The following is a 576,716-nucleotide window of genomic DNA, read 5'->3' on the forward strand; positions in this document are numbered from 1 at the left end:
GCCCATTGCCACCTTATGCTGAGCTTCTTGTACACCAACATCCCCACATCCTTCTCTTCAGTGCTACTCTCAATCTATTCTCCACCCATCTGTATTTGTGCTTGGGATTGCCCCAAGCCAGGCACATGACCTTATTGAAACTCATGAGGTTCGCACAGGCCCACCTTTCAAGCCTGTCTGTCTGGATGGCATCCCTTCCCTCCAGCATATCAACACCACCACATAGCAACTCTGCTGTCACTGGCAAACTTACTGAGGATGTCCTCAATTCCGCTGTCCATATCTCTGGCAAAAACATTAAAAATCACCAGTCCCAGTACTGACCCCTGAGGAATGCCCCAAGTCACCAGTCTCCACTTGGACATTGAGCCATTGACCACAACTCTTCGAGTGTGACCATACAGCCAATTCCTTATCCACTGAGTAGTCCATCTGTCAAATCCATGTTTTAGAGACAAGAATGTTATGCAGGACACTGTTCAGAAAAACTCCTTTATATTTTCCTTATTCTTTAGTCTGCCATACTAGATGCAGATGAATTTAATAGGCATTGAGAGGATTCAGGATCTGGGAGAAAGTGCTTAGAGTCACATAGGACGGTTTCTAGAACTTATTGCAGCATTTTCTGTATTACATGCATATTCAGATACAGCAGTGCATCTCTATGGTCAAAACTGTGTTTTAAGTAGTTTACAACAGCATTCTCTAGAGCTCTTTTGTAGGAGGAGAAAGACAAATTGCACTGAAAACTGTTCCACGGATGAGGAGTATGACAGAACCTATCAGCTAGCTTGTGGAAGAAAACACAGCTCCTGTATTCAGAATTTGAATGGTATGTGGAAGGAAGTGCAGCTTTATTGGTACACTTATTTCAGTGGAAATCTCATTTGACCCAAGGAATGCAGAAAAAGTGCTTGAAAGATGCAGCTGTTTCTGGAAATAAGGTATATGTACATTTCTCTCACTGATATCATTCCTTACCTTAACTAAATTGTTTTATTCTTGAAACAAAATATTTCATTCTCTGTCTCGTGCTATCAAAGGAAGATGTTGTTGTCCAGTGCAAGGAAGGTTGCCTCAGATATGAGCCTAGCCTATGTTTCTTCAATTATATTTCAAAGACCTCTTCCTGAAGCTTTAAATTAAGCTCTGCATCTTCAGAGGCTCATGTATTGCACTTAATCCTATCTACTTCTCAAATATCACTAGCTGTGAGTATTCAGCATATGGGTGTCAGCAATTCTGTGAATAGTTCTCTGGATTTTGTGGGTCAGAGTCTATTCATTTGACACAAATAGACTCCTGCTTTCTTTGTAGTCTGTTTTTATAAATCATTCTTTTGGATTCTCTGTCCTGGGAATCTGTCTGACTGAGGCTTGCATATTATGCAAATTTGCTGCTGAAGCAACAAAATATTACTGCATATTTCGACTGAGTTTTTGACCTATCTTCCGTTATATTCTTCTCTAGCAGAACACCAGAATCTTAATGCAAAATCTATGAATATACATTCCTATTCTGCTTTTCATTTCAAGAGTGTTTTTGCTCTAGCTGAACAGAGTATAGGAAAAGGCTACTTAAGAAGAGACCCCATATCTTGTCTTTACCCTCTGCTACCGTTTCAAGCAATTTCAGCTTCTTTGTGTCATTATTTCAAAGTTTTCTTGACAAACGAGTACAGAAATGAAGAGATAAAGCCTGACTGACTCAATTTGTCTCAGACCCCTAACTACAGCCACAGTGATGAGATTAATACACTACTGTAAATCACCTCGTGGGCATCCAAATCCAGCTTGGAGATATTTCATTAATTTTTTGTAAAAAGCAAACATGAATAGAAAATGAAAATATTCAGTCAATGTCTTGCTGTTCTCAAAGTGCATCCATGTTTTGATCTTCAAGGTAATATGAGGTGCAGAAGAGTGAACTTGTTCAAAGTGGTATCTTCAGTCATTCATTATGAAACATATACTCCTCAAACAGGAGTTGAGTTCTTTGAATCAATTTTAATAAATCTCTCTATGTCAATAACATTGTGGTCAGTTTCTAAGATTAATGTGCAGAGACTTTTGTGTCATTAATACTGTGGAAGTCTATGGCACATTAAATTTATAAAACGTGAGACATATGCCAAACCTTTAGGTTGTTTGCTGTTAGGCTTCTAAAAACAGTAGATGTAATTTTGCATGATAACAAGATGTTGTTGAGGAGTCAAAAGCTGCAGGTGGCAAAAATCTTCCCATTGATATATTTAAGAGCATATTGAAAATGAAAAATGTCAAAGAATTTGTTTCCAAAACATGAGCTCAGGCTAAGTTCCTTAGGGTATAAACTTTATTCATGTGACTTTTCACCAGATTTTTCCTTACAAGCTTCTAGTTTCCTGTTATACATATCATATATATTTCAGAAGCTATTTTAAGTGCCGCCTCATGTAATCTAAGAAAGAAAACCTTCTAACTTAAAAAAAAATAGTAAAAGACTCAGGCATGTTTCCTAGTAAGTGACTCAGTAAGCTATTATATTATATTATATTATATTATATTATATTATATTATATTATATTATATTATATTATATCATATCATGCCTCAGGCCAAGGTCTGTTTAAAGGCAACTTAGGTTTCTGTCCTAGAGAAGGGGATCTTATTGGCAGCATCCTTAGAAAGCGAGAAATTAGAGAGCTATTTCTTACTATTACTTTATTGTGGTCTGTCTTCACTATTAGACTGTAGGGCAACCAGCATTACTCTGCCTTTGACAGGTGTGCTTGAGCAGCACAAGTGAGCAGTAATTATGACACATGTCAGCTGTGTAGACATGAGAGGTTTTAGAGAGACTTCATTGTAAAGGTCTGCCTCAGGTATTTCTAGAAATGCTGCAAGAGGGGCTAGATGGGAGCATTATTTTGTTACAAGCTAATTTTGTAGTGTATTTACTATGTATTATTGCAGAGTTGAAATAAATCTAACCACTCCATTATAGTAAATGAAAAACCTGATTGCCATTTAACTGAAGTTTCTGAACTGTTTTATTTACTCCCTAATATAGTTGCATTTCATAAGCAAGTCCTTCTAAATGAACATAATAGAGATTTGTTCTTTCTAAGCTACAAGTGTCACTTGGGGTTCAGTCTTAAGATTTCTTGGAAATCTTAAGCACTATTTAGCTGTTTTTCCAGCTGAGCAGTCAGGTGGAGTAAACAGGTTGACCTGAACTTCACCAAGGGTGCAGGGCAAAACAATCAGTTGGCACCAAACAGATTTCAGAACATCTGATGCTCTTAAGTGCCAGTAAAGGAATTTCAGCTAGAAGAAATAAAGCAGAGACATCTGGCGCACAGCTTTTGCCCCCTTTTCCATTCTGTTTTGCTATCTGCTTAGAATCTCAAACTTTACAACATGATTAATGTATTACAAGTCCTGCAATGTGCAATAGGAAATAAAAAAATAGCTATTGTAAGTCAACCCCAGCAGCTAAGACATGAAAAATTACCTACCTAGTCTCTTTATTGTGGATGTTAGGGACACATACAACACACTTAAATCTTATATGAAACATGTTCAATCCAACAAAAGCGTTTTGTTTCTTAAATTGATGCACATGAACAGCTGGTTTGGAAACACTAACCATTACTGTTTAATGTCAAGCTAGCATGAGGAATCAAGTGTGGCAGTAATTAACTGTTAATACAAGAAGGACAAATAAGCAGCTTGTAAAAATAACTGCTAAATTTATTTCAGATCAAGACAAACTGATTCAATGAACTAGTTATGACTTGCATCTGTTCTCTTTCTGTTAAATAATTTTTAAGGCAAAAAATCCCCACAAACTTCTTGAGTAACTATTGCTTTGGGCAGACTGTGTAGAAGATTATGACCCTTGAAAGTACCTAATAATGAGAAGCCTACGAATAGGTTAGGTGAGATGTACACTGAAAAATGTAGTAGGTACTACACAGTACTTCTGTGCAAAAATGTACTGTGCACAGTACTTCTGTGCAAAAATACACAGGCAAATGTGGAATTTTTAAGTTGGAAATACCTTCCTGATCTCAGATCTGGAGATCAGTTTGTCTCTGCACAAGTTAGAAAGACGTACCATCATATAATAAAGGAAGAGATGACTGTGTTCTCCCATAAACTTGATTTATTGCATCTAAGAACATATTGACAGTCCTCAGTATTCCAGGAAAAAAAAAAAGCAGCAAGGAGCCATCCCCAGAATATACTTGACCAAGTAAATATCATAAACACAGTCCTTCTGGATTATCTATGGGCTGACTGAAGCTTCACAGAACACTACAAACATTTTGAAATAAATCTCTTCATTACAGCTATCTATACCAAGTCCTTCACCTTCCTTTGTTACTTATGTTTAAACACTCTTTAGATTAATTTCTATTTAATATTTGTTCAAACCTCCTTACTCTTAACATTATCTTAGTGGTAAACATCAGGACTAATCCATTTATTAGCACTGGTTTTAGTATTTTAGAAAAAAATGTTGTCCTTCCAGGATGTTGACAATATAATATTTCCTTAAATTATAAAAGCTTATTTCTCTAAATCATACAGCTGTTATTGTTTACATTTAACCTCGCCTATCTCAAATATTATTGATGAAAATGCAGAAAGCAATTGATTCTGATAAGTAGTTTTCAATACAAATAGGGTCAGCTCTTTGAGTTACCTTGAAGTAATCTAAGTATCACTAATAATATAATAAACCTAGTTGCAAAAAACCACGACACTTTAGAGACTCATGGAATAATGTATGTTATAAGCAATCTCTGGAGGGGATCTGGTCCAGCACTTTCCAAAGCAGGGCTTTTGTAGAGCTGACTCCCACCTATGTCACAATATGCAGGCAAAAGCTGCTCAAGGATTACTTCTTTGCAAAATATTTTGGGATGAAAGAGTCTACCTCAACAAAGTGCAACTACTACTGAATGCAATTTCAAAGCAGAAAAAATATGTAATTGCTTGAAACTGGTATATTTTGTGTTTGTTTTGTTTTTCCTTTGCTCTTTTGTAGAAGGTATCTGTTTTTAATTTTGTAATTTAAACATTTAGCCATATTCCAAACATAGATGTCAATTATGGTATATTACCTGTAAATTAATATCATGATATCCTCACCTAATGTTACAGAATGCTTTTTACTTGCAAGATGTCTGGTAGATATCCGCTGATTCCATAAGAACCCAACTGGCATTGTTTGAAATATCTTTCTTGAGGGGTGATGTTATTAATCATAATACAATCTGACCTATCACACAAAAACCCTAAAGGCATAGTCATGGTAGTTTCCTCTTATACCTGGTGAAAATTATATTACTTCCAAAAGTAAATGTTAAGGAGAAGAATATAAGGGTAATTTTCTTTCTCACACAGGAAATAAACAAGTCTATGTAGATATAAAAAACAGACAGTAAACTGGCTGAATGAAGGCAGATTTCTGTTGAGGGGAAGTTGCCAAGCTCCAGTGTTAGCTGATCTGGCATATTTCAAACATAGATAGTAGTTGAGAGTAATTTATATTAACAGTCACTTCTTTTTAGGAGACACATAACTCTCATGTTGCACAGATCAGACCCCAAATGAAAACTCACTATTTTAAAATACATCCAGAAAATTAAAATTAATTATAATTCGCCATGTAGAAGCTAAATTATAGATGACATAACTGATAGTGAACAAAGATGAAAAACGTTTCATGTGTATGAAAATTAGTGCACTACACTTGTTTTACAGCATATTCTGTCTCTGGCTCTTGACATTTCACTAATCCACTCAAGTTTCCAGAGAGAATTCATACAAATAATCCTCTGAAAAATCCTTCTTTCCCCAATTTTCTTCTTATTTATACTTTCAAAGTGAATTAATTACTGCATTAAAAGGCCAAGAAAGATAAGCACATCATTAGTTTATATTTTAATACTACTAATTTTGATTATAGGATGAGGTCTAGCATATTTTCTAGCTCTACTTGATTGTTGACTATTTTGAATTCCATGGACAATGACTAAGAGTAAAATCTTTTTATGTACTCAAAATGACAATCTCTGAAAACCTGTATGTTCTCTTTAAGTGAGACATTTATAAATGCAAAGTATACACTGAAAATTAGGACAAATTTCACTGTAGCTAAAGAATCGCTAAAGAATCATCATTTCACTGTAGCTTCATCAACCAGTAATAGGTATGTCGTCGCTCACCCAGATCCTGTGGAAGCTACAGGCTCCTCCTTTAACTGACAGCACTGTAGAAAGAACTGCAGCATCAAACACTGCTCCTTATACCTACCTTGAACTCCAAGAAAAGTTAAGAGCACAACACAGGGGAGAAGACCTGTTACAGTTTTGTATGGGACCTATGGACTCTCAAAGATTTAAATCAGGCTGTAAATGCAGATACCACTGATATTACACAGATCATAAGTCCTGAATTTTACAACTATGTGTCAAGGAATAATTCTACAGGTTTAATTTGGTGCTCCTGAGTGGTTTACTAGGTGAATCGGAGTATACCACTCAAAGTATTAGCATGACTTCATATATCATCTGTAGCAGACTAGAATCTTACTATGCATGATGACTAAATGGACAAAACTTGAGAAATCTTTAAACAGTGTCAAAAAAGTTCCCCAGGCATAAAGCTATATAAATATACATCCTTATAGAATAGACTAGTGTACTGATGCCAAAGTTTGTCATTTTCTTCAGGATTTTCCTCAGAGATCCAAAAAATACACTAAAAAAGTACGCTGCAAATGTCTATAAAAGCAAAATCAATCACAGAACAAACAAGATAAAGTATAGTCCACATAATATCTACACTATTCATTTTAGTTATATAATTTCCACCAATTTTCACTGTGTTAACTCCCTTCTCCAAAAAAAAGAGCACAGAAGATCTTGTTTATTTAATTAGCAGTTTTAATATATGTCTAGAATATGGCAGATAATCTGGGAGGAAATAGTATTAGTCACATACAGACTTACTTTTTGTATAGACAGACAGAAAGTCTGCATTTGTTTTGTACTCTGTTTATTTGATGAGTGCAAAGGGAATGCGTTGAGCTGAATAAGTGGAAGCACTTTGTCCAAAAGACAAAAATAATTCACTGGACACTAAGGTAGCCTTTTACTTCTTATTCAGCTCTTCAAAATTTATATATTGTGTATGGTTAGACTTTGAAGGCACTAGCTAATGCTGCTGCTGAGATTTTCTGTAGGTATGTTTTCAAATTGGAGGCTAAGAATTTATTCTTATCTGTGTCTTAAGCGATACCTTAAATCCTCCCAGCCAGGTAAAATTTTAAGACACAGGATGCTGGAATCAAATCCATGACTAGCTGCTAATTAACAAGTGAATCCACCACTAAACTCCAAGTATGCATATAAATATATCTATATAACTAAAAGTATGTAAATAAAGAGATCTACTCTGCCAGCTGAATGTAGTTTCAGGAAGATTTTTTTTACTAAACTTGGTAGGTTGTGTAGATTGTTTACTAAGCTCTTAGAAGGAATGAGATTAACAATGTTTTGTTACAGTTTTGATTTAGTAGTTACAACTGATTAAATAGTGGAAGAAATTAAAACTTAAACAAGTTACGATTCCTCAATAAATTGAATTCATTGTTCAGAAACAAGTGAAGCTACCTTTCATTTTTACTCAAGTATATGGAAACAATAGTTTTTGATGAATATTGAAATATCAGCAGTCCTTTTGTAGGTGACTTTTTTTGTACAAATGCATAATTTTGCCAGAAGCCTAGTTATCCAGATGGAGATGTTGCTATCTCTGAAGTCTGACAAATCAATACCAGTACAAGGTAAATGTATCATTTTATAAAGCTGCAATAAAAGCAAGTTTAACAAACTTCATATGTGATGGTGTTTTACTTGATGAGTAAAAGGAAAAAGTTCATTCACTTCCTTATATATGTTTTTATGCTGCTCCATTTTTCAGGGACAAGACTTAGATCTGTTGGGGTTTTAACATCAATTAATTCTTTTTTTCTGTTTCTTCGTGAGATTCAGTAATATGAAATTTGTATTTAGACAGTAAGCAGATCCAGCAAAGACTTCTCTAAATCTTGATGGAAACTGTCAACATTTTTCCATTAAATTTCTTTTCATGAACAGTTAGCATGCAAGTCTGCCATTACAGCAACTGATCCAGCTAATGTGTATTGACATAAACTATGTTTATCTATGTCTGGAAAAAAACAAAAAGTAACGAGATGTACTCACTGACTTCTGGAAATCTGATAGCCCAAAGTACACTCCTAACAGTAGTTTCCTAGGTTGTTATATCTTTAAGTGCAGAATAGTACTTGCAACACAAGTGAAAAACAAGGGCAGTATGATACACTAGATCGACCACAGTTTCCAAAGTTTGGATTTGGAGGATGCAGTGAAGGCCACCTTGTACACAAGTTTAATGATTTCACCTGCTTTTGAATTCTTTTTACTGACTGGTGTGTGCACATTTAATTTTAACCTCAAATAACTAAAGTTAATGAATTTTTGGATAATTAAAGATTTCATAATACATTAGAAATTGATCTGTACATCCAAAGGTATATAGCCTCATAGGCTAGATTTAGGAAGGAAGATGTCATCATGTACTCTAAAATGATTATTATATTATAATAATCATTATATCTAACTTCATCATGTTCTATTGTTTAGTTAGCTATTAAATAAGGACAGTAAAAATATCAGCTGAAGGCTTGCTAGGGAATGTACTGTCAATAGTACGTGCGAGAATATTTCTCTTTTAAAGGGAAAGCAAAAGTAGAAAACTGCTGATTTGCATACATTATACAATTTTCTTGTCAGGAAATCTAAAGGACATATTTAACACTGGGCTAAACCTTAGCTAAACATACTTCTCAATCTGAATCAAATTTTCACTTTGGAGAACTGACATAAAAATTCACACATTCCAATCTTGTGGAGAGTTAGTGCTATCAGCTCAACTGACAGCACTCCTCACATTCCTGAGCAAAAGTTCTCCATTAATTGAACTACATTCAGGAACAAACCTTATCAGTTCTGAAAGGGTTTGCATGATGTTATTACTAGTGGCAAAGTGGAAATGTAGCTGAAAAATTCAAACACGCTTAACCACTTCAGACATATCTTGGTCATGCTACACATACCACAATGAATTCACAAGCACGAAATTACCTTGCTCAAGCCCCTTGAGGACCACCCATTCACTATGTGACAATCTAAAGGGGATTTTCAGTAACAGCTCTATGAATAAGTATACACGCACACACACTGAGAAATAGAAACTGAAATGCAAAGGAAAAATGTTATTCATCCTCCAAAATAAACACTCAAAAGTCTTGGATCTCTGATGCTTTCCTTTATTAGAAGACAGCTAGTATAATTATGTCCATTGGGGAATATATTTTGATTGCATGTTGGAGTCAGTTTATTAAAACACATTTCTACATGTTGTGTTTTTATGGAAAAGCAGCTTTTTTGCCCCCTCATGCTCAACAGTAACTAGTCATTGTGTGACACAGTAAAGAATTTTTGTGAGCAAAACTGAAGGTATCTTGGTGCGATGGAAGAAAGATAGTTACTGAAAGAAATTAAGTAATTAGGCAAAATTAAAGGCCTTGTTTCTGCTTGTGTTAATTCAGTATGCCATAAATCCTTATTCCTGAATTGTGTCTCTTTCAGCAAACTAAATTAAAGCAAGAAAAGGACCTGAGGACAATATAATAGTGTGTGATTCTTGATCTGCAGCTTGCACTAGTAGTCATGCTCTGTAGACTAATTTTCCAGCTCCATCTGCCCTTTTGCTACGCAAACCATTTTCTTCAGACATAAGCAAACTGTACAGAAATGCACCAAAATAAAATAAAAAAAAAAAGTTAGGTTTTCCTGCAATCCTGTGTTTGGTAAAATATTAGCAATAACACATAAGTAAGCATACTTCCTTACAGGCTTTTTATTCTCTTATAGGTAGCAATTAATGACAAACAGTATCTGAGGAGCTATACGTGTTGTACAAAAAAACTGAGACAAAAGATCCTTTCTCTCATTGTGTATAGATGCTCTGAAATGAATTGGATGTTAATGTATAAGCAGAGCATTATTTAAATTTCTTCTGACCCATGAGATAGCTGCAGCTAAACCCTAATAAACAGAAGCAAACTTAATTCAGACTATACACAAAAGCTTACAGAAGCTTCAACATTTAGAGAAAAAAAAGCCATCTCTGGAAGATTTTATTCTGAACAAAAACCAAAGCTTACTTCCTTTTACATCTTCCATCTCAAGCTCTGTTTTAATAGAGGACTATAGTATCAACAGTAAAAAGAATACTGGAAAGTTTTCAGTTAATACATAGACTGTATTAAACGCTATAGCATCACGATGAGCAGATATGTTTGCAGAGGGACATTATAAGTCTGAAAATCAAGACTTCTGTAACAAATGAAAATAGACCTATAACAAATGAAAACTTCTGTAACAAATGAAAATAGACAAAGGAAAGGCACAAAGACTAAGGACTGTAATGTGGGCAAATAACATGAGATAAAAAGCAATAAAAAGGAAAGCAGTATAGTTTTTCCCATCCATTATGTTATGGGTATATGATAAATAATATGAAGCAAGCTGAAAATTTTAGAAAAAATATTTTAAAGAGAAGAATATAAAAGCAAAGACAGGGAAACAAAAATTTAGGAATATTTAGATAAGTTTATATATTTATATTGGTACAGCTTGCCAAAATACATGCTTAGAATCGTCAAATTTTCTGAAGCAGTCTGAGCCATTATCAGCTTTTTGCAAAAACTCTTGCAAAGTGAATTTCAAGAAAAAGAAAAGTGAGCATAGACGTATATAAAATTTGGAAAAGATATACTTTAAACTATAAACCTATCAGCTAACATGTATATCTGAAAAAATACTGAAGCAGTCATCAGGTACTTCACTCAAACATGGTTAGTATCAAAAGTAGGCATTATTTCTCATCAGCATTGTACAGCTTCTCTGCTGTGATGCAATAGGTTGAGTACTCACTGAAACGTCTCTAAGGTCAGGGAATTAGTGATCCCTTTCCCAGACAGATTCACTAGTGCCTCCAGATGAGTCAAATCTTCACTCTTTATCTTATACGAGGCACTTTTCATTTACCTAGCTACCTACTTCCCTACAATGCATAGAGATTTAACTATATTTGAGAATTCAATCCCTCTGGTCAACGTCAAATTTGGTTGAAAAGAGGATATTAATCAGGAAGAACTGACAGACTGAGACTGCAGAAGGAAATTAAGAAATTAGGAAATTAAGATACTTCCAAGAAATATAATAGGAATTCAAAATGGACTTGACAAAATAGACTATAAAGAAAATGCAGTATAATTAAGTGTAAAGTTCTGTATCTAGTGAAAGACTCCTCCAAACGAGAAATATAAAATAACTACCTGATCATACACATTGTTGAAAAGTCTTCGGATTTCAGTGGGCTGCAAAGCCAGTTTAAGTAATGAGTGGTTTTGTCCCACCCAAGGGACTTATTTTGCCTACTCAGACCTAAAGAAGACTCAGTGTGTACACAATCCTCAATTTTTTCTGCCACACTAAGGTATAAATAGATAAAAAAATTGGAAAAATAATAAAAAGTACACTCAAAAAGTTTTCCTGTACATAGCAAGGTGGTTGTTATGGCAGCAATCATCTGTACTACTCCGTATTTACAAAATCACAGTAAAACAAAACCTCAAATTAATCTTAAGGAGAATTAGATTACACATTAGGAAAAAGCTTTTAAACTGAAAAGTTAATTAATTAGTCAATAGGAGATACTTGAACAATGTATATTATTAGAATTTTCATACAATTAAAAAAAATAGGCGTTATGTGTGCATCGGTGGTGTAGAGAACTAGCTAGGTGATCTTTATGTTCCTTCTATGTGGGCAATTATGAGATATTACAGAAGAGAGAGGTACTGTAGATATCAGTTAAAAATTACAGATAATAAATTCTTTGCCACTGTTGCACATCAGACACAACTTGGTGCATTATTCAGTCTAAGTTGTTTCAGAGGTGCTCATTAGGAATTTTCTTTCTCTTGTGGTCAAAGATGCTAGTATTAGGTGTTCCCTCAGAATTAATTATCTATCTATCCTGAATATAAAATCGTAAGTAGCATCAAATAGCACTTCCTTTGTATTCCTGTCAGCTGAGAATGTTAAGCTATTCAAATCCTATGCAAGTGTAACCTTCTTGTCAAATTGTATTTTTGAATAATGCCTGTTTTCATTGAAACACATTTGCTATCACTTCAAGAATCAAAACACTATAGCCAAAACAGGGTTTTTTTTCTTATTTGTACTTTAAAAGCTTTCTCATATGCATGTCTTTTCCTATAGATTTCAAAAAAAGCAAACGAAAACCCACTATGGGCATTTAAAGAAAGCTACTAGAAAAACATTAACTCATCTGCAAAGTACACTTCTCTTTTTTCTGTTGAATTGGACTTTAGTTTTTATAATTCATGTTAATCTTGAAATAGTTATGCTAAGAACATCTCTTAAGACGATAAACCATCTCTTATTTATCTATGGAGATTTACCCCCACTGTATTGTTTAACAGTTTCTAACAGAGTAAGACACTAAGCAACAACCAGTTTCATTATTTTTCATTATTTTTTTCTCTATACCTTCCAATCATAATCAGCTGTGAATGATACTTTAACTGTAGCTGATATTTTATATTTAAAAAGGTTTACTTACAACAGATGACATCAATGTCTGTAGCATTACACACCAGTCAACTCCCATCAAGCGTCTCATTTAATAAACATCTAGGTGGGATCGATATAACATACCATTCAAAGGAAACTCAAGCAAGCTTCATCATATTTTCAAGATTATAAGCCAACTGTACATTACCTAAAACTTTCTACTTTGATATCAATGTCCTTGATAAGTTTATATAGTTGTAATATTAAGAGAAAGATTTTCTTTCCACATTAGGATATATATAAGAATTTTATAGATTTGGCTTGTCAACTATAGAATTCAATAAGAGTTTAAGCCTTTAGCAGATCATCATTGTGAGACTGATCAAAACAAGAGTTAAAAAACAATGTACATCATGAAAAAAACAATGAAAAAAGCATTTGGCACTTTGAACTGAAAACTAGGCTCTGCCTGACATAGCAGTGAAGAATAAAACAGAGGCAGTATTACTCAAGCGTACTGACATTTAGGATTTTGTATAACTTAAAAAAACATAAGGCTTAAGACTCGGAAGTTCAAATTTGTGCTCTGGAATGAAAAGTGACTACTCAAAGTTTCAAAGAAAACTGATGTATTCTTAAAATACAAGCCAGTTTGCCAACACCAATTTTAGTTTTTAAATTTCTAGGAATTTGATACTGATGTCTCAAAAGAGTGAACTTGATGGGCCAGAGTTCTACTAATTTGTCAAAATATATTTATGAGTGGTTTATTATTTCCTTGTTTAGGAAAAGTAAATTTTGTCATATGTGATCATGGAAAACAAATGCAAGTCATAATTACAGAGGTAGGAGATTAATTTGGGATATTTAGGAATATGGATTAGATGAGCAAGAATTCTAGTCTAATAAAATCTGCAGGGAAATATTATTATTTTTCATGACCTATATTTACATCTTATTTTAGGATGTCATTTTAATTCGGTAATAATAAAAACATCGGACAACATCTGAAATAACAACCTGCAAGTTTAGGATTCACAATGCTGAGAACAGGAAGCAATAAAGAACCTGCATCTCCAAATTTCCTATATGTTTTTCGTTTAGATTAACAGAAACAGAAAAGATGGCAATCAAAGAATCAAAGAAAGCTTTAGATTGGAAGAGACCTTTATAGGTCATCTAGTTCAACCCCCTAGCCTCGAATGCTTCCAGGGATGGGGGCTCCACACCTCCCTGGGCAATCTGTCCAGTGTTTCACAACCCTCACTGAAAAAATTTCTTCCTTATATCCAGTCTAAATTTACCCTCCTATAATCTGTCCTGATCTTTCCTACAGCCTCCTTTAAGTACTGGAAGGCTATAAGGTCTCCTTGCAGCCTTCTTTTCTCCAGGCTGAACAACCCCAACTCTCTCAGCCTGTCCTTGTAGGGGAGGTGCTCCAGCCCTTGTATCATGTAATTGACAAAAATATTAAACAGCACTGGACTCAGTACGGACACCTGAGGGACACCACTTGTCATAAATCTCCATCTGGACATCAATTCTTTGACCACTACACTCTGAATCTAATCATCCAAACAATTCCTTATCTACCCAAGTAGTCCTCCCATTAAATTGGTATTTCTTCAACTCAGAGGGAAGGATGTTGTGGGGGACTGTGGCAAATGCTTTACAGATGTCCAGATAGATTACATCCTTTGTCCACTGATGTGGTGAGAAATCATTTCTAATTGCGACTTTATCCTTGCATTGTGATCGAACTTACTCTCTCTTTCCTTTGTACTGAAAATTGCCCCATTTCTATGGTCAACTAAGCATCAAATGAGACTAAAAGTGAAGAAGGTGTTTTAAAGAAGTCTCCATTATGATGTACATTAAAACACTGGAAACAGCTGCTTGGGGACCCCTTACAAAAAAAGAAACTAATAGAATACTGTGTATATTAGAGAATCAGGAGAGGTAGCCTGAAAATGGTGCTTTAAACTGTAATACAATTTTGCAACTTATGCTGTTTTGTTGCAGGGAAGGTAAATCGGATGAGGTACCATATGTAGATTTATTTTTTAATCTGAGAAACCACCCAGAGTGGTGAAAAGAGTGTGGGCATATTCCCCAAGATCCTATGGTACTGGCATTAGAAAAAGAGAAGAGAAAGGAAAGACTAAGGAGGTTTCGATCTGCTTACAGCATTGGTAAGAGATGTTTGAAGTGTGGGCCTGAGGATGAGAATTTGGAATTAAAGGTGTCTTCTGGGGAGAACAGGAAAAGCTGCAGGGAACAATGAGGGTATTGAATGGCATAGCGGTTTGGGAGAGGAACACCTAGGAAGTGAGGGTTTCAGCCCAGTTTCTTGGAGACCTAGGGGAAGACAAGAAGAGTTCTTTGATTATGGACTGGCCTACACATTCCCAGGCTTCCTTACCAGGGATAGGGCATGCTTGTCCCCTAGGGGTACAAAAATCTTCAGTGCCTGAGAGAATGTGTACTGGTGATGACCTCCAGTATGTCAACTCGGAGAGAGTGGGGGCAAGTACATCTTGTGACAGAAAAGATTTAACTGGCACTGATGGGTTAGATAATCCAAGGACCAGTCATTTGGAAATGAACACTATTCCCTTTATGAGAGCTATGGGATTAACAGCCCAGCTATTCGGCAGAATAACCCCAAAATGACTTATAAAGCAGATATGTTTATTTCCAGCTTTGGGGTGCAAGAGGGTTCTCCTACTAGCCTGTACATTGCATAACTTAACAGGCAGCTACTTATGGTGTAAAGATATGCATAATTATAAGGGCCTACTACATACTCATAACTTTTCCAGCTTTGTATTATAATTAGTTCTGGAAGGTTTGCCTCAGTCTTGTGCCTGTGTAGTGCTTCCTGGTGGTCATTGGCTGGGGTCTCAGGGATGAAATCAGCCTTCCTTAGGATGATTTTTTTCTCCTCGAACTGTGCGCAGGTGCAGTCCCCCTCTTAGACTACAGAACAAGATGCAGCCAGCTTTCTGCTAAGGCACGCATTCCAATGCCCTTGTTACCAGTAAACTTCTGCAAGCTGGCTCCCCTTATCAGCTTTCAAAGCGTTTACTAACAAACAGCATGAGTTCCAGTGAGCATTCCCAACCACCCCATCTGCTTTTGCTCATCACAACTGTAGTGCTTCTACATCAACGCAGCAGCATGGGCAATAAACAGGAGGAATTGAAAGCTATTGTAGGGCAAGGAGACTATAACATAGTTGCCGTCATGGAAACATGGTGGGACTTGTATAACTGGAGTGCTGCTATGGTGGGATATAAACTCTTCAGGCAGGACAGGACAGGAAAGGTAAGAGAGGTGGTGGGGTAGCCCTCCATGTTAGAGTGCTTTGATACCCTCAAGCTCGATAATGGTGACGACAGGATTGAGTGTTTGTGGGTAAAAATTAGAGGAGCTCACAAAAAGGCAGATATTGTGATGGGAGTCTGTTATAAACCACATAGCCAAGAAGAAGCTGACGAGCTCTTCTACAAAAGAACTAGGAGAAGTCTCAAGATTGCTAGCTCTTGTTGCTCTTGTTGGAGACTGTAATCTACCAGATGTCTGCTAGAAGTACAATACAGCAGAGAGGAAGCAGTCTAGGAGGTTCCTGGAGTATGTGGAAGACAACTTCCTCACACAACTGGTGAGTGAGCTGACCAGCGAAGGCACCCTCCTGGACCTGCTGTTTGTGAACAGAGAAGGCCTTATGGGAGATGTGATGGTTGAAGGACGCCTGGGGCAAAGCAATCATGAGAGGGTAGAATTCTCAGTTCTAGGTGAGGTGAGGAGGGGCATTAGCAGAAGGGACACCTTAAATTTCCAGAGTGCAGACTTCAGACTGTTCAGAAGGCTGGTTGATAAAGTCCCACTGGAGACAGTCCTTAAGGGCAAGGGAGCCCAAGAGGGCTGGGTGCTCTTCAAGAAGGAAATCCTGGCAGCGCAGGAGCAAGCTGTCTCTATGTGCCAGAAAATGAGCCATCGGGGGAAAAAAAACAGCTTGGTTGAGCAGAGAGATCCAGGTGGACACCAAAAAGAGGAATCTATATGAGCTTTGGAAGAAGGGACAGGCATCTTGGGTGGACTACAGGGATGAAGTGAGATCATGCAGAGGGAAAATCAGGAGGGCTAAAGCTGAGCTAGAGCTCAGAATGGCCAATTCTGTGAAAGATAATACAAGAAATCTTTCTACAGATGCATCAATAGTAAAAGGAGGACCAGGGATAATATTCAGTATTTGTTGGATGCAAGGAGAACAACTGTGACAAAGGATGAGGACAAGGCTGAGGTACTTAATGACTTCTTTGTTTCAGTGTTTAGTAGTAAGGAAAGTTGTTCCCTGTGTGTACATACCCAGGAGCTAGAGGAGCAGAACAAAGCACCCAAGAGGAGGTGGTTAGAGACTTGCAAAATTAGACACCCACAAGTCTATGGGGCCGGATGGGATCCACCCGACAGTATTGAGGGAGCCGGCAGAGGTGCTTGCCAAACCCCTTTCCATCATCTAGCAGAAGTCCTGGCTGACTGGGGAAGCCTCCACTTGACTGGAGGCTGGCTGATGTTATATCCATTTACTACAAGGGTCAGAGGGAGGATCCAGGAAACTACAGGCCTGTCAGTCTGACCTCAGTGCCAGTGAAGGTCATGGAACAGGTGATCTTGAGTGCTATCATACAGCACATGTGAGATAACCAGGTGACCAGGGCCTGTCAACACAGGTTCATGAAAGGCAGGTCTTGCCAAACTAACCTGATCGCCTTCTATGTCAAAGTGACCCACTTACTGGATGAGAGAAAGGCTGTGGATGTAGTCTTCATGGACTTCAGTAAAGCCTTTGACTCAGTTTCTCATAGCATTCTGCTTACAAAACTGTCTGCCTCTGGCCTGGACATCTCAGGCACACACTCTCCTGGGTGAAAAACTGGTTGGATGGCCGGGACCAAAGTGTGGTGGTAAATGGAGTTAACTCCAGCTGGAGGCCCGTCACAAGTGGTGTCCGCCAGGGCTCAGTGCTGGGTCCAGTCCTGTCCAACATCTATATCACTGACCTAGATGAAGGCATTGAGCCCACCCTTAGCAAGTTTACAGATGACACTAAGTTGATCTGCTTGAGGGCAGGGAGGCTCCAAAGGGATCTGAACAGGCTGGACCAATGGGCTGAGATCAATGGCATGAGGTTTAACAAGGCCAAATGCCGGATCCTGCACTTGGGGCACAACAACCCTCTGCAGTGCTATGAACTAGGGGAAGAGTGGCTAGAAAGCTGCCTGGAGGAGAGGGACCTGGGGGTGTTGATTGACAGCCAGCACCACACCCAGGTGGCCAAGAAGGCCAATGGCACCGAATCAATCAACACCACCAAATCACGAGGGTCGGAAGGGACCTTAAAGATCATTTAGTTCCAATTCCCCTGCCATAGGCAGGGACATCCCACTAAATCAGGCTGCCCAACATCCCATCCGACTTGGTCTTGAACACCTCCAGGGACAGGGCAGCCACAAGCTCCCTGGGCAACTTATTCCAGTGTCTCACCACTCTCATAGTGAAGAAATTCTTCCTAATGTCCAGTCTAAATCTGCCCTCTCCAGTTTATACTCATTCCCCCGGTCCTATCCCCACATGCTTTTATGAATAGCCCCTCTCCAGCTTTTCTGTAGGCCCCCTTCAGGTACTGGAATGTCGCTATAAGATCTCCTCTGAGCTTTCCTTTCTCCAGGCTGAACAAGCCCAACTCTCTCAGCCTGTCCTCATTGGGAAGGTGCTCCAGCCATTCGGTCATCTTTGCAGCCCTCCTCTGGACCCGTTCCAACAGCTCCATATCCTTCTTACATTGAGGATTCCAGAACTGGACACAGGATTCCAGATGAGGTCTCACAAGAGAGGAATAGAGGCACAGAATCACCTGCCTCGACCTGCTGGCCACACTTCTTTTGATGCAGCCCAGAATACAGTTGGCCTTCTGGGCTGCGAGCGCACTTTGCTGGCTCATGTTAAGCTTCTCATCGACCAGCACCCCCAAGTCCTTTTCTGCAGGGCTGCTCTCAAGCACATCATCTGCCATCGTGTACTGAAAATGGGGATTGCCCCGACCCAGGTGCAGGACCTTACACTTTGCCTTGTTGAACCTCATGAGGTTCTCAGAGGCCCACTTCTCCAGCCTGTCTAGGTCCCTCTGGATGACATACCATCCTTCCGGTGTGGCAGCTAACCATTCAGCTTGGTGTCATCCACAAACTTGCTGAGGGTGCACTCAATCTCATTGTCAATATTATTGATAAAGATATTAAGCAGCACAGGTCCCAGTATGGACCCCTGAAGACCACCACCCATCACAGATCTCCATCTGGGCTTTGAGCCATGGATCACTACTGTTTGAATACGGCCATCCAACCGAATTCTCATCCACCTTACCATCCACCCATCAAATGCACCTCTTCTCCAATTTAGAGAGAAGGATGTTGTGGGGGACCATGTCAAAGGCTTTACAGAAGTCTAGATAGATCACATCTGTTGGTTTACCCGTGGCCACCACTGTGGTTAGCCCATCATAGAAAGCCACTAAGCTGGTTAGACAGGACTGGCCCCTGGTGAAGGCATGCTGTCTGCCATTGAGACTGAGAGGGAAATAGATTTTTGGAGCAGCGCCCTCTCACAAACTCAGCAGGCTGCTGGAGCCAGTGTGGCTAAGCAGCTCCCACCTACAAACTGCAAGGCTGGTGGAACAAGAGATGGGGAATGGCAGCAAGTTCCTGCCTGGCACAGGAAACCTGCTCCCCCCACCCAGACAACAAACCCCCAGATCACCCTCAAAAATAAATACGAAGCACTGCAGGTAGAACCTATCCCCAGATAGAAGATGAAGATGGCTCCCACAGCCTAGAAACATTCCCTAGGCTCAAGCATCCTCAGAGGACCTTAAAAACATCCTCTGTTAATAAAAAGAGGAGAGAGATCGTCCTAGGGGATCCCCTTCTAAAAGAAGCGGAGGGACCCATCTGCAGACCGGACCCGCTCCACAGGGAGGTCTGCTGCTTACTGGGGGCATCAGTGAAGGATGTCACTAGAAAACTTCCTTCCTTGATGAAGGAAACGGATTATTAACCCCTGCTAGTATTGCAAATAGGCCATGATGACTTACAGTGCAGAAAGCTGAAAGCCATCAAAAAAGACTTCAGGGCTCTAGGGAGAATGATGGAGGGCTCTGGAGCACAAGTGGTGTTTAGTTCCATCCTAACACTAAGGAATACGGAACAGGAGGTCAAGGACAAACAGCTGATTAATGCCTGGCTCCGAGCCTGGTGTGAGGAGAGAGGCTTTGGATTCTTTGATCATGGAGTGACCCACGCACCCCCAGGCTTTCTTACTAGGGATGGGACACGTTTGTCTCCAAGGGGGACTAAAGTACTTTCTAAAAATGTAGTTAGGCTCTTAAATAAAGCTTTGAACTAGGGGGAGGGGGAGGAGACCAGGCTAGTTGGGAATGAGCCTGGAAGTGGGACTCCAGCGACTGAGATATGGTGTGCCGGAGTGGACCACCAGTACACCACCACAGAGCAAGAGGGGGCGAGTACAGCTGGGGACCGCAAGAATGAAACTGGAACTCTGGAGTTAGTTATTGCAAGGACCAGTCAATTGGGAATGAACTCTATTCCCTTTATGAGGGCTGAAGGTTCGTCAGCCCAGCTGAAGTGCATTTACACCAATGCACGCAGCATGGGCAATAAGAAGGAGGAGCTGGAAGCTGTTGTAGGGCAAGGTGACTACAATGTCATTGCCATCACAGAAACGTGGTGGGATGACTCATATAACTGGAGTAAAGCTATGGGGGGGTATAAACTCTTCAGGCGGGACAGGAAGGGTAGAAAAGGAGGAGGGGTAGCCCTCTATTTTAAAGAGTGCTTTGATACCCTTGAGCTGGATTACGGTAAGGAAGGGACTGGGTGCTTATGGGTTAAAATCAGAGGAGCCCACAGGAAGGCAGACATTGTGATGGGATTCTGCTACAGACCACCCAGCCAAGAGGAAGCAGCTGACGAGCTCTTCTATAAACAGCTGGGGATGGTCTCCAGATCTCTACCTCTTGTCCTCGTGGGAGACTTCAACCTTCCAGGTATCTGCTGGGAGTACAATACAGCAAAAAGGAAACAGTCTAGGAGGTTCCTGGAGTGCGTGGAAGACAACTTCCTCACAGAACTGGTTAGTAAACCAACAAGGGAGGGTGCCCTCCTTGACCTGCTGTTTGTGAATAAAGAAGGTCTTGTGGCGGATGTGACGGTTGGGGGCCGCCTGGGACTAAGCGATCATGAGATGATAGGGTTTTCAGTTCTAGGTGGGAAAAAGAAGGGAATTAGCAAAACAGTCACATTAAAGTTCCGGAGGGCAGACTTTGGACTGTTCAGAAGGCTGGTTGGCAAAGTCCCATGGGAGACAGTCCTTCAGGGGAAGGGAGCCCACGAGGGCTGGGCGCTCTTCAAGAATGAAATCCTAGCAGCTCAGGAGCAAGCCATCGCTATGTTCCAGAAAAGGAGCCGGTGGGGGAAAAAGCCAGCTTGGTTGAGCAGGGAGATCTTGAGATGCATCAAAAAGAAGAAGAAGGTCTATGAGCTCTGGAGGAAGGGGCAGGCGTCTTGGGTGGACTACAGGGAGGAAGTGAGACCGTGCATGGAAAAAATAGGAGAGCTAAGGCCCAACTAGAAATCAAATTGGCTAAGTCTGTGAAAGATAATTAAAAAATCTTTCTACAAATACCTCAACAAGAAAAGGAGGACTAGCGAGAATATTCAGTCCCTATTGGATGCAGAAGGAACAACAGTGACAGGGGATAAAGACAAGGCTGATGTACTTAATGCCAGGACTCGGTACTAGGTCCAGCCCTGTTCAATGTCTTTATCAATGACAATGTATGAAGGCATTGAGTGCACCCTCAGCAAGTTTGCAGATGACACTAAGTTGGGTGGAAGCGTGGATCTGCTTGACAGTAGGGAGGCTCTGCAAAGAGATCTGAACAGGCTGGACCGCTGGGCTGAGACCAATGGCATGAAGTTTAACAAGGCCAAATGCCAGATCCTGCACTTGGGGCACAACAACCCTATGCAGTGCTACAGACTAGGAGAAGTCTGGCTAGAAAGCTGCCTAGAGGAGAAGGACCTGGGGGTTTTGGTTGGCAGCTGACTGAACACGAGTCAGCAATGTGCCCAGGTGGCCAAGAAGGCAAATGGCATCTTGGCTTGTATCAGAAATGGCATGATCAGCAGGTCCAGGGAGGTTATTCTCCCTCTGTGTTTGGCACTGGTGAGACCGCACCTCGAGTAATGTGTTCAGTTCTGGGCCCCTCACCACAAGAAGGATGTTGAGGCTCTGGAGCATGTCCAGAGAAGAGCAACGAAGCTGGTGAGGGGGCTGGAGATCAAGTCTTATGAGGAGTGGCTGAGAGAGCTGGGCTTGTTTAGCCTGGAAAAAAGGAGGCTGAGGGGAGACCTTATTACTCTCTACAACTATCTGAAAGGAGAGGAGGGAGCTGGCCTCTTCTCCCAAGTGACTGAGGACAGGACAAGGAGGAATGGCCTGAAGCTCTGCCAGGGGAGGTTAAGGCTGGATATCACAAAAACATTCTTCACAGATAGAGTCATCGGGCACTGGAACAGGCTGCCCAGGGAGGTGGTAGAGTCACCTTCCCTGGAGGTGTTTAAGGAACCGGTTGATGAAGTGCTTAGGGACATGGTTTAAGGGATTGTTAGGAATGGTTGGACTCGATGATCCAGTGGGTCCTTTCCAACCTGGTGATTCTATGATTCTATGACTCATTAATCACCTTCCTGTCCTCCATGTACTTCAGCATAGCTTCTAGGAGGATCTGTTCCATGATCTTCCCAGGCACAGAAGTGTGGCTGACAGGTCAGTATTTCTCAGGGTCATCTTTTCTATCCTTTTTAAAAATGGGCACAACATTACCCTCCTTCCAGTCACCAGGGACATCTCCTGACTGCCATGACTTTTCAAATATCATAGACAGTGGCTTGGCAACCACATCTGCCAATTCCCTCAGGACCCTGGGATGCATCTCATTAGGTCCCATGGACTTATAAATGTTCTGGTTCCTCAGGTGGTCACGAACCTGATCCTCCTCTACTGTGGGAGGGCATTTACCCCCCTGGTCACCATCTTGCTGTCCCATGACCCAGAAGGGGCGAGGAGAGCAGTTATCGGTGAAGACTGGAGCAAATATGTTGTTGAGTACCTTGGCCTTCTTCTTACCTGTTGATACATGATCCCCATTCCAAATCATCAGTGGAGGTACGTTCTCTTTGATCTTCCTCTTTTGATTGATTTACCTGTAAAAGCCCTTCTTGTTAGTCTTTGCTTCTCTTGCCAAGTTCAGCTCCAGCTGCGCCTTGGCCTTCCTGGCTTCATCCCTACACAACCAGGCAGCGTCTCTATACACATTTTCCAGCTCTGTTCCGCTGCCTTGTCTTGGAGGACCATATCCCAGGGTGTCCTACCGAGTAATTCCTTGAAGAGCTGGAAGTCTGCTTTCCTGAAATTTAGTGTCCTGACTATACTCCTCACTTGTCCCGTATCCCTCTGGACCTTGAACTCCACCAGTGCATAATCACTGCAGTCCAAGCTGCCACCAATCCTAATGTCACTGATGAGTTTGCTTGTATTGACGACCATAAGGTCTAGTATTGCTTCTCCTCAGGTGGGGGGTCTCTAACAGCTGGACTAAGAAATTATCCTCCAGGCACTCCTGGAGTCTCCTGGATTGCCTACAGCTTGCTGTGCTACTACTCCAGCATATGCCTAGGTGGTTGAAGTCCCTAAGTAGGATGAGCGCTTGCGAGCGTGAAGCCTCCTGTAGCTGGAGGAAGAAGGCTTCATAAGCTGTCTCGTCTTGATCGTGTGGCCTGTAATATACACCAACCACAAGATTCCCATTGGTTCTTCCATCTTTATTTTTTACCCACAAGCTTTCAATCTGTTCATGTCTACTCTTCAACGACAGCTCTTCACATTCTATCCCTTTCCTGAGATACAGGGCAAGGGCTCCACCTCTCCTTCCCAGTCTGTCTCTCCTGAACAGCCTGTAGCCATCGATAGCCACATTCCAGTCATGGGACTCATTCCAGTCATGGGACTCATCCCACCACGTTTCCCTGATGGCAACCAGATCATAGCTTTCTAGTAGCACAGTAGCTTCCAGCTCGTTACCCAAGCTTTGTGCGTTAGTGTAAAGGCACTTCAGCTGGGCTGCCAGTTGCATCACCTTCCCAGTGCACCTTCTATTACCTATAAGGTGTTTTGGACAAGTCTCCTCCCTAACACCTGATCCCTGACACCTGTCCTTCCACCTCTTGTTAAGGGCTAGCTCGGTGTTCTCTCCCTCCCCCTTCATATCTAGTTTAAAGCCCTACCTTCTTCCTCATCTGAGAAAGGTGGCTCCCATCTGAAGCCTGTAACCCCGGTGCCATGTAGGCCATCCTATCATCAAAAACCCCAAAGTTATTGTTGTGACACTAGCCACGGAGCCATGTATTAGTAGAGTGGATACATCTGAGCTGTTCCATGTCACCACCTGTTACTGGGAGGAGGGAAGAAAAAAAAATCACCTGGGCCCCTGATTCCCTCAGTAGCCATCCCAAGGCCTTAAAATCACTTTTAATCTCCCTTGGGCTTCTTACAGCTGCTTCATTGCCTCCCACACGGAGCGGTTGTAATGGGCAATAGTCAGTTGTTCTCACCAGGCTGGGAAGTTTCTTGGTTACATCCCTTACCCAGGCTCCTAGAAGGCAGCAAACTTCCCTGTGAGTGGGGTCTGCTTGACATATCAGACCCTCTGTCCCCTTCAATAGAGAGTGTCCTACAACTATGACGCTCCTATCGGGCCTTGTGGCAGTCATAGCAATGGAGCATTTATGTCATTTCGGTCTCTGATCCTGCTCTGATATGGGTGCATCTTCCTCCATGTTTTCCTCTGATCTGTCCTCCACGTTGAGAGCCTCAAATCTGTTGTGGAGTGACCCCTGAGGTGGTGTGGGCAAGGAGGGGGTTGATTTTCTGCCCCATGGGTGAACTCACTTCCACTCTCTACCCTCTTTGGAGCCTTCACCCACAACCTTACTGGGGCAAGATGCCAGATCCTTTTCATCCTGGGCTCTTACCTGCGTACGTGTCTTCTCTTTTGCTTTGGAGCTCAGGGTGCGATCATGTTGGTCTATTTCCATCGCAACCTCTCTGCTGCTCCTCAGCCTCTCTGCTTCCTCTTACAGCTCTGCTGCCAGGCTGAGGAGGAAGTCCACCTGTTCGCACCTTATGCAGCCCTCGCTGCCCTCCATTTCCAGGGCAAGTCAGTGGCACTCCGTGCACGGCTGCATGCTTTCCCAGAAGCTCAATCTGAACTGACACATCCCTCCTGGCAGGTGCGGAGAAAGCAACCTTTACGCTGGGTGGACATCATGGCTGTGATGCACTGTTTTTGAGCAGTAGAAGGCTGAAGAAGTAAAAGCTTATAGCAGATATTGTCTCATCCATGTCACAAGAGCTTCAGTAAAAGTATAATTGTTTACTACTGAAAATGCAATGACAGTTTTACTCTCTAAAGAGAAAGACTATGCCTCCACAAAACAATTTTTTAAAATACAGAATCTAACTAGAGGACAGTGTAATCACATTAGCAGTGCACTTTTCTGTTTTAGAAATCACTATTATGTACAGATACTGGAAAGCCTTTTGTTTCCCAGAATAGCTGATAATTCAACAATATCAGTTACTAATGCCTTCCATTTAATAAGTTAAAAATGTAAATGCTTTGATAGTTGGAACAGCAGTCTTCAAGTATGTCCAGGTAATTTTTAATTGGTCTGTACTGATGGTTGTCTGTATACAGAACTAAGCAAGTGACTGGAGTCCATACCCTCATCCTTTGGGAAGTATTACATACTGATTACTAATAGGCAAAACTTAATAGACTTGCTTTGTCAATGAGGTGATACACAACCGCTTGTTTCGATTCATTTTCTAATAGGTATTTTTCTTTAAAGAGAAAGCCATAATCTTGGCAAATACACTAAAACCAGAAGAGTAAAAGCAAGGCAAAGATTTATTCCTGTTGAAACAATTTCAGCAAAACTATAATTACTGCTAAACACTAATACATTTAGGGTCCAGTTGCTATGCAACCGTAAGAAAGTTACAGTACACCTGCTGTAGACAAAATGAGCAGGAGAAAAGACAACTGGTTGACAGGAGAAATGCCGTTACTTTATCAGACAAAGGAGTGGCCTTTTCACCTATTATATTCTGTCACAGTTTTTCATCATTGTCAAGAACTTGCATCAATTCATCAACCTGAGGTGCTTCAACAGTCCACCAGTATAATACAGTAAACTGTCAACTGTGAATCTGTATTTGCAGTAACCAAAGACCTATGCCACTTCCATAACAACTAGACTCCATTTTGTAACTTCAAGCTTATGTTGTCTTTCAGTCCATAGTTCCAAATCTTACCCTGGCTAACTTATATAGTGAGTTGATTCACTAATAATTTTTATCTTTTCTGTCTTGATGTACTAGTGAAGAAAGTAAACGAAAGCCCAGATTTCATAGTTATCAGCAAAATAAATTCGGAACAGATTATCAGTATGGTTAATAGGAGAGAAGACAGAAACCGATGGCTTTACAAGCAAACACCTGCTCCCACATTATATAGCTTCTGCGTACATTCCTATAAACAAATCACTCAACAATAGCTGAGCTGCAGGATGCAAAGCAGCTTTCTACAGAGCCAAATAATTCCTGCCAAGCCTAAGCCTACCTGCACCTCCTCTATCTTACTTCCGTTCTTTTCTTATGCTCCTTTTATAAGGCCCCTTAATAAGCTCTTTACTGTCATCCTGGGCTACTGCCTCACCTGGCTGGTTGTTGAAAAAGCCCAACTCTGTGCGAAAAGCTCTATATAGGTTGAGAAAAAGACTCATAAATCCTAGGAAGCTTCTGGGGTCTTGATTTGGAATTCTGATTCTTGAAAGATCACTGCTGAATACAAGCACAAATGCACTACAGTGTAAACATATCTCCAACACAGAAACAGCTGTGAGCTCTCCTTCTGAGAATTCACCTATGAATTATCAGAAGTTTCATGCTGTAGCATCCTACTGCACACTAAATTGCAGCAGAACACTGCATAGAAAGTAGCAAAACCAGCTTCATACTTTTCAAGAACTCTATCACACATATATCTGTCCGAAGTGAAGTTAAAAATAAAATAAAAGTACATCACGATTGCTGAGTTTCTATCATTAAATGAGGTGTAAAAAGTAATTTCATGATAGAAAGAATCAGTATTGATGTGAAGCTGCATTTTTTTAAACATTAATTCTTAGTGACTATATTCCACTACATCTCATAGAAAACCTTCCCCTAGATGAATAAGGAAAAGGGAAAAAAATAAGAGAGTGAATAAAAAAAATGAAAAAATGTAATCAGGATCTGAGGTGTTCAGGTGTCTCTGATTAATTTCAGTTTGTTGAATGTGTTTTGTTTTAGTTTTTCTCTCTGCAATAGAACACCGATGATATGTCTTAAAAATTAAAATTAATATAGACACTCAAGAATACAAATACTGACATAAGCAGGGTATTTTTCCAGAAAGGACTGGAAATGTAGAAATGGAAATTTCCCTAGAAATGTAAGACTGTACCCTGGGTAGACTAGGTGTTAGAATTTAATTGTGAATTCAGGGAATGCAAAATGCATAAAAAGGAGTTATAAGATTTAAAATAGGATTTTTGAGCCTCAAGAGTTTCAGGATTACATCTAGGTCATGACTTCTATATAAGAGGATATGAGGACAGAACAACAACCCTTACAGTCAGGATTGAGTTAAAGTGAAGGCAATAAGGTAATAATTGTTTGATATGTTTTCTAGTACTCCTTTTCGGACAGTGCACTAAGGGACTTCAAAATTATTCTCTCTATATAACCTGTAATTGCTGATATTCCAAGCCGACTATCCTGCTCCTTTTTTAAAAATAGACAAGTTAAGTGGAATTTGAGAAATTTATCTCCTATTCCTGTTTGTAGATTATTTATAGCAATTCACTTTTCTGCAAATTAGGCTAAAGAATGGTTTGTACTCACTATATATTATAATTCATAATTTGTATGCCAAATTATTTATAGTTCTTGTAAAAAAGCTGAGGTACTGTGCAGGTAGAAACCATATGTATATATTCCCTTGAAGTCAGCCTTCCCCAGATGGACCCCAATGGATTCTCAATTCACTTTTCACTTTGCTTTCACAGGCTGTGAATACACTACAGAGATACAATTCTCCTTTTTGTCCATATGACATTTGAGAGATTTGTCTAGCTAGAGATCTGTCTTTCCTGTCTTCTTCCTGTTTCTTTAACACTAAGATGCACCCTGTTTCTTACAAAGTCATGGCTATGTCAGTGATATGATGTGTTGGATTCCCTCCACCCTGCACCCACTGCATTGAACTTACCATCCTTCCATACAGCTTAGGTGAGCTTTAGTGAAGTTATACAGATCTACATTAGATAACTCTCAAAGAAGTCACTATATCACCAAACAACAATGTCCAGTATATACATCTGGTTTTATTACATCTTTTTAAATGTCTCAAGCATTAAAAAAGCATTAAAAAATTAAAATTTAAACTAACATATGATAGTTAACAGTTTGGGGTTTTATTGTAGAAAGTTAATTAAAATATAGATATCTTTGAAAACCAATCTAATTAATTAACTAGGAAAAAAAATCTATAAGCAGTCAAACAGTCAATGTTCAAGGCCGTTATGACTGGCCAGGTAAGTCACTGAACAAAGTGAGGTCATTTAAATGCTTACTATAACTTCTCCTCAAGCAGATAAATGAAACAAGTTTTTCTTAGCTGTATGTTAGTTCCTACTAAGTTTGTTTCTGTTTCTGTAAATACAGTGTGTTTATAAAAAAAAAAATCAATTCTAGTGAATATTCATATTATTCATTCAAAATAAACTGAGCTGCTCATAACCTTGTGTATCTATTCATTCAGTGATTCAGCACTATATATAGGCCACAGTCACTGATTGCCTTCCAAGTAACTATCTTTTCATTAGTATGGCTCAGGGTCACTAAATAGGTATGTATGAGGGGAATGATACTAGTGACACAGCTGTAAATAGTAGTAACAGTGTAAAAAATAGAAACAAGAAAAAGAGGAAAATATAGGCAGATATATGTTTATATGCAGACAGAATTGCTAGAAACTCCATTATCTGAATCAACGAACAATGCAGTAGAAGAATATTAAAAAAATGTAGTGCAGAATAATTTCAATAACAGAGGAAGATAGACTAAATGACACAAGGAACAAGCCGTTCAGGTCTATTATTTATGCAATTCACTGCCTGAAAATGAATAATTATCTCGTAAGAAGAGACTTCTAATCCACATATCATGTCTCTGTCTTAAATAACAATGATTTAACAAAATGGTTCTCACACAAAAATTTATCTCTTCCTCTTAAATGATTAAAATATAATCAAAATTATAATGTAAGCATAATTTAGCTGTAATTATAATGAAAAAACAGTTCTGAAATTGTAAGTAAAGATTAGGAAACAGGGATGTATTTACCTTGGATTAAAATGGGATATAATATTATTGTAACAATGTCTCTGGGAGACAATCTGTTGTTTCAGACAAATGACAGCACGTGTTGATATGATCTTATGGCTGCATATACATATATCGGATTATATGGAAAATTATAACATTACTTTTTATAAAAGCCTGATACTAGTCATGGGAATGTTTCCTTGTAGCCAACTAGCATCTACAACCAAGCCTTATGAGTACATATTTTTGCTGTTTGTTCTTTTAGAGGATAAGAGATTATGATCACATTCAGGCAATAATTGAGAACTCATTTAGACCTTGCTTTTTTTTCTTTTGTGCATGGAAAAAATTACCTTTTTGAGATGAACTGATCTGAAAGGCTTTTGTTGGTCATTGCTGTATATTTCTCTTTAGAAAACAGCAGTTTGGAGTGGTATTAAGAGCTGTGGTGTTGTATGATGTTTGTAAGAAGCGAACCCACATCATTAACCTTTCCTAACATCCTTTAGCACAAACAAGTGCATTGTGTTTCACATAAGATTCCTCCTGTCCAGCAATTACTTGTCTTAGATTAAATTAGGCAGGTCTGAAGATCTTTCCTGATCCCTTGTTACTTAGCCCAAGAAATGACCTATAGTGATAAAGACTGAGTCTTATAAGAACTATGTAATAGTAATAGAATTCCATTTAGCTACTTAAACCATACCTGAGCCTAGATTTGGCTTGTGTGCCTAACATTGCACTTACCCAGAACTGCAGGGTAAGGCTGGAAATATTCCTGTATGAATAGTTATCCTTCCCAGGAGAAAACAGGCATTAGCAGTAATTGGATGCTTCTTTAGCACATCCATTCTAAATCTGGCTTATCCAATTAGCAATAGTCAAATGTCCCGACTGAATCCTTTTCTAGGAGGTAGATTTTGACTGGACTAAGAGTAGTAGGAGAGAATATGGTGTCACGTAAGTTGGCTTTTAGAGATTACAGAATTAATAAGTAAATAAAACCATTTTGCTCTTTTTTTTCAAAGTGGCATCATGATGTCTGTCCCCAGACAAGTTAGACTGCTTTGAACCAGGCCTCTGATATACATTCATAGAACAGAGCAGTTTGTCAAAGAGTAAAACCATTGAGAAACTTGTGGGAGACCACTCTATTTAGCACTTATGCCACCCGCCTGCCCTGCTATATTATAGAGGAAACAAAAAAGATGGTCCTTCTGAGCCAGATTCCTGAGTGAGAAATTTTGCTTACTCATAAACAGCCTGGATCTCAAAATCATGATAGCATAAGGAGTCTGTTAGAGGCAAGGCTGAAGCTGAAAATGCTGAAAAAATCATATTTTCTAAAGATTTGTATGATTATAATTTCTGCTTCCACAGTGATTTTAATACTGATGTGCTTTTCTTCTTATGTGAGATTAATACTTCCTTCATAGCCTTTAATGATCCCCATTATTAATGTAAAACATAAAATATGAGTTTCAGAAGATCTCTGAACCTCAGATGTAGACAATGACATCCGTTCTAATCTTTGTCCTCTAGGCACCCAAAGTCATCCATTTTGTGGATATAAATTTATCGAACATTAACAAAGGTAGCAACTGCTCCTTACCACAGACAGAAGCTGACTCTTAAATATTGAGATTACAACATTGGCTATAACAAAGGAGGCTTCCCCAAATTAAAGAAAGAGTATTTGACATAAAAATTAACTGACAGGACATCATTCAGAGGGACCTGGAGAAGCTGGAGAAGTGGGCTTGTGTGAATCTCATGAGGTTCAACAAGGCCAAGCAGAAGGTCCTACACCTGGGTCGGGGCAATCCCCAATTTCAATACAGGATGGGGGATGATGTGCTTGAGAGCAGCCCTGTAGAGGAGGACTCAGAGGTGCTGTTTGATGAGAAGCTCAACATGAGCCGGCAATGTGTGCTGACAGCCCAGAAGGCCATCCGTGTACTGGGCTACATCAAAAGAGATGTAACTGGCAGGTCAAGGGAGGTGAGTCCACCCCTCTATTCGTCTCTTGTGAGACCTCATCTGGAGTATTGTGTCTAGTTCTGGAATCTCAACATAAGAAGGATATGGAACTGTTGGAACAGGTCCAGCAGAGGGTTACAAAGATGATCAAAGGGCTGGAGAACCTCCCATACGAGGACAGGCTGGGAGAGTTAGGGTTGTTTTGCCTGTGAAGAGAAGGCTCCAAGGAAACTTTATAGTGACCTTCCCATACACGAAAGGGGGCCTACAGGAAAGCTGGGGAGGGACTTTTTATAAAGGCATGTAGTGACAGGACTAAGGAGGGTGGCTATAAATTGGAGAGGGGCAGATTTAGACTAGACATAAGGAGGAATTTCTTCACCATGAGGATGGTGAGGCACGGGAACAGATTGCCCAGGGAAGTTGTGTATGCCCTCTCCCTGGAACTGTTCAAGGCCAACCTTGAGCAGCCTGGTCTACTGGGAGGTGTCCCTGCCCATGGCAGGGAGTTGGAATTAGGTGATTTTTAAGGTCCCTTCCAACTCAAACCATTCTATTGTTCTATGATTCTATGATTTTTGCAGAAATTCTGACAAGTGTGGGATTGTAGAAATGGATCATTAAAACAAAGTACAACTCCACAGAAAAACAAGCACATTCACATAGTATTCTGAAATAGGTTATGCATTGTTGTACCTGCATAACCTGTGTTTATTACCAAATGTTGTACATCATTGAGGCAGGGGGTGAGGAGGCAGGGCAGTTTTAGCTGCTGCTACTAATCATTTTGGACTAATATGGGATAATGACTGCTAATGCTCTATAGGTTTACTTTTTCTTATCGAATGAACAAAGCATCCTGTTAATACCCATGGCAGTATCATGAATGCTTGAGGATAGAAAAAATCATGTGTCAATCAGTGCCTTATCTACTTTTCAGCAACTGACTTTATAATCTTTTATTCTGTGTGGTTTTGCGTACACAATAAACTTATCTGAAATTAATCTGCTTTCGTAAGACACAGAAATATTAGCTGTTGTAGTTTTCACTTCCGCAACACATGGAAGCAATTCCCATTCTAGCTTAAGATAAAAACACATTGCAAATAGACTAACATCTTATGTTCCAAGAAAAGGAAGGGGGGAACCTTTTCAGAGTTGAAGACAGCAAATATTTAAATAATGAAACCATCTTCCTGGGGTGTTACGCATGCATATAATGAATTTAGAGAGCATATTCAAGACGAAATAGTGAGTACTCTCTGATAGCAGGTTAAGACTAGCAAAGAAAGAGAATCCAAGTATATTATTTATCTTTCATTTCAGTTGTTCAAGTGTATATACCATTAGAATCATGCAAACTATAACTACTCAAAGATTCGGAAAGATGTTGTCACGTAGAGGCGTGTTAGGGATTAAGCAGGCTAGTTAGCTGATTTACATTAAACTGATATTATCCCATATAGTCTCTGTAAAATGAGTTTATCTGATTTTAATCAAATCAACTAGATTAATAGACCTTACTGGGAAAGTCAGTAATGCACAAAGCGTCTTACAAAGCCCTGATGGTTTTGTGCATAGAAAACTTGTTTTGACTTTTCTGACACAAAATTAGTAATACAAAAGAAACTGATTATGCCCTGAGAAACCAGGCTCTGAGGATGATTCACTATACCTGACTCACCTCACAGTGGAAGAAGTACCAGGTGATATTGTCACTGGAATTGTTTCAAGAACAACAGGCTCAGCCATTGAATGACAAAATGCTGACATAATGCTGAACTTTGCTCAGAGTTTTGCATTGTCTCAGCTGGGACAAAGGCTCCTAACTCATCCCTGAGAGCAACTCGCAGGGACAAAGGTTGCTTGTCTTCTTGCAGTTTGGGATAGTCTTGCAGAATGTAGTATCTATCATAATTTTTCTTTTGTTTTTCCAAATGTCTATGTGCTCCGTCTTGAAAATGGCTATGACAGGTATAATTGCTATAAGCTTGAAAAAAAGGTATGTTATTGCCTTTTTTTTCTTTTCCTCTAAATACCTCTGAAAGTATAGTGAAATAATTCCTATCCCTAGGAACTTTGCCTTGTGAAAAGCAATGTGAGGTTTAAATATTAATAGCTTCTGTGAAGGAACATGATCACTGGGAGAGGCATGAATTAGTGCCTTGTATAAACTGCCATTCTTTAAGTGCACTGTGGCCTTTACTGGGGCATTTAGGAACCCATTGCTTTGTAAACTGCTATGACTGGAAGAAAACCCACTAGCAAATACGTGAAATATAGAATCTTTAGGATTCAACTCAGTCTTTATCACTATAGGTCATTTCTTGGGCTAAGTAACAAGGGATCAGGAAAGATCTTCAGACTTGCCTAATTTAATCTAAGACAAGTAATTGCTGGACAGGAGGAATCTTATGTGAAACACAATGCACTTGTTTGTGCTAAAAGATGTTAGGAAAGGTTAATGATGTGGGTTCGCTTCTTACAAACATCATACAACACCACAGCTCTTAATACCACTCCAAACTGCTGTTTTCTAAAGAGAAATATACAGCAATGACCAACAAAAGCCTTTCAGATCAGTTCATCTCAAAAAGGTAATTTTTTCCATGCACAAAAGAAAAAAAAGCAAGGTCTAAATGAGTTCTCAATTATTGCCTGAATGTGATCATAATCTCTTATCCTCTAAAAGAACAAACAGCAAAAATATGTACTCATAAGGCTTGGTTGTAGATGCTAGTTGGCTACAAGGAAACATTCCCATGACTAGTATCAGGCTTTTATAAAAAGTAATGTTATAATTTTCCATATAATCCGATATATGTATATGCAGCCATAAGATCATATCAACACGTGCTGTCATTTGTCTGAAACAACAGATTGTCTCCCAGAGACATTGTTACAATAATATTATATCCCATTTTAATCCAAGGTAAATACATCCCTGTTTCCTAATCTTTACTTACAATTTCAGAACTGTTTTTTCATTATAATTACAGCTAAATTATGCTTACATTATAATTTTGATTATATTTTAATCATTTAAGAGGAAGAGATAAATTTTTGTGTGAGAACCATTTTGTTAAATCATTGTTATTTAAGACAGAGACATGATATGTGGATTAGAAGTCTCTTCTTACGAGATAATTATTCATTTTCAGGCAGTGAATTGCATAAATAATAGACCTGAACGGCTTGTTCCTTGTGTCATTTAGTCTATCTTCCTCTGTTATTGAAATTATTCTGCACTACATTTTTTTAATATTCTTCTACTGCATTGTTCGTTGATTCAGATAATGGAGTTTCTAGCAATTCTGTCTGCATATAAACATATATCTGCCTATATTTTCCTCTTTTTCTTGTTTCTATTTTTTACACTGTTACTACTATTTACAGCTGTGTCACTAGTATCATTCCCCTCATACATACCTATTTAGTGACCCTGAGCCATACTAATGAAAAGATAGTTACTTGGAAGGCAATCAGTGACTGTGGCCTATATATAGTGCTGAATCACTGAATGAATAGATACACAAGGTTATGAGCAGCTCAGTTTATTTTGAATGAATAATATGAATATTCACTAGAATTGATTTTTTTTTTTATAAACACACTGTATTTACAGAAACAGAAACAAACTTAGTAGGAACTAACATACAGCTAAGAAAAACTTGTTTCATTTATCTGCTTGAGGAGAAGTTATAGTAAGCATTTAAATGACCTCACTTTGTTCAGTGACTTACCTGGCCAGTCATAACGGCCTTGAACATTGACTGTTTGACTGCTTATAGATTTTTTTTCCTAGTTAATTAATTAGATTGGTTTTCAAAGATATCTATATTTTAATTAACTTTCTACAATAAAACCCCAAACTGTTAACTATCATATGTTAGTTTAAATTTTAATTTTTTAATGCTTTTTTAATGCTTGAGACATTTAAAAAGATGTAATAAAACCAGATGTATATACTGGACATTGTTGTTTGGTGATATAGTGACTTCTTTGAGAGTTATCTAATGTAGATCTGTATAACTTCACTAAAGCTCACCTAAGCTGTATGGAAGGATGGTAAGTTCAATGCAGTGGGTGCAGGGTGGAGGGAATCCAACACATCATATCACTGACATAGCCATGACTTTGTAAGAAACAGGGTGCATCTTAGTGTTAAAGAAACAGGAAGAAGACAGGAAAGACAGATCTCTAGCTAGACAAATCTCTCAAATGTCATATGGACAAAAAGGAGAATTGTATCTCTGTAGTGTATTCACAGCCTGTGAAAGCAAAGTGAAAAGTGAATTGAGAATCCATTGGGGTCCATCTGGGGAAGGCTGACTTCAAGGGAATATATACATATGGTTTCTACCTGCACAGTACCTCAGCTTTTTTACAAGAACTATAAATAATTTGGCATACAAATTATGAATTATAATATATAGTGAGTACAAACCATTCTTTAGCCTAATTTGCAGAAAAGTGAATTGCTATAAATAATCTACAAACAGGAATAGGAGATAAATTTCTCAAATTCCACTTAACTTGTCTATTTTTAAAAAAGGAGCAGGATAGTCGGCTTGGAATATCAGCAATTACAGGTTATATAGAGAGAATAATTTTGAAGTCCCTTAGTGCACTGTCCGAAAAGGAGTACTAGAAAACATATCAAACAATTATTACCTTATTGCCTTCACTTTAACTCAATCCTGACTGTAAGGGTTGTTGTTCTGTCCTCATATCCTCTTATATAGAAGTCATGACCTAGATGTAATCCTGAAACTCTTGAGGCTCAAAAATCCTATTTTAAATCTTATAACTCCTTTTTATGCATTTTGCATTCCCTGAATTCACAATTAAATTCTAACACCTAGTCTACCCAGGGTACAGTCTTACATTTCTAGGGAAATTTCCATTTCTACATTTCCAGTCCTTTCTGGAAAAATACCCTGCTTATGTCAGTATTTGTATTCTTGAGTGTCTATATTAATTTTAATTTTTAAGACATATCATCGGTGTTCTATTGCAGAGAGAAAAACTAAAACAAAACACATTCAACAAACTGAAATTAATCAGAGACACCTGAACACCTCAGATCCTGATTACATTTTTTCATTTTTTTTATTCACTCTCTTATTTTTTTCCCTTTTCCTTATTCATCTAGGGGAAGGTTTTCTATGAGATGTAGTGGAATATAGTCACTAAGAATTAATGTTTAAAAAAATGCAGCTTCACATCAATACTGATTCTTTCTATCATGAAATTACTTTTTACACCTCATTTAATGATAGAAACTCAGCAATCGTGATGTACTTTTATTTTATTTTTAACTTCACTTCGGACAGATATATGTGTGATAGAGTTCTTGAAAAGTATGAAGCTGGTTTTGCTACTTTCTATGCAGTGTTCTGCTGCAATTTAGTGTGCAGTAGGATGCTACAGCATGAAACTTCTGATAATTCATAGGTGAATTCTCAGAAGGAGAGCTCACAGCTGTTTCTGTGTTGGAGATATGTTTACACTGTAGTGCATTTGTGCTTGTATTCAGCAGTGATCTTTCAAGAATCAGAATTCCAAATCAAGACCCCAGAAGCTTCCTAGGATTTATGAGTCTTTTTCTCAACCTATATAGAGCTTTTCGCACAGAGTTGGGCTTTTTCAACAACCAGCCAGGTGAGGCAGTAGCCCAGGATGACAGTAAAGAGCTTATTAAGGGGCCTTATAAAAGGAGCATAAGAAAAGAACGGAAGTAAGATAGAGGAGGTGCAGGTAGGCTTAGGCTTGGCAGGAATTATTTGGCTCTGTAGAAAGCTGCTTTGCATCCTGCAGCTCAGCTATTGTTGAGTGATTTGTTTATAGGAATGTACGCAGAAGCTATATAATGTGGGAGCAGGTGTTTGCTTGTAAAGCCATCGGTTTCTGTCTTCTCTCCTATTAACCATACTGATAATCTGTTCCGAATTTATTTTGCTGATAACTATGAAATCTGGGCTTTCGTTTACTTTCTTCACTAGTACATCAAGACAGAAAAGATAAAAATTATTAGTGAATCAACTCACTATATAAGTTAGCCAGGGTAAGATTTGGAACTATGGACTGAAAGACAACATAAGCTTGAAGTTACAAAATGGAGTCTAGTTGTTATGGAAGTGGCATAGGTCTTTGGTTACTGCAAATACAGATTCACAGTTGACAGTTTACTGTATTATACTGGTGGACTGTTGAAGCACCTCAGGTTGATGAATTGATGCAAGTTCTTGACAATGATGAAAAACTGTGACAGAATATAATAGGTGAAAAGGCCACTCCTTTGTCTGATAAAGTAACGGCATTTCTCCTGTCAACCAGTTGTCTTTTCTCCTGCTCATTTTGTCTACAGCAGGTGTACTGTAACTTTCTTACGGTTGCATAGCAACTGGACCCTAAATGTATTAGTGTTTAGCAGTAATTATAGTTTTGCTGAAATTGTTTCAACAGGAATAAATCTTTGCCTTGCTTTTACTCTTCTGGTTTTAGTGTATTTGCCAAGATTATGGCTTTCTCTTTAAAGAAAAATACCTATTAGAAAATGAATCGAAACAAGCGGTTGTGTATCACCTCATTGACAAAGCAAGTCTATTAAGTTTTGCCTATTAGTAATCAGTATGTAATACTTCCCAAAGGATGAGGGTATGGACTCCAGTCACTTGCTTAGTTCTGTATACAGACAACCATCAGTACAGACCAATTAAAAATTACCTGGACATACTTGAAGACTGCTGTTCCAACTATCAAAGCATTTACATTTTTAACTTATTAAATGGAAGGCATTAGTAACTGATATTGTTGAATTATCAGCTATTCTGGGAAACAAAAGGCTTTCCAGTATCTGTACATAATAGTGATTTCTAAAACAGAAAAGTGCACTGCTAATGTGATTACACTGTCCTCTAGTTAGATTCTGTATTTTAAAAAATTGTTTTGTGGAGGCATAGTCTTTCTCTTTAGAGAGTAAAACTGTCATTGCATTTTCAGTAGTAAACAATTATACTTTTACTGAAGCTCTTGTGACATGGATGAGACAATATCTGCTATAAGCTTTTACTTCTTCAGCCTTCTACTGCTCAAAAACAGTGCATCACAGCCATGATGTCCACCCAGCGTAAAGGTTGCTTTCTCCGCACCTGCCAGGAGGGATGTGTCAGTTCAGATTGAGCTTCTGGGAAAGCATGCAGCCGTGCACGGAGTGCCACTGACTTGCCCTGGAAATGGAGGGCAGCGAGGGCTGCATAAGGTGCGAACAGGTGGACTTCCTCCTCAGCCTGGCAGCAGAGCTGTAAGAGGAAGCAGAGAGGCTGAGGAGCAGCAGAGAGGTTGCGATGGAAATAGACCAACATGATCGCACCCTGAGCTCCAAAGCAAAAGAGAAGACACGTACGCAGGTAAGAGCCCAGGATGAAAAGGATCTGGCATCTTGCCCCAGTAAGGTTGTGGGTGAAGGCTCCAAAGAGGGTAGAGAGTGGAAGTGAGTTCACCCATGGGGCAGAAAATCAACCCCCTCCTTGCCCACACCACCTCAGGGGTCACTCCACAACAGATTTGAGGCTCTCAACGTGGAGGACAGATCAGAGGAAAACATGGAGGAAGATGCACCCATATCAGAGCAGGATCAGAGACCGAAATGACATAAATGCTCCATTGCTATGACTGCCACAAGGCCCGATAGGAGCGTCATAGTTGTAGGACACTCTCTATTGAAGGGGACAGAGGGTCTGATATGTCAAGCAGACCCCACTCACAGGGAAGTTTGCTGCCTTCTAGGAGCCTGGGTAAGGGATGTAACCAAGAAACTTCCCAGCCTGGTGAGAACAACTGACTATTGCCCATTACAACCGCTCCGTGTGGGAGGCAATGAAGCAGCTGTAAGAAGCCCAAGGGAGATTAAAAGTGATTTTAAGGCCTTGGGATGGCTACTGAGGGAATCAGGGGCCCAGGTGATTTTTTTTTCTTCCCTCCTCCCAGTAACAGGTGGTGACATGGAACAGCTCAGATGTATCCACTCTACTAATACATGGCTCCGTGGCTAGTGTCACAACAATAACTTTGGGGTTTTTGATGATAGGATGGCCTACATGGCACCGGGGTTACAGGCTTCAGATGGGAGCCACCTTTCTCAGATGAGGAAGAAGGTAGGGCTTTAAACTAGATATGAAGGGGGAGGGAGAGAACACCGAGCTAGCCCTTAACAAGAGGTGGAAGGACAGGTGTCAGGGATCAGGTGTTAGGGAGGAGACTTGTCCAAAACACCTTATAGGTAATAGAAGGTGCACTGGGAAGGTGATGCAACTGGCAGCCCAGCTGAAGTGCCTTTACACTAACGCACAAAGCTTGGGTAACGAGCTGGAAGCTACTGTGCTACTAGAAAGCTATGATCTGGTTGCCATCAGGGAAACGTGGTGGGATGAGTCCCATGACTGGAATGAGTCCCATGACTGGAATGTGGCTATCGATGGCTACAGGCTGTTCAGGAGAGACAGACTGGGAAGGAGGGGTGGAGCCCTTGCCCTGTATCTCAGGAAAGGGATAGAATGTGAAGAGCTGTCGTTGAAGAGTAGACATGAACAGATTGAAAGCTTGTGGGTAAAAAATAAAGATGGAAGAACCAATGGGAATCTTGTGGTTGGTGTATATTACAGGCCACACGATCAAGACGAGACAGCTTATGAAGCCTTCTTCCTCCAGCTACAGGAGGCTTCACGCTCGCAAGCGCTCATCCTACTTAGGGACTTCAACCACCTAGGCATATGCTGGAGTAGTAGCACAGCAAGCTGTAGGCAATCCAGGAGACTCCAGGAGTGCCTGGAGGATAATTTCTTAGTCCAGCTGTTAGAGACCCCCCACCTGAGGAGAAGCAATACTAGACCTTATGGTCGTCAATACAAGCAAACTCATCAGTGACATTAGGATTGGTGGCAGCTTGGACTGCAGTGATTATGCACTGGTGGAGTTCAAGGTCCAGAGGGATACGGGACAAGTGAGGAGTATAGTCAGGACACTAAATTTCAGGAAAGCAGACTTCCAGCTCTTCAAGGAATTACTCGGTAGGACACCCTGGGATATGGTCCTCCAAGACAAGGCAGCGGAACAGAGCTGGAAAATGTGTATAGAGACGCTGCCTGGTTGTGTAGGGATGAAGCCAGGAAGGCCAAGGCGCAGCTGGAGCTGAACTTGGCAAGAGAAGCAAAGACTAACAAGAAGGGCTTTTACAGGTAAATCAATCAAAAGAGGAAGATCAAAGAGAACGTACCTCCACTGATGATTTGGAATGGGGATCATGTATCAACAGGTAAGAAGAAGGCCAAGGTACTCAACAACATATTTGCTCCAGTCTTCACCGATAACTGCTCTCCTCGCCCCTTCTGGGTCATGGGACAGCAAGATGGTGACCAGGGGGGTAAATGCCCTCCCACAGTAGAGGAGGATCAGGTTCGTGACCACCTGAGGAACCAGAACATTTATAAGTCCATGGGACCTAATGAGATGCATCCCAGGGTCCTGAGGGAATTGGCAGATGTGGTTGCCAAGCCACTGTCTATGATATTTGAAAAGTCATGGCAGTCAGGAGATGTCCCTGGTGACTGGAAGGAGGGTAATGTTGTGCCCATTTTTAAAAAGGATAGAAAAGATGACCCTGAGAACTACTGACCTGTCAGCCACACTTCTGTGCCTGGGAAGATCATGGAACAGATCCTCCTAGAAGCTATGCTGAAGTACATGGAGGACAGGAAGGTGATTAATGAGTCATAGAATCATAGAATCACCAGGTTGGAAAGGACCCACTGGATCATCGAGTCCAACCATTCCTAACAATCCCTTAAACCATGTCCCTAAGCACTTCATCAACCGGTTCCTTAAACACCTCCAGGGAAGGTGACTCTACCACCTCCCTGGGCAGCCTGTTCCAGTGCCCGATGACTCTATCTGTGAAGAATGTTTTTGTGATATCCAGCCTTAACCTCCCCTGGCAGAGCTTCAGGCCATTCCTCCTTGTCCTGTCCTCAGTCACTTGGGAGAAGAGGCCAGCTCCCTCCTCTCCTTTCAGATAGTTGTAGAGAGTAATAAGGTCTCCCCTCAGCCTCCTTTTTTCCAGGCTAAACAAGCCCAGCTCTCTCAGCCACTCCTCATAAGACTTGATCTCCAGCCCCCTCACCAGCTTCGTTGCTCTTCTCTGGACATGCTCCAGAGCCTCAACATCCTTCTTGTGGTGAGGGGCCCAGAACTGAACACAGTACTCAAGGTGCGGTCTCACCAGTGCCAAGCACAGAGGGAGAATAACCTCCCTGGACCTGCTGGTCACGCCATTTCTGATACAAGCCAAGATGCCATTGGCCTTCTTGGCCACCTGGCCACACTGCTGGCTCACGTTCAGTCGGCTGTCAACCATTACCCCCAGGTCCTTCTCCTCCAGGCAGCTTTCTAGCCAGACTTCTCCTAGTCTGTAGCACTGCATAGGGTTGTTGTGCCCCAAGTGCAGGATCTGGCATTTGGCCTTGTTAAACTTCATGCCATTGGTCTCAGCCCAGCGGTCCAGCCTGTTCAGATCTCTTTGCAGAGCCTCCCTACTGTCAAGCAGATCCACGCTTCCACCCAACTTAGTGTCATCTGCAAACTTGCTGAGGGTGCACTCAATGCCTTCATACATTGTCATTGATAAAGACATTGAACAGGGCTGGACCTAGTACCGAGTCCTGGCATTAAGTACATCAGCCTTGTCTTTATCCCCTGTCACTGTTGTTCCTTCTGCATCCAATAGGGACTGAATATTCTCGCTAGTCCTCCTTTTCTTGTTGAGGTATTTGTAGAAAGATTTTTTAATTATCTTTCACAGACTTAGCCAATTTGATTTCTAGTTGGGCCTTAGCTCTCCTATTTTTTCCATGCACGGTCTCACTTCCTCCCTGTAGTCCACCCAAGACGCCTGCCCCTTCCTCCAGAGCTCATAGACCTTCTTCTTCTTTTTGATGCATCTCAAGATCTCCCTGCTCAACCAAGCTGGCTTTTTCCCCCACCGGCTCCTTTTCTGGAACATAGCGATGGCTTGCTCCTGAGCTGCTAGGATTTCATTCTTGAAGAGCGCCCAGCCCTCGTGGGCTCCCTTCCCCTGAAGGACTGTCTCCCATGGGACTTTGCCAACCAGCCTTCTGAACAGTCCAAAGTCTGCCCTCCGGAACTTTAATGTGACTGTTTTGCTAATTCCCTTCTTTTTCCCACCTAGAACTGAAAACCCTATCATCTCATGATCGCTTAGTCCCAGGCGGCCCCCAACCGTCACATCCGCCACAAGACCTTCTTTATTCACAAACAGCAGGTCAAGGAGGGCACCCTCCCTTGTTGGTTTACTAACCAGTTCTGTGAGGAAGTTGTCTTCCACGCACTCCAGGAACCTCCTAGACTGTTTCCTTTTTGCTGTATTGTACTCCCAGCAGATACCTGGAAGGTTGAAGTCTCCCACGAGGACAAGAGGTAGAGATCTGGAGACCATCCCCAGCTGTTTATAGAAGAGCTCGTCAGCTGCTTCCTCTTGGCTGGGTGGTCTGTAGCAGAATCCCATCACAATGTCTGCCTTCCTGTGGGCTCCTCTGATTTTAACCCATAAGCACCCAGTCCCTTCCTTACCGTAATCCAGCTCAAGGGTATCAAAGCACTCTTTAAAATAGAGGGCTACCCCTCCTCCTTTTCTACCCTTCCTGTCCCGCCTGAAGAGTTTATACCCCCCCATAACTTTACTCCAGTTATATGAGTCATCCCACCACGTTTCTGTGATGGCAATGACATTGTAGTCACCTTGCCCTACAACAGCTTCCAGCTCCTCCTTCTTATTGCCCATGCTGCGTGCATTGGTGTAAATGCACTTCAGCTGGGCTGACGAACCTTCAGCCCTCATAAAGGGAATAGAGTTCATTCCCAATTGACTGGTCCTTGCAATAACTAACTCCAGAGTTCCAGTTTCATTCTTGCGGTCCCCAGCTGTACTCGCCCCCTCTTGCTCTGTGGTGGTGTACTGGTGGTCCACTCCGGCACACCATATCTCAGTCGCTGGAGTCCCACTTCCAGGCTCATTCCCAACTAGCCTGGTCTCCTCCCCCTCCCCCTAGTTCAAAGCTTTATTTAAGAGCCTAACTACATTTTTAGAAAGTACTTTAGTCCCCCTTGGAGACAAACGTGTCCCATCCCTAGTAAGAAAGCCTGGGGGTGCGTGGGTCACTCCATGATCAAAGAATCCAAAGCCTCTCTCCTCACACCAGGCTCGGAGCCAGGCATTAATCAGCTGTTTGTCCTTGACCTCCTGTTCCGTATTCCTTAGTGTTAGGATGGAACTAAACACCACTTGTGCTCCAGAGCCCTCCATCATTCTCCCTAGAGCCCTGAAGTCTTTTTTGATGGCTTTCAGCTTTCTGCACTGTAAGTCATCATGGCCTATTTGCAATACTAGCAGGGGTTAATAATCCGTTTCCTTCATCAAGGAAGGAAGTTTTCTAGTGACATCCTTCACTGATGCCCCCAGTAAGCAGCAGACCTCCCTGTGGAGCGGGTCCGGTCTGCAGATGGGTCCCTCCGCTTCTTTTAGAAGGGGATCCCCTAGGACGATCTCTCTCCTCTTTTTATTAACAGAGGATGTTTTTAAGGTCCTCTGAGGATGCTTGAGCCTAGGGAATGTTTCTAGGCTGTGGGAGCCATCTTCATCTTCTATCTGGGGATAGGTTCTACCTGCAGTGCTTCGTATTTATTTTTGAGGGTGATCTGGGGGTTTGTTGTCTGGGTGGGGGGAGCAGGTTTCCTGTGCCAGGCAGGAACTTGCTGCCATTCCCCATCTCTTGTTCCACCAGCCTTGCAGTTTGTAGGTGGGAGCTGCTTAGCCACACTGGCTCCAGCAGCCTGCTGAGTTTGTGAGAGGGCGCTGCTCCAAAAATCTATTTCCCTCTCAGTCTCAATGGCAGACAGCATGCCTTCACCAGGGGCCAGTCCTGTCTAACCAGCTTAGTGGCTTTCTATGATGGGCTAACCACAGTGGTGGCCACGGGTAAACCAACAGATGTGATCTATCTAGACTTCTGTAAAGCCTTTGACATGGTCCCCCACAACATCCTTCTCTCTAAATTGGAGAAGAGGTGCATTTGATGGGTGGATGGTAAGGTGGATGAGAATTCGGTTGGATGGCCGTATTCAAACAGTAGTGATCCATGGCTCAAAGCCCAGATGGAGATCTGTGATGGGTGGTGGTCTTCAGGGGTCCATACTGGGACCTGTGCTGCTTAATATCTTTATCAATAATATTGACAATGAGATTGAGTGCACCCTCAGCAAGTTTGTGGATGACACCAAGATCACCTGTTCAGTGACTTTCCCTGGCACTGAGGTCAGGCTGACAGGCCTGTAGTTCCCTGGATCCTCCCTGCAACCCTTCTTGTAGATGGGCACATCATTAGCCAACCTCCAGTCCAGTGGAACTTCCCCAGTCAGCCAGGACCGCTGGAAGATGATGGAAAGGGGTTTGGAAAGGACATCTGCCAGCTCCTTTAATACTCTTGGTGCTATTGGTCTGAACAGGTACACACTCTGCTGAGTAAAAAACTAGCTGGATGGCTAGCCCCAGAGAGTGGTGGTAAATGGAGTTAAACCCATTTCGAGATGGGTAACAAGTGGTGTTCCCCAGGGTTCAGTGTTGGGTCCAGTTCTGTTCAAAATCTTTATTGATGGTCTGGATGAGAGGATTGAGTGTACCCTTAGTAAGTTTGCAGATGACACAAAGCTGAATGGAAGTGTCAATCTGCTTGAGGGTAGGGAGGCTCTACAGAGGGATCTGAACAAGCTGGATCGATGGGCTTAGACCAACAGTATGATGGCCAAGTGCCAAGTCCTGCCCTTGGGACAGAGCAACCCCATGCAGTCCTACCCCATGCAGACTGGAAAGCTGCCTTGCACAGAAGGACCTGGGGGTCTTGGTTGACAGCCAGCTGAATATGAGCCAGCAGTGTGCCCAAGTAGCCAAGGTGGCCAATAGCATCTTGGCTTGTATCAGAAACATCGTGGCCAGCAGGACCAGGGAAGGGACTCTACCCCCGTACTTGGCATTGGTGAGTCTACACTTTGAATACTGTGTTCAGTTTTGGGCCCCTCACATTGAGCTGCTGAAGCATGTCTAGAAGAGGGCAACAAAGCCAGAGAAGGGGCTGCAGAATAAGCCTTATTAGAGGTGGCTGAGAGAACTGGGGTTGTTTAGCCTAGAGAAAAGGAGACTGAGGGGAGACCTTATCACTATACACAACTACCTGAAACAAGTTTGAAGAGAGGTGGGTGTTAGTCTCCTTGCCCAGGTAACCAGTGATAGGATGAGAGGAAATGGCCTCAAGTTGTACCAGGGGATGTTCAGATTAGACATGGGGAAAAGTTTCTTCATTGAGAGGGTTATCGGACACTGAACAAGCTGCCCAGGGGGTAGTTGAGCCACCATCCCTGAAGGTACTTAAAAGCCAGGTAGATGAGGTGTCAGGGATATGATTTAGCAGTGGTATGGACTTTATGAACTCAAAGGTCTTTTCCAACCAAATGGTTCTATGATTCTATGGATTCACTAAGTGCTACACAGCAGTCCTTCACTGGTAGTGGAATAGAATAAATTTGCAATCAATGTAATTTGCTATCTCTAAACTTGTAGTTCTCAAAAAGTGTGTGTGTCTGCATGAAAACAAGTCTATCTTTCCATCCTTTCTCAGTTAGAGGCACAGTCTACCACCTTTATCTACTACTGTCTCCATTCAACCAAATGTAGCCTGAATACAGATCAAGGGTCATCATTGTAAATCACAGCATATACATGGTCTTGTCTGTAGTCCCATATAATCTTAGTGGAACAATATTATAACTCAATGTTCATCATTTGTGGTATGACTACATAATAATAATAATTTTCCTGTTTAATATTCCATGCTTTATACAGAGAGCTCTCAGCAAAAATTAGGATGCTTCCCATGTTATCCCATGTGCGAAATGTTATCTTTCTCACTGATTGAATCTGATATTAAGGACAGATCCACTGCTTTCCAACATGATACCAATAATTTCACCTTACCTGGAAACTAACTTTCCCTATTGTGTGACAATTTATTTATTTAGTTCTCATAAAAAGTAGTAGAAAGTAACTAGCAGGCAGTCAGTTTCAATTGAGAAGTTGGCCTATAACATTTTTCCTTCCTTTACTTCCATTTCTTCAGGTACCCATACAATATCAAAATGTTACAATTTATTCTTACAATTTATATTATACAAATTTATATTGTTACAATTTATATTATACAAATCATATCGCCAGTTTAACCAGGAACTGTGTATAAACTGTTCTTCATAAATTGCATAACCCTCAAGATTGCCTCTAGGGAACAGAATGCTGAACACACGAGTGATATTAATTTCAATCAGATTTGTAAGGGGCAAGGGTATCTACAGGGTGAAGAATAGAAGAAAGATTGAATGAACTTTTCTCATGCAGATTTTACCATGTCAGCTGCAAATAATCAACATTAGTAAGATTTGTTTCAGGCTTTTAAGAGTACAGTGGTAGTTTATTGTAAAGTATTAAATATTATCTGAAGAGATAAGGAATGTTAGGCCAGATTTTAACACATTTCTTGATAAATCTTTGAGATTTTGACTGTAATGAAAGTCTTGAGCACTAGCTATTCCAAATAACTGCCAGAAGAAATAACTCCTTCTCTGTTATTCAAGAAATAAATATTAAAGACTTATGTTAGAACAGAAACTTAAATCATAAACAATCATGACTGAAGTTTCATTTATTTTCTGTCACTTATTCAGGGAGCTGAACTTACTTGTGTGAATGAGATCAGCTGTGGAGTTGAGGCAAAGGTTCACTCCAATTATGCTGCAACCAAAAAGACAACCAAAAGAGAAGTGACTGCATTTATGAATACCCAAGTCTGATTGAAAAATCAATATGATATTAAGGTATGAATTATACTAAGTATTAGTCTAACTTTTCTTTCAAATACAATATGAAAAGTATTGTTGTTCTAATGTTCAAGACGTGCAAGAAGGAAGACACTGGTAATTACAGGCCTGTTAGTCTAACAGTGCCTAGTAAAATCATGGAAACATTATTCTCGGAGTTCTTGAAAAACACTTGAAGGCCAATGCAGTCATTGGCTAAAGCCAGTACAAATTAATGAGAGGAAAATCCTGTCAAACTAACTTTTATTTCCTTTTATGACAAGCTCACCCATCTAGTTGACCAACAGATGTCAGTAGATGTGGTAGTTCTCAGCTTTAGCAAAGCTCTGGATGCTGTGCCTCACAGTATACTTCTGAACAAAATACATCTAGACAAGTCCATATTCTGCTGGGTAAGCAATTGACAGGTTGAACTCAGAGTTGTACAAAATGAGATTACACCATGCTGGTGGTGACTCACCAGCAGATTCCCCAGGGCTCAGTTTTAGGGCCAGTGCTCTTTAACGTTTTCATAAATTATCTGGATGGAGGAATTAAATGTAGATTAAGTAAATTTGCTGATGATACTAAACTCGGAGGAGCTGGGGACTCCCCTGAGGGTAGAGAGGCCTTATAGTGAGATCTAGTTAAGCTAGAGGGCTGGGCAATCACCAACAGTATGAAATTAAAAAAAAAAAAAAGTGCCACATTCTCCACCTGAGGTGAGTAATCTTGGTTATATATAAAAACTGGGGCATGAAAGGCTGGAGAGCAACCCTGAGGAAAGATATCTGGGGGTCTGCATTGATGGCAAGTTGAATATGAGTCAACAGTATGCCCTGGCAGCCAAAAGGATCAACCATGCCCCAGGGTGCCTCAAGCACATCATAGCTAACCCCTTCAGGGTGGTGATTGTCCCAATCTGCACTGCACTGGTGTGGCCCTATCACTGTGTGCAGTTTTGGAACCCTCAGTTTAAGAAGGACATGGAACTGTGTCCACAGAAGGGCAAACAAAATTGTGAAAGGTCTGAAGAGCAAGACTTATGAGGAGCAGCTGGGACCATTTGGCCTGTTCAGCTTGGAGAAGACATGGCTGAGGGGTGACCTCAACATAATCTGCAGCTAAGGGTGCAGTAGAGTGGGAGGTGCTAATCTCTCTTTGGTGACCAGTAATAGGACAGGAGGAAATGGAATATGTCTGCATCGATGTGTCCATCATATGATTTAGGTTTAGGTAGTCCTGTGAAAAGTGGTGACTTGAACTTGATCCTTACAGCTTGAGAAATTCTATGATTCAATGCATGCAGACTACTAATTTATGCTAGTGTTTTCTCTTATAACCCTGTGTAACCCTGAATTTAGGCCAAAAATCCCTTTGATTATAACAGGATAAGATCTGTGTCCATAATCCTTACCTAAGGTAGCAGTAATATATTCACATAATTAATTTCTCCTAGGGCCCATTTTACATTAAGCAAATGATTCACAAAACTAACAATATCACACTAAAATTGTAGAAGCATGACTCTCTCTATGAGTCATCCTATATTTTTAGAGACCAAAAAGCAAAAAATCTTCATTTGGAGATCACATGATAAGCACAGAAGAAAAAAATAATAAGAGCAAACAGTAGCTTAATAGAAGTGACTTCTTCTAGATAGGGCTAAATGTAGGCTAGATAAGAGATGGCCAGTTGAGTTAGTAAGTGGCCAGTCACCGAGGTAGCTGCTAACGAGGTGTTAAGGGTCTATAAAGCCTGGCATGGCAGAGGAGTTAGGAAGACCACTCAAAGGAAGAGCTCAGAGTAAGAGAGCAGCCGAGAGAGAGAGCAGCTGAGAGAAGGTGAGAAAGTTAGGGTAATCAAAAGAGGAGCTCGTGGGAGGAAAGGACGAGCTCGGAGTTAGAGCAGCACCCAAACAGAAGCCGAGTCATTGGCATGAACCCGGGACGTGACGGAGAACAGAGCCTGGAAAGAGACAAATAGCGCCAGAAGAGGGGCACGAGCACTGAAGGAGTAAAGCCAGAAAGAAAAAAGACGATGCCTGAGAGAAGGCAAGCCAATGAGAGAAGCACAGAAGTGGTACATGATAAAGCTAGAAAAAAGACAATGCCCGTGGTAGCTAAACTTCCCTGGTTTAAGACATAAGGAAATAAAATGCAAGAGAATAACAAAACTTCCCATTATTTTTTTTTTTTTTTTTGAATAGTGATGTGCAGCTAGGCAATCTGCTGTCTTATTTTCATGCCTCTTGCACAGTAAATTAATTACAAGCGTGAAATATTGCAGTTGCCCATTTTAAAGCAACTTCTAGTCACAGCTAAGGTATTAAATGTCTGATCGTTACTTATTTATGTGTTAAGAGGCAGGTATCTATAAAGCCTTAACGTTTTTTAGCTAATGCCTACAACTGTCTTCATTGGCTTTAAAAGTACTTGTGATAGTTTTCATTCCTCATGTCAGTGAGGTTCTGTTGAGCAGAGATTGTGTTTGTAAGAATTCTGCATGTGGTCTCACAAACTGCTTTGAAAATCCCCACTATTACATTCAGCGTTCTGCAATTTTCTTCCATAATAAAATCTGTCCTGTAGCTGAGAAGTACACTCAGCTTTTCTTAAACTGATTAGCAGCCAATAATTAATAGAAGTTGTTACAAGTCTGCAAAAGTACATCTCTAAATTACATTTGGTTGTTCCAGTCTCCAAAGTTATATAGTTTTTCTTGCAGAATCCTGTGTATCAACAGAGCTAATTTCTACACTGCATTTTGCCAGTGCTGGGTTCGACTTGAATTTCTTTGCTACTTTGAGAAACCATGCTCTAGTGTAGGTTTATAGCTTACTTGGGCCAGCAATACTCCTCATCATATGTCTGACTGTGTTTGCAATGTGAACAAAATTAGTGTATTTGCTTAGATCAGTGTCTGCAATCTAGACTTACTACAAATGAAATATCCCTTATTTTGTATGCAAGCAGACGAGAAGAATTTTGGTGGTATTTTTTTATTAATGTAGTCAATATACGGTGATACATAGGTCTCTAATCCACCTGAAAGAGACAACAAACAAATTAGAAACATAAATGGAAAACACAAAATTGGGGATTTGCCAAGGTGACATCTGGGAGACTGTTGAGCTGGGGAAGATGTTGAGATGAGGTCAGAGACACCAGTATCACTAAAGAAGAATATCTGCCAGTAACTGTTCCTCTGATTATGGTTTTCAATCTCTCAGTATCTTTCTGCATCATAGGCTACATGATCCTGCTGACTTCTTTAATTGGGAATGAACGCAGCAATGCAACATTTTACTGAGCCCTGCCTTGCCATATGGTTTTCTTTCCTTCTACCAACAAGGCTCTTAATGCATACAGAATTAAATGATATCAAAGAATATCTGAAATATTTAACACTACACCCTGAGTGTGCTATATGCACTCTTAGGGGGATTCATTCAACTTAATAGTTTAAATGCTGCCTATTAAAATTCTAAGAGTGTAAATGCTGTCTATTAAGATCTAGCCAAAACAAAACTAATTTTTATATGTTTGAGTAAAATCCTATAGATTTTCCTGAATTGGCACTGTACAAACTATTTTCTTCTCCCTTCATCCTATACTTTGTGTAAATGATCAGCACCTTTTTCCATCAAGTTTCACCTTACTCAAGGTTTATTAATCAGAAAAAGTGCAAGACAATCAAATTAGTTCCAGCATGTTCCTGCTGTCAAAATATCACCCAGCTGTGATTGATTAATAGAAGAATGCATCTGATTTTGTGGTACGAGTCCTTTCCTCCAAAAATTCTAGTTGTTTAACATGTTTCTGACAGCAAATCTTCTCCACTGACAATCTTTGTTGAACAACCATCTGGTTTTGAGGATTAAAAATACATTACCAAACTATTTATGACGTGTTTCTCTTGAAAGATGATATCTTCTTTATTTCAATAGATCAATGTCTTAGGAGTAGCTGCAAAAGCTAAGCATATAGTCAAAAAGTAAGCTTTAAGATTGATCTAACTGAGCAGCAAATGTGACATAGCCTGTAGCCTCAGTCCATATTTCACTGTCAAAAGGATATTAAACTAACGTTAGCAGTTCCAGAAATGCTGTCGTTTTAGCAACAGAATTACTCACAGAATCACAGTTAGAACTGTTCTTGTTTCCAACAATGTTTCTCAAGGGACCTAGGTTCAGCAAATATTATTGCCTGCATATACAGTAAAACTGTTGGTAATCGGAGTGCACAGCTGCTTTTCTTGATCTGATAGTTTTGAACACATACTCAAAATGTTGTGGTGCTTTCTCATCTACTGTTCTTAGTATGGTATCTTGCTTTCTACAAATATGTCAAGAATGGATGTTTCTATCTTATCTTAATTTTGGAAATCTAAAATAAGCAAGCTAGAAAGTCACAATAAGGTACACTGAAGGTTTACAATGTTTGAAAAATGTAGTATGGATTCCATCTTGTAACTTCTTCAATCTCTATCTTCTGAGGGCTTTTCTCCCTAATTTCAACATTTACTTTTAACCAGCAGACCACATATTTGTGGCAGTAAGACAAATGTTTTTATTCTGAGTGTCCACTGTCATGTAGAGTTTGAAAGTAGGCAATTGATAATTGTATGTTTGAAAGGAGGCAATTGATAATGGCGTATTTGAAAAGATAAAGTGGTTCAATACACATCAGTAGCCATAGGAAAAATAATGAAGGCAATATATAAACTTTTACACTAAATTTCCTTTAGAATGTGATGGAAAAAATAAAGATTACCAGCACTGCAGCGAATGTTAAAATATTGTACTGCCACAATTTAAAAAATTGCACATTTACAGATCAGGCTCTTCACTGCATAGCTAAGTCAAGCCAAACCTTCATCTCCTAACGAGCCTTAGAGAAAGACCTAGTTATTTTTTGAGCAGTGATTTCTATTCTCCAGACAAAGATGAAAACAGAATGGTATGAATATGATATCTAGAGATCCCTGAACATTTGCTTTCCTGTGCTTGGAATTCATGGTTTCACTGGAAGTCTCAGTGAGCCGCAAAGTACAGCAACGCATGTCCTACTGGGAAAAAAGGCATGGAGGAAGCGAATAAAAGAAACCATTTGTATGCAGAGATTTCCTTTTTTTTTAATGTGAATTTCAGAAGAAAAACACTCAGCATTTTTGCCTCTGAAAACTGCGTGTCTTGTGGACAGTTTGGGAGACGTCTTGGTCTCTCAAAAGATGAGATATAAACTCTACACAATTAGAAAAAATTTAAAAACATAGATGAAAATAGACACTAAAGAAGATCATGTTCCATTGTGCTCTCTCTGAGATGACCTTATGGGTCATTATGTCAAAAAGTCTTTTTGAATGACTATACTTGGCAGTAGCTCCTCTTAGTTATATTGCATTATTTGTTCTCCCCAGGCAGAGAAATATATCTATTGTGAAGTGAAGGATATTACAGTCAACTCATAGTGCTTTTCATGCTTTCAAAGAATATTGAGAATTATTGGGAAAATAAAGATATTTTATGTCTTTAAACAGAAAAACTTATAAAAAATTTTGTACGGTACTTTCCCTTTCTCATTTACTTGCTTAAAATGGCTGTCAAATCTGCTCAAAGTAGTTTCACTCTTATTCACAAAGGTTATGATCAAACCACTCTTCAGGTTATTTAATTTCTCTGTGCAAGATCCATTCCTAGGAGGGCTGTGAGTACTTAGATGCAAAAGGTGCATCTACATATATGCATCTGCTTTGTGTAAAGATGGTTATTTATTAATCTTAGATGGTTGCCAAAAAAAAACCCAGATAAAATGAGGAGTCTTTTGTGCTGTCCCAAATACATGCAAATAACGAAAGCCAGTTATTTCTTTAAAAGCTTTCAATCTAAAAAAAAAAAAAAAAGTAGACAAGAGTGAGAAGTGATAATAATGGTGTTAGACAATCTGTAGGATAACCAGAAATAGAGCCAGGTTCCCTGAACATGGTCCCTGACCATCTTCACAGTGACTCTGAGGCACTCTTGGGTACAGAATATATTTACAACTGCTTTCATTATAAACTTTGTCACATATGGCAGACACACAATAGTTATCTACTATCTATTTTTCAGCTGTATTCAATCTCTAGGCTCCTATTATTTCTCACAGTTTCTTCAGTCACTATTACAAATAATGACTGTTGGGACTGTTGAAACAATATTCATCAAATACCAGTAAGCTAAAGCCTTTAGCTACACAGTAATTAACAGCCATTAGCTTTTTCTTCTAAGGTCTTCCAATAAAAATCTATGAAAGGGCACAAGGGTATCTGAGTCATTTCTAGTAGAAAGTGAAAGGACCAGAGCAGCAATGAGTGAATAAAGTTTAAACATATTTAGGTCACAATTCAAAGCATTGCTCATTGTGCAATCAGATCTGTTGTTGCTGTCACATTTCCCACCTTATATGTTTTCTGCTACAAAAATCCTGCTGCTCTGATTCTAAAAGAACAGGTCTTTCCCTGTTACTGTAATTTACTGTTATGGCCTACCTTAGGGCCACCTGTTATGGCCCATGTTCTAGATTTAGGTTCTAGACTACTTCTTTTAAAAGTGAAATATATCTAGATTACTAGAAGAGTAATCCAAATTAGTCCTTCAGTAGTAATACAGTTCTTCCTCCAATGAAATCAGTAAATATTTACCTTAGTGTCAGCAAAAGGACAACTAAATCCCTCACTTTGGAATGCTAGGGAAGCTGGAGAGAGTGAATAGACAGAGGAGAGCCAGCTGGCCAAGTGTGAGCATAACACTGCATAATACTGCAGTTATCACATTTTATTTGAAAAAAAAATGGAAGTTTCACATATGAATTAGGTTTTTTTGGATACAGAATTTAAAAGTTACACCAGAACTTTGCACTATATGCCTGGAACATTTCCACAGGGTCTTTCATCATTGACTAGTGACTTTGATAGCATCCGCTCAGTGTTTTCTTGGCTTTTGGTTGCCAGGTTATAATAGATCTAAATCACAATTAGTTGAGCGAGTCATTTGTTTCATTGAGAAGGAGAGAAATTAATCAGACAAATAGCCAGGAGAAAATTTTTCTGTGCAGTTTCTTTCCCTGACTGTGACGCAGTAAGGAAAAATTCAATTGAGAATAGATCATACACACTTTTCTTATTTTGGTGACTTAGACTGAAATACAAATATGTGGGGATTGCTGGATGATATGTATATGACAATTATATTTTTTTTTCTCTAGTATTGCCTTATCTGCTAGTTTGTACATCTTTCTTCTCCAACAGAAAGAATAAACATATTTCCAGAGAGAAAATTGCAGCTTATGCTACTATTGCTGAATGCACATCCTTAGGCTGCTTAGAATGTTCCTATGTGGAGAACTGATGATAGTTTTATATGTCTGTCAGTGATGAAGTCTGTAGAATTTATAAGGAGACTCTTCCAGCTTTGATTCTGGAAATGTATTAGGTTCTTGCACACACTGATGTTAAGGTTACTCTTTCTTCTTTCTTCTGTCCCATAGTTCTTATTTTTCACACCAAGCTTGTATTTTGGAGAGAAAAAATATCAGTCCTTTATCTTTATGCAGGACAAATCCTTGTTTTCTAAGAAATCAGTCTGACGTTTTACCTTTGGGAATAATTTAGGGGATAGTTTAAATGTGACAGTGGTTTTCACCTTCTAGGTGGAGGTTTTATAGTTCTATTCCTTCCTTAGTCTATTCCTTCCTTAGTTTTATCAAGAAATATGGTGGAAGTCAAAGGCACATATACTGATGCAAGTAGGATTTTTTTTTGGTGACACTTTTGATGTAATATTTAGATTCCTTTATATTATTGAGAAAAAACACGAGACTTCATACAGCTAATGCATATTTATTTAATTAAATGAGGCTACATCAACAGAAAGTACAGAAAAAATGAAAAAGATATGACATTGACAAATTTTCTGTGTGTTAGAAATTTGAAAGCAACCAGTCTGTGCTGAAGAAACAGAAGACTAAGGTAATGCATGCAATGAAGATACAACTTAAAACAATCTTGCAATACAAAATGCAGTTGGCTTAAGCAAAGCTCTACTGGGGGAAAAAAACCAAAACCAGATGGAATCCTTTACAGACATCGACAGATCTGGGCTACCCAGTGGGCTTTAAAAAAAACAAGCCACACAATTTCGTTTTGCTAAATGAAAGTCAGAAATAAATGGCTATGATTGTCTGGAAAACTCTTCTGTTTGTGAAATTGATTGAATTTGTTCTATAAAATCCTGGTTTAACCACTTATACAGGGGAAAAAAAAAGAAGAAAAAAAGAAGGAAAAAATAAAGTGTTTAACCTCAAGTATACTGTTCACCTTGAGAGGTACCAGCTGTACTGTGTTATACCAATCACTTGCTACAGAAACTTTAAGATAATGGGGTTCCTGAAATAGACTGAAATAAATTAAATGAAAATATAATTACCAGAACTGCCTATGCTCTTGTGCTTGAGAAGACTCAGATGTTAAAAGCTGTTTGAACTGCACGATAGTGAAGCAAAGATTGTGGCTACAATATTTGATTAATGAATGTAAGCACCTGTAAAAAACAATTCAGGTGTTCTTCTCTCTTATTGTCCAGCCATGAATGTTTTTTACAATAGGACTGTATTTGCAGTTTTGTATATGTCTAAAAAAAGTTATTATGATATTTAATCACAATGACAGAAGTATTTGCAAAATTGTTGAGACTAAATTCTAACTTCCTACACCACCTAACTTTGCAGTTTTAAGGACAAATTCCAAAGAGAGGAATTGAAATACACGTACCTTGTATAATAGAATGGCTTTAAGTTAGAAGGGGGATTCGACAGGTTAAGCATTAAGAAGAAACTCTTCATGATGAGGGTGGTGAGGCACTGGAACAGGTTGGTCAAGGCCCCATCCAACCTGGCCTTGAACACTTCCAGAGAGGGGGCATCCACAACTTCCCTGAGCAGCCTGATCTAGTGGGATGTGTCCCTGCCTATGGCAGGGAGGTTGGAACTGGGCGATCTTTAAGGCCCCTTCCAATCCAAACCATTCTATGATTCTATGATTCTATGACTGGGAGGGTGGAGGAGGGAACTCATGACAGGAGATTAAGACAGACATACAATGATAACCTTTGTTAACAAGTTCAACCACTCAGCAATTTTAGAGCAGTCTGAAGTTTATAAAAGAAAACGCCAACAGTGTTTTTCACATTTTCTAAAATTACTTCTTACATAAATGATTTATTGCTGATTTAAGTGTTGATTGTCTTTATATATTGACCATATGCCTTCTCCATATACAGTTCCAGTATGTTTTCGTGGCAGTGTAAAGCTAGATACAAATGCTATACAATATCTTCATTTAAAAAAATTATTTCAATTACTATTAAAAAAATAATTAAAATAACATGCCTAGTAGTAAATGCTAGACTTTTTCTTCTCTCTGTCTCAAACAACAACGACAAAAAAAAAAAACAACCAAAAAATGCTTAAATTTTTACTCCGTTTTATTTTGTCTTCAAAAATCAGGCACATAAAGGTGTTTTTCCCCTTAAAAATTTTGTTTCCTAAGGCCTGTTTAGCTCTCTTTTCCAAGCAGTCTCCCTGTTCTAATTGCCATTGCACTGGCAGGAAGGTAAGGTATTTTCATTACTTCATTTGTGTTTCACTTCGTAAAAACTATTGATTCACTTATGTAAAAGAAATTAACAAGTCTGTAAGGATAATTTGGACATTTTCTTGATATTTATGTTTATAAAATTCAACTCTGGGAAAACAACCAGAAGTAGCATTTAAAAGAGTTAGACTACAGAGTACTTCCAGGTTTTCAACTTTATTATGAGAATATCTTGAAAATATAACTAGATTTGATGCATCTGAGAATAAATATTTGTCAAATAACTATCTTGCTTAAGTTAAGGTCCTTAATTTACAGTTTTTCTGGCAAGCCTGTACATTACGTGTATCTAATTACATAGTATAAAGAAAATTTATTTAGAGACATTAATATATCTGGAGTTGTTCAGGAGCAATTGTCACAATTTCAGTTCTTATGTAGAAAACTTGAAACAAAGCTGAAGGTAAAAGTTGTGTTTCATTACAAGCCAGAAATATTTTACTCTTCATTTAAAGAAACATGCTTTTAGGAAATTCACGGTGCTGTTTCTTCAAAAATTACATAGAAATGGCTGCGTTTACTAATCTGCAAGGTTTATGATTTACATATGAAGCATTTCCATGTCCCTTGCTTCTTGGCAATGGTTCCATACCAGCATGCTGCACTCTTTCATTGTGTGCAGTGTAGAAATTATAAAGCTCTATTATTTTCATAAAATCCAATATAGGAACTATCTTGTCAGTATGTTACACAATTACTAGCAATGTTACAAAAATAAATCACAGAATCATGCAATCATTCAGGTTGAAAAAGATCTTGATTAATATCATTGAGTCAACCATTAATCTAGCACTACCAACTCCACCACTAAACCACATCCCTAAGTGTCACATCTACACATCTTTTAAATCTCTCCAGAGACAGCGACTCAACCACTTCCCTGGGCAGCCTGTTCCAATGCTTGACAATATTTTCAGTGAAGAAATTTTTCCTAATAGCCTTTCTAAACCTTGTCTGGCACACCTTGAAGCTTTTGCATAGGCAATCCGAGAGGTGCCCAGACTGTGTTGACGATAACCTTCTGGACTCCTCAACACAGGAAGGACGTGGATCTGTTAAGAGCAAGTCCAGAGGAGGGCCACAAAGATGATCAGAGGGCTGGAGCAGCTCCCATATGAGGACAGGCTGAGACACTGGGCTTGTTTAACCTAGAGAAGAGAAGGCTCCAGGTAGAGCTTATAGCAGCCTTCCTGTGTTTAAAGAGGGACTACAGGAAAGCTGGGAAGGGACTCTGTAAAGTGATAAGAAGAGCGGTAATGGTTTTAAGCTGAAAGAGGGTAGATTAGGTATTGCAAAGAAAGTTTTTACTGCGAGGGTGGTGAGGCACTCAAACAGGTTGCCCAGAGATGTCGTAGATGACCCATCCCTGGAGGTGTCCAAGGCCAGGTTGGATGAGGCTTTGAGCAACCTGGTCCTGTGAAAGGTGTCCCTGCCCTGTGCAGGGGGTTGGAACTAGGTGATCTTTAAAGTCCCTTCCAACCCAAATAATTCTACAATTCTATGATTCTACTGTGCTCTTGCTGTGTCTTTTAAGGGAAAGATCACATTTTTTATGTATAAAATCAAGAGTTGTCTTCAAGTATGCCATAAGAAAAAAAGTTTCAAAAGAAAATATGAAATACTTTCTCTATCACCAGTCACACAGAACTCTCATAAAGCAGAAAGAAGTGTTCTGCAGAAAACATTTGTACATTCCTAGAAGAAGCATATTATGGAGACTAACAGGAATTTATTGACATCTTCAGTATTTGAATTGTGCATTTTTGCTAAACTTCAAGCATACAGAGGTCAGAGTTAAACACCAAAAGAATGACTATATACTGAGTACTTTATTGTGTCACTAACTACATGAACTACTGAGAAAGCAGTCTTTAGTAACTGAAAGAGTAGTGTATTATTGTTATTCAATAAGTACCATATTTCCCACTTAAGTTCTACTTTAAGTAATAGTAATTCTGAGAGAAAGAAAATGCAATGGTCACTCTTTTTATTGATTCTTTAAGGGTAAGACATTTTCATAAAAGTTTACCTTTTAATAAACACTGTAGAAATCAACATAAAAATTTCTTAAGATTACATAATTTAACTTAAGTTTTGAGGAACTCTTTTTGAGATAGCACAAATGTTAATATTGCTAACAGTGTGTGTTCATTCAAAATCTGGACAGCTTAACTATGTTACCCTAAAATTGCTAATAACTGAAATATAAGTTTTAACTCACAGTTATACTGTAAGCAAATTAAATAAACCAGCACACTGGATGCTATTTTCAGAAAAAAAAAAATCTGTTTTTTTATTAATTTCGGTTTTAATTAATTTATATTTTATATTTATATTTAAAATTAAAATTAATTATAATTTAATTATATACACAGTATACATATATATGTAACGTTTGTAAGAGCATTGTCTTTCCAAACAGAACTAAATCATGGAGAACAGAACTAAATCATGAACTGGATTACAGTTTTTTAGAAATCAGACTGATGTAATGCACTACACTGACATATATATACATATATATGAGGGGAAAAAAATGTAAAATGCTTTTTGGTATGGCTGACAAATAGAGGTAAACACATCCATTTGTGATTGTTACTATGATGGCAAGTTCAAAAATTTCATTTTAGGATGTCATTAATACAAAAAATAAATTTAAATCAAAGATAGCTGGAGCAGACAGTTCTTTCCTTGAAGTAAAATTATTTATATAAAATGTCTTTTTAGCAGAATATTATTATGGCAGAATTAATAGAAAATATTTAAGCCAAATGCAACTCAGATACAAACCTCACAGAAGTGGTCATATAATATCCTTAAACTGTTGAATGTCTTTTCTTTAGTCTATACTGAATATATCTTTTTAAATAAGTGAAGGATAATTGGATGTCACATTTTAATGTGTTTAAGTCTCAAAGACACTCTAATAGTTCGGAAGCATCTCATTGAATGAGAGAAATTACTCTGATCAGAGATTTGTCTAAGTCTTGCCTTGCAGTTTTTGTGCTTATCTATTAACCTCATCGAATTCTACACAACCTCAATTCATGTGGCTTTCTCATGTCAGGCCTCAAACACAGCCTTGCCCTGGATACACTGTCAGAGAGATTGCCCTCTGTAGTCTTTTTCCTATTCTTTAACACTAAAAAGATTTCTGGGTTTTCGGGCTGTATCCTGTTTGTCATCTGCTAAAACAGCATCTGACCAGCCCAGGACTTTGTACTGCTCCCCATGCTGATCACACATTTGGGAGTTTCTAATGAACACTCAGAATTTTCCTCCTGCAGGACTTCCTTGACCAAGATTTCTACAAAAAACTAAATGTATGTAATGTTTCAAAACTTCAGTAACAAAAGCCTAGTATTCTTCAGAATGTGAAATTTATAAAAGCAATAAAATACTCTTATTATAGAAGTGCAGTTAACTACTCCTTTCCCAGCTTTCATTTTATAAAATATACGAACATGAAAGATGAAGATATTAAAATCCTGCACTGCAATTTTAGAGGATGCTCAACCTTGTCTGATTATCCTAATAAACATTCATTATTATTATACTTTATAAATCCCATAGTTTTCAAGCGTATATTCACATAAATGGCTGGTGAGGAAAGTAGATATTACTTTAGTCTTACAGATAGGCTTAGAGAGAATGGTACTGCCCATGCCATAGTAAGGAAAGTTGTTCCCTGTGTGTACATACCCAGAAGCTAGAGGAGCAGAACAAAGCTCCCATGACCCAAGAGGACGTGGTTACAGATTGCTCGGCCAATTAGATACTCACAAGTCTATGAGGCCGGATGGGATCCACCTGAGAGTATTGAGGGAGCTGGCAGAGGTGCTTGCCAAACCCCTTTCTATCATCTTCCAGCAGTCCTGGCTGACTGGGGAAGTTCCCCTGGACTGGAGGCTGGCTGATGTTATATCCATTTACAAGAAGGTTCGGAGGGAGGATCCAGGAAACTACAGGCCTTTCAGTCTGTACTCAGTGCCGGGAAAGGTCATGGAACAGGTTATCTTGAGTGCTATCATACAGCACGTGCAAGAGAACCAGGTGACCAGGCCCAGTCAACATGGGTTCATGAAAGGCAAGTCTTGCCAAACTAGCCTGATCGCCTTCTATGTCAAAGTGACCCACTTACTGGATGAGGGAAAGGCTGTGGATGTAGTCTTCTTGGACTCCAGTAAAGCCTTTGACACAGTTTCTTAGCATTCTGCTTCAGAAACTGTCTGCTCTGGCCTGGAGAGATGCACACTCTCCTGGGTGAAAAACTGGTTGGGTGGCTGGGCCCAGAGTGGTGATAAATGGAGTTAACTCCAGCTAGAGGCCAGTTACAAGTGGTGTCCCCCAGGGCTCAGTGCTGGGTCCAGTCATGTTCAATATCTTTATCAATGACCTGGCTAAAGGTGTTGAGCCCACCCTTAGCAAGTTTGCAGATAACACTAAGCTGGGAGGAAGTGTTGTTCGGCTGGAGGGTAGGGAGGATCTCTGCAGTGCTACGGACTAGGGGAAGATTGGCTAGAAAGATGCACAGAGGAGAAGGACCTAGGGCTGTCGATTGACAGCCAACTGAACATGAGCTAGCAGTGTGCCCAGGTGGCCAAGAAGGCCAATGGCATCTTGGCTTGTATCAGAAGTGGCTTGGCCAGCAGATCCAGGGAGGTTATTCTGCCCCTGTATTTGGCATTGATGAGACCGCACCTTGAATACGGTGTTCAGTTCTGGGCCCCTTGCTACAAGAAGCGTGTTGAGGCTCTGGAATCTGTCCAGAGCAATGAAGGTGGTGAAGGGGCTGGAGAACAAGTCTTAAGAGGAGCGACTGAGGGAACTGGGGTTCTTTAGTTCTTTAGAAAAGGAGGATGAGGCATGACCTTATTGCTCTCTACAACTACCTGAAAGGAGATTGTAGAAAGGTGGGTGCTGGCCTCTTCTCCCAAGTGGACAGGACAAGGGGGAATGGCCTCAAGCTGCACCAGGGGAGGTTCAGACTGGATATTAGGAAAAAATTTTTCACAGAAAGCCTCATCAGGCACTGGAACAGGCTGTCCAGAGAGGTGGTTGAGTCACCATCCCTGGAGGTATTTAAAAGATGAGCAGATGAAGCTCTCAGGGACATGGTTTAGTGATTGATAGAATTGGTTGGACTCGATGATCCAAGAGATCTTTTCCAATCTGGTGATTCTATGATTCTATAATTCTATGATTCTGTGCCTTTGAATGGAAAAGAAGTTGAGGTCAATCCTCTCGAGCCTCAAGAACAAATTATTGGTCTGTCCTGCTTATAACTCTTGCAAAAGGAATTCTGTGTTTATTAACACTGGAGGTATGTCTTCACTAAAAGAAAATTTATGTTCATCCTTATTGGAAGGGATATGTTAGTGAGCAAAGACAGAACAACCCTTGTTTCTATTCAACTTTTTGTATCTCTACTGAAGCTATCAAAAGAGTGCTGGTTAATACTACTGGATTTTATGATAGATCCTTTTACACCCAGAATGTTGAAAAGCATGGCCAGCTTATTTCATGTAGGTTGCTTATTTCCTATAAAAGATCTCTAAATGGTTTTGCTTTTCAATCAGTAGGTTTAAACAATCATAAAGCTGAAACAGTTACGCACATTTTGGAGGACCCACTGACTTACTATCCCAACGTATGAATTTTAAGTGGGAGACTGGATTTAGCATTTGAAATAGAAGTTCTGTAAATATCAGATTGCTTTAGAGATGTACTGTTTAGGGATGGAAAAACTGGAAAGATGGACTTCAGTCTATCTCCCAGTTCAATTTTACAATTTACAGCTAGAATGACTGTCTTCTTGATTCCTGGGTAGATACCAAGTACTTAAAACAAGAGATTTTTCACACTTCTGCAGGTGAACAGCTATTGATCTGCCAGAGTAATTGACTATAGGTCTTGATCTAGACCTATATTTATTTAACCAGATAGTAGATAACTTTGTGGTAGCATTCTTGAATGAAAAAGGAGCTTTTAATTAATTAATATTTAAATGATAATAAAGCTTAGTATTAATTAGAACAAGCCACTCATCTTTCCAGAAATGTCATCCACGAAAGTACATTTCACAGTGAATTCCCATGAGAAAAAACTATCTGAAAAAAGCTGTATAGATAGCTAAGTCACAAGAATTGTAGATTATATCTATATCTGTCCCATTTCAAAGTCTATAAACATTTTACCTGAAGATCTGGTAACCCTTATACTAATAGCTCCTGAGACCCATGAAGGAAATCCTTTCAGGAGAATGGTTAAATTGGTTGTTAAATAATAAATGTGTACCTGTAGGATGTACTGCTAAGTACCACAGGGCTTTGAGAGAATTAGAGTTGGTTCTTTCTGAATGTTTGTGTTCCTAACTGGGATTTTAGACAGACTTTCATCTACTATGCCAACGCCTTGGTTAACATCCTTAGAGTATGACAAAGTCAGTGTTAGCATGCAATGAAATTCCACCAATTATTTTTGAAAATCACTTGGTAAATTCTTGCAGTACCTGGCCTATTGTTTGATATTTTGAGACTGTTAAGTAAATTATAAGATAGTTAGTTACAAGCGCATAATAGGTCTTGTTTTCATTATATGAGTACATTTAATCTCGCATTCTGTCACACATATTTAGGAATTCTTTGGACTACCTAGAGCAGATTACACTAAAATAATTAACAGTATATAGAACTGTTCCTGCTGTGTGAAATTCTATTTCACACTTGAGAACTAAAGCATTAAGAAAATAATATATAGAGTTCTTGTCATACACAGAGAGTTTCTCTACAAAGTGACCACGTTTCAACGACTCTTCCACAGGATCCTGGCATGGAAATTAGTCTTTCTCTCTTCAGGGTGACTTCTGGTCAAACTTAGCACAGCAACACAGAAAACATGTGCCATGCAGCCCTTATGTAAGTTCACCACAAGTGAGAGAATGCTACTTTGCCTGTATACCTCTTCTTATGTCTGCTATAGTAAAGGTAAAAGAAAAAACAAAGGGACCATAAACACCAATATTCATCTACAGAGAGATATTCTTTAAAGAAGAGTGAGTAGCAGCAATGATAGGAAAAAAAGCAGAAAAAAAGTAGTACTGTGAACTAGCATTAGACCTGTATGTGACCTATGCATGGAAGATAATAGTCCTCTTGCACAATTCTGAGGTACAAAAAACATACATAGAGTTGCAATTTTCTTTCTGAAGCAGCTTTGAAAGTACAAGTTCTGAGTTATTATGGTAAGTTAAGCTATTTAAGAAGTAAATTGTAAAAGTGGTGAGAGGTATGAAGACATAGTTAAAGGTGATATTATGAACAGGCTAGCTGTGGAGGATGAGTTGATAACTGCATACACATTTTAGGGTCCAGACCTGAATAAGGATGTTTTTCATATAACAAATGAATAACTAGATAAGAGAAGTAGAATGGAGTTAGGAAGGAAATTTTCTGTTAACTGGAGGATCAGTTTATAGAAAATGTTTTGGGAAATGATGAGTTTGGCATTTGGCACATTTGATATATTTTAGCTAGATCGGTAAAAAAAATGAAGAATAGCAGAAAGTCTGGCTCTGAAAGGAAGTGGGCTCTGAAAGGAAGTGGTTTGTAAAAGCTAGATTGCCTTTTTAATCCTTCAGATATTTCGTTCTATTTCTCACTTGAACTGGCTAGTTTTGACAGGGTGTGATTATTTCTATTTTTGCCCATCTGATTTTAACTTTGACTGTCTCTAAGCTGCATCACCAAAAGCAACAGTGATGAAGAAATAATCTCTCTTTTGAGCTGTATTTTTAGATCCTGAGTGATCAAATGTGAACTAAGCTTTTCTACATCTTTTCAATACAGCAGCTTGGCCTGCTTCCATGTTGCCTTTTAAACTGCTCACTGTAGATGGAAGAGAGTGCAGGGTCTCAGTGTACAGATTAGCCTTGCAAGGCAAGCTGCTATCTGATTGCTGGGGCACTCATCCATCTCTAGTTAGACGCAGAACACTCTCATGTTGTCTTCTCAGCAAGCAGCCTTCTACTTATTGCCAGGAGCCATGACAAGTTTAAAGTGTATTTTCCAGCCAATATATGATGGACTGGAAGACTATTATACTCTGAGTACTGCCTAGAGACACGTATTTTATAGAAGTAAATATCTGTGTAGCAGTTATCTGTCATCACTATTTGTTACAGTCCTTTGTCAGCTCTCACACTTTAAGTAGAGATGAAATGAAAAATTAAAATTTTAGTATCAAGGTTTATCTTCAAAGTTTCTATGAAAAATAATACCAATGCAGAATGAACATTTTACTTCATTACAATTCTCTCTTGGCTTGGGCTGTAAGGAGCGTATGTTCTTTGGATGAAACATTCAGGTGCCGTGTGCATATAACTTTGGGTACCTAGAACTCTGCCAGAATATTTGGAGTAATGCCACCTGTGAGGGGAGGTGGATGTGAAAGTTTCTTAATGAGCCCTGTCAGGTTACTTTATACTGTCTGGTCACATAAAAGGAAACTTTCTTATCTGTATCTTAGAGGACTTTTCACAGAATACATAGATGCTACTTTTAGCATATTACTTAACAGCTTTACATTCAGTGGAATTTCTTTTTTATAAAATCTCTTCTCCTTGTAGTTCTAGTTGCATACAAAAATCTGATAATCATATGTGATATAGCTGATTTGTCTTACACTATGTTCCACTTATTATTTATGTTTACAGAGAATTTTTTCTTTAAATTCATGATATCAGAGGTACATTCTATTGTCTCAAAAAATGTGTACTTGAAGTGTTGTTTGCTTTTCTAGAATGTCCTTGGACTCTGGCAGCCTCATAAGTGAAGGCAGAAAATCAAGCAGGTTGTTGTTTACAGTCTTTCTGCGTTTTGTCAGGAATTCATCAAAACCAATCTGCTTTTGCAAAATGCTTCAGTTTGGCAAGTGAGTGTTTTGTAACAAAAACTTGCTTTCATCAGAAAAATCACATCGACTTCTGTTTGTTATATGGTTGAAGAGAGACAAAATAGATACATTTCAGTCTACAAATCACAGAGCAAAACTGATTTTCTATCTTGTCTCTATCCTTTTTCTTTTAATTGCTATTATAAATGCCAAGATAGGAACTACAAAACCTGCAGACTGCATTGAAACTTTTTATACTGGCAGCAATTGAACACGTACTTTCAAAATTAGCACTGAGCACCTATGTATTTGACATCTTATGTGTGAAACACCATTCTCTGAGCTGATGTTGGTGGACTGTGCTTTGCGTGGTGGACTGTGCTTTGCAGACAGCATATGCAGATCACTTGAATTTCGGATGAATCCTCAGGAAACTTATTTTGGTTGATAGCATGTAAATGCACACGAAAAATAAAACATTGTAAAGGGAATTAAAGCTCTGGTCAGAAGAATATGATCTTAACTTCAAAGTCGAATGGAGCTTAGGCATAGGACTGCAGATGGATTAATTCATAAAAATAATTTCTCAAATTAATGACTGAACACTGAGTAGTTAAAGAAAAGTGCAGTCAACAAAGAATATATCTAAACAGTGCACCGAATCTAATAAATAAGACAGCTGTGACTAAATATGTAACTTCCCAGTAAGAATAACTGAATAGAATAAACAACATAATTTTTTTAATATTGAATATTGTTGGGAATACAACTTGTAATAAAATTATTTATATGCTCAACAATGACAAGGCCTCAGAATTAATTATTCTGTTGACTTTTGGGGTTTTCTTTGTTGTTGTTTTCTTTATTAAGATGAGTTTTTGTGAAAAAAAAAAATCAAAATGAATACCTTTCAAGAAATCCTACCATAAAATTTCTAAGAGTGGAGAACACCCAGCTTACCCCCTTATTTTCTTTTCTTCTAATAGGCAGTAGCTGTATAGTTCGGACATTCCTGAGGGACATAAGAAACCGAAGTTCAATTTACCGGTTAGGCCCAGAAACATCATACCTTTCTGCAAATGATCTAGTAACCCTGAAGCGCAAAAATGTTTTGCTGTTTCTCAAGTATACAGTAAGATGTAGTTAATGTATTTGTATTATTGCTTTTAAAGCTTTCGCTACGAAGAATATGTATGACAAAATACTGCTTTTTTTAGGACAAAAACTTATCCAGCTAGTGTACAGACACTTGATATAGCCCGAGGGCAGCTTTGCACAATCACAGCCCTGATTAACGTTCAACGAACAGTGCAGAAGAAACAATAAATGAAGATTGCCTAGTGTCATTAAAGAAACTGAGAAAAGAAGTATACAGATGAAGAGCTCTGTGAAGTTTGATAAATTGCTGTAAGTCAAGATGTCAGACTAACGCGTACCTTCCTTCAGCCTAAAGCTCACTTTTTGTTTTCATGCACTAAGAAACAATAAAAAGATCTTTTCTTCCTGATCTCTGTTGCTGAATTGTTGGTGTTTCCAATAAAAAGATGAATTTGTGCAGTCATTTTTTCCTTAGCCTTGAATTAACAGTGGATGAAACATGAAGAAAAAGAAAGACAAAGGGGTGAGAAACTATGGCTTTATTAAGGATTATTTTCTTTCTTTGCTTAGATCTGGAACCTAAATTTACTTCTAGCTCTTGGCTGAAGCATAAAGAACAGAGAAACAGGAAAGGTTTTAAACCAAACAGTTCTCATCCTTTCTACTGAACTTTAAAGTATGGGTTACCATCTTCAATTTTTAATTTATAGTAAAACCAACAAAAATTGTAGTAGTCCAAAATAAAAAGTACTTTGATTTCTGCACTTTGGTTTTACTTCTGGGAGTTCACTTGCATTCCTTTCCCATTTCTAATTTTGCAACTAGAAAACTCAAACCAAAGTAAGTTATAGGAGCTGGTTATTCTAATGAAAGGCATAGATGGGTTAGTCACTTAATATGCCTGTTGGAGGTTATTAGATGATAGATGAGAGTTCAAGTATAGATAATAAACACAGTGTTTAGCCATTAAATTAATAAAGTATTTAATATTATTTTTAGTTCCTCCAATGAAACTTAAGTAAACTTTAATGTGTCCATGTTACTTGGTAAGAGGGACTTAAATGCATATTTCTTTTGGAAAGAAAAAACATAGTATGGTGAATTAAAGTCTTCTTAAATTTATGCTAAAACTTTTCTTCTCTGGGAATCCAAAAAGAAAAAAAGTAGTTTCTTTTCTATTCATCAATGGGAATGTTCATTAAACTTATTGGCAAACAGTTTAGTATTGATTGTGATTAGACCAGAGGACTAAGACCTGCAAGGCTTAGCTTCACTATGAAATTCACTCTGTTACCCTGGACAAATCAATTGCCTTATATCCAACAGCTCAAATCTAGTCACTTTTTTCAGTCAATCACTTAAATTTTGATATTTTGAGTACAAGTACATGAGGCTAATTGTGTGTGAGAACTGCTACTGCTGTCTTGGCTCTGTGAAACTAAATTTTATTTATCAAGAGTCTAAAAATGGCTACAGATATTAGTATAAAGACCTGAGTCTTCAAACCACAGATGTATAACATTGTTAGTTAACTGTTTCTTTATCCTAGGCTGAATATTCTGCATTTTTAAAATCTTGACTTTAATCAGTTTCCTAAGATAGAATGTTGATAAAGGTTTTCTGGTCTTTTCAGAAGTGACTGCAGCTGGCTTAACTAAATTCTACTGAAGCTAGCTGCAATCCCTCTAAAATTTTACAGCCATTTTAGCTGTGGCAAATGTTTTCTTGGACAGGTTGTAGGTTGGTTTGCGTTTTTTAGTGGTGTTGGGTTATTTTTTGACCCCTGGCCACTGTAAAATTGTCCCATTCCCCTTACTGAAATAATTTTTATTTAATGATGAATAAGTGTGTTCCTAGGGGATTCCTTTGCGTGAAACATGATTTATTCATGCATATTGTGAATATATAAGGCTACTGTTATCCTTGGCGTATAGCATTTTATAAGGTTCTGCAGTATATAGATAATAAAAGATTTTGAGAAAGCTTTTGTGCTCTCCTTTGTTTGCTCTTTCATGATTTCGTCTAATTTGTTGGTAGGTGTTTGTCACTACAAATCAAACAGGACCTTCTCTGTGCTTCACTTTAAAGCATCCTCTAACAGAAAACATGTATAATCTAGTGATACTGCAAACACATTATATTTGTAATATTGAAGTACTTTATTTCAAAGTGTCAGAAACAGGAATGAGAATCAGATCTTACACAGCAGTGGAAAGCTGAACATTTGTCTCACAATGGCAGTCAATGTTTTCACTAATTACACTACCCAGGGAATGTAAGAAAAATCAGTTACACAGATAATTTTGTCCCATTTCTTAAGAAACATATTAGCTAAACTACTCCAGATCAAACCTGAAATAGATAATGCATGTGTAAAGATCAACCTCTTTATTTTTATTTTGTCTTTATATCTTAAAAAACACCTGGGTCTAAAGCTGTGTGCACTTGGGGGATTTGTGCAGCTTGGCAGCAGTAGAGAGGAAACAATGTGGGAGCAGGCCCTGCTCTCACGCCCCTGCACACACCTGCAGTGTAGCTCCTAGTACCATCTTTAGGCAGGAGCACTCCTGACTGCACACACATGGCGAAAGTGTTTACAAAGAGGTTATTTCTAGCAGAAGTCCATTGAACTGCCAGGGACCCCTGGAGGCCCTAGCCCCAGTTCAAGAATTTTCCTGAAGACATTTCTGCACATACACTGTGATCTCTGTATAGCATTTCCTTATTATCCACTATTGACTGACATAGTTCTTCATATGTATGTGTATATGGAGAGATTTTGCAATGTATAGCAAGAAAAAGTCTTCTGTTTTTAAACAGCTGATATATGAATCATAAAAATATCCATAAATAATTTCTTTCATCCTTAGTCACAATCTTCTGGAAAACAAGCTGAAATTTATGAGATAAGGATTTCAGGGAATGGAGAGTGTTGAAAGAGCAAAGCTGTGTATCCCTTTTTCCATATGGTTTTAAGACTGGAAGTAAGAAAACAGGTACCTCTGTTATTAACTGGTCAATATCAATAAATGATGAAACATTTAAAACAACAGATCACCTAGTCCCACTGAAGCTATTGTAAACTTTCCCACTGATTTTAATGGAGTTGACATTTTATTTGAAGTGCTCAGCTTTCAAGTTTTAATATATTTTCATGTTAACTCAGTCTTCAAAAGAAGACTATTAGTGTTTCTTTCATTTTACCTTATAGTCACAAAGATCAATGCAAGCAAGTGTGAAATGAGTGTGAAGAGCTGTCCCTGAAGAACAGCCACAAACAGGTCAAAAGTTTAAGAATAAGAGGAAGAATAAGACACTGAGACAACAAAGGGAACCTTGTGGTTGGTGTCTGCTACAGGCCACCTGATCAAGGGGAGCCTTCTGATGAAGCCTTCTTCCTTCAGCTAAGGGAGACTCCAAGCTTGGAACCTCTTGTCCTACTGGGGTACTCAAACACTCGAACATCTGCTGGAAAAGCGGCATAACATAATATAGGCAACCCAGGAGACTCATAGACTGCATCAAAGATAACTTCTTAATCCAGGGAATACACACTCTTACCTGAGGGCATGCAACACTAGATTTGATGGTCACGAATGCAAGTGAGCTCATCAGTAATGTCACTGGATGTAATCTATATGGATATTTGTAAAGCCTTTGACAAATTCCCCCACAAAATCCTTCTCTCTAAACTGGAAAAATGTAGATTTGATGACTGGACTCTTTGGTGGATAAGGACCTGGTTGGATGATCACATTTGAAGAGTAGTATTCAACAGCTTGATGTCCAGATGGAGATCTGTGGCAAGTGGTGTCCCGCAGATGTCTTTACTGAGGCCAGTGCTGTTTAATATTTTCATTGATGATATAGACAGTAAGATCAAGTGCACCCTCAGCAAGTTTGCAGATGACACCAAGCTGAGTGGTGCAGTTGTCACTTCAGAAGGACTGGATGTCATCCAGAGGGACACAGACAAGCTGGAGAAGTGGGCCTCTGTGAACCTCATGAGGTTTGAAAGGGTCAAGTGCAAGTTCGGGCCAATCCCTGGTTTCAATACAGGATGGGGGATGATGTGATTGAGAGCAGCCCTGCAGAGAAGGACTTAGGGGTCCTGGTGTATGAGAAGCTTGACATAAGCCAGTCGTGTGCTCACAGCCTAGGAGGCCAGCTATATCCTGGGTTGCATCACAAGTGTGGCGAGTAGGTTGAGGAAGGTGATTCTGTCCCTCTACTCTGCTCTAACGAGACCCCACCTGGAGTACTGCGTCCAGTTCTGAAATCCCCAGCATAAGAAGGATATGGAACTGATTGGAACGAGATCCAGAGGAGGGCAATGAAGCTGGTCACAGGGCCTGGAAGCACCTCTCATAATGAAGGACAGGCTGACAGAGTTGGGGTTTGTTCAGCCTGGAAAAGAGAAGGCTGTGAGGACGACCTTTTAGCAGCCTCCCAGTAAACGGGAGGTCTACAAGAAAAGCCGGGAAGGATTTTTTCAAAGGGAGATGTAGTGATAGACTGAGGGGGGGGAATGGCTTTAAATGTAAGGGGGAATATTTAAGACTAGACATTAGGAAGAATATTTCTTCATTGATAAGGGTGTGAGACACTGGCACCAGGTCTGCCTGAGGATGTTGTGGATGCCCCATCCCTAGAAGTTGTTCAAAGCCAGATTAGGAATGGGGCCTTGAGCAAGCCTGATCTAGTGGGAGATGTCCTTGCCCATGGCAAGGGTGTTGGAACTGGATGATCTTTAAGTTCCCTTCCAACCCAAACCATTCTATGACTCTATGATTCTGTGATTCAATTATTCTCTGTGGCCTGTACACAGTAGTATTAAACTACTGATATAAACGCTCTCCTAGCACTCATCATTAACTCTGCGCATTGTGGAGTATATTTGGGCATAATATCTTGATAGCATGTATATGATATCCTTAAACACTAGTTAGCACTTAGTCATTTTCAACGTATAACTATCCATAATTTAAGAAATTCCCAATTGTTCATTCTAAATTTTACAGCTGAGGAGTTTCCTATATGAATTTGGAGTATTGTGATTGAGATTCAATGTATTTGCAGTTAAGCAGTGCTAAACTCAGATTACCCTTGTGTTCAGTCCTCAGTAAAGCTTAGTTTTGGCTCCATATGGAATTGGAGTTTTGGTTGTCTTTTTCCATTGTTACAACTTCAGGTACTGCTATTTTCATGAGAAAAATACTGACCACTTTTAATTTGCTTTTCTGGGCATTTCAAACAGACATTTGATTTACTATATAAATGTTAGTTTTTCTTGTTTTCATTCTCCAGTCAATTCTCCAGTGCAATATCATATGTAATGTCTAGTAACATTAATGAGGTGCCATTAAACTTTCTTGTATATTTCCTTTTGTAAAGCTTCTCTATATTTTGCTGCATACCTCACTTTAAGAGTTTGTGGCATAGCTGGTTTGATTCATTTTAACACTGAGGCATTATTTTATATTGTCTTTCACTGCAGCTTAACTGTTATGAGTTAATTTCCCATCATCTTTAAATGAATTAGTATGATTCGTGTATATTTCCATTATAACATATTCAACTATGGTATTTTAATTTATTTCCTTTAATCTTGGATTCACTGGTCTTATTCTCTGCATCTTATACATATGCTTTGGTCTGCATCAATTTCAACAGGTCTGAATGGAAGTGACATGGCTTGAAACTACAAGTTGCATTCTTTCGCATTTCCTTTCTATGCTTGTCTATTGATTTCACATATTACAGTAAGTCACACTATACAGTCTTAATGTAAGCCCCTATCAGTTTGTGTTCTCTTATGCCCTTTTGAAACTGACCATTGTTTCCTACTTCTATCAATGAGACTCTCACCATTTATAGAACTGGTTTATAGTAGTTCCAGTTTAATTGCCCTCTTGTAGTCCCATGTCCCATCACTTTAGATTTAATTACATTTATGAATGCGCCAATCAATTTTAATTTACATTCACCATATATTGTAAGGTTAATTGTTCCATATTCATTTCTATCCTAGTAATTGACAAAAAACATTAGACAAATTAATCTTTAGATATTATTTTTCATGTTTAAATCCAGTAGTTTCATTTCATATGGTTTTCAGAGTTCATCAGCTGTTACTATAGATCAATTTCTATCTTTCATTGAGGAGATGTAGATCAGTAGTTGCTCTTTCTCCGTTTACTGTTCATAGCTGTAGTTAGTTCTAAAATTACTTCTAAGGTCTTTTGTCCAAGGAGGTATTATAGAAAACAATGGATTTTTTCTTCAATATGTATATTGGATATTGGAATTTGATGACAGCTTAGTTTAAAACCTTTGTTTGCTTTTTCAGACAGATCCACTCCTAGTTGTGGAATGTGTACTTACATGGACTTACAGTAGTGCCAGTCCAAAAAAAAATATATATCCCACAGATATATTATGAAATCAGATTATTTTTTGGGGGATTCTTTGATCATGGGGTTGACCCACACACTCACAGACTTTCTGACTAAGGGATGGGACACGCTTGTCTCCTAGGGGGACTAAAGTCCTTAACTAACAATCTAGTTAGGCTCTTAAGATAGAGCTTTAAACTAGATGTGAAGTGGGAGGGGGACGAGACCAGGCCTAGTCGGAGTGAGCATGGAAGTGGGACTCCAGTAACTGAGAGATGGTGTGCTGGAGAGGACCACCAGTACACAACCACAGAGCAAGAGGGTGAATTATTAACCTGGAGACAGTAAAGGACAAAACTGGTACTGTTGGAGTTAGTTACTGCAAGGACCAGTCAATTGGAATTAACTCTATTCCATTTATGAGGGCTGAAGGTTCACCAGCCCACTGAAGTGCATTACACCATGCACGCAGCATAGGCAATAAGAAGGAGGAGCTGGAAGCTGTTGTAGGGCAAGGTGACTACGACATCATTGCCATCATGGAAACATGGTGGGATGACTCGTATAAGTGGAGTGCAGCCATTGGGGGGGGGGAGGAGGTATAAACTCTTCAGATGGGACAAGAAGGGTAGGAGGAGGAGGTGGTGTAGCCCTCCATGTTAGAGAGTGCTTTGATACCCTTGAGCTCAATTACGTGAGGAAGAGACTGAGTGCCTGTGGGTTAAAATCAGAGGAGCCCACAAGAAGGCAGATATTGTGATGGGAGTCTGTTACAGACCACCCAGCCAAGAAGAAGCAGTGATGAGCTCTTCTATAAACAGCTGAGGATAGTCTCCAGAGGGCTACCTCTTGTCCTCATGGGAGACTTCAATCTTTCGGATATCTGCTGGAGAGTACAATACAGCAGAAAACGAAGCAGTCTAGAAGGTTCTTGGAGTGCGTGGAAGACAACTTTCTCACACAAATGGTGAGTGAGCCAACAAGGGAGGGTCCCCTGCTGGACCTGTTGTTTGTGAACAGAGAAGGTCTTGTGGGGATGTGTTGGTTGGAGGATGCCTGGGACAAAGCGATCATGAGATGATAGGGTTTTCAGTTCTAGGTGAGATGAGAAGGGGATTAGCAAAAAACAGTCACATTAAACTTCCAGAGGCAGACTTAGACTGTTCAGAAGGCTGGGTTGGCAAAGTCCCATGGGAGACAGTCCTTCAGGGGAAGGGAGCCCACAAGGGGTGGGCACTGTTCAAAAATTAAATCCTAGCAGCTCAGGAGGCAAGTCCACCCCCTTGTTCCAGAAAAGAGCCAGCAGGGAAAAACCCCAGTGTGGTTGAGTAGAGAGATCTTGAGATGCATCAAAAAGAAGAAGAAGGTCTATGAGCTTTGGAAGAAGGGATAGGCGTCTTGGGTGGACTACAGGGAGGAAGTGAGATAGTGCAGGGAAAAAAATCAGGAGGGCTAAGGCCTAACTAGAAATCAAATTGGCTAAGTCTGTGAAAGAAAATAAAAAATCTTTCTACAAATACATCAACAAGAAAAGGAGGACTAGCGAGAATATTCAGTCCCTATTGGATGCAGAAGGAACAACAGTGACAAGGGATGAGGACAAGGCTGAGGTACTTAATACCTTCTTTGCCTCAGTCTTTAATATAAGGGAAGTTGTTAACCCAGGAGTTAGAGGAGCAGAATGAGGCTCCCATGATCCAAGAGGAGGCGGTTAGAGACTTACTTGCCCAGCTAGACACCCACAAGGCCATGGGGCCGGATGGGATCCACCTGAGAGTATTGAAAGAGCTGGTAGATGTCCTTTCCAAACCCCTTTCCATCATCTTCCAATGGTCCTGGCCGACTGGGGAAAGTTCCACTGGACTGGAGGCTGGCTAATATTGTTGCCCATTATACAAGAAGGGTCGCAGGGAGGATCCAGGGAATTCTGGCCTGTCAGTCTGACCTCAGTGCTGGGGAAGAGTCATGGATCAGGTAATCCTGCAGTGCTGTCATGAACCACGTGCAAGAGGACCGTGTATCAGGCCCAGTCAACATGGGTTCAGGAAAGACAGGTCTTGCCAACTAACCTGATTGCCTTCTATGACAAAGTGACTCACTACTAGATGGGTGGAAGGCTGTGGATGAAGACTTCTTGGACTTCAGTAAAGCCTTTGACACAGTTTGTCACAGCATTCTGCTTCAGAAACTGTCAGCCTCTGGCCTGGACAGGCACACAGTCTCCTGGATTGAAAACCGGTTGGGTGGCTGGCCCCAGAGAGTAGTGGTAAATGGAGTTAACTCCAGCTGGAGGCCAGTCACAACTGTGGAGTTCCCCAGGGCTTGGTACTGGGTCCAGCCCTGTTCAATGTTTTTCTCAATGACCAGATGAGAACCGAACCCTTAGCAAGTTTGCAGATGACACTAAGCTGGGTGGAAGTGTGGATCTGATGGAGAGTAGGAAGGCTCTGTAAAGGGATCTGAACAGGCTGGACCGCTGGGCTGAGACCAATGGCATGAGGTTTAACAAGGCCAAATGCCGAGTCCTGCACTTGGGGCACAACAACCCTATGCAGTGCTACAGACTAGGAGGTCTGGCTAGAAAACTGCCAAGAGGAGAGGGACCTAGGGGTTTTGGTTGACAGCCGACTGAACATGAGCCAGCAGTGTGGCCAGGTGGCCAAGAAGGCCGATGGCATCTTGGCTTGTATCAGAAATGGCGTGACCAGCAGGTCCAGGGAGGTTATTCTCCCTCTCGGCACTACTGAGACCGCACCTTGAATACTGTGTTCAGTTCTGGGCCCCTCACCACAAGAAGTATGTTGAGGCTCTGGAGCATGTCCAGAGAAGAGCAAACAAAGCTGGTGAGGGGGCTGGAGGAACAAGTCTTATGAGGAGCAGCTGGGAGAGAACTGGGGGTTGTTTTAGCCTGGAGAAGAGGAGGATGAGGGGAGACCTTTTTGCTCTCTACAACTACCTGAAAGGAGGTTGTGGAGAAGAGGGAGCTGGCCCTCTTCTCCCAAGGGACAGGACATGGGGGAATGCCTCAAGGTCTGCCAGGGGAAGTTCAGGCTTGACATCAGGAAAAAAAATTTTCACCTAAAAAGGTCATTGGGCACTGGAACAGGCTGCCCAGGGAGGTGGTTCAGTCAACCTTCCCTGGAGGTATTTAGGGACGGGTGGATGAGGTGCTGAGGGGGCATGGTTTAGGGATTGTTAGGAATAGTTTGACTCAATGATCCAGTGGAGCCTTTCCAACTTAGTGATTCTATGATTCTATGATTTAAATTTACTTTGAATTTTCTAAAATAAAAAAAATCATTTAGGCTTTTCTATCTAAATTCTTATTTTACAAATCTATGTGCCCTTAGATCAAAGAATAATTCTTGACTTGAATTGCAAAGCCACTTGAATATTAATTTTATGACTTGCAATGGAAGTTCTGTGGTTCTGCTGGAGTGAAGCTTCCAGTAATAATAATTTGTGAAATTTTACAAGTTTTACATTTTATACTATATTATTTTAATTTCATAGTTTTGTACTACTGAGTTCAGCAACATAACATCATTAGTTTAAATTAAAGATAATTATCAGTAATGTACCATGAAAATATCTACCAGCTAGATTTCAGTTAACAGCTTAGCTATCTGTATTTTGTCCCAGATAAAAGTCAGTCTGCTTGCTATGTTTTTCCCCGTAACACTAATTGTATTTTATCAAAATGCAGCCAATTTACTGGCTAAAGACACAATATACATTCTGAAGTTTAAGGCAGTATCAAATTCAAAGGTCAGATTGCAATATAATGAACTTCAAACATTTATGTTGCACATGCAACTTAGAAACAAAACCTATTCCTTTGCATTCCCCACATTTGGTGAAGAGATGTTTTAAACATTGCAGAAAAAAAATTCTTTTTGTAACTTGATTTTATATTACCATATTCGATTTAATTAGCTATAGCAATTCTGCTTCAGTAATTATATTGTACTATGGCAAGTATATACATATGACAAAGATTCAAGAGATTACATACGAAAGATTATGCCAGTCCTTTATTTATGACATGGGGATTATTTTTTTCAAAATTTCAAGCACTGTAAGTAGAGAATGTGTGTTTCAGTGTTTTAATAAAAGGTCTTGTGGTGTCAAACCACACTTCAAAGTAGCAACATTGACAGAAGAAGGAAAGAAAATCTTAGTCACATTGGCTGAAGAACAGGACTAGTGACGTGCATGTGATGAAGTCAACCCATGGCCCATGCCCAAATGCAGCTCAGTGGTTATTGATTAAGATAGGGATAAAGTAGGGTGAAACTCAGAAACTTCTTGTACACAGAATTCCACAACCTTATATGACTTCTCTTATATGGATAGTTAAATTAATTTAGATTTTAATAAAAAATACTGCAAAAAAAAAAGGAGGAAAGCAACAGCACCACTATTAAAGTACACATACCAAATGAAAAGTACCATTCAGCAAAAGTATTTATATGCCTGGCAATGAGTAGAAATTATGTTTGCTGCTTGGTTGTTTGGTCTGGGTTTTTTTTTGCCACACTTTTCTTAAACAGCTGAATAAGCAAGAACTTAGTAGGAAATAATTGCATTACAAAAACACTTGAGCTTATGCCTTAATAAAACTTCTGTATTTTACCTATCTCTTGAAATTGTGAGATATCAAATGGGGTTAGGGAAAATAATTTGAGGTAGTGCTATAGCCTTAATGTGAAGGAAGTAGTAACACTGGTAGGATATCATGGACGGTAGATGAATGTGACCTATCACATGCTAAAAATTTGTGAAGCATTTGTGAATAACTAGATACAACGAAATATTTTATTTGTATTTTTTTGAGCAGTGGTGTACTCTAGCTGATGTTTGACAACTACTTCTTAGCCACATCTACCCTCTCAAAGGTTGTTTTTATGTATTTCCCTACAATGCTCAGATATCATGTAAAATTGACTACATAGGTGCAAGGACACTTAAGAAATGGTAACATCTGTTTGATTGCTCAAGTAGAGTACTTCTGTCTTCACTATTATATCAGTGTTTGGTACTACTTGGAAAATGTAACCTGAAAAACTAGATTAAACACTATCCAGTGTCTGTGATCTATCCCATGTTTTGTGATAGGAAAGGTTCAAGAGAGGAATCTAGAACAGGCTGATCAATCAGCCAAGGCCAACTGTATGAGATTCAACGAGGCATAGTGCCAGGCCCTGTACTTGGGTCACAACAATCCCATGCAACACTACAGACTTGTAGACGAATGGCTGGAACGCTCCCTGGTGGAAAAGGACCTGGGAGTGTGGGGTCGACAACCAGAGAGCCAGCACTAATGCCCAAGTGACCAAGTAGACCAACAGCATCCCGCTTGTAGAAGAAAAGGTGTGGCCATCAGGAGTAGAAAAAGGGATTGGTTTCCCCTTACTTGGCACTGGTGAGGGCACCTTTGAATCCTGTGTTCAGTTTTGGGTCCTTCAGTACAAGAAGGACAGAATTGCTGTAGCACGCGCCAGAGAAGGGCAACAAAGCTGTTGAAGGGTCCTGGAGCACAAGTCTTATGAGGAGTGACTGAGGGAGTGGAGTTTAATTGGTCTGGATGCTGAGTGAGACCTTATCACTTCATACAACTTTTCTCTCAGTAACCATTGATAGGACAGACAAAAACTGCTTCAAGTTGTGTGCCAGAAAAAAGTTTACATTGGATATTAGAAAGAGTTCTTTACTGCAAGGTTTTTCAATCGTTGGAACAGGCTGCCTAGGGAAGTGGTTGAGTCACCACGCCTTGGAGGTGTTTAAAAGTGTAGACGTGGACCCTTCAGGACATGGTTCAGTAGGTTGGTGGGTGGTGAACAGTTGGACTTGATGATATTACAGGTCTTTTCCGACCCTAATGGTTCTATGATTCCATGATTCTGTCTTCTACATGAGGAATATCAGAGGGCCAGAGCCATTCCCTGAGTTCCCAAAGAAGTAATGTGTCTTATCAGAAAAGGCAGGGTACTTCAAGGTGACAAATCCTCATTATCCCAATCTGTAACCTGGATGAAAATTTGAATATCTTAATTAGTCATATTTTTTCCATCAGGCTTTTCCATTTTGGATTTGTACCTCATAAATTATTACAGTGACTGTGAACCTATTCCCACAATTAAAATAGCAGTCAATAATGATACTCAGGTTTCAGTAGTACACAAAATTATAGACCGAATCTCAATTTCTTCCTCATTTCTTTGCTGTAAAGAAAAGGCTGTCCTTGCTCAAGCTGTATCCGATTCCTGGCTGAAACTAATAAATATAGGTTTGAATGGGCTTCTGCCTCAAACCTTCAACAAAGATGGAACTAACAAAACATCTGCAGTAGTCTGCATTTGAGACATAGCCTTATGCATCAAGAAGATTGTCATAGAAGTGTGCTTTCAAGCAATGACTCCATCCTTATCCCATATTTAATTCTTACAAAATTTTCATGTGAAGTCTCACTTTCATATAATTTTATTTTGTTATACTTTGATGAAGAAATATCAACAAAATTAAGTCAAATCAAAAGTACCTTCCATAGGGGGAATACATACTAATCATGCAGTTATTTGATTCCTGTTTTCTATAGCAAGAAGGTGAATCTTTCTCCTCTGGGAAATCTCACGTTTAAATGTTTTGTTAGCCAAATAACTTCTCTTTGGCATTTAGTAGCAATGATATTTAGGAACATGCAAATTTGTTCAAAGATGGGGCTATATCTAGCATCCTGCCTGCTGTAGTTAGGTCCTACTTCTAATCAGCTGTTGTACTAATTAGGAGTCCTAGTAGAAATTTAGTAGAAAGAAAGAGATTGCATTAATTCCCTCCACGGGGAATCAAGCCTACCATCTTTTTTTCTTCCCAAAGGTGATATACATAAAAGAAAATAAAAACATTGTTAATGCTTCTAAAAGAACTTCAACTGTCGGCACATGTGAAGATAGTTTGCTCCATCTGCTGCTAGTAATCCAATTTGTCTTTAACTTCATATTGCTCCAATACTTCTGTTCACATTCTTTCAGGTGACAAATAACACACAGGGAACAAGGGTTTAGAGAAGAGAGTGTTATATTTTACATGGTTTTTTAAGAGGCAGGAGGTCAACGTCACCACATCCTGCTTTGTCTTAGTACCACTGTCATCTTTAACAATACTTTAGACTAAACCACATAAAATATCCTTACTGAATTTCAAATGTTATGTAAATGTTATGAGATCAGCTGGTGTATTTAAAAAACCACAGGATACATTCAAAAGAGTTCATTGGCACTGAAAGAGGTTGTACACATCTCAGATTTTGTTCCTGCTATTTAACTCCCAGAACTGACTTTCAGAATGCCTAAGTGCTACTGTTTTCCTACAGACCATCAGGAAACACAGATGGCAAAGCATTTGTCTGCTATCTATGCTTTGTAAGTACTTTGTAAGTACTCACAGTGCTCCATGTTTTTCCTTAGAGATTTGCACATGTTTCTTATGGAGCGCTCAGTGTCCTACTATTGTCCTCAAAAAGCATTACCTTTCTTCATATAGTGACCTGTGATGGGAAATAATATTTTTCATTATTTTAAGAATATTTGTTGACCTGCACCAGTAATCTTGATTAGGGTTAAGGAGCAATAGAATGCTAAACTACATATGTAGCTTAAAACAAATGTTCACAGTATGCTGTTTCCTGACAACGTCTCTCACAACTGAGATGCAATCATGCCATACTCTCTCCAAGTATTATATTAGGAATTATTTTGTAAAAATTTTGTAAACTAAAAAAATCTGTAGTACTGAGGCAAGATCACAGGTATGCCATTTTAAGCTATAAGATGTGACATGTAAAGAAACACGTATCTAAAAAAATACCATAAAACATCTGCCCAGGGTCCTAATATTAAGAGAACCTTTGAGTGAAAAGAACCCACCGAAACCAATGTAATAGAAGTGGAGAGTCCCAGTTGTAGGAAGAAAAGGAGTAGGTTTTCTACGATCCTGCAGAAAACACTGTGAAATTAATTTCCATTTTTTATCCACTTCTGCAAATGAAGAGCAAAGATTCATTTAACGAGGACTTTCTGAAACATGAAGATTTAGCACAGACTTAAACTAGTAAAAGAAAAGAAAAAAAATGCATCCCTTTCCCTGCCATAATAGCATCCTATTATTAACCTTCTTCCTAAGCTGTTGCTTTACTGGATGAAAATACATATGAGGGGGAAAAATGAAACCCAGCGATGTATTGTGCACAAGTCAATTTTCCATAGAAACTAATGATTTGATTAAGAGAATGGTTTTCTCAGTATGAAATTCCATGCAAACTGATAAGCGACCTTAAAAATAGTAATGGGTGCAATTATATCTGGAGTATGTCAGATAATAGTGTCATTTTTCAGTAATGAATTAATTAGTGTAGTAATATTTTTCATATGCACAGTGTGATTGCTTTCCTCTGAGGATTTCAGACTGATACACAGTACCTAATTAGGCCTCTAAACACCCATTTGAGATAATCATTGTCTTTGCCTACTTATAGGAAAATGAGCTACCAAGAGGTGAAGCGATATTCCTGCTAGCATACATTGAGTGAGAGGAAAATAAAAACATGGATCTTTTTTCTTCATGTTAAGAACAGAAGATATTTTCATTTGTAATTCTCAGTCAAATATGGGAAAACATAAGTACAAAAGAATTCAGTCTCCATCATAGAATAGAATAGAAAATGCATCTCTCCTATTGAAAAAGAAAAAAATTATATTGAACTATGTACAAGAAACAATTTCTGACCTTCAAACTAACTTCTTGCATTGAACAACCTTAAAAGGAATAACCACAGTACTCAGCTCTATCCTTAGCAGAAATCATAAAAACTTCCCTCTTCTCTAAAATTTACTGATCTAGTAATTTCTGATGACTGTTTTATTCTTCACACACAAAGAACCATAGAATCACTAGGTTGGAAAGGACCCACTGCATCATTGAGTCAAACCATTCCTAACAATCCCTAAACCATGCCCCTCAGCACCTCATCCAACCATCCCTTAAAGATGTCCAGGGAAGATGACTCAAACACCTCCCTGGGCAGCCTGTTCCAGTGACCGATGACTCTATCTGCGAAGAATGTTTTTCTGATATCCACCTTTACCTCCCCTGGCAGAGCTTCAGGCCATTCCCCCTTGTCCTGTCCCCTGTCACTTGAGAGAAAAGGACAGCTCCCTCTTCTCCACAAACCTCCTTTCAGGTAGTTGTAGAAAGCAAGAAGGGTCTCCCCTCAGCCTCCTCTTCTCCAGGCTAAACAAACCCCAGTTCTCCAGCTGCTCCTCATAAGACTTGTTCTCCAGCCTCCTCACCAGCATTGTGGCTCTTCTCTGAACACACTCCCAGAGCCTCAACATACTTCTTGTGGTGGGGGGCCCTGAACTGAACACAGTATTCGAGATGCAGTCTCACCAATGCCGAGTACAGAGGGAGAATAACCTCCCTGGGCCTGCTGGTCACGCCATTTCTGATACAAGCCAAGATGCCATTGGCCTTCTTGGCCACCTGGCCACACTGCTGGCTCATGTTCAGTCGGCTGTCAATCAAAACCCCCAGGTCCTTCTCCTCTTGGCAGTTTTCTAGCCAGACTTCTCCTAGTCTGTAGCACTGTATAGGGTTGTTGTGCCCCAAGTGCAGGACTCAGCATTTGGCCTTGTTAAACTTCATGCCATTGGCCTCAGCCCAGTGGTCCAACCTGTTCAGATCCCTTTGGAGAACCTCCCTACCCTCCATCCGATCCACGCTTCCACCCAGCTTAGTGTCATCCACAACTTGCTAAGAAATGGTAAAGTGGGCACCAGCAACATAGGGTTTGGTACTGGGACTAGTGTAATTTAACATCTTTGCCAGAGACATTAAAAACGGTGATTTAGAGTACCCTCAATATGTTTCCTCATTGACACCAAGATCTGTAGCGCAGTTGACACACTGGAGGGAACAGATGCAATCCAGAGACCCTGGACAGGCTTGAGAGGTCCACCTCTGCAAAGCTCATGAACTTCAACAAGGACCATGCCTGGAATATTGCATTCATTTCTGGAGTTCTCAGTACAGGAAGGACACAGATCTGTAGAGTGGGGTCCAGAGGAGGGCCACGAAGATCAGAGCACCTCCCTATGAGGACATGCTGAGAGAGTTGAGCTTGTTTAGCCCAAATAAGAACTGAAAGCTCTGCTACTTTATAGCAGTCTTTCAATACTTAAAGGAGCCCTACAGGAAAGCTGAGCAAGGGGCTCTTCTTTAGGGAGTACAATGATGGGACCAAGAGGTAATGGTTTTAAGATGAGAGAGGGTAGATTTAGATTAGATATTTAGGAAGAGATTTTTACTGTGAGGGAGGTGAGGCACTGGAACAGGTTGCCTAGGGAAGTCATGGATGCCCAGTCCCTGCAGGTGTTCAAAGCCAGGCTGATGAAGTTTTGAGTAACCTGATCAGTGGGATGTGTCCCCTGCCTATGGCAGGGGGAGTTTGGAACTGGATGATCTTTAAGGTCTCTTCCAAGCCAAACCATTCTATGGTTTTATTTTTTATTTTTTTTTCCTAAGAGGAAGAGGCTCTTCATTTACTTTTTCATGTTGATTTAGCTACAGCTGAATACTGATGACATTGAAAGTACAGCTTACTAATTTTAATGTGAAGAAAAAGTAAAAGAAAATTCAAAACTCTATCATTGTACTGATGATCACGTACAAGAGGGGAAAATATTTTAGTTGCAGAATAAGTGTATCTTATGCCAATTATAGAAGAATTTTATACCTGCTGAGTAGGTGCGAATAACATCCAAAACAGTCAATTTCATTACAGTTTCTTACACATCTAGTAAATTTACCTACTCATGCATTAATAAGGTAATCATCCATTGGTAGAAAAACTTGAAAGCTGGTTCCACAGTCACTGTTTTGCAGTATGACATATTAACACACCTTATTTCCTAATTGCAAGAAGATTCTGTTTGGCTAATGTCCCTGTGTGACACATTATTCCAGCTTTATTTTGCTAGATCTTCACTGAGATGAGCAGTCCTCAAAGGTCTTTCAGTCTCCTACTTCGGACTGCTGTTCTGTTATTCTTTTTTGTCTTGAGTGTAACATCTGGAACTGCTACTATATATATATATATATCTATCTTAAATATTTAAACATAAGAATTGAATACCTATTTATACAAAAGAATTTCTGGATTTTTGATAATAGATCTTTTCTAGTTGTTGGACTCTACTATATGTAAATTCTTTATAAGAAGAGACTTACCATAAAAATGCACATACAATTCTTAGTTGTCCAATCCAAATAAATGTAGCAGCACAACAAGGAATGATTTTGAATAGATTTCTTTCAGCAAAATACCTATAGAAGTACTAAAGTTTGATATGCTGACATGTAACAAATCTCTAAAGGAATGTAGGTTCTTCTGCCTGAGAACTCAAATTTTGTTCAGTGCTCTGTGTTTATTATCTGTAATTCCAAGACTACTTTTGTTTGAGGAAAGCACAAACTGTAGGAAAGCAGTGTACTTCAAAGTTTCTTCAAAATTTACGTACTCAAGGATCTCAGAAAATATAGATTTAGCTCCTTCTGCCTCAGTCATTTCCCCCATCATTTTAAATCTTATTGAAATGGCAAGTAAAGATGCAAGTAGGACTTAAGTGGAAGAAATTCATAGAATCTAGGGAGCTTTAGTATTTGTCCAGCTAACAACAGTTTAACAGTGTTGTTACACAGACCTAGATGACCAAGAGTAGTATTTTTAGGACATGTTTTATGTATATGTTTTGACAATTTTATACATTATAGTTTCTAACTAGCTGTTTATTATTTCACACAGCAAATAAATCCAGATGTATCTTCAGTCAGTTTCAAGATTTTCAATTAATCACAAGTATTTTTAGTTTAAATGACCAGGATAATTTAATAGCCAATAATATTATTAACCCTCTCCATAGCTTATTTATACAATTTTACCTCTAGATGATATGTTATTGATAAAATGCAAATGAATCCAGCCTGACTACCAGCTGGCCTAACTCATTCATTAATGTCTTCATCCAGTTCATAGACACTGGGTTCAACATTTTTACAGTGGCTGTAATTTTGGAAAAAAAAAAGAAGGGAAAAAAATATCTTTACAGAACCAGAGAAATTATTTATAATTACAAATTCAAGTGATGGCATGGAAAAAAAGAAATGCAAGAATGATCAGGGGGAATGAGAAGCCTGTCTTAGGGAGACTAAAATATTTAAAGTGGGGGAAAAAAGAAACAATACACTTGATTGTGTCTGTGGAATAAAGGAGTAAACAGAGGAACACACAAAAATTTAAATGAAATTTAAATTTATTAATGAATATGAGAATATTAAATATTCTCAAAAATATGGGAAATTAAGTTTCCATAACTCTGGAAGCTAGAAATTTTGAATTCAATAGAATTAACATCAATTTTTATATTCCAATACAATTCTCTCTCTGATTCATCTCTATTACACAAACTCTGAAACCTCTTTTTTCTGTCTTCCAGGTGAGTTTAGTGATGTATTTTTTTCCAGTGTTGCTTTCCAGTCCTTCCTCTCCCATTATGTAACGTAATCATACTAAGCTAAGAGTGGTAGTGTACAATTTTGTATGCAGTCTGGATTTTTCTCGTCAAACCTGAGAAAAAGACTGTAAGCTGAGAAGCCTTTTTTTGTCCCAATTCTATGGATGAGTCTAAACCAAATACTATTGCTTTTGGCAGATTTTGCCTGTCATATTCATAGACCACTGTGGTCAAAAGATCATGACTGTAAGAGTTGAAAACTAGTGTAACTCAAAAAAAAAAAAAAAAAGCCTTGCAGACCTTATTGCTCAAGTAGCTTATCAGCTACCTGAAAGGAGATTGTAGTGAGGTGGGTGCTGGTCTCTTCCCCCGATTAACAAGTGATAGTACAAGAGAAAATGGCCTCAAGTTGTTTCAGGGCAGTTTTAGACGGGATATTAGAAAAAAAATCCCTACCAGAAGAGTGGTGAAGCATTGGAACAGACTGCCCAGGGAAGTGGTTGAGTCACCATTCCTGGAAGTCTTGAAAAAGTGTCTACATGTAGCAATCAGGAACATGGTTTAGAAGGCACGATGGTATTGGGCTGATGGTTGGACTTTATGAACTTAAAGGTCTTTTCCAACCACAATGATTCTGTGAGTCTATGATTTTATGATAACGAAAAAACATAAATGTTGCTATAATACCTCAGGCACTTGCCAATTTTTATTCATTGAATGTGCTCATATCTTTTGCCATTATGCAGTGTGTAGTCTGAGAATTAAATATTCCTGTCATTGACACCACAGAGAAATTAATTTTACTTCAAAGTGTTCTTTCTGATTTGTAGAAGAATATAAATCAGAGAAAAAGCTTATGCAATATATTACTTATACCAGTAATAGACTTATAATATGGAATCCATAAAATAATCTGAGAGATTATCTAGTACACATTCACTGGTTCTGCCTCAATGTAGAAGGAGCTCTATCCATGACAACCTGACAGGTTTGTCTAACTTGTTCTTAAATTCCTGCACATTGGACATCCAGTCCTTTTGTATATCTAATCTGCTGCTCTTTTTGCTTTGTCCATTTAGTAGAAATTAATGCTAATATAGGCTTTCATTTTCTTCTATTATATTTGTACAAGGTATTCTCAGATTTACGAAGTCCACAATAAATTTGATGTGTCAATGCAGTGTTAGGAAGGCCAGCCAATTTAAAAACAATCTCAAAGGGATTTATTTTCAGATGTTGTGAATAGCTGCATAGTCTCACAAAATATATAGCACAACAAGGAGAGTGAATTGCAGTTAAAAAATGTGAGTAAGTAAATGCAGAATAAGCTTTTTCGTTTCACAAACCATGCTAATATTTCAGATAACTGTATGCATTTGAGGTCCAGTTGTTTCTTGAAGTATTTTTGTTTTATAATTTGAGCTATTATGTTTTATGAAGTTTTTTAGAATTCATTAGAAGCATATATCCCTGAGAGACAACTAGTACTATTCAGTCATATTGTTAGATTGCATTTATTATCAGCTTATGTACAGTGTCAATTTGGAATTTAGGTTTTTTTAAGATTAGGTAGTTGCACACATCTTTTTATAGAGCTTTGTTAAATGACTGCTATACAATCTCACGCAGCAGAGACTGACAATATTGTTTTTCTCTGCTTGCTTGTACCTAAATTATGTAGTGCATTTTTTTCTGTTTTGGTTTGGTTTGTTTTTTTTTTTAAGGCAACTTATTATTCCTTAATAAAGAATAGAGTTGTCCTGTAATAGTCAGGCTTTGTGGAGGGAAAGGGTAAAAGAGAGAATATAGCTGAACAACAGGAAGTAATGAAGTAATGAAAATGGGAAGGATAATGAAAAGCTGATTAGTCTCTTCTTTCTAGATTGAGAGATCATCGTTATGATACTGCTGAAGTTTGCATGAAGCCAGTTACAGTTTCTGAAAAATAGTCCATCTTTTATAGATTAAAATAATATCTAAATTGAATGGCTTTGGCTTATTACAATATCACACAATGTGGAAATACTTAAGAGTAAAAAGAACAGACAGATGGCTTGCTAAATTAATCTATAATGCAATAAAATACATCATATGATTTAGAAAATAGGTCATATGTCATTACAAGGCATTTTAATTGTTCTGAAAGAGATATTACCCTGTTCTTCCAAATTGCTAGGTGATTTTTCCTCTTGCAGTTTTTCCACTTGCAATATATTTTGGGATAATCTGTTAATATAAATTGGGAATTGGGGGTGCTCCAAAACCAATACTGTTATATTTGTGGTAAACTGTACGCTGTGTTCCAAATTAGACTGCATTCTTAGCTTTTTAGCTCTGGAAATCAAAACATCCTTGCTCTTTAAACTCCAATTTTATTACAGTTATAGAAATGACATTAGATATTTTTCAACTATTTTAAACAAGATAATTCAAGTTCACTGGCATTTCTGGAGCAGTGTAAATTCATGCTAGCTGAAGACCAGGTATTGTATATTTTTTACTTATTTCACTCTTGTTTCTGTGAACTTACTGAACCTGATTTTGAAAAAATGCTGAGCAGTCCTGCAGGCACTGAGTATTGTTTTCAGTTGAAATTCTGGATTTTAAGATCTTGTGATTGAGGAACCAGTATAAAAAAACCCGACGGAATGAGGATGCAGTATTTCAATATATGATTTTTAAAAAGTCTTTCAAAATTCTTCCAGTCTTTTATTCTACAATAAGCCATATATAGAGATCAGAAATGCATGATGCAATGGAACATACATGGTATATTTCCATGAGAGAATGGAACAGAAGTGCATGTGTTTCTGTGATGTTAATTTCTTTATTTTATTATTCCTTACCAATGTAATTTTTCCAAATGTATTTTGATAACGTAGAAATGTAAACCTCCCTTTTTACTTGCTTTGGATTTATTAACCTTGAAGGAACAGTAATCAAGATTGATACAGCTACACTAAGGACAAATTGTTAAACTATTAAGTTAACAGTAAACTGGAAACCTCTGCTGTTATTAAGAAATCTTGTGGGTTACTTTCCTGCTGAATTATAAATCCTAGATTTAGATTTCATAGCTGATAAGATAGCTAAGCGTTACTGTAGAGAGAAAAACTTCCAGGATAAAAATGTTCTTTCATGTAAACAATGGTCTTATTTTTCTGTTTCAATGGGTTGGTTTGTTGGTTTGTTTGTTTGTTTTAAATTGAAATATTACACTGAAAATGTTATGTTCACTACTCCTGGGTATGATGATCATTGCAGTCACTTCATAATTCCAGCTAGTTTTTCCTAGTTTTTGTCTGAGTTTATAAAAATAATTATCTGCACAAACCAACTGATAGAGATGGTGTGGTTGTGGAGGAAGTTTTCTACAGCAACCTCTGCATTGAATGGAGATATTTGCAATAATACTGGTCTCAGTGAACTTTAAAATGAAGAGCACTTTTCTGTAGCTTCTTCAAATAGTCTGCCTGGCAGCCTGGAATGATTTTTAAATTAATTTTCATATCATTCTGAATGTGATTAGGAAAAAAAATAAAAAAAGAAGCTACTTGAAGCAACAGTAGCAATGATTATTTTATGACTCTTCATAATGGATTATTCATTGAATTAAATAACTTACAATTTAGAGAAATACTTTTTTAACCAGTTGCTCTGAGTTATCATTTAAATGCTGCCTTGGGTCTTTCTATCTCAGCAGAGAGAGACTTTGTCTGTGACTTGAGTCTATAGCTCATGAAAAAAGTATTCCATGTATGTGAAAGTTTGTACTGCTGCAAGTCAACTGGGAAATTCAGTTTTTCTTTGACAAAAACATTTTTGCTTTTGTAAAAGTTCTGGAATAAAAGCCCTGGAGTCAGAGCCTTCTTTTTATTAATTTCATTTTATTCAAAAGATGATGTGAATTCTCCTCTTGTTCTGCCACTCTGCCTCTGTCCTAACCTCAACAGGATAAACCTCTGGGAGATGAGGTTATAAGGGTAAAAGTAAAAATTTGCACTCTACAGAGATGTTTGTTGTCTTCAGTAAATGAGATATCTCTTGGTGTTATTAGGGAAAGACAGATTCTGTAATTAAATTTTCATTGGGACTGGAGTGAATGTAACAAAAATCCTTCATTTTTATATGTTTCCATACACTCATAAAGATGTAAAACAAGCTGAACCTCAATGCTTTAGACTCCCTAATGCCTTAACTACTTCTGTCATATAATGAAATTTCATAAGTCTTAAAGAATTCCAGACAAGGTCACAAAGAAAACCTGGTACTATTGCACAAAGAGACTGTGCCTAGATACACAGTCTATATGGAACTCTGCATATATATGAAGCAAAGAGAAAAGTGGAAAGTTTCACTACTGCAGAATAATATAATAGCAACTTATTGTCACTGCCAGACTGGCCTTCGAACCAGTAAATGCTCTTCTAAGTATATTTTTCCAGACTTTGTGCCTCATGGCCTTGTATGACAGCTGCATTCAGGTCTCTCTCTTTTAAGGTTTGGAACTCTTGATCACTTTCATATCATAAATTTTTCCCTTATACTTTGAATATTAAATTTCTCTTGTATAACGTCAAAGTTCACTTTCTGGTAAATTGATAACAAGCAAATTTGGTAGTAAAAGCTGAAACTGAAACAGAAAATCAGAACATAATATTAAAGAACAACCATGGTGATTCACAGTAGAGTGTTATTCTGCAATAACATTAATTAAAGTTATAAGCAGTTTCATACATGTGTACATTTGAAAAAATGATAACATTTTTTCTCATATAAATCAAGAAGACCTGGTGAGCTTTCTTCCTTTTGAACTGAAAATAGTTTTTTTGACATTTAGGTATTATTCAAACTCATATATTATCTTTTAAACATGGCAAATCTTTATGGCTCAGTGTAGTAAATAGAAAATTTAATCGGTTTTATCTGAATAACTGTTACCTTGCTTTATTTCTGTAAAGCATTCTCTCATTAGTTTTCTAGTGATACCATTTTTCTTCATTAATAACCTAATGGTGACAATACTGTATTGTTTTGAGTGAGTAGACTAAAAAACCAAAAAAGCTAAATATCTTAACAAACAATAACATCTTTGGCAGAAATCTTTGACTGATACTAGTAACAGTTTGGTGTGCTGAATGGGAAACAGGGTCTCTTGAATTCTCTTTCCTGATAGACATCTGCCTTAAGTTCTTCTCTTTGAAACTTTCAAAGATCTATCTCTGCTTACTCATATTTACTAAGTCATTTAAAACTATTTCTTCTTTAAAGAATAGAAGCAAGAAGTAATTTCCTGGCCTCTTCTGAGATTTATAGAGGCCAAAACAACCATATCCAGATCTCTTTATGTTTGTCAGCTCCTGCATTTATAAACAACTCTGTCAAAAAAAAAAAAAAGTAAAGTAAAGTGAAAAAGAGAATTTAACATATAGATAACACCTGAAAAGATGAAAGCATTTGACACTAGCTCCTCAGTGATTTAAGTTTTACAATTTATTTATTCATTTTTCTTAGCTGGTACTTTACTTTAATTCTGTACTTTTAAATCTAACTTTAAAACGTCAGAAGGATTTGCATGGTCCATGGATCAGACAGACATGAAAGGAATCAATTTGCAGCAGAAGCTAAAGACCAAGTATTTAGGAGGCAAGAAGGGGGGGAAATGATGGACTTCAAAACATGTTCAACCAAAATAATGTTTGACACTGACACTCAGGTCCTGAAATTGTGTGAGACAGAGAAAAGAGTCATTTAAAATAGAAGGCATAGGAGGCACAGTAGCGAATGGATGCTGACAATCAGCCTGTAGAGGAAATGATGCACCATAGCTCTGAAAAAACCCACCATACTTCCCAGGGCTAGGATATTCTTCGTTAAATAGTGATTGCTAAACAAATTTAAAAATGAGACTGTTTGCAATAAATAACTAAGTGTGCGAAAGCTTATGCTTATCTTTACAGCTTTTTTGGTTTAGAAAAAAATGCTGCATTAGTGTTTTACAGTGTACTTCTAAGCTAACAGGTGAATAATTAAAAACATCACCATTAGAGAGTTATAAGTGTTCTCAGGAATGATTTACACAATAGTGAACATAAAATATATGGCTTGTTTCTATCTACATAAGTATCTTAAAAAAACTGCTATGTTGAATCAAAATCAGACCATTCTGCCTTTTTCACAGCTGTTAATGTTCAGGTGCAACAAATAAACACCCCTGAGTCTCAAAAGGGGACCGGGAAAAATAATGACACATTCTGACGTGAACCACAGCCACGTTCTTCAGGGCTAGCATTGGGCATAGAAAGCTAGGAGAAGAGGAGCCATGCTGACTTCCAGTGCAAAATGTTTGTAGACATTTATTTCACAACTGTTAGTCTTATTAAAGCCTCTAGAACCACGAAAAAGAGTAAAGAATTGCTTGTGGCCCAAAAGTATAGACCCTCTTTTTATGTGCTTACATAACTTTCATAGCATCACTAAGTTGGAAAAGACCTTTGAAATCATCAAGCCCAAACATACATGTCCACCACTAAATCATATCCCTAAGCACTTCATCTGCCACTCTTTTAAATACTTCCAGGGATGGTAACTCAACCACCTCCCTGGGTTTCGTTTTGCAGTGTTTGATAAACCAAACCTCATGTACATTAGGTACTGATGTGTCTGAAAGTGGTTACTGTTGAACAAGTCTTACAAGGAGCGGCTGAGAGAGCTGGGGTTGTTTAGCCTGGAGAAGAGGAGGCTGAGGGGAGACCTTATTACTCTCTACAACTACCTAAAATAAGGTTGTGGAGAGGAGGGAGCTGGCCTCTTCTCCCAAGTGACAGGGGACAGGACAAGAGGGAATGGCCTGAAGCTCTGTCAGGGGAGGTTCAGGTTGGATATCAGAAAAAAATTCTTCACAGTAAGAGTCATTGGGTACTGGAACAGGCTGCCCAGGGAGGTGGTTGAGTCGCCTTCCCTGGAGATGTTTGAGGAAAGGGTGGATGAAGTGCTTAGGGACATGGTTTAGGGAGTGTTAGGAATGGTTGGACTCGATGATCCAGTGGGTCCTTTCCAACCTAGTGATTCTGTGATTCTGTGATTCTGTGATAATATATGCCATCATTCAGATCAGAATGAGGGGAATAGTCTTTTAAAGTTAATGTTAGCCCATATTTGGAAGTCTGTTTCAAGCTTTATGCTATTATTTCATTAATGTTTTACAAATGCAATTTAAAATTTTTTTTTAAATAAATTTCATTGAGAACTAATGCATGGGTTTTGTTTTTTTCCCCTCCCATCTCTAAATTGCACCCTTGGTTTGGAAGGAATCAGACATTGTTTATGTTATTTCTCAAAATCTTTTACAAATTCATGGTTATGAATAATATTATTTGCCTCATGAAATAAATGCTTTGAATCCTCTGAGGACTTATAATTTGTCCATAAATATAAACATTAACCATAAACATACAGTTCTCTGTGCACTAAGATACTGTGTGTCATAAATATGTCCTAATAAGATTTGTATGGTCTAATTCTAGACATTGTTTATAACCTTAAATTTCAAAATTCTATATGACTTTACAGAGATAATCCCTACAGATAAAAAATATAATCTTTGCATTTTTTTTTTCCTTTTATCTTGCTTCAACTTTTAAAACTAACTTTCAGATTTTTGTATACGTGGAAGAAGACAGTCACACAGAGGCATGCACATGCATATGCATACACACACTGATCTTTCATGGACTGTCCTCAAGAATCTGATTTGTTGTCACCCTTAAGGTTTCTCTCAAAAGCACATGAAACACATTCCAAGGATCAAGAGATCTGGTGTTTGAATATTGTTAATTTCAACTTCCACTTTTTTTGAAAAAGAGGAAGCATTCTATCTCACCTGGTCTTTATCAGCAAACATCCTTCTACTTTTTTTTTTTTCTCCCTGGAAACTGTATTAACACAATATATATACTTTTTTCTTCATTCAGCTTGACATAAACATTCTTATCAGGTTTATACACTTATTTAGAATAATATATGAAAGAATGGGAGGAACTCAGTTCCTTATTTATCAGCATAACTGAATCTATGAGATTTGAATACTACGTTACTTCAGAAAAATATCTAATCTGTTAGTTGCAGGCTAGGCACGTTATTTTATTGTTTGACATTATTGTCAATATTTGTTGGTAAATTCTTTATTTGGAATACTTGGTCAAATTCTTCAGTAGGTATTCTTTTTCCTATTCTTTGATATGAAGAGACACATGAAAAATTTACTGAAAATAATTCATTATGACTTCAGATGGGGTCCTATACTATTAAAGTTTTGCTCTCTCCATTTATGATATCCAAAACCTTCAGCTGACTTAAGAGCTGGTAACACATCTGTGAGTTACATTCCATTTTCTAAAACACATTGACTGTAAGAAACCCTTCTCCAAAATTACCAGTGTCACTTTGATTTGGGTAGGTGGTATCTTATCTTCCTGTGATTTACAAACATTTATTTCATTCTTTTTATCTTATTGTTATGTAACTGATAAACAGAGAGGACAAACTGTCCTAAAGATTCAAGTATTAGTCAGTGGTAGATCTTAATGGCAACTACTTATATAAATATCTTTGAGGATCTGGGCCTCACCATTTAATTGTTTATAATTCACTGCTCTAGCATTACTTTCAAGGTATCTGAATGCAGTTCACTGCTGCCACTCCTGAATGTTATTCATTTAATTGTGAAAGAGATGTGCCTCTTCATAATCTCTTACTGGATGTATGTCAGGACTGTTTTACCACTTGAGTAATTGCTGTTGAATTCTGAAGTGTTTCTATTCAGGTGAAGGACAGAGGACTACCTGCAAAATACAAAGCTCTAAAAAAATGTAACAAACTTCTCCAAGTAGCAGAGTGCTATGAAGTAGAAATACTACTACTGTAAGTTAAGTTGGACTTAAAATAAGAGTGAAATTTATGGCACCATCCTAAGATAATGCAATACTTCTCATATATAGCACAATGTGAAACCAAATGAGGAGCACAGCAATGTGAGAGTTGTTGAAAAAAATGATATGAGAGAAAAATGCAATTTCAAATGATAAAATCACTATCAAGCGAAGTAAGTAAAGCACTGCAACATACTGTAGGATAAAGTAGTTGCTTCCTTATATGTACAACTGTGTTGTTACATCATTAGTATCAGTAGAAAAGAAGGAAAAGGAGATATGTGGTCTTCTTTTTCATGGTTTTGTGTGACTGGTAAAAGAAGATTGTGTATACTAGGTAAAACAGTTCAAAACACAGACAAAACTAGAATAACAGATGAAGTGAATAAAAGTGTGAGATAATACCTATTATACTACTTTCTGTGTTGTTGATATTATTTACAAGACATTTTTCCATTCCACTCATTTAAAACTTACAATATATTTTAGCTGTTAGAATTTAATAGTCAGAAGATGCTCAGAAAATTAGATTTAAAAATACTTTCTTTAAAGTATATACTCTAACCACCAGAAGGTTGTATCTAACAAAGAACATTCTGTCAAGTGGCAGATATTTTAAAATAACTATTGAGTCTTTTTTCTCTGTTTTTTTTCAATATTTACGAGAATAGTGTTTGTAATACACAATCACCTTGTGGATTTAAATTGATTTCTGAGGTTTGATTATAACACCAAGTAAAGTCACAAAAATAAACATTAGAAATATCTTGAAGGAATATTCTGAGAAATATTTTCTGTCACAAAACATGAAAATATATCCAGATGTCTAGAAAGATTTTAATTTTCTTCTTAAAGAGTCCTCAGTATCTGGAGGCTGAAAGAGGAAAACTGGATTCAACTATAGCTTTTTGAGGACACTCAATAATACCATATGTATATTGATAAGGAAAAGAAATCATTTAGTTCATCAGGAGGAGGGTAATCACCTCAGTATGCAGATTTTTGCAAAATCTTATTCAATCACAAATTAACTTCATCTATTTTTAGCCAGGATATGAGAAAGCCACTGAGGTTACACATATCCATTTATACAACATTTTGGAAAAAATAAACCTACAATAACGAGTTAAACAAAAAGAATATAATTATCCACACATTTTTTGTGCAAGGCAGATGTCAAGTCACTAAGAGTAATTCTGGTGAGATATATCACACTTTAGTATTACTTTTTTATGCTATAGTGATTATTTTAACAAGTCTGTACTCTCTCAATGTAATCTCTAAAACCAGGGAAATCTTTCTTTCTTTTTTTTTTAAATATCACTGTACTTCAGATTTGAGAGATTACATTATAAGAATATATAGGAAATTTAAAGATAATTTTGAGAAAAAGACTTTTAATTATATGAGGAAGTATTTTCTTATGATTCAGTAAAGTTTCACTTTAGCTAGTTAAAGAGGCTACTGAAACTGGTTCAGCTGTGCAAAAAAGAAATCAAGAAAAAGTGATTTACTCAGACATTTTCTACTTTCTGTGTGGATTTCATAACTAGTATATGAGGGCAAAACCCGCAAGCACTTTTAAAAAACCTGCTTAGATTTTCGAGATGCTTTGAAAAAACCAGTGCTGAAAATCATTTATTCAGAATGCCAGATACACAAGAGTAACACACAGTTGTGCATTGCACATTTTATGTGTTTTAATCATATATATTTTCATGAAGATGTAGGTGCTTTATTACAATAAATCTCAGAAAAGAAATATTATTGTTAAGCTTAGAAAACCAGTAACACAGTTTATTTCCAGTGCCATCAAATTTCACTGTGTTGTTTTAAAATGAAAAAAATCAAGTCCTACGCCATCAGCCGATAAAACTACCCTCCCACCAATTGGTGAGCTAAGCCAGGCTGTTAGCGATTGCTCAGTGACCCAAGGGCACGGTTTTCACAATGTGCAAAGCCTTTTTGGCCTTCCTCTTTCCCATGTGAACCTTTAAATAAGAATGTGAGAATTATGTATAGTAGTTACACAAAAAATATCTTTTTTAATCTCCAGTCACAGTCATTATTTACAGCCTACCGTTTTTTGGCTACTGCACAAACATAGTTTTGTATGGAACAGACTTTACAGAGCAAACTGATTACATGTGTGTAAGATTTGATCACATATACAAGAACGTCATCTTTAAAAAAAATACTGCTTTTATGCTTAAAATAAAGATATACTTCTGTGCCTGCAATTGTAGACCACCCTGGAGATAATCTAGTAACTCTGAAAGTACTGAACCCTTCAAAATATTCTGATTTTTTTAAAGTAAACTATATTTATCATTTAATTGCATAACTGCTTTCTTATTTTAAACAGTAAAGAAAAATTTATAAAAGCCCTTAGAATTATTTCAATGTCTTGGGACATAAATTCTAAAAGGTGTACAAATGTTTCATGTTAACTTAAATATTTCTGAGGAGCAACTAGATAAGAATATATAATGCAATAAAATAACAATGGCTGCAGAAAATCAGAGTAGATAAAGAAACAACAAAAATGTATTTCATCTAAATTGATCATAACGCTTTTTTTTTGTATCTGTCAAATATGACTACTATCATTTGGCTGATATAAAGTGCTGTTGATTTCCAGGCTCTAAGAAACCTTTTAGGTCCTGAATAAAGATTTGAATCCTTTTTGGTCTTTAAGTAAGATTTCTTTTTCTTTTGGGTTATCACTTACAGAATTTTTTATGAAGTCATTCATTTGATTATCTCATAATAATGGCTGTAGTAAAACTGTACAATTACAGAAGATGAGAAGAAACTACCTCATCAGAAAAAATTCTACTTCTAGAGATAAGGCCGAAATCTGTACAAAGTGTACAATATATACTGATGTCAGTAAAAGTTCAGTTTCTTGCAGAATAAATGAATGCATTTGATAGAATTTGTGTCAATGGAATAAACAGTAACTATTTGGAGGAAGGAAAATCTAAATAAAGCTAACAAAATTAGATTCATAGGTCTATTAATAGCTTATAAAAATGTGTGATGAAGAACATCTTGAAAAATGTTCTTGTCCAAAGCTTTTTTCATAAGCAGATTCCAATATTCAGGATGCTAAAGATACCCTGAAATGGTGTTCGCAATGTGATGTAACACTTCTTTAATTTAATCCATAATGGATTACATCATATCCTACTCTAGTAGCTAATATTCAGTAGATTAGTAAATACCCAGGCACTAGAGTCTGGATCATTACATATGTGGGCTACTTTCTGCAAGCTAAGTGTTGCTCATTCCTGTTTGAAACCAGGTGGGAAGAGAAGCAGGCTGAAGCTTTGGTTTAAGCATTCCTACACGAGGAAAGTAATGAACACATTTGGTCTGTTACATTACAGAACCTGAGATTTATTTGAAGGAATATACACAAAGATTTAGCATATTTGAAGAGATAGGGGGTTTAATCTCTAAAACTGGCTAAATTTAATTTTATTCACAATGCAAGAGAACGGTAACTTGAAGGTTATGTCACTCTTATGACTAATTAAAATCAATATGTGCCTTTCCATTTATTTCACTGTATTTTGGATGGGACCCTAGTTCACAGGTAACCTCTTATTCTGCTTATTGTGCAGATGTACACAAACTCTAAAATGTTGCTGTGAAGCACTACCTTCTGTACATAAATTCCGTTATAGGAAAACCGTCATTTATAGTAGATCTTAAAGGTTATGGCTGAAGTGCCTTCTAATACATGTAAGACAAAATGCTTTGCAGATCAATATAAGAATTTCAGAAGAAAATCTATTTTCTAGAGGGAAATGTGGCCATTGCTCTAGAAATCAGCAGAGATAGGGTTAAATACAGTTGATGTTACTGTGTGAAACATCAATGCATGACATTTCGCAGCAGTTAGTATGCCCAGATGCCCTCAGAGCCCAGCTCGTTCCTCCTCCATTCTCAGCTGCACTTTGAACAGTAAGACACCGCTATCAGGCAGCTAGCCTATGTGCTTTTGAGCCACTTTGCAGTAAAAAAGAGCAACATAATTTGGACCTTTGTCATATCCTTTCTGGAAATCTGAACATATGATGTCCATTGAATCTGATTTTTGTTCTCCTATGATAGTCTTGTCTTCAAAGAAACCTAACCAGATGGTGAAGCCTGCCTTATCTTTCTTAAAGGCCATCAATCTTCGCTCATGCTGTGTATTTCTAAGTGTTTTTCCTCTTTTGATCTCTGAGAAAGACTTTGTAAGACACTTTCTACAGGTGAAGTTAAACGAGAGTCTCAGGTATATTCCAACTCTTTTGTTAATCCATGGCTCCATGACAACTCTCTGAACCTACTGAGCTTCAACTAAGACATCTTGCTAAAGTAATATACACTGAAGCTTCCTTGCAATTCTGGTCTTGCACCTCATTTCACCATGAGTAAATAATAATGACTTGCATTTAATAATGACTTTTAACCCCTAAGGTCCCACAGGTTTTACAAACTATTGTCCTGATTCTGCAGTCATCTACTTGAGTACATAGTAAAAAGTTCTACTCTCACAGATGGATAACTTCAAACATCACAAAAATCACAAGTGGGATGACATTTTTTTGGTACAAAGTAGAATAAAAGAACTAGTAGAATAAAAGAACTAGAAATATGTGTTGCAATCATTTTAGAAAATTTGGATACAGTTTGCTTAGCAAGTTCAATACAATCAATCAAACTACAGTTTGGCTGCCAAACAGCAGTTAAGATTCTAACATTTACACTAAAGTCCAGTCATATTTGAATGGCTATGTATTTTAAAATAAGTCTTTGAACCTATTTTTCTGTATTTCCTGTGTTTCACAAATGCATAATCAACGTAGATTCAACCTGTTCTCTACTACTGGATTACTGTTACTACCTCAAAGTGTAATTACCTATTCTTGGGAAATCTATTCAGATACCATGGAGGCCAAATAATTTTTAGTATTTAAGATTATAAAACAACACTGAAAGTTATGCTTGATCACTTTATATTTATTTATGACAGCATAAGAACAATAGTGGTGAATTACCCTGGGAACTACCGACCTGTCAGCCTCGCCTCTGTTCCTGGGAAGATCATGGAACAGATCCTCCTAGAAGCTACACTGAAGCACATGGAGGACATGGAAGTGATTAACAGCAGCCAGCATGGAAAATCTTGTATGACCAACTTAGTGGCTTTCTATGATGGGTTAATCACAGCAGTGGACATGGGTAAACTGATGGATGTGATCTATATAAACTTCTGTAAAGCCTTAGACATGGTCCCCCACAACATCCTTCTCTCCAAATTGGAGAGAGATAGATTTGAGGGGTGGACAGTACAGTGGTAAGAAACTGGTTAGATGGTCATGTTCAAAGAATAGTGGTCAATGGTTTGAAATCTAGATGGAGATCCATGACAACTGGTGTCCTTCAGGGATCCATACTGGGACCGGTGCTGTTTAATATCTTCATAAATGACGTGAAGATAAAGAGAGCAAGACTGAGTGCACCCTGAGCAAGTCTGCAGATGGCACCAAGCTGAGCTGCCACACCAGAAGGACAGGATGTCATTCAGAGGGGCCTGGACAGGCTGGAGAAGTGGGCCTATGAGAACCTCATGAGGTTGTCAAGGACAAGTGCAAGGTCCTGCACCTGGGTCGGGGAAATCCCCGATTTCAGTACACAATGGGGAACGATGTGATTGAAACCCAAACATACTATGATTTGATGATTCAATGATTCGATGGTTCGATGATTCGATGATTCAATTATCAGAGAGATAGAGCATCTGCCATACAAGTACAGGCTGAGAGAGTTGCGTTTGTTCTGCCTGGAGAAGAGAAGGCTCCAAGAAGACCTTATAGTGACCTTCCAGTACCTGAAGGAGGCCTACAAGAAAGCTGGGGAGGGACTTTTTGCCAAGGCATGTAGTAACATGACTGGGGGAATGGCTATAAATTGGAGAGGGAAAGATTTAGACTAGACATTAGGAGGAATTTCCCCCCAGTGAGGGTGGTGAGGCACTGGAACAGGTTGCCCAAGGAAGTTGTGGATGCCCCATCCCTGGAAGTGTTCAAGGCCAGGTTGGATTGGGCCTTGAGCAGCCTGGTCTAATGGGAGGTGTCCCTGCCCATGGCAGGGGGGTTGGAACTAGATGATCTCTAAGACCCCTTCCAACTCAAAGCATTCCATGATTCTATTATCTTGTATGCAGTAATAAAACTAATTCTTATTGTAAAATATAGTGAAGAAATTGTATTTCTCGTATGCATAAATCATATGCATTCTGCTCTATTAATGTGCATCTCAATTTTTAACCGAAGAATTTATTACATTTAATTTTTATTAACTGAGAACTATACAGTTTTAGGTAATTTCATTTCAAAGATTATAGCCTGAGATTTAAGAATGTGTAGATTTTAATGCCGTAATTAAAAAACCACAAACAGTCCTCTTTCATTCCGTTAATTCTTTCATCATCATTGTCTTGTACTGGATCAAAAATGGAAGAAGAAAATGAAAGTAAAGAGAGCCTGAACCACACAGTATGTATAACTGCTTTTGAGTTTCCTCCCACTTTGTGACATTATTCCTTTCTGTAGGCCTAGGAGGGATACACGGAAAACTATGGAAAAAACCTAATTTAGATACATTCTCGAGGGAAGAACAATTAATATCTTATTGTGAGATTGTTTAGTTTTGCTAGAGAATTATGCATAATGATGTATTCTTCTGTCTCTGCTTAAAATAACCAAAGGAATTAAATATTTCAGAAAAAAATTTCCAGAGAGAGGATGTTTAAAGTTATTTGTTACTTCAGATACATAAGGCAGTAAATAAAGCACACGGCTTTTTCTAGACAGTGGTTATTGTCAGTTCATCAGGTATAGTGCCTTACTTCCATTATTGGCCAGCACTTGTTTCTTCAAAAACACGTAATATCTTCTTACTGTGTACTTAGTCAACCGTGCTTGCCACATACAGAGAAAAATATTCCTTCTTGTCTCACAGTAATGAGTTTGTGTCCTGAATTTATGTCCTTATATACTCTATATTTTCTTTTGCACAGAAATAACAACTGCAAATATATAATAGAAAATCCAAAATGAAATATTTAGATATAGGAATGAAAAATGTAAAATGATAACCTGCTTTTCAGCATTAGTTTTGGAACAGCCATGCTGTTTCATTTCCTTTTCTCCTTTATCACATTTTCCCTGTTTGTGCTTCCTTGAAAGTCTGATAAAGCTGTTACTCATGAATTATCCCCTAACAGTTTCTGATGGGGTATTTCTATGTAAATATAATGGCAAATATTATCAGATAAATTAATTACACATCTAGTAAATTGGTATTGTCCGTAAGCATAGTCACCTGAAAGTCTAGTTGCCTTTTTTGTTTTTCTTCATCATCTGTTGTCAATTCACAGGTTAGTCATATGATAGTTTGTTTAAATTCTGTTCATTATAACAAAAAATAGTGGGTAGTAGATATCTCAAATCTTTTCTGTCCTGATTCATATAAGAATATAAAAATTACTGTAGTGGGTCAGTCTGCCTGCCCCAGCAGTGTGTCATACATAGCTGTAAGAAGGTGCTGGTGGAATTAAAAAAAAACAACTGAAATCATGTATTAATAATACCTTCCAATAATATTCTTCTGACTTCTAAGTATTTTTGAATCAAGACATACTTGAGGGTTTTTTTTTCATGTATTCAGTATCCTTCAGCTCAGTTCTGTTTAGTGTCCCCTGTGTCCATCAAAACTTTCAGCAGCTACACCATCTTTTACTCAGAGCGAAACAAAATACAAGTAAACCAACCTAAGAGACTCATATCCAACTGTTAGTTAATTTGTACAGAACAAAACAAGTTTTCCATGAAAAAAAATATGCTATCTTACATGCCTAGGCCAAAAGGTTATTCCTGTAATTATGATCCAAGAAATAGCACAAGATGTAGTAATATTAATTTATCTGTATCCCTTAAATTAAAATGAAAATCAGATAGTGGTCCCCAAGATTTATATCATGATGTATGGAAAAACCATATACAGGGAAAAGGAAACTTTTAGCTCACGTAGAAATACAGGCTTTGTTTGTGCAGAAATGACAGGGCTCTTGACCACTGAAAACTGATGTTGGCAAGATCTGTCCTTGTGGGGAACGGAGTTATCAGCCTTGTTTTCCCTTTGACTCTTTAGCGGGATAATTGTACTATTGTGACTCTTGCCTATTTTCAGTTTTATGGAAATCTCTTCTTAGAAGATGAATTCTCCATGAAACACAGCTCCGACATCAAGGCCTTTTCTGATGTTGGTATGAGATTCAGAAAGCACTGCGGAAAAGTCATGCCTTCCTTTTACATACTCCTTTAAGCTAGTGCCTAATTGCACATACTATTTGATATCTGTCATCGTAGAATAATAGTAATTTGCTCTTGAAAACTTATCATTCAGTCCACCATAGATCTGCATTTTGTAACTGTAGGTACATCCTTTGAATTCACACATTCACGACTGTATAAAAAAATATGGTTAACACATCAGCTACATGACTGGCACTTATTCCTTCACCATGTCATGTCAGCATATGTGTTTTTCACATTTTCATTAGCACATTGATTCATGTTTTGCCCTGGCTTAATTGACATTCAGCATACTAAATTACCTCAGTTCTTTAATATCTTTAACTGATTATAGCCTTCAGACACTCTGTGATAAATGGCTGTGTTCTAATTCTTCAGAAGCAAACACTCTGCTAATCAAACCAACCTTCTGTTTATGCACTTCTCATCTGGCAGTATCATCAAACTGCTTTTAAATTAGTCTGGGGCCTTTAAAATTTATAGCCTTATAAATACTATTATCTAGTTTCATGTTTGAAGTTATAAATACATTTATTCCATGCCACTTTTTTTTAAAGTTTATTCACATTCCTTTATCATCTCATTGGCTTCTATTCCAAGAAAATGGTCTCAAGAAAACATTTTTTAATATAACCTTGAGAAAGATTTAATTATGACAGCCAGATCCAGCTAGTAACCAGTTGTAAGAGTCATAAATCACCTTTCTCAGTATATTGAGGTGATGAGGAGGCTATAAAATATTTATAAAGTGGTATGTTCTCTAAAAGCCTCTATCTATATAAACCACTTGTTTCCAATATTCACCCCTAGATATTAGGAACACTCAAAACCATTTTGGAGACACACATGGCAGAGAAATTCTAAGAAGCAACTACTGTAGCAACAAGAAAGATATTGGGTTCTATTCTGAGTTAGGGCACAAATCTTGTCAGAGAATTATGATCAGGTTTGGAAGATCCTTGAATACAATGGAATAGCTGCTCCTTCTAATTATAATTCACAATCCTGTTATAAATAAGAGGTTTTACTGCTCTGAGAGTAGCATCTGCAGATTCAGAATTACATCTTGATTACATGAATCATAGCTATTTATATACATAAAACATGAAAAGTCCTAGCTGTAGAGAATTCCCAGTTCCTCAGAGACAAACATTAAATTGGAAAGAAATATCTATTGGACCCAACACCCAGCATCATGTGAAGCTAGATTAATACAGGATTGATTTCCTCTCTCTTCTATTTAGGTCATTGATAATAGCTGGTAAGAAGTTGACATCTTTAGCCTCACAAATAAAAACAGAGCTGCAAAGACAAAACTCTTTCTCCGTGATCTTCCTTTTAGTATCAACAATACACCTATGAAAAAGAGAGAGATGACACAAAGAAGACAAACATTATTTGGTGAATCTAGTAACACTGAAATTCAACCTGTTCATTCCATTTGCTCATTGTCAAGAAATCATACAAATCTGAATTCCAAATTAATAGGACTGAGTGAACAATAGCAAAATTCAGCTGAATTTTTTCTAATTTCAAGTTATATCAGATGTGGCCATATTAATCTTTACTTCTACCATATAGACTGAAGCTTAGTTTTCAGCTCAAGTAAACTGTACACTTGTGTAGCAGATTTCATTTGTGCATTAGGGAGCAATCTACACACATAGAAATTCCCAATTATACTGTAACTCATGAAGCTCAGGATCAGAGAAGGTTTATCCAGTTTAATTTAAGCTAACACAGCCACTTTCTTTACAAAACCACGAACAAGACTCCATCTTGTGAAACACATCTCAGCTTGATGATCCTTACTGATTTATATGCAATCCTGCAATACATTTTAACTTTTTAACCAAAGTGATGTAGTTTGGGTTTTTACTGCTAATATTGTGCAAAAGCACTTACAGAACCTTAATAAAAGGAGCTCAAAGTGTGCTCATACCCTTTATGAGCATATAAGTTTAAATGAACACATGAAGTATTTCAACACTAGCATGAATAGTAGTGCCATTCAGGGATAATAGGATTAGTTTAAAACAAAGTAGTTGTCTAATGACACAAGTGAAAAAAAATATTATTGTTATAGTGTGTGACCTGTTGACATAGAGCAGGCAGAATAAATGGTTTTCATGAGATCACTTGATCTCTGTCTAAACATAAATAGAAACTAATTATTGACGTTGCTGTGTTAAGAACAGTCAGTCCTTAACAATAGTATGCATATTACAAAAAAAAATCTCAAAAATTCCTACAGGATAAATCAAAACCATTTAATCTATTTCATTGATCCATGATCACAAAAATTAAGTCTTATTAGAGCACCTTATGCTTAAAAATGCAAAAAAGCTGGACTATGGCTTGGATGTGTAAGAATGTGCTTCCTTCCTTCTTTGTTCAAACCCAAATAGTGAGGTCCAACACAAACCTCCCGAGACTGTGCATTTAATATTTTCATTTAACAAATTAAGAAAAGCAGCTACGATCACCTTCAAAGTAGTTCCCTTCTGATTTGACACATCTGTATACAATCCTGCCAACATTCAAAGCAATTTTGCAGATAATTTTCTGAAAGGCTGTTGAGGATCTCAGTCATGTTTTTTTCGCATCTTCTGCTGACAGAAAAATAGTTCCTTTGAGCACTGATCTGATCTTAGGGATCTCTTCACCATACACCTCAGTCAATAATTTAAAAGTTTTCATCACAGATTTCTTCATTTTCATGAGAAACTTGATGTTAACTCACTGTTCACTCTTGCACACTGACATTTCCCAGCCAAGGGTAAGAAATCATCTGTAGTTGAACATGTATCCACTTGTACTGAGTGAAGTGATCAAGCTGAGTCTTGTCAGAGAACATGTTCTAAAACATGTTCTATAACCATTCCTTTGCCTCTCCCAAGGTATGGGGCTAGTCTTGGGGTATTTTGTGTCAGATCTCATACATCTCAAAGTGATTTACAGTGTTGAGTGTTCTTATTTATATTTTTTACTGAAAGCAACAGAGTAACTGAGGCTTAGAAGCATTTAAGGGACTTGCAAAAGTTGAAAGAGCTTATGACCTTGCTAGTCAGTCATGTAATAAGAATTACTGGCACCCATTAGACTATGCCTTGCTGCAAGGCTTGCAATAGAATAAAACCATCCTTCATATGCTTTTTAAAGCATTAATTCAAAGCCCATGGTATTATTGAGTCACTGAATACAGAATTACCAGTACAGGTAGAACAGAGAAATATTAGGTCATGTAGTCTGTCCTCCAACTAGCGTTTGATTTTTGAATTTTTTGGCATGTTCTCAAGTATGACTTTAATTGTTGATCTCAAATATCAAAGATGAAATAGTCAGGGCTAAGATGCCATGTTTATAATGCAAATTCATCACACAAATACAGCCCCTTCTGACATCACAATTTGGAAAGAGGTAAGAATAATTTCATGATCTCCTTTATCAGTCACAAAATAACTGTCTTATTTGGCTATAGTTAATACTCAGCAGAATCGACTGAAATCCCAGACAACTCACACTAGATATGGAAGTTGCTATTAGCTTTGCTGAGTCCGTCTTATTTTTGTGGTTACTATTCACAGATGACACTTTGTGTTAGGTACCCAGAGCCTGTCTTTCATCCCTTCCTGTTGAAACAAACATCAGCAAAATAAATAAGTAAATCATCATATTCTATCTGTAGTTTGATAAAGAATAATTATCCCTTCTGAACACATTTAAATGAATTTGTATCTTCAATGGTACCCAAGGTCATTTTTTCTGCTCCTCCGCCTCCACCGAGCAAGTCTGACTGCTTAGGAGGAAAGAAAGCTCAGATTTTGCGCAGTATCTTGAACCGTTAATTAGGGAATACTGCAGTGACCTTGAAATCCTTGTTTCTCCCACATTATGTGTTGGGATAGTCACCAATTAACCCTATGGTACCATAAAGGGTAAGGTGAGAGTATACCCAATGTTAATCAGAAGCATGATTCACATTAGCTTAAAGAAATATATTTAGTAATATTAGCCTTCAACAGTGAAGATTTGTGAGCAGGAAGGTTGTCATGTGATACTGCAATAGGTAGTGTACCTTCGCTGCCTGCCTTTGACTTGTCAAAAGAGTGAGAATATAGTTTAAAGCTGTGGTTCCTAAAAGGGAATTTAAGGTCCAGATTAAGAGAACTATCAGACAAGAGTCTTCTTAAACTATTTTATCCAAAGCATTCTTATCTAAATGCCTCATGAAGAATGCTTCTGAACCCTTCCAGTGTGTACCAGTTTATTAACTCAAACCATAGTTGTCATAATTTTACTGTGATTCAGTAATCTATGAATGGCCAAGCCAGGAACTACTTCACAAGCCATTCAGATGCGTCCTGTGTGAGCCATAGGCTCTCAGAAAAGACACAAGTAACTCAGGTTGGTAATGTTTCTACTGTCACACCTAGTTTGCATGGGTACATGCTGCCAGACACTACAGACTTTTGAGATCGTTCTCTATGCAACTCTTCTCTCAGCCCAGCCAAAACGCACTTCTTAACATTTCTATTAATTGATGCAGACAAGTCTCTAGGTACTGTGCTACTTGTATCTGCAGTTCTTAGCTGTTTTTAATCAGAGTGAATTTTACAGGCAGCCTATGCATTTAACTTTAGTCAAGAATTCAAACCTCATAACCACTAGATAACCCCTGTTATTCAAAGCTGATATGCTGTCTAGCTTTGTAGTGGTATCAGAGTTGATATTAAAATAAGACTTGGAGCCAAAAAGTTTGGTTGGCTTACCTGTTTCAAAGGGAGCTCCAATGCCTCATAATGAGAGGGGTTTGCACAATGGAAATAGAGCGATTCATGTTGCAGAAGAATTTCTCAAATTATTGTACCAGATATGTTCTGACTTTGTGGCTTAGTATTGGAAAACACCCTTAGAGGCATTTTCAATTTTTGATAGTGCTTAGTGGAATAAGTCTTTAGAGTCTTCTTCTCTCTTCTGAGCATTTCACACACAGATGCTGTAGAATAACTTTAATTGTGAGATGTTTTTATATGTCTAGTTTTAAAAAAATGACAGACTACACTTGAAGATACCCTTACCTAAGATGCAAATACTTAGACAGAATTCTATCTAAGAAAATTTCCAGGAAGTTTGAATGTAAGTTACACTGACAGAACAGAGACTTCATTTAGTTATTCTTTTACTATAGAAATGAAGGTCTCTAAGTGTGAACTTTTGAGAAAGTTTCAGTTTTGCCATATTAGTGAATAACAGAATGGATCAGAGTGAAAATGGTCATGCATTAGTGCAGGGTGTGCATTACAAAAAATGATTTTTCGATTATCTCAACAGCTGAACTACAGTTTTAAACTATTTATGATAATGGCTTCATAATATAGTAGTAAATATTTTATATATTACAAATCCTTCCCGAACTTCCCAGATGAGGTTATTCAAGTCCACAATAACACAAAAGTAGTCAAGAGAGAAAACATTCAGATTTAACTTACAACTGTTTCAGTCCAAAACACTTAGATATTGTGTGTGAAATTCTTGAAATGGAGGTATAATTCAAACCCTGGTAGTAAGTTTCCCGGTTGTTATATCCCAGTTTCTGTTGAATATTTCTGTTAAAACCACAAATTGAGAGTAGAAAAATTTCCCTAAACAAGGGATAATATTCAGGGTTTGGAATCATCACTGGAACAATAATATTCTCTTACTTTGGCTTACTGTGCAAATCAGCTGAGACTTCAGTTTACACTGCAATGATTTTCAATATTTGCTTCTTGCCCAGAGACCTTATTACTCTACATTCAGCAAGCAGTTTTAACTGCCTCTGCAAAGGATTTTTACAGGATTTTTTTTTCCTCTTAAAGGCCATTTCTTATTGTTTTTGTGTTTGTTTGTTTTTAAAAGTAGTCTTATAGCTCTCCTAGTAAGTTATTTTGATAATATTCATTTGTTGGCAGAGGAGATTTTGCAATTATTCTAAGTTATACTGATTTTTTTTTTTTAGAGTTATAAGGTTACTTTTCTCAACACTTTGAACTCTTGAAATGATGAGCCATTTAAAAGGCTTAGACCAGGTGATAAAATTGCTGTTTTCCATTCCTAATGCAATTGGATAGGTATAAAGTAGCTGTGGATCCTCCCATTATTTTCCTCTTCTGCTTTTTACTTTTATCACTTCATATTTTTGCAAATAGGTGGTTCCTCATTTCAAGTTCTGTCATGGTAAATATTCCATTTATCAATTTCACTGTAAGTGGAAATGCTGTGGCTGACAATGTTTCATCAGTGAAATGCAGTAATTAAATTATTTTAGTTATGAACTGGTGTCATCTTCTATAGCTTCTTTCAGATGCTGGTTTATTATTTTATTTCAGTCTGTTGGACTGGAAATAATAGGAGCTTCTGCTTATGTCGAACTTATTTCATTTGATATACTTGCTTGTAATTCTTAGAAGGCCAGATATACAATATCAAACAAAGAAATATATGCACCATATAAATTTCACCTCAATAGGGTAAGAGGCTTGAGGAAATTTTCTAGTAAGCGTAGCAAAAAGTCATTACTGTATTTTGGTAAGATTGTTCCAGAAAACGAGTATAATAGGCTAGAACTGTAAATTTGTTCCAGCCAACTCTGCTTCCAGGGGGAAATATGGACCATTTGTGTCCACTGGACAAAGGAATCTCATTGCAAGTATAACAATTCCATAGCAGCTGGTATACTGAATTAATTCTTCAAGTAAGAGCTGCTACACTTGCCTGTCTTTGAATATGAAACCTCCAGAGATAAAGCTAGAAACCTGGGTCTCCAGATAAAAGTTTTAATAAACTCCCAGTCTTGCGGAGTAAGCAAAAATGGGAAGATATGGCAAGTCTTCACTGGCAGATACATACACACGAAGGTTCTGCAATTATTCGGTTGATTAGTGCAATTTCCCAATCCAGTGAAAAGGAATATTACACTTAACATCTACATGCAGCACTGTATATAGTGGTATTAAACACTGTTGAGTCCATGCTTAACAACTGTGAAAAGGTTTCTGTTTGTTATATTCAAATGTATATTGAACAGTGATAGCAACATACCTTCAAGTTTTTGTACCATGTTGATAAACAACTGGTATATGGTCAGTGAAATGAAAACTAACACTGCAACACCTTGCATAACTGCTAGTACTGATCTCATTATTAGGATTCCAACTAATATTTTGGGGGCAATTGTTTTGGGGGGATGAGGGGAGATTGGGAGAGTGTCCTTTAATCATAGAGTACATGCAATTCTTTTGTAGCAGAGCTGAAGCATAAATGTCAAACTCAGGGTACTAAGAAGTGCTTAAAAAGGCCAGATGATAATCTATAAATAAACACAGAAGTGAATAATTTTAAACCCTCATAAGGCCCAAATATCTATCCAATATCACCTCCAGACATTTCTGAAATTTGCTTAAATCAAAATATCACATTTTCGTCGCTGAAGTTGAAAAAAACTGGGGATGAAATGCAGTGATTCAGTATCACCAGAAATACTTGAGAATGCTTACAGTGGAAAGTAACACACATCTGAACTGTGTTGTTCCAAAAAAGAGGATCACTCAGGGAGACTCTAAGTAAATCAAACACACACAAGAAGATTGAAAAAAAAGTACACAAATCTCTTAACAGTGGTTTGAAGAGCTGTTGTTGTTTTTAAGTGTAAGTTTCTACATTAGCAAGTATTGTGGTATGGCAGGATCGGATCTGTAGAACAAAATGATTAGTGCTTAAGATTCAACAGCTGTGTTTTATGCATTTGTGCATTTTTCCTGAATATCCAGTATTGTCTTTTGAATAGTCAGCCAATCTCTTTGATATATTTCAGTGATATAACCCCTACCTTTTATTTGTACAAAAATGAAACTTTTATACACTGACGAATGTTATTTAATTAAATCCAACACTGGACATTTGCTCTGTCCCTGTTTCCACCAGTGTTATGATGTATCATGTCAGATCTCTTGTTCTAAAAATACTTAGTTTGATAGAAAGAATGCATAGTTCAAAAAGTAGGAAAGAACTAATTTTCATATTAGGGGGCATTAATAATCCATGTAGTATCAAGAAAACATCCATCCATTATTCAAATCAAGACAGCAAGCATAACACTTATTTAAAGTGCCTAATGCTCACTATTCTCCACCCTGAAAGGACAGTTAAAAATATTCTTATAATATAACTTCTAAGTGTTCAGCTTTTCTCAATGCGAAATATTTTGGGTTTTACTCAACAATTTTTCATTTAAAGGTTGTATTTTAAAATTAGAAGTTATTTTATAGGACATAAAATAGAATGTTTTTTTTCCCCCTACTTTTTAGTTTACTGTATATTTTGGAGAGATATATATCACATAGCATTAAAACCAAAAAACCTTTCTCTTGCAGAATTGCAAATGAATTGGAAAGCTATAAGCAAAAGTCTCATGTACTAGTATGCCAGTGAGTAAATGTCCTATCATTTAAAACAAGGTAAGGCAGAATCTTAAAGATCTCATCTGCTAACATTACTAAAATAATTCTAAAATTTATGGAATAATTATGCTTCTTTTTGAGCAACAGCTGCAAGCTTTGGCTATTTGTTATACTTTTATTTTGCCACTGATAATGGTTAAAGTGTGCTCAGTTTCTAAAGTGTTAGGTATGCAGAAGTGACAATAAATAAGCAAACAAAGAAATATGTTAGGTATGCAGAAGTGACAATAAATAAGCAAACAAAGAAATAATGGTCATTCTGATCATTGCAAGTGTTAGACATTCCTATGTTACACAGAAAATGCTTTAATTATAATATCAGAATTTACATCTCTGATAAACTACATTTAGCAACAAAATACTTCATCAAATTTCTCTTAAAAATTGAGGTCTGTTTACTGACTACATTATCTTTCACACTATGACATTGTCATGAACAGGTGAAGAAGGTGCTTGTGAGTTTAACACCACAAAATGAAAAAAAGAAGCATGCACCAGTGTACTTGCCACTGCATAGGAGAATTGTTTACAATTTGTCATATCAGCAATGTTTTCATAAATTTACATCTACACTTTTGTACAAACAATATAGTTATGCTGATGTTATTTCTGTAGTAGTAGGGATGTAAAATATAATATTATATAGAGAGAACTTCTGAGAATGTAGCAAATAAGTTTAAGAGAGTGAATGAAGGCTACCAGTAGTTCATACTATCTATGGAGTAAATGAAATCTGTGAAAAATTTATCCAGAACACCGTATCTCCTGTGATGCTCTTCAGAAATAAAGGTTTATCTCCTTTGTACTCCTACTCTACAACATTATATCCTCTGTGTTTGCAGACATGTGCAACAAAATGTTTCATATTTTCAGCATGGCTTATGCTTTTGTAGGGCACTTTGCTTTGAATCATTATTGCTGTGACTTGATTTAAGTTTGTCTGTTATATGTTGATAATTAAAAATATCTTTCTTCAGGATTTTACTGAGCTCTCAGCATAGCTAAACTCCTGTGGGAGTCTCTGCATGTGTAGCTGTATGAGAAATAGGTATGTCCCAAAATATGGACCAAACGTTTCTAAGGCTTTATTAATTCAAGCAATCGTTTGGATCTAAACACTAAAAACAATGCACAAAATAATAAATGTGTTAATTTAGAAATACTCAGTGCTCTATATAAGAATGAATTGTTCCTCTCACCACAGCTCTAATAAATTGCATTTATTATATATTTTCAGTTCAATAAATGTCCTTTCTTTTTGTCACTGTGGGGCTTTGATGCCTATGACAGCCATAGCACCACACATACTTGTTCTTTCTAGGCTTGCCCATTGTAGCCCTTCTAAAACTGCTGATCCTGGAAAAATTCCATTGATTCATTATACTGTGGAGACAAAGCATGCAGGTATAATCATAGAAAGAAATATATACATTTTCAGGTTAACAAATTGAAGTCTGATTGCGATGAAGTAGTTTAACATAACATTCCAATGTTCTAGTGAGAAACAAATATGGTTTACAAAATACATCCAAAAAGGTTGCATAATAGATGCCAAATTCTACCAAAGCTTTTAAAAGCTTTGCAAAAACATTACAAAACTTTTAGTGGGTAAACTGTGGAAAAGAGAAAAATAATAATGGAAATGCCAGGGCTGCAAGTCTGGGAGTGTGTTCAGTATTTATTTCTTTTATAATGCAAAAAAGGTGTGAACTAGCTTGGAGTGATCAATGATATGTTTGAAAAAAATGTAGTTGTTAAAAGGTGAGCATGAATGCAAGTGGTTTTCAACATAAAAGAAGGAGATTGAAATGGCTTTCTGACATGATCTCAAAGATTTCAAGTTGTAATTCTCATTTATGTATAAACACATGGATGTGCAAGAATATTAAGAGATTTCTCAGCTGTATTGTTTTTTCTCTGTGCATGGTGGTTCAAATAACAGTTTGAAAATGCTCTCTGAATAAATAGAAAAACGTAATCATTCAGATCCAGAAAAGTAGTGTAATTACTGGCAGTTCCTAAAGGGGTTGGCAATATTGATAGAAAGCAGGTTTCTTTGGCTTCTCTCCGGTGATCCACTCCCTCCCTCTTCTTCCTGCCTTTTCTTAGTCTTTTAATTGTTTACACACTATCAAAAGTACTGAGCAAAAGAAGTAATTCAAAGAATTAATTTAGCAGCAACCTCATCCTCCACCCAGGCAGGAGGAAATGAAGTGAAGTTAGAATAATCCTGTACACCAAGAAACTTTTCCTCTCTCCCCAGGCCTGTAGTACAATGAACATGGTTTTCCATTCTGAAAGAGCACACAATAAAATGAATGCACATCTTAGAGTATGTGTATGCACAAATAGATCTACAATCTGAAAAAAAAAATTATCTTGCACTTACATAGATTCCAGAATCAGTCTAGCTCCTTTGAAATGGGATTTGATCTTGAGTAATAAAATCAACTTTACATTTAATTTTCCAAGATACCTACAACATCTTCATTACCATAATATTTGAGTACAAATTGTATTGGTATGGTATGGTATAGTATGGTATGGTATGGTATGGTATGGTATGGTATGGTATGGTATGGTATGGTATGGTAGAGTATAGTATACACTGTTCATAAATAATATTCTTGGTACATGTTATAATATAGACTCATTTAAAACGTTCATAATCTATCAATAAATTTATTAATTTCTCTTTTTTTTTCTCATTGTATAATGTCAGTTCCCCCCACTGACAAAGAACGTATTGGGAAGAGCAGTAAAGATTAGCTGAAGAATTATGTAACAGAAAAGCTGCAAATCCTCTGGAATCAAGGGATACACACATTAATCAGCGTGGCAAATTACTGCATTGCTTTATGCAGTGATGGATCTAAACAATACTGAAAATATTTGATTTTGAGGTATAGTAACATTCTTTCTAAGTTGTAGAAAATACCTTATTTCACATATGCCTAATATCAGATAATGCCTTCAGGGCGAGATCTGATAATCCTTGTCACATCAGCTTGTAAATGTTTCTTTTGAGAGGATTTAATTCATTCTAAATCTAAACTCATTGTTTTACTCTACAACCCTGTGTTTTTGTTCTCTCATAAATGCTGCAATGCCCAAGAAAGCTTACCCATGTTATCCTTTTGGTTTATGCTTGGATTCCATGTGGCTGAATATTATAAGAATATTCAATTGCTAAAGGCAAATATTTCAGATTCTAACGATGATAGAAATTGACATTACATCTAGCTTCTACCTTATAAGTATCCTGTTATCTCACACCCTTAACAAATGCTAAATATATACCATATGCTAGAATTGAAGCTGATCCAGAATGATGAATTGGCAGATAATTGTCATTAACAGCAAGAGGAGGAGAATAAATTTGGAACAAAATTCTTGTCTGTTATAAATAGAAATGTGATGATCTAAACTAAGACCTATTCAGTGAAAAAAGCCCCTTAATTTTCACAGATACAAATAACAAAATCTTAGGCATTTTAGAGATGAACAATAACAGATCAGAACTACATTACCAACATTAAAAAACAAATCATTAGTCTTCAGGAATAAACAAATGTCTAATATTAGTTTGGACATGGTCAATACAACAGTCGGTGTGAAGTTTTTTTTCATTTTTACACATACACGATATGTGTCCTGTAATTTTAAAATGAGCATATATGGATCCATCTGTATTTTAGACAGAATAACTGTATAACTTTCACAATCTTTTAAAAAGTACTGACAAAAATTTCATAAATTTGATATGATTTAGTGAAATAATCCAGAGAAAATAAATGCAATTTACTTAAATTTAAATCTGTTTCACACTTAAGAAAGAAAAAAAAAAATGTTCAGGAAGTCTAAACCTCTTTGCTTATAGCTTTTATCACAGTGAAAAGACCGTTCACATTATTTATATTGCCAAATCTTCTTTTGATTTTTATGAAAATTTTTTTCTATCAAAAAATTGCCTGATAGTTATTTTAAATTAACTAAAGGCTTAATTTACACAAATGCAGGTATGTACAAAGACTTTTCAAGAATCTCCTCATATATATTTAATTACATATATATATATATATATATAATCTCCAGTAAACAAACAAGTCACAGACAGAGCTTGAGATGTGTCAATAAATAGCAATAGAATTGTTCTCGTATACCTTATTCAAAAATTTTGTCTCAGCTGTATTTTTTCCAGGTTCTTAGCAATTTTTCTCCGCACAATCAGCAGAGGGCATTGTTCACTCAATGTGCAAGCAAGACCATTCATACTGTGAATGAGATTGCTTTTCTGTCCTATGTTAGGCACTACTTTTTGTAATTTTGTTATGATAATATTTAAGAGTAAGCACTGTTATAGTAGGTTTTTACAAAAATGACTGGTTAGTGGGTTTTTTAATATGTACCTTTAGTTTTCACACCCATTTTACAGACAAGAGGCATTTATATCATGCAAATTGTCCAAAACCACAATTAGTGATACAATCCTATTGTGAGTCATTCTTCGTACAAGATCACAATATAGGGACTTGACAATTCCCCCGTTAGACAGACACCATACCTGTGTAAGATAAGCTATATTGACAATGGGTTGCAGAAGCATCAATAGTGGCAAAATTAAAACATCTTTTTCACAGTGCAGGCAAGAAAAGAAAAACAGCTTTCTTCCATGGCCTGAGTATGTTTGCTTGGTAAATAGTTTTCAGTCCCACACAACAGTGGTTTTCACTGTATAGCAGCAGCAAAATATGCTGCCTGCACTACAGTAAGACACAATTGCTCACATGGACTGTCCCAGGGGGCTCTTTCTGTCTTTGTATTGCTTAGGTGCCCTGAGTCATTCAAAAAGCACACACTGTCATCTGTTTTTCACCAGCAGCTCCAAGCCTAAATCACATTTTTATGTGCAGTACTGAGTTTCACAGGTTCACTGAATGATCACTTTCATTCAGACTACATTGTTCTGTTGAAATTTTAAACTGTCTTGTTAAATGTTGCCCAATACTGAGGGCCTGGCTAGTTAGGAATTAAATATAAGTAGAGTAAAATTGACATTTTAAAAACCTCTCTCTCATCAGAAGTAAAGTTCATTTCCAGAAAGAACAGAAAGACAGTTATTCAACTACTTGACTTGGAAAGATACTTAGTAAAAATTGAGTCTTTTGTCAGAGAGATGCAGACCAAAAAACATGTCAACAGAATGAAAAGCAAGGTTTTTATAAAGGGCCTTAATGCCTAACTGAATGTTCCAAATGCTAAGAAATGGGTCTGTGTGAAAAAAGATGAGCAGAATGTTACAATAATCCATGAGTTATAACTCACTTTAAGTTAGATTTCTTTAAATAATTTACTGTTTTTAAGAAGTGTTTTGTTGGTTTTTGTTTGTATGGTGTTGTTGGTTGTTTCTTTTTTGCATTAAAAAAAAATGTGATATTTTCTGCAGAATATATAACTTTATGGGAAAAGGCAACTGAAGTTAAATCCCAAGAGTAGACAGAAGATCAACAGGTATAGTGACTGGGCCTCTAGCAATTTTTCTAAAAATGTCATTTCATGACAGGTAAAATTTTTGATTGAAACTAGGTACATTTGCTATTGTAACCAAATCTTTGTGACCATTCCCAAGAGTGTTCTTGGAAAATGCATTCATCACTACAGCAGAGACTGGAGAAAGAGATATTAACCACGCCTCAAAATCCACCTGAAAGCAAGAAGTCAAACAGCACCAGCACGCTGAGAACAAGAGAGAGCACAGGGCTACCTCTGAGTACATTTAGCACCATCAGTGACTATGGCTCATTTGCTGAGTTTTGAAGTAGATCATAAGGACCATAGTTGCCTTTGTTCCTAGGTGGCACAACCAAAGACTTCACACTATAAAACTCAAAACTTTCATGGTCTCTGTTTTTCTTTTGTTTGTTTGTTCATCCTATATGTCATTCCAATGAGAATTGACAATATGCAATGATCTAGACTGCTAAATTAGTTGTTTTATGGTATCTGAAATGATACCATAAGCAGCTTAGCAGAAGCGATGATGCATTTAACACAATGTAATTTTACTACCAGGTTTTCAGTCATATTTCTGTTCTGAAGCATTGCTGACTTTTGGACTAAGCTTTCTTGGACGGAGTTGATGCATAACACATGGACTTTGGTTGCTGAGCGACATATCAATAGGTATTAAATAACATACATTTAAAAACAGAAATATTGTCTCTTCCTTTTATTTGCATAAATGCCAGGGGAAAAAAAAGGAAGTTTAAATGATATTCATTGCTATCTTTCTGTGGAATAACAGATAGAGAGCACATGAGTTCTGGATCTTGTCTCCTCTCCATTTTACATCTGTCTTTCTAAGTACTACCTTTGTAAGTAGATTCCAGGACACTAAGTAATGTCAATAAACTAAATTGTTCTCTAGACCTAACTTTTCAGCAGCACAGGATCACAACAGATCTGCTTCCCATGCTGGCAACTCTTTTATAACAGACATGCTCCACAGTTGCAGAGTTGGGTGATGGATGGCTTTATTATAAAAATATGGGAAAGGGAAATAACTGAGTAGTACAAACACTTGTTTTCATCTAGTCCTTGTTTTAGAGCCTTGGACTGTACCACCATCAATCAGGTAATTTGCTCAGTAGCTAATTACTGCATGTGTATTTGGGGATACAAAGAAAAAAAAGCAGACGAGTGAAGGAAAATGAAACTGCATGAAAAGAAGCAACTGGTGGTAGTGTCATGTGAAAGAACACTCAAAAACCACCAATATGGTACAGCTTTGCAAAGAATATTTAACATAATGAAACAGTTCATTTAGAAATATCAATTTATGCATCCTGCAGTGTGCTCATACCACAAAAACTGTGATTTTCATCACCTAGCTATTCTTGCATATCACTTTTGTTTAGAAAAACTCTTCAGAATACACAATGTGTTTTTTATGTTATGTTATTGGTAATATAGTGGATTCTAGTTTTGACAGCAATCACTAAATCCTCCTACAGGTCAAATAATGATTTTTTTTTTTGAGCAGAAACTACTCACTTTCCTGTTTCCTTCCTACTGGTGTATATTCACGTTAAATACATTATAAATAAAATTAAACTGAAATGAATCATTGGTTCTGCCAAAATAAAATTAATTTAAATATTATTTAACTGACATGCTAAACTATTGTTTTAATGTTGATATACTTTAAAGTGTCTCTATTAAAAATACAGTATGAGGTTTAATATTAATCATTTAAGCAAGTATAAATCAAGTATGCTTGGCCTCTATGGAGGATCATTTTTGCTATCTTAACCACTAACTAAACTCAAAGCTTAAAATTATATTCTGTACCTTGTCAAATTGCTATGACAGAGAGAAAAGCTGCAATTTAGCCAGCTGTTTTTCTGGTGATGAAGAAATCAAAGTAGAATGAAGATTGTTCTTTCACAGATATGTTGGGCCTACAGAAATAAAATTTCATCCTCAGCCCCAAACTCATCAGATATTTTTTCAGAATCATAGACTTGGAAAATAAACTGAACCACAACGTTCTGGTTTTTAAACAATTTGTTTTTCAATCTTGGAACTTCTAGTCCCTGTGCACATTGTCATATACTGAGTCCTGGTGATATAATTGACTGGTAAATTAGCAGATTGAAATCTATCACCACTTTTCATAATAGAAAACATGATTTCTTACAGAACAAATATTATCTTTAGCTGTTCTCTGCCACTATGAACAGGAATACCAAAACACATCCTAACTGAACTGAAGCAGTTACATATGAAGCGTAGTTTCCCTGTCATTTTAGATAAGTTTGATAAGTTATAAGACAATATCTGTCTTTTGAAGCATGTAAATATGTTTGAACTTGTACTGGAAAACAAATTGGGAAAAGCATGAGTTTGCATACCATCACACTTACACTAGAAGTATGTCCAAGAAGAACATATGAACACCTATTTCAAAGAAGGACAATAGCTACCAGAGGGGACAAAAAATCCTACCAATACTTGATCCACCTGGTCATGGATTTGGTTCTCTCTTTCCTTGACTTCTCAGTCAGGCTAACTCAGAGGAGTTTCACGAGGTATCCAGGCAGGTCAAATCTATTACCTGTCAGTCAGTTACAGTTCCATTGTAAGATAATATTCTGTTTGGATGTTGGCTTTTGTGCCACATCTTGTGTCATTATTTTGGGTTTTTTTGTTATTGCTGTGTTTTTATGTATTAACACTAGATTAGCACTGTTCCATACATGTATTCCAGTAAGACATTCACACACACACACTGGACTGAGAAGATGAATATTTTCTACAGATATTCTTGTCTGTCAGACAGCTGAGACTTTGAAAAGTAACTCTAAGTAAATTCAATACTTTCACACAAGGCTTAAGAGTATTTTTTTCCTTCAGTATCTTCTGAGCCTCAGATATAAAGTACTTATGATCCCCAAAGCTGCTAATTGTGTCGTCCACAAAAGATTATGCTTTCTGATGCAGAATAAGCAGCAGAAGCAGACAAACAAATTCCTTTTTATGCAATTATCACTAATAATGAATAGACAGGTATAAAGTATTTTGCAGAAATTCATCTTGTTCTACTTGAGCCATTCTTATTTTCAGAAAGAAGAGTTTCTCAGTATCAGCCACAGAAAAAAGAAAGTTAATTTTTTCAGTATCTAAAAATAACTGTTTTCCAAACTAAACACTAAAAGATTATGATTAATAGTTTTCGGTTTCTGTTGTAGAAGTAAACATTTCTTTATTTTAAAAAGCTATTTCCAAAAACTTCTCAACAATCTATAAACCAAAAGAAACCCAGAGGTATGAGACACATTCTCTTAGACAAACACCCTTTGTACAATGTTTAAACATTTAAAGAACCATAAAAAAGATGATTGGGCTTTCAACAATGTTGTGCAAGCAGTTATGTCCTGTGTAATTTAGACCATTTCAGATGCATTCTGAAAATAGAACATTTCAGCTACACAAAATGTAGATGATAGCATATGAAGATATCAAAGCAGTTATTCAGCTGAGTTCTAAATATGCATAAGGCAGATGAATAATAACAATGAAAAAGAAAATTAAAAAAAAGCATAGCTAAAATTTGATGAAATTTTACAGAGATAGAATCCACTGTAAAAAGTTTGAAATATTTTCTACATGTTCTCTGTGATTAACCTTTTATTTTCTCTTCTTTTTTTAAGGGTACTAATGCTGTGGTTCATACCTGATCACAGAAAACTCTTGCTTTCTCACTGAAGGTAATAGCATCCCTGCTTCAACATAAGATCCAAGTTGCTTAAAACCACTGGTCTTCTGATGCAAGAAGAAAAACAGAGTCAAAATAGTCTGGTACACTTACCATGAAAGGTAGCTGATAAGACATACTCATTAACTGCTAGAGCTCAGTTAGGAGTTCTAGTTTCTAACGCTGTTTGGCCTCTGACTTGATTCAAGAGTTAACTTCACTGAAGTTTGCCTAAGAACGCTGTGGAAATGGCATCTACTACAACAGAGATGTCATGAGACAAAATACCCATTGAGATTCTATATCTAGCATTGCTAAAGAAATACAGGGCATTCAAATATACCACTTATGTAATTAAACTAAGTTGGCCTGTGTTGTTAATATTACTAGAATAGCAGCAGTCAATACTTTGTCAGGTGATCTCATAATCTGGTCAGTTTTGCAGGTTACTTGCTATATAGACTCATAAAAGTACTTTGAGTAACATTACAGTATTTATTATACCATGTAAGTCTGAAGAATGTTTGACATCGCAAGACTGTTCAACAAACTTTACCTGCCCTGTAGGTTAGTAATTTCTACACTGATTCACTCTACTCTTTTATTTTAATGTACCAAATGTAAGTACTCTTAACGCAAAGACTTTTCTAAGTGTATTAATTTGAACCGCCCAGTGAGCTTCTCATAGACAGAACTCAGAGCCCTGCAGATGACAGGGGACCATCCAAGCAGAAACACAGATGATCTGGGTCAAACTATATTGAGTTACCAGTTAACAGTGTAATTTTTTTTCTCTAACTGCAGGGATTTCATAAGATTCTCTAACAGAATACAGCTACCAACTTCCATCAGAAATCAATACCCACAAGAAATACTGTTAGTAAGGAGACTTTCAAAGGAAAACAACACACAACTCAGTTAAGCTTCAAGGACTATATTTTCTCATAAATCAGTCTTATTACAATGCACTGCTGAAGTCTGAGTGCTATTGGTGTAGTTTGCACCTGCTTACATTGCAGAAGAACATGGCCTGTGAGATTAACATTCAGCATCCACCCAAACTTGCCTTAATCACTCCTTAATTTACATGGCTTTTAACTTGGTTGTTATCCCTTCGCTGCATGTGTACTGGATGAAAATGTGTACTGGATGAAAATGTGGAGTGGAGAATGTCTGGCAAATCCATGTGCATTCAGCAAGTCAGTGAATATGTAATACAGTTTATTATAATACCTAAGTAATTCTTCCATTATGAACTCAATCCAATTCTACTATTTAATTTCAGAAATGGATTTTGAGCAGAGGCCTGTTTGACTAATCGGATCCTCATTTTCCTATTCTTTTCTGTTTTAATGCTTAGTGACACAGTTGTGCTTAGGAAGGCAGTGATTTCATTACACCAACAGAGGGAACTGCCATTCCAGCAAAGTGACAAGAGCCAAATTGGCCAGACGAAAGTATTACTTCCCAGGCTGAATAGATCCACATGAGAAATTCATGGAAAATGTCACCTCTCAAACAAGAACAGGATTACAAAAATCTAATTAGCTGTTTCATTAGCTGAATCATGTCTTTGATGACAATAAACAGTGGGTATTCAGAATCTGCCCATCCATTTCTAATAAAGGCACTATCATGGAGACCCTGGGTCTAATATATTCCCTGCATTCCCTCTGTTTGCAGAGTGACTTCAAGGAAACATTTAATCTGAGTTGTAAGGAATGGTAAAGATTTTAAAGTGCAATGCACCTCTGGGCTCATACATTGTCTACATCTTGTTGAAACAGTATTCACTTCCTACTTCCCTACGTCATGCAATTGACTGAACTTCTTTTTCAGTCTGTTTGGGCAGGAAAATCTGAAAAACTTCAGTGCTAAATGATCATACTTAAATCACCAAATAAACAAGTCTAATTAAGGTAAATTGAACTGTTGGAGGTAAATGAAGACCGCATCCATAAAAGACTTTTGAATTAACTGGGTAGAGCAGTCATCCCCTTTCTTCTGCTTATCAATTTCATTAATTTCATTTCCATCATGACAATCACTATTAATCCATTATCAAAATATAAATGCTGGAAACAAACACTGAACTAGTTGGCCGAAACAACAGGAATATTTCACATGAATATATATATGCAGGCCTCTTCCTACTTTGGGGTGTAGCCTCTTATTCAAGGCTCCTGGATACTCTAGAACTTGCTTCATCTTATGCAATTTGTGGTTGTAGCAGATTTTCAGATTGACTATGTAGGCCCAAGTATTTCAGATCAACATCTATTGCTGTATTAGTCAATGTTATTTTCTGTTCTAAGAACCTTATAGTGTCAATACCACCAGTAAAAGATAGTTCTGATATTCCAATTTCAGACACCTGACCTGCCCACACCACAGGCAGACTAACTTGAGAAACTAAACTGTTGAAAAAGGAGGAAAGAAAGCCTAAACATCTTTACATCTATAATAAGGACAAAAACCAGGGAAAGATGCTACTATAATTTTTGTAAAATGCACCTTTGTACTTGAGTAAGCAATTCATTTTCAGAATTTAAAAGCATATTATAACATCACATGATCAGGTATTTTCTCAGACAAATACCTCTGAACATTGTTCAGGCAGCAGTGAAGACCATCTAACTAGTCAGTTCTTTTCTTACTTAATCCAGAGAGACATTAATAAAGGTTGCTTTTTTTTTTTTTACTTTTTTTTTTTTTACTTTTTTCTTTTTTTACAAGAGATAAGAGAAACTCAGGTATGGACAACTGAAGATAACTAGCCCAAGTTGCAGGAGCACTAATGCTACTACAGTATTTTTTATAAATCTCAGCAGAAAAAGTAGTTACCGATCTGAAAGAACTACATAGAATGGAAGTTAAATGTCTAACACTGCAGTAATAACAATATTTCACCAAACACTTGCAACACGGAAATGGTTGGACAGAATTAATTTTGATGAATTTAATTTTTATTGTTTCCTGGGAAGATCATGGAACAGATTCCCCTAGAAGATATGCTAAATCACATAGAGAACTGGGTGGTGATTAGTGGTAGCCAGTATGGCTTCACCAGGGGCAAGTCCTGTATGACCAACTTCTATGAACCATGGCAGTGGACAAGGGAAAACCAACAGATGTGATCTATCTGGACATCTGTGAAGACTTTGGCATGGTTCCACTCAACATCCTTCTCTCTAAGTTGGGGAGACATGGATTTGAAGAGTGGATTGTTCAGTGGATAAGAAAATGGCTGGATGGTCATGTTCAGAGAGTAGTGGTCTCGAAGTCCAGATGGAGATCCATGACAAGTGGCGTCCCTCGGGGATCCATACTGGGCCCCCTGCTGTTTAACATCTTAATCAATGATATAGACAGCGAGATTGAGTGCACCCTCAGCAAGTCTGCAGTTAACACCAAGCTGAGTGGTGCAGTTGCCACACCAGAAGGATGGGATGTCATCCAAAGGGACTTGGACAAGCTGGAGAAGCGGGTCTCTGAGAACCTCATGAGGTTCAACAAGGCCAAGTGCAAGGTCCTACACCTGGGTTGGGGCAATCCCCATTTTCAATATGGGATGGGGGATGACGTGCTTGAGAGCAGCCCTGCAGAGAAGGGCTTGGGGGTGCTGGTTAATGAGAAGCTCAACATGAGCCAGCAACGTGCACTCAAAGCCCAGAAGGCCAACTGTATCCTGGGCTGTATCAAAAGATGTGTGGCCATCAGGTCGAGGGAAGTGATTCTGCTCCTCTGTTCCTCTCTTGTGAGACATCATCTGGAGTATTGTGCCCAGTTCTTGAATCCTCAACATAAAAAGGATATGGTACTGTTGTAACAGATCCAGAAGAGGGCTACAAAGATGATCAGTGGGCTGAAACACCTCCCATGTGAGGACAGGCTGAGAGAGTTGGGGAAGCTTGGAGAAGAGAAGGCCCTGAGGAGGCCTTACAGCAACCTCCCAGTACGTGAAGGTGGCCTACAAGAAAACTGGGGAGAGACTGTTTACAAATGCTTGTAGTGATAGGACTAGGGGCAATGGGTATAAACTGGAGAGTGGCAGATTTAGGCTAAACATAAGGAGGAATTTCTTCACTATGAGAGTGATAAGGGACTGGAATAGGTTGCCCAGGGAAGTAGTGGATGCCCCTTCCCTGGAGGTGTTCAAGGCCAGATTGGATGAGGCCTTGGCCAGACTGATCTAGTCAGAGGTATCCCTGGGTTGGAACTAGATGATCGTTACGGTCCCTTCCAACCCAAACTATTCTATGATTCTATGATTCTATGATTCTATGATTCATGAAGTTCTCTGAGCTTCTTGAAAATAAACCTTTTCAGTGAAGAGACATTAAAGTAACGGTCTTACAGTAACAGTGAGATTTTAGAAGTGATGTTGTTGTCTCCTTTTTCTGTCATTTCACTATTATTTTCCCAAAAGTACAGAGTAAGATGATATTCAAAAAGTTCAGGTTTTCTTAAAGAACAGATATAAAATCAACTAGTAGCTGAAGGAAGAAAATGTATTGTTTCTACTTTGCATGGAAACAGAAGCTTGCCTTCGTAAACAAAATCCATACTTTTCTTATCAATATTCCAAGAAATTTGAGGTAAAACCAAAACTGATCCTGGGAAAGAGAAGGAAGGCATTTGAATAATATCTTAGTAAAAGCTTCTCAAATGGATCTGGTTATAACAAAAAAGCAACAAAAAAAAACCCCATAAATTTAAATTTAATCTCTATCATCAAAGGAAAGCAGCTAAACTCTTAATAAACTCGAGTGTGGTGCTCAGTGTCATATATATGGGAGAGAATTTAGTCTGCCCTAAAAGGTGAGATAATATGGTGTATCTGTGCTAGGTTTAGCAATCTACAGAAAAACTTCTTTCTGCCCTTGATCACAATCTAAGATACTAAACTGTGTTTAGTGAAGTTTAAATACAACTACCATTTCCTAATAGAGAAAATTAAACCAAACAAACCAGAAAGAAATCAGAATGAGACAGAAATTAAGGTCCCTCCAGCTTTGTCTTCATTTTCTAGTATACCCCTTTCTACCACAGGCCAAAAAGAAATGAGCACTTAAGAAAGGAGGTCTGATATAAATCCTTACAGGAGGATCCACTCTGTCTCAGTTTAAAGGGCCAGTCACTCCTGCCTTGCCAAATAACACAACTTAGATAGTCTAGTAATAACCAGTGAAAGACAAGAATAGCTGAATGAAGATAAGTAGCACAGTACGTGTGTGTTTGTGAAATGGGAACCGCCCTCTTTAGGAACAAGAGAGAGGTGTCCTAAGGAAAAGCCTATGCATTTAGATGGAATAGACTTCTCAGCTTCACACCAGCTTCTGGTCTGAAAAAGAACTGTAACTCATAAATTTTAGAGAAGGAAACAATATTTTCTGTGGTTCTGCTACTGCATAAGTTAAATCTGTCAATGAAGTGGAAGACAGGTTTAGCCACAGGTATGTAAAGATACCGACAGCAGCCAGAAAGGCTTGGAGACAAAACTGTCTTGCCTGGCTGCGCTGATGAATTTTCAACATGATGATGTTCATGTTTGAACAACATTTCTACAGCTTTCCTCTGCAAAAATTTAGCAATTAATAAGAAAATTGATCCTGAAGGTTACACAAATTTTCACCTGGTTTCTTTGATAGTATTGGGGCTTCTTATGCAAGGCATTTGTTTGTTTTTTTTTTTGTTATTTTGCCCTTTGAATGTAATTTTTGGATTGTGAAATCAATTTTCCTACTTTAGGAAATGTAATTTATGAAGCAGTTTTAGGTAGAAAGTATGCTGCCATTAGAAGTCTTCTACTGTCTTTGCTTCGGAGTTGTTTTTTTGTCACAAAAGTGGGTCCTATGGGTTTGAGTACAATGAGGATTTCTGGAATCCAAGACTTAAATATATCATCATAAGAATTTGCAACATATAGTACATGTAATTCTTACAGGGACATCAAAATATAACTAGACTTGTTATTAATGTCTTTAATACAATTCCCTCAAAATTATTTTGAAAATGAGAATTTAGCTGTTAATTCTGTGTTAATACTGAGACAGAACAGAATCCAGCTCATTAAATCCTCTCTCTCCACAGTGCAAACAAGTGAAAATTCTGTTTTGGAAAGAAAAACAATCAGATAATTCTTTCAGACAGACCTGGTACTAGAATTGCATGAACTTGGAGTTTGCTTCATCCTCAAAAAACTTTAATGTGAAAGTGTGCCATGCCTAAATCTTAGGTGGAGTGCTTAACAGAAACCAGTTCAAGACAGATATATAGATTCACTGGTGACTTATGTGCCCAGGAATGAAATGCCATGCCTAGTTTTTACATTTTTTGGCTCTCAGAACCAAGTCTAAATATAAAGGCTTTCTTTGAAGATGTTGGGAAAAGCTGTTTCTTAGAATGATGATTCAAAACAGAGGACACATTAAACAATGGATTGCCCAGGGATTATCTGCAAGATTCATGGAGCCAAGGAGACAGCAAGCACAGGGTATGTGTTTAGGACACTCACGTGGCTTCTTCAGTTTTTGTTATTGATTACAAAGTTGTTAATCTTTTTTGTGCAATAATGGTTGCCACAAGTACAAACTGCAAAAGGGAATCTGAGTGGATTTGGATCCCTGAAAAGCAGTTTTGTGGCTTTTGTGGAGAATTTCCCCTAAACTATGAACATTTCTGTTAATTAGCAGCACTTCAACAATGGTACAATGCCACTGAAATAGTCTGAGAAAGCTGATGCCGAGTGATGCTGCCTTTTCACTGGGGATCTCCTTACACCTTGATCCAAGACATGGCCTAATACCTTTTTTGTGAAAGACTATTCTGCTAGCAAAGAATTTATATTAAAAGATTTTTTAAATTTAATTAAATAACAACACAAGCCTCAGTAGCCAAGAGCAAAGGAAACAACACCTATGTTATTTAATAGACTATAGATTCTTTTTCTTCCTTCAATATCCTGAGAAAGCAGAATGGCTGAATTTGTGCAATGTCCTTTATACTAAAATCCAATCACAAAAGAAGGGAAAACCCTACAATAGACAGGACACAAACCAGAGGTCTAAACAAAAAAAATCTTATGCAAAACTTCACTATCTATTCTATTTTTCTTCAAATAAATATATAAAACCTGCTGTTTTCATTTGGACTGATTTAGATTTAAGTAAAAATGCCCCAAAGACTTCCTCTTGTTTATAACATTACCAGTTCTGTTGTTTAGATATTTCTTAATTGGCATGGTTTTGTTATCTTATTATTTAAAATACCCAGCATACAGAGTGAAGAGTTCCCAAAGACACAGTAATGCCTGTCAGCTCTACATCTCCACAGAAAAGTCCAACAATTTTTCCATGTATCCACAGAATGCAATCCATGCTCTGCAACAGAATAATTATACAGGAAAAATGACCCTGTTCTATTATAGGCAGAGCTTACTACACTAGAAGACTAGATATTTACTTATCTTGTTGTGCCATTTTTTTGCACTTGGTAAAATCTCATTACAGGCACCATGTATATCAAGCAGATCTCATAGTAAAGTATTCTTTATTCTTTTGTGGGGTTATCTTAGTAAAACAAGACTCTTAGTAAGCAAACAAACCTGCACTGGATTAATGAGCAACATCTTCCAATTATAAGCATCTTTCAGTATTTTTATCTGCTTCTGATACAAATTTTTCAATTATTCTGTAGTCTTTGAGTAGTCAGGACAAAAGCATATTATTTCTTAGTATGCAACTCTTGAATATTTCCACCCCACTTGTGTTTTACCCACTTGGCAGTCAGTTTAAAGCAGAGGAGGGAGGTTTAAAAAATAAGTGGAAAATAAAATATTGATCTACCAGAGGAAGAAAAAAAAAAAGAAAAAAAATCACTCCTTCAAATTCAGTCATCAAACCAAGCAGGGAAGTTCCAAGGCATCTATAAAGAGAAGCAGAATTAATTTAATTTCTAGGTAGTTGGAAGCACATACATATGTTCCAGCTAAAAAAATGTTTCCCTTTGTGCCTGTATTACTTCCGTAGACCTGTACTCAGCTAAATTGAAATTCACCCATTGTGATTTCAGCATTGTCATCCGTTGTCTTGTTAACTGCAGACTTGAAGTCAGAAAGTACCTCTTGGTTAAAAAGAAAAGTAACAGAAAATCCCAAAGGAATCTGATAATCTGCAAAAGGTTCTCAGAAAAGTGTAGCCATCAGTCAGGGTATTTGAAATGAAGATTGCAATAGAATTAGTATAAATCTTTCAATTCATAATCAAATTAGTAGCTCAAGATTTAGACAGTGAATTCAAGTAGATATACTTAGTCTGTGCAGACCTAATAATTTCTCATTCCTTCCTTTTTCTTAGGAGATAATAATTAAATGCGATTTGTAATTAAATGTAATAAAGAAGTATTTTGTGATTCTTAACAAAAATAATCACATCCTCTGAAATTATTTGAAATCACTCTGCTATAACCCCTATTAAACTTCTAAAAAATGGAAAAAGAAAGAAGAGAAAGATTAATTTATCTGTTTTATTGGAACTCTATTTAAAGAGATACATTCTATTATTATTGCCTTAACTGTCTGGGGAAATCTCTTTCCATGCTTCTACTTTTCACTAAACCAAGATTTGCTAAAGCAACAGCTTCCAGTGGCATTTGTTCAGTTACAAAAATGTAATGTGAAAATTAAATCTCAGGGAACTGAAGGGAATCATCTGTGCACTCAAGTAACATGGAACAGAAATGTAGATTAGTCACTAGACATCCGGATGACTTCTAACACCACAGAACAACTGAACAATTAAAACTATTCCAAAACTATCTTGAGTGCTTTGCTACCACTGCTCTTCAGATGCTGAAGTTCGTTGACACAGAGGTGGGGAGGAAGAAGGATTTGGTAGCAGCAGAGACACATGGCTGCCAGCTATTACTCTCCGAACTAAATGGTTGGCAATGGAAACAGCAGCAGCAGATATGTAGGCCACCTGATATTTTATGAAATATATCATGCAAGAAATTAGAAAGGAACACAAGATAGTTTATTTTTATGCAAACATATAATTTAAAACCAACACCAAATATACCGTTTCTTTGGGTTCATTAGGCCTGACGTGAACAATAGCCCATAGTCACAGTTAAACTTCAATATTTCTCCGTAGGCAGATTTGTATGAAGACACCTTTCTTTTCTAATTTGTATAAGAACAGCATGCTCTTTGATGACTTTACTGAAGCTTCTATATCTGTTTCTTTTTCTTAAAAGTGCGGACTGCTTTATTCAATGATAATAAAGTTCACACTGGGGAAGAGAAGCTGCTGTTCAGGTCTTTGGAATGAAAAGTAACAGGCATTGAAAGTGATCTTTTTAATTCATGCTGCTAAAATGAGGATTAGCCTTCATTCTTTTTTCTATTTCAAATTCTTTCTTTCAGCTGCCATATTTTCTAAAGTACAGACAGACAAAGTTAGCACTGGTCTTTTTAATAAAAATAACTATTCTCTTTACTAAGTTCTTCTGTCTTTATACTAGATGAAGATATATATACTTCTATATATCTAGTTACTCAAGATAAAGAGTAACTACCAGTATTTATTTCTCCATTGTAAGAGAACAAGACAGACTGACACAAAGGTCCATAATGTGTATGTATTTGATGGGGCAGTGTTGGTACCTGATTAAACTGTAATGTTATTGTAGCCTTTTTGGAAGTTACTTTTATTTTTCATCCTTAATTTATTTAATGTGAAATATGAGAGAATATTTTCATTAAAAGTGTTGTGAACAAAATCTTCTAGTATTTAGACCTTTCAAAGTACCACACTTAGAAGTGACAACTGTTTAATAATAATAAATGTTAATAATATTAATAATAAAAAGCACAATGTCCTTAGTTTACTTCTGTTAAGTGGTATTTGGCCATTGTAACTTTACTTTTGCTTGTGTACAACAAAGTGAACAGAAATAAGCCTGGTAGGAGACAGGATAAAATCTTCAGCTCAATAAGTTTTCCTCACTGGGAATTTGAAATGTGGGAGGGTGTTGTAAAAATAGGGAAGTCTTAAAACATAACTGACTAAAAGCAACATGAGACTAACATATCTGGAGGATACATTGCTCTGTTTCACGTCAGAAATGAGCAAAATAAGCAACATTGACGTATACTACTCTTGCACTGCTCCACCAGAAACAGCCTGTGGATCTTGTTTCCTGTTCCACGGTCATGGTAATGTCCTACTTTACCAGACAGACCTGTTTGCTGTTGCAGATACACTCTAATATGAATTCTGAGTCTGCTTCATTAATAAAATTTTCTTCTTCATATATTTCCTCTAATAGATTGAGAAAATGCATAATTTATCATTTTTATCTTACATTGTTTTATCTCTGCTCAGCATGATCTAAAGAGCAAAGAAGGCTTACACTTCCCCACCTGACCGATGTCCACCTGGTCAAAGACACATTAGGTGTCCTATGAGGGGATGAACATTTAATGGCTAGTAGCTTGCCAGTTGTAAACGCATGATGCTTTGTATATGTTTAAATTATGTACATGGTTTTGCACATGCCCAGAAGTTACCCAAAGACTGAGAGTTGCAATCTGGCTATCTAGGTCATTCTGATGTCTTTTGTGTAATACATGAACTTTCATACTGCAAGTTCAAAGAGAATTAAACAGCTCAAAAGGAACACGGGGAAACAATGGAGCTGAACTAAGCCAGTACAAACACCTGATAACTAGAGCTGGAGAAATCAGTGTAGGAATGTATAGGTAGCTCTTCCAAAGTTGATTCAAAGTCATAAGAATCAATCAACGCTGAGCCTGAATCAATAATTCCTGTTGTATCATATAAAGTTAGATTGAAGAACTGTCTAATACAAAGACATGTCTGTCTTCGCCATGTTGATTGGCCTCTGAGGTATCCCAGACTAATCCAAAGATAATGCACATTTTTTGTGGTTGACTTTCTTTCAATAGACTAATTGCATCTGACACTAGCAAAGTAGTTAAAATAAGCATTTTTTTTCAAAGCAGAGCATGGTATTATAGCCAAAGAGATTCCCACTGAAATTCATCAACAGAATGAGACTAGTGTTTCTTTGAAAACTTATTCTTACTGGTCTTAAAAATAAAGCATATGAGCAATATGCTCTAAAGACAAATCCTCAGTCTTTCCTCTGAGCCCTTTCTCTTCAGTCAATGAAGACAGATTTTGACATTATTTAGGAAGAGATCTTTAGTAAATATGCATTTTGTTATCCCAATGGAAGAATAAATGCAGACAGGTCAGTAAATATGCTTTTAAGCAGTATGTGAATTACATATTTATTATGTTCCTGAGAGATTTCTTGGGCCTGTGCCAGTCTGTTATACAAATCTATTTTTAATGTGTTTTATGAAATAGCAGAAGTATAGGACTAAGTGATGGAAAAGACCTATTAGGTCATCCTGTCTATCTTTGTCCAGGCAGTGTTGTTTCTATAAATGTTACCAGTCATGGACAAAGCAAATCAAAGCATATTCATATCATTCCTTTTCTGAATGTACCTTCAGCTTCTGGGCATGATTCCTCTGCTTAAGGTCAGAAAATAGTTACTATTCCAAAAATTATTTTAAAATCAGCCATTCCTGTCCAAATAAAAAGAAATCTTCTAAGATTAATGTTTAAAAGCACAGCAGCAAATAATATACTCTTTTAAATATCCCTTTCATACCACTGTCTTCTAGATGGTAACCTTTAATTACATAGAGTGCAGACAGATAAAGCCTTCTGCAACACCTATACACCAACTTCTCTTTTTCAAGTGCAACCGCAAGTTTAAAGTATTGGTGAAGTACTACAACAGAGCACTAGGTAAACTAATTTGGGTGTAACTGCGGCTTAGAAGAGTTTAAAACAACTCCCTGGCTGCTTTAAATTACAAGAAGATGAACTGGAACTTGCAGACCCACAGAACCCTAGCCCGACACCATCCTCATGGCCCTGTTCAGCCATTGTTGGGACTGTATCTGACCCTGGTTCCCTCTGCCAGGCATGATCCTGTCCCTCATTCACACACTGGCATCTCAGCCTGGCCTCATTGCCCCTGTCTCCATAGAGGTGACTGACAACCTGAGCTGAGGCTGTCCTCGGGTATACCCCCAGCCTTGCTCCTCACTGGGGGTGGTAGGACAGGCCACAGATCCCAGAGAACCCCCAGCCCCTTCAGCGTTGTGATAGTTTTGGTATCACTACTTGAAAAGATGAAGGCCTATAAGTTAATTCATATCATTTTTATGAACTGGTTGTATGACCAAGTTTATGCAGAATTTTACAGGAAATAACTTGGAGTAAAAAAATTCCATGCCAAAAAAAAAAAAAGTGAAAGCTGGACCTAGCTTTTTTGCATTCTCAGCCAACTAAAATTAGTGACTGATAATGTAGATTAGGAATATTGATTTCTTAATTTATTTTTACTTTCGTAAAATATGAGTTAAAATCCTTACATGTTTTAACCTTAAACTTTTGATGTTTGAGTTTTGTGTTTCCTTTAAATCATTCAGGATGTGACTTCAGACTGGAAAATGGCCACCAGTGGCAAATTTTTTTGAAAATTACTAGTGCTTCACTGACACTTGACTCTGGCCACACCAAACAATTCATAGTACTTCACAGTGATGAGGACAATTGTAGTCACTATTTCTTAGAGAATTTGTGGTGGGTTGACCTTGATTGGCTGCCAAGTGCCAACCAAGACACTCTATCTCTCTGCCTCCTCAAGTGGCCAGGGGAAAGAAAATATTACAAAAACTTGTGGGTCAAGATAAGAACAGGGAGATCACTCACCAAGTGCCATCATGGGCAAATAGATTTGATTCAGGGAAATTATTTTAATATATTGCAAGTCAAAAGTCAGAGTGAAGTAATGGGAAATAAAACCAAATTTTAAGATACCTTCCCTTTATCTCTCTCTTCTTTCCAGGCTCCACTTCACTCTCGGCTTCTCTACCTTCTCCTGCCAAGGGTTGCAGGGGGATATGAAATGGGGGTCGCAGTCAGTTGGTCACACATTTTCTTTGCTGCTCCTTTCTCTTTATGTTTTTCCCTTCCTCCAATGCAGGATCCTTCCCACAGGAGACAGTCCTCCATGAACTTCTCCAACATGAATCCTTCTCATGGGCTACACTTCTTCATGAACTCTTTCAGTCTGAGTCCCTCACAGAGTCGCAAGTCCTGTCAGAAGACCTACTCCAACATGGACTCCTCTCCCTGGGGTCACTTTGGGCATCTCCACCTGCTCCAGCGTGGGGTTCTCCTTGGACTACAAGTGCTTATCTACTCCACTGTGGGTGTCCATGGGCTGCAGGGGAACAGATTGTTTCATCATACCTGGCTCCAAACCTGGTGTGAGGAGCAAAACTTTGGTTTTTTTGATTATGGACCTCCAGGCTTCCTTACCAAGGATGGGGCACGCTTGTCTCCTAGGGGTACAAAAATCCTCACCTAAAATCTCACAGGGCTCATAAATAGAGCTTTAAACTAGATGTGAAGGGAGAGGAGGATGAAACCAGGATAGTCAGGAGTGAGCCTGGAAGTGGAACTCCAGTGTCTGAGAGATGGTGTACTGGCAAGGACCTCCAGTGTATCAATGCAGAGCAAGTGGGGGCAAGTACATCTGGTGAAGGAAAAGATGTAACTGGCACTGATGGGTTAGACAATCCAAGTACCAGTCAGCTGGGAATGAACACTATTCCCTTTATGAGAGCTATGGGATTATCAGCCCAGCTGAAGTGCATCCACACCAATGCACACAGCATGGGCAATAAGCAGGAAGAACTGGAAGCTGTTGTAGGGCAAGGAAACTATGATATAGTTGCCATCATGGAAACGTGGTGGGACAACTCATATAATTGGAGTGCTGCTATGGAGGGATATAAACACTTCAGGTGGGACAGGAAAGGTAGGAGAGGTGGTGGGGTAGCCCTCTATGTTAGAGAGTGCTTCGATACCCTCAAGCTCGATTATGGTGATGACAGGATTGAGTGCCTGTGGGTAAAAATCAGAGGAGCCCACAAGAAGGCAAATATTGTGATGGAAGTTGAAGAAGCTGATGAGCTCTTCTATAAACAACTGGGGGAAGTCTCAAGTTCATTAGCTCTTGTCCTTGTGGGAGACTTCAATCTTCCGGATGTCTGCTGGAAGTACAATAGAGGAAGCAGTCTAGGAGACTCCTGGAAAGGGTGGATGACCACTTCCTCACATAACTGGTGGAAGAGCCAACAAGGGAAAGGCACCCTCCTGGACCTAGTGTTTGTGCACAGAGAAGGCTTTGTCTGGGATGTGACCATTGGAGGATGCCTGGGGCAAAGTGATCATGAGATTGTAGAATTCTCAGTTCTCGGTCAGGTGAGGAGGGGGGGTATCAGAACAGCCACACTGAACTTCCAGAGGGCAGACTTTGAACTGTTCAGAAGACTGGTTGATAAAGTTTCATGGGAGACAGTCTTTAAGGGCAAGGGAGCCCAAGAGGGCTGGGTACTCTTCAAGAAGGAAATCCTAGTAGCTCAGGAGCAAGCCGTCTCCATGTTCCAGAAAATGAGCTGTTGGGGGAAAAAAACAGCTCGGTTGGGCAGGGAGATATGGGTGGACATCAAAAAGAAGAGGAATGTCTATGAAATTTGGAAGAAGGGACAGGCGTCTTGGGTAGACTACAGGGAGCAAGTGAGACCGTGCAGAGGAAAAATAAGGAGGGCTAAAGCCCAACTAGAGCTCATATTGGCCAAGTCAGTAGAAGAGAACAAAAAATCTTTCAATAAATACATTAACAATAGAAGGAGAACCAGGGAGAATATTCAGTCCTTATGGGATGCAAAGGCAACAACTGTGACAAAGGATGAGGACAAGGCTGAGGTACTTAATGCCTTCTTTGCCTCACTCTTTAGTAGTAAGTAAAGTTGTTTCCTGTGTGTACATACCCAGAAGCTAGAGGAGCAGAACAAAGCTCCCATGACCCAAGAGGACGTGGTTACAGATTGCTCGGCCAATTAGATACTCACAAGTCTATGAGGCCGGATGGGATCCACCTGAGAGTATTGAGGGAGCTGGCAGAGGTGCTTGCCAAACCCCTTTCTATCATCTTCCAGCAGTCCTGGCTGACTGGGGAAGTTCCCCTGGACTGGAGGCTGGCTGATGTTATATCCATTTACAAGAAGGTTCAGAGGGAGGATCCAGGAAACTACAGGCCTTTCAGTCTGTACTCAGTGCCGGGAAAGGTCATGGAACAGGTTATCTTGAGTGCTATCATACAGCACGTGCAAGAGAACCAGGTGACCAGGCCCAGTCAACATGGGTTCATGAAAGGCAAGTCTTGCCAAACTAGCCTGATCGCCTTCTATGACGAAGTGACCCGCCTACTGGATGAGGGAAAGGCTGTGGATGTAGTCTTCTTGGACTCCAGTAAAGCCTTTGACGCAGCTTCTCACAGCATTCTGCTTACGAAAATGTCTGCCTCTGGACTGGATATCTCAGGCACACACTCTCCTGGGCGAAAAACTGGTTGGATGGCCAGGCCCAGAGAGTGGTGGTAAATGGAGTTAACTCCAGCTAGAGGCCAGTTACAAGTGGTGTCCCCCAGGGCTCAGTGCTGGGTCCAGTCCCGTTTAATGTCTTTATCAATGACCTGGATGAAGGCATTGAGTGCACCCTTAGCAAGTTTGCAGATGACACTAAGCTGGGAGGAAGTGTTGATCTGCTTGAGGGTAGGGAGGTTCTGCAAAGGGATCTGAACAAGCTGGATTGACAGGCTTAGACCAACAGTATGATGTTTAACAAGGCCAAGTCCTGCACTTGAGGCACAACAACCCTATGCAGTGCTACAGACTAGGGGAAGAGTGGCTAGAAGGTTGCCTGGAGAAGGACTTTGAGGTGTTGATTGACAGCTGACAGAACACGAGCCAGCAGTGTGCCCAGGTGGTCATGAAGGCCAATGGCATCTTGGCTTGTATCAGAAATGGCATGACCAGCAGGTCCAGGGAGGTTATTCTCCCCCTGTACTCAGCACTGATGAGACCACACCTCGAATACTGTGTTCAGTTCTGGGCCCCTTGCTATAGGAAGGATGTTGAGGCTCTGGATTATGTCTAGAGAAGAGCAAGGAAGATGGTGAAGGGGCTGGAGAACAAGACTTATGAGGAGCTGCTGAGGGAACTGGAGTTGTTTGGCCTGAGGAAGAGGAGGCTGAGGGGAGACCTTCTTGCTCTCTACAACTACCTGAAAGGAGGTTGTGGAGAGGAGGGAGCTGGCCTCTTCTCCCAAGTGACAGGGACAGGACAAGAGGCAATGGCCTGAAGCTCTGCCGGGGGAGGTTCAGGCTTGACATCAGGAAAAAAATTTTCATGGAAAGGGTCATTGGACACTGGAGCAGGCTGCCAAGGAAGGCGGTTGAGTCATTATCCCTGGAGGTATTTAAAAGACAGGTGAATGAGATACTCGGGGGCATGGTTTAGTAGTTAATAGCAGTGGTTGGACTCGGCGATTCTGGAAGTCTTTTCCAACCTAGTGATTCTGTGATTCTGTGATCATAGTCTTCACTGTGGGCTGCAGGCTAACTTCTGCTCCAGCACCTGGAACGTCTACTCCCACTCTTTCACTGACCTTTGGTGACTGCATAGTTGTTTCTCTCCAATTTTTCTGTCATCTCTTCTGGTTGTTGTTACGCAGAAGTTTTTACCCCTTTTTAAATAATGTCATCACAGAGGCACTGCCACCATTGTTGATTGACTCATCTTTGGTTAACAGCAGGTCAATCTTGGACCTGGTTGGCCTTGGTTCTATTGGACATGGGGGAAGCTTCTGGTGTCTTTTCACACAAGCTAGGCCTGCAGCCTCCCTGCTACAAATACTTGCCACGTAAATCAAACCTGTGTGGCTTTTTCCCCTTGAAATATTCAATTCATAAACCTTATTTCTGTAGGTCTTTTTCCAGAAGTTTCTCCTGCCCCTCCAGATCTGCTTCCTGAATGGAAGCTGGGCTTTTTACTAAATATTTCCCCCTATGCTATGTAATACTTTGAATGCATTTTTGCTCTGATTGCTTTATTTACTCAATGCATCTAAATTTAGCTGTGTCTGTTTGTGGTTTTTGATGACTTACCAAAACATTTAGGGCAATAAAACTTGAAGCTAGATGAGACATTCTACCTTTTAACATTAGAGGATTATTATATTTAAATTTTAAAATTTCCATTCAGGTAAAACTATCCTGGAGGTCAATTGGCTTCATCAGGACATTTAACATAAGAAATTGCTGCCATTGTGCTTAAGAAAAAAATATTTCCAGTTTTGTTTTGACTCTTGTAGCTGTCTTCCAAGATCATGCATTCTTTTTCATTGAAAATGGTGAAATGTAGTTTTCAAGCAATTCTATTATAGATTTATCATTAAAATGTGATGAAAATACTAAAAAATAACATTCAAATGAGAAAAGGTGATTTTTTTCAGAATGGAGGAGCTCTTATTAACGTGAAAACTGGACTACTAAAGGAAAGAGCATAGATTATCTGCAGAACATGCTTTTAAGTAGACAATGAAACTACATAGGCAGGTAAGATTTATCTGTAGATTTCCATACAATTAAGTGTATAATTTTAATTACTTGTATTCTTTACTTCTTATTGTACAAACAACAAAACAAGAAATGCATATATAAGTTGTGAGATCCTCTTCTCAAAGTTTTCATTGTGTATAAGACAGTAAATAGTATAAAATACTTATAGAAGGATTTTTGTCCCTTGGGTAAAGGCACTGGTAGCCAATTACAGGAACAAGTCTTAGAATCCACTCTGCTTTACAGTGCAGAGAAAAATGGAAATAAATAATTTGCAATGAATGACCTTGGCCTTGTGGTATAGAATACCACAGTGTATCTATCAGTAGTTACTTGAGTTTTTAAAAATGTCGGAAAGCTTCAGAATCTATCAGCTAAATTAAGTTTGAGTAGGAATAACCTGTCTACCTGAATACATCAGCTGTATATCTGTGCCAGTGTTTAATTCAGTCTGTAAAATTTGCTTACTATGCTGAGCAAGTCCTCAAATGTTTATCCCTCACTGTGTGTCATGTTACCATAATTAAACTTTCAGGAATATCTGAGCTACGAGATATAGTACTCTATATTACAGTCAGAAACGTGACTTCATTTTTACATCCTTTAAGGCTTCTATGTGGTGTGGTGTCCAGCGTGAATTCGTATGTTCTAGGGAGGATAAGTATTGCTGGATGTTTAAATCTAGGGCTAGAAATAGGAAGCCAGCCTTTTAATGCTTTATTTTCCGTTTCCATCTTTTTCTCCCAGCTTCCTGCTTTGCAAGGCCTATTAGAAAAGCCGTGGAAAGTAATACCTACAGTCTAGAATTGTATGTGAATAAAATAGATTGCTCTTTTTTCAAATAAAGATAAAAGAAAATTAATAGACTTTTTTCCTACTTTCCGGACTGACTGCTTCCTCTATTTGTTTGTTTGTTTGTTTGTTTTAATGATTATCTCATCCTAATAGGACTTGTCTAATGTGTTTCTATTCTCTCAGAAAAAATGAATATGTATGCACAAGTACAATCACATACACAAATCCCATGCTACACACACACAATCCTCCTCTCTTCGTAATGCTTGGTATGAAAGCTGGTGGACATATGAAGAGCACAAGCATGTGTACTGATGAAGAGAAAGTAAAGGAACTCCAACAAAAGCCCATGACCTGACTTTGATCCTTGGAATGAAGAATAATCATCATGAGCCTCTGCCACCCTTCCATTTTTTTCACTTCCTATAGTCTGATCTTTATGTGAGACTATATTTGGATTACCTTGACCAAGAAAGGGTAAGTTTAGAATTGAGTGTAAATCAGTAAAGAATTTAGTGTGTAAAAGCACAAGTGTAGCAGGGAATATAATCGATTTTTTTCCCAGTTGCTATATACAATTTAGTTTTAACTGATTTCAGGCTTAGTCCCTTAGTTAAATACACTAGCATTTAGCCTACTTCAGAGTTGCCAGCACTTATTGTGTATTACTGCTGCTCATACCACTTCAGTGGAAGGTTGTATGATGAAGATGTGCTGAGTCAGGCTTTTGGGCTTTGCCATCAGCAGCACCACTTTTTTAAAGCAGGAGTGGAAGGGAAAGGGATACTGTCACTACACTCAGATGCAGCATTTTGTCATGATGTAAAGTTCTCCAGCTGCACTAAGGCTTCGCGAAAACCAGGGAAATAGTCCTTTAACAATAGACTGTCTGGCGCCCTTCAGTTAGCTCTAAATAATCCATGAACTGGGGAAATTCCTTATATAAAATTTTGTATATTGAATCTCTAATTCTCAGAGACTATATCCACACTAGTAAATTAAGTCCAAAATTGTTGCCATACCAGCTGGCACAGAACAAACCATTGTTATGCTAGCAAACTCTTAGCCTCAAGTGGCTAAATGCACTCTGCTTGCTGCAGTGGCCCCAAAATATTTTGCCTTCTACTACTAAAATACTTCAAACCTACCCTATTGTCTCTAAAAATAATATGGAACTCTCCTCCTCTTATTAAGCTCTTTTTTCTAACATCAAAAACATCATTTTAACAGTCTAATTCCACAGTTAAATATTATGATAGCTGATGAATTGTAACATGATTGTCTAGTTATTATCCATTAAGCTACCTTCATTCACACACCAAATACACACAAAAGCCCTGCAGAGTTCTATATCATTAAAATATATTTAAAATGCCACAATAATTACCATATCAAAAATAAAACAAAACAATAGTAAAGAATGCATACAGTACAATCACTAAAAGCACCATGTGTGGTCACAAGAACAAGTTGTGCACCTTTTTGAAGTCAACTATGAACTGTGATTGACTTGTATTATTTGATTAATAATTAAAACAGAAACTTCATTTGAAAAAGGAACTTTTTCCTGAGGAATAGATAGCCTGAGATAGACTTAGCGAAAAGGAACATGCTTAAAGAGAAAAGAAATACCATTTATCTACAGACTTGTTGAAGTAGTCACCTATAGCAGATCGCTAAAGGGATGAATAATCTTTTCAAGCCGAGGCAAAAACAATGTCTTATGAAGGTATATAGATCCTTAAGAACCAGTGCTATATTCAGCATCCCCCTATGAGGTAGTTCTTCCTGAATTAAAATTACTCCACCTTACAACTTAGGACTTTTTTAAGTCTGATGCTGTCAGAGGTAAATGTTTAACACTCTTCCACACTATTGAGCTCTATTGTGTGAGAAATATCTCCTGTTTAGTTAGTTGCTGATCTGTCTTAGAATTAGGTATTTGTATCCATTTCACAAAGAGATTTTCTACATTGCACTGTCACTGACCTTGGGCTTTTCATTTTCTAACTTGGCAAGATTCTGCCATTGCATAGTCATATCAGAGAGTGAATCATTGCTGTTCTTACGTCATTGCTTCAAGGATATTATTCAGACTTAAGAATTAGAATTAGCATGAGCTAGAATTACCTAAGAAGTGGGAATGGGGATTTCATAATGACTAAGGAAAAGCCTTTGACCGTACTCAATCAAGCAAGTAAGTATTGGTGAGATGTGTTAGAATAACTCATATGCAGAGACATTTGTTACAATTTATTTTCAAGCTGAATCAGCAATGCCCTCACCATGAGACACCAGAAATGCATTTCTAAGAGATACGTAGAATAAAAGAAAACTGTTAAATAAAACACAAGGCACTAGTGGCCAAATCTGCTGCAATTAGGAAAATCTTAACAAATAAATTACTATAAAAGGATATTAGAGAATATAGAACTACATCTTTGTATAAAGAAACAGGTCTCAAACAATGAAAAAGATCAACACAGAAATATTCCTAATTTACTCTCTGTAGCTACCATCCAGCATAGTTCACACAATTTCTGTCATATTCTGTGCAATAAGACAGGATGCAATGGGATTTTTCACACTGAAAAGCACCTTAAAATTTACCTGTGGTGTTAAAAACCTTGACAGGCTAAAGCGTTGGGCAGAGAGGAACACAATTAAGTTCAACAAAGGCAAATGTAGAATCCTGCACCTAGGGAGAAACAACCTCATGCACCATTACAGGCTAGGAGCTAGGCAACTGGAAAGCAGGTTTGTGGAGAAGGACCTGGGAGCCCTGATGGACAAGTTAGTGACGAACCTGCAATATGCCTTAAGAATAGTGTAACCAGCAGGTCAAGGGAGGTTCCCCTGTACTCTGCTCTAGTGAGGCTGTATTTGGAACTCCCCAGCTCAAGACAGACAAGGAACTGCTACAGAAAGTCCAATGGAGGGCCACAAAGATGATTTTAGGGGACTGGAGTATCTCTCATGAGTATCTCATCATGCTTTTCTTCTTAAAGAAGGTAATTCTGCCCAAGCTTAAAAAAAATCCCTTGCAAATTGTACATATGGAATGTCTAAACAAGAGTGAAGCTCATAATTCAGTTCACTTCAATGGCAACAGGACTTCATGCTGGACCGCTCCTCACAATGTGCTACAGTCATGAGTAAAGAAAAACATATCAAGATATTACTATCTCAATATATTTGTTTTCTACAGTTAGAACGTACATTCAAAACTAAATAAAGAACATCACTTCCTGAAGAAATGCAGTCACGTATGTTCATTTGAATACAAAAGTAAATGGAAACTGATGAGGATGAAAAAATATCTTCCTGAGTTTTACTACAACATAAAGAGATATGTAATAATAGCATGTAAAAACTGTTTTTTTCTAAAGCCAGAACATTTAAGACTAAGCTATTAAAAATAAAGGTACTTTGAATTTATTATTAAGAGTTCACTAAGTGCAGCTAGAAAGCTGCCCAGCAGGAAAAGGACCTGGAGGTCCTGGTCTACAGCTGGCTGAATATGAGCCAGCAGTGTGCAGAAAACTTGTGAATCACAAGGGCAGAAATCTTGTGAATAGTGATCTTCACCACCACTGAAATTCTAGTGTGGTACAACTCAGCACCATGGACAACCAGTATGAGACAGCATGAATACATAGAACTGAAATTTTCAGGACTTCCTGTTTGCCAAGTCAATTAGTACAAAGTGACTCCAAGCAAAATAAGTTGTTGCACAATGTAAAATTATGATGTTCCACTGATTACCACATGACATTTGCAATTCTTCCTGTTTGTTCAAGAGCTTTAGAACTAAAGGGCAAGAAGGGAAATGGATTCAAACATCCAGTATGCTTTGTCAAATGCTGGTGGAAAATCGAGATGCTACCACCCTAGAAAAATATGGTACTGACAGTGTAGGAGACTAGGACAGAACCTGATGGCTCTATCAGCCCTTGATCAGCTTAGGCAACAGATTGATTAAAAGGAGAAGATATGCCCCGGGGTGGGGAGAGAGGGGTGCGTGGGAGTGGTATGTGCTATCAGTCTCAAACACTCTTGAGCATAAAAGAGCCGCTAAATTACGTTCTATGGAGCGTTCTACGGTCTATAAAAGCAGAAGGATGGAGACCAGCAATGGGGGAAAACCTGCAGGCAGAGCACTGCTAAGGACTGAAGATGTCCCTGCTATCCTCAATCCCCGACGGCTGTATCTTTTTTCTCTCCCTCTTCTTCTTTCTTTTTTTTTTTTTTTTTTTTAATTAGCACATGATCTCCTTACTTTTCCTCCTTTTGATTAACCCATGTCTTGTGTTTAGTATTGTTTGGTGCTGCGTATTTTACACATATGTTTTAATGTTGTGTTTGGAGCCACACATTTTTAGTATTGTGTTTGTCGCCGCATATTTTGCCTGTGTAATTAAGTAGAGTGGGCACATATTAGCAATAAACTGTAAACAGTCCTTCAGTGCCCTTTCGCTGCATTTCTGACTGGGGGAAATTAAGGAACTTTAGTCTCCTCTCCACTTACAACATGAGACAGGTAGCGTTATTAAAATTGTTTTGCTTTATATGTATATATATATATACACATATATATATGTAAAATGTCTATGCTCAACATAGAATGGCCCACTCAGAAAACCAAAATTCATTAAGTTTTCCTCTTCAGTGCTTATAAGAGTCCAAAGATGAACTGAACGAAGACACGACTTTAACTAGAAATCTAGCAAAAATCTTTTGTAAAATGACATAAAATTTGCTGTTAAAAATGACTGATGGTGGTACGTTATGCAAAAGACCATTTAGGTACATTGCCCATCAATATAAACCCTTTTTCAAAACAGAAGGCAAGATGACAAATCAGATACAGAGTGGTTAGAAGAATGGAGGAAAAAACTTAGGCATAACGTTGTAATGGAGAAGAGATATGAGAAATTGGAAGCCATACATCAACAATTCTTATCTGAAGTATACATTAGAACTTGTATAGAAAGTATCAGCCCTCAAGTGTTACCTCAGTAAATTTATATCTCACAGAGAAACTATAATAAATTGCTTTGGATAATATAATACAATACAATAAGTCAATAAAATCTTGGTATCTCTATAAATTTCACCTGAGAGATATAGAAACATCTTTCAGACACATTGTCATTATATGTATGCTGTGCTAGTGAAGGCCACTTTTTTTTTACTATGTTTTCTGCCTCTCAGAAAAACAAAATAAAGAAGTGGAAAAAGTTGTCTTAACTCAGGTGATTACAATAATAACCCAGAATAAATGAAATCTTTTCCTATAAGATGTAGATGGAATAGAATAACGGTTGGATACTGGCCAAGGTTCAGCTGGGATAGTGTTAATTTTCACAAGAAGCTGGGAGGGAGCACAGCTGGAACAAGTGACCTAGACTGGCCAAAGGGATGTCATGTTCCATATATAATGGAATAGTTGGCTGGGAAGAGAGGGGTGGGCAGTGTAGTTTGTGTAGTTGTCAGTGTGAGCACGTGTCTTAAGATTCTGGATTGGGAAAACATGGGGCATGATTTTCTCCTCCTTTGTTGTCTGTTAAATCTGTTTTATACTGACCCATGAGTTTTAGCTTCTTGGTTTCTGATTCTCCTCCTCATCCCACTAGGCTAGAGGGGAGTAGTAAGTGAGCAGCCATGTGGTGCTTTGTTGTCAGCAGGGTCTACAACATATCAATTACATGCCATTACAGGAAGATAAATATGATCAAAAGGAAGAAAAAAAATCAAACTAAAATAAAATCACAATTATCTATGCTTCAGATAAAAAAACATCTTACAGTGATTTCCATATTTCCATTGATGCTTGAGTTCTGAACCTGTTTACATTTTTTTATGAGAGAAATATTAATAACGTCTCAGTATAATATCTCAAAATGGACTGGGAATCCTGTGGATAGTCACATCTACATTTGTGATTTTAATACAGTACTAAAGAAAGATCCCCTTCTCATGCATATTGGGAAATCGGTAGCAAAGGAACAGTTTAATTGCCAAACACATAGACAATCAGAATCTGTTTCTCCAGAGGTACATCTACATGCTTTCCTCAAAGCAGAGGACTGTCATAAACAGCTCAGTTTTTAAGTGCTGCTATTATTCAGTATTGCACATGACAATTGAGCTCTACTGGTTTACTGTCAATTCCTTTATTTTTCAGTTTTGCTGAGGCAGAGAAACTCCTGAGAGGTTGTGGATTTGCCAGAGAGTTTGTTGATGGTCAAGTTCCTTGGTCCACTTTACTGCATGGCCTAAAGTTGCATAAGGTAAATTGACATTGACACACAATCTTGAGACTTTCCATCAATCTGTACTCTCCTCTTGGAACATGCTTCATTTGCTCTGTTATTGCTGGCGATCAAGCGTTCTTTAATCTAGAAGACATTGCTAAAGTTAATAATGTAACTGAAGGGAGTCACCAGTTTTGTGAACACTTTTTTTTCCCCCCTCCCCCCTCATTTGTACTTTTCCCTTTCTGTAGTTAGCAGAAATCTTCTGTACAAAATGGAGGCTGAAGGGTAGGAGCATGGGAAAAGGGAGTCACAGCACAGGAAGCTGAAGTAAAGCAAAAGCAGGGAAAGAGATGAACAGAGGTTATTGCTGCTGAAAAGCATAATGGAGGACACTTAGCTGCTATTGAGCATAGCACGTTTTGCTCAGACAGTAAACAGAACCACATACAAAGCACTATACTTAGCACCAATTTGATGTTTTGTAATCAGAATTATCTGTTCATAAGCAGGATTTGACCACCATTACTCTTATGTAAAGGTGATTAACATGTTTAATTTACATTTAAACTAATTTTAAAGTTATTATTTGATATTTTGCTTTCACAAAGAAGCTATACAGAATTGCTGCACCATATTTCAGTATACAAGAAACATAATTCATGATCAACATTTGTATTTTTTCCCCTCAGAAGAAACCTTCATTACTTACCCTACAAATTAATTTCATCCCCTAAATAAGCTAGAAAAATACACAAATCTAGCAAATTAATTTTACCTCTAAAACGAATAATGACAGTTAATGAGTGGAATTAGGCCACATTATCCACATATTTCTAAAATGAGAAGCATTTACAGATGTCATATTTAAATATGAGTAAGCGGTGTCTCATGTACTTGAAACACAGCATCTGTTTTAGCTTTGTCACCTGCTCATTTTTCAAATAAATTGTGAGAATAGCATTTTGTGTTACTGCAATTTTCTAGGCAATTTAGGAGCTTACAGATGAATAAAGAAAGAAGTTTACCAATGTACCTTTAGTCTCAGTGTAAGACTAGTTTGTGATCTTGCAAGCTGATGTGATAAAAAAGCTCTACTAACAAAAATCTACTAACTAAAATCTAGCAACCCCAATTTCAATACAACAAATACTACCAAGCATGAATAATAGATTTGATTCTAGTCCTCCCTAGGTTCGTTTATGTCATTTGCTTTATACCCTGTAAGTAACCCACTGACTTCAAGGTGAAAACCTAGCCCTGGTTAAAACACTGACAAACTCCCTTGATTACAGCACAGTCAAAATTTACTTGCTTTGCGAAGACTAAATATATGAGTAAGTCTTTGTGGGTAAGCATCGTGAACTCACAATACAAATATCATAATCTTTGTTTTCATAGACAGAGAATAAAATCTGAATTTCATTAAAGCCACTTGCAAAATTTCTGTTGCTGGTCTCTGAAGAGAGGGTATTATGACCTGTCAGAGATTTCTCAGGTTATGCTGAAAACCTTTGTTCAACAATGTCGAAAAACAGGCTGGTGTTTGCAGCAGTCTCTGACAAAGTTGTGCATATCCTAACAGACATACAAGGAATAGTGTTCCTAGAGTGAGATTCATCTGATCTCTTCCGATAGCTGAAGTAAGTTTGATTTATTATATGGGATGCATGCTCAAGTTTTCTACTTCAGCATTCTGCAGCACTTATCTGCAGAGTTCACAACTGAACCCTGCCTTGTAATCACACAGTATGAATGTGTCATGGGTAGTGTAGACTAAGGGAATTTCACTTTTCACTTCGGTTACTGTCAATTAAAAAGCTGAGGCACAGGTGGAGTAAGAGCTTGGGGTCAGTGCATAACAGTTTCTTTCTGCAATTCCTTCATGCCTCTTACTCATTTTCTCTACTGCCTTTCAGTTCTTACTGCTCCTTTTTCTCCAGCATGGGATCATCTACGGCCTACAGGCGCTAAAGTGCAGTATCCGTTCCAGCATAGCTCACCTAGAGGCCACAGCCCTTTAAGAAGTGCCTCTTCTCTGGCATGGCCTATCCACAAGGATATCCTTTCTTTGGCATGGTAACCTTTGGCCTGCAGTGTCTCAGAGGCATATGCTTCTGCCATGGAGAACCTTCTTCCAAGAGTGCATCTCCAGCTGTGCCCCCAACAATGTCACCCATGTCTCCTCTTCTTCCTTCTTTAACACCAAACGTATCTTCATGTCTACTTGCATCTAGTAACATTTTTCCTTTTTATGGCCTCAGGTCTGTGTCTCCTGCCCTTACCAGCTATTGCCCTTTCTTAAACATATTTGAGCAGCATCATGTGCTTCTCTGACTGGAGGAAGCTTTGATATGCAATGAGTTGTTTTAATTTTTTTTAAGCTGGAACAAGATGTGACTGGCTCATGGCACTTCAGTCTTTTTTTCCCCACATAGGACAACCTGCAGACACAGCTACTGAAAGCCCTATATTTATATCCAGTATATTCTATCCCACACCTCTATGAAACAGCATATTCAAGAACGCTTTGAATATATGTTCATTGAAAGTTCTTTTAAGATCAAGTGTTGACAATAACCCATGATAGAGGAACTGTTGAACTTTTGAGCAAAAGAGGAGTAATTCGTTAACATGACTTTTGAAATAGGAAGTAAGAACTGAAGTAAATAAAAAGGTTCCAAATCAGCAGTTTTTGGAGTCTGAGCTGGGAACTGGGCAGAGATTGGAAGGACTTGACTGCTAGGCAAACTTTGCAAGAAAGTTTGGGAGTAACACTGTGGAATGACCACCAGGGAGCACTGAAGACCCCTTCACAGCATACATAGAAGATGCTTCCAATGACTTGGCATTGTTATAGTTATATGTAAATACGTGATCACATGCCTGATGAATAATGCATAACAATGAGTATAAAAGAATGTGGCGAAGTCTGTTAGGTGCGTTTGATTCGTTGGAAACCACTGCGGACCTGGGATTTGTGCAAACCTGTAATAAAGCAATATTTCTTGGATCTACGCAGCTGTGCTCAGTGCTGGCCAATGCCCACCTTAGTAGCCCATTGCCCTGACAAAGGCAGTCAGCCTGAAACTTGCTCTGCAAGACAGCTCTCTCTCTTAAGCAGTTCAAAGGTGCGGTGAGCCCACAGCAGACCAACATGTGCTCACAGGGGTCTTGGAGCACCAGGCTGTGGCTCCACGCAGGATGAAGGCTTGAACTCTGAGCCACCATTGTTCAGAGTGGGACCAGTCTCAACTCTTTATAACAACTTTCCTGCCTGGCCAGCAGCTCTGCAGGTTCCCTTAGGCTCCACATTTCTCACCCACTCGTGTGTTGTGCACGTCTTCCTGATGTTCGAAAGCGGACAAGGGGTCTGGGACCATTCGTTAGAGCTTGGCGTTGTTTGCCTGGAAGACCTTGGAAGTTGATAATGAAGAAGCCAGCTAGCAGCAGTTTACTGATAAGTAGGCATTGGAATGCAGAAAGCTGGCTGCATTTGGTTCAGGAGTTTGAAAACAGCCAGAGGAGACTGAGTCTGCGCAAAGTTCAAAAAGAAATATATTCATCCCGAGGAAGACTTCTTTCTTCATCCCTAAGACCCTGGCCAACAACCATCAGGAGGCACTACGCAGGCGCAAGACTGGAGCGAACATTACAGATCTAATTATAATACGAAGTGGGGAAAGGTTATGAATACGTAGTAGGCGCTTATACCTATGCATGTCTTTACACTATAAGTAGCTGCTTGTTAAGCTATACGGTGTGCAAGCTAGGAGGAGAACCCCTTTGCATCCCAGTGCTGGAAATAAACATACCTGCTTTATAACTCATTTTGGGTTATAGAGTTTGATTCCTCAAAACATTCCCCCATGCACAGATGACACGCTGCCATGGCCATAGATCTCCCAGTACCAGGATGACCACACTTTCTGGAGTTTCCAGGCCACCATGGCTATTCCCACTACAGGCCATGCCCAGACCAGCCATCACTCACAATCTTCACCAGCTGCTGTCACATCTGCCCCCCTCATGGGGCATCTGCCCCCCTTGCAGCAGCACCTTTCCCTGGCATGGATCTCTCTCATCACCGCAGCAACAACCCTCAAAAAGTGATTCCAGCAATATCCCTCAAGCAGCCACTACTGCCCTTTTTAAAATAAGTTCATGCGGGTGTCGTGCTTTTCCAATTGACTGATGTGTTTGGTGGGTAGTGGCTGCTCTCATCCCCTCGGGAGCAGCTGGAACTGGCCCAGGGCAGGTCGTGCCTCCCCAGTGCAGACTGGCAGGCAGTCCCACTGCTTGAACCCTGCCACTTATGCCTGGTATAGGGTACAAGTGAGGTCACATCCTCAGCGGGAACAATGGCCAAAGCTCAGTCTGGGATCTCTTATCTTGGCTCCCACTCCCCATGTCTCCACCAGCTAGCTCAGGACAAAGTGGTAGTGGCCTATGCATATCTGAGAGCTGGATGCTTCTCATGTCATGTGGCTTGACCTAGGCCATGTCAGAGCTTTTCTGTATACCATGCAGCTTGTATAATCATGCTGCCAGCAGTGAAATATAGCCATTTATTTTTTAACATAATTTTAATTGAAATAAAAACTTTTTATCTGTTTTTATCTAGCAGTCTTTCCTAAATTTTTTAAGTGCAGTTGCTAGCTGTTAGATGTTACCAAAATTTTTACAGTCACTTTGCTCTCAGTTGAACAGTGACTTACCCAAACCCATGTATTCACATTTCTAGAAGAAAAGATATCAGCTAAATATGTGATCTGAAGTTATTTTCTTCCCATTTTAATCCCCCCAACTGACCACCACTCAAGTTTATCTCAGTGCAGGGGAGAAAAGAGACAAATAGAGAGACTTCTTTCTGCTTCTTTAGGAAGCTGAAAGAAGAATCTTTTGAGTGTTGAGCAGGACTAAAGAAGAAAAGGGCACGGGGAGGGGGGAAATTAGCCATAATAGTTTTTGAAGAATAAACTCAATGAAGATGAAGTTGGAAAGAGAGTTCATAGATTAGAAAGCTGAAGGGAGTTTTGTCATCAGTACAGAGCTCCAAGAGGCCAATACACATAAACATTAAATTAAAATGAATGGAGTTGAATGGCTGGCAGATTTGTGTACATGCATGTTTCTGTTTTGCATTTAAACACAAGGTGAGACTGCATTTCACAGATAAGGAAGGCAATGCATGCATTCATCAGACTTCTACACAATTCACAGAGGTAGTTTGATTGCAATCTGTTTAAGAAGGTGATTAGAGAATATTTTACATCTTTTTCCTCTATGAGATATCAAGAATGCCATAATCTGACTGCTATTTTTCTGATAAATAAATTACATTTTTCACTAGTATTTCACCTAATGTGGTTTTTGAGTGTTACATATATGAAACCGATTTTTTTTCAGAATGAGATCCTAGTGTCTTATGAAACCATAAGTCACCTAGGCATGCAAACCAAGCATTTTTAATCTTAAATTCATTCTACCTTTTTAAATTGATATTTAATTCTTTGAAATTTTACCCAAGCATGCAGAAAAGACAATATCTCTTTTAAGGGTTTCTCCAGTGCAATGCATTTAAAAATAAGAACTAAGAATAATGGATTGACAAGAAACTATGCCTTAGTTATTGGGTATCCTGCTCCTCATCTTTTGTGAGGCTGAAGAACAAAGAAGAGTGGTGGGGTATGGATTGTGAAGGAATTACTTACTCACTGTTAACATAAAGAGGAATTTTTTTTTATTTTTCTCTTAGTTATTTTAATATCTTTCTCAACAAGTCAGTGATCTAAGGCAGTTGATCAAAGGGTTAGTTTGAATTGCTGTAATTTAATAGATGGAACTTTCTTGTTTAAATACATATTTATTTGCATGATGTCTTCTCATAAACTAAAAGTGAAAATGAGCTAAGCGGAAGATTTTGAAAATGAGTTGAAATTACTTATCTCAGACACAGTAAAATGTAAAAACACTTTCCGTATCTGTATCTTACAACTACATGTGATGAGATGGAAGAAGGGTCCAAAAATGGGATGACGTTGTCTTTCTGACAGATGAACCATATTTGCAGTGTATCAAATAATGCCTGGCAGCTCTCTGATAAACTACATTAATAAACACACTGTCTAATTCAGTTATAATCTCAGCATTTTATTTTTCACCCAACTGTCCTGAACAGTGAAATTTATTCATGTTTCTTGAGAAAGTCCATATGTTTCTGTTACCATAGGCATGTGGATATGTAAATAGAAGCATTCAGTTTATATTTTTTATTGCTGGAAGAGGACGACAGACTAAAGGACCTTTTTCACATTACCAAGGGTCCTTTAAAGTATGATTTTATTTTTTGTCCATTCAGGAAGTGATGCAGTAGAGCATTGTATTCAAAAATTTACTTTCCCTTGTTTGCTTTCATGGACTGAATGTCGTCATTCATTTTATAATAATGCACTCTTAAAAGTAATATTTTGCACCAGAAAAATGGTTGTATCAAAGTGGATTCCAAAGTAGTTTTCTGTGTATTTGAAGTTTTCCTTGACCAACTGATGTTAATCCTTATATCTGAAGTTTAACAAAGCCAGGATACACCAGTAGGTGCACGGTCAAATTCTGAATGCAAATCTCTACTTCAGAAATCTTAGGCTTGAGCCAGAAATTTTTAGTCTCATATAGTGTTTACAGAGCCTGCTTTCAAACAGTCATGCCAAAGAGAGTTGTTGACAAACAAAAACCCCATAGTTTTGAGATACTATTTTAGAGCCAGTTAAAAACTGTTCTTTTAGCTAAGTAAGTGAAACTTGAAATGTATTTTTTGCACCGTTACACCTGGCTTCTGACACCAGGGCCCACCTCAACCTGCACAGTTGAAAAGGGAGACTAACAAGGGTTCTTTTGATATCTGCGCAGCACATCAAAAAAACGACAGATCTCCCAGGATAAATTTAAATGCTGTATTTGTTTTGGACAAAGCCAAAATCACAAAACAGATGCGCTGGTGCACTCAGAGTGGCAGCTTCTCAAAGTTGCAAAAGCAGATCCCAATCTGTTCAGATCACAATCTGATTTCTTGAACCAAGCCAAGGTCACAATACAAATTACAACACAATTCAGATTCTGTCTGATACACCATAGTGCCAAGAAGGTACAGCAAGATAAGTCAGAGTAAGAGAAAAAGAAGTAGCAGTGGAAAAAGAAAAATTATCACCATTCCAGTGGGGCACAACACTTTCTCAAGAAAACACGGTCCATCTGGCAGTGATTCACTCATCAGTAATTCTGCAGGAACACGTGGGCAGGTACCTCTTTTTAGGCCAGTTGGGTAGTTCTTCCTCAGGTCGATTCCATGGGCATGTGCTCCATGCCTTCATGCCAGACATTATTTGTAGGGCAAGACTATGCTCTATTAGCATGTGAGGGGTAGCCTTGCAGTGAAAGTTCTCAAATCATGGCAAATGCAGAAGGTCCTTTGGGAAGGTTCTGGAATTGGGGCTGGGGGCTCCAGAATCATTGGCAGTTCAACAGATCATTGCCTGAATGACCTCTGTGTGAACCGTTTTGGTAGCATGCTCAGTCAGGCTGGGAGGCAGCACTTCCTCCCCTTCCTCTGCAAAAGACCTCTTGGGGCAGTCAGCCCATATGCAGGTGGGGAGCAGAGAGGGAACAATGCCTGCTCCTACACCTCCCTCTCTCATTGTTAACCAGGAGCCACAGAAAATCCCCTCAGGCCCACACAGCCCTGCACTCAGACAATGTTTAAGACACAACAAATATAAGTGAATAAGTCAGCTCTTATATTCCACTCCGTGACTTAAACATTCATTACAGAACTCCAATCCAGGTTGTCTATGGTGTTGATCCTTATACTGAACATGGAGAGATGATAAGAAGAAAATAAGGTTGAAAGAGAGAAGGAAGAGAAATAATGGACAGAGAAAGACAGAAGGGAAGAAAAGATGGCATGAGTGATCATACAATGATCAATAGCTAAGTCAACTAGTACAAATATAAATCCAGCAATCAAAATAATAGTCTCACAAATAACAGCTCAGAAGGTTGATAATACTACAGTTCTTATCATTCTTTCTGTCTCCATTAGTAGCCTAGGTAAACACACATCACTCCAATCAGAATCTACAGAGAGCATGCTATATATAATTTTGGAACACTCAAAAAGGGAGTGCCACTTCTTAGCTCTTGGATTCTCTGAGAAGATTTCAGATTGAATTTTGTTATCAGAATCACATTAGACCAGATTTATTTTGAGGGGTTAAAACCAAAGTATTAGGACATTTAATGCACCAGCTCACATATGAAGCCTCATAATATGAACTCACATATGAAGCCCCTGGTCTCTCCAGAGGATGGAACTTCGAATCCCAAGGACAGAACTCACAAAATGGTGTGGTAATAATGTCTTCAAAAGAGTATCTTTCAGCACTATTTTCTTGCTTCCAGTTAAGATTTGTGGAACCAGATCTTGCTTCTTGAGAAACAATAGTGGTAATAACAGAGAATATACAAATTCCTTGGAAAAGGAAACATTCAAATTAGGGAAACTGAAACCTGTAATGCAGTTCTTACCCACTGTACAATGGTAGTAAAGGAAGTTGCATCGATCATGTTAAACACAGGAGACAAATTAACAAGTGAAACAAAATATCCCAGCCCATCTTCAGCAGCAGAGGGCGTAGCAGCACATGTCCACAGTCTATGTGAGTCCATCATGAACCCTAGAGTTCTCCCTGAAGAAGACAACTTGTCCAAGTAGGACCAGTTCTAAAAAGAAGGAACAGTCCACCATGTATGTATTTTGTGTTCTTTTCCTTGTGTGTTGGTGGCCACCCACACATAGAAGTTAAGAGGGTTTTTTAAGTGTGAGGTAGCTCCCCACTAGTTGGGAGATTCACTAGGACAGGCTGTCCTAAGCAATATCTAGATTTAATGGGATCCTTCTCTTCCTTCTAGCCAGGGATTAAGGAAGGAGAAGGAGGTCAAAAGCAGTACTTTCCAGGGTTCAAAGCTGACATTTAAGCCTTCCTATTGACCAAAAAGGTGGCTGATGTCTTAAAAGGGCTGAGGGGAAACGTAACCAATAAATGCCCTTGTTCCTTTACTGTGAGCCTTCTAAAATAAACCCACTGGTTTCTTTTCAGCTTCCTTAAAAAGCAGCCCAACGAGTTTTTCAACCTGGGTGTGTTGGTAATCTCACCCACAGGCTGCAAGTGTTGCCTCCGCTTCAGGAGGGCCTTTATCTGGTGGCTTTCAATTTTTACCAAAAAATGCAGATCAGAACCCTCATTCCATAACTGACTCCATGAATCTTTGTGAAGCATTAAGGAGTCAGAAAAACCTCTTATCAAGAAGGTCATTTTGTCCAGATATGCTAGCATTAGTATTGGGGCACAAAACTGGAAGTAAGCCATCTTTTGTGTGCTTTTCGTGATGTGACTAATCCCAGGGGTAAGGATGGAAATCACATCATCCCTCTCCAAAAATTCAATTCCTCCACCCCAGTAGGCTATTTTTTGAGTTAGAGAGCACAGCACTCCCTCATCCCCTCATTAATAATAATCAGGAGTCAGTGCTCGAGAGTAGGATCAGTAGTGAGGTCAGATTTTACCACCTCATCATCCCAGTAACAATGAGCTGCTGCTTTCCTTGCCACATCAGGAGCACCTGCTTGTCAAACAGGAATAAATGGTTTCACAGCCATTGAGGAATTTCAGTTTCAATTTTGCTCTCGTACATATTGGAAAATAGATTTCATATTTGATATGAATTTAATAATATTAAATTTAGATGTTAATTTAATATTGACATAGCAAGACGCCTTAAGATATCTCAGAATTGGTACCAAATGTATATTTAGATTAGATATTTCATGGACTAAAAAAAGGATATTCCAGATTTTCTTTATGTAAATTCCAATTTGCATTAGCACAGATAATTTGCCAATCTACAATTACTACAAAAGATCATTTTCAAGTAAGGAAATACAAATTAGCTTTGTAAAATGAATTTTCCTTATTTTTTTTTCGAACAACAGATTGTATTTCCTAGTATTTCAGGAGAAACCTCTCTCTAATTTACCATATCATTTAACAGAATTATAGAATCTCACTTTGAAGATATCTTGTATTGCCATGAAAAAAATTCTTTTTTTGTTCTTATTTTTTAAAAAGACTCTTATAATAAAAATGGTAACATGTTGGGTTTTGAGACCTGTATTTCTATGTCCACAAGTTAAAAATAAAAGCATACATTTTCACTGGGAGTTGACCGAAGACCTGGGCAGATACATTTTTGGTAAATTATATTTAGGGAAAGACTGAAGGGAGAAGATCATCTCCAGTGTTATGTATATGCATATATATATTATTTTTCTGAAAGGCTCTGCCGTGTGTTCCTGCAATTACCAGGAAATTAACTGCCTGATGGCATTGCCTACTTAAGTTTTTCATACTTTTGGAATTGTTTATTTTTTTCTTGAGATATTTTTCTGATATCAGGCTCGCCCTTAAAACTTCTTACTACTCTTTCAGTACATCTAAAGCAGGGGGCAGACCACAGCACAGTTAATAACTCTGAAGTTATCTAGAGATTTTGAAACAGTCTTAGCTCACTGAATGCTGAATGCAACAAAGGTCCCTCCCATCACCAGTTTTTTTCATTTGTTTGTTTGCTTGTTTGTTTGTGTTCTGGCTGGAGAAGCCTAATGTACCTTGAAATAAGTTTTATTGTGGTGAATTGAAGTTAGAATGCTTCTGCAGGCCAGGGAGATTTATAGAGCTTAGTATATTATGAAGGATGAAATTTAAAATGAAGGCATAAATCTCAGGGGATAATAGATATTGCTTCTGCTGAAACTGCAAGGATTTTATAATAATAAAAAGCCCCCCCCCAAATTAAAATAAGTCCTGTATCTGTGTTTCTAACAGCTAGCAAGGATTCTCTCAGTTTCTATAGCAATATTTCCTGATAAGATATCTCTAATCAGCTTTTGACTCCCTAGCACAAATTCCAAACTTGATTTTGAATCATAAACTAATTTCTCACTGCTTATTATTTAAATAGATTGCCCTCGTTTCTTAGAATAGAGATACAGATCTTCTTATAACTAGATGGGTGGAAAAAAATTGGAGTTGTGATTCATACTAGCATTATAAAAATTGAATAATCCTCCGTGAAGGAGGCACCTACATCTCTGGTCTCTGAAACATGTAAAAATATTAAGAAAAGCAGTTATAGAACTGACCATTAATCCTGCCCAGTTGTGTAGGAATGGGGTCAGGAAGGCTAAGGCACAGCTGGAGCTGAACTTGGCAAAGGAAATGAAGCCAAACAAGAAGGACTTCTATAGGTATATCAATCAGAAAAGGAAGGTTAAAGAAAGCGAACCACTAATGATGGATAAAAATGGTGTCATATCAACAGATGAGGAGAAGGCTGAGGTACTCAACACTATTTTTGCCTCAGACTTCACTGAAAACCACTCTCCTCACTCTAATGATGATTAGGGGGTAAAGCTCCTCCCACTGTAGGGAAGGATCAAATTTGTAATGACCTGAGGAACCTGAACATATGTAAGTGTATAGGACCTGACGAAATGTATCCCAGAGTCCTGAGAGAATACGCTGATGGGGTGGTCAGGCCACTCTCCATGATATTTGAAAAGTCATGGCAGTCAGGAGAAGTCCCTGGTGATTGAAGGGTAACATTGTGGGAGCTACCAACATGTCAGCCTCACTTCTCTGCCTGGAAGACCATGGAACAGATCCTCCTAGAAGCTATAGTGAAGTACATGGAGGACAGGGAGGTGATTAGTGGTAGCAAGCATGACTTCAGCAAGCGCAAGCCCTGGATGACCAACCTAGTGGCTTTCTATGATGGGGTGACCATATCAGTGGCCACAGGAAACCAACGGATGTAATCTATCTGGACTTCTGTAAAGCCTTTGACATGGTCCCCCACAACATCCTTCTCTCTAAATTGGGGAGATATACATACACACACACACACACACACACACACATACAGACATAGACCCAAACCCAGACAAACATGCACACACACACCAGTGCTGGAGCGGTCCCTTAATGCCCTTATACTAAGATTCACTGATAGCATCCCAGTTGTGACACCACTTATCTTATGAGTGGGATCAGAGAGAAACACAACCCATAGGGGAGCTGGACACCAGAGTGTATTTAAAAATCAGCAAGATTCAAGGTTTTATTCTGCTTGATGATCTCAGACATTCACTTGCTCTCTTTTCACCAGCTCACCATGTCTGGGTTTTCCAGCAGGAAGGTCACTGCTGTCCCATAATGGTGGCACAGAAAGTCATGTCAGCTCCTGCTTTGCTGCTGCTGACAGTCACCTGTCTTGTGCGTCACTGGCCAGTTCGTGTTCCAAGCTCATATACATCACTCCCCACTGTCTCACTCTGCTCTGTTATGGGTTTTCAGAGAACTAGATTGGAAATTAATTCATGGATCAGCTACAGCTCAGGCTTTTATCTCCTCTGGAGACTGCATCAGACTACTGTCAGTATGGTCAAGGTGTCAAGCACACTTGTCACACAAGTATATGATAGGAAATTGTCACAGGAAAAACTGATATGATTCAGAAGCTATGGTCAAGTAAGCTTCTTACTTTAGAGGATGTCTACCCAGTCTTTCTACACTAAACCATAGAATCACAGAACCAAAGAATGGCTGGAGTTGGATGGGACTTCTGGAGTACATCAAGTCCAAGCCCCTGCTAAAGCAGGATCAGCTAGAGCACACTGCACTTGCGCATCCAGGTGGGTTTTGATTATCTCCAGAATAGGAGACTTCATAACCTCACTGGGTAGGCTGTTCCAGTGCTCTGTCAACCTCACAGTAAAAAAGATTTTCTTCATGTCCAGGTGGAAATTCCTGTGTTCCAGCTTGTGCCCACTGCCTCTTGTCCTGTTGCTGGCCACAATTGAGATGAGTCTGTCCCCATTCTTTTGATGCATTGATAAATTCTCCTCTCTGTCTTCTTTCCTCCAGACTAAACAGAGCTCACTCAGCTTCTCCTTGTATGAGAGATGTTCCTGTCCTTTAATCGTCTTTGAGGTCCTCAAAGAAAGTAGAGGAGGAGGATAACCTCTCTTGAACTTCTTGCTGCAGTCTTTTGATGCTTCTCATGATATTGTTGGCCTTCTTGGCTGTGAGGGCTCATTACTCGCTCATCATTACCATGTTGTCTACCAGGACTCCCAACTCCTCCACAGAGCCTTTCCAGCAGGCCAGCCCCTAACCTGTACCCATGCAAGGAGTTATTCCTCCAGAGGCTCAGGACTCTACACTTGTCTTAGTTGAACTTCATTAGGTTACACTCTGCCCAACTGTCCAGCCTGTTCAGGACTCACTGAAGAGCAGCATGGCTTTCTGGTGTATCAGCCACTCCTTTATGAGTCATCCTCCTTGGTCATTTTGAAAACTGGAGTGACAATGGCTTTTCTCCAGACCTCAGGCACCTCTCCTGCTCTACATGATCTATGGAAGATGATGGAAAGAAGTTTAGCAATGACATCTGCCAGATCCCTCAGCACTCATGGGTGCATCCCATCAGGGCCCACAGATTTGTGTTGTTTCCTTAGATGATCTCTAACCTGATTGTCCTCAACCAAGGGACAGTCTTCCTTTCTCCACACTTTCCTTTGTTCCTCCAGGGTCTGGGATTTCTGAGGGCTGGCCTTAGCAGTAAAGACTGAAGCAAAGAAGGCATTCAGTAACTCAGCCTTCTCTGCAACCTCCATCACAGTGGCACTCGCCTCATTCAGCAGCAAGCCCACCTTTTAGCTTGTCTGCCTTTTGCTGGTGATGTACTTGAAGTCCTTGTTGTTGTGCTTGATGTCCTTTGTCAGATTTAACTCCAAGTAGGCCTTAGCCTCCCTTGTTTCATTTCTGCATATTCAGACAGTATTCCTATATTCCTCTCCTATGGCCAGTCCCTTTTTCTACCCTCTCTAAACTTCTTTCTTCCAGCTGTGTTTTTTCCAGAAGCTCCTTACTCATCCATGCAGGTCTTCTGCCTCCTTTACTCAGTTTCTCACTTAGGATGCACTGAACTTGAGCCGGGAGGAAGAAGTGCTTGATTATTGCTGATCTCTCTTGAACTCCCATACCTTCTGGATTCTCATCCTGTGGGATTCCTCCAAGTAAGTCTTTGAAGAGGTTAAAGTTAGCTGTCCTGAAGTCCAGTTTTGTAACCCTGCTTCTTCCATGTAGGACCCTGAACTCCACCATCTCATGGCCACTGCAGCTAAGGCTGCCTCCAACTTCCATGTCACCGATCAGACTTTCTTTGTTTGTTTAGTACAAAGTCTAACAGCACTCCCCTTGTCATTAGCTTCTCCACCAATTGTGTCAAGAAGTTATCATCCATGCTCTGCAGGAATCTCTTAGACTGCATGTGCCTAGCTGTGTTATGTGTCCAGCAAATATCCGAGTGGTTGAAGTCCCCCATAAGAACTAGGGTATCGCGGCAATTGTAGTGCTAATTCCAGCTGACTGTATAAGGCCTCATCAACTTCCTCTTCACATAAAGAGCAACTCCATCATCTTGCTTTGCTGGCCCATCTTTTCTAAAAAGTAGAAAGCCATCTATGACAGTATTCCAGTCATGAAAGTTATCGCACTACATCTCTGATTGCAGTGAGGTTGTAGCCCTCCGACTGCACACAAATCTCATGTTCTTCCTATTTGTAACCCATACTGTGTGCATTGGTTTACAAATGTTACAGAGAAGTAATTGAACATGCAGATTTCCCTGGAGGGATGAAAGACGATCCACCATAGCCATACACACCCTTGAAATGGCTTGTGTTTTGTTTTTCATTATGGGAGACTGGCACAGGACATTTTTCATTGCCCTGGTTGGGCTTTCTTGTTTCGCAGTTGGATGTGATGGCATGCGCTGAAGCCCTTCTGTTTAAAGGCCACCTCACCAAACTCTCCAGCCTGCTGCCAAAGATTCCCTTGCCATTTCTAGACAAGTGGATCTCATCCCACCCTAACAGGCTATAATCATTGAAGAATGTCCCATTGTCAAAAAAGCCCAAATCCTCCTCTCGGCACCAAATCTGCCTATTTCTGGATGCCCCCTTCCCTTCAAATGGTAAAACCCAGGAAAACATAACTTGGGTGTCTATATCTTTCACTTACATCCCCAGGGCTTTAATGCTTAAATGCTAAGCTTATATGCTTAGTTGTGTAGTCCGGTAGGGCTTTAAGCTGCAGTGACCCAGCAATCTCACTTAAATATGTCTTCACATATAATTTCTTTCAATTTGTGTTCTATAATCTAGTTATTTATCAGATAGACTTAAGGAATGTCAAGACTCATCCTGGTGGGCATATTTTAGATATATCTTTTTTACCCTGCTTGTCACTCCATGACAAATGGTGCCCCTCATCCATGAAAAGTGATGTCCCTCGGGGGTCCATACTGGGACCGGTGGTATTTAATATCTTCATCAATGATATTGACAGCGAGATTGAGTGCACCCTCATCAAGTTTGCAGATGACACCAAGCTAAGTAGTGTAGTTGCCACACTGGAAGGATGGGATGTCATCTAGAGGGACCTGGACAAGCTGGAGAAGTGGGCCTGTGAGAACCTCATGAGGTTCAGCAAGGGCAAGTACAAGGTCCTACACCTGGGTTGGGGCAATCCCCATTTTCTGTACATGATGGGAGATGACGTGATTGAGAGCTGGCCTGTGGAGAAGGACTTGAGTGTGCTGCGCGATGAGAAGCTTGACATGAGCCAACCATACCCTGGTCTGCATCAAAAGAAGCGTGGCCAGTGTTCGAGGGAGTTGATTCTGCCCTTCTATTCCTCTCTTGTGAGATCCCACTTGGAGTATTTTGTCCAGTTCTCGAATCCTCAACATAAGAAGGATACAAAGATGATCAGAGGACTGGAGCACCTTCCATATGAGGACAGGCTGAGAGAGTTGGTCTTGTTCAGCCTGGAGAAGGGAAGGCTCCAAGAAGATTTATAGCAACCTTCCAATACCTGAAAGGGGCCTTCAAGAAAGCTGGAGAGGGGCTATTCATAAAGGCTTGTGGTGATAGGATGAGGGGGAACTGGTTATAAACTGGAGAGGAACAGATTTAGGCTTGACATTAGGAAGAATTTCTTCACCATGAGAGCGATGAGGCACTGGAACCCCTGAGGTTGGCAGGGGAAGTTGTGGCTGCCCCATCCCTGACGGTGTTCAAGGCCAGGTTGGATGGAGCCTTGGGAAGCCTGATCTAGGGGTAGGTGTCCCTGCCCATGGCAGGGGGGTTGGAACTGGGTGATCTTTAAGGATCCTTCCAACCTTAACTATTCTATGATTCTAGTAATGAAGTCCAAAGAAGGACATGGGGGTGTTGGTGGATAAGAATCTCAACATGAGTCAGGAATGTGAACTTCCTCAGCTGCATTAAAAGAAGCGTGACCAGCAGTTTGAGAGAGGTGACTCACCCTTTACTCTGCTTTCATGAGACCTCACCTGGAGTACTGTGTTCAGTTTTGGAGTCCTCAATGCAGGAAGGACATGGATCAGTTAGACTGAGTCCAGAGGAGGGCCACAAAGATGATCAGAGGGCTGGAGCACCTCCCATGTCAGAACAGGACGAGTCAGGCTTATTTAGTCTAGAGAAGATAAGGCTCCAGAACACCTTATAGTTGCCATCCACTACTTAAAGAAGCCCTGCAAGAAAGAAGGAGAGGGTCTTTTTATCAGGGTGTACAGTGATAGGATGAGGGGTAATGCTTTTAATCTGAAAGAGGGAAGATTTAGATTAGGTATTAGGAAGAAAATTTTACTGTGAGGGTGATGAGGCACTGGAACAGGTTTCCCAGAGAAGTTGTGGATGTCCCTTCCATGGAGGTGTTCAAAGCCAGGTTGGACAAGGTTTTGGGCAACCCGATCCAGTTAAAGGTGTCCCTGCCCTGAGCAGAGGGTTGGAACTAAATGATCTTTAATGTTCCTTCCAACCCAAAACATTTGATAATTCAATGATTCTATATTTCTATGAAGTCAAATGCTGGTTCGGTTCTTTTCTATTGACAGCTCTATCAGCAGCTCAATTGATGCACCAGGGGAGACAAAAGTATTTGTCTGATTTTGCCTGGACTAGATGGACTGAACAAATCACTAGATTCTGTTAACTGACTAAAGATTTACTATACATCATAGCAGAAAATAGAGTCTTTTCCTAGTGACTGAACAGAAAATATGAAAGAATGAATCCTGGTCTGGTTTGTTGAAGTGCCAGTTAAGTGAGTGGAGAAACAGCCATTTGTGACAGTTTCAGAACAAGAACAGTATTTCAAGGCAACTGTTGGTTCTTCAGAACTGCAGATTTTCTGCCTTGTACTCAGCCTTTTAAAGGCCTTGGCTTAGCTATCTCTCTTCACAGAGAAAATGTGTTTCTCTGAGTTATATTTCTGAAGTTAACAAGCTTTTGCTTTTTGCAGATGGGAAGTGAATGATTTGTAAAAAGGGGAGGAACACAGGCAGGATGATAGTCATTAAAGAAACATTACCAAAATCATATGAATAAGACATGGTGGCCAGCCACAATGTGCAGCACTTCAGTATCTTCTACAAATTTAGTAGTATGCTTAAAATGTATACTTTAAAGTGGCAAGGTGTTGATATATAAAATAACTGTTTATACCTTGTCTGGCTATCACAGAATGACATCCCTTGAATTTTCTATATGAAAGGCCCACGCTTTCTATAGAGCAAGTCAGAGTATTAGATGTCCTTACTGCTGTAGTAAAGTGTAATTGCAGTACAGGGAGAGCAGAAGTGCTGTCATTCCTTTGCAGTCGATGCTTACAGTGATCATAGTCAAAGAGCGGATACAGTGACTGGGGCCTTTTGCTTTCTACTCTAATTGGACAAACTGATCTAGTTGGAAAACAGTAAGAACCAAAACCCTTTCATCCAGAACGCAAATAATACATTCTTATGAATGAGTTTACCTGAAATTAATATATACCCTTCAGGAAGGGAAGGTAAAGTCTTGAGTGCCCTCTTAGTAGAGGAAGCACCCAAGAATAAAACTGCTTACAGCTACTCAGGAAACTGCTTTGAATAACATTTATGAATTCTATCCAAAGAATTGATGGATGTCTGAAAGAAATAATCCTAAATCCTACAGAGTTATGTCACAGAAATACCATAGAGAATAAGGGGTTTTATTTTTACATAAATATTATATAAATACTTTTGGGCTAACTTTATAGGATTAATTTCTAGTTTGCTTCAGCATGATGAGATATCTAAATCAGGCATAAGAAATTTTACCTGCTCTTAGTAAGTAAGCTTCAAAGCAGGTGGTCCTGACTGCAAGTCAAATGGTGAAGCATGAATGGATTAACATCAAAACGTATTTCTTTCTTCCTTTCTAACTTAAATTGCTTTCAGCTTGCTGAATTTCTAATGCATCCTCTGCTGATCACTTCCTCAGTCTCCCATTCCCTCTTTACTCTCTCATCTGCCCAGCTCTGATGATCATGCATAATGCAGAGCTATAAGCCATGTTTTTAGATGCAGAGACATTATAATTGATTTTTCCCCTTCAGTTCCTGTGCCGAGTAACTAGATACTTTATCACTTTTAAGTCTAGAAACTCACTATTTCTTTACCCCTACCTCATTTCATCATACCTCAATGAGGATTGTGCTGAAGAGATATATGTATCCCTCCTACTGAGCCAAAAGGTTAGGTTTTAAATTGTTTTTTATGAATCATCTTCAAAGTACTTGCAATAGTAGAAAAAAAGTCTAAAAAAATTTAAAGGGGATGTCAGTATCATTGTTTGCCCGTATCAAAAGGAAATATTTAGAGGTAATAATGTTTTTTTCTCTTTGACTAGCAACATTAACTAGATTTACTTTGAAATTGTTTTCTTGACTTGAAACTGTTTGTAATATTAATTTTAAAAACCAGCCAATCAAACAACCCCAAGCAAAACCTTATAACCTTGTAACCCTGAAAGAGAATTATCAAAAAATGACCACTTATCACTGATCTCCATCTGGACATTGAGGCTTTGACTGCTACCATCTGGATGCAACCATCCAATCAATTCCTTATCCACCAAACAATCCACCCATCAAAGTTGTGTTTCTCCAGTCTACAGAGAAGAGGAGGACTGTGCAAGGCTTTACAGAAGTCCATATAGATGACACCTGTTGCTTTTCCTTTGTCCACTGATGTGTCCACTCCATCATAGAAAGCCACTAGGTTAGTCTGGCAGGACTTGCCCTTGGTAAAGCCATGCTGCCTGTCTTGAATCACCTCCCAGTTCTCCCTGTGCTTCAGCATAGCTTCTTGGAGGATCTGTTCCATGATCTTCCTAGGCACTGCTGAGAGGCTGACAGGTCGGTAGTTCCCAGGGACATATTTTCGACCCTTTTTAAGAATGGACACAATGTTTCTGTTCTTCCAGTCATGAGGGGCTTCACCTGGCTGCCATGATACTAAGTTGGGTGGGAGTTTTGGTCTGCCTGAGGTTAGTCAGGCTCTACAGAGGAACCTGGACAGGTTGGATCAATGGGCTGAGGCCAATTGCATGAAGTTCAACAACGCCAAGTCCTACTGACTAACTCCTTGAAAAACTGGAAGTTTGCTTTCCTAAAATCTAGGGTCCTTACCTTAATCCTTGCCTGTTCCTTATCCCTCAGAATTGTGAACTGCACAAATACGTGATCACTGCTGCTTAGGCTGCCTCCAGTCCTGACGTCACTGGTGATCTCACTTGCATTGGTGACCACTGTTGGTCCAGTATTAAATCTCCTTGGGTAGAAGTGTCTATTACCTGGGTTAGGAAGTTGTCTTCAATGCACTCCAGGAGTCTCCTGGTTTGCTTACTACTTGCTGTGCTACATGATCCCTTACTTTTGGAATCTGAGATAACTCACTTTTATCAGATGTTTGAACATTCATTTTTATATTTAATATTCATTTTGGCCACAACAGGGAAGACAATTCTGGCAAATTTTACCACGTATATAAGACCACCTAACTCGGGCTAGAATCCCAGTATTAGGTGTATTCAGCTCTCAGGAAGCAACTGATGGTCCATCTCTATTTTCAGGCCATAAGAGGGTCTTTTCCAGAAATACAGGAGCCCAAGAGCACAGAGGAGATGCCCAGGTGCACTGGATCACTGCATCTTAACATTGGGTACTTTCTCCCTAAGTACACCTAGCCAAGATGACTATCAGTCTCAAAGGGCAGTTTCAGGTAGGCCAAGGAGGTGCCTTGGTTTCCTGAATAACTGCCTCTGTACAATGGGAATTCTTTCCCCAACAAGCCTGGGTCAACAGAAGCCTGGTTGCCACTGGATCAGCAAGTGGTCTGGGGCAAGGGGAGGGGGTTGGAAGTGTGTCAGAAATTGGGCTAATCAGCCTAAAATTGGTTGTGTGGCCTTTTTCTTACTTCCTCCTCATTTCTTCCACTTGCATCGATAATAAGGCCCTGGTACAACAGGGCAAAATAACTGTAGAGATTAAACCTTTTAGAAGTCAGTATTAAATTCTGAAAAAAACCAAAAATAATCAGAGGAATTATTTTCACATTGAGTCTGTTTCTATCAGCCCAACCAGATTTAACATGATCAGAACCTTCCAGCATCTTTAAAGGAATACTGCAGCACTTCTGATTGTGTCTTCATGACTGGTGCTGGGGAACATTGTAGTTAGTCTTCAGTCATGTATTACACTTGAGGAAATTGTAATATTCTGTCTTAATCTTGCCATTTCCTGTTCAAACAGAAACAAAAAAGGAGCTGAAACTCAAATTTTTAAAATAGTGATCTCATGATATTGTTTGCATTGATGTTCATCTAATTTAATGTAATACACTTAATACACATTCAATGGAGAACGGATTGAGAGTAGCGACGAGAAGGACGTAGGAGTGCTGGCGTATCAGAAGCTCAGCATGAGTCATCAATGTGCACTTGCAGCCCTGAAAGCCAACCGTATCCTGGTCTGCATCAAAAGTGTGACAAGCAGGTTGAGAGTAGTGATTCTACCCCTCTACTGTGCTGTCATGAGACCTCACCTGGAGTACTGTGTTCAGCTCTGGAGTCCTCAGCACATGAAGGACATGGATCAGTTAGACTGAGTCCAGAGGAGGGCCACAAAGATGATCAGAGGGCTGGAGCCCCTCCCATATCAGGACAGGCTGAGAGAGTGTGTCCTAAAGAGAAGGTTCTGGGGAGACCTTATAGCAGACTTCCAGTACTTAAAGGGGACCTACAAGAAAGCTGGGAAGGGATTCTTTGTCAGGGAGTGCAGTGATAAAATGAGGGGTAACAGTTTTAAGCTGAAAGAGGGTAGATTCAGATTAGATATTAGGAAGAGATTTTTTACTGTGAGGGTGGTGAGGCACTGGAACAAGTTTCCTAGAGAAGTTGTGGATGCCTCATCCCTGAAGGTGGTCAAGACTTGGGTGGATGAGGCTATAAGACCTGATCTACTTGAAAGGTGTCCCTGCCCAAGGGATATTTATACATGATATTTAAGGTCCCTTACAGCCCAAACCATTCTATGATGCTATGATCAGGTTGAGGGGGCAGGTAACAGGCTCAAGCATGTCCCTCCTCCCTAGACAAATCCAGACCTTCCAGCCTTGCCACCTTGGCTGGCGCAATCACCTGCTTTGAGGCATTCAACTCATGCCAGGCCAGGTCCTTGCAAGTATTTTTCAGGACTTTTGCTGATATATTTAACACTTTTCTGCATTCGCTGACTAAGAAAGATAAAAACTTGACAAACCCTGTAATAAAGGCAATCAGACAACAAGCCAATTTCTCTAAACATTGTTAGTTATGTTTTACAAATTTGATAAGAATCAAAGAAAAGTCATATAAATATAGAGCTCCTGGAAACCTTTGAGAATACTTCATTTTAGTTTAGCTATCACGACTTGAGAAGAGCTGCTAAGGGTACATGTTAAGACAGATATTATATTCGTGTATTTATGTGGCTTTGTTGCTGCATATCAGATGAACAATGTGGCAGAAAGATACTCCTGTGCAATATATGTCTTAATACTGTTTCACAATGGTCAAAAAAATCATTAAACATTCCCTCCTTTCATTTTTTCCTGCTACTACTACTATTTATATTTCCTTGATGTTGACAAATAAGTATTGAAAATTCTTCTGATATTTGAGAGTGAGAAACCCCTCCCCACCTTAGTGGAATAAAATAAAACATTAAATATGTCATTTTAGAAAGCAAGTTTATTTCCATATAATTTTAGATTTATTTGATGAAAATAACTCTGGAAAAGTCTCTCATGTCGTTCTGCTGTTCACCAGAGATGCTACATGTGAAAGTCAACATGTATTAAGTAACATTATACGCTAACATCTAATGACTGCAAACTACTGATATGCTATTTCTTATTATCTCTGTGGGACACTTGCCAATACTAATATGGGAAGTGACTAAGCAATTATCCCTAGTAAAGAAGTATTAGATCCAAACACATCACCCTTTAAACATTTAAATGGAAGCTTAGGGACAGATGATTAATATGCCATGATTGTAATTCTCATTATTTATGCCTATTTTTAATTTATTAAAATTATAGGTAGTTAGAAAAGAAACAACAAGAATAGGCTCAAATTTCCTACTATAATTCCCTCAGAAATAAGAGATGGGGGACTCTCCATCTGTTTAGTTGTAACCCTACATTAGGTCAATGCATTTTACCTAGCAGTTGCAGAAGAATACTATTGAGCTCTGTTTTCCACTCTGCTGTAGATTTGCTGAATTACTACAGGTGAACCAGTCAATTTCAGTATCTTATGCCTACGCAACTAGAAAAAATACTCACTTTTATCTCTACCATTTCACTGACATATCCCTCCCCCTCTTGAAGCTGCTGAAGAGGGCTGCTGTCTTCTTGAGTCGCGGGGTGGAGAGGGGCCAGACGGAGGTATGGTGGCCACTTAATATCAACAACCATATCAAAGCCCACCTGTGTGGCAAGGATGAGTGGGGGAGAATGAGCCATTGTGTCTGTGCCACTCCTTTGCCTATCAGGATGACTAAAATGGCACCTGGTCATCCTCTCCCTTATCAGATTTACACCACAGATTTCAGAACAAAGACTCAGAGGTAATCCTCAAAACAAAAGTATTAATAAGATCTGTGAAAAGGAATCTACATATGTTGCACTTGAGTGATTTAGACTATGAGTTTTTGTGATGGAAACATACTGATTTACAACCCTGGATTTTCTGGATTCTTACATGCTGATGGGGATTAAACAATCCACTGTGTCCCATACCACCAGGCACCACTGACAAAAGTAAAGAAGTTGGGCCGGCTTGTACCCCAGATGTTATCACTCCAGAATGGACTATAAGAGAATGAGAGGAGCAAGCCTTAATCAGAGCTCCCTCTCAGCTGGTCTGAGATGCCCCACTGGCGTCAATAATCTATGAACTCCAAACACCAGAGCTTTTGCAGAAACTTCACCGGCAGCAACTTCTTCGGGGAAACTTTTAAAAACTTTATCACCGAACTCCGTACAGGTCGTATAGTCCCTCACATGTCCTTATAAGATGTTAATATTAGTTAGACTTAAGCTTAATATTCTTGACTTAGAAGTGTAACATTATAGGTAATAAACTAAATGGTTAAATACAGTTCTGGGTCCTGCTCTGTCTCCCTCGGGGTGTGACATACACCTAAGAGACAAATCTGTGAGATTATAACATAGAAATAAACAATATTCATGCCATTTTCTGCATGCTTATAACAAAATTAAACCTAACAGGACTACTACCGGATGGAGTACAAGGCTAAAGATTCATATTTTTGTTAGTGATCATGCAAAAAAACTACCCCACTAACAAGGTCCTACATCTTTCTTCGCTCTCACCACAATACATATGTCTTTCACGTTGTGATACATAGTGATCAGGGTTCTTTTTCCACTTTGTTTTGCGGAATCAAACCCTATAACCCAAAATGAGTTATAAAGCAGGTATGTTTATTTCCAGCACTGGGATGCAAAGGGGTTCTCCTCCTAGCTTGCACACCGTATAGCTTAACAAGCAGCTACTTATAGTGTAAAGACATGCATAGGTATAAGCGCCTACTACATACTCATACCCTTTCCCCCCTTCGTATTATGATTAGTTCTGAAAAGTTCACTCCAGTCTTGCGCCTGCATAGTGCCTCCTGATGGTCATTGGCTGGGGTCTTAGGGATGAAGAAGGAAGTCTTCCTAGGGATGAGTATTTTTGTTCTTGAACTTTGCGCAGACTGGCTGTTTTCAAACTCCTGAACCAAATGCAGCCAGCTTTCTGCATTCCAATGCCCACTTGTGAGTAAACTTCTGCTAACTGGCTCCTTCATTATCAACTTCCAAGGTCTTCAAGGTGAACAACGCCAAGCTGTAATGAACACACCCAACCCCCCTTGTCTGCTTTCGCTCATCAACTTTTTTTTTATTTTCTTGAACAGTTGTGGCAGGTCATCATGTTGCAGTAGATTTCTCATCAATGTATGATTCATCCCAACAAGAGAAGCTAAAAAATCCTCAATTAGGATGTAATTGGATTGTAGTAACTGGTAGAAAGTAGTAGAAGCTAAGTAAGTAAAATCACAATCTATTATGTTAGGAAAATTCCAGATGCAAACAATTAAGTAGTTAGCATTTTCTATAGTAATTATGTCTATGAATATATAAAGATGCTGAGTTCTCATGCAAACACAACTTTTCCCAATGTAAACAAGAACTGTCTGGGGACGTTCATTTCTGTGCATCTCAAAATGTTGCATTCAGTGCTGAAGAAAATACCTTGGGCTCTGAAGGTATTACTTTTGTACAGAAATCCCCATTGTTCTTGCACAATGCAGGCATCTGGAGTAATTGTTTGTCATTTATCCTTTTTCTGATAGTCCCATATTTTATCTTCTTATTGGATGAAGCACTGTTTCCCCATGATTTAATCCTAGCAGTATGATGGGATATATGTAAGTACTGATGGCTTTGATGTCATTAATATCAAACATTAACAATATGTTAATTGTTAATTAACAATATTAATTGCTCCCGGTAAGCCCCACTACTACTAGTTTTATTATAGTTGGATGCTGGAAAAAAAATCTGTGAACTTTATAACAATTTGAGGTTCAACAAGGCCAAGGGCAGAGTCCTGTACTTGGGACACAACAACCCCATGCAGGGCTACAGGCTTGGGGAAGAGTGGCTGGAAAGCTGCCTTGCAGAGAAGGAGCTGGGGGTCTTAGTTGACAGCTGACTGAACGTGAGCCAGCAGTGTGCCCAGGTGGCCAAGAAGGCCAATAGCATCTTAGCTTGTATCAAAACCAACATGACCAGCAGGATCAGGGAAGTGATTGTATCTCTGTACTCAGCACTAGCGAGACTGCACTTTGAATATTGTGTTCAATTTTGGACCCTTCACTACAAGAAATGTAGATGAAATTACAATGAAGTATTGCAGCAGCTTCAACTTCTTTAGCATGTAAATTACAATTACAGTGAAGGAGACAGAGTAAGAGAATTAGTTTTTACCATGAACACTCTCACACCTGGGCAGAACTACAGATTCTGGAGGAATCTTACATGTAATTCCTTACATGTAGTGCTGCATCTACAGACCTCAAAGTTTTGGTCATTCAGAGATGATACTACTATAGCTTAGCCTGGAGATTCAGCTATGTGTAATGCAAAGCCTGAATTTTTCACAACACGGCTATCTGACCTTGGCTCACTAAGATGTATGAGAGAATAGAAGTTAATTCAATGCAAGATAAGAAAAAAACAAACACAGAAGAAGACATGGTAATAGTAAAGAAAAAAGCATCAATATGAAATTATATAAAGGCCTAGGGAAAAAAGCATTCAGTTGGATGCAACAGTGCAGCAACACCTTGAGCAACAGAAAGAATCTTTTCACCTTCTGTCTGATTAATGCATTACCAAGAGAGACTTATGATAATCCTGTATTATAAGCATGCAAATGTTTAATGTGGTAATATGGTGTTGTAATACTTATTATTCACTGTGAGTATTGATTAATAAGTAATTGATATGTCCTCCTGAAGTATGTACTATACTAGCAAAATTTCCTTATGCACAGTAGAAAATACCTGAAGAGCTCCTGTGGAAATTTTATGTCATGGTTCAGGTTTACCTCTGCATCATAAGATCTGCAAAAATTCCCATCAATTTAGCTGCCTCTTTCTATTCCCTGTTAATCAGTCTTCGAAATCTGTCATTCTTACATTGCTAAAAAAATCCTCTCAGGATTTGTTCTTAATTTTAACTGACTTTTTAAAATTATCCTAAGAGTTGCAAATGCTCATTTGACTTTAGTAGCACATCTATTTTACAGATGAAAGAAGCACGCTCAGAATGAAATTAAACCAATTTGAGCATTTCTGAGTATTAGGCCTTAAGAGACTTGGGAAAAGGTCAGTAGCTGAACAAAGAATATCAAACAGGAAATCTTTAGCCAGATCCAGTCATCTGCACTCACTAGCAAGTCTTCAATAAATTATTATAATCTTTTTAGAAGTTACTTGGTCTTTGTCTCTACTATTTCTAATGGAAAACTGTTCATGAAAGCTATGCTTATGAAGATTAAAACCCCTCTGATTTCCATCCTAAATTTGTTCGTAGGCAATTTGTTCTTATGCTAATATTAAATTTCTTCTTTAAATTCAGTAACTCTTTTCTTCTTTATTGCCCTGATGAATTGATAGGGGGCGATCAGTTCCTTCTCAACTTTCATTTTTCTGGATTAAACAATTCAGGCTCTGCTAGTTGTCTTTTGTGAAACAAGTTCTATCTTCTCAGTCATCTGAGTTGTCTCTCATAAACCTTATTCAAGTTGTAATCTCCCTTACACGTATAAGCAAAACTGCTGTCGCTTTTCTCTTATACTCTCCAAACCCTTTTTGTTTTGTCAGCCTTAGGGATTATTCAGGGAGATGGAGATTGATTTAATGTATATAGTAATTCATGTATTACACCCCATTATTGTTAAACCTGCATTTGGGAGAATGCGATAAGGACATATATGAAGGGAGTCTGCATCTCCATCCAGGATACTAAAAGATACATTTTATGTAAGCCAACTCCAGTTTGCATATGTGGTTTGCTGGTGTTCATGTAGCTTCTATCTGAAAATGACATGTTAGTTGAGCTATAGGGCTGGCCATTTGTCAGGGCACACTATGATCCTGGACAGATTCTTGCCCAATAAGTTCATAAAAAAAAAACCTAATAATTTTGTCTATCCAAAAGAGTTTTGTTTTGGTTTCACACTGGAAAAATAGCTTCCCCCATAAGGAAAGTCAAGCATTTCAACAGGTTGCTCACAAAGTTTGTGCAATCGACATGCCTCAAGGTTTTGAAGACCAGATTGAACAAAGCCCTGAGCAACTTGGTCTAATCTCAGAGCTAATCTTGCTCTGAGCACTTTTTTGGACTTAAAGGCCTTCCTTCCAACCTGGGTTATTTTATGGTCCTAAGTATGTTACTAGACAATGGATCCCAGACTTGAATTAGTACATTACATGATACAATGGATATCAGTATATTGAAATAACTACATTAAATCAGTAAATACTAAATTAAAAGTTAGATTAAAATTTAAGGCTCCCTTATTGTTAGGTAAGGCACATGGATGCATTTTAACTCTGATTTGTTTCCTTCCCCAGGAATCATTTCTTGATTGTAGTTCAATCCCGTTTCTCTTTAACCTCATCCCTTTCTTGTATTTTCTTGTAAGAATAAAAAAAATTAAAATGTATTTTATAAGAATAAAAATAAGAATTTAATTTGTTCATAAATTAATGAAATATATTTAGTCATACTGATTATTATTGAAGTGGCACAACTTCCATAGAATGAATGCCTGGACTACCTAAGATTAAGTAGTTTGGCAAAGAGAAGATAGAGTAAGAGATAGACTAAAGATTTATATGGCATAAAGGCCATGGGAAGAATAGGTAAAAAAGAAATGAGAATCCACTTTTCCAGTGCAAGTACTAAAAGGTATCAGTTGAGGCAAGTGGGAAACCATTCCAAAGGAAGTGACTTGTCAAACCAGTGAACGTTGAACTTTAGAGGTCTGTGCCAAAGCATGCTAAGGCTGCTAAGAATTTGCATAGATTCATGGAGACACTGGAAAATTTAATGGAACAGATGCAGGTGTTTACTGAATACACACATTACATATTCAGCTACCATGCTTGTCCAGTTCTTGCATTTTTCATTAGGCCTGCCTTTATGTTTGCCAGAGACAGTTGAGGCCTTCACAGACAGAATCCTGTTTGATCTGTGGCTGTGTGCTTTATACAGTAGTCTAATTCTTGGTCTATAAGAAGTCTTTGCAAATAAATATTGAATGTAAACCATTAAAATTGTTTGCTATGTTTAGTATAATAGCAAGAATTTAAAACTAGGACATCCTGAAGATAAAACTCTGCCTGTCAAAGAGTTGAGCAGTTACTGAAACATTCTTACACTAAACAGGAAAATTAAGTACAGACTTCTTTGGTAGAGGAGAATTAAATCATTCTTGTATCTACCTTTCTCATCTTGAGTCAAATACGACACCGAAGACTCTTTAAAACTGTTAATAGGAAATTGTCATTGTAGCAAGAGATTGGTACACATAAAACTTTAGCTATATGTCTGCAAAATGTAAATTAGCAGTTAGGAGAAGCTGTTGTCAGAGACTACAGATATGTTATTCTATTTACGAAAGCATTGAAAGTCTTCTAAGGCATCATAACAGCCGGAAGTGAGCTGAAGATCCCTGTCAAACAATAGTATTTTAAGTGTTCACATTTTATTATCTGAATTTTTTTACAGTATGCGCATTGCACCTGATGCTGACGTGAAGCGTTATGAATCTTCAATCCAGATTGCATAGGACAGTTCAGTGAAAGACATTCAGTGTCTTCATGGTTGATGATATCTGTCTGCAACTTCACTCAAAATCTCAGAAAGAAGTCAGGTAGCACAAGCTGTCACGTAAGTGCAAGATAGTATCTAAAGCTACCTGTGAGCTTTCAAATCCTAGAAAGCAGTGGTGTAGCCCTTATTATATTTATATATATTTCTATATATTTCCATAGGAAAACAACCCACTATGTCTTCAAATATTTAATACATTAATGCTAAAACAAATTGAATAATAAAATGAGAATTAATTAGTAAGAAATATACTTTTTCTTTGTTTCACAAAGACTGGAAAAGCTTTACACTTAAAACCAATTTGTATATACTTTCAACTTCAGACATTTTTCTGGCTCTCCTAGTTATGTGTAGGTGTTTGCAGTTCTGTGTGTTGGGTTTTGCTGGAACAAAATATTTATAATTCATAAATGTATGAATCATAACATTTATATAGCAATTATGGAGCAGATGTCACAAAATGCTTAAGTAAATATAAGAGCATAAAATTAAAAGGCAAAGCCAAATTAAGGAACCTTAAAGAATTATTTAAACCCTGCAACTGGAAGCCCTAGAAATAAAGATGAGGTATGGCATGAATATCACACAAGCAAGTTAGACAAAAAATACAGTATTGTAATAGGCAGACAAAAATGTTATAAGAGCAGTTATTAATATGTAACATCTTGCATTTCAAAGTATATTGCACTTTACAAGTTCTTTCTGAATAGGTAGTAACCATTTCAAAATCTATTGAAATGCATATGAAAATACATTTTTTTAGTTTGCCAACTCCTTTAGTGGTGTTTATAATATTTATGATGATACTCTGTAGCATACTAGAGAATGCAATCTACTATGTTTTTGAAAAATGAGTCATCAAGGCACCATCTGTTATTGAATACCTACTGTAAAGTGGGGATATACAGCCAAATATCCTCTCAATCATAACACATGTAGTTTAGCATAAGGTAGTCAAAGTCTTCTAAACCATTTGCTTAAAAAACCTGTATCTGAGGAACTAGCATAAACTGTTTCAGCCTAATAGCATCAAATGAGCAGATTCTTAACCCCCAAACCCAACATTAGTAAATGGAAAAAAGAACTTTTCCTCTCTAACAATAGCTACTCCTACATTTGTCCCAAAGAGCGATGAGGTTTTTTTTTCATCTTTTAGTGTGGACCTGCATATTTGCCTTAGATGTCCACTAATGATTAATGAACTCATTGAGACTGAATAGTACAATGATCTCCCTTCAGATTTTTACAGCAACAGCTTAGGTAAATTCCACAAGATTTGCGAAAAATTCTTTATTTCCATTTATTTCCATCTCTGTGTAAATCAGCTTCCTTTTTCTGATGTTAGTGGGGAAATAATTAACAAAAAGCCATTTGAAGATCTCTTGATGGAAATTTTCCATCTTAATAATGATTATCTCTGTTCTTATTGATAAAGTGATCTATCTTTCTTAGGTTTCCAGGTCACTAATCAATATTCAGAAGTCTAAAATGAGATGAAATATCCAAACTTTTGGTCCATAGCTGTTCTATAAACTGATTTTGAGCTTGTTTCACATGCAGAATTTGAGAACTGGAATCAGGGCAATTTTGAAATATGAATAATTAAGAAGAAACAAAAGTTTGACTAGAAGTAAGCATTAAGAATGTGCCTTTCAGCTCTTGCTATTTCTAACTAGATGATTGTTGCAGTATTATTTGACTCAGGAAAAAAGCTTGATGTCTGTATTAATTTTCACATACTTACTGCCATGAGTTCAGCGATCGGGCACACAGTAAGGATTTCATTCTGTCATCTTCTCTCATTCTGTTCTACTAATAGGACTACTATCAGCATAATATACCATCAGTACAAATCAAGATGATACCTAAATGATAACAGATCTCATATGTGAATCCCAGTACATGAATAAATTCTCTCAGTTTTGATAATACATTGTCTCATTGAAAAATAATAAGACCTAAAGGAGGGGAAAATAAAAACTCTGCCTGATGCACTTGTTCCCTTTGTAAGTCATATCCTGAATGGTGTTTTTAACAATTCTGTAGGTTGTCCAATGATAAAAATTGCTGCTACCCTTTCTCCATTATAAGTATCTATTATTTGAGCAACTAGTGCTTAAATTGTAGCTCAGAAAAACCTGTGCAAAATTTAACTAGACTGACTTAAAATATGAAATTCAAAACCATAGGAACTGTATCTGCTAACAAGGTTTTACTCATAATAGACCCATTGAGACAGATGGTGCTTTGCAGAAGTCAGCTAACTGGAAAGTCTAAAACAGTTTCTTGTCTCTGTTGCACTACCTGCATTACCAGTTTGATTGCTGGACTTGTACTGGGCCTAGATATACGTGATACAGCATACTACCATAAATGAATACATGAATCTGGGCAATACATATAAAAATATATTGTCAGTGGTTGCCAATCAATGGCTTTGCTCAGAGAGGTGAAAGTGCCCTGCAAGTGAGGGGCAGTGGGGACGATAAGTAAATCTACTCAAGCAAACTTGTCAGCTCAGTCTTGACATCTGAAAGTCAGTCAGATAGTTCTCGCATTTGCCCAAAAATGACGTAAATAAAACCAACAGAATTAGCAACTTAGTCGTACCATGAGCACTGCTACAACTGGCAGTAGGGGGAACCTGATCTCCAAGGGTTAAGGTTAGGGTTAGAGTCAGGGTGAGGGTTAAGTTACGGATAAGGGTTAGGATAAAGATTAGGGTTAGGGGTAAGGGTTAGGATTGGTGTTTAGGGTTACTGTTAGTGTTAGGGTAAAGATTAGGTTTAAGGTACAGAGTTAAGGGTTAGATTTAAGTTATAGTTAGTATTATGGCTGGGTTTAGGGTTAGGGTTAAACTTATTAGGTTTAATTTAAGGTTAGGGTTAGGGCTATGGCTTAGGGTTAGGTTTATTTTTTAGGGTTAGGTTTATTTTTTAGGGCTAGGGTCAGGGTCAGGGTTAGAGTTTAGGTTTAGCCTTAGTGTTAGTGTTGGGTATAAATTATGGTTAGTTTTAGGGTATAAATTATGGTTAGTTTTAGGATTAGGTCTTGGTTTTAGTTTAGGGTTAGAGTTAGGCACAGGATAGAGATTAGGTTTAGGGGACACGGTTAAGGGCTAGGGTTAGATTTACATTAAGATTAAGGCTTGGGTTAGGGGTTAACATGTCATTTTAATGTATTGGATTAGGGTGAGGGTAACGGGTGTCAATTTAGGTTTAGGGTTAAAGTTAGAGTTAGGTTTAAGTTAAGATTAGGGTTTGGGGTTCAGATTCGGGTTAAGTTAGGGTTACTGTTAGATTTAGAATTAAAATTACGTTTATGTTTAAATTAAGGCTAGTGGTAAGTTTAGGATAAATTTTAGGGCTTGGGTTATGGGTTAGGGTTAGGATAATGATGAAGCTTAGGGGAGAGTGTTAAGGGCTAGCGTTAGGTTTAATTTAAGGTTAGGGGTAGGGTTAGGTATTAGGGTGTCATCTTAAAGTGTCAGGTTAGGGTTAGGACTAAAGTTAAGGTTAAATTTAAGTTAAGATTAGTGTTAAGGTTACAGCTTTCTTCCATAGTTTAGGATTAAATTTAGGTTTATTTTAGGGGTTTGGCACATGGGTTAGTGTTAGGGCTAGGGTTAACTTTAGGGTTAACGTTAGCATTAGGTTTAGGGGTAGATTAGGCTTAGGGTTAGAGTTGGGGTTAGAATTAAGTGTTAAGGGTTAGAATTAGGATTAAGAGTTTGGGTTAGGGGTTGGGGTGAGGGTTTTCGTTTTGATCACAGTTTAGTGTTGGGGTGAATTTGAGTTTTAGGGTTAGGACTAAAGTTAGGGATTAGGGTAAGAGTCTTGGGGTTTAGGTTAGTATTAGTGTTAGATTTAGGTTTAGGATATGGGTTAAATTTTAAGGTTAAGTGTTATGGTTATGGGTTCAGGGTCAGTGGTTAGGGTTAGGGTTAGGGTTAGCATTAGGGGTTAAAGTTAGATTTATGCGTAGGGTTAGGTTTGGTGTTAGTCTTAGGGCTAGTTTTGGTTTAGGGTTAGGATTAGGGTCAGAATTAGGTTTAGGTTAGATTTAGAGTTAGGGTTAGGGTTAAGGTTTTCTTTCAATCTGGTTTTGTTTAGCATTAGGATTAGTGTTAGGTTTAGGGTTAGGGTGCCATTAGGGTTACGGTTAGGGTTAGGGTTTGGGTTATGGTTAGGGTGCTATTAGGTTTACGTTTAGGATTAGGTTAGGTTTAGGCTTAGGGTGCCATTAAGTTTTGGTTGGGGTTAGTGCCAAGGTTTAGGGTTAAGGTTAGTATGCCATTAGGGTTAGTGTTAGGGTTTAGATTAAGGATTAGGGTTAGATTTAGAATTTGGGTTAGGGTTAGAGTTAAGTTTAAGGTTAGGGATAAGTGTTAGTCTTTGGGTTAGCATTAGGGTTTAGGGATAGGGTAGGATTAATGTTGGGGTAAGGGTTAGAGTTGAGAATATGGTTTAGAGTTAGAGTAGTGTTAGGGTTAGGGTTATGGTTTTTATTTAGGGTTAGGTTTAGGGTCAAGGATAGTATTAGTTATAAGTTTAGCGTTATGTTAGCTTTTGTGTTAGTGTGTAGGTTTCAGGATTTGGTTAGGGTTCGTGATAGGGTTTAGGATTATTGTTAGGGGTTAGGGTTTGGTGTTAGAGCTAGGTTTATGTTTAAGGTTAGTTTTAGGGTTAGGTTTAGGTTTAGTGTTAGGTGTTACTGTTGGGGTTATGGTTACTGTTAGGTTTACATTTAAGATTAAGGTCTAGTGTTAGGGTTGGTTTAGTGTTAGGGGTTAGGGTAAGGGTTTGAGCTAGCATTAGTGTTTGGGTTAGGGATATGATTAGGGTAGGGTTTAGTCTTTGAGTTAGGGTTAGTCATAGGGTTAGGGTTAAGGGTTAGGGTGAGGGCTAGGTTGTGGGTTTGGGTTTGTGTTATGTGCTAACGTTAGCAGTTAAGGCTAGGTTTAGGTTTAGGCTTAGGTGTTAGTGTTAGGTCTTAGCATTAGAGAGAAACTAGAGTATTGTGTACTCAAAGAACAGAGAAAAAGGGAGTAAAGACAGAGAGAAGACTTCATTTACTGAGAAGAAAAATTGTGTCACCTTGACATTGACCCACTTACTATACAATAAAATTTAGGTGGGCCTTGCAATTCCCTGACATCCAGGTGCTAGCTTCAGACCACAACCATTCTAATTCTTGTGCTTTTTTGAGTCACCGTTTAAGAATTTTATACAAAAGGGAAAGATCTATAAACAGTGCAGACCTTATCCAGAATTCTGTGACTTGTGATGAAAGACATAGGCCTACATACGAGGTCCGACACAAAAAAAACTGAGACTGTGCCCAAAACTTTTCCTTTAACAAATTAAAAAAATCTACTATCATCTTAAAAGTAGCTCCCTTCTGAGTTGACATACAGCTGCATACAATGCTGTCAATGCTCAAAGAATTCTGCAGATCGCTTTCTGAAAGGCTGTTGAGGATCTCTGACATTTTTTTTCTTCTACCAAATAAAAATGGGTTCCTTTGAGCGCTGACCTGATCTTTGGGATTTCTTCTCTGTAAGTCTCAGACAATAACTGAAAAGTTTCCATTGTAGATTTCTTCATTTTCACAAGAAACTTGATGTTTACTTTGTATTCACTCTTGCCCACCAGCATTTTCTAGCCAAGGATAAGAAAACATCTGTATTTGAACATGTGCCCACTTATACTGAGATACGCAGTCAAGTTGAACCTTGTCTCGCTGTGACATGTTAGACCATGTTCTATAATGATTTATTTGCCTCTCTCTTCCTACTCTTGGTTCCTGGTCTATAGGGTTAGTCTCATTCCTTTTGTATTAGACCTTGTACAGATTCAAACCTGTATTTGATACAGGAGCACACTGATCTTTTGCCTGCACTTGAATCTACACTGGCAGCTTTGGTGCAATGGTATTCTTTTTGGTACAGATTTATCCAGTGGTTTTAACTGGAGTCTCACAGTATACACTCAAGTGCAACACTGAGAAGAGTCATGAAATTTCCCTTTTGGTGAAGCCCCAGGGGAAGCTATATATAGACTACTGCCTAGACTGAACCTTGCAATGCAGATGCAATGTCCTCCAGCCATTATTGCTCCAGACATTCACAATGTGCATGTACACCACAAAATGACACTGTGTAACTCTGTGATATTAAAACCATAATGGACTGTAACAAATCAAATCACAGAATCATGACATGGTTTGGGTTGGAAGGGACCTTAAAGATCATCTAGTTCCAACTCCTCTGCCAGAGGCCAGAACACCTCCCACTAGATAAGGCTTCTCAAGGCCCCATCCAATCTGGCCTTGAAAACTTCCAAGAAAGGGGCATCCACAACTTCCCTGGGCAACCTGTTCCAGTGCCTTACCACCCTCATCTTGAAGAATATCTTCCTAATGTCTTATCTAAATCTTCCTCCTACCCATTTAAAGCCATTCCCCTTCATCCTAACACTACATGCTCTCATAAAAAGTCCCTACCTAGATTTCTTGTAGCCCCCCTTCAGATACTGGAAGGCTGCTATAAGGTCTCCCTGGAACCTTCTTTTCTCCAGGCTGAACAACCCTGACTCTCGCAGCCTGTCCTTGTATGGGAGGTGCTCCACCCCTGCGATCATCTTCGTTGCCCTCTTCTGGACCCGTTCCAACAGTTCCATGTCCTTGTTATGCTGGGGATTCCAGAACTGGACACAATACTCCAGGTGCAGTCCCACAACAGCAGAGTAGAGGGGGAGAATCACCTCCCTAACCCAGTGGCCATGCTTCTTTTGATACGCTTATCAGTATTGTAGAAATCTAATCTAAGCAAGGCACTAAACAAAATAATTTCTCAAGTCACAGAATCACACTATCACTATTATGGGTAAGCAACACACACATTTGAGTAGAGCAAACAATGAAGGAGTGTTTGGGGAGTTCTCATGATTGGAAGAGAATAGATGGGAATCATTTTTATAATTCAATAAATCTTATTATTCAGGTAACTATGGATTAGAAGCCACAGTTGATGATGGAATTGATTACCTTTGGTTGGGTTTTAATTTGGGTTAATAGTTGAGACTTCACAGCAAAAAAAAGACCCATGAGAGCTAATTGCAACTCTTAAAGGAAGGGACGTAGGTGAGAAAGTAGTGTCCATATGTCATTGAACACTGTGAAAAACTACGTACTGATGGAAAGTAGAGCTATAAAGGACCACCATAATATTTCAACAATGCAATGGGAATGGAGCCATACCTAGATACCAAAGATCTTATAAGCTCTGCATTGCCCTGAGCTCTTAGATGCACTGTTACTAGCAAGCCAGGTATCACATTACTCCATAAAACAGGCCAAATTAGTACAACCCAGCTACAACCTACAACATTTATCTGATGTTCAGGAATAACTGTAGGGATTATAACAGCAAGATCTTAATTAAATGCAGAAATCACTTTAACTGATGTTGCAATTAAGGACTGTCTGTGTTTCTGGGGTTGAGCGACATATCAAATGAAAAGAAGCAAATCAGTATTTTTCTCTGGAGAAATTATACAGCAATAACACAAAAGTCTTCATCTGCAGCGAACACATTAGGACACATTACATGAACCTTTTATACCTTTATAAGGAGTAATTGGAGGTTTTTGGGATTTGAATTGCTACTGCTTTTCTGTGTTTCTGTTGCAGAGGAGCTTAAAACCAAGAGAAAATATGATGACACAAGACAGCATTAGAGTCTGCCAGTTCTGATAATGCCTTTTAGCATAGAGTTTTATATTTGCTGCAAGAAATAATGTCATCTTAGTTACAGCAGTAAAATAAAATGACTGCTCAGTGAGCAATCTCTCTCTGCTAAGAATATTCATGATCAAAAATAATCTATCTGTACCATCCCGAGCAGGTGGAGGTCAGACAGGAAAGCAAATATATTATCCTATAATCATATAGCACTTCATTTACTCCAGCTTTTGATAAGCAAACTGTTAGTTAATTGGACATGCTCTTTTTCCACCTGTTGCAGCAAAAGAAAATTTCTAGATGCACAGCTTGCTAGAGCAGCTTCGGACTCTGCAAATTCTATGGCCGATCCACCAGCAATATATTGCTGCCACCAGGATTATAGCTTTCCAGTTTGGCAATTCTTTTTAAGTTGAACAGTGAGTAGGCAACAACTGTTACACCCTCCTAATGGAAAGGCATTAAGCATATCCCTTTAAGCAGTGACAAGTTTTTGCCCCAGGAATATGATCATGAAACAGGTTTTGTTTGAGCTGCTCTTAATACCAACATATTGCTCTATGATGACAGTATAGCTCTTTTTTTCAACTAAAATACAGAAGGTACACACTGAAAACATGAAAGCAGAATTTCAATGAGACACATAACTCCAAATGGATTTTTTTTAAATTTTTTATTAAGATTTATAGTCTAAATGAATGCTCTATTTCTAGTAAGGAATGTGAAAACTTTCTTAAATTGTCCAGATATCTTAAGCCATCTTAAGCTACACATATTCAACATCAGGTGATAGCTGGATCAGGTTTCTCAAATGAGAAAATTGTACCTCTTAAAATGTCCTTAGCTTTGCCAAAAGCACTTAGTAAAGTTAAATATAGACAAAATTAGATATATATAATATTTTTAGAAATAAGTTTGGAATAAGTTTGAAATTAAATAGTTCCAAACCAGAAATTATTTACTTCAGGTTTTAAAAAATGTTTAACTTTCCCCTTCTTCCCCATATCCTATTTGATTAAATTGATTTAGTTTGACTAAACTGAATTTCTTCTCTGCTGTTTTTTATTTTGAATACCTAGCTAAACTATTCTGGTTTCCTTAGGTTCTTCAGCTTTTCACAATTTACCCGTCTTCACATGGAAAAAACTGTGAAAAGGATGAAAAAGATAAGAATACTTGGATTAAGTGAAAAGACACAAAACTTCACCCTTTTTTAATTTTTCAATTTTTAAAACCAAAATTCAATCTGTTACTAAATAGATTAAAAATCTTTTTAAAGAAGAATTTAAAATTCAGACAAATTCATAAGACTCAGACAGTTCTAGTGGAGACTCTCCCTGCATGTAGGAAGAGCATGTTGGAACTGGGAAAGAAAGTTCCCATGTTGGAAAGGATAAAGAAGTTTGCCTGAACTCAATCAAAAGTCAGAATGAAAAAAATTTTGGACTTGTATCTGTTGTCACTCATGCTATTATTCCAAACCCCACACCATTGTTTGGAGCTGGGGGTGGCACGAAACCCCTTAATGTGTATGGAAAAACAGCCTGTCAAATCGAAATGTGAACAAATGTTTTAGTTTGTATTTGATAAATAGGAGATTTCCCTCTCACTTAAATTTCAAATTTCCTCACATCTACATAGTATTTTAGTTACCCTTTTTCAATCACAGAATCAATAATCCACTTCTACATTTTGCTGAAGCATTTCCAAGTTTTATGGAGAAAAATATATAGGTAAGCAAATAGGAGATAATGTTTTTAAAACCAATTTAATTGCTAATGTCTTTGTGTTCCTTTTCTGTTTGTACCTAACCACTTACATTTTATTGACAAAACTGGCAATAATGAGCAGATTTAAATATCACCTATGAAAACAGAATTTTGTGTCTGGTCAAATATATTCCTAAAAGAAACGTCTGCCCACAGTTCCTCAAAGAAGAAAAACAATGAAATTAAAAAGTTGTATAACACTTGGTAATAATCCTCATTTTCTTTCTCACAGAAGCTAACAAGCTTTTCCTCATGGTTGTACAAAATTTGGAAGCAGGCTGTGAGTTGGCAGGGAGGCTTCAATGAACAAAACCAGGCAAATTGTTCTGCCAGACTGAGGGAACTGTCAGTCCCAGGAAACCGGTCAAGAGGGGATAAAGAATACAGGTGCACTGAAGTACACAAAAGTTGAGGGCTTAGCCCTCATGCGCATCACTTTCAGTGAAAGAGGAACTCTCATCTGTAGCAAAAGTTGTAACTTCAACCAAGTGGGAAATACGTGCTGTTAGTCAGATTAATAATGCATTTAAAGGAATAACTTTGGTAAAAACTATACTCGCCTTGCTTCAAAGGGATGAAAGGCAGAACAACGAAGACATTTATCCTCAAAAAAAGTGTCAACAATGTGTGAGGTTTTTGCCTGCTAAAAATAAATTTTCTTTGGACTTTTTAACTGGTTTAGATGACAAAATAATAGATGAACAGCACATTTAGTCTACTGTTGCATGACAAGATTCTTGTTAAAAATCTGCAAAATTTATGACATTTATAAGGTCTGATAAATGCGTGTTTCACAAGATTCTTTTTTTCTATAGTTCGTCATTGCCTATTACTTATAAAGGGTAAGTCATACTTGAGTTAGTATTCTAGTACTTACAGGAATATTGGAAGAACAACCAGATGAAGAGAAATTAACCTGGAGTGGCTGGACATGGTTCAACTTTGGTATTCTGAATATGCCTTTAGAATAAGAATGAGCAGTAATTAAAATATTCCATTAGACATTAACTAAGAATGAGAATTAAAATGAGAGAAGGGTTCAGAATGTGAGATTAAAAGACTTTATAGTAGTTGTGTATCTAGTGAGTATAGTCTCCCTCTCTGAAGTGTAACAGGTTCCTTCTGCAAACTAGATTATAATTGTGTGAACAGAGATTGTATTATAATGTACACCTAAAAGATAGCCAAATTAATATAAGGTTAGTTCTAATATTTAACTTGGACATCTTTTTTCAGCATTAGGAGATTTCTGTCTTGAAGTATAATTATTATATTAGCCAGCATGCAAAAGAGTAAGAAAGGACTGACAGGTATTCCCTATTCTAGACCAGAACTGGACACAGTACTCCAAATGGAGCCTCACTAAGGTGGAGTAGAGACAGAGGATAACCTCCCTTGACCTGCTTGCTACAGGTGCTTGCTCCCTCACATAAAGAGCAACCCCATAACCTTACTTTGCTGGCCTGTCTTTTCTAAAAAGTAGAAAGCCGTCTATGACAGTACTCCAGTCACGCAAGTTATCACACAGTGTTTCTGTGATCACAATGAGGTCGTAGCCCTGTGACCACACACAGATCTCTCAATCTTCCTGATTGTTATCCATGCTCTGCGCATTGGTGTACAAACATTTCAGGGAACATACACTCTGTTTGCCATGTTCCTGTCTGCTGGCATTCTCTAGAGCCATTTAAATCACCTGCAGTTGCTGTTGGAAATGCCTGGGCCACGTTGGTCTCATTCAAGAGAGCTGCCAGGTCCTGGCAGACCCCTTTAGCTCTCCACAGGCTCTTCTGGGTCTGAGGACCCCTTTCCCTTGTCCAGCTCAATCTACTGTTCAGTTCCAGATGAGTGCAGTTAATTGTTCTGCCCATTTAAATCAGCTGTGGTTGCACCTGGCAATGCCCAAGTCATGTTGCCTCACTCACAAAAGCTGCCAGGTCCTGATGAGTCCCTCTCCTCATCAACAGGCACTCCTGTGTCCTGGAACACCCACCTCAGTCTAGTGCTCAACCCCAGCACTTGCTATTATCTCTTACCCCACCAACTGAATTTGGCGCAAGGGATATAAATATATACATTAAGATGGAATTGTATCTGGATCGTGTGCATATAATATTTGTGGTTTGTTTTTTTAATCAGTCTTATTTACCATAGTATGTGATTTTTTTAACCCAACACTAGTGCACTGACTGTCACAATGGTGTTCAGCCCAAGGATAGGCTCTACATATAAGAAACAGGAGATCCTGTGATTTGTTCCAAAACCTGATAGAAGAAAAGAACATTAACTTGAGTGTCTGTGTATAATTCATGTTTCATAATGAAAAGATAACAATTTCAAAGTAAGTTTAGGAGTGAACTTCTGTTGTATGTTACAAAAAGAAAATACTGTTTGTCATAATACTCTATTGTGTAGTACACGATGAGAATATTGTTGAATTTTAAGTTAAAATTGATAAAAATTGCTGTGGACAGATAGAGCCTATGGAGTATGAGCTTCACAAAAACAAACACTAAACACATCTTCAGTCTGGAAAAATTGATTGATATTATATTAAAAACCAGAACCATTAAAAATAAGTTTATGTTGGGTGTCTTTTTCCCTTCCAGAATTGCTACAGTGTTCACCTGACTTCAATTTCAATTGCCTAAATGCAGAGATCACCCAGGACATAGGCGGTGAAAAGACTCAAAAACTAGATGTCATATATTTTAGCTTATTACAGGAATTGTTAAATAGTTGCAGAATAAAATAATGCACGTGAGTGGTAGAACTGGTTGATGAGAAAACCAGAAATTTTGTGTGTACACTAGACAGCACTGGTTTCATTTATTCCTTTAAAATGAGCCTTTATTATCAGTCAATATTAACAGTAACTTCATATAAGCTTACAGATTTCAAAGTAGAACTTTATGATTGTCAAAGAAATTTTGATACATAACTAGCACATTAACAAGTTCAATTCAATTTTTTAAATCATGCTGAACTCCTCAAGATTTTTTTAATCTGTACAGCCTGGCAACATAATCAAAGTAATTAGTCTTCAACCATTAAATGTCAGGTGTTTCTAGATAGTGACTAAGGCCTAATAATTGTGATTCATCACTATTAGTATTGCTATTAGAAGACATTATGATGAATGTATTAGCCTATTCAACAGGTTTTTTTCTGCCTACATATTACATTGGTATTTATATTTGTTAGAAACTAACTAATAATGTCTATACACCCAACAGTAACTTCTTTTTTTGCTATGTACAATAAGTCATAGGAAAAGAGGATGTAATAATGAAAATTTTAATCAAATTATTCATTCTATCTTCAGATATTCGTGATCACTTTATCTGGCAGTAGAAGAGAAAACTGGAGTGCAATAATTAATTCAACCAGCTTGTCTTCAAGAAAGAAACCTTTCTTGAAGACGCCCCTGTGTTTCACTCATAGTAAATGTAAAGATTTGAGAATTTCCTAGGAAAACTTTTGGCTGGATGTTGCCCCTGACAAAGTGGTGCACATTGAGACTAAAAATGCATATGCCATGGCAGAAACACTGACAACTTAAGGGAACAATACATTCTTGACTCTCAAGACACTACATAATTCCTCTAAGTGCATGCTCAATTTTAACTTCATATTTAGTGGAACAGTGACTTACTAATTATATGAAGCTTTGGCTCAGACCACTTCTTTTTTAATTGGAAAAAAAATCTGATATGCCCCTTTCATTTGTTTTGTTCTCATTTATCAAGGATTTGGTTGACCTCTCTATCTTAAACGGCCATAACTTTCGGAAACCCTATGCTCTCTAACTGAAAATACCTTTATACAAAGAGAAGAGTCTTTGCATCGAGTGTGCACAACCACCCACAGTGAAGCACACAAGGTCTTATGAACTAAGAGCAATAGTATATCTGTATTTATGAACTATACAAAGGGCAGAAGTAATAATTGAAAGTTGCACTTTTATGTAATGTAGCACACCACTGACCCTTACTGAAAGACAGGACTTTGGAGCTCAAGTCTCAAACCACCACTTCTCCTGAAGCTTTATTGGTCAGAGCTCAGAGAGAAATCACATATCCTTAAAATATGTCACTGAATATATCTTACCAAACACTGAGGCTGAAAGGAAAGAGTCACAGAAGAAGTATTTTTGTATATACATGCTGTTCACAGACAGGACATTCCTACAAGTTCGCTTGCTTTGGGGTTTCTTATGGCTCTTGGACATAGAAATGGATTTTTTTATTACTCAAAGATTATTTACTTCACAAAAGAGCATAGGCATAAGAATTTCTGTTCCTATACTACACTCAGCTAACAAGTCTAAACGACACTTAAGTGAACTAACTTATGATTATTATGGTTAAGAATGAGAGAGTTGATGGGTATAGATCTAAAAGATGGTCATAGAAGTGAAAGAGCTTTATGAACATAGTTGAACTTGATAAGTACTAAACTTCAAAGTTTTAAATGCAGCATTTCACTACTCCTTAATCTCACAGCACAATCTAATTTATCTGCAATAATTCTACCCTACCTACAAGGTCAGCATTAAGTGTGTACCTAAATTGAATGCAACTCACTTTCTAGAATAGAAGCAGCTTTCTGACAAATAAATAAGGAGAAAACTTGATGATAGGATTATATATTAGGAAAAAGATAGTGTGTGTGTATATATATATATATATATATATATACATACACACACGTCCATTAAGTGTTCTGTAAACTAAACATCTTCATAAGCCAGACAAAACATCCATATAAGAATTGCATAGAGCAAGTTTATCAGCTTCTGGCTAGACTGTTTTAATATTGAAGTTGTCTTAGGACAGTGAGAGAAATCAGTGGAAGCAGAAGAAGCGTGGTGGTTCCACTAAACACTGAGTTTGGATTATTCCCAGAAATATAACTCAGATACAACCAGTATTGTAAGATTTGGGTTTAGAATTCCCTGTAGAGAGCAGTTTGACATTGAGTCTTAGACGTGATTCTCCAAACTGCATGTCTAGAAAATGTATTACATTCAGAAATCAGATCAGATTAATTTATAATGCATGGTACCACTCATTTTACAAATATATCTCCACATGTAATCAAACTTCTTCCCCATTTCTAGAATCCTGTAATTACATAACTTTAAACATACAAATTCAAGAATAAATGTTCATGAATGTCTATTAATGAAGACTAAAATCCCAGTTTTTAATAGATGCAGACAGAAGGGTTTTTTGACACTGAAAGTCAAAAGGACTTTTAAGTTATTTACACTTGTATGAAAATCCCATCTAAAACGTAGAATCAAAATCTGACCTTTTATATCAGTATATGACTAAAATTTCTTCAGTTTCACTACCTGGCATAAAGAATTTATAATTCTTAAAAGAGGATAAAAAAGTTAAAAGAATTTTTCAGTTCATAGACAAAAAGCACGTTCCCTGGAACTTAAAACTCCTGGTTGCTGGTGTCTCTAACCCAGTAAGAATTCAGTGTCATTGAAAAAAACATTCCCTTTTACAACTTATTTTATTCATTAGCACCATACTTAAAGGAAATATCAAACCACAAAGTCTCTCTGTACAACCTTGATTGCAGTAGTGAGAAGGTCTTCCATACCATTTTGCTCTTCAAGAGCTAATGTAAGAGCTTATCTTCCTTCAGCAGAGTTTCTTAGCTAATATTGAGGACTATTGGTCTAAGAAGAAATGAACAAAGAATCCTTGAAATATGTAGACTACCTATTGGGGCTCAGTTGCCCCAATATAAAATTTCACTTAACTAGGTAAGTATTGCTGTAGTGCTTTAAATTCTGTTGTAGTTATATGTTATTATAATTGCAAAGCTATACAGGCAGAAACTGGAAAGGACAGAGAGCTGCTCAAGGTACTTCCAGTCACAGAATATAATTGGTGTTAGGCATTTCTTGTATCAGTATTAAGCCATTTCAGCCCTTTTTAAAAAGCTGTAATTTCTCATTTATGATGGTGCAACAGCGTATTTGAACTGTACGTGTAAAACTTTTGTTTTCAAAAGCTGATTATTCTGTTTCTGATCTAATTTTAGAGATATGAAGCCTGTATAATTTCAGCAAACAACTCTTATCTGAATTAGGCCTTAATGGAAAGATACTAAATCAACTTTTAAGCTTAGTTGCCTAAGACAGGTACCCTAGACAGAATAAATTAAATTAATATATTTATATTGGCATATTTGAACTTTTGTTGACAGAACTGAACAAACCGGTCACACTAAGAGAAAGCACGAGTGGTACTGACTAAAGACAAAAAGCAACAAGGAAAGGTTTGCTATAGCTATCCAAACTTAAAGTAAATTTCAGCATGGTTTAGAGAAACATGGAAATCTGAAGATCTAACTGGCATTCAGGTAAGCCATATATTCTTTTCGCTCTTCAGAATTCTTTTGAGCCACTTAGGAGTGAATCCACTTTCAGAGAAATTCCTTTTTACAAGAATGCAGAAGCAAAAAGTCAGTTTTTTTAAATTATTTTCTCTGTAAATTGGTACAGAACTCATATTTATTATACTAAATGAATTCTTCCAATGTTTCTATTGGTTTTTAATAAGGCAGATAAGTTTAAAAATATTTAAGTGGATTGTTTTTCAAGGACAGTCAATTTATGTGATCAGTTTGCTGGACATTAATCTCGGATTCTGAATTTAAACTCCTTTATACCCTGTAGCATCAGATCATTTCTGCTTTGTCTCTGAGGGTTAATAGATTAATGACAGTTTATATATTCAAGTGGGTAAGCTACAACCTTACCAGTCCTCAAATGCATCAGAAATAGGAAACAGAAGGTGAAGGTCCACTGCCTGCCACACTCTAGAATCTTTCTCTTTTTGCACAGCAATCTTTCTCTTTTCAGCCTGGACAGAAAAAAAAAAGTGATTGGATGAGAGAGCAATTGGATTACTTCTAATTAGTAAACTAAGTTATTTGTTTTAACACAAATGAAAACATGGTTCACCGTACTTTCTGACTTGAACTAAGCATTCCTATTGCAGACTTAATTATTTCTTTAACATGACTGATAACATGTATAAAGCCAACCTGGTATTTTTCTGCATAGCTGGAATTCTTTTCTAACTTGTTTTACAACGACATCTACATCCCACAAATGCAGATAACAGGAAGCTATCTAGGCTACTGAATACTTCTGATCCTTCATCAGCCTGTTCTGAACCTTAATTTTACAGCAAAGCTTCTGTACCAAGAAGAACAAAAACGACACAAGTTCTTAGATTAGGGTATTTGTTTTATCCTTTTCAAATGTTCTTACCTGCTTAGTTGTTCCCATCTTGGCAGTAACAGAGTTGGCATGATTCACTACTGTTTGGAGAATAGTATTTTTCTCACTAAATCATACATGCTGTTCTCTGGATCTTCCATTTTAGCTAGCACTTCATCAGATCTTACAGCTATTGCATTTCTTTTTTCTTTTTTTTTTTTCTGTTGAAGTAAGTTTTATACTCATGAGGGGCTGTAATCTCTGACTTCACTTCTTCGTTTTCTTTAAACTTTTGTCTGAAGGCTGGCCATTTGTACTGTTGTTTTGTGGCACCTGTAATAAACAATGGAGGGGGTGCAGCAGCAGGCGCTCCCTAAAGACTGATCTTAGGATATCACCTCAGGGCCTCTTTCCTAGCCCCGGGTTCAACGGGAGAGGCGTTGCAGGAGTAAGCACCACCACCCTCTGCTTCACCTGGCCAAGCTTATGGTCCTGAGCCGGCTGCTGTAGGGGTGGGAGGAGGTGGAGCAGCAGGCACTGCCCAGCCCCTGACCTAACTGCCCTGGCTGGACTCTCCTGAAGGAGCTTCTGTACACACATGGCAGACCACCCCTCAGGTGCTGTTGGGGCATGGACTGGCCTTATAAAAGAAATCACGCAGCTCACGTGTGCATCACTCCAATCGGACCATCTGGACAACACGGCCTGGAAGAAGCTGCTGCTGGAGAGACCTGTGTTCCTGAGGAACTGTGGTTGCCCATTGAAGTGTTGATTCCTTCCTTCCTTTTTTCTTTTTTTAACTTCTTCTCTGTATATGTATCTGTATATGTCGGATTCAGGGAATCAGATTGTAATCTGATGAGACTGAAATCTGTGTTGTGCAACTTTAGGAAGCTGCCCCATCATAGTTAAGCTGTGCACCCAAGGTTTTTAGTCTGTTTATTTTGGTTGAGACCGTAATAAATTTTGGTTTTTTGACTTTTGTCCTGAGAGTGCCTTTGTCGGCCTCTGGATCACTGCACAGATAATCGAATCACCTTCTTCAATTGTGCAGATCGAAAGAAGGTCTGGAGTTGGGTGTGTAGCTCACCGATTGGAGCATAACAAGAGTGCTAGGTTAATATCCCAGGAGAATGGAATCCTCTGTTTATCCACAGAGAAATTTGTTTCAAGCTGCAGTTAGAGGCATAGGCTGAGAGTTTGAAAAGGAAGTGTCAATTCTCGCCCACTATTTCTTTGAATGTTGGGGCTGCCTAACATGAGAATGTTGTTGACTTTGCTTGGCTTCCATAGAAGTCATCCATACCCGCATTTTCTAAAATCCACCATAACTTCTAATGATAAACATAATCCTCCTTCCTTGTCTTCTGACCTCCACAAATGGATAAAAGTTTTTTGTCTTTACAATAGGCAAGACAACATGACACTCAGACCCAGCATTGTATATTATCAGTATACAAATAATATTCTAAATTAATGTTCTGAACATCAACCTCTAGCTGCCAAATGATCACCATATCTAGCCATCTTCAGGAAATTGATTTTTGGCTAAGTAAAATTGTGACTGGGGCAACCTCTTTCACAGGCACTGGAAAAAAAATATTGCAGAGTGGTAAATGGAAGAATGTCTTAAAGAGTACTGGTAGTTTCTCTGCAGATGGATCTGCAAAATGGTCCAGTTAGAACCTAAAGGGAATCTCAAATTTGCATACTATTTTCAATGCATGTTAAAGCATTAATTGAAAGTTATCTCTTACTGGCCAATTATATGGTAAATTGTTCATGTAAAATGTAGCATAATAAATCAGTTTTGCATGGACTACTGAGATAATGTTCCATAATATCAATGGAAACCAATAAGTAATAAAATTATGTTATGTCTTCAGAATAAGGAAAGATTGGATTTTAGGGTACCAGAAGTCAATTTTCTCTACCTTATTTACTGACTCAGAAATCAAGAAATAATTCCGTCTCAGACAGTAATCTTATTTACTTACCTTAAGACTAGTGTCAGCAATATCAACTTCGCAAATATTTGGAACTTTTTCATTTAGTGAAAGCTCTCCTAAACATTACATCTATTCTTTAAAACTATTACAAATCCTCTTTCATACCCATTCCAGACACAGTGTCCTTTTGATTTGCCACTATTCCAAACAGTATTTGTACCTTCTCGTCTGCATTTGCAGTATACATGGTACTTGATAGACATCTTTCCAAAGCCATTAAGCTCTGCTTAAGCAACTCAAGACCAACTCTTAAAAGCTGCAGTGTAAAAGTTCTTCTTAGGACAAGTTGAGAAGTATGATGTATGCAGTGACCACAAGTCTTAAACTTTAAACTTTAAGTTTAAAGACCACAAGTCTTAAACTTTAAAAAATCCCTTCGCCAGAGCAGCCATTCATTGTAGAGGGTAGAGTAAAATGACATAGATCATCCTCATCACTTCTTTTTTGCATTAGCATTTGAAATTAGCATTTGAAAGCTACTAGCTTTCACACATATGGATAACTTTAGCTGTTTTAATGAATATTTCCACTGAGTTACACCGAATTTACAACCATTGAAGTCAGTAGTAAAATAGAACACTCAGAAAAAACAGTGCCTAGAAGAGATGAAGTGCCTGAAAGAAAAAGACCTCCAGTCATGACAAAATGTTTTGAAAACTACCAAATCACTTTGAACTTTTGAAAAAGAAGGAAGCAGCCCACCAACTCTCAATTTTAAAGTAATCTCAGAATTTCTCAGGAAACTGCTACCTGGAAAGAACTTGGACGTCTTTGTGGTTCACATTAGTCTCTTTCTGTAAAGTATTGAGAATAGGGTGAAGTTTTGAGAAGAGTCAGAAAAGGTTTTGCAGTCAAGAGTTGAATATTTCTGGTGTCCTCTCACAGAAATACTTTGTGAGTTTTGGCTTGGATGAAGGCCAATTTGCTGTACTAGCATCTCCCAGTTATTTGCAGATAGACACATATTTTCTTGCCTTAGGACTTGGGTTGGTAGTGTGGGTAGCTTAATTCTGAATCTTGTGATACTGACTGCCCAGCTAGGGAAGCTGCTGGTAGCCACTGTTGCTATGCCAGATGCCCCCCAACACACATCTGGCACCCTGGGCAGACAAGATCTGGAGTAAATAATAACATCAGAGTATTGAACTGGCATTTACATTGACATTTAAAGTAGAAAAGCCAGTGGTATATTAGGTAGCCACATGTGGTACCAAATTAGCACCAATTTGGAGCCAGGGGCTTATTCTTATTTTCTCACACAAGCAGTGGCATGCTTATCTTCTCTAGGCAGAGCTCAAATGTGGTATAAAGGAATGCCCCTCAACCAGCTTTCCCTGAACTGAACCCCTAGAACATTCCAGCTCAAGTATGTTATAAGTCAATAGCTTTTATTTTCCTCTTCTGCCTTAATTTTAGGTTGGCTCAAGCCTTGTGGTTTCTACTGGCCTTATAGTCTGTAGGGTGTAATCAAGGATGAGAATTTATTGGAGTGGAGACTATAAGTCCAAAGATATTTCCAGACTGCCGTTTAACTCGATGCCTGTGTCCTTCAGGTGCTCTCACAGCACTAAATCCATTTGCATTCTTGTCCCTTACTTGGTGTCACTTTCCTGACCTTTTAACCATTTTATGAGTTTCTTCTGGAGGCAAGTCTGTTGCCTAGAATGCATTTAATATTCCAAATGTCAAGAACAGTATTAGTTGCACTGAAGTGCTGGACCTTAAAAGTGTTTCAGCTGCAATATTGATGAGTTGAAAGTTTATTAAAGCAAGTTTGTGTATGAAAAAAAAGTTAATTTAAGCTGTGCTCTGCCTAATACCTTCCTCCAATGATGCTTCTCGAATGCCTGGTGAGTGCCAACTTCTTGTTTACTGCCTCTCAAAAAAATGGAGGGCTGTTAACCTGGATTAGTAGCTGAAACTCTAGACTAGCACAGATGAGAAGAATCTTAATGAATGATTTTAACAGTCTGCACATGCTGCCTGAGGTATATTTGCTTCATTACTTTGGAGGTGAATACACTTCAGTGCAGTCATCTGTACAAGCTGAAATTATCCCTTTGCCCTATGGCTTTCAAAGAGAAATAGCAGCAGATCCCAGAGTCAGAGAAGTGCAGGCTTTGATATGGGCTGCTAGCCAAGTTGGCTAGCGGAAAAAATCTTTGACTCTAGATTCAAGTGAGACTGCATCCTGATGAGAATATAGGCCCAAAGTATGTAAGTTTTAAGAAGAATTGTATGGTAATTCATAATCTAACTCCTGACTTCCTAGGTTTTTGTAGAAGTTGAGGCATGCATGAACATAAAATATTACTTTAAACATGTTCAATAAAGTTCTCTGTGTGCAAAACAACTAAAGTAAACTAAAAGTTTGTCTTTTTTATTGCATCTGTGTTATATTGGCACTAGTTCCCTAATTAACACTTTGTTTATAGCAGAAAATTTAAGTGAGAAATTCAGCCAGATAATCTTTATTTCTTGTCACTATGTCTTTTAAAAATAAATAAAATAAAAAGATAAAGCAATAACACACTTCTAAAATAGGCTTAACATTTTGAATATTTTCATATTAATGAAATAAACGTATTTACTCAAAATTTTGGAATAAGTCCATTCAAAAAGAAAATACAGCCTATCTGGAAGTGTATTGTTCCTTATTAATAATTTTACAATTTCAGAAGTTGAAATGGTTTATTCAAAATGGGATCAACTCTAGTTAATAATTATGCAGGTACACAGTAAGATTAATTTTTGCAGGACAATGTTTTGGCACTGCTACATTAAATATCCCATCAGATGAAAGACAGTGTCAGAGTATTTTTGTAAATATTTGGGAAGATGTGTTCATAAAATAAACCTCTATTCAATGAATTATTTGTAAACAGGAGAAAATGGCAGTATTACTCAGCAGCCTCTACTTCTGAGCTAGGTAAACTAAAGCAATTAACTGAACTTTTCAGAAGGGCAGTACTTTTGCAAAAATTTGTTTCCTACAATTGTACTATTATTTTACTTGCACTCCCTCCTAACCAAGAATGACTAGTACTTTTATATGTTAGTTTATAAAACACTTTGATACCATTCAAGGTGAAAACCAGTACGTAACTACAAAATATCATTTATTACTGTAAGTTCATCTTTTGGCTTTAGTGCTGACATCTCATAGGCTATAATTTTTAACCAATCTGATTTTTTTTAACTCTCAGTTAGGGTTGTTGAGTATTGTGTTTAAACTTTCAGTTTCAAAACTATGCTGGATGGATAGGATGTACTTTTGTGTTAATCATAAACCCTGAACCAGGTAGTTAAGTACTATAAGGTAACCAAGTATTATATTTCCTTGGTACAGTAAGAAACATGTAGCTGAACAATAGCTTTTTTGGCAGAGGACAGACTAATGTTCATATATTCATTTTCATCCATACAGAGGTTATGATGTGAAAATATATTCCTTAGCAGAAATGTGGTTATTGTATGTGTGTGCAAGGGAGGAGAAAAATTAAATAGAAGCAGATGCCTCAGGATGATGTAGTGACACACATCCCAGAAGCTCGAATATCTTCCCGGCTATTATAGTATTAAACTGGAAGGGGTTCTGAAATCAAAGATGAAATGAAATATGACTGTGCAAACTGTGTAGCTAGCATACAAGGTAATGCAGGCCTTTGTCAATTTAAATAATGGTGAGACCATTTCATTTGGACCTAGAACAGTTGTTTTGCAACTGCAATTCACATGCTATTACTTTCTTTCACTCCAGACTGTATCCAAACCAGCATATAAATATCAATCACATCCATTTTGTGGACACACAGTATAGAATAGGTGCAAGTAACTGATCTATTATTCTCTCCTGAATTTAAGGTAACTAAAATCCCCTGTGAATTCTGCAGTGGTGCAAACCACACCCAAATCCAGCATGTTATTGCCGTCTAAAAGAATCCTTAACCAGGACTTAATAGCTGGTGTTCTCTGTTACCCAGGTCATCTCATGATCCTGGTCAAATCTCCTATAGGCATGTCTCTTGGCTGGATTCCAGGCATCATCTGAAATACATATTTTGTAGTTCTTCTGAGTATGCAGATATGATAGTAAGCATGTGACTGAAATTGTCTTGGTATAACAATTAAATCTACAATTACATTTACTCTCCTTGTGGTTTTGCTACAAGTTTGCTACAGTGAAGCAACATTAATTCCCATATAACCATAAACAAACAAAGCCTGATTTTCAGATAACTTGTCCTAGAAGTGAGAAAAATGGATGTAAATTCCAGTACCCGTAAAGAAAAAAATAAATCTGCTTTCCTACATCATTACGGTAGTCTAGCAGCAAACTCTTAAGTAAAAAGGTGATGGCCAAGATTTCAGAACTGTTTGGGGAGTGAATTTTATTTCTGATTTCAGTGGGTGCAGGAAGTGAATCCCAAGGGGAGGAGGAAAACAATTTCTTCTATGGTTGAATAAATCCAGAATTTTAGACTCAGGGTTTCCCAATGAGCTGATAATAGGAAGTCAGTATGTACAGGACTAATTTAAGGCATCTCACTGGTGCTCGTACTGCTCTGATTGCAATGTGAAGGTGTCCAACCCTCTACACGGTGTAGAGAGAGGCTTCAGATCTCCACTTTTGCTGCATCTATCTTAAAATGGTGTAATAGGTCTCTAAGTTCTTGGATTTCAGATGACAGATCATCTGTAACTATTGGTAAGGATACTCTGAAACAGCTTCTGCATGTTGAGGATTCAATATGGTAATTAAAAATGAATTATAACCCCACAGAGATATCAATCATGCTAAAATGAATCAACATGTGAATAAATGGCAGGAACCTGAGAAAATAGTCTCCAAAAAAGGCCCAATGATGGATAAAACTTCAGATGTTTTCTTCTTGAGTTATGATTTAACAGCAGAAGAGAATAACTTGTATAGGCTTAATTATGCCCTTTCCCTGTCTTTATCTGTTGCCAGAAAAATTTAATTAAATCAGAATAAGACTTCCTTCTGATATGACAACTATATAACAGCTTACAATGTTACTCTTAATAGCTTGAAAAGAGAGAAAATAACATAAGCAAACCTTATCCAGCTCTACCTAGCAGTGTCCTCCTAATAGTGCCTGCTAATGCTGCTGTAGCTAGGATCCTTTGCTTTGTAGAAAAGGAGTGTATTTAAATCAATAAACATGCATGCCATGGGCAAATTAGGCAACATTTATAAAATATGGCTTCAGTCATTCAAAATTTGCAACAAAAGAGGACAATACATTTTGAGGTTTGAAAATACCTTTTTCCATGTTACTGGGTTTGATAATGTCTAAACAAAAACAGTTTGAAAAAATTCAGATTAATAATAAAAAGCTAAACATGACGTTTTTAGTATTTAAGAGACTACACTTCTATATTTCTTTAATATTTAATAGACTATACTTCTGTAAACTGATGTCATTAGAAGTTTAGGAACCAGATGGAAGCCAAATTGGAGAATCTTTTCTCTACCTTGAAAAATGCACTCTCCCCTTGTTCTAGGAAGAGACATTGGCAATATTTCAAAGATATGTTTACATGTATTCATTCACACTTAAATGAACATTTTTTATTGTGTTAACACAGCTTTTCTTTTTACTAATTTTGTTTATATTTACCTTTATATTGCCCTGCCTGTCGTCATATTTGAGTATTTAATGAATTCTAACAATATATTTTGTTGATAGCTGAATTGTTGAAAAAGACACTTCTAAGCAGTGAAACAAGGTGGTAGAGGAAAACTAATTTAAAGTTAGTCATTGCATATTCACACTCAAGTATCATACCGATGGCACATATCCAAGTATCTCCTAGAAAAAAAAACAAGCAGACAAAACCCTCAAGATCCATTTAAAACCAACATGCAAATCAGAAAATCAATATTGAATTTGTGCATTATAAATTATTTGTTAGACTGTTATCAAGTAGGTTTCAAGTACAGATTATCATGTGAATGTTGTAGCTAAAGTCTTCATTACAAATCTGCAGAATAGCTAAGGCCAAGACTGTGAGTTTCTGTACTCATACGTTCTTAGCTACTGTGAATAATGTTTCTTTTAAGCATTCTTTTAATTAGACAGGAATAAGGGGGAAAGGAAACCACGATGAATATATAAATTATAAACAAAGCTGTCAATTTATCCAATGTTTTCAGAGCTACCTAAGAATCTTTAACTCCTAATAAAAAATACCTAGGGAAAGTGAAACTGTGGCTGCTTTCATGTTTTAGTCATCTGTACAATGTTAAATTAGTATTGCACCATATACTGTATAGGATGTACACATCAAAATCTGATACAGAGACTGTTTAGAATTAAAGCAGGCAATTGGCAGCAGGGATTGCTAGTATAATTATACTACTGGTCTGCTGCTGAAGAGAATTTTCCCCCAAAATCTTTAAGACCTACTTGTTCTGTGCTTGAGGACCTAGTCCTGCCATAGGTTTATTTTAGTAGCTTCGAATTCATGCCACGTTGACCTTTATTTTCTTTAGTTTCTTAACATAAGTACAGTTAATATTTTCGTTGATGATATAGACAAAGAGATTGAATGCACCTTCAGCAAGTTTTCAGATGACACTAAGTTGAGTTGTGCAATTATCACACCAGAAAGGATGGGAAGTCATCCAGAGGGACCTAGACAAGATGGAGAGGTCGGCCTGTGTAAACCTTATAAGGTTCAACAAGGACAAGTGCAAGGTCCTACACCTGGGTCAGAGCAATCTGTGGTTTCAACACAGAATGGGGGACAAAGCAATTCAGAGCAGCACAGCAGAGAAGGACTTGGGGGTGGTGATTGATGAGAAGCTTGACATGAGCCGGCAATATGCACTGACAGCCCAGAAGGTCAACCGTATCCTGGACTGCATCAAAAGAAGCATTGCCATCCGGGCGAGGGAGGTGATTCTCCCCCTCAGTTCCACTCTTGTGAGATCCCACCTGGAGTATTTTGTCCAGTTCTGGAATCCTCAACACAAGAAGGATAAGGAACAGTTGGAATGGGTCCAGAGAAGGGCTACAAAGATAATCTGACTGCATATACACACCTGAAGGATTCAAGCGGAGGTTATTCTTGCAAGGTTCTGTTGAACTGCCAGTCACCCCCAGAGCCTCCAACCCCAATTCAAGAACTTTCTTAAGGAACTTCTGTACGTGTCCCAGTCTGAGAGCTTTCCATGTAGACAAAGGCCGCAGGTGCAGTGAGACCCCTCCTCATATGCTAATAGGGAAGGAACTCCTCTATAAATAATCTGTGCCAAGAAGTACATGTGCACACCTTCTGGCCCCATGGACCACATTTTCCTGCCAAAAGCTCCACTGGATTTCATTGGGGTGATGATTATTTTTATGTTATATTCCCCTTTATTCTGCCACTTTTCTTCTTTTTTCTCTCTTTGTCCTTATTCTTTCCTTAAATCCACCTTATTTTTTTCTTGGCACTTTTGGGTGAATTTGGTTGTATCCAAGTTCTTGTAAACTAGCTGTTACTTTGAGCTCAGAGTAAAGAGTTGTAACTTTGGCTATGTTCAAAGTAAATTTTTGAATTTTGAGTAGACTCCTGGAGTGATTGTTATCACTTTGGATATTGGTGCAAACATCCTAAAGAAACCTCCCTTCCCGCATCCTACCAAGCAGGTCCACTAGGGTTGGGCTGTGATAGAAGAGCCTTACTAAGTTGTGTAAACTACTCCAATATTCCTCAGTAAAGGAACGTTTGTTCCCTGAAAGCAAAGAATTCTCTTTTCAGTAACAGTTTTCTCTTTTCAATGATTTTGGGAAAGTGTTACAAAACAAACCTACAGAGGCTTGTTTCTAAAACATTAGCAAAGGAAACAAGCACACAGAACTTGTTTTTTCAAGACATTAGCTAGTATTTTGAATATCTTCCTGATTCCAAAAGACAAATTTTAGGATGAACTGCGTAAATAATAAGAATGTACTGACTTTTTTCATTACTGAGAAAATGACATGTGGATACATCTCCTACTGAACAGACATTATGCATATATACTTCTGTGAAGAATTATGAACATCTTCTCAATGTGTCATTTTAATCTATCTGATTTTTTTTGTGAAGTTCTTATTTTGTTTTTGTTGGGTTTTTTTTGTTTTTCAATAACCTTGCAGTGGAATTATGCACCACAGTTAAGATTTCCTCTATCTAGATCTTTCAGGTTTTTAAGCCAAGCCAACTTTATTTATATCATAAAGTACAGTCGCAGAACTGTGACTGCTCAAGAAGAATATATTAGCCACAATACCTTCTAGATGTCACGCCAGTTAAATATTTTAGGATTTTAAGCTTGTATATGAAAGATGTGTATTCATCTTCCACATAACTTCATGTTAGATCCTTATCCCAGTAGGCTAACAGAAACAGCATACTTTGATTTACCTGAAATCACAGGACACTGACTCTCCTGATATATGGTATGCTGTTGTAGAGTTTAGGTCTGGGTTTGAGGCAGTGTATGCTCGATGTCTGCAGAGAACAAGGTGACTTCATGTCTCAATTTATTGAAGCCTTTCTTTACCCATGGCAGCTGATATCCACTTATTGCTTCTTTCTAGCTCAGCTTACTTTAGTTACATCAGAAAGGGAGAATAGGGAACAAATCACTGATTCAATGTGTAAGTAAGAAATAAGGAATTGTAGGCAAACACCTAACAGGAAATTTGAGCAGGACAGAACTATTTAATTAGCAGTAGATGGTACAGCAATTAAAAGAATTTATTACCAACAGTATTTTATTAAACAGTGGGATCAGCATTGTGTACTGAAACTCTATAGCATATGTAGAAATCATTCAAAGAAATTAATCCTCATTTTTTTCCTTGAGCTTCAATATTTATGACTTCTAACTCTACTCTTTCTACAACATAAGATACAATAAAAGCAAATGTCACTGCTTTTATTAAAAGTGTCAGGAATTTTTCAATGATCAAGTATACTTGGAATTCTGATTCACTAGTAACGCTAAGAGGAAACTAAAACTAAAATAAAACTAGGATAAAAGTAAGGAAGAAACAAATAAGTCAGCTAACCCCGAGGTGCCAGATTCTGCTCCTTTTTGTGCTTTAATGGCAGGTAGAATAAATTCATATATTAACTACCAGGCTTGACACTGATCCTGTATCATTGCTCCCACATACTAAAAACATCCTATGATGCATTAACAGAATACCTCCCAGCAACAGTAATAATGGACTTGTTCCACGCTGTTTTACTCTGCGGAGTTCTTTGCAGCGGTCAGCCTTTAGTTTTCCTGTTACACCATCCCACTCACAGAGATATTCCAAATCCTTCTTAATGTGCTTTTAACAACTATTTGCTTAGAATGCCTACTACACTGCTCAGGTTCTTCCAAACCCAGCATAATGAATCCTAAATTGATTTACAGAAAAAGGTCTTTTTTGGTTTTGTCAATTAAAGGCACATGTCCTTGATAAGAAACAAATGGTAACAATATTTTTTGTCATGCTGTAGACTGATGGAGTGGTTATAAACCCTTTCAGTTTGAGCAGAAAATTGCAGATTAAGGGAAACTAAATTAGCAACAATGTAAATTTTAATTAGGTAAAGTAAGTTTATCCTGTGAACTGCAAGTAACATTAGAAAATGACAAGCTAGTGAAAAGAAAGACAGGATAATCTAAATACCGTAGTGTGTTTAATACACAGTAAACAGTAAAGGTCATGGGAAACGAAGAAAAAAGCATTAGCATTGTGTAATTCAGGTAATTCTAAAATCTGTTGCTTAATCTTTCACATACATGTATGAAAAGGAGGATTTTTCAGTATCTTTCTCTCAGAGTATGAAGTTATCAAATACATCTTTAAAGATGAGAAATACCAGTAGTATTGACTCAGGGGGTCAAATTAAATATCAAGAGAGGTGACTAGTAGGAAGATTTGCAAAGGAGTTTGCACATAGGCAATTTTTGCCACATTAACTCTGATGTTGGAAATTCATATATATGTACTAGGAATGTGTGTTTATAACCATATGTGGGTCAACTATTCTAATTACAAGCAGTTTGGGGAAAGTTTAGTTTCATATCCTATTCAATGCTAAGCACGTTGTTAGCAGTTCAGTAACTAAATTATGATTGTATTTCCCCAGCTTTTCACAATGAAGTGATGCTCGCAACACTAAAAATTGTGATGCTAAAGTGGTTTTCCTTCTGTTTATAGTCGAAGGGCTAAAGAAGCACCACAATTAGAGAGGACACTGATACAAAGGAGTTAAATATTGCAAAACAATCAGGAACTCAGGATGAATGAGAGAGGGACTAAACATTTTCTTTCAGTGTCCCACTGAAAAGTGTATTTCTATGAAAGTGTACATATTTCTAGTTAATTAAATCCTTAGATTAAAAAAAATTTTATGTCATATATCTCACAAATCTAAGGCAAACCTTTTTTCATTCTTTGGTGTTTCAAAATCAAAAGGTTGTCTTTGACTGGTCTAGTAGTTTAATGTCTCAGATTACCTTTAATCTGAGGTTTGATTAGCTCAGATTGCCTTATAATGATTCAAGGAAGCTTCTTTTCTTTTTCTTAAAAAACTACTTATTTACCACTGGACAGTACTCTGAAAGTAATGGTTCCGAACATTGATAATTTCAGAGATGTTCAATTTGTATTAAAGAATCTGTTCAAACCAGATGAACTCAAGAGAGAGTAGGATAGAGACAAGTAGAAGACCCTAATGTAACTTCACTTGTTTTTCTGAAAAATATACGTATGACTTATTGACCTCGAGCAGTTTAGTCCTGTGTAGTGGCTCACAGTTACACTCTGCATTGTAATGGGCTGTTGATGTCTAAGAAGGGAAAGCATATCTATAGAATAACCACAGCACTTCCAAGAAAACTTAATTGTGCTTCATTTCATAAAACTAAAATGGATTAAAATATGTATTTTTTGTCTGAAACAACTGCAAAAATTCATGGATTCCTCAGAATTTTGATTAATTATAATAATTAGCTTACTGCATAAATTGAGACATTATATTAATAAAACAATAGTTCTAGTCATACTTATCTGGGAATGGAAACTATTGAACTGATCTTTAGCAAGATCTTTTCCTCTGTGTTACAGTTATTGTTTTCACTAAATGGCACCTTGTCTCTCTTCATCACAATGTGAGATCAGCTATAACTGCTTAATTCAGACAAATGCCTACTCTGTTTCATCCCCCTCATACAGACTCATTCAGCTCTTAGTATTTGTGTTTAATATAATAAAATCTGATGAATAAAGATTTTTCAAATGAAGATGCATGGAGCAGGAAAACTTTGCATCGCAACTCACACACACCCTGTAAATAATGGACTAATTTAAAAAGGATTACATATGAAAAATAATTGTGAGAAAAACTTTTTTTCCTCCCCTCATCCTAACCGATCAGAAAAGTGAGTATATTGTCACTTTGGTATTTCAAGGCATGTGGTATTTCTAACAAGGGTATAAGCTAAATGTTAGAGTGCAGCTAACTCTGTTTACCACCCATTAAGTTTCCTTTTGTAAATTCCACTACAGACTGTATTTTTCATTTCAACTTGCAATTGAAAAAAATTGCTGCTCATAGACAGTCAGTGAGACTCTTATTCACTGGTAGGTAAATACATAATTAGAGTGTTAAAAAGTGCATCAGAAGTAGGAAAGAGTGTGTGTGTCTGTACCTCCTCCTGGTTGACTTAAACCTATTTCCATTCCACCATTTCTCCCTCTTTTCCCTTCACCTTGTAGAATCATAGAATACCAGACTGGAAAGGACCTCAAGGTCCAAACTTTCTTTGCAAAAACACAGTCTAGACAAGATGGCCCAGCGCTCCTGTCCAGCTAAATCTTGAAAGTTTCCAATGCTGGAGAATCCATCACTTCCCTGGTGAGATTATTCCAATGTCTGATTGTTCTCATTGTGAAAAATTTTCCTCTTGTGTCCAACAAGATTGCCCCCAGGAGTAACTTGTACCCATTAGCCCTTGTATTTTCCATGTGACTCCTTGTAAAAAGGGAGTCTCCACCTTCTTTGAGACCACCCTTGAAATACTGAAACATTGTGACATGGTCTTTTTTAAGCCTTCTTTTCTCAAGGCTGAACAAACTCAGTTCTCTCACCTTCTCCTCATACAGCAAACTTTCCAGTCCTTTGACCATCTTTGTGGTGCTCCTCTGGACTTTCTTGAGCATGTCTACATCTATTTTTGTTTAGTGGGGACCAAAACTGAATGCAGTATTCCAGATGTGGCCTGACAAATGCTGAACAGAGTGAGATTCTTTATCTCTGCTTGTGATGCTCTTGTTGATGCAACCTACCATCCTGTTGGCTTCGTTTGCCTCAGCAGCACACTGTTTGCTTATATTTGCCTTGTTTTCCTCCAGTACTTTACAGTCCTTTTCCACAGATCTGCTTCTCAGATGGGTAGATCCTAGCCTGTGCTACACTCCTGGATGATGTTTTCCCAGAGGGAAGACCTTGTATTTGTCCTTGTTGAACTTCATAAGGTTTTTCTTTAGCCCATTCTACCAGTATATCTAGGTGGCACTCCCTTTTGAACTGTCTGCTTCCCCAATCAGTTTGTTATCATTAGCAAACTTTATCACAGTATGCTTCATCCCATCATTCAGATCACTTATGAAGGTATTATACGGCGTTGGGCCCAATATCGATCCTTGGGCGACCCCATATATGACAAGTTGCTACTTTGAAAAGGAACTACTTACCACCATCTTCTGTGTGTAGTCTGTCAGCCAGTCCCCCACCTACCACACAGAGAACTTGATAGTCTATAATGCACCATTTTCTCTAGTAGGAAGCTATGGGAAACTGCATCAAAAGTCTTAGGGAAATCCAGGTAGGCAATATCCATTGCAAGTTGCTTTGTAATAGAAGGTGATGGGGTTTGGTGAATCCATACTGGATTTTCCCAGTCACGTGCTTCATTTGACAGCACCCAGGAGGATTAATTCCATAACCTTCAAAGGGAATGAACTAAGACTGATGAGCCTATTGCTTCCTGGATCCTCCTTCAAGCCGTTCTCGTAGATGATGGTGACATTAGAATCATAGAGTCATAGTATCACCAGGTTGGAAAGGATCATCGAGTCCAACCATTCCTATCTGCCACTAAACCATGTCTCTGAGCACCTCGTCTACCCGTCTTTTAAATACCTCCAGGGATGGTGACTTAACCACCTCCCTGGGCAGAATCTGCCAGTGCCTGATGAGCCTTTCTGTGAAATTTTTTTTCCTGATATCCAGTCTGAACCTCCCCTGGCACACCTTGAGGCCATTACCCCTTTTCCTATCACTTGTCACTTGCGAGAAAAGGTCAGCATCCACCTCTCTACAACCTCCTTTCAGGTAGTTGTAGACAGCTATAATGTCTTCCCTCAGTCTCCTCAAGGCTAAACAACCCCAGTTTCCTCAGACGCTCCTCATAACAGTTGTTCTCCAGCCCCTTCACCAGCTTCGTTGCTCTTCTCTGGACACGCTCCAGAGTCTCAACATCCCTCTTGTACTGAAAACACTGGTCTTACCAGTGCTGAGTACAAGGGCAGAATAACCTCCCTGGACCTGCTGGCTACGCCGTTTCTGACACAAGCCAAGATGCCATTGGCCTTCTTGGCCACCTGGGGCACACTGCTGGCTCATGTTCAATCGGCTGTCAATCAACACCCCCAGGTCCTTCTCCTGCAGGCAGCTTTCTAGCCATTCTTCCCCTAGTCTGTAGCACTGCACAGGGTTGTTGTGCCCCAAGTGCAGGACCCGGCATTTGGCCTTGTTAAACTTCATGCCATTGGTCTCAGCCCATAAGTCCAGCCTGTTCTGATTGCTTTGGAGCTGCCTTCTGATCACTTTGGAGCTGCCTTCTGATCTTCTGGGATGTCCCATCTCCATGATTTCTCAAATATTATGGAGAGTAGCCTCACAATAACATTAGCCAGATCTCTTAACACTCTCGGGTGGATTACATCACGGTTCATCAATTTGCAGAGGTTGAGCCTCTGTTCATGTACCAAGGCTTCCTTCACTTGTGGTGGGTCTGTGTTTGCATCAACCTAGATTTTTGTTCCCAAGGCCTGGAGACCAGAAGTCTTGGTAAAGACATGTGGAGAAAGTGCTGAGAGTCTCTGCCTGTTCAGGACTGGTCTCCTTTGATAGTTGCCCACTGTGCATCTGTGATAATGTTCAGCATGAAATGTGTGAATACAAGCTACGTTTTCTTCTATTGATGTTTGAAGTTTATCAGAACAGAAAAAAAATTTAAATCAATCAGAAACAGAAATAAGTATTAAAAAAATAATGGATTTGAGTTAGAGACCCCTAGAGGTAGAAATACTTGGTCATGGCCATCCTTATTCTTACTTATCTTCCAGGTATTTGCAGTTGTATGAAGTCTGACACAAAACAAAATTAGACACTTGTTCCAATACAGATGTTTTCTTTCTTTCTTTCAGTTTGAAAATATCAGTGTGCAAGAGTGAACAGCGAGTTAACATCAAGATTCTTGTGAAAATGAAGATATCCATTATGGAAAACTTTCAGGTTTACATTGAAGAGATCCTAAAGATCAGGTTGGTACTCAAAGAACCCCATCTTCTGTCAGTAAAATATATGAAAACAAACATGCCAGAAGTGCTCGGCAGCCTTTCAGAAAATGATCGATGGAATTGACCAGGAAAGTGATTCTGCCCCTGGTACTCAGCACTGCTGAGGCTGCACCTCGAATACTGTGTTCAGTTTCGGGCCCCTCACTGCAAGAAAAACATTGAGGTCCTGGAGTGTGTCCAGAGAAGGGCAACAAGGCAGGTGAAGGGGCTGGAGAACAAGTCTTATGAGGAACAGCTGAGGGAACTGGGATTGTTTAGCCTAGATAAAAGGAGAGTGAGGGGAGTCCTTATAGCTGTCTATACAAAGCTTGCATGAGTACTACAGGGAGAACTTTGTTAACATTTGCAGTAAAATAAAGTCACAAAATCTATGTGGGAAAAAAGACTTTCTTGTTTATAAATAGCCATTCTTCCACTTGAGGAGGCATTTTCCAAGAAACTGAAGATTCTTACTATATGTGGTATGCATTGCTTTCTCAAGAAATTGAAATTCCTTGGGGTTTCTTGTAGATTGGCATGACAACAAAAATATTTTATTCTATTGTAGTTATTCATATGGTAAGTCAAGTTTTCACATACAGTGTTATAAAAAGGAGTGTGTAGCACAGACCATTCCAAACTGTGACAGGTAAATATTTTTGTCCCTTTCTCTTCAGCTGTATTCCTTTCCATAACAGTGATTTTGAAGACCTACGCTTCCTCAAGAGCTTGTCTATCTATAATAGCAAGGACCTGGATTTTGTATCTGTATTTCCCCTTTAAAAAAATAAACTTCCTCCTCTGCTTAAACGAATGATTGTTAAAAATAACCCCCATAAGAATACTTGTGTTATTTTATAATTACCAATAGTTTATAATTAACACTATAAACTACAATACAAAAGAAACCAATGTCTTTGCATTACTTTCTTACTAGCTTGCATACAACAAATAATAACTCTTTCAAAATGTTATGCTGTTCTGTAAGGGCTGTATATTGGAACCTCTCATGTCAATAAATAAACTGTTTACCTTCCTGCTTTTTAGTCGTTACTATTTTTGCTGTTTCATGACCATTTACTGAAATATTTTTTATTTTGAAAGATAGCCTTCAACAGATATTTCTTAGTATTTATGAGCTGAAATTGGTAAAAAGTCTATTCTCACTAAGCATACCTACCCCTTCCTAGATGATTGCCCTGCAATTATAATTCCATATTAAATGTTCCTGAGCAGACAGTACAGACAATAACACTGAGCACCAATGCAGCCTCTAGTTCAAGTCTCAGATGTTTGGCCAGGAGGAGTAGAAATCTGAAGACTGCAGTGCTAATGACATCTTGAAAACACCACATGACAAGATTTGTTGTCAATACATTTTTTCTTTTAAATTGTTTTATGTTTTTCAAGCTGAAAGAATCACATATATCACAGTCATAACAATAGTGTTCTGTGGAAAAAATAATATGCAAATATATAATCAAGACTTCACTGTAATACCAGCTTGGAGTAGGACTAGAGAAAGCTATGCAATGAGAGTTCATTCTGGCAAGTTTTGAATGGCTGGCATGGCAACCTTAGTGTTTTTGATGTTCGTGTGCATAAATGGTATAAAATGACTGAAAATTATTTATATGATTCTTTAACAGTTCCAGATTGATATCCAATGTCATTTAACATCAATAACATTTTGGAGCAAAGGAACCACAGGTGAGTTTTTCTTAAGGCCCTGTTTGTAATATTTAATGTTAGCCTGAAGAGGCTGCTATTGTGCATTTGTTATCTACAAGAGGAAGTTTTTAAAACGTATGCATGAAATTGATTTTTCAAAGAAGTGAATACAGTCTTTGACAGATCTGTGACACAGAATGAAAGTTTCAGCGGAGACTATAATCTTCTTGGGGCTAAAACTAGGTCAAACAGTTCTGAGGATGAGATTTTGGAAGAATGTAACCTGGAAAACAATATAAGAACACTTGATGGATCTATACTTCATGAATTTGTTTTGTAGCTTTTTTTTAAACTCATATATTTTTTACATACCATGTTATAATGCACTTCTATTATGTGGCTACAAGGTGGGTGACAAAAAATTTTTTGATTGATTTAAATGAGATAGCTGAGAGGTCGGCCAGTTTTTTTATTATGGAAACTGAATAGATACTCCTTATTCACCTTCTCAATATCATTCGTACCTTTCTTCATGTCTTTTCCAAAGTAAATAATCCCAATATATGTGATTTCCCCCAAATCAGTATCATTGTCTTTTTGTGGCTATCCTTGTTGCCTCTCTCTGTATTTTTCCTAGTTCTAGTTAGACTTTTTTAAATGGACTTTAGGATTTACTAAACCTGCATAAGGTTTATAACTAGCAGTATATAAGGGGTTTATAGAGAGCTATTCCCTTTTTTGCTATCAACTTCTCTATTCGTAAGTCTCAATAAAAAATTGCTCTTTTGAATACAAATTAATATTGGTTGACATTTTCAGAAAACTATGATTTCAAGATCTCTTTCTTAAGTATGAAAACATTATTTAGAGCCATTACTGTGTATTTCATTGGAGTTATTTTCTCCTTATGCATTTGTTTCACATTGGATTTTATCTTCCATTTCATCACTATCTGGCTGCTCTTCATGGTTAGATCTAGTTTTGTCTGGTATAAAACTGAAAATCAGAGGTCCCGATGCAGATTTCTCTGGACAATCTAATTGCTTTCTACAATTTGTTTCTGTCTTTTTTGTTAGTTTTTCAACAGTTATTAATTCATGAGGGAAAAACACTCATCCTATGGCAGCCTAGCCTGTTTGCTCTTATGTTTTAAAAAATAACTCTTTGGAAGTCACATACATTATATCAACTCTTTTTGCAACCATTTTGATAAGTTATGGAACACAAGGTCACCCAGTCAGACTGCTAATAAGGCTAAAATTGAGCATTAAAACTTCTGGTGTCAACTACCAAAATTAGAAACATGGAACATCCAACAACTTTTGGCAAACTGTTGAAAACGTAACATTGTAAACAGTATTTGAGGTGCAGCCTCGCCACTGTTGAGTACAGGGGGCAATGACCTCCCTCATCTTGCTGGCCACAGTATTTCTGATACAAGCAAGGATGCTGTTGACCTTCTTGGCCACCTGAGCACAATGCTGGCTCATATGCAGCTGGCTGTCAACCAACAGCCTCAGGTTCTTTTCCCTCACAAAAACTTTCCAGCCACTCTTTCCCAAGCCTTTAGCTTTACATGGCGTTGTGACCCCAGTGCAGGACCCGATACTTAGCCTTGTTAAATCTCATGCAGTTGGCCTCAGCCTATCAATCCAGACTGTCCAGGCTCTGTAGAGCCTTGCTTCCCTCAAGGAGGTCAACACTTCTGCACAACTTGCTGTCGTCTGCAAACATACTGAGAATGCACTCGACCTCTTAACCAAATCACTGATAATGATATGAAACAGATGGGGCTCCAGTACTGGGGAGCACCAGTGGTGACAGGCTGCCAACTGGATTTAGCTCCATTCAGCACAACTTTATGGGCTCAGCCATCCAGCCAGCTTTTCACCCAGTGAAGAGTACACCCATCAAAGCCATGAGCAGGTAGTTTCTCCTTGAAAATGCTGTGGGAAACAAGTGTCAAAGGCTTTACAGAAGTCCAGATATAATACATCCATAGAATTTCCCTCATCCACCATGTGTGACATTGTCATAGTAGGAGATTGGGTTAATCAAGCAAAACCTGCCCTTCCTGAAGCCAAACTGACTGGACCTGTTCTCCTGGTCATTGTGCACATGCCAAGTGATGGCATTGAGGGTGGCTGGCTTCATAACCTTCCCTGGCACTGAGGTCAGACTTACAGGCCTATACTTCCCCAGATCCTCCTTCCGGCCATTTTGGAAGATGTAAATAAGTTTTGCTGACCTCCAGTCAACTGACACCTACTCAATCAGTCAGGACTGATGATAAATGATGGAAAATTGCTTGGTGAGCACTTTTGCCAGTCTCTTTGTTACTCTTGCTAACCATTTCCCCTTGGATAATGGGCAACCATTCTGCTCCCCTTCCCTGTCTTCCAGATCAGGGGGCTGGGTACTCAGAGAATAACTGGTCTTACTATTAAAGACTCAGGCAAAGAGGGCATTAAGTGCCTCAGTGTTTTCCTCATCCTTTGCCACTGTGTTTCCCCCCACATCCAATAAAGGCTGGAGATCTCCTTAATCTTCTTTGTGCTGCTAAAATATTTATAGAAACATCTTTGTTGTCTTTTATGGCACTAGCCCAATGAAGATCTATTTGGGTTTTGGACATTTGAATTTTCTCTCCGCATAACCTCACAGCATCCTTGTAGTCCTCCTGAGTTGCCTGCCCCTTCTTCTAAAGGTCATAATCTCTCCTTTCTTTCCTGAGTTCCAGCCAAAGCTCTCTGTTCAGTCAGGCCCATCTTCCATGACAGATCATCTTTCAGCACATGGGAACAGCCTGCTCCTGCCCCTTTAAGACTTCCTTCTTGGAGAATGTCCATCCATCCTGGATTCCTTTGCCCTTCAGGACTGCCTCACAAGGAACTCTGTCAACCAGGCTCATAAACAGGCCAAAGTCTGTTCTCTGGATGTTGAAGGTGGCAGTTCTGCTGACCTCCCTTCTCGTTTCTCCAAGAACTGAAAACTATCATTTTGTGATTGCTACATCCAAGGCAGCCTCCAAGCATCACATCACCCACACGTCCTTCTGTATTTGCAAAAAAACAGGTCCAGTAGGTCACTCTCTCACTCGTCAGCTATCTTGGGAAGTTATTTGCCACTACTCCAGGAACCTACTAGACTGTTCTCTCTCTGTTGTACTGTATTTCCAGCAGACACCTGGTAAGCTGAAGTTTCTCATGAGAAAAAGGGGAAGTGATTGTGAGACTTCTCTCAGCTGCTTATAGGATATTTCATCTTTCACTTCATCCTGCTTGGGTGGTTTGTAGCAGACTCCCACCATGATACCTGTTCTTGTTGGCCTTCCCCCTGATTCCTACCCATAAACAACTCAAGTTTATCATCAGCTTCAAGTTTATCATTAAGCTCTAGACAGCCCAAACGCTCCCTAACATACAGGGCTACCCCATCGCTTCTCCTTCCTTGCTTAACCTTCCGAAGAAGGGTCCATTGCAGCACTCCAATTGTGTAAGCTGTCCCACCATGTTTCTGTGATGCCAATTATATGCTAGTTTCCTGCTGTATAATAACTTCCAGCTTCTCCTGCTTATTGCCTGTTCTGCATGCGTCAGTGAAGAGGCACTTCAGTTAGGCTAATGATCCCACCACCTTTTTAGCCCTATTCGTACATAACCATTCTAAGGCACTTCTCTGATTTCTCACACATCAACAATCCTTGCACCTTTGCTGCCCCATGGATCTCCATCTCCTACTTCCACAGAGACAGCAGATCAAAAGACCCCACTATCACACTATCCCTCAAATATTGACACACCACTCCCATGTTTACCTCTAGAAAGTGTGGTTTTATCCATTTCCCCATTCAAATCTAGTTTGCTCTTTCAATGATCCCTGCTAACTCCAGTGCAAAGATCCTTTTCCCCCTTTACAACAAGCATACACCATCTGTCATGAGTAGGCCTCCCCTCATCAGTCCCTGCACCTGGAGGAGTACAGAACACCACTTGTGGTCCTGCTCCTTTAGCCAGTCATTCCAAAGCCCCAAAGTCTCTCTTGGTTGCCTTCATGCTTCCTTGTTCCAACTTCATTGCTGCCTATCTGAGAAATTAATAATGGATAATAATCCTAACATGTGACACACTGTGTTGCTCAGAATGTCTCAAACATTATCAGCTGGAATCAGTTAGAATGTCCTAAACTTTCTCTAGACAGGATGTTCTGCGGTTTGGTTGTTGTTACAATGGGAACAGCACCAATGAATTAAGTGGAAAGTTGGGCTTCAGTCCCAGAATTTGGTTTCTGAAAATCAGCCAGAGTAGAGAAAAACTTGTATTTGACCAAACTGTGAACTCTATGTCTAACATTCTGGGGTAAACGATGCTCATGGAACCTCAGAGATCTTTGATTGACATAGCTGCACCTCCTCTCCACTTTGATGCTAATGAAGTATGCCCCCTCTCAGTTGTGATGTTAATGAGGGGGAAGGGGCACGAAGCCCCTTTTCTCCTAAAAACCAATGCTTATTTCCAAATAGCAACTTCCATAGCCTAAGGCAATATAAATGTCAAATAAATCAATGACTGAAAAGGATCATAGATGTCATTGTCACCTTAACTTACACCGATTGGGATTTACAAAATTTCTAGGACCTTTTAAAGGGACCTAACACAGAGCTGGAAGTTTTCACTTTAGAACTTTAACCCGGGCCTCAGGGAGGCCGCAGAATTTCCTAAGGTGTGGGTCTGGTCTGCATATTGGGCCTTCTGTTCCCCTTAGAAGAGAGTCTTCTATGGTGATTAGCAGACTTTTTTCCTTATGGAAGGAATTTTGACACAAGGCATAGGCCAAGTTAACCTCAGTGACACCTTCAAGCTAGATGAGCCATTGTCTTTGTCATTGGTTGGTTCCAATTGCAGAGCCTCATACCTGTTATGCAAGATCACCTGAGAAGGCGAGGTAGTCACAGGCATAATAATCCACATATGTCTGTATCTATATCCTCTTAATTAGAGATATTATTACATATAGGAGTAGAAAATTCATCTAATAGAAGACCTAGGATTGAATCAGACAGGCTGATCATCCATGTAAGTGTTCTGTCTACTTTGATATCAATGAGGGATGTCTCAGTTTCTTTGGGGAAGGGGGAACTTCAGTTACATATCAGCACTAAAATAAGGCTATCAATAGAAAATTGGAGAAAAAGTAGGTGGCCATCACTGAAATACATATTATTATGCCTCTACAATATGATATTTGTCTTAGAGTTGACTGAACTAGGTCTGAAACTGGAAACAGTATAATCATGGACAGGTTAATTAGCCATACAGAAAAACTGTGGCCTGCCATCTAAGGTACAGTGTCAGGCTAACATAAATTTGTAGATTTTGAATCACAAATAGCTCTATTTGGACCAATGCGATACTAAGTAATTGTACCAACTTGAAGATATCCCTTCAAGGGTCCAAGAACATGGTTTCTTAACATGACCTAGGCATCCTCTAACCTACATTTGTGGGCTACAATGCAAGAAATAATTTTTCATCCGTGTGTCTGGATAATGATTTGTATGAAACTAATTGCCTCGCCTAAAAGGCAAGTCAAAAGTCATGTTGCCCAGGGCTCACCACAGCTGGGTCCAGTTCTGGTCAATGCCTTTAATGACCTGGATGAGGGGATTGAATGTACCCTTAGCAAGTTCACAGATGATACTAAGCTGGGCAGAAATGTCCATCTGCTTGAGGGTAAGGAGGCTCTACAAAGGGATCTGAACAGGCTGGATTGATGGGCTGAGACCAACGGGATGAGTTTTAACAAGGCCAAATTTCAAGTCCTGCACTTAAGGCACAACAACCCCATGCAGCGCTACAGCCTTGGGGAAGAGTGACTGGAAAGCTGCCTGGCAGAGAAGGACCTGGGGGTATTGGTTGACAGCTGGGTGAACATGAGTCAGCAGTGTGCCCAGATGGCCAAGAAGGCCAATAGCATCCTGGCCTGTATCAGAAACAGCATGGCCAGCAGGACCAAGGAAGTGATTGTGTCCCTGGACTTGGCATTTGTGACGCTGTACCTCAAATACCGTGTTCAGTTTTGGGCCCCTCACTACAAGAAAGACATTGCAAAATGCTATGTTAGTAACCATGGTCTTACTCGTGAGACTACAGAAAAGAGATCAGTTCTTAATTTTGTTCTCAATTATACAAATTCAGTGTCAATTGATTGAGCGCAACAGTTATTTCTGGAACACTGACATACGAGAGATCTGAATGTAATATCTAGAATGCCAGATAGGTGTACACATTCCTACTCCAAGTGGAAAATACAGAGTACTCTGTATACATGAACTAGTCTCAAAAGTTTATAAGAAGGAAATCACAAATCATAATATGAAACATGATGCTGCATACAGTCAAGACAGGCATGCAGAGCAAATACTGCCAGTAATTCCTGCTTTTGCCCTGTAACACAGTATTTTATTAAGAGACAGTGCATCATGAAGGCTTGCTTAAGTCTTTCATTTATAAATATATTACTGGAAAATCCCCTAAAGTTTAGGTGACTAATTGCATCCATCTGTTTTCCCTTGCTAAACTTGAGAAAATTAGTTCATGGGACCTTTGTGACGTTCCACCTTTCAGACACTGTTGTTCAACTTCATATTCCTAACATGTCTGATTCCTTAGGCAACAGGAGTTGAATTGAATATAATCTGAAGAAGCACTAAAACCTACAATCTTTCCTCAGCATCAGAGAAGTTACTTGTGGGAGACATCTATGATCAGTTGTTTTCAGAACTTCCACTTGAAGAATACAGTAAGCACTTGAACATAACTTACATAATCACTGCTAGCAGAGGCTGAAAGGGGACAGTGAGGTTAAGATCCACCTGATGACCCAAAATTACAAAAGGTATATGAATTAGGAAGATGGAAATTTTTCCACAACTACAAGCATAACAGAGGCCTAAGTAAAATTTCCCCGTATTGCAAATTTATCTATCTACAGTGAAATTTGGGACAGGGAAAATAGGAATAGAAGCAGGATAAGGCAGGAAGAAAGAAAAATAAATCAGTTGCCTAGTATGGCCAGGGTGATTGCTAATCATAATGGTCTGTCTTAAATGATAAAATTACAGAATAAATTACAGCAGTACTTAAAGTATTTAACTTGGTAGAACCAGTAGTGTAAACGGTACTTTTTTGAAAACATTATTCCAGTGTTCTTTTCTGTTTGTAATGAAGATACCTGTAAAATGGACTATACAAACATATTATATATACAGAAATACAAGGAAATCAGCAGTTCTAAAATAGGATAATCAAATGCCTGAGTAAGAAAATGAGGCACTTTAAATATTTTGTTATGCTTTCCAATCTGTACAGTCAATCGCCTCCTCTCCTTTTTGTCCCCTACCTCATCAGAATGTTGCAAATATGCAGCTGCCTGCTCAATGAAGTTAACGAATTCCAGCTCAGGTGCTTTTGATTGTATTGCATAATTGAAACCTCTTAGATGGAATGGAATGGAATGGAATGGAATGGAATGGAGGCTAAAACACTGACATCTATCATTAAAAATTAAATCCTGGCCCTGCAGAAGTTGTGGCAAAATTCCCAGCAACTTCATTAGAGTCAGGAAATCACGTATTTTTTTTGCAAGGCAAGTAGATATTAATTTTATGTTTAGCTTCCCATGGCTCAGAGTTGCCTTTAAGTATAAGTCTTATCTTTTATTTTTTGAAAAAAGCAGATTCTGCCTCAATTTCCTTTATCAGAGGAATAAAGCCTTGGATGACACCTTCAACTGAGGCTCTGGTATTAGCAACCTTCCACATTCCTAGGAGATATGAACAGAATAGAGGAAATCTCAGTTGTATAGAAAGTCTGTACAAGAACATGTATGAAACTTTATTCACGCAAGCAGTTCATGGATGGCAAATGTCAGCTGACAAACACTTTGTGTTGGATATGGAAAATGTTTAGAACTGACTAAACCCTGTTTATTTAGTTGGCATTAGATTAAAAGAAAACTCAAACAAATTAGAGATTATTTTGGCTTACTGACATGGAATGCTATTTATGTGAATGAGGGCCCACAGTGGAAAGAGTCATGCAGAAGCTCTCCACTGTCAACACATTAACAAGATGGATTATGAACATGGATAAAGTTGTTAAACACCTTCCAGTTAAAACAACGAACTAAACCAAACCAAAATGAAACACATCAAAAACAAATAAACAAACCAAACCCAAACCCCTCAAGCTTTTTAAAACAAACAGAAAAACGTTCAAGAAGACTCAAAATCAGCTTGTCTTGTATTCTCCACAGTCACAAGCTGTAAACAAAAGGAAAATTACCTGACACTTAGAAAGAGGTGTGAAATTCCAGAAATGCTACATTATGAATTATTTTGAAATACTAAAAAAATAAGACATACATAAAGGAGGGATGAAAAGTAAGAATTGTTATTCAAAATTTTGGTAAAATGTGACAAAGCTATTGACTCATTTTAGTACATGATTCAACAGATCAAAAATGTTTGTCCATGAAAAATATAGAAATAGCCTTGGACTGCTTATAAATCATGCTGAATCATGCTAGAGAGACAACAGTTGTATGAACTCTAAAACCAGTATATGATATGGCTGTAATATAAGACACATTTCCAAAACCTCCCAAAACCCAAAAGCTGAAGACTTGCAAGTAGTGAGTGTCAGAGCTCCGCAGGCACTGATGTCTCCAGACAGTCTCCCATCCTGGCTCCAGCCCCTGTGGGGACCACCCACAGCTGCCTTCAGTCCTCCTCCTGGACAGTGAACAGCTGTATGGCACTGTTGAAGTTGTAAAATATTTTTCTAAAATGCAGTGTAAGATCCTGTGTTATAGGAGCTGCTAATGGTATCTTTCCAGAGCAGGAGTTCTGGATGGCAACTCTAATGAAATTAATATGCACAGAAGAGACAAGGTGAATAAATCTTGTCCTCAGCTAATAGCTGAACAAACAAAACTCTCCCTTCAAGCTTTCATTTTCAAGTTATGCTGTCACATCACTTGTGCTATCTATCTAAAATGCCAAAACCTCAAGAGCAGGTGATCCACAGGTTGGTGGTGTATAAAAAGAATGCTTAGGCATTGGGAAAATAGGTGAGACAGGAATTGATTTAACTCTTGTAATACATTTCCAGCTTATTATTGGCATAAGAGGAATCCAAGGGCTGAATTAGACAAATACGTGCTGCATTTAATATTCCAGTGGAAAGGTGTGCTGAATAGAGTAAACTCAAAATTGAATCAATGGCACTGATGCATCTTGCCTTGTCAGTTAACTTTGTACTATTTCAGAGATACCATTATTCAAATCCATAATGTATATAATTTCTTCTATTGCTTCACAGCATGCCAACAAGTAAAAGATGTACCTTTTAATGAGTGCAATACGACAATGCCTAACTTTTCAGATTTCTGTCTGGATATCAGCACATTCTCCTACACTGTTTAAGAAAAAATTTGTAGAAAAAAATCTACTTTTCCTTAATCTGTTATTATTAATAAAATAAAAGTCCCAGTTTTCCCGAAGTCCAGGAAGAAAAATATGTAGGGCACAGAATTTGTATGCAAATCCTGTGCTAGGCATTGTCAAATTAAGTTTACTTTTCTTATTTACTTAGTGCTTTATTTCCCATGAATGGATTCAGAAGAAAATCACATGCTTTCCATTTGGTAAACAACAGTGGCAATCCCTCTCGTACCTAGTCCTTTCCACTTTTTGTCTTTTTAATAAAGACTCTATCACAAGCTTTTTATTTGCTTTTTTGTTACTTTTTCTCTGCTGCTCTCTCTTATGGTATCACTAGACTTAACAGAAGAGCCTGGGGTAATGTTACTGTTCTGTAAGTAATTGCAATGTCTTCAGGACTATGCAAAAGAAGATTAAAATGATCTTTCTGCCCAATGACTCATCATCATAAAGATGGTTAAGCATTTTTTTTCTGCACAAACTCTCAAGCGGGCTTTCAGGGGAAGCATAGGAAGAAGTTGAAGAACAGAGCATACAATTTTAGTAACATTGAAACACATAAAGTTCTTGTAGTTCTCTGCAGGCTATCAGTTGCAAATCCAAGAAATTCAGACTTAAATATATACATAAAAGAAGTGGGGAACGTCAAAAGAGACCACCAAAATAAATGATTGTGAGTGGCTACTTCTGTATGTCCATGACTGTAGTTGTGGGTTTTTGACAGCTTTAAGCAAACTAGTTTGTATGTAATCTTTCCTTGCAATTACTGTAAGATTCTTATTAATATAAGTATCCCACTGAAACATCCAACAAAACATCTGTCAAATTAATTTCCTCAAAAGATCTTTTTACTACAGTATTTGATTTCTCCTAATAAAATTTTACTTATGGCTTTTGAGTTGTCCGAAAATAGATATTTTTATTAATGAGAATATGGTATTACACACATTAAAACCAACCTTTTATGCGATGAATAATTAGTCATTTTTTTGTGGGTGTGAGGTGAAGATAGCAGGAAGGAGAAAGAAAGGGAAAGTGATCTCTTTGAATTTTTATTTTTCTCATGCTAGTAATCAAATGGCATGAAAGGTTGTAAAATGTTATTCCACATTTATCATACAGGTTAAAATAAGTTAACTGTGACTGTCTCAGAGGCCAAACTCCATCTGTTTGGGAAGTTTGAATAAGCACAATCTCCTTCACAAAGTAACTTGCTTAAATCAATCCTCTCTGGAACTTAGTAACTGTGAATCATATTTTCAAGATCTGAGGCAGAATATGGTTATATGAATAGTCTTATGATACAAATTTCCCCTTTTTGGTCAAATCACTATGAAAGCAATTGCTAAGAAGGTGTAAGTTATAAAGATAACAGTTAAGCCACTGTAATACAAATCACCAAATGAAAGGTTGGATTAAAACTTGACTTTTAAAATGTTTTTAAATGTTTAAATAACATTGAAGAACATAATGTTTTTTAAAAAAGAGAAAATCTGCTTTTTGCACTAGTGTTTATGTGCTGCATTTCCTTTATAGCAATACACAAATGAATTTCTCAGTGAATGTTTCTCTGTGATGGCATAGCTATGTATTTGATTCAGAGATTACTTGCCATTTCTCCAACACGCATACGTGAAACCTGGTAGAGGCCAAGCTACCTTCTGACTCTGTTGTTATCTCTAGATCATTTCTTTATTCTACCTGTCAGACAAGGAGCAGACCCAAGGATCTTCAGTTACTTCTTATCAATTGGAGCTAAGAAACTTGACGATTTCCTAAGTAGCCTTAGTTTTTGTTCCTGCAAATATCATAACTGAGATTCTCTTCCTGAGCCTTCTCAATGCAATTTTATTTGCATGGTGTTTTGGGTAGGGAGAGAAAGTAAGTTTAGATAAGGAGTTTTATGGAGATTTTCAGTATTAATTCTAATAGTTTGCTTATAAAGAGTCTGCTTATTTTTTCTTCGTTCTCAAGTGAGTGGATCCTGATCGATATATCAGCCTTCAAAAAAGTTAGTATAGTTCAACAGACTGAATTTTCAGATATTGACTAATCCTTTATTTTCCTAGAGGTCATGTGGGAAGCTTTCTTGAAAAGTAAAAGTCACTGAAACTCCCTTCATGGAGGGAAACAGGGAATTAGAATATATGACTGTCCTCGTTTTATTTGTTAATGAGATTTCACTGATACACATGAGTGAAAACCTTTGTTTTGAAGGGTTACATTCACTGTAGGAAAATATATTTTGTTCCACACTTAAGTAAGATAGGTGAAGCTACACCATTTAAAACCAGTCAATTATAATTGTATTCAGAATATATGACTAATATTTATTATTGCCATGAGAAGAAAAAGAAGTAATTGCAAAATTTAATGTTAAAATACGGTAGTTATATTAAGACTGCATCAGGGTGGAAATGAAGAAGTTAGGGACACAGATTGATGACTGTCAAGAATTTCTGGGATTTGGACAACTATTTCAATAAAATGCAAAAATTTGGGGAAAAAATAGATATTTATTTCAAAGCTATAAGAAAAAAAGTTCAACCATAGTCTCCTCACTGCTTTCAACATTAGGAAGAGGCTGAGCAGAAGAAAGACCAGATCACTGCAAAGCAACAAAGATTTAGTAGCCTCATGCTTCTACATCTCAGATATTTCCTTCAACATTAAGAAAGCTGGAAACGGTGGCCCTAGAAAGAATGAATGAGAATCTTCTTTTTTCCTCTCCCCTTTTCCTGTGCGGTTGAATGGAATAACTCCAGCTCAAGCGTGTTGTAGACAGAGCTAAAGCAAGCTGCCAACTGGCTAGCAAAGGGAGATACATTTGCCAGGCTAACATAAAAACCTCCATGTTGTTGGGAGGTATCCAAAGAATGGGCTGCAAATGCTCCACAGGGAATGGGAGCAGTGTTTCTTGGGACTTTTGGTGTTCAGTTACATGAGTGCTGGGGTGGAGTGGAAGAAGATTTCCCTTCCCCAAGACAGGCATAGCAACCCCGAGATGTTATGCTCTGGACCCCAGCTCAAATGAGGTCAGAGGCAGGGAAGCTAAACTGCCTCAGAGGAAGGATTACTCAGCCTGAATGAAAGTAATAATAATTAAAGTATTGTAATTTCTATAACTGAAGTGAAAAACTACAAAACAGTAACTTGTTGCAAGATTTCAAGCTCTGGTATGTGGCTGCAAAATATGTAGAAACAATGCTGATGAAGTCCAGAACCCTGAGACATGCCCCACCTTGCTGAGTTTTTGGGGTTTTTTAATGTCTAGCATGTTTCAACAGATAAATGCTTTGAATATTTCTGCAAGAAAAGGTTGATGCTTTACAAATCATGTGCAGTTACAGTCAGGTTAACTTACTATTCTCTCCTCTTGGATATGAACATGACAACTGAAGTGCAACACTATATCTTTAGTCGATTAATATATCTAAATATAGACAACTTCTGGGACAAATCCCATAGAGAATCTCTTACGTTCAATAAAAACTGATAGTCATCATGCAGATGCTCATTGTTACATATCAAACGCAGTTACCAAGATCCAGTACAAAGCCTTCTATGTATTTCTACGAGAACGAGTTGCTTATCCCAATGCTTGACAACTCAGACTGTTGGCCTGCAGCAAAACTTTTACTGTGTGAATGCAGATAAATGACATATGTGAACTAGAGCCAACAATGTTCCTAAGAAGTTAATCTGTACATGAATAGAATGGCTCAGCATTGCAGATGTGATGAGTTGAATGTGTCATAGCTGCTTTCATTGACTGTGTGTATAATTTATCCAGAACTGCCCCAGTGTTCAGCGTGTAAAAACTGTCAGCTGTAATGTCAGGATGAAAGAAAAATAGAAAAGGCTGCACTGCAATCAGTTTGCTTCTGGCACAGCATATGTTACTGACATTATGTGAGCATCATGTATTAAAATTGCCTTCTACACATAGCTTTAAGGCATATTCGTGTCAGTGAGAGCAGAATATGGAAGTTTTGAGCTGTTATTTGGCCCCTTGCCTACTGACTGCAATGAGTGTCAGTGCAGAAGTAAGAGTGCTACCACCTTGTGACCAGGAGTTGAAATTGCTCAGTTCAGATAAGAAGTCCCCCGTTAGAAAAAGGCCACCTGTTCTTGTTATGGATCAGTCTACGAGCAGCCAGAAGAGATTGGACAATCCTGCTGGCAAGTGAAAATTCAAAGAAATTCTATACACAAGAAATTGTTTAGGAAGTGACATGGAAATTACCTGGGTGAATGTCCTGGTTTAAATTATATTGCAAGTCTCAGATTTAAGAGAAAATTCAAATGCAAAATCTGCAGTTAAATAACTAAGTAACATTGTAGCACCTGGTCTTCAAATGTAACATCTTCATGTGAAAGTAGGTGGGTTAAGTAGAATGAGGCTGGACGTCCTTAATCAGTTAAGACCTGATAAAAGCATCACCACATTAGAGTAAAGAGAATTTTGTAGCATAAGGTTTGAGAGTCCTTTCTGTACAATGGAATGGCATGCATAGAAATATGAACAACAACAGCAGAAGTATTACAATAAGATATTTATTCTTTGTCCTCTCCTATTTAGCAAACGATACCAAGAAAAATGGATATACTTCCAGGAGACGGCAAATTCAGCTATTAAACAAACTATCATTTTCCCCAAACAAATAAGTAGGAGAAAGAAAGTGAAGCACAAATCCTTCAGTTTTACCCTCCTATGTTTGTATGAAGTCAATGCCAGATTAAACATACAGTAAATTACTTACTTTAATTACTGATGACATAAATTCAGTTTTCACTGTAACTCAAAAGATACCCAAAAACATTCCTGCAAAAAAAAAAAAAAAAAAAAAATAGGGAAATACAAGGAAGTCTTGTATCTGAGACCTGATTTTCACATTGTAAAGTAAGTCGTAAAAGTCAGGCATGGGAAAAATATTTGACAACTTGCAATCATATTGCGTTACCACTGGGAAAAAGGAGTAGATTGCTTCAAATTAGATAAACTACTGTGCCTCACCTATAAAGACTTCCTAAATTGTTATGGCATCTGTTTCTTCTACCTAGCCACCTTCTACTTCTATGTAAATTTGCAGTAGAAAGGAAAAAAATATTTCTCCCTTACCTGTTACAAGTCTGGCATTCCCTTTATCAGAATAGGAGGATCTGCTTCAGCTTCATTGCAATGGTTAAAGTTGTTGATTAAATTACTCAAGGTGAAAAGAATTTAGGTCAACCAAGTACTCATTTTATGGCAAATATATTTCTTTCTCTACACTCCTCTTTGCAGTTAATCCAACCCCTCCTCTACCCTGTAGTTGGTTTACAGTATGACTATGCACATCTTTCCAGGATGAGGGATCCATTTTTTAGAACAGGCATCAGATAAGAGGAAAGAATTGACGGGAAGGACAGTAAGTTCTGAAGCCGGGCACTAGATCAAAACAGGTAGTTCCCAGATGAGGGAAGCCCAAGAGGGCATTAGGGGCAGGCAGCTTCAGACTCCTGGAAGTGACAGCTGCCACATGGATGGCTGACGAGGAGCAGGCATTTCCAGAAGCATCTGTGGGAGACTTAAACTTGGCAAAACCAGCAGCAAGACTCAATTGTCAAGCAGCAGCAGCAGGAATGGTAAGTTCTGCAACATAGTGCTAGTTCGAGGCAGACAGGAGTGAGGGGAGCCCAGGAGGGAGATAGGGGCGGGCGATTCCTGACTCCTGGATGTGGAAGATCACATGTGGGCGGCTGATGAAGAGGGGATGTTCTGGGAAGCATTCGCAGGAGATTTAAACAGGCCCTGAGGAACACGAGTGACAGGAGTGCAGTGAACAGGTAAACAGGTGCATGCTGTTTCCGAAGGGCATGGCAAGGCACTTTGTGAGGCAGTTTGTGCTGGCAGGGCAAGCAGGCAAGGGTGTGAGCAGGGCACTGGACCTTGGCCAGAAGTACCATGATGTTCACTCTGCAGAAAATTAAGGCCTCTCCAGGCTCTACACCAGCTGTTACTGATGCAGCCTCCCAGGCAGAGCCTCAGTGGGTGCACACTGCCACCCAGGTGCTGGGCTGAAGGGTGTGCGTGTGCCTCCCCGTTGCACTGGCATTGGACACTAGTGGGGAATTCACCTGTGTGAGTTGTGGTCAAGTGGAGGAACTCTTCTGCATGGTGACAGAACTCAGTTAGGAGGTGAGCAAGCTGAGGACCATCAGGGAGTGTGAGAGGGAGATTGACCACTGAAACAATATCTTATGCTCCCTGTTGCAGACCCAACAGGCGGGCATGCCTTGTGCGACAGAGAAGTTCCCACCCTCTCGCCATTCAGCTGAAGAGAGAAATTTAGGAGATTGGGAGGAATGGCAGCAGGTTCCTGCCCAGCATAGCAGGCGTGTCTCCCCTGTGCCAGCCCCAGCCTCCCAGGTTCCCTCTCACAACAGACATAAAACTCTGCAAGTGGAACCAAACCTCAATGAGGATGATGGGTCTTACAACCCAGAAATGTTCTCTAGGTTAAGACACCCTAAGCCATCCATCAAAACAGCTTCTGTTAAGAAGAAAAGATGGGTCATTGCCATAGAGGACTCCCTTCTGAAGGGAATAGAAGACCCATTATGCAGATCAGACCCATTGTGTAGGGAAGCCTGCTTGCCTACATGGGGCTTCTATTAGACGTGTGGAAAGAAAACTTCCACGTCTGGTCAGGTCCACTTTTGATTTGCCAAGTAGACAGTAATGAAAACCCAACAAGAAACCCGAGGGCAATTTGAAGGAACCTCAGGACCTTGGAACTTATGGTGAAGGGATCCAGGTGCACAGGTAGTGTTCTCCTCTGTCTTTCCTGTTACAGGGAATGATGAGGGAAGTAGTAGGAAGAGCCAGAAAATAAATACCTGGCTTTGAACCTGGTGTGAGGAGCAAAACTTTGGGGGTTTTGACCATGGGTTGGCCTACACAACACCAGGCTTTCTGACAAAGGATAGGGTACACTTGTCCCCAGGGGGCAAAAGGGCAAAATGATGCTTACCAAGAATCTAGAAGGGCTCATCAACAGAGCTTTAAACTAAATATGAAGGGGGAGGGGAACAAGCCCAGGCTTGATAGAAAAAACCCTGGAAATGGCACTCTAGTGCCTGAGGGATGATGTGCCTTTGAGGCCCTTTGGTCTGTCACCTTAGAGTTTGAGCAAATGTCACAGTTATACTGTTTCAGGTGTGCTGTGCAAGTCCTCTATCAGTTTTGCCTTTTGGAGCTGTCTCACTGTTTTTCAGTAGCTACATCAATGATGCCACTGGGAGAGGTGAAACATCTGTTTGGGTGTTTGGGGCACATTAGCATTTTCAGTTTAGATTAGGAGTGTACTTTGGAAGGAAATGGTTATAATTTGTATTCAATGCACTTTGTAATGTAACAGAGCAGCCCTGGAACATGAAAACAGGACTCCTGTTTTGAAATAATAAAACACAATAGTAACTAATCTAATACACTGCAACTACTAATAGTCATTGAGTCTACAGGACCAGACTAGAACTACTTTGAGCCAAAAAAATCCTGAAATAAGAATACCGTATTTGTTAAATTTCTAGCACAGTTTTTTCTGCCTACAAATTTACTTCTTTTGAGCTATAAAGCTTGCTAATGAAGACAAAGCCTTGCTTTCTTACGATGTAGAAGGTAGGATCTTAATTATTTTTACCTAGCTAAATAGGTAGATAGTACAAGAGGCTGATTCAGAACACATTTATAAAATATAGATTTAAAAGAACAAATTGAAATAGCACAACTACTTCTAAATCCAGTTTTGTTGCAATATGAATGAATGATGCTACTGTTGTCTGAGAGTTCTAGAACCATACTAATACATCCCTTCAAAAGTATTAGACCAATTCATATATTGCATAACATATATTCCCTTTCCAAATGTAAAAAGAAGAAAAGGAATATTCTGTAATTTTACATCTTTGCAGCCATGAGGAAGTGTACCGTTAACTGGCATTTTACATTTTGCATTTTGTGCTATTAATTGTTAGCAGCTACAAAGATTTAGTTCTGCAATAATCCCTACATCCTCAGGCTTATGCCTCAAAAATTTACTTTACAGTGCAATAAGAATATCATTTGAAAGTGTTCACTTACATATTGCTTCAAACTTGAGGCTCAAGCAAGTCTGTGCCAAACAAATATTTCTCATCTAAATTGTGGTGAAATTGGCAACATATAAATAAACCAAGAAAATCCTCAAAGTATTTAACCAAAATAGATGTCCATTTCTTCAGATAAAAATAAAAATATCAGAAAATAAACATATTTATGCATAAAACCAGGATAAAATTAATGAATGCAGAACCCTGAGTGTAATAACTAGTTTTATAGATCAGCATTGTTTAAGGTAAAAATACACTTGTATATACAAATTTATTTAAATATAAAACATGGGGAAGAATCAAATGGATTCTACCCAATTGCAGTAATCGAGACCCAAACACTCGTATCGTGGATGACAAAATATTTGTTCTTTCTTGCAGCATAAACTTAATTTTGACAATATTTCTGCTAACAAGACAGAGATGAAGGAGCTGGTTATAAATGCAAAATACTATTTTTGGCTCTGCTATTAATTCACTATACAATCTTGGTCAGTCTTTTCATCTGCATCATAAGGATGCTAGTGAAAGATGAGATGCACACAAAAATGGGTGAATGACAAGATATGGCGTTTCTTTTATCTTATAATTTTTGATGTAATTTGACCAGTAAGTATAATTTGGTCATAGGACTCTTCCCCTGCTCCTGCCCAGTAGTATCTATATCAGGAATACTGAAATCCCTTCTTCCAGTTAGACAACATATTGTGAAAGAAAGACAGAACTTTGTAAACTTTCCCCTTTTACAGAAATCTTAAAGCCTTCTAGGTTATTTCCTGATCTTGGCTGCTGCTAACTGGCTCACAGTTACAGTTAAGTTTATTAATCCTCGTCAAAGTATTTCTGATGTAAGCAAACCCAGCCCCTGATACAGAATCATAGTATATATTATATTATTAGAATATTATAAGAATACCCTGATATTATTTATTACTAGAATACCATAATATAATATCTTATTAGTATATCATATAATGTTTATAAAATTATATTTTATGAGCCTCCAAAGAGAGAACATTTTCTAGATTTCTCTAACTATTTCTTATATTTCTCAATTCATAAAAATAAACATTGTTATGGGAGTGATTCCAGCCAAACAAGTAACACATGAGACTTTACATTATCTATGTAGTAACTACATGTTTACTGAAAACAGTGGGAATAACATGTTTATTAGCAACACTACTGTGTTATCTAATTATAACATGGTAAATACCCCATTACAATTCTTGTCAATTTCTTCTTCATTTAAATAACACAATTTCATCATTATCTCTACAGAGACAAATAATTTTTGAGAGAGATCTTATTTTTTAGTGTTTTGCCTCACTTCAAAGAATTCTGGCAAATTCTGCAAGGTACATTTTCATAAATCTACTTCAAACCATATGTTATCCTTGAGTGCATTTCCTATGAAAAATAAGCCTTCTTATATTCACAGGCACTTATTTCTCCATTTTTTTGGAAGGAAAAACAAGACAGGAAAAGTAAAATGCAGTTCGAGCACACTAAAGTGCAGTATTAACAAAAGACAGTTACATTCACTGGCTTTGCACTTCTAAGTTCTTTGGAGCAGAATGCTCAGTGTTACAAAGAGTACCTAAACTGCCCAGTGTTGAATTTGCATGCTTGCTGAAAACTACAGATAGGGTGGCAGATCCCTCTAACCAGCCTGCTCAGCAGACAATTATACATTTATAAATTATACATTTATAAATTATACATTTAGGGACTACTTTCAGCACAGAAAGTATATGTATATAAGTCCTATTGCAATAGCCAGCGTAGGATAGAAGTTCTATTTACAAAATCCTTTGATTTAAAACAAGTGTTTGGACCTTCTCTGAATTCTTAATAAAACTGAGTTTGCGTTGTGCATCCCAGTAAAGCCAAAGGAAAATTTGGAGTCATTTAAGGAGACAAGGATTAGACTGGTCATACAGATTTTTTGGATTCCTTAAAACTCTATCTGTACTGTATTTTCCTGACCAATTGTAAAGACTATTTCTTCATCTTTCACTTTCACTTTTTGCGAAGTTACCCTAAGAAACTAGCTTGAAGCATTAACTGAAATCAAGAGTCAAGGGAGCTAGCATTAGTTAAAAAAGTTTCTCTTACTTTCCATAAAAAAGGTGAAGACTTGCTTATCAAAACCGGCTTTGGGCAAGTAGTTCAGGGTTTCCGTGTAGTTGAAGCAAATTGAAAATAGTAAGTGGAGAAGGATTTTCTGGTATGTTAAATTGGTGTGGAGAAAGACATCAACTTCAAACAATCTGTGAAAACTAGCAAGGTATTTAGTGTAGATTTCTTAGTTTCTTTGTTTGGCAGGTCAGGCAAGAATTGTTTACTACAATATCTGTCTAAGACTGTCTATTATCGTAAGAGTTAAATTTATGCAATTTTCCTTTCCTTCGAGTATTCGGTTTTGTACCAGACAGATCAACTTGGCTAGCTTCAGCAGGAATAAAAAAAAAAAAAACAGCAATCTAAAAATGGCTGCTTTTCAACAATAAGCACCACTAGCCAAAATAATGGCCTTGTTTATGTTGAACAGCCCTTGCTACATTTAGAGCAATATGACATAAATGAGTCCAGAATACATTTTAAAAAGTCATGGTAATAACAGGAGTGCTGTAACATCTAAAGGTGCTGAGGCAGGCTAAAAAAAAGGACATATATGTCCCTTTCTTAGAGACATGACTTCCTTGGAGACAGACAGTTCTATCTTCATTTGTGTTCTTGAAAAATTCTTCTTAACAATCATTTTTCATTAGAAACATTACCATCTTATACCAACAGGAAATGTATGACTCGAACAATAGATGTATATCACTTAAACGTATGACTTCTAAGTTTAAAAGAATTAAACATTCTTTCTGTTGTTCCAGCATGAGTTGGAGGACTGGAAATAAGATCACAAACAAGAAGAAAAGAAAAATCGGACAACTTAAAGAGGATCTGTGGCTGATATGAAGTTAAATATGGTTTGTGATGACATTTTGCATCATGAAGATCCTCGCTGCAGCTGTTAAGAAAGTAACATGCTTGTTTGATGGTCTGTATTCAAGTAATATAATGGTCTGCACATCTGATCTAAGTAGAAATGTATGAACTCTTAGTTGTATGACAGTCAAGAGGCTAATGCGTGGAATCAAATTATTCTGCACTATATACTCCTTACGTTTGTTTTTCAACTGCCTTAAACAACTATGTGTCTACTTCTCAAGAGTCATATGAGAAAAAAAAAAAATCCCAAACCACTCAAAAACGGCTTCATGGGATTATATCTACTCTAGTCCGTATGTGCAAAACTGGTTCATATTGTTATGTATTGCCTTCTGGAAGCTTCTGAGTGAAGAAAGGAGGAAAAAATAAGAAATATATTTTCCATCTTTTCTGATTTGCGGGAAGGAAGGAAGGAAGGAAGGAAGGAAGGAAGGAAGGAAGGAAGGAAGGAAGGAAGGAAGGAAGGAAGGAAGGGAGGGAGGAGTGAACTGTGGGCATCATCATCCCTGCTTTGTCTCTTCGCAAAGGCACACTTTCTGCACTTTCTCCCTTATCCTCAGTTCATTTCTTTGGAAGTGGCTTGCTTTAATTGAATTAATGTCTTGAATCGTTTCACAGTCTGTCCTTTTACTTTTAACCTTTCTTTACATAGGAATGGAGAGTATAAAAATGTCAGAAAACCGTTAACAGTTTTATTTCATACTATATTAGTGTATCACTAAACATGCAGAACTTGGAGCAGAGGAAACCAATTTCAAAGCAGCTTTTTTTTATCCTGAATGTCCTTAATGATAGCTATCAAGGTTGCTATCATTGCATTCAATACATGCTAAGAAAGAAAGAGAACATTCCATTAATGCATTCTTATTTGAATAGTGGTTCAACAAGACAGCCAGTGAAGAATATAGTCTCTATAAGTCACGTTAATAATTTGTAAAATGCTACCATTACTTTTTAACACAGAGGAGGACTCATCAGTCTCTTCCTTCTGTTTTACTTTGTGTCTTCTAAAATCCCCCATGAAAAATTAAACTGCCTAAAAGTGGTGGAGAAATCTTTTTGTATCAAAGCTTTACTTCAAGGAGTCTTTTGAAACTCTTGTTAAGAAATTAGAGGCATATTGATGAATGAACCATTGTTATAATAATATGTGGATGAACAGTTGAGAATGTCTGGAATTTTCCAAGAAAATGTCTTTTTCATTTGACACTGCATAGTTCCTTAGGATTAAAAGCTCTCACAAATCCTTTTGAATTGACTAGATTGTTTTAAACCTGCCATAGACTTTTTGACTAAACCTGATTCCAAAATAGCCAGTATAGAAAATGTGCTATATTTATTTATGTGTTCAAATATATGTATTTGTTCTAATTTGCTTGTGAGATCTTTCTTATGTATTATTAATTTGCATAACTTGGACTCTAAAAGGGATCTTACTTTCTACTTTTCTGTAGTGGAAACTGCCAAATAGCTGAGTTCTTTTGAGTTAGCCATAAATATAGTTACCTAGAAATCAGTAGGCAAGACCATATTAAACCAAACCAATCTTTTAATTTTATTTTCTTTTCACATAGCTTACAAATAATGCAGCTTTTGTTTCAGTTTTTATATTTTGATTTTATTTTCCATCAATCATTTATTTGTGAAAAACTAATAAATTGATTGAATAATTATGTTAAAAAAACTTGAAATATTAGAAAAGTGGAAACATTTAAAAACTAAATATGTTTTTAACCAAAATAACAACCTGGTTTAACATAAGGTTATTTTTTCAAAAAGCATTGATTTGAATAGGAGGAAAGGACAATAAACAATGTGTAAATAAGAGAAATACTTAAAACGGCAGTTAGCTACACGAATAAAGAAGACTTTAATCTAACTAAATTGCAAATGATTTACAAAAATGTATTTTCCCATCTTCTTCACAGTGCAAGAGAATTGCTGCTATAACATTTAAGCACATGACATTTAGGAGTATATTAAAAACAAATACAATCCTATATTTCAGACAGGAAAATGGGGATAATTAACGTGACCATACACTGTTGTATTTTAACTCTCTCAGGATACTTAAAGATGTGGTTTTATTTTTATTTTTTTTTTCCTTTTAGCAATAGAAAAATTGGAAAAACATTGATGAGGAAAGTAATCTAATTCTTATTTAAGGATATCTTTGGGCAGCAAGCAGCAAATTATTTACAGAGCCACACATCATGAAAGGCAGATGCCTTTTGTTATACAATTTACACAGTTATGAAAGTAAGGATTCTGTGGAAAAATAGCATGTGGTTCCATTAATGGAGACCTAATGTAACCTAATACATATGAGAAAAGGGATAGAGGTAAGGGTGCTATCTTAATTTTGTTACTGTTCTGAATTTTAACCATTTTGTCTCATAGTCATTGTTTTTTAAGAGCTTTATTTTATATGAATGGTAAATATCTTACCCAATTCTCTTAAATTATTGAAAAGTTAACACTTCAATTTAACATTATTTTCTATATACCCATACCTGAAATGTCTTTTTCAGACATGCATAGGGTTATTTTAATCCATCCTTTAGTGATAACTGTCGTTAATTTAGACAATCTAAACTGTCATTTTTTCTAACTGGAAATCTGAAAACAGGTATAATTTCACTTATCTGCTCAATATTATACCATTAAAACTGAGATTAACACATAGGAGTTCATGGCTTCCATTCACTAATTCAAGCTGACTGAAAGATAGAACTTCTTTTCTTCTTTGCACAAAATGTGTAATTCTGTTGTTCACAATGCATTTTTATATACAAATATGAGCAATTTACCCTTTTTATTTGTAACTGAAACAGTTGTCAATGCCAACAGTGTAGCTGCCACCCTGTGTTCATGGTTTGATTTAGAAAACTCTGCAGTACACCTCATGCTATTTTTGAATGTTTAAGTTGCTACTTTGAATAAATAATTCTCAGTATATGGTGAGAGATTATGTGATTGAGAGCAGCCCTGCAGAGAAGGACTTGGGGGTGCTGGTCAATGAGTAGCTCAGCATGAGCCGGCAACGTGCGCTCACAGCCCAGGCCAACTGTATCCTGGGCCGAATCTAAAGAAGTGTGGCCAACAGGTTGAGGGAAGTGATTCTGCCCCTCTATTCCTCTCTTGTGAGACCTCACCTGGAATACTGTGTCCAGTTCTGGAATCCTCAATGTAAGAAGGACATGGAGCTGTTGGAACAGTTCCAGAGGAGGGCTACAAAGATGATCAGAGGGCTGGAGCACCTTCCCTATGAGGACAGACTGAGAGAGTTGGGCCTGTTCAGCCTGAAGAAGAGCAGGCTCAGAGGAGATTATATAGCGACCTTCCAGTACCTGAAGGGGGCCTACAGGAAAGCTGGAGAGGGGCTATTCATAAAGGCTTGTGGGGATAGGACCGGGGGAACGGGTATAAACTGGAGAGGGGCAGATTTAGACTGGACACTAGGAAGTATTTCTTCACCATGAGAGTGGTGAGACACTGGAACAGGTTTCCCAGGGAAGCTGTGTCTGCCCCATCCCTGGTGGTGTTCAAGGCCAGGTTGGATGGGGTGTTGGGCAGCCTGATTTAGTCGGATGTCCCTGCCCATGGCAGATGGGTTGGAATGAGATGATTTTTAAGGTCCCTTCCAACCCTTATGATACTATGAAACCATGATAATAAATTCTGTTGAGTCACTTTGTTAATTGGCATTTTTACACCATCATATTAAACTCACTTTTTTGATGACTTTGACGTGGGTGCTTTAAGTGATTGAAAATCTCCTGTTTGCAACACAACAAAAATACATATTTGTGGAATGAGAACATCCCATTTCAAAGACACTGTCATGTAAGCTTTAATTTTCAGTACAATACATTTTGCTATTTGCAGGTAGAGCTGGTAAAATGTTTGGTAAAATGTATGTGTTTTGGATTCAAGAAATATCAACAACAATATAGGTAAAAATAAATCAATAGATAAACAAATAAACAAACAAATACATGACTTGTAGCTAACATAATAAGGAACAGTATTTGTACCTTGTATCCAAAACCATCAGCTTGAAAAGTGCATGATTGATTTACCTTAGCCAAACAGGTATTAAGTAAATGTAAACTTACATAGGTATTCACACATCCTGTTAAAAAATACACTGTGTTTTGTGTATAGGAACAGATATAGGCATTGCTCTTACGGCCAATATGTTTTATGGTAGTGGGGCAATTGACACTTTGTCTTACTGACAAACACTGTGACTCATGCAAATAAGAAAACTGCTGACTTCTCTCAATTCAAGTCAGTGTAGTTTGAAAAATTCCAATAATATTTGCAACTAGATCTGCTTTTAACAAAAAGATAGCATTCATCTACCATTTGTTTTATAATTCTGTTCCTACTACCAAATCAGAGTTATCCATTAAAACGAATTCATTGGACATCTACCACTTATGTGACTAGAATGTCAACAGTCTAAGGCTCAGTTGTTTCCTGACTAAAGCAACAAGAAAAAGATGGTACTCCTTTGGAGACAGAGAAAAAAAAAAGAAAAGAAGAGGTTTGATCCTTAGAATAATGTCAATGCTGAGTGAAAGCCAAAAAACCAGAAGAAACAAAGGGCTTTTCTATAGTTTGTAGTTTTGGTTTTTTCGTTTTTTGTTTTTTTGGGTTTTTTTTAACTCATGAAGTTTGCATTTATTTTTAAAACTACAAAGAGGGAGAGTAACTTAAATGTTTTCATGTCCAGATTTGTAGTAAAAAATACAGTATCTAGTTCTCTGTAATGAAAGATATTTTGGCATCTGCAGCTTGCAAATACTTTTCAGCAGAACTTGCCATTTCTGTTTTCAGTGATGAAAAATAAGAATTAAAACATTCTTTAAAAAAAACCCAAAAAACAACCAAATCCAAGAAAACCCAAACTAGTTAGTCTTCTTGCTGTATTCATAAGGTTTGAAGCATAGTTACAGTGTGTCTGAAAATTTCTGTGTTAACGTCCTGCACTTAAGGAAGATATCTACCTAGTTTCATCCACTTGGTGTTGCAATATGGGGAATAAATTTGATGGATCTGTATATAAGTGTGGATGTAATGCACAGTACTTGTTTTATTTACTTCTGTTTGTATGTTACGTTCCTTTTGAAAAAGAGATGTTGAATTAGGGAAAGATTGTTTCTTTCCTCAGAGATAAGTGAGCTCAGCTGGAAGAAAAATATTTTCAGATTCATGAGTGGGGCAAACAGGGAAAAAGAATACGTCTGAACAAGGAGTGGCAACTCATGCATTTTCTAAGGGAGAGATAGGAATGGGACGCATACCTGAAGTCGTATAAGAGATTTCCTGAAGATGTGACACTGAGTTTTCTGAAACTCATAAAGCCACTGAAATCACTTTCAGGAAACAGGATTTCTGTCTTACAAGGACAGAGTATATATGTGGGAAACTTGTTAATAAGACCTTTTTATTTTTTCCATCTACCTTATCTCTATGTCTATTCTGCCTTAATTTCTGTGCATTTTCTCCATTGAAAAAAAATTAATTTGTGCTTCTAATAAAAATTGACCTTTGAGTATGAAATCATTACAATCTTTTACCTTCAAGAAAAATGACCAGGAAGGAGGAATTCAGAAGTAAAAATCATCTCACAACAGAGTACCTGGTGTTGCCTCGTGAAGACTCCTTTTACAGTTCTAATGCAGTTCTCCAAGAAACTAGCAGAATTAGCAATGTATTTTTTATATTTCTTACTCTGTGTTTAGGTTATATGCTAACAGCACTTTATTTGTTCCAGGTTAAGTTAATGTTTTTTTATTGCAGTAATCATAGTTGTACACAGCCCTCCACATAAGATCATGCTTGTATTTTCCTATCTGTACTTTGCCTTGTGTCCCAGAAGTCTATCAACATTTTTCTGAGCCATATCACATTTATGACTCATAATCATCCGAAGAGCGTTAAGCGTCTATTTCTTTATTCTTCTCTGTTTTCCGACTGAAGAGACTGCAGCTTATGAGAGAAATTCTTCTGTTAACCTGTAACCTGATGTATTTAAGCACTCCATTTTTAGTATTCCGGTATTCTTTAGCACTCCTTTCTTCTGAAAAACATGCAAGCTTTATGCTATAGGCAGATGTATAGAGAAGGAATAATTAAGGAAACAAAGTGTCTCAAGGAATGTGTCTAGGACAGTTCTCACTGTGGTAGCTGCAGAACGGTCTTGAATTCATAAAATTTGTGGTATGGGGTTATATTGGAGTTAGAGGGAGGATTAGATGGGCAAGTCCTGCATAGAATTTATTAAGAAACTGTCGTACTGGCAAAAATATTTTTAGTCATTCCATAGATTAAACCTACTTGTTCAATAACTATAATTTGTTCAATGTTTTCCTAATTCCCAGGCCATTTATTTGAATCTTGGGTCCTAGCTGAAACTGAATAAACATCTTCTTATCAAATATCTTTTTGCTTTATACCTTCCCACTTTTCTTTGTTTATTTCATTAAATAGTAAGGTACATTCATGAGCTATATCAACAACAATGAAAGCTGCAGAAACCTTCTTTTTTAAGGTGATTCATAATTCTTTGTGTCCTAAATTAAACATTTTCAAACAGCTTAATGTTGATGCAGTTATTGCCTTAATGAAAATGTTTCAGCCTCCTCCTAGGCTCAAAAATTTTTACAGGGAAATATACATTTTAGATTTAGTATTATGTTTGGGTTCCTTTTAGTTGCATATTAATTTTTCTTATATTAGAAAATACTTTTTTACTTCTCAGAAATATTTAATAATCTGTGACTATATACAGGATATATGATTTTCACTTACACCAAAGTCAGTATACTAGTTCTTGAGAGATAATGAGACACGAAGGTATTGATTTACTCTGCTGAATTCTTTTTGTTATAATGTGTTAGTTTTGAATTCATTTGGTATCAATCCTTACGAACAATCTCAATATTCAAAGAGATGCAAGATGACCTTTTTATAAATACATTTTGTCTTTTTTGAGTAACTTGCTTTTATTTCCTGAGTACCAATCAGCTTCTGCAATTCACATATTATACTAAATAAATGTTCCTCAGAGGAAAAGAAATAAGAAAAATAATCTCATCTTTCTGCTGTAGGTGTAAACCATGTTTCCCTTAAGCCAACAAAATCAAGGACTTGTTATTTATATGTACATTTCACTTCATCTGCTGTACCATGCAATGAAGTACTAAGAGACATGCATTAGGAAAATACAAGTATTTTATGAGGAATTCAGTAGGTGGATGAGAAGATGGAAATACTTCTGTTATACAGTGATCTTAAAAATCAACCAAACCCAAGCAGTGCTGACCTCTACGAACTTAGAGACAATCCAAATATCAGAGTGATCTAAGGCTCTTATGGTTTCTAGGGGAAGAAAAGCATAACAACAGCAGTTACAAGTAGCCACAGAGAGGGAAATTTAGATTCCCATCTGTGATCAAGTATCATTAATTTAGTGAGTTTCTATGGGTTTAGATTGAGATTGACAGACATTTCAAGAACTGAACTCTTTTCAAATTATTTGAGATTCTGGGTAAAATAATTAATTCAGGCCTTACCAAGAGATTAAGCTGAAAAGACGGTTTGCTGGATGGTTGCTCAATCTCTAAAGCTGTAAAGGAATTTTTATGTTTCATTTCTTTCCTTCCCCACATACCCTTTTCATGTATTTACTGTAGACAGCTTTATAATAATCCTAGTTTTACAAGCATATGTTGCAAATCATAAAGCAGAGATGTATGCATGTATGCATTGTAGCCAGCAATTTTCAATTTTAGCTATGTTTTGTAATAATCTTCTCATTTGAAGCTGGTGATTTTTTGCTTACCAGTTTGATGGAGCTAGTGAACTCACCTGAAGGACAATTAGGAGTCTAAATGGACATCAAAAGCATTAATACATCTGTTCTCTCTACATCATCATATACATACTGTTTTCCAACTCTTTCACCCTTCTGCATCTTTTCACTCTTCAATACCAAACAAAGCATCTCAGCCCACCAGACCAAGTTGCTAGCCAACTGTAGTTATCTGAACACAGCATGACTTTTTCTTCTAATTGACTTCAGATCCTGACCATTCTTAGAGCAGAGAAATCAGTATCAAACCTATTGATAATCCAACCTTGATGCTTTTTTAAATATAGTATGCATATATATCATTTTTTAACAGAATTAAATGTAAAAGACCCTTAAAATATGTCTGTCTATTCATGTATCTATCTCCACCTAAAGTAAGTTAAATTAAATTAATTATTTACATTAAATTTCTTTCATTTTTCCAGTCTTTGATACATAGAAAGATTGTGACAAATAACTATTATAAGGTCAAAACTACAACTGGATGCAGCATTACATTCTAATTTCTGGTTGCTGTTGATGACCATTCAAATAGTTGACAGCTAAACTGGGCAGCTACATCCCATTTCCCCCACCACAGGGAGACAGGAAAGGCAAATAAAGGAGAAACTTGTGTGCTGGAAACTAAAACTAAGACAGCTTTAACGAAACAATAATAATAATGATGAAGATATTATTAATAAGAAAATAATAAAAGGTATACAAATATGCAAAACCAAAGTGAACTCCCCAGTGACTATACGTCACCACTAATGCTGCAGGGCGTGCACAGGGAAGGTCCCTGACCAGACTCAGTGGCAGACGGGAGCTAGATTCAGAAACTGGATCCAGGACGACTTGGTTGAGGATTGAAGGCAGACAGATGGATGAGGTCCTCACTGAATAGTGTCCATCAAATGATCCTTCATGTGACCCTCATGATCCTTCAGCTTCATACTTGATATGATGTATATTGAATGGAATACTTTGCTGATCAGTTTTGAGTCGGCTTTCTTGTCCGTTTCTCCCAGCAGGTGCAACTATTATTCGCCCTTTTCCACCAATTCTAGGACAGACCTGTTTTTCATGAGTATAAGCAATGGCCTTTCTGCATACAATTCATCCTGCTACCTAGTGATAGCTATAAACTTTAAGCATTATCACTTCTAGAGGTAGACACTGTCTGAAAAACCTGCTGTTAACTTTCAGAAAATGAAGTTACTTAGAAGAAGCTTAGATGAAAATTAGAGAATTGGTTCTGCTTTACTTCAAATCAGAATGTTCCATCCCTTTTTCTGTACCATTTATGTCATGCTCAGATTACCACTACTTCTACCTTCACATACTTACACATATACGTGTATAAATTACTAATCTATGATTTATCTTTCTACACAAAACTTTGTTAACTTCATTTTGATGGCTCTCCATCCATTATAGCAGTCTCTGACGGCAGCAGGGATGGTGTGAGGATTCATCATGGTTTGTACCTACAGGCTGAAGGTTAGCAATGTCAAACTTGAGGAGTTTACTGGACACCATGGGATGAAGCTAGCTCATTATCCTGAAAAACACTTATTAAATACTGTTAATATTATGTAGCAATTAACATTACACAGCTTAAAAATGAGTATTCTCACACAGAGTTAGATAGATTTCCTTGAGGTGCATATTGAACTTCACTATCTTTCAGCATTACCTACCAAGTACATCCAGGTTCTTGTGCAAAAGCATCTCCACAAATGGATTTGCCTATACCCAACAGAGGAGAAACTCAAACAGTTTTCCCCAACAAATTTCTTTCATGCACTACAGGGACATTTGCTTCTTCTGCCATATGTAAAAGGTCTGACTGAGCAGAATCAGCTTGATTGATAGATCTCCTGTCAAATGCTTATCCCAATTTTTATATGTGCTGCCACCCATTGCTTTCAGGGCAGTTTTAGTAGTCCATTGTATTACCTAATTTTCCCTAAGGTTGATGCACGATATAGAATATTATATGTCCACTTGATGCCATGCTCTTTTGTGCAGGTTTTTATATGATTGGTTTTGAAATGAATTCCATTGTCCAACTTAATTCTTCCTGGAGTACCATGTTGCCAAAGGAATTGTTTTTCATGACCCAGGATAGTGTCCTGGGCAGTGTCCTGGGACACACAATATGTTTCCAGCTGTCCAGTAGTTGGTTCCATTATTGTAAGCACATAGTGCTTACCTTGGCATGTTTGAGAGTCTCATGTAGTGAATTTGCCAGGCCTTCCCATACTTGTGATTTAACCATTGTCCTCCATATCATAAAGGTTCAAACTATTTAGTTCATTTTATTGCAGCACATATTTTACAATCATGGATAACCTATGCAATAACATCCATGGTTAAATCCACCACTCAGTCACAGGCCTATTGCAGGCCTATATATTGCAACTCTTTCTTGGCGATCTGAAGTGTAATGGGCCCACCAAGGTAAAAGTAGTTCACTTTTATGTTACCAGTCTGAATTTATCTGGAACATTTTAGCAGTCTTATCCACTTGCTCATTGTTTTGATGTTCCTCAGCGTCTCCTCTCCTGGGTAAGTGGGCATTTACATGACATACTTTTACAACTAGTTTCTCTAGGCAGACAACAATACCTCATTACAATGAGCAACCCAAATAGGTTTACTTCTGCACTGCCAGTTGTTCCATTTCCGTTGCTTTAATAATCCCCACAAAACATTTACCGGTATCCATGAGACAGTAAAGATAAATTTCTGGCCGCTTTCCTAGTTCTGCAATTTCTTAAGTCAGCTGGATGGCTTTTACTTCTGCAAACTGGCTTGATTCGCTTTGTCCTTCAGATGCTTCTGTGACTGGTCATGTAGGATTGCATGCAGCAGCTTCCACGTTTGATGATTTCTTACAAGATGACAGGATTCATCAGTCAACAGAGCATACCTAATTTTCCTCATTTTCTGGTAGTTGATTATATGGTGGGGCTTCTTCAGCATGTCAACACCTTCTCTGGTGGTATTCATAAAGTCTTTTCTTTCCAGCCAGTCCATGATCACTTCTAACATTCCTGGACGATTGGGGCTTCCCATGTGGGCTCACTGTGTGATTAATGTGACCCACTTACTCCATGTAGCATCGATGGTGTGATGAGTAGAAGAAATCTTACCCTTGAATATCCAGTGCAGTAGTGCTAATCAGGATGATAGAAGGAGCTGTACTTCAGCACCAATCACTTCTGAAGCAGTTCTAATTCCTTTATATGCTGCCAAGATTTCCTTATCAGTCGGAGTTTAGTTAGCCCCAGAGCCTTTGTGTCTTTGATTCAAAAAACCTGGGGGTAGAAGTTGTCTGTCCTCTGTTGCTTTTTGCCAGATACTCCAGATAAGACTACTGTCTCTTGCTGTGGTGTAGAGCACATTTCTGATGTCCTGTCCTGTTCAAACTGGCTATAGGGCTACTGCATGCGTGATCTTTTGTTTAACTTGTTCAAAGGCCTGTTGTTGCTCAGGGCCTCAGTTAAAAATGTCTTTTTAGGGTCACTTCATAGACAGGTCTCACAATCTGACTGTAACCAGGAATATGCATTCTCCAGAAACTCACAGCACTCACAGGAAGTCTTGTGTTTCCTTTTTGCTAATTGGTGGGAACATAGCTGTTATTTTGTTGATCACACCTAGATGGAATTGGCAATGCCCATCTTGCCATTTAATTCCTAAAACCTGGATTTCTCATGCAGGTCTCTTGATCTTGCATTTATTTATAGCAAATTCACCTGTCAAAAGAATTTTAATAATTTTCTCAAAAACATTTCCACTGTGCTACCCCATATGATGGTGTCAACAACACGTTGCAGATGTTCTGGAGCTTCTTCACCATTTTCCAGTGCAGTCTGGATTAACCTATGGTAAGGCTGTGTTTCCACCTTTGAGGCAGGTCATTCCAGGTGTATTCGACACCCCTCAATGTAAAAGTGAACTATGGCCTGCACTGTGCTGTTAAAGGAATGGAGAAAAATATTTTAGCAGTATCAGTTGTGGAATACCACTTATGTGCATTTCAGTCCAGTTCATATTGCGGTTCTAGCATGTCTGGTGTAGCAGTACAAGGTGGTAGACTGAGCTAATTTAGACCACCTTAGTCCACTGATAACCTCCATTTATCATCAGATTTTCGCACAGGCCATATAGGATTGTCATGGCAATCAGGAGAAACCCCTGCTGACTGGAAGAAGGGTAGCACTGTGCTCATTTTTAGAAAGGGTAGAAAAGATGACCCTGGGAAGTACCAACCTGTCAGTCTCATCTCTGTGCCTGGGAAGATCATGGAATATATCCTCCTAAAAGCTATAATAAAACACATGGAGGACATGGAGATGATTAATGGCAGCCAACATGGCTTCACCAGGAGCAAATCCTGTGTGACCAACTTAGTGGCTTGCTATGATGGGGTAACCACAGCAGTGGACAAGGGTAAGCTGACCGATGTGATCTATTGCAGTGCTACAGACTAGGAGAAGTCTGGCTAGAAAGCTGCCTAGGGGAGAAGGACCTGGGAGTGTTGGTTGACAGACGACTGAACATGAGACAGCAGTGTGCCCAGGTGGCCAAGGAGGCCAATGGCATCTTGGCTTGTATCAGAAACAGTGTGGCCAGCAGGTCCAGGGAGGTTATTCTCCCTCCGTACTCGGCACTGGTGAGACCGCACCTTGAGTACTGTGTTCAGTTCTGGGCCCCTCACCACAAGAAGGATTTTGAGGCTCTGGAGCATGTCCGTAGAAGAGCAATGAAGCTGGTGAAGGGGGCTGGAGAACAAGTCTTATGAGGAGCGGCTGGGAGAGCTGGGGCTGTTTAGCCTTGAGAAGAGAAGGCTGAGGGGAGATCTTATTGTTTTCTGCAACTACCTGAAAGGAGGTTGTGGAGAGGAGGGAGCTGGCCTCTTCTCCCAAGTGACAGGGGACAGGACAAGGGGGAATGGCCTGAAGCTCCGCCAGGGGAGGTTCAGGCTGGACATCAGGAAAAACTTTTTCATGGAAAGGGTCATTGGGCACTGGAACAGGCTGCTCAGGGAGGTGATCGAGTCACCTTCCCTGGAGGTGTTTAAGGGACAGGTGGATGAGGGGCATGGTTTAGCGATTGTTAGGAATGGTTGGACTCGGTGATCTAGTGGGTCCTTTCCAACCTAGTGATTCTATGATTCTATCTAGACTTTGACACAGTCCCCCACAACATCCTTCTCTCTAAATTGGAGAGATATGGATTTGATAGGTGGACCGTTCAGTGGATAAGAGACTGGTTGGATGTTCTTATTCAAAGAGTAGTGATCAATGGCTCGGAGTCCAGATGGAGATCCATGAGAAGTGGTGTCCCTCAGGGGTCTGTACTGAGACCAGTGCTGTTTAATACATTCATCAATTATATTGACACTGAGATTGAATGTACTCTTAGCAAGTTTGCAGATGACACCAAGTTGAGTGATGTAGCTGCCACAGTGGAAGGGTGGGATGTCATCCAGAGGGACCGGGACAGGCTGGAGAAGTGGGCCTCTGAGAACCTCAGGAGGTTCAACAAGGCCAAGTGCAATGTCCTACACCTGGGTTGCGGCAATCCCCGATTTCAATACAGGAGGGGGGATGATGTGATTGAGAGCAGCCCTGCAGAGAAGGACTTGGGGGTGCTGGTTGATGAGAAGCTTGACATGAGCCGGCAATGTGCACTCCCAGCCCAGAAGGCCAACTGTGTCCTGGGCTGCATCAAAAGAAGTATGGCCAGCGTGTTGAGGGAGGTGATTCTGCCGCTCTATTTCTCTCTTGTGAGACCTTGTCTGGAGTACCGTGTCCAGTTCCGGAATCCTCAAGATAGGAAAGATATGGCACTGTTGGAACACATCCAGAGGAGGGATGCAGAGATTTTCAGAGGGCTGTAGATCTCACATATAAGGACAGGCTGAGAAAGTTGGGCCTGTTCAGCCTGGAGAAGAAAGCTACAAGGAGATCATATAGCAACATTCCAGTACCTGAAAGGGGCCTACAAGAAAGCTGGAGAGGGACTGTTCACAAAGACTTGTAGTGATAGGATGAGGGGGAATGGATATAAACTGGAGAGGGTAAGATTTAGGCTTGACATAAGGAAGAATTTCTTCACCATGGGAGTGGTGAGGCACCAGAACAAGTTTCCCAGGGAAGTTGTGGCTGCCCCATCTCTGGAGGTGTTCAAGGCCACGTTGGATGGGATGTTAGGAAGCCTAATCTAGTGGGATGTCCCTGCCCATGGCAGGAGGGTTGGAACTAGGTGATCTTTAAGGTCCCTTCCAACATTAACTATTCTGTGATTCTATGATTCTGTGATTCTATGGTTCTGTGATTCTATGATTCTAAGACTTAAGATGGTGAAAGGGTAAGCAAGTCTTGCTGATCACTCCCTGGTCCTCTCATTGATGGAGCAGTTTGTGTGTGGGAGTCACAAAGTCTGGGTTGGTATGATGTTGTAGTTGGTGCACTGTTGTGGTAGCAGTTGGGCTCTGTTGTTCTTCAACCTTCTGTAGCCCTACAACAGAAGGATTGTCTGAAAGACCAGGCAAGGGAGATAGCTGTTTAACCTCCTCAGTCTCTACAGGTGCTATACTAAAGGCCCACATATACCTTTTTGTGTCTCTAAAGTACCCTCTTTTGAATTAGGTGCATGGAGCATCAGGGCCAGTCACAATGGGATACTTTTCTCCTTTAATCCCAGTAAGGCTCACTTCAGCTTCCAGTAAAGTCAGTTATTGATATCCTTCCATCACTCCAGAAATAGCAACTGATTCTCTCACTTTGATTTGGAGACAATAGGGTGCACTGTGCACCCTTAACTACCAGGGCTTTATATTTTTGTGGTATCTTCATGGCAGGCCATTAAACCCACACAATCTAATAACTTGGTTGTCCCTCTCCTACACCTCATAGGACCCCCTTAATCCTGAGCATAGTGCCCATTATCCATGCATGGATTTGTGTGGCTCACAGAAGTTTGAAACCCATACTGCTTACTCACATCTTGTAGACAGGGATTTGAATCCCATTTAATGTGTTTGAAGACCTGTCCTCTGGAGACTGGAGCAACACTTTTCCTAAAAGAACCTTCATTTGTTTTACATTTTCAATCACAAACTCATGATACTAAGTTGGAGGTGAGTTTCCTGTCCCAGTTCCTCAGGTCCTCTCTGTGACCACCCAGGAAAAAAAAACACAGGGTGTGTTTTGGTGTGTGCTGTCTTCCCTAAGCAGATTTCATAGTAGGACATTTAATGGCTGAGATGAGGGCCCATGCAACTCAGGAGTAGGATCTATCCTCCATCTGAGACAGTCCATCAAACAATCAGTTGTATAAACATTCAGATTTTTTGAATCTTTTGGGTAGTTTCTCCACAGCTGAGATGCAGGCTTGTGTAGGGGAGGAAAGACTGCTTAAGAAATCCCACAGGCAGTTAATAAAGTCAGCTGCCAGTACCATGTCTTCATTCGTGTTCATTGGTGCCAATGAGTGAGTGTATGACAGTGGTGCGTTCTTTACAAGCTTCCACAACATATATTGGGTACATTGTACCTTATCTGGATCTACAGGTGTTTCTGGGTCATTCAGATTCCTATAAATCATATGCCACAGAGCTAGTGCTCTCAAGTACTCAGTACCTTTCTCTGTGTTCATCCACTTGCTAAGACAGACTTGAGTATCATCTTTGAATGGGCGTCTTTCCTTCACAGCTGCCTGGAGTCACCTCTAGAGGCTGATGGCTCCATCCCCATTTCCAGTTGCCCTGTCAATGCCTGTTTCTGTAGCCAGGAATCCCAACTGCTTGGCTGCTTTTCCATCTAATTCAAAACTATTGGCCTTGTTATCCCACCATCAGAGCAACCAGCAAAGAATTGGTTCACCATAATCAACTGTAGTACTAATTTCACAGATAAATCCTTGCTGTTCCCATACAACACATGTATCAATATTGATAGTCTGCCATGTTATTCCTATCTTGTTGGGCCCGCACTCTATGTTTCAACAGACAGAGTAAAGTTTCATTGTGATTTAATCCCAAACCAATGATTTGGGTGGTATATGGTGTATACTAAAGCATTGCGTATTGTCAGAAAAATAAGCTGTGGCTTTACTATTGGTATGGTCATGAGTAAAATTGACTAGACACTACCAGGTTTGGAGTTTGTTTTGAAATTTAGTTACTTTATCCCAACAATTCCAATTTCAGTGTGTAACGTGTACCCACAGCTGAACCTGAGTACGGCTAAGAGAGAGAGACACATTGATTTGGGCTGCACTTAGTGTGTTCACAATTAGCAGGTGGTCTTTTTCATTAATTCTTTAGTTAGTACCCAAAGCTGATGGAGAAGATTGCAATGGACATTCTAATTTGTGTAAATTACTTGTTCCTGATCTTATTTTGTTTGCTTAAACTTCAGTGCTACTTATGCTATTTAATACCCTTAATCCTGTTCCTAAGATACCAGTCACATGTCCCTGATCATTTCAAAGAGGTGAATGTTACTCCATGCAGCAATGCCAACCGTCCTGCATAAGATCTATTTTAAAATGGTGAACAAGCAGGTTTAACCACAGAGATATTGAACTGCATTCATAATTTCACTCATTTGAGGGTCCACCATGCATTAAACACCCTCTGTTGGCCTGTGTATTTAATGGCATAAGGTCGAATTTTGGAAATATGTGGTGATAGAATTTTCTTATCTTTTACGATTGGGAAGGTGTGATTAAAGGTCTGAGAGCCAAGACAAGTGTTGTTGTATTGGGATCACTAATGTCTGCTTTAAATCTAAATGCTAGCCCTCAGTATAGTGAGCTGAGAGGCAAAAAAATAAGTTGTGATATGGTAAAATGGTACCAATGCTTTAATCTTTCAGAGGCATAAAGTTTAGCACCTTTTGTTATTGGGTTTGATGCAATGATGTACACAGAAATCTCAGACACCTCCTCTTGGGTATACCCACTGATAATCTGATATCCTATTTTAATGTCTCCCCCCACCGTTCCCCAAAGTTCGGGAGCTGTGCCATAGGCTTCACTTTTGTCACAGCTCCATTTATTCTCTAAGTATACTTTAATTCTGTGCATGACCCTAGTGGAAAGATTTAAATTTCTCATAATCACTGAATCATTTAGGTTGGAAAAGGCCTAAGGTTGGCTGGAAAGTTTTGTGACGGAAAAGGACCTGAGGGTGCTGGTTGACAGCCAGCTGCTTATGAGCCACCATTGTGCTCAGGTTGCCAAGAAGGTCAACAGCATCCTTGCTTATACCAGAAATACTGTGGGCAGCAGGACAAGGGAACTCATTGCCCCCTGTACTTGGCAGTGGTGAGACTACACTTCAAATACCATGTTCACTTTTAGGCCTATCATTACAAAAAGAACATTAAGCTGCTGGACCAGGTCCAAAGAATAGCAACAAAACCGGTGAAGGATCTGGAGCCGAGTCTTAGGAGGAGCAGCAGAAGGAACTGGGGTTGTTTAGTCTAAAGAAAAGGAGCCTGAGTGGAGACCTTATCACTCTCTAAAACTACCTGAAAGGTAGTATTAGCAAAGCAGGTGTTGGTGTCTTCTCTGAAGCGATGTCATAAGACAAGAGGAAATGGCTTCAAGTTGTACGAAGAGATGTTTACACAGGTTATTAGGAAAAAATCATCACTCTAAGTGTTGTCAAGCTTTGGAACAGGTCTCCCAGTGAAATGGTTGAGTCACCATCCCTGGAGGTATTTAAGAGATGTGTAGGTGTGGTGCTTAGGGATAAGATTTAGTAGTGGACAGGTACGGTTGGACTTGATGATCTCAGAGGTCATTTCCAAACTAGGGATTCTATGATTCTATGATCAAACCCCCATGTTGTGTAGAGATTGCAAGGAAAAACTTGAAATTCTCAGCAGTGCAAATTCGTAAAGAGATTTTACGCAAAAGCTTAGGAAGAAAAGCTAATTTCCCAGATAGTCACTGCCAGGATACACTAACAGTGTTTCTGTAAATACCAGCCTCCTGATGCAATATGTAGTGGCATTTTAGTTGTATCAATAGTTTTTTGTGGACATGCTGCATCTGCAGATAGGAATGTTTCAGAAAGAGAAAGCCTTTGAAAACGGTTTCCTAAGCAGCAAACAGGGAAGCATACATCTCAATTTGCTGGGGATAGAACCAGGATTGTTAGAGTGAAATTTTGTCACTTTAAATGACAATCACAAGGGTTAATTCACTTAAATGTGTATTAAGCCCTAAAACTAAGTTTTAATGTAACATTCTGCTAAATATATTGTTAATACACTATAAGTAGGGGACCCTCTTTCACAGAGAAAGTCCATAAGCGCTCCTTGAAGTCTGTTGACCAGAATTACATTCAATAAGGAGGTTGGACAAGACACTTCATATAAGAAATTATAGAATCATAAGACATTTAGAATGTAATTTTATCCAGGAGAAGCACTCAATCCTCTTAAGTCAACCCTGTTTGCAACTCTGTTACCCTCTCTCTGGGGAGCTCTTGGTTTCTTCTTATCATTACCAGCAAGTCAGTGGCCCCAAAGAGCCTTCTAAGTGTCATTCTCTTTTTTATGTAAAATAGGAAATGCATATACAGAGGGTCATCTCTGTGTCCAGGAAGATCTTCCTAGGTGGAAACTGAGAAAAACAATATAGAAAACAATGTCTTCTTTGATACTTAATTAGCTCTGTAAGCTTGCTAAATTACTATAAATTATATATATATATATGTATGTGCGTAGCAATAATTTTTAAAGCATAAAAGCTTTATTTCTTGGTTCTGTTCTCTAGGTTTCCAAATATATTCATTGTAGATTTTACTATTGCTATAACAGGAACCATAATCAGCCTCAGTAACAACCACTAAAATTTAGGAAGATAATAAGAGCTACAGTTCTTGTCATATACTCAGTAGGAAAGGGCTGGAATTCTCAGAAGAAAACAATAAGTTCACTCTAGGTTTTAATTAGAGTGACGTATGAGTTTCAAATGGTTCAAAAAAAAAGCTGTTTGAAGTCCAGCATACACTCCAAATGGCTACTCTTTTTGAAGGTTTAATCATCAATAAAGTACCATTCTTTTGTGCTGGCGAACAACATGGGAACAAAGTAACATTATATTGCTTCTCCCACACTTCTTACAAATTCTGGTGCATTTACCAATAGTTTCTCTGACATTTAGTCTGGCAAGCATTAGATATGACATCATCAGAGCTACATTAATCGGCATTTTAACAGTTGTGTTCACATCTTAGTATTGATAGGGGACCTGGTATCATTGGTATTCCAGTATTTATATAAGCTGTCATTATTTACTCTTCAGATCCTAGACTCGCTAGGCCTGTTAGATGAGAAATACCAAACTTGCCATGAGTCTGGAAATGAAGCGATTTGCAAAACGGATCAATTCAACAGACAACTTTGTCTGGTAAGACAGATGGATTGATTGGTTACATAATGCTTAAATCACGCACACAGCTGAGTGGCACCTGGGTTGAGGCAGAGGCCTTACAGCCTGGTGTTGCTTCAGTTAAGAGCAGAAACACCCCTGAAATAACGTACTGAGCTCCCTGCCCTGAAGCCATGGTGAAATGCTGAGTGCCCGAATCTGATGATGCAACAGGCCTTGCCAAGAGTCAATTCACACATAGTAATGAACTTAGTCCCACTCTGTCAAAAGGTGCCAGAGTCTTCAGAAATTATCAAATTGGCCTCTGAAAACTGTTTTGTTGGGGAAGAGTCAACAAGCACCTCACTTGATGGAAGGGTCCATGGGCCCTCAAGAAGGGATGCCTTTTTGGTAATAACCATGTACCTCTGACTTTGTTGAATGTTCCCCCAAGAAAATATCTACTAACCTGAGTTTCAATTCTTCATTCTTTTACATACATATATATAAAAAATTATATATGTGCATATTTATATACTTATGATCGTTAACTGGTTGTAACCATCTAGTGCCGACACAGCAACTGAATTTATCAATGGCAATCCCAAACTTGCATTCATCTGCCACTTACTGCTTACTGGTAGGTAATAATTACCTACTTCTGACTGGTCACTAGCACATATACACATATCACATAAACCTTTAGTCATAAACCATCAGCCAGGTCCGGGACTAGAAACAGATCCAACCACATCTAGGCTCCTCCCTGAGGTGAAGCTTAGAAAGCAAGAGAAGCCATCCTGAACCTCATGACTCTACAGGAGTTCATCTTTCAACCACCTGTCAGAGCCATACCTATTTAACACGACAGATCCCATATGCCACATTAATTTATACAGGCATAACTATATATATATACATATGTACACATACACATATATACATAGACTTACCAGTACTAAATTGTAGGCTACAGACTCTGCAGGCACACTGAAATTTATTTATTATTTGATTTAACAAAGAGAATATTTACTCAGGCAGCTGAAATTAAGGTTCTCATTTATAACTGAAACACCTCAGTAGCAATATTGCTGGAAAATTTCAGTCATCAGCAACAGAATTTTATGGAATCTACTCCTTAACTAGTAGACTTTATATGGATTTATCTTACCGTATTGCAGATATAAGAAGTTCAGTCTTCTTTCTCAGTAGTCAGTTATGTTGTTGTCATTCCTGAACATCTAAGGTATAATAAATTGTTTGTCATTTAACAAGTAATTTTTACCCAGAAGTATTTTTCAGAGTACTAGTATGACTTGGATTCCAACTAAGAATTGCCACATTCCCCCTGTAAAACACAAGATCAATACATCTTTGTACTTTCAAGAGTATTTTGAGACAAGTCTGTTTCTTGAGATTACACAGCAAGACAAAAGTGGCTTCACAGTGTTGTTTGTTAAACATTTCACTGTCTGAAAAAAAACCCCACAGTTATAAAAACACAGCTATAATACTTTGGAAAAGTGTCAATTTTACTTTGGTTCATGGACACTTGTGAAAAAAAAGAAACAAAAAGAAATGGAGAAAGATGAAATAAAACACACAAAAAAAATCACAAGTATTGGCAAATGTTGGAGGAAATTTTCTGTCAGGTTCTCTGAGTAGTTTTCTTGGCACTTTTTTCTGAGGGACAATTCTGCAAGCATTAGAGTGGAGAGTTTTGGAGAAATTGTTCTTCTCTAAAAACTGCGGAGAAGAGTACCTGCAAAAATCAAAGGAAAACAACCATCTTGTAGCATCTTTGACTTTTATTACAAAGATAGCTGTAATGATACTGCAAAAGAGTCTGTATCACTGTTATTGTGGCAGTTATAAAAAATGTGAAGTTTTCAAGTGCAGTTTTTGGGGTTATAATATCCCTCATCCAGTTTGCTCACGGAAATTTCAGTTATGCAGAAAAAGGAGGATTTAGACAGACCTTTTTTGTTCTGTTGACTCTAAGACACTTTTTCTTTCAGGAGGCAACCAGAGTCAGTTTGTATCAGGGGAATGGTAGGAATCAGTATTGTCAGGAAATTAAGTAATGTATTCTGAGAGCTGGGATAACAGCCGTCCAACTGTGTGTCATAACTCCTATTTCTACAAATTCTTTTAGCTTAGAGTCAGCTGCCTTTAAAAACTGATTCTACTGTTCCAATCACTGCTACTTGTGATAGTCCCAATTGCTGTAACTTGCAACATAGTTTCAACCACAGAGTCCTCAGTGACTACAGATTTGTTAGGACTCTTTGCATTTATAGTTATCCCAAAGGATACCAAAGTGTTTGATATACCAGGCACACAGCAATCACTTCATCTACCCATTAATCACACACTACTGAGGCGGAATACAGCATATGTTTAACAACATAAAGCAGTATTGCACAATAGTTTTAAGACAGAAAGTGAAAAATGTTTTCTCAAAATGACACTACAGAAGGAATTTAGGAAGGCAGAAGGTAATTAAGGTAACTTCAGTTTATACAAAACTTGATGGTAACATAATATTCTTACAGAACAATATTGTAAGGTCTATAGCAAACAAGAGAGATAGAACTTCAGTTTTATATCTTGCCTGCAAAGTTAAACTTTCAGCAGCAAAATGGCCTTTAATACAATGCTAGAGATTGATAATTACTGGTATTTAGAATAATAGAATCATGGAATGGTTTGAGTCAGAAGGGACTCTAAAGATCTTCTAATTCCAGCCCCCGCCCCCCCATTCCCCTCCATGGGGACACCTCCCACTAGATGAGGCTGCTCAAGGCCTCATCCAGCCTGGCCTTTAACACTTCAAGGGAGGGGGCATCCACAACTTTAGTGGGCAACCTGTTCCAGTGCCTCACCACCAACTGGACACAATACTCCAGGTGGGGCCTTACAAGAGCAGAATAGAGGGGCAGAATTACCTCCCTCACCCTGGTAGCAACGCTCCTTTTGATGCAGCCCAGGATATGGTTGGACTTGTGTGCTGTGAGTACACATTGCCGGCTCATGTCAAACTTCTCATCAATCAGCACCCCCAAGTCCTTCTCTGCAGGGCTGCTCTCAATCTCATCATCCCCCCTCCTGTATTGAAATTGAGGATTGCCGCAACCCAGGTGTAGGACCTTGCACTTGGCCTTGTTGAACCTCCTGAGGTTCTCACAGGCCCACTTGTCCAGGTCGCTCTGGATGACATCCCATCCTTCCACTGTGGCAACTACACCATTCAGTTTGGTGTCATCTGCAAACTTGCTGAGAGTACACTCGATCTCACTGTCTGTATCAACAGTACTGGTCCCAACACAGATCCCTGAGGGACCCGACTTGTCATGAATCTCCATCTGGACATCGAGCTGTTAATCACTACTCTCTGAATATGATCATCCAACCAATTTCTTATCCACAGAACAGTCTACCCATCAAATCCATATCTCCAATTTAGAGAGAAGGATGTTATGGGGAACCATGTCAAAGGCTTTAAAGAAGTCTAGATAGATTACATCCTTCGGTTTTCCCGTGTCCACTGCTGTGGTTACCCCACCATAGAAAGCCATTAGATTGAACAGACAGGATTTGCTTCTGGTGAAGTCATGCTGGCTACCAATAATCACCTCCCTGTCCTCCATGTGCTTTGGCATGTCTTCTAGGAGCACCTGTTCCATGATCTTCCCAGGCATGTAGGTGAGGCTGACAGGTCAGTAGTTCCCAGGGTCACCTTTTCTACCCTTCTCTTGATTGCCATGACTTTTCAAATATCATGGAGAGTGCATTGGCAACCACATCAGCCAATTCCCTCAGGACTCTGGGATGCATCTCATCAGGTCTCATAGACTTATATATGTTCAGAATCCTCAAGTGGTCACAAACTTGGTCCACCCTTACAGTGAGAGGGGCTTTATCCTCCTAATCCCCATCTTCTTGTCCATTGACCCAGGAGGGGTATGGAGAAAGGCTGTCAGAGAAGACTGAGGTAAAAAAATTGTTGAGTAACTCAGCCTTCTCCTCATCTGTTGATACAAGGTCACCATTGTCATCCATCACTAGGTGTACACTTTAACCTTCCTTTTCTGCTTTCTAGACATATCTTGTCTTTTCAAAGAAGAACACAACTATGTCACAAGTAAAATAACACAGGATATGAAGATTACTGAATATCCCTATGAAATTTCTGTGCTTATTCTAATATTGTATCCTAATTAATTTTTAAAAATTAATAACATTATATTTGTTTTGCCAGTTGACTGACAGTTAGAAATACAAATGCACTCTCAGACCTAACACAAAGTAAGCCATCATTTGCAATTTAACAGGTCTATGGCACATTCAGGAATGTTAGTTATGCTATAACTCCCTGCACTTAGTATGATTTATTCTAAATTCATATATTTTATAATTATTGATCCCAGGAACTATAATAGGACAGAAAATGAAATGTAATTCCTAACTGGCAGGCAAGTGTTTCACCTCTTCAGTAAATAATCACTGTCAAACAGTGGAGTAGGATCGAAATAAATGAACTGTTGTTCAATATGACGTTTTTAGGTAATAGATTTTTTTGTTGTTGATGTTTTTTGTTTAGTTAAAGTTTTAACTTCAATAGATGATGCAAATTAGGAGACCCTGTCATTATTCCAGTATAAATCAGCTTCACAATTCTTACTGCAGATGCTGTAACTGGAAAATGCACAGAAGCAGCCAAGGAGATCTTGTAAAGAGTCAGCCAGGAAGCTGATCATATACCCAGATGCTACACTGGAAACAAATTTGAGAGCTTTCCATCTGGGATCTGGCATCTGCCAAATTTGTCACATAAATGGTCATAGCAGCTAGGTTCTGTACTGAAGATGAGAGGGAAAAGCACCAAAGGGAGTTATTTACCACCCTGCAATCAACAGGAAAATGCCGTGCCAGCTGAAAGTATAATCATATCTATAGCAATATGCTAATGAGATTAGAAAATTTTTGGTGAAATAAGAGAAGTCTCTGGAATGTAAAGAAATCAAATACACTGTACATAGACATCAAATTATATGGTAACATTTATAATTAAAAATCTTATTTAGCCATAAGCTGTCTATAAAAACAATCAAATTAAAATTATGCTGAATTGCTAGGTTTGATCATATATCTGTAGTTGTTTCTTCACATGTAACTCAACTATTAATAAAAGTATTCACTCTTCAAAGTCTTGCCTGAGAGAGTCTAAATATGAGTTGGGTTTTTTATAGCTAAATATTAGAAGGTTGGCTGATCTGTAAAAAAAGATGACTCTTTAATTAAAGAAGAAAAGAACCTCAAACCTTCGAAACAAAACAAACCAAAACAAAATGAAGTAATTTCAAATCCTTTGTCATTCTGAGGTAAAAATTGCTAATTCTTTGTTCGAAATTTTCTCTCCTAAGCAATTAGAATGCAAAAAAATTAACTGTCTTCTGTCCTGAGATGAGATCAAATTGTATATATCTTTGGTAAGATGGATCATTATCTTTCTCCATGTTTTCCCTTGGTTAGATAACAAACTGAGCTGAGATTGGTCTTGCAATGTTTCTGTGCAGCACCGGGTACAACAAAGAAACAAGAAACCCACCCTCAGAAAAAGTTAGCCCCATGGAAACTGCAAACCAAAAAAACAGAGTGCAACCTCCAGAAGTCAGGAAACCCATTATGATCAAAAGCGATAGATAAACTACTGCATTTCTAACCAGTATTATTAGACAATACAAATGATATATAAATTTAATAGGGTGAACCATTTTGAAAAAAGTAGTCAGTAAGATGATACTCATGGGCAAGTGAATTGATTGAACATATCTTACAACTTTACAAGAGATTGAAAACAAATTGCAAACCTTTTTCCCCTAAAGATTTCCTAATTCTTTGTTGGATTTCTTTAAGGAAGAGAAAGATTGACAAAAGATAGAGAGGTTCTTCTCAATGAGGCACATTCTGATACAGCTAATGCATGTTAATGAAGAACCCATATGAATGCCATTTGTTATTCTTAATGATGTATGGCCTTGGGAAGACAGCAGATAGAGGAAGCTACAGAGTAACAAATCATCCCACTCCTTCTGGTTGTTTGCTCCACTAGTTCATTAATTTATATAGCAAACGTGGGAAATATCAATCTATCATCAATATTAATGTAGTACCTCTAAGGGTGTAAAATATTTATCTGGACAGCTGGTAACAATCTATTCTCTGTCACTATCCTTTATGTCAGTCTTCCAAGTTTGAGATAATTTTTCCTCAAATAACAAAGTACTTGCCTTTTATCCCAAGTGTACTGCCTGTGCGCTGCTTACAGGTCTTATACAAGTATAGTATATCTTTACAGAATAAAAAGTGAAGAGGTTAGACATGCAAGTAGTACAACTGTCATAATCACACAATTGGTTTCCAAATGTGTGAAGAACAATGAAGTCTCTTGAGTTTTCCCAGACCAGGGATGGCAAGTTAAATTCTAGGGGCCTAACAGACCATATTTTGGCTAGTGTTCCAGACCAGATGGTACTAAAAGGGCAATACTAGCTGGCCTGCATGCTTTAAAATCAGCCAAGTTATTTATTTTGACAGTTTACCAAAAGACTTCCTTAATTTCCAGCATAGCTATTAAATAAGTATGAGTGAATTATGAACTGTTCTGATGTTAGTTCCTACAGTTTCAGCTAATGGAGCAAGACAATCACAAAAAGCAAGCTTCTTATTACCACACAGTGGTACTACCATATTTATTTCCTCCAAGGATTTTCTTGAGAACATGAAAGAGATGAAGGGGACATTAACAAGCAAAACCAACAAAATCCAAATGCTTCCATTTACACAATAGCAGATTTGTGAACAACAGGTTTTACTGAGATAAATGTACATCTTCCTCTTGAATGCTGCATCTATTTCTTTTACACAACACTCTTTTTGCTGCTTTCCGTGAGACTGTCTCTGATAAAGTTCAGCGTGGTTAAAATTTTTTGAAAGGTAGCACAATTTCACACTGTTTTCCCGAAAACAAATAGGATTTTTCTTCTTCTCTGACATCCCAGAAGGCAATGTTGCTTTGAACTCCTCCTCCTCTACCACTTTTCAATACTTTCAATGCTGTAGGGAGTTATATTTAAAAGATCCACAGAAAGACAGTTGGAATGGTTTGTTGTGTTACACAAAGCAGTAAATCATGCAATACTCACATGATGATTGCTAACAAATTTCTTGAACACCAATATATTGCAATAGGTCCATTACTTCAGAGAAATTCTTCATATGAGCCATTGTCAAACTTGAAGCAGAAAATGAATAAACTCTTAGTCAGAAATGTTTTAAATGTAGTTGCAAAGAGGTGCACAGTAGTAGATATCATGATTTTGTGAAAATAAGTCAGCAATAGAAGATAAAAAGATCTTCAGTGTATAGCATATATTAAACCAGTATGTAACTGGAATGTGTCTTAAACATCAAAATTCAAAGAAAATGCATCTTGTAATACTGCAGCAGGAAGGACAAGTTTAAAAGGAGTGATGTGGTTGGTCTTACAAAGTGAATATGTTCATAAGAAAACACCCAAAGAGCTAGACAAGATTCTGGAGATGATAGAAAAGCTGCAATAGAAATTAAATGGCATTACTCCTTAGAGAGTCTGCATCATCCTTCATCAGAGGCCTAGAGAATATCATTGTTTTGAAAGTTATACTTTCAGAAGAAAAAAGGAAAAACAAGGGCACGTATACTTAGAGGTGATTATGCATCAATGTGTCTTGGTGGCTATTTTTCATATGAGAGTTTTTCCTCTAAATCCCTAGATTATTTAATTTGGGATGTGTATAAAATGAAAATTCAATATTTTCCCTACTTAAAATAAATGTGTATTCTGGAAAGATACTGAGACTAACTTTTGTGCTTGACTTTTTTTTTTTTTTCCCTCAGAAGTCATTAGAAAACACATAGAAAACATTTAGATACATTTTAGATTGTCTTTTGGTGAATTTTTTTCAGCTGGGCATTTCATTTTCACTTGTTATCTTGATATATTTTAGTTAAGAAATGCAACATTGATGAGATTGGGTTTCCAGGTCCTCCACAGACCTTCTTCCAGTTAAAAAAAAAAAAAAAAATATATATATATATATATTAAAAGAGGTGCATGACCAAAGACTTTGAGCTATTTGAAGATCTGGAGGTGCTAAGCTGAAATGAAACAACAAACTCAGATTTCAATTATATAAAAATAACATATTCAACATAGAAGTACTCTAATTGTGATTACAGATAAAGTATAATTGCTGATGGAATCAATATCTTGGTTACTTACAGAGAAAACAATCTAGGGTGAAAAAGAGGGGGCTGGAGGTGAGACAAAAATGAGGAAGACCTTTATCTAGTCCAGTTGCCAAACTGGTAATGTTGTAATACTGTTTATGCAGAGCTATTGAATGGGCAAAGATTCAAATCTTAGTAGAAAGCTTCATATGGAAAGAGTATCGGTCTGTGTAAGTTTCACTGATAGGACTCTTTTCAGCTGAAAATTTAATGAGTAGTGTAACTCAAAATTTTACCTCTGGTCATCTTTTTACAGCAAAATAGAACAACATAGAATATTAAACACCAGTCTTGAAAGCAGATCCTGTATTCCCAGTGGGACAAGGCTCAATGTCTAGGCGAGTTACACAATTTTACATGTGAATGGTAAAATCCCTAAAAGCACTTTTTGAATATGAAGAGCTTGTAAGGCTTCAAATATGGATAAACCAGGTCCTGGAAATCCCAAGACGGAGAAATTTAGGAAGCACTAAATCACTGGACTGTTACCTGAAAATTTCTCAAGCCAGTGATGAATGCTCATTCAAGATTGCTCATTTCATAGACTATATACTTTAAATGATGATGAAAGTGTCTGGGGAGGTAGACACCTCTCAGAGACTGATTAAGCCATATGGTTTTTATGTATATAGACTCTAAAGTTGATGTTAATAGTCAATATTTATAAAATTAACTGTAGATAAAGAAATAAGGGATATACTTTTCCAAAGGCCCCAATTACTTTTGTTGTATAACTAATTCAACAAAGTGTTTCAAAAGATTCAGACAACAAATTAAGCAAATCTTTATGAAATGACCTGTTTTCACATGATCCTAAACATAGCGTTCCCATTTCAGTTCATTTTATTTATTTTTGAAACCTTTCTCTTTTCAGCCAGCACAAATTCTGTAAAAGATTCAGTCCTACATCTGAAAAGTAATTCCATCTATAATGGAGCCTGGTCCTGTCAATGATCCATGTTTAAAGCTTCTTTAAAATCCTTCATGTGTACCTTATGCAGATAAGCTCATAATGATACTCAGTTCTCCTTGTATTAAATCAGAAGAAATTCAGGGCTGAAAGAATAAACAGAGGAATAACAGCAGATAAAGATTTAAAGAGCAGATGATGATATGCATTTTAGGAACTGAGACAAATTAATCACCTGGCCATTTGTACGACCACATATATGCAGTATAATATTGACTTACATATGGTCTGGTGTTTTTCCAATGGATAGTACTTCTCATCATGAGGATTATTTATGCATTATCCTTAACCATACTCAACTTTTTCTGAGTAGGAATAATAGAAATCAGTCTTTCAAGAACATATGAAACTTATAGGAAAACTGATTAGAAGACAACAAGGTTTGTTCTGTAATCTGACTGTTAATTGAACTCTTCACATTCACGTAGCTGGGGCTGTTCTGATGCTGAACGGCGCACATTCAGCTTAAAGGGGTAGAACACAGCATGCTAGTACAAAATGTCTAGTGCACTCAGCTCAGCAAGGAGACTCCATTTAGTCATAGGAGCTTAATCAAAGGTTCCTGAGGAACTTATCACAATGAACCAAGTTTCGCAGAACTTTTCAGACATTATTGCAAATCTTAGTATTTTTGCCTTAAAAAAAGGAAACTCATTCTGCAGGAAGTCTCTAAGGTAATAAAAATGTTCTACAGCTGTAAGTTCAGAACCCTTGATGATGTCTATAAACAAATATGTTCAAATTCCTCCAAAGCTAATGAGATTTCTCTCTTACAAGTCAAGGTGAGAGGGAAAGCCAATATAGAGTCAAAATTATCCTGGTTACTGCAAGCAAAGAGGAAAGATAGTATTCATTCCATTCATTTACCTGAAATTATTTATTTTTGGTGTGTATCATTTGAAGAACTCAAAGCTACTTGTGCTGACATTAATTGCCAGAAGAAGCGCTAATGTAAAGCTTAAGCTTATCTCTGTCTTGAGGTCAGTGACAGGCTTACTTGAGGTTGTAAACAGAAGTTAGGTCTACCTTATTATTCTTGCCAAAACCAACTTTCATATGAGAAACTTTAAGTATCAAACATTAGATTATATTTTATATATATAAATAAATGTATTTTTATAAACTGCAGCAAGTGACAATGAAATAAAAGATTTAAATTTAGAGAATATAAAGACATAAAAATTAAATTGAATTAAATTATTAATAAAAATTATCTAACAATCTGTATACTTTATTGTTATAAATAAGCATTTAACCACACTGCTTAAATCTCTGACTAACCTTTTGTATCATAAGTATATCATATAGTTCTGCTGTTCAAGTGGAGGCATAAGTATATGTAATCTATGTTCTGGTAAAAAATAATTGGTTTTATAGTGGTTAATTTATCATAATAGATTCCAAAAGCCTTTTTCAGTAAGTATTCCGACATGTAAACTCATTTGTGACTTTTATTACAAGATAACAGAAAGGAAAAAAAATATAGTCAAAAAAGACCCATTATTTTGGGAATAAATATTTACATACTGTTGCTAGCATTAGTTTATTCAAAATCATTTATGTTTTTTATTCAGTTTTCAGAAGAAAACTGTAGTTATCTATTCACAGTTTTGAGTGCCTAGAATATAAATTCCTAAAAAAATACATTTAATTCCCCTGATCATTTGCTCAGTTTCCTTAATAGAAAAATGGAAGACAAATCAGATAGGCTTTAAAAATGCATCTACATTTCTAAAAGACTGAATCCTAGACCAATTAACTGATAAGGAAATTAATTTCCAAATCAAGGACCCTCACAGATAACCTGACAGCCATCTTGCTGTTTACACTAAGAGTGTCAAGGCCAAGTACCTGCTTCTGACTGCAAGTGCCCCAGTGTTAAAACATTATGGGATTTACAAGATAAACTGAAAATTACTAATATAAACATGAAAATTTTCACAAATCAATATAGAATATGTAATTTACACTCTAAATATACAATATGCATTTAGAATGGTGTTTCTGAAAACAAATTAGTCAGTGATGTAAAGCACTGCCACTGCAGTAATAAACACCACAAAATGCAATCTAAATAATTAATTTTGTACTCAGAACAAGTTTTCAACAGCATCAAATGTAGCCTCAAGCATCATTAACACTGAACAATCACCCGTTATATCATTTTCTTTTAGTAAACACTGAGGCCCAAGGCCCTTTGAAGAAATGTTATGTAGATTGTAATAAAAATAAAGCTATCATACTGGACACTGAATATAGGTGGTATTGATTCTATCCTTTCTTTACTGAATGTCACTGTCTTTAAAGGTATGTTTTGGTATTCAATCAAAAATTAAACATCGTTTAAATTTTTATTGTGGATTGTTTTTTCTTAAGTCTATAAAAGATCATAAAGACTTTAGATTTACAACTCTACAGTGCCTTATACTAAACCTATTACTAACTTTATTTAGCAGATCCTCAGGCCTAGGTTCACAAATATTTTCCCATTTTACTACTTGAGTGGGCATGACTAGAAAGGCACCAAAACCCCAAACGTTCAAGACTCCTGTAACTTCAATTAACTTGTCTGATGTCATAGAAGTAACACGCAACAGGCCAAATAGAAATGGCTAGGACTTCTTGACCAGAGTTCCCTGCCCGAATATATATAACAGATATTTGCCAGAGACAAACATATATACAACAATCTCTATGTACACGTTTGTGTGTGTGTATATATATATATACACACACACACAGTTATTGGATGTAAGAAAGAGTTGTGACTGATCTTGAGCATGATTGCTGAAAGGAAGTAAATGGTGCTGGCCTGGCGATTAGCTATGAGAGTAAAATGAAGAAACAATAAGTCTTCCTAGAGTTTAGAATCCAACAGCTTAATAAAGAAGAATCCAGCAACCGTAAACAAAGGGACTAGTGTCATAAATCAGGCATGGTAAAGTAGAGAGGTTGAGAGAGTGGTGTTGAAGCTTCCACATGATCACAGAGGACCTACCTATCTCCTGGTAGGTCTGGCTACTCTGAGGAAGTGTGGAGGTACAAATTCTCTGCAGCTGTGGTACGGCCTGTAGACAGCATATAACTGTAACAGGATACATCTGAGAGAGAAGTGTATATGTTTGTGTTTTAAGAGTTATTATTTTATCTTTAAGAAAAGGTAGGATTTTATGCTATCATTACGAATTTTAGGTTTTAGCTTTTTAATTTTAATCAATTTAAATAGTATTTGAATTAACGTAGGCCTTATATATTTCCCAGGCATAACCATGTCCACTAATTGATCAGTTCTCACAACACACAATTATGAAACCGGTGTACGGTATGTTAGTGGAAGGAGCTGAAGGTATCAGATCTGCAGAGCGATCCTTGTGTTCCAATGCCATGACTGTCCTGTGACAACTTGGGGGAGAATGCAGGCAGCATGGCTCTGCTCCTGCAACAGTCCCTACTTCTCTCATTGACATCTCCATTTCATTCTTCTTTCTGAATCCAGACTTATGTATTATACATGAAAGGGCAAAATACAATGAGTTAGAAGGAAATAAAACATATTGAGCGCCATGTAATCCAAATGAGCCTTTAGAATAATTGCTTATGAAGACAGCCTATAAAAAACATATTGGAGATAGTTCAACGTCAAGTGCATGAGATGACAAAGGAGTCATTACTTCATTGCAAGTACTGACTTAATAGTTAGACAATCTAGTTCTGCCTCAGATCAAGCAGCAGAGGACAAAGGTAAATTACAAAAGAGATAGCAGTAGTCATCAGAGTGTAAGTTTTACATTAGATCAGTCAGGCAGTGATTTTATCCATGCTGCTCCTAGTTCTTGCATCTGTTCTCAAATTTTTAAAACTTGATGGTCACATTTCCTGGCTAATCTATACTTGTTAATTATCTTATGTGAATTGTGGACTCCAGCATGTTCCAGCACTCATTCCTCCTTCTTGGCTGCTACAGCCAAGGTCTGTTGCATGCTTAGACCTGGAAGGTGTCTACTTACGTGGCAGAAAATGCAAGGCAGTTCTTACTGCTAGCAAGACATCACTTGAAGCCAAAATATGTCTACATAGTTATAAATATAAATATTATTTCTTTTTATTTTCCAGCACTGTTTACATTTGTAGAATGTATTGATTGTATTGCTTGTCAAATTCCACTATTTTAGTTGACAAATTCAGGGGTATTCCCTACTGAACAAAAATATTAGTGTGTACTTTTAGTGCTTACACAACAAGTAGGTGCTGACATACGAGATTTTTTTGAGATATTTTTCAGTTGAATTTGAATTGATAAACAGATAAGATATAAATCATTAATTTTTACCAGTCTAGGGAATTCTTCCCTGTCTAATTGTCATCTTCTTTGAAAGTTTATATATATTATAATGGTAGTATTTATTTTTAGTTTATTTTTATAATCAGTTCCAGCATAACCCCTACATCCACTATAGTATGAGACCTTACGTTTTCTTTCTCTTGTGGCTCTGAACTTGGCTTGCTACAGTTTCTCACAGGCGATTTTTTTAATACTCCTTCTCTTCTTCAAACTTTGACTCTGTTTATTGCATCACACATGGTTGAAACAATTTTTTAAGTTCTTTTCTGATCTAATTTGGTCTCTGTTTCCTTAATCTGCTCATGTACATTAAACTCAACTATGTGTTTGATAATGAACTGATAAAAGTAATACAAGGAAGTAGGAGGGAGGTTTTATTATGTCATGTTAGTTTAGGGTCTGAAACATGTTATTACAATGCAATTTCATCTTCCATTTGCAGAAGAATAAACTTTGCATCTATGTTTTTCCTTCCCAATTCCATGTTAAGGAATGTCTTTTCAACACTTTCAATTTGGAAACATCTGCATATAAAATAGTATCAGACATTGTAGCCAAGTAAGTCCCATTGTGGACAAAGGAGGTAGAGATACACATTTTAATATTTGCTGTTCAGTGAATGAGGGTCCTAAGATCAAATGCAGTTATTGCTACCTGACAGTATATTATGGATAAACTGAGTTTCCTGTAAACACTTTCCACAGACGTAGTTTCCAGCTCAAGGGGATAGCTTCTTTAAAACTTGGTTTTCATAAAGCCTTATTTTATCTAGGTCTGCTTAAAAGACAGATATTCCACAATCTCAGTTCAAACAGTTCTTCAGAGCTGGAAACTACAGCCACATGCTGCATTTTTCTTCTGAGAGTATGGAAGAATGCTACAGGATTGTCAACAGAAATACAGAACTTGGACGTACTTGGACAATGCACAGAGTCTTGGTTAAGATCAGTGCCTCTCATCTGAATAGATCTGCACTGTGCTTTTATCAATTGACAAGCCTTGAGAGCAAAAGACACATAGGAAATGGATTCTGGAAACCAGAAAAATAAAAAATGTGCAGTAATGTACACTTAAGCAGAAGGAGAATGTTGAATATAAGTTTCCAGACTTCTGGCAACTCAGCGATTCAGTGACTCATATTAATATCTAATATTCTGACCCATATTTGATGAAGAATATTACCCTTCATAAAAATGTCACTGATATTTTATACGTAATTTCAATTATTTTCCTTGAAAGTCATTATTTATGATCATGGTGTTAAAACTCTTCTGAGGAGTATGTCTACAATACAAACCAGTACAGAAATTAAATTTATTTTCATGGCTTTTAATTTTACTCTCTCTGATTTCAGTATAACAGATTTTTGCAGTTACAAAAGTTTACTCAATGGTAAAATAGTGCAAGACACAAAATTCTGCAGAGGTCAGTTACTGAATAATTTTAAAAATTGAAATTTATTAAAAGTAAAGAGTAACACATAATTCAAATCTAAAATATTTTTCGTATTAAAATATTGTATTTAGTTCTGTAGGGACAGGGCACAGGACAAGGGGGAGATTCAGGCTGGATATCAGAAAAAAATGAAAGGGTCATTGGGCGCTGGAACAGGCTGCCCAGGGAAGTGGTTGAGTCACCATCCCTGGAGGTATTCAAAAGATGGGTGGATGAGATACTCAAGGCATGGTTTAGTGGTTGATAGCAATAGTTGGACTCGATGATCCAAGAGGTCTTTTCCATCTTAGTGATTCTGTGATTCTGTAGTGTCACAAGTGGACAGATAGAATGATGATTAGTGCAAACCACCCTTTATTCTTTTGCAACTACTTTTAACTACACTTTCTGAGTCTTCCCATAACTGGAACCACTGTGCATATGAACAAAGTGCTTTTTGCAAAACATTAGGCTAACCACAATGAGAAGCTTCACTTTACCAGCCCACGCAATTTATTACTATTATTAGCTATGTTAACTGGTCATGTAACAGACAATGGAAAAGGACACTTGGAAACTCATGTTTTATTAATTCAGTTGACATAACTGTTTAAAGAGTTCTTTTCAGTGTGAAGGAGAACTGGTGATAGGCAGCTGTTTACCACAGGCTGCAGAAAAGGATTAAAGTAGGCAGTACATTCTTTTTACAGTAATGGAATACACGCAGTGTAATTAAGTACTAGCAAGATTGTCTAGGAAATTTCCATCACTAAATATTCTTAAGATGACGCTAGACAAAAATTTGTCCTGAGCAGTGCAAGTAGATTTGGTCCAGTGTAGGGGACAGGAAGCTATACAACCTGCATATCTACTTCCCAACCCTTCAGAAAAAAATTACAAATATTGTCAATGGAAGGTCTAATTAAACCTATCCCTTCTCCCATTCATATAAACTTCTTCATATAAGCCCTCTTGTGATGAGATCTTTCCCATCCTTTCATCAGTACTAGACCAATAAAACAGCACATGTCAATGCCAAAGTGTGCAGTCAACAAAAATAGCTGGCTTTCAGAAACTAAATTGCTCTTTAACAGCTCTACATAACTACTTATGAAAAAGTACAATTGTTTTCATGAAAGATATGTGCACATTAAATCAGGAACTGCTGTTGACTGTATTTCAACAGAAAGATTTTCAAGCAATAAAAAGGATGATGTCTCTTCTTTAGTCAAAGATAGTTGGTGCAAGCAGCTCAGAAGAGGAAAAAAGAATCAGCCAAATATATCTAGCAATAGCATTTATAGTATTATACTAAATGGTTAGATAGCAAGCAGAGTGGAAATATATACTTTATATATATGTATTTAACTGTAGGCACTCATACAGGCATTTATTTAATGTTATTATTAGGGGAAAAGAGAAGAGAAGAGAAGAGAAGAGAAGAGAAGAGAAGAGAAGAGAAGAGAAGAGAAGAGAAGAGAAGAGAAGAGAAGAGAAGAGAAGAGAAGAGAAGAAGAGAAGGCTTCTGATAGTACTTCACTTAAATCAGAATTTCAGTAGCCAGTAAAGTTCCATAATTTTATTTCACTAGAAGTATTTCACATGTTTAATGAATATTTTTTATAATTTATTCTGCCTGATAGGAAAAATTCAAACATATTTTCTAAATGTCAGTTAATCATAGTCTTACAGAATTGGAAGCTCAGATCCTAGGGAATTTGTCTGGGAAGAAAAAAATGCTCTCCTCCCTTACACAAACACTACTTAATTTGCTGTACTTGCATTGCATGTTAAAGCATACACTATCCTTCAATCCTACAAGATTTACATAGACACAGTGACAGGCATAGGTAGCAGGCACTAAGGACATGAGCTCAAACACAGCTTCCACATACAGAATATCTGTGGAGAATAACAAATATTAGAGTGGGATTTACTGTATGGTCCTATTGTTACTCCATTTTTTATCAATGGCTAAATTCTCTATTGTTCTGCAGGCAGCTGGACCTTTCCATGCAGACACTGAGTATGAGCAAAGTAAAATTTGAAGAGAGGAAGAATAACATCTGCCTCCTGCAGCACAGTTCTCAGATTTAGGACACCACTGTCCAGACAAAAAAGTACCTTTGAATACTTTGGAGGGCTCAGGCTTTCTAAATTGAAATGTTAAACTTCTCTATTCTGGTTTGTTTCCCTGTTTGTGCTTTTTGTTTGGTTTGTTGTTGGGTTCCATGGTTTTTTTTTTCCTATCTTCCTTCCCTTAGCAGGAGCTTCCCACTTAGTTACATTTGCTTAGTGATATTTGTGAGTGGGGAAGTAGTACCCAGTTACCCCTCAGGTTGTTTAATTCATTTCCACAGGTCTCTAGGTAAGAGCTTAAAACATTTTACGAGAAATGTCAGAAGCTGAAATTCGGCTCTTCTTATTGCCTGTCACTGACTGCATAAAGCCCTTTTGCTAATCGGGCAAATAGAAAGGTAGCACAACAGTTTCTCAATACATCTAACTCCACAGTACCTTGAAGAGCTACTGCAGGAGATGAATAGATAGCAAGCAGATAAATGTCTAATTTTCTCTGTATGCCAGAGTGAGTCTGAACACATTAGGATGTTTTCTTCAGAGAGAAGTGCAGAGTCATCTGCTGGAAAAACCTGTACTCTTATTTTTAAGGAGCAAGTGTCTTCAGCATGTCACATCTCATGAATAGAAGTACTTGCATAGAAAACATGAGTGTATTTTTTTTGACACTCTGACCAGGATTTTGTTGGAATACAACAAGACTGTTGTCATTAGCAGAGTGATTAGGGAATAGCCCTAGTACACGAATTAAAAGGAACACAAGGACAAGATATATGAGATTTTTTTATCATCGAGAACACTGCCTTAACACAAATATCTGTATTCTTTTGTCATTGCCAATATCAGACCAGTTTGTACCACATCTTTGCTTAGCCACACATGGGCTGGTAGAAAGGCAGAAATAATCTTCCACCTTTTTTTTTTTTTCTGTAAAATATCCAAATACAATCTCACAACTCTCATCTCTGATATGCAAAAGCTGTTTGGTTTTGGAGCATGTGCAGTCTCAGATCTCCTTTGTAACAGCAGATATACAATTGACTAAAAGCAGTTTTGCACCATTCTTATAAATTCATTGCAGTTAAAATGGTAATAAAAGATGCCCTTAACTAAGCCTTATACACTCGCCCATTGAAGAGAAATATGCTATCAAAGACTTCAAAGCCCAGCTAAATATTTAAATCCAATATTCTTCTGAATGGAAGGACGTTTGGACTGGGAGTTTGGTTCATAAATAGTACTGAGTTGTAATATGGAATCAATGTACATAATTCTGGATTGAAAATTCTCTTCTGTATTTGATCTAAGTGTCATCAGTAAGATCATGAATAGCATTTTGATATAAAGTAATTTGAAGATATATTCAGTAGGACCCATTTCAGTGATCCTCAGATGTATAAGCAGCTCACTTTTTTACTGAATTTCAAACAGTACAGGTTAAATTTTTTCACTACCAGCTGGGCCCTAGTGTTCCCCAAGGCTCAGTGCTGGGTCCAGTTCTGGTCAGTATCTTTATGAATGACCTGGATGAAGGGATTGAATGTACCCTTAGCAACTTTGTGGATGACACTAACCTGGGAGGAAGTGTTGATCTTCTTCAGGGTAGAGAGGCTCTACAAAGGGATCTGACCAGGCTGGATTGGTGGGCTGAGACCAACTGGATTACGTTTAACGAGGCCAAATGTAGAGTCCTGCACTTGGGACACAACCACATGCTACAGGCTCGGGGAAGAGAAAGGCTGTTGCTGGCAAAGAAGGACCTGTGGGTTTTGGTTGACAGCCAATTGAACATGAGCCAGCAGTGTGCTCAGGTGGCCAAGAAGGCCAACAGCACCTTGACTTGTATCAGAAGCAGTGAGGCCAGCAGGACCAGGGAAGAGATTCTGCCCCTGTAGTCAGCACTGGTGAGGCCACACCTTGAATCCTGTGCTCGGTTTTGGGCCCCTCACTATAAGACAGACATTGAGGTCTTGGAGTGTGTCCAGAGAAGAGCAACAAAGCTGGTGAAGGGGCTGGGGAACAAGTCTTATGAGGAGCAGCTGAGGTAATTGGGGTTGTTTAACCTGGAGAAGACGAGGCTGAGGGGAGACCTTATCGCTACCTACAACTGCCTGAAAGAAGGTTGTAGCAAGGTGGGTGTTGGTCTCTTCACCCAAGTGATAGTTGATAGAACAAGAGAGAATGGCAGAGCACTGCTTGGACTGAAATTTGCTTATGCATAATTTGAAGTTCTTTATATTCAGTAGTACCTTTTCTGCAGAATGCACCTCTCCGTACTAAATTATTATCTTTTGTGAGTCAGCATAGCTGTATTTTAGGACAACACATACATAAACATTTTCACTCTACTTATTATCTTTTTGTCAGAAAAGTTTATACAAATTAATATAATTTGTCCTCTTGACTTGTGAGATGCCTTTTAACATATCTCTCTAACAGATAATCAGTACTGCAGAATACTGGAAAAGAGGAATAAAATCAGAACTCTGAAATGAATCAAAATACCTTTCTGGGAGTCTAAAGGACTGACTGGACTTCCCAGATGACATTAAAATGTTTGTACTTCTACCATTTTTCACATACATCAAACCTGATCTCAGCTAAATACTATCTGTGTTTAGACTTATCTCTTACAGGACCTGCCTTCAGTCACTGCAAACAAAGCCACATAAAATACCAATGATTGCATCTACAATTTCAATTTTCATTATATCTTTTCAATGACATATAATGAAAATTATAAACATGACCAGAAAAGTAAGTACAAATGAAGAGCTAATGACTTGCTGAATTAAGGGTTTACTTTCAGTGGAGGCAAAAGGGGTGATTCATATGTAGAAGATAGTAAGTTTAAAAAATGAAAGAAAGGGAAGTATTTGTCTTTACATTCACAAAGAACCATGCGTGTATTAGGAAATGAATAATATGTTAGGGCTACAGGCTGCTATGCATCTTCTCATAGTTCATATGTATGAAGATGCGTTTGCATGACTTACAACTAACATAACCTTCAATCTATTTTCTTTACACATCAGCACCAGGAATTTAAACAACATAGTTTAAAGTTCTGGAGAAAAACCCTCTACATGATTTCATAATGCCAAGAACAAGATTTCAGATTTTCCTTAATTTTATTTCTAAAAATTTATCTCCCCTCTAAGATGCTGATCTTCTGAAATTGTGCCATTTCAAATTTTTTTTTAAATATATTTTGTTGTTCTTGTATTTCTGAATATTACTAGCTACCCTTCTGTGAGAAAAATGTGATATTTCTCCAGCGTCACAAAGTTAGTCTATTCCTTGACAGCCTGTCTTTGAAAGACAGGACAAAACAGGTCTTTTTTCTTCTTTTTTCTCAATAGTCAGGGATAAAAAAGCAAAATTCTAAAAGTATTATCAGTCTTCAGGGGAGTAACCATTCCAGAAATTTTAGCGGAAGTAACCTGCAACATATCATTAACAGGGTTCTATAATATGCCTCTGTAAATCACATAAGCTTAACATATGATGGTATGAAGGTACACGTAGTAAATGTGTTTACACAGTGTATGTTGCATACAATAAGTACAAAAATATTAATATTTAAGGAAGAGGCAAGTGAAATGATGTTTTCCGTCATGACAAGAATGATAGTTCACTATGACTGTTTAGTTCTCCTGATCTTTTATCATTAGACGTCTTTCTGTGCTGTTCTCCTGCTTTAACAGATTTTTCAGCCTGATCTGTTTGATTATCCTCCATATGGAACATTCTATACACTTTTGCTCATCCTTGGTGTCTTCTTTAACCCATTTTCAGCTTTCTGTAAATTTCTTAGGACATGAGAAAGGAAAATTTACTATCTACAGTACTGCATGGAGTTCATCCATTTCTACAGCCACATAATAAGGTTCTTATTTGCTATTTCATTGCCCACAGTTTCTAGGATTTTTTCCCCCCCTTCTGGCTGCTAATGAGTTGGTATTTTCTTGGAACTACTTATCATAATACAAATATCTCATCCCTGAATAGTTAGGCTCTGAGCCCATTACTATACATGTAAATGTGATATTGATGGAGTGGAGTGAGGGATACTTTGTATTTAACTACATTCATTCTCCATATTGATATTCATTAGTCGGTCACTGAGTAGCGTAAGAAGATCGTTCATATGCAGTTGTTCATATTCAGATTCTGTCTTTACTCTCCCAAGTAATTTAAGATCATAGGCAAAATCTGTCACTGCTATTCACAGCTTTTTTCACATTGTGCATGCATCTTTGAACAATATGGATGTGGTGAAGTTCATGGGTGACCTTCATTGTGGGAACAGCTTATTTGCTCTTATTCTGTATGTCCTTTTCCTATTACCTCTTGGTAATGAGGACCATATCAAAAGTCTACCTAAACTTCAAAAAATTATTTTTAACTGATTTCCTTTTTTCATACATTTGCTACGGTTCTTTCAAGGAACTACAGAAGACTTATGGCAACTCTTGTCTAGTATGGCATTATTTAAGAGCAACCTAACTCTGTTCTTTTTTTTATATCCAAGTAATTTGCCTGATAGAAATGTCAGGCTTATCAGTTACAGTTTTTCAGGCTTATGAAATCCTAGATAAACAGTTGTGTCATTTTACATAATAGATTAGCTATTTCATATTGCAGGTCCTTTACAGCTACAGATAAAATACTGCCTAGTCCTGGCAGCTGATGTATTTGTTTACTCCATTTTTTACATTTGTCTATCTACTCTATAGTTTTTTCTACTGCCTGTTTAGGTGGGATCAGCTAATGTATCCTTCATGAAGACTGGTGAATCTCTTTGAAGTTCTTGGACCAGCAATAGACATATAAGAAGGTCATTTGAATTTTTATTCTATAGTAGTATATTTATTTTAAATCTGGATTGCCACAAAAACTCTCTGGAATTATTCTTGCTTTTATATATTTGAACAAAGACATTTTTATTAGATTTTATGCTTTATCTTATTTCTTCCCCAAACTGGTTTCTGCCTGCCTTTGTATATGTTTAATATTTAATTTTTATAAGTTTCGGACAGTTTTGGATTTGTCTTTGTTTTTTATTTTTTAATGTAGAAATTCATTGAAGGTTTCATTCCCCACTTTGCTTTCCTCTTTGGCTATGTCAGATTCCTTTTGATTTTATTGATGTTTTGCCTCTGTATTTCCTACATTCTTTAATTCAAATCTTCAAATATTCTGCACATATAAAGATTTATTTCTTTCTAACTCCCTTTATTTTCTTTAACAAATTTACCAATTTTCATGTAGAGTGTTCCTTCCAATTAGGCAAAAGCTGTAACAGTATGATCTTAATGTGCTATGACAGAGGCTTTTAAAAAAAGACCAACAACAGTTAAGAGGAATCTTAATGAAGAATCTAGACTACAATATTTTATTGCTTACATAAAGTTTACATTTTTAAAAATATTGCACATGTGAATTTATAACTGTGCATAATCAACTATGTGTCTGTGGAATGGGAGTACTTCTGCTAGCAAACATTGACAGCTACTCTGTACTCTGTTCTTCACATCCTCACATACAGAATTCCAGATAAGATGGGAGAAAACTAAGATTCAAATGTTCAGTTTTCCAGTTGCAATTGGGAAATAAAGTCAGTAGCTTCTCTATAATGAACTAGTGACAGTTCCAAAAAAAATATGATATACAATACACCTTCCACCTTTGAATCTAAATCACTGCATTCTCACTGGCAATGCACTGCCAAGTAATAATTCAATTAAACAGACAAACGATCTAACATCAGCACTCAGTGATTAAAATGTCCTCTGTTATCAGCAATATCATACATTAGTTAAAGGTAAGGTCCATTTCAATAGAGGAAAATCAGCAAAATTAGCTGCAGCAAATGTGATTAATCAGCTCCTAATTACTGAAGACTGGCAGATTTATTCTATTTTATTTTGTTTTTGAAGGGCATCCAGAATCAAGTACTATGGAAATGCCTGAAGATGAAAATAAGAAGCACCTAGTAATAATATGCCTACTGTTCAACTTTAAAAATTTTAATTATAATTGTGATTTTATGTGACTTGTAAGTGCTAGATATTATTAACCTTTCTTAATATTGAGGCAATATATGAAAAGCTTTGGACACGTACACTTTGCTTGAAATAAAATAGATTGCTTTCTTCACTGAATTAAAGCATTCTGGATGCAGAAGAGCAGGCTATCTGGAATAATATGTCAAAGAGGAACAGTGGTATTCAAAATTCAGAAGATTTTTAAAGACTGAAATTGTATTGCGATAACATTTTCAGATTTGCTCACCACTACTACGTACAGAAGAAACCATTCAGAGGAAGGCACATATCCCTGAGACATAGCATGTAGAAAGTTGAACAAGGGATAGGCAAGATTAATTTTCCCTCTTTTTAACCTGTTATGTCATACAATCTCTGTGCATGTTACAAAAAGAAAAATACTAGGATGTGTAACATGTACTTTTTATATCTACATGTAATAATACTAAAAAAAAAAGAAAACAATGTGCCTGTTTAGAGAAGGGTAGTGATACCACCGAATTTTGTTTTGCAGAATTTTTACGGTCATCACAGAAGTGAAAGAAAGGCTAAATTGCACATTCATTTCTGATTTGCATTTAGAATTTTCTCTCTTTCTCAACATTGGCAATTCAACAAAGCTGGAGAAGTCATCTTGATGTATTTGAGTCCTGTAGTTGAAGATTTGAATATAACAAAGAATATCTCTATATCCTTGTGCACCTTATCTTACCAATTGTGTTGACAGTTATCTGTCTTCAAACTTATTTTGTTTGAAGACAGGAATTATTTCTCCATCTAGAGAAACAGAAAAAAAATACCAAAGCATAGTTTTTGATAAGTTAACAATTGAAATTGGATGTCTATGAATGGGAATCTGTCATCAACACAATACAGGTCAAATGATAATTATTTATTACTCTCAATTAGGTATTTGCACTTTCAGTCTTATATCTGGATATCAATTTCAGGTTATTGAAATAAATAAAATCCAGTTCCAAAAAATTCTTCTTAAGCTACAAATTAGCTTTGAATGTTGTGGCTACTTCATATTGAATTAAATTTTAAAAGAGATCACTGTAAAGGAGGTTACCTATGATATTTGACTTGAGTGAACTTTACTACTACGAAGCTTTTACTTGCTTTAGATTTTAGATAACAGCAACTCTTCCTGAAGAGTAAATCAAATAAACATTTTTTGAATACTACATGAACTTCTCAGGGTGAACCTCCTAAAGTAACACAGGGTCTTGTCTTCTGTTGTGGAGCATTTTCAACATCCGTGGGCCTTGTGCGTAATTGTATTAAAATATAAAGATGCTCTGATATATTCACTCTTGCTGAATATATTTCCAGATTAAATAAGTACATTGTTTTAATCTTGCATTTTTTTAATACCTTATTGTTCAGGATTTTGATAAGAAAAAAATCGATCAGATCTGGCAAAAAATCTAGCAAATCGATCAGATTTTCCTTTCTGCTTGCTTGTTAGTTACCTAACATTATTCTAATACCAACTGTGTTATACATCAAATGCTAACCCAAGAAAAACCCAAGAAAAAAAACTTGTAACCTGAGGCCAGATATTCATATAGTGAAAACTGGTATGTTAAACAGAACATTGCAGAAGTCTATCTCAGAAATCTAACTTCACCCATATAACAGTTCAGAAAAACTATTGCAAGAATATTGATGTGATTCAACAGCTCAGGAAAGCATAGAATGAGTGTAACTTCATACAACACTTTCTTTGCAGATAACATTATCTGAGATCTTGTCTGCGCTTTTCAAATTAGCAGCATTCATAGATAAGGAGATAAATTGTACTCTTTGTGAGAAAGAAACTGAAAACAAATGCAGCAAAATACTGTTTGTCATTTTATTATTGCTACTGCCAAAGCAAGCAAGTTGATTCCTAGGCATGCATCGATCTCTAGCTTATTAAATTCCCTTAGTGATACTATTTTCACTAATGCCTATTTAGTTTTACAAAATAGATTTATCTTTCTTGTTTCAAAACATTGTAAGATCTAAACTCCCCTTCCTGTTTCATAACATTATTAAAAATGGTATCTATTTTTATTTTATTAAGAATATCATTCCTAAATTATGGAAGAGAAAATACTAACCATGACATAAAACTCCTTTTTGATATCATCACTAATTCAAATCCAACAAGTTGAAAAGTTATAATCATTATAAAGCTATTCAAAATAATTTTATCTTCATTTTCAAAATCTTGGATCCATATAAACTGATCAGCTAGATGATTGTATCATTAAAGGAAGAAAAATGCATCACCCCCTTAAGTGTCTGGTAGCTGACATGTTATCAAAAATCAAGGATAAAGAAGAAAAGAAAGCCATCAAAACACTCACCTGAAGAGAAAGTAAAATCTCTACAACTACAGTTGTATAGTGCTCTCAGGAAATTTGTAAAGGCTCATAGTAATGGGTAAAATTTTAGATAGAATCATATAGGAAAACAGGTCTTTTACAGGACCACAAGGCAAACAGAATTTTTGTTATAATGCAGATACTAATAATTAGCTTTGTAAATTGAAAATATTCTCAAACTGACTAGAGAGGAAAAGCCAGAAAGAAAGAGGAAACAGGTTATAAATAACCTCCCCTTTACCTCCTCTGTTCTTTCAGAATGGATCTTTCGTTTCAAACTTGATTTCAGCCAGTTCTGACTTCCTGAGTTGCAAGAACTTCTGCAGAATATGTCAGGAAATTCCTTTTGTCACCCCGAGTCCCATCTACTGGCTTTCTCAACAATCTCTCTCCCACTATGAGTTGCAGACTTGCAGTTCCTTCATATAGGTTATTTAGTCTTTCTGTACAAGTTCTGTCTCTCTGAAATCTTCCTTGTCAAAATGCTCAGCTATCCTCAAAAGAAGCAGTTTCACCCTCATTTCAGGGGTACATATCTGACCTAATAATTTGAAAATTAAAATGAATATTCATGAATGCTCTTGTTTCAAGCAGGCTGTGCAGAAATGTTCTATAACATTTTATAATACTGTGCAATATGGATTTGTTAGTCCACTAAAGATCTCTCAGTGCAATTTGTCCCACTCTGAAACTCAAGTTGTGAAAGTCTGAATTTGATTTCATCTTCTAACACAATCATTCTACTACAATATGATGGTCACAAGGGCTTAGGAAGTTCATAGAAATCCACTGTCTGTTACCTCGGATAAGAGCTTTTTCGGAAGTTGTGACTAGAATAGTACAGTATAGAAGTAATAGCAGATTCCTGTTCTTTCAGGTTAAGCAGATAGAATGGAAAGTCAGAGGATGACCTCTCACATTATTTGTGCCTCTATACCTTCTGACCAGAGAAAAGTGAAAGGCTGAAAGAAATGAAACTGTTAGATCAGTAGCTCAGACAGCTTTATCGTTAGTGCATAATGTAACAATGGACAATTCTTAAAAAAAAGATATTAAAAAAAAGAAATTAATTATCCTATTCATCGACTTCGGAAGTCTGATGATGACATTTCAGTGGATCTGATTTAGTTTCTCATTGTTTAGGCACATCAAGGCACAATCTGTCTGTTTATTTGACCAACTTCACTGAATTTATATCTGTATGAAAGTACTTATTGAATAAGTTGCACTCAAATGTCGTTCACTGAACAGCACTAAAGTGCAACTAATTCTTCACTTCCATTATCTTCTTCTATCAGGCTAGCAAGTATTTACGTCCAGCAAATGACTCTGGCAATTGTGTCTATTTAAAAAAAAAATTTTGTGGCAAGGTTTTGGCATCAGGGGTGCCACAAGGATCCTTTCTGCGAGAAGATGTCTGAAGTTCCTGCATGTCCTGTGAGACCATGCCAGCCAGCTCTAAAACAGACTGCTGAGCAAAAATGAGCCCTCCAGCGACAGTGGTAGTGCCTCTGTGATAACATGTTTAAGAAGGAGAAAATGCTGTTCAACAGCAGCTGGGAGAGAAGAGTGGGAAGGTGTGAGAGAAATAAATCTGCAGACACCAAAGTCAGTGAAGAAGGAGGAGGAGGTGCTCCAGATGCCAAAGAAGAAGTGTTGAAGACCGTAGTGAGGCAGGATGGCCCTCTGAAGCCCATGGAGGTCCGCAGTGGGGCAGGTCGTTGCACCCATAGGAGGCTGTGATCCCAGCAGACAGACAGCCTGCACTGAAGCAGGCTCCTAGCAGAATTTGTGACCCTGTGGGTGACCTATACTGGAGCAGTCTATTCCTGAAAGACTGTACACCATGGGAAGGACCCATGGTATAGCAGTTTGTGAAGAATTACAGCCCGTGGGAAGGATTGAGATTGGAGAAGTTTATGGAGGACCATATCCTGTGGGAGGAATCCCACATTGGAGCAGGGGAAGAGTGCGAGAAGGAAGGAGCAGCAGAAGCAATGTGTGATGAACGGACCAAAACCCCCATTCCCTGTCCCCTTTGTGCTTTTGGGGAGGGGAAGAGACAGAAGCCAGGACTGAAGGTGAGCCTGGGAAAAAGGGAGAAGTGGGAGGAGGGTGTTTTAGGATTTTTTTGTAATTAATTATCTCCCTGTCCTTATCTCAACCCACAAGCCTTTCATTATATTTTATCACCTCTGTCAGGTTGAGGAGGGGAAATGTTAGAGCAGCTTGGTGGACATCTGGCATCCAGCCAAGGTCAACCCACTGCAATGAAAACTATCTTTGTTTCTTTTAACTGTTACAATGCATAGTATTTTAATAAAAAAAAAAAAAATTTGGTAGGTTACCTGGTGTAGATGCTTTGTCCAGGCAATAGGGAGAGTAAAAATACAGTAACTATGAATCAGGAATGTTTGTTTCTTTTCTTCTCTCCTAAATTTTGATATGCTTATGTCCAGATTTCAGCTGGGATAGAGTTGATTTTCTTCAGGGTAGCTAGCGTGGGTCTGTGTTTTGGATTTGTGCTGCAAACAGTGTTGGTAATACAGGGAAGTTTCAGCTGTTGCTGAGCAGTGCTTTCTGCACATCACCCCACCAGTATGCGAGTAGGCCAGAGATGGCTAGGGATGCACATGAAGTTGGGAAGGGACACACCTGGGACAGATGACTACCAATAACCAAAGAAATATTCCATATCATATGACAGGTACTTGGAATGACAGGGAGCATGGGGGGTGGAATTAGACGATCTTTAAGGTCCCTTCTAACTCAAACCATTCATTATATGACATTATACGCATCATATAAATTAAGGGGAAGAAAAAGGAAGGAGGGGACATTCAGAGTGAAGGCATTTGTCTTTCCAAGTAACCATTAAGCATGATGGAACCCTGCTTTTTTGGAGGTGGCTGAACACCCGCCTGCCGATAAGAAACAGTGAATAGCCTGTTGGTAGTGGTATTCCCCAGGGGTAAGTATGGGGCTCAGTCTTGTTCAACATATGACCTAGATGAGGGGACAGAATATACCCTCAGCAAGTTTGCTGATGATACAACAGTAGCAGGAGCGACTGATACACCAGAAGGCTGTGCAGCAAGGACTTGACAGGCTAGAGAGTTTGCTGGGAAGAAACCTAATGAAGTTACAAAGGCAAGTGAATAGTCCACCGTGTCTGGAGGAATAGCCCCCTGCACCAGTACAGCTTAGGGGCTGACCTGCTGGGAAGCAGCTCTGTGGAGGATTTCAGAGTCCTGGTGGACAACAAGTGAACTGTAAGCCCTCAATGTGCCCTTATGGAAAGAAGGTCATTGGTGTCCTGAGATGCATCAAGAAGAGTGTAGCAAGCAAGACAAGGGAGGCTATGCTCCCCTTCTACTCCACTCTAGTGAGGCTGCATCTGGAGTACTGTGTCTAGTTCTGGAACTACTGGAAAGAGTCCAGTGGAGAGCCACAAAGATGAGTAGAGGACTGGGGTGTCTCTCTCGTGAAGAGACGCTGAAAGACCTGGATCTCTTTAGCTTCGAGAAGACTGAGAGGGGATCTTATGAGTGCTTATAAATATCTAAGGGGCAAGCTTCAAGAGGATGAGGGCAAACTCTTTTCAGTGGTGCCCAGCAACAGGACAAGGGGAAATAGGAACTGGAATATGGGAAGTTCTGAACATGAGGTAAAGCTTCTTTACTTTGACAGTGACAGAGTACAGGAACAGGCTGATAAAAGATTGTGGAATCTCCTTCTCTGAGGATATTCAAAACCTGCTTGGACATGTTGCAGTGCAACCTGCTCCAGGTAAACCTGCTTTAGCAGGGGAAGTGGACTAGATAACCTGCAGAGATCCCTTCTAACCCCTAAAATTTTGTGACTCTGTGAATTCCTTATTTTACTTTGCTTGCATGCACAGCTTTTGCTTTACCTACTAAACTGTCTTTATTTCAACTAATGAGTTTTCTCACTTTTACTCTTCTGATTCCCTCCCCTGCCCCACTGAGGAGTAGCTGTATGGTGCATAGCTACCAGCTGGAATTAAGTCACGTCATCTTACAGTCAGGTTGCATGACCTCATTGTCTGAGAAGGAAATGGACTGTAATATTTCACATTGATAATTCCTCTTAGATTTTATAAGTGTATCAACCAACTGTACTGGTTGTCTTGGAGACACAAACTAGAAAAAGAATGGGGTAAATTGGAAGAATGAGAATGAGAAATGAGGGTATAGATGTGGTCATGGTGGTTCAACACAACGTATTAAAGTTATTTAGGATTTCAACAACAAGAGCATGGATAACATTGGTCAAACTGTTGTGTAAAAGAGTAGAGAAAAGGTTCACCAATTCCTAGGAAGGTACAGTAAAAAAAACACCTTAAAATCAACAAAACAAAAACTCTTCATCAAAAAAACACTTATTCTGGTAATAATGTACAGGCTTGTTCAGCAGCAAGTTCAGTACTAGTACAGGTTTTCATACTATTTTGGTAGAATTTTCTCCAGTGTTCATTGTCCTTGTGTGAGTCTTCACAGCATTTAGAGTTCCCCATGTAACGAATATGCAAATTTTTATTTCTTGCCAAAGGCAATTTTGAAAATTTTAATGGACTTTTAACATCTTTAAGGTTGTTTAATTAATAACAGTTTGTTTCAGGTAAATTCAACATATTTAATGCAACACAGATGTGCCCTGACAGAGATGTGTCTGACACCAGAAATGTTACAAAGATTATTCTGAAAGTGAAACTACTCTAACTTTTAAAGTACTGAGGAGTCGTTATCATAAACTAAAGGGAGAAGAAAATAGATGTGTGCTTTATAAGGGGTGTATGCATGTGTTTCTTCCTCAATAGGCTCACTAAAAATATTTTGAATTTAGCATGTGAAATAAAATGGTTCTGCTGGAGGTGCAGTTCTGCTTCTCAGTTCTCGTCTAAACTTCAGAATGGACCTTGACAGATGACACAGAAGTATTTCTGACTGTAAAATGCTGATGATTTAATAAACACAAAAACACAATGAAACTTGAAACTTTCGCTTTGTCAAAACTTAACTGATTGACTTTTTTCTATATCCATTCGGATGTACTTCTTCCATACAAACTCATATACTGAAGCCAGAAGTTAATTGTCTCTGAGATATGCTAAAGCTGGAGACACATATATAAATCACAGCTTTACGGAAATCCAATGCTGGTGTCTTACTAATACTATTAAAAACCCAGGGCAGGACATTCCTAGGTAATTTGGGTTTGTCTCAAACACAAAAAGGTATTTGTTTTTTAGTCTGGAAAAATTTAGGCTTTACATGAACTCTTAATGTCCATTCTTGACTGAGTAGAAATTCACTTCGTATAAATAGAATAAATGTCTTCTGGAAGCTATGACACAAGAATAACCTAATGTTTTCAAGCTACTCCTAACCTAGAGCCTTGGAATCTATATTTTGGATCAGACTGAAACATAATATGAAAAAAGTACTAAAAGTCAATGGTTTTTTTAAGAATGCATTAGCTGTTCTAAAATGAGGAATCTTGACCCCTTTCTCCAGATCCTCTTTTTGTTGATCCTACTCTCCTGTTTTTGTGATGCAAATTTGTCTCCATAAAAGAAAGTATCAAAAATTAAAGACTTTAGCATCTGAGCAGTTATTTTATTTAATCCAGAAAGTTAAAGTTAAGAAGGTTAACTGTGCTTAGCAATAAATCAAATAGATTTCTTATTTATTTTCTCACTGTTAAAAAGACTTGGGTGGGGGGGATTGGGACAAGTGAGTGAGACTGCATTTAATTTCTTAGCTTCCACCCACCGTCTTGAAGAATAACAAATTTATAGTTGTCTTCACAGGTACTTTTAGCAGGGAAATTTATCTCCTTTGCAAACTCTCTGAGGGTTTTGGTGCAGTGACAGTCAGCTGTCAATGTCAAACCTAGCCTTTAAGGAGAGATAGAATTTATGGCTGGCTTCAGGCTCTGCTTTATTTAATATGAAATTTCTGATAGTGGAAATTAAAAGAAAGGATTATGATTCATCAGATGAGTTACATTAAATTACTATATTTCACTTTGAAATAGAATTTTTTCTTTGAACTTCTTGAGAAGCAGAAGTTCTAACATTTTGATAAACTTCTGTATCACTATGTGACCTTAAAAAATGTATACTGTTAGCGGATGCCATGCTACATGTAGAAGAGTCCTTGCTCTGCTTGTTAGCTGCCTGACATAGGATTCTGTAAAATATGCTTACAAATGTAAATGCATTTATTGATAAAATAGAACAGCTTTCAATGTACAGTTTTCAGAGTAAAATATTCTGTATTTTCTTAATAATGTTAATTATTTGAAAAGCTACTTAATTTAAGTAAATATCAGCCCAGTAAGTAGCAAAGAAAATTAAAGATAACTGGGAGGAAAAATAAAGTCATAAACAGAGAAATATTACTAGTGATCACTGACATTCTTGTGGTTTGAGCTAAAGCAGAACCAATTGTCTAACTCTTCAGCTAAGCCTCTACAAAAATACTTTATTTTCTGAAAGGTACCATTGCCTTCATCAGACAGCGTCTGACAGTAAGGTGACGGGGCATTGGTATATAGAAAGGCTGTTTGTGCTGATTCCTATGTAAATCAAAGCCAACCCAGAGCTGGTGGAGGAGACTGCCCACCACCACACCTCTGGGCTTTAATTGTAATTAGGTCTGTATGTGTACAATATAGCCAAGAGTTTTAACTTACTTCAGAAAAATTTGTTTATAATAAAAATGACAGACAACTTAGCATAAAACGTATCTTTAACTATTCTCCATAAGAACTTCTGCTTGAGTAAGGATTAATTTACCTAAAGGAAAAGCTATAATTTGGGATTTTTGAATTCTTGCTCAGTAAAGTACTTTCATGGGCACTTATGCCAAGTGAAACACTTCAGTAAAACCTACATGTTGCCAAATATGTTTCCTTGCTTTATTCTAATTTAGCAGTGACAATGGATGTTGATTGTTCCTAATTTGGTTTTTGATGTGTTCTTACAAATTTAAAAAGAATTTAAAAAGACAAAAAAACACATTTTCTTATTATTTCCTGATCTATCAAGTGCTGTGACTTCCTAATTTAATTTCTGTATCTGAAATCTTCAGTCATGGATTCTGATGCCTTGCTAAGGTAACATGTTCTTCTATCGCTGTGACTACTAATTAATCTTTATAATTATAGCATCTTCCAGCAAAAGACTTGATCATAATCTAGGTAACTGCAGCTAAAAGGAAGAAGTGTTTTCATCTACACTGTAGATTAACCCTCGCTTGATGGAAGTTTGTTAAAGAGAAAATCAGTTTCCAATAATGGAATTGTACTTATGAGGACTTAAGTATGACTCAGTCTCTCCACCTTTTTCAGAGAAAACTAATGCTTTGTTATGACAAATCAGATGGAGGAACTCTTTTAAATGGAATCATTGACTACATGACAGTATTACCTTTCTTTCTGGAGATAGCATGACTAATTGGTAAGATACACCAGAAAAAGACAGTGTTAATAGTCATTCATACATGCATTTAAAATGGCAAATCCTTTTTATACTAGCTATTGTGTAAGCTTACAATACATCAGACTTGCTTAAGTGAATAATCTTTTTTTTCTTTTTTTCTTTCCTGATGGCAAGGCTATTAGTGCAGGTGTTCCTGCACATCTTTGGCAGATGGAACTGTGTCTCCATCTGTCTACATGGTGTTCAGTTATTTTCATGTTTACAAGTATGTATCATATTTTACTAGACTGGAATGTATTGCTTACTTTTTAAACATAATTGCTGTTGAATTTGGCAATTTGAGGTTTGCTACACCTTACAGATGAAGCCAATACTTGGAAAATGTGCAGCTTTATCTATAGCAACATAGTTGAGACAGTGTGACAACTTTCTAGTTTGAGACAAAAAATAGGAGTTATGAAAGGCTTGATGTATTGTTTTGTGTTGCCTTAATTGTTCTTGTTTGAGTCGGGAAATTAGACTGTTATAACTGAGGCTGATACAATTCATATAACTAATCAGCTAATATAGATTGTTTAAATCTATAAATCTTTACTGAATACTTATGGAAATGTAAATCTGTGTGTGTGTGTATGTGTGTATATATATATACATATGTATATGTATGCTATTGTGATCTTCGCTTTCTTTGGACATTGACTAATAATTGTAGTAGTTGAAATTTTCTTTACAAACTAGGTTTAATTATCATGGTTGTAAATACTATTTAAGGATTAATCACAATTTTGTAAGAATAGGAATTCTGCAAAAAACACTTGATTCTTCGCTGTCCTGAGTTTTGTATTATCCTCTGTAAGGCTTATAGAGAATGCTAGCAGTCTTCTTTCTAAATCATGTCAAAATCATCCAAATTTTTTGGCATTTGCTCTAATATTGAGTGATTCTTAGCCACATTTAAATGATATTAAAGTGGTGTCAAGCACTAGCACCATGTCCAAGGACGGGAGACTACTGTAAGTGAGGGAGCTGTGTAAACAGCAAAACAGCCATTCAGGTGTCCCAGGGGCTGCTCAGAGAAAAGAATTTAGCCCTTCAACATAGTCCACAAAACCAAAACCTCCACAGTTATTATCATTTAGCATAAATTATTAACCTTTGCAAAGAGAAGTTACCATGTATCCTTCAGGCTTAGTATTGTACAATGAGACTTACAGTTTGAGAACAAATTAGCAAGGAATTACACTTCTAAGGCTGTTTGGATGTTATAAAGCCCTCTCTCTTCTAGTCAACTACATGATCACAAATTTAGGGTGCTTTACCCCTACTAAATGAAATTACAATGACTATTTTATTGCCAGCTAAAGAAACTGAAATGTAAAACACCAGAATGCAAAGTATTATTAATAAAAATGTTTTTATCAGATAAAACATACAGGTGAAATCTTTGAGTTTTAAACTCTAGAGCTCTACATTGCATTTTGTCTGTTTGGCAAGGTTAGCATCAGAGAGAAAATATTTTTATATCAAGGTCTTATTCTTATAAAATATTATTTTATTACTGAATCTATGTTCATTTTGAAAAGAAATTTTGGAGGAAAGTTTTTGTTCCAGCTTCAAAAGATACTTCATTCTAACCAAGCTACATTTTTGTAAATATTCAGAAAAAATAATAACCCAATGATAGTCTAAGCATTTTACTTCTCAGTGTCTGGGAGCTCACAAATGGTCAGTTGCGACCATCCAGTTGATGTAAAATAACCTACTTTGTCACAGTAATTTACGGGTTGTACTTATACAAGCTCCTCTCATTCACTGTTTTTGAGTTACAGTATGGTATGAGAGAACAAGGAACTTTTAATGAAGATGGCATTTTTAGAAAACTGTTTGGCATTTTTCTAAGGGCAATTCTTTAACTATAAATGCTCAAGCAATTCTTTTATGTGAAAAAGTGAAAAGAGGCCTAACTCTGCTGAGAAAATAAAAATGTATTTCAGTGAATCTTAAGCAGCTGAGTTTCATTGTGTTTTCTAGTTTATACTGTGCCATTTTTGTTTTGTTCGTTAGCTAGGATGAGAGGAAATAGCCTCAAGTTGAGCTAGAGGAGGTTCAGATTAGATATTAGGAAAGATTTCTTCACTGAAAGGGTTATCAGTCACTGGAACAGGCTGCTCAAGGAGCTGGTTGAGTCACCAATTCCGGAGGTATTTAAAATAGGGGTAGATGAACGTACTCAGGCATATGGTTTAGTAGTGGACAGGTACAGTTGGACTCGATAATCTCAAAGGTCTTTTCCAACCAAATGAATCTATGATTTAATGGTTCTGTGGTGTCAGTTACAGTTAGGTATATTGTCTTTCACATGATATGGAGAGATACAACCGATAAGGGAAGGAGCTTCATTAATGTAATATTTTTGATACCTCAGTCACTGAAAACTATAATACAATGCTTTTAAATATCATTCTCAGACAAGGACAATACATCTATCCTGGTTTGAGTTAAAACTAAACCAACTTCCTAAATTTTCAGTTAACCTTTTATAAGTGATTGTATTTTCTGCAAATGAATAACATGTTTTTTTAGACAGTGTCTGCTCCTAGAAGTGACAATGTTTAATATTTATAGTTAGTGCCATATAATGGGCTGAAGGTATGCGGAGAGACCATTGGTTATACTTAATTCCTACAGAAACCAAGGTCATCCTAGAGTTGGTGGAATGCCATAAGTCAAAGGGTGAAAAGGGGTTGCACCTGTAGGGAGGAGTGGACAGAACAGTTGACCCAAAACTGACCAACAGAGTATTCCATTCCATATATGCCAGAATCAGTATAATGCTGAAGGATCACAGGGGTCAAACTCTCTCTACCTGTGTGTTCCTGTACCCAGTTCCTGAACCCAGTTCTCATTTATCACTTAGGCCAGACCAGGATTTTTCCTGTGTCTGCCCTGCAACATCTGTTGTGATATAATTGTCATTGGGGGAGTTCAATATTGGTTTTCTAAATACTTGTATATATTTTATTACTTTCTTATTGATAATATTATTGAGTTTTTATTATTATTTTTTCATCAAATATGTTTAAGCTCTAGTTTCCAGCCCACAAGTGTCTCTCCCTATTCCTTTTCCCCTTTCCCTGTTGGGGCAGAACTGCCCAGTGTTTAGCTGCTGACTGGTCTGGGCCAGGTGGCTAAACTGGGACAGCCTCTTAACCCCAGTGGAGGCTGCCTTTGATTTCCTTACTTCATCTTATTTTGGAATCTATTTTAGACAATGATTTCTTTTCAAGGGACATATAACACAAATGTCAGTTCCTAGCAATTCTTAAGCAGATAATCAGCTACAGGTGTATCATGAAACCGGATGTCTAAGATTACCAGGATATCTGGCAGTGAAGGATGCTTCATTATAAATCCAGTGGTGAATCCAAGTCTGCTCATAGGCATATAGTGCATGTTTTAATTGAAGGCGAACTAAACTTCGAAATAAGAAAAATGAAGAAAAGCTTTTTCAAGGCTTATATTCAGAAGTAGGTTGGGAGACAGAGAATCTGGCAGGCCTAGCATTACCATTGTACCCTCTCTTTTTACTTTAGTTAGCCCAAGTATGAAATGATTGTAAGGCTTTTCTTGCATGCCAATACACTTTTTGTGTTGGTTTTTTTTTTCAAGAATGCAGAGTCAATCCATATCCTTAGATATTCTGCAAGTGTCGCCAAAGACAGTATTTCTGTCTTTAACTGTTTAGAAGCCATGCATAACTGACAAAGGAAAGATGGGAACAGAACAATTATATCATCATCAAGTTACCGCAGATGAATATAGACATCTACTCTCCTTATAGCTCCTATTAGCTAGGAAAAAAATGGGATAGACAAGAATTACACTTTGTTTTAGATTTCACCTTCTCTATTTCTTCTCTTTGTTTTTTTCTATAACTGATAGAAGAATAACTTTTCAGATTTGATGAGAAAATTTGTGACACACACACAAAAAAAAGAGCAGTGAGTAGCACAATCTTGTAGAAGATAGGTTCACAGGGCATATCTACTTCACACAAAATACTTTTCTATTCTGTCCTTAAAGGGAAGCAGTGACAGAAGTACAGAAAAATCAGTAAATAGAAATAATTTTAAAACATCAACATATTTTCACTTTCAATTGAAATAATATGTTTCAACATTCTTGAATCCAGATGGTTGAACATTCATTATCTGAGTCAGGAGCAGTGCTACGTTGATGATAAAATTTTTTAGAAATTCCCACCATCAATTCTCCACTGCAAAAAGAAGTGTCAGTTTTCCAAGACACAGTACAACTGAGACTAAAATAACCTTTCCATTTTTTAACCCTTTCTCTAATAAACACATGTTCCTTCTAAAAGCTGAAGAGACATTCTTATTGTTGTATTGTGCACTTTTCATGCCAAGAGAAATGCAGAAGTTCATCAGCAACAGAATTGTTAAATTATGAGTTTCAGTTTAGATAGAAGTGTAATGATCAGTCATTCTTTAAGTACAGGGATGGAGAAAAAGGATGCTTGTAGATGGGAGAAAAAAAACCCAAACCCTCAGTCAGCTGGCTTATTTGCCTTGTTAAGGCTGAAAATTGGCTTCAAACACTGTATTTTGGAAGACAATTGGCCTAACTTTCTGAGTAACATTCTGAGGGTCTCACAAAAGTTTTGATGTGTCCTAGATTTAGTGGAACATAATATTCCACTATATTCATACTGCATTTGCAAACAGTAAGCATTTTTCACAGTTACTTTAAATATAGGGCTTAAAAGAGAGGGAAAGCTTGATGTAATTTATGTTGGTGGTTTTGTTCCAGAGAAGTGAAATCTTTGACAGTGAACAGGGCAAGATATTTTAAATTATGAAAGTAGAATACTAGACATGCTGGTGTGAAACATCCTGTTGATGTGTTATAACAAAGTTATGAAACATGTTAAGCTGTGTCCTAGTTGGGTAGGGGTTTTTATATCTAACTCCTGCTTAGTTTGTGAATTTAAACTGAGAAGCACAAGTTTTAGTATCTTTAGTAAATAGTGTCTGCTGTAACTTTAATAAATCACTGCCTATATACATAGGAAATATGCATCCCTTCTTAAAATGTATGCCATTTATGACACTTGTTATTTTCTGTAGCAATCATGTAGTGTAAATTATACATTATATGCAATACTTTCACCTTGTTACTGTATTTTGTTTGAAAACTTGTTATTCTTGTCTTCTGAAACAGCAAGAAGACAGAATCTCACTATAAATTCTGTAAATGGTTCTGATTTTAGACTTTCTTGTAATTTGTCCATTATACAGTTAGCATTTTATTGTTTCCATTCTTATAAGAAAGATATTCCACATTCCTTTCATTTCATATTGTCCTCTAATGACCCTATATTTGCTGTATCTTTTTTGAGATTTGAGGTTACCAGCTCTGTGCAAAGCTTAGCTGACACTGCAGTATCAGTTTACACACTAACATGACAGTATTTTCTTCATCAGTCTTTACCCCTTTTTATGCATGCACTGCATTTGTTTAGCTTTGTTCAGCTGCATTCATAGAAGAGATATCAACTGAATTATCAAAATGGAGATAAAGGTCTTTATTTAATTCTGTGACTTAGCTCTGTATCATATGGAACAGGATATTAAACTTATCACATTTACTCACATGATAATAGGGCATCTGCCTCCTTCCCTTTCTGTACAGCCAAGATTTGTTGCTGTAGATGTAACCTATTACTGGACTAAGTGAAATAAGGAATATTCATGAAACTAGGAAATATGTATTGCTATATTTTCAAGCACTATTGTGCTGAATTCAGTATAACATTGGGGCTGTTGCAATTGGATGGTTTTTTATACTCCAGAAAATCCTGAAAACAGATGAATTCTGTTCTGATTAAGATATTAAGTGAAAGACATTTTGTTACAGAACAAATCCAAACAAGTCTGAATTTTCACTCCGGTTAAGCAAACAGAGAAATGGAATTACAGCTGATTAAACATTTAAACCAATTTCCTGTGTCATACTCTCTTTAACTTAAAAATTTGATACAATGTAAATTCAGGATCTGGCTACTGTGGGTTTATTCTTATATGGGTCAGACTTTTCAGTCTGATGTAGAAAACTCTTCAACTCCATGGGATTCTCGAATTCCTCAATTAGGAATGAATTGTCTTCTCTGAAAAATAATTTTAAAAATTAGATGTTTAGAAATCGACTGCTGAGTAGGAGGCTAAAAACATTCAAACGTACTATTAATTAATACTAGTGTATATAACTTGTGTAACTCAAATCAAATATGCAGCCTTTGCAGACTAATGTAACTCTAACAGCTGGTGTAAGATAACCCTTCTGTACAGTTTGCAGTGATCATACTGAAAATCATATGCATAATTAATCTTAAATGGCATAAATCATAGTAGCTGCAAGCCTTCCTAATAAGGAGTAGGCTTTCTCTTCAGACTACCCTTATGCACTCTTGAAAGGTAGTGCTGCCTGGCAACACTGAACGTTAATAACAACCCGATACTCTTTTTAGTTAACTTGTACTAAACTTAACAAGAATATGCTAGTATGGTGGGATAAGCTAAATTTACTTTGGTTTAGAACAGTTACATAACTAAAAAATGTAGCAATATTTAATAGTTTTGAGTTAATAGGTGAGGTCTTTCTTCATGTTGTTTATTAGAAACTAAAAGTCTTTACTTGTAAATATTTTGCAGAGCAAATGAATGAAAACAGATGAAAAGTGAATTTACCATTACACTAAAATATAAATGGAGCTACTGTTGAACAGATATATTATTATTGCTTCTATGGTTGAATTAACTTCAGTTAGTTTATTAGTTAAACAAGATTAACTGTTTGCTGGTGGTGGATCACATCACCCATTATTAATATTCTGTCAGTCAGAGAAACATTGAAATAGAAACTTAACTATTGAAGAAGGTGTAAGACAAGTGATATTTCAGCTGTCAAAGGCATTGCATAATACTAAGAAACGCCAAAGGATGATATTTATAAAATGGTGCCCAAGGAATTTGAAATCTCTGCCAAAGTGAGCAAAATAGCTAACACTTAGTGAAATGGTAGGAGTGTAGGTGTCTGCAATTTCTTGAGTACATCAGCCTTACCATTGTATTTAAAGAAATGCACCTATTTCTAATCTATGAGTTTAGTTTCACACTAGGCAAAATAAGAAGGAAAATAATCAGTATTTATGGAAGTCTTTTGCTCATGATTACTGGATTGCATTTAATCTTACAGATGTTGAATGTATAGTGTAAAAATCTGGAATTGGGAGCAGGTCTAAGGGCATATTGTGAATTTGGAATTCACAATAACTGAGGGGATTAAAGCATTTGATTTCATAAATGAATGTTTTAACTGCAGTATTATACCATACAGCATAACTGCCCTAAGAGCACAGATAACAAAACCATAAACATTATGTTTTTAAAATGATTTTTAAATAATATTAAATCTTGGATGCAAATCTTAACTGACAGGAATATTTTCAGTCTCTTTCAGGAGCTTTTTTTTTTGTCTAATATAGTTAATTTGTTGCTATAATAAAAGTTATCTTTGTTACAGTCAGTGAGAAGAATTATTTTTTATTATCTCAATATTTTAGGGATCATCTCAATTTTAAAAACAAAGCATTCATCCAAGGGATGACTGCTTGATTATGATTAAAAGACTTACTTCTGAGTCTTTATCTGCCATAGGATTGGGAGAGACCCTCGTTCCTGAGACTATGACAGTTCCAGAAGCAGAACTTCAGCAGCAAAATGAATGTAAAAGCAAATCTGAGCAGTACTTGAGGAGTTCAGGCATCTGTTTCACGCATCTATCTCCAAGACCAGTCACTATCTGAGTGGGCAGTTACTAAGCTCTAAAAAATTGACAAGTCTAAGTGTAGCAGTAGTTAGGAACAAAATGACATGTGAAAAAGAAGTATCTGATTATTCAGCTTCAAAATTAAAGAAGCAGAAAAAGTAGTAAGAAACACTGTAACAGTTCTCATGCTTCAAAACTGGAAATAGTCTACAAATGCAGAAAGGGAGTGTTTCCTTTCTCAATGCTTCTCCTTCCAACAACTAGCCTTTCAATTAAAAACCATTTTAATTAGTGTTATTTCCCTGTATTTAGTTATACTCTGTTATGTGCTGGTAATGTAGTCATCACAAATTCACTACATGAAAAATGTTTGGGATATTAGAGTAATACTATTGAGGATCATTGCCTCGCGACATATGGACTAAATTCTTGCTTTGAGAAACCTGGTCTACTGAAGGCTGATGGAGTCCATTTTTCAGATAAAGCCTTCTTGGTAATAGGCTTGCCAGGCTGGTGAAGAGCCTTCACTGAGGGCAAAGTGTGCCTGACCATTTTCGTGGCCTTCTACAATGGGACTACAGCATTGGTGGATAAAGGAAGAGCAACTGACTTCACCTGCCTGGACTTGTGCAAGGCATTCTACATTGTCTCATATGACAATCTTGTCTCTAGATGGGAGAGACAAGATTTTGATGGATGGACAACTCGGTGGATAAGGAATTGACAGGTTAGTCACATTTAAGAAGTTATGGTCAACAGTTCAATGTCCAAGTGGAGACTGGTGAGAAATGGCATTCCCTGGGGTCAGTATTGGGACTGGTGTTGCTTAACCTCTTTGTCACAGACATGGCCAGTGGGGTTGAGACTACCCCTCGGCAAGTTTGCTGATGATACTAGGGAGTATGGCACTGTTGACCTGCTGGAGGGAAGGGATGTCATTCAGAGGCACCTGGACAGGATTGACAGGTGGGCTTGTGTGAACCTCATGAAGTTCAACAAGGCTAAGTGCAAGGTGCTGCAGTTGGATTGGGGCAATCTCAAGCACAAATACAGGCTGGGTGGAGAATAGATTGAGAATGGCCTTGAAGAGAAGGACTTGAGGGTGTTAGTGGATGAGGAGCTCAACATGAGTCACTAGTGTGCTTGCCAATTGAAGCTGTTGAAAGTTGTCCGGAGAAGTCACAGATGCCCCATCCCTGGAGATGTTCAAGTGCCAGCTGGATGAGACTTTGAGCAACCTGATGTACTGGAAGTTGTTCCTGCGCATGTGAGGGTGTTGGAATTAGTTGATCTTTAAGGTTCCTTCCAGACCAAACCTTTCAATAATTCTACATCTTTACATACCTTTTGCATCCTTTGTACTCTGTGTGAATTATGAAGAAAATGGGCATGCTACTTTCAGAAATGTGGTCTTTGTGGTGTTCCAGCATCTCAAATTTTGACATCAAAAGTACTTAGCTATTCATAAGTAAGGCAAAACATATATTTCATGTGGCTGATTTCTGACTCTGGTTAATGCTAGACAGTACAGATGAAAGTATAAATTGCAATAAGTAAAATAATTGCTGTTGTTGAATTAAAATAATTTAATGATTTAAATTTAAACAAAAAGATCAACATTTAGTTCCCAAGCAGTTTATAACAACTGAAAAAAGGACACCTAAATTTTTTGCTGTTCTTTGCCATTTTGTAAGTATCATTTTAAAAGAGCTCTTTCAGTTAATTTATAAATATGGAATATAAACTGTAATATGAAAATAATGACCACGATGATATGCCATGTTAAGGATGCTAATTCATGAAGGGAAATTATTTTTCTATCTACTAATTTAATCATTAAAAAAAAGCCACCGATGAGTGTCCCAGCTCCAGCACTCTTTCATTCCATTTTAGTCCTGGACAAAGCATTTAATTGTATGGTCTCTATTTCTGTATTCCTTTCAGCAGCTAAAGTTATTCGGAGATTTAAGACCTATGGTGTTGCTTTTCACTCATTTTGAACATCTGTAATAGAAATCTTATAATACCTACAAGAAACAAAAAAGATTAAGAACTTATGTCCTTACTGTCTAACCTATCATCCACAAAGAGGAGCTGTGGGGAGCATAAGGCAGTGGCTACTGCAGGGAGCCTAAAGAAAAATGGGGGATGATAATGTCAATATAAAATATTTTCTGTGGCTCTTCTTGTAACTGCAGTAATGTTAATATCACATTATCAAAGTACAGATTGTCCTCCCTCCAGAGGGCATAAATCCTTTCAAAGGATTCAGCACTTTATACACTGGCAATGTGTGGAGAGTTTTTGTAGAGACGTGGCATGAGGAGAAGGGACGTGAGAAAATACAGCTGGTGAAATAATAGCAGCCTTGTACAAGGCCACAGTCTCCTTGAGCAAGAAGTTAGGCGATAACAGGAGAAACAGGACCTAGAAAAACCACAAACATCCTAGGAATATAGCAATAGAGGCAGGGCTGACATTCTGTATCGGACCAATGATGAGCCTTACTTTTGCAATATGTATGAGCCTTATTACTGCTATTATAAAAGCATGCCTATCGTATCAATAAACCAAGACTTGTCAATCATCATCGGATATGCTTGTCTCCCGTCGACTCCGTCAGCAACGCACCCACTCACTCTGGTAACCTGAGTGAGAATATGGACAGGAGAATGTCAGAATAGAAAGAATGCTACAGCATGGCTGTGCTTCAAAACTGGAGTACAAAATAAACCATTTTGTATTGTTGTGCCATCTTCCATCACAGCTAAGTCAGCTTCTGATACCCTAGGGGTGGAAGTATTTTTCTCTCTGTCTCCACACTGGGCTCTGAGTTTCTTATATGAAATAAAAATATTACTATCAAAAATTTTTTAGTGAAGAAATATCTACTTTTTCAATAGGTGAATATTTTTTTCCTATTCTCATTCCTTTTTCTTCTATTCTTTTTTCTATCCTGAGAAAAGAGGAAAGAAGAGGTCTCATACTACATGAGACCTAATAAAATGACATCAGGTTTGCATCTGCTTAGCTTGGTCCTCTGATTTTCATGCTGCTTTTATATTGCGTGTGTATGTCTGCTTGGTAACCCTGGAGACACAGATTTTTGATTAGCAGGACAGTGGACTTTCATTAGTAAGAACACATTTTCCCCTTCAAATTCTTGTAGAAAATACTGCAAGAATATGGCACATAAAATCTTTTCATTAAAAACTGCTAGCATGCTGACCATTGTTTGCATTTCAGTATTGCTGTATGTTAAGCTTGGAAATAACTTATAAATAACACTGTGTAGTTCTGTTCCAGAAATGTGAGCTAAACCAACATTTAAATCAACTATAAATGAGAAAATTCAGATGTACTGCAGGGATGTGTAGAAACATCTGTCAGAATATTTATTTTACTTTTCAGTTTTTTGGTTCTGGAAAAGAAAATCAGAATTTGGAAGTGATCTAGTTGTTTATATTAAATACAAAAATTAAATTATAATATGTATGTCTATCAAATTATTTGTATCTGTTAAAAAAATCGTTTCCCTAAATGAATTGTAGATAATTCACACCTTTATTTTTTGCCTGTTGCCTCCAGAACAAAAGATTATTTCAGTTCCATGACACAACATTCACTGCTTGTCTTTCTACATGCCCTACCTGTGAGTTACTACCAGATGCTTTATCTTTCTATTCTGTTGCAACGGTATGGGAGTTTGTTTTGTATGAATTCCATTACTATAGATATCATAGCACTCTATTTGCTCCTCCCCCCCCCATAAAAAAAGGTCTTAATGAAGTACTTTAGTTGTAATTTTATCTCAAGTAGGCTCTTTCTTCACAGAAAAAGCTTTGTTCATTTCTTATAGATTCCAAATGTATAGGAATATTTGCAGTGTTTATGTAAAGGCTACAGAGGAAGAAGAAAGAGAAGCAAAAAGTGAAAAGGAGGACAAGGAAGGAGAGAAGAAGAGGAGAATGCTAAAGCAAGGTGATAGTGGAAAGAGTAGACGGGTAAGAGGAGGAGACAACAAAGAAAAGATAAAGAAAGGAGTGGAAAGAAAATGGATAAGGAAAGGAGAGGAGAAAAAAAGGAAAGGAGAGGAGAATAAAAAGGAAAAATGAAAGGAAAAAGCAAAAGACAACCTTTAATCACCAGCTGCATCTCTGGAAAAGTAGACATACATATAGATGGTGCAGGCTACAATGACAACTCTCCATTTGTTTTTCTTTTCGTGGGTCACCAGTGAATTTGGGTTGAACATAGGCCCAGATACTAATTTTTTAAAAACTCAGTACTGGCTTTATAAAAGTTATCCCACTAAAACATCCCACCTGGTTAAGTATTAAAAATAATTCAGAAATAAATGTATTGACATTTTAAAAATGACAAAGAATATTAGTGTGGGGACTCATAGCTGGATTTTGACCTATCTAAAACACATATTGCATAAAGACAAAATTGTGAAACTTACCTTCTTTGTCTCGGATGTCCTACAGAACTGCTTAATATAAGACACAAGGTGAAGTATTTTATAATACTGCCTTGAGAATATTAAGATAACGTTTTCTAGTCTGGAGCTTCTAAAAAAAAATCATATGAGCAGCATTCAGACTCCAAACAGGCAACACTCATTTAAAGAAGATGGAATAGACCATCACTTACAAAGTAACACCTGCAGAAGGCAGAATCTATGAAAAAAAGGGAATAGACTGGTCTCAGTTTATGTAATAGTTGCATATAAAGACAAGGAATAAAAAGTGGAGCTTGGGGAAGAAAGAAGAGAGCACTTTGGTTTAAACTTCCCCCTTTGAAGATGACTAAGGCCATCTCAATCACACAGGCTAAGAGCATTAAAGACTGTGAGTATCGAAGCCTGTTGGCAGCAAAATCCTCAAGGTATCATTTACCCAATGCTCAACTAGTATGTCAGATTTATGTATGATTTGCAATTGTTGATACATTAACTACTAGCTAAATATAAGTAAATGTTTGCTTAAGGTTTTAAAATTTGCTTGGTGTTTCATTCTCAAAATACTGTCACCGTAGAAGTTCACTGTTCATGGCAGTACAATCTGCTTGTCATCTGCTGTGTGTCACTCCAGAGACAGTTGCATTCACCAGTTGCTGGTCTAGGCATTCATAAACTTTAAAAGTTACGTACAATACCAATTGGAAAATATCAAGGAAAATGTGGTCTAATAATATGGAAAAAGTCACAGAGTAATATTTTTCTTTGTTATCCTTTCCTGCTCATTTCCCACATCATCTGTTAAAGCTTGTGACATAAAACATAAAGAAATGCTTCCTTATTTTTATTAAAAATACATAAATCAATCTCATTATATTATAAAGTTGCTATTCACAGACAAATTTACATTATGAGCTGCTTTCAAGATAAAATAATCATTGCTGAGATAACACAGTAGATGATCTAGAATCAATTAGGAGATAAAGAAGTTAATTAAATCTGTCCTGACATAGATGAGCAGCTGTTGCTGGTTCAGCCATTCTGGCTGACCAAACACAGGGCTAAACTTCTTTGCAGTATTAACATATCGGAGACTTAGCTTTTTACTATTCTTCTTTTCTCCCCTGCTACTTCTCAATTAAAAGACCCAAGCATAAGGTGAGTCATTACAAAAAAATGTAAGAAAAAAACCCTTCCTCACCAATATTAAAAAACCTATTATGTTGCTTCAGTAACTAATAAGGTAATCCAAATAGGCTTTAAATCAGTAGTGCATATCAGCTGCACAGTCATTTTTAAGTTTTATCTGCAAAATAAATCTATTTGTCTCCTCTCCAACTATACTTGCACCTAATTGCCTCTGAAAGTGAGAGCTGCAAAGCTCAAAATATCTCTACAATTCTGTGCTATAGAAACCCAATGCTGTTTCAGTCCATTAGAGAAACAATGGCAGGGTGCAAAGGCTATTTGGGGACTATACCCAATTTAGTTCCAGTTATCTGATCCTAGCAGTTGCATAGTACCATTAATTACATTGAAGCAAATACTGTATTGAGGTTCATTGGTGTATGTTTCTTGTTTACCGTACCTTCTCTAACAAAGCTGAAAAGGCTGAAAAGGTACAGAATGAATTAAAAAGCTTTGTCTTTAAGACAGGTGAATTCCAAAACCAGTGTTACAGATAGCTGAACATTTGTCAAATATTGACTGATGGTAGACAAATTTCTCAAAAAGCAAGGCACTGTAAAAGCAAAACACAGTCTTCAAATTTATTTAATATTGAGGTAACAATGTTTCTCATATGGCTCGCATCCCAAATGCTCTCTTTGCTTCAGATAACAGTCAATAGCAGTAGGTTGTAAAATGACAGATTTTAGAAAAAAAACATATCTGAGTAGTACTTGGCAGGAAATTGAGTCCTTTTTATCTAGTCTTCAAATGCAGTTCAATTAGTTAAAACCTGAAAAAAAGCTATGAATGGTTTCTCAGACATTGGAGAGAAAAGTTGTCAAACTTAGTCAGCTCCCTTTCTGAGTTTGTACTGGAAACAAACAGTCTCAGCTGGTACTAACTAGCATACTTACAGGCAGCGTGAAGGGAAACAAAAACTATACCAGCCTCAGAGGGAGCAGAACTGCCTTGGAGATAGACTTCTGCTGAACAAGGACAAGGATATGAGCAGTTAATGGTGCAAATACTTATACTGCTGTTTATTAAGTAGATCCATGAGACCTAATTCAGAGCTGAACTAATGCAGTGAAAATAATATTTACATGTGTAGTTAATTATTTTGTTTGAACCTCATAGCATGTATCAGTATATAAAACCCAAAAGACTAATCAAAAGATACAGAGGGCTAAAAGCACTATTTAACGTTTATTTTTCCCTTCGAACAAAGTAAATTTAAAAGAAATAACTCTTGGTTTCATGATCTGTAAAATTATCTACATCTTTTAAAAATGTAGCAAAATGGAATAACTTGTAAATATCTGTATCCACCTGATGAAGGATTTAAATGCTTTTTTTTTTTTTTTTTGGCCATTTGGATTATTTTAGTAGTGCTAAATTCACTTGATTGCTGTGGGAGTAATGATTTTATCAATATTAAAAATTCCACTTGCAAATCCATTTGCTAGTTTACACTCAGTGAAAGTTGCTTTCTTCCATGGCAGATCTCAGAACAGACAGCAGAGCACACTAGAATCTGTTTCCTTTTAACACGTGTATAATTGTATTGGTTTCAGAAAACTAAGTAAGTACTACAGTATTTTGAGCAGTCATTTGTGCATTTACCCATGTGCTAAAGTTTTGTGTCCAAGATAACTTATAACAGTGCATATGTTTTTGAACTGTCAGACATCTTGCTTCCTGATGTTCTACTATATCTTTTATATAGGAACAGATAACTAAGAAGAAAATTATATTTGCTTTTTTCAAGTGCAAGAATTCTGAAAGCATTATAGTATGTTTTGGCAGTAGAAAATAATATAAGAAAGAGAGTCCAGTGTAAATTACAGATAAATTTGACAAATTCCAAAATTTGGTCATGGCAGAGCTATCAAATCTTCTTCATGAAGGACTAGATGAATTTTTTTTTTTTTTTTTGGTAATGTGTTGTGTAAATTCATTCAATTTTGTATTTAACAAAATTTTTTACTTGGTAACATTTACTAGGCATTATGTAGCCCCATTAGTAACAAGCTGCATAATTTATCTTATTAATAAAATATGCACATAAGGAAAAAGATACAGCTGGTGCAGATGAGCTCTTCTATACCACACTTTTGCTAGTTACTCGAGCATCAATGATTTAAAATTTGACCCAGTGTGATCAATGATGCATTGTTTTGTCACCAACATATGGTCACAGGAATGCCAAATGTATTTTGACCAATGAGTACATTGAGCAAAGTTGTTGCTTTGCAGAAGACTAATACAAAACACACACATATGCCTGTGGCACTCTGTGCAGTAGGGATTTTTCAGTGTGTTCCAAAGATAAGGAAATGCATGCAAGTCTGAAATTTTTAGTTTAGTGTATTATGCTGTTAAAAAATACACATAGATCTCTTCTTTTACAAGGGGCAGAATGTATTTGTTCCGAGAAAGCTAGTAGACATGGTAAAACCTGAACTAGAAAAAATCCTTTTTGATAGTTCTTAGAGTTTTAATGTTAAGCATAATTAGACACTTCCCACAAAACTTCCAAGTATTTGTCTTCGGAGCTGCTGTTGAACTACAAATGCAAGAAGAAACTGCACACGTACCATAAATAATGATAAATGTTGTATTTTCCATGTAAGGAATCCCAGGAAGTCATGTGTCCAAAACAAAAAGAAAAGTAATTCTGTATACAAATGACAGAGTTGGTTTGTATGGCCATGTCACTACTCTCAAATCAAGAAGCATTGTTCGTCCTCTTCTGTGGTTATAGTGCCTTGCTGTGCAAAAGTCTAATGCTTATTGCAAAGAAAATGGCTCACTGGGTTTGGACTCTTGTTCCAGTGCAAGAGCTGCCCCAATGTATGGACATAACAGCCTGGGTCAGCACTTGCTCAGGGATCTTTGTGCAGTGCAAGTATGTCTTGGTTACAATCCTGTTCTAATTTCAAGCAAGGAAAATTAATGACTAACAAGGATCATGATAATATAGATTGTCAAAATGTTAAATCTACGAGAGCAAGCGGTCATCTCTGGCCAGTTTTCAATTTTTGCTACATAGGCTTATTTTTTTTCCTGAATTTAGTGCACTCATTTATAAATCCTGCACTTATGTTTTTTTCTGAGACAATCTCAGGAGATCCACTAGTCTTTGTTTTTTTTTTTTTCAAATAAGGCTAGATGGATTAGAGCAGTAGAATTTTGAAGCAGTAATACAATGATTATCCTGTTTTTTGGTAGCTTAAAACCATTCTCTATACACTATTAGAAATATATTTCTGTCCATAAAACCATGTCAATAAATTGGTTCTGTTGTGAAGACACTGTTCAGCAGTGCATGGTAACATGCTGGCCTATGTGGTAGCGGAAAATTCTCTTTCTTGAATCTTGTCCTGTGCTCTTCCTAGGGTTTTCTTTGGATTTATATTCTCTCTTCTATTACCATTACTGTACTTCAAGGCTTCATTTTCCTTTCCTCATTTTAGGGCTCTTCATTCTCAAGGATTTTTTTTTTTTAGTTTTACCACTCAAGGTTCTCAAATCTTTTTCTCTGTACTTTCTTCTCCAATTCAAAACCTGCTGTTCTGTCACTTCTTTCTAAGAACTTAAGATAAATTTGAGAACTTTTGAATGAAAGATATTCACAATTTATAGTAAGTTAGACATCTCATTAATCAAATATAACATCTTTCATTATAATTTACCAGGACAAATAAATTCTGGGGAATCAGGATACTATTATAAAATACTATTTTCTTGGGAAGGTTGTGTCCTGAGAGAAAAATTTCAGATTCACTATGTTTATATTTTTGGTGTAAAAGTATTCATCTTTAATTTCATACGAATGCAATGCTTTTTAACCTCAGTAAGGTGAAGATGGTGAAGTATAGCAATCTAGGAAAACTCTTACCCAAGGAGTACTTAAAAATATGTTGTTAGGGTCCTAACCTTTGATATAAAATTCTATGGTGCTTTTACTACCTTCCTGAAAGGGTCAGTCATCAGTTTTATGAGGCAACATTGCTACTAAATTAACATAAACTTCAGGTTTTTATCTTTAAAAGCAAGGAACAAAACTGCAACCAAGCACCTAAAAGCAAAATCATTTATCATAACAACATGAATGTTAGGAAGGGGAAAAAAAGATTTATTCCCCAAGGCTGGGAAAATATTTGGAAATCAGAATTAATTCTGTGTTTAATTATAAGTAGAATTTAAATTTTTTTTGAAACTGACTCTTTCTGACTAGCATGTGTCTTTAACAAACAATCTAAGCCTTTCACAACTTGATTCTTTTCTAAGAAGCAATTTTCTTGTTTAAGAACAATTTTTAAACTCTTCTTGAAAGCTGTATTAGAATGAACTGTATTCTGACTTTTACTCTAATAAGTGGATATCTATTCTGTATAACAACATAACTGAATATTAGATTACTTAATCCTACTGTTATCAGCTTTTGTATGGCTGTTTAGTTCTTCCAAGAGGCTGTTACAATTCACTAAGAAAATTCCAATTACTAAATCAGCCATCTTTGGATAATAGAGGCTCTCCACATTGAAAATCTAGTGCTTATGTAGTTTGTGCTGTATGGGTATTACTTTAGTTCAAAGCGCTGTTTCTAAATTAGTTCGTATAATGTATGTCACCTGCAGTAATCTATAACAATCTAGTAAAATATAATAACTGTAAGGAATTTTCAGAAGTAAAATCACTTATCTTCAGATGAGAAAATCATTCCAGATAGTCCACCAGACAACTATCAGACTTGTAGCTTCTACAAATAATAAGTGCAGATACGATAGTACTTATGTTTGTATTGGTAGTAACTAGAGGAAGTGGAAATTTGTGATCCAGCATTAGATCAGCTAGAACTGGTATAGCAGGACTGTGCTTTTGTCAAGATCCTAAATTCATCTGCACTCAGATTTTAGTTCATCTGTATGGAAAGAGCTATGTGAAAGCTGTGAGAAGTGAAGACTTGCTGCTCTTTGCTGAGGAGGTAGTATTCAGGTCCTCAGGTCTAATCTCTGACTGAACTATGTAGTGGTTACTCCTTTTCCTGATCACATTATCTTGCAGATCTGAAACATGGCTCTTGGACTTGACTTCCTGCCTTACCTTGAACCTGTCTTATTATTATACACTTGTCTGATCTAGATTGAAGCTGACCTTTGTTAGTATCACTGGACCTGCACTGCGCTCTTAGCTTGGGTACCATGAGATTCTGCACTTGTCAGTGAGAGCACTGCCACCGTTGGCATCCAGTTTGCTTCTGCTTAAGAAGAGGTCCTCCTCTCCTGCTCCCTAGTGCCCTTGGAGCAGGCCCGTGTATGTACCAGTGAGCTGTTCTGTACTATGATTATAAAGTTAATCAGAGGGTAGAGACACAGTTTGTAAGATTTGGTTCTTATGAAACTATTTCCTTTTGTGTCATGACTCAGACAAAAGAACTTCTTTCATACAGAATATCTTCTGGTATTGCACACTAGTGCTGATGAATCTTAAAACCAAGCATACATCAAGATACTATGCATAAGATTAGCAAGGAAGACAATGTTACTCTGAGTCACCGACTCAAAACTAGTAGGTCAAATCAGCTATACTGCAGGCCTATTATAAAATTCTGTTAGAAATGAAGTTATAGGGAGTTTTGTCATAGATTTTTGTGTTATCAAGTTTTAGTCCTGAAATCTTGAGTTTAAAATTGTTGAATGGATTCTCTTCCTCTCAGCACAAATTCCGCCAAATTGCATTCATTTTCTGTAACGAAGAAACTATGAATGTTTGTTCTGAGTAAAATGAATTTTAAGGCTTGAGAACTGATGTGGAGAATACTGCATGCAAATTGTTAATCTTATTTTCCGAATATCTGATAATCTTATTTTCTGAATATCTGATAACCTCTTCCCTGAAGGGAGTCACTTTCAAAACATTATTTGTTAAAATTTTTGTTTAAGCTAGTCATTGATAAAAAGACCGACAGCAGACAAAAGGTACATTTATACACAAAATTTCACAGAAAGAGCATTAATTCTAAAATCTAAATTATTTTGTAATTATTTTTAGATCAAAAGTCTACCCTGTCTTATAACACGTCGCTGACATGTGGATTCTTGGGGAACACTTCTTTTGAATAGGATATATTTAATGTAATCCTTCTTCTGATGTGCTATCCCTGGTTGGAGTCATCATCTTGATATGTAAATATACTAATATTTTTAATAGTGAATAGAGAACCATAGAGAATGTTTATTCTGTTAATTTGTTGATTCTCTTTTGAACCCCTTTATAGTTCTGGCCTGTATAACTTCCTGAGGCAATGAATTCTACAAATAATTATCTGTAGTATAAAAAACTATCTTTGCTTTCCGTTGACTTGAGTTTAAATATATTAAATGTTTATAAGTGCAAATAAGCAGAGTGATTCAAGAATACATTTCATACTCTTTCAAACACATGCCACATGCCTCTTTGGAGTCTGTGTCTTGTAAATTCATCAGGAATAGTGGTCATCTTCGAAAGATTTTGTGAGTCTTGTGGTCATGCAGTTTTGAAAATAGCCTTGGGACCTAGCTCACTATTAATGGTAAGATCCATCATCATTATACCCTGAGCCATAAGACCTTTATCATGCTAGGACTCAGGTAAAAAAAATATACTTAGAAAAAGGAAATGGCAAGACTGGAATCTAAATTTGTGCAAGCAGTAAGAACATCAGTTTATATGAATGGTGTAGGCCATATTATTCACAAAGTTACTTATGTACTAAGTAAACTTGATGTGAAAACTCTGATTGTGATTAGACTGATTTGCATTTGGAAATGCATTTTTTTTTGTAGGATACATTCAGTACACAATATTTTTGACAGCAGCATCAGATGTTAGGTAGAGAGAAGTGGCAGCAGAGGCTGTTAAATGCTTTCTCTTATAGATACTGTAGATTTCCTTAAAGCCTTAAAAACTCATCTATCTGTCAGCTCCATCAAATTCTTCAAATCAGTGTCAAAAACTCCAGTAGGCCACAAAATACAGGAAAGAATTATACATGTCTTGTGAAATGGTCTTTTAATATGAGGGAACTACAGCATTGGATGAAGGAATAACATTTCAATGCAAGCAAATTAAGATATAGCTATCCAACTCCTGTTAATGATGTTGAATGCTTTCTAAGTTCCTCAGTTGTAACTGAATCAGATGGAAATTTTTTCTCACTTGTCATCATTTTGTTTTGTTGTTTCCTTCTCCTTTGCCAACTGGCCACTTTATGAAACAAAATGTGCAAAGGTAGCTTTTTACTCAGCATACAATTCTGAGAGATTCAGAGTTTTGGCTTGTTCAAACAGGCATCAGTTACTCTTAAAATTCTAAAAAATTGAAGACAATTAATTTATTCACAAATCCTCGGTGAGATGCTCAGCCCCAACACAGTCATCTTGTGATACACCCATCTGAGAGATTTCAAAGCTGCTGAAACCTTTTTTTCCAGTTCTTATAAAGTTACATTTACTGAAAGATAAATATATATAGCTATAGAAGAACTAGCACAGCTCTGTACTACCTGCTACATTAGAGCTACCATCTGGAAAGTGGCTGGCAAAAGGTATTTATTAACAATGATCCACCGCTTAGAAAATAGCTGGTCACTAAAGCGATGTATAAAGATTATTATTGATACCAAGCAATAGATATGACAGGCAGTAGTGCATGTCTACCATTTTAAATATGTACTGACGAGAAGGATTGCAGCAAGGGGCTTTTGTGATTAAGTGTGAAATTTTCAGAAGTGTCTAAATAAGATAAAATAACTAAGACTAGTTTTCAAAAGTAGGGTAAGACATTGGAGTTTGTTATTTTTAAGAAAGACCTACGTTGTTCTTGCTTCCCATATTTTGTACAGTGAAATGTTTGCCACATTCACATTCTGAGCTACCAGGAAAGGACCTAAGCCAGTAGCAGCAGCACGGTGCTCAACATGAACTTATATAATTTGTCTGTCACCAACCCTACTAATACAGTTTCATTGACACACTTCTGCGCTTCATTTGTTCAGAGTAGCTTGAAAGAAATTTCTGTGCACAAATGCAGCAGGTAGACATAGTCTTCCTTCTGAGAATGAGCTTAACCTCTTGAGCACATAAATGAGGTTGAGCTATTTAGACTAATTCCAAAAACAAGGTTCCCTTTCAGACTTTTCTGATTTCTAAACAGACTGGAAATACTGTGAGATTATAGCTTTGTTCAACAGTAAATTTTTGAGTAACAGTAGATGAAACTGCAGGCATGTAAGATTCATTGTATGGATTTTAACAAGACTTTCTCACCAAGTTCTCAGAACTTAAAAAACAGCAAAGGATCAGTGCAATTCTTGGGAAAGCTAGGTTTTCCTTGTGATTAATGTGCAACAATTTCTCTGGAGTTACAGTTCAACAAACACTCTTCTTTTCTTCTTTTATTATACAATTCTGTTCTAAAAAATAAAACACCCCTACTAACTTGATATCTGTAACAGTTTATTATATATTCAAGGAAGATCACAATTGTGAGCCACAAATCTTCTCAGTAGTCTTTGATAACAATGTCATGGTCAAGCAGTCTTGCATTTTTCTTTATCCTGAATGCCAAAGAGCTGATTATTAGCCATATGTCTCAAGAAATAAAGAGAAAAGAATGGAGGGAAGGGAAGAGAAGAGAAGAGGAGGAGACAAAATACTATTTGTTGTCTGGGCTTCCTAATTCTGCTTAAAAATTATTCAGTTTCATAACAAAATATGCAAGCCATGATTCCAAATTTCTTTTATCTGCAGCTTGACCATAATAGGGTTTTTTAAAAAGTATAAGCAATTACTGACACAGTTGATTCTAAATGTGATTTTTAGCTGTGCACAACTCATTTGCATCTGTGCAATTAACCATATTTTCTCAGACATGCTGGTGATATATACAAACTTGAAGTTGCTATTTCTGCATATTCTACTTTTGTACACTTTTCTCTTGACTGGGAGACTGGAAACCCATCAGTTTACATGCAACTGATTCTTCTAATAGTGCAAGGGTTCATGGGCAGAACTGTTGAAGAATACCTCTCCAGGCATGACCTGTGTATGACATAACCTTCATATGGAAAGTGGTTGCTGTCCAAAGTTTTTGAGAGAACACAGCAGAGTTAAAACCAACAGGTTGAAAACACATAAAAGTTGTTGAAATGACAGGAGAATTCCTTCTGGTAGAACACTCAGTTAGAACTTACAGTTTAAAATATAAATTCATTTGAATAACATATGTTGCTGAGCTTTTTTCCAAGGTATTGAATAACAACTTCTTATGGTCACTAACACCACTTTTCCACTAAACAAGAGAGGGAAAAATAATCTCTTATGATTTCTTTTTGTTACAAAGCAAACATACATCTGCTTTTGATTTTACACAAGTAGTGATCTGTAAAAAAAATTCCTAAAACTCTTTTATGCAAAAATACCTTAATACTTCATTGATGGAAGTGATAGACACTGGGGATTTTATCAGGACAAATGGATTTTTGAATGCAAAATGGAGAAATTTTCCTGAATGTATTAGATTATTAACAGTAACTTCTAAAGAATAAGACTGTTTCATTCATCCTGACTATCATGCATCGTAGAAATTCAAGAAACAGCACTGGTGACTGTAAACATGATAGTTCTGGTAAAATGAAGGATCATGTATTCTTCCTTTAGTGAAGAGAAAGCCTTTTTTAGTACAGTGCAGAAAATGTTTTTAACAATATCTTATTAACAATAAGATATGGCATGCCCACTGGTGGATAAAAGTGGGTTTTTTTCCTTCTTAATTTGTATGCCAATGCTTACATTGAGAGCAATAAATCAGTATTTATAATTCCATGCAACCATATGGTGGCTTATTTGTTTTTGGAATTCACAGAAGTGATAAAGCTTCAGATGATTTCCAAAGTGCCATGGTTCTGTGGTTGTTTCTAAGTAAGCACCTTTCCAGTTTCAAGTCTCTTTGTTAACTGATTCATCCATGAACTTTTCTCTGACCCAAACAGTTGTACACCTTAGAGAATGACTTTATGAGTAAAAGAAAATAAAAATTCCTTGATCAACTATAATAAAAAATGAAGATATCAATGTATTGTCTCACCTGTTCTAAGCAAACTCAGACCAATTTGACCTACTGACCAGGGACTGAGAATAAGCAAAAATTTCTTTTCACAAATGGTTAAATTCACACCAGAGATTAAGCTTCAAATAGAGTCTAGTTATATATAAAAGTAGGAATGAGGGTGAGAAGAGACAGCATCAGTGTTTATGCAAGGCAAGCTTCAAAAAGACACCATTCTGAGTAGAATTTGAGCATTTACTTTCTTCCTTTCTGGAAGTCTGCTGAGATTTAATGCAGCTATGAAACTACCTTTGGCCACAAGCAAAAGTCATACACAGAAAGAAGTGAAATGTCAGATTATTCCCTTTCCACAGAATAGTAAAAACTTTAGCTTTCACTTTATTTGAGATGCATTTCACATATGACTATAATTAGTGAGTTGATGCTGACATACTCAGACAAGAAATCATCTGCCTTTGGTTGTAGATGTCAGGAAGGAAAAATGTACTAATTAACATTTGAAAATGTAATGGTAATTAAGCATTTCATTATTTAGTTTGTAAAATCACAAGATCAGTGACAGGACTTTGGACACTATTGGCTGTGAAAGAAGCACCTATTCTCTGACAGACTGTGGCTATTAAAATGAGATCTCAAAAGTTGCCTCTGGATCTATTTTACAGAACCATGGAATGGCTTGGGTTCTTCACTGCAAGAGACATTGAATATCATCCGGTTCCAACATCCTAACATGGGCAGGGACACCTTCTGTTGCATCAGGCTGCTCGAAGTCTCATCCAGCCTGGCCTTGAACACTTCCAGGCATCCATAATATCTCTGGACAACCTGTTCCAGTGTTTCACCACCCTTACAGTGAAAAAATTCTTCCTATTATTAAACCTAAATCTACACTTTTTCAGTTTAAGACCATTAATCCCTGTCCTATTACTACACTCCCTGATAAAGAGTCCCTCCCCATCTTTCTTCTAGGGCCCCTTTAAGTATTTGAAGGCTGCTATAAGGTCTGCCTGGAGCTTTCTCTTCTCTAGGCTAAACAACCCCAACTCTCTCAGCCTGTCAGGAGCCTCTCCAGGAGGGTTCTCACTAGAACAGATTAGAGGGGCAGAATCACCTCCATTGATCTGCTGGTCACACTTCATTTTATGCAGACCAGGATATGTATGGCTTCCTGGGCTGCAAGCACATAATGGTGGCTCATGTTGAGCTCCCTATTCACCAGCACTCTCAAGTCCTTCTCTTCAAGGCCATTCTCAATCTATTCTCCACCCAGCCTGTATTTGTGCTTGAGATTGCCCCAATCCAACTGCAGCACCTTGCACTTAGCCTTGTTGAACCTCATGAGGTTCACACAAGCCCACCTGTCAATCCTGTCCAGGTGCCTCTGAATGACATCCCTTCCCTCCAGCAGGTCAACCGTGCCATACTCCCTGGTATCATCAGCAAACTTGCCGAGGGGTAGTCTCAACCCCACTGGCCATGTCTGTGACAAAGAGGTTAAGTAACACCAGTCCCAATACTGATCCCAGGGAACGCCATTTCTCACCAGTCTCCACTTGGACATTGAACTGTTGACCATAACTTCTTAAATGTGACTATCCTGTCAATTCCTTATCCACCAAGTTGTCCATCCATCAAAATCATGTCTCTCCCATCTAGAGACAAGATTGTCATATGAGACAATGTAGAATGCCTTGCACAAGTCCAGGTAGGTGATGTCAGTTGCTCTTCCTTTATCCACCATTGTAGAAGGCCACCAAAATGGTCAGGCACACTTTGCCCTCAGTGAAGGCATGTTAGCTGTCATCAATCACCTCCTTATTTTCCGTGTTCCTCAGCAGAGTTTCCAGGAGGATCTTCTCCATGATCTTGCCTGGCACAGAGGTGAGATTGACCAATCTCTAGTTCTCCCAGAATTCCTCTTTTCTGTTTTTAAAAACTGCAGGTTCTATTTTCCCTTTTCCAGTCAGTGGGAAGTTGAGCAGACTGCAATGACTTCTCAAATATGATGGATAGTAATTTGGCAACTTCATCTGCCAGTTCCCTGAGGACCCATTGATGCATCTCATTAGGTCCCATGGACTCGTGCTCTTTCAGATTCCTTAGATGGTCTTTCATCTGGTCTTCTCCTAAAGTGGGCAGTTCTTCACTCTGTCAGTCACTGTCTTTCCCTTCTGCAATTTGGGTGGTGTGGCTTGAGCCCTTATCAGTGAAGACTGAGGCAAAAAAGTCATTCAGCCTTCTCCATAACATGGGCAACCAGGTTTCCTTCCAGAGAAGGCCCACATTCTTTCCAGTCTTCCTTTAGTCATTGACTTACCTACAGAAGCTTTTCATTTTGTCCTTGACATTCTTGGCCAGATTTAATTCTATCTGGGCTTTATATTTCTTAACTGATCCCTGGCAGTTCAGATCATTTCACTATATTCTTCCCAGGCTTCCTGCCCGTGCTTCCGCCTTCTGTAGGCTTCTTTTTTGTATTTCTTTGACTCTTCTGAGTACTTTTTTCTTTTGCCTAGCTTCGTCTTAGAGGAATTTAGATTATTCTGCTTATTGAAGGATATGCTCCTATTCCCATCTTTCTTTAAAAAAATTAAACCAAATGTCTTCCTCCTCTTCCATTAAAATGAGAGAAAATGCAATTATTTTGAAATATCACTCATTTTAATATAAATAAATACTGCCTAGTTTTTCTTATAGAGAGCAGATTTTGATTTGGGTATATAGAATTGTGTAGTTAGTTGTACATTCTTTATATAAATTAATATTTTATCTCACACAGTGTGACTTGCAACGGCATTGTCATCAGTCTGAAGTATGTTAAGAAGAAGGAATAGAATACACTGTTAGGTATTCTGACACATATATCTGAGGTTGTAAAACATGAATTAATAGATGCTTTTTGATGAAGACTGGTTAAATAGCTGTTTAATCAGCCTGCTTTACAGTTAAAAGGATTATAGTTGGATATTAGGGAGACACTTTCTATCTGCAAGAGTATTTAAGCTAAAAATTTCTACTAAAGTGTAGAACATCTTTCACTGGAGGATGGCAAGGATGACCTCAAGGACTGGAACCAGGTTGGGGAAGACTTTAGGATGTATAGATTATTTTGTTGCATGACAAAGTTCACTCTGTGAGTTACCATGAAATATGTCTGTCACATGATCCATTACTGGTACACTTCTCTATAAATGTGATGAAGGTAAAATGACAGAGATGCTTGGAAGGAAACTGTGAAAGCAGATATGGTTAGTGGATGTTTACATCAGGCATGTATGATTTTCAGAGATAATTGTGAGCTTGGTTCCTCTTGTAGAAGAAGTTGAGACTTAAAGAGTTCATTTTCTTGTATTGAGAGTGACATGGTGTATATTATGAGTTGTTTGAGAAAGTTATATTTGCTAACACACAAAATCCTGCTCTTCTTAATTTATCAAAAGTTCTCAATTTTGGTTTTGTGGAGGTAAATATGTCACTTGTTCTGCAATCAGAAATAGCTTAGCCCACGTAATTAGATATACTTGGCATTTGATAAAAGCCCTTTGTAAATGGAAGATGCAGAGACTCCAGCAGCTTTTAAATGGTATGTAAACATAATAGTTATCCACTGGTCACATAAACATGGGAACAGTTGTACCTAGTAACTGAACAGCATGCACAGTTTTGGAGGTAATTAACTGAAATTTCAGTTTTATGAAAACCTATGCAGTGAAATTAGATGTATTTTGCATAGCTTTGCCTTAAATTCTTCAGAGTGGACTTTTTGCAGTTTTGTACTTGTGTAATAATCAGTTGTTCCTGGTTTTCCCTATAGGCAACTGACATAGACAAGAATTCTTTTGTTGAGAGTTTATTTTTGATCTTTTCTCTTTGTACATTTTTTTTTATCAGATCTGTGTTTTTTCCATATGAAACATCTTAAGGCTTTTCTTCATAGGACAATTACAACATATAAATATGTACGATACTTTACAATTCTGAAATATTTCTTCCTTAATATTTTTGGTGCTCACTCCACCTTAGTGCATACTCCAAACTTTCAGAGAAGGCACAGTGTACAGCATAAGAAGAGGCTGAGAAGAATATGAAGTTAAGGAACATGGCTAATGCAAAGCAGTGTCCAAATAATAACTCAAATAATGAGGGGGAATAAAATCATAGTGTGTGTTGATCATGGGGAGTGGAGTATTTCTACTAGTTTATGGTTTTTTTGTGTTTCTCCATCTTATATCCTCAAGACCAAAAAAAAGATTATTTAAGCTTCACTCCCTCCCCTCCAGACATCTTTTTAACTCACTTAGCTTTCTTGTAGCTTCTGGAAGAATTTGGAAAGAAATAGCATATATGGCTGATTCACCTGAAATGAAAACCAAGGAGAAATCCACCCCCTGGGAATGGTGGTAGGCCTGCCTTATCAGGAGATTATTTCTTGGCAATAGGATCTTACAGAGACATATGTTACATAGGAGGATGAGGTAGTTTTGCCATATTTTCTGTCTCAAAAATTATACTATATAAATTTCCATTGAAACTAATTAAGATGGAAATATATTCATTATATTTCCAACATTTAAGGCAAATTATGAGAGTGAAGAAGAGGTTTGAAAAAATGCAGGAAAGGAATACCTAACTTTTTCAGGCCAGAAATTAAAATACAAGCCCTGGGAAATGTTTTGGCTGCTAACATTCACATGAGACTGAAGAAAGTACCAAACCATTGAGAACTTTGAGGCTTCTATAGGGCCTGAAACTGCATTAGGTTCTGGCAAAGTTTTTAACTGATAACATGTTGACCAGTTTGGCAGAGTGGTTGGCTCAAGGATTAGGTTATGTATAAACAATAGCACACTGTTTTAATTGAAGGAACTCAAAGACCGTTATGGCCATTCACTATTTGAGACTAAAATATTCACAGTTCAGTAGTTAATATTCAATATTCTGAAGAATAATTTATCATTTTGTGTCTAAAAACTTCCTTCATTTTCATGTCTGTGTACTTTACCTGTACAGCTGTATTATACATTTACAGCCCTGTAAAACTTTTGCTACATGTTGCTTCCTAATTATGCAATTCAGGTGAGATTAATCAAGGGGTCTGGAGGATGGCCATTATCTGTAGTAAATTTCCTAAATTGTGTTGATTTTGTCTAATCAGCTGTGAATTTCAGCCATAAAACTGTATTGCTCTCAACACAAAATCTGGAAATTGATACAGGATCATATGGTAAACTGAAAAATTTCTCAGTCTTAGAGGAAAATGAAATAAAATAGGAATCTCCTTGTATACCTTATAATTTACATGCATAGAGCTAACACAGCTTAATTCATGCTCATTTATTCTGGATGAGTTTTCTTTGGAGACGGTCCTAAGCTTTGAGCAATGGAATTTTGGTTTTGACAAAGCAGCATAATAAACCAAAATCATGTCCTTCAGAGATTCTTGATAGTGTTCACATGGTGTATAACATCTTGAAGATTCTTTTCCTGCTTGCTTTGTCTCTTGCCATATTCTTCTCTTACAAAATTTTGATATATTATTTATATTATTGGCTCCCAGTCTTTATCTGTGCAAGACAGACTGATGAGCTTTCAGAGAAGCCTTTGGAGACTAAATGCTTAAGAATTTCAACAGTGACAATGCCCCTCAGGTTTCCTACAATCCTGCCACAATAAAAAACCTTCTACTAAAATCAGTAAGTGGTAGGATAGTTATCTGTTCATTCTATAGAGAAGAGAGATACTGTATGTGTATATTCATTTCTTCTTTGCTTGAGCCTGAAAATCACATCCAAATTTTTGGGTGTGATTTTTTCCTGTTTTGCTCTCTTGAGACTTGAAAGGTATAAACAGAGTTCTTTTTTTATATTCTCTGTCCTCCATATTTCCACTGTTCTTCCATCTTTCTTGTTAAAGTGCTTGTCTAAATGAAATACTGCAGATTTTCAAAAGAAAAAATATATTCATTCAGTGTTCCCCTATGAGCATGCATTGTGACTGGGATGCTAATTACTATACAGCATTTATTGTGAAATACTTTAAATACTAAAGTTCAGAGATAGCAATAGTTGGTAGAGGAAAGAAAGAGACAGAGATAGAATTTTAAAGCCTTTAAATCCATGAAGGCTCTTGTGAGGTATGGTAAATCCTCTGGGAGATGAAGAAAATTGGCTCTGAAATGAAATAAATGTCCTATAACTAGCAGCAACACTGAACCAGCTAAGGATGAGGGGGAAGGAAATTATGTTTAGTCCTGGTAGTAGGACCCAGTGTCACGAAATCTGTAAAAGTCTGGACTTGACTTGGAGAAAAAAAAAAAGGGGGGGGAAGAAATAGGAAAATATATATGAAGACAAATTCAGTAGTGAAGTCAGTAGTCTGCATAAGAAGGAGGTAAATAGTATGTAGCACACAGTGATAGAACCTCTAGATTCAGGATATCACAGTATTTACTAGATCGAAGTCTGCTGCCTGTATGTCATGATTTAATCCCAGCCAGCAACTAAGAACCACAAAGCTGCTTCTTTCCTCCACCCCAGATGTGGGAGAGAATCAGAAGAGCAAAGTGAGAAAATTCATGGGCTGAGATAAAGAGAGTCTAATAGGTAAAGAAAAGGCCACTTGTGCAAACAAAACAAAATAAGAAATTCATTCACTACTTTCCATTAGCAGACAGGCATTCAGCCATCTGCAGGAAAGCAGGGCTGCATCATGCTTAACAGTTTTCTTGTGAAGACAAACCCCTACACTCCAAACATCCTCCTTTACCTTCTTCCTCTCCCCAGATTTAAACACTGAGCATGCTATTATGTTGCCTGGAATATTGCATTAATCAGAAAAGGAGTTGGAGACACTTTCATATAAACAGATTTCAGTGTACAAAAGCAGCAAGAAGCATACAACCTTGGAGAATGCTGAACATTCAAATATATAAAATCATTCTTATGGCAAATGAAAAAAATTACAAATTTAAAATATACTCCATAGAACAGGTGCTGCCTGTACAGTTTTTTTGCAGTATATTTTGCAAACTAAACAAAGTTTTCAAAATATACGTTCCTAAAATATAATACTTACCCAGATATCAGTATGCTCTTTGCGTTCCTAAAATATAATACTTACCCAGATATCAGTATGCTCTTTGCAGACAATAAAAAGTTAAAAATCAAAACACATCTCCACCTCAGCAGAATTTCTCTACGTAGAAATTTCATTTCTATAGCATTTCCCACTGAGTGGTGAATAATTTGATATGTAAACAAAAGAATTTTCTTTGTGGCTGGTCAAAAATTAACACACTTTCTCTGAACAGCCTCCACCCTTTACAGCTGATATATGTAAAGTGCACTTTTTTCTGTATTTCATGTAGGATCTCTATAGTGAAACATTTTGCTTCCAAATTCAAGCTCATTAGAAAAGGAGAAAAGAATGAAACCCTATAATTCATATAAGAGTATACATACTGATTAAACTGACTGCTGGCAATGAATCAAATTAGTGACAGGATGAAGGGTCAAACTAGTTGTAGCTAAAACAAGACAGACTACTAGGACTTTATCACTAGCTAACTACTCTGTTAATCACAATTACAATTAATTTCTGAATGTAGGAATATGCAACACCGAGCAACACTATCAGAATAGTTTTATATTTCAAATGGTAGTAAATTGATGTGTAAACTGCTTATTAGATTAGAGTTATGAGATATATTTAGGAAAGATGCATACAGTCCTAGTACTAATAAATTTATTTTTTTCAGGCTTCCTATGCCAAAGGACAAACAAAACCATTTCTATCCCACAGCGATGGAAAAAAATAGTTTTCTGCTCTATATAAGGCTGTTTTCAAAGTCAGGATGTTTTTAGCTTATGATACAGAATATATTTAACTTCTATATGCACATACGTAAGCCTGTCATGAAAAATGAAAGGTAAAAATACCTTCATTAATTACATGTACAGTCTAGACAGTGAAGAACTGCAATCACTTCTCTCTAGGTAATTAAAATACAGAAATTTGCTGAACAGGAGGAAAACTGACAGCTCTCTGAAAATAATGGAATCAAAGACACCAAGTGGCTAAGAGAAGATAGATAACTGACAGCATGAGCAACAAACAAGCAAACAAAATTTACTTATTTTTATTATTTAATAAGAAGTATTATTACCCTTAAGCACAGCAAAGGTGTGTAAGCCAGACACTATATCACAATAATAATCCCACTTAAGAAAGTCTGTAGTTAACTTATATAGTTTAAATGAAGTTATTACCAACTTCTTGACAGTTTATTACAGCTGCTCACTATAAAGCACTACTAAGCAAGAAAGGAGGCCTGAAGATTTTGTGGAGGGTACATTTGTAATTTGGCTAAGGCTGTAGATGACTGAAAACCTACTAGAATCAGAATGGTAATACAGTGGTCTGTTCCTTGTCATAAGGAGAAACACCTCGCCTTTTGGTGAAATGAGGAAAAGGTGCCTTCAAGAAAGCTGGCTTCGTATATGGGATTGGAGTGTGACAAAATGAAGCCTCTATGTTTTATTGAACTTCGAGGTTTCCATGGTATAATTCTATACAGGTGGATGATTTTCTTTCCTTGTGGGATTCTGCACTGATCTATTTTTATATAAGGGAGAGTAAAGTTCTTTAAAGTCAAAGAGGAAGGTTGGCATCTCACCCTCAGAAAGAAGTCTCTAAAGGGGAAATGCTGCCCGGTAGTTGAAATAGTTAATGGCCTTACCTCTTATGGTTATACTTTTAGTTAATACTTCTTTGCAGAAGTGTTTGATTCTCCTCCTAATCTTTACTACATAGGCAACTGGACTAAAATGGAAGTTCTGAGACTTCTCTTCAATTAGAGGTCGTTGTGGCAGACTGATTCACACATTCTAGGGTAGAAGGTTCTGGACAGTACTGTTCTAAGACTCCTATGAAAATGTAGTTGATACAGGAGCAGCACAAGAAAACAGATTTTTTTTTTTAAGAAGTTCTGTAGAAGTGAGCATTTCCTCATAGAACTCTGAACAAAGATATAAATAAGTATTTTGACTAGTGGTCAATTTCAAACTGCATGTCGCCATCAGAACCTGTAGTAGTTGCTTGCATTTTGATTGCTTCTCTGAGTTGCATCATAGAGTTGTGCTAAATCAAAATGACCAATCTCTACTAATAGTTACAGACAATCATACGCTGTGATAATTAAACCCCACATATTTAGTATTTGCATGTTTGTGCAAGCATCTAACAACAATGCTTGCTTTCTCTATTCTAAAACTCCAAGCCTGAAACAGAAGATGAGGAGAGAAAAGTAACTGATGCCTATTAGCTGAACTGATGCTCCTAATTTGTCTCAGCTGTACTGTGAATGCACTTCCATAGAATTTAGCCATCTCTTCAAGGAAAACCTGATTATCATTTTCCTGTCACAAATGGATAACCTGGCTTGCCAAATGCATGTAGCTGAAAACAGAAGTTTCATGACTCTCAAATCTGTTTTCCAGGTAGTAAATGAAAACAAAAACACCCTTTTTATTTTTTTGATTTGCCTGATAAACTTATAGCATAATGACTACAGGAAACAAATGTATCCATTTTGACATAGTGTGTTTTCTAAAGCAGTGTTGGATACTGAAATTTGCTGCAATGCAACAATACTAACCACAGATAAATTGTACAGCACCAGCAGGAAAATAGTAAGTTGACTGAAGAGGAAATGAGCCATGTTTAGTGTCTGAGCTCCAGGAATGAGTTCCGAGAATATCAGCTCATCCTTGTTGATGGTATGTGGATAAAATTTTGAATTAATTCCAAACCTAACACACCTACTGTTGTAAGCTTTGCACTTGGTAGACTAGAACAAAATCTGTTTCCCCTAACCCTATACAAACACTTCTTTCATGATCAGTGAATGGCAAAAAGATTACTTGGGCTGTTAAAAAATTATTCATCTTGTAATAACTACTGTTTATTTTTTTATTTTCTTTGTTAATTTTCAATGTTAAAGCAAAAAGAGATACTTTCTTTAGCACATTATTAAGCATATTTCTTGTAGATTTTTAAAATCAGTGTGTCTACTTTAAAGGTGCATATTTGTTTACCTAAAATATGTGGCCTAAAGACTTAATGCATGTGCATAACATTGCTCATGGGAATGTGATTAACACTAATTACATGTGCAACTACCTTTGTAATGTTAAAGGAATGGGTTTCTCCTGCACCCTTACCTGCAGGATAGCCAGAGACCTTTGGAATACTGTATGAGAACTACTGTAATTTTTAGTCATGAGACAAGGTAGCCTGGTGATTAACATTCTCCCATCCAAGCACTTAAAGACACCCAGGTTAATAATGGAAACACTTAGAGTCACACCAGTACCATTTAGTTAACAGACCAGGGTCAAAATTTATTCTTTTATTTTTAGGACCTATAGGCCAAGGGTCAAATTTGATGATGATACTATATTTTTAGTCACTGAAAAAATGAACCTCTATTAAAGGCAGACATTGCAAACATAAACAGTATCAAAACAGAATGACAACATGGTGGCTGGCAAAGGAAATACAAGAAAAGATTGTGCAAGGAAGTAGTAAGCAGTATTTGAAGTGTTGTAGTATATAACTATATTCTGCATAATAAGAACAAAAGAAAACCAAATTAATATAATGATAAGAAGAAAGCAGTGCCTGTAGAACACTAATGTGAGAGAAGTTTGAATGAAGAAAGGCTCAAAACTAATTATTATTGTGAGCTCAGAATGAGCAGATGAACTTTTCATGCACAAGAGGGTGTAACTGCAAGAAGCATTTTGAAAGAGCAAGAATTTTTTATTCATGTGAAAAAAATTAATCCTGTATTATCTATAGCACTGTAACAGTGTCAATACTGAAAGTTAAAAATCATGAATACCCTATTGCATAGTGCAATATTTAAAATATAGCAATTAGTATAGTCTTTCAGTATTGGGTGGTGGTTCACCATTAGTACAGTGCTGTGTAATTCTTTGGATTTTGTAATGAAAAGTCATTTATCAAATTATTACAAAAATATATTTTAATTATAAATTTGAGAAGAAATCACTGCACAGACTCACTGTATGGCTTGGAGAAATACCTGTGGGTCCTCAGGGGTTTAAATAATATAGGAATATTTTTACACATTTGTGCTTATTTAAGTAATTTTACTTAAAAGAAAAATATTATTAAAAAGATTTGATCAGACTGATTTTTTTTAATAAAAAAGGAATATTATTTTTAGTCTCCTTGTAGTCTATTTGTTATTCATTAAGTATATCCTTTAGATTTTTTGGTTAGGTACCAATACAAAGCTGATTAAGACTCTACTAGTGAGCCCTCATCAACATAGCATTTTATGAAGAAGAATCAAACCTGCGACTGTCATTTCTAAGTCACATACATTTGTAAGTCTTCAGAGTTTAAGAAGCTGTCTTTGACAGAATCTTAGAGTAAAACTCCAGTATTTAAAGTACTATGTTAGTAATGGAAGGGGATCCTTCCTTAGACTGAAAGAAATTTGTTTTGCTACACGTGGATTGTATGGCACTTTTAGCAGTGAAAAATAAAGATTTGACACAGACCAAAGGCTCCTTGTTTGAGTTATGCCTATGTACCATGCTCATTGCCTAAGCAAAATTTTCTCATTTAATTGTCCTCTTTTTCTAAACCAGGATCTTAATCAGATGTACTAGGACCTGTACTTTTTAAAATAAATTTTGTTAATGGTAGAGTTAGATCTGGCCCAAACTGACATATTCATTTCTTTTGTATGCTTACACGGCAGTCTGGAGGGATGACAGCCACTCCAGGGGTCTGCTTAAAATTCCAATTTATACTTTAAATACAGTCAAAGTTACAACTCTTTACTTTGAGTTCAATTAAAGCAACTACAATTTACAGCAAGAACTTGCATACAAATGAATTCGCCCAAAGGTTCCAAGCAAAAAAAATTAGGTAGATTTGAGGAGATAATAAGGCAGAGAGAAAGAAAGAAGTAGCAGAAAAAGATGAATATAATATAAAAATAATAATTTCCACAATGAAATCCAATGGAGGTTTCCTCAGGAAACGTGGTCCCTGGGGCAGAGGCTGTTCACATGTTCTTGTCTCTGATTATTTGTAGAGATTCTCTGTCCTCTATTAACATACAAGGAGAGGTCTCACACCTTCGCAATTTCTCTGCATTAAAAGTTCTTGAACTGGAACATGTGCAGAAGCTCCTTCAAGAAAGTTCTTGAATTGGGGCCGAGGGCTCCAGGTGTTACTGACAGTTCAACAGACCATTGCAAGAATAACCACTGCTGAAACCTTTGGGCATGCATATGTAGTCAGGGGCACTCCTGCCTCTTCACAGTGCTCAAATCCCTCTGCCACAGCAGCCTGAGGCAGCTCATTGTACAATAGAAGCCCAACTGCAAGCACGGGACAAGAGGGGCAGAACCTGCTCCTGCACCTCCCTCGATCTCTTCTGCTGCTGTCAAACTGAACAAAGCCCTGAGCCCTGTGTATACAGCCTTGCACCCAGACAGATGTTTAAGATGTACAGCCAACTACAAATGATGAAGCTGATCTTTACAAGCAGACTCTTTTAAGGGATGAATTAAGAATAAATATTAAGGTCTTAGCGATTTTTTTTCCCCTAGTACATTCCTGAAAAAATAAACCACTAAGCTTATCAGTGTGCTGAACAGTAAACTCTTTGAGGAATCCAATGTTTATTTGTAGGAGTACCTGAGGAGTCACCAGAATGGATGTAATTAATGGTTCTACATAAGGAGTGAAAACAACTCTGTAGATTTCTATGTTTGTATATTTTTATTACCAATGCTTTGATTTTTGACTGGCAACAACATGAAGAGAAATCAAAGACACTACAATATGCACACATACTATATACTATACTATATTAAACTGAAGATATTAGAGCATGAAGACTCCAATTACTTATACTCTTTCTATCTTGTAATTTTCCTTGCAATGTCCACCTTATGTACAGAACAGTGTACAAGTTTCAGTCCTACATTGTCTTGTTCAACGAGTTAAGTCTTTGAAGCTAGTTTGTCTTGTTAAACTGGATCAGGAATATGCCTGCTCAGTTATGTATATGTTATACTCTCTGAATGGGAAACACAGCAGCTGAGATGTTAGGAAGATGTTCATACTCATATTTCAGCTACTAATTTCTGTAGTTTAACTAATACAGCAATACTATGTCCAGTAATAGAATAAAGGAGGGGAGTGTGTTTGAAATAAGCTCCAGCCTCAGCAAAAGCTTGCACTTGCCTGTGAGACTGGACTAAAATCAATCTATGATTAATTTAAAATGTAAATTAAAATTAATTTAAAGCTCCATAAATATGAATGACAGGATTCTGTAAGTCCCACCATCTAGCCATAGGCTTCTAGGTTTTTGCAGGTCTAGAGAAATAAGTAATTTGGAAAAGAATTTACTTGCTCATTTCCAAAGGCCAGTTAAATAAATTAAATATTAGTTGCTAAGCCATATATGTTGTGGGATCAAGGCAGGATACTTGTTAAGGTATTTATAATGGAATAAGGTGGTGAAAGGTAAAGACATTAAGTATGCTGAAAATGAGTTTTTTAAAATCTTCCTGCCTGGTTTACAGAGAACTTGAGCCCCTCTGTTCCTCTCTTGTTGCCCCTCAATTCCTCTCTGGTGAGATCTCATCTGGAATACTGTGTCTAGTTCCGGAATCCTCAAAGTAAGAAGGATGTGGAGCTGTTGTAAAGGGACAGGAGGAGGGCTACAAACATGATTCGAGGGCTGGAACACCTTCCTGATGAGGACAGGCTGAGAGTTGGGGCTGTTCAGCCTGGAGAAGAGCAGGCTCAGAGATGTTATAGCGACCTTCCAGTACCTGAAGGGAGCCTACAGGAAAGTTGGAGAGGGGCTATTCATAAAGGCTTGTGGGGACAGGACCAGAGGGAATGGGTATAAATTGGAGAGGGGCAGATTTAGACTGGACATTAGGAAGAATTTCTTCACCATGAGAGTGGTGAGACACTGGAACAGGTTTCCCAGGGAAGTTGTGGCTGCCCCATCCCTGGAGGAGATCAAGGCCAGTTTGGATGGGATGTTGGGCAGCCTGCTTTACTGGGATGTCCCTGCCCACTGCAGAGGGGTTGGAACTAGATGATCTTTATGATGCTATGATACTATGAGTATTAATGTCCTAGAACAACAGATGTGTTTCTAATTGCATTCTTAAAATGAAATGCTTTTATTCAGAGTCTGCAGCAGATGAAATATCCTTCAGCAAAGGGCACCAGCTGCAAAACAAAAAAAATGAGGTTTAAACATTTATCCAATGACTGGCAATTTTTTGCACCCCTAGATTGTATAAAGTTCATATTAATTCATGCAAAACGTAAAAGAGGATTTTTAGCTGGTTGCAGTCCTAAAATAAGTAAACTATACCATTTTTCCAATGTTGTTCTCTTCTCCCAAGTAACTAGTGATAGAAAAAGAAGAAATGGCCTCAAGTTGCCCTTGGGGAAGTTTAAATCAGATACTAGGAAATAATACTTCACTGAAAGGATAGTCAGGCATTGTAACAGGCTGTCCAGGGAACTGATTGAGTAACCATCCTTGTAGGTATTTAAAAGGCATATAGATGTGGTGCTTAGGAACATAGATCAGTGGTGAACTTGGCAGGGTTAGGCTTATAGTTGGACTCAAAGATCTTAAAAGGTCTTTTCCAGCCTAAACAATTCTGTGATTCTGTGATTTTGACCATTCATAGAGTAAGTGGCCTGAAATGAAAGACTGTGTGTACCTGCAGAAAAAGCTTTTGTCCTTTTTTTTTAGCAGAACCTGTTGCAATAGGACAAGGGGCAATTTTAAACTAAAAGAGCACATTTCAGACTTGATACAAGGAAGAAACTTTTTGTAATGACAGTGATGAAATGCTGAAACAGGTTGTCCAGAGAGGTGGTAGATGTCCCAGTCCTAGAAATATTCAAGCTCAAGTTGGATGGAGGTCTCAGCAACTTGATCTAGTTGAAGATGTCCTTGCTCACTGCAGAGGGAGTTGAACTAGGTGAATTTTAAAGGTCCCTTCCAACTCAAACTATTTTATGACTCTGTGATTTAAGTGAACAGTATATGCACAGCTAATAAATGTTTCAGTCACCTAAATAATACTGAATACAGTGGTATGTTGACATTTCTTATCTGGACAGAATAATTGTTTACAGTATTAGAAAATTCTACAGCTAGACTTGCATTTCACTACAAATTATCTGTTTATTTGATATTTCTTAGTAGGAGCTTTTTTTAAAAGCTTGTCTAAAGAAAAATGGGGCAAAATTGACTAGTTTAATACAAGCCTTGAGAAACAAGAACTGAGTGTATGGCTGATGTTGATAATGCTTGATTTAAGTCATGTAAATTGGCGATCAGCATGTTGATCATGATACTCAGAGTCAGAGTATCTGTTATAAACTGTTGTCTTTCACTGACCTGCTTGAATAGATCACTTCACTGATTAGTCCTCAGTTTTTCTTTTCTCACTCAACTGTCTCACCTATTTAATTCCTCAGACATAAATTTCAAATGAAATTTCTAAACATTGTTGCATTAAACAGAAAGACACCTGTGGATTAACAGAAAATCATTCTCATTTGGACAGAAGAAATGACAAAGTATGTTCCGCTGGCACAAAAAAAAAAAAAAAAATAGAGGAGAGAGAATGATAAGACGATATTATGAACCTGAAGATAATATTTAACTGTAAAATGGGACTAAATGGAAGCTACTAAGTGTGGAGTAGCAAGAAATCATACAACAATTGAAAAATGAAGTTGTATCTGAACGAAGATAATTGCTGGAAGAAAATTTTGGTACAAAAGTTTAAATAATTCTATGCTAACAGCCTTATGTGTCCTGTACCCACTGCCTACAGTCACCAGAAACCATGGCAATGGGTTAGTTTTATCAAACAGAACTTTCTTTCCTTTTATTGAAGCAGGTTACTTCTTTTTATGACATCATGAACTTTTGTCTCCCTCAGCCTTGTTGTCACAGAACTCAGAAAAAAGGAAATTTATGAGGTTGTAATAAGCTAGAAAGTACTAGGGCACAGTAGCTGTATTTTTATTATTTGCAGAGACACCAGATGCAGTGCAGGTGTGTGCCACAGTGAAGCTGAGGATCACAGCATGCAAAGTGGGAAACCCTGAGAGGTATGGAGGCACCAACTTACTGCCCCAACCCACTCTCTAGAGAGGTGTGCGACTTACCAGCGGCTTGTATCAAAGACATCATCAAGAGGCTACTAAGTCTTTCCAGCCAGAAAGACAGCTTCGCAGGGAGTCCAACTTCAGTGCTTCTATGCAAACGCACATAGCATGGGGAGTAGACAAGAGGAATTAAAGACCTGCTTGAGGGGCTATGATCTCATTGGCATCAAGGAGACAGGGTGAGATTGATCTTATGATTGGAGTGTTGAAATGGGGGGATACAGGCTCTTTAGGAAGGACAGGCAGGGGAGGCAAGGTTTTGCCCTCTACTTCAGTGACCAACTCGAGTGCATGAATCTTCACCTGGGGATGGATGAGGAGCCAACAGAGACCTCATTGGTCAGGATTAAAGGGAGGGCAGGGACAGGTGACATTATGGTAGGGGTCTGCTACAGGCCACAGGAACAGGGAGGGGGTGTATTAGATGACATCAAAATAATATGAGATATAATAAATAACAAGAAATCTTTGTACTGCTGGAGCACTAAGTGCTGAATACTTTACCTGGACCACTGACATATTTTGTATTAGCATATAAAATTTGAAAAGTCAGGTTCTACACGTTCCAATGAAGTACAGCAATAGGAAAGCCCACCCCAGGAATAAATTTGTTTTGACAAAATTTTATGGGGTTTACAGTGACACAAGAAGCAAGTGAATGTTACACATTAGATATCCAAGAAAATTCTTAAATCTCATTTGCACTATTTTCAGCTTAATTCTGTTTCTATTGTTCTTTTTCTCTTCTTCTCCCATTATTTGTATGTTATCTACTTACTAAGAAAAGTTTAATGCAGAGCTTTTGAACATTTTCTAGAATCCCATATTTTTATATGCTCCACAGAGATCTAAAATGTCCTTTGAAAATTTCAGATAAATAGAGAGATTTACAAAAATGTATTCCTTAGTATTTTCATTATTTCTATGATAATAATTTATCTAGTTTTGGAACATCTATGTACTGAATGCTTGGCAATAGAACCTAAACACATCCTGGGTTTTTTGTCTTTAGAAAGCCCTTTGTCTTCATTTGCTGTACTCCAACATTTTCTCAGCTAACTTTCTTTTATCTGTCAATAATTGCAATTAATTCAAAGAGATAAAGAGCCTGCAAATTACATCAGATGCATGTTAGAATTACAGCATTTATTTGTGGTCATTTTGGAGAAAGTACTTCCATTATTAAGTACTCAATGCAAAGCAACAGCTTTCTGTTTAAACTTAATTTCAGAAAAAAAATGATTCGTAGTTCTAATATGACAGTCAGGGATGTGGTTGGAAAAACTGAGAAAGGGAGATTGCAGAGAATCAGAATATTTTATGTCTAACCAAAGACAAGGTAGAATGGCTTTTTTTGTTTGAATTTTTATAGTTAGAAAACATCTGTAATTTAGGCAATAGTAACAAGTTTCATTAATCTTGTTGCATACACAGAAAATAGAGGGAGTGCTGAGAAAAAAAGTTAGAAGCTGTCCTTCTGATGTTTCATCATTAAAAAGAACTGCTTGGCATGCAGCTTAATTAAACTTCTCACTTAATAATGGAGGCCCTAGCAGAAAACTAGAGTAGGAATCAAAATTTCTCGTTTAAATGAATTGAAAACTGTTCTCAGCTTGACTGATTTTTACAGTAGCTATGCTTAGTCTCAGCTGCAAGTAAAGCTGAAAAGCTCTCAAAGACACATCTGAGAGATGTGATTCTAAATGAATTAATGAAGTACCATTAAGGTTTAACATAATACTATTTTTTTAAACACCAGTGTTTCATTGACATACACTATCATTGAAATGCAAAATTTAAGGTCAGCTTAGGCCTAGAAATAAATAGCTGGTGCAGGCAAAAGGGAAGGCTTTAAGACAGCACTGTTACCAAGAAAACAGTCTGTAGAATTACATCCTTGATTTCCTCATAAGAGTTCAGACTTTTATTGATCAATGTATCATAGGTGAAAGTTAGTACTTAGCTTTGAAGGTAATGACACACAATATTTGTTTGAGAATATCATTCCTCTTGCAAACAAATGTAGTGTTATTATGTATGTAAAAAGTTGTATGTGGCATTATCCAATGCTATTGACACTAGTAAATTTAAAATATAAAGATCAATATTAAACTATATTTAGGGTATTTCCTATTTAAATGCCACAACTTCCTATAATGTTTTGCAGGGATGATTAAATCAAACAAAATGCTCTTTTCAGCTTAGGAATCTAGTAATTTGATTTAACACAGTGTACATCCCAGCAAAAATAAAACTCTATCTCTCACAGTTATTACTGGAGCAGATCTGTCTAAAGACTTAAAAGTCATGCTGATGTTCTGTAATTGGTGTTTTAGATAAGATTCTGACTGTAAGAATTATTTATACCAGGGAGAATAATAGGTGTATCAAATAGTTTTATATTGGAATGAAAAAGCTATATCTGTTTGCTAAGCTAAAGGAAACTTTATTGTATAGTCTGTTTAGTCAATGCCCATAAACATTTATGTTTTGTTACACTGTGTAGAATCTCGTAATTTTTTAGGCCATTTATACTCAAGATCTCAGTTTCCACCTATTTTTGTGTCCTCAGAGAGAATTGTTAGTACAGTCAAATCATCAATGAATATCATTGTTGAATGTGTTCTCTTCTGAAACTTCTCCTCTGATCTCCTCTGATCAGTCAAAATGCAAGAAGCCGTCTGAATAGCACATTACATAGGAGCAGCAAGCCACAGTCTAGCCTATGCTGAAATTCATGCAATTATGGTTCCTCATGTAGCTAATGAATTATTTTGCTGGAAAAAAAAGGCAAAAAACATCAGGTGCAACTACTCTTGTTTTGGGCTAGTTGAAAGGTGTAACTACAAATAATTTGGTAAATCGTGTTTGTTTTCTTAAAAGAAAAGATTCTTTAGAAGATTTATGCTAGGATGTTTTTGAAGTTTTTGCTTATGTTTATCAAAAATGGGAGCTTTATTAACATTTATGAGTTTCTACACTTTAAAACAAAAACATTTCCCAATGGTACTGCAAAATCAAGTGAAATAACGATGCCTTTGGGTAAGAGCGAGGAAACTGATGATAAAGAGATAAGCAGTATGATAGACAAAAGGAAGAAGAAAAATTTTCAACGTCAGTATTAAAAAAAGACTGTAAATATTGACTCAGTCAACATTTTTAAATCCGAATTCTTCTTGTATTTCTTGTTTTCTTGATAAAAGGGACAAATATTTAAAATGCAAGTGACATGCTGTGAAAGGATACAAAACAGTAATACCAAAATGTGGTAGCTATTGATCCTAAAGTCCATGAGCATACTTTTTTTCTTTAAAAGAGAAAATCAGAAGCTGAAAAAAACACTTACATTAAACGTGTGGCAAGTACTGATCCTACATTTCCCAAAATTTTTCTGCAAGTGCATCTATGTTTTGTCCATTTGTTCTTATTCTGTAGCTGGTTTAGGACTCAATGCTTCCTCCACTTGCTTTTTTATCAAAGCTATGCCTACTGCGTGAGTACATATTCTTAGGTCTTGGACCAGATCAAGTTGAACTTAGTGGAAATAAATCCTATAAATATAAATAGGCTCATGACATTTTCAGTCAATATTACTATCAGTGCAATTTAGAATGTAATATAAGGGAATTGACCTATCATATTTTCCTTAGATTCAATCACTCAGAAAATCTTCCAATTCATGGATGGCTTGGCCATCAAAAATAAAGATAAAATAAGAAGTGCTCACTAGTTGCAGGCAAAGGTGGGAAAATGCTCCTTTTTTCCCAGGCTAGGAAATGTGCTTCCCCATCTTACACATTTGTAAGTTCAGCCTCCATTTTAAATCATTCCATTGCATCTAGAATCCAGGTGGGGATCCATTATTACAGCTATCTTCAGGTAGCTTGGAAGAGTACAGTCTTTATTTTTTTATTGTGTAATCCACTATAATTCATTTGGGGTCTCCATGCCATTAATCGGTCTGGGTGGGAAAAGTAAAGGATTATAAGGTTTAATAGACTCTTTGTAGAGTCCTCTACGGCTAAGGTTCCCTTAACAATCCCAAATCAGTAATTGCTATTTTGGCCTACATTTTCAAAGAGGAATTAGTCCTAAAATTTTTATGCCAAACTTTTGATGTTTCCTATAGGTATGACATTTATAAAGTGATTAAGAGTTAAGTTATTTAAAATTACATCCCTGTCAGCACCTTGATACTGAACAGCATTCATCATATCTACGTGCTTGGCAATCCAGATCTACATTTCTTTTGTTTCTATTTTAAATTATATTTTTCAAGGTCAATGTAGTTATACATTAGAAATCTACATTAAAAATGACAAAAAGAGAAATCAGCTTTAACTATTTTAAAATGTAAACAATCCTTTTCAGCAAGTGAAAATTCTTTCAATTTCTTCTGATTTAACTTGTACGTCAAACTACACTTTTCTATGGGTTTCTCTGAAGAGCTGTACCTATCTTACCAGAAGCTTAAAAGGATTTGTAAGGGAGCTGGTAAATTCTGCCTAAAGATCTGTATATCTTGCTATGAATATACACTTATAAGTCTGTTGTTATCTTCCTGAAGGAGAGCAAATAATCTGTAAGTATTTGATAATAAACTTCTACAGCATCCAGTGAGAATGAGATCTGTGAGATTGCCTCATTTCCTGTCCTGAAGTGTTTATGAGTAGGATGGAAAAGAGGTGATGACTATTATTATGACCATTACTATAAGTAGCTCACAATTACTTCAAACATTACTATGTGTCTGTATGCCTGGACTTTTTTAAAGACACTTCCTTACTTTTGGAGTTTATAACCCATGGGAAAATGTGTTACTTAATTAGAAGCTGTATGTCTGATTTTTTGCTCTAGTTTCTGATCTCGCATATGTCTCAGCTCATGGGAGATAATCTTTAGTGTGTTGCTGAGTTTTGTAGAACTGAAGTGTGTGGGCTGTAGCCTACAGTCTCTGAGCAAGTACAAAATTTAATGATAACTATATTGGTTTTCTGAAAGATATAAATTCTGTGTAATACTTTCCAATCTCTGCTGTGCTTGATGTTGATGCTTGTACTAGTCATAAGGTGATACCTCCAGGAATAAGTAAAATTCAAACAAGCTTAAATTCACCTTGTGTATATTTCCAAGTGTGAGGCAGTGTCAAAATGTTGGAGCAGTTAATTTATTTAAAATTAAATGCTTTGGCTACTGATACTTTGATGGCACATATGTCCAAGAAAAAAAAAAAAATCTGCCTTCATTCAAAGTTCAGGTGAATGTGAACAAGCATCAGTATTCAAAGGTTCACATGGAAAAAACACTAGGCATTTAAAATAAACTCCACTATATTACGTTAAGTAACCAAGACTATACACAAGGGTTCAATATAAAAGACATATTCAGGTGTCTTAATGCAAATTTATTCTACAGAGACCTTAATGACAGACATAAATTTATTTCTTGCTTTCAGAGAAATGTGGATGACTTTTGCATTGATTATGGGTAAGAACAGTCAGTGTTTTGTTAACTGCTGGTGCTGCTAAACAGACTGAAAGCCTGAATTTAGTCTGTTATTTTTGTGTCTCACCCCATGAAACCCTCAGAGGCTTTCTGCATATTTGATTTTAAATACCTAGTATTTATAAATAGAGGAAATATAGTACAAAAGGAATACTAAGATTTAAGATAAACAATCTTCATAGCTAAATTCAAGTGATGAAACATCACATCAGGGGTTTGGAGGAGCAGCCTAACGTGTGGTAATTATATGGAGTGAACTACACAGAATTTACAAATTTTAAGATGGGAATTTAAGTATCCCACACTTATAGATTAAGTTGGCTTTTTAATGGCTCAACTCCTGCTTAGGCATCTAGTCAGTTTTCTGTAACTGTTAACTAAAGGACAAAGATACCTAGTGAAAAGTGGTTAGACTTTGCAAATGTCTCTATGATTTTAGATTTCCTTGTGGTCTTAAAAACACCTCTACTGGTCTAAGCATTTATCAATGTATTCTCAGAGGAATGTGGGAGAGAGGCAGTGGAAAACTGGTATCCTGAAATAGGTATTCATTTCTTTGGACTTAGAACAGAATAAATTACATTGAGGTGATGAGGGAAAAGACAAAGAACATTAGTGAAGCATAAGATAGATGGGGATGTGTGTGACAGAAAAGGAGGGTCAAGAGTATCACAAATAATGAAACATTGCAGAGCAGATAAAATTATAGAGAATTCTCTGCAAAGCTTGAAGCCCTTTAATTGGCTGTTATGGTGTATTTTTGCATTTCAGATTGAGGAACTAACTATTTTTGTAGCTCTTTTTTTTCTTCTAATTTTTTCTTCCCTTTAATTTATGCGTAGCATCTTGTACAAAGTAAAATAAGACTTTCAGTCTGCATTTATTGGGAAAACACAGTTCCCCTGAATTTTAAGATTTAAGGCCACATTTTTTTTTATGGATTAGGCTAATAGTTTTGTGCTTGTGACACACCTGATAAGGTATTACAAAGACTATTAGATGTTTCAGGGTATTAGGCTCACACTGCACATTTTATTTATGGGGTATTAGCAGCTGTTCCAGCTTACTCCCTGCCCCTGGCCTGGTCAGCAGCTAAACTGGGCAGCTGTACCCTAGTTCGCCCCCCACAGGGAAAGGGAAATGAGAAAGACTAAATCAGCTCCAATGAAATAATAACAATAAAAAGAAAAACAACAACAACAATAATAATATAAAATATGCACAAATATATAAAAACCAAATCAAATTTCCCCAATGACAACATGCCACCACCAATGATGCAGGACATCATTATGGTGGAAGTCCCAGACTGGACTAAACGTAGACAGGAGTTGGACTTAGGAACTGCATTCGGGAACACATGCATTGGGATCAGGAGGAGATGGACAGATGAGACTCTCACTGAACGTCAGCCACTGAAGAAGATAAACTTGACCCTTGTGATCTTTAAGCTTTATACTAAGTATGACATATATAGAATGGAATACTTTGCTGGTCAGTTTTGACTCACTTGTCCTCTTTGCTCCATTACCTTGGTGATAAAAATCAGTGAGCATTACTTCTAGAGGCAGACAGTCTCTGAAAAACAAGTTGTTAACTTTCTGAAAATGAAGATATATTGAAAAGGCTTAGCTGAAAAGTTAAAGAATTGGTTCTGCTTTAGGTCAAACCAGAACAGCAACATTTTAAAATATTTCACCACATGATCAGAAGCTGTATTTGAATTTCTATGTATATTGAACATATCCGTTATATTATTCTGCTTTTCTCATAGATCTTTGCTATAATGATCAGAGTTGATAGAAAAGGCTTATGTTTGCCTTTTCTATTTTGTCTGTTTTTCAGGGTCAAGTCTTATAGTTGCTACAGTAATACACTGCTCCAATTTTTATAACACTTCTAAAATTTTCAAGAAAGCATATTCTTTTTTTTTCCCATGCTTTTCATTTCTGCAAAGGGCACAGAACAAGTAACCTGTTGCACTTCCACTCAAGATGCTGAATTTGCTCTTACTCAAATTAGGTGTGAGTAAAGCTGTATAGCAGAGATATAATTGAGAATTCTGCTTCTGCACTGCTTTTATAACATTTAAATATATTTTCATAAAAGACATAATGATTTAAATATGCAAACACATGTGAGATGCTACTAAGTATAACACAGTTGTACCTTATGCCTGCATTACAGAGGTCTCATTATTGATGACTGAAGATCCATTCCTCTGGAACAATTTTTTTAATTTGAAGTGTACATTTTAAGATCGGCTTCTAAACAATTTAATACACAGATTCAAACTTTGGCTGTTAAGATTTATTATTTCTACGTAACCATTTTGTTTAGACTTTTTTCTTGTGTATGAAAAAATATAAGTGCTCTTAGAGAAAGAAACTTCATAAAATTTCTTAATGACCATAGTGAGCATTTCATTAAAATACACTGCTGTACTTATTAAGTGCTCTAGTAAGTGAATGAAATATTACACTGATGGCACTTACACTTCCATTTCAGGTACTTAGGTTTATAGAACCTATGCAAACAAATTACTGTATGCAGAAACATAATCCAATATACGTGCTTTCTGAATATCTGACTTTAGTTTTTTATGGATTCATGATTGATATTGCTGCATTGTAACTGATTCTAAAGTCCCAGTTGCACCCTTGCAAGAAATAAATTACGTCGCTATGCCCAGATAGAAGCTCTTTCTTCCTGTCAGTAAAGCCTGACTAGAATTAAAACCCTTTAAGTTCTTAATATAGAAGGAAAGTTTTTTTTATCTAAATCTTAAATTGTTAGTAAGTTTTATTAGGTTGCTAATTATCTCACAGACTGCTGTTTACTGTTTTCTTTGCTGTTGTCTTTGACCTGTGTTAGGCTCTGTTCTGTGACAGAACATCTGTGATGGATCTTGAAAAATGGGAACAGAAATTAAAATATGGAACTTTTCTAAATATCAGTTCAGCACAGAGAAAGATCATTATACTGCTACATTTGATTTTATTATTGGATTATACTTTCAGCCATGAAATCAATTTTTATTTTTTCTCTTGTTAAGGTTAGGGACATCTGTGTCTTAATATATCTGAAAAACAAATTTTATTTCCATCCTGAATGTATTCTTTCCAATACATTTCATGTGACAATTATATTTAGTGGTCTGATTTTATAGAATGTGAATAACTCAAATTTTCTGGCTATGATGTAATCCAAGAAAGATGCTCTCATGTGATTAGTATGTATAATAAAAGCATAACTGGAGAAGTAACATTGTTACTAGCACTGCAAAGGCACTTGTGCAAATGGAAAATGGGCAAATGTCTCTTTAGAGTTGGGGATTTATGTGTGATTCATGTGCCCCTAGTGTCTGAATTAAATTTCCATGGATCTTGGCTTTCTGAACAGTTCATTTTGCCCAGTCAGCAGCCATGATGTAGCGTGAGTGCAACGAACAGAGCCAAAACTGCTCATCTCTACAGGTTCTCTCTCTTTTCTGTGTGGCTTTTTGAGATAAAAAATATAAGCCCATCAAAGCTCATTCACTGGAACAGGCTGCCCAGGGAGGTGGTTAAGTCACCTTTCCTGGAGGTGTTTTATGGACGGGTGGATGAGGTGCTGAGAGGCATGGTTTAGGGATTGTTAGGAATGGTTGGACTCGATGACTCAGTGGGTCCCTTCCAACCTAGTGATTCTATGATTCTATGAAGTTCTGTCTCTGTTCATCTGTAAAATATTTCCACATGTTCTAAGTCAGTTCCCAGACAGGGCAATTCCCTTGAACAAAGCCTGCTGTTTCTAGCCATCAACAGGAGGAAACACAAGTTACATTTAAAAATCAATGCTCCCTTTGTAAAATGTGATAAAGACATTTGAAACAGATTAGAAGAAAATAATAAAACTCCTAGGCTGTCAAGAAAAGTAAGCAGTTTGACAGTAAGGTTTTTATAGCCAGGTAGGTAGCTGGCTTTCAAATCCTACTGCCATAAATTATGAATTATCTGAACATTTAACTAGAATGCCTCAAGAGAAGGATCGTGACTGTAAATATGTCTTTACATACATCGAAGTATTGCCTTTTGTAAGTTAAGTAGATCCATTAAAAATGGTAATTGTGAAGATAGAGTTACTTGCTTACCGTTTTTACTAACAAATGTACCAATTTAATAGTTATGATGCATTTCCATAAGTAAAAATTAATTTAAATAACTCATTTACATACTTTTCAAATCTTGACTCTTCTAAACCCATGATCAGTCTGTAACAAAGAACTGTTCAGAGCCACAAAGGACATTAGAGAGTGTCATAGGGGAGACATATGTCATGATCTGTGTATATGTTAACATTTCTAATGACCATTTAGAAAAGGGCAGGTACACATCATCAGCATGCTACTAAAAAAAACAAAATGCACATGATCATTTATTATTTACTCAGTGATTTAAAGCCAGTTTTAGGGCTACTCAGTGGATGAGGTAAAAGCTGTGGATGATGTCTATTTAGACTGTCATGAAGCTTTTGTCACCATTTCGACAGGATCCTCCTGGAGAAATTGGCTGCTCATGGCATCCACAACTGTACTCTTCACTGAGTAAAAACTGACTGGATGGCCGAGCCCAAAGAGTTGTGGAGCTAAATCCAATTGGCGGCCTGTCACACGTGATGTTCCCCAGGGCTGTTTTGGGGCCATTTCTGTTTCATAACTTAATCAATGATGTGGATGTGGGGATTGAGCACACTCTCAGTAAGTCTCCAGATGACAGCAACTTGTGCAGGAGTGTTGACCTGCTTGAGCTTAGAAAGGCTGTACACAGGAATCTGGACAGGCTGATTGATGAGCTGGGCCTAATTGTGTGAGATTCAACAAGGCTGTGGTGGGTCTTGCAGCTGGGCCAGAACAACCCCATGCAATTCTACAGTCTTTGGGGAAAGTCACTGGCAAACTGTCTGGTGGAAAAGGACCTGGATATGTTGATTTATAACTGGCTGCTTATGAGCCAGCAGTGTGCCCAGGTCGCCAAGAAGGCCAATAGCATCTTTACCTGTATCAGAAATGGTGTGGCCAGCAGGACTAGGGACGTGATTGTCCCCCTGTTCTCAGCGCTGGTGAGACCACACCTCAAATACTTAGTTCAGTTTTGGCCCTCTCACTACAAGACATTAAGCTGCTGGAGCATGTCCAAAGAATAGCAGCAAAGCTGGTGAAGGGCCCAGAGACCAAGTCTTGTGGGGAGAAGTTGAATGAGCTGGGATTGGTTAGTTTGGAGAACAGGAGGATGAATGGAGACCTTACCAGTCTCTACAGCTATCTGAAAGGAGTTTGTAGTGAGGTAGGTGTTGGTCTCTTATCCCAAGTGACAAATTTTAGGACAAGAATAAATGGCATCAGTTGCACTAGGGGAGGCTTAGACTGGATATTAAGAAAAATTTCTCCACCAAAAGTGTTGTCAAGCATTGGAACAGGCTGCCCAGGGAGGTGCTTGACACCACCCCTGGAGATGTTTAAAAGGTGGGTAGATACAATGCTCAGGGACATGGTTTAGTGGTGGACAGTGTTATGTTTACAGTTGGACTTGATGATCTTAAAAGTCTTTTCCAGTCCAAATATTTCTATAATTCTGTGATTCAGAAATGCCAAAGATGAGTCAAATATGCATGGACCTACTTCTAGAAGAAGGTGTTATAGGAAGATTTATCCAATTTTGAGTCCAAGGCTCATTAAACCAAATGTTAGCATGCATATAGTGTTTTAATATCAATAAACAGATCAAAGTTTTGGCATTTTTCTTAATATGCAGATATTTTGAGGCAGTTTTTAATAGTGCATCTTATGTACATGAGTCTATAACTTAATGGAAAAAGAGTTTAATCTCATAACATTTTCTATGGTTTGCACCTCATTTTAAGTCTGTCTTGTGCACTTGGAAGGATTTTTTAAGGTCCCTTATTCCAAAAGAGAACTTGTGCTAGTGAGAAAAGTACACATATTCAATATCTTATAAAGAATTCTAGACTGTGTGTTTTACCTGTGGGATGAGAGTGTGTTTGCATTTTTTCTTTTTTTTTTTTAATATGTACCAACTTTACTGCCTAAATGCATTTCTCCATCTTTAACAGCATAATAAATCAAGGAAATCTGTTTGTGCCTGTTCTAAATATAAAATGAATTTGACCTCATGATAACATATAAATTAGTCTGCATTAATTTGTATTAATTTGTTCCACAAGGCCAAGTGCAAGGTCCTGCCCCTGGATTAAGGGGGTATCAATATATGGTGGGGATGATGTGATTGAGAGCAGCCCTGAGTAGAAAGACTTGGGGGTACTAGTGGGTAAAGAGCTGGACACGAGCCAGCAATGCATGCTTGAAACCCAGAAAGGCAATCACATCCTGGGCTGCATCAAAAGAAGTGTGACCAGCAGGTCAAGGGAGAGGCTTCTGCCCCTCTGTTCTGCTCTGGTGAGACTCCATCTGGAAAACTGTGTTCAGTTCTGGAGTCATGGACTTGTTGGAGCAAGTCTGCAGGAGGGCCACCAATGCGATCAGAGGTATGCAACACATCTTCTATGAATAAAGGTTGGGAGAGTTGGAGATGTTCAGCCCGGAGAAAAGCAGAACAGATCTTATTGTGGATTTTCGGTACTTAAACAGGGCCTACAAGAGTGATGGGGACAAACTTTTTAGCAGGGCCTGTTGATCTACGACAAAGGTTAGTGATTTAAAACTAAAAGGGTATATTCAAACTAGATGTAAAGAATATTTTTTTCACAATGAGAATGGTGAAACACTGAAAGGCTGCCCAGAGTGGTGGTAGAAATCTCATTCCTAGAAACATTCAGGGTTGTATGGGACAGGGCTCTGTGCAACCTGATCTAGTTGACGTCCCTGCCCACTGCAAGGGGATTGGACTAGACGACTTTAAAGGTTCCTTCCAATCCAAACCATTCTATGATTCTACTATCTTTCCCACAGCCCTTAACAGAGCCCTTTGCTTTAATACAGGAGTATGGCTCATGGCTGATTATGCCACCGTCCTCTCGTTCAAAATCAGGAACTTTGGCATTAAGATTTTAGCTTCCATGAATGGAAGGTAAATATTTCTTTAGACAGATATTACAGACATCAAGAAGACTGATTTACTGCAGGAGATGAGAACTTATATAATAGCTATTTAAGAGTCGGGGTGGGAGGAAAAAGGGTTGTTTTCTTGTCATCAGTGATAAAGGAAAAAGTAGGATCAAAAGTAAAGCATGTAACTCCGAAGATTACAATCTAAACTCAAAATCTTTTTATTTCTGTTGGATTTTATGTTACTACAGAACAATACCACTGTGTCAAAGATATTATATTGTTCCTTCATTGTTTAGTTTTACTATTTCTGTTCTTTTAAGTTCTTTGTAAGAGAAACTAAAACAATTTAGAAATGGAATACTATGCTAAAGCAGCAAATCCTTAATTATTTTTCTGCTAGTTATAACCTAGTTGTTGCGATAAGAATGGAAATATGCTTACTGGGTCTATTGAGATAACCCATAGATTAATCCATACATGAATTTATAGATGGATGTGTAGTCATGGATTTAAAAAATAATTTATAACAATATGTCTTTGCAAACATAATAATTTTCAAAACTGTCATAATATTTAACATTATTAATCTTGATTTTTAAAGTAGATTTTTCTTTTTGGTAATGTAGACAAAGTGAATGAGAAAATAGATATGAAACGGCTTCATTATACTGTACAGAAGTTGGCAGAAAAATCAAGGAGTTAGGGCTTGAATTTAGTAGTTCTTGTTTATTTAATTTAAAATTTAAAATGAAAAATATACTTTATTTTGTTCTATTTTTTTTGTGAAATAGAATTCTAATACATTTTGATTATGCAATTCTGACCAATAATGTTTCCAGTGATTTTATTAATTCATTATGTAAGTTTTCCCTGAAAGCCAGAGCAAAGGCTATTTTGTTTTACTACATTGTTTTACTGATGTCCTTTCCATTTCAAATAGAGGTGTTATTTCAGATCTGAATTAGATTTATCTGTATTCTTGTTAAAGACCTAGGGAAATGTCTGAAAATGAAAACCAAGGGTAAAATTTTATTGGGGAATTTTTTCATAGTTTCTTAATTTAAGCTACCAAATGGCACATTTACTAGCCTTCCCTCTGAATGCTTTGTAGTTTTCAGTGCATTGTTTTTCCAAAGCCTACTTAAATCCAGAAAAAATCTGTAACAGAATTTGTCCAGATTTGTATTGTAGAGCAGGGAGCAGAGAGATCAAAAGCATTATCATTGTAAACTCAGGAAATAAGTAATTATAGAGTTATATCACTAATAGGACATGTTAATTTACTCTTTAACAATTGTCTCTAAGGTCTGTTTGTATATTCCTTTCTCAACACAAAACACTGATCTGCTTTCAAAGTACTGATTTTTTCCTTTGTTTGCTTTTTTATCTCCTTTTTGACAGGTTACTTACAATAGCTATGTAAGCATCCCATCCTATTTGTCTGCGTTTAGGCTTCTACAAATACTTAAGTAGGATTTTTAAAAGTCTACAAATACTTAAGTAGGATTTTTAAAAGTTCTTAACATTAACCTCAATCACCTTCTGAAACTAACAGATAAATTGCAGAAGTGTCTGATGGAGCAGATTTAGGCAAAACTTCTAAAGTTTCTGTATAGAAGTTTCTTGATCTTGAGCATATTTAAAAGTCTAATGCCATGTGAGATTTCCTCCATTGATATAGCATTTGATTTATATAGCTCTTTCCATGCCGGTAACACAATGTCAATTCTTACTCTAGTCACTTAAAAGCTCCTCCTTTCAAGGTCTTGCTGATGTTTTTCCTTTGTTTACTCTTATCTTTTTCTGATATTTCTCCAGTCTTTTTCAGAAGAGAACAACATGTTGTGACTGCGGTACAGCAGTAAGCCTCGAAGATTCTTCAGCCATTTTCCCTTTTCTGCAAACCTAGATAGTGTGTCTAAATATACCACAAAGTGAATACTACCAAATAAGTTTTCCTTGGAATATCAATGTCTTGAAGGAGAAAGTGGTAGAAAAGTGCCCAGGATGCAAGCTGAAACAACTTTGGGCAGTGTAGGTATGTTTGTAGAGACATAAGAAAAGCCCTTGGTAAGTTTGTTTGCAAGTTGTAATGATTGCAAAAGCATACTGCCTCTCATTTCTCTTTCTATAAACCTTTAACCATTACTATTAGTAAATTAATCTTAAATATAAACTGTAAAAATGGCAACTTTCATGTTCTGATTCAAGGAGGAGGAATGTGGATGAATAAAATGGAGTCCTGGGTGTTGAATTAAAACTAAATGAAAATAAATAGCTAATTTAAACTATTTTATTAATTTCAAGGCATCTTGCAAATATTCAATCATCTATTAAAGAAGAATAACTATTGATTCATGCCAAAGGCAATGGTTCTTACAATGAAAGATGATGCCGATATCCTTGGGAAAGTGGGAATGTCCTTGTCAAGTAAGAAGACTCTGACTTATCATGCCCATTTACAGCCACTGGGCATCTATCTCTCAGGAGGAGCCTTTTGTTGTGTAAGCTATGAAGTGCTGCCTCCACATGGACATGTGCAATTTGTCTCAGGAGCACCAGGCACCCCAAGTACCTTCCAAAAGTACAGTAACAAACTTGTGACCTCTGTGCCAGGCTTCTGTGAAGAGTCCTTTAACAAGTATGAAAACAAATGACCTTGTTTGGGCTCTTTTGAGCTCTTTTCAACCACTTTGTTTCACAAACATTGCCCAAAAGCGGTGTTTAAGACAAAATAATAAGAACAGTTTGTGTGGTTTTTACCATAATCCTTGACGGCATCAGAGGAAAATATCCCAGTAAATGAAACTCATTCTTTTGATCACTTGCATTCCAAAAGCATGCAAAGCATGTAAAATTACAACTCACAGGTGTCATTCCAAGTACCACTTAGCATGTAAGCTTCTGCAAATATCTATATGTTAGGCATAAGCTATTACGCAAGTATTTGCTGTGACAAAAAGCCTATGCTACCCACAGGAGGAAAGTTTTGTGTTACTTTTGCCTACCCAGAGAAAACTCTTTAAAACACATACATTTTATTGTACACACTCTACAGAATTTTTGTTTCTGTAAAAACCCCAGAAGTATTGGGTCGTACTTTGTCTTTATTTTGCTCTCCAGTTTTTTAAATTGAGAATAAATTAACTTAAAACTAAGTTTATGTAAAAGAAAGGTAGTTAAAGTTTTGTGACATCTTCAGAAATCTTAAGAAAAACAAATCACCCAGGAAGGCAAACGTTACATGTAAATCTGAAAATGCAAGATATGCAGAAAGGAAAAGCTAAAGAAATTCAAACTATGTCATGGTATTGAATGCTCTCTTATTGTATTAGGATTACACAAGCATTACTGATGTATTTTCATGGTGACTTAATTTACTTCATTTCTAATAGATCCTGATAAAGTATAAATTTTCTTTATTAATATTCTTTATACAAACTTCCTAGAAGTGCCCAAAACTGTCAACACTTTTTCTCCCCCACCAAAGATGGGAAGAGGGACTGTTTTCTAGGATACAGTTAACACTATTTCTAGACTGGAGAGTTGGGATTACAATCACTTTGTTAGCGAGTGATTTGTTACAGTCTAATAATAGATCAAAATTAGGAAAATAATTGATCTCACTCTTTTGATTTAGGCTTTTTATAATGCTTGTGCATTTATAATATCTGGAGAATCTGAGCACTTTTATCATACTAGCAGAATGTTGTAGGTACAATTTATGGTAATTTATTCACATTCAGAAATTTCCTAAGATTTTTTATAAGTTTCTAGGTTTGTAAGGCAATCAATGAATTTTCTGATGTCCAGCACTGAAAATTCATATGAGAATGGAAAATAAGATTGCTGTTTTTTCTTATGTAAGCAAAGACTTCATACTGAAAGTATCTGACAAGTCAGCTAGTAATATCCAAGGCAGAGTAGAATCCAGTTCACTTTTCCAAGGAGTCTACATCTCCTGTTCTATTATTAATGATGTTCAGAGGAATTTGGAACCTAATATTTTTAAGCTCACTTCAAGTTAGCTGTTGGCATGGGTGTAGCAATCAAGTTACATTACTTGTGGGGGTAGGTGATCTTTTGTTCAGCAATGTTTGGTTTTTTCCTACTGTCATAGCAGAGGCTGAAATCTGGAGGGCAGCAGTTAGTCAAAGGAAATTGTAATATGATAAAAGTGATTTAAGACAGAAAATGTACCCCTTGTTTATGGTTGGAGTACTGAACTATGCAAATCCTCTGGCACTGAAGGGATTAAACTTTATGGTTGAAAGTTTTCAGATCTTTAGCTGCTTTTAAATTCCCAGGTAAATTGATAGCTCAACTTTCTCATCATGGTATACCCTGACCTTCGAGCAAATTGTATTTGATTCAATCCTATGCACTGGAGTTGGATGGTGCCTGTTGTAACAGCTTCTGTATTTTCTGTATTTTCCAACCATGGAATCCCACAAAAGGAGAAGGTAGATCCCAAGGCTTGATTGTTGGTGAAGCTAATTAACGTAACTCACTCCAGAAGTGATTTGTATTCATATAGTCATAGTAATGATACCACATTTCACAAAATAACAGAATCATAGAATCACTAGGTTGGAAAAGATCGCCACGATCATCATGTCAAACCATTCCTATCAACCACTAAACCATGCCCCTGAGCATCCCATCCACCCATCTTTTAAATACCTCCTGACTTAACCACCTCCGTGGGCAGCCTGTTCTGGTGCCCAATGACCCTTTCTGTGAAAAAGTTTTTTATGATGTCCAGCCTGAACCTCCCCTGGTGGAGCTTGAGGCCATTCCCCCTTGTCTTGTTCCCTGACACTTGGGAGAAGAGGCTAGCTCCCTCCTCTCCACAACCTCCTTTCAGGTAGCTGCAGAAAACAATAAGATCTCCCCTCAGCCTCCTCTTCTCAAGGCTGAACAACCCCAGTTCCCTCAGCCACTCCTCATATGACTTGTTCTGCAGTCCTTTCCCCAGCTTTGTTGCTCTTCTCTGGACACGCTCCAGAGCTTCAACATCCTTGTAGTGAGGGGCCCAAAACATAACACGGTATTTGAGGTGCGGTCTCACCAATGCTGAGTACAGGGACAGAATAGCCTCCCTGGACCTGCTGATCATGCCATTTCTGATACAAGCCAAGATGCCATTGGCCTTCTTGGCCACTTGGGCACACTGCTGGCTCATGTTCAGATGGCTGTCAACCAAGACCCACAGGTCCTTCTCTTCTATGCAGCTTTCCAGCCACTCTGTCCCTAGTCTGTAGCACTGCATAGGGTTGTTGTGCCCCAAGTGCAGGACCCGGCATTTGGCCTTGCTAAACCTCATGCCATTGGTCTCAGCCCAGCGGTCCAGCCTGTTCAGATCCCTTTGAAGAGCTTCCCTACCTTCAAGCAGATTGACACTTCCACCTGCTTAGTGCCGTCTGCAATCTTACTTAGGGTCTATCTGATCCCCTCAGGTAATTGATAAAAGACATTGAACAGGACTGGACCCAGCACTGAGCCCTGGGGGACACCACTTGCTCACTCCATTTACCACCACTCTTTGAGCCTAGCCATCCAACCAGTTTTTCTCCCAGGAGAGTGTGTGCCTGTCCAGGCCAGAGGCAGATAGTTTCGTAAGCAGAATGCTACGAGAAACTGTGACAAAGGCTTTACTGAAGTCCAAGAAGACTACATTCACAGCCTTTCCCCCATCCAGTAGGGGGGTCACTTTGTCATAGAAGGTAATCGGGTTAGTTTGGCAAGACCTGCCTTTCATGATCTCGTGTTGACTGGGCCTGATCACCTGGTTCTCTTGCATGTGCTTCATGATAGCACTCAAGATCACCTGTTCCATGACTTTCCCTGGCACTGAGGTCAGATTGTCAGGCCTGTAGTTTCCTGGGTCCTCCCTCCAACCTATCTTGAAGATGGGTATAATATCAGCCAGCCTCCAGTCAAGTAGAACTTCCCCAGTCAGCCAGGACTGCTGGAAGATGATGGAAAGGGGTTAAATTTGTATCTTCTTTGGCATCATGAATGGCAGTAACATCCCTTTTGAGTGATCCAAGACTAGAAAGATAAAAATGTAGATTTAGATTAGATATCAAGAAGAATATTTTTCCCTCCTTCAGTGCCTCCTTCCCTTTCTTCCTCCTCCCCTCCCTCCCTCCTTCCCTGCTTCCTTCTCTCCTTCCCTCCCTCCTTCCCTCTTTCCCTCCTTCCTATCTCATATGGACACTGTCATGATTTAAAAGATGGTCAAATACTGAGATTACTATTTCCTCGCTTTCCCTCCCAGTACTCTCTTTGCGTATTTTCTTGACCACTTTGAATTCCTTGTAACCCCAGAAGAAAATGCCATTAAGTAAAATAGCAAAAAGCTTGCCATATCTAATTTATGAAATTGGAGATCCGATAGTTGCTAAGGAAACAAAACCACCTACTTTCACCGTGCATCTGAGGAATTATCAAAAGGAGGTTTAGAAATATTTCAGTGTTATGAATTTTCCACCCTTTTTTTTTTCTGGAGTACTTTGAATGTATCATTGCTGGGATTTTTTATATGGAAATCCACTTTACCACAAAAGCATGTCTTTGGCATATGTTGTCCACCCTTTTGATAAAGATCTGTACGGATTCATTAATGCATTTTTTTTTTTGATGTTAATGCCAACATGGGGTACATTACATTTCCCTGTCAATTACAAAATGAAAGCTCATGAATCTCCCATGAAATAGTGGGAGGTCTATCAGAAATGCTACTATGTACAACTAGAGAAAAAGCCTTTAGGACTGGGTTTGGGGTTTTTTTCTTCTGTCACTATATAGGCAGTCGAGCTATTTGGCAAGTATTAAGAATCATTCTAATTTGTACCTTTCTTTCAAAGGAAGTTACAAGGATGCACAAATGCTGGCTTTGGTGGATTGGGTATTTTTGTGGGGTTTTTTTTCAGCTCCTAACATCCTCCATTGTTACCTTCTTCAGAAAACTCTTAGTAAGAGTCTGATGATACTGAGCTTGTCTTCTTAAGGGAGTTCTGGATACTATTATACTTACTTAAGAAGGGAAAGGTCTAACTGCTAACAGTGATATACAATCCTCATTTCTTAGATAATCATATAGAAGAAACTTATGAGGATCAGTATTTTTGAAAATAGCTTTGTTTTAAATATATGAGGATCATATATAAGGATCCTATAAGCCATCAGGTTTGTATAAGTGCAACTCTTTAAGTAAACACTTATGTCAAATGAGTAAGAGACTCAGAAGAGATATTTACCTTATCAATTTTGAATACAAATTAGCCATTAAAGTGTTCCACAAAGTTAATATTATGAGTAGTAGACTTCATGATTAAAGTTTTTTACCCCCTCAGGATTTTACTGGTATCTAACTACTTCTACAAACCGTAATTTCAAAATTAATTTTGTACCAAACTGAAACACCTAATATTTCCTTTCTGCTATTATAATGAAAAAGAAAAGGATCTGTTAAAACATGCTAAAAATGGATGCAAAATGCTACATATGCCAAAGAAATAAGCCTATTGTTTTCACTATACAGCAGAAGGACCACCTTCTCTGAAGGTAAGAAATCAGCACGTTATTTTAATTATATCCCTTGATCTAGAAAACTGTATTTTGACATACTTTGGAAGGTAAATACAATAAATTCTTGCCAAATGCTGAAGTATATATTAAGACTGGACCATAATTACTCCAAAACACAAAAGCCTGATCAAAACACAGAAGAGGAAGCTATCCTTCACCAAAGTTTTATTTTTAATCTGTGACAACAGACTCAGTTTAGTTTTTTCAAGGCTGAAAAAAAGCATAATCTTAGTATATCCATTCTGTATTTTCATTTATGTAGAAATAATTTAAAACTCATCCCAAAATTGTAACAATCTTTATCTCTTTTTGACCTCATTCTACATTAAATAAAGATACAAATGAAGGCTATAATTTATTTCCTAATGTGTTCTTCTGTGCACCATAAACCTCAATACATTGAAATTCTGGGCTCAGATGGTATACTCTTACCCAGAGAACTACAAGTTACTTATACACCATTACACTTTTTAGATAAAAGAACTGAAATAATTGAATTTCTTTTTCTTTCCGTTTATTGATTTGAGCCAATCTTTAGGTTTGCAATATAAACACTAAATAATGTCTATAAATTAAATAATGTATCTAGCATTCATTCAAAGAATCACTGTTGACAATTTTAAAATCCATTGTACTCAATATATAGATTTCAGAAGTTATTAATTTATCAGAATCATGTAAACCACTTCATAATTTCCCCCACTGCTGAAATACACTAAAGTCTACAGGTGTCCAATTTGTTGACTTCTATGGTCTAAGTGTTAGAGACCAATTCCATTGCTTATGAACCTATAGCTTGAGAATGTTGGCTGTGGCAAGGTAAAAGAAATCAGCTTTCAGATCACAGCGGTAACTCAAAAAGAGACTAATCAGTATGAATATTCTGTTGAATGCCTAAGAGTACTGTCATGTCTGAAGATTTTTCTAGAAAAGACCCTACTGACTCTGTAGAAATATTGCTGAAACCATATCTCTCTTTGGAATTGCTACAACAATTTCTCTTGGTTATTTCAAATTTACTATGAAATTACTGAAAAATTAACCTTAATGTATCTGTCATCTTTGATTTTGATCAAGGTCAAATAGAAAATGCAACCTATTACAACACAGGATAAGGCTATTTTTTTTCCTCTGCAACTAGCCATAAAGTACTTATTACATTGCTATGTGAATCACAAAGAATTTATTAGAATGTCACATTTGTCCCATAGAGGCCATAATTTGAAAGGATTTAAAAAGAGGTTTCATAGAATCATGGAATCATAGAATCGTTAGGGTTAGGACCTTAAAGACCATCTATTTCCAACCCCCCTGCAGTGGGCAGGGACATCCCACTAAAGCAGGCTGCCCAACACCCCATCCAAACTGGCCTTGAACACCTCCAGGGATGGAGCATCCACAACTTCCATGGGAAACCTGTTCCAGTGTCTCACCACTCTCATGGTGAAGAAATTATTCCTAATGTCCAGTCTTAATCTGCCTCTCTCCAGTTTACACCTGTTCCCCCTGGTCCTATCACCACAAGCTTTCACAAATAGTCCCTCTCCAGCTTTCCTGTAGGCCCCCTTCAGGTACTGGAAGGTCACTAAAAGATCTCCTCGGAGCCTTCTCTTCTCCAGGCTGAACAAGCCCAACTCTCTCAGCCTGTGGTTGTATGGAAGGTGCTCCAGCCTTCTGATCATCTTTGTAGCTTTCCTATGGACCTGTTCAAACAGTTCTATATCCTTCTTATTTTGTGGATTTCAGAACTGGACACAGTACTTCAGATGAGGTCTCACAAGAGAGGAATAGAGGGGCAGAATCGCCTCCCTTGACCTGCTGGCCATGCTTCTTTTGATGCAGCCCAGGATACAATTGGCCTTCTAGGCTATGAGCACACATTGCTGGCTCATGTCGAGCTTCTCATCGACCAACTTCTCATCAACCCCCAAGTCCTTCTCTGCAGAGCTGCTCTCTATCACATCATTCCCCATCATGTACTGAGTCATTTGAAAGGTTTAAAGATGTGCATTAATATAACCAATATTCTTTTGTTTTTCATTAGCTCCTAGATACCTAGTCTAAATCAACCTCCTTGTCCTACTCTAAATGGCAAGCACATAAAATTTATTTGAAGAGAGCTTATCTTGGTAATACTCGTATTAGGTCTTTCAGCGAGCATGGCCAAAGTGAAAGAGCTAGATTATCTTCAGAGAAGTACATCAGAATGTGGCCTATTCTCAGTAGTTTTATAGACCCACTATTAAAAATAACTATAAGAAGACATTAATTAATGGAATATACCTAATGTGCTCAAAATTTTGTGAGTCAAATACCCATGACCATGACATTGCAAAATTATATGGGCAAAATGAAAAGAAGTCTTTATTTTTTTTGTAGAAGTGCTTAAGAAGACTGAAGATTATTTATCTCAAAAAGCAAATGAATGAGAATGGGCAAGATAAATGCACAATGCTTAATAGTACTGAGAAGGTAGATTAAAAATTAAATATAACAAAACCCTAGAATGACATTAAAAATCAAGGTGGTTACTGTAAACTCTGGTCCCAAATCATGTGAAAGTCTGTGGAAGTCTTTGGTACATGCTGATTACTGAAATGAAATTTAGAAAGATTTAAATAAGCACTTGATATTTTGAAAGAATGTTTGATACAATTGAAAATAGTAGGCAGAACAGAAGGGTGCATTTTCTTATTTGCTAACTTCCTCTACATTCTCTAAAAGAATCTGTCTACAGGTCAATGTAACAGATTGGCAATTGATAGAATTACTACATGAAAAACAAAAGAAGTCTTCCAAGCCAACATGACGTCACCAAAAATGACTACCAATAGATAGAGAAGATGTAAAAAACTTTATATAATCACCATAAATTAATATGAGTACAATTTTTTAATATAATAGTTATGTGTACATAAAATGTTTGAACATCCACTTGTGAAAAAAAATTATAATAATATTTAAAAATAACCCACCACCCTGTGATATAATCCCAAGACTCTAACTGGTTTGAGTGGTTTTTTTTGTAAACAGAAACGATACTCTGTCTTGTATATTTCAGCATTTCATTTAACTAATTTTTGCAGTAATTAAAAAACATGCCAAAACATATTTAAGAAAAGAAATAAAACTCTGATCTTGAGATGGTCTACCTGCTGGGATGGCTGGGGTAGGGGAGTGTGGGCCACTATTCTGGAACCTGTAAGCCTTGACTTCTCTGTTCCTAAATTTCCTAGTGCTTGCCTGCTGTGTCTAAAAGAAAATGGGTTTTGGAACACACTCTCCTCCTCCAGCACCTATTTGAGCTGGGAAAGACTCTATTTCAAATCAGCATATTACACATGCACAAAACTTTATTTCACGTATCAGTATTTATGACTCCATGTTCAGTATCTCCTTATTAATATGACTGATAGCATTCAAGTATCAGCAGAATGTTTTTTCTCATTGCTCTTTCAATGAGATAAATGGGATTTCAGGAACAAATACAGCCATGGTAAACCAATAAAATGTCCTACTGTTTTAATAAAATGAGATCCAATAAGGATTAGTACAGACAAGCAGTGTTTTTTCTTCTGCACAGGGACATGTATTGCGACCACTGTTCACACTGGCATGTAGATTTCAGATCTCAATTGATTGAGACAACTGAAAGATAAGCAACAACTTCCTTTGGCCATTGAAATTACAGATTATTTGATCTGAGGAACAAAAATAATTGCTTTCAGAGAGAAAACATTGTCTGTCATCTATGCTATTCCACAGTTTTATGACAGTGCATTTACTTTGATTTATACTCAAGATGCTCTTATTGCCTTATATTTGCTGTCTGTCACTTATGCTCCAGTTTGTCTTAAGAGCAAGAGTGAACTGGAATGGTACAATGAAAGGCTAAGCCTGAGTTAGATTGAATTGCTTAATTTCCATGGATGGGGAAATAAAAGAAAATGCTGATAAATGAATGGTATTATAAAGGGCAACTACACTGGTTATTTTATTAATGGTTTTGTTTAGGTATTTATTTTGATCAGTCCTAAGTTAGGAGCAATTACAGAATAAGTCAAAGGTCACTGAAAAATAATAGTTGATATTAAAAAGAATAAGGTGCCATTGTCCACTGAATCTAAAATGGTATAAACGAAAAGTCATCATGAAATCTGTTCATACACTAATGCAGAGTAATACAAGTGAGAATTACATGCCATTTGGCTGTATTTGATTTGTTACAGTAGGCTTCTGGCATTTAATAACTGTCAGAAAATTCTGAGACCAGATATAAAATTATAATTTTGGGAGTTACGTTCCTTACTGGGATTTAGAGAATAAGTTGCTGTTAACTTACTCCTCCTCATGCAACACTGGTGAGCTGACTACCAACATGCACTGCAACTTATGTAATCTGTCTGCTGTAATGCACAATGTGGGAGAAATATCACAGAGTTGGGTTTTTCTCAACAGAATTTATAACATCATGCAGCACAAGGATGACTAGTGACAGTCAAATATTTTCAGTCCTTTGGAAAATAGCTTTGTTTCAAATATATGAGGTGACATGGAAGTATGAATCCCTTTGTGTTCTCTGCACACTGTCTTATTTTGGAAACCGGAAAATCTATACGGGGGTATGGAAAAAGAAACAAACCTACTATTGATTGTAGGTTTGTATTCTCTTTCATTAACGTAAGCTCAAATGAGATTTATATACCGAAGCATCATAAATTAGAGGTACATGGAACTCATGATTATGCTGACCTAAGCTGTATGCACATATATGAGATGCACACTCCTTCATATAAATTAAAGTTATTTGGTCTTCTAATGGTTTGTGGAAAGAAGGGGGTATTGATACTCTTACAGAAATAGTGTAACTGTGTCAAAAACACAGACTGTAATCTGCAGTGTTTATCCCTTGTATGGTGGACTTCCATTTCCTTTGAGCAACGTGGGTTGACACACTTGTATTGACACTTTGTAATGATTAAGTCAGAATAAGCTTTCGCTTTGCCTTGGAATCACACAGGCATTCCCAGACTTCCACTGACTGGACATTAAGCTATTTTTTTCAGTTTTTTAATACCCATTGATACAAAGATTCATAAGGATTTTTAGTTTATGATTTTAAATCTGAATGTCTATTAATGCATCTCTTAAAGGAATGGGTCAAGTTTAAAGGGAGATAAGGACTCACAAATATAGCAAAATGAAGAAAATCGACATCTCTGAGTCCTGCTACTCTTTTAATTGAGTTTTAATTAGTATTAAAACATGATGATATTTTACATATGCTTTTATAAGTTGATAACTCCTTTTGCAAGTTTGATCTTAAGTATGGGATTCTAAAACTACAATTTCAAAAATAATACAAGAATGTGTAGTTTGTGTAATTAAGCTGAATTACTTGCATTACTTGCAGTGGAGTATAGTAAGAAGTATAGCAAATCAATATTGCTATTGGAAGAAGAAGTGAGATCAAAAGAGGAAGAAAGCAAAATGTGAAAATTGTTAAAAGAAAAAATGAAATGTGATTAAATCTTTTCAATTCTGATAATATAAAAAACACCAATTCAGCAAGACAAACTCAAGGGAATTTAGAGCAACAGGCCAAATAACGTGCCTAAAGGCAATGAATATTTTTCCATCAAGGAGAAGTATGAATCAGAGAATCATAGAAAAGTTTGGTTGGAAGGGATCTTGAAACCCATCCAGTTCCAGCCCCTGTGACATGGGCAGGCATACCTTCCATTGGAACAGGTTGCTCAAAGGCTCATCCAACCTGGTCTTGAACACTCCCAGTCATGGGGCATCCATGACTTCTCTGGGCAACCTGATCCCATGCATCACCACCCTGACATTAATGTTTTTTCCTATTATCTAATCTAAATCTACCTCTCTTTCAGTTTAAACCACTACTCCTTGTCCTATCACTACACTCCCTGATAAAGAGTCCATCTCCACCTTTCTTTTTTTTCTTTTCTCTAGGCTCCCTTTAAGTACTGGAAGGCTGTTATAAGCTCTGACCAGAACTTTCTCTTCTCTCTCTGCTAAACAAGCCCAACTCTCTCAGCCTGTACTCATATGAGAGGTGCTCCACCCCTTTGATCATCTTTGTGGCCTTCCACTGGACTCATTCTAACAGATCCATGTCGTTTCTGTGCTGAGGACTCCAGAACCAAACAAACTACTCCAGGTGAAGTCTCACTAGAACACAGCAGAGGGGCAAAATAATTTCCCTCTACCTGTTGGTTACATTTCTGATGCAGCCCAGGATATATAAGGCTTCCTGGGCTGCAAGAACTCATTGATGGCTCATGTTGAGCTTCTCATCCACCAGCACCTCCAAGTCCATCTCTTCAAGGCTACTCTTAATCCATTCTCTGCCAAGTACCACACAGCTTGGTATCATGGAAACTTACTGACGGTGACTTCAATCCCCCTGTCTATGTCTGCGAAAAAAATGTTAAACAACATGGTTCTAATACCAACCCCTGATGAAAGCCACTCATCACCAGTCTCCACTTGGACATTGAGCCATTGACCACAACTTTTTGAGTGCATCATCCAGCCACCAGGTGGTTCACCTGTCAAATCCATGTCTCTCCAACTTAAATACAAGTATGTCATGTGAGGCCGTGTCAAATGCTTCGCATAATTCCAGGTAGATGGTGACAGTTACTCTTCATTTATCCACATATGCTGTAGTCCCATCACAGAAGGCCACCAGATTTATCTGGCATGATTTGCTATTTGTGAAGGTGTGGTGGTTGTCACCAGTCACCTCCTTTTTATCATGTTCCTCAGCAGAGTTTCCAGGAGGATCTGCTTCATGATCTTGCCAGGCATAGATGTGAGACTAATAGATCCGTACTTTTGCAGGTCTTCCTTTTTTCCTTCTTTAAAGATGGGAGTTAAATTTCCCCTTTTCCAGTCAAGTGGGAGCTTCACCAGACTGCCATGACTTCTCAAATATGAAGAACAGTGGCTTAGCAACTTCATCTGTCAGTTCCCTCTGGATCCATGGATGCATCTCATCAAGTCCCACGGATGTGTCAAAACCCTTCAGTATCTGGAATGATGGGAAACAGCAATGCAGTAGCACTCAAGTCTAACATTTGCCACTTCGCGGAAAAGATATCTACTAATTTTTCTGTAGTTTATCAGAAATGAAAACATGGCTACAGGCAGAAACCATGAAATTCTACACCCTTTTGGTAAGAACACCTTTAATTGCTTTGTTAGAAATCAGAAATCTACTCTCATCATAACTATATCAATCCCTTAATAACCATTTTAGTAACTCAGAAGGCAGGTATGGCTCTTATGCATCAACTGTTTCTTAAGAAAAGATTACATCCATCTACAGAGAGCAATAATTGCCATAGAATTAGAAATCAAAATAAGTGAAAATTCAAATGTCAAGTAAAACCTGATAATTTATGAATCTTAGAACTTTGTTCATAATGCCTATTAATCCAAATTGCAAATTCATATGGACATTGAGGAAAATATGATGGGTTTCGGTCTTACTTTAATAAGATAGGAAAGTTGGGCCACTTCTAATTTGGGGGGTTTTGTTTGTTTTGCTGGGTTTTCTTTTGGGGTTTTTTTTTGGTTTTTTTTCATTTGTTTGTTTGTTTTTGGGTTTTTTTTGGTTTTGTTTTTTTCCCAGTGGTTGTTGGGGATGTTTTTGACTTGCAAAACATTATAGCATTCTTGGAAAGTTCATAATAGAAGAAGAAGATAGCCCTGGTAGTCACCTACATATCAAGACCACTGTTCAATGAATAAGATTGTTATCTTGTCCTATTCAGCTGTTGTCAACTACATATGTGGTATTTTCTAAAATCTAGAAAGTCTAAAGGTACAACTGAATGCTCTTTATTTTAATATATGTGCTGTATGGATGGAGGAGGAAGAATAAACCTCAGATTTATTCATTGTTTCAGCTATAACATGAAAATTTAACTTTTAATAGAAGCTATAACAGTTGCATTTTCAAATTCTTATCTAGTTTCACACCCTGTAGGCCATAACTAGTAACAGATGCAGTCAATACAAATTAAGGCACTTAAATAATACAGTGACATGCTTGAGTGAATTCAAGCATTCCTCTCAAGTGAATGTGTCCTACAGGGGCAACCACTTTTCACATATGTCTTTCTCCTTTTTTTGTGTTATCAACCCAATTCTTTAAACAAAATAAAATAATATGTTACCTATGAATACCCCTGTTCTGGAGTGTGGTATAATAATATCTTAGCTTTCACCTGGACTTTTTGTGCACAAAAACCCATTAAGCAGAATATTATGGATGTTGATACTATGGACAATCATGCAATGAGAGAGGTACATTTCAGTCTTGCCTTTGAAGACCACTTATGACACCAAGAACTTTTCCCTTTGCTTTTTCAAATATTTTCCTTGCTACTGCACTCTGATTACACCTATTTACCAGAAAGAACATTGTCTTATTTTGCTGGGCTTGGAATGCTATACAAGAAGGTGTAACTTTCCTTATTATTTAATTTGAAATAAGATGCAAAAGAGACTAACTGAACAAAACAGAAAATATAGAGATAATAAACATCAGGTGATGTAACTTTTTGCACAATACATTTATATTCTATTACAGATCACAAGAAGCCTACCATTTATTCCCTGCTGGGAGCTGTCCAGAGTTCAAGTTGAATTAAACATAGAATCACATAATCATAGAATCATCAGGTTGGAAAAGACCTCTTGGATCATCGAGTCAAACCATTCCTGTTTGCAACTAAACCATGTCCCTGAGCACCCGTCTTTTAAATACCTCCAGGGATGGTGACTCAACCACCTCCCTAGGCAGTCTGTTCTAGTACACGATGACACTTTCTGTGAATTGTTTTTTCTGATATCCAGTCTGAATCTCCCTTGCACAGCTTGAGGGCATTCCCCCTAGTCCTGTCCCCTGGCACTTGGGAGAAGAGGCCAGCACCCTCCTCTCTACAACCTCCTTTCAGGTAGTTGTAGAGAGCAATAAGATCTTCCCTCAGCCTTCTCTTCTCAAGGCTGAACAACCCCAGTTCCCTCAGCTGCTCCTCGTAAGACTTGTTCTCCAGGCCCTTCACCAGCTTCTCTGGACATGTTCCAGAGCCTCAACATCCTTCTTGTAGTGAGGGACGCAGAACTGAACACACTATTCAAGGTGTGGTCTCACCAGTGCCGAGTACAGAGGGAGAATAACCTCCCTGGACCTGTTGGCCACATCATTTCTGATACAAGCCAAGATGCCATTGGCCTTCTTGGCCACTTGGGCACAGTGCTGGCTCACGTTCAGTCACCTGTCAATCAACACCCCAGGTTAATTAAAACTCCCAGGACATGAGGGACGGATAAAAAATGGAGTAACTTTTATGATAGGTCCTGAAAATAATGTGGATGCATCAACTACTGCTTATCTTAAAGAGTTAATATCAGTTTCTCTAAATAGCTTACCATAATCAGTACAAGGATACAAGACACTTCTTCTAGCGTTTTGATATCATTGGCCAGTAAAAGGAAAACTCAGGTAATACAGGTGGTTAAATGTGCCTGAGAAATATGAGTAGAGTTGGATGCTATTATTATAATGTTCATTAATTGAAATTGCATGGTTTAGTGAACTTCAAACTTTTTTTTTTATTCTGCTGCTTTTATGTCATTGTTGCTGCAGGAATTTTGCATTGGTTTGTAAAGCGTAAAATTATATCTTTTTAATTAATGTTTATTGGTTTAGGTTTTGATTAATTTTGTTTTGTTTTGTTTTATTAAAAGAAAATGCCAATACTATATCTGAAAAATATACATTTTCCCTAGATGCTCCAGCACTACGCTATTATAGACTTTCTCTAATTTTGTCAGGAATATTTAGAACTAACAGCAAAATCATTTTTGAAAATTTTTTTCAATTTTTCATTTCCCTAGAAGTGTGTGGACATAAAAAAAATGGGCAAATAATTACCCACATGGATGCAGGCTACATTCAAGCCCTGTCAGCCAGGTGTTCTTCTGAAGTTTTTTGAAGTAGCTGATAGAACTTATCTACAATATCAGGTCCATGATAATTGTGCAAATTGTGCAATATCAAGGCTCTTCAAAAAGGAATAAAATTGAACACAACTGCTGCTGAAGGGATCTTTTGTTTCAATATTCTTATTCTTTTGCATAAAAAATAGATGAAAGTTCTCACAAATCATTCCAGGAGCTAAAAAAAAATGTAGTTTTAAAAAATACTAGTAATTATGGAAAATGAAAGAAGATAAATAATTGTATATTTTGTGAACTCTTACCTGAAGATTCTTTTTCAGTGAATATTACTCAAAGGGCAACATGCAGGAATTTTTTTAGTTTTTTGTATAAAATCTTGAATTTTTCATGTCTGTCAAAGATCCTCTCAGGATTTTCAAACTTGCTGCAGTCTACTGAGCTTTCCTGCTTATCTAAGGCTTCATAAGTAGAATCATCAGTCACTCAGAACGTCACTATTGAAAACAACTTAGACATCTTCTATGGAGTCATTGTGTGTTATCCATTCAATAACCAGGAATATTACATTGGAGAACTCCTTGCTTCTTTATTGCCCTTCCAGATAGCAATTTTACTCTTCTCCAGTATCATTTAAGGCTCTTCTCCTTACCAGAGAATATAGTGACCAGAGCACTCAGGGCCACAAATATGTTGGGACAATATTTTGAGAAAATTTGAACAATCAGAAAGCAATCATCATATTCAAAGTCTGAGCAGGTAGGAAAGCAATCATCATATTCAAAGTCTGAGCAGGTAGCAGAAATTAACAGTTTTCAAAAAATACAGACAGGTATTTTCTAACCACCAGACGTCAGTATTATATCTATCCACTATATCACCGAAAGCACACGCTGGTGGAACATTGTAGTTGAGTAATAACTCTCTGTAGGAACCTTATATCTAGTAAATTCATTCAGTACATAACCTCCTCCTTCCTTATACTAGAAGACCAATCATTGGAAAACAAAGCAAGTAATTATAGTACAAATTCTTATGTCAAGCACTCTCAAACAAAGTAAATATTCATTAGTAATGGCTTATTATCCACAAAATAAAATAGTATACATAATCATGTTCATATGGGCTTATAATGTAGGCAATGGGACCTAAAATTAGTATGATCAATTTTCATGCAAGGACTATAGGCACTAAAAATCCTCCTAAAATGCAGTCTGGCAAAGATAGCGCACAGCTAGCCATTAAATAGCAGTGACACCCATCACACTTGTATGGAGAACCATTAAAAAACAGGCTACGTTTCCTTTCAGAGAGACAGACTACCACCAAAGATTTCCAGTAGTAACTTTTCTGTTTGAGAGTCAGCATTTCTTGGATCTGGCTGAGTTTCGGCTGGCAGACACAAAACCTGTTGAACTGGAAAACACAAAAGACTCTCTATCCAAGCACCCTACAAAAGATTTTCAACTCCTATATTAAGTTGCATGTACAAAGAAGGTCTGATATGAAAAAAAACCCAACTTGAGTAGTTGACTCAGTTTTTGCTAAACATGTTGTGATATCTATTTTGACAACAAGAACTGACATAATTTCATTTCTGTCTCCCATGCAGAATGTTTTCTGCAGTCTTATCTCCCAATTTTCCCTAACTAAAGCATAGAAAAGTGAAATTAAGTAAATTATAAATAACTAATAACTCATAGTATGAAACTTCTGATTTCAATGTATTAGAGTGTTGGTTTAACTTTTAGTGGATTCCCATCTCCAATTTATGTACACTTATATATATGCATATACATATGTATATACGTATGTATTTTAAAGGCAGAAAACAAATCTGGTGGTTACCATTGCAAATAGTAGGAAGTGGATACAGTAGGATAAATAAAATATTTCCTTTGCATTACTGTTTCTTTTGTAACAGCTTTGGCATTCATAGAAGGTATTTCTCCAATGCTACCTATATTCTTTTCAACCATTGATAACTTTATAACACCTTCATATTGCTATTCACCTTTTTTTGTTTCATCCACTTCACTGATGCCTTCTATACTACAGAAATTCTTCTTGTTTACTTCATTAAAGGTCCAGTCATGGAAATGTTCAAAATGCTTACCCCCACTTATGAGGATACTTGATACTCTGACCTTTACATATGAAATCTAACTTATTCTGCTATGTATGACATAAGGAATGCCATTTAACATTTATCTTGGAAGATACACATTTAGCCTTCCAGCAAAAAGTTTCCTAAAGCAAGAATTTATTTGTTTGACATTTGGTTTTTGTATCACCTGTGATACAGCACTGTATAACAGATAGATTAGATGCAAAATTTGGATTATGTTCTAGATATCAACCCTACCACCTGTCCCAGTTTTTGGCTAGTGGTATTGGACTATTTTACATTGAGAACAGAGAACAGTTACAGATTTAAGAAGGATCTAAATGTTGCTAAAGTTGCTGTTGCTGAGTTAATATTATTTCTTTAAATTTTATTTAATATCATTGTCATTAGCAATCACTATCTTCGGAGAAGAAATACTCTGACTTTAAAAAAAAAAAAAAAAAAGAAAAAAAGAAGTATTTGTTAGAACACTGAAACTTTGAGGGGAAATGTCATCCTGAATAACTACACACTTTTTCAAGAGTAAGTTTGTGATGTAGAGTAAGTCAAAAAAAAGAGACAAGTAAATGAAAATGTTTGATGATCTGTGTGAGCCATCTGCAGAAGTTGCACATATTCTTATTATGGTTATGAAGCTGCTCTTGTCCTGTGACAGGGCTGGCCAACTGCTCCCTAGGACAGAAGGTGCGAGGAGTGGCAAGGGATCCCCAAAAAGATCAGCCGGGCAGGGATGTGGCCAGCCAGGAAATGTTCCATTGCCCTCAGTGAGGGGGCAGGGTAGGCCAACGCTGGGAGAACAGCCAGCTTTAACTGAGAGCCCAGTCAGTCAAGCAATTCTTTATCAGCAAGGCAGCTTTGAGGTAGAGGCAGGGACACAACTCAGCAAGTGTCACAGGTCATTGTAGGTCTACAGTGATGAAACAAGTCGGTGCCAGGCCAAGAAGTCAGCTGGTGGTTTGGGGTCCAGATCAGGTCTAGCAGGTCCAGGACCAAGCAGTGGCCCAGTTGCAAGGTGGTGGGCATGGGAGCTCCAGTGGGGACCAGCACTACAGCCGTGGACTAAAGCAGATCCCATGGGATAAATGTCAGCCCAGGCCTTCCCACACTGCTGCATTTCTTCAGCCACCAATGGGAATAGGCAGCTATTGGCTATGCTGCTCCTCAGCCCCACAGCCAAACTCCCTGGAAGAGGGACACACTTGGGGCCCGGACACCAGTCTCTCCTTTCAGCAAAGTTTGTCCTCATGCCTTATACAGCTCTGGAGGCACATGGTTATGAAACACTGTGGTCATGCTGGAGACATACTCGTCCCAGCTGGATCCCAGGTCAGGTCGAGAGTTCCCATGGTTCTATTTCAGGGACCCACGGGACTCTGTGGGTTGGAGACGCCATAAATCAGTACCCAAACTGATCCCCATGGCAGATGTTGCCAGCAGTCCATTGTCAGATCATGGAGTGGGCTAGGGGCTCAAGACACCACTAAAGAGTTTGCAAGGCCCAGTGGAGGGTTCAACCTCCCAGGGCAGAGGGATTTAGGTCACTACTGAGGTGCAATCCCAAGCCAGGCAAACAGATCAGGATGCTGACAGCAACAGGTCCTACTGACAATCCAGTGATCAACACGTAAACACAAGGTCACAAGTCAGGTCCAAGGTCAATGCAGGAAGTTCAGTCAATCCAGTAATGGGGCTGGAGATAGTCATTGCAATGACATTGCAGTGACTGATAGTCTTACGCTGAGCTGAAATGGCGTTGTGGACTCATTGGCAAGGGTTGGTGATTCAAGCACACCTCCAGGCACCACTTCTCCTTCCTCTTCTATTTTATAGTAGAAACAGCACAATCAGTTGGTGCAGTAACAAAAAAAAAAAGAAAAGATCAGCAAATTATCTTCTAACAATTACCTTTGGCCAAATCAATGAACTAAAGTAGCCTCAGCAGGAAAAACACTAAGTCTCCAAAGAGAAGGTTTTAATCCTGCTTCTGAATATGAAATTCCTTCTGATTCAAACAGTTTTCCTTACAACTTATTTGTCTTAGACTCCTACTGTCTCTCTATCCTCCTTATACTCTCCCTTATATTGCATTTTTTTATTTTCTTTAAGAAAACCACTGGAGAAAATGCAGAGACCCCTAAATACCATACAACCCCCTGTTAAATGAAAGAAGAGTCTGTATTTCAGTTTTAGTGCCTTTTGCCCTTTGCGTGCTCAGTAGTCAAAATAAATGCAAAAGTGTCTTCTGCCTTCAAAGATTAGCCCTATTTGCATAAGGTCTAATATCCTCCTTTTGCTGAATTTATACCAAATGGAGCCTCAAATATGGGTTAATAGTTGAGCTAAATTTATTTATACATCTGTGAAGATCTAATATTGAATACTTTATAGTGTATCTTGCCTAATATTTTCAAGATTTAAATAATTGTAAAAAATATTGTATTTGCTTGGATTCACAACTTATTAGTTCCACCAGCTTCAAAACAAACGATAAATACATATTTACCTGGCAAGTGTTAACACAGATCCAGATATGACAAGGCATGGGAAACTAAAAGGAAAAATGCAGTTTTGTGGTACTCTACTATTTCTGTGGTATAGGAATTTCTGTGTAGATTTCTTATAGGTAATTGAGAATAGAGTTATGATTCTGCAACAGCTCCATGAAAGATGAACAGAATGCACCATACATGCCATAAGTCTTTAGAAATTCTAATAATTATGAAGAAATGGGGTTAGAAATTGAAAATAGATTTCAGCTTGGGTAATGACAGAGAAAATACTTATTTTAAAAATATATTAAATGCTTGTTATTTTTTCTGGAACAGATTAAAAATGAAATTAGATTAAGTTTTCTCATATTAATACATGCGAAATAGCTGTGTGGCCCCTGGTAGTTTCATATAACATGATGACAACAGACTTTTTTACCTCTTTTGCTGACAGTATCAAAAAAAAATACGAAAACTTGAGATGGCAATGAAAACTGAAAATCTTCTTTGAGTCATGAGTTCCCAGTTAAAGTTCACAGTATATTGTCAGAACGCTTCATGAAGAAATGGATGTCAGATCATATTCCAAGAAAGAGGGAAAACTTCAGAGCAGGCTTTTATCTTCTCTTTCATTCTGCATAAGAATTGTTCATGAAGTGATTTTAATCACTGAGACTGAAATATACTGTAGACAGAAAAAAAAAATAATGGTAGGGATCAGGTCCCAGTAGCTCTTCTACTTAATAATAATCTAAAGCATAAAACTGGCAACAGTCATAGATATTTCTTACACATAAGATGACAGTCAAGTCTCTACTTTGCTTTCCCTACTATTCTCTATTTTCATCTTTCTCTGAATCCCAAATCTTCTCCTGAAGGTCTAGCATGCCTTCCATGCTTGCTTCTTACACCACAGTTGTTATCTGCATTCGTTACTCTAAGGATATTCTTCAAGGATAGTTCTTGAACCACAAGGTTTAGTGAGATAGAGCACAATTTTTCTTCCTGTGGAATGATAGATACTATAGAGTTTCTTAAGCTTGATATATCCAGTAGTTTTGTTTCTTTGCTTCTTTCAGAATAAAAATCACAGTCTGGCTGTAATCATATCCCACATAGTTCCAACTGCCAAATGCTGCTGTACGGCCTCACACTGACTACTATTTTGATGAAGCTTTCTTGAAAGATTTATTCATAAGAAAGTGAACTCACTAAATATTTAGAATTAATTTATGAATCCGTTTATGTCTAGGCATTGTAGCTTCACAGTTTTGCATGTTACTACTTTTCATGCGCATTTGATCAGATGTATCTACTTCTAAACTAGAACAATGTGAAAAAATAAAAAACTTGGAAAAAATAAAACTAAAAAGTTTTCTTCTGCTGCTATATTTTGTCTTTGTCAACAGAAAATAAAATATATCTGGACATAACAGATAGTTAGAAGAGTTCAAAAATAACAAGATCATGTACTAAAGTGCTTTGAAGGATCAAAATACTAATGAAAGACAGAATTTGACAAGAACCAAAGAACAAAATAATTGCTGTGGTCTACTTGATAGTATCTTTTAATTTTCCAAAATATACCTGCTCAGCTCTGTTGTTCTTTCAAGATGATAAAATCCAGTATGTTTGGTGGGGTTTTTTTTTCAGAAACTGGGAACATTGACATTTTTATATCATGTGTTTTTATGAATCTATAATGATTTGCTGCTCACGCTTCTGTTTTGATGTGTATGAGTTGACATCATCACTTGTGTTGTACAAGAAATTTCACCACTGAAGGCTGTTTTTTCAAATATGCAGCAGAGAATTCAATGACCATTCAACTCAATGATAACTTCAGTTAGAGCTGGGTTAATAATTTTTAAAGCCCACCTTACATATATAACTGTGTGTGTTTTAGTAATAATATGTACACCTGCATTGTTGAAACACAACTGTAAACCCAATTGGATATTAGCTGAAAATAATGGCAAATGAAATGGACATTTGATCAGTGTGTTAACTTCTGATTTTTTAATTCTATATCTAATACAGCTGCTATTTTATCATCAATGGGTTTTAGTATCAGATTTTTCTCTACATAGTTCTGGAGGTGCAATAACAAGATATCTCTGCAAACACATGAACATGCGTGACATTCTTTGAAAACATTTAATATTAAAAACATTTAAGTTGTTAAAATAAAAGCTAAAAGATAAATAAAAATAAAAATAAAATAAAAGCTAAATGTAGATCTCTCACTTCATTGTAGAAATTTTAATGCATTTAAGGCTACTTTCATCCTCCTCCAAGTTAAAATTTCTAGGAGTTAATCTACTTGCATACTTTAAGTAAAAGTACCTTTAATTTATATGGATGCATTCTGTGCAGATGAGATCATCTCCTACAAACAAGTAACCTCTGAGTCAAAGCCTCTGTTTGTGCAAATGAAAGATTAAGAATGTGATGACATCATAGAACCCGACATGGAAGTTACTAATACCACACATTAGAAATTTAAATGTGCTTCACAGTGTTCTATGAAATAAATATTTATAATATGTAGTGCATTTCAAAGTTATAGAAAAACACATCAGCAATAAAATCATAAACTGGTGAGATACATTGCACTCTATATTGTGCTGTTCATGATTCCAAGAGACAAATCATAAGTCATCAGAAGGAATAAGCTGAATGATTCCAGAAACATTAACTCATCCCATCAACTCAGGTACTCCATGCTCAGAAAAAAATGTCAAATCTTTCAAGAAGTCAGTCTGAACAAAACTTCTTATAGTTCAATAATATTAACTACTAAGTTAATTTATAACATTTTCTCTATATACTCTGAGACACATTCTTAATTATATGTTATGATGCACAGAGTATGCCATACTCTGAGCGCATAAACTTGAGAACTTTTTCATCAACTCCCTATTCAGATGTATGTCCCATTACATTTAACATTCAGAAGATGGAGCCTGAAAGCACAGCTGCTGCAATACAGTAGACTACATCCAGGAGCATTTAAATTGCATCACTTCTGAAAGAATGAAAGAGGTTGACCTGCATGGTAACTTTAAAAATATACTACATTTACTAAAGGAAAAAATGAAAATAAACCTAAAGATTCAAGGTCTAACAAATAAAAATGCCAATCCATGTTATATATTACAGTATGTTCAGAAGCAAAGTCATTATGATGTGATGAATATATTAGTTCCTAAAAGCGAACATTTCAGCACAACTTGTTCACCTCTTTGTGTTGGCCTTCATGTACAGAACAAATTAGTATTAATAATGGAGGATGTGAGTTATGTAAATTAAATTTTCAAGGTATTTAATTCACCTGTGATTCTTTTTAGGGTAATTTGTGTTTAAAAATGGTTATCCAATAATCCCAATCATATTATAATCTAATATACATAAGGATATTTTTTCTACTAATAAAAAACCTCTTAATATTTAGAGAATTTAACTAAACAAGCCCAGTTCCCTCAACCGCTCCTTGTAAGACTTGGTCTCCAGCCCCTTCACCTGCAAACTGACATTTGTTTTAAACAAGATATTAAGTTTACACTAAATCTTTCCCTGTCCCTTTGTTTGGTCCCATACTTATCAGCTGGTGAGACGCAGTGTTACCAAGTACACTGTTACTACCTAAATAATAGCAGAATTCTTCAAGTGGAATAAATGTATTAAGTGCATTGCACCCCATACACTAGCTATTAGAGAAAAAATATTGCATGTGTGAGGCAGAAGTAAATATAGCAAGTGCAAAAGGTTAAAGCTTTCAGCATATTCTTTCTGCTTATGTCAGAACTAGATACAAGTAGTGTGAATCTGTAGTTGTGCTATTTTCTTTCTTTCCACCTAAGTACACATGAATTATGTCTGCTCCTCTTTTTTTCCCTATGCTGGTACTCTTAAAATATTGGTGCAGATCTCTGATCATAATTATTCTTCAACAAATATCTGAAGTTTTCTAGATGAGATTGTCTCCTTGTGAATCACAGACCTGGGAAACTCTGTCAGATTTCTCTGCAAAGATCAGTAGGTCTTATGCATCTTTTCCTTTTGCTGCTTCATTCTTCTTTGTTCAGCTGGAGATGCCATCCTTCATCCACTCTCCCACTTGTTTGGGTATTTTCACATTGCCTCATCATATCTTGTTATACATCACATTACTTCCACCACCAAATCACTGAATTTTTATTTCTCTAAAATTCACCTCCTACCCTCCATAACTGCTTGTGTTAAATTCAAATATCAGATGAGACAGTCAAGACATCTGAAATTCATGTTGTATTTACTATTTATATAAATAATGAAATGATAAGAACTGCCTCGAAATTATGAACAGTGGAAGCTGATAGCCTACAAAAATAGATTGTACTTTTATAACTTTTATTTCCCCTCCTTTTCTCTATATTTTTCTGTCTTGGGTCTGGCTGGCCTCTGAACCTTCAATATTGCATTGGTAAGTGTTTAAAGGTGCACTGAAAGTAAGTCTTCATGAATTCTGAGACACCCCAAACTGATAGCAGCTTATATAGGTAGACCTGGAAATGATGAAGAGAAGTATGGAAAATCACCTTCTTCTTCTGTCTTACCTGCCAGGACTAGATTTTCCATTCCTTTTTTTTCTGATTCAGCTACTATTGCAATCAATTGGAGGATAATTTTCAAAAGGAAGAATATTTTCACTCTCTCTAAAAAAAGTGAAGAAATACAGATACAATGTCCATCAACTGAGAGAACTCAATATTTTCAAAAAAAAATAAAACAAAGTAAGGATTTCCATAGGCCACTCACAGGGCATGTAGTTCTGTATTCAGAAGAAAATTGGCCTTTGTAACTGAAAACATGGGCTCCCAACTTCCATCTGGGATAGCACCATTTTTCAACAACCAGATTTTCTTGATAATGCAATAACTTTAATATTGGATTTTCTCTTGTTGTTATGTTCATTCCTTGTGACAGCTTTCTGCTCCTTTTTTTCATTAGCGAAGGTTATATGATTCATTATACAGATGACAGGGTAAATTAGTGAGTTAGGCACTGGGGTTATTTAACCTTGAGAAGAGAAGGCTGAGAGAAGACCTTATTGCTCTCTACAGCTCCCTGAAAGGAGGTTGTAGAGAGGAGGGTGCTGGCCTCTTCTCCCAAGTGACAGGTGATAGGACAAGGGGGAATGGCCTCAAGCTCTGCCACGGGAGGTTCAGACTGTATATCAGGAAAAAATTTTTCACAGAAAGGGTCATCGGGCACTGGAACAGGCTGCCCAGGGAGGTGGTTGAGTCACCATCCCTGAAGGTGTTTAAAGGACAGATAGACGAAATGCTCAGGGACATGATTTACCGGCAGATAGCAATGGTTGGACTCGATGATTCAAGAGGTCTTTTCCGACCTGGTAATTCTATGGTTCTATGATTCTACACTAGATTGGAAATCTGATTGTTTTCTCCCTGCATTCAGTTAAATGAAGCACCTGTCACAATAATAAGAACTATTTTGCAACAAGGCTCCTCGGATGTTTGAATGGACTTATTACAGTCCCTCACCTTGATGTGATAGAGAATACACAGTAAATGGCATTTTTTTTCAAGTAAAACTTCTGTGAATTAATGTTTCTTAGATACTTCTAGATGGATCAGTAAATGAATCAGAAAATTATCCAAAATTACTTGTAAGTGAAACCTCTGTCTCTACCAAGAGTGATATAAGATATCCTTACTTGCAGTTCCGTTTCTGTGTTATTGGTTCCAGTGTCACTTTGTAGCCATGGTCTGTGTAGTGTAGACACTTTGCTACTGTACAGAATCAACACGGCTATTAGTGCAAATTAGGATTTTCAGGATAGTTCTGGGTATTACTTGTGACTGTGTACCAAAACATGCAGTAAGCAAGATAAACTTTGATTCTTTGCCCGTTGCACCTTTCCTCTCCCTTCCCATTTGACTGCTACTTTAGATTATCATAACTCCTAATATCCAACAACAGTAATATCTAAGAAAAAGACTGTAACTAAACAAAGACTTCCATAGATGTTTTGCCCTAGCTTTATGGCTGGCATGAAGTTTTCTGATTAAAACGGAAGTGTCTCCAGAAGATGAGGCTTGTGGGATAGATATGAGATAACTAATATTGTAGAAAGAAGATATAAAAATATGCATTATTTCTCATCCTTTGGCCAAAAGGAAGTAGGTCAGACTAGCTATTTAGATAAAGAGAATCTTGAAGCACATTTAAGTGTTAAATTTCTAAATAATTTAAGTGTTTGATATAATTTATCCCTATTAATATTTGTTAGACATCAAATTTAGACCATTTTTAGAGAAACTGATGTAAATTTGCAGCCATTTTAATGAGATGTTCTGTGTGTACATCCGTATGACATATTCATGAAGCACATCCAACTATCTTAATGAACACTTATCTTATTTTCAAGATGTCTGTGCTCCTAACTTCATGACGATATTGCAGATTCTTCTTCTGGGAAGCCAAACTCTGTTTTTTAACAAGTGCAGTGAATGACTTCATGTTTATCGAGTTGAAATTTAGCAAGCAAGCCCATATCCCTAAAATAGTACTTCATGCTACTTGGTTCTACTATGAAATGTTAAATTCATGTCCTTCATCTTCTCAGTTCTCAGTGAGCCAGTTGACTTGCATAATGGCTGCAGGACTGCTTTCAAGGGTTCTGTTAGATATTATCCTGCTGTTTCATGTGCCATTCTTCCTGCTTGTTCAAAAAAGTCTTTCAAGCAGAAGGGAAAAATCTACAACTAAATCCATTTCAGAATAAACTACGCTCCCTTGCACTAAAACAAACCTTTTAGTTTATTTCTATAAATTCATATTGCTCTACAACTCTTCTCAGGAAGCCTACCTACAATAACAGTGGCTTGCTGTGGTTCAGTTTGTACACTTGTTCCTTCTCTCCTTCTTTGATCCTTTTTTTCTTCTTATGCCTGAAAAAAAACCAGTGAAAGAACTCTAAAGTAAAGTTTCAAATGATTAAGGGTATATAAAATGCTTTATAGTTAAAATATAGATATAGTTTTTTGAACACATTCATCCAGTATAATGACTAACGTTTCTTTTGAGGCTTAAAATGTAGCAATTAGCATAGCATTCAAGAAATCAGTCCTACATGGGGAGGATATGTACAGACCATTTGATCTTCTTTAACCTAAAGGGATTAAAATATTTATAACCTTAAGTATATCATCTAAGAATGATTTCATACATGTATTAAAATGATTTTCAGACTTGGGAAATTATATTGTTTCCAAAACATGCTTTTAACCAAAATAACAAATATCAAGAATGAACAAAAAGTACAAGCAAGATGATTTTTCATTATTTTCTCAAAGTATGAACTGCTTAAAAAAAGTCAAATGCCAAACTTTTGCCTAAGCTCAGACGCAAACTATCAAAACTGATAACAGTTCCTAAGATACACTGAGGGAAGAGGGAGACTAAGGCTTAGATGTGTCCATTTATCACAGTTAATGTAGGGAGGAAGAAGCATTCTGTGGTTAAGATAAATGGTTGAGATTTAAGAAATCCAAGGTAAATGTTTTGCTGTAGATTTCTCATGTCACCTTCTGCAAATCATTTGAATGTTCCGGATCTTCACTTCCTCAGGCATGCAGGTTTTGCGATGGCATATATCTGATAGTACTGTTGCAGGGAATTGAGGTCCTACAGTTTTCATTTGCCAGTTCCTAAATAGTTGAAATGGCGTTACTTATCTTCTTATCCTTGGTTTATGGATCTTCGTTAATTCATATCCATGTATTCTTCTCTGCTAGAAGTTGTAAATGTAGCAGTACAGAATGCTGATATATTGATCAATTCAGTACAAAAGGTAGCGTAGTTGCAGGAAGAGGGCAAGCACACAGGAAGATAGCAAATATCATTGCTTACTTATGCTAATGTACTAGGTAATCCTGGCAATCATTTTACCATTCAGTGCCTTTTCTTTTCTGACCCCATCTTTTCTATTTAGAGAACAGACTTTTTAGTATAGATATTATATTTTTAATATTCCTCTTGTTAGCGTGATCATACTTATCTTTATTATGATTTCTAGGTGCTTCCTTAACAGAAATAACAGAGAAGGAAAACATTTTTCTGAGTTTCTCTTTTTTTTCCAAATCTAAATCCAAAGTTTTAACTGAAATAAGGCATGCATTATAAAAATAAAATTAAAATTTTAGTTTTAAATAAATATAAAAATAGGCCCACAATTACCCACTGTGCTAAAAAAATATCTATTGTTCCTGCTTATAACTGTATTAGGAAAAACTGGAAGAATATATATAAATTTTAAGGTATATTAATAAGAAATTAAACAAAAAAAATAGAAATCTGTATTTCGACTGTAGTATACAATGAACAGTGGGGGGAGAAAACAAACAACACCTAACTTTTGGATAAAGTGTTCACTAGCAGGGTTTTTTTTTTCCTCAGTTCTGGTTTGAATTAAAGAGATAGCACCATTTTAAAGAAGTGTGAGAGTAATTTAAGCATTTTGTTTTAATTGAAAATACAATGTAAAATATTTCCTACAGAAATTCTCTTGTTAAAATTCATTGGAGGCTTCCTTGTCTTTGGATTTGCTGATGGGTACTTAGCAGTGTGACCAGTTTATATGAATTGACTACTAACAATGATAATGTTACACTGAATTAACTGAAACTCTTTATGAAGTATTAGAGATAACTGGAAATTTAATTACAAAATCAAATCCTGAAACCCTTATCCTGACAAACTTCTCTGACAAAGTTAGAGGCAGTTAGAGGTTTGACTGGAGAAGACTCATTCTGTTTCCCTGACTGTATTCAAGCCACAGTGTTTAATGGAATGCGTGCTAAAGAAATAGATCCATGCTGTGCTATTCACCCCCTCAAAAAAAAAAAAATCATGGACGGACTGTAATGGGTTTTTAATTCACCAAACTTTTCAGCTAATATATTTCTGCTTCTTTTAATTTGCTTCTTTAAAAATCATCTTTGCATACTAAATTTTCAAGGTGCTGTCTTCAGCATTATGGACGGAAACTTCCATTTTTATGGGTAGTGCTGTGTTATGACCAGGTGCAGTTCTGAGAAGAACACCAAATGGCATGAGACACATGAATGTTTGATACCATCCATGATACCATGATTTGAGCTCAACAAATATACTTTTGAAATGGTACACTAGTGAAGGTACCTTGTAATGCCTTTGATGAGGGAGTTATATTTGTACAGAATATCCAATAAGACAATTTCATGCCTGACACTATTACCGTACATTTTGCTTGAAGATTCCACTTCCAGATTTCAGGCGTCCAGGAAACTACTTATTACAAGGTATTAGAAAAGAAAGAAGAGAATTCTGAAAGTAGGAGGGGGAATTCAGGTGGCAGAGCAGGAAGGAAGGAAGATAAGAATTGAAAATGCTTTCAATTTTCAGAATTGTTCAAATGCTCTTCTTTTCAAAGACAGCTGACTGACAACTTTGATCTAGTTTATACATAAATGGAGCTTTGATGAGCTTAGATATTCCCTGCCTAGTTGGGTGCCAAAGTTCATTATCATATTCACAGTCCCTGACTATTCCAAAATTTTACTTTTTTTCCCATAACATTGATTTTTATCTAAAAAGTGCTGCAATGACTTTCCCAGAGGCAAGTTCCACCTTGTGGAGTACAAAATATTTATTTTTCATTTCTAAAAGGGTTAAGATAAAGTATTTTTTTACTCTTTGTCATTGCAAGCTTTGGGTTTGTTTTTTTTCCTCTAGAATTGTATCATTTGAATTATCTTTTAGTTCTGAAGTGCCATGGGCAACTACTGGGATGTGATTGCCTGTGTCATCTGTTTTCCAGTAGAAAATGTGAAGTTAGGTGGCACAGTGTTTGGTGTGGAAAAGAACTTTAGTTCTGCTATAATGGTATTAAATTGAAATGGAAAAAAAACAGCTTGCAGTTTTAAGTATCATGTAAACTGTAAAATCTACATTAGCATATTTGATATATTAAGGAAGAAAAACCCCTCTAAGTATTTGAAGCCACTCTGATACTTAGCTAAAAAGAAATGCAGTGAAACAATTTTATACACAATAATTTCTCATAGATGACTACTGCTTCTGTGAGTACTACAGGGAATTAATCACTGATTACAATCCTATATTTTTACATATAGAACTCATTGAAAGTATGAACTAGCAATAAAAATTATAATCTTAAAGAAGTTATTGTACAAATGTTCTGGAATTAGTCTAGTTATTTCTTTTGGGAGAATAAATCTTAAAAAAAACTATAAAACTAAACATTTTTCTGTGATCACTAGAAGTAATAGGAACTTAGAGTGGTTTTACTAATTATCTGGTTACATGCATATCTTTACCTAAGAAAACAATTATGTGCACTGAAATTAGACTTTAAAATACTTTGTGCTTGTCAAGTAAGTGTTATCAGTGACTTACTTCAATATTGCATTGAGAAGCCATCGCACAAACACTGCAGATTGTGTTTCTGAGTTCTTCAGTGACCCATTGGTATTCAAATTATGTGCTCATTTAGAGGTAATGAGGGACCTGAAATTTAATTTTTGCATGCCAATGTGCAAACAGAAAAGCAGAAATAAAAAATGTCAATCAAACTGGTTTTTAGAGTCTTATTTAAAGAGAAACGATTGAGTTCAAACAACGTGTTGCACTTCAACGTGTATCTTCTGGTTTTGTTCCTTAGGACAACTATCATTGAGATTAGGTATGCATATATATATTCAGACTCTGGAAATATTTAATGACAATGTGTGTCAGGTTTTAAAAGATATTTTGAAGAGAAATCAATATTTTTATATTGCAAACTAATAATTCAATTTTCTAATTAGCACACCCACATTTTAAAATAATTTTTAAAAATAATCCTAAGGGATCTAGTGGAAATGGCGATGGAAGAAAATCTGTCACTTTATGTCTCACTTAAACACTTTCAAAATAGCTCTGTTTTTAATTGGAAAATGATAAGGAAAAGCTTTTTCATACATACTTTTTGTCTTTACATTTTGAAGTGTAACTCTAATATAACCCAAGTTATTTTTTCTATGTGAATTTCCTTTTTCCTTCATTTGTTTAGCAGGGAAGTTATTATCATGTGAAAATAATGGAAGCTTCTTAAACACTGTAAAGGAAGTCTTTTCCCTTAGAACAGTGTATTTTTCTTAACAGTAGTCATCAAATATGTGGTAGTCATGCAAGAAAAGAGGGCTAATTTTAGTTTATTGGCAAAGTTGTTGATTGTGTTCTGTCCTCGGGAACTGTGTTTGTAGTCAGCGGTTTTATTTGCTATCTTTCCTCAGAAAATGTGGGGGTTTTGTAGGCAAAGACACTATATTTCGTGTCTCCAGATCGGTTTGAACAGTGTTTGTAGATCTACACAGCGTCCAAAGTTCCAAATAATTTTGTAAAAATTGGCTGAATAGAAATCATCCTTGAAGTAAGGCTGAATAGAAATCATCCTTGAAGCAATGCCTCTTCTAATGGGAAAGTAGAAGGAAGAATTTATTGCATGTTAGACATATAAAAAAAAAGCAAAGGGAAAGAAAGGTATTTTCTTTCCCTTTTAGGACCAGCTCTGTTGCAAAAAGCAGGTGGTGTTTTAAGCATTATAATAAACCTGCTTTGCAGGTAGGATGTAACCAAAGAGCTGATCTAAGTACACTCAACTGTATCACAGTTTCAGTTTATTGTTTATGTTTTATTTATAATTTTATTTATTTATAATAAAACATAACATCATACACATGTATTAGTATAAGTTAGTAATTTAGACTGACTTTTCTACTTATCCAGAGTACACACAGTGTGGCACCTTATGACAGAGTCCTGAAATAATCCCATTCTGCACTTGTATCATTCTCTGCACTGAAAAGTGACTGTTAACTAAAGCTAATCCATGGCTCAGATTAATTTAGATTCACCCACCTCCACCCCCCAAGCCTGTTGCTGATTTTATTTATTTCTTTATTTATATATGTGTGCTCATGCATGCATGCACACACAGAGCCTCGCTACCATTTGAATTAGTTTGCAATAATATGTCTGATAATTTCATGTTTTGTTTTCTTTATTCATTCAAAGAGATCTAATAAGGAGCACAAAAATTTATTGTGATGTTTTGATGCTAGACTAAATACCAGGAGGGGAAAACCATCAGATTTTAATTAGCACCGTGCAAACATATTGATTTCTTTCTGGTTTTCTACTGAACAGTTTAAACTGACAAGAAATATTTTTCTGTATGTGTGTTTAAAGTGTATTTGCAAATGTTTGAGGTGTGGATTGCATTAGTGGTGAGAAAGAGCACCCTTCAGAGTCTGAATAACAATTCGAAGAGCCTTTCATTGCTTAATTAACATAGAAAGAGCCTAGAAAAACTGGTGCTAGTAGAATAAAGTTAGCTTTTGTGAATAACCCTTGTTGAAAAAAAAAGATCCAACACCTATCAATCATCTTTTTCTTAATTTGTGCCATGCCAGAATGCCTTCTATTTAAGTGATTACAATGAAGCCAGGTATCAAAAATCTAGCTTGTGGCTAGATTCTTTAGTCCACTGAGTAACAGATGTTAACAAACCTAAGTCATAGTCACTTGTCTACACAGGAGTGTCACAGATGCAGAAGACAAAGTGGATTCTGTTGGTCACTTTGAAAGCTGTATAATGAAAGTGAGAAGGGGGACCTCATAGCAGTTTACTACTTCCTCACAAAGGAAGGAGGAGTAGCAGGAGCTGATGTCTTCTCTCTGGTGACCAATGATAGGACCCAAGGGAATAGCAGGAAGATATGCCAGAGGAGGTTTAGGTTGGGTATTAAGAAAAGGTTCTTCACTCGGAGGATGGTGGAGCACTGGAACAGGCTCCTCAGGGAAGTAGTCATGGCACTAAGCCTGACAATACTCAAGGAGCATTTGGACAACGCATCTAGACACACACTATAAATTTCAGGACTATCCTATGCAGGAATAGGATTTGGACTCAATGATCCTTCCTTGTGGGTCCCTTCCAACTCAGGTCACTGTGTGAATTATTCTGTGTGAGATTATGGTGTGATTATGTGTAAATAGAGTTCAGCTTTTATTACTGATTTTTATTTTTATTTTATCTACTTATCTGATTTTTTTATCAATGTATATCTGAAATGCTTTGAAATGTCAAAACAAAGTTAAGTGATCCAACATTCAAAATATTTTGTTTCAGTTGAAAGTCTTCAATTAATCAGACACAAACTATTTCAGTCAGCTTGCAATTAACTTTTTAGTTACTAGCCAATTGACCAAAAAGTCTTCAAACAAACAAAAACCAGACAAGTAGCTCTCCAATGCAGCTACAATCCTAATGTCTAGATTAAACCACAGATGTATGAGGTTTGGGAAAACTGCTCTATGTATGATTACTCTTAAGGTAGGCCAGTAGTAGAATTTAGAAGAGTATTATCTTCTTTCTTGATAACACAGCAGAACATACAAGATATTTGGCAGGTCATATACCAGATCTCGATTCTCTTAACAGAGGCTGTTGGCAATCATATAGTAACTCTCAATACCTGTGGGAGAATAATAAGTCAGTTTTGCTTTCATTCAGGATACACTGCTAAAAGGTAAAATAAATTTTTTTTAAAAAATTGTCTGTATTCGGGATGAGATCCACTTTACCCTTCTTCCTATAAGTTTCCCTTTGAAGAAAGATGCATACTTTTTTTTCTGCCTAAGATTTTATAATAATCTGTAGTTGTCCAAAGCATATAGAGAGAGTCTCTATAAGTATTCTGGTTTTGGAACATTCTCCTAGGAACTGTCAGACAGGAGTTCCAAACTTTTCTCTATAGGTGCATATGCAGTGCTTTGCTACAGGATCACAGTTCACTTTTCTTCCTGAAAGAGATATTCATTTAAAATGTAGGTGCATATGACTAAAGTATGTTCATAGGACCCTGCCTTACATTTATAACTTTCAGATACACAAGGCTATGTAAAGACCCAACCTGATAAAGCAATTAACATCTTCCTCAAGGACTGAGAACTCTCAGCTCATATTAAAAAATGACATTCCAGTCACATGGTATCAATGTTTTAATATGTAGAAAGAGTATACAGAAATTTGATATAACTATATTAACACACATTTAGAACTTATTTCATACCTTTATGTTTATTATGCTACAACACACTTGACACCAAAGGGAGTATTTCAAATAGAACTGTAAAAATGATTTATGACAGGACTCTTCACATAATGTAGATAGCAATAAGTTACTGAAAGCATAATAATGAAAAGATGAAGACTTCGGCTAGATGATTTATATAGCTCTAAATCTGCAACACCCAACTTTTCTGTCTAACTGATTCCATTTAAATCTACAAGACAAGGAAATGTGTAAATACACCCTGCGTTACAACATAGACATATCCTCTCTAGTAACTTTGCATTTTATATAAAGAGAAAAAGAAATAAATGGGTCAAAGTAAATACCTGCCATGTTCTCCTTTATTTCTGCTTCCAGCCCCTGAAACACACAATAAAATTAAAGCCCTGATGTAACACCAATGTGTTAACTCTGCTATAAACTGTTCCTTATTAGCAACATGGTCCTTTGTTACATTTCAATAAGCTTTCAAAATCAATAGCTGTCAGTTGCGCCAGTGGATGTCATGTTAAAATTTATCTGGTGTATTCCTTTTACAGAATGTGAAAGAACTCCAGAGTTTCAACAAAATCCTTTGCTTGTTTTGTGCTGAACAGATATTGATGACCTCTACAGAAGGGAAATATAATTCAGGATCCAGTGATATCCACCACTTTGCCACAGTAAATTATTGGTGGTTAGTTCATAGCTGAATAATTCAATGGAACTTAAACCTGTCATTTTACCATGAATTACCCCAATATGCTGCTTTTAAACAGAGGCAGACTCACAGAGGAGTACTAGATAGAAAAGAAGCATGTTTACTCGTTTAGTCCAGTCACAATGTCTGTAAAAGCAAAGGTGAGAAGATAAGAGGACACACAGTCTAGCATTAAAAAGTATACACAAGATGCTCTCTCTCATGTTTCTCAAGCGTGATAGACTTTGCATTCAGTTTTTAGGTCCTGTGAACACATTTTAGAACAGTCGAGATCATCTTGCTGACTCTTTTACACCTTTGCACAGCAGATTTAATTGTTCCTTGGAGATGCTGCAGCTGAAGTGTTTAACGGTGCTTCAGAGACACAGGGCAAGGATAAGTCATCTAAAGGACTACTTAAGTAGGGTATACTAAAGTTATATTACCAATGACACTGCAGCAGCACTTGTCTGTGAAGAGATCCCATCCTGTATTTGTGGTCAAAAAAACCCCTTGGATCAGAAGAGTTCTAGGGCTTACTTGTAGAAAGAATTTATATAGACTGATTCTGCGTTTTGTTTCAAGAAGAGACTATTAGCACCCATCCCACATACCAAAGAATCCCCCTAGAAAATTACTAGCATTTCATGGGAAAATACAGCACTGATATAAACCAGCAGGAAGTTTACTGACTACCCTGCTTCTGTCCTCTGCCATTAATTCCTGTTAGTTGCAACAAGGTAAAGAGCATCTCATCCAATGTAACAAAAAAAATTCACAGAACAGTAATTTCTGAAGTTTAAACTAATATAGCCATATTAATTACAACATTTGGGCTTTGTAAGTCTCGCTTCTATTGTTTTCTAAGACGTAAGCAGATGACGATTCCAAGTATACATCTTGCAAATCTCCTATAAATAAAGACATTTTTTAAAATATTTATTTCAATTGCCTTTATTTTGCCTTGTAGTATAGTATATCTGCTGTCTTTAATATCCTAAGCACTACACTTTAATTTGCTTTAATATTATTTTCAAATATTTTTTTGCTTTTAGTCTACTCAGTGACAGTGCTTTAACTCTTGGATCCAAAAAATACATATTTTTTTAAATTTGCTTAGACTGATAAAATTGAATAATAGAATGGCAGGGAATAAAGGAGAAAGTGTATGACACAGATGGAGATCTGTGTCAAGTGGTGTCCCTCAGGGGTTTGTGCTGGGACCAGTGCTGTTTAATATTTTCATTGATAATATAGACAGCGAGATTGCCTGCACCCTTAATGAGTTTGCAGATGACACTGAGATGAGTGGTGCTGTTGTCATGCCAGAAAGATAGGATGTCATCCAGAGGGACCTAGACAAGCTGGAGAAGTGGGCCTGTGTGAACCTCATGAGATTCAATAAGACCAAATGCAAGATTCTGTACACCTGAGTCAGGGCAACCTGTGGTTTCAATACAGGCTGGGGGACACCGTGATTGAGAGCAGCCCTGCTGAGAAGGACTTGGGGTGCTGATTGATGAGAAGCTCAACATGAGTTGGCACTGTGCACTTACAGCCCAGAAGGCCAACCGTATCCTGGGCTGCATCAAAACCAAGTGTGGCCAGCAGGTTGTGGGAGGTGTTTCTGCCCCTCTGCTCCACTCTCATTAGATCCCACCTGGAGTACTGAGTCCACTTCTGGAATCTCTAACATAAGAAGGATATGCAACTGTTGGAACGTGTCCAGAGGAGGACCACTATCAAGATGATCAGAGGGCTAGATCATCTCTGTTATGAGGACAGGCTGACAGAGTTGGGGTTGTTCAGCCTGGAGAAGAGAAGGCTCCAGGGAGACCTTACAGCAACATAGAAGAGAAGGCTCCAGGGAGACCTTACAGCAACATTCCAGTACATAAAGGGGCCATAAAAGAAAGCTGGGGAGGGACTTTTTACAAAGAAGTGTAGTGATAGAGTGGGGGAGAATGGTTTTAAATTGGAAAGGAGAAGGCTTAGATTTGACATTAGGAAGAAATTCTTCACAATGAGGGTGGTGAGGCACTGGAACAGGTTGCCCGGGGAAGTTGTAGGTGTCCCCTCCCTGGAATTGTTCAAGGCCAGGTTGGATGGGGCCTTGAGCTGTCTGGTCTAGTGGGAGATATCTCTACCCATGTAATAGGGGCTGGAACTGGATAATCTTTAATGTTTCTTCCGACCCAAACCATTCTATGATTCTATGAAAACTATTATTAAACTACATGGTTTCTCTTGGAAACTACTGTTAGTAAAGAATAAACATTTCTGTCAAGCTCCCAGTTTGCTACTGGAGAATTATTTATTGTTGTCACATGTCCCCACTACTATTTCAAAATGCCACCTTAGAAAAATTGAAAGGGAGCTGAAATCACTCTTCACTGATTCTTCTTATAATCCCCCTCCATTCACTGCTACATGATCAGAGTTGCCTTGCATGCCAAGACAAGGGCTTTGCAAGAGCTTTTGGAGTGGCTTGAGGTTTCTAAACCCCTTCCTAGCTTGCAGTCCACTTAAGGGCACTAATAAATTTTTAGTAATACTAAATATAGGCTGATTCTTTTCTTTACTGACAGAATTTCGGAGTCATAGAATCATAGAATCAATAGGTTGGAAAGGACCTACTGGATCATCGAGTCAAACCCTTCCTATCAATCCTTAAACCATGTCCCTCAGCACCTCATCCACCCGTCCTTTAAACACTTCCAGGGATGGTGACTCGCACCACCTCCCTGGGCAGCCTGTTCCAGTGCCCGATGACTCTTTCTGTGAAAAAGTTTTTTTCCTGATGTCCAGTCTAAACATCCCCTGGCGGAGCTTGAGGCCATTGCCTCTTGCCCTGTTCCCTGTCACTTGGGAGAAGAGGCCAGCTCCCTCCTCTCCACAACCTCCTTTAGGTAGTTGTAGAGAGCAATGAGGTCTCCCCTCAGCCTCCTCTTCTCCAGGCTAAACAGCCCCAGCTCTCTCAGCCACTCCTCGTAAGTCTTGTTCTCCAGCCCCTTCACCAGCTTTGTTGCTCTTCTCTGGACAAGTTCCAGAGCCTCAACATCCTTCTTGTAGTGAGGGGCCCATAACTGAACACAGTATTCAAGGTGCGGTCTCACCAGTGCCGAGTACAGAGGGAGAATAACCTCCCTGGGCCTGCTGGTGACCCCATTTCTGATACAAGCCAAGATGCCTTTGGCTTTTTTGGCCACCTGGGCACATTGCTGGCTCATGTTCAGTCGGCTGTCAACCATTACCCCCAGGTCCTTCTCTTCTGTGCAGCTTTCTAGCCACTCTTCCCCTAGTCTGTAGCACTGCACAGGGTTGTTGTGCCCCAAGTGCAGGACCCGGCATTTGGCCTTGGTCATCCCATTGGTCTCAGCCCAGCAGTCCAGCCTGTTCAGATCCCTTTGCAGAGTCTCCCTACCCTCCAGCAGATCCACACTTCCACTCAGCTTAGTGCCATCTGCAAACTTGCTAAGGGTGCACTCAATGCCTCCACCCAGGTCATTGATAAAGAGTCCTGACACTTTGCACTTTTTCTTTCTGGCTTTCTAGCCACTAGTGCAGGAATTCTACATTAAAATAAGTGGATTCCTCACTCCTTTTGAAGGTTGCCTGTTTTTCTCATTTAAATAAACAAGAAATATTTTTCTCCTGGAGCTGTTTCTCCTTGTTCTGCTCTCCTCACCAAAATTACAGGTGCTAACAAATCTATCCTTGCACATGATGTCATTGTGGTCTGTACTTTGAAGAAGGAGACTGAAATGTCTGTCAATTCTCTGACCATTACTTGCTTGTGATCCACATCAAAAGAAAATCAGAAGTGGATAGCATGTCTAGTTATCAGTGAAAGTGGTCAAAACCTGGTTGAAATTCTCATTAAACATTTTCTGCACTAAAATGTCAACTGGTAGACAGAAAGAAAAATCCCATTCTTGTGAAGCAGTTAGCTAGTGGTTAACTTCCAAAATATGATCCAATAAGAAAAACAATAAAATATAATAAGAAATATAAAATAGAATCATGACTATTCTAACACTAAGTGAAGAAGGGAAGCAGGCAACATAAGGCAAAGTAAACATCTGAATTGAGAATTCATATATCCTTACATTTCTTCTGTTTTGTAAGAATTGGCAGTAAAAACTTTGAAGTATAATTTTTCTGGCCAGTTGAGAAGGTCAGCTGGGAATGTTCATCATGTGGAAGAAGTAAAACGGCTTGCCCCTGGATGTGAGACTCTCAGTTAAATATTAACTAAGTTCTTGATTACTGAACCCAATCCAAGGATTAATTTTGCACTCTGAGTAGGATACATAGCTCAGTTATTAATCTAAATGAAGAATTGGCCTCTGAAAAACTATAAAGGTGCAGGTCATACAATAATCCCTAACTCTGTATAGAACTAATAACACAGGAAAACAAGTAGAAAAATTATATTACTGTAGAAGATTGGATAACATAATTAGAAATGTATTGGTACTAAAAATCTTATTCTATTTATTCTAAAATCTCTAGCTTTAGAATATGAACAACAATAAATTAACTAGTGTAATTTACTAATTTCCTGATCTATTACTTACTGTATGATGTTCAAATAATTGAGGCATATTTTATTTTCTGAGAGAAAGAAGTAGATGGAGAGTCAGAATTTTAATATATGGGGGGGGTTTAAAAACATTAGTGACAAATAAGTCACACTTTAAGCAAAATTTTATCATGTAAAGAACGTTTACAATATTTACTAGTGATTGGAAGGCAAAGTGTAAATATTCATACATTTACATGCTTTTTTTTGACTTTTTCTCAAAGCTTAATGTAACTGAGATGGGAAAAAAAGCAAAAAGAAAAAGGAAACAATCCAAAAGAAAAGCTAGATCAAAGCAGCAGGGGAAGTTGAAAAGGAGTTTCTTTGTAAAATATTACCCATCTGTGAAGTTTTTGTTTGCTACAATATTTGGATATTAAACCTAATTTACCACCATGTATATTATAATAAACTAAAAAAAAAAACCAAACAAAAAGGACTTTTGGCTAAAAGAAAACAAAACAATGCAGAATTGAAAGTGTGTAGATAACTGAGTTTATACTTTGTATCTCATAGATGAAAAAGGATACAGTTTCTGTCTTATAAGCCACTTGCATAACTAAAATATATCAAGAGAAAAAAAGCTATGATAATTACTGTCCTCATAGTTATTTTATCACACTTAAGCCTGCTAAGTTATGCACTGTTCAAGCAGAAGGCAAACAAAATCTTCAATGCTCCTGAAGCAATTTCCTCAAAAGTGCTGTTGTTTGTTACTGTTATGATATTCAAAAGAAATACTAGGCTTTTGAAGTAAATGACATTTAGCTCTTATGAAGTACTGAGACAAACTCTTTTAGTAACCCAAAGCCAAAGTTAAGAATAGAGAAGGCTCTGAGGCCTTTTAGCAACCTTCCAGTACCTGAAGGGGCCTACAAGAAAGCTGGGGAGGGACTGTTTACAAAAGCTTGTAGTGATAGGACTAGGGCCAATGGGTATAAACTGGAGGGGGGAAGATTTAGACTAGACATAAGGAAGAATTTCTTTACCATGAGGCACTGGAACAGGTTGCCCAGGGAGGTTGTGGATGCCCCATCTCTGGAGGAGTTAAAAGACCAGGTTGGGTGGGGCCTTTGGTAGTCTGATCTAAAGGGAAGTGTCCCTGTCCATGGCAGGGGGTTGGAACTAGATGATCTTCAAGGTTCCTTCCAACCCAAACTATTCTATGATTTTATGATTCTATGATTGAACTAGTTCCAGTGTAAAATTATCATCAACAGAATTGTACAACTTCACAAACAAGAGTTTAAATTTAAAAGTTTAAATTGAATCAGAGAAAAGTATGGGTCTTCCATATGTCTTGTTAGGCCCGTTATATTTCCCAAACTGAAAGATTTTTAAAATGTAAGTTTATTAGGTTGAAATTACTTTTATATTGTGGTATCACTTTTTTGCAGTATCATTTTTTTTCTCCCCCCCCCCCCCCCCCCCATCCTTGTTTTATTTTCGTGTTTCTGTTTGTTTGTTTGGCTCTTTTTTGTTTCCCAGCTTATGGTGTAAATTTTGCTTCTCACCATAACAAAGAAAATAAAAGAAAGCAGCTTAAAACTCTAACCAACATCAAATTTACCATGTTATCAATGATGATTCTATAAAGTTTTGTTTGGAACTGCCCCATAATCTCACCCTGTTCTGCTATTGCATTGGGAAAGAAAATTTTGCTTAATATTTTACCCATAAAATTATTAATGTGCATTGTCAACCAGTTTTCATCCAAGAGAAGTCTTTTTCTCAATGGCAGGACAAGTGGCTGCAATAGATCCCGTAACTTTCTCACAGGGTTTTCTGGAAGTTAAATATTTTTCAAAACATTTTGAGAATCATAATTTATAGCTTCTTTGCAATTACAGCATTTTCATTGTCACATTAAAGTCTTCATTAACTTTCTTTTTACCCTGTGCATTCTTTATTGTTGTTTAAAATGGGGTTTTGGAGGGCTATAAGCATTATATAATAACATCTACCTGTAGCCTCTGCAGCTGGATAGTAATCTCTTTACCAGCTCAACAGGAAGCATTTTGAAAGTGGCTATGTGAAATTCAGCTGTACAAAAAGAGTGGAGTTCTCTCTGGCTTCAATTTTCTTGCACAGATGACTTCATTTACAGCATTTGAGCAAGACTTGTAACATCAGACCGTATGTTTGATAACAGGAACACGTGCAGTAGGGTAAAGCCTGTTTGTCTGTTGATCACTTGGCTGCTGGGTCCTACATCTGCTGTAACAAAGAAAATACATGCCTAATGCTGCACCTCACCTAAAAGGAAAATTAGTACTTCTGAAATGGTTACACTCCAACAGATTGACAAATATTTCGGGAGGTACTGCCAAAATCTGATCAGCAGAGGATCTGAAGCAAGGATTAACTTTAATGGGGTTGAAGTTCCTTGTGTAAACTTTGAAGGAAAAAAAGTTATTGCCATGTATTTATTTTAGTACACAGAATTGGTATAATATTCTTTTATATAAATAACTGCATAGTTATAAACTATCAAAAAAATAACAATGCTTTATATTTTAACACCTTACTTCCAAGGACTGAAGTATATTTTAACGCCGAATAATGAAATTTCACAATACTCTTCCTAGATTCAATTATATGAGGAATTGAGGGACAGAAAAGTGAACATACTTGCAGAAGTATCAGGGACAGAATCACAGAATCACAAGGTTGGAAAGGACCCATTGGATCATCGAGTCCAACCATTCCTAACACTCCCTAAACCATGTCCCTCAGCACTTCATCCACCCGTTCCTTAAACACCTCCAGGGAAGGTGACTCGACCACCTCCCTGGGCAGCCTGTTCCAGTACCCAATGACTCTTTCTGTGAAGAATTTTTTTCTGATATCCAACCTGAACCTCCCCTGGTGGAGCTTCAGGCCATTCCCTCTTGTCCTGTCCTCTGTCACTTGGGAGAAGAGCCCAGCTCCCTCCTCTCCACAACCTCCTTTCAGGTAGTTGTAGAGAGTAATAAGGTCTCCCCTCAGCCTCCTCTTCTCCAGGCTAAACAACCCCAGCTCTCTCAGCCGCTCCTCATAAGACTTGTTCTCCAGCCCCTTCACCAGCTTTGTTGCTCTTCTCTGGACACGCTCCAGAGCCTCAACATCCTTCTTGTGGTGAGGGGCCCAGAACTGAACACAGTATTCGAGGTGCGGTCTCACCAGTGCCGAGTACAGAGGGAGAATAACCTCCCTGGACCTGCTGGTGACCCCATTTCTGATACAAGCCAAGATGCTGTTGGCCTTCTTGGCCACCTGGGCACAATGCTGGCTCATGTTCAGTCGGCTGTCAACCATTACCTCCAGGTCCTTCTCTTCCGTGCAGCTCTCCAGCCATTCTTTCCCCAGTCTGTAGCGCTGCATAGGGTTGTTGTGCCCCAAGTGCAGGACCCGGCATTTGGCCTTGTTAAACCTCATGCCATTGGTCTCAGCCCAGCAGTCCAGCCTGTTCAGATCCCTTTGCAGAGCCTCCCTACCCTCCAGCAGATCGACACTTCCTCCCAGCTTAGTGTCATCTGCAAACTTGCTGAGGGTGCACTCAATGCCTTCATCCAGGTCATTGATAAAGACATTGAACAGAGCTGGACCCAGTACTGAGCCCTGAGGAACTCCACTTGTGACTGGCCTCCAGCTGGAGTTAACTCCATTGACCACCACTCTCTGGGCCCGACCATCCAACCAGTTTTCAACCCAGGAGAGTGTGCAGCCGTCCAGGCCAGAGGCTGACAGTTTCTGAAGCAGAATGCTGTGAGAAACTGTGTCAAAGGCTTTACTGAAGTCCAAGAAGACTACATCCACAGCTTTTCCCCCATCCAGTAGTCGAGTGATTTTGTCATAGAAGGTGATCAGGTTAGTTTGGCAAGATCTGCCTTTTGTAAACCCATGTTGACTGGGCCTGATCACCCGGTTCTCTTGCATGTGCTTCATGATAGCACTCAAGATTACCTGTTCCATGACTTTCCCTGGCACTGAGGTCAGACTGACAGGCCTGTAGTTCCCTGGATCCTCCCTGCAACCCTTCTTGTATATGGGCACAACATCAGCCAGCCTCCAGTCTAGTGGAACTTCCCCAGTCAGCCAGGACCTCTGGAAGATGATGGATAGGGGTTTGGAAAGGACATCTGCCAGCTCCTTCAATACTCTTGGGTGGATCCCATCTGGCCCCATAGACTTGTGGGAGTCTAGCTGGGCAAGCAAGTCTCTAACCGCCTCCTCTTGGATCACGGGAGCCTCATTCTGCCCCTCTAACTCTTGGATTTGTAAACAGAAGGAATAACTTTCTTTGCTATTAAAGACTGAGGCGAAGAAGGCATTAAGTACCTCAGCCTTGTCCTTATCCCCTGTCACTGTTATTCCTTCTGCATCCAATAGAGACTGGATATTCTCCCTCGTCCTCCTTTTCCTGTTAATGTATTTGTAGAAAGACGTTTTGTTGTCTTTCACAGACTTAGCGAGTTTGATTTCTAGTTGGGCCTTGGCCCTCCTGATTTTTTCCCTGCACGATCTCACTTCCTCCCTGTAGTCCCCCCAAGAAGCCTGTCCTTTCCTCCAAAGCACATAGAGCTTCTTCTTATTACTGACATATCTTGAGATCTCCCTGCTCCACCAAGCTGGCTTCTCCCCCCGCCAGCTCCTTTTCTGGAACACAGGGATGGCCTGCTCTTGAGCTGCTAGGATTTCATTTTTTAAGAGCGCCCAACCCTCGTGGGCTCCCTTGCCCTGAAGGACTGTTTCCCATGGGACTTTACTAATCAACCTTCTGAACAGGCCAAAGTCTGCCCTCTGGAAGTTTAATGTGACTATTTTGCTAACCCCCTTCTTTATCCCACCTAAAACTGAAAACACTATCATCTCATGATCGCTTAATCCCAGGCATCCTCCAACCATCAAATCCCAACAAGACCTTCTCTATTCACAAACAGCAGGTCTAGGAAGGCACCCTCCCTTGTTGGTTCACTAACCAGTTGTGCAAGGAAGTTGTCTTCCATGCACTCCAGGAACCTCCTAGACTGTTTCCTTTCTGCTGTATTTTACTCCCAGCAGATGTCTGGAAAGTTAAAGTCACCCACAAGGACAAGAGGCAGAGATTTAGAGACTGTCCCCAGCTGTTTATAGAAGAGCTCTTCAACTGCTTCTTCTTGGCTGGGTGGTCTGTAACAGACTCCTATCACAAAGACCCCCTTCTTGTGGGCTCCTCTGATTTTAACCCATAGGCACTTGATCCCATCCTCACCGTAATCCAGTTCAAGAGTATCAAAGCACTCTTTAACATAGAGGGCTACCCCGCCTCCTTTCCTACCCTTCCTGTCCCGCCTGAAGAGTTTATATCCCAACATAGCTGTACTCCAGTTATGTGAGTCATCCCACCACGTTTCTGTGATGGCAATGACATCATAGTCACCTTGCCCTACAACAGCTTCCAGCTCATCCTTCTTATTGCCCATGCTGAGTGCATTGGTGTAAATGCACTTCAGCTGGGCTGATGAACCTTCAGCCCTCGTAAAGCGAAGAGAGTTTATTCTCGATTGACTGGTCCTTGGAATAACTAATGCCACAGACCCAGTTTCATCCTTACTGTCCCCACTTGTACTCACCCTCACCCCCACTTTCCCTGTTGTGGTGTACTGGTGGTCCTCTCCAGCACACCATTTCTCAGTCGCCGGTGTCCCACTTCCAGGCTCATTCCCAACCAGCCTGGTCTCCTCCCCTTCCCCCTTCACATCTAGTTTAAAGCTCTATTTAAGAGCCTAACTAGATTTTTAGAGATAACTTTAGTCCCCCTTGGAGACAAGTATGACCCATCCCTAGTAAGAAAACCTGGGGGTGGGTGGGTCACCCCATGATCAAAGAAGCCAAAGCCTCTCTCCTCACACCAGGCTCGGAGCCAGGCTTTAATCATCTGTATGTCCCTGACCTCCTGTTCCATATTCCTTAGTATTGGGATAGAACTAAACACCACTTGTGCTCCAGAGCCCTCCATCATCCTCCCTAAAGCCCTGAAGTCTCTTTTGATGGCTTTCAGCTTTCTGCGCTGTAAGTCATCATTACCTATTTGAAATACTAACAGGGGACCGTTTCCTTCACCAAGGAAGGGAGTTTTCTATTGATATCCCTCACTGATGCCCCGGGCAAGCAGCAGACCTCCCTGTGGAGCGGGTCCGGTATGCAGATGGGTCCCTCCACTCCTTTAAGAAGGGAATCCCCTAAGACAATCGCTCTCCTCTTTTTCTTGACAGAGGATGTTTTTAGGGCCCTCCGAGGATGCTGGAGCCTAGGGAATGTTTCTAGGCTGTGGGGACCATCCCCTTCTTCCTCTGCTTCTTCCTGGGGGATAGGTTCCACCTGCAGAGTTTCATATTTATTTCTGAGGGCTATCTGGGGGTTAGTTGTCCGGGTGGGGGGAGCAGGTTTGCTGCGCCAGACAGGAACTTGCTGCCATCCCCCATCTCTTGTTCCCCCTGCCTCACAGATTATAGGATCGAGCTGCTCCGCCGCACTGGCTCCAGCAGCCTGCTGGGTTTGTGTGAGGGCACTGCTCCAAAGATCTATGTCCCTCTCACATTCCCTGATAGTCCTTAACCTGTTCACCTCCTCCCTCAGCTCTGCCACCATGTGAAGGAGTTCTGCGACTTGTGCACAGCTCCCACAAGTGTAGCCGGTACCAAAGGCACGGGCTGGTATAGGAGGGGGGCACTGCCTACAGCCGAGGGTCTGCGTGGCTGCATGGACCCACTGAGGCTCTGTCTGGGTGGCAGTATCCATCCTGCTCGCTGCAGCACCCGGAGCAGTTTTAATCTTCTGCCTGGTAGCCACCATGGTCAGCCACCAGCCTCTCCCTGAGCCCTTCCTGCTCGCCCTGACCGCTCAAACTGCCTCTCAAACTGCCCCTTTGTAATAACGTTAAATAAGTATCAGGGACAAAGCAAAGATACTGGGAGACTTAAGTCAGTGCTTTGTGGGTGTGGGGGGGATTGGGATTTCGGGGTGTATATTTTGTTTTTTAATTAAAAAAATCCTTATCACTTAAGTTTTTTATATTTCTCATTATTAAAACAAACAAAATAAAAATGTAAAACTGAGATTTCTTTTCATGTCTGTTTTTATCTTTTTCTGTTCTTTTTGAAACACAAACTTTTAATAGTTTTACATCTTTCACTTTTAACTTTTTTTTCTTTTTCAAATAATTGGGATTTTATTACTCAAGTAAAAGAATCTACATTGCATATCTATGGCTCTTTATTTCTGATTCATAACAGACACAATAGTCATGTGGATGTATATTTCTATGATGCTTCAAAGACTCCAGAAAACAAGTTCAAGCCTATTTCAGTGTACTTGATTTTACTGAGATTCACTGACATAATAAAAGAAAACTTCTGACCAGAGGATGATACTGCTTAGCGCCGAAAAGAACTAACAAATAATAAGGTTCAATCATTTAAAATCTTCCCTTGAGGTAGTATTTTAACTCTTTGTTCCTATGAGTAGTGTCTGAAAAGAAGTCCAGGCCTGCTATAATTATCTGTACTATATATCTAATCAGGTCTTAGGTACTTATTTACTATTGCACAGTTTTCTAAATGGTTACAGTTATGTAAATAAGAACACACAGCTACTTTAGTGTTGCTTGATTCCTTCTTCACAGATCACCTTAGAGTAATAGAAGCAAGCTGCTCATTTGCATTCACTAGATGTCTCAAGTTAAGCTAACACCAGGGTGTTTTAAATTTGAAATTCATTGCTGTGTCAAGCAGAAAGATGCATTTGTTTTTAATACAGGAAAACAACTTGCATTCTATTCTCATGTTATTAATTCACTATGTGTCTTAAGCAATTCACTAAGACAAAGCTTGTTTCCATTCAATCAGCTAAATATATGTTAATAAACAGCATGACTTTACAATTTCTAAATTAATCTGTGGATGTTCATCGTATCAAAAAATCATTGATTATCAATCAATGCTATAAGCCTACAAGTCAGCACAAGCTAAAATTTCTAAAACGTATTTTTGGATCACACGTTAGACTTTGTCCTGGGCTCTGAGACATTGGGTAGTACATTCAGATTCTTCTTTCAAATTTGAAGCCTGCATGCATTTGAAAAATTTTCTAGGCTAAGCTATATTTAAAATGAGCACAGTGAAAGTCAAGAATACCTTTCAATCCTGAGTTCATTCTGCTGATGTTACAAAAACATAAAATAAAAACACCAAACACGCATTACGCGTTTCAAGAGAAGCCAGTAACTAAGTGCTGATCATATAACCTGTGCTCTGGCTGCCACAAACAGATGGGATTAAAAAGCCTCTATATATATATACCCCAAGGAATAGATGGAGATGAGTATTCAGATTCCATTTTCTCTGACCCGTCAGCAATTTCTCATCTCTTACCATGAAATTAAACTGACATGACCTTTTGGGTTTGACCCACTCATCTGCAAATCACTATTTGTATGCTATGTCTTGAAAATGTTTTCTGGCATAGCAACTAGTACTGCAAAGAGAGAAAAATGTTTCCACAGACAAAAAACCTAAAAACCCGTTCTCCTACAATTATGTAAAGATTTTTATATGGTAATATCTCTGTAAACAGTAAGTCAAAATAGTCTACCAGAACCTCCAAACGTAAAAAACATACTTTTATTTTATTTCATTTTCATATTTACTCTAAGTAATTTAATCTATGTTTCTTACTTTGAATTAGCTTATGAAGCCCACTACTCCATATAATTTATTTACAAGATTAGTTTGTTGAAGTCTGATATAGATTTTAACTATGAAGCAGTAAATCAGATGCAGTAAAATGACTGTGAGAATTGAACCAGATATACAAAATAATATATTTCCTTCTTAATTCAGTTTTGTCCAAATTCCTAATTAGGGAATTTTCTTTTAATTATGTACCTGTTTGTATTGTATCTGCCACTCCAGAGCTCTGAATTCTTTTATAATTAGAAGAGAAAATTTAATCTTAGCCTGCCTGTGGACTTTACAGTAGATGTCTCAAAACCTCTTTTAAAAAATTCTTTTTGTCAAGCTATCTCTGGCCACTGTCCAATATGTTGTTTATCAGGATTCCATTCAGTTCTCTGTTCCTTGTCTTTTTTTCTGAGAACATATCTTTTAAATGATGAAGTGCAAGTATTTATGCTGGGTTTTTTTTTTTTTCTTAAGACAATTTCTTAGTTCTGTTTCTTTACTTCTTGGTTTCTTTACTTCTTGGTTTCTTTTTCCTAAAACATGTTTAGTCTAAATTTGCTAATCATTCTGGGCCCATACTGTTTGAAGTTCAGTGAGGCAGTTCCAAATGCTTCTTAATGAAATGATATTTTCTACATCTTCATTCATTGCTTCTGTTTCTAAAAGCCAAGTCTCCTAAAATTCCAGATATCGTAAAGCTTACCTGGCATATTCAAGCCTATTCAATCCTTTGAAAATCAGACTGGAAAAATTAAAAAATAGCAATGATGATAGAGATGAAAGAAAATTACAATTCAACTTTGAAATACTTAACTATTTAAAGGATTGACTCTAGTTCCTCTTAATTTCAGTGCAGGCTGAGACAGGACATCAAGTACTTCTTACGCAAATAATTTCTCATTGAATTGGAGGCTAAGTCTAATAGTGTGCTTCATTATGCAATCTAAAGAACATGATGAAGAAACATCTGGAAAATGATAAATGAAGAGACACAATTATATAATTACAAGATATTCTAATGTGTTATGTGAGACAGAAGGGGGTTAAATCCAGGTATTATGTATACAGGGAACTGGTGAAGTCTTATGGCTGAGCCCAGACCATCCCCTTTTGGGATTTCAGAACTTGCGTAATTATAACTTTCCAGGGTCACAGGCATATCATCAAGATAAGTGTCAGTGGCTTTTCATTCTTTTTAAAGTATGTGCTTCAAAACTTGCACATTCTGCCTCTGACAAAAAAAGGGACACTTCTGAACTTTTCTTTTTTCCTTCTTCTGACTTATAAACTAAACAATTGCTTCTGACTTAACCTGGACAGATTTTTAGTGTTACCTGTACTCACCTGCCAACTCAAAAGCTAACTGCTCAAACACTAAAGAGCTGAAGCTTTTTTAGAGTTGTGAATTAACCATTTACATACAACAAAGAGCTAGGATAGGTATACCTACTTCTGCCTCTTGGTGAGCAAAAATAGAACATTAATTCATCTGTTATGAAGACACATAGACAAAAAAAGAGTTGAGGTTATTTTTCCTCCATGGAACTACCCAAGGCAACAGTCTATCTAAAGTTATTAATCAGTATCTTAAGACACAAGATATTCCATAGCAATATGCTGATGACATTTACCAGCTAATTCTGAATTTGACAACTTTACAGTGATTTGCTGTATTTCTGTTGAAATTGAGACAATTTCAGCTAAAAATACTGTGTAAAGAAAAAGTCCAAAGTTCTAGCTGGGTCAGACATGAAATGGAGGTGTGGAAACCCCAATCTAACAGAAAAACTCAAGGCAACTCTATTGAATGTCTCCTTTCCTTTCAGTATTCCTAGTGCATATATATTTGAAGTGAATCTGAAACACATGTGCTGTTTCTCAGTATTGCTATCTTTGGTGGGTTAAGACCATCTAGTTAATTTCCTAGCTGATAACAAACCTGAAGGACATATTCTGGCAGATGACAAAGACAGCATAGAGTCAGATAAGGACAAGATTGGTGTCTTTATGTTAAAAAGCAGTCAAGAAACATGGAAGTTCTCTAGGAATCTTCAGGAAATTTGCATCAATTATTTCTGACTTGAACTTCTTTGATCAGGAAGATTCACATCAGATTGATACCAGGATACTGATATCAAGTAAAAATAAGAATTGTTGTATTTATTATTGTTGTATGTATTAAGGCTGTGGGATGATCTCACATGAGTTTTGTGAAAGGCATGGCATGTAAGTGGGAGGCCTAGTAAGTGCCAGATTATTTTTGTCCACTTAATAATTTTATTCAAAAGACAATTATCAGCTAGTGTTTTCATTTTATAGATTCGGTGTGTTGTTCTTCTTCACTGACTATATACCTTATAAACTGCAGGAGGAATTGATTGTTGGTAGATGATTGCAATCAGGATGATAATACATAATTTTGATCACTCAAGGGAGTTTGATTAATTTTGATGTTGAACTTAGAGTACTCCTATGCTGGAAGGAAGGCCTGTTTGCTGTCATTCAAGGTGGATAATAATACAAAGTTCTGGGAATGATTATTTATGACTCCTTCAAACACTGAGCTGTCACTTTTCTAAATTTTGTCCAGAAAAGGTAAACAAAATACTGTATATTGAATTCTACACCAGTGTTATATTAGTGAGCACTTGCTTTGGATGTCTAATGCCTGACATCTCTGAAATAACCCCATTTATTTATGTGTTCCATTTCCCAAAAGGCTGTTGTGATTGTTATGTTCAAACATGACAGAATCACTAGCAATAATCACTTACAGAGGCAATCAGCTCTGGTGCAGGCATCTGCTACAGTGCAGTGGGGGATTGCAGAGTACAAAGTGGAGTTCCTGAGCTAGGGAAACTCCAGGGGAGGACAGAGACATGCAGAATCTCACCAGGCACCAGAATCTCTCACAAGGGCAACTGATGCTGTGTGGGCAGGGCCAACAGAAACGGCAACCACCCCTCACTCCCACAAAAAGCAGACCTAGGGGGCACTAGAGAACAGGAGTGTGGCCAGCAGGGTCCAGTGCATCAGCCAGGGCACAGCAGAGCAGTTTGCACACAGCTAGGGCACACAGCTAGGGTGATCTAAAGCGAGGCATTCCACTGGCCAAGTGGGAGACATGAGGTACACAGAATCCAGCATCTGGGCGCTGTTCTGTGACAATATGGTCAAGGGCACTCATCCTACTTGAACCTCAAGGCAGAATGGTGGGCACTTGTCTGAGAGCAAAGGCTGCAGGTCTAGCTGTAGTAGGAGACTCTCTTCTGAGTGATATGGAGAAATCTATTTGCTGACCTGACCCACTCTCTAGAGAGGTGTGCGGCTTACTCATATTAGGGACATCACCAAGAGGCTATCAAGGCTTGTAGAGTCCACTGACTACTATTCACTGTTGTTTCATGTGAAAACCAGAGATATAGCCAGGGGCAGTCTGAGACGTATCGAGAATTACAGAGCCCTGAAAGCAACAGTATGGGACACGGGAGCACAGTGAGTTCTTTCATCAATCTTCTCAGTCAGCGGCTGGAGTTTGAAAGGGCCAGATAAGTTTGGTGAATCAACAAATGGCCACAGGACTGGTGCCTCAGCCAGAGATTTGGCTACTTAGATCACAGAGCTCACGTTGAGAAGCCTGGTCTATGGGGGGGTGATGGGGTCCATTTGTCAGAGAAGGGGAAAAGCATCTTTGGTCATAGGTTTGCCAGGCTGGTGAAGAGGGCTTTAAACTGGAGTTGCTGGTGGAGCAGAACCTCACCCTATACCCCTCTTACCAGTGTGATGTCAGTGCCAGCAATAGATGCCCAAAGTCTTGAGAAGGTACACAGATCAGCAGGAGAGCACCTGAAGGGCAACATGAACGATTTCCAGCCAGGAAGACAGCTTCATTGGGAGCCCAACTTAAGTGCTTCTATGTAAACATGCATAGCATGGAGGATAAACAAGAACAGTTAGAGACGAGCACATACTTGCAGGTCTACGATCTCATTGGCATCATGAAGACATAGCAGGATGGATCCTGTGATTGGAGTGTTGGCATGGAGGGATACAGGCTTTTTAGGAAGCCCAGGTGAGATGAGTTGGAGTGTTGCCCTTTATGTTAATGATCAGTTAGAGTACATGGATCACCACCTGGGGATGGATGATGATATGACTGAGAGCTTATGGGTCAGGAATAAACAGAGGGCAGGGACAAGTGACATTATAGTCGGGGTCTGCTATAGGTCATCAGATCAGGAAGAGTGAGATAATGAGACCCTCTGCAGACAGACAGACGCAGAATAATTTTGGCAATGCCTGGTCCCAGTGGGGACTTCAATAACCCATATATCTGGTGAAGGGAACACAAAGCAAGGCATAAGCAATCCAGAAGATTCCTGGAGTGTGTTAATGATAATTTCCTTCTCCAACTGATAGAAGAGCCAACAAGAGGAAGTGCTATGGTAGACATTGTTCTCACCAAGAAAGAAGGGCTGGTGGCAAATGTGAAACTCAAGGGAAGCCTTGGATGCAGGGACCATGATACGGTGGAGTTCAAGATCCTTAGTGCAGTGAAGAGAGCGCACAGCAAGCTCACTACCCTGGAATTCAGGAAAGCATAATTTGGCCTCTTCAGGAAAGTGCTTGGTAGGGTACCATGGGATAAAACCCTGGAAGGGAGAGGGGCCCAAGAAAGATGGTTAATATTCAGGGATCATCTCCTGCAAGCTCAGGAGTAAGGCATCCTGACAAGAATGAAGGCAGACAAAAACTTCAGGAGGTCAGTGTGGATGAATAAGGAACTCCCAGACAAACTTAAACACAAAAAGGCACCCGACAGAGGGTGGAAGCAAGGGCAGGTAGCCTGGGAAGGAGCACAGAGAAGTTCTTCAAGACACCAGATAACTGATATCATCTACCTGGACTTCTGCAAAGTATTCCACATTGTCCCCCACAACATTCTTGTCTCTAAATGGAAGAGACATGGATTTGATGGATGGACTGCTTGGTGAATAAGGAACTGGCTGGGTGGTGGCACACAAAGAGTCGTGGTCAACATCTCAATTGTCAAGTGGAAACTATTGACAAGTCGCATTCCTCAGGGTTTGATATTGGGATCAGCGGTTTTTAACATCTTTGTCAGAGACATGGATAGTGGGATTGAGTGCACCCTCAGCAAGTGGCTGACGACACCAAGATGTGTGGCACAGTCAACAAGGCAGATGCAAGGGATGCCATAAAGAGGGACCTTGACAGACGTTAGAGGTGGGCCTGTGTGAACCTGTGTGAACAAGACCAAGTGTCTTGTAGATCCATAGACAAAGTGTCCATGGATCTGTTAGAGCGTGTCGAGAAGAGGAAGACAAAGATTGGTGGGCTGGAGCTCCTCCTTTACAAGGACAGGCTGATGGAGTTGGGTTTGTTTAGCTCAGGGAAGAGAAGGGTTTGAGGAGACCTTATAGCAGCGTTCCAGTACTTACAGGGAGTCTACGGGAAAGATGGGGAAGGACTCTTTATTGGGAATGTAGTGATAGGATGAGGGGTCATGGTCTTAAGCTGAAAGAGGGTAGATTTAGATTAGATATTAAGAAGAAGGGCACTGGCATAGATTGCTCAGAGAAGCTGTCGATGTCCCATTGCTGGAGGTTTTCAGGGCCATTTGAATGAGACTGTGAGCAACTTGATGTAGTGGAAGGTATCCCTGCCTATGACAGGGGGATTGAAACTAGATGATCTTTAAGGTCCCTTCTAACCCAAATCGCTCCATGATTCTATGATTCAGTAGCTTTTTTCCTACCTTTTTTTCCCCTGAATATATAAAAGATGAAAGAAAGGAACCATAAAGTTATGATGGGCCACAAACTATCTTTAAAATCAAACCAACTAATCCTAGCATTCATATCAGTTTGGGGGAGATTCACGTTAGACATCAGGAAAAAAATCTTCACTGACAGGGACTGGAACAGGCTGCACAGGGAGGTGGTTCAGTCACTGTAACTGGAGGTATTTAAAAGATGGGTAGATGAGGTGCTCAGGGATATCGTTTAGTAGGACAAATATGGTTGGACTTGTTGATCTAAAAATTCTTTTCCAAGCAAATGATTCTATGATTCTATGAATTGGAAGAAAACTGGTAAAATTAATAGTTTTCCACACCAGACAGCAGAGGTACCCAACTTTGGAGCTGACACAGATTGTGATGAAGTCAAGAAATATGTTTTGAATTACTTGCATGTGTTCAACTCTCATTACAGATGGTATTTGTTTCTCTTGTATTTTCCTGAATTAATTCTGTTGCAATAACTATCTTCATGTAAAAGGTGCATATTCCAGTGCCAAGGATAATCACATCTACTTGTGACAGAAAGATGCTTATAATGTATTTCATTCTGTTTTATTCATCTAGTTGTTGTTTTCTACTGTAAATTTGAGCAAAACTTCCAGAATTATAGAGAGAGCAGAAGTGATAATACACCTTTCAGCTGCTCCCTGAGCATGCCTGGATGAATCCAGGGCACTGAGCATCTATCCTAAATCAAAGAGACATGTAGTCTATCGTAAAATCTCAACCTAATGCTCACATCTCACCCCAGTGTCTGGTCTGGCATATAGACATTCCCATCTTTATTATACATGAAAATCTGTTTTGGCAGTATTACCATTTGCTGTTGTGACTTAGTTTGAAACTTCTATGTGTTTTGCATGCAGGTTAGCATACAGTGACAAATAGAAACATGTCTTCAATGCCATTGCTCCACACAGCCAAAAAATACTGAAGATGTAACACAAGTTAAGCCACAGACATGAGATATGAAATATGTTACAAGATCTATTACTATTGTAGTAACAGCAAGGAACATTCCAACCATAACAGATAAGAAATAAGTGAAAGAGTTCAGAACGTGTTCCTAGGATAATTACTAACTTAATTTTAAAGAAGGATGGGTTCGTTTGTTGTTGCTGTTTTTTTTTAAACCAGCATACTGGTTTCAGATTTCCAGGCAAGACTATGTTCATTTATTCTTTCTTGGATGCTTGACAAAGTTCTAAACTTGATTTTTACACTATGGATTTGAAGACATTAAAGGAACAAAAATCTTTTTTTTTTTTTTGACATGGCACCAAAAAAAGGGTACTAGATCCCTGTACTGGTGCAATAGGATGCCTTGAAAATTAAGGAAGTCAACAGAAATATTTGTAAAAGACTTCTAGACCTATAAACTACCCAAAGTGCAGGGAAAGCTTTTCTTCTGAGAGTGCCAAATGAATTACAAAATAATGCTTTCCTTTTATGTTCCATGACCCATTAAATCTTTTTAATCCAGTATTCTTTCAAATTAATAATTTTGAAAGTATCAAAGTGCAATAAGCTGCATCTTTCACCGACAAGAGAGCTCATTAATCAGATATGCCTATTTTCATCATTCGTTCAATAAGCAGTATTAACCTTTGTTTTAAAAATGTGGACTAATGTTCTATGATTTATGCAGGCAAATAACTCTTTCAGGCTTCAGATGCAGTGTTAAACACAATTTATCCATGTAGGTATTCCTATTACACTCCTGAAATTTAATACGATTGTGAATCTTTCCATTTTTCTGCCTCATTTTTTTTTAATCTCATATTTTGAAAATAACTATAGTGTTTAATTCAGTGTCTACATAGCACTGTTCTCAGCAAGACATTGGAAATCCAAACTCTGTCTTGAGATTACATATTGCAAAAGATCATGCAGAGGAAATCATTCCAATACAGATTTTTATTTTTTTTTTTCAGAAAACCATTGAATTCCTAAATCTGTTACTGCTGGAAGACAGTGATGAGCTGCTGCTGGCTTCCAGGTCCTGCAGCACTGAGAAATCAATATCATCTAGTTCCCTTCTAGTTTTGACACCAAAATCAGCAGTAAATATTTCTTTTTACGAAGTCATTATTTTGCTGCTTTGTAAGGTTACTTCTCTGCCTTAATTCAGATCTAAATATGAGCTGTAATGACCAAAATTTTCTTTTTGGTATGCAGGTAATATACCTGTGACCATCTGTGAGAGTTTATTGTAGCAGTGGTTAAAAGGTGTTCTAGTAGTGGCTAAGGAAGATGAAAAGTAAATGAATGTTTCTTCAAGAAGATGTTATTCAGACAAGGCTCTGTGAGAAATATTCAGGCCTTGACTGGACAGAAATTGTAGCTTCAAAAGAGAGAAGTTCAACAGATGTAGGAGTTGATCGTTTTTATGTTTCTAAGAATAAAGGTACTCCTTTCACAACAAGACATTGCAGTATCTAATAAAATGTGAACTGTATTTGTTTAATTTTTTTCTAATCCACTGAAAAAGAGTAACATTATTGTTTCTTTCAAGGTGCAGTAAGTTCAAAGCTGTTTCCTGGACCACAGGTGGCAGTACATGTTTGTGTATGAATGTATGTACACAGCTTGTGTTAGTATAGGAAGAAACTTGATCCTTGCTTGTTCTAGTTCAGCTGTTCAAGATCAAATATTATATTTCTTAGACTGTGTGAAGAAAAATCTGAGTTTAAAAGGTTGCAGTTTGTGTAGTAAAGTAATATCGAAATGAGAATGACGCATTTTTATGTTCAAGTAACTGTGACTACAATAAGTAATGCTCTAGAACAGGAAAAACTCTGTTTTGTTCTGAGTTCTGATTGCTGTTTTCAGGCAGATGAATTATCAAAGCTAGACATGGATGGATTTGTAATGATCCCATTTCTACCCAGGCATGTATGACCTCCAGCATTTTTCTAATCTGTTTTGGATTTATTTACTTTTACTAGCAGTAGACAGTGGTTTCTGACAGCCTTTAATATAACTACTAGATACTGACTCAAACTCTCCAAGGACTATCATTCTGAATAAAAGTATGCTAGAAAAATTCTGGGAAGCTATTTATATCCAGCAACAAATCACTATTTTTGCTGTCTATAACTGCAATCTGTAAGAGAGCAGGTGGGTATGCATAGATTGTGGCTCGTGTTAGACACAAACAGGGACAACTATTAGAACTATTAGAGCTATAATTTTTTTTTTCCATTTGAGGCTCAATCTGTGTTAGCAAAGCAGCAGCTAGCCATTCAGGGGTAGTGACCCAAGGCTTCCCTATACCTATTAATCTTGCCAAATAACCAGAGAGCAGTATGAAAGAAAGAGTGTTTAAAAAATGATGTTGCTACTAGAGCATTATCTTAGATTCTTCTAGACATTATTTACTATTTCTTTTTGTAGTGTCAGGGAAAAAAAATGATTGCATACATGAAAATAGCTGCAGTAGACTTTCTTGTCTTTAGAAGGAAATTACCTTGACTTCAATTTCTGCAAAATATATAAGTAGCATTTAAGGGCTGTGTCTTTTGAGTTCATTTTCCAATGTAAACTGAGTATCTCGCTCACAGAACTGTTCAAAAAATGCAGTCACTCTTCTCAGACTAGATTACTGGGCAAATGTGTTTGTATAGAGAATTTATAGTGGAGAGATTTTATACCATTGTTGTCCTACAGGTGAAAGACATTTTTTTTTTTCCCCTTCTAGATATAATATTACCCCTGGGCATTTATACAGAAAAGTTTATTCCTCCTCTTTATTTTCCAAGGTTAATGTAAAATGAGTGAGGCCTTGAATGAGCAACTCTCAAAAGAATATACTTGGAGTCCTTTTCTCAATTAATTCATCTTTTTAAAACATATATGTATTACAAGAGTATATATATAAAAATATACCTAACAGTTCTATACAGCATTACACAAAAACTCTTATTAATGCTTTGGACAATGTAATTGCAACTAACTTACGTTGATGGAAAATGCGTGATACATCGTAAGATTACTTTTAGGTTCTCCATCATGTCTGATATTCAGACACTGATCGGCTAGTGTACTCAAGTTTTTTTCTGGGTCTTTCACTTCCAGTTCACCATCTCAGAACAGTATTTCAACTCTGTCTTCAAGGGCTGGACTTCACATGCAATGTCAATATTCTTTAATCGTTTTTCTCTGTAACATCATTGAGTCCTCTCAACTTTAACCCATATTTTTCAATGACAATGCTCCTCCAGTTTTATCTTAGCATATGTATTTGTCTTCTACGGGAGAAAAAAACTTCAGCATATGATTGCCATGGTGAGTTCTGAAAAAGACTGCTATATTAGTGTATGTAAAATTGGAAGAAATAGTTTTAAAAATCTATTATTATTGCTTTATTAACAGATTTTTTTGAAATTACTTTTTTGGGGGCCATGTTTCAAAAAGTAACTATAACGTCTTAATTATGTGATATAAAGAATTATTTGAAAAGCCTTATCCTGAGGTTCTGTAATTCAAAAAGGATCATTTATAGCATTACATTTTTTTTTGCCGGAATGTTAGAGTCCTGTGCAATGACTAGGGGTCAAATGTATTAGTTGGACGTATAAACCAGAAAATAACATGGACTAGATTCTCTTGTCATCTCTTTTCTTAACTCTACTGTAACTGTTTCTCAAATACTATATATGATTTTGCTATCAATTGTCTAAAAAGAAAATTGATGTCATATTCAGAAAATAAGTGAGTCCAGTATGCAGACTCTATTTAGCTTTCCAATGAGAAGTTTTGCATCCCCTACTGATAATCCAATCTAAAAATGAAATTATTGTTATCTTTCAGTGATTCTAATTTCTAGCATCACCTTAGCCACTTCTAAGAACTGACAGAATTTTAGTACCAGGAGTTACACACCTACCAGCTTTTGTGCTTCAATAGGGGGAAAAATAAATAATAATTCAAAGATCCACATTTGTTTTTCAGATATATCTGAGATAATACCTTCAGGTTAGCAGTCATGTTTCTATACATGTTTTTAATACACATTCCTTATTTATAAGCTACTTGTATTCTAATCAGAACTGTTAACAAATACATAGAGGAAATTATGAAGCTCTGTTAACTTATTAGACCAAAAATTTGGTTTCTCCTTGAGTTATTTTGATGGTTCCTTACATATTTAAGAAATCAATAGAACTTCCTGTACTCTTTGTCTGATTTAAACTCCCATCAAAATTTATCACAACAGTCAGTGCATTTGGGGGATTCTAAACAAAGTATAGAGCTCGGCAGTTCAAGGACAGGACAAGGCAGGTACAAACTGCTTCACTTTATATTGAATGAGTTACCACTCTTTCTTTCATTGTAAAGCACTTTACATATGAAATATGTCTTCCTGAAGCAAATTCTTGATTTAGCCTTATTTAAAACAGTGCTTTGTTCAAGAGGATGTTCATATTAGCCTCAAGATACGGCCATACTACCTCAGAGCCCAGCTGGAGCTAACAGTGTGCCCTGGCAACCAAGAGGGCCAATCGTGTCCTGGGGTATATCAAGCATGGCATTGATAGCTGATGGAGAGAGGTGATTGTCCTGCTCCACTCTGCATTCGTGTGGCCACACCTTAACTACTGTGTGCTGTTTTGGGCACCACAGTATAAAAAAGGGATATCAAGCTACTGGAGAGTGTCCAGAGGACGGCCACGAAGTTAGTGGAGGGTTTAGAAGGGAAGTTGTATGAGATCTGTTCATCATGCAGAAAAGGAGACTGAGGGGAGATAGGACCAAAAGGGATGGCAGGAAGATGCACCAGGGGAGATTTAGGTTGAATATTAGGAAAAGGTTCTTCACCCAAAGGGTGGTGAAGCACTAGAATAGGCTTCCCAGGCAAGCAGTAATGGTGCCAAGCCTGACAACATTCGAGGAGAATGTGGACAACATCCTCAGAAACATTGTATGAATGTTGGAATTGTCCTATGCAGGGACAGGAGTTGGACTTGATAATTCTTGTAAATCCCTTCCAACTCAGGACATTCTATGAAATTGTGGGGTGTGATGTGCAGTTTTTGGTTGGAGTTTTTTGTGGGGTTTTGGTGGTTTGGTTTATTTTTTTCTTTTGTTTCTGAAGTAATCCTGAAGAAAGAACAGAGCAGTCTTTCCAGTATCTTGTACAAGGAAAAATGTGAGGCCAAACATTACACCAATATATTGTGAATAAAAGTGTCAACAAATTGTTATGTATACTTCAAATGGTGCAAAATTAAAAAAAAAAAAAAAAAGGGTTATTTTTGATGCCGGGAAGAGTTTAGAAATGTTTGAACTTACCAGTCCTACTTTTTCATCCGCAAATAGCTGTGTTCAAGTTTAAGAGTTTTTGACCATTGCTTTCCATTTTCCTAATTTTCTCAACAGAATATAACTTCTGAAGAAGTAGTATACAGAACTCCTCCATTCACATGATAATCTATTACAATCTTATAACAAAAGATCATCTTTTCATTTGAACACTGTCTACCTGTGAAATTAATTTTTAAATTTCAGTGTTTTCCTATGAACTAAGGAAACATCCCACATCTCCACAAATTACAGAACTTTCATAGATTTTATTCATTTGATATTCCATGAATTTTTTAATAACCCTCATTAATCTAACATAAAAAAAATGTAAGTTCAATTTATATATAATTTATATATGCAATAATGTTTCCATGGTAAAGTGTTTTATACCTCATTTTGGTTGGCAAACAAATAGAATAGCCTGGAAATTAAAAATATATCTTTAGGACTGATGTAGCATTAGTAAGTGTAGTTTACAGAACTGAAATTTTAGAACTTCATTAATGGTGTAACCTACTTCAGACAGCATGGGGAAGAAATTACAACAGTGATGAGCATTGTGAAAGCCTTAGATATCCAAGGGACATGCTTCAGGGGGCTCTCTTTACAATTAGTATTGTCACTTCATGAAAGCTGAAGAAGCAAAAACTTCATGTAGCCTTCAGTTTATGCTCTGAAGTTTTTCTTGTTATTATATTTCAGTTGACCATTGTGAATGCAGAACTGAGAAGCCACTACAAACAAACAGATCTAGAACCTACTTATGCTTTAATAATAATACTAATACTTTTTTTGAAAATCAGCCTTCCTTTATTACAAAAAAATGGTATATTTACTTGATATCTATTAATAACTAAAGATACTTTAAACAAAAATAGTACATCTTATAGGAAGGTCTGATGTGAAAATTTGTAATAAAAGCCCATTAAAAGAAAGTGCTATAACTGAAAAGTAACTGCTAATAGAAACCAGTATTTAGTTACTTTTCAGAATGGAATTTAAAGCATATCAATACAGAGACAGAATTAAGGTTGCTTTAGATTTAGTTCTACATTTTGAAACTTTTAAATGCTCACTCGATAACACTACTGTGTTGTATTACATGACTATTATTTCAGATTCTTAATTCTGATTTATCTTCTGTTGGAAAACTAAAACATTTTCTTTAATTTCTTTTACAACTGGAATATTACATAAGTTCGGCATACTGTAATGACAGTCCCAAAATCTTCTATTCATAGGCATCCAACTGCATGCAAGAAAAGTTCATTTAGGCACCTATAAATCCACCCCTGTGGATATGTAATGCTACCATAATCATGCAGGCTGTTCAGAGGCCTAAAATCTTAGCTTGTTGAAGTCACTCATCAAGATGTAAAGGTGTTTTGAGCACCACTGATTATATTCCTGTGGGAATTAGCTCTGCACAAAAAATTGCCATGTAATCAATATGTGTGATGAACTGTCTTGCATTCAAAGGAGCTGACTGTGGTGATTGCATGGATGATGCTTTTTAATCGGTGTCAGTCTGCTTGCTTGACATCTCAAAGTGGCGGATTGCTGCAGGGAGGCATAAACAGTACTAGTAGGTAGAATAAGCAGTAAAAGTTTTTGAACGGATCTTTTAGATTAAACACACCAGTGAAATGTTTAAAAGTTGAAACACTAATTGGTTCTGTTAATAATGAAATAATAATAACATTCACTCTTTATTACAGAAAGAATTTTTTAATGAGATCCTTTGATTTAGTTAAGTGCCTGCGTATATATTTTAAAGACCTAAATCATTACAATATGTGACTTCATTCTCTCCATTTAGAGAGATACTGTGGATATTGTGCAGAATGTTTGACGTTTCACTGATTCAAAACCATAAAAACATTAGGCAAAATCATATACAATTTTTTCTCTGTGTGCATGTGTTTTGTGCTGACATCCTAATTGTAAGCAAAGCCATTAAATTAATGTTCTATTTCTGAAGCACAAGTTGCAGACAATAAATTGTAGGTATTGAACAAGGAATACAATTTACTTTATTGTTTGGGGAGTTGGTTGTTTGGGATTTTTTTGTTTGTTTGTTTGTTTTTAATGATTTGTAAAGAGGTTATCAGTGACTGAGGTCAAACATCTTTTATACTTGTAGAAACAAAGAAATACAAACAGATAGGCAATGCTAGACAAAATACTTTAGGGGCCAATGAGTCATAACTCTTTTCTTGCATATTTTATAGTACAATTTATTATTCAATACAAGAGTGAAAGAGAGCAGCACCAGGGAAAAAAAAATAAAATAAAAAAAGGGAAGACTAAAAATATCAAGTATACCATGTTTTTCTGCTCCTTGTTAATTATTTGGCCTGCTCATGCTACTCTTGATAGAAGACACTATTCCTCTGTGATATCCTTCGGTATTCAAAATGTTGTGCATTTTAAGTTGTTGTTTCCTCTACTCAAGCTTATTACCTCTCGTCTTCTACACCCCTGAGGCGAGAGGCAATGACCCCACTACGCACAGCTGTGATACACTGTCATGAAAGTAACATGCCTTACTCTTGTAATTGTCTTCAGTAGAGATGCTTTAAGGGTTACTTTATTGAGAGTGAGGGGAGAAGAACAGTATTTCATTTGAGTATTGTAAAAAGCTAGGAAAACATAATTAGGTACTGTAACTTAACGTATTTAATATGGTAACAGCTTGCAGGAGTGTTATTTTCCAAAATGAGCTAATTTTATTATTGATTAGGATCTACTTGTACTTTCCTAAATGATAAGGTTCAGATGTGGTACACTACCACTGCACCCTAGTCCATTACCAATTTTTTATTAGTCTTGCTTTGATTTTTACCTTCAGAGCATGGGGAATGTTATGGCATTTAAAATAGTGCCACTTTTGAAAATGCTAATTAAGGCAGCTGTCCTATCCTTTAGCTCTTCTTTCCTGGGCTGGAAATTGATAACAAGTAGTCGTTGGATGAAGGGAAACTAATCATGGCCCTCCCCTGTATTACTGACACAACAAACTGCTCCTTGCGGAGCAGTAGAAGGAAGTGATGGTACTATTCTGTAATCATGGGCAGATGAATTATAGAATTGTTTATGTTGGAAAAAATACTTGAGATCATCAAATTTAACCCTTAACACAGCACTGCCAAGTCTGCCACTCAACCATGTCCCTAAGCACTGAATCTACACATCTTTTAAATACCTCCAAGGATGGTGAATCAACCACTTCTTTGGCCTGTGCCAAACCTTGACGACTCTTTTAGTGAAGAACTTTTTCCTAATATCTAGTTTAAACCACCGCTGGTGCAACTTAAGGCCCTTTCCTCTTCTTCTATCACTAGTTACTTATGAGAAGAGACTGACACTCACCTCACTACAAACTTCTTTCAGGTAGTTGTAGAGAGCATGAAATGAAGTACCTGAGTCAACACTATTTCGACCATCAGAAATGAAGTACCCGAGTCAACACTATTTCTATTCCTATTTCCACTGAAAAAATAGATACTGTTGTATCTGCTGTTTACTTTAAGGTGCAAGATATAGTCTGGAAACTAGCAGAACAAAACTACAAATACCTCACACTGATTATTTTTACTGGAAAGTCTTACTCTCTTTATGGGCATAAAACGCCTTAATGATCCTCAGCAAAAACAATTTAGCAATGAGTGTTGGATGCAAAGGAACATCATGTTTAGATCTGTGGGGTTTTTTGCTTTACAGTGCAAACTAAAATTAAAGAACATTGCCCTGACTTTCAAAATCATGCCATCCTCAAAAATTACAGCATGACAACTGGATATTTTTACTGACTTTTTCACTTTATTGTTATTGTGAAGAGTTTTCAGCTTCATAAATTTGGTTTAGGTTAGTGTTTCTTTGTTTGTTTTGTTTTGGTTTTTTTTTTGTTTGTTTAAATCTAGAAAAAAATGAGGTCAACCTTTTGGACTATGCCTTTCAGTAGCCAAGAAGGTATAGATGAAATTGGAAAAAGAAATATAGGTGCCTATACGAGCAGTTTAGGTGGCTGACTCCACGCTGTAAAACAAAGCAGTTTATGATTTACCCCAGCTGACACAGTATAAACCAATTCACTGTGAAGTTGTACAGCGTTGGGGTGCTCAGACATACTTACAAAATATCTGCCCCAGTTACCAAACACCTGCTTTAGGTATTTTAAGGATACTTAGATGTTGATAGTTTATGATTGTTCTGCCACTTCATCATTCTTCATTTTTTTAGTGCATGAACATATCTTTGTCCCAGAAGATTTAGTATTTAGGAAACCTGGGTTTTGAGGTTTGTGAAACAAGCAGGTTGCCATGTATATTGCATGTGTGCTTTAGTTCAACATGAGCAATAACACAGACTGCTCATTCAAATAAATCAATGAGTAGAGCTGTTGCCTTCTGACTCTCACTCATTTTGGAAAAATTCCCCTTTGTTACTAAGATTCTGAAACAGAAAGGAGCTGAACAGATGACCGAAGGAAAATATAAAGTAAACAAGTAAAAATAATTATTTAGCTATATTTCCTTGATATATATTTCCCTCCCTACCCCGAGGCCCATTTTGTTATTTTCTCTCTCTTTAGAGGCAGAAGGAAAGTTAAGTCTGGTAGTAAGCAAGGGACATACTGAGTCTCACTGTCAAGGGAACCAAAATTCAGCTTCTGGTTTAAATGTGTGTCATTGCATCCACCAGTCTTTTCTGCTGATTTTACATTGTAAATTCATCCTTCCCATTACCTAGCACAGGTTCCTCTAGTGAGCCAGAGCTATAAGTTTCTTTTTTTAAGAAACAAATACATACATATCAATTGAAAACCATCAGTGAAAGTTTTTTGTTTGTTTCAGTTTTAGTTTTTGTGAACAGATCAATTGATCGGGTTGTGCCAAATAAAATATCTTTGGTTGTACCCATCTATGAGTTAGGAATATTTTGAAACTTGAACAGCAATTTCTATGAACTTGATTGATGTTTTCTGCTGTGATATATGTCAATTATTGGTATTGTTCATACAATGTATCCACATTGACAAATACAGCATGCAACTGAAGATGAACTCCTGGAAAACTGAAGATTTGGAGATGACAGAAAGTGACATTAATAAAGTAAAAAGGCAAGTGTGGTTTGCTGACCTTCATGCAATCCATGTAATTACTTGAACTTCCTTTAAACAAATAATTTAATTATTTATTTCTTTTCAGATCTATGAAATTCTCCTCTACCTTTTACCACTTAACCACCCACTCTACTACTAATCTTATTGGACCTATATTTTTTCTTAAACGTGTTCCTTTTTTTCCTGGTGATTGCGGTCATGGCCTCTTCCTTTGGGTAAAACCACAAAGCAAAGCTGAGTGGGCTTCTCTGATTATGGAACTGCATAAGATATTGCCATCCGAAGGTGATGGTATTTACTTTTTCAGATTTTATGTATCTCTTAAGATACCTGCTTCCATTTCAGTTTATTGATTCTGTGGTACTCATGAGTCAGCCAAATCAAGAGGAAAAAGCAAAAAATGTATTCAGGAGACAAGGAAATAGTGTAAATTCTGCAAGCCCTTAATGTAACTTTTTCATTCTTTGTTTTTAATTGTACAGTTAATGAAGCCTGATATTCCCGCCTGGTAATTGCATGACATAAATAAAAAGAGTTTTAATACTCCAAGAAAGATGACTGATTACAGCCACCTTTTCTTTAATTGCATGTTCATTCACTTAGAATCTAATACAAATTATTATTATATAATTACTAAAATGTTAATGGCTTTATAGAAAGGCAGCTACAAAAATAGAAAACAACCCATTTTTTTTTTTTAGTAGAAGATGTGAAAGCAAAAATGGCAGAGAAAAAATGGCAGCCTTTCAGAAAACAATCTGCAGAACTGCTTTTAGCATTTGCAGTAACGTGTCAACTCAGAAGGGAACTCTTTTGAGGGTGATTGTAGTTGATTTTCTTAATTTGTTAAATAAAGAGGGTTACAGACACAGTCCTGTTTGGTTTTTTTTTGTTGGACTTCACAGATGGTACTTAAGAAGACAACTACTTATTTTCTAATTTATATTCTAATTTTGAAATATTTATGATGTCGCTAACTCCCAGGTTGTATGGTTTAAATTCATTATATGACTAATGAAACTCAGAAACACATATTTCATGTTTATAGATATTGATCAGTTCATGTGGAGGAGTTTTTCTATTGACTTCCAAATTACGTATGAGAAGCTTTATTTATCTGATGGTAACTGAGACTGAAAAAAAGAAAGTACTATTTTTCTCCAGGAAAATTCAGTCATGCGATTGTTCAGAAGTGTACAAGTCAATTGGGTTAAAAATTTTTTTGCAAGAATTGTTGGCTGGGAACAAAACTGAAAGGAGAAAGAAATTGGATGGACCATTGTTCTAGCACATACCTGCAAACGTAAAAATCTGTAAGGAGAAAAAGCCCACCATACATCAATATCAACGCTAGCACGGAAGTCCATAGTTCATGTAGAATAATGTAGAAATCAGAGCTCATTTTGAGAGTGAAGGAGATTGAGTATGTACTCCAAAACTGAATTTACAAGTAAATAGCATTGGCAATACACATTGCAGTCACATTAACTCCAAATTAATTCATCTTGATTATTGTTGTTATGATGAATATCAAAGATATTAATAATGATTAACTTATTTATTGCAGCATCTTGCTGATTGGGATAGTATTTTCCAAAACGGGCTGTAGAACTGTGCATCTGTCTTTGTCATTTATGTAGACTTAGATGCGGAATAATTTATAGGACAACTGCTAAGGCTGTGAAAATGTAGGCTTCATGAGCCTGGCTATTTCTTTGCCTGATTGCAAATCTACTGGCACATGCCAATAGGCTCGGTGAATGCCAATGTTTCTTTGGTTTATAAACTTGTGTTATTACATACCAATATAATTTCATTCCTGCATATAAACTAACTACTAAAAATAATGGGCTTAATTTATATACTTTAAGTGTTTTCGCAAAGTTACACAAGATCAGTAACTGCTCACACACTGTATATTATTCACACTGCTCACTATTGGATATTAAAAGATACTTTAACCTCTTTGAAGTTATCTAACACATACATATAAGACATATATACAACTGCAGGACTAACATGTGAAATTAAAATGTACATAGTATCTCGCATAAGAATGGAATAAATATCTACTATAAATGGTAGTGAAAGTTTAACTTTTTTCCAAATGTTCCAGTTAAAAGAAGAAAAGCTAGTGTGCTTTTTCAACTGTAGCAACATCTAGAAAACAGCTGACTTTTTGCATTTTCAGAGATTTTGCAGATATTAATGACTTAAACTTCTTTAACTCATTTCTAATATAAATTAGTCACGGAGATGATTTTTCTATAATAAATAAATGTAAAGAATTTATTTTTCTCTGTTCTTTTAAAAGAGATTTTATAAAGATGTAACATAGAAACAAACAAACTTTAGTCATAAATGAAAGATTAATTCAAGAAAAGCTAACAAGTGGCTGATTATTAAGTGGATAAAATCTAATAATAGGATTGGAAGTAGTTAAATGTGATTTGGAGGCAAGGAGTTAGTGCAATATGGCAAAATAAATGCCTGCTCTACTATCTAAAGGAATAATTAGAAATGCTTTAGACAACCCTGAAAGCTGGAAATCTGCAGGGAATTGTTCATTTGCTTCTTGATACAATATTCCAAATTTGTCAAATATATTGTTAAATTACAGGTTTTCTTGTTTGCTTCAGCTTTAACTCAGAAGCCTGATAATAATAAACCCAAGCTTACAAGTATACTAGAGCTAATGCATGTTCAATTAAAAAAATACATTGTTTTCTAGTGGGAGAAGTTACACATTTACATTTTAAAGATGTCTTCTGCTAGCTCCTGATATTTTAAAACTGCAGTATAAATTCTTCAGGAAAAACAAATTTCTGAAAGACAGTGAAAGAGCCCATTAGTGTCCTAGAGTGTATCATTCCTTTGTTAGGTGCACTGCTCCACAAACCATCCAACATTACATATGAGAAAGCACAGAAGACACTGAATTTTTTTCTAGTATGACATTATTATTCTACTGAATAAAGCATAGAGATAATCTGTAGCTGTTGGTTGTCTCAACATATTACTGTTCATGTTGTTCTAGAATTTACCTACCCTGCCCGATTTGAGGGAGGATTTCCTAGATAATCTAGCAGTATATATCTAGCAGTATGGCTGAGCACTCCACATTTGTGCAGCACCAGACAAAGCCTGGATGGATTTTCCCACAATGTGCCGCTCAAAGGAAATGCTGTTCATGGAGAGAAGCTCTGCCTTGTGGTTACTCAAGCCATTATATGATTTCCTTGAAAGAAAACAACTGCATTACTTAAAGATGTTCTCATGAGAACTTCTTGCTACTATTTTAATTAAGGATATGGTCATGCAGCGGGCATAATCATTGGTACCAAGTGGGAGCTGTCTACAGACTCCTGTCTTACAAAGAGCTGGCTGAGCTTACTCTGCAGCCAAGGGAAATGTGCAGCACAACACAGGCCGAAAGGCCACACCATATCTGCAACCAAGCTGAGCACAAGCCTGCACCTTCTCAGGTAAACTGTTATGTGGATCACTAGGTCCTAAATGTGCAACAGTCTTCCAGTCAGGATCAATACAAGTATTCTACCATCATTATTAAGGGAATTTAAACTTTGACAAAATTGTAAAAATAATCAGAAAGGAGAAAATATATAATTTTGGGGTAACTTTACAGTTGTGCACATGTGCTGTGAAAATCTGTAATGCCCATAGAACCCAATCTCATTCTGCATAAGCCTGCAGTCCTGTGGAGAGCTAAATGGACACCAGAGCTGGAGAACCATTATAATAACTAAGTGTGTTCTGGAGTGCTCAGAGGCAGAAGAATAAGAGAGAAGCTTCTTAGATCAATTATTGCTACCTGCAAAAATCAAACTGTAAAAGCTAGTAGAACAGACATCCAGTTGGTCACCACTATATTTGTGCCATTGGACTTGGTAATACTTCATTAACATGTTCTCCTTTTAAGTCTTTTCCTTGTTTGCCTAACATGCTCTTTTAGCAAACTCTTCGCCATAAAAATCCGTAAGACAAAATGCCCCTTTCTGAGATAGGTATAGCAAGGACAGGACTGAGATGCATGTTTTTTTTCATTTGCATAGTCCAATGTTTTCTCTTTTTCAGTCACTGAGGGAGAGATGGATAGAATTGCTTACTGCTAGTCAGAGTATGGGCATCTAAGTATTAAATGCGATTAAAAAAAAGCTTTTGCTGAGATATAAATAAAGATACGCACTGATTTAGGACGTGTTTATTTTTTAAATCCTTTAATCAACAGAGGTGCAGCTTATGCAAACTAGTTCACTTTATTTTCTATTGACTTCCTGGCCTTTTGATGAATCTGAATTGATTCCTGTTTGAACTGGTGTTTCTTTTAGAAAAAAGTTGATTAAAAAATACACAATTACAGAGAATCCATCATAACAACAGCTAGTTTTTCTAATAGCTAATTTACTCTTTGTTAAAAAATGTGTGTAGTGATCTAGCCTGTTCTAATCTACAGTCAGTGATAACCACTGGAGAACAAAGGTAACCTTCTCGTAGATGGTTACTGGATTGTAAAGAACTCTCTTACTTTTCATTTCCAAGTTTATATTCTTTTACATTACTTCAGTAGCTCATTGAGCTTCTTTTATTGTAAGATTCTCTTCATGTTATCAACATTCACTTTGATTTATGGACACAGTTGTTACAGTACTAGTCGTCAACAAACATCAGATGAGAGGTTATGTATGTTCTCCTTAGTCTTACTCGGTGTTCTCCTTTTGATCAAGGGTAAGTTTTTATTTTGGGTACAGCACAGTTCATTAATCATTATTCATGCGTTCTTTTCAGAAACATTGTTTTCCAAGGCAAAGTTTACCAGGATGGGTTTGGCAATTATGACATTGTTTTTTTTATTTCTGTTACTTGACCTTAAATGTGGATGTATCATATAATTTGTTTATTAGACTATTTTGTTGTGTTTAACTTTTCATGAGATTCTGCAAAAAAACTCTTGGTGACATCATGCTTAATCTAGGATATGAACCTTGTTAGTCCTCTCAATAAGCAAGAAGTGCTCTCCTGTGTTTCTACAGCATCATCCCAGGCAGAGATTTGTAAGAATAAAATAGCTGGTTATAAGGACCTGGGATCAACAATGCAAGTGTTCAGGTGGCATTGACTTAAGATTTGCTTTTATGATTTGCAATAAATTAAACTGACACTGTAGAGGCATCTTGTGACTCTAATAAAGACATGCTACTTAAGACTAAAAAGTTAAATCATTTCCTGCACCCTTCTATTTTTTTCTATTTTTCTATTTTTAGCTTGCTCTTGAGTAAAGAATATACAATATTCCTTCAGTCATTTCTAATAGAATGCACTTGTTCTCCCCTCAGATTATATTGTTGCAATATAGCTTGATACTCTGCTGACTAAAGCCTATATTGAGAAGTCTTTGTATATAAAAATAACCTCTAAGATGCATAGCAATTTTGAACATATTTACTAAGTGAAGCCCCTGATTCTGCTGACTGTTTTTCACATTGTATTAATTAAATCAGTATAAACACACTGATGTAAAATTAGCCCCTAACTGGCCAAGCATCTTTAGAATTTCCTTGCAATTATTTAATGTCATCATAGTTCTAGCATACTCAAACTTCCCTTGAATAAAGGAATATAGAATGGTTCCTATAACTTGTGACCAAGCCGTCTTCTTAAATATTAGGATCTGCTTAACATTCCATACACTAAGGGGACATAAGAGATTTCTCCAACACAGAAGCCCATTGACCTCATGGTGGGAGACCTGGCTTCTAAAACCTTCCTAGAGGCTTAATGTGGTGCTGCATTACCATGGGTGTGCAGCTTTTGGACAACTGCTACTCATGAGTTAGGAAAGGACTGCTGAGAGTTCTGTTATAGTCAGTGGCCATAGAGACCGTGAAGTGAAAGAATTTAAGAGGCTAAGGAAAGTAAGGAAGGAGAGTAGCTGAGTAAAGGACTTCAGGAAAGCAAACTTCAGCTTGTTTAGGTGAGTAAAGGACAGGATCTGTGGGAGGCTGCTTTGAAGGGCAAAGGAGAGATGAGACATTTTTGAAGACAAGTTTATTATTACATGAAACAGTCTGTTGTGCTGTAAAAGAAACTGTGCAGGTATAACCAGAGGCAGTCTGGATTACCAGTGAAATTTTCACTTGAGTTCCAGTGCAAAAGGAAACTCTTATGGCAGGTGTGTAGCCAAAGCAGAAGCCTGAGACAATCAGAAATTATAACTACACAAATCAGGAGATACTCAGTATTAGAGTATCTTGAATCTAGTAAAAAATTGTTTTCAAGCTGACCTGATCTATCAGTACTTTAAATGCTTCCATCACAACTGTTTCTACTTCCCTGAGAGAGATCTAGATACATATATGCATGTATATATACATGTATAGACACACATATATTCAATATACATACTCATATATTCATTTGCAACAATGGAGACATGGTACCAAGAACAAACTGTAAGCCTCCTCCAGATACAAAATGACAGAACTAAGAGGTTCAAAAGTCAGCTGAAAATGAATTCTTTAAGGGCATAAAGAAATTGGATTTGATTGGAAAACTAACTGGCAGCAGTTACAAATGACATTTCTCAAGGGATGATATCAGAGTATAGCCAGCAAGGGGGTGAGAGAATTGGTTATTACACTCTACTATATACTCATGAGACTAGATCTAGAGTATTATGTCCAGTTTTACATACCAATAAGGCTGTCTTTCTTTTATGAGATTAATTCACAATCTTAAGATTTGAATTTAAAATCTAAGAATATTCTAACAAGAATTCTACCATTTTGTTGAAATAACCAGTGATTCCAATGAGAGCTAAAATTAGTCCCTATATTGATTGTAAGATTCATCTTAGAAAAACTTATTTCGCAGGGATTGCTGGGAATCAGGACAGGTTCTTCTGTTCATTAATCTGGTATCGTACTGCTGTATATTTTGCAGCATATAGATCATATCACTATTTATTATATTTCACCTCAGAAACTATAACTTAGGACTTTGCCTTTACAATAATGAATAAAGTCTGGTTCCAGAGAATGGCAGCTCTTAGGATTAAGAAGCTTTGTATATTATGAATTAACTTTATTCATGGGTACTTCATATTTATTTGCTCTATCACTATCACTCTTCTGAAATCCAAATAACTACTTCATAGTGTTTACCTACTATGTCATCTTTATAAACATTCTCCCTCTTACTCTGTCAGCCTTTATTTTGCCACGCTGAAAAAACAAAATTCTTCCAGTTATCGCTGAAGGAGCTTCTGTTTTCTTCTGATGGTTTTAGTAGTCATGCCTCATACCTGGTTTGGTTTTTTTAATTCACCTTCTTTACTACATCTGATCAGAGATTAAAGTGAAGTCTTATCAGTGATTTTTGCAATGCTTTTACAACTTTTGATTGAAATACTTTAACCAGTTCACCCCAAATGTTATTTAATTTTCTTCACCATATTATACTAGCAACTCAACATCACCTATAGATTGAAAAATACCATGTAGCTCTTGTCTTCTACTTGATAAGATCTCAAGTAATATCAGACAGTTTATTTACCAGATGTGCTGTTTTGCTTCTGTATAACTGAATTACACTTTCATGTTACTCATTGAACTTGTCTTGCTCTTCCTTTGTGAAATTCTCATCATCTGACATGGGTTATGCCACCAACACATTTAAACAATATTCTGTTCTTATGGTTGTAGTTTGTAAGCTAAATTACATAAAATACTGTTTCCAGGCTAATTTTCCAAGGATTAGCAAGACGTATGCATTTTCTTATTATATTCTGTCTTTGACGATAAGATTTCCCTGTACCTTTCCATTCACCTACAAACACAAGTCTTCCCCCATGCTGCAGATTAAGTATAGTATAACATTATAACTACTTTACTGAAGAGCTGGCAGATAATATCCATATTACTGTGTCAGTATAAAAAATCAGGATTAGCAAAACCTGTTTAGAATTAATTTTGCTGACCCTGATAATTCAGATTAGTCCCTATATTGATTAGAAGATTTATCTTAGAATTGCAGAAAAACTTATTTGGCAGGGATTATGTAAATCAAATCAGGTTCTACTGTTCATTAATCTGGCATATGGCTACCTGTTCAGCTCAAATTCAGGAAAACAGATAATACATCAAACAAAATTTCTAATGTTATCTATATTGCCTTGTAGTTCAACAGGAGTTTAATCTGCTCTTCTGAACTCACATATGACTTTAGTGACAGAAGGAAATATGAGTCTAATAACTAATAAAATTATTTTTATCACTGAATGGCCTCGGTTGGAAGAAACCTCAGAAAAATCATCTGGCCCAACCTTTCATTGAAAAGGGAGCCTACATGTGATCAGGTAGCTTTACATTAGATTGGAAGAAGGATAATGTCAGATTTGCCCACAACACAGTGCGGGAAGACAAGGCAAGGTTAGAGGGATGGAATGCTAGCTAGAGCTCTCGGCCTATTGCTCAGAAATGTACTAAGCACACTGCCAAATTCTTGAAGAAAGGAGATGTTGAGGTAGTGCAAACCAATAAGGAAACAACAGGGAAATACCTCAGAAGAACAAAGTGCTTGTCTAAGAAGGCTACAAAGCCAACAGCCCAGCTGAAGTGTGTCTACACCAACACATGCAGCCTGGGCAACAAACGAGCTTTTGTTTGTTGCCCAGCCACAACTGGGCTGGGAAGCCACCGTGCTGCTGGAAAGCTATGACCTGGTTGCCATTACTAAAATGTGGTGGGATGAATCCTGTGACTGGACTGGGGTATCAATTGCTACAGGCTATTGTTCAGAAGAGACAAAGGAGGAAAGAGGGGTGAAGGACTTGCTCTATTACATCAAGAAATGGATAGAGTATGAAGAGCTGTCTCTGAAGGATAGCCATAAGCAGGTTGAAAGCCTATGGCTAAAAGTCAGAGACTGAGGAAACAAAGGGAACCTAGTGGTTGGAGTGTACTACAGGCTGCCTGATCAAGACGAGGCAATTGATGAAGCCTTCTTACTCCAGCTACAGGAGACATCACACCCACAGGCTCCTGGAAAATCCTGCTGGGGGATTTCAGCCACGCCAATACCTACTGGAAAAGTAGCACGGTGAGCCATAGGCAATCTGGAGTGCATTAAAGACAACTTTTTAAGCCAGGTAATAGACACCCTTACAAGGGGAGATGCAGTGTTTGACCTAGTGATCACCAATGTGAGCAAGCTAAGCATGGACATCAAGGTTGGAGGCTGTCTGTGACACAGCGATCACACGCTGGTGGAGTTCATGGTCCTGAGGGATATGGGTCAAGTGAAGAGTAAAGTCAGGACATGGAATTTCAGGAAAGCAAAATTCCAGCTCTTCAAGGATTTAGTAAAGAGGACCCCCGGGAAACTACCCCTTGGGAGCAGAGCTGGCAAATTTAAGGATGCCCTCCATAGAGCACAAAATATCTCCATCCCCAGGTGAAAGAAGTCTGGCAAGAAAGGCAAAAAAACCAGCATGGCTGAGTCATGACCTCTGACTCAAACTAAAGGGCAAGAAGAAAATGTATAGGCAGTGGAAGCAGTGTGAGTTTTCCTGGGAAGAGTATAGGGATTCTCTCTGCTTGTGTAGGGATGGGCTCATGAAGGCCACGGCACTGCTGGAGCTGAACATGGTGAGGGATGTAAAGAATTACAAGAAGGGTTTCTACATGTATGTAGATCAGAAAAGAAAGGTCAAAGAGAGTGTGCCTGCCCGTATGAGTGAGACTGCCAAGCAGGCAACTACAGACAGGGAGAAGGCTGAAGTACTCAACAATTTATTTGCCTCAGTCTTCACTAGCAGCCTCTCTTCCCACACCTCTCAAGGGGATGGGCTGCAAGATGCAGACTGGGAGAGCAAAGTCCCAGTCAGTGGACAAGCCCAGACCCACAGATGTCACCTATCTGGACTTCTCTAAGGGCTTTGACACAATCCCCCACAACATCCTTCTCTCTAAATTGGAGACATACAGATTTGATAGATGGACTGTTCAGTGAATAAGAAATTGGTTTGATGGTCACACCAGAGGGTAGTGGTCAACAACCCAAAGTCCAGATGGAGACCAATGATCAGCAGTGTCCATCAGGGGTGTGTTCTGAGATCAGTGTTGTTTAATGTCTTCGTCAATGACATAGAGAATGGGATCAAGTGCACCTTCAGCAAGTTTGTGGATGACACCAAGCTGAGTGGTGAGGTTGACACAGCTGAGGGATGGGATTCAATCCAGAGGGATGTTGACAAGCTGGAGAAATGACCTTGTGAAAACCTCATGAGGTTCAACAAGGCAAAGCACAAGGTCCTGCATCTGGCTCAGTATTGATACAAGCTGGGAGATTAAGAGATTGGGAGCAGCCTTGTGGAGAAGAACCTGGGGGTCCTGGAGAAGCTGCACATGAGCTGGTGAATGTGCCCTTGCAGCCCAGAAGGCCAGCCGTATCCTGGGCTGCATCTAAAGAAGCATACCTGGCACGACAAGGGAGGTGATTCTGCCCCTCTGCTCTGGTCAGACCACATCTGGACATCCAGCTCTAGAGCCCTCAGCACAGGAAAGACATGAACCTGTTGGAGCAGGTCCAGATGAGGGTCACAAGAAGGATCAAAGGCCTGAAATACATCCCCTGTGCAGGGAGGCTGAGGGAGTTTACATTGTTCAACTTTGAGAAGAGAATACTCTGAGGAAACCTTCTTGCAGCCTTTCTATACTTAAAGGGGGCTTATAAGAAAGACGGCAAAAAGCTTTTGATGAATGGACGATTCCATCAGCCTGTGGCAGTAGTTTAAAAACAGGGGGGAATGTTTTTAAACTAAAAGAGGAGAAGTTTGGAATAGATATTAGGAAGAAATTTTTCACACTGAGGGTGGTGAAACACAGGAATCAATTGTCCAGAGAGGTGACAGATGCCCCATCCAAGAAAATATTCAAGGTCAGGTTGGAACTGAGCAACTTGATCTCGTTAAAGATGTCCGTGCTCATTGCAGGGTATTTGGACTAGATGACTTTCATGGTCCCTTCCAACCCAAACCATTCTAAGATTCTATGATACTATGTAGCACTCTGTCCAGCTACATTTTGAAAATCTCTAGTGATGGAGATTCCATCATACCCTTGGGGAGGCTGTTCCAATGCTGGCTGTTGTCATGTAAAGAAAAATGTCTAATATAAAGATGAAACCTTTCCCAGTGCAACCTGTATGCATTGCCCTTTGTTTTCTCTGTGTGGTTTCCTGTAAAGAGTGACCCTGTACTCCTTGTAGTTTCTTTTTAGTACTGTAAAACTGTGATGAGGTTTCCTGCTTTGTTAACTCATGGTCAGACATCATTTGGTAAGAGTAGTTGCACTTTATAATTCAATTTGTATTCTGCAATTCTTCGTAAAAGCAGTGGTTAATTCGAAGTAGTTTCTTATTAAACATCATATTATTTTAAGAATAGCAAAGGATCATTGTATAGCTCTCTTGCTCTTATTCTCCACTAACTCTACACTAAATATTTAAATATGCTTTCATGCATCTAGTTTTTGTTGTTTGAAAATCTTAGTGCTGGAAATACTGACAAATTTATGTCATCTATATCTACAGATATTATTTGTAAAGAAATGTGGATTATTTATTTCAAAACATGTCTGTGTGTGAAGAGAGACCCTTAGTGTTTAAAATATCCACTGGAATAAGGAGATCTGCAAATTCCATAGGTTTGAACTATGTTTTCTTGTATTTTAGGTGGCTGCTTGGGTTTAAGCACATCCTGTCTCAGTATTTCAAGGAAAAATGTGTTCAGCATGCAAATTGTATTGGTGCAGCCCACGAAAAATAAAGTAGCCCTTAATATCCTAAAACTATTTTATGATCAGAAACCTCTATTCCACATTTTTTCTTATCATGCTGATTATAACAGATGTCTAAGAATGTTACTTTGGAACATGATTCAAATTGTCTATGCATGCTTGGCATACCTTTATGATTGGCTAGGCGCTATAATAGATGTGCAAAACACCATTTGCAGTGCAGGGAGTAACGAAACAGAAAAAGTAATATAAGGCCTAATATTCAGACATATAAAGTTCAGGATATTTAATGGCTTGACACCCTCTTTAGTGTCTCTAACTATAATATACACAGTACCTGGAGTAGAAAACAGTGTAAGTGAATTCAGAAACCTTTACTCTAGTGTCAAAAAGTGGGGTTTTTTCCATTTTTAAATTTTTACAAAATCTCTTTTCAATTACTTACTTATATAACTTGTATTGATGAGAAAAATATAACAAACTAGAGCATTATTATGTCATTATCAGGTTAGTTTAGAAGTTTATTTAAAAAATATTAAATTATATTACATTTTCACTGATAATTTGATTTTAGTTATTTTTAATACAGAAATTCTTGTGGTTTATTACAATTTTATTATTAATAAATTGTAGCACACAAACAGAGTAGTGCATTTAATTTCTCAGTCTTCTATGTGAAAATTTATAATCCCAACATCTGATACACAGAATTAATCACGGAGTTGTTTGGTTGGAAAAGACCTGTGGGACCATCCAGTCCAACAGTACCTGTCCACTACTAAACCATATCCCTGAGAACTTTGTCTACTGGTCTTTTAAATGCCTCCAGAGATGGTGACTTGACCACCTCCCTGGACAACTTGTTCCAATGCCCAATAACCCCTTTGGTGAAGAAATTTTTCGTGATATTTAATTTGAACCTCCGCTGGCACAACTTGAAGCTATTTTGTCTTGTCCTATTGCCCATCACTTGGGAGAAAAGACCAACACCCACCTCAGTGCAACCTCCTTTCAGGTAGTTGTAGACAGTCTTCCTGCAGCCTCCTTTTCTCTAGGCTAAGTAACCCAAGTTCCCTAAGCCATTCCTCATAAGACTCTTTCTCTAGATCCTTCATCAGCTTTGTTGCTCTTCTCTGGACACACTTCAGCACCTCAATGTCTTTCTTCTAGTGAGGGGCCCAAAACTGAACACAGTATTTGAAGGGGGCTTCACTGGTATCAAGTAGAGGGGCACAATCAGTTCCCTGATCCTGCTGGCCATGCTATTTCTGATATGAGGCAAGATGCCACTGGCCTTCTTGGCCACCTAAGCACACTGCTGACTCACGTTCAGCCAGCTGTCAACTAATACCCCAAGTCCTTCTCTGCCAGGCAGCTTTCCAGCCACTCTTCCCCAACCCTGCAGTGCTGCACTGTACTGTTGTTTTCCAAGTCCAGGACTTGGGACTTGGCCTTGCTGAATCTCATCCCTTTGGTCTCAGCCCTTGGATCCAGCCTGTCCAGATCCTTCTGTAGAGCCTCCCTACCCTGAAGCAGATTGATGCTTCCTCCCAGTTTAGTGTCATCCACGAGCTTGCTAAGGGTGCACTCGATCCTCTTATCCAGATTATTGGTAATGATATTGAACAGAACTGGCCCAACACTGAGCCCTGGGGAACACCACTTGTAACTGGCTTCCAACTGGATTTAACTCCTTTTACCACCACTTTTTGGACCTGGCCATCCAGACATTTTTTAACCCAACAGAAGATATGCCTGACCAGGCCAATGGCAGCAGTTTCTCAAGCAGAATACTGAGAGAAATAGTATCAAAATCTTTACTAAAGTCCGGGTACACTTTACATCGACTTTCCTTCATCTATTAAGTGGGTAACTTTGTCATAGAAGGAGATCAGGTTAGTTTGGTAGAAACTGCATTTCATAAACCTATGTTGACTGGGCCTGATCACCTGGTTGTCTTGCGTGTGCTGTGTGATAGCACTCAAGATGACATGTTCCATAACCTTCCCTGGCATCGACGTCCGACTGACAGACCTGTAGTTCCCTGAATCCTGCCTCTGACCCTTGTTGTAAATGGATATAACATCAGCCATGCCCCAGTCAGCCGGCAATGCTGGTAGATAATGGAAAGGGGTTTGGCAAACACCTCCACCAGCTCCCTTAATACGCTTGGGTGGATCCCATCTACCCTCATAGACTTGTGAATGTGCAATTGGCCAAGCAGGTCTCTAAACATTTCCTCTTGGATTATGAGAGCTTTGTTCTCCTCTTCCTCCCTGTCTTTGGTTCAGGAGACTGAGTTCCCAGAGCACATCTTACCTTAAGGCTATCACCAAAGTCTTTTCCATTACTTTTTCAGACATTCCAAAAAAAAGGCCATCATAGCTCTTAGGCAGAGATACTATACATTCTTCAAGCATTATCGTGTTCACTCAACAATAAATCTATTAAAATTCCAAGTGTGCAAGATTCTTTAATCATCTGCTCAAACCTGCTTAATTTGAATGTTCTTATTAAAATGATTAGTGCCCCTCCTGAAGGGCTAATCCATTGATCTGTATGTTCTATTTTAAGTCTTGCACTAATGCTCTTCCCAAGATGATGACCTATCAATAATGAAAGACGATGAAATAAATGCTAAGTAAAGAAATTTCTTGTTCTGTATGTAATGTATGCAGAAGGTGTTTGTATTAATAATATTCTACTGCTATTATGTCTTTCATACTTATAACCTGCTCTAGATCTCAAGCTAGTATTTCATCACTGTTTTCATATGATGCATAGAAGCTAGAGGGCACGTCTTACCAGTGATGCCTGTCATCCTCTTTCTCCTCCTCTTTGTTTTCAAATAATTTTCGGACATGATCAAACTCTTCTAGCCCAACAAAGAGTCCCACTAGCCTGAAACAGAACTTCCCAAATGGAACGTATGAGTAGAAAATTTCAGATAACAATTACTGTTTGGGAACTGAAAACCATACAGCTAGTGTTGGACAACAGAGCTTGCCCTTCAGCATTTGTGTGTTGTGAACTGAACCACCATCTGTGGAAGGCAACATTTCAACTCATTACACACGTACTAATCAATTAATAATGATAGAAACAACAGCAATACAGGGGAAAATTTCTCTCTACTTCTACAGTTGTTATACGTGAAAGAGTTATGCCCTGCTCAGGTCTGTTCATCATTTTTATTATATGTGAACACCACAGAATGCTGATATGTGCAGGCTCAACAGATCAGACTTAGACTTATTTTTCTATCTAAAATTCAACATCCTTTCCAATGAAACACTGTTGTGATTAGTAAATCATAGCCCTGTGAGTCTGGTATCTTGTTGCTATTCTTGTTTTTTTGGAGGCTTACTTCCTGGTCTGCCTTTATTCTTTTGAGAAAAAATATTTAGAAACTTCAAGTTATATTCCTAAAATCGAGGCTAAGTATCTTTCTCCAGAATTTCTGAAAAGACTTACAGGCTCTGATCTTCTCTACTCAACCTCGAAAATACTCTACAATGTCTTGTAGTGTCATTAATTCATTTTTTTTTTCATTTTTTTCTGTTTGTCCAAGATCTCATAGGACACTTGAATTTATTAACAAAGGTAAAAAGTGCTTTTAACTTTCTTGATAAACATTTCTGATAAAATGTATTTTGTAGAACATTGTCTCCTGATTCTCTGTTCATTTTCTATCTTTTCTATTGAATTAGGCAACAAGCAGATCTAAAAATTGAAACATGAAATTATCAGCATACTTGGAGCAGGTGGCATTTTTCCCCAGTTAAAAATATTTGAAAGCACAGTGTTTGTTAGGCTGTGCAATAAACCCTATTCTAAAACTCAATACAGCAGTATTGCAAACAATAATTTCTACCAGTAAGTACAGCTGGTGTAAGAGGACTCCACTAGAAAAAAGCAACAATTACTGAATTGGTATTTAAAATCCAAATAATAATTCTGTGATTTGAAAAGTAACACTGCCACCCCCTGTGCACATACTAATAGCTAGAGATCCTTAGAACCACAAAAGGTAGTGTCTCTTTCCAATACACAATTGGAAATACACTGTAGAGGAAAAGTGGCAGAATGAAAGCTATTCAGGTCAGTGAGGGATTGAGCATAAAGAAAAAGTGAGAAAAGATTAAATTGAGAGTTTGTACAGAAAATTACACCACAAGCAAGCAAAAGTTAGCTTTGATCTTTCATCCTGGTTATATTCTGTGAGTCCTTAAAAAAATGAAATCCTAGCAGCTCAAGAGCAGGCCATCCCTGTGTTCCAGAAAAGGACCTGGCGGGGGAAAAACCCAGCTTGGTTAAGCAGGGAGATCTTGAGATGCATCAAAAAGAAGAAGAAGGTCTATGAGCTTTGGAGGAAGGGACAGGCGTCTTGGGTGGACTACAGGGAGGGAGTGAAATCGTGCAGGGAAAAAATCAGGAGGGCTAAGGCCCAACTAGAAATCAAATTGGCTAAGTCTGTGAAAGATAATAAAAAATCTTTCTACAAATACCTCAACAAGAAAAGGAAGACGAGGGAGAATATTCAGTCCCTATTAGATGCAGAAGGAACAACAGTGACAAGGGATGAGGACAAGGCTGAGGTACTTAATGCCTTCTTTGCCTCAGTCTTTAATAGCAAGGAAAGTTGTTCCCTCTGTGTACAAACCCAGGAGTTAGAGGAGCAGAATGAGGCTCCCATGATCCAAGAGGACACGGTTAGAGACTTGCTTGCCCAGCTAGACACCCACAAGTCTATGGGGCTGGATGGGATCCATCCAAGGGTATTGAAAGAGCTGGCGGATGTCCTTTCCAAACCCCTTTCCATCATCTTCCAGCGGTCCTGGCTGACTGGGGAAGTTCCACTAGACTGGAGGGTGGCTAATGTTGTACCCATCTACAAGAAGGGTTGCAGGGAGGATCCGGGGAACTACAGGCCTGTCAGTCTGACCTCAGTGCCAGGGAAAGTCATGGAACAGGTGATCTTGAGTGCTATCATGAAGCACATGCAAGAGAACCAGGTGATCAGGCCCAGTCAACATGGGTTTACGAAAGTCAGATCTTGCCAAACTAACCTGATCACCTTCTATGACAAAATGACTAGACTACTGGATGAGGGAAAGGCTGTGGATGTAGTCTTCTTGGACTTCAGTAAAGCCTTTGACACAGTTTCTCACAGCATTCTGCTTCAGAAACTGTCAGCCTCTGGCCTGGACAGGTGCACACTCTCCTGGGTTGAAAATTGGTTGGATGGTCGGGCCCAGAGAGTGGTGGTAAATGGAGTTAAATCCAGCTGGAGGCCAGTTACAAGTGGGGTTCCCCAGGTCTCGATACTAGGTCCAGCCCTGTTCAATGTCTTTATCAATGACCTGGATGAAGGCATTGAGTGCACCCGTAGCAAGTTTGCAGATGACACTAAGCTGGGTGGAAGCATGGATCTGCTGGAGGGTAGGGAGGCTCTGCAAAGGGAACTGAACAGGATGGACCGATGGGCTGAGACCAGTAGCATGAGGTTTAACAAGGCCAAATGCTGGGTCCTGCACTTGGGGCACAACAACCCTATGCAGTGCTACAGACTAGGGGAAGAGTGGCTAGAAAGCTGCACAGAAGGACCTGGGGGTGTTGGTTGACAGTCGACTGAACATGAGCCAGCAGTGTGCCCAGGTGGCCAAGAAGGCCAACAGCATCTTGGCTTGTATCAGAAACGGTGTGACCAGCAGGTCCAGGGAGGTTATTCTCCCTCTGTACTTGGCACCTTGAGTACTGTGTTTAGTTCTGTGGCCCTCACCACAAGAAGGATGTTGAGGCTCTGGAGTGTGTCCAGAGAAGAGCAACGAAACTGGTGAGGGGGCTGGAGAACAAGTCTTATGGGGAGTGACTAAGAGAGCTGGGGTTGTTTAGCCTGGAGAAAAGGAGGCTGAGGGGAGACCTCGTTGCTCTCTACAACTACCTGAAAGGAGGTTGTGGAGAGGAGGGAGCTGGGCTCTTCTCCCAAGTGACAGAGGACAGGACAGGGGGGAATGGCCTGAAGCTCCACCAGGGGAGGTTCAGGCTGGATATCAGAAAAAAAATTTCACGGAAAGGGTCATTGGGCACTGTAACAGTCTGCCCAGGGAGATGGTCTACTCGCCTTCCCTGGAGGTGTTTAAGGAAAGGGTGGATGAAGTGCTGAGGGGCATGGCTTAGGGAATGTTAGGAATGGTTGGACTCGATGATCCAGTAGGCCCTTTCCAACCTGGTGATTCTATGATCCTATGATTCTAAGATTCCTTGGCCAGTGATGTGGATATCATCACATGGGAATGCCGTGCAAAGTTATGCAGAAGATTCAGCTTTAAAGTGAAAGTGAATTTCAACAGAGAAATTCTGATTCTTTTTACTTAACAGCTACAGGTGGTAGAACTACTTCCTGAGCCAAAGAATAATCAGTTTAAAAAAGGTAATGCTAGTAGGTGAAACAAATTTCTTCATCTTTACTGAACTGTGTCTCTTAAAATGACTCGACTGCATCAACATTGGTATTACTGTTCTTTGTGTTGGGATAAGGGGAAAGCGTTCTAAGTGCTTTTGAAATTCATGTAAATTGCAGGTTGTGAAAAGAGATTGTCATGTTAGTGAATATCTGGGAAATTACTGAATGGAAAACTTAAATTAGTAAATTCCAATTATATATTTTTTTTGGAAGTAAACACAAAAAGTACATATTTTTAATTCTGTAATGAAGTATTAACAAGCCTCAGAAAAGTTTAGGAACTGAAACTTAAATTGAAAAATTTAGTACCTCTATGGTACTAAATAGAGGTACCACATTCTACCTCTATTTGGTACAATAGAGGTACCAAATTTTGTACATCTACAAATTTGGTAGAGTTACAAAATTTGGAAATTTTTGGCATTGCAATTTAGAGAAAATGTTATAGATAAGAGTTACCTTAGGCAGCTTACCTTGGTAGCAAACAGCAACTTCTTCTCTGATATCTCAGAATCGCTATTATGCTATAAATATTTAATTAAAAGCATCATTGGAAATGTCTTTCCTTACATTTTAACAGATGTTTTGTCAATAGCCTTGTAGAATCAAGAAGAAAAGATTCAAGAAAAAATAATCAAAATATCTTATCTAAGAGCAAACACATAAACAAAACCATAAAATATCACTTGCAGAAATATTTGCACATGTAGGACATGATTAATATCAAAGCTGAAGGAAAGTTAGAATTGCAATTAAAATTTCTATAGATTTGAACAGGAAAATAACAAAAACACATAGTAGCAATATTTTCCAGTAAAGGCATTTTAAAATGTATTTCATTATTTCTTTTACGCATCGGTTTGATATTTCTAGAGTTGACCTTTACAGTTATAATACAATAAAATTTAATTTAGAAAGAAAAGTTGGTTTGAATTGAAAAATTTAGGGAATTGATTCTCAGAGACAAAACATAGTGTCCTCATGGAGCATTGTTTTCCAGAAATAGTTTGTCATCCTTACCAGAATTTTAAAACATTAAAATAAAACAATAGGGGTTTTATAAACATTTATTGGAAAAAAATATTTCTTCACTGTCATGACAGAATTGTCACAAACAACTTGAGAACCTCCAAGTCAGTTTTCTATATAGTACATTTAGAAAAATAAGCTTAACTGAATTCTTGCCTCACATGAATATAGAATTTCTAAAGGTGCACATAAACATACCTATCGCATAGCATTTTTTACAAAAGTGGGTCAAAGTCTTACTACTGTTAGACTCAAGAATGAGCTGAGATGCTGTGCTTTCATGAGAAAAAAACTTACAAAGATCTGCTTCTGCTTCAGATGGCCTAATTTTGCAAAACTACAGAAAAGACACAGAGGGCAGCAAAGCATTAGTGTAACGTGTAGCACCATAAAACCTAGGGCAAGCATGCCCTCACTGAGATCTACCATCACCAGAATGAAGGAGGTATTTATGATTAGCTCTGGATTTAGTTTACACAGAAATCTGTGTATTCACACCCTTACAAATCTATTTATATCAAAGTTTCAGCAAATTTTTTTTGTCTGTGTTATAACAGATGCTAGAAGATCCTCAACCACATTTAGTTTTCCAATTGGAAAGTTGTTAGTACTTTAATAACTGAATTCTATACAATGATGACACTGCTGGCATTAAAAAAGGGAACTGCTAATTCATGGTTATCCATGAGTGGACATCTATTACTGTAGAATGTGTTAGCCAGCATGGTAGCTCATCTCTCCTGTGTGCAGTCAGTTTGCTACCTTTTCACTCTGATGAGGGCTATGAAAGACATGACTAGATGCCCTTTGTGCATCTAGGAGCAAGATTACATAGAAGTAATTCTATTAATAGAACAGATTATTCATGACTTTATTTTCAGTTTTAACCTATGTAATTTTATTTTAAAATGACAGCAATAGAAAAGAAAGAAGAATCATTTTATACAGGGAAAAGTGCAGCTTAGTCATAAATGAAAAGCACCATAGTCAAAGGACAGGCGGTTAAAAGTGCTTATTGGTCTCTTTATTATAGTTTAAATAATTTATCAGCTCTGCAAGCTATATACTGATTCTCTGAGCATGTAGAAGGACAAGGAATTGAAAATATTTTATGCACTTTCCTCTATCTTTATCAAATACATGACATATAATTGATTCTTAATTTCAAATACTGGAAGCAAATTATGCTTGTTCTTCTTCCTGCGTGGAATACTATTGAGCATTGCAATTCCAAGTCACAATTCCTTCTATATTGCAATACGGAAGTATTATGTCTTTTGTCTTCCCTTGAGCTGGCTTAGTACCAGTTGTCAAACTAGCAAAGACAATAATATGGAGTAAAGTTTAAAAAACAAGCAAACAAAAAAAGCACAAAAATTCTCACATTTCCTATCTTTTCTGATCTTTTTATACCATTTGACTCTTCTCTAGCTTTTAAGAAGAGAAAGTTCATCATACTCTCCCCAGACATAGGACACGCCTAATGTAGTGCACAAGAGAGATGAGATGGATCTTACTATTCTCTGTTTTCTCAGCAGCTTTTTGGAGAGAATCAGAGCTTGTTTACCAGGTTACAATTTGCAAGAGTTGGACATCAACCTAGCCATCTTCTTCAAAATTTCACTTCAATGATTACATTGTCTCTGTTTATGTTTAAGCATACTATCCCTCTTACTGAATGCAATACTTTTGTTACCATAAAACCTCATGCTTCTGCCTTGGAAATGCAACAGTGATGGAATAAATCCCATGTAAACAAAGGAAAAAAATCCCATTTTATAGATACATTGCAAAAATAGTCTGTCAGTTTGCTGTGTCTTTATGAGATTTGAACATTGACTCATAGAACAGAAAAATTACCACAAAGCCGGCTCCCTGCTCATTCCTCTACCGGACAGATGTTGAAGACTGATCTGAAAAGAGACAAATGGTCTTCAGGTTCTATTACAAAGCATCCTTAAATTTAGATAGGTAGGTTCTTGAATTTTCTTTCTTGTTTTTATATTTCATTATAGCCCTTTCAAACTTTATTGTAGTAGCATTTTTCAATCTAGGTCAGAGACCATGCAATTATTTCTGTCAGCCAAAATGCAAGATATTTAGGGGAGTTTCATGGTACGCTGTTGTCATGAATTGAGTGATGCACTTCACCCTTAAAAGAGAAGAAGCAATTGAATTTTTACAAGTCTAACCTCTTCCTAAGACTTTAATTTTTTCTTTGTGTCAGTATATGCTTCTTTTCTGTTTACCTATAGAGTGAATTATCAAAAAATAATATTCAAGGAGGTTTTCTTGATAATTCAAGCAAATTCAGACATGGCCATTAATTTCTTTTAATAAGATTATGATTATTTTTAATAACATTTTGGGAACCACAAGCCTTCTAAACTAATTTTTAAATTAATAACAGAGAGAGAGGAAATGGTGTGCAGGTCTGTCAGAGTTTATATCAACTTGCTGACTGATCTTAAGTAGCCTTTAGCACATGTTCCTGGAAATCTTTCACCACATGACTTGCTGAATTAAAAGTGCACCTTTAGCAAACTGGATTGCAACTGTTATGAATACATCTGGATCTTTTGTGTGAACTGAACTATTTGGATATTTGCAACACTGAAAAGACCCTATGGCTTCTGCATCTGATTCGCCCCTCAGGGATTAAATACATAAGAGGAACAAGGAGAGATAGATGTACTAGTGTTAATAGCCAAACCACTGGAATAAGTTGTGTTCCTGGCAGGAAGGGATTCCAAGGAGGTGAGATGCTAGGTAATTCTGAGGACTAGTTGGTTAAGTATTTGAGGATCATGACCCAAACTGCTGAATCTCAATAGTTTGCGCAGTTGTCATATGAATATGATAACGCTCATCTCAGAGGTGTGTAATTAGTAATCTAATATATGCATGTAAAGTACTTTGAAACACTCAAACAAGAGATGATTCTGTCATTGAGAGCAGGCAAAAATACAATTCTCTTCACTGCTTCACTATCTTTTTCAAGCTGCAATATTCATTGTGTGGACCATAAAATCTTTAAAGCGTCTGGTAAATCACAGTGAGTGATTTACAGTATAGTAAAGACTGTGCAGTGCACATATATATTTAAGTTCAAAATGTTATGAATTTATCTTAGCTTGCATGAAAAATAATGTGCCAAGAAAAAAAGAGAATGATTTTACAGAGTTATGGCTGAGTAATTTTTCTTCATTGAAAACAAAATGTCAGCTAAAGTAGAATGGTTCAGAGTGCAATGAAATTTTGGCTTATCCAATGAACAGAGTGAATCTGAGTGTCAGATTCATCTTTGTGCAGGTACTGACATGAGACAAAGAGGAAATGGCATCAGAAGAATCTCATGTCATTTGCAACACAGGATAATTTTCCAATACAGGATGACGTTATCGATGGTGGATACTTCAGGCTGCTTGTCTGCTTCTCTCTTCCCTTAATGTGTGCATCAAGGACTCAAAATCAGGACAACAGGTTCACTGAATTCCCATTATCTCTTGGCTGTCATATACCTCAGTATGGACATTATTTCCTCCCACTTCAAGTCTCTCTCTTGCTTGTTCTATAATGCATACTATTGGCGTTTTGTGATTAGGACCTGCATGCTTAGTTGATAATGTATAAGTCTTTCTCAGAATGAATCTCAAAACGGGTACATTACTCCACAGAAAGGTAAGGTTTCCCGCTCTTGAAAGAATGAGATCTATGATTTAGGAGTAGGATCATTGAGGAAAGCTTTATTTATGAGTCAGATCTTCCAGAATATGGTATAACTTTCCACTTTCACAGCAATGAATCTCTCGGTAATTTCTTAGTCGATACAGCTATCGGTTCAAAGTTTGATGGTTGCCCTTTCATAGAATCATAGAGTCATTTGGTTGGAAAGGACCTTTGAAATAATCAAGTTCAACTGTACCTGTCCACTACTAAACCATATCCCTGAGCAGTTCACCTGCCTGTGTTTTAAATACCTCCAGGAATTGGAACTCAACCACTTCCCTGGGCAACCCGTCCCAGGGCCTGATAACCCTTTTGGTGAAGATTTTTTTCCTACTACCTAATCTGAATCTCTTCTGGTACAACTTGAGGCCATTTCCTCTTGTTCTATCACTATCTGCTTGGGAGAAGAGACCAACACCCACCTCACTATAACCTCCTTTCAGGCAGTTGTAAACAGTAATAAGGGATCCCCTCAGACTCCTTTTCTTTAAGCTAAACAACCTTAGTTCCCTCAGCCACCTCTCATAAAACTTGTTCTTCAACCCCTTCACCAGCTTTGTTGGCCTTGTCTGAACACCCTCCAGCACCTCAATATCCTTCTTGTAGTGAGAGGCCCAAAACTGAATGCAATATTCAAGGTGCAGTATCACCAATGCCAAGTACAGGGGCACAATCTCTTCCCTGGACCTGCTGGCCATGCTGTTTCTGATAAAGGCCAAGATGACATTGGCCTTCTTGGGCATTGGGGCACACTCTTGGCTCATATTTAGCTGGCTGTCAACCAACACCCTCAGGTTCTTCTCTGTCAGGCAGCTTCCTGCCACTCACCCCCAAGCCAGTAGCATTGCATGGGGTTTTGTGTCCCAAGAGCAGGACCCAGCACTTGGCAATGTTGAACCTCATAAAATTTCTCACAGCCCATTATTCCAGCCTGTTTCGTTTTGCTGTGTGATTCTGACAACTGGAACAAGAATTGGAAACATTAGTCTAGAGTATACTTTGTGTTGACAGAATCAGTCCTTAACAAAAAAACAGTTGTGGTTGTTTACCTCCTTGAAACAAAACCAGGAGAGGTGTTGTAGGGAACAGGATGATAATGTCAATGGTTATTATCTTCTGTTCTACAAATGATTCAGAGTGTTATTTCTCCACATACAGGAGCTTTATCTCTCTGATTATGAGTAGTATATATTTGAATTACCTATAAAAACTGATTTTTTTTAATGGAATCCATTTCCTTTTCTTATCAAGTAATTATGTAGCAATTAACCAAAGCTTTTCTCTTTCTCTCTGAAATGTAATGCTTCTCTAGAGGCCAGATGCAAATCATAGAATCACTAGGTTGGGAAGGACCCACTCGATCATTGAGTCTAACCATTGCTAACAATTCCTCATCCACCCATGCCTTAAACACCTCCAGGGAAGCTGATTCAACCACCTCCCTGGGCAGACTGTTCCAGTGCCCGATGACTCTTTCCATGAAAAAATTTTTCCTAATGTCCAGTCTGAACCTCCCCGGCGGAGCTTGAGGCCATTCCCTTTCGTCCTGTCCCCTGTCACTTGGGAGAAGAGGCCAGCTCCCTCCTCTCCACAACCTCCTTTCAGGTAGTTGTAGAGAGCAATAAGATCTCCCCTCGGCCTCCTCCAGGCTAAACAATGCCAGCTCTCTCAGCCGCTCCTCATAAGACCCCTCACCATTCCTTCTATGTTTGGTTACCATCTGTTAATGATTTGTAAAAAAAAAAAAAAAGTGGCTAAGTCTCCTTTGTACTCAGCCTGAATCTTCTAAGGAGGACCATTCATGATGGACTTACTGCATAAGCCTTATTGCTGTGCAGGTCTTGCTAATGACTGTCCCTTGAAGAAGAGTTAGAAGACCAGTAAGAAGGGAACACCCTACCGTAGAAGGCTCTGAAGGCCAGATAATTGCCAAAGAAGTATGAAGTAACTAAAAATTTGTGGAAACTAGAGGAAAGGCAAAGGCAGCACATGGGATCATGACCACTGTGTCACAGATTACCAACCAAATAAACCCCACAGGCCCAAAACTTGAAGAAAAGAGGGAATACACAGTTAATGTAAATAGCAAGTGAGGATTTTGTTAGTCAATAAGACATAGATAATTAATTAATAACATAGATAATCAACTAATGTAAATTTTATGTAATTATGGGCAGAGTTTTGTGAATGAAGAGTGGGGTAAATACAGTGTTACACTTCCGCGAGATGTGCTACCTTTGTGGAATACCACGTAGCACACAAACATCCACAACTTTGTAAAAAAACTATCTCTATTCTCTGTATGTAAGACTGGATTATTGCCCCCTGCATAAATGATCCTTTGTTTTTGGGAAAATTTCTCCAATCTGCATTGCATCACCTTGGCAGCCTAAAATTAGTAAAAGAAGCCTAGATAGCAGGGTAAAAACTACTTTACTTTCAAAAAAACAAAACAGTTTTAAACAGTCACTGTGAAACAATATAAACTCTGTTCTCAGATGCTCACACTGCACACTTTGTGTCTTGTCTCTTTTCTGCAGTTTGCAAATGATTGCTAACACTCAGTGGCAGCTCTTCAGTAAGTACCTGATAATTCACATTTGAAATACCTGTCCTCAACAAAAAGCATAGTATTTCAGGAAGTACTAAGAAGTGAAGGCTGAGATAAACTTGGTTGTATGTGATTGTGCAGATGTGAGTTTTTATTAGGAATTATGATAACTAAATTTTTTTCTGTCTCAGGGAAAGCTTGTGTTGAAAATAGTAAAAAATCAGGGGTGATTGAAGGAGTATTTTCCAGCCCATATTAAATTCTTAGGAAGGACTGTCTTAGACATCAATCAGGTTAAATGAATCCAGCTTATATTTTTATACTAAAAAAGCTTGTTGTCTGAAGTAAATAATGTTTTGAAACTATGCAGGCAAGGTTAGAATAGAGTATCCAGAGATAAAACATATATTTTAAATGTAGAATTTATCACAGAAATAAAAATAGAAACATCTAGAATATAGAAAAAGAAAATCTTACTCAATTATAGTTGTGAGCTATCCTTGGAATTGTGCATATTGTTGGCCTCTATGTACTCAGCCTTATTCTTATGCCTGGAAAGATCTAGAAATTGAGACTGTCATCTATAGGTAAAGGGAAACAAAGTTCAACATCTGGTCTACATTAAAAAGAACTTTCCTTTCTCATTTAAGCAAGAATGTTTTTCATTAGGGAACATTTATTCTTGTCAGTGGTCGTGTGATCATGTGCTATTGTGCTCATTTAAATAGGTTCTCATGCAAGGTCAAAATTAACATCTTTAAATGAAAGCCGATAATAATCAGACTGTCAGTAATAATGTTAGAGCAACTACAACCAGACAGTCATTTGCCACATAATTAGTAAAACTATATTACTATGCTCAAGTATTAATATGTATTATGGAGTTGAGGAAAATGGCTAAGGTTCTTAGGAAAATTTAATATCTAGTAGCTTCTGATTACATACTTTTTCTAAATCTACTGATTTTTAATCTCTCCACATTCTTTTTCTGTTGATGGTCTACCTGCAGCTTTTGGAAAACAAACTCAGCTACTGGATAATATATAAATGTTCGCTCTGGAGAGATTCAGCACATCTGCTCCTGAGCGTAGGATGAAAGTCTTGCCACACTCTTGTGGTTCTTCTTACAAAGTGTCTAATCAATATAAATATGTTGATTGCCATGCCAGTAGTAGCAAAGTACCAGAAAATTCACAACAGAAAATTGTAGGTCACAATACTGGTTCTCAGCTTATTGTATTCAACTCCCCAGGTCCTGTGAAGTGTTTAAGTTGATGGAGTAACAAAAACAGAAGAAGCAGAAGTGAGGTCTATGCTGACTAACAGAAATATTTTTCCAATTCTAAGTAGGTCTTTTTCATAACTACTCAAAAACATAACTTCTGATAAAAATATCTTGTATGAGAGAACACTTGTTTCTAGTTGCTTTGTTAGTATGGAGGGAAGAGCTGTGAGGCAAGACATTTTAGAGCAGATGTGGCTGGAGGTTAAATGCTTTTCAGAGAATTTTGGTGCAGAAGACAAGCAATCCATAAGCTCAGCATGCAGGCACAGTTCAATATAGACAGTCATACACTATATATGCACACTTACAGGAAACTCTATCTGCAAAACGAATGATGGAATGTGATGACTTCCATTTGACTTTGTGAAAGTATTGGTGAAAATATTTCAAATCATAGGCCAAACAAGGAGATAAAACCACAGGATATTACATTTCACAGACTACTGAGTCTATCAGCACAATTATCATCAACATTGAACAAACTAAAAAAATCTTGGATTTTCAATAGGATAGTAATACTTCAAAAAAAGGCTGCATGTATCACTAGATCTCTGCAATACAGTCTGTGTGTTGAAGTGAATAGTGAGAAGATGAGGCTTCTTCTCTTAAGCCTACATGCTGATGATTGATGCTATCATGGCTTCATGTGAGTGTGTGTATATATATGCACATGCACCCTTGTGTTTTGTTAAATCTTAGATTTTCACTGCACTTTTGCCAGCAGCATCCCCAAGGCAAGGTTTAAACTTGCTGAAAACACAGAGAAGGAAATGCAGGTTACTAAGCATGTAGTGAATATTCAAAGTATGAAATTACAAAAACTATCACAGAAGATCAAAGATAGTTGGTGCTAATTCAGTTCAAATGCTGAAAATGTATGCTGTCTCATCTGTATGAAACTGCCAGCTAAAGGAGAAGTTTGCTAGACTTTTGATATACCTCTGTGAAAGTACATTACCTTTGCATGTTGGAGACAGATTCTTAAGTCCACATTCATATTTTACTCTGTTTTATGTCAATATTTTTGACTGGTAGATTCTGTAGGAAAATCTCTTTGACACAGTCTTTTAAGTGGTAAAATATGGTCTTCAAAATTTAGACAAAAAAACCTTCTTCTAGTTCTTTAATCAATATCATTGAATACATATTTAATTTAAAAAAAATCTTAACACCGTCCCGAGTATTCGTTGACATCTCACTCAAAAGAACTTTAAATTAATTTATAACTTTTTTCTGAAATTTTAAATCTCAAAATCTGTTGAGACTTTATGCTACACAAATTTTGTGGCAAAGTAGTTGTGCCTCTGGAACTGTTTCATATTAGCATGAAGCAGAAACTTGACAAAGAGCTTACTTGAATAAATATTCAATAATGGTTAATAATTAGGAATATGAGTTGGATCTTAATTTAAATAAATATTCCTAAACGTTCTTTGATTTTGTTTTTTAATATTTTTTTTCTTTATTCCTGAACCAAGTCTATGCTTAAAAGATAATTTTTGGGAAGTGCTTTTTGTTAATTTTTTTTTGTTCTCATTCTTTGAACATTACTGGCACAATCAGTTTTGCTGTTCTCCATAGAAATTATTTCTTCTCAATTCATAAAACTTAATGCATTGCTATTGTGAAATCAGATTTTACAATATCACAGTGTGGTTTCCTATACACTAATATTAAGCATTAGAAAAACAAGCAGGCATTGTAAGCAATACAGTAAACATTCTTTGCTTTATTATCTATTTTTTAAGAATATCAATACATGAGTAAAACATAAGAAGATTTCTTTGTGTAGGTGTAATTTAAGAAGGAAAACTTTATTTACACTGCTTCACCAGTGGTAACATTTTTTCAAAAATTTAGCATAAAATTATTAAATTCCATAATTTGTTGACTCAGTTAATCTTTAATTTTAATTAACCTGATGATTGTAAAGACAAGAACCTGACAGTACTAAGTCTTATCAATTACTGCCATGTGTGGTAAAACTTAAGTACGTCAGAGCTGTTCTGCACTTTGAAGAAAATGCGTTGCCACCTAAATTTGCTAGTAATACCCTTTATGAATTAATTTTCATGAGTAAAATTTGATGTCATAAGCATGCATTATGGGGGTATATTTTTTCATAAAAATTTGCAACAGTTAGTGTTTTGTGTTCTCTGTCTCTGCTTTGTGAGCCCAAATGTTACCTTGTCCCAGTGATGTCAGAGACATGTCTGAACCAAGACATATCAGCAGTTTTCATCATCATAAAATGTAACCATGATAGGAAATACATCTGGCACATAGCCTGAAGGAATCACAAATCTAAAGCAGCTGGTAAACAAAAGTAACCATGAGATGCCAGGACCAGTTGCTGACAACATCCTTAGGAAATCCTGTAGAAATAGTAATTTCTGTCTCTAGGCAAATCTAATATTTGTATCACTAGAAACATCAACTTCCTATAGAGGAGCTATTGGTTTATGTGAAGCAGACGGAGGAACCAATTAACATAGTCTCAAAAGAGCATGCAGAAGTGAAGGTTTTGTTTCCTCTGTAAAAAGCTGGTATGTTTTTCACAGGAATATAGTTAACAGGACAAATTTCTATAAGGATGTTTTGACCAGCATTTTCTGTAGAAGCTGGAATTTTAATATTGGCACAGTTCATCACAATCAGCAAAAATTCCACCACATCTTGTAACCTGAAAAAAAGATGGAGCCATGTCTGTACCTGGATGGGAGAACTCTGGCAGCCATTTTCCTGTTACAACCTTTGGATATTACTGACTGAGAATACGACATTCTTTTCTCTGGCTTGTTATTGAGTGCTTCTGGATGGTAATAGATGTCAATGTGTACCTGAAAGTACAATTTTTCAGGTAAGACATAAAAAGATACTTTAAAAAATCCTATATTGCTTTTTCTTAGAGGGTGGGGATTTGAAACCTGTTATTCTGGCTAAATTTCAACTGGACTTCAATTTGACTAATTCTTGACTCTGTGCTGTAAAAGCTTTGTTTCAGCTTGAAGTGGCTTTTTAACATTAATGATTGAAAGTTATATGTGACATAGATCTGTACATAAAATGCTTTGGGAAAATATAGCTGCTACGATTCAATTTTACACATCATAATAAATATTAAGAATGCATGGTACCTTCATTTATTCATATTTATGACTAAGTATCAATGGAGAGAATCTTGAGAAATAAGAAGCTTGATTAAACAATGGGATAAATAATACTTAATAAGGAGGCAATGAGTTTAACTCTTACTCAGATATATAGCTACTTTATTACTAGATTGGGTTTTTTATGACCTGCACGAAATGGTCATGATGATTTCACATTTTGGTGCTTGCGCCTCAGTAGAACACCAGATTTCACTAATTGAGACCTACTTTTGGCAGTTACAGAAGGCAGCTTGGCTTTGCTTGTGAATGGCTGACCTATTTTCTTGACATCCATAGCAAATTCCTCCAGATCCAAGGAGGACTTTGAGTACTCCACATGGTTTTGTTTGGGGCTGTAGTTTGCAGTGCTGTCATTTAATATGTATTGAATTAATGAATAAACTTTTGAATGTCTGAGCAAATCATGCCTTTTATTGGCTCTAAATGTCCAAAGGATTTTTAAAAATATATTGCTGAACATTTTCTACTTTGTAATTTCTTTTCCCTTTACATTTATCAGTCATTTTAACAGTAGCAATTGCAACTGAATACTGAATTTTCTGTTTCTACCAAAGTTTGGTCCACAATCTTGCTCAAAGTCTCTGATGTGATACAGTTGATATTTTCCCATGGCTCTCATCAAGTTCTGAAATAGGACATATTTATATTAAGGACACATTTATGTCCTATTTATATATAAGGACATATTTATGCCCTTATGCTACTGTTTTGGGGTTCCTCCTCTCAGACCTTGGTGCCAAAGAGTAATTGTCAGGATTTCTTGGGCTGCTACAGTAGTATTTACATCATCTGGTTTCCCAAATTGCTTTATTCCTTCTCTTAGTACAAGATAGTCTAGAATGTGTTCCCTTTGCCCATCATAAAAAAGCATGAAACAGCATCAGCATCAGATGACGTGAAAGCAGCCTGTTTGGCATGAGAAAAGGCAGCATCAGAAACCTCAACAGGAGCAAAGAAAGTTTTTTGTGGCAGTACTCTCTTGCTGTGCCATAAAGCCAATATTCTCTTGGAGTTCTCATGTAAGGGAGATACTTCTGTCTTGATTAATTTTGTTTCAACTTCTCTCCATTCTTATTTAAATAAAGGAAAGAGAATGAAAGCTATTTTTTCTGCCTTGTTTCAAAATGTATTTGAGTGCTGCTATGCCGGTTTCTGTTGCAGAAATACTTTGTAAATGGATCCCACACAGGTCTCTATACAGATCAACCACAGTAAATGAAATTAATAAAGTAGAATCAGAAACTGGAGATAAAAATTACAGTGCAAAATACTTAGTGCTTTCTTTTAATGCAAGAAAATATTTCAGTATTTTTTTCCAAACCACTTAAAATGTGTGAAGTGAAACAACCCATGGCACTTCTCTAATGAGATTGTTTCCTTATATAATAGATCTCACTCAGGAAATGTTTATTTTATACTAACTTTGTGTTCACCTTTGTATTTAGCAGAAGTACTGCTTTTAGCAGTGAATGAAGTTCCAATGTGGACTGCAACTATTTTAAAAATTAAAGTCCTTCTCTCAGTCATCTCAGAAAAAGATGTTTTATTACAGGAAAATTACATTGTTTTATTACAGGAAAATTCTGATGGAGTATTAGGTTGGATCAAGATCCTACTGCAGTAAGTTTGTATGATTCAGAGAAATAATAAAGGCTATTGAAGACAGTATTTCATCAATTCTGTTAAAACATTTAAAAAAAATCAAACAACTTGCATACTATTGTTATGTTGTGAATTATTCATTCAGTGATGTCTTTACTCTTTCTTAATTCCAGATATTTTACCTGCAGTGTTATTCAAAACTGTTTGCAGCATTCTGCTTCCATATAAGAAGTATATCTGCATATTAGTTAAATAGCTTGGATCCAAGCGAGAAATAGCTGGAATACCTTCCCAGTTCAGTCTCAGTTTCTACTAGAATTACACACAGATTCATGATAAATGTTGCTGGTCACCATGCAGTTCAGACAAATGACGTTGAGCAATGTAGTAGGAATGAGTGATTTAGATTGCATTTCAGATTCCTTTATTATTAATACAATTGGGAATAAAAGTCTACCATTGATTTCCTATGGGTTCTCATATTTCTCTACAGCTATTTCACTACTGATAAAAAGAAATGCCTTATAATTTTATTTGTAAGCAGAGGAAATTTGCTACGTAGAATAAGTCAGCAAATGAGAAAAAATATGAAATTTCATACTTATGACAAGTTCATTTCTCTTACTAGTATATTGTAATATTCTTTTACTCTTGCTCAGACATAAATTGAGATTCCATCTGAGAATTTATAAGAAAAAATATATGAATCATTCTAACACTATCAAAGTTTAGTGTGAGTGAGAAGAAATTAATTCTATCCTGCCACCACGATAGTTTCTATAACATTACTCAAGTTGTGAAGAGGGTCTTTTCTCTTACTGCACAAAAAGTAAGTTGCCAACTATGTCTTGCAACATATCTGCAAATAACAGATTGCACCAGTTATGTTAGTATTTTGTTGTCATGCATTAAAATGAAATGCAACAAAGGGAATTATTTATAGCAGAACACACTATTTTTGATTTCTAAAACTGATAAACAGAGAAGCATGAATTATGAACTTAGTTGCATGAATTATGAACTTAGTTGTGTTGATTAAGGGCAAGTAATCAAGATTTTCTTGAACATGAAAGCTGCAACTAATTTAATACAAAGGTGTTTGCCTAATGAAACAGTACATTTAAAAATCAGCTTAATAGTGGAAATATTATTTGAAGGAAAGGGAGCACCTTTATTGAGCTGTGTAATCCATCTGTCATAGGCACCGTAGATTATTGTGTTTCAAGCAAAATAATGTGGAATCTTACTGTTACTTCAAATAAGAGCTTAAAAAAGATGGGCTTTGAGCAATCTGATCTAGTGGAAGTTGTTCCTGCCCACGGCAGGAGGGGTTGGAACTAGATGATATTTTAGGGCCCCATTCATAAGGATCCAAGCCATTCTATGAGTCTATGATTCAGTTTTCTAGATATGATGAGATTAATTTTAAAGTGTGTCTTCATTTTTCCCTGCTCTGAAGCCCTTCCCCCTCCCAGTTCATGAGAAGACAGAAAGCAGATGTGAGTATATATGAAACTTTTTCTTTCTAGATAACCAGAACTAAAAAAGAAAAGGTTTTGTTAAGACAGATGTTTCCTCTTTAACTCAATTCCTATGGTCACAAAATTCTTCGGTACCCACCAAACCAATTTCAGCTGTGAAAGTCTCAAAATTAGAGTATTTGCCTGTAAGGAAATAGCACAGAAACATGCCCAGGGACTTATGTAGAGTTATAATTTTAAGGTGAATAATTTCTCAAGGTTGACAGTATTTGCATGAAACCTTTAGGTTTAGTACACAAGGCAAACAAGGTGGAGAAAAATAAAATTAACGAACTCTGTACTTGCTGTAAGTTGTTCACTTTTGTCCTGTGTTTTGATTCCATAAGAATGCAGAGGGTTATCTCATGAAAGCAATGAAGGCCATGGTCATTGAATCTAAGACAATGTAGGTCAATTAGGAAAGTCTCTCCATTTTTGCAAAGTTAGGAGTAGTCTGTACTTTCATGCAGATCTCTGGTAAAGAAATTGTCTTCCCTTATGTCTTGAGGATTTCTTTACTACTATTTTACTGTCCTGGGGTAGTAGGATTTCACCTGCGTGCTTTGCTTCAAAATTTATCTGTGTGAGTATCCCCACTGCTGATCTCTCTTCCTGGAAATACTCTTGCTGAATTTCTCCTGCATAGGAAGCGGGTTTTTTTCCTTCTCTTGTCTAATCTCAGAATGCTCTTTTTTAGCATAAGGGTAATTTCATCAGTTGTAAGATATATTTAGTCAACCTTTAATAAGATATTAAGATAAAATTAAACCTATATTGCCAACTTTCAAATTTTCCTTCAGTACTGTTATTGCTTTCCCTTTCATATCTATTTCAGCACCTTCACAATGACTGCAAACAGACTTGTCACTTAATGATGACAGATCCAATTCTCTTTCTGAAGGCCATTCAGAACTTCCAGCATTTGAATCGACTGTTTGTAAATCTCCAGAGAGAAGTTTAAAATATTTACAAAACTCTGAGTGTTTTACATTTAGTGCCCCCTTGATACTGGGTTCTTGCCTTGATTTAGCAACACTTATAACATTTCAGTTCTATGATATAACAAAATGAAAGAAAAAATCATGGAGGAATAAATAGTAAACTAACATGTTTATAAAGAAAAATAACTTAGCTTAAATAGTTTAATAAAGGATTTTATATAACTCCCACTGGAAAAGCCTTTAGAAAGAGTTTTTGAGGAGATAAATTGAGGGGCAGAAAATGAAGGAAAGATTCTTTATGAAAGCAGAAAATCTCTTCCAATAAACAATGGACAAGAGAGGTAAAATATAAAAGATGCCAAAAATGCTGCTTGAAGTAGCTGTACTTTCAATAAATCAAGCATGGTGTTTAGATATCATAGTGATAGACTTTCCTTCTTCGTATTATTACTACAGCTAGCCTATATTTATATCTTAAGAATTACACCATCTCCCATGAAATATCTGCCAGATAGATGTACAGGTCAGCTCTGCACTACTCTCTGTATATGAGACACACTAGGTACTAAATCTGGGAACAGTTTATGGACTAAGCCATTTATAACTTACAGGGGAGGGACACTTCCCAGGCACAGAGGTGAGGCTGACAGGTTGGTAGTTCTCAGGGTTATCTTTTATACCCTTTTTATAAATGGGCACAACATTACCCTTCTTCCAGTCACCAAAGACTTCTCCTGATTGCCATGACTTATATTGATAGTATGATTTTATATTTTTTATTATAAAGTCAAAGAATCATACAATGATTTGGGTCCGAAGGAATCTTAAAGATCATCACGTTCTGACCTCCCATGCCATGAACAGAGACACCTGCTACTACATCAGGTTGCTCAAAGACTCATCCAGCCTGGCCCTGAACACCTCTAGGGATGGGGCATCCATGACTTCTCTGGACAACCTGTCCTAGGGCCTCACCACCCTCATAGTAAAAAATTTCTTCCTAATATTTAATCTAAATCTACCCTCTTTCAGCTTAAAATCATTACCCCTTGTCCTATGACTGTACACCCTGATAAAGAGCCATTTCCCAGATTTCCTGTAGACCTTCTTTAAGAACTGGAAGGCTGCTATAAAGTCTCCTAGGAGCCTTCCCTTCTTAAGGCTAAATAAGCTCAGCAGCTGTGCTCCAGCTCTCTTTGTGGCCCTCCTCTGGACTCAGTCTAACACATCCATGTCCTTCCTTTGCTGAGGAATCCAGAATTGAACATGATATTCAGTGTGAGGTCATATGAGAGCAGAGTAGAGGGGCAGAATCACCCCTCTCGACCTGCTTGTTACAATTCTTTTGATGCAGCCCAGGATACAGTTGGATTTCTGGGCAGGAAACACACATTGCTGGCTTATGATGAGCTTCTCACCCAACATCCAGCTTCTCTGCCCAACCTGTGTCTGGTTTTGGGACTGCCTCAGCTTAGGTGCAGGATGTTACAAGTGACCTTGTTGAGCTTCATGAGATTCACACAAACCCACCTGAGAGGCCTGTCCAAGTCCCTCTGGATGGCATCCCTTCCATCCAGTGTGTTGACTGTACTACACAGCTTGCTGTCCTTGACAAACTTGCTGAGGATGCCCTTAATCCCACTGTCCATGACTATGACAAAGATGTTAAACAACACTCATCCCAGTACCAGCCCCCGAGGAACGTCACTCATCACTGGTCTCCTCTTGGATATTGAGCTATTGACCACAACTCTTTGACTGCAACCGTCCACCCAATTTCCTATCCACTGAGTGATCCACCTGTCAAATCCACATCTCTCCAATTTAGAGACCAGAATGTCGTGTGAGACAGCGTCAAATGCTTTGCACAAGCCCAGGTAGATGATGTCAGTTATTCTTCTCTTATCTGGCAATGCTGTAGTCCTGTCATTGGTGGCCTTCAAATTTGTCAGGCACTATTTGATCTTAGTGAAGCCATGTTGTCTGTCACCAACCACCTCATTTTCCATGTGCCTCAGCAGAGTTCCCAGGAGGATCTGCTCTATGATCTTGCCAGGCACAGACATGAGACTGACCAGCCTGTAATGCATTCAGCATATGTTTAAAACTTCAAAACTGTAATAAGACTGTTTTAAGAATAAAGCTAGCTTAAAATGGTTCCTATTGCTTTTAGATTGTGATAAGCACTTTGAAATCAGTGCTTCCAGTGATACAGAATTAAAAGAGACTACATATAATGAAATTACTAGTTGTAGTTTAGAATATATAAATATGTATATAGAGAGAGATGCTTACTTCACTATAGCAAAATCTGAGACAACGGTAAAACCTATACTGTTTCTGAATACTGGAAAAAAGTAAAGACAAAAAGGTAGCAATTAACTTACATGAATACAGTTAGTTCAAACACAGGAAATATGGGTCATATTCCAGAATTATAAATGTTCTGTTTTCAGTCATTTTCAGACAGTAACTGGGTGGGTAAAATACTTCAATTTGATTCATGACACCTCAACTTCAGTCCTTATTCTGAAGCAAAATAAATGGAGTTGGCTTTAAATACTTAAGACAGTGTTATAACCACTGGGCTATTAAGTATCTGCATGACCGTCTAACTCCCGGCCATCTTCTCAGAAAAATTCCCTACTTAACTGGCATGTTTTTGTGAGAGCTTTTAAGATTTTTTTTTGTTATAGTATTATTTTTATCCTAATTTTCTATGAAAGCATCTTTTGACAACTGCTTGAGTCATGTCATTTCAAAATTATTCCAGAATAATTGCGTGTCAATGGAAACAAATATTCAGTTAACAATACAAGACAGAAGGTAATAGACAATATGCTGAAGTAAAGCTCTATAATGGGCTCTTAGCAAAATACTTACATTACATCTGCATAATGATATTACAATCTGAAAATCAGATAATTTATTTTATCTTTTAGCAATTTACTATAGTTTGTTGCCAATCAAACTAACTACTGAAGGGCTTGCCTCTTGTAGACAATCATAATTTTTTCTTTTTTTTTTTTTTGGTAATAAAACTTTTATTGCATTCAATATATTCTTTTTTTTAAGTAGGTCTGTATCTGAAATTTTCACAATTAATGCATTATTGTTATAGAGCTTTTAGGAAAATAAAATTCATTTCTGACTTTTTTCTCTATCCTCCCTTTATTGGTTCTGACAAAAATGAAAACGTTTTTAAAAATATGAAAGAACTTAGGAATAACTTTGCTTTTACTAAGGATGCTTTTCACCAGGTAATTATGTTGAATGAACATCTCACCACAGGTTTTAGCTTATGAACCAGTTCTGATATGACTACCAATACATACCTGATTCAAAGCAGTGCTCTAGAGAAAGGTTGCTCAAACCCCTGCTCTAAAGGATGTTGTACACTTAACTGTTTATGTTTTGAGATAGAACGCAGAATTAGGTAGTTGAAGCTCCGTCAGGGGAGGTTCAGGTTGGATATCAGAAAAAAAATTCTTCACAGTAAGAGTCATTGGGTACTGGAACAGGCTGCCCAGGGAGGTGGTCGAGTCACCTTCCCTGGAGGTGTTTAAGGAACGGGTGGATGAAGTGCTTAGGGACATGGTTTAGGGAGTGTTAGGAATGGTTGGACTCGATGATCCAATGGGTCCTTTCCAACCTTGTGATTCTGTGATTCTGTGATTCTGTGAAACCAGAAGAGTGAGCTTCTAATAAATAAATATTAATACAGCCTAGGACAAAGTAGTCAGATTCATGTTTCCAAGTTTCCTAAACAAGCAGGCTTCACTAAACTTCTGCTACAACCAGTTTATCAATTTCAGTGATGATGTATCAGTTAAAACTAATCCATATAGGAAGTAGGAACAGTTAAAACTCCTTTTGTTCTCAGGATAGAACTACATGAATCAGTAATTACAAAGCATTGCTCAGCTCCTCCATTTACTTTTGTCTTGAGAAGAGATTAATAGCCATCCTTGGGACACTAGCTGCTTTCTATTTATCAAAGGGATGCCAGAGCTAGCAATTCTTCTGGAGAACTAAAGGCAAGACAGGTTATGAAAAACTTGCAGCAATTTTGGAGTCAGACAGAGGGAGGAGAAACAAGTTCTAGTTTGTACACCTGATCCTCTGAAGCACTCCTCCCTCTTACACAGGTTTCTTGATAGCCTTCTCAACCTAGCAGGTTGCCTAGCCCTATGGTCAACAGATTGTGCTGTTTCAAAGAAGTGAAACAATTTCATTTTGATGTCTCACTCCTTGCTCCCTCATTATACTTCAACAAACATCAAGGCTACTTTTCAGCAAAAGCTATTGTAATTTGTGTACTGTGAGTCATGCAATTTAATTTTGGAGAGCCATTTTGTAGTTCACGTCTGCTGTCTATGACATCATTAGATTCATGCATCTCTCCATTTCACTTTAGCTTTAAACATGACATATTTCCATACCTTTATCTTTTGTTCAAAGTCTCTCCATAGTCAGAAATACATGGTAAAGTACAGTAAGGTGTTTTCTAATTTCTTTTGATGTTTCTTTTTAACGATTTCTTTTTAAATATGATTAAAATACTGACTGTCTTGGGTGTTTTATCAAATGATTAAACTATGGTTCGGTCTGTCATTTATATTTCTCCAGACTACTGAAAAGATATGTAAAAAATATTTTTCATTGTCTTAATAACATCTGGATTTTAACTCTGTTTTAACTCTGTTCTCAACTGCAGTGAAGATAGTTGCATTGGACCCGATAATTTAAGAATTATTTTAAAACAATTTTCACAATTCCAAAGTGCACTGGTAGTTTACAGATGATGTTAATAATACAGACACAGGATTTTAAGATTTCCATTAACATTTACACGCAGAGAAAATCCCACATAGTTTGAACATACTTCTGTTTTAAATATTGAGCTTTCTATATCTGCACTCAGTAAGATACATAAAATAATATTTTGGATATTTTCCCCAATATTCTTTAGTTGCAGTTCAGCTGCTGAGACTAAGCACCACATAGTCCTTTATATATTCCCAAAGCATAATTTAACAAACTATTTATTCTGGCTTTCAGTAAATGGTTGAAATATATGTTTTAAAGTTCACCTATCTTAATATTTTAGTTCTTTAACAGAGAAAAATAATGGAAAGAATTATGTGTATGCTAACTTGATTCACTGTTCAAAAAACGTTATTTTTTAATTCTTATATTAAGTCTTCACAGGTGAAAATTATTAAGCATTGCTCCAGTCATGGTATGAGAAGAACATTTCTATGTAATGTGAAAACTGTTATTTATTACTTCAGCTGAAACAGAATAATTTTTGAAATATGATTACTGAATATTTTCTCCAAGCTGCTTATAGCGTAAATTACTTATAGAAATTATCTAGCAAGATATAGTTTGTTTCATGAAGATGAGAAATGATCATAATTAGCAGAATAAGTAAAAATAATTAGAATTATACTTGACCGAAAACTGAAAACAGAGTAAGTACTTCAGAATTATACCATAAGGAAGCTATATGAAATAGAATAGTCCTAAATGGAGTGAAAAATATATGGATATCTGCCTAGCAGTGTAGAAACATTCAAACTAAACTAGCTCTGTGTTGATCTGTTTTCTGGACAACAAATTAAGTAGAAGAGGCAGGCAGACTGAGTCTGCCTGGGGGCCAAACAAGAAGCAATGTGGTGTTTTAGCTAAGATAATGGAGGGTGGCAATTAAAGGGTGGTGATTTATCCAAGGTTATATACCCCAGTCTTCAGTACTGGTATAGCTATACTCACGTTATGTCTAACATATTTGCACAGAGCTTCATTATACCACTAGTTTCATAGGAATACAGGACAATTCAATTTGGAAAGGACCTTAAATTGTCTCTAGTCCAACCTCTTCCCCGTTACTCAGGGATTTATCCAATCTCTTCTTGAATACCCCCAATGATAAAGTTGAATGAACTGTGTCAACACTATCTCCTGTACAATGGTTTTGGAGAAAAGGAACTGAATTTCAGGTTTACCTGGAATGGAAGAAAATATCTACATAAGAAGGGCAGAAGGCTATAAAAGAGAAGTTCAGGACAGTCATTAACACAGACTGTTTATTACAAAATCTGACTTACTGGCTTATCGCAAACATGTAAAGAGATTTATGTCAATAATATTTTTTATGAATTGAATCTTAAAAGTAAATCTTAAAACAAGAAAATGTTGGAATATTGTTTGGGTATTCTCTACCAATTTAAACATATGAATTGCGTACTTAAATTCCAAGTTATTTCTGAATGCTGATGGTCTGATCTGTACCAATAAACAACAGCTCTTCTGGGATTTCCAGAGGTCAGAAAGAGTGTTGAAAAGAAGAATTTAATGGGACAATTTTCCTTTAAATATATACTGATGACATATCTCCCTTGATCTCAATTGGCAATGAGACCTACCATGTAATAAGAGCCTAAAATAGGTCCTCTAAAATTAGTCAGTTGGGAATAATGAAGCTTTGCAAGATTCATTTATTTTCTGTAAATTATTGTTGCATCATTAAAACCTGTATTCCAGTTAAAGTTCATTTTTACGAAAGGTATTTTGGCGCAGTTATGAATCTTAAGCTAACGTATGACCACCCATGAAATCAGCAACCCTTCTCTGGCATATAAGATCATCCATGTAAACCAGTATAAGATATATTGGAAATCTGAAATATATCTGTTTTTCTGCTTATGACTAATCAGATCATAAGCCGTAACATATCTTTGGTTTAGCTGTGACATATCCTGTCTTAGCTGTGACAAGAAACTTCATAATAATTTTGTTTCATGTGTTCTGGTCACACACAATTCACACAACATAATCTCATTAGCTTTCCTCACGCCAAGAATTCTCTCTTATTACATTGATGACTTCCAGCACGTTTCACGCTTGTTTTAATTTCTTTATCTAGTATTCTTCTTTCCTGAAAATAAAAAGACAATCTGTCACTAGAAATAAAAGAATTAAGTATAATTTGGCTGCAGTGACCATGAAATGGTGAAGTTCAAGATCGTTAGGGCAGTGAGGAGGGTGCACAGCAAGCTCACTACTCTGGAGTTCATGAGAATAGATTTTGACTTCTTCATGGTAACGGGATAAAACTCTGGAGGGGGAGAGGGGCCCAATAAAGATGGTTAATATTCAAGGATCATCTCCTCCAAGCTCAGGGCAATGCATTTCTACACAGAGGATGCCAGCAAAAAATGCCCTGCATGGATGAACAAGGAACTCCTAGACAAATTTAAACATAAAAAGGAACCCTGCAGAGGGTGGAAGCAAGGGCAGGTAGCCTGGGAGAAATACAGAGATGCCAGGGACCATGTTAGGAAAGTTAAAGTTCGAGCACGGTTAAATCTGGCCAAGAATGTCAAGGACAACAGGAAAAGCTTCTATAGATAAGTAGATAAAAAGAAGACCAGGCAGAATGTGGGCCCTCTTCAAAAGGAAATGGGAGACCTGGTTACCCAGGATATGGAGAAGGCTTAGGTTCTCAATGACTTTTTTGCCTCAGTCTTCACTGGTAAGGGCTCAAGCCACACTGCCCAAGTTGCAGAGGACAAAGGCAGGGTATGGGAGAACAAATAGTCATCCACTGTAGGAGAAGATCAGGTTTGAAACTAAGGAACCTTGAAGTGTAACAGTCCATAGACATGATGGGATGTGATCCAGAATTTGAATTTGGGTAAACTGTTTGGTTTTAAACAATTTAAAGCATTTTAGACACCATAACAATAGAATTTTGAAGTACAACTGAAACTATATATAGAGTCAGGCTGAATTTGCCCAATTATTTCAGCCTTAACAAAAATGACATAATTATTAAAGCAATGTTAAAAAAAATAGCCTGTAGTAAAATTAGTTGTTATTAGCTACTCCTTTGGTTTGAGGTCACTTCTCTCAAAAGCCAAAGACATGAGCAGTTATATCACAAATTTTTAAGATTAATAGAATCTAATGCACTTGAATCGATAGACATGGAATTTGTGTGCTCAATACAAATGTCAGTAGACATAAAAGATATTTGTTGGATATCTCTAGAAAGGGTTTGCAAATCATAATTCTCCAAAGTAGGAATCATTCTCCAATACAAAAATGTATATAGTGTTTAAAATTTTAATTGGTTTCCAGAAGTAAGGGTAGAAAAGTAATGACTCCAATATGCAGTTATAAATTGATCACATTGAATAAATGTGATTTTGATTCAACTGTTCTGTTTCTCAGCATAAATGGATTTTGACTTGTCATACTTTTGTAGATGTTCTTTTTTGCCTTGTATCAAAATTGCAACCATACACCATGAGCAGGATACTATACCAAACACAAACAATAGACTTCTAGACCAACCATACAATATGTTTCCCTGTTTCTAATGATAAACTAACAATTACATGTGTATGTGGTATCAGTGTACATCCAGTCTTGCATAAAGATGCTGTCCAGTTAGTAGACATTGTGACAGACTTTCATAAGTCTAAATAGACAGCTTGACCTATGCTGTTTGTTAGAGCTAGCTTTTACACATCACTCCTATACAATGGTATGGTTTCTACTAACAGAATGACCTTCTTCTTTTTCAACATCTTCATTAACACAATTGAATAAGAATAATTTCTGTTAGGCTTTAAAATCTCTAAAGCCATCTTTGTTTGTATCTATATGGTCTCTGATATCGTCCTGTGCCTCTATTTTCAGAGCTTCTGTTACAATCATGGAGCTCATTACAATTTTATGATTATTTACCCTGATAATTTGAAGGGGGAGTAAATTACATACAGATACCTGTACACATAAATACGATAGCTTCTTATATTAAATAACAAATATTAAATATGTTTATGTTTTACATACATAACTCTTCTGCAACTATACTTTCATTAACATCTATTGATTTTTTTTGTTTTATTCACATTACAACAGCTTGGCAGTTTTGAGATTTTAACTTATTGTTTCTTTCTTTTTATTTCAAGCACTGAGAAATGAGATTTTTCTGTGCACTATTGCCTAAATATTTCTAGATAGGTAATTTTTTTCAGATCAAACATTTTATTCAGCCCCAAATAAAATTTTTAAGTTTTTTATTTGTGCAGAAGGAAAAGGAGCCAAAATCAGCAGTGTGGCTCATGTCTTATGATTTAACAAAGGTTATGTTTGAGGTTTACAATGGCTGTACTAGTCACTTAGGTTTGATTTTGCTGGTGTGCTTATCAATTAACTTTGCATGAGGTTCCTCCATGAACAACTGCAATGACTTTGTCATGAACTACTGCATTTCTACTTTTTTCTCTCTGGCCAAAGCAAAGAATGTTTATCCTACAGTTTAAAATTCAGTTCAGAGCTAATTAATTTTTGAAATTTTTTTTTGTCGATAACTATTACTAAATATTTTTAACAACAACTATAAGGACTATTTACAAAGAACACACATTCCAGTGCTGTAAAGCCTTTTTGGGGAATTTGAGTATTTGGGGGCTGGGAAGTAATAGCATCTGTAATAAATATGCAGTAGGGGCTCTTTATGCATTAGTTACCAGCTAAAAACCTATACTGGATAGGAGGAAATAGTGAATGTATGATCATCAGACCACTGAAAAATTCTGCTATGAGAGGCAAGGCAAAATTCTACATTGTAATTTCACAGAAGTGATAAGGAGAGTAAAATAATTATTTTTCCACATGTCCTTTGAGCAGATTCTTCCTATTGATTGTAATTACTGCATTTAAGAGAGCATGGGATCTGTTTTTGCTACTTGACGTTATTTCAATGATCATGCATTTTTTGGCATGGCAAACCAGATGTACATCTTCTGACAGAAGCACCTTGTCTTCCTAATTATTCACATGTATGTAAACATTCCTGAGAAGAGCTTAGGAAAGGAATAGGAATAGGAGTATTCTATTATGAAGAAAAGAATTTGGGGAAACCATTTGAAAGACTATTTCAAAGTGACAAAATTAAAAAAATATTACTGCTTTTACAGATCTTTCCTTTCTTAGGTTTTAGATCTTCATGACAATAACAACTCTATTATTAATTAATGAGAGGTTGTTTAGTTCTAATTTCTCTCTTTCATAGAGAAAAGCTGTTATGTTTTTATCACTTGAATTTTGCTGATAAGAACTCCGTTGTGTGGAGTTTTTCCCTATGTTTTCCATCTTATTGCCTATGGGGAAACATATTAATGAATGAAGCACTGGGATTTAGCCAGCTGTTATCTGTCTTTCGATTTTTCACCAACCCTCAAGTTGTAGAGTCCACAGAACTGCAGGATCTCCTATGAGAATAAAGCCACTACTCCTTAGTATGACGGATGACTAATGTCCCTGCACTAGTACCCTGAGGAACTGACCTTCACACTAGTGAAACCTGAATCAGTGAGAAATCCCTATCTCATCTTTCTTTAAAATTGACCATCATGGCCACAGTGTGGATTGGATATTGGACAGTAAAGTGAATCACTAAATGATTTTTTTCATGCATAAGTGCAAGTTCTCCCATGTGTAGTTTTAACAAATAGTGGCTATGTAGGAACTGAAGCAAAGGAAACTTGTACATGTGTGAGGGGGAGAACAATGCATAATCTATGGTTATTTTTCCCTTCTCCTTCATGTGGCATTTCTGTTCTTAAATAGGTCATCTGTAATATTAGCAATTACATGAATCATGTTATGTGATTGCAACCTCAGTTGTTATATAACTGTAGCTCAGAAATTTTAGAAATCACTTTCATTATGGCTGTGAAACTGATCAGTTATTCAATTTTTTTAAAAGAACAAACAATTTTCTCAGTGTTCTTTCTATTGCTTTTGGCAAATTATCCCAGCAAATCTATCTGTCATACACTGGCACTTCTACATCTTAACAGCAATACAATTAGAGCTCGTCATTTTTTTAATTTTGTGTTATATTTAAACCTTCTTCCTTCAGCATCTACCCCATGGATTTCCAAATAAGCAGACTGTGTGCAAGCAGTGTCTGCTTCCAGTATTTACAGGAGTAATTTTTTTCTCCTTTCATTTCTGGGAAAATGCCTACCTTGTAAAATCAAAGTGGAAAAAATATAAACAGGAAAAATGTGAGCAGTAAAAAAAGCCTCTAATGTTAAGCCAATATCAATAAAGCCAATGGCAAAAAATATCATTGTATTTAGTGGTACAAATGTAGTCCCTAAATGTAACTGATATTGATGAATTTCTTCACATAAAAAAGACATACAGAAAGGTCAACAATGAGTAGTAAGAATACATCATTTTAGAGGAGATTTCTGACTGAAAAAGTAGATTTTTTCTTTATTTAAAAAACCCTATTTGATTAACTGGCATTATAGTGTAGTTAATTCTATATTTCCAAATTGAGGAAGTCAGTATCCCTGTATTTTTATAGAGATGTTCCATAACAGAGTCAGGAATAGAAGAGACAGAAGAGGATAAAGTTCTACACCTGCGTGAGATCTACTTACTCCAGGAAGCTTGCATGCATTTCTTGCTTCTGTTTTCAATAGTATATGTTCATATCACAATGGCAAAATAAGGGGTAAAGGATTTCTGTTTGTATTTAGGAGAATAAAAAAGAAATACCAAAATCCATTCTAGTATAATAGACTTGCTAGGCTGATCTTGCAAGAGGGGGCAAACGCTGAAGTCACTGTGACTTTGCAAAAGGCAGTGGTTCTACTTGAAGAACAAACAACTTTATCTGATACAGCATATGGATTGGGTAGTGATTTGGATCCAAGACTAAATTCTCACTGAACACCTTAGAAATGTTCCAGACAGAGAGGAACTGAAACAACTGTGATGGAAGTTAATGCACAAAACAGAGCTGACCATTTCCTGGGGTGAAGCAGAGGCCTCACTGACTCATGTTGCTTCAGTTAAGAACAGAAACACCTCCAAAAGTACATACTGAGCTCTCTGCCCCAAAGGCAATCCACTGAGTCCCTGCTTCTGACAACACAACTGGCCTTGCCAAGAGCCAATCAATGCATAATAATTGACTATGTCCCACTTTGCCAAGGGGCACCAAAGACTTTTCAAAAAGTATAAAACTGGCACCTGAAAACCCTTTTTGAGAGGAGGAAAATGACCTCCTTGCCTGACAGCCAGGCTGATGGGCCTGGACCTCTCTTACCCTCACCAAGAACAGGTGCCCTTTTAACAAGAGGTAAGCCAGTGACTTGGTCAGATGTTACCTCGGAAAATAACTACTAACTCAAGTACTTCTTATGCGTATAATAAACAACTGTCTCAAAAAGCTCAAAATCTTAACTAAAAAAAATTACACACCCTCAGAAGGTTGCTGGGTGAGACTGTGCAGCTGTTTGGGACTTACATCTGAATTTGTGATAGCTTTTTGTCTGATATTCAAGAATGTTTGAACTTGTGTTCCAAACTGCAAGTGCCTTTTCTAGGATGGCTGCAGAAATTCCTTCAGATATTTTAAATTAATGTAAAATAATTTAGATTAAACTGAAAAGGGTAGATTTAGACTGAATATAAGGAAGAAATTTTGTATGATGAGGATGGTGAGACACTGAAACAGGCTGCTCAAATCAGTTGTGGATGTCGCATCATTGGAAGTATTTGAAGTTACATTGGGTGGGGCTTTGAGCAATCTGATCTAGTAAAGATGTCCCTCTCCATAGCAGGGGGGTTGGGCTACGTGAGCTTTAAAGGTCCCTTCTATGGTTTACATTTCTATGTTTCTATTATTTCATACCTGTAAAATGCTTTGAGAACTTCTTTCAGGAAATGAAAAGTGTTGCTTAAATTCATTTTAATAGACTGACTTTTCTAACTAGCAGAACTGCAGAATAATTTATTTTCCTTTTTATTCCCCTCTCTCTCTCTTTCTGTGTGTGTATCTTTGGGTATTCCATTCTTTCTCTCCTTTTCCTTATCCTCAAAACTCAGAAAATCATATAAATATTTTTTCTTATTTTTCCACTACTAGATGGTCTAGATATTAATTTAGCGCATTCCAAGTTGATAGTTAATTAACAGTAGAGTGATGAGCACAGCAGAAGAAAAAGAGACATGGAAGTAATAAGACAGGTAGTTGTGTTGCCTTGCAGCTGAGAATTATTAATTCAGTGCCTAAGTTTCTCTGCTAGACTGCCTCTAGGCTTTGATTAAATGCTATTCACCTGCTTGCTTTTCTGTAATGCCTTTTTGAAAAACTGAGCCTTTGTTTCAGAAAAATCTTTTCTGGCAAAATATTCTACTTTCCCTTCTTTACACAGTAAGCATTTGTCTGCAGATCTGCATCAGGGTCTGAGCCAGTGAGATCAACAACTAAGTGAGCGTGAGGGCAAGGGCAGGATGAGGACCTCCGTATAAAGCAGCTCCCAGGGAAGAGGGTCAACTCTGGTGGAGTGCCAGCTATGAAGAGATCCAGAACTTCGTCTGAGTAAGTAAGTTCTAGTTTTCACTTCTTAGCATCTCTTCCATGTCTATGAACTTTATGTGTTTTTAAACCTTTGTCCTCCATCACCCCTTCTTTCTTCCCTCAAGCTGAACAATTATAATGAAAGAAGAAATAACAGTCACAAAATTGGGTTTGTAATTTGACATTGATATTGATTGTGTCCTCACATTGCACATAATGTTATTAGATGAACAATACTTATGAACAATAAAGCTCTCTCCTGGAACTTCAAGCCCTGTCAATTGTTTATAGTCACATTTATTCATACTGGTCTAGGTGAAATAGACAGAATAATTAACTAAAGCACAGGAAGCATGTTTCCTTTTTAAATCTGTATTTCATAATTTAATAGTACTCTAAAAATTAATTTAACACTCAGTGAAAGTGTTGACAGCCTTGGAAATTGACTTATATCTTTATCTACAGAGGCTACATCAGTAGCAGAAGTACAAGGTTCCATCATAATTCTCTAAAAATAAGCCAATTTAATTATTTGCTCTGTCCTTTACTGCATCTTTAATTAGGAAATTATACAGGAAGAAAAGTTTGTGCACTTTAAACATTCGTGAAATGGGAAAGCAGAGATGGAGGGGGTAAAGGAAAGAGGAGTGAAAACATTTTCTTCTTTAATTATTAGATTTCATATTTTTTATGCTAAAATTTGTGGAGTTAAGAATATGCAATCAAGATAATGAAATATTTAATCAAAAACACAAATTCAAACAAATTAATTATTTTTTAAATTATTATTTTAATAGGCCATTATTCCTACCCTTAGAGGTACTTCGTTGCAGATATGGAGAATATTTAATCCATATTGTTTATTTTCTCCTCAGACTGCCTAGGTTAACATATTTTGCAGAAATGCCAGCATCTGGATATGTACATACTTCACTCTGGATGAAGTCAAGATAGTACTAACTATGTATGGATTTCACTGAGCTTCATGCTATCTAATTTTTGGTCTATTTTTCAATATAAATCACAGCAGGCCCTGTGTTACTTTAATTTGTGACAATTACCTGTAAATTTAAGTGCTGTTTCCAGCAAGCAGATATCCTGACATCATAAAAATGGCTAAGAACTCTGCTCTTTCTGTACTTCCAAAAGCAGAGATCTGCAGTAATGTTGGCAGTAATGCAGGATTAAGCAGAACCTAAAGCTCTAGAAATTACCCGCCCAAGAACTGTGCAGCAGTTGTGCTGACCATAACATACTCCTGTGGTAGGAGAAAGTTTAAAAAATCTGTAGTAACGAATCAAAATGAATTCAAAGACCTTTTTTTCTTCCAAAAAGCAAACACAAAAGCAATTAGATAATAACAGTTTTTATTCAGTTCCAAGCCAAGAGTACATACTCTCAAAAAAAAAAAATTAATTTGTGTAATAAATTCTGAAATACATTTGCAAAAATTATTAACCTGTTAGTGATCTCACTTTGCAATTTGAAATCTTATTCAAATTCTACGGAGTTATCCAACAAATCATTTAGGTAATTCTTTTGACCTATGTAATTATTGCATAAAACTAGGATTTGCAAGAAAATTCCTCAAGCAATTTAATTTCATTAGGATCACATAATAAAGTAATCAGAGATGATAACCTCAGTAGTAACTTCTTCACTTAGAGCAAATGAAACAGAACTTTTTTAAGCAACTAAAAATAGATAGCATTTATGAGTACTTGCAATTAATTATAATTAAGGGTCATACAAGAATAAACATGTGCCTCCAACACACATAACATTGCATTCCTCTGTAGGCCTTCAGTGATGCATTGAAATATGAGTGCAGTAATTCTACAAGGCACTGCGTCGTGGGAAAGTTAGGACGAGATACGGAGTTTTGAAGGAGGTGAAATAGTAGACTATAAAATGAGAACAGTAGTGCACCTGCATGTTTTTGTGTGCTGATTATAAAAGTACACATACATAAGATTCATAATTAAACATAGAATGAAAACAATTAATTCTTGTTCATTTATCATTGATTTTTTTATTTTTCAAAACTAGTCTCTCTAGCCATTCTGTAAATTCTTTTTTTCTGCCCCTTATTCAGAGTACAGGGTTATACGGGCTCTTCAGATGTCACAGAGAATCATATTCCAATTCACATAAAATACCTGGCCAGCAAAGTACATGTGCGAGAACTGAATAATCCAAAGAGCTTTGCTTTATCCAGGAGAGGTTAGGTCTTGAAAAACAGTGTAATGTGTTCTGCATATATATAGAAAAATGCATATAAACCACAAATGTCCGTGTGAATACACACAGAGAAAAATTACCTAGTTGGAAGTTCTTATGTAAGCATGCACAGATGCTCTGCTGACTGATGTATTGGAAAACTTAATGAGCAACATGCCTCATCCTTGGAAGTTCATGAGAATATCCTCAAAAGAAATGTTGAAATATAAAAGAGTAATTTCTTATCCAATGTTCAGTTGAATTACAGCCACTAAATTGGCACACTGTGAAGAACTGTTGTCTCAGGCAGTAGATGTTTAACTTCCCTTAGCCACTTTATCTTTTTAGAATTTTTCTGAGAATTGCATTGAGACCACAATGGAACACAACTTTAGGTGTGGTGTTACAGTTAAAGATGTAGATATTTTGTCTCTTTTCTTGCATAGAACATGATTAAGCTTCTATTATCCTAGTGGTTAAGAAAATACAAGCTGTAGTGGAAGATTTCCTCTGTTCTTAACACTGCATTGCCTATATTGTCCTCTGAATGTCAAGAATCCAATAGAAGTTATGAGCATGAGTTTAATAATTGTTTTATTGTTACATGCACATATGTCTAAATGTATATACTAAGTGTAAAGCATGTTGTAATCCTTAAGGTAAAGAAAGGTCTAAGCAGTTTAAATGAACTAGTTTTAACTTTCACGGGACAGTTTGAGTAAAGGTGTTAAATGTACCAAATAGAAACACTAATGAAGCTATATTTTGCAGGCAACAAATTAAAGGTGTTTGTTTCGCTTTTTCTAGTATATTTTTTTCATTTTCTCTTACTTTGCAGATTTCACACATCAGAGAAATCAGATGACTTTAATATTAAAAATAATTTGCTTATTAAATAATTAATATATATAATTAATTAATATATATAATTAATATTAAAAATAATTTGCTTATATTTCTACAATGGTGAAGAGTTGCATTTAAACAAACAAAAAAACTTATGCAGTCACTGATGCTTTTCATTTCCATGCTTTGTCAAGCTAATTTCTCATGTTGAAAGACACAGATGCACAGATATGCATGTCAGTTAGTAAATCAGCCAGGTGATGCTGAAGAATAAAAAAAAAGAAGGAGAAAGAAGAGAGAGCTAGTTGCATTAGATACACAAAGCATGAAGTTGGGCTTCAAATGACAGTAAATATATGTACATAAAAATGGAGTTATTGCGGATAAAAGTCTAAAAAATTGTATTGATAGAATATCAAATAAATTTGCAGTTGTTCAAAGCAAAGAAAATACCTCATTGAATAAAACATAATATGATCCCTTCAAGAGCATTTGGCACCAATCTAGACTTCACTTACTACTTCTCTTGCACTATAGATTATCAATGAAATCTTTTCATTTTCAATCCAAACAAAATGCATCGATACTAAAACAATGTAAAAAAAAAAAAGACTACCTTACATTTTCTAGAGTTTTCTGAATAAAATTCTTAGACTTGGAGATGAGTAAGGAAACTAAATAACATATGAAATGAAATAGTGTACGTTGCTTTGCAATTCCTGATTTCTGCTACCATCATTTTGCTTCTAACTTGTTCTTTTATATCTCATCCTGTCATGTTAGATAGGCACACCTCTGATAGGTAGCTGAGGCATGCTCTCCCATGAAGTCAAAAGGTTCAAGATGGACTCCCTTGCTTTCTATGCTTCATGTCAGAAAGGAGTCTAAGTGCAGCTGGATATGTCTCTAGTCCCAGACTGGATGTATGTTTATGTGCTAGCTACCAGTCAGAATTAGTGTCACCTATGAGAATCGCCTTAGAGACTGTCATCCACAGGGTTAATACTTGCTGCCAGTTAGCCCAGCTGGGCTGGCAGTGAAGCAGTATAGGAAGTTTTATAATGTCAGTCAGAGAGACAATTTAAGAATGCTGGAGTGGTAGATAATTTAATTAAAGTGATAGATTAAACAAGTTCTGGACTGCTGTAGATAAATTCACTTGCTGCATTAGCACTAGAAGGTTATAATTGGTTAACAATTGAAATTTATATACATAACATATGTATGAAGTAACAATTGAAACTCAAGTTAGCAGTTATTTTCCTACATAACATCAGAGGCAAGCAATTCTTACACAAATGATATTCCTTCTTGGAGGAGGGAAGAGAGGTTCAGACCTGTTGACACATCCACTAGGTAAAGAGAGTCATTTTTTTTCTCCCCCAAAAAGGTTTTTAGGTGCCAGTTTTATAATTTTTGGAAAGTCTTTGGTGCCCCTTGGCAAAGTGGGACATAGTCAACTATTATGTGTTGATTGGCTCTTGGCAAGGCCAGTTGTGTTGTCAGAAGCAGGGACTCAGGTTTGCCATGCTTTATGTACTATTAGGGGTGTTTCTGTACTTAACTGAAGCAACATGAGTCAGTGAGGCCTCTGCCTCACCCCAGGAAATGGTCAGCTCTGTTTTGTGCATTAACTTCCATCACAATTGTTTCAGTTCCTCTCTGGAACATTTCTAGGGTGTTCAGTGAGAATTTAGTCTTGGATCCAAATTCTGCTTCTCTTTCCTTTGTTCAGTCTATGACAATGCTTTGCCATAAGAGTTTAGCTTTTCTCTTGAACCACTTATTAACATAATTCCTATGTTCTTTATTTCATCTTGGAAAATTCAGCTGTGTGCAAGTGTCAGATAACTAACAAAATCAGAATTCTTGTAATTATTTCCTTCCTCAGAGTTCAGCTAAAATGTTTTTAGTTGTGACCATAACAAAAAAATAGCACTCATACTACTATTACTGTACAAGAAGTGATAATAATCATACACAGAAATGCATCAGGAAGTGGAGAGATACATCTTTAAATGTCATGAACTATTAAACGAAAGTTCATGAACAAAATTGTAGTTGTTGTTTATGCTAGTATCGCTATTTAAAAATACTCCTCTGATTTCCCTTTTGTGTCCATACTCAATGTTGCTGTTTGTGAAACATGCCAGATGGACCAACTGGAGATACAATTCTTGCTTTATTACAAAATAAATTTAGCAGAAACACTCAATTTTCAGTCACTGTAACCTGATGTAGAGAGACCATAACGTAGGACATTTAAGGCCATTATATTGGGGGAGGGCATGTAGCACCATGTAAAACCATCTACTACAAATAATTCTTTGAGACTAAACCTAGATACCTATTGGTAAAGCAGTATGTTGAAGGGTCTGAACTCTAACAGCTTTCTTTCAATCTCAGTTTTTACTATGATTCCTCTGGTGCCACAGTTAATAGAAAGAGAATACACCAAGAGACTAGCTTTTTTATATTAATTGTAAATGCTGATGCTCTTTATTTAGTTTCAAAGCAGTCTTTCCCATTTTCTTTTTCCTACTTAGCTTTCTACTACTAAAGTACTGCTGCAAATTTATGTTAAAATTTGTTATGATGCCCAAGCTAAAACTTTTTGCTTGAGGGTAATACATTATTCTTTATATAGGGATTAAGAGATTGATTTCTCTTGGTGCTATATTCTTTAGCTGGAAAAGATCACACTTTTCTCTGCAAAGAATCCTTGTTTTCACTTTTAAAAGTAGCCATTAATTTGTAAAAAAAGGCTACCAATGACAAAAGATGAAGATAAGAGAAGCTACAAATAATAAAGAGGAAGCAAGACTCAAACCAGGACATAAGTAACACAAGACAGTTATATTTGTGGTAGATTTTCCATGAGGGACAGCTCACTTTGAGCTCCAAGTCCTCATACTTAAGAAACTCACTTCCATTGTTACAAGTGGCAACCTAGTTACCCAGCCCATATGAGTAAATTAATTTACTGGGTACTTGGGGTCAAAATGGTATTGAGGTTTGCACGGGCCTTTTCATGGACTAGGAAGCTTTTATATATTCTGTGCTGTATATTCCTAAGGAGTGATGGCTATTCCAAAACAAGCCAGATTATTACAAATTACTTTGAGGTAGTTCTCCTTGTGGAGACTCATGGAGGACAAAGAAGTTGGCCCTGGAGAAAAAAAAGAAAAAAATACCACAAACATAGAAGGAATTTTGACAGAAAAGTCTCTGCTACGGCATATGGGGAATGTTCCACAATGAAGACATAAACTGCTTCTGTTAATCTGTTCTGTACATATCTAGATGTACTTTTTTGCATGATGTCTATGTGCAGTCTATTCAAAATGAGGTTGGCTTGCTGGACAGTCTTTGATGGTTCTGAGAACAGAAAAAAAAACCAGTAGGGCTCAGCATGCACAAGCTCTGGCTGCGTGTAGCAGCTCCTGATAGAGTTGATGGAATATGCTGGGATATGCTGGAGCATGCTGTGGTTGTTGGCCAGCATGGTCTTACTTGGTTGCTAAGAGAGTTTATATTCATGGCTAGCAATAGCAATGCATGGCTCCAGGCAAAGCGTATATTGCCTTTGAGACCAAGTATGAGTAGGTAACCATTCTCTCAGGTGGGTCTCTAATCCTAATTGTTTGGGATAAGATGGCTCTGGAAGAGACTGTGCACAAACTTTCTGTAGTGAGGATCTCATATACAATCCCTCTGTGTTTCTGGAGGCCTTCTTGTGTGAAAGTATAACCAGTTTTGTAAAGAAAGGAAATCATGAATCCTGCCTGTTTTGAACCCTTCATGAATCCTGGTATTAGGAGGTTGACTTGCTGGAACTGTTACAAGTCTGAGCATTCTAGCCTCACCAATACTGGAACTAAGAAGTGGATGTAAATCCGGCTTTCTGTTCTTACCTACTGCAGAATTAGCTATGAATACAAGCATGTATCACTACCACAAAAAAAAAAAAATAAAAAAAAAGAATCTTAATGTTTCCTAATCATCTTTCTATTACTCAGTTTATTTTTTAAGTTTTTGATGGCTCTTAAAGGCTGAGCTGCTACTGCATTTCTTAAGTGGGCAAGAGGATTAAACATTGAAGCTGTGAGTAAGGAAAGAAGGGAATGGCATGGCTAGACTGCTTGGAGAATTTAATCACTGTTTCCATGGTTTAAGATTTTGTATCACAAAAAGCCAAGAGAACTCCTGCTGCGTATGAAATAAACTGTTACAACATGAAACATAGAGTGTTTTGAACTAGCTTAGGAGCTCCTCGTGACAGGAATGTAGTTTTTTTTAGATCTCCTGTATTTGTAATGCTATAATAATAATAATAAACAAATTAATAACAGCAGGACCCCATGCTATTTTATGTGTTTACATGGTCTAATATACATAAATAGTATTACCATAATATCATAGTACAATAGTATAGTTAGGGTTGGAAGGGACCTTAAAGATCCTCTAGTCCCAACCCCTCTGCCATGGGCAGGAACATCCCACTAAAGCAGGCTGTCCAAGGCCCCGTCCAAAATCCATTAGTTTTCTTGCCTCCCTGTTGGCTGTCTAAGCAATAGTTAAACGACTCCAAACTGATCTATTATGACCTGTCCAGAAGAACAGAGAAACCATATTGACAATGGTTTCTGTGGCAAGTTAACAACTTTTTAAAATAAACTTAGTGATTTATTTTTCTGCCCTGGCTACCTGCTATGTTCAGTGCATTTCCACACTAGTAGGTCATTTCTTGAAAAATCAATACAAGTTCCATGTTAAAATGAATTATAAACATTCTGCCACCCAGAAAGCCATCCTGTAAATGCCTAGCTATCTTTCTTTTATTTTAAATGTATTACAAAGGAATAACAAATAATAACAACAGAGTTACTCCATTAGATGTAGTGCAAAAAAGCATTATATTTACGCTAGAATTATATTATCTTGAAATTTGTAAAAGAAGCATTTTTATTTTTAACCTAAGAAAAAATAATTTAAAAATAGGATTATTTTCCATTTTAAAAGTAACCCTAAAGATAATTCAGTGAAAAGTTCATAAAGTGAAAGAAATCTAACTAGATTTGTCTTGGATTGAAAACAATTCTCTAGAACATCATTTATAAAGTACGTCTTAATGAGTTTGCTCTATCATAAACACAATAAACTTGAAATCTTATTTATTGTTTAGAGAGAAAGATTTGGCATTTCACTCCCCGATAACATTCATTAAATTAGGTCAAGCAGGAAAAGGAACTATTCTACTCCTTCAGACCAAAGCTGCTGAATGAAGGAACTTTCACTCTTCTTTGAAGAGAGGAATAACTGAAAATATGTTTTTGCAAGAAAGAAATGTACTGTGCCGTTTCAGAATCACTGCATCTCTGATTGAAATTTTGCAGACTTCTGCTGGTACAAAAAATTAAAATAAAATAGTCGAAGGGAAGGTAAAAAAAAATGGAGATTCTTTTTTATGCTTGTTGAGAGTGGAGACAATTGGAGGAGACCTGAAAAGATAATCATTCCTGTTAAACATTGACAATATTCCCTCTAACATATAAACAACCATAGAACAAAATTTTAGGTGTTTTCCTAGGAAGCTGCAGTAGAATGGGGGAAACATATGAAAAAGAATTAAAAGAATGAAGACAAAGCAGACTGGGAATCTTCTTCCTGGAAAGGATATAAAATATTTGAGATATGATAGAAATTCTTACAATGAAAAATATGAAGAATTTAAATAAAAGATTTACTGTTGTATTGAAAGAAATATAACAGCTCAGTAATATCCTATGTTTGTTTGTTTGTTTGTTTAAAAAGTGCTTTTGTTTTGTTTCTGTCTCAGAAACTCATTGCTATGGATGTCTTTGGGATTGCAAAGTACAAACAGACTCAGAGACACATCTATGGAAGACAGGAACATCGATCATTACAAAATGGTACAATATGGATGCAATCCCAGTTAAGAAAGTTCTATTCACTGATTAATGGAGAGAATATCCAAGTAAATGTGACACTTCATATGTTTTTTTTTTTTACTTTATTAAACCATTTTTTCTTCACTAGTACAACAAACCACAATAAGACATTGATCTATACTGAGATTTTGTGTGACAAAGAGTATTAGCTATAAATTTCAAGTGCTTTCTTCTATACTTTCTGGAGATGTGAGCACACCTCATGAGTATGTGGGAAAATTCCATGAATATATTTCCAGTGTTTATGGAAAAAAAGAGCTGTATATCTCCTTCCTTTTTGCAACTCAATTTTTTTAATCAAGTCATGTGTGCTATAAAGATCCAAGGATTCACTTATCCAAGAAGAATTGAAATGCCTGGCCAAATTACAGACAGTATCTCAGCATGGAGGCTGTACATTTTTCATTCACTTCTCAGCCTCTCAGCTGGGAATCAGTATATTCAGAAGAACTCTTGTAGCCTTTAGGTCAGAGAGGAAGTTTTCTTTTACCTCAGTTTTCTTATAGCAGATGCTGATAGCAATTCAAATTTTCCGAAGAATTTGAAAAAGTCCTTTCAAAGTCTTTGTCTGTCAGTCCTTCAGTACTGAAGACATCCAGTAAAGGGTAAGAAAAAGCACTCCTTTGCAGCCAGTCCAGGGAGGTGATTGTCCTGCTCTACTCTGCACTGGTGCGGCCTCACCTTGAGTACTGTGTGCAGTTTTGGCTACCACAGTATAAACATGATATCAAGCTACTGGAGAGTGTCCAGAGGTAGGCCAAATATTGGTGAGGGGTTTAGAGAGGAAGCCATATAATGAGCCGCTCAAGTCACTGTTCAGCCTGGAGATAAGGAGACTGAGGGGTGACCTCATCACAGTCTACAGCTTCCTTACAAGAGGAGGAGGAGGATCAAGCACTGATCTCCTCTCTGGTGACAAATAATAGGACCTGAGGGAATGGCAGGAAGATGTGCTGGGGAAGGTTTAGGTTGGATATTATGAAAAGGTTCTTCACTGGGGGGGATTGTGGAGCATTGGAACAGGCTCCCCAAGGAAGCAGGTGTGGCATCAAGCCTGACAATACTCAAGAAGCATTTGAACAACATCCTTTGACACACAATGTGAATGTTGGAGTTGTCTCTCAGGAGTTGGACTGCGATTAAAAAAACTGAGAAACGGCTGTAGCATTTTCTTGTATTTCAACATTTCTTTGTAGACAACTAGGCTATTCATTGCATGTATCAGCTAGAAAAACCTGTAGCTGATATTTTGTGCTCTCTTTCACCTCTGGAGAGAAAGACAATTTGTATATATGCCTTTTGCAGAGGAAGGATTTTACATTTTACATCCTCAAGCTTCTAAATTTTTCAATCTGAAGAGCTCTTCTATTAGTACTGTAGTTATGAATGACAGCAGAGACCTGCATATGCTCCTGTTTCTCTTAAATTTTGAAGATTCTGATATTTCTTGCACATCAAACAGTTGTTTGCAAAGCCATAAGATAAGTGTGGTCAGCCCATCACCTGTTAGTTGTTGCTTAGATTTGAAGGAAACATATTCCTTCAGGCACTGAATCAGAACAAATAAATAGACTCATGCTTCTGTATCTGTACATGAGTTTTAAACTATGCTGATTTTATACATAATAGTTGTTCCAGGCAGACTCTAGTTACAGTATTCCTGGAGTTAGCAAGACATTGATATTCTTTGGAAATGAGTACTTCCATAACAAAACCTGTTGTTGTGGTGCCTCATTCCAATGCACTGGTCATCTTACTATGGCTTGAGAATATCGGTTAAATACAAGAGCTGAAATTAAAACAAATTCTACATCTTTTTCATTAGTTGAAGCTAGAAAGTTGCAGAAGAGAAGCATCAAAGTATGCATGGTAAAAATAGCTAATACATAATATTGGGAACATACAAGTTTGAATGTTTTACAATATGGCTGATAATGACCCTAAGCTAACACCTTTCTGCCACATAAAAGAGAAATAGATACACTGATCCTGCAATCCTGATGCTTTCTAGTTGTAACAACTGGTTAAACTAAAAAACAAAATCTGTAAAATTTATGCTACGATAAAGTGAAGAAGAGACGAGGCTTACTTTTTGTAATCAAATACTGGATTTGATTGCATTTGGCTCCCTATGTTTGTCAAAGATATTTTTCTGGCAGTCTTTCATTGCACAGACCTTTTTTTGCCAAGAGTTCGGTCCATGCTACTCTTATAAGAACATAAGAAATGTGTTAGTGCACCAGTGCAGGTTAGGCTATAAGTAAATTGATATGATTGGATACAAACATGAAAATATTGAAATTCAAAGGGAAGAAAAAGATCACATTGTAGGAGGGCACTATTTCTGAAAGCTGTAAAAAGGTTCATCACAGCATAAAATTTTGGTTGTGTGCCTATATTAAGACTTTTTGAGAACTTAAATCTGTGGGGAGAGATGCATTCAAAATTTAATTATGATCTTATGTTGAATGAGTCTGGGCAAGAAAATTAACTAAAATGTTCACTTTTGAAAATTGACTCTAATGACAGGCATAATAGACTCTTAATGGCAAAGAGTAATTTTTGCTTATGGGTATTTTATGTATTTCTCAAATACATTTTCTTTTTAATTTAGGAATAGTCTATGTTTTGTGGAGATATTGCTGTAGTACAATCAAATAAATTTCTTACTTGCACTTGTTCCAATATTTCAGAATATCCTGGCTATATTTTATGAAGTTAGGTACTATTAAATTAGTTTTCATGCAGAACATAAATGATTTTACAAATGCAGCTTACATAACTTTCCTTTCTTGTCAAGGAGTGACTGAGTATCCTGTAATAGTATTAAACAGTCTCGTACTTCATAGCAGGAAATTATTTGTTCAGCAACATTATGCTTATTTTTGCTTTTAGCTATTGAACTGTGAAGTGACTCATAAAATGGCTTCAAATTACCAGTCATCCTCTCTGATATGGAAATCTCAGTGGACAGACAAAGGGTATAAAGTTAACCTACTTTCATCTGTGAATGGCAATTATTCTCAGTAGTACTGTTAAAAAGAAAAAACATAATTTCAACAGCCGTGTTTAGATAATGAACTGCAATATATGCATAAAATCATTTGTAACTGAACTAACTTGCTCTAAATTCTGTGGAAACACATATATTTGTTTTCTACAACGACATTTCAAAAAATACAAAAAGTCTTCCTCAACATCAAGTAACTCCCTACTGTACTATATTTTTATTGGGGTGAAGGATAACTAAGATGTTATTTCTTACTATTCTTAGTTATGTAGGCACAGAACTTCAATAAATAACTTGTGTAATCTGAAAGCTGTATGAAAACCTTTCTTTATTTTCATTTTACTTCTATCTTTAAAAAAAAAAAACTGAACAAGTCATATATTTTTCTTTTATTTTGATCTTTTAATTTAATTTTAAAAAGGACCATAAACTCATAATCAAGTACTGTCCTTCTTGTTCTTACTATGCAAACATACAGCAGTCATAGGTTTCATCATTTTTATTTTTAATAATAGATGTATATTTGGGGTTGTAAATATAACACAATAGTGTTTAACCAGAAAGTCTTCTTTGGATACCAAGAACATTCAGAAATATTAATCTTAATATAAAATTGTATGATATCTAGGTGGTAGTAGTGCTTCAGACTATTCTCAAAGAAAGATCAGGCTATCATTCTTTCAATTCAATACCAGCAATTTGACAGATATAATTTGTTTAAATTTCCCTCAAAACTCCTTCAGAAAATAAAAAGAAAATGTTTTAAAAAATTGTGAGTAGATACAATGGGATTAAAAGTATTTCTTAAATATATAATCCATTAAGCAATTAAAAAATACAGTTTCACTATCAATGCTATGACCCTTCCTTTAGTGACTTTGTTAATCCTCAACTCACAATATGCCCCATAGATAATTTTTAACCTGTAGATAACCTACAACTGTACTCAGTGCAAGACACTTTTTGCTGATTTTGCTGACTCACCAGGCTTTGTGAGGCCTGTATAAAAAACAGAGTCAAAGGGAATCTTGGTTTCTTGCCACTTTCCTGTTTTCTTCTAGTTTCTTTCAAGCTTTTGTTGATCCCTTTCCTCTCCACTGTATTTCCTTTTTTGCTATTACAGCTTCTGTGTTCTTTCCCCCTCTATTCTGATTCTTTTCTTCCTGGAATGTCCTATTCTTCTATTATATTTAATTTTTAATATGCCAGTCTCTAATAATCACTACGTCTACATCTGACTTGTGATATCTTAAGTTGCTCTGGATAAAGGCAAGCATCTTGCTGCTATGGTTTCCTTTCAAAAGACAGGAAGAAGGACATTCTTGACATTAGGTACTATCATTTAAGACAAATATCTTGGAATCACTGTGACTAGTTGTTTCAAACAGTGGCTTAGTCCTGCGAACAGTATAAAGGGTCAATAGAACATTAGGAACCATTCAGAAAAGACCAAACAAACAGAACACAGAAACATTATTATGACAGCCTATAAAATTTTTTATAATCTCATCTCAAAACAGGTTATAATAGAACAAGAAAACAAAGAAATAAATAGAAAAAGAAAACAAAGAAAACAATACAAATTATTAGAGATAAGAGGTTCCTTTTTTACAATGAGAAATACAGTACACAAGAACACATGAGAGGAGATATAATAAAATCTTTAAAATTATGAGAAACAAAAAAAAATGGAAGGCTATCACTACTGAAATTTTTTAAGAATGGCCCATTAGAAAGTAGCAAGTTCGACTTTAAAAATAATGAAAAAAATTATTACTTATAGGCACAATACATTGCAAAAAACATTACAAGTGGTCTCAGAAGGGGTTTAGAAAAATATATGCAAAATCCAATACCGAGTATTTATTAAACCACTGATATGCTAAGAGCTGACACAGTAGTTATAATCTGTTGCTCAGGCTCTTTTCCTAAACAATTACATGTCAGTAATAGACATGAGACTCACTTGTTTTCCACATGTGATTTTTAGGTGTGCAGTTTCTAAATGGAAATGTGATAAATCTAAACAATTCCCACCACAGTGCACCTGTTCCTAGAAACCTTTTTCAGAGGAGGTATTGAATTTTCAGCTTAATTTCCAATTTAGGAGGTACCTCCATTTTGAGGGGAAGAAAAAAACATAATTCGTTGTGTTTCCAGCTCCAAGATACGTTATTGTTGAACTCAAAGGAGAATGCAGTTAAAGGCTGAAATTCCTATAAAATGATATATTACATGGGATGATCCAAGAAGCTAGATTACATTGTAATGGTCTTTGGTTAGTCTGAAACAGACATGCTTGTGAAACACAGAGCTTCATAACTTTTTCTTTTTTGCAATTTTTTGAGACATTTTTTTGTAGTACTGAGCAGAACAGTCTGGGTCTTGTGATCTGCTGCAGTGGTTTTGGAGGGAATGATTTCTTGGATCTTTGGTCGCATTCTCTAGCACCTTTTAGTGTTATTTCCTCCTGATTGGTGAAGATTACATCAGTACTGTGACCTGCTTTGTTAAGGAGAGCTAGTTTCCAACTAGTCTCAAGCTATTGATGAACATTCTGAGCATTATTCATTGTTCAAAGCAGAGTTATTTGTTCAGCGATATAGACAGATGATAAGGCAGCAGTTTCAAGTTATTATTATTATTATCACTATCATCATCACTTAACTAATTTATTTTATTTCTTCTTCATAGTTTAGCTCATGTTCCTGAGATCCAGGTAATAAAGCCTAAAGACTGCGACAGAGCTTCTCAAGTTGTTTTGAGCAACAATTAAAAGAAGCCAGGTTGCCATACTCAGAAGTCCTGGGAAACACACAGATGGAAGCACAGGTGCACTATGCAGTCACCTGTCCAGAGGTATTAAACTCATGATATGTCCACTATATCAAATAGGAAATCTATTATATTATTAAGCACCTGTTAGCATAACCTCTGAGATAACTAAGATAGGCTTTTAAGAGAAGCATGGTTTGTCCAAAGGAGTAATCACAAGCTGTACCAAAATGCCCTTTATGATGACATCTGTTTTCTTGATACATTTTGTTTTATCTTCCAAATGGGCAGTAATGTCAACATAACTCTCTTTTAGGGGAGGAAGAAATTCCTTTCACGCAAATCTAAGGGTTATTTAGATTATATCTTTTATAATATATATATAAATATATATAAATATCTATATATTTATATAAATATATATATAAATATATATAAATATTTATATATATTTAGATATATCTTTTTGTGAAGGTTTACCACAATGTCCCTAAGTTACACTTAGGCAGTTCCTCTACACTTAGTGTTTCAAAACTGCAATTAGTAGCTGTATATGATGAAAAGCATAAACAAATTCACATCATTGGGTAAACAAGAGTTCAGCAGCAAATTTTCCAAGAAACCAGTATTATAACCTCCATCTTGGAAAAACAGCGTAATATGGAAAGTTTATTACATTTTAAAAAAATTAATGATAATTTGAATTGAGGCAGTCTTAAAATAATCATGTATGTCCCAGGCATTGTCCTCTCCATTGATATTTTTTCTCAGATTTTTCTGTCTCAAACTAAGAGCTGGATTCATGCTAAAACACAAGTCAATAAAAGCCATCCTCTAGAAAGAAACAAGCAAAGACTGGGACCTGTGGAGACCTAGCTTAGGGCAAAGCTTATAAGGAAATATCAATTTCTAACTTTGTTGTTTATCAAGTGTATGGTGGTGCAGCCTTCTGGGCCACTCTGAGATCTCAGGATAAGCCATGCATGCTTTGGGAAACAATCCCATTAGGCTCTTATATTGTTTACAAGTACAGTGGCCTGTGTCTGGGGTGGTCAGGAGACATCTGCTGTCTGAATTTTATTCCAGAACCACTCTGACATCTCAGGAAAAGCCAAGCCATGCATGTTTTAGGAAAAAAATCCCGTTGTGTTGTTATATGGGTTACAAGTGCTGTGGCCACTGTCTGGGGCAGACAAGCACCCCCTGACCACACCTGGGCCATCTGCCATCTGAATTGCATACCAGAATGACAGCATGGAATGTGACCAGAATGGAAAATACTGACCAAAGCCAACCATCTCATGATCTTATAAACAGTGATTCGAAGTGGGACCCTTTGAGCTCTCTGAAAATGCACTGGGCTGTGTGAGCCAATATGTCCCCACAAGCCAGCATTCCTCTCACGGTAGATTTTGCAAGCTTTGAAAGATTACCTGTTGACAATTTTGAGAGGACTCAAAAGGCCTACTTTCGCAAGGTTTGTCATCGTCATTGATGAATGCTGCCACATAAAAGTGGGTAATTCATATATCTCACAAAAGGAGAAATTTTAATTATAGATTGACCTCTGTGTATAAATTTTAATTATAGATTGACCTCTGTGTATGCATGTGCAATTTGACTTAGAACTTTTTGTCTGCCAGCATGTATGTGATTTGCTTTGACTTCTGTTTATGTGTATGTGCAATTTGATGTATGTAAGTCTCAGGTGAACTTTGCTATTCTTGAATCTTTAACTAAGCTGCCATTTTGACTGTAACAAATTCCATTAATTTCTTCTGTTAAACTGGCTGATGATTAAGTGCTGTTAAGAATTATACAACCCAATCTTGTGATCAATCTCAAAAATGTTAATAAGTCCTAAATTGCTGCTAAACCAAAGCTGTATAAAAAAATCATTATCACGACTAAGTCCTAATAGTCAATCTGACAGAAAAATCTGCACTTAAAACTGCAAATTTGTCTTTATACTTCCTGAATTTGATGCCAGATAAACAGTGCTCTGCAGAGATGTTAAATAGTCATGCTTCACTTACTTAATTCACAGACAGTGGTATTCTTATTCCTGATATATCTGTTTAATAAATTGGAGAGGTAGAGGAAGAATAGTAAGAGTATTCATGAAAACCGTGGCTTATCCTTAGTAAAGAGACCTAATATCTAGATTGTGCTCATTTTGAGGAAGTTATAGCTAAAATGACAAGAAATTTGATGAGACAAAATATATATATATATATATATATACTCTTTTCATTCCAGCCTTTTAAAGAAATGATTTTACAGCTTTATTAGGAGGTACACAAAATCAACAGAATTGTTCTTTGAGGCATCATCATCTTAGTCATTATTCCCAGCTTATTATTTTTATTGATATCCTATCCAAGGCACTCATTACATTAGCACAGATTGTTTGGGTCAACGGCTCGTGCATACTGTTGAACTGTGATACACACCTGAACTTTGATGTAAATTGATAATTGCTGATACAGTTCATAGGGCTGTTCTTGCAGTACTGTCAGTAAAGACATACAGATGGGTTAGCGTGCTGCAATATCAGATAAAAAGGTCATACTTCTTAAAGTATAAACTAGACAAAGTAGGAATGCCATCACAAAGAGGTGAATAATCAAGCCTGAAAGTAAGGCATACCTTGAAACTGTCCAAGGAAAAATTACCCATCTTTAATATTTTAAGTATGATGCTCATGGCATAACATGTATTATTTTTCTCAGAAGTGGACATAACTGATACCTGCTCGTTATTAGCCAGAGTGCTATCCTCAGCACTCAGTATTTGTAGATCTTTAAGACCATAAGAGATTACGATCTGACCTTACATCCCTACCAGACTTGTAGACATACAGCAGAAATAAAACATAAAGGCATGATAAATGACATCTGATTGTATTTTAAACATTTTAACCACTTAAAAGTCATATTCCTTTACAACTATGATAACTTCCTTTTTTTCCAGGAAAACTGAGTGTCTATATCTTTTGGAATAATTGTAAGGAAAATGCTTTCTCAGATTATCATCTTCTAACAATAGTCAGTGGCATGGTGTCCGTAGATTTACTGGTCTCTCAATACATTTCAGCCTTCAGTTCAAATTAATGCAGTGTTGGAGGAGGTAGCTGACTTAAAAAGTACCAACTTAAATCCCAGTCTGTTGTTTCTTCCTTTTAGCCCAAAGGTGTTATTTGTTACTCCTCCACTTCTTGCAGCTTCAGTGATGTAAAGAACTATATTTTCATATAGAGAACTCAGGATCCCAATTACGTCAGTCAGCTGAGGTAAAGTCTTGAGTTAGTTGCAAATAATACTAAAATGAGTTTATCTCATTACATCATGAAAATATATGTTTCTATGCTCATAGTTACTTTTCTTCCTACAGAATATTCCTTGAGATCTCTCAGTAGCATTCTTTTTCTGATGAAATAAAACCAGAGTAGTCAGATATCCTGCAGTATCATTAGACTTGTCTCACAGTATTATAAAACTCTTCCAATGAAAAGAAAAAGGTAAATGTTCCCATTACTGTAGGTCTTACAGTTCTAACTAGGTGGCAGTTCTCCAAGACTTGTGATACTATTGTAATTAAGCTGCTGGAATTAAATTCAGGAAATTTGAGTTTATTACTAGATGTGCAAAGTGCTCTTCACATCCTTGTCCTTGGATCATGCCTTAATTTTTTCACTTATATGACGGAGAATGATTACGACTCCGTATTCTCAGAGGATTCAAATTTTCATGTACTCATGGTGTTCAGGAAACATTGGTTAAAGCCACAGGACATAATATCTGTTAAAAAGAAGCTATTAAAAATTTATGATTTATATGTTGTAGAAAAGATTAAAAACCCAGGCAGAAAGCCTAATCTGGAATCAATATTGCTCATTGTTTGTAATCCAGATCCTCTTAAAATTTCCAAGTATGTTGAACTGTTTTCAGACTTAAGCATTTATTAAATTGTTTCGTCTCTCCAATTCAACAGTGAATGTATATGACCACATAAATACACATTCCAAAATGAATAGTGACTGATTGTTTTTCTTGTGTTTAGCATATGACTCTACTAGAGTTCACTGCAACTACACTGAATGTTTTTTAACAATAGTTGAACAGATCTTTTTAAAACCACAGTGGTATATACAGGGTCTGGCATAATTCTTCAGTATTTCAGTGTCTCTGCTAAAGCAACATTTAAAGAAAGACAACAGTGACAGCTGGTTGATGACTAGGTGACAATTTGAAAATCTTATTTTGAAAATACACTTCACAGTTCATTTCATAGCCATAGGCAGACACGCCTCTTGCCTCTACAATTTAAAAAATCAATTTTATTTATGGACAAAGAGGAAACACATGTAATATTTAATTAAATAAAATAATTTATTATTAGTATAACTGAAATCTTAGAAATCTAATAATTAATCATCCAGATGCAATTGTTTCAGAAAAAGTAAGAATAATAATGCTTTTAACATATGTAGCATTTCCACCCCTTTTTCTGATATTATGCTGTCTTGAGTTGTTATCAGCTCAGTCCACTGAGCTGCTTCAGTGTGAAGTATGTTTGCTACAAGACAGCGAAGTTGTACTTTAGGAATGTTTTGCAGGCACAGTTTTTGTATCCTTATGTTGCAATAATTACAGTTATATTTTATATTATAGTACAGAAATATGCTTGAGTCAATCTATAAAAACTTTTAAAGGTCAGCACATACAGAGAGCTCATCACAAAATATTCACAAAGCTACTAGTCACAGGGTTGCTGATGTCTTTTTTAGCCAAATCATTAAAATGATTCTCTTGTCTTTTCCATATAAAGATGATGAGAGAGGTTGTTGTGTCTTGGGCTTTGCCAGAAGCAACCATGGGAGATTTTGATGGCTCTAGGGAATGCTGCAAACAGGGCATGAAAACAAGGATTGAGAATGCATGGCAGTTTGAGTAGAAAGGCATGTGGGAAGGGCTGTGAATCCTGTTTGTATACCCACAGCCCAGGGAAGTGCTCTAGTCTCTGTTATAATGGAGAAGAATTTGCCTCAGACTGAAAACCAGTGTTTCTACAGAGAAAACCCCTGAGATATCTGACACTTCCACCCGTAAGGAACTGGTAAATGAGACTTCAGTACAGATGGTAGGTTGCAACAAGTCAAGCTTTTCTGAAGAAAAGGTGAGTACCTACAACAGATGTGCACAGGTTGATGATCTGTTACGTCAGGTGGCAAAATATTACAGCATCTTGACCCTTACAAATCAGTGGACTCTGACAACATCCACCCATGGGTGCTAAGAGAGCTGGCTGATCTCGTGAGGCCACTCTTCATAATCTGTAAAAATTTTGGAGATTGGGGGATGGCCCAGAAGGCTAGGAGAAGGCTAATGTCACTACCAGCTACAAGAAGGGTCCATCAGTTCTACCTCAGTTCCTGGGAAAGTTATGGAACAAATCCTCCGGGGGTTGTCACAAATCAAATGAAGCACATGATTGAGAAAAAAAGGAATGGATTCACAAAGGGCAAATCATGCTTGACAAACCTGATCACCTTCCATGACAAAGTAACCTCCTCAGCTGATGTGGGGCAGGCAGTGAACATTGCCTCCCTGGATTTCTCCAAGTCTTTTGATATGGTTTCCCACAGCCTCCACCTAGAGAAAATTATGTGTTACAGTCTAGACAAGTGGTCTGTGCAGTGGGAGTGGAACAGGCTGACAGGCCACACCCAGAAGGTAGTCACAAATAATTCCTTTTCAACCTGGCAACCTTTCATAATTGAGGTACCCCAGGGACTGATATTGGGCCTAGTGCTGTTTAATATCTTCAAAAGTGATGTGAATGATGGGATTAAGTGTATCCTGATAAGTTTGCTGATGATACCAAACTGAGTGGGGAAGCAGACACTTCAGAAGGGAGTGTCACCCTGCAGGAAGACCTGGATACTCTGGAAGAGTGGGCTAAAAAGAAACTTATGAAGTTCAACAGGAACAAATATAAGATCTTGCACCTGGAAAGCAAAATCCAGGAGTGCAGCACAGGCTGGGATCTACCTGGCTGGGGAGTAGCTCTGTGGAAAGGGACTTTAGGATCCTGGTGGAATACACGCTCAGTATGAACGACCAGTGTGCTGCTGAAGCAAAGGAAGCCAACAGAATGCTGAGTGGCATGAACAAGGGCACCACAAGCAGAGACAAATCTTACCTAGGGCTTGTTCAGGCCACACTTGGAATACTGTGTTCACTTTTGATCTTCAAAATACAGAAAAGATGCAGACATGCTGGAGAAGGTCCAGGGAAGAGCCAAAAATATGATCAAAGAACTGCAAAGTTTGCCATCTGAGGAGAGTCTGAGAGAACTGGGTTGGTTCAGCCCTGAGAAAAGATGACCTTATCACCATGTTCTGGTATTTAAAGGGTGGTTATGAACAAGGTGGAGACTCCTTTTTTACAAGAAGCTGTATGGAAAAGATGAGAAGTAATGAGTACAAATTACTTCTGGGGACATTCTAATTGGTCATAAGAGGCAAATTGTTCAATGAGTACAATCAGCCATTTGAATAATCTCCCCAGGGAAGTGGTGGATTCCTCAACAGTGGACACATTTATATATATTTATAAATATATAGCCTGTGCTTCTAACAGTAGTGGCATTTCATATGCAGAGTGAGATATTAGCAGATCAAGACTCTGATAAGTCTGTCTCTTTGAATGTTTCCAGTATTTATCTGTAGTTGACATTTTATATATATTTTTCTTGAAGAAATCATTAGCCAGCTGTGTTTTCAAAGAAAAAAATTCTCTCTGCTTTAAAAAAAATCAGATTATTAAGATAGATATAATTGTTGTAAGGAATATAAAATGAAAACTGTGACAGTGAGGGAGTTCATCTGTGAAACTGTCTTATTGGAGTCTTTTCAGGGGTAAGCGGGTAAATATTCGACTAAAACTTCAGCAGAGAACTCTTTGTCTTTCAGAAACATTGTCCATAGCAAACAGCCTCTTTATTTTGTTTAAGATTAACTTTATTAAAATAATTCAGTCTTCAAGAATAAAGATTCATGAAATTGTTCACATTACTTTTTGAAAGGTTGCTTGAAAGTATAAGGGGTCATTATAAGACACCTGAAAATTTCTTTGTCTGCTGATCTTCCCTGACTAATTTCACGTGTTTCTTTTCTCCTTGAGTGCACATCAAACCTAGTTTGCTCTTCAGTTCTACTTTCAGATAAAGCAAAAGAATGTGCAAAGCCTCTGGGACTTGTTCGATACTTCATGAGGCTAATCGCTCTATATATGGTCAGATAAATTAATCAGAATGCTGATTCAGAGTACTTGCATCAGTTTCTTCTTAGACTTCATTTTAGATTTCTTTTCTGAGATCTATAATTTTTATACTTTACATGACCCAAGAATTCTATAGCAGGCAACACAATCACCACCCTCCTTACAAACATCAAGACTCAAACATTTGCAAGTCTTCACGTTATCTGTCTTTCACAGACACATTTCCTGTTTTTTCTTTCCTCTCCTTTTGATTAAATTATTCTTTTGTTCTGTGGATAGAGTGACACGAATAGGTTAAATATTTGTGCTATATATACAATCTCTGTAGGGCAGACAGCCCATACTAGGGAAATGAAGCCCCGGAAGTAGCTAGCTGTCTGTGGAGCTTCCATTTTACCTGCATTTCTAAAGTGAGATCATTGATTTTTACATTAAAGAGGAGCGAAAACACATTTTGATATATAGTGTTCTACAAAGTGAAATTTATATGTTCTGCTTATCTTTAAAATTGATCAAGGCAGCAAAGATACCACACTAATAATTTTGGTTTTGAAGATTAATGGAGGTCTTATATATGTGAAGTTCTTAAACTACTTCAGCCTAATCTAACACTGCTTGCAAATAGTAATGTCTTGAGAAATATTATGCTTCTGAGAACTGTTAGCCTGCAGAGTCTGGGCAGTTTTGTTTGGTTTCGGATTTTTTTTTTTTACTTTTTGGGGGTTTAATTTTATCCATGCTAATTTCCCCATGGCAAATGTTGTAGAATATAATTTCAAAGTACATAGTTTTCCTTGGTAAACCTCAGTTCAGGAGTTGTCCCTCCAGGCTCTTCATTTCTGCTTACACTTCAGTTCCGTATCCCTCCAGCTGTTACGACGCAGAGATTTATGGCAAAGTACTACAGCCAGATCAATGATACAATAAAATACTTGTTCTCCTTTTAATTTTTTCAGAAGGTTATTTTCACCTAGATCTTTTCCCAGATCCAGCTTACATTGTGATTCCATAGAAAGTAGTCTGAGTACACCTGTGAAGGGGAATCTGCAACATGTCTTGACATGATCTTGAGTGCTATCATGAAGTACATGCAAGAGAACAGGGTGATCAGGCCCAGTCAACATGGGTTTATAAAGGGCAGATCTTGCCAAACTAACCTGATCTCCTTCTATGACAAAATCACTCGACTACTGGATGGGGGAAAAGCTGTGGATGTAGTCTTCTTGGACTTCAGTAAAGCCTTTGACACAGTTTCTCACAGCTTCAGAAACTCTCTTCTTTCTGCTTCAGAAACTCTCAGCCTCTGGCCTGGACAGGCGCACACTCTCCTGGGTTGAAAACTGGTTGGATGGTCGGGCCCAGAGAGTGGTGGTCAATGGAGTTAACTCCAGCTGGAGGCCAGTTACAAGTGGAGTTCCTCAGGGCTCAGTACTGCGTCCAGCTCTGTTCAATGTCTTTATCAATGACCTGGATGAAGGCATTGAGTGCACCCTCAGCAAGTTTGCAGATGACACTAAGCTGGGAGGAAGTGTCGATCTGCTGGAGGGTAGGGAGGCTCTGCAAAGGGAACTGAACAGGCTGGACTGCTGGGCTGAGGCCAATGGCATGAGGTTTAACAAGGCCAAATGCCGGGTCCTGCACTTGGGGCACAACAACCCTATGCAGTGCTACAGACTGGGGGAAGAGTGGCTGGAGAGCTGCACGGAAGAGAAGGACCCGGGGGTGCTGGTTGACAGCCGACTGAACATGAGCCAGCAGTGTGCCCAGGTGGCCAAGAAGGCCAATGGCATCTTGGCTTGTATCAGAAATGGGGTCACCAGCAGGTCCAGGGAGGTTATTCTCCCTCCGTACTCGGCACTGGTGAGACCACACCTCGAATACTGTGTTCAGTTCTGGACCCCTCACCACAAGAAGGATGTTGAGGCTCTGGAGCGTGTCCAGAGAAGAGCAACGAAGCTGGTGAAGGGGCTGGAGAACAAGTCTTACGAGGAGCGGCTGAGAGAGCTGGGGTTGTTTAGCCTGGAGAAGAGGAGGCTGAGGGGAGACCTTATTACTCTCTACAACCACCTGAAAGGAGGTTGTGGAGAGGAGGGAGCTGGCCTCTTCTCCCAAGTGACAGGGGACAGTCTTTATTTTTGACTCAGTGTGCTTAAATTTATAAAAAGATCACCTGACATCAACCTTTAAGCAAAACAATCCTTTTGCTGCCCTGAAATTTTGTCAGATATGAACAATAAAAATGGGATAGTTAAAGTTTCAAAGTCAAGATTATCTTTCTCTAGAAGTTATCATTGGATAACAGAGCCTGGTTTTATACACATGGAAAGTAAATACTTATCAAAATATGTATATAATTTTCTAAACTATTTTCATGGTCGGTTTTGGGTGGAGAGTTATTGTTACATTTTTAGGCTTGCCCACTTTATGTTTCATAATACCTTAGCTGACATTCTATTTAAATATTTTTATTATATTACACTTCTCTTTATTCCTTAGCTAGAGACAGGCATTCCTAACTAACAACGTGTTCACACTCATGGGATCTGAGTGCTTACTCTAAGGTTCTTTCTTCAAGCTTCATTACTTTAACCACCTCATCTGCCCACTCCTTCAAAAAATTCTCATACAGCTTCCATCTGTGCTCACTGTTTTCTTTCTTTTTCTTTGTAATTTAATTAAATTATGTTTGTAGTTGCATATGATATGCTTGACACCATGAATAATTTAACAACAGATTACCAAAGGGAATGCATAAATGTTTTTTCCTTACCCTTTGAGATTGGATTTTTGCCTTGCTTTCATACTTTTATAGAACAAAAAAATTATTGTTCTTGAGTCAACATATTTTAAGGCAACTTCTGACACCAATACGGTTTTCTTTCAGGTGAAAAGACTAACACATATTTAGAAAAATGACTAATTCCAAGTGTTGTAGGGACTACATAGTGTCTTGTAAGATGTCAGTTTTCTTAGATCAAGGGACAAAATGCAATGACAGCATGATGACAGCAAAACTAAAATAAAAACTGCACTTGAATTTCATGATCTTCATTCTAGATGACCCAGCAGGAACTTGACCTTCTCACCTAATGCATGCTTTCAGAACATTAAACCTGAAGGTATTTGACTTGATGGTTTCAATATTTCAGGCTTGATTCTCCTTTAAATCTATAGCTGTATCACTGAGGAATGTTATGCAAACTCCCTGAGAAGTAAAGCAGCTTAAATCAAAGTATCAAATATCTACCGCTGTATGTTTGCAATATGCTTCACCTTTTTTACATTGATGCTGTTAACAAAGAAATTATTCCAACATCTAAATCTATGATTAATCAGACTGATTTCCACTATTAATCAATTTTTATTTTCCCTGAAAAGATTGATTAACCAATGTCAATAAAACTCTTTATAAAAAGCAAAAAAAATAATTGTGTTAACTCCATCTATTTTCATATTTTAATTTGGCCTTTGCATGATTGAAAGTTAAAAATGTGTATGGGCAGTGTTTCAGTTTAGCAGATAAGCAAAGAAGAACTTGAAAAATCATCAGCTGTATAATAGAGTAGTGAAACAGACTTTCTAAAAAAGTTTCACAGCCATGAGTACGAGCAAGTCCCCTCTTGGAAGATTGGCCTTGACAAGTCTGGGCAAGTCCATTGTCCCACAAGGTGGAAAAGTCCTGCTGAGTTTGACCTACTTTGTTTGTGTATTTAGATTTTTTTATTAAACAGAGAAGCACCTAAATGGCACCAGCTGAAAGGGAAAGCATTTAAGTTTCAAATCCCCTGACATTTTGAAAATTAAAGTTTCAACACATCATTTTGGCCATTTTAGATGTGGTTGTTTACATAGCCTAGATAAATATTGGATGAGCTGCCAGATCTCTAATATTTATCAATATCCATCATCAACCTACTTCGTTTTACCATTAATTTAGTTTCACTTCTTTTCAATAAACATTTTATTTCATTTATGGTTTTCCTGCAATCTGAGAAATATTATTTGAAGATGCAAAGAAATGTGAGGAACATTTAAAAAGCTTGGGAATGAGCCAGTGGGAGCCTTTATGTCATACTGTGCAATGCTGAACCTTCTAGTATACTTTTTGAATTAAGTAAATATTTTTGCATCTCTTTTGTTCAGAGTAATTACTGAAAAACATAGAAAAATGTACCTATTACCTTAGATACTGCTCAGACCAGAGGAATTCTTGAATACCATTTCATTCTTAGCAGAAAGTTTAAAGTGTGAAAACAATCTATATTTTTAAATTTTTAAGTTTTATTTTCAACCTCCTTTCATCTTTTATCTTTGAAAAAAAAAAGGAAATTAAAAGATAGAGGGAAAGGAAAATAAAAAGAAAGGAAGGTTGTGCTGAAACTAACAGAAAAATATCATATGTGTGACTGTTTTTTATAAATATTTTTCATTAGATGTCTTACTGACCACTTTTTTTAACCAGTCCTAAGTGGAATTAACTTTTTAAAACTGAAGTAAGAATAGACACACTCGTATTATTTGAGATTCTCAAATCTTCTCACATGCATATATGGTCATGAAAGTCATCTTTACATGCATGCTACTTTTGATGTAGTGGGGACTATTCGTTTGAATAAAGCCTTGCTGGAGCACAAGTGTTTCTCTGGTCCATGTGTTTTCTGAGTATTGTAATCTGTCTTTCCACCACAAAGTTGAATATTTTATTACTCTGAATGCTCAATAAAACAGAATGCTAGTGAAATTGAAAAAGAAATGTCTCATTTGTCAGAATAAAAAAAAAAAAAAACAACCTGATTTGATGAGGAAAAGGAGTGTATAGCCTTTATTTGTTGTTTGGTTGACTTAACATGGGTTTTATATGGAAGACTCTTTGTACTGAAAAATGCTGATTTGCAAAAATCAAAATACTTATGAGAATGTGTTTTGGCTTTGGGTTTTTTGTTTGTGTTTTTTTTTGGTGAGCATTTTTTGTTGCAGTTTTTAATTTTTGGAGGGGGGTCATTGACAAAGAAATAAATTTTGGAAATTCTTCTGACTACTGTCAGGCCAACAAAACTGGTCAACATAATCCCTAGCTCTCCCATAATCTGCAGTCCCAGAAAGGTAAATATCTGGACAGCCCTGAGAGTGTGCTTCAGTCATCCCTAAGCATGTGGATCTGATGACACTATTTATATGATGTCACATAAGATTAGGAAATCCATAACTTAAAGTACTAGCACACACCCTGGTATGGAAATGTGAATCTGGAAGACCTAAAAACACATTAAATTTTTTTAAGTCCACACTGTTGCAAACCTCCTGGGGAGTTCTGTTGTTTGGTTAGGTCTCTGCAGAAGTCAGTAGGCTTTTCATTCCCTACTGAAGGTGATAACTTGCTTTCCAAGTCTCAAATGAGTATTGTTTGAAATAAAGCTTAAATAAATGATAAACCAAACTTCTGATAATTTATTGCCAGCTGTAAACCAAATTCAGATTTTTATTTTTTATTTTAACCAAACTTTCAGTTTTTTCAAATGGCATGTAAAGAACTTCATGGTCAATTGACATCACAGATCTGGGGGAGGGAGACAAAAAAATCAAGAGGTATGTCCAGGAAAAACAGAGACCTTCCAAGGCAATATACACAGTACTAAGAGGCCAGAAGTACTAAATAAATGTAGGGGGAAAAAAAAAGTTTTCAGGAGATGGAAAATATTTTCAGGCAGAGTAATAAAGGATTAAGACTAGAACAAAATAATAATGATTTCAGAAAGGACATAGGTAGATAATACTTAGGAAAAGTGCCTATAGCATTTTCCTATGAGCTGCGCAATCCATGGGGTTTTATTATTTGTGCAAGTCCATGTAAAAGTAATCAAATGGAACACTACTTTGTGTCTGATAAAAGCTAAACTACGACTAGTTCATTTGCCTTAAAAGTTTACCTTTAAGAATTGAGACTGCATGAACTTTGGGAAATGTCATGAGTTGCCACTATCATCTATTGACATTTAAAATCAAAAACCATCCAGTGTCAGTTCTGGAATATTGACTGGAATATATTACATACCTTAATTATCTTAAGAAGAGAAAAGTTAGATTTGATATTATAGATAATCCTCTTTTTTGTATTAATAATATTATCAGTGCAGAATAAAAAATCAGGAAATTACTCATCTAGAAAAGAAAAAAAAGCTCTTCAAATTCAGAATTTAACTTATTAGAAAAGGCTGAAAAATTTCACCACTTACCATATGACATTTGTTTGTGTGTGACTGGAGTGTTCTTGTGCCTATTTCATCTTAACTTCCTCATGAAAGGAGTACTTAATGATGGACATAAAATATAGGGACAAATAATATTTGTTTTACCAGTTGTGCACATTGAACTCACCATATATTGCACTATCTTAAAGGAAAACAAAACAGCCTTGTCCTGACTATCTTCTAACTTGATCCTTTCCTTCTAGCAAAGGGAGTTCCTGGGAAATAGAGAATGCTACAGTTTATTTCACAAAGAGTCTTTGCTAAATGGTGGCTCATTTCTGAATGTATGCCACTATCATAAATTGTTGTATTTTTAACACCTTTATTTGGCACACAAAACGGGCATTAGCATTAAGGAATGAAAATATTTCTCTAATTTTGCAATCTTTTGGGTATATCTGTTGCAAATCAGCTCTCCAATGCTATCTGGTATTTCCTGTCTTTGCTAAATCAGCTTTTCATCAGGAGAACAAGCAATCCAACTAAAAACAAGGAGCCAAAAAGTAGCTTTTAGAAATTAAAGCCAGTAACAATCACAACACTCTTCAATTAACTTGAAGGTAAATGGAGCTGCAGGGATTGAGCATAAACAACACTACACAAAAAAAAGCTACTGGTTCTGCAGAAGTGTCTGCTAGATTTTCAGAGCTAGAGCAATTTTTGGAGTGAAAAGCACACAGGTAATCCAGAAGTACATTCTTAGTTTTGTTTAGTTTCATTAATTTTAAGTGATATGTCAGTTTAAAAAGGCTAAGAGGGGTGACCTATCTTGTTGGACTAGCTGGGAATATCACTTAGTGCTAGGCAGAAAGATCAAGCAGTAGCTAAGTGTTTTAGAAAAAGAAAAGGAATAAAAATGTATGTAAGTGTTTAGGGGTTTTATCTGTTTTCTTTTCTAATGTGAACAGTTGCAAACATTCAAGTTGGTCTGCAGTCTTCTGGCAGAAAGAAGATAAACCCACAAGTTTTCTTGACAAATTTCAGCTGATATAGATGACACAATTTTTGATAGCAGGTCAGCATGAAAGGATCTGCAGCCTTGTCCAACACAAGAATTATTACTCACTTCCCCCTCTCAAACACTAAGGGGAAAGTCTAGTCTTCTGGCCGCTGTAAGGCAACCAAAATTTGTCAATTCTACAGTCACTGGCTCAGAATCACAGAACTGCAGCATCATTTAGATTGGAAAAAAACTCTAAGACATTGAATCGTGCCATAAACCTAACACTGACAACCCCACCACTAATCTGTGCCCCTATGTGCTTGACAATGCTTTCAACAAAGTAATATTTCCTAATATCTAGTTTAAACCATCCCTGGTGCAACTTGAGGCCATTTCCTCTCATCCTGCCACTTACTACTTGGGTGGAGAGACCAACACTCACCTTGCTACAGTCTCCTTTCAGGTAGTTGTAAAGAGCAATAAGTTCACCCCTCAGCCTCCTTTTTCGCCTCACTGAACAGCCCCAGCCACTTCTCATAGGACTTGTTCTCTAGATCCTTCAACAGCTACACTGCCCTTCTTTGGACGCACTCCAGCACTTCAACTATACTGGAGGAAGCATGTCGTGTTAGCACTACCCACCATAGAGTTAAAGGCTCAGAGCATCTGTCTGACAGATGGAAAGTTTTTGCCTACACTGGATTTCAATTTCTTTTTAAGCACACTGAAGAGGTTTAACTACATATTGAGCAGTGATTTCAAGAGCAAATATTCTGGAAGACACTAATAAATCTTATCTGTAGTCACTTTTATTTAATAGAGCTGTTGCTTTTGCCAGTGTAACTGTATCAGTATTAAGAATTCTAGGACATTCTAAGATGACATTTTCAAGTTAACATGCAAAGTTAGGGGGCAGAGGTCAGAAAACATCCAGCAGAAACAGATAACTACTTCAACTACCAGTGATGGTATTTACAGAGAGGAAGAACCTCTATAGTAACTTTGTTATACAAGTTGATATATATCTGCACTGTAAGTGGCCATTATTTCAGATTTATAGAATGTAAAGGTACAGGCTTGATGATTCATACAATGACTAAATTCTTGAAGTACTAAATGTTGATTCTCTGTCACAGATGTGAGGATAAATTAGTTGGTATTCTAAATTCAGCTAATAGTGGAAAATACAATCTTAAATTAGTAGTAATCTGGCTTGCAGCCTCCGTGAAGATGTCAAAACCTGAATAATTAATGGTAGATGAGCTGTCCTTTCACTTGTTAAGTTTGATTTCAAGGCAGGCTAAAAGAAGTTTAGACAGAAATGGTAGAAACTTACTTCTCAGTTTCTACACATTCCTTGTGAAGAGAAACTTTTTAGTCTCACATTTTTGCAAATTCTTTTATGACACTACAGTCCTGAGACATTCCCAAGCTTTTTACATTGATGAAAGAAAACATTTTCTTAATTATTTATCCATATGCCAGAAATAGGCAGAAAAAAACCCCAGAATTATCATTTCCCATAAAGCCTTTTTTATTCCAGTGATCTTAAAAATATTTAAATAAATAAGAGGAGTTTGTAATCTGCTGACGCTACAGCATGTAGAGAAAGACAGCACCTACTATCTTTACCAGAAGTTTTCATGAAGTAAATGTTAGACATCAGTGAAAGGATGCTGTTGCTTACTTACACTGGGATAATGTGGGGGTTTTTTCATGATACTTTGATCTTCTCTCTTTTTTTTCTTGTGACATCAGATGCTAACTAGATATTTAAAATTCCAGTTTAAATTTCAAGATGATTATGCCATTGAAAGCTTAAGATAAACCTGTTAAACAGGACATATATATGCAAATTTTCCAAGTGCTAGAGTTCAGCTTCTTGTGCTCAGAACATTTATACAGCTTTTGGAGTCTCTCCTCTCTCTCTGCCTTCCTCCCTGCCTACCTGTCCTTCTTCTTGTAAGCGCAAAATATGTTCTGCTCAGGTTAATCTACTTACAGTGTTATTAAACTTATTCCACTCACTCTAGCTGTTTCTGCATATTATTAAGAATATCTGAGATATGTGACTATTTTTTAATAGATGGAAGTTATCTTTACTAACTTCAAATAAGTCCATAAAAATCCCTTTTAGATTTTCTCCCCTTCAAGCGTTAGTGAAAGGAAAAGAAACATATTGCCATCACACTGCTCTCAGAAAGCTTAAACTGCAGAGCTGAGTGCAAACCCAGATGGGTTTCCCCGGTGGCTGGATATATTCATCAGGGCCCTGGGGACACCAGCAGGCCCTGCAACCACCTTTATTGCCCCTCCAAGGAGCTGAGCTGCCAGCTGAGCTGACAAAGGGAGAGCTGGGAGGATCCTTGTTGAGGGCCACCGCCATTCTGTCCTCTCCAGAGGAACATTTAGTTCTTGCCTGAGCTGCATGACAGATTTATTGTACCTGTCTCTGATTGGTCCCAACTAGATCTGCTAGACTTTCATCAGATAGAACTTGGACTTAACTCATCATTGCAGTTTTCTTTGGCAAACACTGTCTGGCCCTGGCTCCTGTTTCTGGACCTTCCCCACTCTGCTTATTCACATATTGGAGGTTGATGTCATTGGTTTTGCCCAATCTTCACACCACCAGCCTTGTCTTCCAGTGGAGACACCTACTTGTGCCCCAGCACCCTCCCCTGATCCTGGAACCATCTGAGGGCTCAACCAAACCTGCCTCTGGCCTCAGCACACTGCTCCAGAAATGCATTACTGTATGGCTGTGTCTTGCAGCAACACCTCCTGTAGCTGAGGCCAGAAATGATGACAAATAAATGGCTATAATGATGCTAGATGTGTAAGGATTCCTTTGGTGGACAAAGTCTTTAGGGATAAATTGTGATACATACAAGTCTCTGCAGGACCTCTGGCCCTGGATTTCATATATCATAGAATAGCCTGCCCAAGGCCCCATCCAACCTGGCCTTGAACACCTCCAGGGATGGGGCAGCCACAACTTCCCTGGGCAACGTGTTCCAGTGTCTCACCACTCTCATGGTGAAGGAATTCTTCCTGATGTCTAGTCTAAATCTGCCCCTCTCCAGTTTATACCTGTTCCTCTTTGTCCTATCACTACAAACTTTTATGAATAGTCCCTCTCCAGCCTTCTTGTAGCCTCCTTTCAGGCACTGGAAGGTCACTATAAGATCTCCTCGGAGCCTTCTCTTCTCCAGGCTGAACAAGCCCAACTCTCTCAGCCTGTCCTCCTCAGGAAGGTGCTCCAGCCCTCCGATCATCTTTGTAGCCCTCCTCTGGACATGTTCCAACAGCTCCATATCCTTCTTATGTTGAGGATTCCAGAACTGGACACGGTATTCCAGATGAGGTCTCACAAGACAGGAATAGAGGGGCAGAATTACTTCCCTCGCCCTGCTTGCCATGCTTCTTTTGATGCAGCCCAGGATACGGCTGGCCTTCTGGGCTGCCAGCGCACACTGCCGGCTCATGTTGAGCTTCTCATCAACCAGGGCCCCTAAGTCCTTCTCTGCAGGGCTGCTCTCAATCACATCATCTCCCATTGTGTACTGAAACTGGGGATTGCCTCAACCCAGATGCAGGACCTTACACTTGGCCTTGTTGAACCTCATGAGATTCTCACAGGCCCACTTCTCCAGTCTGTCCAGGTCTCTCTGGATGACATCCTGTCCTTCCGGTGCGGCAACTACACCTCTCAGCTTAGTGTCATTGGCAAACTTCCTGAGGGTGCACTCTATCTCGCTGTCAATATCATTGATAAAGATATTAAACATCAGTCCCAGCACAGACTCCTGAGGGACACCACTCATCACGGATCTCCATCTCGACTTTGAGTCATTGACCACTACTCTTGGAATATGACCATTCAGCCACATGATTGGGAGGCTTGGTGTTTGTTTGTTTATTTTTTCCACAGAATTTACATGCAGTTCAAGTTCACATTAATATAAATAATAGCATATATTGCTGTGTATAAATGATATATTGCAGTTTGATAATTCTTACTCTTTTTACTCTTCTAGTGCTAATAACAGGGCAATTTTTTTTCACATTCAGTGATAAGAAGGAATTGTCCAGATTCAGTGGCATGAATAAGTAGAACGGGATTTATTGTAACCAGAGGCTGCTTCTGATAGACCCTGAATTTAGTTTTATTTTTCTTATTCCTATTTTTGCAATATGTTGGGAAACCACTAAAATAAGAAAGGCACTATTTCAAGGTAATTGTGGGAAAACTAAGGTTAATACTAACTTGGAAAGTATATTGCACACATTTGAACTGTAGGGATAACTGGCACTCAGAACATTCTCAGTCTTGACAATTCTCTTGGCAGCACAAACTGCAGGTTTTCTTTGCTTCTATTTAGTATCCTTATAGATTTGCTGATTTAGAGTAGAATAGGTAGGTACTGCATGTAACACCTTGAGCTGGCATAACTACTTGAACTGGCTACTGTCTGAAGTAAGCTTTAATAGCTGACATCACCTGATGATTTAAGGACCTAGCCTGTGTGCTTCTAGGCTTCTATGAAAATTGCATGGATTATTTATTTTAAAAGGCTGAAGAAGGCCATGGTCAACGTTGGTTTTTGAAAATTGTTTAGCTCTGAAGACCTGTAATGATCTACACCTGCATCTTAAGGTCAAATTTTAAAACTTCCCAAAACCTTTACTAACAAAACTCAGTGAAAAGGATTTTGTAGGAAGCTTGAATTGCTCTTGTTACACTCTGCAAAGTTGCATTTGGAAAGTTCCTGATGAAAGTGTTCTGGAGATATAATAATAAGAGCTCTCTGTCTACAACTATCTCTATGGCACCCATTTTGAATTCTGCTTTACTTAGTCATTTGCTTGTTGACTGCAGAATATTCTTTGTTTCTAAATCAGTTTTAAAAGTAAGGTGCGTTAAATTTTTAAGAGCAATCAACCTAGAGTTAGAGTTGTAATAGTCTAAACTGAAACTTGCTATGTCCCTATTATTTTTCAGAATATGTTTATGAAGTTCAAGCTGTTATCTTAGAGGTAGGATCTTCACAATCTTACTAATGCTTGATAATATGTGGGAATGGTCTTGTTTAGGGAGTTGAAAAAAAAAACACCTTTTAATCTCAGGCTAGCTAACACATATGAACCACTCTACTCCAGCCTGCAACCCAAGGCAGAACCTCGATAAAGGTAGGATTCTCCAAATGTATCTAGTTTGCTTGTCATACAAATGAAAAGTATTAACTTTATAGAATCTTAAGATCATAGAAATATAGAATGGTTTGGGTTGGAAGGGACTTTAAATTCCATCCAGTTCCAACCCACCCGCTATGGGCAGAGACGTTGTCCACTAGATCAGGTTGCTCGTAGCCTCATCCAATCTGGCTTTGAACGCCTCCAAGGATGAGGCATCCACTACTTCTCTGGGCAACCTGCTTCAGGGCCTCACCACCCTCACAGTAAAATATTTAGCCCTAATATCTAATATAAATCTACCCTCTTTCAGGTTTAAACCATTACCCCTCATCCTATTACTGCACTCCCTGACAGAGTCCCTCTCCATCTTTCCTGTAGGGTCTCTGTAAGTACTGGAACCTGCTATAAGATCTCCCCAGACCCTTCTCTTCTCTAAGCTAAACAAGCCAAACTCTCTCAACCAGTCCTCATATAGGACATGCTCCAGTCCTCTGATCATCTTTATGGCCCTCCTCCAGACTTGCTCTAACATATCCATGTCCTTCCTGTGTTGAGGATTCCAGAACTGAATACGGTACTCTAGGTGAAGTCTCACAAGAGCAGAGTAGAAGGAGAGAATCACCTCCTTCAACCTGCTGATTACACTCCTTCTGATGCAGCCCTGGAAATCATTGGCTTTCTGGGCCAGAAAGCCAATGATTTACAGGGCTGAAAATGTACGTTGCCAGCCCAAGTTGAGCTTCTTACCCACCAGCCACTCCGAAGTCCTCCTCTTCAGGGCTACTCTCAGTCTATTCTCTGCCCAGCCTGTACTTGTGCTTGGGATTGCCTCAACTCAGGTGCACGGCCTTGCACTTGGCCTTGTCGAACTTCATGAAATTCACACAGGCCCACCTCTCAGGCCTCTCCAAGTCCCTCTGGATTGCATTGCTTCCCTCTGGCATGTCAACTGCACAACACAGCTTGGTGTCCATGACAAACTTGCTGAGGGTGCCCTCAATCCCACTGTCCATGTCTCTGACAAAGATGTAAAACAACACTTGTCCCAGTACCGAATCCTGAGGGATGACATTCATTACCAGTAGTTTTATTCCTCAGAATTACACATACAAATTGAAATAAATATTACATATGTGTGTGTGCAACTCTATACTTGTGTACATGTGTTATGCAGGAGAAAGCAGCATTCAAGGCGAAGTGCTCAGCTGGGTGATACGGAATTCACTCTGTCAGCTCCTGTGACAAGAAAAGTGGCATCGAAGAAGCATGAAAACAAAGAGAATGTTGGTGCAGAGCCAGCTTTATGAAACAACATGCCCTTTGTGTTTAGGGCCTCATTTGGCCTGGCATAGAACACCTCCAGATAGGGGGCATCCACTTCTCTGGGCAACCTGTGCCAGTGTCTTGTTGCCCTCACAGGAAAATATTTCTTCCTTGTGTCCAGTCTAATTCTTCCTCCTTCCAGTTTAGGGCCATTCCCCCTTGTCCTGTCACTACATGCCCTTGTAAAAAGTCCCTTCGCAGCTTTCCTCTAGCCCCCTTCAGGTACTAGAAGATTGCTCTAAGGTCTCCCCAGTCTTCTCTTCTTCAGGCTCAACAGCCCTAACTCTCTCAGCTTGTCCTTAGAGCAGACGTGTTCCAGCCCCTAGATCATCTTCATGGCCTCCTATGGACCCATTCAAACAGTTTTGTATGCTTCTTATGTTGGGGATTCTAGAGCTGAATGCAGGACTCCTGGTGAGGTCCAGAATCCCCTCCTTCACTTTGCTTGTCCCACTGCTTTTGATGCAGCCCAGGATACGGTTGGCTTTCTGGGCAGTGAGTACACATTGCTGGCTCACGTTGAACTGAGAACTTAGAACATGTATGTTGCTTAAGAATTATTACAAATAGAAATATGAACACGATATCTTTGTATCCAATCCATCCTTTTCTTGCAAACTTGAAATTTTTGCCATATTCACCAGCCTGGTGCTACTGGTACTTCTGCTAAGGTGCCACAAGAGGTTTGACCATACCTCAGGGTATTACTTGTGTATTGGTTACAGAAGTCATTAGTATTTACAAGTATTGCCCAAGTGTGCCCTCTGGTGCACTGATTTGAAGCTGAGTGCTGTCTTCCTAAAACTTGGATCTGGTTCCACGTTTCCATGAAGGCTGAGAACATGATTTCCTCAACAACTCTGGTTTTGCTTTGTTATTACCTTTAGTGAAAAGAAAGATCTACTTTTAGTCAAGTCTGCTTTTATTGCTTCTTCTAAGAGGAATCTAACTTTTGGGTGTCACCTGGTGGTGGATCAGTGTTTTCACAGTAACAGTCAGGTATGGCAGTCAAAATGCTTCTGTTAATAATGTATAAATATCGCAGTTAAGTGATAGATCACAGAAATCTGTCTGGATTGTGCCAGCTGTTCTCTGCTACCAGAAATTCCCGTCCTCAGCCTCTCTAGTCCATCCTTATGAAAAATGATGGATCCTCTAAGTTCATGAATGACACTAAGCTGGATGGGACTGTTGATCTGCTTGAGGGTAGGAAGGCTCTACAAAAGGATCTGAACAGGCTGGATCGATGGGCTGCAACCAACGGTATGAGGTTCAACAAGGCCAAGTGACGAGTCCTGCACTTGGGCCACAACAACCCTGTGCAGCGCTACAGGGTTGGGGAAAAGTGGCTGGAAAGCTGGCTGACAGAGAAGGACTTGGGGGTGTTGGTCAACACTGGCTGAACATGAGCCAGCAGTGGCCCAGGTGGGTAAGAAGGCCAACAGCATCCTGGTTTGGGTTGGCCATGGTATGGCCAGCAGGAACAGGGAAGAGATTATACCCCTGGCCTCGGTGCTGGTGAGGCCACAACTTGAATACTGGGTTCGGTTTTGGGCCCCTCGGTGCAAGAAGAATATTGACGTGCTGGAGCACATTCAGAGAAAGGGAAGGGAGCTGGGAAAGGGGCTGGAGAACCAGCCTTATGAGAGGCAGCTGAGGAATCTAGGATGGTTTAGTCTGGAGGAAAGGAGGCTGAGGGGAGACCTCATCACTGTCTTCAACTACCTGAAAGGAGATTGTAGCGAGGGAGGTGTTGGGTCTCTTGTCCCAAGTGACAGATGATAAGACAAGAGGAAATAGCCTCAAGTTGCACGAGGGGAAGTTCAAATCAGGTATCGGGAAAAATTCTTTCACAGAAAAGGCTCTCAGGCGCTGGCAGAGGCTGTCCAGGGAAGCGGTTGAGTCATCATCCTTGAAGGGGTTTAAAAGATGGGCAGTTGAGGTGCTCAGGGATGTGGTTTAGTACAGGACAGGCATAGTTGGACTCAATGATTTCAAGAAATTTTAGAAGTCATAGGTATCAACCAATAACAACTCATAAACATAAGTACAGGTACAGTACCTGACAGACGTATGAGATGTATGCAATTCACAAGAACATCAGTCAACTAGAGTGAATAGAAAAACACCACAGGATTTGACAGCTGCATAGGAAATCAAGAAGGCACACAGGGTATTAAACAATATTATTTTGTCTAATAACTTCTATATTAAATAGGCAGGTCATTTAATGAAAAGAATCCAAAAGTAGTGGAGAGGAAGAAGGAAAAATGGCCTTACTTTTACCCAAAACTAGTGTCTTGGACTTTCTGAAACAATTTTTCCAAACTGTGAATACTACATCTTCTTCACTAAGTCGCAGTCATGCTTTGAGCAACATGATCTAGTAGAAGGTGTCCCTGCCCATGGGGGCTGGAAATAGGTGATCTTTAAGATCCCTTCCAATCCAAACCATTCTGTGATTCTATGATTCTATAAATAGGACACATAAACTCCATAAATATTTTTAATGGAGAAAGTTCATTATCTACTTCAGACAAGTATTATAATCAATGCTGGTGTTATTCAAAGTTTACATTAAAGATTGATTTTTCTTATAGCTTCAAAGACTGTTAAACTGGATGAAGTTTAAATAGAAAGCTACTTACTGAATAGATACCTCCTACAAAACATGTGATGTATTTATGTGGTAAGTTGACTTTGACTGGCTGCCAGATGCCCACCAAGTTGTTCTGTAACTCCTACCTCCTCAGCAGAACAGAGGAGGAGAAAATAAGAAATCATTGGTCAAGATAGGGGAAGTTTATTAAAGAAAAAAACAAAGGCCATGCACAGCAGCAAAGGAAAACAAAAAGATGTATTCTCAAATTCCCATCAGTAGGCAATGTCTAACTGCTTTCTGGGAAGCATGGCTCAGTATGCATAGCGATTGCTCCGGAGGACAAACACCTTAACAATGTATGTCACCTCCCCTTCTCCTTTCTCTTATTTTTTTGTTGCTATGTAATATGGTATGTAATATGTCCTTGGTCAGCTGTTCTAGGTATGTCCCCTCCCAACCTCTTGCCCACCCTCCACCTCTGTAGGCTGGGGAGGGAGAGGAGAGGCAGAAGCCAGAGAGGCAGAAGACAGCCTTGATGCTGTGTGAGCACTGCTCAGCAGTGGCCAAAACATCGGTGTGTTATTAACACCTTTCTGGCCACAAATACAAAGCACAGCACTACAAGGGCTGCTAAGGGGGAAATAACTCCATTCCAGCCAATACAATTTATTTCTTACCACATTTTATGAAACACTACTCTTTCCCTTAAGATTGCAATCTCTGTGGTTTAAACTAGAGGTACAATGGAAATCAGTGGCTTTGTGCACAGTGATCTTTTTTGCAGACATTAAAATATTCATTTGATGGCCCAAAACAAGAGAAAAATCTCAGTGGGGAACAAATGGATTCAAGAAACCAATAGCACTCAATATATTCTCTAATGAGGAGTGTTCAAATCTAACATTTGCCTTTTTACACCTGCAAGCAATTGTATTAAAGATCTAGACTAGATCTAGACTAGATTAGAAGCTGAGCTAATGACATGCAACACTGTAATTTAACAGCTTCCCATTGATTTTCAATTGATTTTTCTAAAATAGGAATATGGTGAAGCAAACTTTCCTTGGTATTCAATCTAGTATTGCACTGAAAGGCATTTGGATAAGCTTACATTTCACAGCATCATGTCAACAGTCGGTTTTATCACCTTGTTTCAATGTGATTTTTGCTTGTTTGTCCAAGTTTCTGAGTGTTTTCTTCTTTGGTTTCAGATTAATAAATATATTTATTTAGAAAGACTTAGAAATTTCATTAGGTTTTAAATACTATTGATATTTATAGATGGATGTAATGTCAACTTGTATTAAGTGTTTCTGTTTTTAAGTAATACTTCAAGACTTTGAGGTTAAAATATTACTAGTTGGCAAAAAGAAAAAAAAATCCTGTATGCTCCATAAGATAAAATACAGACTCAGAAAGTAGGCCTACCAAAATCCTTTTGTTTTGATTTGCAGTACAAGATTAAAAAGAAAAGTTAACCTAGATATTAAATTGAAAATAATTTCAATTTAACACAAATATTTTAACAGTTTCTTTTTAAAGGTATCAAAATGTAACATTTTTGGTGTAAACAAAAAACCACTTTCTTGCTCTTCTTATGACAAGGATCTCCAGTAAAATTTACCTGAGCTTGCAAATTCTAGGGCTCAGAAGTTTCCACTGCATTTTCTATGCTTTCTATGTTTTAACAGTATGTGATTCATGTAAATGAATCAGTAGATTCAGTCTAAGAGCCTATAATCTAATCTAACGTCAAAACTTTTTGACAAAGTAAGCAAGAGATAGTGGGAATATTGACACAGATGGATAGATCTCAATCAACTGAATTTTCAGTCACCTAAAAAACTAAAATTTGAAAAGAATAAAGCTCTTCAAAAGCCTAAATTCATTCACAATATGGAAATAGTCTGAAATGAGAATTCTGCTGCATTGAGAAAAAATATTATTTATGGTTCATTTTAAAAAAGTAGAATCTAGAGATCACAAAAGTTGGAATGACTGTGTGAGGCTTCAAGTTATTCATATGGCCTTATACAGAAGGAAGTTACTTATCTGAATGTAAAATTTTGAAAGTATAATAATAAGAAATATGCACCAAAGCACAATGAAAAGCATGACTGAACATGTTTTTATTAAAAATGACTTCTCTCCAGATCTTATAATAACACATAAACACAAATAATGGAAATTAAATACAAAGAAACTGTGCAAGTACAATAGGGTGTCCATAAAAAGAAATCAAGGATTTAATTTTTCCTGTATGATCTGACAGAGGCTGTATTTTACATTTACAACGCAGCAAAAGACTCACCTATTCTTTCAAGTACTTATTTGAAGGAGTACTTTATGTTTTGATGGGAGAAGGATTGTAAGCTGGAATTTTTTCACCTTCTTCTAGTGGAAAAGAAGACAAAAGTAATGTTTTACTTAAACTGTGTACTTGCATATATATATTATACATCTTTTTAGTTTAAAATAGAATAATATGCAATAGAATGCAGAACTCCCATGAATATGTTTTTTAAAGCTGACTTTGAGACAAAATCTAATTCACCGAATCAAATGCTTGAACTACCACTGTTGCATTCATCTACTGTCAACATTTATAATGGCGCAAAGGTCATATAGATGGTTATTTCTCACCTTCTGTTCTGTGTAACCTTGGTATTCACATTGTGCAGTGATGTAAAGGATAATACATGAAAACAAACAATACAAAGAAAATAGGAATCCTGATACGTTTGGATAGATTATTTTGTTCCCCTAATCTAGAGTCAAATGTAGGACTATATATCTATCCTGCTTTCACATAATGTCAGGCATGGAGTACATTAGAAAGCACCAGAATTTCAAATTGAATTGAATCTTTGTAATTTTAATTGGAAGCTCAATAAAAAAAAAAAAAAATGAGAAAGCAATTGAGATACAATTCAGAACAGCCTTCCCAGAGTCACCATTCCAACCCCTGGAGCAAATAAGAGGAAGAGAATTACCAAAGTATTCTTGCTCAATAAAAATGGCTCTGAGAAAGATGTTTTACACAAGGAGGAAAACCTATCTCAGATGCTTAAAATAAATAAAAGAATGGTGCTAGCTCTTATTAGGGGTTATGAAATGAGTAATCAGCCCTAAAATTGGTAGCACAGTATTTTCCTTAATAATACAATCTCGTTTGCTTGCATTTATTTTGAAAAAAAGCCATCTTTTTACACAGCATTAAAATAACACCAGGTGTTTTGAAGTCATAAAAATAACGTAATTGAAATCAATGTTGATTCAGTGAATGTAAGTACATGCATATGTCAATCATAGAATGGCTCTGCCAAGGCACTGCTTGGTAAAAGACAGACACAAGGGAAGACAGGATGGAAACAAAAATGGTTTAAACATTCTGGAAAAAATATTGTGATTACTGTGGAAAATAAATCTGAACGCAGGAATAAAAGCTAAGCATGGGAATGGGGCTGAATGTGGGGAGAAAGAAGCCTGAGTTCTTCCCATCCCCTTGTATTTCCACACCACACCACCCACACCACCACCCACCCCCACCCCACCCCCCTCCCCGCCCTCCTTGCATCAAGGGCACATCAGCATCTGAAGTGGGGGATGAGATGAGGGAACAGGCACAGTCAACTCCTGTTACTGGCAAGGCCCTTGCAAGGACAAGATCCTAATTATTTTGTAAGAAGATGGATTGCAGCTGCTGTCCTGATAACTCAGCCTACAGATGACCTGTGCTCATTATTGTAATATCATCATAACACACCTCCACACCTAAGGCTGCCCACCTCCTCCCCGCCTCTGAGATAAAACACTTCCATGGCCACACCTACTTGGCTTGTGCAATTAAGTTTTGGCATAGAAAGTGAGAATTCTTTCTCCACCAATCAGCAATTGATATAGTGATCACATCCATGCAAGCTTACTATAAAAGGTGTAGAACAAAGAAAATTTTGGTGCGTGGGCAGGAGCGAAGAAAAGGAAATATCACCAAAGCTGTAGGGATCAGCTGCTGGGCTGAACCCTGTCTCTCCCCTCCGCCCTCCTCGGGGACTTCATCGGGGCAAGAGAGTGGAGGGAAAAACGTGATCGAAACTTTTTGGATCAGCCTATAGGCTGAGTCCCAACCCCCTTCTTTCCCCTGCCTCGGATTCAATTGGGGTAAGAACTTTGTGTATATGTGTGCTAAATACAGATCTTGACATCAAGCTAATTAACATCAAGCTATTTATTAGTATCAGTTGTTAATGATATAGTATACTGAGAAAAGCCACTTTGTGAAGGAAAATTCATTTAAATATCTTAAGCACTCATCCGAAGTGTCAAACAGCCTGCGCTCTGTTGTCATGGCAACAGGCAGATAAGGGGGGCTTGCGGGTGTAGCAAATGTTGAGCAATGTGAACTTGGTGGGGGAAGGAGAGATCACCACAAAGTGCACCTGAGAGCTGAGAAAGGTCACCCAGAGGTTATTCCAACAGGGAGATAGTGAGATCACCAAAGATCCCCACAGAACCTTCCAAAAGGAGCATTGTGCAAGTGCACCAAAACTCCTTCCCTGTACATCTAGCATGGAAATACTTGCAAGTGGAAAAAGGACCCTAATCTATAAATAATACTCTCAAGATATCATTAACATCGTCCCACCACCAGAGCACCCTCATCATGACCATACCATCATCATCCCAGCCACTGTCATGAGATCCAAGGGTGGTAATACCTTTTCCTTTTTTTGTCCTTTTCTCTCCCTTTCCTTTTCTTCTTATGAATGCTCTGATAGAACACAAGCCACCTGCCACTATGTTTTCCCAGCTCAAGTTTATTGCTCCCATCAATGGGTCTTCTATCTGACCATTTGGTGTTGTCTCACCTTAGTTTAGCCGAAGTGCATTACAGAACCTTTACAACCCATTTTTTTCCCTTATTTGAGCCATAACACACTTTATCTTAAGAATCTGCCTTGAGATTAGATATTTCTTTCTATGGATTGCTGAAGGAATAGAAGACTAAACATAAGCCCACATGACTATGCAGCCACAGTTCTGCTAGTTACTAGTTAAGTCTGCACAGTAACCACAAACCTGCTGGGCCACAGGGACAACTCTAAGTGCAATGTAGATCAGTATGGGGGATATAAGCCTGTTGGGTTCTAAATCTGTAAAGCATAGGTGTTTTGATAAAACAGTTTCAGGTTTGAGTTTCCCATGTTCTGATAACCATTGTTGCATGAAGCTGTTAATGCTGCTTCTGCTGTCAATGCTGCTTTTGCTGTCAACCCCCCAGAATTCTCACACGTGAATAGAGGTGTCAGGGTCAAAATTTATTCTCTAAATAAAGAGCTGCCAACGTGCTTCTGATAATAGAAGGTAGTCTTTTCATTATATTCATGTTTAAAACTCCCAGTGTCCTACTTTGAAAATGATTTTTCTATTTGAAATTTCCTTCAGCTGTTTTAAATTGATAGTATGTTAAGGGGTTGGTTTTTAAGTTATTTTTCTTCTTTAGATCACAGAATCACCAGGCTGGAAAGGACCCACTGGATCATCGAGTCCAACCATTCCTAACACTCCCTTAAACCATGTCCCTAAGCACTTCATCCACCCTTTCCTTAAACACCTCCAGGGAAGGCGACTCGACCACCTCCCTGGGCAGCCTGTTCCAGTGCCCAATGACTCTTTCTGTGAAGAATTTTTTTCTGATATCCAACCTGAACCTCCCCTGACGGAGCTTCAGGCCATTCCCTCTTGTCCTGTCCCCTGTCACTTGGGAGAAGAGGCCAGCTCCCTCCTCTCCACAACCTCCTTTTAGGTAGTTGTAGAGAGTAATAAGGTCTCCCCTCAGCCTCCTCTTCTCCAGGCTAAACAACCCCAGCTCTCTCAGCCACTCCTCATAAGACTTGTGCTCCTCGTAAGACTCGTAAGATCTTACAATCAAATAAATTAATCATCACAGTTACAAATAATAGCTTGAAATAATCATAACAATAAAAGCAATAACAAAACCAGGAACAGTTGATATGGGCCTTAGTAAATATTCTGCCATATTCAAGCAGTTGAACTGATTGTAGCTATTCCATTGTGTCCATCTTAGAGCTTGTTGTGCTGGAACTGGAAATAATCCACAGTTCTTCCACCTGACTACTCTGTAAAACTGGGATGTCCACATGTTTTTTAAAGTTAGTCTTCTCATGACAGAAGATGGGGGAAAATCACTGTACCTGGACTTAGCCCCTACAGTTTGTCAGGAAAGTTTAGTAAAATATCCTAAGGATGTCTAGAAGAACTAGACTGAGATCCTTAAAAGACACAATCTAGAGTTTTATTGCTTGAAATCTACTGTAAATTTGTATCAAGTACATAACAACAGAAGACACTGACAGTATATTAGTCTACACAAACCAGGTAATTTCTGCAGCCCTATCTTGATTACTGTGTGCAGTTTTGGGTGCCACAGTATAAAAAGGATATCAAGTTACTGGAGAATGTCCAGAGGAGGGTCACAAAATTGACAAAGGGCTTAAAGGGGAGTCGTATGAGGGAAGTCTCAGCATAACAGAGACTGTGGTGCAATATGAAAGGTGTAATACCCTAATGTGAATCTCTAATGAGAAGATAGGCAAATCAAGTCACTGTACCTGGAGCTTTTTTCCTGCAGTTTTCAGGAACTTCTAGTTCTTATTGGCATTTTCAAGTTTCTCGCAGGAAGAACAGAAGTCATTTAAGGAAGACATCAATTCCTACAGAAGTTTATTATATATAATAAAGAAGCTGAAAAATATAATGAGACAATGGAGGATAAACTGTCAGCTATAGTATTTTTACAAAAGCTGTCTGTAAATGAAAACAAGTTTCCTGTCAGCGTTGAAGAGATATTTGGAAAATAGCCTTAAATATGTGCTTTACATTTTGGTCAGCCCTGAAGTTGAACTAGATGATTGTTGTAGGTCTCTTCTAACTGAAATATTCTAGTCTAGTCTAGTCTACTCTGTTCCATTCCGTTCCGTCCTATGTGATTGGACTCCATACTATTGTTTATTCTGTAATACATACTATTATTTATACTGATACTAGTTTTTGAAGGAACAGCATGGTTTACACTGATTATCTTTTTGCCTTTTTGGTTTTCTTTAACTTCTGTGGAAAATACCTCATTCTGCATTTGCATTGAACCATGTGTAGATGTCATCTTGCACAGAGAGCTCCTTTGCACTGACAGAGTAGAACTGAAATCTTATTTGCTGCTTTCTTTCAATAGATCTATATATCACAGAATTAGAATGTTAGAGAAGTCAGGCTAGATAGTTATGTTTCAAAATCTTTACCAGCTGAGCTTCTAAAATTTCAGTCAATGAGGTTTCCATTTACTCCTTGAAAGATTACATTATAGGCTTTGAAAATCACCACAAGAAATGATGGATTTTATCCATCTTGTAGATTGCCTTCCAAAATTGTATGTGTGTATGTCTAAATCAAAACACAGAGTCGTCTCTACTGGTGATAAATAGATGGCTATCTTTTGCTTGATCAGATGTTAAAATGAAGATATTAATTTTGACCACCAATTAATATACTAGCCATTTATCTAGAAAACTTAATGACCTAGTCATTAGACCGTCATATTTTACTTTACCATCTCATTTCCTGCAGCTGTTCACTGCAGTTAGTGCAGGCTGCCAGTAAGGCACAGAAACTGCCGCCAGAAGCCAGCTCTTTGCGGTAGGGGAAAGCGCTAGGGACAGACACCAAAGGATTGCGTTCAGAGGATACAATCCTCTAGATTTTTTCTCTAGTAAATGTCTCTTTCGACATTTTTTTTTAACAGAAATGTAAAAATCTTTATTTCCTTACACTAACAGAATGATTTTCAATCTTTGGATATAAAAACATTTAATATGGTCAAGGAATCCCCTTTCAATATCAGATGAAGACAGCAACGAAGGCATTCACTTTACATTAGTTAGCCACATTGTATGGCTACATGTTACAGACCCTGAGTCAAAACGAAACCCAAACTTCATCTGTAAACATTTTGACATATCTGAAATCCAAATAATGTTATAGATATATTTCCTAAGTCCCAAAATATCCTTCTGCTCTACTTTAGCACTTATTCTGGTGTGGTAGTCATTTTTTACTGTTAAGGGCAGAAAACTGGTCTTTGTGTAAATTTTACTGAAGTGATGCGTAAAGCCTAACTGGTTATGGACATTTTTAAATTAATAGTTACCAGGGATGTAAGTTTCAAAGCCTAAATTTAGGGTAAGGGGCTTAACAATAAATCTGTGAAGCCTATTAAAGGATTATGGGATGTTTCTGCTCTATGACACTGATCAGTTTTCTAATTTATCCCAGTCAGATAATGAGCAATAGCATTTCACAAGTAAATGTGGGTCTGATTCAGTTTTTCATTTTATGAGAATTGTCTGTGATTCCAACACATTTTGGATCAAGTTAAATACAGAAGCAATCAGAGGCCAGACTGCAGCTGCTAGGCAAGAGATGGCCACAAAGCACTGTCAAGACTTCAGCACATATGCCCAAAGTTGTACAAGACATCCAGATGTCGAGCCAAAGAACAGTATGAACTGCTGGTGTGTGATGAATTTGAGACCAGATAGACATATCAATCACCGTCAGCTCCAAAATGGTACATAAAGACATTTCCCAAGCCTGTACATACTCATCAGATGAAAAAATAACTAGGACATGTGAGGATAAAACAGCCGGTATCCTTTGTCCTCCTTGTCATTGTGACACATCCTGTGGACATGTGCATCATAGTGCCTAACTCTGGCTGGACAGACTGAACAACACCCCTGCTGTGGTGACTGGCAGTAGTTCAACTTCTTGGACAGCATAGAACACTGAAAGAGAGTAAGGGAAACCTGGTTTACTCCAGTTTTCATTTTAAGTAAAATCACTGCCCTGTCCTCTAAATTCTTGCAGTGATATTTCATACGCTCTTGGTAAAAATCTCCAACAGTATTTCATACATCTCTATATATATATGACAGAAACTTTCTGGAATGGTAACTGCACCAAAAGACACATTAATATGTAGAATTATTAACTGACCTCATGAAACCTGAGTTTCAGAGTAAGGTGCTTGTTTTTTAACATTCTATTTCATATATTGACTAGGTTGTGTAAGCCTAATGCCAAAACTGGCTGATAACAGGTAAACTCAGTGAAGAGCATACAAAGAAAAAAAACTTTTACGATGGTGATAGTGTCTCTGATGATGGCTTTATTGATCCTTCAGAAAATGAAGTTATGTTGTACTAATCAAGAAAAAAAGCCAAAAAGAAATGTGAATACTTACATTTGTCTAAAACAGTCCCAAAGTGAGCACAAGACCTTTTCAAGTATTGAATGCCTAGCTAATTCTTTACAGATCAAGTATTTTTTTTTTTTGCTAGCCTTGGAATTTCTTTCTATTTCACATTCTAGACCTTTAGGGAAGGAAAGTACTGTGGTAATTTGCTGCCCTTCTGTACACTTATCCACCAGAAAACTACTTTGATCCCTGGTATAAGCATATCCATTCTAATGGAATTACACAAAGCATGAATTTGGCCCATGTAATTTATTCATATTCCAAATGCTACGACTGTTCACCCATCAAATCAACACAAGTAGTCACCTGCAATCTATTCTCAGTTTAGCTCAGCTAAACAGCTAGGGCAAGAAGTATGGCTGGAGGTCAAGAAGCTCTGATATGCCACAGTTTACATGCAGTCTTTTGTGACTTGTATAAATTAGCCGAAAAGTCCTAGAGAGCAATGATCAGCTTAGTTATAGTGCCATAGGAATGGATATCAGTGCAGAGGAGAAACTGATGTCATTTTTTAATCACTTGCCTTTTTTTTTTAAGTAATAAAATAAAACTGATATAACACAAATGTGGATTGCCCATATACAAAAGAAGGGGCATTTTCCCCTTTATGTTGTTGAAAAATAAATGGCTAAAATTGCAGTCGTGGTCATATCATAAATTGTTCTCATTTTGTCTTGTTTCAAAGCTCTAGATTTCCTGGTTTCTGTTTTATTCTATTGACCAATTCTAAGAATCCTCGTGCTAAATCCATTTAATTTTGCTGTGATTTTTTTCCTGCTGAAGCAATTTACATCATGTCTGTACTTTAAACTAATTTTTGTTCACTTTTGTTCTTGGTGCTCATAACACACAAACAAAAGATGTTTAGTACTAGGAGGTTTAAGTAGTGATAGGGAATCTTAAGAGTTATGTGCTAGCTGCACTGCTCTATAAGGTTTCACTATATAAAATCCATTGCTTGTATTCACTACTGAAGGGGTTTTGAAAAACAGAATATGTGTAGCATCCTATTTCAAATGGACATTAATTATAATAAAGCTTATTTCATGCTCGTAGCAAAACACAGCTTATAATTTACTGTTTACAGGTTGCCCAGTTAATTTATAATGGTGTAAGAAAAAAAAATCCAAACTAAAAATAAAGATCTTTTAACTTAGCTAAAACTATGGGTCACAGGAAACTAGGTTTCCAATGCTGTCTTTTAATTTAAGGTTAGCATTTATTTTTATTTTAGTTTTTTAGAAAATATAAATTATTTAGCAATATTTCTTCCATTTAAGGATTTTTTGTTTTAATTATAAATTTTAATAAAACAATAAATGTGAAAAATGGATCTTTAACCATTTCAACCACTAATCACTGGTAACGGGCAGCATTTGTTTAAGAAGTGCTCTGGATAAGCCATGGAAAATGCTGTTGAAGTTTATTTAAGTTTTACTTAAGACCAGGGTGACTTACCTGCCTAAATCCAACACAATGGTCCCTTAAAACCTTTGCTGGTGAATATTCATTGACGGTGAGTCTCTTACATTTTTGCTTTACGTTTTTTGTCAGCTGCTACAATGTTTTGTATCTTTTGTATCTTTCAGTAAAGCATAGTTATCCAAATTTGTCCTCCCTCAGAGAGGAAATGAAGACTATTTTTCTCTTTAAATCCAGCAGGAGGTACAGGCAAACATTGGTCTTTGGATTATGCTGTGATGGTCAGCTAGTTATCTGAAGTTTTAGTAATATTCAGTAGTAAGTTGAGGATATTTTGTGATGAAGAATATTGGTTGTTTATTTCTTTTGCAGGTTTGGAAACAAAGCTCAGAAACTAATATCAATTGTACTGTTTGGTTAATGTTTGGTCTAGTTCAGAGTTGACCTCCCTTCATTACAGAAAGGAGCTTTGCTGGGTCAGATGAAGATTCTAGAGATATATGTCACTTCTTTTCAGTTCAATCTGTTTTGAGAATAAGGTGGCAGAACACGTTCACTTAATAATATTCTAATTTTACATTTGGCTTGATGTGTAAAATGCAGGGACAGAAATACATTGTAAATAAATTTACTAGCCTTTTCGAATTCTTGAAGGATTTCATGTTCATTCCAACTCAGTCTTCAGACTCCTAGTTGAGTCTGAAGCACTCCACCTACTTACAGGTTTGCATCGCTCTTCTACTCAGATGCTTCCTAAATATAGAATTGCTGGTAGGAATCTTATAGTAAAATATGTCCAGTATGTCTTTAAATATAATGAAGATGTTCTGTGCTTTAGCCCTGCCAAGTGGCTGATTGCTGGCAGCTGAAACAAGGAACAGATGGCCAGCTCTATCTGCACCCTATTGAGATGAACAAGTGACAATCTGCAAAATACTCAAAACTAAATTAAACTAGTTTAACCTTAGGAAACCCAAGAGTCTCTTAGGTTTCTTTGGTGATGTGTAGGCAGATTTTGTGCTTTTTCATGCAGTGCTCTTTGGCATAAAGATCTCTCTGTTCTCACACAAGTGCATCTGATCCATTATGCCCCAAGCATAAAGAAACCAGAACCGCCTGTGAAAAAGTTGCAAGGGCATTCTGGTTATTGACACGCAACTGATACTGAACACTGTGCATTGTTTCAGAATTCATCCATCCAAGGGTTCTTCACCAAGCATAACTTTTTTAAGACAGGAAAATACTTTCTTGGGTCATGTACTGAACCAAAACCTGAAAGACTGGGCCTTTTTCCTTGATACCTTAGCAAAAAAGATGGAAACTGAAGACCAAGGCAGTTAGTATATTACTTAGTATATTAGTTATTACTTAGTATATTAGTTATTACTTAGTATATTATTTTAAAACTAAATTTTATTATTTAATTATTACTTAAATAATAATTTAAAAATTATTAATTAAAATTACTTAGTATATTATAATATCACTTAATAATATTACTGAGGTTAGGTGGGTCAAATTTGAATTCGGAATGATTTAACAAACAGATTCTAACAAAGATATTACTACACTCTTGTTCTGATATAGGTGGCTCTGGAAAATGCTTGGAAGTAGATCAGATTTTTTTCCATTATTATTCCCTTCTTATTCTGTTGCATTATAAATTCTTCCAATAATCTTCAAAATTAGACAGAAGATACTTGAGGCAAAAGCATCTTCTATGTTGACTGAAGTTCTTTCCCATGTGCATCATTTCAGGCTGTGGTTCCACAGACATTACTCTAGTTTTCTACACGCTGCACTGCCAAGCAGGATTCATATCAGACTGAGAGATATGGCTGCATTTGTGTTTAATTAGCCAAGGCAAATCATAAGGATTTCCTGATGATATTATGCTTCCAAACTAACTTTCTGTTTGCATATGAGGATATCTAACACACAATACTGCCTTTTAACAAACATGAATTAGTAAAGAAAACATAGCTAGTTCTGCACTGGTGACTGCAACATTCTTATTCTGGAGTTAGTACCTCTAAATTTGGATTCATTGTATATTTGAACCACATTCTCAAACTTTCTTTGCCTTTTTGTTTGGAATAGCAGAGGTCATCTTGATTGGATACTGCAGAACAAATTAGAACATTTATTTGTCCAATTTGCCTGTAATTAGTTTTGTTAACTTCTAATGAAAATTGAATCCTTACTGTTTCATCATCTGTAGCGAGTCGAAGATTTCCTGAAGGGTATCAAATTAAACACCCTTATGTCAGGGGACTGTATAATAGGTCAAATTTTTTAGTATCTTAAGAAGGATCTTGATGAGGTTTCTTAAAATTCAAATAAAGCAACAAATCCCTTACATTTGGAGATGAATGTATACTTACTGTGACTTGTAGCCCTTGAGTGTGTCTGGTGTTACACTTCTGTGAAAATAAAAAACTGGATTAAAAACATGGAGAAGAGACACAAGGAAACATATTTTTTTTCCTTGTAGCAGGACTGAAACTTGCTTGACATGTAGATCCAGAATCAAAAGTTTGGAAAAAAGTTTTAGAACACTGTCAACTTCATCAGAAATTAAATACGGGTTCTACTTGGTCCCGTAAGAGCTTTGATGCAGAATACATGCATATTTACATATCTAGAGATTTTACTTTCTTATTAAACATACCTGCCATAGGCAAAAAACACCATTAACCGTACCACTGGCCTGTTTAAATGTGTATAGAGATTTTATCTATTTATAAATTGGTTTATCAATAAAATATTGGTACAGAAAAATGTACTTAATACATGTAGGTTGGACTATAAGAAGTCATTAACATTGAGAATTTTAGTTAGTCCAGCTGAACATTTCATAAATACAGCTAAGAACAAGCCAAAATCATCACCACTGCAGAAAACCATTCGCAGTTAGAATCACTTATGAGTTTCTAAATCTGATCTGTTCTTGAACAAACTTAATCATCAGTTGAATAACAATCTGTTGCTGTCAAAAAAAACATTTTTACTGTAAGGGTGGTGGAGCACAGGAAAAGGTTGTCCAGGTGTTGTCCAAAATGTGGTTCCATTGCCCAATGTCCAATAAGCTAATAATCACATCACCAAGAGAGGCATTGTTTTGTTCAGGTTTGCATAGATCCTGGGTGCTTGGAGGTTTCCCCCAAGCCAAACACACCTTGAGGGATTTGCTGCTTTCATTTATACACAAAGTTACACAAAACTATATATTATTCATCATGCATGTAATCACATATTTACATGTAATTACAATAAACGTCAAGTCATTCTTTGCACCTTCTGCGCATGCTCCAAGGGTATCTTTAGGGGTGCCTAGTGGCCATCACCCCAAAAATTACCTGCCAAGTTCACCCACTGGTCAACTTCTCCCAATCTCCTCTCAGTTATTGGCTAGTATATCTAAACTGCTGATTTTGAACTTTTTTATTTACTTATGTTCCATTCAAAAGTCATACTAATAAATTACACTATTATTTCCAAAAATAATCTTATCTATAGAAATCAGAACCATACAGCTGAACAAATTTTAATTACAAGTACATGTTCCCATACAACAAAACTTACAAAAGATAATAATTAACTTGGACCTATCTTGAGTAAGTCTCCTGCCTGATCCTAAAATATTTTTAAGATACTCAAATTTATCATGGGCTTTTACGAACAGAGAGAGGTTGTGGAGTCTCCATCCTTTGAGAAATTCAAATCTCAACTGGATACAGTCTTTGGCAACCTACTGTTAGCTGACCCTGATTGAGCATGAGGCTGGACAAGATGAAGTCAAGAGGTTCCTTCCAACTTCAACCATTCTGTTTTATCAAACACCTATTAAATTGTTTTATCCTTTACGACTTCTATTTTGTCCTAACAAGTTTGTCAATATGACTATATAGTCTACTATTTTTAATGTGCAAAATTCCTGGGAGTATGTTCAGGCAGAAGTCTTCGAGTACATATACAGTAATGGGACAATATTTCATAATCCTTCAGTTCTGAAATCTGCCTTGGAAGTTGCTAGCATAGAGAGAGTGCTGGCATTTAAGATTAGAGACAGGACTTCTAAAGTTGCTTAAAAAAAAATATTTTAGGCCCGCAGATGGGTAGAGGTAGGAGTAGCATTTTTAGTCAAATAATTCTGATAAAGTAATAAATAACAAAATATTTTATGCCTCTAGTTTATGTTCATCCAAGCATTAATGTGAAAAAGCAGAATGAAATTGTAAGTCTTAAATCTTTCAAGCCTGTCAAGTTAAATGGTTAGATTTTGACTGGTGTTCAAATTACTTAAATATTGGTTTAGAACTTCCAGTTTTGGTTGACATATTTTCTAACTAGAAAATGTTAGAATTGTAATTGAAACTTCTGTGAGATTTTTGTTGTTTCTTTATTCTTGATACAAACGTATATTAGATTTTAAATCACAAATGATGGCTTAAATTCAAATTTCCCTGAAATATTATGTTACAACTCCATCTAGACTTTCAAGGGGTCTACAGGGTAGACCCTGCACCTCCCCATAAAATTTATGAGTTCTGTTGCCCCTGGGCTAATAAAGACAAAACGATGCCAAGTGATTGATTTAAAAGGAATTTATTTTACAGGCGAGCTGAAGAATAAGATGCATACAGGCTTGCTATGGTGAGAGGAGAAAAAAGAAAAAAGAAAATGAGGAAAGGAAAGAGAGAGAAGAATGTAAGAAGATCACCACCTGGGCTCCAGTGCTGTCTGCAGCTTTCCAGAATGGTGAGTGTGCTGGCCATATCTACAGAGTGTTATTTATACAGTAGAGCCCTCAGGGTGTGTCGCTCTTGATGGATTTTTCACAGTATCCATTTTGGCAGGTCTTTGAACTGGGTTTAGGGTCTGTGCAAAGTCTTTGAGGTCCCTGGTGGTCATTCTACCCTTGCTTCCCCTACCGGCAAGATTTCAGTATGACCGCTCTTGGTGCGCATGCGCAGCGGGGCTGCTCGGAAGCCCAGTAAGGTGGTACAGGAGGAGGTGCTGTCCTCCGCATGACTTGCCTCCTAGCTGCTGCAGAAAAAGGCATGCCATTTGAGTTGCAGAATCCGTCTCTTATATACTGATTTTGTGTAAACCCACCGTAACAACCCTACCCTAATTGTCAGCAAAGCTAAAATACTCATTATTTACATAACTTTAAGATATACTGGAACTTTATGGGTCCTCTGGCAAACTCTTCAATGAGTTAATTGCTGATGTGCAAGAAAATGACTCGTGTTAAACTTTCATTTCACTTACATCAATCAGCTAAGAGATTACATTAGTATTGTTTCTAAACAATGGATAAATGCCATGCCTAGCGTCGTGTGCAAGCCTATTCAGAGTAATTAACAGGTGTGAATTGTTGTTTGCTGGTTAAGCCTCTCGCTGTGCAGCCCTCTTGTTGGCTGCAGGCTGCTATCCTGCTGTATTACTGCTTCCAAATGAGTCAATTTCACTTTAATGCATGATTTTACATACGTCCTTTCTTTGTACACTTGTTTATTTTTAAAGTAGTTGAGGAAATAATCTCTTCAAAAGACTCGTATTTCAGCAAGCTTCAGATTACCTTGCGCCACTCCAACCTGTTTTGTGTTTCTCTTTTCATCAGGATCTGATTCAATTAATAGGAACTGCAAATTCTGCAGTAACTTACAAGAACTATAGTAACATGTAAGACCAAAGTCTAAAGTCCAGCTTGATAATTCATCTCCACTGTCTCATTTTGGTTCTCCCTCAGAAGTGATGCTTCAACAGCTCATGTTCCTCCTCTGGTCAAAAAAAAATCTAATACCTATGTTCTAAGTCTGACATTTCTTACGCAATCTGTTGATTCAGCTGGACTGGGACTGTACGTGGCACAATTGAACAGTATTCTTGTCATTGTCATAAAGATTTATTTCCAACACCCTTTCTTATTATATTCTTCATACAATATTCCATCTATCACAATCAACTATCAGTAATATCTAGGTCCTACATGAATATATTTATCATATTTTCTCATTTCCCTTAACATAGCCCATATCTGAATTCCATCCAAGGATTTCTTCATATAAATCGCTGATTAAAACTTTTCCATAATTTTTTTTTTCTACTGTTTGTATTTAAATTATAGTTGAGTCCAGTCCAGAAAAGGTCACAGAAATCAGATGAACTAGTATCTTTTACCCATGTCTCTCTTTTACATAATTGCTATGTTACAGAATTATTTAAAATGGTTCTACATTTTATAATGACGTAATAGAAAAACCAAAATGTCACCCTAGTTGATTCCATTTTTTCATCTAATGCATCCAAGATGGCAATTGAATTCAGTTATTATAAAAGTAAATGTTTAACCACACAATATCTTTTGTCTTCCTTGTTAACACAGGTGTGAGCAATTCTAGTTGCTATATTTCATATGTTTACAGACAGAGAAACAGTTAGGTAGTTGATCTCCTATATAGCAGCAAAAATTCCAACCACAGAGCTGAAAAGCTGGCCTAACTAGGAGAAGATATTGTGTGTAACCTTCAAACTTCTTTTAATGGGGTCTTGAGACAAGCATTAATCCTTGTACTTTCTGTCTCTGCCTTACCGTGCTGATGACTTTATTCTGCCACCTTAGAAAATTCAGTTTTAAATTTATAAGTACAGATAAATTATATTGTTTGGGGTTTTCTCACTCCAAGCTACTCTAAGATCAGAAGTGCACGGGCAGATCCCAAGGTATCTCCTTTGTACTGGTCATCGATGCAATATTGTCTTCTGGCTTTTAAAGTATATATGGACTTTGTGTACTCTAGTATATTTCAAAGGCTTCTTTCCCCTCTCTGCACACAAGAACCTATAACACAGAAGAATGAGATTGTTCAGTCATTCTTCAAAAAACGAAAATTTGTTGAAACAAATTAAATGCGTTATCCTTTCTCAAATATTAAATATTTTTACTTGGATGTTGTTTGCCAAACTGTAGAAAACTATAACATTATGGATGGAGAAAGAACAACTCTGAATTACAATTACTCTCACGTTTCCCTTTCTGGAGAGAAAATATATTTATGACACACTGCTTTTCATTTTTAAATGAAGAATTAAGTAGCAGATGTCATTATATAGTTTAGACATACATTTACTAGAAGACTGTAATCTGGACAGAGCACTCAGAGTTCTTTAATAAAACAGTTAAAATGTTGATCTAAATGAGGCCAAAGATATTCTTTTAAGGTCTTGTATTGCTCTTAAGAGAGAAAATTCCACCTGCTTTAGAAAGAAGGTTTTAGTTTTTCAGTCAGACTGTCAGTCAGTCAACTGTATTGTTGGACTATTTAAATACTGGATAAAATTGAATTTAATTAAAACGATGCATATGGTATCACTTTTCCTGCTCCCTCCAGTGCAGATCTGAGTTTAGTAAGTAGCATTATCCTTTAGTTTATTTGTAACTACATCTCACACCAATATTTGTCTGAATTCTGCAGAGTATTCTCTCTTCTATTGTGTTTCAGCACTTAGAAGATTAACATGCTGTCATAAAAATTCCGCATTAGCCCTGGTAGAGTTGCATTATGAAGGAAACAGAGCTGCAAGTTAATTTGCACAGCTGAGATCTGTAGCAATCTGCTAAATTTAGAAAACGGAATGTAGCAGTTTTACTTGCAGAAGTTACCATAACCTCTGCAGCTATTATATGCCAATGATACAAGAAGTAGTTACTATGACAAAAGGTGGAATATTTTGATTTAAGCTAAAGTACAGTTAAATTTCATCTAAGTGATTGTGGGTTTTGAAAGTTAGAAGAATGTCTTCTCATAGCATGTTTTGTTTCTCTGATAGCATGTTTTCTTTTAGACAGTGTTTTTCCAGATAATGTTCATTCTTTGAAAATGATAATGTCTTGTGTGAAGTGTGATCTGTGCTGAACAAATGTCTCTTCTTCTGTAGCTACCTCTGTCTGGAGTTTCTTTTTATCTCAAAGGCAAGGTCAGGCAGAGAGCTGGAGCCAGCTCCAAATTAGCAAGAGTTTTGACTGTTGCAAAGTTTCATAATAACCTTGGAAAGTAACAGAATATTCGTAAGACTTCTGGGAAAATTTATATATGTGCATGCAAGTGGGAGATATAACACCTAGACTGCTAGGTTCATCCTCTGTCTTCTGCCTCTGTTTACTCCTGTCTGCTCTGTAGTACTGCCCCATAAATGGGGCCACGTTCCATGGCTGGCTTCCACCCAGACAACAAACCCCCAATCACCCTCAAAAATAAATATGAAGCGCTACAGGTAGAACCTATCCCCAGGGAAGAAGAAGATGGCTCCCACAGCCTAGAAACATTCCCTAGGCTCAGGCATCCTCAGAGGACCTTAAAATCATCCTCTGTTAGTAAAAAGAGGAGAGTGATTGTCCTAGGGGATTCCCTTCTAAAAGGAGCGGAGGGACCCATCTGCAGAACAGACCCGCTCCACAGGGAGGTCTGCTGCTTACCGGGGGCATCAGTAAAGGATGTCACTAGAAAACTTCCTTCCTTGGTGAAGGAAACAGATTATTACCCCCTGCTAGTATTGCAAATGGGCCATGATGGCTTACAGCACAGAAAGCTGAAAGCCATCAAAAGAGACTTCAGGGCTCTAGGGAGAATGATGGAGGGCTCTGGAGCACAAGTGGTGTTTAGTTCCATCCCAACACTAAGGAATAAGGAACAGGAGGTCAAAGACAAACAGCTGTTTAATGCCTGGCTCCGAGCCTGGTGTGAGGAGAGAGGCTTTGGATTCCTTGATCATGGAGTGACCCACGCACCCCCAGGCTTTCTTACTAGGAATGGGACATGCTTGTCTCCAAGGGGGACTAAAGTACTTTCTAAAAATGTAGTTAGGCTCTTAAATAAAGCTTTAAACTAGATGTGAAGGGGGAGGGGGAGGAGACCAGGCCAGTTGGGAATGAGCCTGGAAGTGGGACTCCAGCGACTGAGATATGGTGTGCCGGGGTGGACCACCAGTACACCACCACAGAGCAAGAGGGGGCGAGTACAGGTGGGGACTGCAAGAATGAAACTGGAACTCTGGAGTTAATTATTCCAAGGACCAGTCAATTGGGAATGAACTCTATTCCCTTTATGAGGGCTGAAGGTTCATCAGCCCAACTGAAGTGCATTTACACCAATGCACGCAGCATGGGCAATAAGAAGGAGGAGCTGGAAGCTGTTGTAGGGCAAGGTGACTACAATGTCGTTGCCATCACAGAAACGTGGTGGGATGACTCATATAACTGGAGTACAGCTATGGCGGAGGTATAAACTCTTCAGGCGGGACAGGAAAGGTAGAAAAGGAGGTGGGGTAGCCCTCTATGTTAAAGAGTGCTTTGATACCCTTGAGCTAGATTACGGTAAGGAAGGGACTGAGTGCTTTTGGGTTAAAATCAGAGGAGCCCACAAGAAGGCAGACATTGTGATGGGAGTCTGCTACAGACCACCCAGCCAAGAGAAGGCAGCTGACAAGCTCTTCTATAAATGGCTGGGGATGGTCTCTAGATCTCTACCTCTTGTCCTCGTGGGTGACTTCAATCTTCCGGATATCTGCTGGTAGTACAATACAGCAGAAAGGAAGCAGTCTAGGAGGTTCCTGGAGTGTGTGGAAGACAACTTCCTCACACAACTGGTTAGTGAACCAACAAGGGAGGGTGCCCTCCTTGACCTGCTGTTTGTGAATAGAGAAGGTCTTGTGGCGGATGTGATGGTTGGGGGACGCCTGGGACTAAGCGATCATGAGATGATAGGGTTTTCAGTTCTAGGTGGAATAAAGAAGGGTATTAGCAAAACAGTCACATTAAACTTCCAGAGGGCAGACTTTGGACTGTTCAGAAGGTTGGTTGGCAAAGTCCCATGGGAGACAGTCCTTCAGGGCAAGGGAGCCCACGAGGGCTAGGTGCTCTTAAAAAATGAAATCCTAGCAGCTCAGGAGCAAGCCATCCCTATGTTCCAGAAAAGGAGCCGGCAGGGGAAAAAGCCAGCTTGGTTGAGCAGGGAGATTTTAGGATGCATCAAAAAGAAGAAGAAGGTCTATGAGCTTTGGTAGAAGGGACAGGCGTCTTGGGTGGACTACAGGGAGGAAGTGCAATCGTGCAGGGAAAAAATCAGGAGGGCTAAGGCCCAACTAGAAATCAAACTGCCTAAGTCTGTGAAAGATAATAAAAAATCTTCCTACAAATACCTCAACAAGAAAAGGAGGACTAGGGAGAATATTCAGTCCCTATTAGATGCAGAAGGAACAACAGTGACAGGGGATAAGGACAAGGCTGAGGTACTTAATGCCTTCTTTGCCTCAGTCTTTAATAGCAAGGAAAGTTGTTCCCTCTGTGTACAAACCCAGGAGTTAGGGGAGCAGAATGAGGCTCCCATGACCCATGAGGAGGAGGTTAGAGACTTGCTTGCCCAGCTAGACACCCACAAGTCTATGGGGCTGAATGGGATCCACCCAAGAGTATTGAAGGAGCTGGCAGATGTCCTTTCCAAACCCCTTTCTATCATCTTCCAGCGGTCCTGGCTGACTGGGGAAGTTCCACTAGACTGGAGGGTGGCTAATGTTGTGCCCATCTACAAGAAGAGTTGCAGGGAGGATCTGGGGAACTACAGGCCTGTCAGTCTGACCTCAGCGCTAGGGAAAGTCATGGAACAGGTGATCTTGAGTGCTATCATGAAGCACATGCAAGAGAACCAGGTGATCAGGCCCAGTCAACATGGGTTTACAAAAGGCAGATCTTGCCAAACTAACCTGATCACCTTCTATGACAAAATGACTAGACTAATGGATGGGGGAAAGGCTGTGGATGTAGTCTTCTTGGACTTCAGTAAAGCCTTTGACACAGTTTCTCACAGCATTCTGCTTCAGAAACTGTCTGCCTCTGGCCTGGATGGGCACACACTCTCCTGGGTCGAAAATTGGATGGCCGGGCCCAGAGAGTGATGGTAAATGGAGTTAACTCCAGCTGGAGGCCAGTCACAAGTGGGGTTCCCCAGGGCTCGGTATTGGGTCCAGCCCTGTTCAATGTCTTTCTCAATGACCTGAATGAAGGCATTGAGTGCACCCTCAGCAAGTTTGCGGATGACATTAAGCTGGGACGAAGTGTGGATCTGTCATCAGTCTCCACTTGGACATTGAACCATTGACCACAACTCTTTGAATGCGTCCATCCTGCCAATTCCTTACCCACCAAATGGGCCATCCATCAAATCCATGTCTCTCCAATTTAGAGATAAGAACATTGTGCAGACAGTGTTGAATGCCTTGCACAAATACAAGTAGATGATGTCAGTTACACTTCTCTTCCCCATCAATACTGTAACTCTGTTGTAGAAGGCCCCTAAATTTATCAGGCATGATTTGCCCTTAGTGAAGCCATGTTTTCTTTCACCAGTCGCCTCTTTATTTTCCTTATGCCTCAGCAGTTTCCAGGAGGATCTGAGCCGTGATCTTGCCAGGCACAGAGGTGAGACTGACTGGCCTGTGATGCATCCCATTGGTCTTACTTTTTTTCCTTTTTAAAAAATGTGCATTATATTTCCCCTTTTTACAGTCAATGGGGACTTCATTGAACTACCATGACTTCTCAAATATGATGGATAGTGGCTTATCAATTCCATTTGTCTGTTCCCCCCCAGGACCTGCGGATGCATCTCATCAAGTCCTGTGGGCCTGTGCACTTTCAGGTTCCTTACATGGTCTTACCCCTGCTTTTCTTCTATAGTGGATGGTTCTTTGATCTTCCAGTCACTGCCTTTGACTTCTGCAGTTTGGGCAGTTTGGTTTGATCCCTTACCACTGAAGACTGAGGCATAAAAAGTCACTGAATACCTCAGCCCTCTCCATATCCTAGGCAATCAAGTCTTCTGTTTTCTTCCAGAGAGGGCCCACATTTTCCTTAGTCTTCCTTTTATCATTGACATACCTATAGATGCTTTTCTTATTGTCCTTGACATCCTTGGCCAGATTTAATTCTACCTGGGCTTTAGATTTCCTAACCTGATCTCTGTCTGCTCAGACAATCTCTCTGTATCCCTCCTAGGCTACCTCTCCTTGCTTTCACCCTCTGCAGGGTTCCTTTTTGTGTTTAAGTTTGTCCAGGAGTTTCTTTGTTCATCCATGCAGACTTGGTGGTTTGGCCTGACTTCCTTCTTGTTGGGATGCATTGCTCCTAAGCTTGGAGGAGGTGATCCTTGAATATTAACTAGCTTTCTTTGGCCCTTCTCCCCTCCAGGGCTTTATCTCATGGTACCCTAACAAGCAGATCCCTGAAGAGGTCGAAGTCTGCTCCCCTGAACTCCAGCATAGTGAGCTTGCTGAGCACCCTCCTTGCTGCCCTAAGGATCTTGAACTCTACCATTTCATGGTAACTGCAGCCAAGGCTTCCCTTGAGTTTCACAGTCCCCACCAGCCCTTCTTTATTGGTGAGAACAAGGTCCAGCATGGCACCTCCTCTAACTGGCTTTTCTGACACCTGGAAACTGAAGTTATCATCAACACATTCCAGGAACCTTCTGGATTGCTTGTGGCCTGCTGTGTTGTCCCACCACAGATATCATGGTGATTGAAGAGCTGCTTGAGGAGCAGGGGTTGCAAACGTGAGTCTGCCCTATCTGGTTGTAGAGGGTTTCATCTGCTCACTTTTCCTGGTCTAGTGGCCTGTAGCAGACCTCTGCTATAACAACACCTGTCCCTGCCCTTCCTTTAATCCTGACCCATAAACTCTTGGTCAGCTCCTCATCCATCCCCAGGTGGAGCTCCATGCATTCCACCAGGTAATTGAAATAGAGGCCAACAGTGCCTCCTTGTCTCTCTTGTGTCTCTTTCCTAAAGAACTTAGGATCTCTACATTCCAACACTCCAATCATAGGATCCATCTCTCAATGTCTCCATCATGCCAATGAGATCATAGCCCTGCAGCCATGCATATGTGTCTAACTTGTCTTGTTTATTCCCCATGCTACTTGCATTTACACAAAGACACTGAAGTTGGGCCTCTGATGACACTGTCTGGGAATGCTTTGTGCTGCTCTTCAGGTGCTCTCTGGCTGACCTGAGTTCCTGCTCCAGGCTCTAAGCCACTATGTCTGGTACTGAGAGCAGAACGGTAGGAGTAGGATTGATTGAGGTTCCTCTTCCCTGGCAACTTTAGTTTTTCTGACCAAAGATGCTCTTTCCATTCCCTGACAGATAAACGCCAGGTGTCTCAAAGCGAGTCCCATGGTCTAACTAACCAAATGCCTGAATGCAGCACCAGACATTTGTTGATTTGCCAGACACAACTGGTCTTTTCGAACTCCATCCCATTGACTTTTGATTGATGAAAGAACTACCTGCACTCCAAAGCCCCTTACCACTGCTCCCAGGGCTCTGTAATCTTTCCCAATACCCATCAGACTGCTCCTGGCTTTATCACTGGTTCCCACATGAAACAACAGCAGCAGATAGTAGTCACTGGGCTGTACAAGGCTTGGTAGCCTCATAGTGACATCCTTAATATAAGCCCCTGTTAGGCAGCACACTTGTCTAGAGAGTGAATCAGGGCGGCAAATGGGTTTCTCCTTACCACTCAGAAGAGAGTCACTCACTACTATAACCTGTCACCTTTTCTTTGTTGTGCTGGTCATTACTACTAGACCTAGCTGTCTTACCCTTCTCAAGCATCTCTCTTGATGTGTTGGGTGTTTCCTCTTCAGTCTGAAGAGCAATTAAACTATTCTGCAAGGACACATCAGGTTTTATGGGGAGCCTCTGGTCCTCACCCTTCCAGGTTTCCATTCTTCTTCATTACTGTCCCCTCTCCCTTCTGTGTGTACTGGTGGGGGAGTGTTTGGCTGTTTGACTGTGGGCTATAGGTCCATAGCAGAGTGCACTTGAAACCAGGTGTCTAATTCTTCTCAACCTCCCTGGTGTCAAACAGCCTTCTCACTGCCTCCTGCAGCTCAGCCATCTGCTACGGGATCTTCTCTGTCTGAGCAGACCTTTTGCAGGCAACTCTGTCACCTGTCCCTACTCCAGGAGAAAGGTCTAGGAAGTCAGTGTCATTTCAGGCTTATATATTTTTTAATATTGTTTCTAGGTACCACGATGATGAGCTCATTATAGAGAAAAGGAGAGAAGAAACTATTATCCATTTTATTAAAGTCCATTAATGTTAGACAGAAATCTCTACTTTTCATCAAACAGCTTTACTATCACTATTGGACACTGAGATACAAGGTCCTTGTTTATAACAAATACTCAGCATGTGTGTGATGTTACGTATGCATTCTTCACCTTTTAAAATTGATCCTGGTTATTTGTTATAAATAAATATACCCAATGTCATGTGGTCACTGTTCCCCTGTGACTTTTGCATGCTAGTACTGCCTTTGGAGGAAAAGGTCCTTGTTGCTAGCCACTGAAATTCCTTCAATATGTTTGAGAATGTACCTTACGCCTTTTGCCATCTCGCTATAAAGGGAAAGAAACTTCAAATGCATTGTGTCTCTTCTTGAATGCACATACTCCATAATCATATATCCACACTTTCTTTAAAGGCAAATACTTTCAGCTCCTGAAGAGCTTTCATACTGAATACAGTTTCTAATCCCCTGATAAGTTCTATGTTTTGAAGAATTTAAATGTATCTATACCTAGTGACTGACACTGGCTTTTGTAAAAATGCTATTACTCAAAATAAATATTATGTATGTAGATTTATTACCAACATCTCCTTTATTTAGGTTTAATTAGCCTTCTGCTTAATAATGGTTCATATATTTTTTCAGACAAAGTCCATGTGTTGATAATTTAAAAAAGCTGCGTTTTCTGGCTGGAAAGAAAGCTGTCAGAAGTATGTTTGCACTCTTCTTTTTTACTTACTTTACTCTCTCAGCATTTTAGTTTGGCTGTTTATAAATATGCATATTATATTCCAAGTACTGCAAGACAGATTTATCAGTATTGTCTGATTTGTTAAGATTATTTAGTCTTTATCAATGTTGTGATCACCATGTGGAATATTTTATGAAATGATTTCACTGGATGAAATCGTTTCAGAACAGGCCATCTGTATTCAAAGCTATATTGAATAATACAAAATGTTTAGGCAATCAATACCTTATTCCTTAGAAATTTTTTTCGATTTCATTATCTCTTTTTTGGTAATACAGATACAGAAAAAATTGCTATGAGAAATACAGAATAGATTTGTTTCCAAGAGAACAGAGTGTTTCTGTATTTATTTGTGTATTGATAGTAGGACTGAAAAACATTTTGTTGGTTTTGCAGATTTTGACAGGGAAAATGTGTGTGTGTGTGTGTGTGTGTGTGTGTGTGTGTTTTGGAAGAGGGACCCTCTTTTTATTTGTGTAAAAAATATATAATGCATAATAAAACATTACCGCTAAGCAAAAATATTCTGCATTTCACTGACATCATATTACATTATTGACATATACTACCTAATTTTAAATCTCATTTCCCATTTTTATTCTTATTTCCTCATCTTGTTAAATCCTGCTGCACTCTGGAAGATGGGATAAAAGTTGCTGCCAGTACAACCTTACAAACTGAAAAGGGAGAGAGCAATTTTATCTTTCATTAAGTGTCTTTTCCCAGTATTTGATAAAGTTCCTTATATACACTGTAATATGTAGCTACTAAGACTGGACACATCTATCGGCAAGTGGTTGATAGCTGAATTTAGAATCTGGTATTCAGAAAAAGTGGAAATATGCTGGCTGTGAAGTATCTCTGTAAAGACTGAAAATCCTTTGGAGAATCTCAGTAATTTACCAGCTTGTTGTTGCATTTGTAAATAAACAGAATTATTTTCATAATAATTCAGCACTGTGTGACATTTATTTTAGCTAGAGATCTGAAGAACAGCTTTAGGGCTGAGCAGTGACTATATAAATATAAACACTGAGACAAACAGGCAGATTTCCTCTCTATATCATAAGAACATGTTGTATCACTGCCAAACTAGCAAGTTTTATATACAGGAGAATGACCTTATGAGTGTCTGGCGTTCTTTCTTCTTTGATAAAGATATGTTTCCTATCTGGATTGCATAGTGAAAGGTTTTATGAATTTCTTGGTATATACATTCTTTAAAGTTGCCATGTTGTACTGGTGTCTCATTCCAACTCATTCTGATTTATTGGGACAAGCAGAGTTATTGATTGTACAAAGAAAAACATAATATTGTCCAGTACTTCTAATGGAAAATAATTTTAGAATGTGTTTTGAATTAAATTTTTGGTTGGACAACTCATTTGTTTTCTGTATTATGGAAGGGATGTGCTCTCCAAATAATTTATATTTCAGATATTGAGACCTGCAAGGATTACTACTAAATGCTGTGGAAAAACTGATCTCAATCCTGCTGATGAATCAGTGTATTTTTTGGACTCCGGCTGAGCCAGTCTGGACTTGAGCAAATTCTGGCTGAGGCATAACCTATTTCTTCTGTAGGACTGATTTTATGATTACTACTTATTAAAAAATGAATGTAAATTTTCAGAAGCACTGTTGACTTTTACTGCAATTCATAGCTGTACCAGTGAAAAGCAGGTAGAGAAGTGTACCCATTTGACATAAAATGAGTGGTGATAAGAATAAGAGGAAAGTAATCTAGTGCCAAGCCTTTCATGGATCAGTTCAGAGCATATTTCATACAGAGTGGAGATAGATAGCAGGTTCTTAAAATTCCTCGTCTGGGACACACTGTATGTGTTTCTTATCTAGCTGTAGAATTGCTCCAGGGACATTAGGTTCTCAGACTTACTGCTACAAATACCTTGTCAAGGCATGCAGATACCTTTATACATTATAATGTCACAAAATGCTAGTCTTATAAGAGAATCCTGAGGGCAGCAAAGCTTAAGAATAAAGTCAAAATGGAAAGGCAGCTCTAGAATTGGATGATCAAAATCAAAAGTAATGGACCTGTAGAGCTCAGAACAGATTTATTTTACTCCTCTTCCTCAATCTTCTCTTTTCCTTGTTGTAAGTCTAACGAAAAATCTAGTACTCAGATGCAGTCAACGGTGGGACACTGTATGTGGCACTATGGGCCACCATACAGCTTATCTCTTAGGGAGGTTTATTGGTTTATTGGCTCAAGTTTTTCTTGGCTTCTTGCAAGGGGACAACTGATTTTTAGGAAGGCTGCAGAACTATGCTTTAGTCATATGTAGACCTGTTCTCTAACAAACAGACTGTGAGACGTGAAGCAACATGTTTATGCCAAGCCTGGAGAGATACATTTCTAAGGACTATCCTGCAGCCAATCTGTTCCATCTCTATGTAGATCCTAAGGACAACTGTAAGAAGATGACTGTGTTGGGATACCAAATAGAAAGATTTAACACCTGACCAGATCCCTGTTACTATTGTCCATAGAAAGGAGCCAATAGCCTGAGAATTTGGAGTAGTCTCCAACTTGTGATTTAGGAATCTGTCTTTCCATAGAATTCAGTGAGCTAAACTCAGAAGAGTGAAGCAGTATTTGTACAAAAAATTAATTACTGATCAACCTTGTGTGTTATGCAGACCATAATTCCTACATACTTGTGGGATTGAAAAATTAAGAGAAGAGTGGTTCTGGTGATGTATGAGTTAAATTGCTCCCCTTTTTTTTTTTTTTGTGATTATATATTTTTGTGATTAAGTATGTAGGGCTGCTAGTGCAAGGTAATGACACTGCAGTTCTGTATTTATCATACCCAGGCAACAGCCAGCTACAGGACAATAATATCATCAATGTTAAATCTTCAGAATTTACCATAGTGACTGGCAAACAAGTCCTTGCTACTATCAGTAGCAAAAACACAGTTTTGAGAAGTCTAATGAACTGCTGTTGTATCTCAAAAATTTGGGTTTTTTACTTCCACTGTTTAAGTTACAGTGTAGCCAAGGGAGAGGTCTGTGATATTGATCAATTATAAGTTCACTAAGCAGAGTATAATTAACATTAATGTGCTTTAAACCTAAATATAAGCATACTAAAGTAGCATTACTAACAGTATATAAGTACTTTGTAAAACTGTCATAGCATAACCAGACACAATGTAAAAATATTTTAATTGAGTGTATGAGGTGAGTGATTACTGTCAAGTTTGAATCATCAAGGGCTAAGTATCAGGTCATATAATATTCTATACACACAACTAATTTAGCATCTAAATGTTTTGTAATGAATGAATTCAGTAATGCTTGTTTCAAAATATAATATTCATGTTATGTATCTATCCTCTACAATTCTATCATAGTGATATCTAATTCCCTCATACATACATTACCTAACTTAAATTTGCTTTCAACAAGAATATTTTATTTCCTGCTTCCCATTCAAGCCATTTTACTATATTAATTAGTTATCCTTGTTTTCACACTGGGCCATTGATGTGAACACAACCTAGGACTGTGGATTTTGGCCTGGCCTTCCCATTTCATTATTAGAGCCAAATGGATGTTCTCCTCTTCAGGAATGGCAAATGGATGTTCTCTTCCTTTGCAGTAACATGGTTAACTAAAATAGTAAGTTCTATCAAAGGCAGAAAAGGGCAACAAAAATTGTAGTGTCTTTTCTATCCCACAATATGATGATGGCAATAAGAAAGAAAAAATTGTTAACTAGTAACTCTTCAGTCAGAGATCACCTAGATCAGGATACTGTTGATGTCAGATTTCTATAAAAAAGGCTTTGAGGAAAATAAAGAGTTTTTATTTCTTTTAGTGACAATGGTACCTGGTGAGGAAGATTACTGTTTCTTGCCTCTCTGGGTTAGCAGCCATGAATGATCACAAAGCACGAAGAACAATAAATAGGAAATTGGCTATTTTGTAAACATTAGGGATATGGAACACTCTCCCTCTATAGCTGCAACTGTTTGAAAAATGTGTTTAATAAAGCCTCACACATTTTTAAAGTGATTAGTATTTTAAGGCACAACTCAACGGCAAAGGTCCAAATCACTGAGATCACTGGAAGTTTGTATGTTCAGCTTCTTAACTAAATCATCAATCACTTTAGAAGAGTTGTTGGAAGGCTGTGTAAAATAATAATGCACTGGTTTGTGTCTCTTTGCTTTCTACAAAACATATGTATGTCTGTGTATCTTAGTACCTGCTACTGAAGTGAAAGACCATCCTGTCAAACACATTTTACCACATACTTCATTATGACCACAGTTTATTGACACTTTACGCTTAGACTCTGCTCAGTAAGTTTGTTATGCAATATACAGTATTCTATGTTTTAGAAATGTTGCTTTTCAAATTCCCCATGTTTGGTTTGTGTGTTTTTAAAAGGGAAGATATACATAATAAGAGCTCTCTGCTTCCAAAACAGGGGATCTCCTCTTCTCCCACTACTGCTTATCATCTTTCTTGTATCCTTGGATAGATGTCCCACCAACCTGCAGTCCATTGTCATTATCTTTTCCCTTTTCTGGCAACTGTTGTCACTTGTATCCCTTCTGTGTGCAAATACAACTGCCTTTGCCCTTTTGGTGGTTGTGTTTTCTGGAATCAAATCCTATAACCCAAAATGAGTTATAAAGCAGGTATGTTTATTTCCAGCGTTGGGATTCAAGGGGGTTCTCCTCCTAGCTTGCACGCCGTATAACTTAACAAGCAGCTACTTATAAAGACATACATAGGTATAAGCACCTACTACATACTCATACCCTTTCCTCGCTTCGTATTATAATTAGTTCTGGAAACTTCTCTCCAGTCTTGCACCTGCGTAGTGCCTCGTGGTGGTCATGGGCTGGGGTCTTAGCGATGAAGTTGGAAGTCTTCCTCGGGATGAATATTTTTGTTCTTGAACTTTGCGCAGACTCAGTCTCCTCTGGCTGTTTTCAAGCTCCTGAACCAAATGCAGCCAGCTTTCTGCATTCCAATGCCCACTTATCAGTAAACTGCTGCTAGCTGGCTTCTTCATTATCAACTTCCAAGGTCTTCAATGGAACAGTGCCAAGCTCTAACGAACACTCCCAACCCCCCTTGTCTGCTTTCGCTCATCAGTGACTGTTCACAGGTAAGTAAAATGCTTAGCTTACTGTGAAGAATATAGATGTAATTCGTGCCAGAAAACACAATGTAATGCCTGTTGGTGCACGACCTGCAAATTAGCATTACAGACGATAGGGAAAAAAGGCCTGCTGGAATGATTCGGAGCCTGAGTAAGGACCCCCTAGGGAGGCATGGAACAATAGCAGGAGACTGCGGATTAACTTGATAACGACCTGAAAGATACCTCGTGCAAGAAACCGAGTTCAAAGTACAGAAGTGAAGATAAGGAAAATGAAAAGGAGATCGCCACATGGACAATATCGACCTGCAGAATAATATAAAAGGAACTGAGAACTCAGACTTAAGTGTGCGTTGTTGGTGGAGCGGAGACTCCCCAGCGCACCCAGCGCTGTTTGCTTCTAATGCTTTCCTATATAAATATAATAGATCAATCTTTTGCAGAAATTACGATTGATTATTTATAACATTACTAATACCAATTGCATACCACCTTGTAAAGCTCGACGATGTTTCTTTCTTTGCCTTGCAAACTCTGTCTGAAGACTGCCCATTTGTCTGCTTTGTGGTGCCTGCTACTCTGGGGTGCCGGGTTGTGCGGAGGGTCAGTGCAGGAGCGGGCACGTCTCCCCCTTCTTGGTTGAGCGGGGGACCCGGAGCCGGCTGCCGCTGGGGGAGGTGCTGCAGCAGTGGGGCCTGCCCGCCCCCCCGCGGCCTTCCTCTGCCCGCAGGGCTGCCCGAGCCGGACACTCTCAAAAGACACGTGGCAAGACCACCCCAAAATCTGCTGATGGGGGGGGAGGGTGTTGGACGGGCCTTATAAAAGGAACTCGCAAGGAACCACTAGGGATGCTCTCACTCCCGCGTTCTCGCTGCCCTTGACCATTGCTTAGATCGGACCAGCCTGGACCACACTGCTTCGGCGATGTGGTGATTTCTTTCCTTCCCCTTCCTCTTTTTGTCTCTCTCCCGTTCCCTTGCGATGTGCGTGCCGGATTGGATCCGAGTGACCTGGGTCGTGTTCAGGGATCAGATTGTGATCCGAGGAGGTTGGGATTCGTTTCTGTAACTTCTGTAACTTGCACCTCGTTTCTGTAACTTCTATAACTTGCACCCCCATGTCCCGGCTGTTCACCCCAGTATTTTTGTCTGTTTATGTCTGTCGGAGCCAGAATAAATACTGCTTTTGATTTTCACCCTGTGAGTGACCTTATTGGCCTCCGGATCGCTGCACGGATAAACGAAGCACAAAAGCACAAGAAGGAACAAGAGAAGGTTTTGATGGCACCCAGGTCAGCAGTGCATTAAGGGCACAGTACATCCACGGGCAGCTTCTCGGGATACGTGGATCTAAATGAGGAAAGCCAAAACTAGAAGGGTTTGCTTTCATCCCTGTTCTTCTAGGCGTATTTGGGGTTTTTCACCTATGCCTTCTCTCTCGAAGACTGATAGTCTCGTGCAGATTTTTGGTTTTTTTTTTTGAACAGGTCACATTTTTATTTTTGTTTCTGCATGAATTGTTTGAACTCATGTAAATGTTACATCAATTCCAGATAAACAAAACTAAAATCATATTTAATATTAAAACATTAATTTCTTATGAGTGTTATTAAGTATATTGCCTTTTGCATTTCAGGAATTAATAATGACAAAATCGTATGCCTTAGGTCTGTATAAGCATCAAGTCTGCCTCAGGTTCTATGGTTAAACTATATGCCCAAGGTGACAGTCCCGAAGGCATTTCTAAAAGGATATAATTTTTCACAATTGATTATTGTTATTGCAACGTATTCTGTCAAATATGTCTTTTTAACTATTGAAAAGAACTAGCAACATGAACACTATGCACACAGAGCTGACAAATACAGATTCAGCCTTGTCTTTTTTTCAGAGCAAAGGCATGTGAAGGAATGAACATGGTATATTGATGTGTATAAATCCTGTTTCATTTAAATTCAGTGTCGCAAGTACAAATGTAAAATTACTACTGTCCTACATGTGAGTCATATGAATACTCACTCTATTTAGAAAACAAGGGTAGTGGCCAGTGTTCAGAAATAACAGTACTATGCAGCAGAAGTGGAGAATGTGAAAAGTGTGCACCTACTGTTGTAGAACCTGTTGATTCCAATCCAGGTTTCTGCATTAATCAGGCTGCAAATACATGTGTGACAATCTCTATGTGAAATACTTGGAAGACACTGGAAGAGTCTAACCAAGGATGTAGCTAGAGGGGTCTGAGTTAAAGTAGAGAGATCAGATCTCCTTGCCACCTACTTACCCGTTAGACGCTGCGAAAACTTCTATAACATTGTCCACTAGGCAAACTGCTTCTTCAAAGCACATGAAATTTAATGTAGAGTTTGTAGACTCCTATTTGATGAGGAAGATATTCCCTGAAAAAGGATGGTGTGAATGGAATTGGGAAGAGATTGAGCTACATGCTACAGAGTGAAGTGGGGAGATGGACAAATTCAGGTAATAAAGGAAGATAACTAGTTATTGTTGAAGTTTTTAAGCTGAGTTTTGTACTCAGATCTCATGAAGAAATATGAGAAGCAAATATTATATAAAATCATTTTTTTCTGGCCAGAGTGTGACACATTTGGTGGCTCTTCCTTTGTCTTTTCCTCAGATGTTTCACATGAGGAGTCTGTTATGTTCTATGTATTTTTGCATGAATGTATCAACTTCACAGTTCTCGTTAGAGCTGATGAGAGCTAACCATCTTGTGTTTCTTGAACTGACAAGAGTGCGTGAATTCTTCTTAGCTACTCTATATTATCAAATGTGTATGTGTATACTGTACCAATCCAAACACAACTCCTGTTCTTAAACAGATTTTAAGTGACTAGAGCAGTGTACTTTTTGTCACCTTTCAGAGAGAAAACAAGTCACAGTCTTTTTTTTCTTTCTTTCTTATTCTAGTAATTATTTTCTTGTTGTGATTTGTTCATGGAAAGGACATTATTTTTCACCCATGCAAGATGTAAAATGTTGTATTTGTTTATAAACATTTCTTTGATACCTACATAACTTGGCAAATGTACTAGGCCAAATATAATTGGACTCCAACAAATTAATCTAATAGTTGTAAAACCGATGCTCCATACATTCTTATATCACTAGTCCATTTTATTTTATTTAAATTGTGAAGGTAGTTACCAAAGTGCTTGATTAGCAGCCAGACTGAAACAGCTAATTAGGCTTTCTGCTAATTTAATTCTGACATATTGAATCAAAATAAGCACTTTCAGTTTATATTTACATTTTGACATCTGAACAGATCAAGCTATAACAAGTCCTCTGCTACTTAATCATAAAGTAAATGCTCTTAGTGATTTAATTTTCTCATGTAAAAAAAAACCCAAAAGAAACAAAAAACTTAATGAAACTATTAAATACAATTACTATGGCAACAAACGTTGCTCAAACCACAGGAGTAATTTTTAATTCTAGCCAAGGCTCTTTAATATCAATTTTAATATAGATTATTCTTTCTTCAGTACTACATCATCAAGAGTAATAAACTGAGATTCATAGTTAATGTATACTGAACAGTTGAACACAGTACACAAACTAGAAACAAAAAAAGCTACCTTATCACAGCTTCACAGAAACTGTTGTCAATCTCATCTAGTCAGCAGTTCTAAAATAACCCAGCTGCTCTCTATAAAAATAAGAATTGACATGCTGCTTGGCAGGTGCTGGAGATCTAGGCGAACCCCAAACCACTGACATATATTACTGTTTCTAAAATCCATACAGAAGCATGGTATAGCATTTTAACATGGTGTCTTTTTAGCATAAAACAATCTCAGTGAACTTTGTCTGCGTATTAGCTTCAATATGGGTCTCTTTATGAATTTATGTCAAATTTTACCTCTCACAATGGTTTAAATTGTGGAACTGCTACTCCACAATATACCAGGCAGATGTCCTGCTTGAACTTCAGAGTGGAATAAGGAGCATCTGTGAAAAATTTTAGTTAAAAAATGAAAGGATTACAGGCTCTGTCCCACTGGCAAGAATTGATATTTGGCATGCAGATACAAAATGCATGCTCTAGTTTCAGATTTTTGATGAGCTGGGCATAGGACAATGAAATGTGTACCACTGGATGTTAAGGAATGAAAGCTTGCTATTGAGACACCATTTTTTAAATCCTGTTTCAAGAAAACTGTTACTGAAATTTGAAGTTATGTGGTTTTATTTGTGGTTCTGTTTTTCACTTTTCACCTGTAAATCTTGATACTAGGTATTATGTTAGTATTTTTTAATATAATCAACAAATACATCTAATAAATGCATAATCTCAGATCTCTTCTGATGTACAAAGGAGATACCAGATTATGGGAAAATCAGTGCTAAACACTGATTGTTTTTTTAAGAAAAAAGTGAACAAAATATGTATTTTATTAAGCCTGAAGCTTTATTTGTTTTTGTCAAAATTTTTGGCAAGAATTTTGCCAAATCTTATTCTTCAGTATTTCTATAGTAACAAGTATCTGACCTCTCACACTGAGCAACTCTAACATCAAAGAAACATATTTGATCTAGGAAAATTTTGCTTCAGTTTATCTAAGTCACATCAGTTTGGGAATCTGAGGACATTCTGACTTTGGTTTATTTCTGACAACAAAGTTATAATACAGATGAATTTCAGACATGTACACTAAGTGTCAAGATTAGAGAGATTCATAAAATGACAGGTATCACAGATGCTTTGGTTACATGATGGTTTGTGCATTTGAGGAAAAGGGGAAGGGAACTTGTACCATCAAAGAATAGGTGTGCTTTTAATGTTAGACTGCCTATCTGTAATGATTAGAGGTAGAAATATGAACTGAACTAGATGATTCACTAAAATTTCTTCTGAACTTGTATTCTGTAAGTGATCTACTTTAAAATTTTCATTTTGATCTGTTTATCATCTCTCTGTAACTGTTTTACATATCTTCTTTTTAATTCCCTTGGATGCTGCAAAGGATAAAAATTAGTCTGTTCATATAACATGTAAAAATATCACCCATTCAAGTTAAAGTGTATTTGAACTTCAGTTAAGCAACAGGGTTCTGCCCTTCTTCAGCTGAGAACAAGAGGCAGTTGAAAAGTTCATTATGAAATTGTCACATCAATTATGTCCTTTTTCCATGTTTATTTTAAAAGCCAGAAAGGCAAAACTTCTGGCAATATCATTCCGTCAGAAAATAATTTAAAATACTTTTTATCCTATACCTCTAAGAGAATGACTCTTTCTTTACCAAAGAGAGTTTGTTCTACTCAGTAATAGTAACTTTGTCCCCAGGGTAAGTCTCTGACTTTCAGACCCTGAGAGCTTAATCAAAGTTTTCAAATTGCATTTTTTTCTGTTGCAAAGCAGAAGGTTTTTGCTAACCGCTGAGTGGGATCAGGTCAGCAGCAGTTCTCATGTGTTCTTGTCTTGAAGCTTAACACTACTGGGGTAAGATATGACAAGAGCAGAATCATAATGTCAGACTGTCTACAAGACTGTTCACAATTCCAGCTCACGTATGTGACAGGTGATTTGTGCTAAACAAGATACACATCATTTTAAAGGTCCAAGGCAAACTACTACAGTATAAACCAGACAGTTTTTCATTCATATAAAAATGTAGTTGTTTGTATATTTTTCAGTTTCAAATCTCTACCTTCACAAGTGTTTGAAAGCTATTGTTCTCTCACATCTGCATACAGAGGTAAGTAACACTGTTTGAACGCACACATCTGATCACTTTTCATATGATTTTTTCCATATAAGGCAATCATTCTAACAACATGCTTATGAAAAATACTGAAAAATAAACACACAAGTTTGCAATACAAAACTGTATACTCAAAATAGGCATATATTTGAAAACAAAACTGTCCTTGGTAAACAACTTCTCATAATTCATTCTTGTAAATTATTTTCTTAATCTTGTTCTTTGCTGTTATATTAAACTTCACATTCTTACCTCCAAAGCTTTGCAGAACATTTTGTGACCTTATATCTCAGTACATCCCTTCTTATTTGTTTTTGCTGGTACTGTTATTGCTGTCACTACTTCTTAATTCTGTTCTCCTGTACTCGTTTTCAGGTTTTCTGCTATACAGTCTGTTGTACAGAAAACCATTCATAAAATTCAGTCTTCCTACAGAAACCCAAACTCTACTCTATGTCAAAGAGAAGTTTTCTACGTATGGTTGTTTTGTAAGAGAAATAAGAAAGAGAATCCTTAATTTTCAACTCCAAGTTGATAAATGTCTCAGTATGTTTAGGCCTTATTTCTTTTTTAGGTCAAAAATTTTCTTGGCAAAACCTAGTAATACATAGTTTAGAGGATGTACATACCAATAATTAAGTTTCCATAGGTGAAAAAATAAGGTATTTTCACAAAAAAAAATGTGAAAAGCCAATAATTTTCTGTGATTTATTAATACAGCATTTGATGAGCTTGAGTTTTCACCCTATGGAGAGTGTTATTACACATCATTAACTCATGGAGAGCGCTATTACACATCATTAACTCATTGTCTGAGGTGATCAATTGTGAAATATAATTTTAAAAGTAGAGAGCTTTACATTGTATTTTAATGTGAGAAAATGTGACCATGTCAGACTGGAAGGCTAACAACGTGTAGAATGATCACACCCAAGTCATCAGTAATGTAATGCTACTGGTGACTAAGCTTAGGTGTTACCAAATGACCACCAGATGGAGTGTGTAGAACTATTTTACATTTCAGCCTAGATGTTAACTGACAGGTGTCCATTTTCTCAAAAAAAAGCTGCCACTGATTTTACCAGCAGCTTGCAACTGGTAGTCTCAGAAGAGAGAGCAGGAGTGAAAAGAGAGGGCCAGAAAGCATTAAAATATTTTTATCTGCAATGAATACTTCAGTCAGGAATGAAATGGAATTTAGGACTCCAGTTCCCCTTACACATATATTTGATGCAGAACTATATTATTTTTGTCTCTGGATCTGCAGGTTGGTCCTGATTGCATAACTGATCTTGGTTTTGCAGCGTGGTACAAGTACAAATTGCATGCTGTGGAGTATTCTTATGTTAAACATGTCATTTAAATATCTACATTAGGAGATTAATCTGCATAATCACTGTAATGATACACTTTTACAAGGGAGGGATATCTTTTGAACTAAAACTCAGAGTAATTAAATCAGTATCTGGAGTGACCTGACTTTCTGTTGATGGCAGAGGGAAACTTAACAGACTAATACAGAGTCACTAAATTAAGAGCTAAAATTTGAGCCTCCTGTTTTCCACCAAAAGTACTATTTTTATTAATAAAGTTAATAGCTAATTTATTTTCATATTTCCTTAGAGTCAGATCCCACTGAATATAATAAGTACATTCATTTTGGTAAGAGAGTATCAGAAAGGCTTTACATTTATAGCTCTAGACTGTGAATGGTAGCTTGTATAAAATAGGTACAGCTGTCCTGCATGAATGTTGCAAGTTTAGAGGGCAGTGGAAAAGTTGGGATGAAATTGGGAGGTATCAATTATACTTGCCAAAAGTGTGTGTTTATAAGCTGAATAAAGTTGACCAGTTTATTGAGTTTTGTGTATATCTGGCCGCAAGTCAGAAACAGTAGAACAAGAACTGCCCTTCTCCTCTTTTGGAGGGATAAGAAACTCTGCTTACCAATAACTGATGTTTGATAGTAAATGTCACAATATAAATTGCCAATAAATAAAACAAATGCTAAGTCACTTTACTTCCTTACTCCTTATTCTTTCCAGAAGATCTTAAGCACCAATACATCATCAAAATGACCAGGTGGTTTCTTTTTTCTTTTGTACTACTAACTCAATAACATGAAATGTGTTCAGTTATCTGTAGCAGTACTTACACTGCTTATCTGCAAATAAAAACTACCTTATTAGTAACAATGAAATCAAGGCGAAACTCAAGTTTTGTATATATTCTGCACCCAGTCCTTTATGCTATAGTAAGTTCCTTGGTTTTAGCTATTATAAGTAATTCAGATTGTCCCTGTGGAAGATTACATGCTTTTAAAAGCTTGTAGAAATTTATGTCCTTTGGCAAGCCATTTATGTATTAGACTGCTGTTTATATCTGACCAAGCTAGCAACAGACTAGAGAGCATTAGACTATCAGAAGTGAGAGGACAGCGCTGCAGCCTGCTGGTTCTTACTACTGTTAGCCTGGTAGAAAGTGGAGGAAACGGGCATAGGAGGAAGTTACGAGGTTGAAGGTTGCATGATGATAGGACCTGTTTCTGACAATCAGACTGCTGAGAACATCTGGACTGCTAGATACAAACCCTGTGCAAAACAGATAGCTTCTTACACATTCCGTTTACTCTGGTAGCTCCATGGAGTTACTCCCTTCAGGGAAAAAAAAAGAAAAAGAAAAAAAATCAAAGATTTATCCACTTCTGTTCTATGAACCAATTTAGTAATGTGTTTCATGAGGAGTCCATTTTCAGCACATCTCACCTCTCACAATCTTCCCACAGTCCTAGGAACCAAAAAGGAAAGAGAATCCCAGACTTTGTGGCCATACTACTTGCACACAGTTGCAAGAGACAAGATTTGTGCTTGTAGACACTTCTCAGAGTTTTATTTACTTTGAGGAAATAACAGAGAAGTCACCTGAAGAAATTATGTCAATTGTATGATTAGAAAAACAGAGCTGATACAGAAGCATCCTTCAGTAAGAAATAAGGCTTTTTCTGCAAGGGTGTTTGTTTGGGGTTTTTTGTGGGTATAAGTAACATTCCCTTGGATATAGAATACAAAGAAAGATGAATGACCTCAGTGAAAGAGCCTCTGCATAGAAGAGGCCTGTGGGTGCTAAAAAAAAGGGCATCATTCCACATAAAGTTTTGTGCTGAAATTCTGTTTTAATTGCTTCATTCACTACGTGTTGCACTGTTTCAAGGTTGCTAAGGAAAATGTACCACCCGAGGGTTCTAGTATAACGTTAATACCCCACAGGTAATCTCAGATGGTATCATTCACATTTTTTCTTGCAGATACTAGAATCATAGAATGGTTTGAGTTGGAAGGGACCTTAAAAATAATCTAGTTCTAACTCCCTCTACAAGGGACAACTTCCACTAGATTAGTTTGCTCAGAGCGTCATCCAGCCTGGCCCTGAACACCTCCAGGGATGGGGTATCCAAGATTTCTCTGAGAATCAGTTCCAGTGCCTCACCACTCTCTTAGTAAAAAATCTTCCTAATATCTTACCTAAATCTACCCTCTTTCAGCTTAAAACTGTTACCCCTCATCCTATCAGTACACTCCCCGATAAAGAGTGCCTCCTCATCTTTCCTGTAGGTCCCCATTAAATACTGGAAGGCTACTATATGGTTTCCCTGGAGCCTTCTCTCTTTGGGTTAAACAAGCCCAGTTCTATCAGCCTGTCCTTTTACAGGAGGTGCTCCAGCCCTCTGATCAACTTCAGGTCCTCTGGACGTACTCTAACAGATCCATGACCTTCCTGTGCTGAGGACTCCAGAACTGAACATGGTACGTAGGAGACCAGAGAAGAGTGGCAGAATCACGTCCCTCAGCCTGCTGGTTGCACTTATTTTGATGGTTGGCTTTCTGGGCTGCAAGTGCACACTGCTGGCTCAAGTTGAGCTTCTCATCCACCAATACCCCAAGTCCTTCTCTTCAGAGCTACTCTCAATCCACTCTGCCTAGCCTGTATTTGTGCTTGGGATTGCCCTGACCCAAGCTTACACTTGGTCTTGTTGAACTTCATGAGGTTCAAACAACCCACCTCTTAGGCCTGTCCAAGTCCCTCTGAATGGCATCCCTTCCCTCCAGCATGTTGACTGCACAACACAGCCTGGTGTCATTGGCAAACTTGCTGAGGGTGCCCTCAATCTTATTGTCCATGCATCCAATAAAGATGTTTAACAGCACTCATCCCAATACCAACCCCTGAGGAATGCCAGTCTTCACTGGTCTGCACTTCGACATTGAGCCATTGACCACAACTCTTTGAGTGCCAAGTCAATTCCTTACCACCGAGTAGTGTATCAATCCAATCCATGTCTCTTCAATGTAGAAACAAGACTGTCATGCAGGACAGTATTAAATGCATTACACAAATCCAGGTAGATGATGTCAGTTACTCTTCTCTTATCCATTGTAGAAGCCCACCAATTTATCAGGCATGATTTGCCTTTAGTGAAGTGATGCTCGCTGTCTCCATTTGCCTCTATATTTTCCATGTGCCTCAGCAGAGTTTCCAGGAGGATCTGCTCTGTGATTTTGTCAGAGACACAGGTCTCTGATCAGACTGATCAGCCTGTAGTTCCCCACATCTTGGCCAACTGTTTACTGCCTCATTGATTAAAAAATCCCCTTATGACGATTCATCCCATATACATTAGGACTATAAGTTAAGTTATAAAAGCATGAATATTTGCTTGGTTCATATGTTACAAGGTAGCCCTTAAAGAATTATATAGACAAAAATAGATACAAACAAAATAAAAGTGAAAAGGGAGATTCTGTATGTATGGAAACTGCCATCAAATATTCTTTCATTTTCCCTGTTTGGAGTGGTTTGAAGGAAGCAAGCAAGGAAAATTTTATGAGCTATAACATAAGCATGAAAGGCTATCTTTATATCTGCCTCCATAGTTTGAAAGGGCAAGCCGAAGAATAAACTACTGACCATACAGGAGACATGACAGTAGTTTAAAGGAAAGTCAGCATTCTGAATCGCATGGCTTTGTATCATGTAAGCCAGTTCAATAGCCCTGCATTTTGATTCTGTTATTGCTCGGGTACATGCTAGAGCAGAATAAAGCTGGTACATTAAACATACAAGGTCTCTGAAGGCTTGTAAAAGCAAATTTGAACAATGTTCTCTTTTTCTTGCCAGGGATGTTTCCTTCCAATGTCTTCAGCTGCATAGACAGATCCCTCAATGCACAATGCAACTTGGTTCCAAAGTAAATACTCTGTTTTCAAATAGGTTGATTTCAGAGCCCGCAGAAACTAGTTAAGGAATTGATATTCTTCCTATTATATATAAAATTCACTAAACAACAAACTTAAAGCAAATTTCAGCTTTCTCTCCAGTAGAGGTCAACATCTAATCTTGGTTACTTTGGTGTAATGTTGAAGACAATTATAGTTGTTACATTTTTTTTTAAATTGGTATTTCCAAGATCAGAATTTAGTTCTAATGTCTTCTGTGTAGAAGTTGTTTAAGCAGGAACACTTAATAAGAATAAGGATTTAGTCATGTAAATAAGAGGTTTAAGGTACAGGCTCCCGACTGTAGTCACACAAACCAGTCTCCCAGAAAAATGTATTTTGTAATTGATGACTCTTCCTAAATTTAGAGGACTTTTTCTGTATTTTAATAGAATAATTTCCAGTGCTTTAATGAGTAAAGTATAACAAATGACATTTTGGTTGCCATAGAGACATATTTTTTCTTATATGTTTCCAGGCTGAATGCCTTTTTCTTTTCTTCTTGCTTTGTTTTAGCAGGATAAAGACCACAGCTATTGAAAATGCAACTTCATTTTTCTGTATTATAAATAAATGTAAGAAAAAGGATATATGCCCTAATAATAGAACATGTTCATACTTAATTACTGGATGCCATTTTTCTGAAGGCATAATATTGCTGACAAATATAGTGGCTCCCTTCTCCACAGAGTAATTAATAATGTTGTTTATTGTACCATAAGTTTTTCTCTTTTGTCAGACATAATTTGTTAAGTAAATTAGATAGTGAAATTCATATGGGCTTAAAAAATAGTGCATAATAAAGTTTTAGCAAGGATTTAATGATACTGAAATAGCTGGGGAGAAGAATAGTATTCTGATGCAAACAGTTGCCATGGTAATGACTTAAAGGTTTCAATACTGAAGGGGAAAAAATCATAATTTAAAACCTGTATGCTTGTGTAGATTTTTTTAAACAGGATGCATCTAGCATACCAGTATTCCTTTTCAGACAATTTTTTTTTTCTGGGAATTTACTGCAGTCCAAAGCCCCATCGGTGGACAGACATTTCTGCAACTCCTGTAAGAAGCAATGTGATTTTGCTCCTCCGCAGATCTGAGATTGTTTTACTAAATACTTTTATAATTTAAAAAAAAAAAAAAAAAGAATAGAAGTGTGAGAATACATTCTGGTTTTATTAAGCCTAATTACAAGTAATCTTCTAGCTATAAACAAGTGAATCATTTCTTCACAGATTTGTTGTCTAAATTTATTAGCCCGTAAAACCATGACTTGAGAGTCAAGTGAAATACTTCTGCATCACTGAAATTTGGTCCTCTTGAGGTACTTGTCAAACCAATATAGAATAACTAATTATAAAAAAGACAAAAATCATATACTTCAGAATCCAAAATTAGATCTTAAAATTTCTCTTTCAAATAATAGAAAATAACCACTTGCATTGTAATTGTTTTTGAAAATAAGCACCCTCTTGACGAATTTTCTTTCCCATGTTTGGCAAATTAATTTAAAAGTTTAAAAACAAAATTTAGAAGTTTCAGTCTATAAATGATTCTATCAGTTTATAAGTACTGTAAACATGGTCTTTTGCATCTTTTGTTTAATGCTTATATTCAAAAAAGTTTATTGATTCAGCATTTTGATAAAAGGAAGCACAGCATGTTAATTAAGAATATATTGACTCTAAGTACTAGTGACTAGGAATATTGTGGCTGAAATTTTGTTTCCCAAAGGCTATATGAAGACAGTCGCTGTTCTTTCAACTGAGAGGGAAAATTCATCCTAATGGCTTAAAAAAAAATTGTTCTTTCTGCTTTTTACAAGTCTCTCTTTTCCTCACACAAAGGGGATAGCAAATCTATTCCATTTCTTTCTGGCTTATCTTTGAAGAAGAAAGCAATTCAGAATATTAAGTTTCTCTGGGGAATCTCTAATTATTCAGTTGAAAAAGTGGTAATGTTTATTATAATTATGTGCTCATACAAATACGATAAAGTGTCTAAAATCCTTGATCATCTATTTTCTTTTGTCAGTAAATTTATTTTTAATCCTCTCTATTTAAAAAGCAATGATACTGATGAAGTTCTACTGCTGCCCCAAGACCAACTACCCACCACAACAATAGAATAACTGCTGAGGACAAAAGGATCACAGCTGTTTTGATGCCTGTTTAACATGGGAATGCATGAAGACATAACTGATGTACAGGCTGATTTGTTTTAAATGCCCCCTTTTTTTTGCTTACAATTTAGAATGGGACTAGAGAGACTAGAGAATGAGCTGATTTCTGCCCGGAAATTCAGAGAAGGCTTGAGCATCTAGGTTATTAACAACAAACAGATTCCTTTCTTCTTTCACATATTCTTGTAATTCTCTTTACTTATACCACACGCATCTTCTTTTTGCAACAAAAGATGTACCACAGATTGAACCATCGGATATCAGGTGCTGCTTTCTATTCAAGTCTCTCAGCTAGGAGGAATGGAAGCAAGTATTCACATATGTTGACTTTATACAACCTCCAGAGCCTTCTGAGTTAACTGTGTAAAGCTAGGTTGGGTGAGTGATAGGTAAACATGGTTCCTTGCAATTCGCACTGCTTGTTAGTAGGGGCCTTGAAAGCTGGTAAGCGGACTTCTGCTGATAAGAAGAAGATGGAATGTGAACATCAGCAGTCTTGAGCAAAAAGCTGGTTTTATCCTACCTTGTGATTTGGAAAGTAACCAGAAGGGGACTGCGCCTGCGCACAGACTGAGATCAGGGCAAGTTCACTTGAGGAAAAGGAGTTACTTCAGCCCTGAGACCCCGGCCCACGACCACCAGGAGGTGCTGTGCAGGTGCAAGTCTGAAGAGATCCTTCCAGAACTAATTATAATATGAAGCTGGAAAAGATTATGAATATGTAGTAGGTGCTTGTCTTTACACTGTAAGCAGCTGTTTGTTAAACTATATGGTGTGTGAGTTGGGCGGAGCTTATTCCCCCTTGTACCCGCCGGCAAATAAACACATACCTGCTTTATAGCTCATATTGGGTTATAGAGTTTGATTCCACAAAACATGAGTATTCCTCCAGGATGATGCTTCAGGCAGCTAAATAGTAATAAAATGTACCAGAAGCAGATATCTCTGTCTTGGTTCACATGGAAGAAAAGTTTTCTCTTTAGGACACTTATTTAAGTTCACCTGCATGAAATGAGATGAAATTTTAGTGGAATAAGTATTGAAAAGAAAAAAAAAAAAAGAAGAAGAAGAAAATGGAGCTAAAAACGTTTGATAAACAAATCAAAATACAAACTTCTTGACAATATAGCTAAACAAGGTATTCTCCATTTAGATATCAGTAAAACAAAGGCCTTAGATGCTTAAAGAATAAGTTTTAAATAGACATTTCATTATTAGTTAGACCTTGCTATTGTGTGGAAAGAAATGAGCTGTTCTTCCCTCATTCAAGCAGAACATTAAGTCTTGTATTCAGATGTGCTTAAAGCCATGAAGAACCATTAGATCACTTAGTCTCATCATTAGTGATCACTTAGTGTACATCATGTAATTTATTAAGCATAAAAGTTTTAATTAAGTGAGATTCTCACTATACAAACTTTGAAGCAAGCATCTGGAAGAGATGTGGCATTATTTCCTGTCTGTGGTTGGTGTTAAGGAACATACATAGCTATCATCAAAAAGACATGCCAACATGCTAGTTTTTCATTTACCACAATGTTGGGTACATTTTTTATGACTAAGCAGCTTGTGCTTTTGTATTCTTAGTAGAAAATTCAAGAAAAAAACCTTGAAGTGTCCTCAAGAGATGATATCCATATGATCATAAGAAGTTTACTGTGATCTATATTTTAGACAAAGGTTAGGAAGTTAAAGCAAAATCTGCATTGGAACTTTATTAGGCTGATTAAGGAGGAAAGTCCTGTCTGAATATAAATTAAGCAAAGCAAACAAGACAATTCTGAGTATATAAGCAAGGCAAATCAACCAGATAATCTGGAGAGATTTTCATATCACACCCAAAAACCTGTCTACCATAACATTGGATTTCCTTCTTTGTTTTGCTGAGGCCAGTGTCTATGCTTCACACCATGATACAACAATATCATAAATACAACTTTATTTCATTGTAGTTGCTATGTCATATTTCATAGCTACATGGCTTATAGCCACTACTCATGGCTCCCTGATGCAAATCACTACTACAGTATATACTTGCCCTGCTTGTTGAGTTTTGCTAAAAATAAATTTAAAAAAAAAGACAAAAAGATTTTATTTTGAATAACAAAAGTTTATGGCAGGGTTTTTTTACTTTTATTCTGAATCCATTCAATCTTTATGGTAAATCAAGACATAACCTACCATCTTGTTATTTTGCACAAGATAAAGTCTGCAAAAACCCATAAACACTTTATCTTGTACTCTAATTTTAAATTCCACTGAAATGCCATTGTATGCCTGTATCACTGGTGAACTGTGATTTGTTAATCATGACATGATGCCCTAGAAGTTGTTTAGAAAAAAAATAAATGAATCTGAATGTGCAATGTGCACAAATATCTCAATAGAGTCAGGAATTGTCTATCAAACTACTTTTTCAGGCTAATCAGCCTGAAGGTGCCCATTTTTTTTTAACTGTTAATGGAATGGAAATGGTGGTTCTCTAGTTCCTTTTAGTTTTTCCAGCTTTCTGATACTTACTGAATATTAACATTAAAGTTTCATAGAGCTTTTCAGCTAGTTAATTCTAGCTCTTAAGTTACATATTAATCACGCCTGCAGATCTGAAATAATTTAAATTTAATATCTGTGGATGGATCTTTTGCTATCAATAATTTTCCGTCCCCACTTTCTTCCCATAGGATAATATTTGATATCCATTTCAGGTATGGAACAGGGATGCATGTGATTTTTTACTCAAGTAGCAAAGGCATTGTAGCTGTTATAGGACTTTTTTTTTCTTAAATTGTTTAAACATGTAGTCTTATCGGTTTTCATTCTACTGATACTGAGATTGCACTGTGGCTTTCTCATCACCAAATGGCATGTCTTTCCTCTACCATTTTCCAATCTTTACACATACACACAAATGGAAAAAACTAAGAGGTAAATAGCAAAGACAAATTGTTTACTTAACAACCCAAGTGATGTATATTTAAATCACTTTCCAGATATCTAATTAGCTTATATAGCTCTTTCTCTGGAACTATTTCTGTATATGTCTGCTACATTTGTCACAATGCAGCCACATTTACTTTCCAAATTAATATGAAATTTTACAAAGCTGGTAGACTGAGCGCACAGCAGTTTTCGGTGCAAGTCTGTCAGCCATTTTAAAGAAGACAAGAAGAGAATATAGTCAGAGATACAAATGGAAAGAGAAAACCTGAATTCTAAAAGTGATGATTTATCGATATGATTAGCACAGGCTGGTGCATGCCACCACTATTGATTTAACTTTCTACTTTTTTTCAGAAAAAAAGTGTTGCTTATTAAAAATTTTTCTTCTTTTTCTCTTTCACACAAAATATACATACACATGCACATGCATAGTGAGTATGCATAGGTCCAGTGTGACCCATACACTTATCCATGCACCTTATATGTATACAGATTATATAATAGAAATGACTAAAATCAATTTCATCCTTTTTTCAATGCGCTAAAATTGAAGGCACTGCTAATTTTTCAAGCTAAAACCTATACAGGTGTGGGATTTGGATATTTGTTTTGTCGTCTTTAGAGCATATAAAACTGACCAGAGACTAAATTAAATACACTGAAAGATAGACTTAAATCTTAATTTTGTATTCCTATGCTTCTTACCATTTTTTCAAACCACTTCCATCTTCTTTTTTATTTGTCTACTTTCTGCACTGTCTTCAATTGCCTAAAAGTAACAGGAAATAAAAAATGCCAAATGTGAGTAGAAACTTTTTGATGTAGTAGTTTTTCCATGATTAATCACCATTTTAAGAACATTTAAATGATACTTTCCATTATTACAATTGTTATTCAATTTTCTTAAACACATTGGTTGCAAAACTGAGATGGCTCTCAAGTTATTACCCTTGATACATTTGAAATGTGAACATGTTATAAATCTAGATTATTCTGCTCTGAAGTAACTGGTTTCAATACTGAAGGTTGATTCTTATTAAATTTCATTTATTTTAATATTTCTCCTATCACTACGGCATACTCTGCACATATCTCTACAAAATGCCAAGCCTCCATGGGTCAAAAATCTGATTAGAGAGAGCAAAGTTTTGCTCTTATGGATCCCAGGGTTGGCAAAATTTGTCATCAGGATTCATTCTGTTACTTATGTACTAGTATGCTGTCTGAATTCCTATATATTGGGAGAACATGAATGGACACTATAGCTATATTTCAAATCGCACAATTCAGCAAGATTGTTCTATGTGAGTTCTCCATGCCAAGTGAAGGACAGAAAATCAAACAGATTTGGATATGAGATATTACTGCTAGAAAATGGACATTCTGTCTATTGAAGCTGTACATGAAACTTCTCAATGGCATCATGCAACAGAGGAAGTCACTTCTGTTAAACTCAGTAAGAAAGATATCTATGGGATAAACTAAGTAACTTAGAAGTTCTTATCACGTAGTTGTCATACTACTACAGTTGGTTTTCCATGTTTGAGTCTTGCCCTGTGTCATGTGTCAGGGACATTCCTGTATTTATCTTTATTCCTGCATTCAGCCTTATTCCCACATAATCCACTATCTGACTGCTGTCTCCCAAGGTTCACAATGCCTGAATGGGTTTGGGGATGACTACATTCCATGGGTCATCTATTGTGATATGCTTGCTAAGCATTGACAGTACATAAGTTAATCTCTTGATTGTTGTCCAAGTTTTTTGATATAATACAGCTAGTAAGACAAAACATATCAAAGTTAGTGTCAAAACAATAACAGTGTAGCACTCATTTGAAGATGCCTTTGGCCATGGCTCATCTTTTGAAGAGGGTGTCCCACCAACGATTTGATGCATCCTTCTTCACTTGTTCCAGGACACAGTGTATTACAGTCTGTTCTCCATCTTCACCAGAGTAAGGTTCAGTTCAACAGGCACAGGCAGCACAGGAATCTGTAAGGTGTGGCAGGCACTAAATATGTTAAGCCACACCCTGTATTTTAAAGAAAACTACAAACACAAATACTGAATGATTTCTGGTGCCTACAGTAATATCACAATGAGTTCCCAGACAAACATGGCTTGCCAATGTCAAAAATGGCAAAGGTGCTGTTTGGTGTCAAGACAAATGTCTCGAGCCTTAATGGTACTCCTTTCACAGATAAATACTTGCTGTTCTTACACAATACACATACTTACACTATTAGTTTGCCATTTGTCATGCTCCTTTTGAGCCCATGCTTCGTGCTTTAAAAGATAGAGTATGGTTCCATTTTGATTTAATCCTAATGCAATGATTGGGTATATCATGTATAGCAAAGCATTGTGTATGGTCAGTACTAATGCTGTGGATGAATTAGCAATGGGATCAAAGAATTTACAAAAATCACCCAGATTTAAATTTCTTTTCAAATTCCATTGCATTACCTCAGATCAAATAATGTTCATGAGATGACATGTATACAGCCAAAAATTCAAGAGTTTATAAAATTCAACCAATATTTGCTCAAAATTCCATTCACTATTGTCACAGCTATTGCTGATCTGATAAGGAGCACTGGAATGCAGAATGCTGCCTCACTCATGAAAGGGGAAAAGCTTTTCTTGTAAGATCACGCATCTATTATAAAACCACTTTCTCAAAAATATTCAGGTATTCTCCCACGTTGGGGCTGACAAAAACAATCCACCCCCTCACACACATGCAAAATGTTGAACAATAAGCAATCTTCTTTGAATGTCAGAAAAGTAAACAAAGTGTTTATTTTATGGTTCTTCCCATGGATATTAGTGCTTGGATGGTTCAAGCTGGAAAATAAACAATCAAAGCAATTAAATTGCCAGAGGAGCAGCTAGCAAATTTATTGCACCTGGGTAAATGTACTATTCTGTTGTGTTTGAGCAAAGTTTATCGACAATGCTAAGAAAGTGATTAGTTTTAAAAAGTTTACAAATCAGAAGCACTTGCTTTTGTTGCTTCAATGGTAGCTACTGCACTTTGGATTGCTTCAACCTTTTATTTTTGATCTACTCACACACTGGGTGCAAACATACTAACTTCAATCTTTCTTCTCTCTCTCTCTCTCTCTCTCTCTCTTATACACATAACACACTCACACACATATTAAACCTATGCATATTGTTCGTCAATTACACAAACACAACAATAAAACTGTCTGCAGAAATAACTACATACAAAAAAAATCTTGGATATCTGGGAATGCCTGATCCACAAATTAATTGATAACCAGTATTGTATTAAAAATAGGAAGGGTCATCCCTCCATATTTTAATAAAGGCTGTTTGAGTCTTCTCCATTAATCACTGGGGTACTCATTATTTTCACCCAAATAAAATTGCTTATAGGATTAGAGTTTGGTAACCCCTGCAGAGATGACCAGGTTAATTCCTGCAATTTGCCACAAACCCAGCAAAGCCACTGAAGGAAGGAGAAAATTTTAAAAAAGTTCAAATGGAAGGAGTAGAGGGGGTGACAAGGGACATTCCATTCAAACACACAGACTGCCATGGCTGTTTTTTTTTCTTGAGACTTTTGCATTTGCCAGACTTTCTCAAAACTATTTGTGGCGACCACCTTCTTTTTGTCAGAATTAACCAAACTTCTTGACATAATTTAACTGTGCACTTAGTAATTTTTTCAATATCACAGCTAAGGGTGTCCCCTTTTTTATGTCGGGTATTTTAAAATCTTGCTCTCTGTAGCTTTCCACTCCAAAGGTCCCAAGTGAATTCACCTGTCTGCTGGATTAGTGCACATTTGAGCTGAAAGGATTCAGAGACATGTTTCTGTCATAGAGTCTGTTTATTACAGCCTGGACTGGATGTCTCCAAAGGGGGAAGGACACAGAATAAAGAAACTCTCAGCCAATTACACCTTTACCAGTTTCTGGACCCCCAGATGTTCTTCACATGCTTCTGTGCAACAGCTACTTTGGTGAGGTTTCAGGTAAGCTGCCTCTTTTCTTATCTTCTGGCCCTAGATTGATCCATGGGCCCCTTCTGCAACTGAGCAAAAGTTAAATAAAAATCTATTCTCTCAGTCCCACAATTTAAATGTGACAAGATATCACTATTCTCCCCCTGCATGCATATACCACTGAGTCGGATAAGGGATGTTAGCATGCCTTCCCTCCCTGCTCTCTCTCCCAGGGAGCTTGTCTCTTAACCTACACATTTAATTTTTTGGCAAGGGTAAAGGTCAACTTCTTTCCATCCAGGGGAATGAGTTTTACTGCTGAGCACTTTAACAAGTCCATGTTACAGACATTCAACACTATATCAGTAAGGCAGTTAAGATCTCGCAACAGGACTGAGGCTGCTGGTGGTGTGAGGAAGTAAAATTCTGCCAGAATTTACATGAAATCATCATTGCCATTATTATGCCAGATTTCTTGTTTCCATAGTTCAGGACCTGAATTTGTTTGGCTAAGTAAAAGATTTGTGATTCGTTGGCTTTTTTTTTTTCTGTAGTTTTTGGGGTTTTTATGGCTTTTTGGCTGAAGCTAACAGTTCTTATGCCTTCAGCCACTGACTGAAACTGAAAAGCCACTGAAAAGCATTCCAATGTGTTCTGCCATTTTTTCTCTCTTAGTTTTTACAGCACCAGTTCTGCCAATTTTCTCTCAGTTTTTACAACATATCTGAGCCACATTCCTCCCATTTGGGGAGAAAAATATCAATGTCTATCCAGTCTGCTACACCACTGCTGGTACCATTTAAATGTCATGTGTCAGGGACAGATGTGACAGACGTCATGAGCAGGGGAAATTTGAAAATGTGCAAGAGATTTCAGAAGGATAGTTCACCGATCTGTTTAACCCTTTAAACCAGCAGAGTTGCAAGGGCAAAAATATATATATATCACCCAGCCTGCCAATCAGAGTCCTTTAACTGACAGTGTTGCAAGGACAAAATGCTCAGCCTGTCAGTCAGAGCAGTGACTCAAGAATAATCAATATATTATCCAGTTGCTCTCTATACACAATTTTACTTAGATCCTTATCAATGTTTTCACAAAGACAAATAACCTTGTCTACCTCATTGAATTTTGAATTGGAAAACCACTTGAAATCTCTCTTAGTAAAATTTCTGAGACATATATATACACGAACAAGTCAGTTTTATTAAAAATAACAGCTCACGACTTAATAAGGTTTGGTAGTGGCTAAGGAGAAGATACTGGTTTTGAAAACACATTAAACAACCCTGTGCATGGCCCAACACCCGAACATGTACAAGAATGCAATAAGCAATGATATACACATAGCAATAACAACCAGTCATAAGTAAAAATAATACATAGAATATATATACTTAAGGTTGAAGTACAGAGAGAGATACTAACAATTAATTTCATGTTAATTAGCTTGATGTTAAGCTATATAGTTAGGTATGTGTAACACAAAGTGCTTAACCCAATGGAATCCGGAGAAGGAAAGAGGGGGATAGGGTCCAGACTGTCAGCTGATCAGAAAAGTTTTGATCACATTTTTCCCCTCACCGTCTTACCCTTATGAAATCTGGGGGAGGGCGGAGGGGGGGATTCAGCCTGTTGGCTGATCTCTAGCGTTTTGGTAGTGTTTTTTCCCCTCCCACTTTTTCCCACTTGTTCTAAACTGTTTACAGTAATTTGCACCCTTGGGGTGGAGTTTTAGGTGGAACTTGTGTAACTGAAGTCACTACATCACGCCCTGATGATCGGTGGAGAAAGAATTCTCACTTTGTGTTCCAAAACTCAACTGTGCAGGCCCAGTAGGTATGTTTTTAGGAGTGGTTTGCCTCAGACATAGGGAGGAGGCAAGTAGCCTTAGATGTGGAGCTGTGTTTAGTATTATAATGATAGTATGATGATGAGTATGTCTGGGTTGTCAGAGCAGCAGCTGCAATCCATCTTCTTAGAAAATAATTAGGCTTCTGTCCTTGCAAGGGCCTTGCTGATAAGCAGCAGGTAACTACACCTACTTCTAGGCTTCTCATACCCCGCTTCAGATGCTGATATGCCCTTGGTGCATTCCTTTCTCGTACTCACCCATGGCAGAGGGGAAGGGGAGGGAGCGAAGGGTGGTGGGAATAGTGGCAGTGAGAAGCACCAACCAGGTCCCATTTCTCCCCACATTCAACCTCATTCCTGTATTTAGCTTTATTCCCACATTCAGCCGTATTCCCACACCCTGACAGTGCTGGAGGGCAGGTGTTGAATAGGGAGATATGAACTTAGATGAGGATAATTTACAATTTTATTGCTTCTTTTTCAGCCTTTACAAGTTTAGTTCTTTGAAATATGATTAAAGGTGATAAGAGATTAAAATGATGTATTGGCACATCTAAACTCCAGACAAGAAAATACTCTTGTAATTCTTTCGTAAGATACAGACAGTTTTAACTATCTAGGAAGCAAGAAAGAGAGAAAAAAAGAAAGATAGATTCTTGTTATCTAATTTATAGCAGAAATGAGATGAAACCAAAGAAAGGAAACAGAAATGAGGGCAAGTATAAACAGTATTACATACAGGCAAAGTCAGTGTTTCAAAGCATGTTTTCCTAAAACACGGTGATACATATATATAACCTTGTTAAAGACGACTTCAGAATCAGATGATGCTTTTCAATATCGGGGAGATAGTTATCATAAAAGAGGAAATGAGATGCTTTCAGTCCCACCTCTGCTTTGTACTGATTGCATCAAGCAAGATTCACACAATTCTACTTCTTCTAAGAAGTGGATCCATCAGGAATAGAGTATGATAAAACTTCCTTGCACATTTTAAACAGTAAATAGATGTTTTGCAAAGTTTTAGGCTAAACAGGAGATCTATATTTTAAATGCAAACCTCCTATTTTTCGGCCTTTGGTTGTACCATGCGGATAATAGTAAGTCTTCTTAGTTTCAGTCAGTGAACATAAGAAATAGCATCAAAGAATGCTTATTATTAAAATATAGATCAGTCTCCTCAGTGTATTTTCCTTAGAACTAGGTTAAACTGATTTAGCTCTTGTATTGTAGAAATCACCTTAATCAATATTCACATTGTCAAAAAAATTATTTTGTTAAACAACTTAATCCTCCTTGTCCAAACAATATATTATATCTCAAAACCCAAGGGTAGTATATGTTGCCTAAGATTAAGGTTTTTTTCAACACCATTATCTTCTTGATTAATCAAGTGAAATAAATCCCTAAAAATGCTTTGAGTATCTTATTTCAAATAATTTAAAATGTAAAATAAACTATATTAAAAAAAAAATCTTTACTGATTTTCTGCCAGTAACATTAGCTCAAGTCACATGTAAAGGAATATTTCTGCCATGCACAGGTGCGAAGTTTATGTGTAATGAAATAAATATCATTGACCTATATGCAATGTTTTAATCACATGTATCTCACGCAATGAGGAGCTGTTTTTCAGATATGCAAATCAATCTAGTCTGCAGTTCTGCCACTTCTATTTCCAATTAATTCATAAGGCCATCAGCAGTAGAGACTAAGAACTAAGATGGACCAGTAAAGTATCTTGTGTTATAATTATTACTCCAACATTATGAAATGGCCTTTGTCCAATTACTTAGCTCTTTTGTCCAAATTTTCCCTCAATCTTAGTGTATTAGTAATATTTGTCTACTTATCTGACAGAATTAATTAGTGATGTTGCAATTAGTATACAATTAACTTACTGCCAACAGGAGCATGAAGGAAGGAATAAATCATTATACTAAGGGAATGAATTAGCTTAAGCAATAGTAAGAATAATAAGAATAGTAAGAATAAGCTTAAGCAAATCTTGGCCAGCTTGCAGTTAGAAAGAATGTGATTGTAACAGGAGTTTAGCTTGTTTACTAGCTGAAACAAGCAACAAATCAAGTATTGTGTATCTTAAAGAAACTTATCTCTGACTGATGCTCCAAGCCACTGAAGGAGGGCTGGCTGCAGAAGAAACAAAGACACCAAGAGGACACAATGACAAAGGAGATTAGATAAAGACCATCAGAGGCTTCTGAAGACACACAGAAACTGTGATGCACATGAGAGAGTGGGTGATAATCTATGATAATAAGTTCTCGGAAAATAATGAATATGTAATGTGTTTCCCAGAATCTATATGGATATGTATGTTTAACCAATATTTCCTGGAATCTAACCAGTATTTCCCAGAATCCATATGAATATTTATGTTTAACCAGTATAAAAGTCATGTAACCAGCCTCAACGGACACACACACTAGGTGGAATGATTCCCTATGTGTCTGACGTTGCATTAAAATGAATACCTGCTTAATAATCAAATTGATATTGATTATTGAGTTTGGCTTTTTCACGTCATTAAGCACGTGGACTAGAGCACAGCTTTCTTCCATGCTTCCTGAGTTAGTGCTGCCAACAGGAGATGCTTGGTTGTCTAGAGAGTCAACACTGTATAACTCCAGAGTATACCAGGCCACAGAGGATGACAGAACATACGTATCCCTGAGCTACTTTCAACTGAACAGGCCAATTTATGTGATAAAATATGTTTTAGCAGAAGAAATTTCTTTACTTCCATCAAAATCTTCACAAGTAATTTTATTTCAGCCTGTGGCTACACTACTGATCCCAGGCAAGCCTGTTTGAGGTACCCTGCACAGTGCTCTGCTTATTAACACAAAGCTCCTCTCTGTCATGTGAAATTTCCTGGTTTTATGCTTTATTGTTGCTGAAACCCATGCTGCCCCTGAGAGTGGCAGAACAATGCATCAGAATCTGAAATATGGGGGCTGGAAATGTGTCTACATCACAGCTGAAATCAATGAAAGATGTCTGTAGTGTAGTTGTTAGGGAAGGGAGAGCAGATATGGCTTCCATGCACTTATGGCAACAGCTAAAATATCCCCACCTGATGCATCTCACCTTTCTCCTAAGGAATTTCAGATACATAATTACTGGAGAAAACACCCACTGTTTAAATCTTCTGTCCCTTTAATCCTTTTTTTCTCCATGCCTGTTGTCAGATCTTTCCACAGATAACTAAATAACAATATTGAATATTTAATACAGAAGTCTAATTGATGGGAATAAAACTCACGGCGACTGGGGTTTATTTCGCCAAATCCCTGTTGATTATTAAATCTTCCTGTTCTCTGAAGTCCTTCGAAAAAATAATCAAAAGGAAGCAGGCAGAGACAGGGTATGTGGAAAGATCATTTTTTGTTTGTTTCTCTTGTCTTGTTTTTCCTTTTATAGTGAGAGATTACTGAGCTGGAAAAAGCTATTAGGACCCAAGCAGGGTGGTTTGATGCCTCCTACTTGCTTGGTGAGGCAATGGCTCTATCTCATTCATATTCTAGTGGACTGGCCTTTTGTGGCCTGCTGAAAAGCCATAAAGTCAATGACAGTAAGAATGACTGCATCACAAGCATACACTTTATCATTTCCATCTCTGCTCTCCTTCAAGACTGACATTATTAGAAAGTCAAATGCAATGGCTGCAGGGGTTCTTGCTTTTTTTTTTTTCTTTTAGATTTTACTTCTTTATTTCCTGCCATAATCCAGGCTGACTGCATTCCTATTCATAGTCCAGACACTTCCCACTGGGTCTACATAAGTGAAGTCTCATGTTCTCTGTTTTTTGTTTAATTTCCTCAAAACTCAGCTGTTTTTGTAATATGGAATTTATGCTTTAGAGGTATTTCTGTAACATTCTCATTCACAAAAAACATGTTAAAAAAAAAAGTTGAACAAAAGAAAAAAAACAGGCCCCCCCCCCCCCCCCAAAACACCTCACTATATATACACTGGATTAGCCATGATCATGATTTTTAAATGTGCCTAAACCCTAATATTTTTCTTGGGATTGGGGTCAATAAATTATAATCTTATTAGGGACATCACTTGACTCAGGAAGATTTCTTCACTTTATTGATAACATTCAACTGAAGAGTGCAATTGTGAATCAGTGGACGAAACATGTAAAAGAGAGATAACACAAATAGAAACATAATAAAATTAATAGCTATTATTTGAAGATTTTGAGACAACTGTTATTAAGAAGATATGAATATGAAACAGTGATCTATCTCTTAAATCAGCAGACTAGTGTTCCCTAACTTGCTTTCAATTAGAGGTAGCATAGTAGAAATAGGGAGGGAAAAGATGAACAGGCGTAGTGAACAGCCTAGTTAGTGGCCTTTGCTGATGGCCTGGACATGAGCATTAACTCTAAGAAGAAAGTTAAAAATCATTCTAAAAGTAAACACAAAAGAAATAGGCAAAAGACTGATGGAAGTAATTAATAAAATTAAAAAAAAAAAAAGGAAACTCTGCACCAGAATGGTGAATGAAAAAGAGCACTGTTGGAAGGACTGTGGTTTATGGGAAGCATTTAAACAGCATATAAAGAGCAGATAAATGGAATGCTATGACATTTACTATGCATTAGTCTTCCTGTGCTGTATGGACATCAAAGAGACTACAGCAATTTCACTGTCAGCAGGATTTGTCCCTGAGTCCTTGACCAAAATTTGTCTTCCTCTCTCTTGCTGTGCTGCATGCTGATTTTTTTTGGTCTGTTTATTTGCAACATCTATTGCAGAGGTAAATTTATTGCAGTGATGACTGTGGTTATACAGTTGTAGGACAAAATTTTATACAGAAATTACGAATGAAACATGTTATTATTATTATGGCTATTATTATGTCATTAACATATAATTTGGAATTCCAGCTAGCAACACTGAAGTTCTAAGTTCTGGTGTTTGAGATTTGGTGTTCTTGTTCTGCTTCCTAATGTAAGGTTCAAGCCTGGACCACCCTTTTGGGAAAAAGCTTTAGACCTTTCCTATTTCTAGATGCATGGTCAACCTTCCATTGTGCAACAGTTCTGATTTTCCTTCTGTTTAGGAGATATAATATTAAAAAACATATATATTAATTAAAGCTAATAGACCAGCATTGATATAATAGTAATTATATAACATTGTTTAGCTAACATAACATAATAGATAATATACCACCCTGGAGCAAACATTCATTGTGTAAGAGTTATATCAAGTAAAAAAATTATTGATCCACATCAGGTTCACCTTTGTGCTCAGTGTTATTAAAGAATATGGAACACAATGGATTTCTTTCTTAATGTATCTTCTGTGAAGGACTTGAACCATCATCTTTTTATAAATAAGGCACTTAGCACCCGACTTAAACTTCCCAACTCAGAAAGGTTCTTACTACCAGACAGTAAGAAAAGGTCTCATCATATTTCATGACAGCTAGTGGAACAGAGGGCTTTCACCTCTTCTGTATGTGTTTAGCTCCTTCCTATTCCATCAAAAGCCTAAAGTGGGTAAGATTCTAGATTACCCACTGTACACTTGACTTCCATGTTGCCCCACAGCTGACTTTTGTATCTTTGGGAATGTGCGCTAGCATAGTAAGTAGTATGCCTGGAGATACTGCAAACTGCAACATATTCAGTATGAATTTACCTCTTTCTCCAAGTCTTGAAAACAGAGCACTCTTGTTTCTAGGGACTCATTGTACCATGCACTTTTTGTCCTGAGTTAGTTGCTCCCTGCATAAATAAACCTGCATAGCCTTAATCCCTCATACAAATGTTATAAAGCACCTTAGCACCTGTCAGCTTAAACCACCAATGGCCAAAAGATATAGCAGCACACATGCCATACTGCAGCCAAGTGTCTCAGAGTTAGTTGACCTTCAGACACAGGAAGAATCTCCGGTGGGTAATAGTGCTGCATCCAAATACCAGCAGGGCTGTGTGAGTTGTTGCCAGAGCAAAGACAGCTTCCAAAACATGCAGCAGCAGCAAAACCTTGCTGTTGCTGTTACTATGGAGACAGCCAGAGAGGGATTGTGTGCACACGTGGGTATGTGTGTGTTTGTGAGAGGGTGGACTGAGGAAGGATAATTGGGAAGAACTTCAAGAAGAACCATTTTCTGGCCTGTTTTACATGCAGGTAACCACTTTGTTCTTTTCTCAGTCTTGCTGCAATTCCTCATCATACAAACGGGTAATGATAACAATTCCAACAGTAGCTCTATACAAAAGGTCAGGCTTCTTTTGAATGGTTTTTGATTCGCACCTTTCTAAACAGGATATTATAAGGAGTTTTCAGTGCCTTGTCTTGCAAAGGAAGCAGAAAAAGCATGAGCAAAAGACACATTGATTGCTGCTGAATTTCATATTACTGCTTACCAAAAGCAGCTCATTCTTTCCCATTGTTTTACATTTTATAACAAGTATTTTCATAACATTTCTTTAGGAATTGTTTAAACTCTCAGTGAAGCTACCAACCCTGCAAAGGTCATTGTTACTGAAGGAAGCTCAGTAGAAACTCCTTTCTGCATTGTCCTTTCACAGATCATTTCTGTTCTTTATGTGCTGTATTCTGTCCCTTTTATGTCTTTGCCATTCCAATACATGGGCAATCTTTGTATTCAAACCTTAGAAAAGGTTAATGGTTATTACTGCAATATGGTAGAGGAGGCAGAGTTCAGAATGATAATTCAGTTTGTGTCCATACCTATTTATGTAGACATTTGTCTGAACATCAGCTGTCTCAACTGCTTCTCTCTGTCAAATCACTTCATCCTCAAACTTCCATTCTCGTTCATACACTGGGTCACAATACCACATGCCTCTTCTACCTGCTAAACCTACCTTGCTCTTATGTTAAAAAAATTACAAACACATCTGGTAGAAAAAGTTCCTAGTAAAGTGTAAATTTGTCAGGAAAAGTTGTTCTGAAAAGAAACATCAAATCATTTTTTAGGAAGAGTGTTAGCCATGAGGGAAAAGGAAAGTTAAGGGGAGGGAGAAACAAAAAAGTCAGTGAAGGGAATTCAGAAAGAAAAAAAGTTTCCATCTCCTCAGACCACTGACCAACAACTTGAAATGGATTCTCTACTGTGGTTAAACAGGTAAGATTTGACCCAGTTCAGTGCTTGAACATGCTCTATGAAATTCCTACTATAATTCACAGTAGAGAATATCATGTAGGTATTAGGATGTCAAGGAAGTCCAGGATGCCTCTTTGGAAAATGCAGGACTACTAAGTTACCTATAACCCCTGGGAATATTTTACTGCTTACAGAAAAATAAAAGACTTCTAAATTATTACATAATCTTTATTTTCTATATGTTATTCTTGATGAATTTTTCTGTGAATATTGCTTGAAAAACCTTTAATGTATCTAAACATATGCCTCTCAGAATTTCTTTGATGGAAACAGAAATTATTATGGAAATAAAGCCTACCCCTTAAAATAGAGTACAGACTGTGAATCTGTCTAGATGTATTGGCCAGGGATGCATAAAGAATAAATTTGTCTTATTTTTTCCCCTGGTTTTCTATAGGAATAATTTTCCCTTGTGCTGGGTATGTGTGAATGCAGTAATTTAAGAACCTACTATCACAGATCGATGGATCTCTTTCCTCTACCACTAGATGTCATGCACTGATACCTGTCCCAATGGTGTAAGCCAGGATTACAGGCTCAGATACAGAAACATTTCAAAATTCTGTCCTTTCAGCCTTTTTCACTTTTGCTTGTCATTTAAAATGTCAATTGTTGCATTATTTCATTTCTGGAAAAGGAAATGCTCTGTCAGTGACATTACAAGTAGCAATCACTGATGGAATTCGAGACATCCAGAAATATCAGACAAAGGTAATGAAACAAAAATGCCCAAGTGTGGTGGGTAAACCTAAATAAAAAAAAAAAAGAGAAATAGGACATATCCTGATTGCTTATTTTAGCAGATTTTTTTGTCATGTTGTCAATGAGAGCCTTATTTAAGAGACATTTAATAGTGTACTTACATTTTCTAATGTTTGAAAATAGTTTGCCCAAAAGTAAATTGGGTATCTGAATTCTTGTTACACATCTACAAATGTTTGCTGGGAGTTTTCACACTTGTGTAACCCAGACATAAATATTATAACAATTTTAAAAGTAGTAGAGAAAATCTTAAAAAGTGGCTGGACCATTAACATTTTTATTTCCCTAAGCAGTGAACCAAGGTAACATCAGCAGTCAAATTCATCTGTAGCATAATTTAGTAAGATGCATTATCTGCATCCCCCACCTGCCTGCATTTTATTTTAGGTTGTGTGATTTGGGAAAATATCTTAGATATACAGCTCTAGAATTGATTAAAAAAATTCCACCAAAACATTTTTCCCAGCAGAAAATGAATCACTATATATTTTATTTTTCTAAAAGTGTTCTTCTTACTAGGAAAAAAACCAATATTCTTTTCAGTTTCGAGCCAACTTTTTGACATTAAAGGCAATTTAGATTTTTTTTCTACTAAACAAATTAAAAATAACTATTTTCAAAGAACAGTGTCTACAGAAAAAAAAATAAAATCAGAAATAGTCATGAAAATGTAGTTGTTTGCCTGTGTCTCTGCAGAAACCTTTTGAGATATATTTTTCTATGCTATTCTGTAATGAAGAAAACTGATTTGCTTCAGGTCACATAATGCCTTGGTGACAGAAGCATAAATAGACACCTGACATCCAGATTTGCAGTCTTCTTTGTAACATTGTTACCAGTTAAATAGCTAGCAACATAATCTTAAGGTCCCATATATGTCACTACCTATTTGTGATTACCTGATAATTTCCGCTCCCAAAGTTATGTATAACACATGATTTAAAAACAGTGTAGATATGCAGAGAACAACAGAAAACCATGGAAACAAGAGGAGATTAGTGGCAAAAATCCATGAAATATATACATATATTGAACGCTGCAGTTACTTTTCTAAGGAACAGCTTAGCATATAATATAAAAATAAATGTTAGACCATTTTGAAATTCTAGATTAGGCAAAAATGAAAAGCACAAAATCCCAGTACAGTGGCAGCAACAGTACTATTTTGATAAACATCTTTGTTGCTGACAGAGTTGTGCCTGATTCTTTTTATTAGATTCTGAAGTGGCTCTAAAGGTCATGAAAACCTCTTTATATAACATGATTATTGTATAATAAAAAAAGGTAACTCACTTAATCCCCCAGTTACTGCTTGGTTTTATTGAACTTCAGTACTCATTTCTGCTTAATTAGAAACAAAATTAAATTTATTTCAATGCCAGCTTGTTGTCATTGTTGTTTTTCAAACCACATAAACAAATAATACGAACGTTTGCAGATAATTTTTATATTTTGCAGGAAAATGTATCTGCCTGTTTTCTGTCACCTGAGAAAATTAAATAATTGAGATTGATACCCCAGTCGACTCTTACTGGGTAATGGTGAAAATGGAATTATGTACACTAAAACTGAACAGAGGTACACTGTGAATTAGGGAAGGATGTGACTTTAAACGCCATGTTACAAATAAAGGAATACATTTCATGTTAGTAAAATAAAGTACTTCTTGGCACTGATTTGAGACGTATTTGTCAGAACTAGTAAGAGAGCTGCTGAAAGGACAATGATAGAATCTGACAGAAATTCTTAAGCTAAAAAATCTTCTGTTGGAGAATGTAGATTCCTCAAAATCATATATCACCAGAGTTTTCAACATTCCTAAAAACCTGACAGAAAGTCAGGAGGGCTATGAATAAATCTTGTTTGCCAAAAACCTGTCAATACGTGACTGCTAAGCAGTCATGCATTTTCTTGGAAGCTGTTTCAGCCAGCTGCCAGGTCTGACGGGGGTGAGGCTGAAGGTCTGGGTCTTACCTAAGCTTTAGTCTTAGGAACACTTGTGCCAAAAGAGAATCCCATTCTGTCAGACACATGCTCCTAAGAGGATTCAGGTCCCTGGCCTCTCTTGCTTAAGCTTTCAGATTCAGGAATCCGTACTTTCAGGCCTTTTCACTGCTTTTAAGGTACCACCTCAGCTTGGATTACGCTATGCTATGTCATGCTATGCTGTGCTGTGCTATTTCTAAAGTGCTCCAGGAAGAAGACAGCTTTTGCGTGCAAGTGCACTTGTTGGTAAATACCCTAATGTTTTTCTACAGAAAAAGCTGACAGAAGACTGCTGTCTCTGCCTGGGCTCTCACATTGCTCTGGCAATACACATTGGTCTTAGCCAGGAACACTATGGTCATTCACTCCCTGATGATGTCATATATGACAACACAACAATGTGACATATTATACAGTATTTAACCTGTCACTATTCCCTCAAATATGCCTAACCAGGCTTTTTGTGTGGACGAGACCGAAAGTGTCCCCAAGCAAGATAATTAAACATCCAATAGATATATTCTACGAGGAGCGGCTGAGAGAGCTGGGGTTGTTTAGCCTGGAGAAGAGGAGGCTGAAGGGAGACCTCATTGCTCTCTACAACTACCTGAAAGGAGGTTGTGGAGAGGAGGGAGCTGGCCTCTTCTCCCAAGTGATGGGGGACAGGATGAGGGGGAATGGCCTCAAGCTCCACCAGGGGAGGTTCAGGCTGGACATTAGGAAAAACTTTTGCATGGAAAGGGTCATTGGGCACTGGAACAGGCTTCCGAGGGAGGTAATTGAGTCATCTTCCCTGGAGGTGTTTAAAGGATGGGTGGATGAGGTGCTGAGGGGCATGGTTTAGGGATTGATAGGAATGGTTGGACTCGATGATCCAGTGGGTCCTTTCCAACCTAGTGATTCTATGATTCTATGTTTCTTTTGAAACTTTTGAAGAGGTTTGCACAAACTGAGTGGTATTTAAAAGATAACCAGTAGCTATTATCTGTGATTTAACATTCATCATCCCTGCACTTACCTCAGTAACTTCATTGTGTATGTAGAATAAAATATCTAAGACTCTTTCTAAAAAGAGAGAAAATATTTTTGTTCTTGGTTTGTTACTATCTTGAAACACTTTAATATTTCCTCCCCATCATTTCACTCCTATCTATGATCATTTTTAAATCAGACTGCTTGTGGTCCTCAGTATCTCTCTCCCCAAACAAGAACAGTCTCACAGGGTGTAAGATCATCTGGTGCAGAAAGCAAGTAATAATTTAACATGAGATGACAGGGAAGTTTTCCAGCCATGCTTCTGCAACAAATGTACTTCATGAGAGTTAATATTTATAGCTGCTCTCTTGTGATAATAGTAAAAGGAAATAAAAGTCCTGTAGGCTAGGCTTTCTGCTCATGCAAAAAGCAAAGCATGCCAGTAGTTTCTCAATGTGCTATGGAGAATCAGAGCAGGAATATATTTAACATAATAATCTCCGGCAAAGCCACAATTATCTCCTATTAGCAATTTAAAATTGAATCAATCCAAAAATAGCTTGTATATATTGAATTATGAACATCACAAATGCTGAAAATTAATTTTGATCCTAATCATATGGAATTATAGAATTATAGAATGATTCTGGTTGGAAGGGAGCATGAAGGTCATCTAGTCCAGCACCTCCTGGATTGAGCAGGGACGTCTTCCAACTAGTTCAGGTTGCTCAGAGACCCATCCAACCTGACCTTGAATGTTTCCAGGGATGAGGCAACTACCACCTGTTCCTGTGTTTCACCACTGTCAGCATGAAAAATTTCTTCCTGATATCTAGTCTAAATTGCTCTCCTTTTAGTTTAAAACCATTACCTATTGTTCTACTGCTGCAGGCCCTGATAAAAGTTTTTTCCCCATCTTTCTTATAAGCCTCCTTTAAGTATTGAAAAGCCACAATAAGGCCTCCATGGAGTCTTCTCCAAGCTGAACAACCCAAACTCTCTCAGCCTCTCTTCATAGGGGAGGTGTTCCAGGTGTGTGATCATTTTGATGGTCCTCCTCTGGACCTGCTTCAACAGGTCCCTGTCTCTCCTGTGCTGAAGGCCTCAGAGCTGGATGCAGTATTCCAGGTGTGGTCTTGCCAGAGCAGAGGGGCTGAATCACCTCCCTCAACCTGCTGGCCACATTTCTTTTGATGCAGCCCAGGATACAGTTGGCCTTCTGGACTGCAAGTGCATATTGCTGGCTCATGCCCACCTTCTCCTCCACCAGGGCCCCCAGGCCCTTCTTCATAAGGACTGCTCTCATTCTCTAAATCCCCCAGCCTGTATTGATTCTGAGTTCACCTTGTTGAACTTGAGGAGATTTTCACAAGCCCACTTCTCCAGCTGATCAGCATCCCTCTGGATGGCATCCCATCCCTCAGGGTTGTCAACCTCACCACTCAGCTTGGTGTCATCCACAAACTTGCTGAGGGTGCACTCGATCCTATCGTCTCTGTCATTCTGAAGATACTAAACAACATCGTTCTCAGAACACACCTCCGAGGAACACCACTCATCACTGATCTCCATCTAGACATTGAGACATTGACCACTACCCTCTGGGTGTGACCATCAAACCAATTTGTTATCCACCAAATAATTTATCTATCAAATCCATATCTCTCCCACTTAGAGAGAAGGATGTTGTGGTAAGCCATGTCAAAGGCCTTAGAGAAGTCCAGATAGATCACACCTGTTGGTGTTCCCTTGTCCACTGATGTAGTCACTCCCTCATAGAAGGCCACTAGGTTGGTCAGGCAGGACTTGCCCTTGGTGAAGCCAGGCTGACTGTCTTGATTTGTCTCCCTGTCCTCCATGTGCGTTAATATGGCTTCTAGTCACAGAGGTGAGGCAGACAGGTCAGTAGTTTCCAGGATCCTCCTTTTTCTTCTTTTTAAAAATGAGTGCGATGTTGGTATAATTTTAGGTATAAACAAGGAATGTTATCCCTCTTTCCTTTCATCAAATAAAACAGTTTATAACACCATTCTTTACAAATTACTTTCAGTCATAGTGTGCTGTATGATACTGAGGAACTCATAAAATTATGAAGTCGTGTGATTAGGCCAATGCCATTTTTCAGTGAGAAGCATTTGGATAGTAAGCAAAACTGAAGATATGATGCTTGGAAAAAAATATCTTAATTTCTAATTTTATGCTAAAACATTCCATCCATCTACTGAAGTGCTAAATATTACTACAGAGAAAAGACATATTTACTGACTATTTTCTCAATATGTATGACTTTGTTCTGACATTTGTGAAAATACAATGTTTCATTATGCCTTGTAGAAGAGATTTTCTAAAAGTTAATGGGATCATGTAAAATAGACTAAGTGAGCATAGAGAATTATGGGAATAGGATATTCCAGTAAGCACTGGAGCCCTACTTAACAGGCCTCAGAGTTATTAGTGCTTTACTTCAATTTTGCCTGCAAAGGCTTCCTTATTGATTGAATGACATAATCTATAGGCATGGATAGTGCAATGGCCTCTGAACTGAGGGAAGGAGTACTGTCAACAAGCATGAGGAGCTTTCATGATAATTTTAGAAACTACAAAGAAGCAGTGAATCAATTCTTACATTTCAAAATTGCTCATTGCTACTACTTGTCTTATCCTGCCATAAATAACAGGCTTACAAAATCATATATGCCTTCTATGATTGAAAGAAGAGCCCTAACATCTTCCTTCCTATCACTCTGTAGGTATGCTGCTTTTTTTATTTTTCGCTTTCTAAGTTCCTCCCTTAAAGGGATTGACAACTTTGAACTATCTTCCCAAAGATATAAAGTAAGCAAAAAGAATCAAAAAACCATCAATTTCTCTAATAAACAAAGTCACGCACCCCAATCTGTTCAAACTGCTGCAGAAAGGAATCACAATTGATTAAGACAAGTAGAATCAAAGTCACCTTGATGGTAACGCTCTTAGGAAGGGGTTTTTTTTAACTGCATAACTGGTCACTGAAAACATATGAAGAGACTAACAGTTAGTAGCTCTACTCATTTCTCTGACTTTCCTTCCTCCTTAAAACTGCAGCGATGCATAGTATAACTAGGCATTTTAACCTAAATTTTCAGATGTTATTGCTGCTTTCCTTTACACTCAGCTCACATGGAATAAAGTCACCTCTAATCCCCATGTTTCACATTCTGGCTGTGCTACCTGCCCAACATCTTAAGATGGCAATTAACCTGCATGCTCTCCAGAATGCAAGGTAATTCACAAACTTCCCTCTCAAGCTCAGTTCTGACTGTCAATCTCTTTCTTGTAGGAACAGCTAAAAGGAATATTTTCCAGATTCAATGAATGCACCACCGTCAGTTGAACTCTGTTTACACTCTGCTAGGAAACACCTTATGCAATGTTCACATTGGTTTGGCTATTTGAGTACAACCTTAATAAAAAGAGGCCAGGATTTGAAAAAAAGTTATCATCATAGCTCCATAGAAAATGTCAATTTCCACTACTAAGGATTCAAGCTAAAAAATAGTCTTCTGCTTTAGGGACAGTAGAAATTTAACTTACTCTCTTTTAACCATAGAAAAACTTCCACATAATGATGAGAAGAAAGGTAACAGTGTAGATCTATATGTTCTTTACTCATGTTGCGATATGTTAGCTAAGAGACAAGAACTAAGAGTTCACCTGTATGTCCCTAAAGGAAAACTACCAAATGCTGCCTTTTCTCTGTGACTTTTCCTCACAACTTCTTTATCTGAGATCAGTCTCAATGCTTGAGTAATTCCCACTGGCACAGTTGCAGGCAAAGCAATCTTCTGTCAAGCTTCTGAGTTAATCATTGGTGAGTGTAGTATCCCAGCAGTGAGAACCTGGAGGCTTAAAATTAACATAAATCCATTTTTATTTTTTTGTAGCACTGGCACGAAGCAGTGCTCTAGAGCATGATCCATTGCATTAGCTCTGTTTTTTAAAAAACAGACAAAATAAACCATTTCTGATTTTAATTTCTTTTCTACAACATGCAAGAGCTTTGTGTTTGTTATTTAGTTATGCCTATTGTTATTTTGCCCAATTTTGTATGAAGTTCACTATTTGATGTGGGCATCTTTGTCTATAACTGTCTAAAAATAAGCACTCCTAAATGAGCTCTCACTTTTATAGACTATTGCAACAGAAGAATATATTGCAGATGAGTGCTCAGAGTCACGTATGCTTCTTGTGAAAGACATAAAGGCTGAAAGTGCTCAGAAGCACGTTTCTTCGCTCGGATATAGCAATTAGCCAGCAAAAAGTTAAGTCAGGAGTTTGATTTGTGCGAAAACTTAGGTTTCAGAGACTGGTTATCTTAAAAAAAAAAAAAAAAACATCTTAGAACTGCTGATAATCTGGGCTGGCGAAAAGGAGAGCTTAGGGCTTTTGCCAGGGATGTTTTGAAACACAGACTATCACTATTAGCTGAGTCAGGAAGAGGTGTGATGAGGCAAAAGATAGCTTTGAATTCAATTGAGTGCTATAATCACCAATCCAGTCTGCAGTAGCTCTTATTTACAGCTTAATTCTATGAAACATTCCCATGAAGACTGCTGAAACTATTCTTTTCCTAAAGAAAAATATTCTGAAGACAAATTTCCAGCAAGCTCTATCCAGCATGTTTTTGCATTAGGCTCTGAGTGTTACCTGAGTAATTTAGGAGAAAAAAACAAACATGCTTCACCCTTTTCATGGAAGGAAAATAGATTGAAACTTGTAAAAATAATAAAGAACAATGTTGAGTCATCTGATTTACATCATATTTTTAATTTGTAATTTGAAGAAGAGGAATTGATATGCATACTCAGGCTATACACTGTCCAGCATATACTGCCTCTCAAACATTGTCAGATCGAGCCAGATGTATTTTAGCTTCCCAACTCTGTACCTCTGTTCAGGTATCAGTACCTCTGTTCCTGTTAACATTACTATACTCAGCATTGCTTCAGGCCAATCCAGCACTTTGCAGAAAAAAAAATTATGACAGTGTTTGAAGTAAGCTCTGTAGCACTTTCTCCATAACCTATGTTCTCCAATTATCAACTTATTCTAGTCAGCTTTGCTGGAATACTCTCTAATTTTTCCAATGTCATTTATGTAATGAAAGGATGATTATTTGTATAAGAATTACAATCATCTGTCTTATTAAAAGTTCATTCACTTGTGTATACTCCATATTGCATAGGTTTCAGTGAAGTTATTAACTACCCCAGCCTCCACTGATGAAAACGTTATATATGAAAAATGTTCCAAATTTCCCTCCTTGTGTATTCTCAATTATTCCTCTTTATTCTTTCCAACAGACTTCCTTAAGAACTCTATTGAACATTAGCAGTGCCTTTTAAAAAGATTTTATGTGCTTCTATCAATACTTATACACGCAAAATGACCATATTGCATGGACTTCCTAAGTAGTCCCAAAGATTACATTGCTCTCTAATAGTCTACCTCTGGAAATTCCTGCTTTCCAACACATGTAAAATAGCTTGTCACCTATTATGACATGTCAAGAAAATAACAAACTGGCCTACTCAGGCATTTTGCTGAAAGTGATATTGTATCTGTAGTTCAGAGTCCCAAATCTTAAAAGTGCTCATTAGCACTGGAAATAGTTCTTTCATCTTTCTGTGTACCTGTTATTAGATAACCACCTTATAGAAGCAGAATGGTATTTATTTTAAAAAGCATTATTGGCATTTCATCACTGTTAGTCTGAAACAACTGAAATATAAATATTTTTGCTACACTGTTATTCTGTTTTCGAACACTGATATTAAACTTCATTTTTATATGACCTATTTCAAATGGTAGCCCTTGTCCCACAGTAAAAATAAAAGGCACATAGATCATGTCTTTTCTGCAAATGTGAAGATGACAGGGTCTTCCTGTCAAAATACAGGTAGAAGTATAAGACACAAATAAAAGTAAAGTTTAGTGTAAAATTAATCAACAATGTAGCAAACAGCAAGTAAGACACAGGGTGTTTCAATAGTGTATTCTCACCATCAAGCACTTCTTGCTCTTGATAACTTTGCCATATTATGGTTATATCGAAAGAAATTTTACCTTCATTCTATTAGTGCTTTATTCTTCTTAATTGTAGAGCTCCTTGATTTTCCTTTTTAGAATTTGCTTTCAGTGAAAAGAGCATTTGACCCTTAGGTCATTGGTTCAATTCTAGTTTCTTTTGTTAAAGTTAGTAAAGCACTTGGAAAACAAAAAGTATAACAGCTAAGTATTATATTATTAGAGAAAAAGTTATCATCTAGTAGCATTTAACTTCTTTATAAACTGGTGGCTTCATTTCAGTGGTAAGGAGTGGGTCAAGTATCAAGAACTATCATGGTCCTGATGTTGGTGTCAGCGGTTGAGCAAGCATCAGACATTTCAGTACATCTCTTGTTCTTTGCTATTAACCTTCTAGTGCAGATTGCAGGTGACCTGCACAGTTTCAGTGTGGACACACTCAGTTTCCCTTTTGAAGGGAAACTATGTTTTAAAAGAGCACAGTTTACAGTGCTAAAACTTAATATTTTTTACAAGAATTAAATTTACTGGGATTTCTGTGGATTTGTGGGGTTCTGTATTTTAAAAAAGCAAAAGGTAGTGCTGGAGTTTTGCCTGCTTTCCCTCACATTAAAGGAAAACCTAGCTCATTAAAATTGCAATGCAATTACTGTGTTATCCAAAATCACAATGTCATAAGATTGAAGGTTGACTGGCTGAGATCAATGGAAAAGAATTCCTTACCATTTGGTCTCAGCAAAGAAACATCTTTATGCACCATACCAATATTTTAATATTTTAAATTATTTGCTTGGTGGGGATGGATGTTATTAGGATCCTAATCCTTCACTGTTAGGGGTTTACATAAGTGCTAAATTAAGCAAGATCTACTTGTTCTTTTTTGCGCCCCAGTAAATCTAAGGAAATAGTACTTCTAATGTCACTCAGGTGATCTGAGGATAGATCTGCTGCTGCTTACAAGAACTCAGACAGTAATATGATGAACAATGCTTGTAAGTTGTTAAATAACAAAAGTAATTTACAATTAATTAAATTAATAGTGCCAGCTCACTCCCACAACAGTGATTGCTTCTCTTCCTTCAGTTTCAGCCCCTGCCATGAAAATGCTCCAACTACCCATGTTGTCTAAGCTTGAACTTAGCATTCCTCAAAAGTTCCAGTGAAATTTCTTCCATTATTGCCATGGCCTAGGTCTCTTATTTATATTCATATACTTTTGCCATCAGTAGACAAAGTAAACAGCAGTCATGGGTATCTGTTAGGCTGCCTGTGACAAGCATTATTACGGTTGTTTAGCAGCCCAAATGACAAGATAATGTGTAACTTTGATACAAGAAATTAAAGAGAAAGTAAATTTAAGCACTTAGAATATTAATGAACAGCTAAGACCTTCTTATGAAAAGTCTGAATTATGTATTATTCCAAGAGTTGAGCATCAAAACTTTGGTTTCAATTTTCAGGCTTAAAATAGCTGTATATTTTGTATGACATTTTTCCAGCATTTAAAGTGGAGGGATGACTCACATGCAGTTCTGCATTAGTATGCGTATTATTTCACATAATCACAAGTAAATTAGAAAAGGAGATGAAATGGTGACCAAATTATTTATGGTTACAAATAAATTATTACAGGTAAAACAGATGATGGTTTGCAGCAAAGGAGTACACAAAATCAATTAACCTGGTAATAAAAGGGCAGAAAAATTAAATATAAATTAATGTTCAGTAATACATGCAGAGAAAAAGATATTCTTACTTATATAGAAAAGGAATCTAAGCTGATTGTTACTATTAATGATTAAGATTTTGATTTATAATAGTAAATTCCAGGAAATATCAAGTTAATTATAAACAATTATCCAGAAGCAAATAATAGGTCAGGAACTATTTCAATAGGAATAGAAATAAAATGCCACAGTTGAAGGCATGTAAATCTTGAACACTTGTGCAGTTCTGGTCTTTTTATTTCAAAAAGATCCAGAGAAGGCTGGAAGTGATGTTCAAAGATAAAAAATAAGTAACTTAATAGTTTTCAACCAAGAAAAGAGAAAGATAAGGAAGGGAAATTATTAAGGCCTGTAAAACTGCAAGTGGTCTGGAAAAAAATAACCAAATAGAAAAAAGTAGAAAGCATCAAATAAAACTAACATAAGGTTCAAAATTAATGAATGGAAATATGCCTTGTTACAGTATCTGTTTGATCTGTGAAATAGTTTACCAATTAATATTTTGCGTGCTGAAACCCTTCAGAGGTTTAAAATAATGATTGGAAGAAAAAATATCTGTCAAGAGCTATTGAATACAAAACATTACTAAATTCAGGAATTCTCTGAATCTCAAATTGCTGAGGAATGCGTGAGTGTTGCAAGAAAGTGGTTGGTAACATCCACCTCTCTAATGCTTTCAGGCTGTCCTAGACACCCATTGAGCAGTCACAGATGAGATAGAGTGGTTAACTCTAAGTAAGGCAGAAGAATGAACGTTTAACTTCTTGCCCCAGAAAGTGTGTATCATCCTTAGAGGCTTAGTGTGGTGCAGATTGAGATGCTTGAGGAACCATTCAGAAACAGATTTTCAGGTCCTCACGGAATTTTACTCAGACAAAAATAAGATGCTGCTGGATGATAGGCACCTCCCAGGGTACACATCAGCTAAACTGAGAACTGATCACTATCTCAGTGATAGGTGCCTAATTATTCTTGTGGGCATAAATCAGTATATTGAATTCATAGACTATTTTAAACATTAAGTACCTTGAATATGGAGGGTATTATATCAAAGCAAAAATTTTAATCCACTTACAGTCAATATAAGTTCTACCATAGCAGAACATGTCTTTTCCCTCACACCCCTACCCAAATCAGCTCATGAATTTCCAAATCAAAGCTAAGATTAGGAAAAAAAAATTTTTACTTTACCTTGCTAAAATGCTTACTAAGGTTATGCATTACTTTTTGGTAAATATGCAGTAAAATATGTAGTAGCACAGCCATGTGCTTTATTGCTCCAACAACTTCATTGCTTCCTAATCTTTTAATAAATGTCCTCTATAAACCTTAGCAACAGAGTATGCATGTGTCAAATCCATTTATATAAAATCATAGAATCATAGAATAGTTAGGGTTGGAAGGGACTTTAAAGATCATCTAGTTCCAACCCCCCTGCCATGGGCAGGGACATCCCACTAAATCACGCTGCCGACCGTTCCATCCAACCTGGCCTTGAACACCTCCAAGCATAGGGTATCCACAACTTCCCTGGGCAACCTTTTCCAGTGTCTCACCACTCTTATGGTGAAGAAATTCTTCCCGATGTCTAGTCTAAATCTGCCCCTCTCCAGTTTATACATGTTCCCCTTTGTCCTATCACCACAAACTTTTATGAATAGTCCTTCTCCAGCCTTCTTGTAGGCTCCCTTCAGACACTGGAAGGTTGCTATGAGATCTTCTCTGAGCCTTCTCTTCTCCAGGCTGAACAAGCCCAACTCTCTCAGCCTGTCCTCGTGAGGAAGGTGCTCCAGCCCTCCGATCCTTTTTGCAGCCCTCCTCTGGACCTGTTCCAACAGCTCCATGTCCTTCTTATGTTGAGGATTCCAGGACTGGACACAGTATTCCAGATGAGGTCTCACAAGAGAGGAATAGAGGAGCAGAATCATTTCCCTCGACCTGCTGGCCACGCTTCTTTTGATGCAGCCCAGAATACGATCGGCCTTCTGGGCTGCCAGCGCGCATTGCCGGCTCATGTCAAGCTTCTCATCAACCAGGGCCCCTAAGTCCTTCTCTGCAGGGCTGCTCTCAAGCACATCATCTCCCATCATGTACTGAAAACAGGGATTGCCCCAACTCAGGTGTAGGACCTTACACTTGGCCTTGTTGAACCTCATGAGGTTCTTACAGGCCTGCTTCTCCAGTTTGTCCAGGTCTCTGTGGATGACATCCCATCCTTCCGGTGTGGAAATACACCACTGAGCTTGGTGTCATTGGCAAACTTGCTGAGGGTGCACTCAATCTCGCTGTCAATATCATTGATGAAGTTATTAAATAGCACAGGTCCCACTATGGACCCCTGAAGGACACCACTCATCACGGATCTCCATCTGGACTTTGAGCCATTGATCACTACTCTTTGAATATGACCATCCAACTAGTTTCTTATCCACCGAACAGTCCACCCATCAAATCCATGTCTTTCCAATTTAGAGAGAAGGATGTTGTGGGTGACCACATCAAAGGCTTTACAGAAGTCCAGACAGATCACACCCATTGGTTCCCCCATGCCCACTGCCGCGGTTACCCCATCATAGAAAGCCACTAAGTTGGTCATACAGGATTTTCCCCTGGTGAAGCCATGCTGGCTGCCATTAATCACCTCCATGCCCTCCATGTGCTTTAGCATGTCTTCTAGGAGGATTTGTTCCATGACCTTCCCAGGCACAGAAGTGAGGCTGACAGGTCATATAATGGCAGAGTAGATTTAAAGTTCAAAATTACTACATCAATAGCATCACTTTACTGGCTAAAAACAAAGATTAGAAAACATGAGATTCATTATCAGCCATTTCTTATTTTCCAAGTCACACAAAAGAGTTCTGATTAGACTGTACTCTAAGCACTATGTTATTAAAAGTTATCTTTTCTTTTTTTTTTTTGTTTAAAATTTAGGGTCAATTTTATCTGCCAGACTATTTTTTTTCTCCTCATTTCTGGTATTATTTACTGTGATTTTAACATCAAAAATTTAGGAAGATACAGCAGTTTCCAGTTCCAGAGCTTTTTATCTCACAACATGAACATTTCTGCTTCCAAAAAAATTTTGAGCTGCTGTAGCCCTCAAAGCACAGATTAGACTTTAAGACTTCACCCTTCTGTCTCTTTCATTATTTAGATAATTACTGAGAACTATTAGAGGCAGATGAAGACCTTAGAATTTGGAAGTTTGAGAGACTTTTCCTCATTCCGATTCAATGTTATAATTTGAATTGATTTTAATGGAGATGATTGTACTCCAGACTTTTGAAGAAAAAAATTATTGTGTTGGGTTTTACTGGGAACAGCTCTGAGAAAGAAACTATGTCATACCTCAGAATACAAAATCAGCTTTCATTTTTTACATTTAAAGGTAATTTGTGCAAAAATTGAGTTCTCTGATAACAGGGCAGTTGAGGTCTAAGACTGCTGGAAAGGCATATTGTTTCAGTGCTGATTTTAAGTTCATTTGTTCCAAGACTAGTTTTTATATATATAAATAAAAAAAAAAAAAAGTAATACTAAGACTTATATGAGAAATTTTACCATCATAATTAGACTGGCATCATTACAACAATAAAATTCCCTGTGTAAACTTATTTTAAAACTTGAATTATTTATATTTTTAACTACAGTAATACTGCTTTAGTTATATAATTTAGGGCTTCTATTAATAAACATCTCATGCATTTATACCCTTAAAACACAGCCAGAATCTGTATTTGATTTTTTTGATGTTCAACATCTGAGATTCTATTATGAGAAATGACAGACAAACGTGACAAATGCCATGTGTATGTTAGAGTAAAAGGTTGGTCTTCAACCAACAGATAGCTATATATTTCTATGTACTTCCATGTATTATTTCTATGTAATTGTACATCATAGAGATCTTTTGACATGCATAATTTGGCTCTGATACTTGCACTTTGATTCTATAGTCCTATAGTTCCTTGGTTGAGATTATGGCACAAATTGTATCTTGGAGGAGAGATGAAGGGCACTATTCTAACATCCCAGGCAGAGGCTTTCTCCTCCTTTCTGTTCCAGTATAAACAGCCACATCCATATAAATCACAGACAGTTTAGTTTAAATTTTTTGGCTAAAAATGGAAACAGAGGAGGAAATTTGCTTGTACAGATGGCTTTGGTGTCATGTTCTGCCAGCCAGGACAATAGATTTGTATATGAACACTTTGCCACTGCTTTTTATTCGTAGTTTAACCTCATCTGTTTGACTTTATTCTGAAGCAAAACAGAAAAGAAGAGCAAATGTCTGTCAACAGTCTTAATCAGGGATGCGTTGACACAGTACCACTTTGGTTCACTCCTGCAAAGACCAGAGTTATTATTTCTGTACCCATGTCCTAGTCTTTCACTGACCCAAGCACTACAGAGATAAGAAGTGCAATGGGACAGGCTTAGTGTGTTGACTGCATAAATGCGTGGTAAACTCAGGCTCGAACCCAGTATCAACCCTGGTTTGAACAAGCAGACTAGAGGTATACAGACACTATATGTCAAATTACTCATCTTGCCCTGAGCTTTGGACAGTCTGAAGGGATTTATTGGTCAGAATGTAGATTACACAATTTTTGGTTTCTGCTTTGCATCAAAATGTTTTCAGATGAATTTTGCTTTGAGATATTGCTTTAATTCAGACCTAAAATTCAAGTTAACAGATGGAACTAACAGAGACAGAAATAAAAAAGCCAACCTACTTCCTTGAATTATTTTCCCTACCAAGAATATTATCTGGAGCATCTTCTATGCTGCCTAATGAGAAAGATGTTTAAGAATATCTTAGTGGCTGCATAAAGCACTAACTCAGGAAAAGGGAACCTCTACCATTAGCATCCATATGTCTCTTTCAGCAGCACTGTCATAAGATCACAGTGTTCTTTTATATCATCACAGATGTATCTTCTTAGTAGTTTTAATTGAGTAATTACTATATCTGGTCCTCCGGCGCACTGATAAAAGAACCTTTGGGGCACTGGTGCCAAAGGATGACATTTTTATTGGTTGTTCACTGCCAGCTTTAGCAGTGTGCCTGCTGTCCCTCCATTCCATGTCTAGCCTGTGTTTCCTTCCTTTATTCTGCACTTTCCAATCCCCAGTCCTAGGTGACACAGAGCTCTATGCAATGATGCTAGTCGCTGCTAATCCCCCTGTTGCCTAAGTCCTAGTACTTTCAGGAATCCCATTTTAAGAAAAAAGAGCACAAACCTCATAGCAAAGCTTAAGGGATTTCCATAACTTCTCTAATAGCATTATTTTGTAATTTTATTTCCAAATGTGATGGTATTCTGATGGAATGTAATGACTTGGCAGCCCATGGGTCTGGCTGGAGGAAAAACATTGCTATGAAAATACATGTACAAGAGTAACAATTTAAATAGCAGTTTATTTATTCATCTAAAAGAGCAAACTGTTTTAAATAGAACTGTTTGCATTTCAGAGACACTGAAAACTCTAATCAAATCAAGTCCTTGATTTTCAAAAATGGCATTAATCAGTTCAAAATATATCTGCAAGGAGGGAAAATGAAACATCACGGAAGTTTGAGTTTGGGTTTGTTTGGTTGTTTGGGATTTTTTTTCCTCAGAAAATGATGCATTTTTTTCAGTGATAGTACATAAAATTTGATATTAAAATAGCAGCTTATCACCTGGTGGAACATAAGTGGAAGATAATGAAATTTTTTCCAGTGACTTTGAAAGAGGCTGCTGTATATTTACTCAACATATTTTTGGTAACAAAATTAACTTTACAAATTCCCAGTAATTTTACCCCCAACAGTACAGTCCTCTCCCAGCAGCACTTTATTGCCCCTTCAGCTGTTTCTATAGAACAGTATAGCTTTACGATAAACCAGATGACTGAGATCATAAGCAGAATTAAATAAACAAACACACTTCTGGATTATTTTATTTTAAAGCTGGATCATTTACTAAATCTGCTTTATGACACAATCCCACAGACAGTATAGAGAGCAAATCATACTGGAGGACCAGAAATGATCAACCAGGCATAGCAATTTTGGTTCCCAAACCCACTTTTTTGTAGCAAGCAATTAAATTCCATGTGAACTAAAACTCATAGAAAAAAAAATTGGCCTCCCACTGGCAGATCTATCAATGAAACTCTAGAGTCTTAAATTCCACTTTCCTACTTAATTAAATAATGCATCTGAAAAGAAATGTTGCAAAAATGTTTGCTAAAGGGCTTTGCATCAATATAGACAACAGAGCTCTCCTTTCTGCCCCGAGGATCTATATCTGAATTTAGGCACAGCTTGCAGTGAAACTCGCTGTACTAAATAAAGTCTGTATAAAACCTTGTCACACTGCTTTCCCTTCCAAGGAATATATCAGGAAAGAAAAATCCATATTTATATTTGATTAAATATGTAACTCAAAGCTCAGCACAGATATTGCTCATTGTTGCATAGTTGACCCACATTACAATTATGAGCTCCAAACTTCAGGGTCAGGGCGAGGTTAAATGTGATCTTCCGTTTGTATGTTCAAATTGCCATTAGCTACATTCAGTCTAATATTTGGGTATTTGTAGGGATGTTTGTTTCTTTATTCTGTAGTGTCTTCCTTGTGATTTATTTACACATTGGCCTCATTTTAAGTAATTTTTAATTTCTCCATTGATTCTAATTAAGTTGGTGTTAGGTCTTATGAGTGTCATTTAATTAAATTAATTAAGGTATTTATTCATATAAGAAAAGATAATCAACTCATGAAGCTTGCTTTCTCAAACTCCCACGGATCGAATAAAAAGAAAATCAAAGACATCTATTTTAAAGTTAAGTGTCTGCAGCACAGTAGCATTACAATAAAGTATCAGAAATCTGGCTAAGAAATGCTTCACAGAGATTTTCGAGTTTTTGACACTTTGCTGCATCCTCTCAGTGTTTAGAATATGACTTTTGCAACAATGGTCAATTAGGAAAGTCATCTGCTCTAAAACCTTCAGAGTTTATGATACATAAGTGAGCATTTCAGGTAGAATTATCTAAGAACATATAGTACAGTAAAGGCTGTAGAAATAAAGTCATTTTCTAATGTAATTACATGATTACAAAGGAAGTGCTGAGGATACAATAATGTGAGCTCTGATCCCTGATCTGAGCGCTTTGTTCAGTGAAAGATACCCAGTTTTAGCATTGCGAAGCATCAGAATTTGCAGGCACCATTTCCATAACAAAACTGGAGAACTTCTATTTCATTGTGTTCTGCAGTTCTACTTTTTTGCAGTCAGGACATAACCTATTGCTTTGGAGACAAAAAGACACTTACCAAATATGCCTTTCTTGGTTACAGACATCTTTCAATCAGATCTGCATTAATTATTTCATCAACACAGGAAAAAGTTATTGTTTGCCATACAAACAAGTTTTAATTTCTCTATCTGGATAGTGCCAAACTCTTTACAGTACATTGCTCATCACAGCAGCTCTAAAATATATTTAGTTTAACCTCTGGCTAGTGTGAAGCAATTTTGCTTGTTTGCTTTTCTTTGACCCTCTCTCCCACTATTGTGAAAGGAAGGTGCTAATGTGGAAGACCTCGATGAATGATGTAAAACAAGGGATGATTTAAAAGTATTGATAAGAAATTGTTAATCTCTCTAATAAATTATTTTAATTTTTTTAAAAATTTTTACTTCCTTTCCTCTGTTCTGCTTACAAAGGCTTTCAGACAAAGAATGTTTTTAACTGATCAGGCAAAACCAGGTCATTGCCTGCACTTACATTGTATACAGGAGACATACTGGGCCATGAAAATAGTTGTGCAAACAAACCCTGGATTTCCATGCAATCCCCTCCCCAAAGCTTCCCATGGCACCCTTCAAACATAACCACTGTCTGCATCATAATGTCATTATGGAAAAAATCATAGCTGTCTATTCTGATAACTGAATCATAAATACAGACAGACAATAATGTCCAAATTCATCTAGTAACAAAATGTTTTAACTCTGACAATGGTATCAGCTTTAAGCTATTGTATTAAAACTATTCCTATGACAAGGCAAGAGAAGTGAGTTATAATAAAATTTCTGATGACTTAAAAAGAGGAAGGCTGTCTCAAGAATTATACAATATCGTAGTTTCTGTCATGTGTACCATAGCAGCTATGACAGTTTCTGATATATTTCCCTACCATAGGTACAGTTTCATGGAAATCTGTAAGACTGTTTTCAGAGTAAAGCAATAAATAAGGATTTTGGAATATCACTTTGTGCTGCAGTTAAAAGCTGAGGTAAATTAGTCAGAAACTCACTTATAAGCCCAGAGAGTATCACAGAATCATAGAATCACCAGGTTGGAAAATACCTCTTGGATCATTGAGTCCAACCATTCCTATCTGCCACGAAACCATGTTCCTGAGATGAGCAGCTGGAAATGTTCTCTCACTTCAGAGAGTTACTAAAGAATGATTATTCTTCTTCTGATCCAGTTCATCTGTACTTGTTTTTTCCCATTAAGTGTAATTTTAATCACGAACCATGGTCCAGCTCAGCTGTTCACTGTCGATTCAGCCATATAACCCTGGGCAGTGTTTTCATGAGATATTAAAAATTAAGTAGGGTTGAACTAGGTCACCACCTAGGTGGAATGGAACCACAAATGCTAAAATGGTTACTTAAGAGGCTGAGGTTTTAATTCAGCTACTACATGTCTACTTAGAAAATGTCACTAAATCTCAGCAAAATATTTGGACATAAATTACAGGTTTTCTTCATTTAAAATGACAGAATATTATTTCATTTGAGAAAAAAAGACAGTTACATAAATAGATAGGTTTATATGATTTTCTTCTGGTATAAAAATATAAATACGTAGATAAAACTTTATTAAAAATCAATCATAACATTTCTCAGAATGACTCAGTGCAATGCATACTTTAAGGTTATTCTGGAAGTATTCATTGCAACATGTACTATTTCTCTGAGATGCAAAACTGACTATGTATTTATTTCCCTTAATAAACCATATTTTTCTGGAGTTTTCATAGAAGAGCAAGTGATTTTTAAAAAACAATACCAGAAACTAGGTGTAGCATACATGTTTTGTTCCCAAGACAAGAGCTGTAGATTAATTTGATGAGTCTGTTTGCTATTTCTCTGCTAAACAGAGCAGCAAAATTTTGTCTACAAGGAAATGCCTTTAAGTATGGGATTAATAGCATGGTATATATACACCTGAAAATATATCTACAGTGACAAAGGAAACAAGGCCAGACACAATTTGCTGGCCTTAAGTCCAAGTCCATTGTATCTGTGCTTGACAGGAGCTGGCCCTGTGTGGTCTGTGACTTTCAGTTAGTCCTATTTTACTCTTCTAGTCCTGTAGGTGTAGCTATATGAGAGCATGGTTGCTATGCAGTAGAATGTTTTTTTTAATAACATGAATCTAAGGATAAGTGCTGCTCACCACTGGCTGTGGCATGAAGGCCTATAATGCTAGCTGGAGAAAAAAATTCAATAACAGTGAATAAAAATATAATCAAATTAATTACAAAATGAGCAAAACTTGTGGTAGTCCTCTTCATACTGCCTGTTCAGAATGCATTGTCCTCTCAGACATACAACAGTATTGCCTTTAAAAGCACCATTTCACACACAGCAAACCTAAACAAGGAAGAAGCTAATAGTGAGGAGCATGGCTTTCTAGTACTATGCCCTAGCCTTGCTTAAATTTTACACATACATATATTTTTATGCATATATAATATATATACACATATATCTCCTGTTAGGCTACATTCTGGAAAAAATACAATAATAATTTGAATTATTTGAAATTAACTATTTCCCATAAAGACCTTTTAAAATATGAATATTCTGAAGAATTTTAGGAAAGAATTTGCATAAAGCATCACATGGCTCCTCTGCATTCAGACTACCAAACATTTTTATGAAGATATTTTTCATCTAGTTGTATATTTGCCTTTGTGACTACAAGTTTTTTAAAAATATCAACAAATATCATTTACCCCCTTTACCAAATCTTTTTCATGCAAATAATTGCTCAGGTGAATAATGTTTTTTAGATTTGGTTAATAAATACCATGTCTCTAAAACAAATTAACTGCAACTAGATCGTAGCACAATTTTTGAATGTAGAGAGAGATCTCAAGCCATTAAAATATGTTATAGAAATTAGCCACAAGAATACTTCTGATCTTAATTGTGCTGTTTTACAATTACAGGAACATATATGACATTGGATTTTTTTTTCTGGTTTTATAAATTGAATGGCTGTGATCCCAATCTGATCTATAACTTGAAGGTGAGATTCTTTGTTGCATAATGCATGTTCGCAAAGCTGTAGTATTGAAAGAAATTTCTAGGCTATCTTAACTAGCAACAGAGAATCAACAGATCTCACAGCATCACAATAGTGGGTGTGATGGTGTCTCCTTCAGGATGGTATTATAGATGACTGTCAGATAAAAGAAGATATGAAGAGGAGGACTCAGGATACTGATGATCTTTAAGTCCTCTGGAGCTACAAAAAGTTAGGTTGTATGTCAAAATTGTAGACATCCTAGGAGCCAGATAGTCACTGAAGCAAGGTTAGATGGGAACAAGTAAAGCTTCAGAATGAGACAACTGGAAGAAGCTTAAAGACAACCAGTACGGTTTCTCATCCCAAAGAATGAGAAATTAAAACCACGGTTCTTGAGCCCGTTGCTATGTCCTCTAAGTAATAATAAGAATGGATGTTTAAACACCTGTCTGTATAATCCTCCACATACAAAAGCCAGAAGCTGTTTCAAATACATGCTGACTTACTGAATTAGAAATAATGCATGGACCTGTCTTTTGAGATGTATATCAAGCACCCATTGGTGATACTTCAGCAGCCACCACTGAGCAATCAATGCTGACTAAACTCCCTCAACAGCTATTGAATGAAAAGACACGGTGGGTATTCCAGTTTCTAGTCCAATCCCTAGTTTTGCACATCTTAAAAATAATTACTAAAAAACCCCCTGAAGTTATCATTTCAGTACAGATACACAAAAGATACATCCATATCAGTGAAATGAAATGAGTAGCGGGGGAAGAATTAAAGAAAAAGATACTATCAAACACAGCAGAATGTGAAACAATGGAAATGACGTAAAAAAATCACAGATCAGAAAGATATGGGATTCATACTCAAGATGTTTCTTTGCAACTTTATTGAAAACATCAATAAAATAATACCGCATAAAAATGCGGTAAATGACAATTAATTCCTTTGATAACCATGTAAACCATGTTAAGCGCAAATAAATTGTTTTGGAGCTCACAGAACTGTCATGAATAATTCCATAAACATCATATACCAAATAGTATAATACTTGGGCAGATGAGAAGTTCATCACTCACTGATCATGACGACCACCCTGATACCATAACATTAAATAAACACTGTCTTCTCTTTTAAAAATAAAACTTTATTTTTCCCCATTTAACATATATTTCTGTCTTCTAGGGCTTCTGCACTGGTAGGGTGTACTTTAATGCGATGCTATAAATTAATGTTTTGTAGTGACAACTGTAAACTGACATCTGTAAATTAACTGTGATTTTATGTACCTTATTTTGAAAACAACTCACAAGTATTTATCAAGCTAATATATATTTTTTATATACAAATAATATTAATTCTAAAATATCAGCCTTTCAAGATTGTGTGTAAGGAAAAATTTCATCCACAGATTATGCCATACACAGATTCACTATAGCAGTTTATAGAGGATAGAAGAAGTGTCTGAACATGGTCTTGGCTATTGAAGTTAAAATAGAAGATGAATATTCTCATAGAATTGGGATTGGGGGTGGTTACTCCATCCTCTGCAAACTGATCAGGGCAGTTTTACCATATTCAGTATATGACACACCTGGCCATCAGTGTGTCAATATTCACCTTTGGCAGGAAATCCAATAGGAATGGCAAAGCTACTTCCTTCTCTATTTTTTTCCATCCTTATGCATCTTATCTAGGGCAGCAAAACCTCACACTGAAAATTTTATCATAGATATAAGAAGATTACAAGTCTTATTCCACATACATTAAAGAGTAACTCTACAGTATAGTCTGTATAGGATTAAGTATATATAAAGTATAGTTCTCATAGGATCATAGAATGTTTTGAGTTGAAAGGGACCTTAAAGATCATCCATGTCCAACTTCCCTACCACAGGCATGAACACCTCCCACCAGACCAAGCTGCTCAAGGTCACATCCAATCTGGCCTTGAACACTTCCAAGGAGGTGGCATCCACAACTTCCCTAGGCAACCTGTGCCACTGTCTCACCACCCTCATCGTGAAGAATTTCTTCCTAATGTCAAATTTAAACCTTCCCCCTTTCAATTTAAAGCCATCCCCCCTCATCCTCACTGTATGCTCTTGTAAAAAGTCCCTCCCCAGCTTTCTTGTAGTCCCCTTCAGGTATGGGAAGGCCTCTGTAAGGTCTTCCTGGAACCTTCTCTTCTCCAGGCTGAACAACCCCAGCTCTCTCATGATGTCCTCGTATGGGAGGTGCTCCAGCCCTTTGAACATCTTTGTGACCCTCCTCTGGACCCATTCCAACAGTTCTGTATCCTTCTTATGTTAGAGATCCCAGAACTGTACACAGTACTACAGGTGGGGTCTCATGAGAGCAGAATAGAGGGGCAGAATCACCTCATACAACCTGCTTGCCACCCTTCTGATGATACAGCCCAGGATACGGTTGGCCTTCTGGGCTGCAAGTGCACACTGCAGACTGATGCCGAGCTTCTCATCAATCAGCATCCTGAAGTCCTTCTCCACAGGGCTACTTTCAATCACGTCATCCCCCAGCCTGTATTGAAAACACAGATTGCCTTGACCCAGGTGTATAGGACTTTGCATTTGGCCTTGTTGAACCTCATGAGGTTCACACAGGCCAACATCTCCAGCTTGTCTAGGTCCCTCTAGATGATATCCCATCCTTCTTGTGTGACAACTGCATCACTCATCTTAGAGTCATCTGCAAACTTGCTGAGGGTGCACTACATCATCAATGAAAATATTAAATGGCATTGGTCCCAGTATGGACCCCTGAGAGACACCACTTGTCACAGATCTCCATCTGGACTTCGGGCTGGTGACCACTACTCTCTGAATGCAACCATTCACTCAATTCCTTATCCACCAAACAGTTCACCTATCAAATCCATATCTCTCCAGTTTAAAGAGAAGGACATGGTAAGGGACCGTGTCAGACTTCACAGAAGTCCAGATAGATTACATCCATTGCTCTTCACCTGTCTATTGATGTGGTTATCCCATCATAGAAAGCCACTAGGTTGGTCAGGCAGTACTTGGTGAAGCCGTGCTGGCTGCCATTAATCACCTCCCTGTCCTCCATGTGCTTTAGCATAGCTTCTAGGAGGATCTGTTCCATGATGTTCCCACGCACAGAGGTAAGGCTGGCCAGTCAGCAGTTCCCAGGGTCATCTTTTCCACTGGTTTTAAACATGGGCACAATGTTTCACTTCTTCTGGTCACCCGGGACTTCCCCTGACTGCCCTGACTTTTCAGATATCATAGAAAGTGGCCTAGCTATCAGATCAGCCAATTCCCTCAGGATTGTGGGATGCATCTCATCAGGTCCCATAGACTTATACACGTCCAGGTTCCTCAGATGGTCCTCTCCTACAGTGGGAGGGGCTTTACTCCACCTGGTCATCATCTTACTATTAACCAGAGGGGTGAAGATAGCAGTTACCAGTGAAGGCTGAGGCAAAAAAGTTGTTGAGTACCCCAGCGTTCTCATCTGTTGATACGAGGTCACCATTTTTGTTCATCAGTAGGGGTATGCTTTCTTTAACCTTCCTTTTCTGGTTGACAAACCTATAGAAGCCTTTCTTGTTTTAATTTGCTTCCTTTGCTAAGTTCAGCTCCAGATACCCCTCAGACTTCTTGGCCCCAACCCTATATGACCAGGCAACATCCCTACACTCTTCTCAAGTTACCTGTCCCTGCTTCCTCTGCCTTTGCAGTTCCCTCTTGCTCTTTAGTCTGACCAGTAGGTCTCAACTCAGCCATGCTGGTCTCTTCCCTTTCCTGCCTGATTCCCTGCATCTGGGGACTGAGCACTCTTGCACTCCCTGGAAAGCATCCTTAAATATTTGCCAGCTCTCTTCTGCTCCCTTGTCCCTGAGGACCATTTACCAGGGGGCCCTACTGACTCACTCCTTGAAGAGCTGGAAGTTTGTTTTCCTAAAATTTAGGGTCCTGACCATACTCCTTGCCTGTCCCGTATCCCTTAGGACCTTGAACTCCAATGCATGACTGCTGCAGCCCAGACTGCCTCCAATCTTTTGGTTTCACATTAATTAATGAATGCCTCAGTGGTGTTCTGTGTTTATACGTATGTAATACTTCTGCCTAATGTGCTGGAAAGCTTTGACCCTCTCAAAGAAATGTGATCTTGATCCTTGCTCTCTATCTTGGGTACCTGTTGGAAGGGGCTGAACTGACCATATCAGTAGTACCTCAAGGAAGTAGACTGGAAATACATTCCAAATTTTGCTATTGGTTTCTTAAAAGCACATTATAAAACCTTTAAAGAGCTTTCTCATTCAAGGTATTCCAAAATTAATCAAATAGATGTGGAAAGTGGTATTTGGGTTTACCATTCAATTTCCTGTTCTGTTATCATTGTCTGCTCTCAGAAATTGTAATCTGTATTTACTTTAGTTTCTGCCATTCTTCCTATTACCACAGACTAGAACACAAATCAGGACTGATCCTCCTTCCCTAGCATGTGACATGACAGGGACATTCAGCAACATTCATGTACAGGAAGGGTGCTCCTGGGATCACTTGGTCTTAGGAATGCCGCTGGATCATCCTACGCAGAGCTGCCTTACAAAGGAACAGCTCTCTGTTGTACCCACAGGGCTGGGGAGCTGGGGTTTGATGAACAACTCACACTCCCCCCCCCGCTAGGTCTGCCTTCTGCCTTACCAACTCCAGTAAAGCCTTGCCTTTTCTGCTTGCTTGTTTTGGGAACCTTCCTTATTTTTCAATCATTACTTATGGAAATTGTCTTTCTCTTGTGCTGATCCCTTCATTGGCTTTCACACATAAGGTTTATTACATTTGGGTGGGAATAGGTTTATACATTAATCTGTAATATCAATTTACACCATTCCATTGTGACTAAGCTTTATTTTTATCATTGAAGTTTAGGGTAGCTTGTCACCTTTTGTCATTATTTCCTTCCTCAAGCTTCTCTGACTAAAGAGAGAGATGAAAACCATTCATTTAATTATTTGATACATTTTCATTCTTTACTTTGTATTTTATCATTATTTTTTCTGAGTAGGAGACTGAGTATTTTATTTGATAAATACATTTTTCGGTAATTGCATTTTCCTGGATGCTTCTCAAGAATTTCTTATCTTTCCTATAGGAAACCTGAGTGAAAACCTAATTTGTCTTTCTTACAATTAGATTTTTTATCTCCAGATGTCTCATGATTTTAATTGCTTTCTCTTTTTTGAGATCTCTCGGCTAGTATTGCTTACAGTAACTCAAATAACGTAGAGGGAAACCATGCAGAACTGGACCTTAGCTGTGAAAGCGAAAAAGTGTCCTGAAAAAATAAACCTTCAGTTACTTTAGGAAAATACATGAAAAATTTTAAGAGACGTTTTCTTGGTTTTGATTCAATGAAATGAGCTCATATTTGAGTTCATTTCTATGTCATGAAGGTTCAGCAGTTCAAATGCTGAAAATCCTCAAAGTATGTAAGACCCTTCCTGTCAAAAAAAGTCGATGTGAAGGGCCTCTACTGCTGCCTGTCCCACTGTCATTGTTTTCTTAAGATTTTAGTGGTGGTCTTGCTTTACTTCTTACTACTACTGTCACTGTTTCAGTAGCATTCTTCTGCTCATATTTCCCTTTAATACATTTACTCCTGTAAGGGAGTTAATGCAGTGGCTCTCTGCAGTATTTGTTTTCATGTATTCCTTCATTATGGAACTCATTTCAGCTGGACCATTAAATAACTTCTAAGCAGCAAGAAAGGGGCAGTATATCCATCACATAGTGAACAGAAGCATTTAATGCAGACCTCAAATCAATCCTTTCTTCAAATACTAATTTTTATTTATTTCCCCTCCCCAGGAGGCTTAGCAAATAAAATATGATATTCATGCCCATGTGGACTTATAACACCAGGAGGGAGATGAAATAAGAATGCTGAGCATACTGTATTAGCTATTATTCATAAAGTATTTCTACTTGTCAGACGTTTGCTGTGAGACTGCGAAAGAAGTCCTTCCCTTCCCTCTCAGTTTAACTGAAGCTGAGAAGTTGTCTCAAGTTCACACATCATCGCAACTTAGAACTAATTCTGTAACTAAAGAGTCATTCCTGTTTCCTGGCACACTCACTCTGTGTCTTCCTCCTAAAGCTTAGTTAATATTCTAAACACAAAAGCCCATACTATGTCTTCATAAGCATAGA

This window comes from Cuculus canorus, chromosome 5, assembly GCF_017976375.1.
Source record: "Cuculus canorus isolate bCucCan1 chromosome 5, bCucCan1.pri, whole genome shotgun sequence".
Lineage (NCBI taxonomy): Eukaryota > Metazoa > Chordata > Aves > Cuculiformes > Cuculidae > Cuculus > Cuculus canorus.